Source organism: Castor canadensis, chromosome 3 (genome assembly GCF_047511655.1).
Source record: "Castor canadensis chromosome 3, mCasCan1.hap1v2, whole genome shotgun sequence".
NCBI classification, from domain to species: domain Eukaryota; kingdom Metazoa; phylum Chordata; class Mammalia; order Rodentia; family Castoridae; genus Castor; species Castor canadensis.
This window is the reverse complement of record NC_133388.1, coordinates 36,743,723-37,230,778: the sequence shown is the minus strand read 5'-3', so window position 1 is coordinate 37,230,778 and position 487,056 is coordinate 36,743,723. Positions and strand designations below refer to the sequence as shown.

At 44.4% G+C, this 487,056-nt stretch overlaps 8 protein-coding genes, 2 long non-coding RNA genes, 1 other non-coding gene and 1 pseudogene across 25 annotated transcripts; 8 read left to right on the top strand and 4 right to left on the bottom strand.

Moving 5' to 3' along the window:
- The first annotated feature begins 20,031 nt into the window (after positions 1-20,031).
- Positions 20,032-63,153, top strand: Exd2 (exonuclease 3'-5' domain containing 2). 4 transcript variants are annotated; one of them, XM_074067702.1, is made up of 11 exons: positions 20,073-20,170; positions 24,399-24,492; positions 26,842-26,947; positions 27,628-28,024; positions 37,361-37,617; positions 47,666-47,792; positions 56,716-57,047; positions 58,118-58,224; positions 58,465-58,600; positions 59,902-60,258; positions 62,668-63,153. In XM_074067702.1, exons 4-11 carry the CDS (start codon positions 27,677-27,679, stop codon positions 62,882-62,884), a joined length of 1,881 nt encoding a protein of 626 aa, XP_073923803.1. In that variant the 5' UTR covers positions 20,073-20,170; positions 24,399-24,492; positions 26,842-26,947; positions 27,628-27,676; the 3' UTR covers positions 62,885-63,153. The 4 variants fall into 4 exon arrangements, with proteins under 4 accessions (XP_073923802.1, XP_073923805.1, XP_073923803.1 ...); XM_074067703.1 differs by lacking the exon at positions 24,399-24,492 and adding an exon at positions 26,623-26,669 and having other exon boundaries at positions 20,107-20,170; XM_074067701.1 differs by lacking the exon at positions 24,399-24,492 and having other exon boundaries at positions 20,032-20,170.
- A 19,568-nt stretch (positions 63,154-82,721) lies between these two features.
- Galnt16 (polypeptide N-acetylgalactosaminyltransferase 16) lies at positions 82,722-168,463 on the top strand. 2 transcript variants are annotated; one of them, XM_074067700.1, is made up of 17 exons: positions 82,722-82,856; positions 83,233-83,533; positions 138,204-138,361; positions 141,755-141,853; positions 142,747-142,814; positions 143,472-143,537; positions 145,544-145,665; positions 148,187-148,274; positions 148,980-149,064; positions 149,393-149,496; positions 154,235-154,361; positions 155,581-155,673; positions 156,703-156,786; positions 161,711-161,852; positions 162,493-162,618; positions 166,131-166,270; positions 167,784-168,463. In XM_074067700.1, exons 2-16 carry the CDS (start codon positions 83,357-83,359, stop codon positions 166,266-166,268), a joined length of 1,677 nt encoding a protein of 558 aa, XP_073923801.1. In that variant the 5' UTR covers positions 82,722-82,856; positions 83,233-83,356; the 3' UTR covers positions 166,269-166,270; positions 167,784-168,463. The 2 variants fall into 2 exon arrangements, with proteins under 2 accessions (XP_073923801.1, XP_073923800.1); XM_074067699.1 differs by lacking the exon at positions 82,722-82,856 and adding an exon at positions 82,908-83,041.
- Positions 168,464-180,795: 12,332 nt separating this feature from the next.
- On the bottom strand, positions 180,796-184,203 carry LOC141421537 (uncharacterized). Its single transcript, XR_012446115.1, has 2 exons — positions 181,654-184,203; positions 180,796-181,014 (listed from the first exon to the last, which is right to left on the bottom strand). It is a non-coding gene; the product is annotated as an uncharacterized lncRNA (long non-coding RNA).
- Positions 184,204-193,231: 9,028 nt separating this feature from the next.
- On the bottom strand, positions 193,232-207,694 carry Erh (ERH mRNA splicing and mitosis factor). Its single transcript, XM_020163134.2, has 4 exons — positions 207,546-207,694; positions 204,733-204,820; positions 198,478-198,598; positions 193,232-193,741 (listed from the first exon to the last, which is right to left on the bottom strand). The coding sequence occupies exons 1-4, from the start codon at positions 207,546-207,548 to the stop codon at positions 193,639-193,641; spliced, it is 315 nt and encodes a 104-aa protein (XP_020018723.1). The 5' UTR covers positions 207,549-207,694; the 3' UTR covers positions 193,232-193,638.
- A 283-nt stretch (positions 207,695-207,977) lies between these two features.
- On the top strand, positions 207,978-264,580 carry Slc39a9 (solute carrier family 39 member 9). 2 transcript variants are annotated; one of them, XM_020163162.2, is made up of 7 exons: positions 207,978-208,726; positions 228,859-228,967; positions 244,521-244,715; positions 256,509-256,577; positions 257,667-257,752; positions 258,406-258,540; positions 260,652-264,580. In XM_020163162.2, exons 1-7 carry the CDS (start codon positions 208,631-208,633, stop codon positions 260,880-260,882), a joined length of 921 nt encoding a protein of 306 aa, XP_020018751.1. In that variant the 5' UTR covers positions 207,978-208,630; the 3' UTR covers positions 260,883-264,580. The 2 variants fall into 2 exon arrangements, with proteins under 2 accessions (XP_020018751.1, XP_073923799.1); XM_074067698.1 differs by lacking the exon at positions 244,521-244,715.
- LOC109686003 (H/ACA ribonucleoprotein complex subunit 3 pseudogene) lies at positions 215,490-215,703 on the bottom strand (annotated as a pseudogene).
- On the top strand, positions 219,117-219,247 carry LOC141422271 (small nucleolar RNA SNORA51). The gene has a single exon (XR_012446865.1). It is a non-coding gene; the product is annotated as a small nucleolar RNA SNORA51 (small nucleolar RNA).
- Positions 264,581-273,699: 9,119 nt separating the features above from the next.
- Plekhd1 (pleckstrin homology and coiled-coil domain containing D1) lies at positions 273,700-319,494 on the top strand. Its single transcript, XM_020163132.2, has 13 exons — positions 273,700-274,161; positions 285,795-285,888; positions 286,232-286,321; positions 286,519-286,595; positions 287,336-287,427; positions 288,349-288,401; positions 303,771-303,865; positions 305,489-305,582; positions 307,015-307,193; positions 307,667-307,799; positions 308,136-308,280; positions 308,674-308,823; positions 309,155-319,494. The coding sequence occupies exons 1-13, from the start codon at positions 274,010-274,012 to the stop codon at positions 309,322-309,324; spliced, it is 1,524 nt and encodes a 507-aa protein (XP_020018721.2). The 5' UTR covers positions 273,700-274,009; the 3' UTR covers positions 309,325-319,494.
- A 6,906-nt stretch (positions 319,495-326,400) lies between these two features.
- LOC141421536 (uncharacterized) lies at positions 326,401-344,587 on the top strand. Of its 2 annotated transcripts, XR_012446114.1 has the most exons (4): positions 326,401-326,460; positions 332,201-332,330; positions 342,913-343,043; positions 344,455-344,587. It is a non-coding gene; the product is annotated as an uncharacterized lncRNA (long non-coding RNA). The 2 variants fall into 2 exon arrangements; XR_012446113.1 differs by lacking the exon at positions 344,455-344,587 and having other exon boundaries at positions 342,913-343,345.
- A 117-nt stretch (positions 344,588-344,704) lies between these two features.
- On the bottom strand, positions 344,705-351,489 carry Ccdc177 (coiled-coil domain containing 177). The gene is made up of 2 exons (XM_074067697.1): positions 351,107-351,489; positions 344,705-350,231 (listed from the first exon to the last, which is right to left on the bottom strand). The coding sequence occupies exon 2, from the start codon at positions 350,201-350,203 to the stop codon at positions 348,098-348,100; it is 2,106 nt and encodes a 701-aa protein (XP_073923798.1). The 5' UTR covers positions 350,204-350,231; positions 351,107-351,489; the 3' UTR covers positions 344,705-348,097.
- A 36,319-nt stretch (positions 351,490-387,808) lies between these two features.
- On the top strand, positions 387,809-485,779 carry Susd6 (sushi domain containing 6). 9 transcript variants are annotated; one of them, XM_074067690.1, is made up of 8 exons: positions 388,129-388,637; positions 431,639-431,797; positions 432,067-432,265; positions 468,685-468,723; positions 470,360-470,569; positions 471,497-471,635; positions 475,329-475,756; positions 480,189-485,779. In XM_074067690.1, the coding sequence occupies exons 3-8, from the start codon at positions 432,145-432,147 to the stop codon at positions 480,212-480,214; spliced, it is 963 nt and encodes a 320-aa protein (XP_073923791.1). In that variant the 5' UTR covers positions 388,129-388,637; positions 431,639-431,797; positions 432,067-432,144; the 3' UTR covers positions 480,215-485,779. The 9 variants fall into 9 exon arrangements, with proteins under 9 accessions (XP_020018742.2, XP_073923789.1, XP_073923795.1 ...); XM_020163153.2 differs by lacking the exons at positions 388,129-388,637; positions 431,639-431,797 and adding an exon at positions 387,809-388,110 and having other exon boundaries at positions 470,360-470,557; XM_074067688.1 differs by lacking the exons at positions 388,129-388,637; positions 431,639-431,797 and adding an exon at positions 387,809-388,110.
- On the top strand, positions 416,835-423,389 carry LOC109686001 (small nuclear ribonucleoprotein G). The gene has a single exon (XM_074067696.1). It carries the CDS (start codon positions 417,259-417,261, stop codon positions 417,487-417,489), a length of 231 nt encoding a protein of 76 aa, XP_073923797.1. The 5' UTR covers positions 416,835-417,258; the 3' UTR covers positions 417,490-423,389.
- Positions 485,780-487,056: the final 1,277 nt, after the last annotated feature.

Below are 487,056 nucleotides of genomic sequence, written 5' to 3'. Positions count from 1 at the left end.
AAGTATAGGCAAGGTCTGGGGGGAGAGGAGAAAAAGAAAGAGAAACATTTCCTGTTCCCCACACAGGAAATGGGAGCAAAGACTCAAATGGTGGTCCCCATCTCTTAGTCTTATGCTCCATCCTCAGTACTTTTAAAAAAAGGAAAGAAAGAGTTGACTCCCTGTGGCATTATTGCAAATTAATAATGTTACATACAACTATATAATACAAAAATTTAATCAACTTCAATGACCATATGAACTTTTCTTTTTTCAGATAGGCATTTATAGTGAAAGGGTTATACTTTTAAAATAAATGAATTTGCGGGCAGTAGGGGGGACAATACTTGAGTTTGAACTCAAGGCCTGTATGCTTGCTAGGCAGGTGCTCTACTCCTTGAGCCACTCCACCAGCCCTGTTTTGTGTTGGGTATTTTCGAAATAGGGTCTTGAGAACTATTTGCCCAGGTTGGCCTTGAACCTCAATCTTCCTGATCTTTGCCTCCCAAGTAGCTAGGATTACAGAGATGAGCCACTGGCACCTGGCTTCACTTTCTTGATTGTATTAGAGGAAGCAATAAAGCTCTTAATTTTGCTGAGCTCCAGATTTTTTTTTTTTTTGGTGGTACTTGAGTTTGAACTCAGTGCCTCACGCTTACTAGGTAGGCTCTCTACTATGTGAGCCACTCCACCTGCCCTCTATTTTTTTTTTCTTTTGTCACTGGTGCTTTTGGTGTCCTATTTATGAAACCACTGCCTAATCCTATATTTCTTCAAAGAGTTGTATTGTTTTAACACTTACACTTAGGTCTGTGGTCCATTTTGAATTAATTTTTATATATGGTGTGAGGTAGGGGTCCAACTTCATTCTTTTACAGGTGGATCTGGTCGTCATCTCAGCACCAGTTGTTTACAAGATGACTCTTTTCTCCATTGAATTGCTAATACATAGAGATGCAATCATTTCTTATACGTTGGCCTTATGTCCTGCAAATTCACTTAACCCATTTACTAACTTGAGAGGTTTTTGTGGATTTCTTAAATTTTCTGCATAGAGTAGATCTTTGGTATCTGCAGGTATATAGTTGCAAGGAGACTGCTACTGAGGAAAAACTGAATGCTCAGGATGCAGAGTTTAAAAAGTACTGATGATAACGTGGAACTGACTGAGAGCCTCTACACATCAACTGAGCTGCATATTGCAAGCATGGGAATCTTTTTTTTTTTAACCACACTTAGTCAAATCTTTGTGTAAAAAATATGCAAATAAGGGGGCTTACTGTACAAGATCATGTTATTTTACCTCCTTTTAGTCAATTTGAATGCCTTCTATTTGTTTTTGTTTTAATATGAGCACATTAAATTTAATTTATTGGTGAATTACTTAATATGAGTGTCGTCATTCTCCATTAGCCTTGCTTATTGTTTTTCTTTTTTTTATTTGGTTTGGCTTATAATTTTTTTGTTTGGTTGGTAGGTGTTTTGTTTGTTTCTCAGTATTGGGGATTGAACTAGGTTTTGTTTTTCTGAGATAGAGTTACATGTATGCAGCCTTACAAGTAACCAGTGACCATCAAGGACAGGCCCCTCGACAGGACTGACCCCAGTACCTTTATGAACATGTCCCTCTTGCTACTGAATAAGCTATAGGAACTCACAGTGGGGGGACCAGCATCTCAACTACAGAAGCCCCTTCAGCTAGAGCTGGTGGTATAAGCTCTAAGCTTGCTAAAACGTAATCCTATTCAAATCACAAACCGATAACTTCCAGAGGAATCTTAGAAATCAGTTAGTCAAGCCCTGCTCTGTTCATGGTCGGTTTTGATCACCACTGCATCCCCAACAGACCACACACTATGGAGCTTGCTGCTTCCTGGAACACCTGATGAAGACTCCTCCTTTTCTGTCATGTCAGGTCCAGACTCCTTCACCTGCCCATCAAGTCCCTCTGTGCTCTGTCCCCGCTGGATCTCTAGTTAGATTTCCCCTTATGGGAAAGAGACAGATTAGACACTTCCAGAAGAACTGTGATCTGAAGGAAGAGTAGATAGGAATAAGGCAAATGAGTGGTTGGGTCAAAATGCTCCAGGCAAAGGTGAACCCTGGGATGGGGGACTGAGACAAGAGAAAACCATTGTGACTGAAGCACAATGGGGAATGGGGGCTTGACATCAGGTACAATTAGATAGCTGCTAAAGTCTACATTCGAAACATTTTAATCTTTACCTAACAGTCACTGAAGGGTTTTTAACTGGGTGCTTACATGATCAGATACGCAGTTTATAATATTATTTTGGCTTTTTAAAAGAAAGGATTGGATGATACTAAGACTGGATTTGGGAGGTGATTAGGAAGTAGTGAAGAGAAAGAGGTAGCTTAGATAAGGCTAGTGATAGTGGAGTTGGAGGGGAGATAGATTTAAGACTTTAGAAAGACAGAATTTGCAGCCAGCTGTGGTGGTACACGCCTGTAATCCAAGCACTAAAGGCTGAGGAGGAGGATCACAAGTTCAAGGCCAGCCCGGGGCTACTTAGTGAGACTGTCTCAAAAATATAAAGAAACAGACAAAACAAAAAATAGAATTTGGTGATGGACTAAAGAGGGCAGGGGATGAGGGACAAGACCTCGGGGAAATGCATAAGTTTCTGATTTATATGACCATTCACTGAGATAGGGCTACTGGAAAAGGCCAAGTCTTGAAGGGAAAACCCTAAGTTTGGTTTCATATTCATGGAATTTGAGGTGCTCTGAAATTCCAAAAATAATTGACAGTAGCCTGGGTTCAGATGAATGGTTGAGGCTGGAACCATTAATACTGATAAAAGAAAAAATCTGCACTGCCCTAAATTTAGAGGGGAGATATAAGAAATTAATCAGTTAACAGCTGTGGGCCAAATAACTGGAAGATTTCCACATTCCTGAGTCTATGTAGAAATCTTGCCTTATGACCCCAGGTGGTAGGCCACCAGGAGTCACTGGATCTGGCTTATGGAGCTTTCCAAACTGTTAGCCCCAACCAATCTAGAACCAAGAAGTACTTCTTATAAATAGTCCCCTGTCCCATGCTTTGCTTATGTCCCATTATCCCTTTGTCTTATCTATAGCCAATGTCAGGCTCAATGTAAAAATACTTATGCTTTCCTTCCCCAATTTTTCATTATAAAAATGAACTTTGGACTGGGACATGGCTTAAATGTGGAGCAACTTCCTAGCATCACAAGGTCCTGAGTTCAAACCTTAGAACTGAGAAAGAAAAGTACTTGACTTTTAGGTACAGCAGACATATTTCTGACTGCTCCTTAGCCTTACTACTGTAGTCATGGAATGTCCCAGCCTCATCTCGTATTGCCCACCCGACCTAGCAGAATTCCACCCCACCCTAATCCTCATTGTCTTTCAGGACAAGGTGCCTATAGGCCAGAAGTCCCTTTTCAGGCTAACTAGCAGAAATGGTTGATTCTAAGATGGCTGCCAGAGTGACCACCAAATAACCTCTAACCTCATCATAATCCATCTGCTTGGTAAATGACACCCCCTAGTTCCATGAAAGTTGACAAATGCATTATGGTGACTACAAAGAACCATAAAAAGAACAAGTGGCACCACATTCCTGCAAAATCTCTGCTCATTTCCAGAAAAAAGATGAATACTCCTCTGCTTCATCAGCCTATCCCATCCCCTCATTTCTTTTAACCTATATCCATACCTCCCAGCTCCCAACTGGTTGAGATGTTGTTTTTTGAGTTTAACTCCCACTTCAATTCTTGTCCAAGAAGAAAAGTTTCCTTTGATGCTTAGTGGGTGCTCAGTCTTGTTATTGGTTCTACAGTTATGAAAGGGAAAAAAAGACCCAGTTTGGGGGTCAAAAATTGGTAACATATCTAGTGGCAAGAACAGAGACCCAAGCTGGGTGTGATGGTGCACATCTATAATCCCAGCATTTGAGAGATTGAGGCAGGAGGATGATGAGTTTGAAGCCAGCATGGATTACATAGCAAGATCCTGTCTAAAAAAAACAAAACCAAAAATAAGACAAAATCAGTGAGGCACCAGTAATCTCAATCAGCTCCTTCTGGAATGTGCTAGGGCAGGACCCCAGAGGGTAACTGTCTAAACAGAAGATGGGAAGAAAAGAGGGAGAAAGGAAGATGGGTAGATGGAAGAGGATGTGGTATCCAGGAAAGGTTCTGGTTTGTGTAGCAGGAAAAAGAGAGAAGATATTTAAAAATGATTGAGAAGGCCTCCATTCAGAAGAAGAAGTTGAAAACATATAGCTGAAACCAGACTTCGTCATCTACAGAGAAGAGTCCCTAGAAGGCAGACCAATGGCATCCAAGGAACAAGAGTATTTGACCCCAGTTAGGAGGAGGATGACTCCCCACCAAACTGGGTGGGGAGGACAGGGTCGGGGAAGTGGGTTATATGCTTAATAGTAAGAACAGGGGACTGCAACACGATGTTTCTGCTTCTTCTGGGAAGGAGAGCAAAGCCCTGCAGAGTGTGGGACAAAGAGGGGGAAGGCTTGAATAAACAGTGGGAAATGGAAAAGTGTGATGACCTAATTGGGGTGATGCAATCTGGAACCAGTCTACCCTATGGTATGGCTTTCTAGAGTAGCACACTAATTCCTCCTAGCCAGGGCCATACAGAAGGCAGATATTTAGGTTTATTAGAGTTTGGGGGATTTCCAGGTGGATAAAGAAGAAAAAGTGTTCCCCATTGAATTTAGGGTCTGGGAAAAGTAGGGAAGTCATGAAGTCTAAGCTACCTCAATAGGGAAAATAAAAAAGGAGTTGAAAAAAGCTGATGAGACAGCTACTTTGGGAGGTAGAGATCAAAAGGATTGTGGTTTGAGGCCAACCCAGGCAAATAGTTAGTAAAACCCCATCTCAGCCAATAAGCTTGGTGTGGTGGTATGCACCTGTCATCTTAGCTATGCAGGAGGCATAGGTAGTAGGTAGGAAGATGGCAGCCTAAGGGTGACCCCTTATATATAGCAAAAAAAAATAGGGGGCTGAAGGCATGGCCCAAGTGGTGGAGGAGTTGTCTAGGAAGCTAATGAGGGTCCCAATGAGGTCGAGTTCAACAGAAGTTGTTGCAGGAATAGTCAGTGGATACATGAGGGAAGGATAAAAATCTTTTCCTCACTCATCCTGTCTTGATGGCTGAGGCCCCTTAACCAAAGACAGACTAACAAGAGAGAAGAACACATAAGGAAATGGCCCAAAGAAACAGTTAAACTTGTGTATTTTTATGATAAGTTCGATGAACAGTGGACAGTAGTAAAGAAATCAAATTGGAAACTGAGGGGAACTTAGCAAGGCCTGTTTCCTCAGATTTCTCTGTGTCTCTTCATCTTCAGCGATACAGGTGTTCCTTTCCTCTGGATAAAGGGAGGGCACCTCTCACATTAGGGTCTTATGGTCTGCTTCAGGGGACAGTCAGTGAATCCTCCCCAGGTTTGATGACCTGCCTCAGGGGAGAAGGCAGGAGGCAGGGAGAAAGTGAAAGTGACCTTGTTGCTTTTGCTATTTTCCTGAATTCCTTCAGCTTAAAATACCCAATATGTTTTGGAGTAGCGAGGTCTGAACCCCGTCACGGGCAAGTTGGAAGGAAAGGAGTTTATGGTCAAAGATGCTTGAGTTAGAGATTGTGGAAGTGACAGTTACAATGACTTCATCCAAGGGGTGTTGGAAGTTGTAGGCTGTTCAGGAGGAGGAGGAGAGAGAAGGATGTCAAGTGGCCCAGGAAAGTGAGCAGCCAGGGATCTAATGGATGGGTCATCCTTCCAATCATTGTCATTCAAGATAATGGCAGAGCTTGTGATGCACTGGAATAAGGTGCCTTTGTTCAACTGACAGGGAAGTTACAGGGAGGTCACTAGACAAGAACAACAAGATGAAAGAGTGGGGCAGGTAGGTGAGGTGAGTGGCAGGGACCACAAAGAAGTTGCCTATTCTTTTTAAGTATAGGTGAAAGAATAGTAATCTGGGGCCAGGAGAGAACCAAGACAATCCCAGCTCTGCCTCTGTGAAATGAAAAAATAATTTTTAAGAAGGGTAAAGTTAGGACTGGTGGAATGGCTCAAGCGGTTAGAGCACCTGCCTAGCAAGTGTGAGGCTCTGAGTTTGGACCCCAGTGCTGCTCAAAAAAAAAAAAGAAGAAAAAGGGTAAAATCATGAGTACCATTCATATATGAAATAAATGAGTCTTTGCTCCCATTTCCTGAGTGGAGAACAAGAAATGTTTCTCTCCACACCCCCCTTGCTTCTCCATAACTTACCCTGTTATGCTAAAATAAATCCGTGCTTAAAAGAAAAAAATGAAGTGTGCTTGGTATGGTGGCATAAAATGTTTGTTATCCCACCCAGGAGGTGGAGGCAAGAGGAAAGTGAGTGTGAGACCAGCCTGGGCTACACAGCAAGACCTGTCTCAAAAAAAAGAAATACAAGGATGGCGGAGTGGATCAAGTGGTAGAGAGCCTACCTAGCAAACATGAGGCCCTGAGTTCAAACCCCAGTAACACCAAAAAATAAATAAAAATTAAAAAGCTGTCATTTAAGGCAGGCTACATCTGTAACCCTAGCTTCTTAGGAGTCAGAGATCAGGAGGATCATGGTTCAAAGCCAGCCTGGATAAATAGTTCACAAGACCCTATCTCAAAAAAACCCAACACAAAAAAGGACTGGTAAAGTAGATCATGGTGTAGGCCCTGAGTTCAAGCCCTAGTATCAAAAAGAGAGAAAAGAAAACATTTTTAGCCAGGCATGTGGTGGCACACACCTGTGTTCCAGCACTTGGGAGATAGAGGCAGGAAGATTGTAAATTTTTCATAACCTGTCTGAAAAAACAAAACAAAACAAAATCTAAGACAAAAATAGAAACAAGCCATTTAAAATATGCATCTCATGTTATTTATATATTAAGTACATGTAATGTAGTCTTAATATATTATGAATTTTTTTGTTTTGTTTTGTAATCCTCCTGCCTCAGCCTCTAGAGTGCTAGAATTACATTCAGCACCAAAATCAGGCTACATACATTTTTTAAATCACAAAAAGTTTTAAAAGTTAAAATTAAAGAATTGAGATAATGTTGAAATAAGCACGTTATGTTAAAATATAAAATTTTATTAATCTGTAAAAAAAAAAAACCTGTGTTTATTACTACTTTTTCTTTTTTCCCCTACTTTTTCTTAAGAGCAAATTGACAATGCCTTATTTTTGACATAACGGCTTAACATAGTATTATGATTTCATAGATATTATGATTTCAAAGGAATGGTGCTACGATCTATTTATTCCATTACTTGGTTGTAATGGAAATAAACCTGACAAAAATATAAAGGATCCAAAAATAAGAATAGTTTACCTGTCTTGTTCAATAATGAAATTAATTTTTCAGTCTCATTCAACAATTCTGTCAAGGACTCATTGAAATTTACCTCATTTGGTTTTTATCTTCCATAATCAATGGAAGCTAATTTTTATTTATCAGTTGCATTTTCTGTTTTTTTTCCTGAGATAGGGTCTCACAAACTATTTGCCCAGGCTGGCTTCAAACAATGGTTCTCCGGAGTAGCTAGGATTACAGGTGTGAGCCGCTGGCACCCAGCTGCATTTTCAATTAATCAGAAGATATTACATTTTTATATTTTTAACAAATGTATTTTAAATCCCCCATGTTAGCTTTCTGTCACTATAACAAATACCCAAGGCAATTAACTTATAAAGAGAGGAGGTTTATTTTAGCTCACAGTTTCAGAGGGTTCAGTCTAGGAGCATATGGTGATGCTGTCTCTGGCCAGGAAGCAAAAGAGAGAGAGCAAGTAGAGTAGGCCCCCAGTGACTACAAGACCTCCTGTTAGGCCCCACTTCATCAAGTTTTCAAAACCTCCCAACACTGCCACTCTGGGGAACAAGCCTTTAAACACAAGGGCCTTTGGAGGACATTCAAGATCTAAACTCTAGCACACTCTCTTTTGGTAGTAGTGGTGGTGGTGGGGTTCTTAAACACAGTAGAAAAGCGTTTCTGGGAGTTTTATTTATTTGTTCGGCAGTACTGGGATTTGAACTCAGGACCTCAGTCTTGCCACTTGAACTACTCTGCCAGCCCTTTTTGTCTTGGATATTTTTGAGATCTTTTTTTTTTTTTTTTGTCTTGACTGGTCTCAAGCCACAATCCTCCTGTTCTCTGCCTCCTGAATAGTTGGGTTATTGGCATGAGCCACCTGCCAGGCTGTCAGGGGTTTTACCTGAGCAAGTAAGAGCAATATAAGCTTGGGGGGCTATTTTTTTTTCTTTTTGGTGGGACTAGGGTTTGAATTCAGGACTTTGCACTTGCAAAGCAGACACTCTACCACTTAAGTCACACTTCCAGCCCATTTTACTCTGATTATTTTTGGAGATGGGATCACTCAAACTATTTGCTGGGTTGGCCTCAAACCATTATCCTCCAATCCTCCCAAGTAACTAGGATTACAGGCATGAGTCACTGGTACCCGGCCCTGTTCTTGTTTTTGTTTTTGAGAGTTACAGTCTAGCCACATAGCCCAGGCTGGTCTTTAACCCTTGATCCTTTGCCTCAGTCTCCCAAGTGCTGGAATTACAGTCATGCTCTAAAACTTCTAGCTCCTGAGCTTTTTTGCAAGTGACATATTTACTATATTTTTGTTAAAAAACATCACATCGTAATGGAATCACTTCTAAATATCATTTTTCAAAATATTGTTTTGGAATAGCTTTCAAAAAGCAGTTGTTTTCTCACTTGTCAAAATATCAACCCTATCTTGAAGGAACAGAATTTTAAGAGTTTCTTAGTATCTGTAAAATAGCATACTACTGACAGCTACCTTATTATCTTTGAAAAAGTCAGAAAGTGCTAACGCTTGGCTTTCTGTAAAAGCAAAGTGCAGTTATTTATAGATTCCAACAACTATTTTGTTTATTTTTGCAATCCTGCAGTATGAACTCAGGGCCTCCAGTTAGGCAGGGGCTCTGCCACACCCCAGCCTTTGACAGCTATTTGAATGCTCTGTTCACCTAGCAAGCCTGTGAGTGAAGCCAAGTATCTCCATCCCCATTCACCAGCTCATCACAGACCACTGGATTATAAAGATCCTGCTTTATAAGAGTATTATTTTTGCAAAATTAACACATTGATATCATCCCTTAGGCACAGAAAGAATGTAATCTGGGAAGCACATCTTCCATCTGTGCCGTGGAGCTCCTATGTCTCTCTTGAGACATCAAAGTGACTCATCACCAGCTGGCATCCAGACATAATCAGGATGCCAGCATCTATTTATTTGTATATTACATATTACCAAAGTCAAATTACTTTCTCTCTTTTTAGGTTTTAAAAAATATAAATAGAAATCTAACATTATCTTCCAACACCCTAGCAGCTCATCATGCACACCCTGGATGTGCCCACTGTTCCAGTGTGGGATCCATGTGTTAAAGGATGGGGTGACTTGGGACCATTTCCACTTCAGTGTGCAAGGGATCGTGCATCCTACAGAAGTCAGGGAAGTGAAGTCAGAGAGGCCTGGACTAGAACTTCCAAAAACAGCTCCATCATTTGCCAGCTGTGCAGTCTTGTGCAAATTAGACAGCTGCTCTATTTCTGTGTCCATATTTTGAAGTGAAATATTATTGTAAAGTGGAGATGAAAATAGCTCATGGGACTGAGTTTTGTTAGTTTTCCTTTTTTTTTTTTTTTTGGTAGTATTGGGGTTTGAACTCAGGGCCTCAAGCTAATACTGTTTCTAAACACTCACAAATTGAGCACACTCCTGAAGCCCTTATTCTCAGCCTTGACCTCCCTATCTGCTTCACAAGAATCATAGAGGTCATCAGTTGAGATCTCAACCCCTCTTATCCAAAACTCCTCTTATCCAAACAGCATCTTACCCAAGAACCATCCCTCCTAACTCCTCCTGGACCTGGGCCATTAGTCGTCCCCTTTCTCTGGTATACTGCTCCCCTCCAATGCTATTATCCTAAGATGATAAGTATGTTCAAATGTCTCCCAACATTGAAAAAAAATTGAACTTAGATGTCAAGTTAAAATTCATACTTACCCCTTCACCTAATCCTACTTACCCTTAAGGGGACACCATGATTAACAGTTCGATTAGTATTTATAGATCTACTTGATTATTTTAAATTTCTGCATAGCATAGTGTTTTGTAGTTAACAAATATTTCTTGGGTGTCTGCACCCTCCTCTGAACTATGTCCTGAGGCCACAGTAGTAAACAAGACAGATTATATTCCCTGCCCTTGAAGATCTTGCTATCTGAGGGGGGAGGGGTTACAAAGTACTAAGGTAAACAAGAAAAATATAAAATATATTAGATGGTAATAAGTACTAAGGAGTTTAAATAGGGTGGTCAGAGAGATATCACTGGGAAAGGAGATATTTGAGTAAAGATTTAAAAGAAGTAAAGGAGAAGCCCTGTGAATGTCTCTACTTTCTAAGCAGAGGCAAAGCTGGAAAGGATCGTGAGAAGGCCAACAGAGAGTTGGGCTAGTTTCCTGTGGGCCACATCCATGGATACTGGGAGGCTCACACCTGTGTGAGTGCCTCTGCTGAGTGCACAGTGTGGCGACCCTGGGCTAGCTTGCTGCTGAGGGGTTGCAGCTGGCAGGGACCAGGGACAGTAAAGCATATCACCCTGTGTCACTGTGGCTTGCAGTCCCTGCTGATGAAGACAGGAAAATGTGAATTTTGTTAAATAGTTAAGCTGAGAGTGGTGTCACAACACCTGCAATCCCAAATTTGGGAGGCAGAGGAGGGAGGATCAAAAGTTCCAGGTTGGCCTGGGCTACAAAGTAAGACTCTATCTGAAAAACAAACAAGCAAACAAAAAACCAATAATATGTCTCATGTAGTTATCATGTCTCCTTGGTGCCTTGAAAGCTGTTCAGACTTTGTTTTTGGTGACTGTGACCCTTTCAAAGAGTGTGGGTCTAGCGTTTGGTAGATCATTCAGTTGGGATTTGATTGATATTTATCTCATGATTAGACTGGAGTTCAGGACTTTCGGAAGGAAAGCCAGAGGTAAATTGCCATTCTTATCAAATCTAGTGGAAGGTATCTTGGTCCCTGACTGCCTGAGGTAGTATTTGTCAGGTTTCCACACAGTAAAGTCATTCTTTCCCCTTCTTTCCCACACTCTGCAAAGGAGTTCCCACTCTGTCTCTTCAGTCATATTGCCTTTGGCCTCTGCTACTCCAGGACCTCAGCATCTCCATTGAAATCAGGGAACCCACCTCGCCTGTAACATCTCCCTTCATCATGTTCATCGACAGAAAACAGCCACCACCAGTTCACAAGCAAACTGGTGCCCACCCACTAATGTATTTCTCCATGCATTCATAAAGGGGTGTGTCTTGGGATCTCTGAGATAATATAGTATACAGTGAATTTCAGTTAAATGATAGGTCCACTCCAATATTTCTATCTCCTGAAGCCTTTGGATCTGTTTAAAATTATGCTTGAAAGTTCTTGTATGTCAATTGCATTAAAAGTAACCCAGTATATCTATACACAATGGAATTTTATGCAGCCATGAAGAAGAACGAAATGTTATCATTCGCTGGTAAATGGATGGAATTGGAGAACATCATTCTGAGTGAGGTTAGCCTGGCTCAAAAAACCAAAAATCGTATGTTCTCCCTCATATGTGGACATTAGATCAAGGGCAAACACAACAAGGGGATTGGACTATGAGCACATGATAAAAGCGAGAGCACACAAGGGAGGGGTGAGGATAGGTAAGACACCTAAAAAACTAGCTAGCATTTGTTGCCCTTAACGCAGAGAAACTAAAGCAGATACCTTAAAGCAACTGAGGCCAATAGGAAAAGGGGAACAGGTACTAGAGAAAAGGTTAGATCAAAAAGAATTAACCTAGAAGGTAACACCCACGCACAGGAAATCAATGTGAGTCAATGCCCTGTATAGCTATCCTTATCTCAACCAGCAAAAACCCTTGTTCCTTCCTATTATTGCTTATACTCTTACAACAAAATTAGAAATAAGGGCAAAATAGTTTCTGCTGGGTATTGGGGGGGGGAGAGGGAGGGGGTGGAGTGGGTGGTAAGGGGGGGGCAGGGGGGAGAAATGAACCAAGCCTTGTATGCACATATGAATAATAAAAGAAAAATGAAAAAAAAAAAAAGTAACCCAGTAATGGACTGGAGGCATGGCTCAAATGATAGAGTGCCTGCTTTTGCAAGCTTGAAGCCTTGAGTTCAAATCCCAGTAATACAAAAAAAAGTAATCCAGTACTGAAATAAAGTTTCAGTCAACCAACCATGTAACTATTAGAACCATTTCCAGCTGCACAAGCTAACACATTAAATCCAAATTTGAATCTCAGTTACACTAGAGGCAGAGATGGGAGGATCACAGTTCAAGACCAGACTAGGCAAAAAAGTTAGTGAGACCTCATCTCAAAAAAGAATCCAAGAGTGGTGGTTCATACTGTAATCCCAGCTTCTCAGGAGGCAGAAATGGGAGGGTCATGGTCTGAGACCAGCCCCAGGCAAAAAGTATGAGTCCCTACTTGAAAATACAACTGAGTTCCGTATTACATTCTGGCTTCAATTTCATTCTTGAAAAGGAAGGATCATTCTTTCTCTACATTCTGCAAATACAAACTAGCAAAGTCAGGTGTAGTGGTGCACACCTGTGATCCCAGCACTCAGAAGGTGGGGAAGAATCACAAGTTTTGAGGTCAGCATAGGCTACATAGTAAGACCTTCACTCAAAAACAAAAAAAATTGTGCTGGTGTCATGGCTCAGGTGGTAGAGAACCTGCCAAATAAGAATGAAGCCCTGAGTTCAAACTCCAGTACCACAAAAAAAAACAAAAAGTTATGGTAACTAAAAAATATTGCAATAAATGATTTCTTTCCAGTTGAACTGTGGAACATAACTGCAATCTAACCCTATTTATAGATCTAGAGCAGTCACTTCCAAGTGAGGATGACTTTCTCTCCCCGCCAGGGGACTTTTGGCAGTGCCTGGAAACATTTTTGGTTGTCACATCTTGGATGGGAAGGTGCTGCTGGACCTAGTGTGCACAAATAGGGAATGTTGCTACATAATCCTACAATACACAGGACATCCCTCCAACAAAGAGCTATTCATTCCAACATGCCAGCAAATCCGGAGTGAGACTTTGCAAAAATGGCATCTTTCAAATGATGCTATTATAGTGCCTGTAAGCAAGGAGAGCAGAGCTGCTTCCATTGTCGGTGGAGTTTACAGGGGGACTTTGGCATGGGAGCATCTGAACTTTCTTTGAGTCAATCCAACAGCCTCATTCCAAGTTTCAGTGTTATTCCCTTTCCAATCAATGCCTGTCTTTCACTAGAGATTTGGCAAGGCTGTGAAATCAACCCATGTTGCAATTCTGAGACCTGCACAATTAAATGTTTGATTTTCAAAAAGATTGGTCTGCAGGGATAGGAAATAAGAGAGTCTTTCAGGACTGCCATGGAAGTTTGTGTTCTCTCTGACTTGAACTGAATGTTTAATGACTTGAACTTTTAATCTCTTCTTCAGTGCGTTTGAATGAAGCCATCTCCAACCTATGGCTGAAGACACACACCTCTTGAACAGTCCAGTGTGGTGGCCCAATGCACTTGCTTTATAAGGCACTTCAACACAACTGACTGAAGGTGATGAATGAATTATGTGTGACGCTGTCTAGCCCATTTCCCACTGACAAGCTGCTTAAGTGGCATTGAGTTAAGGATGCGATCTTATTCAGCTTGAAGTGCCATATCTTGGGTTGGGGATGTAACTCGGGGTTACAGTGCTCCACTAACACGTGCAAGGCCCGATATTCCACATACAGCTCCATTCCTGGGATCACTTTCTGTGTTAGTCAGAATTCAGGGAAGAAACACAAAACCCACAGGAGTTATCTTTTTTAAGTAAAATCATTACTTTTTTATTGTGGTAAAGTACACATATAAAACTTACTATCTCAGCCATTTTTACATGTACAGTTCAGTGGTATTAAATCCACTTATAACATTGTGCAACCATGTCTATCTTTATAACTCTTTTCAGCTTATAAAACTAAAATTCTGTACCAATTAAACAATAATTCCTCATACCCCTCTTCCATAGGTTACAACCACTATTCTACTTTCTGTCTGTGTGATTTTTTTTTTTTCAGTACTGGGGAACAAACCTGGGTCCTTGGGTATTCTAGGCAAACGTTGTACCACTGACCAACATCCCCAGCCCTTGGATTTTTGAGACAGGGTTTGCTATGTAGTCCAAACTGGCTTTGATCTCATGATCCTCCCAACTCAACCTCCTGAATGCTGGGATTACAGGTGTGAGCGCACCATGTCCAGTTTGTCTCTGTCAGTTAGACTAGTCTAACTGCTTCATGTAAGTAAAACCATACAATATTTGTGTTTTTGTAAGTGGCTTATTTCATTTAGTATAATGAGCTCATGTTTCATCTATGTCATAGCATGCCAGAATTTCCTTCCTTTTTAAGGCTGAATAATATTCCACTGTATGTATTACTACACTTTGCTTTATCTGTTCATCTGTTGATAGACACTTGGGTTACTTCCACATTTTAGCCCTTGTGAATAATGCTGCTATGAATATAGGCATGCAAATAGATACCTCTTTAAGATACCACTTTTAATTCTACTGGGTATATGCCCAGAAGTGGAAATGCTGGATTCTGGGGTAATTCTACTTTTAATTTTTAGAGGAAATGCCATACTAAATAAGAAATACATCGATATATAAGAAAATAAGAAGAGTTGTTGGAGATGTCACAGGAAATGGAGATGGAACGCAGAACAAAGGTAGGAAGTACAAGAAGGTGGTGGGGGAAATAAAGGGTTAAAGTTCAGATTATTGAGACCAAGCACTACTTGAGCTCTCTTAGCCTGGTCTGTGAGGATAATCTGATACCTGGTTTACACTGCTACCTGAGTAGCCAGAGGAGGGTCCCTGCAGCGTTGTGTCTCAGACCTCTGGTGGCCAACACGTGCTAGTACCTCGGAGGGAAGGTGACGAGGCTTGCTCTGAGTGTGCAGAGACATCCAGAGCTGGAACCAACTGCTGCCGCTGGCAAGGAAGAGCTGTTGCCTGGGTGGCACCAATAAAAACAGGAAGCAAACAGGAAGGAGCAAATCCTTTCTCCCGCCTCAGCCTTGTGATCTCCCACTATTGGCAGAAGCTGACAGAAAGCCAGGCTGGCAAAGGAAAACTGTGGGAGGCAGAGATCCAGTTCTAATCTCACAGACTGAAGAAGGCTGAGTTTGAAATTCAGAAACAATTTCTTCATAAGCAGGGTAGTCAGACAATCATTGTTCAGATTACTTACAAAAGGGTGAAGGAGAGCTGGAAGTGGTGGTTCATGCCTGTAATCCCAGCACTAGGGAGGCTGAGGCTGAGGCAGGAGCATCATAAGTTTGAGGCTAGTTTGTGCTTCAAAAAAAAATTCTACAGATGGTGGTGATGTACTTAATGCTACTCAGTGAACTATAGACTTCAAATGGCTAAAATTGAAATTTTATGTTATACATGTTTCCATAATTAAATTTAAAAACAGCAGTGCTTCCCTAGCAAGTTCAAGGCCCTGAGTTCAAGCTCTAGAAGTTTTTCAACATCTCAACCTAAAACTCTCTACATGTAACACTAACTCCCATCCGCCATCCCCCAGCCCCTGGTAACCATTACTCTGCTTTCAGTAGATAAATTTGACTGTTGTAGCTATCTCAAATAGGTGGAACCATACAATGTCTGTCCTCTGTGTCTGATACAATGTCTGTCCTTCTGTGTCTGACTTATTTCACTTAGCATTATGTCTGCAAAGTTCACTCATACATGGCATGTGTCACGCCAAAGCATATTCCTTTTTAAGTCTGATTAATACTTTATTATAAGTGTAGATCACATATTGTACAATTTGTTTTTATCAAGCTCAACAAGTTAAAAGTTTGTGCCAGTATATAAAGTAATTATTTCACTAAGCACCATGTTTATTTCCTCAAAAAACATTTCTGTAGGAAGGTTTTTCTTACCCTCGTACTTTGAGTAGTGCTGCTGTAGCAGGCACTTTGAGACCCAGCTTTCAATGGGAGATTTGGAAGTCATCCTGCTGTAAAAGGAAAAAAAAAAAAAAATCCAAATCTGGACTAGGATGTAATCTTTTTGCATGATGTAATTGACAGCTTCCTTTTAGGAAGAAATTAAAGCTTTTGATAAAAATGTCTACACAAATTTCTAATAAAGTAATGGGACTAAAACTTAACTAAACAAACAAAAAAAACAGTCATCTGCTCACTCACTTTTCAGTTAAGAGTGTAGTGAAGGGGTGGGAAGTAGCTCGGTGGTACAGCGCTTGCCTAGCATTCTCGAGGCCCTGGGTTCGATCCCAGCACCAAAAAAGAAAAGACAAAAAAAAAAAAAAAGAGTGTAGTGAATAACTTACCAAATATTCTTTTATTTTTGTATCTAACAGTAATTTTTCTACCCTCTAGAATATGTCTACCAAAAGTGAATATTGAGTTGGACTTATTAAAGGAAACATTTAAAAAAAAAATGCAGATATGAAAAGGGTATGAGTCAAAGATTATAATTTAACTCACTAATTAATGAGGGAACCAAGAAACATGCTACAATCAGTTCAAAGGACTATCCAAAGATAGGACAAATATACATACCCATTGGCAATGCTGAAATCAATTTTCTTCTTCTTTGTTTTTTCTTATTTCTGAAATCAATTTTCTTAATAGATGTGAAGCTGCTTTATTCCACAGTAGGGGATAGAAGTCACTAGGAACTCACTGACCAGAACTTATTTGCATGTTTGAAGATAATAATTATTTGTATTACTATTGGTTTTCTACAAGCTAGCCTCTATTTCTTCAAAATTGTTAAAACAGTTCAAAGAGAATGAAAGGCACAAACCCCATAGAATCTGATAAGCAGGAAGGGCTTGCATTTTCTGGTAATCTTTTGATCATTTAAAAGTCATTCCCACTTGGGTGGGGGTGGGGCTCAAGTGGTAGAGCACCTGCCAAGCAAAGCTCAAGGCCCCCAGTTCAAAACCTAGTACCTCAAAAAAAAAAAAAAAAAAAAAGTCCTTCACACTTTCCCCTATAACCTACTACATACCTTTCTCACTTACTACAAAATAGTAATGAAATTTAGAAATAAGGGCCAGGTTCAAATTGGTCACAGTTCGAACAATAGCTGGAGAGACCCTAGCTCCAAAATACCCAACACACACAAAAAAGGGGTGGTGGAGTGGCTCAAGTCATAGAGCATCTGCCTAGCAAGTGTGAGGCCCTGAGTTTAAACCCCAGTACTGCCAAAACAACAAATACAAATTGAAATAAGGCTCATATAACAAGATTAACAAAATCTTGTTAAAGAAAACTGCTTTACCACTTGGCTTCTAACATCAGCCATTAATATAGGGGAGTCTCCAAAGGAAGAGATTTTCAGGATTTCTCATTTTCAGTGTGACCCTGTGGTTAACAAGACTATGTCCCCTCTACTCTACCCTCCCTGGGGAAGCAGTACAGAGTCTTCTGCAAGGGGCAGGAGTCAGCTCTGACTTAAGACTTGGAACTGCTAAACAAAATGATGGAAGGCCATCGTTTCAGACTGAGCTCCTGCTTTAGGCCCCAAGAGACCAGACCAAGTGGAGTCATTTGTGCTAAACATCACAAAACCAAACTGAAACTTAAAGGAAGCAGAAAGATTCTTGAACCAGGCCAGCTTTTCCTGGAAACAGAAGATTCCATCTTCTGTGTCTGACTGAGACAGCAAATGAGGAAGTCCCCTCAGCCCTTACAAGGAAGGTAACCACTCAGGTGTTTTATTCCTACTGCTCTGCTTCCTCCTCACCTCACACTCTCCCTCCATGTTCTGCCATTGCCCAGTGGGAGCTCTCATTCTATTTTGTGGGCTGGAGGTTGCACAGTTCATAAATCACACATGAAAGCCAAATTTACATTTGTTGTGATTTTTGTCTTTTTTTTTTTTAAATTATTACATCTTTATTTTCACTCACCACTAACCCAAACCCAACATTTCCTTCCATTTTGGATGTAGGGCACAGGTCACAGAAGTAATAGCAATACTGTGACTTTGTCAATAGAAATCATGGGTACTTTCCTGACAGATGCCTTTTGACGGTACTGGATTTGAACTCAGGACCTCATGTTTGCTAGGCAGGTACTTTACTACTTGAGCTAGTCTGCCAGCCCTGATTTTTGTCTTGACAGAACTAATTATCCTTATTTTAGTCTTGACTTTTACCTCTGCTTCTTGAGGTACCCTGTGCTGCCAACTTTTGAGTCTCTGGTTGTTTTCTGGAGTCAATTAGGCTTTGATAGATGACAAAACTGGTGACTCAATTCTAAATATCCTCCAGCTTCCCAGCTTCCAAAATGCTAGTGATTTGATCTCTTGTCCTCTGCAAGGCTGGTTATATAAACACTCAGTTACCCAGACCATGTGTGACACTAGAACTCTAACACACAAGCTCTGTAGCAACTGGCCAGCATGGGCAGGACTTGGTTATGAGCCAGCTTCCTTGGATTTTTACCCCCATTTCCAACTAAAGACCACCCAGGGGAAAGCAAACCAATCACAGAAACCTGGTTTCCTGTTAGTGCAGCTCCAGCTTCCTGGATGACCGTCTCTCATCAGAGCTGTCTGGAGCCTTCCTTTGTGATTCACTATAGCATCACATCACTATAGCATTCCCCTATGGGTCTTCAAGTCCCTACCAAACTCAAGTGCCATGGCTGACGCTCTGCTGTAACAAGTCTGGATCAATAGCTCTCCCTTGGTTGGGTGCTCTTCATCTTTTCCTTTATCTTCTTGACCTTGAAGTTTGTTGTTTTAGTTTTTGTTATTGAGATAGGGTTTGACTACATAAAATCTTCCTGTCAGTCTCCCAAATGTTGAGATTATATGTGTGTACTACCATGTCTGGCCCTTTTTTTTTTTTTTTTTGAGACAATGTCGCTCTGTGTTGTTGTGGCTTGTCTTGAACTCCTGAACTCAAGGGATCCTCCTGTCTCAGCCTCCAGTGTTGGGACTACATAGACTACCACAGCAACTCCTCCATGTCTTTTTGTGGCTAAATTGTAGTGTATCTTTTAGTGCTAAATAGTATTGCATAGTATGGATGTACCACATTTTGGTTATTCATTTGCCTAGTGAAATACATTTTCGTGGCTACCCTTAGAAATAAAGCTGCCATAGATACCCATGTGCAAATTTTTGTGCAGATTTGTTTTCAGCTCACTTAAACAAAAACCAGGAGTTTTTATTTATCATATCCAGTGACTGCTGGATATGCTGAGATGTGACAGGAGGAGAGTGCCCTCAGAATTCCAGGTTCCGTGCAAGATCACAAGTACTTGAGATCCACAAAGGTGAAAAGAATTTTTACCTTTGGCAGCTACTATTGTATCTTATATTTTGGTTATTTATGCATTTCTCATTTCTCCTTCTGATTTACACGTTCCATTACAAATTAACATCATATAGCACACATTAGCTGCCTCACCTATAACAGTTGTTAACAAAGAATGAATGAATGATTTAATATATAAGCAGAAGATATTGTGGTTATTGTTATAAAAGATGGCATAAATTATTAATGGCTATAGGATAATATGTACTGGTATTAAAGGATACATTATTTAAACACGCTGTCTCACCTTCGTTTTACTGTCACCATTTAACAGTTAATTAACGTAGTAGACAAACACTACCGAGGTAATAAAAAAAATGAAAATTCGATGTCTTACATTGCATTTGTAAAGATTCTATACGTTTCCTCCCTCAAAGTCAAAAACGAAAACCCAAAATATCATCTCGGAAACAAAAGCATCTCTTTTCTGGAAACGTTAAGTCTCTCCAGTCTTAACAGGTTCTTTGTTCAACAGTGGAGAAACCAAGGAGGAAACACCTGCCCTGGGGGCTTCCGTACAAGATGGAGCCCCTAGTTTGTACACTCCAGCTGGGGTTACGTACTTCCGGCCGGCCTCTGGGCCGGAAGTGGTTTCGGCCCTAGTGGATCCGGCTGGTGTACGCAGGCGGTCGCCGAGGTTCCAGGTTTTTCAAGTGAGGTGCCGCAGGTGTTCAGGCCACGTTGGAGGCCGAAGGTAAGTGAAGCTCGGGGGTGGGCGAAGCCTTCACTGGGGTTCCAGTGTGGATGAAGAAGGGGGGGTCATGCTGGGGATACCAGTGTGTGAATGAGTGACAGACTGTGGGGACCTGGCTGTCCCCGAGCGAGTGGGTCCGGCCCCTCTCCCCGCCCTCGGGCGCGGCCTCCTGGACCCCCACACGCCTGACGGGAAGGTCCAGCATTGGGGTGGACTCAAGCCCTCTAAAACACAAGGCCGTACCCCGTCTTTTTTGGTTGTTTTACAATGACAAAAGGAATAGCAATAGAATGGTTCCGATAATTATCCGAATTATAAAGTGCACCAGAGAAGGGGTTTAATAGGGGGAAGAAGTGATTAGATTTGCCCAAGTAGAGCTTGTTTTAAAAATGCATTTTTTAAATTTTAGTGGTAGTCCATGCATATAATGTAAAAAAAAAGGACATCTAGCCATTTTTAAAAAGACAGATCTCTTTATATATAATACGTACACACAAATATACATATATGTGTATATACGTATATATACACATATATATATTCCCCCCCACCTCTATCTTTTTTCCTTTACCATTCCCTTCCTGCAAAGACCTGTTAGCAGTTTGGGTCGTATTTTTCTGTTTCTTTTTCCTTACATTTATTGCCAAGCATTCGTACATATAAGATACATGTTTGTAAAGATTAAAAAGTGTTAAATTTTACGAATGCATATTTTTACAAATACGACATATGTTGTATATTCTGCAACTTGATATTTTATGCTTAAAAATGGGTCTTGACATTTTTTCTTTGTCAATATATAGAGGCCAACCTCTTCTTTCTACTGTTGGACACACTCTGCCAGGAACGTCTTTCCACATGCCCCTTTGTGCCCCTGTGAGCCTTTCTCAAGAATATACCTGCAGGTGGAATTGCTGGAATTTAATGCCACAGGGTATCATAGGGCCCATCCCTCCAGGTCTTTTAAATGCCTGACAGGATCGTCCTTTTTTTGTTTTGTCAATCAGATGGGTCACAATTCTTGGCCATTTGTCCTCTTTTGATTGGCATTACCTTATTGATTCATAGTGGTGTTTCAGAGGTTCTTAGTTGTAATCTTTTGTCATTTATATATGTTTTGTTAATTTATTTTTGGCAGTACTGGGGTTTGAACTCAGTGCCCAAGGCTTGCTAGACATATGCTCTACCACTGGAGCTGTGCCCCGAGGCCTTATTTATTTATTTTTGAGATAGGGTCTCACCATGTAGGCCAGGCTGGCTTCCAACCTGGAATCTTCCTGCCTCAGTCTCCTGAGTGCAGGGTGTTACAGGCATGTGGCACCATGCCTGACTATATATTTATGCATTAAATATTTTTTAAAGTCGTGACTTGTCTTTTAATCATATGCCCTCCTTGTTGAAACAGTTTCAAGTTTATGTTCACATTTATCGATCTTTTTTGTGTGTATTTGTATTTGTGGCTAGCATTCCTTACCTCAGCGCTTCTCAAATGAAAGAGAACATTTGACAATGTCTGTGACAGTTTTTGGTTGTCTAACTGAGGTGGTGTGGTCCTGGCACTTAGTAGGTAGGTGCCAGGGATGCTGCTGAACTTGTCAAAAGTTTTTTAATGGTTTTATTGTACAATTAATTATTTAATGTGTACAATTCAGTGATTTTTGGAATACTTATAGTTGTGCCACCATCATTGCAATCTAATTTTACAGCACTTTTATTACCTTAAAGGCAATCTGTACCCATTAGCAGTCCTTCCCCATACCCAACTTCCATAATACCCCAGTCCTAGACACTGCCTCATCTTTCTGTTTTTGTCGAACTGGATATTTGTATAAATGGAATAATACAGTATATGGTCTTTTGCAACTGGCTTCTTAGCATAATGTTTTTGGGGTTTGTGCCTGCTGTAGTGTATGTAGTACTTCATTCCATTTTATTGCCGAAAAAAAAATCTATCCTGGGATGTATTTGTAGGGCTACAGTAACAAAGCAACACAGACCTGGTGGCTTGAAGGAATGGAAATTTACTGTCACGGTTCTGTGGCTAGCAGCAGTCCATAATAAGGTGTCCGCAGGACTAGGCTGTCTCCTTGGCCCTGGGGGGACAACCCTTCCTTCCTTCGTCCTAGTGTCTGGTGGTGATTGGCAATCTTTGGCTCTCCTTGGTTTGCATAACCCCAGGTCTGCCTGTTTCTACATCCCTGACTCTTCTCTTGCTACAGGACACCAGTCCTACGCATTAAGTTTAAGGGACTACCCTACCCTAGTAAGACCTTAACTTTATTACACTTGGAGGCCCTATTTCCAACTCAGGTCACACTCACAGGTGCTGGCTGCTAGAACTTCAACATGTCTTCTTTTTTAATGGACACAGTTCCAACTGGTGACCTGTAGATGGATTTTATGTATCCATTCATCAGCTAATGGACATTTGGGTTGTTTCCACTTTGGGGCTATTATAAATAGTGCCACTAGGAACTTTTGTGTGGGCATATTTTGAATTCCCTTGGATACATAGCTGGGAGTAGAATTGCTGGGGCATATGTAACTATATTTGAGGAGCTGCCAGTCTGTTCCCAAAGCAGCCACAGCATTTGACAGTCCCACCTACAGCATGAGCATTTTAGTTCTCCACATTATTGCCAGCACTTACCTGTCTTGAGACCCATCCTACTGGTTGTGAAGTGGTTCCTCGTTGTAGTTTTGATTTGTAGTAGCCAAGGATGTTGAACATCACATACTTACTGGCCTTTTCCCCTCTATTATGACCTTCAAATATCTATTCATAGCCTTAATCTGCTTTTAAATTGGTTTCTTTGCCTTGTATCATTGAGCTGTAAAAGTTCTTTTTGCTTGTGTTTTTGGTGGCACTGGGATTTGAACTCAGGGTCTCACGCTGCTAGACAAGTGTTTTACCACTTGAGCCATTCTGCCAGCCCAGGTTCTTTTTATATCCTAGATACATGCTTTAAATGTGTTTGCATTGACTTTATATATTATTTTGAGTATTTCTATAAAACAGTCATTATAGTTTGGTTGCTGCATGTGCTAAAGACTTGGTCTCCAGAGTGTGCAATTAGGAGGTGGTGGAATCTTCAGGAGGTAGGGCCTCGTGGGAGTCCCTAGGCCATTTTGTGTGTGCCCTCAAAAGGGTTGTTGGACTCCAGCCCTTTCCTCTTATTTATTTATTTTGAGACAAAATCTTGGTGCCTAGCTCAAGCTGGCCTTGAACTCACTCCATAGCCCAGACTGGCTTTGAACTCACAGTCTTCCTGTCTCAGCTTCCTGAATGCTGGGATTACAGGCATGCACCACCATGCCTGGTCAATCCTGAATTTTTTGAAGTCGGATTGTGCCTTTTAACTCTTTTTATCCGAGTTTAACACAATGTCTGGCTTTATTGAAAGTGCTGAATGCGTGCTTGCTGAGTGAATCTTGGGCTGGGGGGAAAGTCTCACAAGCTCTTCACATAGAAATGAATTGGCTGAAACAAAAACCATAAGAAACTAAGTTTTGGATGTATGTATGCATGCATGTATTTTGGAGCTTGAGGAATTGAATTCAGGGCCTTGCACATGCTAGGAAAGTGCTCTATGACTTGAACCACACCCCAACCCTGTTGTATTTGGCGGGTTCTCAAGAGGGAGCAAACACTTTTGTCATTTCAGAGATTGGCTGAGTATCAGAGAGCAATTTATTCTCTCTCTCTCTCCCTCTCTCCCCCCCCCCCCCGCCTTTTTGAACAGGGTGGCACTATGTAGCTTGGACTGACCTCAGACTCCTTAAGTAGCCCAGGCTGGTCTTGAACTCATGATCCTCCTGCCTTAGCTTCTCGAGTGCGGAACTGGGGTTTGACCTTGGGGCCTCATGCTTGCTAGGCAGGTGCTTTACCAGTTGAGCTGCTCTGCCAACCCAAAATATTTTTAAATAAATATTTTTTATACTTTTTTGTTTTTTTGCTTCCTATTCATGTTTTAGCTATTATTTTCCTTTACATTTAAATTTTTCTTCCCCCCACCTTCTTTTTGTGCAGCAATGAGGTTTGAACTTAGCACCTTGAGCTTGCTAGGCAGATGCCCTATCACTTGAGCCATACCCCCAGCCATGGTCTGGATTTCTTTTCTTTTTCTTTTTTTTTTAAATTGTTGTGCTGGGTGGGGGTACATTGTGGCATTTAAAAAAGTTCTTACAATATATCAAATACATCATTTTCTTGATCTTCCTGCTTCAGCCTCCTGAGTGCTGGGATTACAGGCTTGAGATACAGACTTGCATCACCATGCCCAGCTGAATGTTTTTCCTTTGAAGTCTCTCCCAGATCTTGGGTATGCACATTTCTGTTTGATGGCTCTGTGCACTATTTTATTGGTTTTAGAGTTTTGTTTGATTTTGATTGATTTGGAGAGCTGTCTTCTAGGGACTGGTCTTCCATGGAAGTTGTGCATGTTTCCTGAGTGCTGAAAGCACTTACACTGTTTCCAGCAGAGTTCACCAGTTCTGAACCACTTTTAATTCGGTTTCATTTAGTGAGGCTGATGTGATCTTGGGCTCTGTTCCTGCCCCAAGTGCAGACTTGAGAGTCTGTTCTCTCATAAGGGACTGTGCTCATACTCTTAGCCTGGGGCAGGTGGCTTGTATGGACCATGGTGTGTGAAGTGTGTGAACACTTTCAGGTCTCTGTTAAAGGACAGGATAGCACCCTCCTGGATCTCAGTGAGTTCAGGGCCTGTGGCCTTGAATTCTGTCCCCAGGTTAGTGATAGAGCCCAGTGCTGGATCTGGTATATGTTCTAGTCCCTACCTGACTGTATCTCCCACCCACTCTGGGTTCCTTCTTCCATTTCTGGCACTTGATGATGTCTCTGTTTTCTTTTTTTTTTCCAGTTTTAAATTTTAATTAGTTAATTTTAAAAACTATTTTTGGTGGTGCTGGGTTTGAACTCAGGGCCTCATGCATACTAGGTAAGTGCTTTACCACTGAGCCACATTCCCCACCCCACATTTTAATCTTTTTAATGTGTGTATGTGTGTATATGTGTGTGTCTGTGTGTGTTTTGTGATATGAGTTTGAACTCAGGATCCCCCAACCCTAGCAGGCATCTATCACTTGAGCCGTGCCCCCCATATTAATGGGTTCCCCCATATTCCAGTATTTGTGTTGTTTAGAGTAGGAAAGGGAAGACTTTTTATATCTTCTCAGATTATTTTAACCAGGTGGCTCTCTACAAAAGTTGCTTAATCTCATTATGCCTGTTTCTTTAGTAAAAGTCCTGGAGAGAATACATATGAATTACTTAGCACAGTTTCTAGAATAAAGTAAAATCTTTTATTTGTTTATTTATTTATTTTTTGTGGTACTTGGGTTGAACTCAGGCACTCTACCACTTGAACCACTCCACCAGCCCTTTTTTGCTTTGGTTAAAAGTTTTGTTGAAACTTTAAAAAAGTGATTAAAAAAAGGGTACACATTCAGTGGGAAACCTTGAGCTGTACACAAAGTGGGGCATACAGGCAGGAGCAGTGTTTTGGGGAAGTTTAGGGTCTAGGTCAGAGCCCACAGGTAGGTGGTCCAGTACCTTGAGTGTTGTTGCTTTACTGGTGCAGTATTTTAAGAAACTAAATCTATTGCTAACATTTAAAATGGTGACTTTTCATGTGAAATTCAGATCCCTGGGTTTTCTTGTATAAGCCCAGTATCTGACCATCCTGAGCCTGTGTTCTGCACAGGATTCCTCAAGCTTATATGGGGTGCTTGCTGCCCCCTGTTGTCCTTGCCACTGGTCAAGAGCCACTTACCGTCTGTTTATTTCTTTATCTATCTATCTATCTATTTATTGTGGTATGATTTGCACTCAGGGTCTCATACTTGCTAGGTAAATGCACTTGACCCATGACCCCAGCCCTTTTGGCTTTAGTTGTTTTTTGGATAGGGTCTCTCATTTTTGCATGCGTCAGCCTTGGCCCAAGATCCTACTACCTATGTCTCCTGTGTAGTTGGGATTATAGGTATGTATCATCTTGCTTGTTGAAATGGGGTTTTGCTGATTTTTTGTCTGAACTGGCCTGGAACCCTGATCCTCCTTATTGTTCCCTCCTGAGTAGTTGGAATTATAAATGTGAGCCACCTCATCTGGCAGCTTGTTACTTATTGTCACACATTTACTATTTTGTTTTTTTTCTGGTACCGGGGCTTGAACTCCGGGCCTACACCTTGAGCCTCTCCACCAGCCCTTTTTTGTGATTTTTTTTTTTTTTTCTGAGGTAGGGTCTCTCAAACTATTTGCCAGGGTTGCCTTTGAATTGTGATTCTCCTAATTTCTGCCTCCTGAGTATGCTTGGATTACAGGAGTGAGCCACTGCCACCTGGCGAGTGTGTGTGTGTGTGTGTGTGTGTGTGTGTATGTGTGTGTGTGTTAAATAATATACAATTAATACTTAAACTTGTTTTTCTCTCAGTGGGAGAAAAAAAGATACGTGATTGTGATAAAGCCGCATGCTCTAAGGTAATGGAGAAGGGACTGTTTGTGGATTGCTTCATTTATTTATATTAACCTGCCTGGCCCTGTGGACATTGCAGTTTGAAACTTTCTGGGCATCTTGGTTATCTCTCTTAAGTACTACCCTCTTTTTCTTTTTCTCATCCCTTCGCTTTTGCATTCCCGTTTTCCCCTTCAGTAACCACATTGATTTCTATGGAGAACCACTAAGACTTCTGGAGCAATAGAAAAGTGTTCGTTCAAGCCCGTCTTCTCACCTCCCTACTGCCCACACTTTCCAGAAGGTAAACCAGTCTCCCCACTAATTTACTCATAATTAAGACGACGATGATGATGATGGTTGTGATGATGATTTATGTAGTGCTGGAGGTAACTCAGGGTCTCCTGCATGCTAGGCACAAGCTCTGTCACTGAGCTATACCCTCAGTCCTTGGTTTTTTTAAGACAGTGTCTTGATGTGAGACCCAGGTCAGTCTCAAACTTGGGATTCTCCCGCCTCCACCTCTCAAGTCTAGGATTACAGGTGTTTACCACCACTCTCAGTAGGACTTTTTTTCTTTAATTGAGAAGCAAAGCTTTCATTCAACATATAGGAGGTTAAAGGTTTAAAGTGCAAACACTCTGAAGAAGAACCATTAAGTAAAAAATTGATTTACTAATAAATCAGCAATCTAAAATGAGAATCTGACCTATCTGTTTTGACTGATATGATTTTCTATCATTAAGAGAACCTTGGGCAGCTGTCAGAGTACAGGGTGGGAAGTTTGGAGTCATGGATGAAGACAGCATGGAATAGGAAAGTACAAAAATGAAAAAATGAAAATCTTACTGGTTCATGTGAAAATTTGTAGCCATTTTAGTTTGTGGGCACAGGGATTTTTTTAGTGGATTTTTTAGGGAAAACTTACCTTGCACATAGGTTTGTATTCTGTATGTAAATATATTTTTGCCATTTCTTTTTCAGATGGTGGGATTAGTGACATGTTTTCCTAAACAGTAATAAGAATTTGAAGATGTCTAGGCAGAACTTAGTGGCACTGACAGTGACCACCCTTCTGGGTGTAGCTGTGGGAGGGTTTGTGCTGTGGAAAGGCATCCAGCGCCGGAGGAGTAAAACAAACCAAGTGGCCCAGCAGCAGCAGCAGCAGCAGCAGCAAGTGGCAGGCAGGAGCGAGCAGCCCCTTCCAGAAGAGAACCAGCTATTCTCTGGTACCCCAAGAACCCCCAGAGCCTCGTGGGAAGAGAAGATCCTCCAGGCAAAGGTCGTGACGGTGTCCCAGAAAGCAGAGTGGGATCAAATTGAGCCCTTGCTTAGGAGTGAGATAGAAGATTTTCCAGTACTTGGAATCGACTGTGAGTGGGTAAGTTAAAAAGCACAGGTTTAAAAAAAAAATCTTCCGTTTTTCTGAGTAGGGGCCATGGGTGGTCAAGTAGAGAATAAGATGAGGGGAGAATAGCGTATTCTCAACTTGCTTCTAAGCTGATTTTAGCAGACGAAGCTGGTGCCGTTTTCAGGATTAGGGTACTTAGGATCGTGCATTCTGGAGTCAGATGGACCTGTATGAGTTCCACTTCACCACTTACTCTGTGAACTTGGACAGCTGCCTAGCCTCTGAGGGTCAGTTGTTGGATAATAGGGATATAGTGGTACCTACCTCCATGACTTTTCTAAGTATTCCCCTTTAAACTCTTTGGCACAACTTTAACATAGCAAGTGCTCATTAAAAACTAGTATTTAATAGCCTTTCATAAGGAGCCATGGAGAGGACTGTGGGTGTGGCTCAACTGGTACAATGCCTGCCTAGCAAACATGAGGTCTTCAGTTCAAACCCTAGAACTGCCAATAAAAGAGAAGAGAGAAGGAAGAAAGAAGAAAAATGAGAAAGAGCAGCTGATAGTGTGGGATAAGCTCATTGTCACAAAAACCCTACACTTTAGCTCCCAAGGGTATTTCTTTATGTTTGCAATAGTTGTTGGTGTTTGTTCCAGTGACTGTGGCCCATCAAGAAAGAATTGGGTGGTATTAATCTATTCATATCATTTTAGAAATATTTACATCAACAACATTAAAAGGAAATATTAGTGGTGAGCTTTAGTAGATTAGAAAAATTCACATTTGTCAAACACTTTGACTGTTCCAGCTAAAGGAAGTATAACTTCAGCAACAACAGGGCAGTCTGAAGTGGATAGTTAACAAGGGTAATTTATTTAATTCCTTTTGCAGAGGCATAGATAGCTTAAAGTGGCAGACCATTCAAAGCTCATGCTAGATGCTACATCTTCCTTTGGATATGATTACATTTCTTTGATCTCTGTCACAGGGAAACTTTGTGGAAAAGCCATCTATCTTTGTCTCTTCCTCCATTTCTGCTTCCTTTTTCCTTCATTTGCCTGTGTGTTTATTTGGTGATTATTGCTTTTTTTTTTTTGTCAGTAGTGGGCTCAGGGCTTCACTTGCAAAGCAGGTGCTCTACCTCTTTTTTTTTTATTATTCATTTATTCATGTGTACATACATTGTTTGGGCCATTTCTCCCCCCTTGCTCTACCTCTTGAGCTACACCTCCAGTCCATTTTGCTCTGGTTATTTTGGAGATGGTGGTCTTGTGAATTATTTGCCTATGCTGACCTTGAATCCTGATTCTCCCAACCTGACCCTCCCAAATGTCTAGGATTACAGGTGGGAGCCACCAGTGCCTGATTGGTAATTATTGCTTTTGTTCTTGTTTTATTTCATTTTTATTTTTTGCAGTACTGGGGTTTGAACTCAGGGTCTACACCTTAATCTACTCCACCAGCCCTTTTTTGTGATGGGATTTTTCGAGGTAGGGTCTCTTGAACTATTTGCCCAGGCTGACTTTGAACCAGGATCCTTCTGATCTCTGCCTCCTGAGTAGCTAGGATTATAGGCGTGGGCCACCAGTGCCCAGCTTGTTGTTTTACGTAGTCAGCATTTGTTTAGATTTACCTAATGTTTACCTTTTTCTTTGTCTTTCCTTTTATCTTAGACCTTTTGGGTGGGGAGATCATTTTTCTTAAGTCATTCTTTAGAAGTTTATTTCTTTTTTCCTTTTTGATTTTGTTTTCTTGAGGCATGGTTTCACTATGTAGCCCAGGCTGGGCTTTTAATTCACAGTCCTCCTGCCTCAGCCTCTTTAGTGCTAGGACTATAGGCATGTGCCACCGCACCCAGCTAAAAGTTTATTTCTTTTGCTTTTTTCTTTCTTTTTTGTTTCTTGGCAGTACTGGGGTTTGAATTCAGCTGTGTAACTAGAAACTAGATGAAGAAGTGCAAGATTGCTCCTACCTCAGAAGAAAGCTCCCTTTGTGCCCCTTGCAATCCTTGTCCCTTTCCTCCACTGTAGTGGTTATCATTTTTCTGGTATTTCATGGTATTTACTTTCTTGTTTTCTTTATACTTTCACTATTTATGCATGCCTCCCTAAGTGCTGTGATTTAGTTTTTACCTTCTTTTTAAATTTGATATAAATAAAATCATTGAGCATGTATTCTTCTGTGTCTGGTTTCTTTTGCTGAACGTTGTATTTGTGAGCTTTATCTGTGTTGTATGTGATTGTGATTCATTGTCGAGTAGCATTCCATGTTTGTAACATGAGTTACTTATCCATTCTGTTGATAGACATTTAGGTCAGATACATTGTGGGGCTTACAAAAAGAATGATGCAAATGATCACATTCATTATAATTGGGCATGAGGATCTGAGTGAAGTTCTAAGTCATGGAGTTTGTGTGTGTGTTTTTGCACCCACTTGTGTGTATATCTTTAATTTTTTTTCTTTTTGGCAGTACTTGGGTTTGAACTCAGGGCAGGCTCTTGAGCACTTGTGCTATGTCCCTTGTCCTTTTTGCTTTAGTTATGTTTCACAAAAGGTCAGTTTTTTGCCCTGGCTGGCTAGACCATGATCCTCCTATTTACACCTCCTGCCTAGCTGGGATGATAGGCACATACCACTATACCCACCTTTTTATTGGTTAAGATGGGGGTCTCACTAACTTTTTGTTTAGGCTGGCCTTGGACCACAATCCTCCTGCTCTCTGCCTCTTGAATAGCTAAGATACAAGCGTGAGCTATCATGCTCAGCAGTTTTTTTTTTTTTTTTGAGATGTGGTATCACTGTGTAGCCCAGGCTGGGCTTAAACTCAAAATCCTTCTGCCTTAGCCTCCAGAGTGCTAAGATTACAAACATACCCAACCTGGCTTCCTTTTAATTTTTAACCTTGAATCCAGTATCTTTTTTTTACTCTTCCACTGGTCAAGTTGTTGACTTTCTTATTTTCAAATCTAGTGAACACTTAATTTGGATTCTTAAAAGTATCTACATTGCCAGGCATAGTGGTGTATGCTGAGGTAGGAGACCATCCTGGGCTACATGAGGTTACATAGTATAGTGAGAACTTATCTCAAAAAATAAAACAAAGTCCTTTGTACAGTTCCCACAGAAGGCATTCTTCTTTGCTGTCATGTCCTCACACTCTCTTCTCTCCTTTCTTTTTCCTTTTTATTTTGTAGTGCTGGAGATCATACCCAGGCCCTTGCTTATGCTAGGCAAGTGCTCCACCACTGAGCTATATCACCAGCCCCTAGTTTCCTTTCTATGTTACATCTAAATTTTGATGTGATTCAGGCCTGGTATGTACCCCAGGGACTGCAAATTCAGATGCCTACAAGGTCTAGATAGGTAAGATAAATAAGTAGTGTGGATGAATGTATTTTCAGTTACTAAATTCACACTCAGGAGGCTGAGCAGGAGGATTGTGAGTTTGAGGCCAGCCTGGGCTACATTAGTAAGAACCTATCTCAAAAAAAAAAAAAGAAAGAAATATGTTCCCTCTCATTTTTCCTTTCTTCCTTCTTTTTTCCATTTTTGTTTTCTTTTTTGTTTTTTGGCAGTACTAGGGTTTAAACTCAGGACCTGGTGTTTGCTAGGCAGGCATTCTACCTCCTGAGCCACATCTCCAGCCCTTCCTTGCTTCCTTTCCTTCCCTTTTTTTTGTGGTGCTTGGGATTGAAGCCACCAGGGCTTTCCACATACTAGGCAAGTATTCTGTTACTGAGCTATATCCCCAGCCCTCATTATGTCTTTAGACACAATGCCTCTAGGATTTCTCTTTTATTTTCCTAGTTTGATGGTGACATGGATCCTGAGAAATGTTTCATTGTATTAGAAAAACAATGGTATGCTAATATGATAAGTGGGAGATGACAGCGGTTTCAGTGTTGGGAAGACAGTGGGGTAAATTAGAGAATTAATATTTCATGTAAATGAAGAAGCTGCTATATAGTTGAACCCAGCGATGCTGAGTTGTCCAGTCCTCTCCCACCCCCAACAGGACTGGGGCTTGAACTCAGGGCCTACACCTTGAGCCACTCCAACAGCCCTTTTTTGAGAAGGGTTTTTTCAAGATAGGGTCTCATGAACTATTTGCCTGGGCTGCCTTCAAACCGCAATCCTCCTGATCTCTGCCTCCTGAGTAGCTAGGATTGCAGATGTGAGCCAACAGTGCCCAGCTAATTGTCCAGTTCTTTAAGGAAAAACTTGGAATATGGATTTATTAAAATGTGAACTCTGAGCCGGGCACTCACATCTGTAATCCTAGCTACTCTTGAAAATATCTAACACACAAAAAAAGTTGTGTGTATATTTAATAATGTATACAGAGGTGGGGAGGTGGGTGGGTGATGTAATTAAGTGATAATCTGGGTGCTTAGGGTAGTCATGTGATGCATCCTCTTGCTGCAACCTGGAGATGCAGCAAGCACAAGTTACATGAGGCTGCTGTTGCAGTAACATGTACACTGTGTTATAGCAGACTCTTTTTCCTCATGAGGCAGAGTCTCACGATGAGACCTAAACTTTCCAGTTTAGGATAGCCTGACCACTTTCTGTGTAGCCCAGAGTGACCTAAATTTAGGACCCTCCTGCCTCAGCCTTCTGAGTGCTGAGTGGGAGTGTGCTTGGCCTACTAAGCAGTCTTTTTTTTTTTTTTTTTTCATTCACCCCAGTGGTGTGGATTGAACCCAGGGGCTCATTTGTGCTAGGAAAGTGCTCTCCCAATGAGCTACACCTGAGCCCTAAACTTTTTTATAAATAGTATACTTTAAAATAATAATTAAAAAGTGTAGTGTAGCAAACACAGACTAGAAACAGCTGTGTATTACTGTCAAGTGTTCTGTACAATGCATAAATCACATACTTTTAAAATATTTTTAAATGACACATAATTTTGCATATTTATGGAATATAGCATGATACTTCAATACTTAAATGCAATGTGTAATGACCAGATTAGGGTCATTGGCAAATCAGGCATTAATCATTTGTGTTCAGTGTTTGCATTGTTGACTTAGGTGCATCATAGCATGTTTAGATGTGCTATACTTTATATGACTGGCTGTGCAGTAGGTGTATTTGCACCAGCATCCCCACACACATGTAAGGACTGCATTGTGTTATGTTATGATGGCTATGAAATCAATAGCTGATAGGAAATTTTCAGCTCCATTGTAGTGTTATGAAACCACCATTGTATATGTGGTCCATCATTGACCATTATTATATGGCACTTGACTGTACATTGTATTTATCCCAAACATTTCAATATGGCTAACTAGTTTAAAAAAAAAAAACAGGCCACAGAATTAAATAATGCTAATGAAATTGCACTGTGTTATTTTTCTAGTAAATATAATTTTGGTAAGCTAAGAGTTCCGTTGTTTCCATGAGCAGCAAATAATGCCAACATAAAAAGATGTTAAAAAAGCAAAGGCTCATGCCTGTAATCCTGGCTACTCACAAGGCAGAGATCAAGAGGATCACAGTTGGAAGCCAGTAGTGAGGCAACTAGTTCAAGAGACCCTATTGAAAAAACCCAGTACAAAACAGGACTGGCAGAGTAGCTCAAGTGGTAGAGTGTCTGCCTAGCCAGCCTAGCAAGGATGAGGTCCTGCCTGAGTTCAAGCCCTAGTACTGTCGAAAAAAGAAAGCACAAGGGGAAAAGATAATAAAAACTAGATATCTTTTTTTTAAGCCAAATTGACTCTTCCTAGAAACATTATCCTTCTAATTATATATTTAACATCAATTGGAATCGTAAACATTTGAATTCCTAGTAAGAAACTTTGATTTTATAATACATTAGATAGTTGTGGTTTCTCTTTTTTCTTTCTTTTTTTTTTTTTTTGAGATAGGGTTTTGCTAGACAGCCCAGACTAGACTTGGAACTCTTACTGTGTAGCCCAGGCTGGCCTGGGACTTGTGATTCTCCTGCCTCAGCCTCCTGAATGCTAGGATTACAGGCATGTGTCACCACCAAGCCTGGTTCCTACATTGGATTTTTTTGGGGAGGTGGGTATTACTGGGGTTTGAACTCAAGGTTTTGCACTTGCTAGGCTAGTGCTCTACCACTTGAGCTACACCCCTAACCCCTCCTACATTGGAACTTAAGCAGAACCATTATTAAAAATACAACTCAGGGGCTAGGGGCATAGTTCAGTGGTTTAGTGCTTGCCTAGAATGTTTGATTGCTAGCACTTCCCCTCCCCCCCCAAAAAGAACTCAAGTTCAATCTGTCTAGTTGTTTATTTAAGTCATTGTATATAATGGGACCTGACTGTGAAGATGTGCAGAGGTCCAGCCTCAGGAATTTACAGTGAGTTTAATGCCAGATTAGGGGTGCTACATATTAGAAGTGGAGATTTATAGCTTTTTCTTCGACAGACCTAATACAGGTTGAGCATCCCCAATCTGAAAATCCAAAAACTGAAATGCCCAAAAAAATCTGAAACTTTTTAGTGTTGGCATGGTGCCACAAGTAGAAAATTCCACACCTGATTTCATGTGATAGGTGATAGTCAAAATGAAGTGCTAAATAAACTACCTTCAAGCTGTGTATACAAGGTGTATATGAAACATTTATAAATTTTGTACTTAAACTTGGGTCCCATCTCCAAGACATCTCATTATGTATGCAAATAATCCAAAACATGAAAAAAAAGTGAAATCCAAGACTCTTCTGATGCCAAGCATTTGGATAAGGAATATTCATCCTCTACTACAGAGGATGGAAACTGCTTATTAATAAAAATGGTTATTTGGATACATCAAGATGAATTGTTAGAGAACAGGCAGTAGTCGGATGATTTTTTATAAGTCTGTTGATCTTGGCTAAGCCACGCAAAATAGATCAAAGTAGCATGCTTTTTTGTGGGAGAGGAGGCTATACTGGGGTTTGAACTCAGGGCCTTGTGTGCTTGCTAGCCAAGTGCTCTACCACTTGACTTATACACACAGTACTTTTTGGTTTAATTTATTTTTCAGATAAGGTGTCACAGATTTTGCTTACATGTTTTTGCTCAGAGCCAGCTTCACTGTCTCGCTTTTTTTTTTTTCCTTTCCATACTGGGAGTTGAACTGAGGGCCTCCTGATTGTTAGGCAGGCACTCAACACTTGAGCCATGCCTCCAGTCTTAGTTTTCCACTTCAAATGCATTCTCTACTCCCATTCTCCCCCACAAACACACTCACATTAATGTACTTGGATGAGTTATTAAATATGTATGAGGACATATATATGAGGCTGGGGATATGGTAGAGTGTTTGCCTAGCAAACATGAAGTCCTGAGTTCAAATTCTAATACTGCCCCCAAAAAGCAGAGCCAGCTTTGGATGGTGATCCTTTATTTCCTACAAAATTGGGAACAGGCATGCATCACCATTCTCAAAATTCTTTGTGCTCTGTGTGGAAGAATCCAGGCTCTCTGTTTCAGGGTGTTTTAAACTGCAGATCACCTATGGGAGGAGAAAGATGTAAGTAGTTCCTGGACGAGGGTGATGAATCACTCTGCATACGCTTCCACTAGTTCTTAGGTGGCCTAACTTCTGGTGGTTGGGTTTCCATAGTTTTTGGCCTAGCTCAGCAGCTAGCAGAGGATTGCAATTGAAAAGGAGGCTTAGAGGGGGTAAGAAAGGCTGTCTAATCTGTCTAATATGAAGTGTGTTAGGCTGTTGTATGATACCTACCTGAGTCCCAGCAGCTTCCCCTACTTCTAACCTGCCTCACTTCTGGGTTTCTTATTTGTTTGCTTGCTTTTTGTGTGTGTGTAACTCAGGCTGGCCTGGAACTTGCTATGTACTATCCTCCTACCTCAGCCTTCTGAGCTCTGGGATTACAGGCACATGCCACCATGCCCAGCCTGTGTGCTTTTGTTTTGAGTATATGGAAATAGCCATCATCAATAATGAGTAATGCTTGAGAAGAAATTCTGAGGCTTTTGTGAGTTAAATTATGGTTTTTACTTAGGATTAAAATAGAAGTTGAGGTCCAAGACCCTCCCAAAGTTTGTTTTTTAACAACTCTTTGTGATGTTGACTGTTTTCTCTTTGTGATTTTGGTCATCTTAGCTATAAAATATCCCTTCTCTGATTACTTGTGCACTGTGCTTGAATCACTTCTTTAGTAGTTACCTTGTCATTTTCTGTGTGTGCAAGTTTTTTTTTTTTTTTATGTCTTTTGTTACCCGCTGTAAGGTTGTAAGTTCCTTAAGTTGGGCCATTTCTTCCACAGCTTTGTAGGTCCACCTGCTCTGTGGGACACAGGTATTATGGTGGCGAGAACCACAGTGCTCTGAGCAGGATTTTCAAGCCTTTGAGGCAGATGCTTCTTTGTTGTGAAGGGCTATTCTGTAATTGTGGAATGTAGCATCAGCATTCTGGTACTCTACCTACTAGATAACAGCGTATTCCTTTCCCCCCAGTCATAACAAGCAAAAATTTCTCCAGACATTGCCATATTTCCCTTGGGAGCAAATTTACTCTAAGTTGACAACTATTGTTCTAGAGACTCAGAAATTTAGGTTACAGTCCTAGCTTTGTCATTATCTCACCATATTTGGTCTCACTGCTTCACCTACAGGCCTTAAGTTTCCTCTCCTGAGGATCAGAATTTATTGGGTGCTTCATCTTGGCTCTGTGGAATCTTTAATTTCTTGAAAATGTGTGTGTTTTGTATGCAAAATTGTCTAGAGGTAATACTTAGCTTTCAGCGTTTTCTCACTTACCTATGACCTCCAAAAAGATTAATCATAGAACTAAATATATATTTAATATATAGTTACTTTTATCTCTTAAGATATTAGGGACCTAAGTAGGCTCAATATCCTTTTTTTCTTTTATGAATATTATTGGTGGCTAGAAAATGCTGAGGTGGCACTTTGTGCCACCAGGACTTGCTATATTGGCAGGTACCACTTATTTACAGGTGTGCATTCCCCTCCCCCCCTTTTTAAAACTTGAGCAGTACTCTTGAAGCAGTGGTCATAAGGTTAATGAGTGTGCATTAGCATGTATGTGAGAATCTGGACAATTCTTAGCCTTTTAAAACCAGTCTGTTTTGTCTGACTGCCAGTGTGTGTCCCAGTGCTCCTCGGGGTCATCTGGCCACTATTTATGGACGCTCAGATTTCAGGCCCTAGAGTTGAGCCCCAGGGAAGCTTTGTCTAGGCCGCTACTTCACATGGCTCCTGTGTTTGTTAGTACAGGCTTTCAGACTTAACTTCAAATCTGGTCTGCTCTTGCTTTTGGAAAGCTAAAGATGTACCTGTTGGACTTTTTCCACAATTTCCTGTTGTGCTTGCTGCTGTGCACGGGTATGAACTATGGTCTGTCTTACTCTTTTACAGGTGAACTTGGAAGGCAGAGCCAGCCCTCTGTCTTTACTACAAATGGCTTCCCCAAGTGGCCTCTGTGTCTTGGTGCGTTTGCCCAAGCTGATCTGTGGAGGCAGAACACTCCCGAGAACATTATTGGACATTTTGGCAGATGGCACCATTTTAAAAGTTGGAGTGGGAAGTTCAGAAGATGCCAGCAAACTTCTGCAGGATTATGGCCTCATTGTTAGGGGGTGCCTGAACCTCCGCTACCTAGCCATGCAACATGGGTATGGTTTATACAAATGCTGAAATTCCTGTAGCTGTGGGGCAGACATTTAGCAAGATCTGTAGGTTACTGAGACATGAAACATTTAAAATTATTAGTTTTTTCTTTCTTTAAAACATTTAAAATTCTTTAGAAACCTAGAGGGTTGGGAAATGCAAATTGAATTTATTAGGAGAAATTGAAATGTCAGAGAAAATTTTAGTTATCTAGAATTTTTTTTTGTGGGGGGTGTGAAATAATAAGGTAACCAACTGGGCACCAGTGGCTCATGCCTGTAATTCTAGCTACTCAGGAGGCAGAGATCAGGAGGATTGTGGTTTGAAGCTAGTCTGGGCAAATAGTTCTTGAGACCCTATCTCAAAAAAACAAAACATAACAAAAAAGGGCTGGTGGAGTGGCTCAAAGTGTATGTCCTGAGTTCAAACGACAGCAGGGGGTGCGGGGAGGGGGGAGGATTTTGGAAAAGTAGGCCCCAAAAGTGACCACGTGGAGAGGAGTGATCTGGCCAAGAGATTCTTTATTGCTGGGTGGGAGAAGGAGAGAGCCAAGAGAGCCAAGAGAAAGAAGCAAGAAGGGCAAGGGCTTAAATACCCCTCAGTGGGACTCAGCATGATCTGATTGGTTAGGATCTTATGGTTTATGCTGATTGGAGGTTGGGGCAGAAGGAGAATTCAAGCTAGACTTGAGGCAGGACCGTGACCCTGGAAAACAGAAGCTTAAGGGTGCAGTAAGAACCGAAACCTATCAGCGCCATTATTGCCAACATTCCTCCCTTTTTTGTTTGTTAAGGAAGGAGGGTGTTGTGTTTGCTCTGGCTTCTTCGAGCTGGCAAGGGGCGGCATAGGGGAAGGAGGGTTAGTTGGCAAACAATGTTGGGGTGGTGAGCCTCATGATGGCGTACACCCAGGCTCCAAAAATGAAGATTGCCTCTTCCCTGAAGTTGATGAAGGTCCCTTGTAGCCATAGGTCGTAAAGAGTCTCGAGCCAATCCTCCGAAATCCGCATGGTGGGTATCAGCCAACTATCCTTGGGTTTGGAGAGGTTGGTGTCCCTGGAGGTACAACTGGTTAAATTTTTGATCAGCAATAGCAGACATGTAGTGTGATACAAGGGAGGAAGCTTAAGAATAGGAGAGCAAGATCATAGGCATTAGGACGGGCATTGGCCAGGAGAACCACTGTGAAATGTTCCCTAGACAAATTCAAGAGTCCTCCAACTACAGAGAGAGAAATGGGTGGCCATACATTATCTAAGACCCAAATAGGAATATTAGGAGGAGCATAAAAAGGTGTCTGTTCAGGGACTACATACCTAGGAATCTAAATTCTGCAAAATCCTATAACTGCCAGGAAAAATGTAAGCTGTCTTATGGTATGGGGGTTGGGAAACAGAAGATTAGGTTGATGTATTTATGACTTAGGGAGTGAGTCTGTCCCTTTAAGACCACACATAGGTAGGTGACCTGTGGGAGGCAGGGGCTGTCAGGATTTAAATGTAACACTTGGATAAAAGAGAGCTTTAGCTCATTATTTTATATAAATTAACACTTTTAACCTTTTAAATATTTGTACCATATTCAGATAACACTGTTACAAGGTGGTCATTTAAGACACATAAGCAAATATGTAAATGAACTCTGATTTAGTAGTACTTAAAGTTTGACAAGATCAGCAGAAAACATGAATAATTTCATTGATAAAATCTTTCTCTGTAATGGTTTTTTGTAGATGTTACTCAGAGCAGAACAATATTAAGATAATCTTGTTATTTCATAGACATAGAGGATTTGATTTTAGTTTGACATGACCCTAAAAATCTTTTAGGCAGTTCTTAGATTATATTCAACTTTAACTTTATCACACACCGAAGCTTTATTATACTCAGACTTCAGTTTATTATACTCAAACTTACTCAGACCTTGATACAACATACTAAACCCTTCGATGGTTTGTCTTTATCCTTCCTATTTGAAACAATCTTTAGGACAAATCCTTCTTTATAAAATCCCTTCTCATCCAAAAAACCATTCCTTTTTCCTTTAACTTCTCAAAAAATACATTTATTACCTATCTATGTCCTTTCTAGTTGTTTACTTTGTAACTTGTATTTTAAAATTAACTTTTATAAGAATTTTAAATTTATTGTAGGGGCTGGAGCAACTAATTAGTAGCCCTTATTGTTTTTAGGAATAGGCATAAGGCCTCAGGCTTGAGGGAATATTGTTTTAGGTGTGGAAACTGTGAGGGATTTTTGAGATTTATTTGAATAGGGAGGGCCATCCTGGCTCACCCTACATTCATCAGTCCACACTGTGGAATCTCTTTGTTCCTGAAGGAGGGGGCAGCAGAGATAACTGCCTGGGGGGAGGAGAATTTGAGCCTTTAATTGAGATAGTAAATCCTGTCCCATGAGGGACACTGGAGTTTTAGGTACTATGAGGAAAGAGTGACAAAAGAGGAGGTCTCCCCAAGAGCAGGTCAGAGGCCAGGTAAACTAGTGCTCTAGGGGCTGGCCAGATTTGCCCTGAACGATAACTTTTGTCATTGGACTGGGGACCAGGAGAAAAAGGTAAAACAGAGAAACGGGCTCCACTGTCTAGGAGGAAAATGACCTTTTGTTTTTCTGCCATTATGACTCCTCAACATTGATGCCAAGAAGTGGAGTGTGGACAGGAGGCTGGGACCCATCAATACATAAGAGGTGGCACCTCACCTTCCATCTGGTGATGGGGGCACTTAGACCTCCAGTGGTTACCCTTGCAGAGGGCAGGGTCCCGGTTGGGGGCAGGGCTGTCTCCCACGCTGTCCCCCTTTAAGCATTCTCTGCAGAAATGCCCCTCCTGCCCACCACGGTAGCAAGTTCAGGATACAGGCCCCAGTCGGGTGGGGCCTTCTCTGAGAGCAGCAATGGGGCCATGGTGTCTCTTATCTTTTTCTCTCCTGTTAGTAAGGTCCCGGACTTACAGAAATAGCCGTAAATACAGACATGGCTATAAATACAGACATGGCTAGCTGTGTCACTTGGTTCAATGACTTTTCCCTTCAGCCACAGTCTGAGTTTTTTACGAATATCTGGGACTGACTGTTAGAAATTTATCTTTGAGAAGAACCTCTCTCACCTGTGACTCTGAGTCCACCGTGGTATGCTTTCTAATAGGTTGTTGCTGTAAAGTAAAGTTGTTATTTTACATTGACAGCTGACACTCTGGAGAGCAAGTCTCTGAACTTTTCTGGGCCTCAGTTTCCTCACTTGAAGAATGAGGGATCTGGTCCAGGTTAAACTATGCTTTTCCACTATGAGATGGCTGAAGTGACATTAATGCCACTTATCTTCTTTACCATTTTTTATTTTTTTTTTTTAGTAATGCTGGGGAATTGAACCCAGGGCTTTGCACATGCTGGGCAGACATTCTCCCATTGAGCTACTTCCTCAGCCCCAAATATTATTATTATTATTATTATTTTTTACTTTGGCTGTACTGGGCTTGAACTCAGGACTTTCTGCTTGTAAAGTGGCACTCTACTGCTTGAGCCATATAATCATTTCCAACCTGAGTGGCCTGGGCCAGAACCCATTGCTTTTCTAATGAGAGAAATTTGTATAGGGAACCTTAGTTTACTTTTTTACTCTCATAGAAAAGGTCTCATTGGAGTATGGTATTGTAATTTAAGGAACCCTGTGAAAGCCACTTCTCTTGGTCACCCAAGGCATACTGAGGCCAGGCCTCAGTACAAAGCTTCCAACATCTACCAGCCAGAACACTGGAAGATGCAGGTCCCATCTAGAAAGAACAAAATCTTAGGATCCTGTCTTTTAGCTAACAGCAGGCAGCCTCTTTAATAAAGTCTACCTTTTTTTTTTTTCCTTTTTCTTTTATTATTCATATGTGCATACAAGGCTTGGTTCATTTCTCCCCCCTGCCCCCACCCCCTCCCTTACCACCCAGTCTGCCCCCTCCCTCTTCCCTCCTACCTTTTTAACAAAGAAATCATTTGTAAAGTTAGAGAAGGGCATTCAGAGGGCGTTTCAGGCCAAATAACAGTGCCATATGGGACAACTAGTGTTAATATTTGGAGGGAAAATTTATGCTGAGGCCAAAGGTATAGAAAATTCTAAATGAGAAGTTTAGAGACCACAGTAATGTCCATTTTGTTATTTCTGGAACTATAACCTTGAGCTAACAATTGGCTTACAAGGGCTGGGTCTGATGCCCTGAGGTGTGAGGTGGGGCTAGGAGCAGAACTTGTGCAAGGCCACTCCCTCCACACACACCTGGGACAAATGACCCTGACTGCCTAGGCCTCATCCTGTGACCTGTCGCCCCTCCCCCCTTCCTGTGTACTCTGCGTGCATTTATTCTAGGGGAAGTGGCAGGGGGTCACAGCCATCGCCACGTGTGGCTGGCTGCCCAGGATGTACTGGGTCCTCTATGGATTTTCTTAGCTATGGCAGGTGTTTTTGCTGTGTCCAGGAGCCAGCATCCTGTGCACAGGTGCGCCTGTTTGCTTTCCCTCCTCCCCTCGTGGGGGCGGAGTTAGAGCGTAAGTGTGGCAGCTGCAGGTTTTTGTAACTGCTTTTGTAAAGGGGCTGATTTAAAGTTACTTTAGTCTGAGAGGCCTGGCAAAATAGTTGGAATAACTTAAGTCATAAGGTACCATGCTACAAGTTTTTCATGGGAGGCAGGGTCCCAGTAAGCCCAGGGAGGGGAAGGCAGACAGAGACAGAGGACACGTGGTGAAACCATAGAGGAGGCAGAAAAGGTGAGCTGACATCTTAGGTAAGGGAGGGGAAGGCAGAGCCTGGAGGCATGACACAGCTTAAGGGATTAGCCATCACCTGTGCCTCCAGGTTGCTCCCATTGATTGGTACTCGCAGGCTTTCAGCAAAAACAAAACCTCCACTCTACTGTCTCCGGGGCTTGGTCTCAGCCCACAGGAAGGGAGCGTGAGCTCTCCAGAGCTGGAATCATGTTGAGGCCAGAATTGGCAAGGAGTGGCTTGCTTAACTCCATGACAGGGAAAGTTTTTCAGGAAGATAGGAGGAGATAGATATGGTAAGCAGTGCAAGAAGTCTGTTTACATGGGGAAGGAGGAGGTTTGGAGAGGAATTGGCTGATTTAGAAACTGGTTTACAGGCTGATAGAATCTGCGCAAGGGAACAGAAAGTTCAGAGGGAGGGTTTGAAGTCAGGGAGCCGGATTTAGACGGAGGTATGAAAAGGCTTGGACATAATGGAATCTCTCCCCATCGTCCTGATCATTCACAGTAGTTGTATGTCCCATAAAAGGTTGGGATCTAAAGACCCGAAAAGGGGCCAGTGATTTTGGTTGTCTAAAGGCTAAGTGGGCCAGATTTGAGTGCAAAAGTGGATCAAATTTTTGGTTTATATCTGGGGTCAAACCCAAGGTGTCTAAATTATTGAGGAGGCATTTCAATGGGGAGTCAGACGGCAGAGAAGATGTAGAAGCACCCATTATGAGGGACCCGGTCCCCGAATGGGAGAGGAGGATATTATGTACTATGGGGCGTTCCCGCGCAGCACAAATATCTGAGAAAATGCAAAGTGCGTGAGAATCAGTCGTCACTGAGTTCAGGTGGTTTGCAGGCCAGAGGCCTACGGTTTGGATTACCTAGGCCTAGGTTTGGTAGGGTCCTGGACCCTGTAAAATCCAAGCCCTGTGGAGAAGGGGATCCCTCTACTGTCTGAGCCACCCAGAGATAGCCCAAAGCAGGGGAAGTGTTCTAAAACCCCAGAGACACCGAAGGGAGAGACCGCAAAGGGAGCCCAAGAAGGGTAGGTGGACTCACCAAAGAATGTCCGGTGTTGGATGCGAGTGAGGGCGATCGGGAGGATGAGTCCTGGCCAGTCACATCCTCAGGGTGGTCATGGGGTGAGTTGGAATCAGGGTCCCACCAGGATTAGTGGGGAGCCCCTATCCAAGTCATGGCACCAAAATGTTGGAAAAGTAGGCCCCAAAAGTGACCACGTGGAGAGGAGTGATCTGGCCAAGAGATTCTTTATTGCCGGGTGAGAGAAGGAGAGAGCCAAGAGAGAAGCAGGAAGGGCAGGGGCTTAAATACCCCTCAGTGGGACTCAGCATGATCTGATTGGTTAGGATCTTATGGTTTATGCTGATTGGAGGTTGGGGCAGAAGGAGAATTCAAGCTAGACTTGAGGCAGGACTGTGACCCTGGACAACAGAAGCTTAAGGGTGCAGTAAGAACCGAAACCTATCAGCGCCATTATTGCCAACAGGGGAAGGTACCACTGTGTAGGTAGGTTATAAATTGATGACCCAACTGGCTAAATTAGGGCTGCGCTTGCTTTCTTTTCCATATGAAAAGTTTTGAAAATTCTGTTTTAAATGTAGAAAATGGAATGTAAGAATCTGTATTTTTGGCTTCTCTTGAAAAATTAGATGATCCCACTATATTGAGTCCAGAGTTATAGATGAACAATGGGGCCAGTTAGTATCTGTCCCTTTTACACCAGCATGTTCTACTTAACTTGCCAGAGGCCCCACCACCCCATTGTAACCTTGACTCATTCTGATAAGCATTTGCATTTGTAAGGTCAAAAATGGTGTAAGTGTGCCACCACAATCATCATCGTACTTCTTGATTATTTGAATTTTAATAGTAAGCTTCATTATGGGTTTTTATTTATGTTTGTTTTTTCCTTTGTGCTGCAATGAAGATCCTTTTTGGGTGGAGTTTTTTTCTTTTTTTTTTTGTTTGGCAGTACTGGGGTTTGAACTCAGGGCCTCATGCTTACTAGGCAGGTGCTGTTCCACTTGAGCCACTCTGCCAGCCCTGTTTCTTTGTATTTGGTGTTTTCGAGATAGAGTCTCATGACCCCATCTCTGCCTCCTGAGTAGTTAGGATTACAGGGGTGAGCCACTGGTGCCCAGCATGAAGATCCTTTATGTACCTTTGTCCCTAAGATAAACTTCATAGGAGTAGGATTGCTGGATCAGAAAAGTTTCATGTTCAAGTTTTTGATAGTTATTTATTATTAAACTCTTTTTCATAAAGATTATAAAAATGTACGGTTCACAATTTTTATATGAGACTGTCTGATTGTCATGCTCCACTGGTACAAGAGATAGTTAAAATCTTTTGCAATCTGATAGATAACTATTGTTTTCTTTTTTTTTTTTTTTTTTTAAGTTCTAGCAGGGATTTATTTAAGTATAACAGGATAGAAGTAGGGAGAAATTTAAGAGAGGAAAAAGTACCTCCTTGCTAGAAATGCTGGAGTGGAAGAAAAGTTCAAAGATGGCCACCCTTTTGTGGGTTTTATATGCTCTGAACTGGGGAAATGCATGTTACCAAGTCAAAGCCTAGAAACCCCTAATCATTAGACAGTGGGTCTGGGTGGCCAAGATGGAAGCTGTTTTTTATTTTAAAACATGGAGATACGATCTTGGCTTACCCAAACACAGGGACAATAGGTGTTTTAGGTCTTTCTTTTGCTAAACATGCCTTTCATTTTTCTGTCTCTCTGTCCTTACAGACAGGTCTGCAGCAACTTAACATCTTTAAGGGGAAAGCAGATGTAGACACAGCCCCTTTTTGTCTCCCTGTTTTGTAACTGAAACATGGATGAAGGGAGGGAACTAACTGCCCTAGTACTTCTTGGTTCCAAAGTCTGAGTCTGACCCTTTTTTTTTTTTAAATTCATATGTGGATACAAGGCTTGGGTCATTTCTCCCCCCGCCCCCACCCCCTCCCTTACCACCCACTCTACCCCCTCCCTCTCCCCCCACCCCCTCAATACCCAGCAGAAACTATTTTGCCCTTATTTCTAATTTTGTTGTAGAGAGAGTATAAGCAATAATAGGCAGGAACAAGGGTTTTTGCTGGTTGAGATAAGGATAGCTATACAGGGCATTGACTCACATTGATTTCCTGTGCATGGGTGTTACCTTCTAGGTTAATTCTTTTTGATCTCACCTTTTCTCTAGTTCCTGGTCCCCTTTTCCTATTGGCCTCAGTTGCTTTTAAGGTATCTGCTTTAGTTTCTCTGCGTTAAGGGCAACAAATGCTAGCTAGTTTTTTAGGTGTCTTACCTATCCTCACCCCTCCCTTGTGTGCTCTCGCTTTTATCATGTGCTCATAGTCCAATCCCCTTGTTGTGTTTGCCCTTGATCTAATGTCCACATATGAGGGAGAACATACGATTTTTGGTCTTTTGGGCCAGGCTAACCTTACTCAGAATGATGTTCTCCAATTCCATCCATTGATCAGCGAATGATAACATTTCGTTCTTCTTCATGGCTGCATAAAATTCCATTATGTATAGATAGCACATTTTCTTAATCCATTTGTCAGTGATGGGGCATCTTGGCTGTTTCCATAACTTGGCTATTGTGAATAGTGCCGCAATAAACATGGGTGTGCAGGTGCCTCTGGAGTAACCTGTGTCACAGTCTTTTGGGTATATCCCCAAGAGTGGTATTGCTGGATTAAATGGTAGATCAATGTCTAGCTTTTTAAGTAGCCTCCAGATTTTTTTCCAGAGTGTTTGTACTAGTTTACATTCCCACCAACAGTGTAAGAGGGTTCCTTTTTCCCCCACATCCTCACCAACACCTGTTGTTGGTGGTGTTGCTAATGATGGCTATTCTAACAGGGATGAGATGGAATCTTAGTGTGGTTTTAATTTGCATTTCCTTTATTGCTAGAGATGGTGAGCATTTTTTCATGTGTGTTTTTTGGCCATTTGAATTTCTTCTTTTGAGAAAGTTCTGTTTAGTTCACTTGCCCATTTCTTTATTGGTTCATTAATTTTGGGAGAATTTAGTTTTTTAAGTTCCCTATATATTCTGGTTATCAGTCCTTTGTCTGATGTGTAGCTGGCAAATATTTTCTCCGACTCTGTGGGTGTTCTCTTCAGTTTAGAGACCATTTCTTTTGATGAACAGAAGCTTTTTAGTTTTATGAGGTCCCATTTATCTATGCTATCTCTTAGTTGCTGTACTGCTGGGGTTTCGTTGAGAAAGTTCTTACCTATACCTACTAACTCCAGAGTATTTCCTACTCTTTCCTGTATCAACTTTAGAGTTTGTGGTCTGATATTAAGATCCTTGATCCATTTTGAGTTAATCTTGGTTTAGGGTGATATACATGGATCTAGTGTTTCAGTTTTTTGCACCTTTTAATATTTATTAAAAATAATACAATTTCCCTGTCTCATCTCTCTATCCTACCTCATTTCCACCCCCCCCCAATCGACTTTGGCCCCTTTTGATCTTAAAAGATGTGTAGAGGGTGGATGGTCTGTTTTTCATAGCTGCTGCTGAGCAGAAATTGGGTGTCTGCCCTACCTAGCAAGGATCCAAAAAGTCATTTTTATATCTTATTTAGAAGGTGACAAAGGAAATTTAGTTGGCAGGAAATTCAGTTGACAGGCTACCAAGATCAGAACCAAAAGAAGTCAAGTATTTTTTTTTACTAAAAGAGAAATTAGTGAAAACCATCCTGAACTGTTTTCTTTATGGGTAAAGTTAATAGGATTCTTAAGAAGAATCATAAAAACATAAAGGAAATGTAAAGTCTGTAGGTTTAATGTATTGAAAACATCTGTCATCCACAGAAACAACATAGCAGATTGATAGCTACTATAAGATGGCAATCTGTATCCATCCATTGTCTATTTTAGATGGTGATGGTCAGGTTACAGCTACCCTCTGTGAACAGTGTTTTAGTTCCATAGTGAGTGCCTCTTGAAGGGACAACGTTGATTTTAAATCCTTTAAAATCAGGAATAAAATTTTTCAGACCTTTATGAACTTGGAGTTTTCTCTTTTTTTGTAAGAACTTAAAAGAAATAGGTTTTAATTTTGAAATGTGAGCCAAGAAGTAACATCAAACAGTTTTGAAAAATAAGCCATATGCCACAGAGTTCTCCCCACCTTTTAATAAAAATTTTTAACGTCATGTCCTGCCTTTAGTTACATGTAGAGTCGAAGCCTTATCTTAATTTAAAATTTTTAGGGCTAGACTTTTTGCCCATTTTTGATACATAATTTTATTTATCTCTTGCAGCAACAATTTACTCTCTAATGGGCTTAGCCTGAAATCACTTGCTGAGACTGTTTTGAACTTTCCCCTTGACAAGTCCCTTCTACTTCGGTGCAGCAACTGGGATGCTGAGACTCTCTCAGAAGACCAGGTACTTCTTACTTAGTAGTTGCCTCTGAAGTGTAACTGTTTTTAAAATTCTAATATTCAATTACGATGCAAAGATTGGGTGGAGATGCCTTAAAATGGACTTATTCAGGACAATGCTTACATTATTTAAATAAAAGATTAAGAGTCTCTTTTATATTTTATTTTTGAGCATTTATTATATACCAGGCATTTAAGAAAGTGTAATTTATTCATGAATATAAATGCATAAATTAAAAAAAAACCAAAACATAGTGCCAGTCATGGTTGCTGACACCTAGTGCAATCCCAGTGCTAAGAAAGTGGAGAGGAGGAATAGAGAGTTCAAGGCCAGCCTGGGCTACATAGTTCAAAGCTACATAGTGAGACCTGTCACAGCCACCCACCCCCCAAAAAAACCCATAGTGTTATAAAGCCAATTATAAGAAATAGTAAGTAATTTTTCTGCCTTACCCTCCCCATTCCTAGTTCCTCTTTCTTCTTGTCAGAGGCAACCACTTTAATTTCTTTCTGGTGATTACCATTTTGTTTCTACATTTCATCCATGTCTTACTCTTTTATTTGTGCATATTATCATTTGACTTCTAAACTGAAAATTAGGACTTAGTACTCTTGCAATTCCCCTATGCCTAAATAAGTATTTATTTCCTATCTCATCTTCCCAATATAGGTAAACTGTCATTTTATGAGGATAATACGCAGTATTTATAGCTGAGCCACGTCATAACTACAGTTACATTTTTTATTACACAACTCTTTGTTTTCCAAGGAATTATAATTGTTATTTTTGTTCGCTTAGTGTTCTAAATACCTATTAATTGTTTAAATCCAGCCTCTTCTTTTTGGTACTGAGTTTGTTTATTTATTATTTATTTTTTTGTGGTACTGGGGTTTGAACTTAGGGCCTACACCTTGAACCACTCCACTAGCCCATTTTTATGATTTTTTTTTCTTTTTTTTTTAGATAAGGTCTCTAACTATTTCCCCATGCTGGCTTTGAATGGTCATCCTCCTAATCTCTGTTTCCTGAGTAGCTAGGATTACAAGCATGAGCCACAGGTGCCCTGCTCTAAACCCTAACTCTTTACCAGAACCACAGAACTCCTCTTGGCCAGAGCCATCCATCTGGCCCTCTGCCATCCTCTCCTCTCAGGACTGACTGTACTCCAGGTCTGCTGCCCAGCTTATCCTGGAATTCTTTCACCTCTCTTCTGTGGTAGATTTCTTTCTACTAGGAATTGAATTCGGTGCACTACCACTTGAGCCTCTCCCATTTTCATTTTCTTAGCTAAGTATTTTTTTCTCCTATTTTCCATCTCTTTTTTTCCTCTGATCTCCTGGGAAATTCTATTAAGTGTACTTTATAATTTTTCTGTTGAATTTTTAATTATTTCTATCATATTTTTAAGTAATAAGAGCTTGGGATTCTCTGAGTATACATTTTCAAAATAGCTTTCTGTTTCTGTTCAATGGGTATAATATCTTAGAGCATTAGAGATTTTTGACATTTTCCTCTGCTTCCTGCATTGACTCTTTTTCATCTGAGTTCCTTTTTATAATGCTTATTTTGGTCTTTGTCTTTCATATTAAAAGCTTTTCTCAAATATTTAGAAGCTTGCTTGTCTATTTGTGTTAAGGAGACATAGAAGGCTGGTTGAACTGGGTGTGATAATATATGCCTGTAATCCTAACCCTGGGGAGGCTGAGGTAGAAGGATCATGAGTTCAAGGCCAGCCTGGGTTACAGAGCAAGTTGAGGCCATCTTGGGCTATATACTAGTCCCTGCCTCAAAAAAAAAATGTCTAGTTGGGTCCATAAACTGATGAATAGGTAAATAAAATGTGTTATAGTACTACCATGGAATATTATCAGTGATAAAAAGGATGCATGCTATAACATGGATAATTTTTTTTCTTGGGACAGTGTCTCACTATGAAGCCCAGGCTAGCTTCAAACCACACGATCCTCCTGACTCAGCCTCCCTAGGGCTGGGATTACAGGAGTGCACCCCCATGCCTGGCTCTAATATGGATGGGTATTTTTTAACTGTAATAGAACTCTGTGCCTCAAGCACATGCACATTGTTTTGTAACTGTTACTATTTGTCTCCCAATTTTTCTTCCCAAATTGAAACTGCCCCATTGAACTGCAGTCCCCCATTCCCTTGCCCTGGCCTCTGCTTGCTCTAGATGTCAACCATCAGCTGGGGACCTTCTGTTCTATCCAGGTTGAAATCTTGAGTAGGTGAGGAGGAGCTCTTCTGGCGCTGACAGTCCCTGGCTCTTTAGTGCCCAAGACCTAGGGGCTAGAGTGGCAGAGCCACAGGCTTACAGTTGTAATTTCTGAGAGCTAGGGGTCTATTGCTCCAGGCTTTAGAAGCCAGAGACTTACGGCTCCAGGCACTCAGGTTGGAGGCTTATTGCTCTGAGCTTTTACCATAGCAGCCCAGGAGCTCAGCAGCTATTGTAATCCAAGCCACAGGCAGCACCTGCCTGCTAGTGTTAATTAAGATCCCTCAGCTGGGACACTTGGCTCCTACAGAGGCTACTGTTAAAATAGTTCTCAGGCCTACAGTGCCAGGACACCTGGCTCTTGACAGCAGCTAATGTTGGACCTCTGAGGCCTACTGTCTGAGATGCTTGACCCTTAAGGTTTGGCAACTCTCTAGAACTCTTCTACTGATCAGAGCTGCAGTTTCTTGTCTCTGATTTCTTGTCTCTCAGCCTTTTCTACCTTTCTTCAGTCAGTAATACTAAGCTCTCTACCCTCTTTTTTTGCCTTTTGTGTACTTCCATCCCACATTTTCTTTTCTTTTTTTTTTCAAAACTGGTCAAGGCCTCATGCTTGCTTAGCAGGTGCTCTGCCACTTGAGCCACACTCTCAGCCCTTTTTGTTTTAGTTATTTTTCAGATAGGACTTCACGTTTTTGCTCAGAGCTAGTCTTAAACCAACATCCTCCTGATCTCTGCCTATTGAGTAGCTGGGATTACAGGTGTGTACCACCATGCCTGGCTGCACCATCCCTCATTTTCTGCTCCCTGTTATTTCTGCCCCTGCTACTTTGGAATGCTTCAGCTGCCTCTTGTTGCTACTCCTGCTGTTGCTGTTGCCTCTGCCACTGCTACAGTTCTGCTCATGCTGTCTCCTATTTGTGTTACCATCTCAGCCTGCCCTACTAATGATAAAGATCAAAAGTAGACAAGAAAAGTGCATTCAAAAAAATCTCATTGGGTGAAATGCAACATCGGGGGGCAGCAAAGGAGGGTGTCTCCTCTAACACAGGTGAATCTTGGGAGAATTATGCTAAGTGAAAAAAAACAGTCACATGGATCATGTAGTGTGTGATTACATTTATATGAAATATCCAAAATAGGTAAATCTATAGAGACAGATAATGGGTTAGTGGTTGCTGAGGGTAACTGAGTGATGACTGCTAAAGGATACAATGTGTGTTTTTAATTTTTTCTCCTTCCTCCCTTCTTCCCTTCCTTTTTTGGTGGTAATAGGGTTTGAACTCAGGGCCTTACACTTGGTAGGCAAGTGAACCACATGAACCATGCCCCAGCCCAGTATCAAATTTCTTTTTGGAGTATTGAGTGGTAGTTGCACAGCTCTGGAAGTTTATTAAAAATCATTGAACTGAAGTGAGGGCTGGGGGAGAAGGAGGGAGCAGGGGCATAGGGGAGAGATGGCCCAAACAATGTATGAACATATGAATAAATGAATAAAATTAAAAATGAAAAAAAATCATTGAACTAGACTCTTCAAATGAGTGAATTATATCAATAAAGCTGCTGCATAAAACAGTAGTTGAAGCCAGGCACCAGTGGCTCACATTGGTAACCTTTTTTCTTTCTTTTTTTTTTTCTGTTTTTTGGTGGGGGGTAGAACTGGAGTTTGAACTCAGGGCCTCACAATTGCTAGGCAGTCACTCTACCATTTGAGCCACTTCACAGCAAGTGGCTCACAGCTATAATCCTAGCTACTTGTGAGGCTGAGAGCAGTTCAAGGCTAGCCCTGGAAAAAAGTTCCAGAGCCCTCATCTCAACCAATAGCTGGTAGCATACGTGTGTCATCCCAAGCTACATGCGAGGCTGAGATTGGGAAGATCAAGGTTCCAGGCCAGCCCAGGCGAAAAAAGTTCTTGAGACCCCCATCTCAACAGGTGGGGAGTAGGCTGGGTGTAGTACTGTGTGCCTATCACTATGGCAGGAAGCATAAAATAGAAGGATGGTGGTCTAAGCTGGCCTGGTGGGAAAAACAAACAAGTAAGACCCTATCTCTAAAATAACCAGAGCAAAAAAGGGCTGGAGGCATGGCTTAAGAAGGTAGAGTGCCTGACTAGCAAGTCCTAAACCCTGAGTTCAAACCCCAGTGCTGCCCACCCCTCATAGTTGGTTGGAGATGACTTGAACATGCTATATGTGATTCTTTTTTTTTTTTTTAACAAGACAAAACAATACCCTTTTTATTTTTATTTATTTTCTTACCAGTACCCTTTTTATTTTTAAAATGCTGGTGAAATAGGTTTCCATATGACATCCCATTAAAAAAATTAAATGTAAACCAACCCGTGGATTAGTCACACTATACAGACTTCATCAGAGTGTTTACAAGTGCCTAGAATATTTACAAATGGTATCTGTTAGGTAGTAAGGTTTTTGTTGCAATTTTTTTCCAGCACATATTCCATAGTAAAAGAAAAGAGGGTGTGTTGGTGTTCTTGTATAAAAATGTGATTCTTGATTAAATATTGAATCAGGAGTCCTCAATCCTCAAACATCTGTAAAAGACATCAGGACATTTGGAGACATTAGAATGGAACTGTATTAGCTATTCTTCATGTATTATGTCATTGTTAGAGTCCTTGAATGTTGTCATTGTGTAGTAAAGTGTCCTCCTTCTTAGGAGATACAGACTGAAATGTTTGAGGTAAAGTATCATAAAAGATACAACTTTACTTTGAGATGATTCAGCTAAAAAAGTGTGATGTGTATATTATGGAGAGACAAAGCAATTATTGACAGTTGTGAATGCATATTGTCATGTTCTTTTAACTTTGCAGTGGCTTGAAAACTTTAAAAATGAAAAGTCGGGAGCAGGCCTGGTGGTTCACCCCTGTAATCCTAGCTATTTGGGAGACTGAGATTGGGAGGATCACAGTTTGAGGCCAGTCTTGGCAAATAGTTTGCGAGACCCCCATCTCCAAAATAACCAGAGCAAAATGCACTGGATGTGTGACTCAAGCGGTAGAATGTCTGTTTTGCAAGTGTAAAGCTCTGAGTTCAAACCCCAGTTCCACCAAAAAAAAAAAAAGTCGAAAATATTATTTAAAAAATAATATTTACACTTGACATTAAAAAAAATGATTATAGCACAGCCGGTTTGGCAGGGCTTTTGGACTAGGACTCCATTGTCAGTAGCTGCAGAAGTCACTAAGTGTAAGGTTTTCTAACAACTGCTTAGTTTCTCCAGAGGCGAACTCTCGTCTTCCACCCCAGAGGAAAAAGGCTGCTGCTCATGCACTGTGTCCCCACATTCAATCTGTACACTTTTCTGCAATCTCCCCTTGTTTGGGGGTGTTGGTGGGGGTACTGGGGCTTGAACTCAGGACCTCACACTTGCTAGGTAGGCACTCTGCCACTTGAGTCACCTTACTTTTTCAGGTGACGTTTTGCCTCTTCCCTGGGTGGTACCTGCTATGATCAGGTCCAGAGCCTCTGGTTACTCATTACATGAGCTAAAATTTTACCGTTTGGAGGTATGAAGGGGTAGTTGCCTGCCTCTGTGGTATGGAATCTGGAGACTTCACCTTATCCTTCTGCTTTCACAGACAACAGTGATCCATTCCGCCCTGCTTCCCTGGTCTCTCTGGCTCACACCAATGTGATTTTTGGCGTTTTGGCCACCATATATAGGCCTAGGTTTTAGCCTTCTCTTGTTTGCCAAGTTGGTTACTACTTGTTTATTCATCTAAAAGTTAGTGTCTGAAGGTTAACACTATCCTGGGACTGAGTTCTAGCAATCAAATTACCTAGGTTTGTTTTCTTTAGCAATTTCTGTTTTGTTATGACCCTGAGTTACTTCTTTGTGCCTTGTTTTTATCAGTTTTATTGAGATCTAATTCACATATAATACAATTTACCCATTTTAAAGTATACAAACCTGTGGCTTTTAGTATTTTACAGAATTGTGCATCCATCACCATACCTAATTTTAGAATATTTTTGTCACCCCCGTAAAGAAACCTCATACCCATTAGCAATCACTTCCCATCTCACCCTTAAAACCCCAGCTCTAGGCAACCACTAGTCTGCTTTCTGTCTCTCTAGATTTGCCCATTCTGGACATTTCATATAAATGGGATCATATAATATGTGATCATTTATAATTAGCCTCTTTCGTTTACCATATTTTTGTGGTTCATCCATGTAGTATTTTTCTTCCTTTCTTTTTTTTTGGTTTTGTTTTTGGTGGTACTGGGGTTTGAACTCAAGTGCTTGTGCTTGTTAGACAGGTGCTCTACCACTTGAGCCACACCTCTATCCAGCAGCCTCCCAGCCTCCTTTTTTTTGGCAGTATTGGGGTTTGAACTCAGGGCCTACACCTTGAGTCACTCCGCCTTTTTTGTGATGTTTTTTTCAAGATAGGGTATCATGAACTATTTGCCTGGGGATGGCTTTGAACCAAGATCTTCCTGATCTCTGCCTCCTGAGTAACAGGATTACAAGTGTGAGCCAGCAGTGCCTGGCTTTTCATTATACTCCATTGTATGGATATCCCGAATTTTGTTTGTACTTTCATTACTTGGTGGGGAGTTGAGCTGCTTCTACTTTTGCGTATTATCAGTAATGGCACTGTGAATACCTGTGTACAAGTTTTTATGTGAACATGTATTTTCTTTTTTCCTGAGTAGATATATCTGGGAGTAAAATTGCTGGTTTATATGATAACTTTATGTTTAACTGAAGAACTGTCAAACTGTTTTCCAAGGTAGCTGCACCATTTCATATTCTCACCAGCAGTGTATGACAATTCCACTTTTCTAGATCTTCACAATACTTGTTATGTCAGTGTTTTTTATTAGAGCCATCCTTGTAGGTGTGAAGTGGTATTTCGCTGTGGTCTTGATTTATATTTCTGTAGTAACTAATGAGTGTCTTTTCATATGCTATGGTCTATTTTCATATTTTCTTTGAAGAAATGTCTATTCAGATCTTTTGTCCATATTTTAAATATGTCATTTATCTTTTTTATTGTTGAGTTTTAAGAGTTTTTATGTATTCTTCATACTGATCCTTTATAAAATACATGATTTATAAATATTTGCTCTCATTGTCTTTTTACTTTCTCAGGAGGGTCATTAGAAACAAAGGGTTTGTTGTTTTTGGTGGGGGTTTTTTTTTGCACAATACTACAGCTCAAACTCAGGGCCTTGTACTTGCAAGACAGGTGCTCTATCATTTGAACCATCCCTTTTTGCTTTAATAATTTTTTGCCTAGGCTGGCCTAGACCTTGATCCTCCCTTATTGATTGAATGGCAGATGTGTACCACCATATCCAGCTTATTGGTTGAGGTGGGGTCTTGCTAACTTTTTGCCCATGCTCAATCCTTCTATTCTCTGGGTAGGTGGGATTACAGGCAGGAGTCACCATGCCTAGCCAAAAGTACAGAGTTTTTAATTTTGATGATTTCCAGTCACTTACTTTTTATTTATTGCTATTGCTTTCGGTGCCACATTGAAGAAATCATCACCTAACTCAAGGTCAAGATCTTATATTTTAGCTCTAAGAGTCTTAGCATTTTAACTCTTATATTTAGGTGTGTGATCCATTTTGAGTTAATTTTTGTGTGTCATGTGAGTTAGGGATCCAAATTAATTATTTTGTATGTGGACTTCCAGATATCCCAGGACTGTTTGTTAAAATTGCCTTTGTTATCATTTGAAAACAATGTGTTAAAAAGCACTCTGAACTCTTCACATTTAAGTATACTCTTTCAATGAGAGATAGTTTGCTGATAGATAAGTAGATTACTGGATCTAGGTGGAAAATTGTACCCAAAGTTGTTTTATTCCAAAAGCATAAAACATCCTTACAAATAAGTAATTTACCTAGCTTGCTTATTAAAGGTAAATTGAATGTCAATTGAAGGAAAAACTATTGATTTTACTTTGGGCTACTTTTGTTTATGACCAGCTTGAATGTTATCAGTTACTTGGAAGAATGACTTACCATTATTAAGTAAATTCTAGGAATGAGCCTTAAGATTTTTGATAAAAGGCCCATGATTAAACCCAACTTGTTCCCTTGTTTGCAGTATCTTATTAACAGGTGTGGCAGGTAATTTTTGATTTACAGTCACACAGGCCTCTTTCTGCCTCATGGATTCAGCACTGTTAGAGGATTGCTGCTCCCAAAGTGAATTTTGTGTACTTATTGTCAGCTCTCCCTCAACTTCCTCCCCTCAAACTTGAGGAAACAAACAAACAAACAAACAAAAAACCTGTTTAGCACTGTGGTAGGAAATAAAGGGCTGGGGCATGATTCAAGTGGTAGAGTGACTGGCAAGAAAGAGCAAGGCCCTGAGTTCAAACCCCACTACCTCAAAAAAAAAAAAAAAAAAAAAGGTATCAAGTAGAAAGAAACTTCACTGATTTATGTAGATTAGGATTTTCCAGCATTGAGAATAAATAATTTTACCCATTTTAGTTAAAAACAGGGAACATAGGAGTTCAATTTACAGTTTTACTATTCAATTTACTTTTGTGTACTTTCAAATTTTTCATAATAAAAAGTTTTTAAGAAGTATAAGGTACCTTGGTTATTATATATTTTGAATTAGGATCCTAAATGTTGTTAATATCTTTGTAATTGACTTTGACTTGCATTCCAGATCCCACTGATCCCTGACTTTTCTCTTCAGGTAATTTATGCTGCCAGGGATGCCCAGATTTCCGTGGCTCTCTTTCTCCATCTTCTTGGATACCCTTTCTCTAGGAATTCCTCTATGGAAGAAAACAGTGACTCCATCATCTGGAGAAAAGTCTTGGAAAATTGCCGGAATGTGGTAGACATCCCATTCAGAAGCAAAGGCATTAGCAGATTGGGAGAAGAATTTAATGGGGAAACAACAGAATTTCAGCCGAAGCCAAGAAATAAAAAGTCTAAGATTGATGAAATGGTGCCAGGCAACCACCAAGGGAGAGACCCCAGGAAACATAAAAGAAAGCCCCTGGGTGTGGGCTATTCTGCCAGGTAACTGAGTTGTTCCCGGGACCAGCTTCGTGTGGTTCAGGGAGAATGCTAGGGTCAGAAGCTCTCCAGGAGTTAGCTTTACTCTTCCCTGCCCATCAGGGACATTTGAACTCTCTTTTACTTTGTGTATTTTCTTCTTTCCTCCCCCTCTTTTTTTTGGGGGTGGGGGATACTCTACTGGGGTTTGAACTTAGGGCCTCATCTTGAGCTGCTCTACCAGCTCTTTTTTGTGATAGAATTTTTCAAGATAGTGTTTCATGAACTATTTGCCCAGGCTGGCTTTGAACCATGATCCTCCTGATCTTTACCTCCTGAGAAATGAGATTTATAGGCATGAGCCACTGGCTATTTGACAGTTGGAGTGGAAATACAGCTTTGTCACAGACACTCATGTAACCTTAGAACTGTAACTTCTCCATTTGTAAAAGGGAGTATAATTATTATTCCTTATTTGTTTCATTTGTGAAAATGAATAACATGAAGTGCCCCATATTTTTCAGGAGAAAAACATCATCAAATTTCTTGTTCATTAGGAATGATACTTAGTTTTAAGTCAATGTTTTTCTCTAGCCAATGAGAATTTTTGGTACAACTTACACCTTACTTTGTAGTGGAAGTTGGTCCCTGCAGCAAAGTGCCTTTAGGAATTGGTTGATTAAAATAAAGGAAGTTTTGCATGTGAGCAGAAACAAATTCACTTGGCCCTCATTATTTTATCTTGAATGTTAAAATTTTTAATTTACTTTGTTTAATCCAGTGATAATGGCAGTTTTCTTGTTGCTCTGTTCTTGTGTTCACAGCAGAGCTATGTAAACACTACTCAACCCACTCCCTAGGTGTTCTAAACCTTAAGTATACAAAGTAGAGACATAAATGAACTCATTTCTAGTTCTGCTTCCTAACCCACATGTAGATGGACAATTGAACCTGGTTTCTTACTGTTTGTTTTTCCATACTTGGTGGGTCTGACTCCAGTGTTGAGAATAGTTTGAGTCACTCAGAGCATGGGAAGGCACAGGTTCCTTGACCAACAGCTTTCAGTGTGATATTTCTCTCTCCCTTCCCTGCAGAAAATCACCTCTTTATGATAACTGCTTTCTCCATGCACCTGATGGACAGCCCCTCTGCACTTGTGATCGAAGAAAAGCTCAGTGGTACCTGGACAAAGGCATTGGAGGTGTGAGATTCAGTGGTCATAGGTTCTTTGTAGTTACGTGCATATGAGTACTGACAGCAGTGGGATAAGGAAGAAGGGTGGATAGAGGAAGGCAGAGAGACCTTGAGATGTTTGGGACTGAGTCGTCACACCCTAGACATAGTGTTCCCTGCCTGCACATAGCAGAGCATAGTTAAGATGGTGCTTCTTGCTAGGGAAGGAGGGGCAGCCCAGCACTGACACATTTTCTTTTCTCTTAAGAGCTGGTGAGTGAAGAGCCTTTTGTGGTCAGGCTACGGTTTGAACCTGCAGGAAGACCTGAATCCCCAAGAGACTATTACTTGATGGTTAAGGAGAACCTGTGTGTAGTGTGTGGCAAGACAGACTCCTACATTCGGTGAGTATGGCTGCCTTGGTTGTCTGCCTTAGTTGGAAACTGCCTGTGTAACCATGTGCAGAGTCCTCAGAGGCCTTGGTTGAGTTTGCCCACTGAGGCTGAGAGGCTTGGCCCCACGGGCATCCCAGTTTGCCCAAGAGCCTTGACACTCTGCCTGGCCTTCTCTAGCAGCCCCTATCCTGCCTGTTAGTGTCTGGAATGCAACAGTATTCTCAATAACCATCAGCGGTGGAGAAAGTGGCTTCCTTTTGCTCATAAGGACTGAAGAGCATTTCCTTCAGAAGTTGTGTTCTTACAATCCTCCCTTGAGGCTGTAAAACTTTCTGAGCCTTGGTATTGGTCATGGAGTTTCCCAAAGGCTGCTTTTTTTTTTTAATGTCAGAGTCTCCATACATTGAAGGTAAGGCTTCCAGCTGGGCCTGAGTGCCCACACTTTCACCTGCCCCTGCCCTATGGGGTAATCCTTCCTTCCCCTCCTCTCCCCTTCCCTTTCTCCTTTTTTCTTCTCTCTCCCTCTCTCTCTCTCTCTCTCTCCTCCTCTCTCTCTGTCTCTCTCTCTCTCTCTCTCTCTCTCTCTCTCTCTGTCTCCCTCCCTCTCTCTTTTGAGATAGGGTCTCATCATATAGCCCAAGTTGGCCTCAACTCTAATTCTCCTGCCTCAGCCTCCCGAATTCTGGAATTACAGGCGTGTGCCACCACATACCATGCCTGGCTCCAGTAATTCACTTTCCTCTTTTCTTTTCTCCCTGCAGAATGAGACAAATAGTTGTTGCTGCCAAGAATTTTTCCTGAGCGCTTAATTCTTCCTAGGAAATAATGATGAACCTTGGTGAACCAGGGAAATAATGTCAGACTAAGGGATTCCTCAGATGAAGGAAGTTAGATCGTTCAGGTCACTAGGCATCTTTCAGAGAGTTGTTTTCCAAATGTCATAGTCCATTAGAATATCTTTTTCATTTCTCTGAGACTTTTTGTCTGGGAGCATAGCCTTTTCAAAGATTGCTGTTAACCTTGGCCTGCCCCTGGCACTCGATTGAAGCTTGATGGCAGGTGGGTGATCTATACTTGCTTCAAGGAAAGAGGAACCTAAAACACAGGTAGGAAAATAAGGCAGGTAGATAGGAGTCTAATGCACAGATAGGCTGAGAGCAAAATAGGTAGTATTACCTTCATATAATCTCTATTGGATTGTGGTGCCCAAGGCTTCTCAGTGATGTTTAGGCCCAGGTTAGATTCCCAGTAACTCATCTGCTGGCTTCATGTGTGTTCTGTGTCATTGATAATGAACACTGTACCTCCAGGAAGAATGTGATTCCACATGAGTACCGGAAGCACTTCCCAATTGAGATGAAGGACCACAACTCCCATGATGTGCTGTTGCTCTGTACCTCCTGCCATGCCATTTCCAACTACTATGACAACCATCTGAAACAGCAGCTGGCCAAGGAGTTCCAGGCTCCCATTGGCTCTGAGGAAGGCTTACGCCTGCTGGAAGATCCAGAGCGCCGGCAAGTGCGTTCTGGGGCCAGGGCCCTGCTCAATGCAGAGAGCTTGCCTGTCCATCGGAAGGAGGAGCTGCTACAAGCACTCAGAGAGTTTTATAGCACAGACTCCATCACGGATGAGCTGCTTCAAGAGGCTGCCAGCCTGGAGACCAGGTACAGCCTCCATTCTGGTTGGAGGAGGGGTTGGGGAATAACCCAGGTGTAGTAATTCTCACTACTTCATGAAAATGCTTGCCAGGGAGGAGGCGTAAACCAGTGTCTAGACTTTGCTTATTATTAGCCCAGTAAGTGTCCAGTGGTTTATGATACCATGGGGGTGGAATAGAACACGCCATTTCAGAATTTCCTTTCCATAGATTTGCCTGTTATGAGATGTCTATTGTTGACATATTAAGTGCAGTCATTTTTATGATTGAGAGTTCAAATACAGCAGAGTTATATCCTATGCATTCTGTGCAGAGGTAAATCCTGAACTCAGCACATCAGATAAAAATCATAGTCCACTGATACCCCAGAATCTCTGAAGTTGCCCATGAAGTAGTATATGTGGCTTTGTGTCCGTGGCTCTTCACATGGGTTTGTGAAAACTTCAACTAGTGCTTTTCCTGTCTCATGTATACCCCAGATCTTAGCCCATCGAGTGGCAGAATTACTGTACTATTTTTTTCTTTTTTCTTTTCTTCCTTGTTTTTTTCCTCCTTTCCTACGAGCATATCATTGAATTCGTATGACATAACTGAGCATACCTAAATAAGTTTACAGGTCCTGAAGAATGACTGAGTACATGGCTCCAATGGTAAGATCTCTGAGCCACCATGCATAGTACTGCTTCCTTAGCTGAAAGAATTAATAGAAGGATTTCAGTCCAGGAAGACCCAGGGATAAATGTGAGACCCTATTAAAAAACTAAAGCAAAAAGGGCAGTGGACTGGCTCAAATGGTAGAGTACCTGACTAGAAAGCATGAGGCTCTGAGTTCAAACCTCAGAACCCCCAAAAACCAAAACAACAAAAAAACTTTATTGAAGCAAATATGTATTTCTTTATTCAAAAACTAAAGTATTGGGCTGGTAGAGTTGCTCAATTGATAGAGTGCCTGCCTAGAAAGCCTAGCAAGCCTAGTAAGCATGAGGCTCTGCGTTCAAACCCCAATACCTTGAAAAAAAAAACCAGAAACCAAAAAAACTTAAGTGTTTATTTCACACATGCTACTGGTCAATCACAGATATTGCAAATATTTACTGAACAGATATTATACACAGTACCTCTAGTACCAAGCTAATAAACTTTATATAAATTGTCTTGATTCTTATAATGACTTGATAAGGTAGGATTTAGAGTTGTTATTGATAACTGCTAATATCTCTGGATTTAAATTTTCTTTTCAAAGTTTAAAAAAGATTTATTATTGAACTTTATCCCTGTAACTATTCTGTGCAGTTCTAGAATAAATGTTATTTTCTAAGTTTCATGTTAGATACCCTGAGGTTAAAGTTAAGTGACTTGCCAAGGTCATATCACAAATTAGTGAGACTGGCTTCTTTGACTAATTCCCAACTGACTTTCCTAAAACACCTAAACCTCCCCCTATGCCACAAATCTTTCTAAAAGGCATCTTGAATTAGATAGATGGATGCTGGATTGAGACTGAGAACAGCTGTTTAGAGACAGATCAAGTTAGTGGGAAGCTCATTAGCTAAATTATAAAATATGCGCAAATATCGGGAGAGCACCTAACATCACTCAGCTAGTGGGTGCTCAGGAGGAAGGACTGAGAGTGGAGTGTGGATGTAGGGAAAGAAGATGTGGGGGCAGGTGTTTCCTTGAGAAAGGTCATCTTTATCCACTGGAGGGAAGGGAAAGCCCTGCTTAGTGGCATCAGAACAGTTTTCAAGGCCTCCTGCCTAGTCAGGGAGGAGGCAGGGATTCATCTTTCCCTTCAACAGTGCCTTTTGCACAGCTGAGCAGCCACGGGAACATTTCACTGGGTCTGAAACACTCCTTACTCCTGTGCTCTGGCATTCTTTTAGCAAGAAAAATGGCACTGAAGAAGTGGATCGCCTTGGATTTTACATTAAGGCCTTGCAGTGTTTTAAGAAACTAGGCCACATGTGCTGATTTAAAAGTCTCACATTAATACAGGGTTTGGCTCAGAATAATGAATAGCTTAGAAGAAAGGTAGGCTGCTTCCTGAGGAACCTTGAACTAAGAACAAGACCAACATTCTTCACCATCATCAGCTAGCCAGTAGAGTTCCCCTAGTGGGGCTGAGCATTATGCAGTGGCCTTCCTGTAAGTAGAACTCAAAACCCCCAAATGCTTTCAGCAGGATGTTGAACCTTACGTCCAAACTATTGAAGGGGTGTGTGTGTGGTGGGGGGGGGGAGGTAAAAGTAAGATAGAGAGGAAGAGGGAGGGAGAGAGGAAGGATGTTTTGAAAACATTAACCAGCCCTCTCAGAGTCTAACCACCTCCCATATGCCCTTGGCCTGTAGCATTTGAAGCTGTGTCTGAGACTGTCCTGTACTTTCCCTCAGGCCTTTTGCACTTCATGTTTTGGCAGGATTTCTAATGAAAACTACATTCCTCATGGGCTGAAGGTGGTGCAGCGTCACACCCAGCGTGGGCTGCGCTCCCTTATGCAGCTGGAGAGCCGTTGGCGACAGCACTTCCTGGACTCCATGCAACCCAAGCACCTGCCCCAGCAGTGGTCAGTGGACCACAACCACCAGAAGCTACTCCGAAAATATGGGGAGGACCTTCCCATCAAGCTGTTGTGATTGTGGCTTTCCACCCAGGTCAGGACAAGTGGGAAGCTGGAGCCAAGGTCAAAAAAGTCACCTCTTCCTGTTTTAATACATCATCAGTGGTCAAAGCCTGGATGACACAACTGAGAATTCTAACCTACACTAATCCCAGGGTGCTTCTGATGGAGCAAGGCAATTTTTTTTTTTTTTCCATTCTCTTCTTTATTTTTTTTTCTTTTTTTTTCATTTTTCTTTTATTATTCATATGTGCATACAAGGCTTGGTTCATTTCTCCCCCCTGCCCCCACCCCCTCCCTTACCACCCACTCCACCCCCTCCCGCTCCCCCCCCTCAATACCCAGCAGAAACTATTTTGCCCTTATCTCTAATTTTGTTGTAGAGAGAGTATAAGCAATAATAGGAAGGAACAAGGGGTTTTGCTGGTTGAGATAAGGATAGCTATACAGGGCATTGACTCACATTGATTTCCTGTGAGTGTGTGTTACCTTCTAGGTTAATTCTTTTTGATCTAACCTTTTCTCTAGTACCTGGTCCCCTTTTCCTATTGGCCTCAGTTGCTTTTAAGGTATCTGCTTTAGTTTCTCTGCGTTAAGGGCAACAAATGCTAGCTAGTTTTTTAGGCGTCTTACCTATCCTCACCCCTCCCTTGTGTGCTCTCGCTTTTATCATGTGCTCATAGTCCAATCCCCTTGTTGTGTTTGCCCTTGATCTAATGTCCACATATGAGGGAGAACATACGATTTTTGGTCTTTTGGGCCAGGCTAACCTCACTCAGAATGATGTTCTCCAATTCCATCCATTTACCAGCGAATGATAACATTTCGTTCTTCTTCATGGCTGCATAAAATTCCATTGTGTATAGATACCACATTTTCTTAATCCATTTGTCAGTGATGGGGCATCTTGGCTGTTTCCATAACTTGGCTATTGTGAATAGTGCCGCAATAAACATGGATGTGCAGGTGCCTCTGGAGTAGCAGTCTTTTGGGTATATCCCCAAGAGTGGTATTGCTGGATCAAATGGTAGATCGATGTCCAGCTTTTTAAGTAGCCTCCAAATTTTTTTCCAGAGTGGTTGTACTAGTCTACATTCCCACCAACAGTGTAAGAGGGTTCCTTTTTCCCCTGCATCCTCGCCAACACCTGTTGTTGGTGGTGTTGCTGATGATGGCTATTCTAACAGGGGTGAGGTGGAATCTTAGTGTGGTTTTAATTTGCATTTCCTTTATTGCTAGAGATGGTGAGCATTTTTTCATGTGTTTTCTGGCCATTTGAATTTCTTCTTTTGAGAAAGTTCTGTTTAGTTCACATGCCCATTTCTTTATTGGTTCATTAGTTTTGGGAGAATTTAGTTTTTTAAGTTCCCTGTATATTCTGGTTATCAGTCCTTTGTCTGATATATAATTGGCAAATATTTTCTCCCACTCTGTGGGTGTTCTCTCCAGTTTAGAGACCATTTCTTTTGATGAACAGAAGCTTTTTAGTTTTATGAGGTCCCATTTATCTATGCTATCTCTTAGTTGCTGTGCTGCTGGGGTTTCATTGAGAAAGTTCTTACCTATACCTACTAACTCCAGAGTATTTCCTGCTCTTTCTTGTATCAACTTAAGAGTTTGGGGTCTGATATTAAGATCGCAAGGCAATTTTTTAAGGGAGCTTCTGGGTTTTTTTTTTTTTTTGGTGGTGGTACTGGGTTTTGAACTCAGAGCCTTATGCTTACTAAGCAGACACTTTGCCATTTGAGCCACCTGCCAGCCCTCTGGTTTTGAATTTTAATTGGGCAGAGTCAGTATTTTGTTTCTTTTATTTCTGTAGATAAGAAAAGTCTTGGCTATTATGTTTATTCTCTCTCTTCTGCTTTCCTGGTGAAGAGGGAAAATAAACACTTCTCCTTGAAGTGACTTATCAAGATTCTCAGATGTTTGTAATAGGTGTCTGTTAATTTATCTCACTGTATTGGTTTATGTATCACAGGGGCTGTCTACTGTGTTAGTCCAGTCAGGTTACAAGTGAGATAATATTCTTCTAGAAGTTGAAGAAGTGACTAAAGATTCATTTTCCCAGTTCAACCTCATAGTTCTAATATCTCTTACTGCCCTATAATCCATCTAGTTTGGGTCCATCCCACCTCAGTCTGTTTATTTCACATACTTGAAAAAGCTCCCCTTTACACGTCCAGGACCAAAGCAGCAACTTCCTGCCATGTGCGTCATTGGGGGAATCCTTTTTTTGGAAATAAGCCTTCTGCCCAGGTGGGGCAGACAGAAGCACACACCCTCCCCCAGGAGAGCTTTGATATGCTCGCTGCTCAGCTTTTCCTTATGCTGTTTATTGTCTGATTATTGTACTTCTCCTGTCTAGAACTTGTAAGGTTTTCAGCTTAATCCTTTTCTAAAAGGAAGATTATCTTTTCTCAGACTCACTGTCAGTTCCCTTCCATGTTCCATGTTCCATCAGATTTACTCTACTGACCTTTTCTCAGCACTTAATTTGCTCCCAGAGCCATTTGGTCAGGTTACAGTGTCAGGACTTCACCTCCTTCTGAAGGCTGGGACACAAATATTAACAATAGAGGCCCAAAGTATGGTGTTTCATTTTTCAAATGTTATATTACTACTTAAGTATGAAATAATTTATTAGTGACTGGTATTTTGTCTAAACTATTAGGAAGACTTTATTTGAACTGATCTTATCAAACTTAAAAGTAATTTTATGTCCAGAATCCAGTAAGAGCATTGTTTTGGAATTGTATCCAAATAATTATTTGACATTGATAAATAAAACTACTTCTAAGCATAACAAGGCTGATTTAAATGTGAAACTTTTCTTAGGAACTTTATAAAATCAGTAAGTATTCTTTGGGGGAAGAGCTATTTCTCTAACAGGTCCCTACCTTGTAGCAAGACCCTAGTATGTGAGCATGAATATACCATATACACAGTGCACCACAGGCTGTCAGGCTGTCTTCAGCCCACAAACCCATGTGCACAGCCTGCATTCTTTTCTGCTACCCTTTTCCCCACTTGCCCACAAACAGGCATTTCTGAGATCTAAACTCGAAGTCCTTGAGAACCAATAGTATCAGCCACTTTTGGAGAAATATACACTCAATGTAGAAGATTTTCATAGAGCTTATGTCTCCTAGCTGTGGAGCCCAGGATTGAAAGAGCCATGGAGATGGATAGGGAAGATGGCCTGGTACATGGTCATTGTATTTGCCAGTCTTACCACAAGATGGCACTCATAGACTTGTTTTTATATTTATTCCTGAGAAACAAGCAACTTTTATACATGGTTACTGAATATAAATCCTGACTGCATTTCAAATTTTGTGTGGTTAATTTGAGTCACTTTGATAGCTTGATAAGAAAACCCTTTTCCTCAGAAACAAGGGAGTTCTGTCTTTCCCTGTGGTCCTCATATGAAGATGTGAGAAATGCCTAGGAAGTCACCTGAGGTGTACTGATTGCAGTACACCTGCTGCAGCAGGAACTGAGTCCCAGTGGAGTTACTTGCAAGGCCCAGTGAAATAGAGCCAGCAGCAAATAGAGGAGAAAGCTAGACAGTCATATAAGACCTCTCATAAACTCACGGTGTACATCTGAATCTTTTTTTCTGGAACTGCCTTGAACTTTTGCAGCCTTTCCAAAAGACTGACAGTTGCCATTTAAGAAATGAGAGATTTAGGGTAGACATTTTAAAAACATAAATACTATTTTTTTCTTACATAAAAGTCATGTGTGTTCATTAGAGAAGAGCCAAAAACAGAGTAAAACCACCCATCTACCCTCCATCTAGAATAGAGATATACTTTGCTGTTGTACCAAAAGAATTTCCTTTTAGTACTAAAATACATGTGTATGTACATATATACATATATATGTGTGTATATATGTAATATTTGAAAAAATTGAGGGTCATACATATATACAGGTTGGTATCCTAATTTTTTTTTGCCTAACACAGTGTCATAAGTAGTCTGATGGGTCCTTAAATTTTTGGAAACAAATTTGTAGTAGCTCTACCTTCCTTTACTTATCCATTCCTGCTCTTGAAAATTTTGGTTGTTTAAGATCCTCTGTTATTACCAATGATACCATGATGAACTTTCTTGAGTATATCTCTTTGACTATATCATTGGTAAGTTCTTTAGGATAGAATCCTAGATATTAGATTGTGAGGAAGGGTCTGTCTTTGTTGGGGTGAGTACAAATTGGTATGAGCTTTAGGAGTATATGTTAAGGAATGCAGCTCTTTGACCCTTTAGCACCAGTATCCCAGTGCACTGGCTGAGCTTCCATATGAGTCAGTGAGAGGACAGTGTCATGGCAGGACCTCTGAATGCCCCCAGTTGTTATGTTGCTGGGTTGAGTCTCTTCTCTGCTTCTTTCTGTCTCTCATCCTTTATTGCTGTGTCTCCTCCTCACACCCCACAGTGCTTTTTAGAAACTATTTTAAAATAAAAATGTGAAAATGTTTTAATAAAAATAATTGTTTTCTTTTAATGTAAAGGTTATGGACAGATTTTTAAAATATAAGCAATCAATTAGTGATTTACATCATAAAGTACGTAAGGCACATATTTAAGGAATTGTTGCCACTTGAGAGTGCAGTAGTAAGTTACTTATTCTTATCCATATCACAGACAGAACACAAAATGCCATTTTAATTCACCATTCTTGACTCTAGAAACTCAGCAGGCAGAAAGAGCTTTGGTCAGCTTCTTCTGCCTTAGTTGGGTCCCCAACATTTGACTAAGTTAAATAATTAGTTACTCTCCCTCAGTCCCTTGTTCATCTATCTTTTTTCTTCATTGTGTCTCATCCTTGTGTGAGGTATCATTTTTTTTCTAAAGGAGATTTGCTAGTTTACTAATTATATTATGTTGTGTTACTAATTGTGATGTATTTAAAATAAATGCTTTTTCTGATCTTTTGTCTTTTCTGTTGCAAGATGGTCATTATTAATTGTGAAGTTTTTAAAAAATGTTCTTCGTATTCTATTTTTTTCCACTCTGGTAGTACTGGGGCTTGAACTCGGGGCATTGAGCTTGCCAGGCAGGCACTCCACCACTTGAGCCACAGCACCAGCCCTAAGATGATTATTTTTAGAATACTTAATCCCCTCAGGAATACAGTGAGAATCAGTTTTTTGGGGGAGAGATGAGCTAAAAAGAGGGTGTAAGAATGATTTTATTCATTTATTCATATGTGCATACCATTGTTTGGGCCATTTCTCTCCCAAAGAATGATTCTTGCTATGATTAACTTTTGATCTGAATAACATCAAGAATGATACATAATCCCCCAAGTACTTTTATTTTGGAATTCAGGTATTCTCTTCAGAGCTGAAAACAGTTTCTGTGTTGGAGCCCATAACCTCTGCCCATTCCAGTTCTGGAACAGTTTTGCATCTGGTGATGAAGCTGGACTGACAGTGACCCCTGTGTCCTGAAGTGCCTCTTCAGTCTGCCTGGTGGGAGATGCAGTAGTCACTCTTTTCTTGACACACTGTGAACCTTGCTTAAATTCTGGCATGTTATTTAGGAGGGTGGGAAGTACTTTAGAACATGTTCCGTTCTGACCATCTTTGTGGCTATTTGTGGCTGGAGGTCCCTAGACACTGTGAGTAACAGGACTGAATGGGTCATGATTCAGAATATAATCAGGAGCTGATTGTGTTGGCATAGGGGTGTTCATGGATCTGGTTGTGCCTCTTCTGGTGTGGCACCTGCTGTCCTAACATCCATTCTCTGCTTTGACCCAGTGGAGGTGGTTAATTTCACACTCTTTAGACTGAACCCAAAGCATTTGCTTTCTTTCCAGCCTCATTATTTGTTAGTAATTCTGGACTTTTTCTCTTGCTAGATGGGTAGCCTGTCGTCTTTCTGCCAGCATCACCTTCAAAAGTTGTTCAGTTTATAAGCACAGTGTGTGGTCCAGAATATTCTTGAGTTGGAGCTGTTACTTACATTCCACTTCCAAAAGATCTCCCTTCTCAGACTGCAACACTCTAGGGCAGAGTTGGGATTCTGACTGTTCAGGCCACCAAGGGTATTAAGTCCTGATGAAAATCAGAAATTTGAGCTTATTAATAAGGTAAAGGAACTAAAAGAAGTGGAAGAGTGAAACATGGATAGTTTTAAAGGAGATACCTAGTTTATCATTTGTTGTAGGTTCAAATGAGTAGGTCGCCTGGTTCCATTCACTTCCTATGTCTTTGGACTAGTCATCTAACTTTTCTGGCTCCTTTCTGTACTATAAAATTGGGAGTTTGAATTAGATGTACTGGAGGGTTCTCTGAGCCATTGCATTCTGCAGTATATACTACTACTACTTCTATTTTTGTGCTGTTGTTTTTTCATTTGTTTGTGTTAGAATCTTGCTGTGTAGCCTATGCTGGCCTTTAACTTTCCATCCTCCTGAGTGTTGATGTGCACCACCACAGATTTATGCCCACTACTTTTTTTTGGTGATACTGGGGTTGAATGCAGAGCCTACACCTTGAGCTGTCCCACCAGCCCTTTTTTATGAAGGTTGTTTTTGAGATAGGGTCTTGCAAACTATTTGCTTGGGCTGGCTTTGAACTGTAATCCTGCTGATCTCTACCTCCTGAGTAGCTAGGATTATAGGTGTGAGCCACCAGCATGTAGCAGCACCACTTCTTTATGTGGCACTTTCCCTAGAGTACTGTGTACTTTCTACTTTGTTGCACAGTCCTCCCACCCTGCAACACAGGGAATGAGGGAAGCAGATGTTACACCATGTCCTGGCTCCATTGACTAAGGAGAAGCCTCCTCCCTCCATCTGGCACTCCACCTGGGGTCAAAATGCCCTTCTCATCAGAGCTGTGCTGGGTGTGGCTTTAGGGAGCTCATGCATCCACTCAGTCCACTGTTTAACCATAGAGAGAGAAGGGAAATATTTAGCCACCTTGCCTGTGCTGTAAGGTTTATTAAGAGATGAGTGTAAAGTGGGAAATGAGGCAGTATGCCAAGTGCTTGTGATGGTAGGTTTTGTGATGGTAGGCTATTGAGAGTGGAAAAAAAAGACTTTCTCATTTTAAAGATAAGAGGAATTGAGTATATATCATAGAGAACAGAATCGAGTACTTTAAAACATTAAACCAATAAGTAAAAATATTCTCCTATGTTGTCATGATTGCTGAGAACATGGGAGGTGTCCACACTGTTAACACATTGTTACCATTCATGAGCCCAAGACGTGAGTAACTCAGAGGCCTGGGAAGAGTCTCTGGTGCCTGTGTCTTATATAACCTCGGCTTGTCTTGGATTTTGTCCTGCTTACGTTTGCCTTTGCCTTGGCATAAACTAGACAGACACGTGCAAAATGTAAACTGCATTTTCTTAGTTGTGAAAAGATACCTCTCTGTGTATATCCATTTGCTGTGACCTGACAGAAAATACATTTTCTAATCCATCCTTGTGCAGTTTTAATCCCAAAGAGAGTGTGTTGACTTTTCTTTGTGTAACATACATTTGTGTCAATGTGCTTAATGTGGAGCTCTTTTCACAGTCACCTAGGTGGAGATGTAAGCTCCCAAGTTTATACCAAATTGGGGTCATTTTGTTGTTGTCACAGAAGGTGACCAGCTAGCTAATAGAAGGCTCAAGTACATTTCTCTGCCTCTCCAAGGTGGTCTCTAACTATACCTAAACTTCTGATATTTGTTACATTCCATAAAGTCCACAAAAGCCCCAGTCAGCTGGCCTGGTTTCTTTTAAATTAAGGTAGGAGTGTTCGGCGCTGGAGGTCTGAGCTATAGCACACGTATGGCTTCCGGAGTTCTACGATACAATGGGCAGGACTAAAGTTGGCTCAGAAAAGGAACAGAAGATGATTTGAGATTAGGTTTTCTTTTTAAAATGTTATACAAGTGCAGAGCAGTTGGCTGCTGTCCCTCTCTCAAACCATCAGCAGAGCTTGACCTTGGCCAAGATTTTGCCTCATCCTCTCGGCATTTCAGCATAGAGTTGCGTTTCAGCCATGGAATGCTTAACCAAAAGCACATGCTATAGTGGTGGTTTCCAACAAGCAAGTTTTTGTAAAAAGCCCTCACAATGTTTTCTCAAAGCAACAGCTTTCTGTGAACCACCAGCCTAGCAGACCTTTATTTTATTTAATTTTTACTGTTTTATTATTCATATGTGCATACAATGCTTGGGTCATTTCTCCCCCCTGTCCCCAACCCCTCCCTTACCACCACCCCGCTCCCTCCCTCTCCTCGATACCCGGCAGAAACTATTCTGCCCTTATCTCTAATTTTGTTGTACAGAGAGTATAAGCAATAATAGGAAGGACCAAGGGTTTTTGCGAGTTGAGATAAGGATAGCTATACAGGGAGTTGACTCAACATTGATTTCCTGTGCATGTGTGTTACCTTCTAGGTTAATTCTTTTTGATCTAACCTTTTCTCTAGTTCCTGGTCCTCTTCTCCTATTGGCCTCAGTTGGTTTTAAGGTATCCCTAGCAGACCTTTAAATTGTGGTTCTTTGGCTTATTTGTACCCAGGGCTGGGGTTTTATGGTTAACAGTACCATATAGTTAAACATACAGCAAATGCACACATCTTAGGTGGATAGCTAGATGAATTTTGACAAATGTACACACCCATATAACCACCAAGGGCTGAAGTTTACACTGGGTGCAGTGGTACACAGCTGTAATCTCAGCACTCCAAAGGCTGAGGCAGGAAGATTGCAAGTTTAAGGACAGTCTGGCAATTTAGCAAGACCCTGTCTCACAAAAAAGGCAAGAGGAGAGGTAACATAGCTCAGTGGTAGAACATTTGCCAAGCATGTTCGAGGTCCTGGGTTCCAACCCCATTACTGAAGGTTTAAAAAAAAAAATAACTAAAGTTTTTATATGACATAAAACAGCTATCCTAATGATGTACTTCTGGAAGGTTGTATTATTATTCTAGCTGAGCAAATTACTCTAAAACAGTAAATCCAAATCAGATGATTTGGTCATCTGAGACCAGGCATTTTGCCCATATCTGATTGACCTGGTCACTGCAAAGCTTCATGAAGTTTGATTTTTTTGGCAGTACTGGGATTTGAACTCAGGGCCTCATACTTGCTGGGGTTGCTAGGCAGGTGTTCTACCACTTGAGCCATTTGGCCAACCTGCTTTCTACTCGGTTATTTCAAGATAGGGTCTTGTGAACTGTTTGCCTTGGGCTAGCTTCGTTTGCCTGGGACTGGCTTTGAACCTCGATCCTCCTGATAGCTGCCTCCTGAGTAGCTAGGATTACAGGTGTGAGCCACCAGCGCCTGGGCTGAAGTTTGATTTTAATGAGTTAATTTTTTAAAATAGGTAATGTGTGTGTATAGTACAGAATTCTTAAAAAAATGTATAATGAAATATTAGTCCTTTGCCCCCTAGAAGGTAACCATTGTATATTACTTGCATATTATATATCCTTCAAAGAGAATGTGTGTGTGGTTTGATTTTTAAATCATAAGTTTCTTTGGTTGTTAACCAAGAATATGTTTGTCATCCCTTCTCTTCATACTGTAGGCTGTAGTTGAGGGCATTTATGCTGAACTTTTTTGGATCCTGCGCCTCAGTAGGACCAAGCCTATTTTTCTTGCACTGTAGTTCACCTTCTCTCAGCTGGCTTAAAAGTTCATGTTTCTCATAAGATTCTCAAAGGATAATGGTTGAAACTGGGTTATTATAATGGGCTCTCTACTTCCATACGTATATATTTTTGAAATTTTCCATTAAATTTTTTAAAAATTCATACTTTAGAGTAGCTCCTGCAGCACAGTCATCTGCTTTGTTATTAAAGTAATGCTTAATTGCAACCTAAAAGCAAATTATAGGTGAATTTCTAGATAGAAACTCCCTCTCTGCCATCCAAACTAGATACTTAGAATTCAAAATTTACAAACATGAACTGGGATGATTATTCACCTTTACAAGACATCCTTCTCTTTAAACATAGGAGTGATCTCAAATTTATTTTGAAAAACCAGCTTCTGTAGCAGGCAAAATTTGATTTGTACACTAAGTTTTTCAAGCTTACAAATCTCATGCAAAGCAGAGAACTTCTATTCAGCCATATCGAGGTATTTACACAAGTCCTGGACTCAAGAGCCAGGGAAAGAAGGCCCTTGCATCCCAGCCCTCACAGCAGGAGAGGAAACAAAACTTGTAGAGTTGGCTTTTCACGGCCACTTCTCCCAGCAGCCTTATGTACTTCTTCTGTGGCAGGTGGCTAGGAGTCAGGTCTCCCTCCAGATTACAGCTTCCCAAAGATACACAGTTCAGGGAAAGGAATGGGGTCCTTGGTATTTTCCCACTCAAGGGCCATATGGTTCCCCTCGGGCCATTTTACCCTTGAGCACTTTGATGCTCTCATGTCTTGCTGAAGTCTAACCAAGGCCTCTCAGTCATCATTAAGAATATTCCCATTGGTGGGTCATCCCCTCAGAGCAGCTGCCACGTTTGAGCAGCATCTGCTTTCTGACAAGCTTGAGAACAGGATGAGGCTTTGGGACTGTTCAATGTGCTAGCAGTTTCGTGGTCTGGAGGCACATGGAAGGAGGGGTCATTCCAGATACAGCATGATCTTCCCATTCTCAGCCTGTGACCCATGCAGGGTCCTGATGCTGGACTGGTTCCCTGAGCCTTTGGCTTCAGCCTTTTCTGGGCAGGGAAACAGAATGAGGCAAAATGCCTGGTGTGTTTTAAATAGATTCTGCTTGCTGCAGCCAATAAGCCCAACGGCTTGGAAGGTGAGTGACCCTTCTCAAGAGGTTTATGTTGCACCAGTGCTCTTGCCTCCAGAGCCTTGAATGCTGGACACCCCAAAGCCTCCTGCCTCCCCTCTGACCTAACTCCACTAATGTTAACTGGCTTCTTGCTGCTCTCTGCAAGGTTTCTCTTCAGGCCTGTCTGGTATTAGTATTTGTTACACTTTTATTAGTTTTCATTCTGTTTTTGCTTTCCCTGAAGCTGTTTTTCCTCATGTTCTGTATCTTTTCATCTCTTGGAGTCTGTTTGTGTCCATTCTACCAAGTACACATCTCCATCTGCTGCTGCTTATCTGACTCTGTCATGGCTTCTCAATTGTCCTCTTCCCCCACTTTCCCATGACCTGCTGGGGGACAGCCCAGCCTGTGTGTGCATTTGGTGAGGCAGGAGAGGCTGCCATTGTAGTGTTGGACACTGGGGCTAGCAGTCTGAGGTCACAGGTGATGCTCCAGTACCACCAGAGTACCCCAGGTTGACATGGGCAGCATGCCAGGCCTTGTTCAGAAGGTTCCTGAACCGTGGCTTTTTCCCACCCTGCTACAGAGAACACTTACAAGACCTAAGAGTAATTTTCAGAATATTTTAACTTTTATTCTGTATTCCCAGCAAGAAGTAATGAGAAAGAAGGAAGCTAATATTTTAAATTTACTAGTAGGCATTGGCTGTGTTGTTTCTGGGAAGAAGCATAGTGTGGGGGATGTGAATCAAGGTGGAACAGCCTCCTTTGAGCAGCCTCAGTGTGGGCCAGCCTGGGAAATGAACCTCCATGAGGGCAGCTATTTCTTGGCAGTGAGTCAGCACAATAGGAAAACCAAGGAGGGGGAAGTCAGAGACCTCAGAGGAGGGCAAAGGGAAGTAAGGGACATGAAAGTGACAGCCAGCCCTTCCAAGGTTATAGTAAGAAAAGGAGGCAGAAGAGGAAGGTCAGGTGGAGGCTGATGTCATGAGGCATGGCTGATGGGGAACTGGCACTGGGATTGAAAGCCAAGGGAGTGGGACCTGGCAGGAGATGCTGCAGCCTGGTTCTGCCAAGTGGAGGCAAGTAGGGCCAAGAGAAGAGATCTTGGTGACCCTTCCTCCCCACTTATTTCTATCCCTTTTATCCTTTTTCTTTTATATTCCTGTCCTCATGTTACATTACCAGCAGAAAACAAACCAGAAAGGGGCCATCAGTTTTTGAAAGGGAGTGGCAAGGGCTGGAGGATTTAAGGCTGGATGTACTTCCCTCTTCGCTGGACTCTCTGGCCTCTGCCCAGCTGGTTGTTGGAGCTAGGGGAGGCAGCCCCTTATGGAGCACCGTAAGAGGAGTCCCTGTGCAGTTGACAGCCCTACAGTGACTGGAGCCTGGTAACCATCAGCTCCAAGCTGTGGGCAGCCAGGACAGCAGAGCTGTTGGCCAACCCTGCTGAAGAGCAGGGGTTTGTCTTAGGCAGGGCCTGGAATGACTTCAGCTCCACCACTGGCCACCTGTCCCCCTGGGAACTGAGCGGTACAGAGGCTTTTGGTGGAACAAAGAGAACTTTTTTTCTTGCTAAAAAAATGTTTTTTTAGGTGAAGAGGTAATAAGTGGCAATAAATACATTTAAAAGGTACAAAAGGATATCTAACGAAAGTTTCTCACTCCTGTTCTCAAGTCCCCTTCTCAGAGATATCCCTGGATGTACCAATTTCTTGTACATTCTTCCAGTTTCTCCTTTTTAGGTTTCTGTAATCTGGAAGGGCTCAGATTCTTGATCAAGTTGAGTATTTTAAATTGTTTGGATGTATATAAGTGTATGTAATGTGTTGGGGGGTCAAATGATAATAAAATTATATTCTGGTTTATTGTTAATAATTCTTGCTGGGGCAGGGAATGATTTATAATAGTAAAATAAGTAAAGAGAGTCCTAAAATGCTATCCCTAGAAAAGACCTTCTGAGTACTTTGTACCAAGTTCTATTTTAAACATAGAGGCCCAGATAAGTGACTTTTTCAGGGTCACTAGATTGGCAAGGTATGCCAGGTTTCCCATGTCCCCGTTGCCCTATCTCCCTCCACTTTTAGGTAGTAGCCTTCATAAAGGCGTGTCATTGATTCAGAGACAGAAGGAAGGACAAATCATTAGATACCAATTCAGAAACTTTTTCTAGTGGATAAGTATGTATCCACTAGCAATCAGTGATTCCAGGAGAAACCGCAAGTCAGATTCCAATTGAAAACACACACACACACTCTCATCCATAAATGCGGGCACTGGCAGAGGACAGAGACAGCAGTCAGTTGGCAGTCTATTGTCCATCTCTACTGCTGGACCCCAGTCTGAGATGAAGGGCAAAGGAGAGGTGTGAGCCTTAGCACAATGCAATCCTCCACAGGACAGAAGACCTGCAGCACTCTGAGCTACTGTCACTGCAGGAAACAGAAGCAGGTATTTTTTGTTGGGTAGGAGGGAGAACTGTTAACCTAGTCTAAGAGGACTTGTGTGTGGATACAGGGAGAGATGCCAAGGGAGAGAGGAGGATGGGGGGAGGAGGTGCTTGACTATGTCACCTCAGAGCCCTGCCACCACTGACTTCATGAGCCCTCAGACAGTCCATCTGTTCATCACCACCTACCATGAGGAAACTCCCCAAGATTTATATGCTGATAAAATGGCAGGATGCTTTTTAAAAATTCTTTTTGCCTTGGCATCAGCTCCAGACACTGAGCAATTTCAGAATCCAAGCCAGATTGATGGGCCTTTTGATGGCTTCAGAGGCTGGCTTCAGTGAGAGGGGACTTGTACAACTGTAAACACTGGCTGTAAAACCCTCTATTGCTTTGAAATGGTAAATTTCCAGGCAACATGGATCTGGTGTTACATACCTCTTGTGTTATAAGAGCTTTTTCTTCCTGTTCAATTATTTTGACTGGTAAGGGAATAGAAATTACACTTCAAAATATATAGATGGATATTCTCAGTCTGCTGAGAGCTTCAAAATATATAGCAACCTCAGGAATGGTCCCTTAATTTCCACTTCTAGTTTTACAAGGAAAACTCAGGTATCAATTACAGGCACCATTAGACTGAAGGAATGCACAATCAGAATCATGGGTCTCTTACTCAAATCCTCTGGTTTTATCACCTGACCTCTTTGATACTGAGCCCAAGTTTGTTCAAGCCCTAGATCTAGGTGATATGAGCCAGGTGGTGAGGTTCTTGATAAATAAGTATTCTAGCAGCTTAGGTCCAAGGGCTTGAATCAAAGCATCTGGCAGTTAGAAAAAAAGAAAACAAAGTCAGTTCTGTTTCTTCATCTTCATACAAGGGATCCAGAAACCCTAATTTCCGATGCACATGGCCTCAGGCACCCCCATAGGTAGTTGCCGGGTACCTGACAGCTGCCCAGCGCTGGATATGTCCCACTTGTGTTTCTGGTTTTTCATCTCTACCTGACTGGTCTTGCCACTCTTCCTGAGCTCTAGACCTACCTGCATTTAGAGCTGCCTTCCTGCAGCCACCACAGAGAGCTCAAGTTCAGTTGAACATTCCTCCCAGATCATTCCTCCCAGATTCCCCATTGCAGTTCATGGTTGCCTTATGCTTAAGCACTTCTATGCTAAGCAGGAAATGTATGTTATTCTCAAATTTTTTCTCTATAGTCTGCCTCCAACAGATCACAAAATCCTTTTGAATCTACCCTCTTTCCCTCCTGCTCCAGTTACTGCTCTAATTCAGTTCCACAGCTTTGCTTGGACAATTGCCATGGTGTTATGATCCCTGTCTCTGGTCCTCAGCCTACTCACCAAACTTTATAACTGATCATGTCACACTCTTTAAAAAATTTTGGATGGTTGTTCTGGATTTATCTGAACAAATATGAGTATCTGACAAAAGCACAGAAGACACCCATTAACTGGTCCATGCCCACTGCCCCTCCAGCCTCAGGACCATCACCATTTCTTCCCCCACTCCCATTTCCTGTGCTCCCAGACACTCATTCATCCTAGGGACTTTCCAGGTCTTGCCTCCCTGCCTATCCCCTAAGGCCCAGCTCTCAAATGACCTCTGACTTGTGAAGATGCCCCCTTTGTGCTTCTGCAGAGCCCTGTAACGTCACTTGGTGATTATATACATATCTTTCCCCACTGTCAATTCCTGGACCCCTTGGAGGCTGGGACCAGACTTCGTTCATTTTTGTATCCCCAGTACCTAGAAGTGCCTGGTAGTAGGTGTTCAAGAAAGACAAGGGATTGGACACCACACCAACAGGCCAATAGGCACTGTTCCACATCTAAGAAGTCTATTTGGCATTTTTATAGAACAGAATGGTGAGTAGCCATAGCCTGCCACCCTAGATCTCCGATCTTCCTTCCTTCCTCCCTTCCTCCCTCGGCACAGATAGCACTATGCTGGAAATTCATGATACACTACAGAAGGCTGAAGTCCCTGCTCAGGGGGAGAGGTCTGGCTTGGCATCTTGGGGGGCCATCTGGTCTGCTCTGGTGACTTTTGCCACTGAGCCCAGTGGAGAAGGGGAAGAGGCAAAGGAGAAGGTGGTGGAGATGGCAAGGTCAAGGAGCGTTGGAAAGGACTCTACCCGACTTTATTAAAAGATTTCTCTCTTTTTTTTTTTTTTAATGAATTCCTTGCTGTTAATAAAGAGCATCTGACACATTTCTAATTAGCCCAAAGCTTCTGCAGCCTGTCATTCCCAAATGCAACAGCTGGGTTCACTTCATGATTAGCAGTAACATTTGTAGTTCCTGCAATTGGGGGCATTCCTTCTCTGGCTTTTTTTTTTTCCTTGGAGGTACTGGGGTTTGAACTCAGGGCCTCACACTTGCGAGGCAGGTGCTTTACCACTTGAGCCATTCTGACAGCCTTTTTTGTGTTAGGTGTTTTCAAGATAATGTCTCTCCAATATTTGCCCAGACTGACTTTGAACCACCATCCTCCTGATCGCTGCCTCACAAGTAGCTAGGATAATAAGCATGAGCCATCTGTACCCTGACCTTCTCTGACTTCTTATGGGACCTAAAAAGATTTCCTTACAACCTCTCGTCTTGAGGCAGCAGGGTTTGGCTCCTGGCCCCATGATTGGAGGAGAGTCAGCTGTTCTGGAAGCACTACTAAGGGAACTCACTACCCTAGCCCACCCAGACCCTAAACAAATTGTCCTATTTGGGCTCTAGTCCTACACCCACCTCTCAAGTGATGAACTTATAGAAGTTTGTGCTTCACAGAGGTTTCTTTTTCTTCTTTCCTTTCTCTCTTCCCTCCCATCAATAAATATCGAATAAGCATGTACTGTGTGCCATTACTGTAAAGCACTGTCCCAAGCACTGGGGAAAGCATTAAACAAAACAAGAATCTGGATGATTGGGTAGAGCACTTGCCTATGCAGCAAAGGTCTTGATTTGGTCCCTAGCCCTGACACCCACACATCTTGCCCCCATGGAGTTTACACTCCAGTGACAGAAACTAATGAAAAGTCAATGTTCTCAAACAGGAGGAAGAGGATTGCTAGTAAGACTCTGGGAGCTCCTTTCAAGGTGACAGGTCCTCCCCTCCATCCTCAGTGCATTATACAAACTTAACTTATACCCTTCCCTTAGAGACAACTGGTACATTAAGTGTGGTAGCATATGCTCCACTGGATGGCTTTGTAGACATCAGTGTCCTCATCTGAAATGGGGCCTTCCTTATGGGAAGATTGCATTCAGCACAGTGCATGTTACCTGCTTAAAGCAGATGTGTGGGATGTGGAGCGAGGAGTCAAACCAGGTCTGCTCACCTACCTTCTGGGCCCCTGCTGCTGTGGCAGACAGGGCAAGAAGCTCCTGAGCAGGCCTGGGGTCTTAAGGGTGATGGGCATAGAGAGGCTAGGGCTCTGCTCTATGCCTTGCCTCTTCCCTGCCTCAGCCTGCTCAGCGGAGGCTCTGGAAGAGGCCACCACCCAGCTGTGGGGCAGAACAGTCTGTCCTTATTGGGCTGTAGGGGTGGCTGTAGAGGCCTGCCTGGGTCTCTTCTTGCCCTGGGCAGGCCCTTCCAGAGTTCCCTCTTACCCCTAGCAACGAGCAGCTTACCTGTGGGAGGGGACTGGGATGGACAGCGGGCACCGATCTCACATGCCTACCTTACTTCATTTCATCTTTCCCAACAATGCTGCAAGCTAAGGGCTGTCGATGCCCCCGTTGTATGGTTGAGGAAACTGAGGTTGAGAATCTGTTCAAGTCCCTCTCCTTTATGCAATCAGCATTTAAATGAAATCATCCAACTCCAGAGGCAGGGGCTTACACTGAATTGGACCCTTTCTCCCCTCTGTTATCCACTCCCCCAGCCCCTACACCAAATACACAGGAACAGAGAGCTCTTGGGGTCTCTGAGAGCCTCAGGAGCACATGTGATTTTGCCTAGTTCACCCTGAATACTGGCTTTGTCAGCTTTAAAAGAGATTAACTGTACCTGAGAGAAATGCCAAAGGGGGGAAGATGCTGAGGAACTAGAAGATGGAAATGGCTCATTTGGATGGAGGCTGTATCCCTCCTTTTACAGAGAAGAAAACAAGCCCACGACAGAAATGAGACTCCAGCACCCAGACGTGACCACCCTACAGACTTCTCTGCCCTGGCACTGGTGATGGCACAGGGTTTAAACCCAGCTCCATTGCTATCCAGCTGTGTGACTCCAGAACAGTTGAGTAGCCTCGTGGAGGCTCAGCATTCTCATGTGCAGGTGGGACGATGATCCCTAACTGAGCTGAGGGTTGTGGGGGCTCCAGGATAGTTCATGTGGAATGCTGGCATAGCGCCTGGCACTGGGAAGCCCTCAGTAACCTGTGGCCATTACAATTACTCTTGGTGTTTCCAAAGTTCAGTGAGTCTTAGGAAGAGCAAGTCTCTAGACACACTGCTAGGACTATGGAAGAAACAACACTCATTGCCATCCTGATCACTACCCCAGATCAGTTCTGGGCCCATTTGGGATTCAAATCCAGAAAGAAGACATGGGCTATAGCTGAGGTGGCAGCTCCTAGTCCCCAGCTCTACCAGAGTGCCGGTGGCTTCAGCACATCAGTCAACTTCTATGTCAGTTAAATGAGTATGGTAACTTCTTTCCCTCGAGTGTGGAAGTGCTGATCCATAAGACAGGGCTGCTTGTGCCAAGGAGGCTTCTCTCATGGTGAGTGAGGGGATTCTTCTCTTAAGGATAGGGCAGGCAATGACAAGTGGTCTCCTAAGTCCAGGGAAATAAGTGGTGAGACTTATAGAAACCCTGACAAGTTTCAGCTCCTCCCTTCCTTTCTCATGGAGCCTGCCTTCTGGGGCCACCAGAATCCCATGAGCCTGACATCAGCCTGGTCTGGTCCAGCTCCATCCCCCCTACCCAGGGGTGAGATTGGAACCTCTTACCAGGAGTTCTTAGGATGTCTTGAGACCTCATGTCCTTTCATCTGGTTCTCTCCAGATGAAAACAACTCGGCAGGGTTAGGCCCAGTGTAAGGAGGGGCAGTTTATTGAAACAGATAGTCCCCAAGTTTTTCCACCTGGCCCATTTGAAAGCCTGTGTGAAAATGGGGGCACCAGGAGCACTGGAGGTGTCTGTGGAGCCTGATACCTAACAGCAAGGTCTTCCCTGGCCTTTCACAGATCCCTGGGCACCAGATCTGCCCCTAATTCCCATGGAAACCAGGCATTGGCTTGACAGTGGTTTTCTCCATCTGTGCTAATGATCCTGGCCCCTAGGAGTTCTGATTAAATTCCCTAGGCAAGAGACACCTGGGAGAGCCAGGGTGATCTGCTGCTCAGCCCAGTGGCATGTTTGCACCCTTCCCCTATTGTTTGTGACCACCACACAACACGTTCCTCAGGCTCCCTGCTACTTTCATAGACCATTTGTGAGACCCTCTGGTGCTTTCTCTTCTTTGGAAGGTCACATTCCTAGTTGGCCATTTTTGGACTAGGCTAGGTGTCCTCGTGATGGTCTTCTGAGTCAATGTATATCATAATTGCAATAATGACCCTGGGTTTTCTAGAACAAAAAAGCCAACTGGTTTTCTTCACTTCAATAGAAATGTGCTGAGCACCTGTTATGAACCTGGTTCGGTCCCAAGTGCTGTAGAAAGAACACCAGCTTATTTTGCTTCTGTGCCTCAGTGTAATACTGATGGTGTGGTTGGGGGAGGACATGACGCTGGGACCTCACTGTTTGCCTGATTCTCCAGATGGCTTCATTTGCAGGCCCAACACTTCCCGGGTTTTCAGAAGAGCCAAGCTATTCGGCAGCATGTGCAGGAAACAAGCCCACCCATGGCATTCAAGGCCCTCCCAAGTCCACACTCACCCAGACTGACTACTCTCAAGTTCTATCAAGTCCTTCCCAGCACCCAGCTCTCTCTCTCCCTCAACACATCAAGGACTTCCTTCCTTAGGACCTTTGCTGGGTGGCTATTTGTGCCCTGACTTCCTCTGTCCCTTCCCTGCCTCTTTAGGATTTTCTCAGATTTATCCACCTTCTCTAAGAAGTCTTCCCAAAGACCACTTACAATAAGTTATTTCTTCCTCTTCCTGGCTTGGGTATTTCACCTCTATTCATTGAATGTTTGCCCCTGGCTGAATCCTGTGCTAGTCCAGCTAATCTAGCCCACCTGGCCTTCTGCCTGGAGTGAGACTTTCACACCTGATTCACGCCTTGGAGTAGAAACTCAATGATGTCTGTGTCCTCTCTCACCACCAGAGAGGCGGCACTTTGTAGGAAAGTGTCAGAAGATTGTAGACTGAGCTCTGTCCACTTTAGCCGTGTGGTCTTGGACTCCTTTGGCTTTCCTTCTTTGTGATGAAATGGTGATGATACCTCAGGGTTGTCCAGGGGACATGAGGCAGGGTAGAAGGGAAGGAAGTTTCATGAAAGCTGAGTAAAAGATGTGCAGTATTCGCTTTCTCCATTCTGCTTGCCCTGGCTGGGAGACAGCGAGCGTTGCTTCCCCTGCGCTCTCCCCGAATGTCAAGTGCACCAGCTTTCCGGGCCCTCCAGCGGCTCGGAATCCTAGGATGCGGAGAATTTCGGTGCAAACTTAGGGCTCTCCTCCTCGCCCAACCGTCTCTAACTGAGGACTCGCTGAACACACCTTGAACCCCGCGCCAGTTCAGAGCGCCGCCCGGAATGCGGCTCCGCGGCGCGAGCCAAGGCTGAGGGTCGCGCATCTCCAGCGGGTGACTCAAGGCCGCTCGGTCGGAGGGTGAGTGTGGGTAGGTGGGGCGACCAAGGCCGCGCGGGCGCAGCTGCTGGGCGATCAGTCGCCGAGCGGTGGAAGCCAAGGCTGGGTCTGGCCTGTCGCCATTCCGCCGCGGGCGTCTGTCTAGCCGTCTCCCTGGGCGCGGAGGAAGACCCGCGCTACTTCCCACCCGGCGCGCTCCTCTGCCGGTGCGCAGCGCCGGGGCGGCTGGTGGCCGCTGGGGCTCGGAGTCGGCTCGGCGCGCGAATGAATGGGCGCTGGGGGGATGCGCGCGCTCGGGGCTGAAGGGCATTAGGACCGTGAGGATCGCTCCGCGCTCCTGTCTCTCCCTATCACCCCCCCCCCGCGCCCCAACCTCTCTCTTTTTTCTGCTTTGCAGGACTGAGCAGCCAGGCGCGAGAGAAAACAAACAGCTGGGACTGCGAGCGCCCCCGCCACGGCCTCGGCCCCAAGAGCACGCCGGCCTCGGCCCCGGCCCCCACCGGAACGCCCGTACGCCCACCATGAGGAAGATCCGCGCCAATGCCATCGCCATCCTGACCGTAGCCTGGATCCTGGGCACTTTCTACTACTTATGGCAGGACAACCGAGCCCACGCAGCATCCTCCGGTGGCCGGGGCGCGCAGAGGGCCGGAGGGAGGCCAGAGCCACTCCGCGAAGACCGCACCATCCCGCTCATTGTGAGTACGCCTGGCGCGTCGGGCGGCCGGGGAGTCGCGGTGCGCGTCCTGCCCCCGCGCGGCAGCCGAGGTCGCGGGGCCCGGCCGGGGGCTGCGTGGCTCGCCGGGTTGGGCCGGGCCGGCTTTGTATACGTTGGAGCATTCCTGCCTGTTGTTATGGCAACCTTTGCCGGCCCGCAGGGGCCAGGGTACACCGATGGAGGGAGGGTGACAGCGGGTGGGGGCTGGGAGAAAGTGCTGCAAGTTTGGTGGGCCCGGCGCGCGCGCGCGCGCGGCTGGGAACGTGGCTGCTCTCCCGACACTGCGCTGAGGGCTGGGGGCTGCGGGACTGGGGGCTGCGGGGCTGGGAGCTGCCGGCCTCGCACGCCTGGATGGTGGCTGGCCCCTGCGCGCAGTGAGCCAGCGGTGGGAGCCGCGCAGCAGAGCGCGTAGGTGGCAGTGCGCACCCGGTCTTCAGTCTCCTGGGGTAAAGGACTTGGGGTAGGGGTGTAGATAGGGAAGGGTCGCTAAGCTTTGCTCCTGGCTTAGCGCCCCCTCCTCAGCCCGGATCAACTTGAATCTGTTTCATCGACATTGCCCCCCCCCACCTCCCACGGGGATTCTCTGGATGGGGGGGAAGGTCTCGTCTTGTCTGCGCGTTACCCCAGCACCAGGGCCCACCGCTGCAGGTGAGCGGACAGTGCTCACGCTAGGCTGTGCGATTCCCTCGCACGAGGACAGACACTGCGACGTCTGAGAGAGCGGGGAAACAAAGACGGTGTGGCACAGCGGGGGCCTCGGCGGAGCTGCAGGGGCCCTTGGAGCTGTAGGGACCCGGAAGGGGGCATGCGGAGCCTCAGCTGCCCTGCAGGGGGCGATCCAGCCGCCGCCTTCGCCCCGGCTCGGTGTGACAGCTCGGTGTAACCAGGCAGGGGCACCTGTTGAGGCAGGAGACTCTGGACCTGCCGAGAGTGCACTCGAACCAGCGCGTTCTTCCAACAGGGGTGGATGCTGGGCAAGGGTCTCGGACAACCCTCGGGACAGACTGCCAGACAGGAGTAGCCTGCTGTGACAAGGACCAGGAAGAAAGAGAGCAGAGAGCCTGGCAAGGATATGAGAGTGGGGGAGGGTGCAGTTCTGACAAGGAAAGATCTAGGCCCAGAGGAGGAGGGCATAATAGCCTCGCAGGGAGGGTCGGTGCTTGTACAGAATAGATCCGAGGTACTTGTACAAAGGCGACTGTGAACCCCAAGCAGATGGGAGCGTCCTTGTGGACACACTCATATCCCCACCCTGCCCCAGATCCAGCTCTCATTATCCATCTGGGAAGAAGGAACACCCCCCCAGCCCCCCATGAAGGAACCATCGTTTCTGGCCCGGCTTGAGGAGTTATTAGTGGTGGTTTTATCCTAGATCCTAGTCTGGATTCCTGACCAGGTGGATCGTCTCTTTCTAGGCTGTCCCCAGGACAATTTCCAAAGCACTTGTCAATGTTTGGGCAGAAAGACTAGAGGAAAAGCTTCCTATGCTGAGACTAGGTGCACTGGCTGCTTGGCATGAAACTTGGGGAACCAGTGGTGGCCCCAGATCCCAGGGAGCTCCCACATCACCAGTTCCAGCGGCTCCCATTCTTACTCCCAGAGAGGACTATCCCTGGTCTCAGGGAAGGTGGCCGGGGGCCAGCAGGGCAGAGGCAGGCTGGTCGGATGCCCTGTTCCTCTCTCTGGTGACCTGATGGGGGAGGAAGCTGTGAGCTAGAAGGGGAGCTCTGGGACCCCTCACAGATGAGAACCCTAGAATGGGGTTTGCATGTGTGTGTTGGGGGCACTGCTGGAGAGAGACAGCACTAGTTTTTAAGGGTGGGAATTGAAGGCGATGGGGGATGAACACCCTCTCGCCCGCCCCTCCTTCCCACAGATGATTTCCTGCAGGTAAGAAAGGAAGCTAAGTGTAAGGTGCTAAGGAGAATCTGGGAAATAGATACCTGGGATCCAGGAAGTGCAGGTGCAGGAAGACAGAAAAAGGTAGAAGTAGTGGGGAGGGGGGAAGTGGTGTGACAGTGCATTCTCTAGCTACTTAGACACACAGCCAGCTCCCTGTCTGTTCTTAAGCGTTATCCCTGGATGTCTGTTCAGCCAGCATCAGTCTGATTGCAGACAATCCTTCATACTGCCTTGCACTGCGTTATATTCCTATCTTGCAGTCAGTTCACTTCCCTGTAATTCTCAGCTGAATGTAAGGTGGAAGTTCCTGGCATTTCTACATTGATGCACACAACAAGACTTAATAAGCCTTCTTTTATAAAGAAGTGCGGTAGAAATTTTGCCCATTTCTGGGAGCAGTCAGTGGTCTGAGCTTCAAATCCCCTTGTTGTTTATTTGTAACTCCAGCCTGACAGTAAGTAAGGAGGTAAGGGAAGGCATGCTCCAGCATCTCCAGGATGCTTTAAAGGGGGCAGGTACAGCTCAGGACTTGCTTGCTTCCTGAAATCTGTGGTAACCACTCACCATTCTTGCCATTGTAAAACATTTCTCTGTCAAGTTGGGCCAGGCCGCTGAATTAGGACTTGCAGATTCTTAGAGAATGAGGTGGCCAGCCCTGCTGTTGGAGACCCGAGCAAATTCAGACAAGCGTCATCACCACTCTCCTGGGAAATCAGATTGCTGGGCTGGGAAAGGGAGGGTCTGCGTGAGAGCCTGGACTGGGAGGCAGCTTTGCCTTTATGCTGTCTGGCCTATTCCAAGCCAGCTAAGTTGTTTCTGGACCTTGGAGATGCTTGTTTGGCGTTGTGGTGTGTTGGCATGGCAACCGTATGGCCCGATTTCTCAGGGAGGACTGAGTTTTAATATTCTGTCCTGCTGTCAGCCCATGTGTCACAAATTTTGATGAGAAAATGTTGGTTACAGAATCTGTGAAACTAAAGGTTTCATCCCTATGTGGCTGCTTACAGCATGCCTCACTTTTTCACGCTGTGCTTTATGGGCAAGGGAGTGTGTTTGAGGACATCCCTTGGCATCTACCCTGCTGTACACTGGCACAGGATGGCAGTTAGTGCAGGAGGTGGGTGGTGCAGACCTGGCTGGAGTCTTTGGGCCTCCCAGTTAGGGAGAACATTTGTGGCTATTTGGTTCGGGACTCAGGTTTCCTATATGACAGTTCTTTACCAGGCAAGCATGGGAGGCCAAGGAGTTACATGGCATTTCACCCTACATTATTAAAAACTTCTATTATGGCTGTTTCCTGTAAGTCTCCTATTTAAAAACAAGAGATTTGGTGTTTGGTTTACATCTGTAATCCCAGCTACTTAGGACACTGGAAGCATTGTGGTTCTAAGCCAGCCTGGGCCAAAGGTTAGCAAGATCCAGTCGCAATAAACTGGGTGTGGTGGCATGCGTCTATGATCTCAGCTACACGGGAGGCCAGAGGTAGGAGGATTGTGGTTCAGCTGGCCCTGGGAGGAGATGGAAGATCCTACCTGAAAAATAACTAAAAGCAAAAAAGGACTGGCTGTGTGGTTTAAGTAATAGGGTGCGTGCCTCGCTAGTGTGATGTCCTAAGTTCAACTCCTAGTACTGCCTAAATAAATAAATTAGAAAGGTTTAGGCAAGAGTGTTCCTAAACTAGAGTTTCTTGTGCTGAAATTGAGATGCTGCTGAGTGACTATGGATGAAACACTTACCATCTCTGGGACTTGGTTAATTTTTGTGTTGAATTTGGGTTAAGTGATTAGCAAGGTTTGTTGATGCTTTGATAAACCAATGACGGATTCATTTCCAGAATCAAGTGAATGGTTTTAAGAAGTTCTTCTGTGGGGTGCTGTGGAGGGCCATGTCAGGAGAAGAATCCCACAGTAACCCTTCAGGCCTTTCAGGGGTCCCTGTTTACCTAGTAGAACAGGACACCAATGATGGCTTTTCTGGCACTGTTCACTGAGAGCAGAGGATTCAGTAAGATCTGGATGAGTTTATATTTTACTTATAATGTATGGATTTTGGAGCTGCGGGGCTATGATTCGCCTAAATGACAGAAAATGATTTTGTATTTAATTTGCGTAGGTGCCACATGAGAGAAAGAGGGTGGTGAGGGAGGGAGAAGCACCAAAACCCACAGTCAAAATGTTCAGGTTGAAAGGGCCCAATTTTCTGTCAATGGGATCTATTCCTGGGCCTTCTGAGACCTGCCGTGGGACATGGGGACAACTCAGAGGCACCCAAGTCTGGAGAGGGTGCTACTAATCAGAGTCTCCCTCCTGGGAGTCCAGAAGCCCAAGGGCCCAGGATGCATTTTAGGGCACTGATCACTCTTCTGACAGCCCCTTTATTTCTGTGCTGTAACAGCTGTGCCCTGCCGGCTGCTCTGAGAGCCTTGGGAGCATGGCTTCCTTCTTTTGTGGCTGTGTTTGTCAGCTCAGTGAGCAGAGGAAGCCTTACGGCAGAGAAATGCCATTTAAGGTAGAAGCAGAGGGGGCACTGGTAGGTGAGGCTGGCCGAGCTGCCCAGGGGACTGTCCTGCTGTAATGGCCTTCAGGCCAGAGGGGAGCCTCTACTGAGCAGTTCATTACAGTTACAAGACTGGAGATTGTGGGGTCTGCGTCATGAGGAGACGCGGGGCACAGACACAGGAGGCTAAGCAGATGCAACACCCAGGTCTTCTGCAAAGAAGCAGGGGAGCCAGTCTTGCAGGTAGGGGTCAAGTGCTGATTACCCCCTGGGTACCTTAATTCAGTTCACTTAATCAGATGGGGTGTGCATGCCTGATACAGTCATAGACTGCAAATGGCCTTCCCTGAAAACGGTGTCAGGTATCTGAGTATCGCCTGTGGTCTTTGGTCATCTGTACCTGTCCACCCTCTGTAATAGCTATCTACTCTTTATAGTGGCTCCATTCATTTAACACTTTGACACTGTGCAAGTGTTTTACAAGCTGTATCTCTTTGAATGCCCTCACCCTCAACAGCCTAATGAGATAGGTGCCATTACTAAGTGCATTTAACATGGGAGTAAACTGAGGCTTTCCCATGGTCTGATGTCTAGTGAGTGCATCTGTTACCAGGTGTTTCTGACTCGAAAACTCATGTTTGTGTCTCCCTTTTCCAGAGCATCTTCAGACAAGATGCGAGTCTGATGTACTGTCAGCCCTCCATCTCTGCAGGTACCACATCTGCGGATTCACCAACTGCGGCTCAGAAATACTAGGGAAAAACATTTCATCTGTTCTGAGCATGCACAGACTTGTTTCTTGTCATTATTCCCTGAGAAATCCAGAAGAACAACTACTTACATAGCATTTGCTGGTGTTAGGTGGTGTAAGTAGTGTAGACATGATGCAAACTGTACAGGAGGAGGTTCTATGCAGAGCCCCTGCCATTTTATACTAGGGACTTGAGCACTAGTGGATTTTGGCATCCTGCAGGGGGTCCTGGAACCAATCCCCATTGGATACTAAGCTATGACTGTATCAGGGTGTCTTTCCTGGAGCCCCTGGACCAGCACCTTGCTTTGTAGTCATGCCATAAGCATTGTTCAGGGGAAAAATACAAAACCTATACCAAACAAAATGTTAGCAGTAGGGAAGGAGGCTTATGGGCAATTCCTCTCCCATTCCCCCCACGTTTTCTATAATAAGCATCTATTAACATTATAATGATAAAGACAATTATTTTAAAATCTTTTATGACCGATTAAAAGCACTCCTAAGTCAGGCACCAGCGGCTCAGCCCTGTAATCCTAGCTACCGAGAAGGCAGCGATCAGCAGGATTGTTGTTCGAAGCCAGCCTGGGCAAATAAGTTTTCGAGACCCTATCTCGAAAATACCTTACTAAAGAGCTTCACTCCTCAAAGTATAAACTTCTTACCTGCATCTCACACTTCTGAATTCCCCCATCAATGCTTATGAATTTTTTTTTTTAGATGGTCTTACTCATACTTTAGGCTGGCCTTGACCTCACTCCTCCTGCTTCAGCTTCCAGACTGCTCAGATTATGGCACGAACCACCATGCTGGCACAAGAGACTTATTTGAATTCTGTGGGGTTCCAAGACCCAGAAGTGGTTCTGTTAGGTAAAAATTACAGGGAGAGAGATTTCTTTGCAGCAGAAAAAAAGCTTTTTTGCAGCATTGTCCCACCTTGGAGTGGTCCTAAGGCCCACCAAGGAGTCTCTCTACAGGCCATCAGCAGATAAGCGCCTCCCACCTTTCCACCACAGCAGGTAGGGGAGAAAAAAGACTCACAGTCAAAAAATAGGGTCCAATTACTGCACAGTAGGAGACCTGGCACCCTGGGAAGCAGGGCTGGCCCAGCGCTGGGAGGAGCTTGAGCAAAAGACTCCCCAGCTGTTCTGTTCCCTCCTGCTGTTCCTTTAGAGCAGGGAGGGAGGGAGTCAGGGAGGGGCTGGAAGTTCAGAGACTGAGCCACACAATAGGAAGCGCTGGTCTTCAGCCTTCTTCCTGCTCCCCATCCTCTTTTTTTGCCTGGCTGGGTCCCACCTTCTCATATCCCACTTCTGCTTCCCAGTCCAGCCCAGGTGTGGTTGACAGGTTGCCTGTCCTGTCTCCCAGGGCCTGGCCCTTGCTTTCCAGGGCAGCACTGGTTGGCAATGCCTCTGAGCTGTGTGTTTATGGAGGAGGCTGTAGCCCAAGCCTGTCTGTGTTCCCCTTACCCTGGACTTGCAGCCGCACTGTGAACAGTATCTGGCTAAGGATGGGATGGCCACCCAAAGTACATTTGTGAACATTCAGACCAGGTTAGGAGTGGCAGGCTGGGGTATTTTGGGTAGAGGGGGCCAATGAAGACCCTTGCTTATTAAACGATGTAGGCAACCTCTGATGAGGTAGGCAACCTCTGAGGAGACGTGGGAGCAAGTCAGCCCCAGCAATGGCCTTTCCACTTTTCAGGGCCTATTAGGAAAAGCTTTACATGTAGCTTAAAGGCACCAGCTCTTTTTTCTTACTATTTGATAAAGTGTGGTGTGGTTCCATCAAGGTCAAGAATGACAGTCTCAGAGCTCAGAGGTGGGTGACATCTCTTAACATTCTCAGAGTCGGAAGACCTGCCATCATGCAATTCTCCTAGCCCCTGGCTGGGCCAGACAGGAGGAGTGACCCAGGGTAGAAATACATGCTAGAAGTGGGTACAAGGGCATGAATGCCAAGTGACCTCTGCCAGACCCAGCACTGGCCCTGAGTCGGGGCTGTATCTCCTTAGGTAAGTTACTTCTACTCTCTGGGCCTGTGTTTCCTCATGTGTCAGATGAGGGCTAAGCCTCTGGATCTCTGAGGTGGCCCTCAGCCAGGGCTGACAGTACTTGACTTAAGGAGAATAAGAATGGAGGGTGAAGTATACACAGAGGGGCCGGAAACCTTTCTGCCCTCACGAGGAATCTCCTGGGCCTACCTGCTCTTCTCTTTCCTTGAAACACTCACCATCTGGCAGAGCTATACAGCCTCCTTCTGCCAAATTAGCAGAGAACCGTGAGCGTGTCTGGGGATGCACACAGAGGTGCATGCAGAAATGTCTTCAAACCTTCAGGAGGTCTTCAGATGTCTCAACAATCCATGACCCAATGGGAGCTACAAAGGCCCCTGCTTCAAGCATTAAGAGGCAAAGATGGGTATAGAATTGCCCTGAGGCCACAGCCTGGAAATGAACAGTTTAGAAAAACCACAGCCTATGTGCTAGCCCATGCCTATGATCCCAGCTACTCTGGAGGATCCTAATTCCAGGCCAGCCCAGGCAAAAGCAAGAGACTATCTAAAAAATAACTAAAGCAAAAAGGGCTGGGGAAGTGGCTCAAGTGGTAGCACGCTTACCTAGCAAGTACAGGCCCTGAGTTCAAACTGCAGAACTGTCCCCCTAAAAAATCTGTTTAAGTAGTTAATGAGTTTGGTTATTTTCTGACAGCCTTTAGCTTTTCCTTGGTTACAAATACAGCAGCTCAGAGGAAACAAGGTGAGGAACTGCTGGTAGCTGCTGACACACTGAGAAATGACAGCTGACAGCAAAGGACCAGTCAGAAGGGCCCTGTGAGGCAGGTGTGTCTGCCCCCAGTGATCAGAATGCTGAAGATATCATGTATTCACTCTCTTGACAATTACTTACTGAGCCTTTGTGCTGGGACTGTTGAAGGCAGGGAGATAACAATACGGGTTAAATAAAAAATCCCTGCTCTTGAGGTGCTAGATGGAGTCAGATAATAAACCGATAAAGCTAGTTATTAGGTAGTGGCAAATGCTATGAAATAAAATAAAGCAGTATGAGGAGGCAGAAAGATGGGAGAGTATGTCCAGGGAGGGCCTTTCTGGGAAGCCGACATTTGGACTGAGATCCAAATGGAAAGAGATTAAGCCGTGCAGACACCCAGGCAGAGTGTGTCCAGACAGCCAAGGCACAGGACTGACTAGGAGGGTGTGTGCTTGGTGTCCTTGGTTAGGGCAGCCTGAGCACGCAGAAGAGCAGTCAGAGGTAGAGACTGTGTCATTATGCCTCCCTGGCTGTGGTAAAGAAATGCATCCCTCGAGTCATCAGGAGCTGATAACTCCTGATCTTGGGAATCTTGCCATCTTGGGAAGTCGGGGACTATGTCATTCACTCCAGCAAACAAGATGACAAAGTTGATTCTAAATGTTGGTTTTTAACAATCTGTGGTTTGGAACACTTTGTCTTCATCACATGGGTGCGTGAGGTACCTGTGTGGTATGTGTGTGATACGTGCACGGTGTGTATCCTGTGTTTTGGGGGGGGGGTTGTTGAATGTTGCCTGCCATGTGTGCCATGAGGTTATGTTGTGTGGCATTTGTATTTGGGGGGTGTGTGATGTAGATGATGGTTTTGTGTGTTCTGTGTCATGTGACTTGTGGTGTGTTGCAAGATTGTGAGGGGCGGGGAGGGCACTGGGGCCTGAAGAGATTTAAAGACAGAAGATAGCAGGCCCTTGTGGATGCTGGGGTAGGGCAGGATGTGATAGATCTCTCTCTCTCTCTCTTGCTCTCTCTCCCTCTCTCTCTCGCCTCTCCTTTCTCTTCTCTCTGAGGGAAGAGGGAGGAGAGTCTTGTCTTGTGTGGGTAGGAGAATTCCTCAGCTATGGGACCTAATCAAGACTCCCTTTGTTTCCTTCTCTAGCTCGCCCATTCTCCCCAGGTTCTTCTGAGACTCTGCAGGAGCTTGGGGTCTTCCCAGTCTGTATAGTCAGAGCCCTGAGGACTGCAGTCTTCTGCAGACTCAGAGGTTGTACCTGTGCAGGGGCAGCCAAGGCTGGCAGGACCAGGGGACCTGTCTTCGTCAGGTGTGCTGGGCTGCTGTGTTTCCTAAGGTTCATGTGGTTTCCCCAGGGCTCAGGCTTCATGTGTCCCAGGCAAGCTGAGGCCCTGTGTCCTTATGGTTCAGGTCATACATACTCAGCGGCAAAGGGCCGTCATTTGCACCCTTTCAGATGGTGCTGTCAGAGTTCAGATTTTCATCTTTTTTTTTTTTTCTTTCTCACAGCAGCTCTGGCTTTTAACTTCACTAAACTGACTGCTAGGAAGGGCTTCAGACATTTTAAGGCCTTTCATCTCAAGTCAGGTTGGGCCTTGGGGCGCCACAGCCATGTTGCTCTCCAAAATTGTCACATCGGCAGTCAGTACCATTAGGGGAGGTTTGCTTCTGATGCCTCTCAAGTCTGGGACCTGGTTCTTTTCTTGAAAGCCTTCTTTCCCCCTCCCTGTGAGATCTTTCCCTGGGGGCAGGGGGAGATGAGGGATTGGGGTAGAGCCCAGCCTGATTGATTAGTGATGTCTTCTGTGGGTTTGGTGACTTGAAGTGGTGAGATGGTCAGGACCAAGCATAGCCCCCAAGTAGGTCACCAACCCAAGAAGCCAGATCAAGAAAGGGAACAAGGGATGGGGCAAAGATGCTGTAGGGGCCAGGGAGGTCCATGGGGGCCTTTTGGAGCAATCCTGCCAAAAGGGATTCTCCAGGTAGAAAAGCAGATGGGCCCACAGTCATGTTTTAGGAGAGTCTTGGGGCCACCTTGTAGGGCATGAAAATGTCTGAGCCTTCTTCCATAACACTCAAAGGAAATGGCTCATCCCTGGATGCACACCAAGATTGCCTGTCCCCTTTTTTATGTAGTGTCACCCAGACAAGAAGGGTCCCTGAGTCACACCTAGACCTGGGCCCTGGAATGGGGACTCAGAGCAGAGCTAGGAATGGGCCTGCTGGAGGACTCAGCGTACAGAACCTAGGAGAGCTGAAAGCCATGTTGCCACAAAGCTGAGGGTGGGCCAGGCAGAGGGACCAGAGAGCAAACCCAGATGACAGGCCCCAGCAAGAACACTCAGAGGAGCCAGCCTTTGGGTTCCCTCCAGGCCCCAGAAGAGTTGTGGAGAGCTCTGAAGGGGGCAATATCTGCTTATAGGTGGGCAGAGCCCCCTTCACCTGGTCCACCTGTGCAGACCCTAAGTAGCCACCAGGGACTTGGGCCTGTTGGGTGCTTGAAGTGTGGCTTATGCAATTGAGGAGCTGAGCCTTTAATTTTCTTGATTGAAACTTTAAAACAGACTCAATTCAGTTGTCAGAAAACTTTTATGTGTTTGGAAGAACTTCAATATGTGGAATCTATACTGTCAACTGTAAATTTTGATGAAACCTCACCACAGATCAAGTATTTCTACAAAAATTTAATATCTAAATTGAAATGTGAAGTAACACTCTGGATTTCAATGACAAAAAAAAAGAAAATAAAAAAGAAGAATTAGCCAGGCACCAGTGGCTCACACCTGTAATCCTAGCTACTCGGGGCAGAGATCAGGAGGATCACAGTTTGAAGCCAGCCCAGGAAAATAGTTCTCAAGACCCTATCTCGAAAAACTCATCACAAAAAAGGGCTGGTGGAATGGCTCAAGGTGTAGGCCCTGAGTTCAAACCCCAGTACCAAAAAAAAAAAAAAAAACCCCACTATTTTCAACATGTTGAAATGATACTATTTGGATATATAATTGTACATGATATATGAGATATATAATTGTAAACTTCATATATATACTTTTGGAGGATGCTGGGGTTGGAGCCCATGGCCTTGCATGTGATCTACCCCTGAGCTATACCTCCAGCCTCCATATATTATTGAAATTAAATCCACCTGCTCCTTTCCTTTTTGTGGTTCTGGGAATTGAACCCAAGGCCTGGCACTTGCTAGGCAAGCACACGACCACTGAGGCACACCTCCAGCCCGCCTCTTTCTTTGACTTGTTTAATGTGGCTATTAGAAGAGTTTGCATTACCTATGCGGTTTGCATTGTTTCCATTGGAAAGGGCTGGTCTCACACTGGTTCCTGACACTCTCTCCAGTGCTTGGAGATTGTCCAGGGAAGGGGGTTTAAGGGATGTCTACGCATCCTAGTTTGCCTTGGCTTCAGGATGAGTCCTTGTTGGTGCAGCTGCTGCTGGGCTATGGGCACGGGATACCGGCCCTGGGCCTCATAGCACCACTAAAGTCAAGGTCAATATTTTCTTGCATCGTCTTCTCTTTTAGAAATCCCTCCTAAGGGCTCACTGTGATGAGAATGAGTTTTGGGGGTTGGGGGAAGCAGTGCAGGCGGGAAGCCTTTTATTCCCCTGGAAAGGCGAGGTATTAGTTCCAGTCTGATGCTTTTGGTGTTTTGTCTTTGTCCTGTTAGAGCCACAATGACAAATAGGTCTCAGCGCTAACACCAGCTCAGGACCTGTGCAAGTGGCAGGCTGGAGCATGTGAGAAGGACCCAGAAGCCGCATCCAGGCTGAGTGGGGAGAAGGCTGTGATCACTGGCTATGTGTGTAAAGGGCCCTGAACGTGTGCTTTGGACATACCAGTTCTGCATTAGATGAAGCTGTCTTTTGGAGTGATTTTGCTCTGCTTTAGAGACCAGATAAACTTAAAGGCACTGGTCACTTTGAAGAAACAGGGACTAGGCTTACACTGACCCAGGACATGAGCAGGGGAGACAATGTCAGCTCCTGGGCCAGAGCCTATCTGAGGAAATGGGCACAGTTTAAGTAAGCACTTGTCAGGAAAGTGCTCAATGCCCCTTCCCTTGCAGGGTGGGAGTGAGCTTGGCTGTGGTCCAGGGCGAGAAACCCAAGAAAGGCAAGAACTGGAGAGCTGGGGGAAGAGGGGAGGGTTAGCCCTTTTTCTTCTCCTCTCTTTCCTCTCTAACTTCTTTCCTTGAAAGTGGGTGCTGTGGGTTTGAGAACCTTTCTGGTATCTTGGAGTCAAATTCCTGAGTGTGACTTTGTCTAGGATGCAGCATGGGATGGTGGCTATGAGCACAGATCCTGGGGCTGGCATTGGGGTTCACATTCTGGTTCTTCCACTTGCCAAATTATTTAAGCGTTCTGTGCGTCAGTGTTCCCACCAATGGAATGGGGTGCTAGCAGACTCAGTGTCAGGTTGCTGTGGAGGTAATTCACATAGAGTGTTCAGGGAGGTACCTGTCACAATAAGAACTGCACAAGCATTAGTATACAAGTTGTTAGTGATAACAAGTTGTTATAGTTTCTTAAATTGCATATTAACATTATGTCTAATGTTACATAACAAATCTCCCCAATTATACTTCATTACTGAAGCTTTGGGGCCCCTCCATCTGCCGGCCTCACTAGCCTCACTCTTCTCCCGGTCCTGAATCATGGCAGTGCGGCCCTGTGACGTTGTTAGGATGTCAGTGCCACTACACCTCTCAGGACAGTGTGCTCAATAGATGCTGTGAACCTGTCCACTAGAAAATGCTGGCTTTTCAGCCAAGCTCCCCTCATGGCTCTGGCTCAGGAGGGAGCTGACTGTGTGGGGAGGGCTGTGGTGCCCACAAAGGGCGTACCTGAGTAGGACCACATCTTCATGCGGAGTGATAAATTCAGCTGGATCTTTTCATCGGAGCACACGCTGGTTGGATGCAAAGAAAGGATGGTCAGGTCAGAGGTTTGGCCTGAGCAAAGGCTTGGTGTGGTAATGCCAGGTCATACTGTGAAGTCATCCTAGAAGTGAAGATGACTAGGTAGGGGGAAGGGAGGAGACTGTAATTTCACACAGAGGCCTTTGTCTGTTCTGTTTCCAGGCTACATGGACCAAGGAGAGCCCAGCTTAGAATAGTCCACTCAAACTCCAGGGGGCCACCTTCCCTCTGTCCCAGAAGTAATGGTGACGTTGATGCTTGCTATTGATTTCTTCTTACTAATTTTTTTTTTATTTGTGGTAAGAATACATAACCACCGCCATCTTAACCATTTATAAGTGTACAGTGGCGTTAAGGACAGTTGTACAGCCACCACCATGGTTGTCTCCAGAACTTTTTTCCCTAGAATCAAACTCTGTCCCCATTAAATAAACAGACTCCCTGTCTTCCCACCCCACAGCCCTTGGGAACCCCCATATCACCTTGTGTCTCTGTGAATTTGACTACTCTAAATACTTCGTATAAATACTGACTTTTGGGGGCTTGAGTTTGTTTTGCTTTGTTTTGTAGCACTAAGGATGGAACCCAGGGCCTCATATATGGTAGGCAATTGCTTTACCACTGAGCTACATCCCCTGGCCCAGTAAACGACTTTCATTTAGTATAATGGCCTCAGTGTCATCCATATTTTAGCATTTGTCAGAATTTCCTTCCTTTTTAAGGCTGAATGATATTCCATTGTATGTCTATACCACATTTTCTTTCTCCATGCATTCTTCAACAGACACCTGGGTTTCTTCTGCCTTTAGACTCTTGTGAATAATGCTACTATGAACACTGGTACAAAAATACCTGTTCAAAGCTCTGCCTTCCATTCTTTTGAGTATTTACCAGAGTTGGAATTGCTGGATCAGAAGGCAAATCTATTTTTAAGTTTTTTGAGGAACCGCCATGCTCTTATTTTTATTTTGACTATATAAGGGAGCTGAAGTGCCAGCACAGACCCTACAACAGGCTTTGGTGGGGCTCTTGGAGGTCCCTTAACTGCTGGGGGAGGTCCCTAAACCCAAAGGGCCAACCCCAGGGCCAAAGTTTCTTTGCCTCCATGCTGTACCAGCTCCCTGAGAGAGCCAGGTTCTGAGGATGCAGTCCTTCAGCGAGCCCCTCCCCTTTGCTTCTGTCAATCAGCAAGGGTTGCCAATGACAGGTGGGATCTGTGTGAGGTTAGGAAGAGAAAGGATGGAGGAGAAAAGCAGTATCTTGGACCATCTGTGGCTCATCACAGCCCAGGGTCTCTGCCACATGGCCAAGACCAGGGCAGTGACTGCTGTGTTGTCAACCCAGGTGTGCCACAGGTCCCTTTCCTTCACTGTCCCTTGTATATCTAGTGGACAGGATCAGCATTTGTACTTGACTTCATAGCTGGGTCTATGGCAAGCACTCAGGAGCTCTGCAGTGGTTGGGCCTCCAGGGCCTGCTGTGTGTTGGCCTAGGAGCTTGACGCATCTCTGGTTTGGCGCCAAGCTAGGGAGATTGCTGAGGGGTCCCCAGGAGGCGGGCCAGCTACTCCATCACTGTGTCAGGATATAAAGCAGGCAGCTGGCTCCTCACCACGCAGTTGTGGGAGAACTCAGCTCCTCCAGAACTTGTTGGGTGCATGCGGTCCCACTCAGAGTCCCCTCAGAGTCCGTGAAGTGGTAGAGATGCCAAAGACAAGAGCAAAGAGACAATTCCCAAGGCAGTGGGACCAATGCCAGCTTGTCTGCTCTCTTGCTTCCGATGCTTCTTGAGCCTGGTGGTGGGTATCCCTTTCCTTTGTTCCCAGTGGGGACCTGGAGCTGTGTCCCTTTGTCATCATGACAGCAGTGGAACCCTCCACGCCTCTGGGCATCACATGCCTATGTGTCCCTGGGAGAAGTGGCTCTCTCAACACTGTTGTCAGTCTCTCTGTGCCATGTGTCAGGATTCAAGTGTGTGACATTTCTCAGAGCTGATATTTCACAGGCCTGCACTGGGGAGCCCCACACAGTCCTCTGTGTCCAGACGCAGTCCTCCGCTTGAAGGGGGAGGGGTGCTGGGTAGCAGCTAAGCCAGATCCCAGGCAACCATGAGTGTCATTAGACACAGCATTCATTCTGGAATTGCTTCCTACTGGTAAGGACCTGTAGACACAGCACTTCAAAGACCAAGTGTTAGGATTATTCATTTTTATAAGTTACGTGGTAGGGTCTGTCTCAAACAACTTACTAGGAGCATGGCTGCCCAAGCGGAGTTTTTTCCCATAGGCATAGGAGCTCACAAGCTGCATGGGGACGTTTTGTGCCCTTCAGGGTGCTTGTAACCCAGGTCTGCCCTGGGCAATTCCTTGTGTCTTTTCTTTGCACACTTCCTGCTTGGGTGCAGTGTTGCATGGTGTTGGAACAAATAGGTTTAGAATCTACCTGGCTTGGGCCTGAGTTCCCTACTTCACTGATTTCTGTGTGCCCTCCATTTTCTCTGCTCCAGCTACAACGTTCCCTTTCTTCCCAGCAGCACATCAAGTCATCCTGCCCCAGGGTGTTTGCACAGGCTGTCCTTTCTGCCTAGAATATCCATCTTACCCCATATCTGACCATGCGTGACTGCTCTCCCCACTTACCCCTTCCAGAAATGATCTTGTTTCTGTGCTCTTCCTCCTGTCTCCCATGAGATGGATAGGCCACCTGTGGGGTTCACTTTGGTGCCACCAGGAGAGTTCCTGCCATGAGGATACCTGGAAATAGGTGTGGTTACCATGGGGCAGGTGACTGGGCCTTGCTAAGTCTCCATTTCTTTATCAGTACAGCAGGCAGAATTGTTTTCATGGAGTTGACATCAAAAGGCACCACATTCACCCAGCACATCACGGATAATGGATCCTCAGTGATGTTTGCTTGGCATTCTTGAGTGCAGGCAAGGTGTGCCTTGCTGTGCCAGGGCTGGAACAGCACCTGGCACTGGCGATTTTGTAGCGAATAGTGAACGCTGGCCGACCTGGAGGGAGACCATTAATGGTATGGTTGCTATTTCTTCACTCACACTTGGGTTTGGATTGGTGAGCAGCTTGGTCTCATATCTCAGGAAGCCTTTCTAGAGTAGGAAAGAGGAGAATAAGACCACAGACTCTGAAGCCTAACTGCCTGGGTTCAAATCTGGCTACCACTTTCTTAGCTGTGTGACTTTGGACAAGTTACTTAACTTCTTTGTGCCTTAATACCTACATTGCTAGTTAAAAATATTTATTTACTGTAAGTGGTGCTGTTAGAATAGTGACCAGCACTTAAAACAGGAAATGCAATGTTAATTTACCATTAGTAGCCTTTTGTTTTTCAGCTTCCCTGTGTCATGTAATCATTCATTTAGGATAAATTCCTTAAGCACCTACCATGCACTTAGAACTGTGCAGGGTGCCAGGGAATTGAGAAGGAAGAAGACATTGGGCCCCTGTCCTCGCAGCATTTACAGAAAGGTGGGCAGAGATGACCACCAAGGTTGTGAATGAACAAAGAGGAGTGTTGCTTAGCTAAGAAGAATGACTGTGCTCAGCCTCGGCCCTCCTGGTTTGGAAAAATGGGTTCCTGCCCTGTGGTGCTCACTCCTGCCTTGCTGTGTGATCTTTGACTCTTCCTGACACTAGAGTCCCCCCAACTTCTCAGAGCTGGCAGGGGCCACAGGACCCATGATCTCTTCTGCACTTCACCCAACATCTTTCTGCTGCTCCTCTAGGAGGGAGGTCCACTCTTCTGCCACAGGAGCTGCCCTCTGTGCCAGCCGTGGGGCCAGCCTGCTGCCACACAGACACCAGGACCATCACTGTTGGCAAGGACAGATCCACACACCTGCTCAGGAGATGCACACAGCTCCTGAACTGCCACCTTCAGTTAAACTGCCCTGCAGACCCTCAGAGGCAGGTGATGTCCCCAGCAAGGAGGCACCTGCCCATGGCCTCTTGTCAATGGCAAATATACCAGGACAGAAGACTTACGACTGTGGACAAGAGTTGCTTCACAGCATGGTCAGTTCTGACCCCCAACTTGCTGAGTTGCTGAAATGACAGAGGACCTGCTATGTGAATTGAGCTGGCCCAAGGACCAAAGGAGACTTCACAGGTATGATGCGTGCCATTGTGCAGGCCAGCGTGAGGTTGGGTGGCCCCACTACAACAGCGCCTCCGTTGTTCACGTCACACCACTGGGTTTGCACCCAGGGCTGGGGCCATTGTGGCTGTTTTGGATTCCCTCCCAGACGCCATGTGAGGATGAAGGATCTGCACTGAAACCAAAGGCACCCGGGCCCTCTTGCCGTCCCTACCTCAGGGACCCTGTCGTTTCTGTTCCCTGGGAGCACCTGTATTCTCAACCAGCTTCTTCACAGATCTGCCCCAGGGCCTTCAGCTCAGTCCTCTCTCATCAGCTCACCCTGCCTGCTGAGCCAGGCCTCAAAGGTCAAGGGTCACTCTTTCTCCAACACCTGGATGGGCTGCCTTTGGGTTTGGTGCCCACTTCAGTGAGACAGAGTTGTAGGGTGAAGAACACACGTTAGGACAACAAGAGACGTGGTGTGGGGACCAGGGCAGAATTCTTTAAAATGGGATGGATGGGGAACTTTTTGGAGTAATGTTAATTTTTTTATTTCTTGGTAGGGATTCAGACTGCACAGGTGCATGCATTTATCAAACCCAGAGGTGCTCATTCAGATATGTGCATTTTACCCACTCAGATCTTAAACACATGTTGCAATCTAGTTAATGGCATGCCTGCTGAGGTGTTTAAGTAGAGCATACTGGGGACTCCAGCTTCCTTTGATGTGCACCATAGCCCACCACCAAGAAAAGAAAAACACCACAAAAAGTCAGGTGCAGTAGTTCACACCTGTAATCCCAGCACTCAGGAGACTGAGGCAGGGGGATCCAAGTTCGAGGCTAGCCCGGGCTATATAATGAGACTCTGTCTCAGAAAAGGAAACAACTAAATGCACCACAAAATTGATACGGGTTGACTGACAGATGCACGATGGATAACGGGATAATAGACAAGGTGAAAATGGCAGAACCTCAATGGTAGGATCGAGGTGGTGGGTGCTCACCAGGCAGTTCTTTGAACTTCAGAAGCCAAGAGGAGGAATCAGGTCTCCAGGGTACGTGTGTCACCCACTGCCCTGGCCCCACATCACAGCAGGTCTAGGGAAGTGGCCGTGAGTTGTGATTGTGTCATTGTTGGACATCTTTGTGTCTCACCGTTTGCTCTGCTAGGCCCTTTTTGTGCAGCTGCACTGGCTTCTCCGGGCTATTTCCTGTGTGAGAACCCTGAGATGGAGTCCCTGTGGGCTCCCTGAGGGCAGAGGCCACAGGTCTGCGGCTGGTTTGCTGGGATGGTGGTCGCCTGGCCAGGTGCCTAGTGAGTGTGCTGGCTGGCTGTGAGGAAGAGTGAATGTGGATTCAATGCAGGAAGAGCATCGTCCTCCTGATGTAAATGGGAAGCTTTTTTTTTTTAGCAACTGGTGAAGGCTTAGCAGCTTGCAGTGCTTCTCTGGTGCAGTGAGAAAATCAGTACTGTAATGACAATGGCTCCTGTAATCTGGGCTCCCTTGGGGGAGTGGGAAGGACACCATCCCCTCCCTTTCACCACTTTGTATCCAGTGCAACAACGAGTACATGATAAATAAATGAATAGACATGATCAAGTCCAACCTCTAATTTTGCAGACAGGTTAAGTGACATGTCCAAAGGCAAACAGCAGCCTGCTGGTCAGCAGAGCACACTTATCTATACTGGTTCTCTTCCCTGCATCCATACTGGTTCCTTGAGACCACGCTGCCTCTTGGGTTTGGCTCTGCGGGGAGACCACAGCTTGGAAATGGCAGCGGTCACTAAGTGAGATCCACTAACCAAAGACCCTAACCACAGGGTCAAGTGCAGTAGGGAATTCTCTACTCGATCCCTTCTGGGGATTCAAAGAAAACCCTCCTTAGTGCCAGGAGCTCCCCCAGAGGTCCCTTGAGTCCCAGAAGATGGATGCTACGAACCCCAAGTGGGGGCTGAAGGTGTGGCTCAATGGTAGAGCGCCTGCCTAGCAAGCGCAAAGCCCCGGGTTCAATCTCCAGTACCACAAGAAAAAAAAAGGGAGGGAGGGCCTGGCAGAGGGAGGGCGACAGAATCTGACAAAACAATTGGGCGCTCACCTGGTGCCCAGTGGACAGGGGAGGAGACAAAAGTGGGGAAAGAGTGTCGTTCAAGTCACCAAGCTCCCGCCTCTGAGCACAAGCTAGCCCTTTAAAACCACAGGACGTTTGCTCTGCATTAGGGCAGAGGAGGATCGGGTTGAGCGCTAGCTGCCAAGGCGCTAGTTGCCAAGGCAACCTGTGGTGAATGAGCCTTGGTGGGGAAGGCGATGCTGCCATCCCGACCCCTACCACGGAAGCCAAGAGCCACTTGACAGAGGCCACCCCTGCCTGCTAGCAACTCTGGCCCATTGTCTGCCAAGGCACCAGGGCTGTGGTGAGGTCCTCATTCACTCTGTGTGGAGTGAGCTCCCAGCCAGGCCCCACTGCTTTCCGCCCACCGTTACTCAGCGACAGCGCCATTTGATCCCAGGGGCTCCCCAGGGACCAGAAGGTCCAGTTGGTTTGGATCAACCCAGAGCAGTATGTACTAGAAAGCACCCATCGCTATGGCTTCAGAAAAAAGCCAGTGCTTAGAGGATGGGAGGCTGTGCCTAGGGACCAGCACACAGTCTTGCTTCGACCCACGCAGTGAGGTGGCCCTTGGGGACAGCGGCAGTTCCTTTATGGAAACCTGCTGTGCTAAAAAGGGGACATGGCCATTCAGCTTCCCCCCTCCCAGTGTAGAAGCTTCCTGGGTTATCTTTGTTAATTGGCTTAATATGAGCATATGCTTTCTTGGTCAATATCAACGATCTAATGCGTAAGATTTGTTAAAAGCTAGGGACAGTGCCACTGTGGGAGCTACTGTGGCACACCTGTGGGGACCATCAGAACTGCTATCAGGGTGCCTCCAGCTTGCATCGTGACCCCACAGTCTTGCCTGACCTTAGCAGGGCTCCCGGGAGGGGGGGTCCCTTTGCCTCAGGAGGCTGGCGTCTTGGATGGCCTTGCAGGCCTCAGGAAGGTGGCCAGAGAAGGCTGGCTGGGAAGAGCTCTGCTAGGGGACTCCAGAGTCACTTCTGGGGCACGAGACGTCAGTGTGGGTTTATCCTTTTCACTTCCCTTTTGGACTGACAGAAGCAAATGAAAAGGTTGACCCAGGACGCTTGCTGGAGAGTGCTTGAAAGAGTCCCGTGAACAGTGTGGCCCTAGGAAGTGACTTCCAGCTCTCAGGCTGATTCAGACAAATTCCCTGAACACTTCACCTCCGGGCTCAGAACAGAATCTCAGCCCGAATGGTAACGGGCTCAGAAAAGTACCAGCCCTTAAAAATGAGGGTGGAGAATGCAACTGCCATTTCCGCCCTCGCTGGAAAGGATGAAAGGCACAAAGCCCTCCATCTGGGTCCTGCAAACCCTCCATCCGGGTCCTGCGACATGATGGTTAAACTGTGTGAGAGTGATCCCAGCTGCCCGGCAGGTGGAGACAGGAGGACTGCAGTTGGAGGCCAGCTCAGGGGAAAAATTAGGAAGACCCCATCTCAACAAACAAGCCACGCATACCTGTAATCCTCGCTATGAGGGAGGTGGAGATAAGAGGATCTTTGTCAGAAGCCGGCTGGCAACAGGCAGAGACCCTACCTGAAAAATAAGCTAAAGCTAAAAGAGGTAGAGCACCTTGAGTTCAAACGCAGAACCACGAAAACCGAAAAACAAGAAAACAAACTTAGAGGAAGCGGACATCACCTGGAAAGTCTCCACTGCGTCCAGGACCCACAGAGCTCCCTGCACACACGAGGTTCTCAGCACGCTGAGGCCTCCGGGGCAGGGGAGGGTTAGGACTCACGGCGGGTGGCTTCTAGACCCACCCTCGAAGTGACCCTCTTCATAACGGAAATCCTCAACTTTGCCAGTCTTGACCTTAGAGCTGAAGGATAAGGGGGGTGGTGCTTGGAAGAGCAGATCTTTCTTTTTACCAAAGACTTAAATGTTTAAAACTGTCGTGGAAGAATGTTTGAAGTTTGTTCCCAAAGCCTCCCCAGGGTACTCGGCTCTGACTTTCCCAGGTTTCTATGCTGGTGACTCCAGGAAGACCAGCTGTGCAGACAGTTGGCTCAACAAGGACACCACCCAGGAGGACCTGTTGTAGGTCAGACATACCCCGAGCCCTGACCTTGAGCCTGGTCAACCAGGCCTCCCTCCTTGTTGACCACTGGGTGCAGATACTCAGGAGGAGAGTAAGTGTGACCAGCAGGACAGCCCTGGCCTCTGCCAGGAAGGCTCAAAGTCACGTGGACCAGGAGTGTCACACCAGTTTCTCTGTCTGTAGAGTGGGTGTTATGATAATATGCACAGGCCTGTCAAAGAGCTCAATGAGATGGAGCATGTGAAACTGCCTTACGAACTGTCAAGCACCATAAACGCCCAAGGAACCATTGACTTACTATAGTAGGTGCCCCTAGTTTTGTAGTGGATGTGACAGGTCCTACTGGTTTGGGGAGGAGTTCATGTCCTGCTTCTGCACACAGGCCTGGTAGCCTCCTGAATTCCTCTTCAAGATAAGAACTGCAGATGGGAAGGAGGGCCTGTGGACAGCTTTATCTCCACCTCACCACTAGTTTAATAATAGTAGCTGCTGGCTGGGAGTGTTTGTACATACCTGTAATCCCAGCTACTTGGAAGACAGAGCTAGGAGGATCACAGTTGACCAGCCAGAGCAGAAGTGGAGACCCTATCTGAAAAACGAACTAAAGCAAAACGGGCTGGGGCTGGGACTCAAGTGGTAAGAGTTGGTGCCCATTAAGCATAAGGCCTTGAGTTCAAAATCCCAGGACCCCAATACAAACAACAACAAAAAAAAAAACCCTGCTTTATTGAGGTGTAATTTACATATCATAAAATTTACTGGTTTTAAGGAACCACTCTGACTTTTCTTCTTTTGGCTTTCTCCTTGTGGTTTTTTTTTTGGCTTTTTGAGATATGGTCTTACTGTGTAATCCTGGCTGGCCTCAAACTCTTCATCCTCCTGCCTCAGCCTCCAGAGCTCTGGGATTATAGGTGCACCATCATGCCTGGTGCAGTTTAATGACTTTTACTAAATACAGTTGTACAGCCATCACTATAATTAAGCCGAGAATATTTTCTCATCCCAAATGGATCCCTCCTTGCCTGTCTGGTCCTACACAACTATTCATCTGCTCTTTGTCTAAATTTGCCTTGGGGTGGGGCGGGGAGCTTTCGTATGAGTGGAGTCACACCACGTGCAGCCTGCTGGTTCATTGTAGTTTGTTCCTTTTCACTGGTGCATAATATTCCATTGTGTGGGTATCCCACACCTGCTTTCAGTTGACTGGCTGATAGACATCTGGGTTGTCTCCACCTTTTGACCTTTGTGAAAGTCTTTCTTAAAGTCTAATAATTTATTATGAAAAATTTCAAATGTGTAACAAACACCCAGAGACATTCACAATCATGTTCAGCATTTAGCTGAAACATTTTGCCACTGCTGCTTCATTAAAGACATCTATTTTTCTCGCCCCTGGAGAACTTTACAGCAAATCTCAGACACCATATTATCTCACTCTTTACATTCTTTAAGCATACGAAACTTAATTTCAAATAGGTAATATGTTCATAAGATTCTAAGAGCAAAGAATGTAGAAAGGCATGTGATGTGGTTCCATCCTGAAAGGTCTTAATCCCCCCCACCTACTCCGTTTTTACTCAACCACTGTTATTTCACCTATCCTTCTGAATTTCTTCATCTGTATGTAAGAAAATATTAACATACCATCATTTCCCACTTTTTACACAAAGGAAGCACATTAAAATATTGTTTTGTGGAGCCAGGTGGGTGGGTACATGCCTGTAATCTCAGCACCTCAGGAGGCAGAGACGGGAGAATCCTGAGTTCAAGGCCAGCCTGAGCTACAATAGTGAGTCCCTGTCACAAAGAAAAAAAAGTTTCGTAGTCAGTTTGTTTTTTTTTTTTCACTTAATAACATGGCTTATAAATCGTCCCGCATCAGAACACAGTTTCCTTATGCTTGTGTTTTCACAGCTGCTTATTGCTCCGTTGTATGGTCGTGCCACAATTACTCACCCGCTCACCTGTCCACGGACATTTGGGCATTTCTGGCCTCTCGCTAGGGAGGGCACCGCGCGCTTCTGCATAAGTCGTTTCTCATGGATGGCACAGATTTCCTACCGAGGACGCGCTGTGTCTGGGAGGGCGTGCGTCTGTCGTGCGTGTGACTCTCACTGCCCCCCGCAATCTGTGCCTCACAATAGAGTGCGTTTTCTGACTTTTCTGTTTTTTAAAGTCTTGCCTCGTTTTCTTTCTTTTTATCTTTTTTTGCTTTAATTTATACTATGTTTATTGTGGTGCTGGGGCCTTGTCCTTCCTAGGTAGTCACTCTGTCCACCACTTGAGCCACTCTGCCAGCCATTTTTGCATTGGTGGTTTTTTGAGCTCGAGTTTCACATTTATGCCCTGGCTGGCCGGCACCTTGACTATTCTGTTTGTGCTTCCCTTGTAGCTGGGATGACAGGCGTGCACCACCAGGACCACCTCTTTATTGGTTGAGGTGAAGATGCTTGAAATGCCCTCAAACAGTAATCCTTCCAATTTCTGCCCCCCGAGAGGCTAGGATTGTAGGTGAGAAGCACTGCACCTGGCTGTTTGTTTGAGATGGGGTCTTGCTATGCTGCCCAGATTGGTCTCAAACTCAGGGCTCAAGCCATCCACCTGCCTCAGCCTCTCGAGTACCTGGGATGACAGGCGTGCACTGTTACTGGAACAGGACTGGAGAGTGGCTCAAGTGGTAGAGCCCCTGCCTAGCAAGTATGAGGCCCTGAGTTCAAACCCCAGTACTGTCAAAACATTATTAGAGTGGATTGTTCTTGCACACCTTGATTCATATTTTAAGACTTAAAAAAAAACCAGCTTTATTATACAAGTCACCATTTAAAGTGCACCCTTCAGTGGTTTTTAGTCCTTAGCTCATTTTTAATGATCTAACCTTTAAGGCAAGTTGTTCTTCTAATGACATGTTCTGTTCAGGAAAACAAAGAACAAAGAAAAAAAAAAAACCCAACAATACAGCACTGTCCCCTACAGACATGTATGCGCTCTGCTGAGGTTCTGTCCAGCCCTCAGCTCTTCTAATTGGCACCACCATCGCTGGTGAGAACAGCAGCCATGATGACAATAAGACTCCTGCTTATTGAGAGCTTGCTGTGTGCCTGGCACAGCATCTTACGTTCTTTACGCACTCAATCTCAATTAAACCTGGAAATACTTGATGAGATCAGTACTGTGCTCTTCCCCACTTTATAACTAAGGAAACTGAGGCTCTAGCTGGGCATGGGTGTCTCACACCTGGAATCTAGGCTTACTTGGAAGGCCACTTAGGAGGCTGAGACCAGGAGGATCATGGTTTGAGGCCAGTCCTGGCAAAGAGCTTGTGAGACCCCATCTCCAGAATAACCAGAGCTGCTGGTGTAGTGGCTCAAGCGGTAGAGCACCTGCCTACCAAGTGTGAGGCCCTAAGTTCGAACCCCAATACTGCCAAACAAACAAAATAACCAGAGCAAAATGGACTGGAGGCATGGCTCAAGTTGTAGAGCACTTGCTTTGCAAGTGTGAAGCCCTGAGCTCAAACTCCACTCCCACCCTCTCCCCCCCAAAAGAGACTGAAGCTTAGAAAGGTCAAATAATTTGCATAGTGTTAAGCAGATAGCAAGTTGAAGAGCCAAGACTTGAACTCTCTTCTGTGTGACTTCACAGGCCCTTGTCACTTGACCATAGTTGAGACTGGAGATATCCAGGCCTGGTTAGAAGACACAGGCATGCTCTGAAGAGTTGTCAGGACACAGGGCTCAGGGCCCCTCAAGAGCTACTTTGATGGCCCCTGTGACTTTGGGCTCGTGAGTGTCCTCCCCCTTCACCTGCACTGCAGGACCTCTCCTGCCACATGTGGCCTTCTCTCCGTGCCCAGGGCTCTCCTCCAGGAAGAGAGGGGAAGAGAGGGCAGGGCTGGATCTCTGGAGATGTAGCCCCTATGGCACAAGTCATTTACAGTTTTCTCTGCCCCAAACTGTTGGCGGAGAACCATAGAACAATTTCACAAGCCTGATCTGGGTATTTCTTGATCACCATCCCCTCCCCTCTCCTCTCTTCCCACGTCCCTCACCTTGTTCCAGCTGCTCACATACTTGGGGTGTCTCCCCCTGCCGTTCCCCAAGGCAGATTGCCAGCAGGATGTTCGTGGCTGTTAGCTAGACCAGCAGGCTGGCTGTAGGTTGCCTGGCAACAGCTGTTGGTAGTAAGGTGGTCCTTGTGGCAGAACACAGTGTAATAAAGCAAGTCCTAGGGCCCAGGGTGAGGATCCAGCAGGGGCTCCTGGCACCTTCTGTGGTGTGGGCCTTGGCAGGGGTAACTAAGTGGGGGGAGGTGTCCACACTTTCTGGAGCCTGGGCTTTGTCCTGCAGAGATAGCCCAGTGTTGGGAGAACTGCTTCCTGTGTCCTCAGAGGCCCTGTGACTCCCTGGGGATGTCACCCAAGGCCGAGGCCTTACTCTTCTGCTTCCAGCTAAGACGTGGAACTTAGATCAGAGCCACCCTGTCGGCGAGGACAGTTGGGAAGTCTGGGCAGAGCACAGACAATGCCTGGGTGGAGTAGAGCTGAGGCGCACAGGCAGCTGTCCTATGGGGTGGGGGGGGGGACGCTGGAGGAAGGGTGCTCTGTATCTGCATCTCAGTGCAAACAGCAAAACTCCCTGGAGCAAGAGCTTCCTGTGCTGCTTCTCTCCTTATATTCCTTCTGGAATGCTCTCCAGTCAGCTTTCTGTCCTTGCCATTTCCCCAAAGTGTCTCTTGTCAAGGCCACCAGTGACTTCTACCTAGGGCTAATCCCATATAATTCTCAGTGCTCAGCCTTCTTTTCTGTCTGCTGTGTTTGACACTGTTCTCACACTCTCTTCTGTCATTCCTGGCTTCTAGAGACCTCATCACCTGACTGTTTTCTTCACCGTGCTGGAGCTTCCTCACTCCCTGACCCTTGGGTTTGGGAGAAGCCTTGGCTCAGGGCCGGTGAGGAGCTGAGACATCTCTTGTCGTGTTGGATTGCCCCCTGCCAGAACCCTGGCTTCCCCGTGCTGCAGAGAGCCTCTAAAAGCATGCAGAACTCGCCAGCCCCCAGCTCTGCCTCCCACTCTCCCCTTCTCTGGCACCACATCTGCAGGCCTCCTAGGGCTTGTCCTAGGGCCCTTCACCTTCCCTCTGGAGTGGAAGCCTGAGGCCCCATGAAGCTGGGGAGATCTTATTTCATTTAAAGATGCACAGGGAGCTGGTGCCTACGGCTCATGTCTGTAATCCTAGCTACTCAGGAGGTAGAGATCAGGAGAATCGAGGTTCAAAGTCAACCCCAGGCAGTTTGCGAGATCCTATCTCAAATAGACCCTTCACAAAAAAGGGATGGTGGGGTGGCTCCAGGTATAGGCCCTGAGTTCAAGCCCCAGTACAGCAAAAAAAAAAAAAAAAAACCAAAGACGCACAGGGGACTGGAGGTGTGGCTCAACTGGCAGAGTGCTTGCCTAGCAAGTTCAAGGCCTAAGTTCAAAACCCAATGCCACCAGATAGATAGATAGATAGATAGATGGATGAATAGATAGATAGATGCCCAAGAAGTTTGCACCTACTTCTGTTTCACAGGAAAAGCACGTCTAAACCTTTGAAGGTTGTGCATCACTTGATGGTGACCTCATATCTTTGAGGCTTCTGGGCCTCCCTTGATAAGCACAGACCAAACTCCTTTATCCAACTGATGTGGGGACAGAGACCTATACAAGGCAAGCACTTCCTTCTTCCCACCACTGTGACTGGAGTGGTTCCGCACCCTGAGTGCCCCAGCTTTCTTCCTCTTCTAACTTGTCCCCAGGATCTAGGATCCATCCCCCGGCTGGCTGTGGAAGAACCCCGAGTGACTGTCGAGGCTCTGTGGGGTTGCAGGTAGAGGAGGGAGCCTGCCCAGATTCTGTCCCTGTCTCCTAGGACACCAGGCCACAAGATGTCACAGGACTCCAAGCAGCTTCAGAGGCAAGAAAGAGGAAGGAGAGAGTCCCCAAAACTGGGCCTCTCTCCCCCCAGTCCCCTAGGGGCTGCTTTTAGCACACATGCCAGTGTTAGGGAGGGATGTCTCTCCTACAATGTCGCCTGCATCAGACATTTGAAAAAACAAACAGAAGAGAAGCAATTCCAAGATAAGCATGTGTCTAGCCAGTGCAGTGAACCGCTCTGTGCTGTCTCCAGGAGTTTTCATATCTCACAGCACATAAGCACACATGCCCCCATCCCGATGCACAGTCAGGTCTGTGTCCACACCAGAGATGTGCCCATGACCCCACGGGCAGGTCCCGAGACTCCCAAGCACGCTCCTGCTCCCATACTCACGCCAATGCACAGACCCAGAAATGGACCTGCTGGCCAAAGTTGGGACAGGGTGAAGCCCCTGTCCTTGCTATCACTGGGGCCCAGGCAGCATTCCTGGAACCCTCAAGTCACCACTCTTGCTTTTATCTGCTTAGCCCCGGGAGATGTTTGAGGCCTCATGGTGCTGGAGCCCAGCCTTTGATTTTTTTGAGATAGGGTCTCACTTTCTATCTCAGGATGGTTGATCGTTCTGTCTTAACCTCCCAAGTGCGGGGATTATAGGTGTGCCCCATCATGCCCAGCCTGTAGGAGGGGTGCTGAACTCTCGTTTGAGGAACAGCCATGTAGTCATCTGCAGAATTTTTACAATGTCAGTCCAGGAGTTCACATTTAGCATCCGGTAGCCTCTGCCAAGCTGCCGACCCCTCCTTGCAGGCCCTCCTCCCTAGGGTCCTGACAGTCTCTTTTGGCTTGTCCGTTGGCAAAGGGCTCAGGGCCCTGGTTGGCTCTTGGTACAGATGCTTGAGAGATCCTTCAAAGCCAGCCAGCTTGGAAGGAAAGCAGGATTCCTGTCTCCTCCCCAACTGCCCTGACCATTCAGCCATCCAAAGTCTAGCTCCAAGGAAGTGAGAAGTACCAATTCTGGACTTCTTTCCTGGTTCCTCCCGTGTGTGGAACCCTCCCAAACTGAATGCTTTGCAAAAGACATTCTGCGTCATATCCCCTGCCACCCCCATTCTTACTTGGCTGTAAAAGCACTTGCCGTGAGGCAATCTCCTGAGCGCCTAGTTCCAGTCTACCCCTGACTTTGTCCCTTCTTTCAAAATCCATATTTAACCCTAGGGTCACTTAGCTGGGTCAGGGCTCCAGTGAGTGTCAAAGCTCTGCGATTTCCCTGGGGATCTGAACCTGGCCTCTAAGAACCCTCTGGAGGGTGGAGGAGTAGCTCAAGTGGTAGAGCACCTGCCTAGCAAGTATGAGGCTGTGAGTTCAAACCTGAGTGCCAGAAAAAAAAAATTGTTAGATCAGAAGGCATGAATATTTTCTAGCTTTTGGATGCATTGCCAAGCTGATTTCTGTAAAGGAGGACACCCTTAGGAGCTGTGTGTGAGGGCCTGTTTGGGGAGGATTAGATATGCCTCCCCATTATTAGTGGGTGACATTGACTTGTCATTCTGTCCCAGCAGGGACCTGAGCCATGAAATGTCAAGATTGGCAAGTTTGTGAAACTAGGTCCATGTATATCACCCTATACCAATATTAACTCGAAATGGATCAAGGATCTTAATATCAGACCACAAACTCTAAAGCTGATACAGGAAAGAGTAGGAAATACTCTGGAGTTAGTAAGTATAGGTAAGAACTTTCTCAACAAAACCCCAGCAGCACAGCAACTAAGAGATAGCATAGATAAATGGGACCTCATAAAACTAAAAAGCTTCTGTTCATCAAAAGAAATGGTCTCTAAACTGAAGAGAACACCCACAGAGTGGGAGAAAATATTTGCCAGGTATGCATCAGACAAGGGACTGATAACCAGAATATATAGGGAACTTAAAAAACTAAATTCTCCCAAAACTAATGAACCAGTAAAGAAATGGGCAAGTGAACTAAACAGAACTTTCTCAAAAGAAGAAATTCAAATGGCCAAAAAACACATGAAAAAATGCTCACCATCTCTAGCAATAAAGGAAATGCAAATTAAAACCACGCTAAGATTCCACCTCACCCCTGTTAGAATAGCCATCATCAGCAACACCACCAACAACAGGTGTTGGCGAGGATGCTGGGGCGGGGGGGGGGAAGGAACCCTCTTACACTGTTGGTGGGAATGTAAACTAGTACAACCACTCTGGAAAAAAATTTGGAGGCTACTTAAAAAGCTAGACATTGATCTACCATTTGATCCAGCAATACCACTCTTGGGGATATACCCAAAAGACTGTGACACAGGTTACTCCAGAGGCACCTGCACACCCATGTTTATTGCAGCGCTATTCACAATAGCCAAGTTATGGAAACAGCCAAGATGTCCCACCCCTGACGAATGGATCAAGAAAATGTTGTATTTATAAACAATGGAATTTTATGCACCCATGAAAAAGAACAAAATGTTATCATTCACTAGTAAATGGATGGAATTGGAGAACATCATTCTGAATGAGGCTAGCCTGGCCCAAAAAACCAAAAATCATATGTTCTCCCTCAAGGGCAAACACAACAAGGGGATTGAACTTTGACCACAAGATAAAAGCGAGAGCACACAAGGGAGGGGTGAGGATAGGTAAAACACCTAAAAAAATTAGCTAGCATTTGTTGCCCTCAACGCAGAGAATCTAAAGCAGATACCTTAAAGCAACTGAAGCCAATAGGAGAAGGGGACCAGGAACTAGAGAAAAGGTTAGATCAAAAAGAATTAACCTAGAAGATAACACACATGCACAGGAAATTAATGTGAGTCAACTCCCTGTATAGCTATCCTTATCTCAACTAGCAAAAACCCTTGTTCCTTCCTATTATTGCTTATACTCTCTCTACAACAAAATTAGAAATAAGGGCAAAATAGTTTCTGCTGGGTATCGAGGAGGTGGAGGGGGAGGGAGGGGGCGGAGTGGGTGGTAAGGGAGGGGGTGGGGGCAGGGGGGAGAAATGACCCAAGCATTGTATGCACATATGAATAATAATAAAAAAAAAAGATTGACAAGTTTGATCCCTGGGGTCCAATATGGTTGAAAGGGTGGGGCCCAAAGGTGCTGGAGAACACTAAAGCAGTTAGCCTGACAGCATCAGGGTGCGTGGAGTCAGGGGTCAGGACCAGTAAGAGACAGGGTAGACCTAATAGAGATGTCTCCCAGTACTAGCCATCTGCTGAAGACACATTCCTTCCCCAAATAAAGTACCACCAGTGAGCTGTGACCTAGGCCCATGCAAGGCATGCTTTCTTTGAGACAGAGTCCCAATTTTTAGTCCAGGTTGGCCTTGAACTTGCTATGTAGCCCAGGCTGACGTCAAACTTGTGACCCTGCTGGGAAGGAATTCTTTTAGGAAGCAGCCTCACTCACCACAGAAACAAGCAGCCCAAGGACGGCAGAGGCTGCAGAGGAACAAGTCTGAAAGGGTTTTTTTTTCCCCCCACTTAAAAAATAAAAATTACATAAACATAGTAACAACAACTGAAAAGGACAGAAAATCACCCGTAATCTATCCATCCTAACAAATCACGGTTTTTATTTTTTGTTAGGTCTTTCTTGTCAAGACCCATAATTTTTACATAACTGCTGCCACAGAGCATAAGCAATTCCCAGCCTGACATTCCCCCCCACCCCCATTATTGTGCAAGCAGCTTTCCGAGCCACTATCGTTAATGCTGGTTTTTCTTCACACGGGTAACAATTATTTATTTAGATAAGTGAGAACATCAGATTTAAAAACACAGGATCACACTACACATATTAATCAGTACCTTATTTTTCTCCCACTTAACTGTTTGGTGAACATCTTTCTGTGTTAAAATTTTCATTTTATTGATGGATCTTTGTGGGGCTGGGGGCTGACCCAGGCCTCAGGCATGCTAAGCATGTGCCCTGTCACTGAGCTCTGCCCCAGCCCCTCTGTCTTATATGCTTTGCTTTCTTTTTTCTTTCGGTACTGGGATTTGAACTCAGCCTTCCCCTTGCTAGCCAGGTGCTCTACCACTTGAGCCTCGCCTCCAGCTCATGCATTATTTTTAATACTTGCAGTGCAGTCCATTTAAAGGGCATCCCATAGCTTTCTCTTCCCAGGGCCTACTATGATTTAATTTTATAACTGAAGAGATGGAAAGTCAGAAAATCTAAGGAACTTCTAGTAGGTCACATGTCAATGGGGGGACTAGGTCTTTTAATTCCATAGATGGTATTTTCTGGTTTATCTTTTTTGTGTGTTACTGAGATTTGAACTCAGGCCCTCACACTTGCCAGGCAGGTGATCTACCACTGAGCCACTTTGCCAGCTGTAGTAAGAACATTTACCGTGAGATCTACCCTCTAGACAGATTTCAAAGTGTCCAATACGTTGTTGTGTATAGGTACTGTGTCGCTATGCATCGGTACAACGTTACCAGCAGGTTTCTGGAACTTGTTCATTTTGCTTGACTGAAACTTAGTGCTTACTGATTCTTAACTCCCCACTTCTGCCTACCCCCAAGCCCTGGAAACCATGAACTGGATATTTTGATGTCTAGGAATTTGACATTTTTAGATGCCTCATATAAATGGAATCAGGTAGCTTTTCTGTGATTGGCTTATTTCACTTAGCATAGCATTTTTGCTAAGGATTCACCCATGTTTTGCAGGTGGTGAGAATTCCTTTTTTTTTTAAAGGCTGAATAGTATTCCATTGTAGGTCTATACCTCACTTTCTTTGTCCATTCATCTGCGGATGGATAGTTAGGTTGCTTACACTCTTGGCTATTGTGAATAAAGCTGTAATGAACACAGGACTACTATCTAGGTATTTAGAACCTGCTTTTGGTAAAGTGCTGGCTCCTCATTGGTCCAGTGGGTAACTAAAAGCAGGATTAGAACGTGGCACTTCTGCCTCCATTACGCACCTGTCTCCTTTGCCCTGAGCCATTCCCTCCTGCAGTCACCTTGGACTGTAGAGTTGATAGGACTGATGGATAAGTGTCTTTAGGATAAGGGTTGGAAACTACCCCTGGCAGCAGACATAACAGTGTCTCCAGAACTCCTTTAAAACCAGAACTGAGATTATGATCAAGATTATGACCAAGATCACCTGCTCTGTCAGCCTGTGTGCCTCCACGCCTCCTTTGTCTCGCTTTTCTATAAAAATCTCAGAGTTCCTGTGAGCCCCTGGAAGACAGACTTGGGATCTCCAGACCCCTTTATCTGTTCATCCTGATGCAGATATCTCGACCTAATGTCCTTTGCCTGTCACCACTAATCATCTCTTTGATTAGCACGTATGGCAGGTGGCTGAGCCGAGTCAGGGCTTTTCCTCCCTAAATTTCAGGGACAATCCTATATCTCTTTTAAACCCTGATTTCAGTTTTTCTGGATAAATATCCTTACATCTTCACAGCCTACGGCAAATATCGTAAAGGATTGCCAAATGTTCTATGGAGTTGATAACACAATTTACTTATCTTTCCCCTGCTGTTGGCATTTAGATTGTTTTTCAATTTTCCTTATTATAAATAAAGCTAGAGTGAACATGCTAACTTCTGTCTATAATTTGAAATGTGATTAAAATAGGAATCTCGAGCCAGGCATGGTGGTACATGCCTGTAATCCCAGCACTCAGGAGGCTGAAGCAGGAGGATTGAGAGCTCAAGGTCAGCCTTGGATACATAGTGAAATTGTCTCCATCACCTCTCCCCCCTCATAAAAGGAATCCCAGTTTTATGCAAGTCACTCCCTCTTTCTGAAGTTAAACAAATCTTCTGAGTACATGGGAATTTGGGGGCACCCCTCTATGACTAGGGGGAGGTAGTAGATGGAGTAAAATAGGAAAGGTTTTGTGCCAAAGGACACAGCACTAGAGGCATCCTGCCAGACTGCTTTCCAAAGGGTACCAATTTAATAACCATTCTGATGGCTTAAAAAGGATTTAGTGTCATTAATTCAAAGACATTAGATAGGAAAGAAAGCACTACCCACCACTAACCTTCCCCACAGAGGACTCATCGACCACAGTAAAATGATGAGGCACATTTCTGTCCCTCTTGGCCCCATTTGCCTCACTTGCACCCAGCAGGGACACGAGGGGCACTCACAGGCTAACCTGCTTCCTGAGGCTCCCCCATCCAGAGACGGCTGCATTCTTACCTTTCTTCCAAAGCTCAAGCCTCTCAAGGAGCAAGTATCTTTTAGGTGACACTTCATCAGAGCTGCTGGCCACCTCAGGTCTCTGGGGCACGAGGTACCTCTTTCGCCTACAAGCACGCCTAAACACTAGCTTCCTGCCACACACAGCCATAGATCTCTTCCAAAGAAGCTCCTGACTCTTCAGTGGCCTTGTCCACAGGCCCAGGCCTCACTGTTCTGGTGCCGGCTCCTTGATCCACAATAAGTGTGCGTCAAACAATGACAGGGTAAGTGGCCATTGTTCCAGGTCATTTACTCTTGGTGGGGAAAAGGACTGTGTAGTGAGGGGTTCTGGGGACTTTGAGCGATGGTTTCAGTAGGTGCACACCAAACCTTGCTGTATCATCAGCACCCTCCTGCAGCTGGGGATCGCTGCACCCAGAGGCTGATGTGCAGAATGGCTGTGGACCAGCCTGAGGACGGAGACCTGTGGCCCTTTCCCACAATCCTAGGCCGGCCCATCTCCTTCGCCTGAGTTACTAAGTTAAGCACTCAACAACAGGCACTTTAGAAGACTTTTTTTTTTTTTTTTAAAGCACTTGAGATGGACAAAATGGCAGTGATCTACCACATGCCTTACTATCAACCTGACCAGGGTGTCCTCCTTTGGCTGGGCTCTGCAGTATGTGAGGCCAGAGACCTTTCTTGACCCCTTCTCTACTCTGTTTATTATTATTATTGTTATATTATTTTTGGTGGCACTGGGGTTTAAAGTAGGTTGGTTTCCTGCTTGCTACGCAGACACTCTACCACTTGAACCACTCCCCCAGCCCTGTTTTGTGATGGGTTTTTTGAGATAGGAACTCACAAACTATTTGCCAGGGCTGGCTTCAAACTGTGATCCTCCTGATCTCTGCCTCCAGAGTAGCTGGGATTACAGGTGTGAGTCACTGGCGCCTGGTTTATTATTTTCTGACAAATTATAGTTACATGTATTTATGGGGTACAAAGTGACACTATGATTGTTTAATATAATGTAGAATAACTAGATGAAGCCAACCAACCCATCTGTCATCTCAGGCATTTGATGTCTTCCATGATGAAAACAGTGGAGATTCACCCTCCCAGTGACAATGAAGTGTGTGGTACTCAACTCTTAGATATACTTGGGTACATCTGTTAATGGCAAAAGGTATTTCTAGAAGATCTCAGTCCTTGTGCTCTGGCAGGGAAAAGTCCAAGCAGAACACATGGGTGTAATTGGGGTTTATTAAAAGTTAGGGAAGGGAAATACATGTGGAAGCTGGAAGCAAAGAGAGCATAGTACTCTTTTCCAGATGCTTTTAAAACCTATGCTAACCTATGGGAAGGGAGGAACCAGATGATTCACATCCAATAGTCTGTGAGTGGGAGCATGAGTGGTGCCCCTGGACCAGGTGAGGGCAGTCCCAGCCATCCCTGGGCCTGGTGTGGGCAGCCTACACACACATACAGTATTAACCCATATATTTTCTGTGAGTACCAAACTTTCCCTAATTCTAGCCTTCCTCATTTTCCCCCTGAGAGACAAGATCCAGAAAAAATCTTTTTGAGGTTGTTAAGGTTGCTCTTTTTCCAGATCTGCTTCAAGATGACAAGGGGCAGCAGACCCTTCCTGTAAAGAGAAATTGTCTTTCCTATTTCTTTCCCTGGGAGCTCATCTGGACACAAGGTGTCTGGATTATTTTCCAGTACACTTCAGGTTTCTCATGGAGATCGGGGTTGCTTATGGAGATCTTGTTTGTCTACGGAGATCAATAGCCTTATGATTTGGGTCCTAAAGGCATTTATTCTGGAAGAGAGAAATCTGGCTTAGAAGGCATGATCCAAACATGAACAATGAGAGGAGCATCAGAAGGGGTCCTGCCAGGTGTGGCAGGAAGGATAAAGAATCTAACTTTTCAGTTTGAAAGGTGACAGAGTCTTAGGGTTATTTTTATAGGTGTTTATACTTGTAGCTGTTTTTAACCCTTGGATGGCTCTCTATTTGGACTGTCAGTGTAGTCGGCAGTTAAGGACTATTTGGGATAATATTTACATTAGGGGCCAGGTGTACCAGGGGGCAGATACCAGTACAATTAGAGTCAACATCGATGAGTCAGTTCTATATAGAAAGAAGACTCACAGTGTCCCTAGGCAGAAGCTAGAGACCACTAAAAGTCATATTGCCTTTGCTTAAACAGAAGGCCTTGGCCAAAGACATGAGTTTGTCTCTTGCCAGAAGCCTAGAAGGTTTAAACACTAGAGCACATGCATAAGAGCCCCCTTTTTAAAATCTCTCGACTTTGGTTATTTTTAGAAGCCTGGATCTCTGGAGAAGTCCCATCATTTGTGCAGTCCTTTTGAACTGTCTCAGGAGACTGAATGCTACTTGTCCCTCTAAGAAGTTGGGGAATACCAACCACTTGGGGGGTTTGTGTCCTCTTAAACTGTTTCTCTGAACAGTCATCTCTGAAGATTCTGTCAGTGCCAATGTGACCTCTCTGGTCAAAGTGAGCAACAAAGAGATTTATTACAAAATGGCTCTTAGGCTGGGCTTAAATTAAATCTATCTGTCCCATACAGGATGTACTGACACCTTTAAATTGTTGTAAATTTTCAACAGACACACTTACAAAGTTTTATAAGGAAAATACAAAATGACCTCAATTCTTAAGAATGTCTCTCCTGGTTGACATATAAGAACTTGCAGAGTCACTTTCCATGGGCTTGTTTGTAAATGTTTGAAAAGGATCAGAACTGTAATTATAAAACTTAAAGTAATCATGGTTAATAGTTTAGCAATTAATGTAACAGTCTAATTTCTTTTGATTGTATATAGTATTACTAAACTTATCTTATTACAATTGGGAACATATGCACAAACTTGAAAAAGAAGTTAAAACACCAGTGCCTTTTTATAACTGTATTTTAGAAGGCTTATATACTTGAAGAACACAAAGACACCTAACATGTAAAGGAGCCAGTAGCAGCATCACAGTTTAAACCTGTCCGTACTGTATTGATAGTACTGACAACTAAAAAACCCTAAACTTTCCAATGGTTAGGGGAAGGCAGTGTCATTATCTAGCCACTGTCAGATAAACTAATGTTTATCTGACAAACAGGTGTCAGGCTAAATGACAAAACTTTCAGCATTTGTCAAAAACGGTAGAAATGTGAAAGACGTTATTAGCCAGAATGTACCTGAGATAAAAGAACCATAGCTGTTTATATGTATACACTTTTAGCTCTATAAATGATTTTTTAACATTTAGATACATGTACAAGGCACTAGCAGTATTAGAACCATCTAAAATAATTTTTACTTAAACTTCGTTTCTTCAGTGTTACCAGAAAAATACCTTAGGGTTTTTGCATCTGGCAAGAAACTAATTTAGGCAGGATGCAAAGAATAGTAAATAATTTCAAATGGGCTGTGTGGAGAACTTAACTCATTGAGTTTGATGAGTTTTGTTTTTTTAAAAAAAAAATCTTTTTTACCAATAAACAATAAAACATCAGAACTATCATACACTGGGCAAAGAGGCTGATAACAAAAACAACATGTAAAAGAAAAAGATAACTTAAAGGAAGACAATCTGTTGAGTGTTAAAAAAAGAAACATCTTAATATGAACTTTTGTGACCAGTACAGAATTAATTACCAAATCCAGATCGCACCAAGGTAAGCGTGGCTGATACAAACCCACAGCCTCCGTCAGCTTTCCCCAAGACCTGTGTCCTTTGCTTGCTGCAGTGAGATGTGGGCAGGAAGCTTGGGATTTGGGGCCTGCAAGGGAAGAGCCAGCAGCACGTATGCACATCAGGCCATGGGGTTGTAGTCAGCTCGTAAGCTGAGAAGAATGAGGGACCAAGTACATTAAAAAAAAAAATATTAAGCCAACAGAATTAATGTCTCAAATGATTAGGTACAGAAGCAGAAGTAAGGGGGTGAGCATAAAGCTAGGAAACCCAATGGCGAGAACCACGGCTTGGATATTGATAAGAAATCACATCGTAGACTGCTGATGCAACTAACAGCGTGGCTCGGGACACACAGCAGGGTGGTTGTTGACCTGCATGCACCCCTAGAGCCCAAGAATAACAGGCTCAGTCATTGAGAGTTAATGACACGCACAGTGTAGTATTTTAGGATTATTACTATTTTTTTTAATAGATCCCAATAAAAACTTAAGTTTTCATCATCCCTTCTGGAGAGTGAACTTTTGTTTGGTTTTGGTAAAATTTTGTATCAGCCTATAGCACCAAAACTCCTTGACAGTTATTTTGATAAAACAGAAACCCATTTTTAAATACACATTACTACTTTAAATTTTGTCATCAGAAAACTCTCTAGTTAAACTTTAAACTATAGCCAACCCAATCACACATAATAAATTTATAAGCTTTAAGATCTTAATTTGTATCTTGAAACAATCTTTGTAAAAACGTGAATTTCAACAACACTGTTTTTAATAAAACTCTTAGCAACCTTATACCTTAAAAGGCTCAGGAAGAAAAGTAAATTAAACTGTTTTTTAATAGCAATCTACAAGAACACATGGGTTTACAAACCTAATTACAAAAGAGTTAAATGCAAATTACACTCACGATAGAGTGAAACAGATTGTTGTCCATACATTTTCTTTAGACCTAAGGCTGAGGATAGACCTTTCTTTAGACCTTAGGCCTGGCTGGTAGTAGATACCTTTCCGAACAACTCTTTTACATTAACCTTACAAAAGTAGTTTAAGAATCATCCTCAAGACATCTAAACACACACACAAATGTTTTGACCTAAGCATATCAAAAAATGTCAAATATGAGGGGCAGGGAGAAGAGATGGCCCAAACAATGTGTACACATATGAATACATTTCACATTTTACGTGTGTATGAACTCAAAAAAAAGTGAAACCAAGTGGCCACAATTCTCAGGAGAGAGACTAAGACATGCATAGAAAGCACACAGTGACACAAGATAATCACATCAATTTAGAGTTCACTCTTAAATTACTTTTGTCATCACTTTTAGTAGGTTAGCCAGCTAGATTCTTAAGTAGCTTATAACAGATCTTTAACACAAATACTCTATTTTTTGCCCAGCACTCCCAGTAGTTAAGGACACAGCCCAGTGAATATGTTGGCTCTCCCTATGCTGGCTGGTGGAGAGAGAGAAGGAAAGGGAAGGGAAATTTTTCCCTTTGGGAGAAAGCAAAAGCTTCCTGGATCCATGCAGCATCCCTTCTTCAGATACCAAGGAAGTCTCCAATACAGGTCCTTTTGATCTGGTTCTGTCAGACGTCTCTGGAGTGAACAAGCAGCAAAGAGAAAAAGAGACCAATGGTTCCAGGCACCCATTCTCCTAAGGGCCCACCTCTCTACCCCCTCATGGGGCTAACCCAGCTGTTATCCTAATGAAGAGACCAAGTAGTCCTAGCAAACTAAGGTGGGATTTGAATTCTTGGCCTCACGTAGGCAGGCGTTCTACCACTTGAGCCATTCTGTGAGCCCCTAAAGAAAGGAGACTTAGAAAGTGTCTTTAGAATCTGCTAAATAATCCCACCAGTGAAGGGTGCCAGCCACTTACTGGCAGCGGGGCGGTGCCCCTGGGACAGGGGAATGTGACCTTGGGGTGAGCATTTCTGAAACCCCTGCAGGCCAGGGGGCCAATTAGAGTGGGGGGGCGGGAGTTGGGACTAGGTGCCCAGGGAAAACAGAGGCATGGCAGATAGGTAAGGGAGCAGGAGGAGACAAAGAGGAAGAAGGTTGCAGACACATGGCAGCCACAGGAAAGAGGTCGAGCCTGAGGCCTGGGGTCCTGGCCACCAGAACTGGCAACTTTAGCTTCCCTGGGCATTAGCTGTAGTGGGAGCACTCTTATCTGCATCACTCCCTGCTCATGCCACTGGGCAGAGGCGCCAGCCAGGGTGCCATGGCGCTAAGAGGGGGGCCAAAGACCCAGAGTGCCAGCATGTGGAGGCTTGTGTCTCTCCTCTGTGCTTGGCACTTCTCAACTCTGGTGGGCACGCGTGCCTGGCCTCTTCTGAGGCAGTTTAAAATCTGGGGCTGGTTGGAGGCGGGTGAAGCATGCCTCATTCACTCTTCACAACACAGCCTGGTGGCCCATAGCATGGGACAGGTTAGGAGGTGGAGGACGGGCAGAGAGGAATCCAGCTCCCATGGCTAGCACTGCCTAGGGCTCTGGGGCGGTCCTGATCATCCTCCCGGGCCATGTGGCTGCCCAGGCCAGGTGGTCAGAGACTATGGATGGACACTCGCACAGCAGCATTTTTGGGAGATCGGGCCTGTCATGCAAAAAAGGCAGGGGTAGGAGAGAAGGCGGGAAGGGGGAAGGGCATCATGGTTTAATGTGGTCTGTCCCCTGGGGCGGGTATCCCCAAGTCCCGGTGTTAATGGAACTCGGGGACCATTTTCCCAGCATGAGGGTCCCACGCTACCCAAGCCATGGGTGGTGTCTGGTTCCAAAATATCAGGTGGAGGGGCGCAGGGCCAGAGGACAGAGAGGGATGGGTTAAGAGAAAAGAGATCAATAGAAATGGCATCTTGAGGTCTCACCCTTTACTGACTGGCTGGCTTGCCGCAACTGTTAATGGCAAAAGGTATTTCCAGAAGATCTTAGTCCTTGTGCTCTGGCATGGAAGAATCTAAGCAGAACACATGGGTATAACTGGGATTTATTAAAAGTTAGGAAAGGAAATAGATCATGCTACTCTCTTCCAGGTGCTTTTAAAATCTATTCTAACCTAGGGGAAGGGAGGAACCAGGTGACTCCCATCCAATAATCAGTGAGTGGGGAGGGGCGTGGGCAGTCTACACACACATACAACATTAACCCCTATATTTTCTGTGAGTCCCGAACTTCCCCTAACTCTAGCCTGTCTCACATCTACCGTAGCGGGCAACCCGTCTCAAAGAAATCAGACTTATTTCTCCTATTGGAGGCTCTGTACCCTTTGACTACCATCTCCCCACCTCTCTACCCCTCATAAAATGTTCTCCATGCTGTTACAAATGACAGAATTTCTTCCTTTTTTAAAGGCTGCATCGTATTCCACTGTGTATACATTTTCTTCATCCACAGGTGGACAGACACTTATGCTGATTTCATAACTTGGCTAGTGGAGACAGGGCCACTCCCACCCAGTTTTTGAGCTTGAGCTTGAGAAGTCAAATTGGGTCACCAAGCTTCACCTGAATGATGAATTCACCTGCAAAAGCACCCCACCCCCACACCATGGCTTGGCTGATATACGCGCTGTCTTCCCCTTTCTCCCCCTCCCCTGCAGATGGTCAGGAGCAGCTACCCTGACTGGTACATGGTACTGGTGCAGCAGCTGGGGAGGGGCTTCGCTTTCACCAATGCATTGCTCCCAAGCCTCGTTCCCCAGGGTAATGATGTTGATGGGAAGGCTGGGGAACTCAGCTCTTTTACCTTAGGTAGAGAAGAGCTAAGGTTCATTTTTGTTTATTGTTTTAAGGGAGGAAAGATTGATTTTTGGCTCAGGGTTTCAGAGGTTTCAGTCCATCATGGCTTTCTCCATTTTACCCTTACATTCCATCTGCCCCTGGGAGGGGTGGTGCTGCCCACGTTGGGGCAGGGAGGGAGGCAGATCTTCCCCTCTCAGTTAATCCTCTCTGGAAATGCCCTCACAGACACACTCCTGGGTGTGCTTCACCAACCCAGTACTTCTCAATCTAATCAAATTGACTGGTTTTTGAGTTAGAGCCTTCCTATGTAGCCTGGACTGTCCTCAAACTCAGATCCTCCAGCCTGGGTCTCCAGAGTGCTGGGATTACAGGTCTGTACCGCCACACTTGACCTAAATTTCATTTAAAAATTATTATAAAAGGATAAATGCTTTATATATTTTTTAAAAAATTTGTCTCGTATATAGGAAAAGACAAAATTCTTCCCTTTTCCAGCTCATTCCTTTCTCATTGTGTAGCAATTTTCCATGTGTTTTCCAGCTATACCTATGCATTTACAAATGCATGATTTATGAACTATGTATTCAAAATGAATCATTCTATGTATATCTAACTTATTCCTTCTACCACTCATTTAGAATTCTAATGCAAGGATGAGACAGCATGTATTTCATCAGGCCTCCAATGATACTTATTTCCAGCATTTTCTATTACAAATAAGGCTATAGTTATTATACTTGCTGGTTTAATTGCAGAGCTAATGTCTAGAAATGTAAGATGATCAAATAACTTATCACCTAAACCAGGACAAATGCAAATTTAGAGGGGCTCCCAAGAGCACAGGTGTGAACTGGGACTGTCTTAGGAAAACCAGGTGTATTTTTACCTAAAAGTGGAACTTCTGCTAAGTCCAAGAATACTGTTTAAAATGCTAAGGCTGCCAGACAGCCTCCCATCATGATCCTGCCAATGTATAATTCACACTATAACCAGTTTATAACTCAAGTAGTTTGGAACTATTTCTTCAAACTGACAAGATTCTAAGCATTGATAATCACTCTTGAACTTTGCCAGATGAATTAGCAAGAAATTGTATCTTATTTTAATTTGCACTTATTTAATAATCAGTGAGGTTTCATTCACTACTGGCCAGTTGCCTTTCATTTTTCTGTTAACTGCTTCTTCATAGACTTTTGTGTGTGTTTGTTTTTTGCTAGGCAGGCACTCCACCACTTAAGCCACTCCACCAGCCCTCTTCATATCCTCTCTGTCTGCATTTCCTTTGAAATATTGATCCGTACTGATTTATAAGAGTTCATTGTGTAATAAGGACATTAGTCATTTGTCCTCAGATCACTTGGCTGATATGTTTTTTTGAGGTGGAGGGACTGAAGTTTGAACTCAGGGATTTGTGCTTACAAAGCAGGCGCTCTACCACTTGAGCCACAGCTCCAGTCCATTTCACTCTGTTTATTTGGGAGATGGGGTCTCACAAACTATTTGTCTGGACTGGCCTTGAACCATGATCCTCCTGATTTCAACCTCCCAAGTAGCTAGGATTACAGGCGTGAGCCATTGGCGCCCAGCTGGCTAGCATTTTTCAGAGTGTGGTTTGTGTTTGACCTCATGACTTTTTTTGCCTTATAAAAGTAGTAAGTCTTATATAGTGTCTTCTTTTATGGTATTTGGTCAAATTTATTTTTTAAAAAGTAACCATTTTTTTACTTTATTCTTTTTGGTTTCTTTTTCAAATTTAGAAGAGTCCCCTGGAATTTATTTTAGTTTAAGAAATGAGCTCAGCTTTTTTCATTTCATTTCTACATTTTCTGATCACGTTCCTCACGTAATTCACTGGTGATCTCCTCCCACTGCCATTGGAAGTCCACCTTATCTTATGCCCTTTCCACTTTCTTCAGGTGATCGGTTTGTTCTCATACCAGTAGAACTCTACTACAAAAAGTCTTTCGTCTTCTTTTTTGTGTGTGTGATTCTGGGGTTTGAACTCAAGGCCTTGCACTTGCTAGGCAGGCACTTTACCACTGGAGCCATACCCCCAGCCCTTTTTACTTATAAAGCCTCCTTTTTTTTTTTTTTTTGCCCTGAGCCAGCCTGGACTATGATCCACCTACCTACACCTCCCTCATAGCTGGAAGGCTTGTTGGTTATGATGGGGGTGGGGGGCTGGTCTCACTAACTTTTTGCCCAGGCTGGCCCTACACAATGATCCTTGTAATCTCTGTCTCCCAGGTAGCTGGGATTATAGAAGTGAACCACTGTTCCCAGCCAAGTCTGTATGAAGTCGTTTGTCTTAATATCTGGCAAGTCCGTGTTCCCATCCTTAATTTTTTTTTCAGATTTTCTCTGATTGTTCTCTCATGTTTAAACTGTTCCAGCTGAACCTCCCTTCCCAACACAAGTTGTCATTTGATCAGGATTGCTTTGAATGTGTACATTAAGTCCACAAAGATTTATATCTTTGCATCCCTGAGTCTTTTCCAAGAATAAACCATGTCTTTCCTTTCAGGTCTGTTTAACTGCAGGGTGGGTGGCCATAAAAGAACACATAGACAAACACGCATAATAAGTGCTTTCTTTTGATTGTGTTATAATACATGACCTCGTGTTGTTGATCACTAACGGCTGGTTCAGGGCACCACGCACAACTTCAGTGAATACTGTGTGTATCTGCGATCAGAAAATGCACGTCTTTAATTCTCACTGAATAAAACCACACCTTTAGCATATCCCAAAGGCGATCAAGAGAGTTCTGTCTGTAAGTACATATGTATATTTATATGATCTTTGTTTCTAGATTTTGTGGCCTCTTAGTATATTGTACCCATATAAGATGCTACAGAGGAAGGTGCCAGTCCAGGGGCATTGTCCTCTGGAGGGGACAGACCAGGCTTAGTCCATCTGTGCTGCTATGACAGAATGCCATAGACTAGGGGACTTATAAATGACAGAAATCCATTTCTCACAGTTATGAATGCTGGGAAGTGCAAGATCAAGGCTTCGGCAGGCGTGGCATCTCCTTAGGGCTGCCCTCTCTGCTCCCAAGATGGGGCCTGGCTGCTGCATCCTCCTCTTAGGACAATGCTGGATCTTCATGTGGTGGAAGGGCAAAAAGGGGTGAGCTCTCTCTGAAGCCTCTTTTATAAGGGTCTTAATCTATTCCCAAGGGTTTAATCTCTTCCCCAAAGCCCCCACTTTTAATGCTACCATAGTGGGGATTATGTTTCAGCATAAATTTGGGAGGGGACACATTCAAACATAGTAGCCCCTCTAAAGGAGTCACACCAGGAGGCAGGCTGCTTTTCCCCAAGTTCTTCTCCCCTAGGCTCCTTTTTCTTTATGATGCATCTGAGTCAAAAAGTCTGCCTTTTCAAGAAGAGTTGGGGGAATATGACAGAGGGGGTGAACTTGCTCAAAGTATGCTGTACTCACCTATGGAATCATCACAATGAAATCCCCTTGTACTATTAATTAGGCCAGTTAAAACAAAACATTCCCCCCTCCCCCGCCTCCGTGTTCTTGAATATCCATAATTTACTGTGGCTTTTGTAGTCCCGTCGCTGTGCTGTTCCCACTGAGATGTGAATCAATAAATGTTAGTTTTTGAAGGAAAAAAAAAGTCTTCCTTTGACATGCTTTGTCCTACTGGCTGACATTTTTGCCAGGAGTATAACCTAACTTTAATTATTAGTCAGGGACTGTAGGTGATGTATTTCTGGATTTGATCCACAATGCCAATAAGGTACCACCTGAACCACTAGTCTGACTTGGCTCTTTGTTCCAGAAAGTTTTATAAACTGAGATGCCTGGTTGGTGATCAGAGCCTTGCTGAGTTCTAGTGGGTTGAATTTGATCCTGACCTCAGGCTGTGGAGCGAGAGGTTGTCACCATTGTTGTGACAGTTGCACCATGTGTGTTCTGTGTTGCATGGCCCAATTATTGCTTTTGGCTTTCTAGTTAATGCCTGACAGTTCCGAGTTCAATGGCTTCTGACAGTGAAACACCTGAAGTGCACTTTGCACTTGTGACGACAGCAGCACAGGTGCTGATCTGCACCATCTGTGGGCCAGAAGGTATTTATAGGGGTCTGGGGAGCCCTAAGTTTGCTTTCACAGGTCTTTTTTTTTTTTTTTTTAAGCAGTACCAGGGCTTGAGCTCAGGGCCTACACCTTGAACCACTCCACCAGCCCAGCATTTGTGTGTATGTGTGTGTGTGTGTGTGTGTGTGTGTATTAGGTACTTTTGAGATAGGGTCTTGCGAACTATTTGCCTGGGCTGGCTTCAAACTGTGATCCTCCTGATCTCTGTCTCCTGAGTAGCTAAGATAATAGGCCTGAGCCACCGGTGCCTGGCCCTTACAACTTCTTGCTCACCTCCTCTCCCTCAGCTGCAGAGCACAGCCAGGGTGTTTGGGGGATTGGAATGACAGGCAGATAAGACCCTGAGCAATTGGTTTTGTCTCCCCCTTGATGTGGCTACAGCTGAGGGTCACCAGAAACCTAAGGATGTCCCTGGCTGAGAAGACCCAGGAGGGCCCAGGCTGATCCAGGGAAGTGTGGTCGTGTGCTGTCTGTGTAACACAGACTCTCCTATTTTTCCTTTTCTCCTATGTCCTTTCGAGCCATAAGCAGAGAAGTGCTTCCAAGCCTGTGTGCAGACCAAGAGGTGCCATCTTTGGACAAGTCCCATCTGAGCTGTGAACAGATGCTCTGACCCTGGGCCAAGGAGGGAGGCAGCCTCCAGCCTGCAATTGTCAGGGTTAGATTCGTGCTGGGCATCAGAAGCCACCCTGCCTTAGAGTGGAGGGATTCAGAATTGCAAGTGGTACCAGGCACATCTGGGCCCAGGAATGATTTGAAGACACAGAGGTACTAGGCTCCGTGGCCAGACAGTCTCCATTCTAGTCCCAGCCCATCCACTCAGCTGCTGTGTGACCTGGGCCATGATGTGGTACCTCTCTGGGCCTCCGTTCCTGCCTCTGTGAAGTATAGATAAGGAGAACACCTGTTTCACAGGAGTATTTGGAGGAGGCTGAAAGCATGTAGCAGAGCACCCTGTATGGTAGACCAGTGAACAGTCACCATGGGCCCATTACTGTAAAGAGGTGCAGCTGTCCTCATCCCCTCTGCAGCAGCTGTGGCTGGGAGGGTAAGGCAGGCCCCGTCATCTTTCCCATCCTTTGCAGACCTTTGCGGACCTGAGCTAAGTAGACCGACTGGCAGATCTCTCTACAGATCTCTGGAAAGGATAACCCTTCACATCCTTCCATCCCAAATGGCTTCTGGGCTGGGGAGAGGGTGGGAGATGGAGACCTAAGGAGCCTGTTGGACCTCAAGGGGACCTGCTGGACCTGAGCAGAGACTGTACAGAGGAGTGGCCTGATGCCTTGTCCCAGCCTTTGCAGAGCACCCCAGTTGGCTCAGATCTCTAAATTAATGAGTTGTGGGCTTCCCCCAACTTGACTTTCTTGGTGAAACCACCAGACCCACTTAAGACCAATGGAACTCTTCCCACTATGGCACTGCTGTCATAATGAGTGGTCATTATCTCCCCTGAAGGAGTGGGATGAGGATATGGTGAGACAATCTAACTGGAGGCCCTAGGTAGTGTCCCCAGGCCACCCCATCCATGCTCTTTGATATACGAATTATTCATTTATTCATTTATTTGGTTTTTGAGAGTCATGCTATGTAGCCCAACCTGGCTTGAAACTCATGATCCTCCTACCTCGGCCTCCTGAGCGCTGGGACTACAGATATGTACTACCATGCCTGACTTAATGTATAATTGAACTAGAGCCTTCCAGGCCTGAGGGATGGAAGTACTGCAAGATGGTAGGTTTCCAGGGTAACTAGACTCTGCTAGTTGGTGAAGCCCAGAGCTGATGGTAAAGCTCTGGGTTACTCACTGTGAAGCTTGCAGAGAAGGGGTTCGAGGAGACACCCCCCAGAGTCCCTCCTAGTGCCAAGATCTTGGGATTCCACTAGCCGGCACCTGGCAGGCCCTCATCATCATGCATCCATAGAAAGTTCTCAGCCTCAGAAGCACACTGGAACTGCCTGGAGGCTCCAGAACTCCTGGGGTTTGTGTCCACCTCCTGGGACTCTGATTGAATTGTTCTTCAGTAAGGCCTGACCATCAGCCTTTTAAAATTTTTCCCAGGTGCTTCTAAGATGGAGACAATGTTAAGAACCACTGGTAAAAAGGTAGGTGAGGTTAGTAATTAGTAAAATAATACTAACTAAAAATCATGGATACAATGTATGTGCCAGGCTCTGTATTACATGCATTATCTCCTTTAATCCTCATGCAATTCCCATCTTCCCGATGAGGAAGCAGCTCAGAGGGCAGTAAGAGCTGGCATTCCATCCCAGGCCTGTCAGATTTCACAGCCCTGGTTGTTGCCGCTGCCTCTAAGGCAAGTGTCTGGGACCCTTGATGCCCTCCTCAGGAGTCCCCTGTCCCCAGCCTGAGGTTTCTGGCCCTGTGCCACTTGTAGCATCTTTGTCTAGTCTGGAAGCATGGGCAGGTCAGGGAGGCCCCAGGGAAGCTGCCCTTCCATGTGGGAGCCAGAACCCCCAGACCCTGAACTCAGAGATGTTGAACAATGGACTTAGCCTCCCGGTTCTCATAATGAATGACCGTCTTTCAACCTGGGACCGAGCCGTGGGTGATATTTTGCTCCCGGGGGAGGGAAGGGTGGTTGGGAATCACATTTTGTTCACCAGATGTTTTTGGTTTATAGCAGACTCAAAAGAAAAAAACTCAGGAGCCATCCATAAAATAGAGCCAGAGCTTTTTTATTTGCAGTGTCATTGAAATTTAGTGAAAGGCAAACCCAGCAGGTACCTGTTTTACAGGCAGTGAAGGGAAATTGGGCAGCAATTATTTTAAAGGAGTTGGAGTTGTTTAAATCTAAAATAAAGCAGTATGTGTGTGTTTTAAGAGAAAGTTTACAAGATTTGGGGATTGGGGTTGAACTGTTCTTGACAAAAATGACATGGAAAATACTTTCCTTTCTTAATTTAAACCTTCCCCGTTGCCTTTGTTTCCTAATTTTAGCTGTCCAAGAAGCAATAAACAAATCTAGCTGGGGGGGGGGGGGAACCCTGAAACAAGTCAGACATGTCTCAAAATTTAATCAAAGTGATGGACTGAAAAGAAAAGGCTCCAAGACGAGAAGTCATTCTTCCCATTTTGTGGAGCACAGTCATTATTTCAACTTCAGCAATTTCCCATGTGATTGACCTTATTGGACATGAATGTGCTAGGGTTGGTCCTTCCTAAAAGGACAAAGACTGGAGAGGAAGGGATGCAGCTGCCTAAACTTCAGCCAAGAGCTCTCTGCAGGGGGCCGGGAGATGTGGGAGGCCCACCAGGCCATCACTCACAGTTTCCCAGCCCTCATTCCTCACCATGGTAACACAAGGGCTTCTTAGTGTGGTCCAGATGGAACTTCCATGAAGCCTGAACACAGCCCTGCCTGCTGGGGAACCCTGGGAATGCTCCACCCAGCCCTGGATTCCAGCCACTGGGCCAAGTGCCAGAGACCAGCCTGGTATTTAGGAATGGATGACTGACACCTACACCATCATTGCCACTGGTGGTTCATTTGCTGGACTTTGTTTTTTTATTCTCCTTTCTACTTTTGGAGAATGATTTTTCTGTTCATTGAAAGGACTGAAGGACTGATGTCTTTGTACTTTTGGTTACTAGAGCAGAACTCAAAGTAGTTTAAAAAACAAAACAGAAAGAAGAGAAACACACACAGAGAGAGAGAGAGAGAGAGAGAGAGAAAGAGAGACAGACAGACCGACTCTAAGGACCCATATAATATTGTTTTTTCTTGGTTTCAATTTTTAAGGCAAGATTTCCCTATGTGATGGGAAAGAAGAGTTTCATTTCCCAAGCTTAGCAGAGCCAATAAAAAGAGGTCATTGTACAGAAAAGTCTCAGGGAAGGCTCTAACTGGCCCCGATTGAATCAAATGTCTATTCTTGAACCAATCACCATGCTAGGGGCATAGATTGGCCTAGCCCAGGTCCTATGTTCATTCCTGTTGGAGTGCCTGGGTTGCTAAGACAGGAGACAGTGGATGATAGCCTTGCTAGGAGCATGTGAATGGGGACAGTCCTTAAGGAAGGCAAAAACTACCCTGTCACCTGTTTGGTGCACTGCAGTTCCAAGTATTGTAGAGTAGGGAGGTGGGGGAGGCTTGAGGTCATGAGCACTTGTCCCTTATTCATTCATTAGTCATTGTCTACTCTGGGCTTTGGGATCCAGCATTAAACAAAACAGACACTCCCTGCTTTGGTGAAGCTTATATTCTTGTAGCGTTTTTTTTCCTAAGAAGTGCCAAAAAGATAAGTAAGTAAAGCACATACAGAATATCAGGTGGCGAAAGTGCTGTGAGGAAAACCTAAGTGAGGAAGGTCTGCAGGGAAGATGAAGGTTGGATTGGGGACACGGTTTTCCATGGGTGGTTGAGACAGCTCATAGACAAGGTGAAGTTTGAGCAGAGCTTTGCAGAAGGTGAAGGAGACAGTCATGCAGGTGTGTAAGACAAGAGCCTTCTAGAAGGAAGGCAAAAGGAACCAGAGAGCTAAGGGGAAGCTACCTGCTATGCTCAAGGAACAGTAAGGAGGCCAGTGTGGCTGGAACAGAGAGAGTAAGTAGAAGCCATGGCCTGCAAGGAACAGGGCATCCTGTCATAGGCCACCATAAGCTCTGGGGCTTGCACTTTGTGTAGGAGAGGTCACCAAAGCACATGTGATGTGTCAAAGGGTCCCATTTGTTTACTATTGTTTCCTCCTGATTGTAGTAATTTTAGAGCAAGGACAATACTCATTTTTCATTCATTCATTCATTCATTCATTCATTCATCTATTCCTTTATTCAGTGAGCACCTGCTGAGTACCTATTTTGTGCCAGGTCTGAGAACTCACAGATGAGCAGCTCACTTTGTAGTGAGAGAACACGAGAGCACAAACGTCAGTGACACGTGTCCCAGCTTGACATAAGAATTCCACAGAAAAGGTTCCAAGCCAAGGATCGCCAGTCTCAGGCTGGTGCAGCTTAGTTCCCAACATCCTGCAGCTGAGGACCAAATGATGCACTTACCCTCTTGCTCCACCACGCTTAGTGAGCGGCAGATTGGAAAACAGGATAGCAGACTGAATTCTCAGTCAGAGATGAGGAGAAGGGAGCTGGCATTCAGTGCTCATGGATCTGTGGTCACTGCCCAGCTGGGGCTGGGGTGGGGTGAGGTTCTGCACTCAGGTCCAGCTGCCATGCTCTAAGCTTAGGGTGGGAATTCCTTCTTCATCACCCTCCATGGCCATGCCTGGCATGGGATGGGCAGGAAAGGGGCCAAATTTCTACTTTGGGGAGGAGCCAGCTTTTATTTCCATATTCCCAGCCTCTCACACCGTGTCTGCACAGGGTGAAATTCCAAGCAATATTTGTTGAGTATAATACTAGTGTTATATCCACTGGGTACCACCTAGGGATACCCAGGGCAGGAGTCTGCTTCTGGCTGCAGAGCATGGGGAAGGCATCAAGATGCCCTGAATAGTCAAGTGCCAGTGGCTCACACCTGTAATCCTAGTTACTTGAACAGCCCCGGAAAATAATTTGCAAGACCCCATCTCTAAAAATAAGCAGACGTGTGGCTCAAGTGGTAGAGTGCTTGCTTTTGGAACACCTGCTTTGCATGTGTGAAACCCTGAGTTTGAACCCCAGTCCCACCAAAATAAATAAATACGTAAAATAAGTAACCCTGAATTTGTGGCTTAGAAGATAGGGATGCACCTGCCTAATCTTGGCCATAGCAGCTGCTTGGTGCACTTTTTGTTGTTGTTCAAAAAGTGACAAATGAATTCATTAACATTTTGAAGTTTCATTAAATTCTTAGCATTAGTTCTAGTGAAGTGTCCATAATTAATAATTTAATTAAAAGTGTTAATAATATTAAAGTTTTACTAAGTATGAAAATGCTTCCCAACATGAAAATTTTGTTGTAGCCGTTCTGTTTGTTTTGTTTTGTTTTTGCTGTACTGGGCTTTGAACCTTAGTCTTTGTACTTGCTAGGTAGGCTCATTCTACTGTTTGAGCTACACCTCCAGCCCTTTTTGCTCAGGTTATTTTGGAAATAAGGTCTTGTTTTTTTGCCCAGCCTGGCCTGGACAGAGATCCTCCTATTTTATGCTTCCCACCATCACTGGGATAACGGGCGTGCCACTGTGCCCAGCTATTGGTTGAGATGGGGTCTTGCTAACTCCTTGTCCTTGGCTGACTTGAAGCCTGGATCCTCCTGATCTCAGCCTCCCAAGTAGCTCAGATGACAGGTGTGGGTCACTGGCACCGGGCCATTTTCAAGTACCTTCATGACTTTGATTGCCCCTGAGGTTCACATCTTGAGATGCTGAGTTAGGTAATGTTGCATCGCTGTGACTGCACAGGTCCTAAAGTCTCAAGGCCAAAGAAGGGCACTAAAGGCAAAAATAGGAGTTCAAGAAATGTTATCATTCGCTGGTCAATGGATGGAATTGGAGAACATCATTCTGAGTGAGGTTAGCCTGGCCCAAAAGACCAAAAATCGTATGTTCTCCCTCATATGTGGACATTAGATCAAGGGCAAACACAACAAGGGGATTGGACTATGAGCACATGATAAAAGCGAGAGCACACAAGGGAGGGGTGAGGATAGGTAAGACACCTAAAAAACTAGCTAGCATTGTTGCCCTTAACGCAGAGAAACTAAAGCAGATACCTTAAAGCAACTGAGGCCAATAGGAAAAGGGGAACAGGTACTAGAGAAAAGGTGAGATCAAAAAGAATTAACCTAGAAGGAAATCAATGTGAGTCAACTCCCTGTATAGCTATCCTTATCTCAACCAGCAAAAACCCTTGTTCCTTCCTATTATTGCTTATACTCTCTCTACAACAAAATTAGAGATAAGGGCAAAATAGTTTCTGCTGGGTATTGAGGGGGTGGGGGGGAGAGGGAGTGGGTGGTAAGGGAGGGGGTGGGGCAGGGGGGAGAAATGACCCAAGCCTTGTATGCACATATGAATAATAAAAAAAAAAGAGAGAGAAAAAAAAATAGGAGTTCAAGGGCCTGAAGGAAGTGAGTTATGGTCTGGGCAGATGATTGGTGTTTAGACCTTGGAGACTGAAGGGTGCTGGGTGGCGACCAGAAGGAGGCCATGGGGAGGCTGAGGGAGAGGGAGTGAGAGTCCTGCCAAGGTCATAACATCACATAAGCCGCATCTTACCCCTTCCTCCATCTCCCCTCTACTTGGCTGACTCAGGGCCAATGTTTCAGCTCCAAACTCAATGGACTGCTGGGCCAACATGGCCGAGACCTCTGGGAGGGACCGGGCCTGGTGTATCCACATCTCCCTTCTCCACAAGTTGTCTCTCAGGTGAGGTCTCACTGTAGTCCCATGGTCCACCTGGAGGAGGACTGGACCACTCAGAGGCTCTGGGTGTGAGTTAAGGAGCAGCAGATGTTTCTTGAGAACATCTTTGAGGCTAACTCAGTTTTGAGGCCTTGGGAGGAGCATCTCTAGAGGGCCGTAGCCTGTGTGGACATTCTTCCACAACGTTCTCTGTGGCCCTGAGGAATCTTTGAGTGAGGTGTGTGAAGGCAGCAGACTGGGGCCAGCCTCAGAAGTATTCCTCCAGCACACAGGCAGAGTGAATGAATGAATGAGCGAGTGAATGAAGGAATGGGTGGGTGAGTTCAAGTGTTCATAAATGAATGACCAATGCTTGGGTGGTCCTTGGAATTGGCAAAGGGTGCCTCAGTGCCTGGTAGGTGGGAAGCTCTCACCTACCAGGGAAGTAGGAATTGGCAGTGGGTGAGTGTAGGATGAGACTCAGAGGTTTCCTGAGCCCACAGAGTGGCCAAAAGTCCTAAATAAATAAACATGCTTATTTCCCACAGTTGACTTAGAGGATAACGAAGTGATATACTCTTCCTTTGGGAGTTTCAAACACTCATCCCTCTATAGTTGTTCTTTAATTTTAGCTCCTCAGCTGTTGGCTGCAGGCTTCTTTCCATCCCCGTGTCCCAGAGTTGGGAGGAAGGGGTGAGGGGCTGCCTTAGTGCCTTTATTGTCCCAGGTGGGAAGGACACAAAGGACCATTATCCTCTCCATTCTCACTCTCAGAGTTGCACAGCTTGGATCCTTCTAGCAAACCAGGACTCAAGCCAGAATATTCCTCTCCCTTTCTCCCCTCTTTCCCTCCTGTCTTTCCTGAAATGAATTTTGAGTTCATGGGGCCTTGCCACATCTGTTCAGTCCCTGGCATGGCACTGACTCAGAATATTACAGTGTAGTGGCCATGGCATGTCACCTCTGAGTACACACACACTGAGCATCTGTGTCTGTAGCTGTGAGCGAGGCCCAGGGGACACAAGGAGACCTTCGTCTCTGGCTCTGTCTTCAGGGAGCACTGGCAGGCCCCAAGGACAGGAACCCACCCAAGAAAGTGACAGCACTGCAGAGGGGCCACAGTTCAGGAGAGAAAAGCTCTGGGACCTTCACCATTCCTGTCCAGGGATGCTGGGGTTGTGATTCCTCAGTGTCATCCCACACAGTGGTCCCTTCTCCCACGGGTCCAGCTTTATACTGGGACCGTCCTCTAGGAAGGGACATGTGATGGTATCGTTGTTCTGGGGTTCTGTGAGTGGCCGATTCTCACCCTCCTTCCTGCTGCCTCTCCAAAGCCCGGAGCTCTGGCCCAGAGTGCAGGTGGGGTGGACAGGAGGGATTAGGAGCAGTCTGATGATATATTGTGGCACTCAGAGGAACATCAGGCCAGCACTTTGGCTCAAGTAATAAGATGTCAGGACATATGCATCCATCCATTTGTCTCCAATGTGTGAAAGACACTGGGGACTCTGGGAGCACAAGGTACGGTGTGGTGAAGAAGCAGGTGGCTGGGCCATAGCATCTGCCATCCATCATGCCCCAGCATTAGCACCTGCGGGCGCAGTGGCTATGACATAGGGCCACTGAAGCAGCAAGCAAAAGTCCCAGAGAAGCTGCATCACTGTGCATTGATTCTGAGCAGCTCTAGCATTAGCCTGTGATGGCTTGCTTGTCCTTACGGGCAGTTCTCGCTGCAGTAGCTTGTCCAAGTCCTGGGGTTTTACTGACAAGGCACTTCCTCTATGCCTAGCCTAGTGCCAGGCTCAAGTGCATCCCCAGGAGACTGTCAGTCTTCAGGGTGCCTGGCAGTGTCCACTCTAGTTTCTAGGCCCTTCAAGGCACCTCATCTGGGAGGCTGGTGCTCTCTTGGACCCACCCTTTTCATGCCCAGCAAAGAGCCTAGGTTGGGGTGTGAGCTTTAAACTCAGAGTGACAAGTTTGAATTCAGCCTTTATAATTCACGGGCTCTCACCTTGGACACTTATACTTTTTTGGTGGTACTGGGGTTTAAACTCAGGGCTTTGCACTTGCTGGGCAGGTGCTCTGTTGATTAAATCATACCTCCAGCCCCTTTTGTTCTAGTTATTTGAGGATAGGGTCTCTCTTTTTGACCTAACCTAGCTTGGACCACTATCCTCCTATTTTATGCTTCCTGCCTTCATTGGATGGTGGGTACCTGCCATCATACCCAGCTCTTTTTCAGTTGGAATGGGGTCTTGTAAACTCCCTCCCTCCTCCTCTCCCCACCTTGAAACATGATCCTCCAAACATGATCCTCCTGATGTCAACCTCCCAAGTAATTAGGATTACAGGTGTGAGACACTGGCGCTCAGGTTGGACACTTTTTAAAGTCTCATCAGACTCAGTTTCCTCATCTGTACAGTGAGCAGATGGGGCAAGATACAAATGAGGGAATGTGTTTGGCTCCTACCTGGTGTGTACTAAGCGCTCACCAGAGCGCTTCTGCCTGTGGCCGCCTCTGATGCTGAACTTTGTCTCAGGTGACAGGAACACCCTCAAGAGGCTTTGATGAGAAGGCCTACCTGTCAGCCAAGCAGCTGAAGCCTGGAGAGGACCCCTATAGGCAGCATGCATTCAACCAGCTGGAGAGCGACAAGCTGAGCCCAGACAGGCCCATCCGGGACACTCGCCATTACAGGTATGGCCGCTATGGTGTCAATGGGAAGAAAAAGGTTGAGAAAAGGCCAACATTGTTTAGCAAGTTTTCTTTCACTCACACATACTTCACAAATGAGGAAGATTTTCTTAGTCTTGGTCTGGTGATTTAGACATCCAAATGACCTCACCCTCAATTGCTGTCCTGCTGCCTTGATATTTCGTTGTCATTCTATGGGCCCCAGCCTGGGCCAGGGAGGCACCTCAGCACCTCAATCTGGCATCCCAGCAAGAATGACCTGCCAGGAGGAAAGAGGGGAAAGGGTGGGAGAGGGGGGCAGGGTGGAGAAATGACCCAAACAATGTATGCACATGTGAACAAATGAATAAAAAAAAAAATGACCTGCCAGAGGACTATGAGGAAGTCCCAGGGGACTTGTCCTGCCTGGACAAGCCAGGCAGCAGCAGAGGGGCCTCTAGCCCTGCCCAGTGCAAACAGTGAGTACAGTGACCATCCTATCCACATCCCTTTCTTTGCCTCCTGCCCCACTGCTCTGCTTCCTCAGGCACTCCCAGAAATGCTGCCCAGTCTTGTTCTTAGTTTCCTATTCACATGGGAAATGGGTGAGGACCTAGACCAGGGTCAAGGAGACCACCACACTAGCCCAGCTCTGATGCAGCTCAGTGTGGGTAACCATCCTTGGGCAAGTCCTTGTGTGTTCTACTGGGAGTTTGAGTCAACACCTCCAGTCTTTCCCCTTCCTGCCATCACTTGTGGAAACAGTCCAACTCCTTATACCAAAGCCCTCCCACCCCATCCCCAGCCTCATCTACCTTTCAGCCATCCTGATTCCTATGTCTGAACACCACCCCCTATATCTTTCAAGATTTGGCTCAGTGTCCTCTCCTCTAGGGAAGTTTTCTGCCAAGCCTGGCTAGTTCCAGGTCCTCCTCTGCACTCCATGCAGACATTTAATGGAACCTCCAGGGCACTGCTGTAGCTGATCTACCACTCTGCCCATCTACAGCTTTGAGTGACAATTGGAGCTGCGTGGGACCCAGCCAGACATAGAGCTGGGATGGGCCTCCATCTGGTCCTGGTTTGGGGGTAGGCAAGAATGACTTCTGAAGCAGCTATTCCATAACACAAAGGGCACATATGAGATATGGGTGCACCTTCCTTGTCGCTCATGGAGACATACCTGAAGTCCAGTGGGCTTAGTGGATTGTGCAAGGTAAGATGGTCACAGGGTTGGGGGAAATCCCAGACCCTGGCCTCGCTGTCTTGTTACCCCAGCACTGTCAACCTTTGAGGAACCCTGCATGCTACCAAATAAAGCCATCACCCTCTACTAGACAAGGTCCCTACCAGGCCTAACGGCCACTTCTAGATTATCAAAGTCCTTCCATTCAGCCCAGGGACAACTTTCCTTCACTTCTTGTGCTGCAGACAAGGTTAGGTACATGTACGTCTGCTTGGAGGCCTTTAGTGGTTAGCTCTAGCCAGGACCTGAAGGATCTGTGAAACAGGCCTGATCTGTGAACCGAGGGCTTGGCCTGGATCATCTCTGCCCACTCACCCAGCTCACCCCGACTCCAAACCATCTCAGATGTTCCTGGAGAAGCCTAAAGGGGAAATTGCCCTCGGGGCTATGTACATTAGAAAATGAGACTACATCCCCGGCAGTCGTGGGTTGGTGAAATGCCAGCTACTACCTCCAGAGCCTCTCAGAGAGCCAAGGTGGATTGTGTGTGTGTGTTTGTGTGTGTGTGTGTGTGTGCGCGCGTGCACATGTGTAGAGGAAACAACAAAGGAAGTGCTAGCCTTAGCAGGCAGGGCCTCTCATGGTGGAAGTGGTGTGCTGGTGTGAGCCATATCTCCTAAGCTGTGGTTTCTGCTGGACTCTGGTCCATTCCTCATCTAGGAAACATCTCCCCTCTCCCGCCCCAGCCAAGGGGTGCAAAGGGTCATAAACCACAGAAAACAGACCTACTAGGATCATGGGGAAAACCCCACCAGCCCAAACTCAAAGCATGGGAACAGGACTGACCTCTTCAGATACTCCTGGCTCCTGGGACTTGGGTACCCCCATCCTCACAGATGAGAGTCCAGAGGAAGGTGGGTTTGAGGGAAGTTCAAAACCATCCTCCAGATGGGTATAGGAAGTTTTCCCTCTTTAGGGAGAAAAGGGCATTGCTGTACAATTTCCTTCCTTAAACACCACATGACTGGGGGACAAGGACGGGGAGCCAGGGCCCTGGAGGTCATTGTTGTAAGGCTGGGTGCCACCCGTCCCTTCTAGGTCAGCCAAGTCCACTCCAGCCTCCAGCCCCAGGCTCCTGGGAGCAGGCACTTGGAAAGAATGGCTTCTCTGGGGCCGAAGGAGAATTTTCCCCCGCCCACCGCCCCTCTCCAGGAGAATTATTTCAAATCCTCTCAGGATTTCTCCCATGGGGGTCCCAAGCTAGTGGAACTCCTGCCTGTCTGACCAGGCTGCTCTGCAGGACAGGAAATGGGCCCGAGAACTCGGGCTGTGAGCACCTGTCAGTGGAGCAAATGCTGTAATGAAAAAATAGTTGCTGCTGGAATAGTCGGGGAGCAATTGTAATAAAGATTGCTTATGAAAACCAGTGGAGGTGGCTGCCTTCCAGCTGCCTAGGAGCCCGAATAAGTGCATTCGCAGAAACAGGGAGGCAGGACGGCAAGAATGGAGTGGTTTAATTCCCCTTCCTGAAAAGAGGGGGAGCCAAAGATGGGATGTCTGTAGGTGGGGGAGCCCAGGACTACTGGAGAAGAAGCAGGGTGGCAGGAAATACCTTGATGTCTTCTCAGAGACTGGTTTCCTTGGAACCCGTCCCTGCCTGGTGTCTCCAGTGAGGCTGTTTCTGCTGCAGAGAGGAGGAAGCCTCTGGCAGACAGGATGGGTGGTTCCTCCCCAGATCCTACTAAATGGCCTGAGCTGAGAGATGGGAAGTAAGAACTCCAGGGTATCAGAAGACAAAAGGAAATTGGTGTGGTATTCCTCCACTCCCCATTCTGTCCCATTGGCCTACCCCGTTGGCAGGGACTTCTGTTTGGTTCTGAGCTGTATCCTGGGGCCTGGTGCAGGACCTGTTCACCGGAAGGATCCTTCCTAAGCAGGCAGTAGATGCAGGATCTGTGGGTGCTCTTGGTCTTTGCTAAAGATCTCCCAGGCCTAGGGAGGCCCCTCAACTTGCTGCTTCCCTCCTAGGGCCCTAGGTCAGGTGCCATCCAGTTACTGGGCCACTGCAGGACTGAGTATGGACGTGGGGTGTAGGCTTGTCCTGGCTTCAGACTTGCCCTCTGTGCCTCACAGAAGTAGTCTAGGGGGCAGGAGACTAGACAGAGAAAAGCACTGAACCCACCTGAGGATGTCCCCACGATTGGCCTCTGGCCTCCCTGCTGTCTTCTCAGTTGCCCGTCCTTGTCCTACTCCTTGGATTTGCCAGCCACCAGTGTCATCATCACCTTCCACAATGAGGCACGCTCCACCCTCCTGCGTACAGTGAAGAGGTAAGCCCAGCCTCAGTGCCTCATCTCAGTGGCACAGCACACCCACTGCCACCCCCCACCTTGGGTCTGCAGAGGCTCCGACTGGGCAGGACATTGAGACCAGGGACTGTGGCCAGACAGTGGGAAAACCAGTGGGCACTGGGAGGGTGAGTCCTATCCTTCTGAGAAGCTAGGGCTGGTGAAGTCTACAGTAGTCAAATCCAAGGTCAGGTGTCCAGGACAAAGGCAGAAATGCAGGAGTCAGGAGCACAGAGGGGTCAGGGATGAACAGAAGACCCAAGGAGGGTAGGTTCCAGCCCAGTAGGTGCCTGTTGGTGAATCAGAGAGAAGCCCACCTTCTGTCCTCTAAGCTTGTTCTTGTGGTCAAGTTTAACTCCCTCTCAACCCATTTCCTCAGTGAACTTGGACTAGAGTGGGATTCAGAAAGGCGTTCCCAGTGGTATTCAATGGAGTAAAGAAGCTTGTGTATCCTTTCCCTTAGAGGGGGTTTACAGGAAGGACAGAGGAAAGGCAGAAGTGGAGGAGCCCTAACAACAGCCCTCCTGGCCTCTGGGGCCAGCAGGAGCCTCAGTGGCCCTCTGGGTGGGCAGCTCTGGTCCAACTGGGCTGTTCCACAGGCAGCTTGAGAAGCCCCAGCTCCTGCCCTGGTGACTCACTAGGGCATCCCTCTACCATCTGGGCTTGGTCCCACATGCCTGAGGGTGTAGGAGCAGCATCATCCAGGTCTTGGAAGAGCCCGAAGAGTTCTTCCCAGGGCCCAGGAATTTTCAGTCAGTTGCCTGGGGCCAATGTATTGGCCCCAGAGCTGAGTGGTAGGGGAGCCCCTGCATCAGGGATAAATGGGAGGCAACCCCTAAATCTGGGCTCCTTTTCTGTCCCTGCTGCTATCCTAGTGTCTTGAACCGAACTCCTGCCAGCTTGATCCAGGAGATTATTTTAGTGGATGACTTCAGTTCTGATCGTAAGTATTTACCTTTCTTTTTGGACCCCGTATGCCCCACCCAACCCCACTTCCCCAGAACGCTGAGGCAAGCCGTCGGAGGCTGCACTAGCCATCACATACTGCCCTCTTTGGCAAGTGGGGATCTTTGGTCTTTTCTAGGACTTCTCCCCAGCCCTGGAGCCAAAGGAAGGGAAAGTGATGTTACTTTGGGTAGAATACTGATGTCATGACGTTTTTTAAAAAATTGAAACAACATAGCCAGGCACCGTGGCACACATCTATAACATCTCAGCACTGGGGAGGCAGAGGCAGGAGGATCGTGAGTTCAAGGCCAGCCTTGAAACAACATCAACAGCATCCTTCATAATTTCAACTGCCACATGTAAAAAGACTGTCCCTTCTATGTAGCTCTGTGAGGATCTGGCTGCTTACCATTGCTGGTGCTCTCTGACGCCCCCTGGGCTGGGGCTAGAGTAATGCCATAGAAACAGGCATTCCTCAGTCCAGCCTAGGAGCGAGGCCAGGCATTCCTTCTGCCAGTAATATCGACCATGGCCCTTCCTCCTCCCCCATCCCAACCTGGGACAGCTCCTGGGCACTTTCATGGCAGTCAAATCACTTATGGTCTGATGCCCCATATCTGAATATGCTTGCCTTCTTTCCCTCCACCCTCAGCTGAAGACTGTTTGCTCCTGACCAGGATTCCCAAGGTCAAGTGCCTACGCAATGACCGGCGGGAAGGTAAGTGCTTGGACCCTGGGTCCCACTGTGGACCTGTCTTGTGGGGAACCTCTCACCTCCCCACTCCCTTTGGGTACCATGTCATACCATACCTGATGGCAGGGACCAGGGTCTGCAGAAGACCCTCCTTCCATCACAGCTCACCCTGTCATAGCACAATTGTAGCCATGTTGCTGTGCTTATGGCCGCCTCCATTGTCCACTCTGAGAAGTCTGCCTTACAAGGTTACTATAAGGGTTCAAGCCTTGAGAAAAAACACTAGGAAGGAAAAAGCAGGTGTGACCTCGCTTCCAATTGAGGGGCATTTTGGATCATCAACTACAGCTCAGTATTGTGCAGAGCCCTTTCAGGGACACAAGGGATGGACAAAGCATGGTCCTGGCCCTTGGAGGGCTTTGCTAAGGGTCAGGGTGGCCAAAGGGTCAGAGTCCACCACTGCCACAGGTGGTGTGAGTAGCTTTGGAGATGGAGGAGAGGGAGCTGGGATGAGCAAGGGAAGTTTCTGTGGGGGAGTGGACTTGCCTGGGGTGCTGGGAGCTTCAGGAGACAGGTGGAGGGCAGGTCAGACCCAGGACTCTGCAAGCAAAGGCAGCAGTGAGTGGTGAGTTTGCATTGGTACAGCAGCCCCTCTTCCTGAGCGCTCACCATATAGCAGACGTTCACTTTGCCTACGTTCTCACATTCAGTCCTCAACATGACCGCCTTCTCTGCTCTGCAAACAGAGAAACTAAGGTTTCAGGAGGTTCAGTCATTTTTCAAGGGTGACGAGTAGAGCATCTAGGATTTCAGCCTGGGGGCCCAACCCAAAGGCCAGCCTGTTAGCCTCTCTCTACTTATGCTTCCTTCCTGTGAGAATCCAGGCCCAGTCAGCAGGAGAAATAAGCAGAGTAGATTGAGATGAAGGAAGACTTTGGAAGATAGTATTTAAATTTGATAAGGCAGGTAGCAGGGAGCCACTGAAGATTTTAGAGAAAAAGAGGGGTGTGACAGATATATTTAAGAAAGACCAGTCAGGCTGAGGGGCCACAAGGATATTGGTAAGGGAGACCTTCAAATTGTCATGCATATGACCAAAGAGAAATTTCTCCCAAGTCACTGCATTGTAGGGGCCTGGGACTATGCTGTCACTGAGTTTTGTCAACAGTAGATGTAAATTTATGATTAGATGCTTTCTGGATACCTTTTGAGTAGAAGGATGGGACTAGGGACGTTTGGACAGTGGGACTGCTTAGACAGAAGCAGAGTGCTGGGCAGAGCTGTGACCAGAGAAATCTCTCCCAGAAGTGACTTGTTTTCGGAGGCCCTTCCCTCCCTACAGCTCACAGGACATAGATGACTGCTCTGCCAAGGGAGCTGGGCCTCCACTCTTCTGACCGGACAGGTCCCCCGCCTTGAGCAAGGCCAGTCAGTGAGCAGCTGACGATGCCGTTGAGGAGTGGAAATGTAAGAACAGGACCTAACACATGTAGGTCCCCTAGGTCCCAGGCTCTGTCCTTGTCTTTATATTTGATGTGACACACAGGGTTATCATCTCTCTGAATCTTATAGATAAGACAACTGAGGCTCAGAGAGGTTAATGACATGCTTAAGGTGAGCAAAGGACTGGCATACAAACTAAAGCTTGCTTCAGTCTAGAAGATTCTCTGTCACACCGATGGTGTGGCTGGAGTGGACCACACCGAGGTTCCCAGAGGGAACAGGTTTTGTTTTCTGCTTGTCTGTCAGCAGCAAACCATGTCTTACTGCATTTTTCCACTCACTGAACTTGTCTCTCCATTCATATCTGGTATATGAGGGTACCTGAGGATGACCCTGGGGTGATGATGGCTGAGACTGGGAGGGGAGGAAGAAATAGAAGGAGGAGGAGGAAACACATGGAGGTACAAAGGGGAAGCCAGTCACAATAACTCAGAGCAAACCTCAGCCCCTGATGGGGCAGGGAGTCCTGGGACTTTGGGGGACACTGGGAAGCAAGCTGGCTGAGTCCTGTCCTCTCTCACCTGTAGGGCTGATCCGGTCCCGGGTGCGTGGGGCAGATGTGGCAGCAGCTGCCATCCTCACCTTTCTGGACAGCCACTGCGAAGTGAACACCGAGTGGCTGCAGCCCATGCTGCAGCGGGTGAAGGAGGTGAGCCGGGGTTTCTGAGAGCTGGCCCTGGGGACTTGCCACCTTGTTCCTGGCCTGATGGGACAGCTGTGAAGATGCAGCCATCATGGCTCACCTTCCCCTGAGTGATTCCCCTTACTGAGCTTTCTCATCTGAAAATGGGGATGGGCATCACGTTTGTCCTGCCGGGTAGCTGTGAGACCACATCAGACTCACAGTGGATGGCCATTGTGTACTGTGCTGAGAGGAAGAGGAGATTGAATTTTCAAAGACAAGAGATGAGGGTAGGGGCTTCTACCATGGAAGGATGACAGAAAAGGATGAGGCGGCTAGAACTCAATCGTAAGACAAATAGCCCAATTATTTTTTTTTAATGGGCAAAAGATTTGAATAGACATCTCTTCAAGGAGGATATGCAAATAGCCAACCACCTTGTGGAAAAGTGCTCAGCGTTGCTAATCATTCAGGATGCAGCTCTAATCAGGAGCCAGCATGTCACACCTGCTGGGACCGCTCTGATTGCAGGGGTGGATGCTTGCAAGGGCGGACAGGGTGTGGGAAATGGGAGTCCCGTGCATTTATTCCTGGTGGAAACGTAAAATAATGCAGCCATTTTGGGGAATATTCTGGCTGGTCCTCAAAAGTTTAAATAGAATTACCCCATGACTCTGACTCAAGAGAAATGAAAATGAGCCACGTCTATCCACACAAAACTTGCACACACGTGTTCAGAGCAACACTGTTCTTAACAGCCAAAAAATAGAAATGCCTATCAACTGACAAATAGATCATCAAAATGTGGTCTATAGGGCTGGAAGAATGGCTGAAGAGGTAAAGTGCCTGCCTGGCACATGTGAGGTTCCAAGTTCAAACCCCAGTACCACCAAAAAAAAAAAAAAAGTGGTCTATCCTATCTAGCCAGACAAATCAAGTATGGATATGTTATAATATGAATGAACTTTGAAAACCTTCTGTGACGTGAAAGCCAGTTACAAAAGGCCATATATTATATGATTCAGTTGTAGGAAATGTCCAGAATAAGTAAATCCAGAGGAAGACGAGATGAGAGTTTCTTATCGGGTGGTAAAAATGTTCTAGAGCGAGGTAGTGGTGATGGTGGTGTAATGACCATGTGAACATTCTAAAAACCATTCAAATGTACTTTCAGACAGTGAATTTTTTTTTCAGCACTAGGATTTGAACTTAGGGCTTCATGCTTGCTAGGCAGGTGCTTGTGCTGCTTGAGCCATTCTGCCAGCCCTGAAATGGTGAATTTTATGGCATGTGAATTCTATCACAGTACAAAATGAAAGTCTGAGAGGTGAGCCCCTTAGCCCCAGCAGTGAAAAGCCATGGACAATCTGGCCCAGTCAGCCACCCCAGGCTTTTCTTATCCTTAGCCAATCTACAGCCTGAGGGGCAGGGCTGATTCTAAGGTACAGATAAGAGGGGGTTTTACAACTGGGCATTTTGCAGTTAGGCAGTGTGGTGGTGCACACCTGTAATCCCAGTGATGGGGAGGCATAATTGGAGGATCATGGTCTGAGGCTGGCCCCAGAAAAAAGTGAGATTTTACCTGAAAAATAAACTAAAACAAAACAAAAAAAAGCCTAGAGGTATGGCTCAAGGCCCTGAATTCAACCCTCCAGTACCCCCAAAAGTAAAAATAAGAAAGGGGGATTTTGTTGTTGTTTGTTTCTTACTCTGTAGCCCAGGCTGGCCTTGAACTCACAAGTGCCCTGCCTCAGCCTTCCCAGGTGCCCCACCACACCTGCTCAAATAATAAGGCTTTGAGGGTGAACGCAGAGTGGAGAGAGAAGAGAGAGAGGGACTTCACTTTATGCCGCCTATGGAGGGCAAAGAGAAAGGGGCTGTGACGTGTCATTAAATTTTGTATGTGGGATACTACATAATCCATGCCCCGCCCCCCACCAAAAAAAAAAAAAAAAAGAAACAACAGTAAAGTCCACATTATTCACCAGTGTTTTGGAGTTGGATTTGTGTCCTGGGAGATGACGAAGGGAGTGGAAGATCTGACCTTGAAGAGGATGTGTCAGGAGCAGAGTGACACCCCACCCAGCATAGGATCCCTGCCCCCAAGCCACTGGCGGTCCAGTTGGGAAGACTCAACCCAAACATGTAGGAAAACAAATGACAGTGAACAAAACAGCAGCTCAAGCAGCAGCAGGACAGCCACATGACCAGCCCCCAAGTCACTTCCCAGAGTTACCTAGAATGCCATTATGAGATCAACTTAAAAGAAGAAATTCTTCAGCCTGCAACAGTCAGGGAGGGCTTCTCTGAGGAATTGAGATCCCAGGAGGGTTTGGAATGATGTGAGAGGAAGAGGCCAGGTACTGTGTTCAAGGGACCCAGTCAAGATCTTCCAGGAGCCTGGGTGAAGTGATGCAGCACAGCTCCTGGGAGCCTGCCAGGGTGCTGGGGAGGCCCCAGGTGCATCCTGTGAAAACACCAACTGCCCCATGTCTCAGAGCAGGTGGCTGGGCCTCTGTCTCCTTCTATCTCATGTCTCCTCTCCTAGGACCACACCCGTGTAGTGAGTCCCATCATTGACGTCATCAGTCTGGACAATTTTGCCTACCTGGCAGCATCTGCTGACCTTCGTGGAGGTGGGTCCTGCCCCGTGGGGAGGGTCTGCTGAGGGGCATGAGAAGCAGGCAAAAGAGCATTTGAAATTACGTACATGGCTTAGGTTTGTGGCTTCCCTTGCATTTCTCTTGGTCCACTCTGGTCTAAACTGCAGCATTGTGCTGTCCAGTACAATAGACCATAGCCAGATTTGGATGTTTATATTTAAATTAGTTAAAGTTGGGTAAGATTCACAATTCAGTTTCTTAGTTGTGCTGGCCACATTTGAGGTGTTTGACAGACACATGAGGTTTTGACTACCCCACTGGACAGCAGAGATGTAGCACATATTTCCTCACCACAGACACTTCTATTGGACAATGCTGCTCTAGAAACTCTGTTGCTGGGATCAAGTGGTCATAGGGGATTTGTTGTTTGGGGCCCTTGGCTCCTGAGAAATGAACCCAGGCATTATGTAGATTTTGGGGTTGGGGAGGATTCTGAAAGGAGCCATGTGTTTCCCCTCTGGAAAATCACCTCAGGGCCTTTGCACTTGCTGCTGCTCCTGCCTGGAATTCCCATACACCTTCACCCAGGTCTCTGCTCAAGTCACCTTGTCAGAGAGCCTTGTCCAGGGCCCTCTGCAACTGGGCTGTGATCAAAGGAAACTCTGTGTGTGGGAGAGTAAGGGGGTCAGCAGCCGCAGTGGGCTCTGTCCTAAGCCCTCACCCTACTCTTTGCTTTAGGATTTGACTGGAGCCTGCATTTCAAGTGGGAGCAGATTCCGCTGGAGCAGAAGATGACCCGGACAGACCCCACCAAGCCCATCAGGTCTGGAGGGCCATGGGCTCTGGATCCCCTCCTTCCTGAGCCAGAAGCCTGGTTGGTGCTTGGGAAAAAGTGGGGATCAGTCGCCAGGACCCTGAGAGCTCACAGTTCCGGGTACTGACTCCACTCTGGGCCCTTGGACCCTGACTGCAGGAACAGAGAGAACAAGAGGCCGTGGGAACAGTTGGAAGGGGCCGAGAGGCAGCAGGCAGCCTGACCCAGTGACTGTAGGCAGGGATTTGGGGCAGATGTCCTTGGCTTCTGGGGCCACCAGACAGGGCTCCTCGCTCCTCCAGCTCACTGGTTGCTTCTTCCCTCTCTCTACCCCTAGGACACCTGTCATAGCTGGAGGAATCTTTGTGATTGACAAGTCCTGGTTTAACCACCTGGGAAAGTACGATGCCCAGATGGACATCTGGGGAGGCGAGAATTTTGGTGAGTTGGGAACAACAGTGCACACACAGCAGTACTCACGACCCTGACAGAGCATTTCTGAAGCCCTGGTCTAAGGACATGACGAGTAGCAAGTCCTTTAATCTTCACTCACAAGGACCCTCTGAGGAAAGAACCGTGCTCTCCTTTTTACCAATTAAAAGCAAAACAGAGGCACAGAGAGGTAAAGCAATTCATCCAGAGACACACAGCTAGACAATGAAAAGGTTTGGGTATTCAGGGGGAGCCCGTGGCTACATGGCTAGACACGTGTGAGGAATGGATGCTCCTGAACACAGACCACAGCTTACTTACATGGCTGCTTCCCCACCAGAAGGGCTGGGGAGGTATGCAGTGTGGCGGGGAGGGGCAGGGGAGGTGGTTAAGTGTAAGTGATAGGGTCCAGCCTGTGTATGATACCTGGCCCTAGACCTTCAAGCTGTGTGGTCCTGGCTGAGTTGAGCCTCCCTAGGCCCCAGGTTCCTGCAGAGGTTGTGAGTGATCCGTGACAAGACGGGTCAAAATGCAGGGCACAGTGCTGGTGGCTGTCAGAACCCTACAGACACAGGAGGAGAGGAGCTGCCGCCTCCCTGGAGCATGGGAAAGGGAGCAGGGTGGGACCTTGCAGAAGGGCGCTTGCTTTGCTGCTTCTAGCTTCATGTTAGGGCCACAGAGCACCACGGAGTTGTCACTAGCTGGGGTGAGAGTCCAGACCCCAACTGTAGCACATGTGAACTGGATGTCCTTGGGGAAAGGCAGCCAATCTTTTGAGCCCCGTTTTCTGCCCTTGCAAAGTAGGAAGAGAAGAAGCCTGCCTCCTGGGGCACTAGCAATATGAAGGAGAGGCAATGCGTGTATCGGGCCGGGTCCTGGCAGGGAACGGATGGTGACCCCTGCACAGGTGTTCACGAAAGGACCCATTTACAGTGTGGGCAAGATACAAGGATGGAGTCAATGCAGTCCTGGTGGCACCGTGACCTCAGGTCCAACACACAGGGGGAAGGTGCTGTGCTCTTGGGGTACAGGCAGCCTGCCCATAGCACCCAGGTGGAGGGGATCAGGGATTAACACCCAGTGTTGGCCTCTTGCCACCGAAGCTGCCAGAGGAAGGAAGGAAGCCCACATGGGCAGGCCCCCTGCCCCCCGACTCACACACAGTGGCCAGAGCCAGCAGCGAGCCGTCCCAAGGGTGTCCCAAGCAGAAGCAGTGTTCTGCAGCTATAAAATACAGAACCCTGTCCCTGCTTTTACAGCCCTCTCTCAAGGTCTCCTTTTCATCCTTTTTTCTTGAGGAACAAGTAGGGCTGGTGGTATCTCACCCATTGGACAGGTGGGGAAACTGAGGCGGATGCAGCTTTCCAGATGTTAGCCAGGAAACACCACATCTGTCAGGCGCATCCAGCAACTTTAACATAGCCAGTTCAGTGTTGTGGGTTGTCAAAGTCAGTCTGTGTCTGCGAGATGTTAGGAGAAGGGCTTTGTGCTCTTTCGCCATTGGGACAACAGATGAGCGGGCCCGCTCTGGACGCACACCAACAGCAGAAACGGGCAGGGGTGTTCCTGCTCCACCACTTACTCTTGGAATCCATTTGCAGGCAGTTATTTGGAGGAGGAAATTCTGGAACTGGGGTGCAGTGACCCTTCCATCCTGACCCCCTTCATGTGTGTTGGGCCTAAGTGACTTCCTTTGTGTCCTGAGTCTCAGCCGGAAGGCAGCATTGGCAAAGCTGGCTTCTAAGGCAGGGGAAGGGGCAGTCCCCTTGCATCCAGAGGCTTTTTTTTTTTTTTTCATTCTTTCTTTCTTTTCTTACTTTGTAGGCTGGGGACTGACTGAGAAGCAAGTGAATGATCAAATAGCTCACTTCAAACTCTGCCTGAGGCGAGGGCTCAGTGTGGGGAACTTAAAAGGATGTGTGGTGTGCTTCTGTGTGGTTCTGGTGAGGGCTTTGTTTCTTAGAAGTTCAGAGAAACATCTCCACCAGCAGCAGTCAGTGGCTGGGCCAGTTTGGAAAGGGGAGAGTCCTGTCCCTGGTGGCTTTCAGCCTTTCATTTTATGCCTCTATGAAAGGAAGGGAGACACCAGAACAGAGACCTGTCCTTGGTGTCTCCTAAGACATTATATGCAGGAGCCCAGAGAGACTGGTAGGTGTGGAAACCTTGAGAGTCACCTTAGACTGCGTCATGGTCCTCCATGGCTCAAACCCAACAGGGCATTCTGTCCCTTAGAGAACACCCAGAAATACCTGGGCTCTCAGGCCAACCCCGTCCCCATGAACTCCACCAAACTCCACCATCATCTCCCACTTCTCCAACCCTTACTCTACCCTAAGCCATGCCTTTCCCTCTGGGTATATGCCCTTGCTGGTCCCTCTGCCTGCAAAGTTCCTTTCCTGAGAGCCACATGGCTCTTTCCTTCACCTGTTTCAGTGAAAACTTCTCTAATTAGCCTAATTAAAAATGTAACCACCCCCGCGCCCCCAGGCCCGCCACAGCAGCTCACGCCCATAATTCCAAGAACTCAGAAAGCAGAGATTGGGAGGATGGTGATTTGAGGGCATCCTGTGCAAAAAGTTCACCAAACCTCATCACTCAAAGCTGGGTATAGCAGTTCATGCCTGTAGTCCCAGCTACTTGGGAGATATAGTTAGGAGAATCATGGTCCCAGGCCGGCCCAGAGCAAAAACTCAAGACCCTGTGTGAAAAATAACCAAAAGCAAAAGGCTAGGGTCATGGCTTAAGTGGTAGAGTACCAGCTTAGCAAGTGTGAGGCTTCAAGCTCAAACCCAGTACTACAAAATAATAATAATAGTAAAATAATAATGCAGCACCCCCCAAAAAAAAAATTCCACTAGTCCTCAGCTTCCACCCTGCTTAATTTTTCCCCGTTACACATCACCCTCTGATTTGCTATGTCCTCTATGCATTTTCTTCTTTACTTAACTTACTGAGTTCCCATCCCCCCCACCTCCACACACAGTAGGGTATAAGAAAATCTAGAACAGTGTATGGCATAAAATAGGTACTCAGTAAATATGAACTAAAGAATTTGACTCAAAAAGTGCAGCTGGCTGGACAAAGTATGAACTTTATGAAGCAATTCTGCAGCTGAGTAGTTGGATGACTTTGGAGAGGTCATTAAAAACCTTTGAGCTTCACAATCCTTATTTTAAAGACAGATCTGGGATCATTGGTACCCAGCTACAGTCCCAGCTGCTCAGGGGGCTGGGGCAGGAGGATCACTTGAACCCAGGAGGTCAAAATCAGCCTGGGCAATGTAATGAGAACTCATCTCAAAGGTCAAACAAAACAAAGCAAAACCACAGAGATAATAATCTATGTGGTTGCCATGAGAATTAGCTACTGAATGTAAACACCATAGGCCAGAATGAATTGCTCTGAAAATCGATGGTGGTTACTGCTGTCATCAGTACCATTTTTGATAATAATAACAATAATTAATAATAGTCTGAATGTTGTGGGCTGAGTGGGATGAGGCGACTTAACTAGCATAACAGAGTTAGTCTGGAAGAAATGGAACCAGAATACAGACCATCTGTCCCCAGGTCTGTCCCCACTTATAAGCCTTGGTTGCCGAGGTCAGCTGCAGAGCTCTGACCATGAAAAGGATGGCTGGTTGGCAGTTATGGGCAGATTGGGAGAAGCCCATTAAAGTGTGTGTTGGACCAAGAATGCCAGTGGTCAATGAGCCACTGGCCCTGTCAATGAGCCACATCTGTGCATCACCTGGCACACACAGGCTGGCCAGGAGGCGACACTTCCTCCACTTCTACTTTGCTAGACACTGGAACAGCCTAGCCCCAAGTATGCCAGGTGAGAGTCCCAGGCCTGGCCAGAGCCCATGACAATCCTTTGGGTCATCTGGGAGTGAGAAATGGGACCATGGTGGGAACTCATGAGAGAATGGTGGTTTTTTTGTTTCTTGTTTTTACTTTATGGCTTTTCAGGGACCAGAAAGAGGTGTTTTAATGACACAGGGTATCCAACTGAAGGGTTAATATAAAGGAACATAATCCATATCTGTATAGTGGCGAATAAGGAAAAAAAATATGAAGGAAAGTAAAAAGTCAGAAGAGATTCTGTGAGGCTAAGCCAGCTGTCAAGATGGCAGGTGGGTCCTTGCCATAAAAGGGGAACAGAGAGGGTATTGTGTTATGTCCCCTTCTGGCCACTTCTTGCATCTCCCAACACCAGTGGGGACCACAGTAATCTGCAAAAGCTCACTTGGCTCCTCAGCCGCCTTCAGAAGGAAGTGTACGTCAAGAGGGCCATGGAGACCACCTGGACTTAGAGACAGGCCTGGGGCCAGTCAGAGAGAAGCCAGCTGGCCTGGCTTGGTTGGCGGTTTCCCACCCTGTAGGTGCCCATAGCTGGCCTACGAGCACATGCGTCCATCCTTAGCTTGTGTCTGGCCAAGGTCTTCTGGACACAGTCTGGAAAGGATGCTGCTGTCTGGTGTAGTGTTCCTACTGTCTATCATCTTGGTGTTTCTTCACCAAGGAACAGTGTGTATATACGTGTGCATGTGTGCACAGACATGCATGGTGCGAGCCGTGCAAGGTGGGCAAGCTCCCTACTTTATCAGATCTAGAGCTCTGACCCCAGCATATACCTCCAGGGAGACACCAAAGGGAAGGGAAGCTAGCCCCTCCCCAGCAAAACCATTAGTAAGTAGGATTTACTAAGGGGCCTTTTCCCCTCCTGACCCTGCTGTCTCCTGCAGAGCTGTCCTTCAGGGTGTGGATGTGCGGTGGGAGCTTGGAGATCGTGCCCTGCAGCCGCGTGGGCCACGTCTTCAGGAAGCGGCACCCCTACAACTTTCCCGAGGGCAATGCCCTCACCTACATAAGGTGAGTCACAGCAGGAAGAGCCCTGGATGAGGAACAGGACACCGTGGTTTCAGAGCTTGCACTACCCGTTACTCCCCATGTGATGTGGGCTGCTACCCTGCTTCCCAGGCCTCAGTTTCCACATTTGCCCCTCTCAGGTCTGATTTCTGGGATTCCAGGTACTTGGAGGCGTGAAAGGATGATGCCTTGACTCTCTTTGTCTATGACAGTCTTGGGAAGCTGGCCAAATGACCCAGTGAAGTGTTCACTGAGAACCCAGCACTGTTCACGGATGCCAGCCTTTTCTCGGTCAAGTGTCTGTCCATCCATGTCCCCAGCCACAGGGCATACTTGGTCTCACAGGAGAAGACCATCCCATATCCCACTGTCCTAGTGTGGGTGGTGAGGGGGATAGAGGGCTGTCCTGAGCACCCCTCTCCTCCTAAGAACGAGTCTCTCCTCTCAGGCCAGCAGATAGGCTTGGAGCAGCAGCTTCCCATGTCTAGCTACTGAATAGCCAGCAGTTTCATTTTGCTCCCTTAACTCCAATTTTATTGCTTCTTTAATTACAAAAGTCGTACAGGTTTACTGCAAAAACTCAAGCAGGACCAATACAAATAACATATATGGAGAGAAAGAATATAATATTAATATAATATAATATTCCATTAAAAGTGGGAGTCCCTTTTACCCATTCTTTCTCGTGTGTGTCACACTGTCTGCCTCTTCAGAACTATTATTAATAGTAGCCTGTCTAGCATTTCAGGCCTTTAACTAGAACACTGCTGTTAATATCATTGCAGGCTTTAATTCCATTTCCACATATACAGTTTGGGGGTTTGGGTTTTTGTGTTAATGGGGTTCTGCTGGTCTCCTTCAGTGGCCTGCTTCTCTGCTCCCCAACACTTGTCACAGACCTCCTTCCCTATCTGCATACACTAGCCCAGCCTTCTTTTTTCAAGGCTGCTTTATTCTCCATCATGTGGAAGTAATCAATAGTTCTGTCGGAGGGCATTTGGGCTGTCACCAGAGTTTGATGAAGCCAATATCCTTGCACAGGTCCTCTCTCCCCACACGTAGCTATTTTGGCGTATAGAGTCCCCCCAGTGAAGAGTCAGAGTAGACGTACAAAGTTGACGGAAATCCATAGCTTACAAAAGATTGTGTAAAAGCTCATCTTGATTGTAACTAACCCTGTCACCTCTTTGGTGACCTTATTTTGCTCTTCTTCTCCTTGTAGGAATACCAAGCGGACTGCAGAGGTGTGGATGGACGAGTACAAGCAATACTACTATGAGGCCCGACCCTCGGCCATTGGGAAGGCCTTTGGCAGGTGGGCCCCCAACTCCCTACTTGCACCTCCACCTGTGTCAGTACACCCCAGCAGAATATAAAGTGGTGTGCACCCTGGGGAGCCACTCACAGTTTCTCTAGCAACCAGCCTGCTGGGTTGTGGGATACAGGGACAAGACCCTCATCTGGAACACACAGCTTATGGGGAGAGATGATGGGAGAAACCTGGCTATGGAAGTGTCACCTGGCCAAAGCTGGCAGCATCTGCAGAAGATGTTTCTGGTTTTGCCTCAACCCCTGTCCAGAATCAGGCTCTGTCAGCCTGTTTTCCTCGAATGGACTGTTATGACCATAGTCTAGTTAAGCATTTTCAGAATGCAGATGGGTTGTAGAATCTATTTAGTGAGTCGTGACCAGCATTAAAAAAGAGAGGAAGAGGAAAACCAACATAGATTATATTAGTACAGAACAGAATAGAAAATCAGACTTGATTGCAATTAAGGGTAAGTATTGTTTTCTTGAACTCTCAGTTGTGTGTGCACACACATGTGCCTGTGTATGTGCACGGGGCGGGGGCGGGGAGCACTGCATCACAATGGAAGGTATATTTATCTCTTACTTAAGGTTGTGGTCAGAAAAGTGTGGAAACATTGTCAATGACTGATCGGGAATGAATCATTTTCCCTGTGTTTATTTATGTCTGTCCTAAACTGGAAGCAGGAAAAGAAACTTCTAGTTCATTAAGTCTCTGCTTTCTATAATAATAAGTACCAGTTTGTGGCATGCTGAGGTATCTGGGAGTGAGAAGCCAAGGGTAAAGTGTGGCCCCATGGGCTGGGCTCATCAGAGCAGGACTTGAGAAGGGGGAAAGGGGGACCCAGGAGATGGGGGGGGTGAGCACACAGGTCAGAGGATGACATGGTGCAGCTCACATGGCTGCTGGCCCTCACTCACCTGAGGTAGGTGGGAAGAGAAGGCCTGCCTGCTAGAGCCTAGCAAGGAGCTTCTGAGGTCCTCCTGGGGCTTCCTCCCAGCCATGGTCCTGTCCCAGCTCTGTGTCCTCCTTCAGTGTGGCCACTCGAATTGAGCAGAGGAAGAAGATGGACTGCAAGTCCTTCCGCTGGTACCTGGAGAACGTCTATCCGGAGCTCACGTGAGTGCAGCCCTGGTCTCAGGTGTCAGCTTGGGTGTGAGGACCTTGGCCACCATTTGTCTAGCTCCTTCCAGCCGCTGGTGTTATCTTCCTAAGGAGGCTCTGGGGAACCTGAGGACCATTGCCAGCAGCTGTCAGTTAGGTGTGAAAGGAAGTCTTTAACAGCCTGGCTCCTGGCCCTAGAATGGATATTGTCCCCTTAGGAAAACAACCTGCATTTTGCAGCAAAGGCTGCAGACCTCCTCGCCTTTGACCTTGTTCTCTCCCTGCTGGGAGCTTTCCTGAGGAAATAAAGCAGCCAAAGGAGAACCTGTACCCAGCAGACACCACAGGCTGGACCACTGCTTGGGAAAATGAGAGACACCATGGCCATCATAACAAACACCACACAGGCATTAGGGTCGAAGCCATAGAGACAGAAGAAACGTAGGAAGCTCTGCTTTACCCAGTGAGACAAAATGCAAATTGCGCACGTACAGGGTCACAGCCATACGGAGCATGCATGCATGTACACAGGACCAACGGGGTGACCTGGGGCTCCATCTTCCCGTTTCTAAGACCTTTCCAGTGACTTGGCCATCCACACGGGTCACTTCCTCACCTTCTTCAGATCTTGACTCAACTGGCCCCTTCTCAGGGACTCTCCCTGAACACCACTTTGACCACCACACTGGTCCCTAGCATGCCTTGGTAGATTTACTCCACAGCCCGGGTCAGCATCTAGCATCTATCTGGATAGTTAACTGGGCATCATCTCCTGCACTCACCTGTAAGCTCATGAGAGCAGGGGCTTTGATCTGTTTTGTCTGTGGCTTTCTAGCACCTAGAACAATCTCTATCACAAAACTGGCACCTGGTAAACATTTCTAAGATATTTTTTGGCAGGACTGGGGTTTGAACTGATGGCCTCGAGCTTGCTAAGCAAGCAGTATAACACTTAAACCATGTCCCCAGCTCTTTCTATTTGTTTTAGTTTGTTTTACATATAGGATCTCAAGCTTTTGCCTGGCCTAGCCTCGGACTGAGATCGTACCTATACCTCCTGAGTAGCTGAGATTACAGGCATGAGCCAGTATGCCTGGCTTGTCTTTTTTTTTCTTTTTTTTTTGCGGTCCTGGGGTTTGAACTCAGGGCCTATACCTTGAGCCACTCCACCAGCCCTTTTTGTGATGGGTTTTTTTCAAGCTAGGGTATGGTGAACTATCTTGCCCAGGCTGACTTCAAACCAAGATCCTCCTGATCTCTGCCTCCTGATTAGCTACGATTGTAGGCATGAGCCACGGGTGCCTGGCATGGGGCTTGTTTTTTACCTCAAACATTTTTGAGAGAATAAATAGTCAGTATGCTTTGGTAGTGTCGGAAGTTAGCATTTTCCCTCCAGAGCTGCTACCAGCTTTCTTCTAAGCATTGCCATGGGACACTTCTAGAATATTCCATCCATCAGCGCCTGCATGTCCTCAAAGGAGGCAAATCTCCTTCTCCTTTGAGGACAGATTTAATTTCTGAAAAGTGGCCACCACTAGGTAGTAGGTGTGTTCCAGGATTAAGCTTGATGATCAACCCAAATAAAACAAAGCCAAATTCCCCAACACAATCAGGCCTGGAAAGAAATAAGACCAAAGGACCTGTGAACAATTTCCAGGAGATTCCAGACCAACTGGAGTGATGCAGCATCCTTGAAGGACAGTGGGCAGCCCGGGGCTGGGGCTAACCAGGCTGCCAACTGTCTGCAAAGGGCAGGACATTTGTACAAATGTAGTGAGCGAATACCTCTTGACGTGACTGCTTGTAAGGGACTGTGCCCATTCACACGTGTCACCTCCGAGAGGCTTCGTCAAAAAGAGCAGGGCTGGTGTACGCTCAAGTGGTAGAGTGCCTGCCTAGCAAGTTTGAAGGCCTGGGTTCAAACCCCAGCACCACCCAAAAAAAAAAAAAAAAAACCCCAGCCATTTCTCTACTCTGTTAGGGTTCTTATCACATTGGATGGTGCCCATGGACCCCAAACCCAAGGGCAGGAGAGGGGAGCCTGCAGGAGGTGCAGAGAGGACTGGAAATGAGCCTTCCTCGACAGCCCCAGCCCCTCCATAGTATCCCCGGAGGCCAGCAAGGAAGAAGTGGCTGGATTAATCCCAAGATGGGACAGTAGCTATGATAGCTGTGTTAAGTGAGGTACACAGGTCTCCTCCAGTTGGTTTTGTCACCCATTCCTAGGTAGGTGACCAGCCCCCAGCTCCAAGGGTGAGGGCCAGGCAAGGATCAGGTTGTTGGTTAGAAAGGAGACGTGTCAGCCTGAATGATGCCAATTTCCCTCCAAGAGAGGTCCTTATTGTTGGTCACCAGAGACCAACTGAGAAGGCTGAAGAAGAGGCATCCACTCTCTAGGCCTACCTGCATCCCCCCACTGCCATTGCCTAGACCAGACCTCTGCAGCTGGCCCCTCCAGCTGCTAACTCATTAATTTTATTAGAATTGCCAGAAACAGTCATGCAGGTTGTGCACTGCACAAGACACCACCTTCATGAGGCCGTTGGTCACATAGTGGATGTCGTCGTATACTTACTACAATAATTCCAAGCAGGAGGCAGGAAACATTCTTCTTCTAACCAAACCAGGATATTATGGCAGTTTTCTAACAGGTGGAGGTGAAGTGTTAAGAGGAATGGGTACCTATGGCTGTTTCTTTGAAGGTATTGGAAGGTCTAATGGCAGCTCTCAGGGAAGAGCCACAGAGAGGGAAGCAGATGCAAATGTCAGAGTGCTACCAACAGACAGGGCAGTTCGGCCAGGTCCTGCCAGGTAACTGCAGAAGGTGGCTTTGACCACCATCCTGGCTGCCCAGGACCACAACCCCAGAGACAGGTCAGGAGCAGCATCTGCTCAGTCATAGCTGCTCAGGCCAGGGTTCCTTCTGCAGACATTGCTGGGCAGCCACATGTGAATGACATCCCTCACCTCTGACGCTGATTAGATGGCATTCCTCACACCTCCCCAAGCCACAGGGAGCAGGGTGAAGCAAAGCACACGAGGGTCAGGAGCAACCCTGGACCCCTTGTGGCATGCACTCCCCTCTAAGCACAGTTCTCAGGGAGGCTCTGACAGGCATCTTGTCTCTATAGAGAGGGGAGATGGAACACATTGCCTCTAGAGTCAAGTGCTGGGATGAGGCAATAGGGAGTGGTAGGGACTGTGGTAAACTGGGATACAAAGGGCCCCACCCAGCAAGGACAGGTGCTTGTATTACAGCTGTGCTGGAGATCAGTGAGGGCTAAGCTTCCTGTTTTACAAGAGGGGCTAGACTTAGATTTTTCTGTGTTACCTGCTTTACTACTGCCAACCAATTAAAAGCAGCACCAACTGTGCGGGTCAGACAAATTTCATCCTGGAACTAGCTTTGGCTCAGGAGCCAGCAGTTTGCAACCCCTGCTTAGAGTTGCATGACCTCTTGAAGGGAATGTGGAGGCAGAGTATGCTGTCGCTAGGAGTGTAGGAGAGAAGGTGATGGGGTTGCCCTGAGGCTCCCTGAAAGCAAATCAGCTCTGGGTTCCACAGGCTTCCAAGCAGTCCAAGGAAGACCTGGTTTGACCGGGTGCTGCAGGGTGTTCACACAGAGCAATGCCAGACAAGTCATGATGCCTCTTCCCCCTAGACCCAGCTTTTCTGGGGACAGAGGTGCAGGAGGCAGGTGAGATTATCAGATTCTCCCCAACTTCCGCAGGGGTTCCATAATCCAAGAACCTTCTGAACCCAGGTGTACAGCCTGCCTCACCTGGGGATGGCAGCCTCTTTAGGTTTGTTACTATGGCTGGGGGTCGGGGTGGAGGTTATTGTGCACATGCAAGCATTTTCCCATGCATAGAAGATGCTTTAATAGCCGGGTGCCGGTGGCTCACACCTGCAATCTTAGCTACTCAGGAGGCAGAGATCAGGAGGATCCCAGTTCAAAGCCAGCCCCGGCAAGTAGTTCACGAGACCCTATCTTGATAATACCCATCACAAACAGGGCTGGTGAAATGGCTCAAGTAGTAAGAGTGCTTGCCTAGCATGCCTGAGGCCCTGAGTTCAAACCCCAGTGCCACAAAAAAAAAAAAAAAGCTTTACTAATATAATATTTTGAAACATGCTTGTTTAACTTAACACAATACTGTGAACATTTTCCCACATACCACGCATCCTCTCACACAGGCATTGTAATGGCCAGAGTGTTTTGATCCTGTGGTTGAATCAGAATTATGTAGCTCAGCCCCTGTTGTTAGATAACTAGGAGTTGCCACTGTTTTCAGAATCAAGCTCTCTGAGACGAAATGTCTTTTAACACATCTATGATTATTTCCATAGGATAATTTCCTCAAAGTGGCACTGTTAAGTCAAAAGTGTGAACACTTTTAAAGACTTTGGTACCTAATCCCACACTGCCTCCCTAAAAAGTTGAACTAATGTATGCTCTGCCTGGTAGTCTGTGAGCATATCAAATCTCACAGCTGTTGCCAATACTTGAGTGTTAAAAAAAAAAGTGTGTTTATGTGTACAAATATATGGTAAACAAATAACATCTACTCTAATATGTATTTCTTTAATTCTTAGTGAGACTTAACACCTTTTCATATTTGTGTATTTTCAGTTTGCCTCTCCAAAATGATCTCTCCCTTGTCATTTTAAGATTGGATGTTAAGCCCACTTTTAGGTCCCAGGCTGAGGAGCCCTGAGTCTCCTCCCAGGGTCCTCTGTGTTTCAGGCCTGGCCTGAGGCTCCCAAACGAACCCACTGGGGGCTGAAGCTGCTCCCTTCTTCCCCTCACCTGCTCACCTCCCATGCTGGCCAGGTGTGCAAGTCACAGAAACCTTGGAGAGTGGGTGCTGCCCTCTGGAGGAGGACGTGGGTGATAGGGAGGGCAGGGGACCATCCTGACTGCTGCCTTTTCTCTCAGTGTCCCCGTGAAAGAAGTGCTCCCTGGCATCATTAAGCAGGGGGTTAATTGCTTAGAATCCCAGGGCCAGGACACAGCTGGTGACTTCCTGCTGGGAATGGGGATCTGCAGAGGGTCTGCCAAGAACCCCCCGCCAGCTCAGGTAAGCTGCTTAGGGTCTCCCATCGAGACTGGGAAAGGAGTCAGGGCATTGAGCAGGGGTGGGCTTCCCTCTGCTTATTCTTGTCCTGTCTACATCCTCCACAAAACCTCCTTCCTAGGGGCCTGCACTCTGCTCCTGCCATATGCCCATCCCCTGTCCAGCCCTCAGTGCCACCTACTGTCTTGTTCCAGAGAGAGAGCTGCCACCCAGAGAGCACCCAGTTCTCTGCTGGGGTGCAGCTATGGCCAGTTTGTGTGACAGGCCACAGACCTCAGACTGTATATGCACACGAGCAAACACATGAATGTCGCATCAACACTAGAGCAGGTCCCAGAGACCCCAGTGTGAACCAGCTGCCTAGCTGCCCTGGTCCCATGTTCTGACATTTCCCCCATCCCCAGCATCCTTTGGTACTTCCTTGCGTCCCGCTGGCCGGCTCCAGCCAAGATTCTCTACCTTAATATTTGATTATGAAAACTTCCAAACAGAGAGAAAATAAAAGAATTATACAGTGATACCATCTACCTACGCTCAATTTCTATAGTTATTTGTAGAAAACTCTACAGAAGTACACAGTGTATTTGTTTCACCACCTCTCTACCCATCTGTCCATCCAGAGCTGTCCTTTCTTGTCTCGCAGGCATGGCTGTTTAGTGACCACCTCATCCAGCAGCAGGGGAAGTGTCTGACTGCCACCTCCACCTTAATGTCCTCCCCGGGGTCCCCGGTCATACTGCAGGTGTGCAACCCAAGAGAAGGCAAGCAGGTAAGACTCCCCTGGGACATAGGCGGCCAGCAGCCCCAGAGGACACGCAGCAAGGGGTAGCAGGCCTTGTCAGGGGAGTCCATCTTGAGACATAGACTCTCATAAGCCCTCCGGAGTTGCCCTGCAGGACCTAGAGCAACATCTAGGTCCAGCCTGTTATTTTACACAAGAGGAGATACTTCTTCAGGTCAGTATTTGTTTAACATTAGTCCTGCCGGTCTGTCTGTGGGAACAACTTGTCACATTAACGCTGGGTCCCTACCCTGGAGAACCATGCAGCTAGAATAGACATTAGCCCTTACTTCCCACCTGTGCTAGGAGTTTTACATACATCATCGTCTCATCCTCGCAAACCCCCGTGAGGTGGTTCTAGAACTAACCCCTCATTTTATAGATGAGTAAACTAAGGCTCAATGGCAGAGGCTATCAAATCACACTTCTGGGAATGGGTGAAGCTGGGATTTAAACCAAGGTCAGTGTGACTCCTCAGCCCATGCTTTAAGCAGGCACATAGTAGATACCCAATAATTATTTCTTGAGTGCTGGCTGACTGGGGAAACTGAGGCCCAGCTACAGTGATTTCCAAGCTGGCATGACCAGCCTCATCTAGGTCCAGCCTATTATTTTATGCATGAGGATAGCATTAAGGTTGGTCTATTTGTCTTCTCCTCTCACCCACACTGTGTCCATGAGTTCTGGTCAGGCCTGCCAGTGGACATAGGAACTGAAGCTCAGAGACATACAGTCACTTGCTCAGGGCACACACCAATTGGTGACAGAACTGGAAGCCAGATTTCTGGAGTCAGCCAGCTCCTTTCTCTGCTGCTCTCTTTCTGGCTAGAAGGGCTCCCTAGAACTCAGGAAGTAAGACCCAAGGTCAGAGGCTACTCCAGGTCTTCCCCTGCTCCCCCTGTGGCAGTGCCCCTGTACCTGGTGTCTGCCAGCTTGCAGATCAGTGTAAGGACGAGGAGTGGCCCAGCTCTCAGATTCGAGCCTTCTTCTGTTTGCCTGGGTCAGCTCTTTCTTTAGGGGTAACTGAAAGTTGCTATTCCACTCTGGAAAAGCAGCCAGATCCTCTCCCTCCAGCTGGGTGTGTGTGAGTCTCTGGGTTTTGGGGCCTGCTGAGTAGGGGGATGCTGCTCATCTCTTCTGTCCCAAGACTCTGCTCTTCAGTGGCGCTGGTGCACAGTCTGTCCACCTGGGAAAGCCTTGAGCCATGCCCACCTCCTCCATGTTGAGCCCAGACCTGGAAAGTATCTATCCAGGCCAGTGCCTCCGTTTTCTCCTTTGTGCTGACCCTACCTGCCGGGCTTGTAGGACTCTTCTGGCCCCATTTGTTCTGCTCCCACAAATCTTGCCAGGCTCCTGAGCACTCTGGGTGCCTGTGCCCCTCCCTGCCCGAGAGGATGGGATAAGCCTTTCCTACCACCAAAGCCTTCTAGAACCTGGGCCTCCCATGATGCTGTTTTGGCCCTGTTGCCAAAGCTAGTTGGTTTCAACTACTCATCTGAGCATTAGACCAGGTGCAGTGGAGTCAGCAGGTCCCACCTCAAGTCACTCCCTGCACCTCGCTAAATCCCAAGCTCCCTACTTAGGTCATGAGGGGCTCCTTCCCCTACCTGCCCTGCAAGGAATCTGCAAACACGGAGAGATGGGAGAGCACTATGATGTGAGATTGTCTCTGACCAAGCCCACACCTGAGTGGCCAGGAGAAGTGGAAAGGCCCTAAGCCCACCTGGTAGGTGGCCATTGGGCAATTCACTTACTGGTTACAAAACAAACCTGCACTGGGTACCTTCTGTGTGCCAGGGAATCTACAGATCATATTGGCTGAAGTGTGAAAGAAGGGCTTGCATCTGACTCCCAAGGCATCGCAGGCTGGAGGGGAGAAGAAAGTACTGCATTCCCAATGGCTGGATGCCAAGGCAACACCAAGTCAGGGCTGCGCAGCCCAGAGGAGGGCCTGGCCTCTGGACATAAGGTTCATAGGACCTCCTGGGGAAAGGATGGCGGCATCCTCAGATGGACATCGCCGGAGGCTTGGCCAATAGGAATGAAATCTGAGTGTCGAGAAGAGCACAAAGCAGGGGGCCACAGGTTCTCATCCATCCACCACTCCTCAGCCTTAGGCTCTCAGCTGGGGTCACATGGGCCCAGAGAGGCTGGTTCTCAGCCTGGCCCCTCACAGGCTCTGCAGTCCCTGCCTCCTGCCCTACTCACCCCTCGTCCCCCTGCACCCCAGCCCTGTGGCTGGGTGCAGCTCAGCTCTCTTTCCCTCCCCCTCTCCCTCAGAGCCCTCAGAGTTCCAGCCACATGGCTGCACACTTATGGTTACAAAAGCTCACTTACCTCTCTTTTTGTTGTTACTATTTTTGTTTTTCTGTTTTGAGATAGGGTCTCCTTATGTAGCTCAGGCTGGCCTTGAACTCACGATCCATCCACCTGTCTCAGTCTTCTGATTGCAGGCATGTGCCACTACACTTCTTATGAAGGGCAAGGAAGATATAGAAATAGGGGATTGATTGCATGGAAGGAAAGTAGGAGAGAAACGAAAATTAGACCTAACTTGGGATTCATTCTTCCCAAGACTTAAAACCTGGGTCTCGGCCTCTCATCCCTTCATGGTCCGGATGACATGCCATCCTGCATCCAGAGCCTTCTAAAATGTTCTTCAGGAACAACTCTTCCTTCCTTCTTGTCAAACCTGAGGAAGGAAGGTGCCAGGAGAGAAAGGCGCTGACCCAGAAGCCCTTTTGTGGCTCTGCAATAGGGGAACTCAAATCCCCCCACCATCCTGCTGTGTATGCCATGTCTGCAAAGATCGTAGCCAGCTTCATGGTTGCAGGTCAGGTCAAGAATATGGGGCTGCAGGAAAAAGAGATCTTACTCAGCAAGAGATTCACCTGGGCCAGAACTCATAAACTCAGGTGCCTGCAGGGAGTTGGTGGGGAAGCCCCTGTAGGAGAAAAGTGAGGGCCTGGAAAGAGCTGGAGAACAAGAGCCCCTCCTAAAGCAGAGAGCAGGCAAATCCTCAGCCCAGCCAATGGATGCCATGCAAGAAGTGAGCCTTGTGTCCAAGTAGAAGATGGAAGTGCACATTTGTAGCCAAAATTTTCAATAAACACTGGGCCAGCCAAACAAAATACATTTCTGGGTTGGCTTCAGCCCACGGACATCTCTGTTGCCTCCTCTAGTCTAGACAGCAACTTTCTGCCAAGCCACAGAAGCAAGTGTCTCATTAGGAGGGGACAGGGCCTAGAGCTTGTGTGTGGCTCTTTCATATAAGGGACATAATCTGTTTAAAATGAGGAAGATGTGTCCTAGGTATATACAGGGTCAGGTAGACACATGTGAAATGAAAGTACAAATTTCTTTTTTTCTTGTGGTGCCAGGGATAGAACTCACAGCCTTGTGCATACTAGGCAAGTGCTCTACCACTGAGCAATACTCCCAGCACATTCACTATTATTTTAATCATTTTCTCCTTCCTTCCTCCTCTTCCTTCCTCCCAGAAATGGAGGAGAAAAGGATCTTTCATCCAGCACTCCGTCAGTGGCCTCTGCCTGGAGACGAAGCCTGCCCAGCTGGTGGCCAGCAAGTGCCAGGCTGATGCCCAGGCCCAGCAGTGGCAGCTGCTGCCACACACATGATGGTAGCCCCTAGCCTCCTGTCCCTTTTGCATGAGACTTGGGGACTAGAAGGGGTTCGGGAGGGGGAGTGTCAAGAGGGCTGTTTCCATCTCCTCACATTTCTACCGGATCATCAACAAATGCCATGGCACATTTCTCCAAAGCTAGTTCCGGGAAGGGTGTGGGGAAGGGGCATGCCCGATGTTCTCTGTGCCACCCCAGCCTTGCTCTGGGAGAGGAGATGGTCAGGGTATGGACTGTTGCTGAGCAGAGATTGGACAGGTGCCCCTGGCCCTTGGCCTCTCCCTCGCCCTGACAGGGATGTGTGGGCTCTCCCCTCACTGTCTGGGGAGAGCAAGGACAGACGTCCACACGGGGGCCAAGTGGGGTCCTGGGGCCTGCCTCTGGAGACAGCATGAGAAGAGGAAGTGGACAGCATGTCTGGGGAGGCTGAAGGCTGGGAAGAGAGGAAAGGAATCTACTAGGGCAGGGAGAAAACAGGAAGGAGGTGAAACACTCAGGAGCCTAAGAGATGCCAAGCCCCAGGGGTTGGGTGTGGGATCAAAGGATTGGGAATTTGCAGAACATAGTTGGAGGAGCAGCAAAGTACCAAAAGAACAAGGTCTCTTCCCAGGACATGTCCCCACTCCCATCCCCCCACATTTCCAGCCCCAGCATCTAGGCCCAACGTGCACCTCCAGTCCTGATCCTGTAGGTGGCCACAGTCTTGCAGGAGGCTGCAGAGGGATCTGAGGCATGGCTTTATTAAACAGACACCATTTCCATTTGGCCATGTATCAGGCCAAGGCCTCTCTCTTGGACCTCAATGACTCACTGGTGCCCTGTCCCACCTGCCCCTGCCCACTGGAAGGATGGGCAGCTGCCACACATCCTTGAGCAGCCTTAGCCTTGTGTGTAGCTTTGGAACCCTGCTTTCTCAAAGGTCTTTACCTCTGTAAATACAGCACTGTAGTGCAGAGTGGCTGGTAAGAGTGGGACCTCCTTCCTGGAGCATGAACTATGTCACTAGGAACTAAGTCACCCAATCCAAACCTCACCCTCAGTCTCTTCCCCAATAGGAGGCACTCCCAACCAAGGGTCAGCTACTGCAGTGGGCTGGAGGCTGGCTGGTGGTTTGTGTTAAGAATTCCCAGTTCCTTCTCCCAGCCACTGAGAGCACACCTACCACAGTTCCCCATGGCCTTGCCTTGGAATTCCTCCCGCTATTCCCCCATGTTCTTCTCCCCATGGCCATTGGCTTAGGCAGTGTCATTTTGAGCAAAAGACTTTTAGTACCACAACCCCTGGAGTCACCCTCCCAAAGCAAACCATCCTGGGGCGGACACTTCTACAGGAGGAGCCCCATATCTCTCATAGATGAGGGAGCCCCACACTCATGGGAGTTCATGGATATCGGAAGGTCTAGGAATCTCCAGAAATTGTCCCTGGTATGCATGTGTGTGCATATATACACTTTTCTGGGGAGAGGGTCCCTGGATTTCCCCTGCTTCTTAAAGAAATCCCTGATCCCCAAAGGGTCTGAATCTTGCTCTGGATCGGAGCCACCATCTAGCTGACTGCGGTCCCCCAACCTCTCTCCCTGCTGTACCCACGCCGCCATCACCCTGTTTTCTCTACACGGCCCCTGGGATTGGGAGCCAAGTGTCTGTGGACTGCAGCATCCTCTCTGGAAGGTTCCAGTGACTTCCTCGCACCTCCGGCTCTCACCAGCATCCTCTCAGCATTGCTCCTGTGCCCAGGAAATGTGTGTAGCCTTGCACTCAACACAGGGACCATTGCCTCAGTGGCAGTGCTTCACCCATCCTCCTGTGATGTTTTGTCCACTGCCACCTGCAGACCTAGCTTTGGATGTCCTGTCCACCTGAGAACCCTCCTGCTGCAGCGTAGGACGGAGCTGGGGCCAGGGAGGAGGCCTTTCCCTTGAGGCCTGGGTTTGCTCCAGCATGGACCTTGGGGCTAGGAGACTGGGCTTCTCTCAATGAACGTAAGGACTGCTATTCAGAGGGACGTTGAGAGGGTCTCTCCCCACTTCCTGTCGTCAGACCAGGCTCTGCTTTTTATCAGCTGTCCTTTGTGGGGACTCAGTCCAATTCTGTTTTTGCTTTTCCTCTTCTTGACCAAAGCATGTGCCACTAGCTGTCCTTGAGGACGCTGTCTTTATGAAACACACCTGGAATAAAACCACTTCTTACACACCCACGTGCACCAGCACCTTCCTTTCTGACTCTGGAGCCCAGCCCTGGAGCACCACCTCCCCTGCCTACAGAAGTCAGGCTTCCATTCTATAAAAGTGAACTGAGCATATGTAAGGCGAATCCTTTCTTGCAGCTGGTTGCTCTGGGAAGAGCCAGCAAGTAGCCCTGCTACTAGGACAGGTGGAACCAGAGCCCAGGCTCCTTGTTGCTTCATCACTCACAGGACTATTGGTGTTTAGAAATGGAACTCCAAAGGCTTTAGCCAATCTCACTTCCTCCCTGGGAGCCAGCCCTGACCCCTCAGAGCTGCCCTTCCCCTCCTCCACACACAAGAAGACAGTGGTTAAAAAAAAAAAAATTTACATATATATATATATATATATATATATAAAATATATATATATAAAAAATATATATTATATATATAATATATAAATATATATATAAATATATATATTATATATATATATATATAAATATATATGTATATATATATATATATAGGCAGGATGTTCTTCCTGTGTGAAAACTAAAATAATTCTATTTAGAACCCTACCAGCCCAGGCTTGCTTGATCTGGTAGCAGATGCTCTGCCTGACGTTTCCGTGGAAACCAATAGGAAACCCCCACCATTTCTGTGATCAGAAGCTGAATCTACCCAGGTAAAAATAAATGCTGCTTCCAGCACATATGAACTGTAATGGGTAGGCCAGGATGTCACTAATCTCTCCTGGATGCAGCCATTTCTGACTATGCCCTCACTTATCTCAGGGCAGCTGACCTGGGATTCCCCAGAACTTCTGACCCCTGGGCCTGGCTGGCTGGCTAGCTGCCTACAGAGCACATACTTACCTATAGCACCCAGCTTGGCCTGGACTTAGAAGACAAACCGTTACAGGAATCCCCCAGCCTCCCACCCCCACATCCATCCTCTCTGGGAGCCTCACCCACTGCCTAGCACCTTCTCAGGCTCCTTCTGGCCAGGTTGGTTCAGCTTTCCACCCTTTATCCATTGTTACTCACAGCCTTGAGGGGCTCTGGTGCTGGTGTCTCCTGAGCCAGGCTTTCTTTTCTTGTCTTTCTCCAAACCAGGCCCATTTTCTCTCCCACCTCTCTTTTGCCAGAGGGCTGAGGCTGTTAGCCTTTAATCAGGCCCTGGAGGAATCACAAGAGCCCTGAGGCTGGCTATTATCTGTGGGCCTTACATAACCAGCAATCTCCCCAGGGCAGGAGGGTCGCCTGCAGGTTGCCAGCCCCACACTTGTCCAGCAGGCAGCAGTTCTTGTATCCAGGAACTTGGCTTAATTTTTGTTGTTGTCGTTGTTTGCAGGCTAGGGATGGGCCCCAGGACCTCTCGTGAGGTAGGAAGTGCTCTACCCATGAGCTACAGCCCAGTTCCTAGGCTTTAGTTTCCACCCAGGCTATTCCCCTGACTCCTCAGTAGGGCTCCCCCAATTTTCAGTTGGGAGAAATAACTTGAACAACATCACTGTCCTTCAAGGGGGTCTGGCACCCCAAGGCTGCAGAGAATGTCTTCCCCTGCATCAATGGGGTGTGGTCCTCTTCCACCAGAGAACAGGTTAGGAAACCTGGAAAGGCTGGAGGCCATAACGTCCTAGTTCACACCCACCCACACTCGACTGTGTTCTCAGTGTGTGTCCCTGTGCTAGTCTTAGTCAAGTGTCCCTAAAGGAGGAGGGAGGGGGACCCAAGTAGCAGACCTCTTGGCAAGAGGTCTCCCTGCCAGGCGCTCAGCAAAGACCTGACCCAGGGAGAGGCCATTCTTCTGGCCTGGCAGTCCACCGTCTGAGTAGCTGAGCTCGATTGAGGCTCCAGTGCTACCTGAATCCCTCTCCTGCTCAGTTCAACCTGAGACATGCAGGGAAGAGTGGAAAGGGGTGTAGACTCTAAAGACCCCATGGCTCGGGTCAGCCACGCTCTGCTGCTTACTTAGTGGTGTGCTGTGGAAGACATTAGTTTCTCTCTCAGCCTTGGTTTCTTGATCTGTAAAATGGGAGTACTCATAGCCCTTGAGAATTTTTTGATCTGTAAAATGGGAGTACTCATAGCCCTTGAGAATTTTTTTTTTTTGCAGTACCAGGGCTTGAACTCGGGGCCTACACCTTGAGCCATTCTACCAGCTCTTTTTGTGTTAGTTTTGTGTGTGTGTGTGTGTGTGTGTGTGTGTGTGTGTGTGTTAGGTATTTTTGAGATAGGGTCTTTCAAAGCCTGGGCTGGCTTCAAACTGCAATCCTCCTGATCTCGCCTCCTGAGTAGCTAGGATTACAGGTGTGAGCCACTGGTGCCTGGCTCCTTGAGGATTTTGTAACTTGTAAAGCACATCTGGCCTTCTAAATGCTTAGTAAATATGAGTTATTACAACAGTAAATATTTTCTAGCCAGGCATGGTATATGCCTATTATCCCAGCACTTGGGAGGCTGAGGCTGGAGGACTCCAAGTTTGAGGCTAGCCTGGACTATGCAGTGAGACTCTGTCCCAAAAATTCTGAATGCCTGCTGTATACCAGGCCCTTCAACAGGGGTGACAGCGTAGAGGTCAGTGGGTTGCTCAGATGCTGATGCTTCTCAGCTTGAAATGACATCCCAGGTGATGCCTGCCTTAGGCTGTGTGAATTGAGGGAAGTCAACTGGTCACCCTAGCCAGGCTGGCCGTTCAAGAGGCACCTCATTATGTGGTCTGGTCTTTCTCCCTGTGCACGCATTATGGTACTGATGCAGCCAGCCTGTTCCCATGGAGGATTCAAGAAGGAAGCTATAGAGACCAAACAGACCTGCCCTCTGCTCTTGAGCTAGTAACCATTACTCCTGGGTGACTTTCTTCCTTCAGGGAAGACCCTGTCTGGAGAGAATGGGTGCAAGTGATCAGGAAGTCCCAGTAGAGACTTACTTTCTCCTTGCTCTCAGATTGTCTCTGATCCCTCTGGAGCCATCTTAAAACCAAGCCTGGCTTATAACAGATGTCTTTCAATCATTGCCTGTCAAGGTGCTGTCCAGATAACCTCTCCAAGTCCTCTGAGAAGCTTGTAAGTGGTATGTTTCTGACTCCAACTCAGACCTGTGCTCAGAATTTCTGTATTTGACTGGTGGAGTGGCTCAAGTGGTAGAGTGCCTCCTAGCCTAGCAAACATGAGGCCCTGAGTTCAAACCCTAGCAGCACCAAAAAAAAAAAAAAAGAATTGAATAGCCCAGGAGAGGCAAATATGCACTTAGGTCCCCTAAGGATTGTGCAGGTGGTTCTCAGTGTGGTCCTGCAGCCCGGCTTACCGAGCATCACCTGGGAACTTACTAGAAATGCAAACTCAGGCCCCACTCAGATCTACTACAGCAGAAGCTGGGGGAGAGACGCAGCCCCCAAAGGGGTTACAATTCAGGTTCAAATTTGAGAGCCACTGGTTTGGTGACTGAGGTAGATTCTGGTCCCTTGACTAGGGGCCGTGGGTCAATAGCTGATGCAGAAAGCTTAGAGAGCCTCGCCTCTGCTCGACATGCTGCCTGCCACAGAGCTCAGGCAGTGACGGATGTTCCCAGGCAGGTGGTGGGTGGACCCGAGGCTGGGCCAAGGGCTGCCACTGAGCCAACTGCCACATGCCAACCTTGCTTGGCATGATTTATGAGTCTCTTCCCCAACACCAGCCACATATGGCTGACTTCATCCTACAAGAGCTTCCACCCAGAAGACCCATTAATCAAGGACTCAGTGCCGCACTACCAGCCTGTAGGACAGGCACACGTTTATCAGTTACGTGTTTCTTTTTGTTTGTAGTTGATACAGACTCTCTAGGTAGCCCAGGCTGACCTTGAACTCAAAATTCACCTGCCTCAGCCTCCTGAGGACTGGGATTTACAGACATGGGCCATCACACTCAGCTGGTGGCAATGCCTTTTCTATAGCTCCTCTATTCGATGACCTTCATAGCCAGTCTTACCACTTACTGACCAGACACTGAGTCACACATTTTAACTTCTTTAGTCCTCACCACAACTTTATCAGGTAGGTGATTTCCATATTACTTAGGCTAGAAATAGAAACTAAAGTCCAGAGAGGTTAATATACTTGCTCAAGATTACCCAGATAGTAGGAGGTGGGGCCAGGATTTAAAATCATGAGGTCTGACCCAGCCAATGCTTTTTACTGACCTTGATTGATTTTCATGTCTTAGTGCTGCATTCAGGACCTTCTGAGTTCTCACCAACTGGCAACTTTTGTGCTGTTGTGCCCACTTTGAGGACACTGTGGCCCCACACAAAACTTGCATGGTTTCACTCCAAAGCCTAACATTTGTCCCCCACACGCCACCTCCTTGTCTGACTGATTCGTAGATGTAGAAATAGGCAGAGAGGCTGGAACTCCCGGAGTCACAGAGCAGGAAACTGGGAATACAGACACAGCAGACCACAGAACATGATAAAAAGTCCCTGCCACAGGAAGAGAGGCAGTTGCAGGTGGTCTGCCTGGTGTCACTTCCTCTCTGGAGCTCAGGAGGGTGAGGTCCCTGAGTGATCTGGCCCCTGGGATCGAGGGCTGCTTGACTGCCTGGCCTGCTTCTCTTGAATTCTGGATGGGCTGTTTTCCCCAAATGGCTTCCTAGCATTAGTTTTGTGCTTATTCAGCCCTGAGTGTACTCTGCCTGTGGTGACTGGGGTGTTTCATGGAACCACAGAGGGTTCACCCATAGTTTTCACCAGGTGCCTGGAGCTCTGCATGCTTATCAAGCAGCTGGGCTTATTTGGAACTTACTGTATCAAGTGGGTCCAGCCCAGTTATTTATTGGTTGCTTTGTTGTGTGGCAGTTGGGGTGGACTGGAGAGAGATGTAGCCTTGTAGAAAGAGAACAATTGTTCCAGCTCTAGTCCAGCAGTTAGCCATTTAGTCCTCTTGGGCCTCAGTCTTCTCAGCTGAAAAACTGGTATGAAACGGGGGCCTTGTATACTGGAAAGTGTGTGCAACAGTTCAAGGACTACCATGGAGTATTTCTCCCATCCTAAGCCAGGCCAGAGCTAGACCACAAAGTGAGGACTTTCTGGCTGGTCAGGACATTCTCCAGCCAGCAGGGCAAAGCCTCGCAGTACTGACATGGTGGCCTGAGGAGGTGGAAGTCAAACTGGAAAGACAACATTGGAGTCCAGGCACCCAAATGGGTCCTGACCTGGAGATTGCTCATTTGACTAAGAAAGGTTTTTTGTGTTACAACTTTTACCTTTGTGCAGCAAGAGTAGTAAATTGAGCAGCAGACAATGTTCCAACTAGGTCTTGGAAATCCTCAGAACATTGGGCCAGGAGGAGGGTTAAGAAGCAGGAAGATTGGTTCTGTTTGGGGGTCTTCAGAGCAGAGCCACCCTCACTTATCTGCAGCCCCTGCCTGACATGATTTGGGCTTTCTGAGCCTGCCCCCCTGGAGGAGAGGAGAGGGACATTGCCATCCAGTCCTGCACCAGTGGCCTCTGACTATGGAGGCCACTCTCAGAAGGCTGGCAGGAGGATGGCAAAGCCATCCTGGTGAGAAGGACCCGCAGATATTTATCAATGACAAAGAGTAAGATGCTGTTGGGACGCTCCTTCCCAGGCCACGACTTGTGAGAGGAGAGACCATGGGCAACCTGTAGCAAGTCTCCTTAGCTTTCTGAAACTCAGTCCTCTCACTGTTGAAATAGGATGACAATACTTGTTCCTTAGGGATGAGACAGATGGCACTTTTCAGTAAGCATTTGCAAACAAATAAATGAATGAATGAATGCAAGGCAAATAAGCCTGGCCCAAGGCAGGCAGGACCCTAAAAGGAGGCATGTGTTCAAGGCATGTACACATCCAGCTTGCTAACTGCAGGTAGAGGAATCTTGGCAGGGATGAATCCAAGAGATGGGCAAACGATGCAAGTCATGCGCAAGAATGCCAGGTGCCTCCCTGAGACTCTCCACCCCATCCCCAGCCACTGGATGAGGGGCCCTCCTGGGGTTGTTTCCCAACCTCAGTGCCTGCACTTTAACCTTGAGGCAGGGTCCTATTGAAATTGCCTGTACCTTTTTATACACCCATTAGATTGCAAACTGCTTAAAGACAGACTTACTCACAGCACCTGCTACATAACATAATAGGTGCTCAGTAAATGCTTGCTGAATGAATGGACACTGTCCTCCCTGAGTTCTGAGAGCCTGCAGGGTTTGGGATGCATGTCAGTCTGTCTGCAGCTTCCTCTTCTAATCTGTCTATTGACTTGGATTTTTGTGAAGTCAGGCAAGGCTGACCCAATAAAAGCTCTCTCATCTGGTGCAAGAGACTCAGCATTTGCAAGTTAATTCCAAGTCAGCGCCTGTTTAGTGAGGATTCTACAGCCGAGAAGATGCAGCAAAGGAGATTGGGGATGCACCTCACCTCACCTGCTTGTTAGCAAACTATCTTGCAGATTAATGAGTTCCTTAAAAGGCTCAGGCAGTGGAAGTTGCGGTTTCGGATTTAGCTAAGGTTTTCCTTTAAACTGGCAGCAAAGAGGAAGTGAGGGAGGCTTCTCGGTGGTCCAAGCAGGAGTCTTCTTCAAGCTTTTGCCCAGGGCCATGTCTCGACTCAGGACTGAGGAGTCTCCTTGATTTGCATACAAATTGCAAGTGTCTGCAAAATCTCACTCAAGCAATTTTTAAGTGAACCGTTATTGCTTTCCTGAAGGCTATAATGCCTAAGTTTTTCTCTCAATATTCCTCTCACTTAGCAGTCACTCACACTGACCCAGATTTTCCATCTCAGGAGAGAGGAAGGAGCCAAAGGAACAGGGGATGGGATGGGGGGAATGACACAGTGATGGACCCTACAGGACCTGACCGGTGTTTAAAGTACTGTTTTCACTAAATTCTAAAGCCAAGATTAAGGGCTAGATACTGTGGTCACCTCCATTTGTAATGAGGAAATTAAGGTTCAGAGATGGTGAGTGTCTCAAGGTCACACAGCCAGGCAATGGCAGAGCCTGGAATCCAAGGACGTTTAGCACCAAGGATTCTTAAACTACACCCTCTCTGCTAGCCACTTAGCTCTTTAATTTATCTGACAAGTCTGTTAAAATGAATTACAGTAGGTTGAGTTAGTTAGGATGGGATAAGCTATATAATATTTGGGGTTCAGTGCAAAATGAAAATGTGGGTCACCTAACTCATAAATTATTAAGAATTTCAAAACAATGACAACAGAACATCACACCAAGTGCAGGGCCCTTCTTACTTAGCATAAAGTGTGCAGGTTGCTTGTCCATGAAGCTGGCTCTGAGTTGGGATTTTGTGTGGACTGCACATGCGTTTTGTTGTATACCTAGCATTGAGTCAGACAAATGATAGATGTTAAAAAACAAAAACAGTCAAAATAAAAAAAAACCCAAAAAACCTTGTTGACCAGTTAAATAAACAATGCAGTATTTCACAAACTACATTCCAAGCGAAGCTCTAGACACAGAACACAGCACGAAGCTCAGGATAGAGCACTTGCCTAGCACGAGCAAGGCCCTGGGTTAGAGCCTCAACACCGCAGAAAACAACAGAATGAAAACACACAAGTCCCCTGGCCCCTTGGCACTTGTATTCTAGAGAGGCAGAAAAACAAGTAAACCAGAAGACGTACACAATCACTTCAAGATACGAATAGGTGTCGTGCAGAAAATGAACCAAGGCAAGGGGTTTGAGGAGCTAGGAGGATGGTGTGTGGGGGAGGGCCGACCAGATGGAGCACGGTTGGCACTGATGTAAGACCTAAGTGAAGGAAGGGGCCAGGACATTACCTGGGAAGAGCGTTCTGGCACAGGGAATATTGAGTGCTAGGCATGGCAGAGGGATACACCTGACCTGAATGAAAGAATGGTGTGTGCGGAGTGCATGTGTCCCCACCAGGGTTCCTGTGGGGTGTCCAGCTGGAATCACATTGTGCTCCAAACAACGATGGCCCGTTTCCCTGTCCAACTGCATCTTGTGCTATTCACTGAGCTGGTCTTTTTTCAGTCCCTCAAAGGCACCAACCTTGTTCCTGGTTACAACCTTTGCATGGCAAATCCTCTGCCTGCCACACAACCACCCACTCATGCGGCTCCTTTCCATCCTTCAGGTCTCAATGTAAACATCAGTGCTTACAAGGACCTCTGCCCACCCACGCTGCAGCTCAAAATACCATTCTATCTCATTACACCCAGGTGCTTTCCTTCCTGATGGGGACCATGTTAGATTTGAGTTTGACTGTAAGCTCTGTGAGGGGATCATGGATCAGGGCCCATGTCTGTTTCATTCATTTAAACCTTGGTTAAGTTAATCTAAGTGAAAATTGATCTCCCTTCCTGCCCCACACTCCTTTATAATAGAAGCAGTATTAATAGGCAGGCAGAGGTGAGAGTAATTCCTTCACATCATAATCGATTAATTAGCTAGCTGTCTAGCTAATTTATCACCAACACTGAGAACCTATACTTTGGAAGGCACTAGGGACTCCAATATAAAGGATTTGGTTCCTGCTTCAAAGAGCAGACACGTGGGCAACCACACCACAGTTCTACAGTGTGATAGGTGCCATGACAGACGATGCCTATCAGGAGATAGTGGGGTAGAGGGATGGGTTGGGGAAGGCTTCCTGGAGGTGGTGATGCCCAAGTTGAGCCTTAATCCATGATTTAAGGGGTAGAGTATGTGGCCTTGGGGAGCCAGACAGGCCCATAAGAGGAGTAATGTGTGAAAGGTGCGAAGGGATTGTTACTCCTGGGCACAAATCCAAAGGCAAGTAAATCAGCATAGAATACAGACAGCCTGCACACCCATATTTATTGCAGCGCTATTCACAATAGCCAAACTATGGAATCAACCTCAGTGCCCATCAACCAATGAATGGATGGAGAAATGTGACATATATATAAAAATAATGGTGTACTCAGCCATAAAGAAGAATGAAATTATATGATTTGCAGAATGAATGGAACTGAAGACCATCATGTTGAGCCGACTAAGTCAAACTCAGAGACAAATATCACATGCTCTCTCATATGTGGAATCTAGACCTTTTTAAAAAAAATGTACAACAGGTATAAAACAGGGACTCCCTGGGGGTAGGGACCAATGGGAGGTGGGAGAGTGGAAGGACAGGGTGAGGAGGGGATTGAATATGACAGAAGTACTTTATACACATGTATGAAAATAGAATAATGAAACCCATTAAAATTGTTTTTAATCTCCCCCCCCCCCGCCCCCTGCCAAAAAAAGTGTGGCGGGATTGTGTGGTCCTCTCACGGGACTGCATGACGAGCAGTGAGGCAGGGAGCAAGGAAGGGAATTGGTAGGAGCTGAGTTTCCATAGAATCAACCTAAATAAAAACTGTCCGAGGGAGATTCTCCAAAAACATCAGTATTTAATTGGGAATAGCAGAACATTGCAACAGATGGTAGTAAACCATCGTGTGTATTCCAAGAGGCTGGGGCAAGGGGAAGTTTTTAAAGACAAAAATGAAGAGGATTATGTGAGATATTTTGAAACAATAACCATCGGTCACCATGATTCACAGCGAGAGTAGCATCAGATCAAGGTTGGACAGAGTTGTTGGACAGATGTCCTTGTAGCTCCTTCTATTGCTGTGTAACAAACTGCCCCACAATTTAGTGGCTGAAAACAACTAACTTTTATTATCCACAGCTTCCAGGGGTCAGGAATGCAAAGCAGCTCAGCAGGTTCTGGCCAGGGACACTCATGAGGTCGCCCTCAGGGGGCAAGCCAGGGCTGCAGTCATCCCAGCCTCAGCCGGCTGAGATTCCACCTCCAAGATTACTTACGTGGCGTTTGGCAGGCCTGCTGACTGGCTTCCACTGGCTCCCGTGGGTCCTTGCCCCAGAGCTGCTCTCAGCATGGCAGCTGGCTGTTGCCAGAGCAAACATCCAAGAGAGTGAGAGAGTGAGATAGAAGCCATAGTCTCTCTGTCACCCTGCATTGGAAGAAGACTCCATGACATCTGCTGTCTCCTATTTATTGAGGCAGAGCCATTAATAAGTTTACCCTACCAGCAGGCAGTCATCGGGGGCCATCTTTAAAGCTGCCCACCACACAGATGCTACCTTTATCTTGGGTCATATAATCCAACCCCAGCCAATCAGAACATTTCCTTATCAGCTTGACCGGAAAGAATGACTTTAAAAAAATTTTTTGGTGGGACTGGGGATTGAACTCAGGGCCTCTGGCTTGCAAAGCAAGTGCTTTACTGCTTGAGCCACATTGACTATTTTGCTCTGTTGTTTTTTGTTTTTTTTTTTTTTTTTTGATCCTCCCAATCTCAGCCTCCTAAGTAGTTAGGAATATAGGCAAGAGCCACAGGTGCCTGACTAGAAGGAATCTTTTTAGAGTGGTAATAGTTTTGTTTTGTTTTTGAGACTAGGCTGGCCTTGTACCTAGGAGATACTAGGTACTAGGAGACCTAGTACCTCAGCCTCCTGAGTACTGGGATTGCAGTTGTGCACCAGCACAGGTGGCTAACGTGGTACATTCAAAGACTCTGGGCAACCATGTACCTTACCAAGAGGAAGAAGCCAGCCTGTGGGGAAAAAGAAACTGACAGGTAAGGGGAACAGAGATGTAAATGAAATGGTCCACATCACTGATGACCTAGGACCTTCTGGTACCATTTGACCCTGAAACTTACCTGTGTTCAGGCCACTCCAACAGTTTGGTTATGTCAGTCAGTAAACTGCTCTTCCTTTCTTGTTGCTACACTAATTCAAGGTGGGGATTCTGTCATTTGTAACAAGAATGATGACTGATTAACAGATGGAGAGTCACACTAAGGCAGGAAGATCAATTAGGAAACTTGCAGCTGAGAACTGATGTAGGCCTGAGTTGAGGCACTGGGATGGTGATGACTAGGGTCCAAACAGAAGAACACATAAGAACTGAAGGCAGGGACCAGGGGTAAGGACTGTCTAAGTCACTCTGTCCCCACAGGTCCACGTTGTGCGTTGAACATAGTAAATACACAGAAAACATTTTGTAGAAATGAGCAAATTCAGGCAGGGAGACGAAGGTAAAAGACCTACTGACCTAGGACAAGGAGAATGAGAAAGTGAACATGAACCCTTAGACCCAGGCCTCAGGCTGGCATAGCTAAGTGGACGAGCCACCTTTTGAAAGACAGAGGAGTTGCTTAGACAGGTCTAGTGGGAAGGGGGATAGGTTTAGCCAGGAACTCCTGCATGACCATAGGAGAGGCGCTGATGTTAGGGAGCAGGGGAGTCAGCCTCTGAACATGGGGAACACCCCTGTCCTTAGCTCTGCCCCACTGGAAGCCCCTTGTGCACTAGAGAAAGACCTACTTTTACAAATAGCGATGATCACAACCATCCCAGGGACTGGTGGTCCTTGACTAGGAATATTCCAAAGTTACTGTGACAAAATCAGCTGTCAAGTGTCAGCTTAATGAGTCCACCTGCCTCCCAGAATGGGAGATCTCTTGGGTCCCCAGTGTGACAGGTTAATCCCCGCCCAGGTGGCAGAAGATCATGGGGACCACTTGAGAGGTTTGAGACTGGGTATTCAGAAAATACACTTGCCTTTCTCCTCTGGGAACGTCCATGCTGAGGCTGGGCATCATTGACAGCTTCACAAAAGCTGGCACTGTGAAGCTGTCAGCATGAGAAACACCCCTTTTATACGGGTGCTCTGTGTCCAGCCAGCAGCAGTCCAGAGAGGTGGTTAAGCAAGGTTTGTTAAATGTCGCCAGGATTTAGTTTGAAGCACTGACTGTTCAGATCCCTGGGCGAGGCTCATTAGTGTGCGTCAGGGATGCAGCTGCAGTGAGTGGCTCCAAGCAGCCAAAGCCACTCACAGGCCTGCAGAGCACCCGGCAGACACTGCAGAGCTGCCCGGCCTCCTGTGAGGGCCATCTGCCAGGCAGCCAGCCAAATGGTCCAGAGCAAGGCCTCACACTTGCTAAGCAGGCACTCTTATTGCTTGTGCCACTCTACCACTCCTCCGTGTGTGTGTGTGTGTGTGTGTGTGTGTGATGGGTTTTGTTTTCGAGATAGGGTCTCACAAACTATTTTCGAGGGGCTGGCTTTGAACCTTGATCCTCTTGATCTCTGCTAGGATTACAGGCTTGAGCTTCTGAGCCCAATAGACCCTGCTGTGAGAATGCAGCCTCCCTCTCCTGGCTCATGGAGGGTCCATGAACAGCAAAGTCCTCTGAGGGGCTAAGGGCTCACGTGCACTGCCAGTGGCAGAACTGACACCAGATTTAGTACTACAGCAAGACGTAACTTTGCTAAACTTATCATTACAGAACATCTCAAGCATATAAAAAAAGAAATATTAATACCCACCATCTAATTTAAGCAATTATTAATTTATGGGCATTCATGTATCATCTACACCTTCCCACAGAATTATGTGAAGCAAATCCCAGATAGCATGTCATTTTATCAGTAAGTATTCCAACATTTGCTCTGAATGATAACTTGAAAAATACCATACTGGTGCTCAAGGTGTAGCTCAGTTCTTGCCCATCACAGGTGACGTGAGGTCCTGGGTTTGATCACCTGCACTACAAACAAACAAACAAACAAACAAAGCATCATTATCAAATCTGAAACAACCACAACAATCCCTTAATCCTGATGGACTCTTATGCCAGCACTACTTTCTCCTTTGCCCAACATCCAACGGTAGCCCTGTGTCAAGTGCAAAGCAATACCAAGGGCAAAAGACCAAGGCCAGGCAATGTCACATCTACACCAGGATCATCAGTGATGTGCCTGGCAACTTTAGCAACTTCAAACATTTATTGAAAAACCGCAATAGATAAATTCAAAACAAAAACAGCTGGGCACCATGGCTCAAGCCTATAATCCTAGCTCTGGGGGTGTTGATCAGGATGATCGCAATTCGAGACCAGTCTGGGCAAACAGTTTGAGACCCCCATCTCAATCAATAAAAGCTGGTGTGGTGGCATACATCTGTCATCCCAGCTGCAGTGGGAATCGTAAATAGGATGATCACAGTCCGGGCTAGCCCAAGCATACATGCAAGACCCTATCCCCAAAATAACCAAAGCAAAAAGGACTGGGGGCATGGCTCAAGTAGTAGAACACCTGCCTAGCAAGTTCGAGGCCCTGAGTTCAAGCCCCAGTACTGCCAAAACAAAAACAGCTCTCATGTTTTTATCAAACCTTCTGGCACTTACCATGCTATAAGGACAGCCCGGTAGAAACCCAAGAAGTGTCAGAAGGTGAACAGGATTCCTTGTCTACGAAGCTTGTGGCCAGCTTGCTCAAGGATCCCAGGCCTCTGCTAAGAGGCAGAGGTAACTTTATGGTAATGTGGATTTTTTTAGATTTCCTTCTGGTAGTATTGTATTAATAATGGTAGTAGGTATTTCTGGGGAATCAGTGTTATTAAAGCAGGATAAATGCCTCAAACTCCAAGAGTTTAATTACTCTATAATACTAATTATCACTTACTGAGCTCTACATTTACCCCAGGATTAAGTTACACAGTGAAAATAGGTGGAAACAGCACAGCTGGTCAAAAAAGTGTGAAGTCACCTATGTGGATGAGAGGGATGAGCAGGGTGTCCCCATGCAGGAGTGGCCTGGAGTGGGAGTCAGCCCAAGTAGGGAGAGGAGATGCCTATGCAGAGAGAAGGTGGTTAGGGCCAGGGTGGCAGGGTCACAGCCTCATGTTTCTATCAAACCTTTCGACACAAGAGTTACATGAGGAGCTCATTAGAGAACCACCCTTTAGAGGGGGGAGGAGGATTTCTGTTTGGGGACACCAGAGTGACTCTCCTATCCCTGGGCTCTATGACAGCATGGTCATGTTTCATGGGGCTACCAATACTACCCCACTCTGGGGCCTGCTGAAGGAATCTTTCATAGCAACTGGACAATCCCAGTGTCTACACTGCTCAGGTACCAGAATAACCAGGTGATGTTACAGTCTCACACACACACTTAATTGTCTCAGTAGTGATCATTATTAGCCTTGCACACGGAGGAAGGGGGTCATTCTCAATCCGGTATTTACAAAGATCCTGAGAGCCTGGCTGGCTCAGAGAAGACACCACCTATTAGGGCCACCTTCCATTCTTAGATCCTCAGAGTCACAGCAGGATCTTATTATCATGAACATTTGTCCTCAACAGCTGTCAGTACCTCCCCTAACACTGTTGTGTCATTGCAACTGCGACCTCCCATTGGGACTGGGGTAATGATTGTGATGAGCACTCTGGTAATCATTCCAGGAACTGTGTCGTAGGTAGAAGTTGGTGCCCATGCTTCTGACAGGCACCTGGGCTCACTGAGGGTCAAGGGCAAAGTGATCTCTGAAATAACCAGGTCCAGTGTGGATAAGAGGCCCCGTGTCCCCCTGTTCACTAGGGAGCAGACACTAGAAGACTAAGCCATACTTCTTTTTTTCAGAAAGGCAATATAGATGACCCAGTCCAGGGGTCCTGCAGCAGAGCAGCCATTCCAAAACAAAAGCCTGTGGGTGGAGGTGTGAGTTAACATTACCATGGCAACGCCTCCAGCCCTGGCTTCCCAGGAAGAAACCATGATCTATTCCATGTCTCCCAAATTACAGTCCAGAGACCTTAAATTCAAACATCTGTTGACAAGGACCCAGGGCCTGTCTCAGTTAAGTGATGTAATCAGTTCTTGTTAGCCTGTTCCCTACTCTCTTGAAAAGCGTAAAGTAAATTACCTTTGGCGCTTGAAGAGGCTTTTAAGCCAACCTGTTCACAAGGTGTCTCCAATTCGGCATCCACTGGCATATAAAAAAAAAAAGAGGCGTGTGCTAGATGAGTTGGCACAGGCTCTTTAAGTCACTGAGAGGCTCGTTATTGTTTTCAAAGGGAAAACATCTTTCTTAGAGCAGGTTTACAAGTCAAACTGGGGATTGGAGCTGACAGGAAAGTGACTCACCAGGATGATGAGTAAGATCCATCACTGAAATTCCCCTCAGACCACCAGCTTGCTTCTTCAACTTTGATCTCCCAAGTGTCTGTGTAACCTTGGGCTCTTAGCTCTTCCTGCTCACTTAATGCCTAGCTAGCATGGCCAGCTTTCTAGTTTATGCTTGTTACCTGTTTCCTTGTTCCCCTAGCACTCCTCCCACCACAGCATTCCCTCCCAGAACAATTTTATATTGCTCCTGGTACTAAACTTTATTGTCTTCTCTCTTTGTCCTGCCTAAGATCATTCTTTGTAGCCACTTATGTGCCTTGCAATGTTTTTTCAGAGATGATCACTAATTACCGTGCATCTAAACACACCAGGCACTTTCCTCTACGTTATCTCATAGACAACAGTGTGGGGGCTGGGAGAGTGGCTCAAGTGGTAAAGCCCTGAGGCCCTGAGCTCAAATCCCAGTGCCGCCAAAAAAATAAATACAGTGATCACTGTAGGGTTTACAAATAGGCAACTTTACCTTTTCACATCTACCTTTAAATAATACTGTAATGCTTCGCATATTTCCACTTCCACCTACACTCATGTGCCTTGTTATAAACCCCACAGTACATTTTTACTTTAAACAGTGAGTTATTTCTTAAAGAAATTTAAAAATGAGAAAAGTCTTTTCCTTCCTGGTACTGGGAATTGAACCCAGGACCTCTAACATGTTAGGTAAGTACTCTACCACTAAGCTATATCCCCAGCCCCAGCAGTGGTGCTTGCTCATCTGTGTTCCCAGCCACTTGGGAGGCTAAGACAGGAGGACTGGTTGAGTCCAAAAGTTTAAGACCAGTTTGGGCGACACAGTGAGACATTGTCTCAAAAAAAAAAAATTGTATATATTATATATATATATATTATATGGTGTACAACATTTAAAAAAATATTCCTACCACGTTTAAGGCCCTGGGTTTAATCAGAAGGAAGGAAGGAAAGAAATGCAGACTTGTGGAATGGCTAAGTCAAACTAATTAGCATATGCATTACCTCACATACTTTTTTATGGCAAGAACACTTCAAATAAGAAAAAGAACTATCCACAAATTTCCATGTAGTCCTCGCACAGAGGACATACTAATCTTTCGTATGTTCCAATTTTAGTATCTGTGCTGGCAAAGCTAGAGCTGAAGATTTGAAGACTTGAATCTTGCTTTTATTCTTCTCAGGGGTTTTGTGTTTTGTTTTTGGTGGTACTGGGTTTGAACTCAGTGCCTGTGCTTGCAAGGCAGGTACTCTACCACTTGAGCCACGCCCCTAGCCCGGGTTTTTGTTTTTGCTTTGGTGCTGGGGATCAAACTTAGGGCCTTGCACATGTGAAGTGTGTGCTCTACCACTGAGTCACATCCTAGCTCATTACTTTTTTGTCTTGTTTTGGTGGGAATGGAGTTGGTGGGAATGGAATTTAAACTCAGGATTTCACACTCATAAACAGGTGTTCTATCACTTGAGCCACACCTCCGGTCCATTTTGCTCTGGTTGATTTGGGGGGTCTCATAAATTATTTGCCCAGGCTGACCTTGAATCTTGATCCTCCTAATTTAAGCTTCCCAAGTAGCTAGGATTACGGGCATAAGGCACTAGCTCCCAATTTCATTGTCTTTATGTTTACATATATTTCTGGTTATAGAATACTAGGTTGATAGTTTTTCCTCTAATGAAAAAATGTCATTCTGTTGTCTTTTGATTTGTATAGTTTCAGATGAAGTCTGCTGTTGTTCTTGTTTCTCTGTATGTAAATGTATTTTTTCCTCTGGTTGCTAAGATTTTTCTCTTTATCACTAGTTTTTAGCAACTTAATTATGACATGTGTTGGTGTGTATATGTATTGTTTGTTTGTTAAACTGATCATAATTGGGATTGGTTTAGCTTTATAGATCCGAGTTAAGAGTTCTCATCAACTAAAACTTTTGGGTCAAGGCTGGTGGAGTGGCTCAAGTGGTAGAGCGCATGCCTAGCAAGCATGAGGCTCTGAGTTAGAATCCAAGTACTGCAAAACAAAACAAAAACAAAAACAAATTTTTAAAGAGGACTGGAGGTGTGGCTCAAGCCAGAGAGTGACTACTTTGCAAGTGTAAAGCCCTGATCAGTTCAAAAGCCAGTCCCAACAACAATAACAACAAAATTGGGGCCAGGCCTGGTGATGCATATCTGTAATCCCAGCACTTGGGAGGCTAGGGAGGAGGATCTTGACTTCTAGACCAGCCTGAGCGACAGAGAAACCATGTCTCAAAAAGAAAAGAATTTTGGCCATAACTTTATCACCATTATTTGTTCTCTCTACCTTTTTCTTGAGATTGCAATTACTTTTTTTTTTTTTTGCTGGCACTGGGATTTGAACTCAGAGCCTCACACTTGCTGGGCAGGTGCTCTATTTGAGTTGCTCAGTTCTTTTATGTGATGGGTGTTTTGGAAATAAAAACCCATGGACTATTCTCCTGAGCTGACTTTAAACCAAGACCCTTCTGATTTTTGCCTCCCAAGTAGCTAGGATTGCAGGCGTTAGCCACCAACATCTGGTTTACTTGTTTATAGATCACTTGTTATATTCCTTTGGATCACTAAGTCTCTGGACTTTTTCAGTTCTTTCTGTGCTTTAGCTTTTAAGTTTCTATTTCTCTATTTTTCAGTTCACTGTTTTTTCCTGCAGTGTCTAATCTGCTGTAAATCCCATGAAGTGTATTACATTTTAATACAGGTTATAGTCCATACAGTGGAATTTTTTTTGTGGTGCTGCAGGTAGAACTCAGGGCTTTGTGCATGCTAGGAAATTGCTCTGCCTCTGACATAACTTTCCCAGTTCTTGGTTTTTTTTGAGACAGGGTCTCGCTGTGTTACTCAGGCTGGCCTTGAACTCACTATGTAGCCCAGGCTGACCTAAACTCTTTATCCTCCTGCCCCCACCTCCTGAGTGCTGGGATTACAGGTGTGTGCCACCATGCCTGGGTAGAAGATATTTTGAATAAAAATGGGATTTCTAGAAATGAAAAATAGGTATTTCAAGATGAAAATTTCACTGGTTTGGCTGGGTGTGGTGATACAATCTGTAATCCCAATACTTGTGCTCCTCCTGCCTCAGTCTTCCAAACTTGAGGGTAGTCTGGGCGACATAGTGAGACCCTGTTTCAGAAATAAAAAACTTCTCTTTCTCTCCTAATATCGTCATGTTTCCTTTGAAATTTATTTCTACATATTTATAATCACTGTCTTAATGTCCTTGTCTGGTAGTTCCATTGTCTGTAATTTCTAGGTTAGTTTGTACTGACTGCCTCCCATTTCTGGTTAAGAGTAATATTTTCCTGCTTCTTCCCATGGCGAGTAAGTTGAACGCTAAAAAATTGTGACTGTTGCTCTATTCATCTTCCTTTAATGACTGTTGGACTTTATTTTGGCACACAAATTATTTGCAGTTCCATTTGACTTCTTCAAACTGTATTTTTAAACTTTGCTAGGGAAGTCTAGCATTGCCTTTGCTTGGGGGGGGGGCGGTTCTGTCTCAGTAAAGTGTAACATATTTGGGGGTGTCAGTGAGTGCTCTGGATGGGACTTTCCTCTGGCTGGCAAGACCTTGGATGTCTCCTCACTGTCCTCTGACTCCCATCATTCTTTCCTCAGTCTGATACTCAACAAAGGTGTGGGGGGGTGGTCCACATGCAGACTTTGGGAGTTCTTTTTCTGTGTAGCTCCCTCCTGTCCAGAACTTTGCCCTGCAATTCCCAGCTGTCCCAGCTTCTCTAAAATTCCAGTCGGTCTCCTTGATTCTGTAAGGCAACTTGGGCCTATTTGGATTCTGGGTCCTTGTGTCTGCCTTCCAGAAGAAAGCCCTGGGCAGAAAAGAGCTCCCGCTTGTTTCCCTTCACCTGGGATTCATAGAAAAGTATCTGGAAAATAGTACTACCACACTTATTTTGTCCAAATTTCCAGTTGTTATGTCTGGTCCTTGGTATTCTATTGTGGCTAGATGTAGAATTCTGGGGAGCTTTATAAAATTTCTTATTTTCTCAGGTCCCAACCCAGACTGACTGCATCCAATTCTCTAGAGCAGGGCTTGGAAAATTACAGCCCACAGGCCAGATCCACACTTCCGCTGATTTTTGTATGGTTGGCAAGCTTTTCGTATGGTTGCGTTTTTAAAGGATCATGGGGAAAAACTACAAAGAATGTGTAACAGAGACTACCTACAACCCACAATGACTAGATTTTTACTATTTGCCCCTTATTGAGTCCAGAGGAAGGGCTAGGAACCTGGTTTAGTTTCCAAAGTGACTGTGCTGTAGACAATGCCAGTCGGTGGATCAGTATGTGGGATACATTAGAGTGGTGAGAAGACTGGGATCTTTGGAGCCGGATAGATATGGGTTTTACTTCCATAAATCTGTTTATTCAGTTGTAAAATGAGAACACCTAATGTTCAGGAAAGAGGCTGAGAGATAGGTATTCAGAGAAGGTATCTCTAGGGCAGGAGAGGCCATACAATAGATTAGTTTTTAATTTCCTAAGTATTTAAGGTAGCATGCAATGTTTAACTTCCTCCTTTCTCTCACTGGTTCAGTGCTTCTCCTGAAAGCTACACGGTGGTAGCTACTTCCTCTCAAAAATGAAACTTTCCTCACTATCCTCAAGAGCTTGATGTATCTTTTCCTCCCTTTCTCCAAGATAGTAACCTATTTTACCCATTTTTGGGATTAAGACCATTGACACAAATCTGTCAGGTAGCAGTTAGCCACCAGCAAGGGGGGATGCAAAGAAAATCTAAAACAGAGGAGTCTTTAGGGTCTCTGAGAGAAAAACATTGTAATTAAATTTTCTAGCCTCCCAAGTTCATGATGTCACCAGATGTTCTGAGTCTCCCACCTACTCTGATCTTTAACTTAACAAAACAAACTCCCTTGTAAACCATCCCGTAGGAGTCAGGTGGATCCAATAATAATTTGTTCATAGCCTGAGATCTTAACTATGATTTCAGCTTTGTGGGCCTTGGTGAGGGATTTGACTTTAATAAAAACTTGTTCCGGGGTAAAAATATTCTCCTTTCGAAACCTCCCTTTCTGAGATGACCCCTTGTCAGTCTACTGGAAGTGAATTCTTTCCCTGATAAACTTTATTCTAACTTTCACTACATTTCTGCATGAGGAAGGAGGATAGGGAAGTACAGTTCGGTCAAGAGGGAATGGAGACCAGATAAAATGTCATAAATGTTCTTCCTAGGACATGCCCCCTTCAGGAGACATCTGGTTGGGAATGTCCTTGGAACGCCCTTTTTGTGGTTAACTCAATAGCCACTACATCATGATAAGAGGATGTTCGTGCAGAAGGGAAAGTCCTGGAGCTAGTGCATGCACTGAGGGCTGGGGAACCTGTCTTCAGATGACCTTTTGAGACACCTCCCAATTTAAAGATTCATACATATGGATTACATTTCATGCATGTAATTATAACAATGCATTACGGGTATGGACATTCGAAGTAAAATATAAATTATTGAATATCCTGCTGTCAATCATAAGAGGGACACCTGCTCAGCCCCCTTTCAGCAACCCCCTCCCTACAAACCCCAGGTTCAGCCTTTCAGCCTTAAATGGCAACTCAGAGACAATCAGGGCCTTGAGCTTTTTCCCTCACATCTGCTCCCATCTGCGAGTGTATTCCACTTTCAGTAAATCTACACTTTCCCTGCTACTTCTGCACAGTTTGTCCAAATCTTTGTTCAATTTGCCAAGAACCTGGAGCACTCACAACCAAGAAGTAGTCAGACATCCCCCATTTCTCTTCTCTCTCAGATAGGTTCTTGATATGTAGCCCAGGCTGGCCTGGAACTTGGGACCCTTCTCGCTACACCACTTGAGTGTTGGGATTACAGACATGCACCACCACGCCCAGCACTTTTTTACTCTTCACCTGAAAATTTGCTGTCTTCACACCACATTACTAAAAGGACCTCCTAAATTCCAAACTGAAAGCATTTTTTAAATTTCTCACCTTACTCATCTCACTGAAAAACTCTCGCCTTGGCTTTTAAGCTATTATATTCTCTGGCTTTCCAACCCAGTCTACAGAGGAGTGTTTAGTTCCCCTAATGCAAAGCCTTGGCAGGTTATGACTGAAAAAGCTTTTCAGGCTCTGGGAAGACTATGGCATCAACTGTATGTAGGCCCCAGCTTGATGTCTGAGGCACTGCCATTGTAGCTATGCTGGCCCCGCCCCTCCTCCCTTGGCTCCAGCCATGAGACTGCCTGCTGCTCTGCAAACGCTTCCAGTGCTTTACCACCCATTACTTCTGTCCTCATCTGCTTTCAAAGTCTAGTTACATTTCCAAGCCCAACTTCAATGCCACTTTCTAGCTAGGCCATGGTGGCATGTGCCTTTAGCCCCAGCTACTTGGGAGGCTGAGGCAGGATCAGTAGAGCCCGCTGGAGTTCAAGGCCAGCTGGACCACATATTGAGATCCTGTCTCAAAGGAAACAAAATTGCTTCTTCAATGCAGCCAGCTAGATGTGCCATCTTAGATTTCTTTTGGTGGTACTGAATTTGGACCTTGTGCTCAGCAGGCAAGTACTCTACTGTGTGAGCCACGTCTTCAGGCCTTTTTGTTTTAGGGCTTCAGACCTTTTTTTCACTTTTTGCTCCAGCCTGGCCTTGGTCCTCCTACCTCTACCTTCCTACCTCCTACCTTCTCCTACCTCTACCTCTTATGCAGCTGGGATTACAGGTAGGCCTCACCATACCTGGCCTCATCTTTTACTTTTTTTTTTGGTAGTACTGGGATTTGAACTCAGGGCTTCATGCTTGCTAGGCAGGTGCTGTACTGACTGGGCCACTCTGCCAGCCATCATCTTATTCTTTTTTCTTCCTGGTTGTAAAATGCAGAACACTTTTTTTTCTGTATCATTTTTACATTTACTTACATGTGTATACAGTTTGCGCCAACCCCGCCGCCTCAACTTCCAGGCCATCTCATACTTTCACAAGTAGATAAAAAGATCAGTTCCTGCTCTGTGGACAAATACAGCAGCAGGTTTATGGTAAAAATGATCTTAATCAGTAAACTATAATTGGACTTGGAGAAACTACGAATACCTGTTGGGAAGACATGGCTGTGTGCTTGTCTGGCTACAGTGACCCTTGTCATAGTGTCCAAGGAGATACTATAATAGGTGGCTCTTGCACTTACTTGAGTCTCTTTCACCTGAGCTGTCACGTGTCTGCTGTGTGCTGAGACTAAGTCTTGGTGGCTGTATGCATGGCCTCGAGGCCTCCTCCCCCTGTGGAGAGGCTTTCTGTTGCTGCCTTGGTAATCTGTATGTTTTTGAGTAAACTGATGCCAAGTGTGACCTCTCCTGTCTTGTGAATGGATCCAAGTACTTGATTCAGGGCCTGACAGGGTCAGCGCTATTCCTTCTGTAGGGTCCCCCACCCACCTCAGGATTTTGAAATTAATACAGTTTCTTTCGCAGCAGATTCTGGTATTGCTATACAATCTGGATGAATCACTTAGAAAATCTTTCACCACTAATACAAAAACAATTACTTCCTACCTCAAAGGGATGCAGGGGTAATTAGGATAAGAAAAATGTTCCCTAAGCAGAAAAATGTAGTATCGTTATACTACCACGTGAGGATTTTTCCTTCTAAAAGTCTTCCTGAAGATATAGTAATATTTTTTAAGCAGTTCATATACTGTTCCAAATTTTAATTCCAACCTTCAAATTACTAATAAACACCATATGGGTCAAGTATGCTGGCTCATGCTTGTAATCCCAGCTAGTCAGGATGGTAAAGGTTAAGAGAATTGAAGTTTGAGGCTAGCTGGGCATAATGTTAGTGAAACCCCACCTTAACAAGCAAACTGAGAATGGTAATAAATGCTGATAAAACCTAGCTACATAGGAGGTGTAGGTAGGAGGCTCACAGTGTGAGGCCAGCTGGGGCAAAAGTGAGACCCTGTCTGAAAAACAGACCTTAAAGCAAAATGGGCTGAGGGCGTGGCTCAAGTGGTAAGAGCACCTGCCTAAGTTCAAACCCCAGTACTGCCATAAATAAATAAGTAAATAAAGGACGGCCTTCCTGACATAAGCTGATACAACAGTTAAGGGAAACAGTGGTTCCTTTCTTTCAATCCAGTCTACTTGCAGCTTATTCCTTGCTTCAAGTTAAATGGCACTGCACCACCCTCCCCCAAACAACGGAGGAAGATATGACTTGTCTGGGCTAAGTTTACTGAGGTGCTAGGGATATTTTAAGCCAGAGAACTAGATGTGAAGTGAAGCAGCCGAAATCTCTTTATATTCCTATGGCTCTTGGATCAGGTGCTGAAAGAGCAGAGACTGCCATTATATAGAAATATTTTAGAAATCCTCAGGGATATAAAACAACTAGGCTCCACCATTAGGTAGCAGTATGTCACTTAATACACAGAAAACCAAACACATATTACTTACAGTTGGGGAAAAGTCAAACAACCCATGTTCTAAATCTCACACACTGGGACAGTGGCCACAGCTGGACCAAATCAGTGAGTTTCATCACAGACTTTTATCTTGAAAGTTACGTTTGATCCTCTCTGTATTGATAATACTGGCCAGTTTTTTTTTTTTTTGCTATGTCTGGGGTTTTGAACTCAGGACTTCACACTTGTAAAGCAGGCACTCTACCACTTGAACCACAAACACCTCCGGTCCATTTTGCTCTGATCCCGGCTCAGCCTTTAACTGGGATCGTCCCAATCTCCCTAGTAGCTAGGATTACAGGTGTGAGCCACTGGTGTCCAGCATATTGGCCATAGTTAAATGTGTCTATTCTGGTCCTACATTTCCTTCTGCTTTCAATGATTCAAAGTACTGCTGCCTCCCTTTTGGTCTCATTACTCAACATCTAGGACTGAAACTTTTTTTTTTTTTTTTTACAACACTGCTTTAAAAAAATCCTATTTTCAACTGGACACTGTGGCTCACACCTATAATCCTATCCTAACTTGGGAGGTAGAGATGGGGATCGGGGATTGAGGTTTGAGGCCAGCCCAAGCAAATACTTTCTGTAACCTCATCTTCAAAATAACCAGAGCAAAAGAGATTGGAAGTGAAGGTCAAGCAGTATAGTGCCTGCTTTGCAAGCGTGAGGCCTTGCTATGATCTCTCCCTCACCCTTACAGCTTCCATGATAGTGGGTAATTAGTATTCAACTGCTGTAGGTTGTAAGAAGGGCACAGGACCTCCCAGAAAGAGAACTTGGTCAAAGCTAAGGAGCCTAACCTGGCAGCTGCTGCAGACAAGCTATTTTGGCAGTCTCTCACATACCGTTCCTGAGTTAAGATGGTGTGAAGGATATAGACAGTAGTGGAAACCATACTTGAATTCTGATCTTTACCAGGGAGAGGGACATTCGGTATCACACGCTATGATGCTGGGGGTGAGCTACAGCCGTAGGCAGCTGCACAATCAAGCACGAGGGGCGTGGCCACATGGAACAGGGTGCTGTGCTAGGCTGTGACGCCCTGCAGGTTGGGGCTTTAAGCACATTTGGACTTAACGATTTTATAACTGACTTACGAGTGGCTTATCAGGGTATAAACCCCATGGTGAGCCCAGAGTGTGCATAGTGCGTAGGTTTGCATCAATAGTGGATACAAACCTTGGAGTTACAACTGAGATTCACTGATTATTAGAACAAGGTAAAAGCTTATTAGCTTCATACTAACCACAGCAAAATGTGTTTAGCATGTGTCTAAACTTCAAATCCTTTGTATAGAAGTCTTTTGGTTTTAAAGCTGAGAATTCAAATGTTCAGAGACAAAAAAAATACTCATTGAGAAAATATAACTAAAGAACATTTATTTAGTTTGCACTAAGACTTTATCTTGAGGACATAACTAAACTGTATCACCACCCCCCACCCCATCTTAAAGGATTAGTACAGTGACTGTTACAAAGCAGATCTGAATGGTGTGAAGGCCTGACAACGTTAACTGACAAAGAACAACTTCCATCTAAATCATAAAAATGTTTAAGTAAAAAAAAAAAAAAAAGAAAGAAAAGAAAAGAAAAAAGAGGCACTGGGGGTTTCAGATCGAAAACATCCTCACATTTCATCTAATACATTCAATCTTGGCTAGAGTGTAACAAAATGGAAACAGGATTACTATAATACAAAACTTCCACTACAGCAAGCTGTACACACCTGTATTCCAAGCCCGCCCCCGGCCCCTAACTCCTCCAATTCAATTATTTCCCGGCCTGTTGAGCCTGCCGGCGAAGGAGCACGTAGATCTTCTCTTTGATCCAGTCTTTGTTATAAGGCTGGTACGTCTGGGTATCAGCTCGGTAACTGAGGAACAGAAACGCAATAAGCAAAGTTACAGTGATCAATTACTGTCATGTTTGTTTAAAGTCCCATTATAAATGCCCAATGGTGGCACCAACATGTACATTTCCACACACAAACTTCATGAGAAGTTAAATTTTAACCAGTACAAACTGCAGATCATCTAGTATAATCTTACAGTGGAGAAAGAAACCAAGGCCTACAGCTCCTAAGTTAAACATTATCTACTTGACAGTTTAACCAGAAACCATGTGTTCTTTCTCCCACTGTAGTTTCTATTTTGGTAGCTCCTTTAGCAAGCTCCAAAACATCTCTTATCAGAAGATGAGGTAAGATTATGAAGGCTAGCACCAGCAGTGAAACTTCCATGGGACTCTGAAAGTTTTTCAGAGACCAGAGTATGCTTAATAGCAATCACTCAATGTATCTTTTACAGGATTCCAACAATAGAGAAACTTCCCATCTAACCTAAAATTGCAATCTAGCAGGTTAAGGAATACATTCTTCTTGGAGCTAATAGTAAAGCTAATACTACAGCTCTAGTATAAAAAGGCAGACATAAGCTGCCATACATTGCACGAATATACAACATGTATCACGGTATTCCAAAGCTGTGTGCACTACCTGGTGGGAACACCACCCAGGATTTAGAGAGGTCAAAGACGTGGTTTGCCTTTATGGGTCCACTTAGTTTGCCTAAAGATACCTTAGAGATGCTCTAGAAAACCAAAATCTCACTCACTGATTGTTCCATTATAGTGAAAAGTTTCATTTTTCAAGTTCTCAGCAAAAACTTGTACAAATGACAATTCTTATTAAGGCGCCAGTATTAGGTATTGATCTGATTATCTGAATTAACTCACTTTATCCTTTTTACAATGCTGTGAGTAGGTACAATTATTTTTCTTTTTTTTAAATGAGGAAACCAAGGCTCACAGTGATGCAATGTCATAGCTAAGAGACAGTGGATAAGTAAAGGTAGTAGGGTCAAAGCACTCCGACACCACGGTCCTCACTGTTAGGCTAGAAATCTGGATGCCAGTTTTGGCAAGAAACATGAACTCCAAAGCAGGAATGCTTTATATAACTAATATCCTATTCTTCTTCCTCTGTATAGATCAGAAGCTCATTCTTAAAAAATGCACAAGCTTTCCATTTTATAAAATGCTTAACCAAATTCAAAATATTTGATGTTTTTTAATTGTCATTGTTATGATAAGAAATATTCTAAAAAGTGAAAATACTTTGCCTTAGCTCATACTTCCTAATTAAGTGCTAATCTAATGTATGTAATGTAGCAGAACAAACTACATTTATTTATTAACACTGAGAAAAGGGAAAAAGGAACAAAGCTTCTTGTAACTATCATATCTGGGCTGGACAGCATCATTTAGACCACTCCATATCCAAGGAGACCACTCTGGCCTGTGCGCATTTAGGGATCCATCAATTTGCATGTTATTTTACAAATTGTGAAATAATGGTACATTCTTTGCGGAAAGCTGTGTGTTGACGGATACTAACCCGCACTTGAAAATGAGACAATTAAATGTTAAATACATTAATAAAATTCCTAGTTTATAGCCTGTTGTTAGGTTCAGGTAAGAATGTAATTGAATCTGGGGATCTGAGCAGTGAAATAGCAGTGCCTTTCTGATTCGGAGTACCTCTCTTCATTATAATTACCACAGATGAAAATGCCCTTTTACCTTGAAGCAAATAAGGAGACCTTGCATCTCTATCAGTACGTGATCCATTTGCCCTGGGTTTAGTTTATTCCCTTCCCTCCAATACTGGTTTTTAATTTAATTATTTTTTCCTTGCAGTGCCAGGGATTGAACCTGGGACTTGTGTGCACCACTCAAGCCCTCTATCACTGAACTACACCCCCCAGTTCTATACTATTCAAAGAGGAAAAAAAAAAAAAAAAAAAGGTCCCAAGTCACCACTACATAAACTTAATAGAAGCAAGGAGCACACAACAATTTGTAAACCAAAAACTGGCCCAATCCCTGGTCTGAAAAGCAACAGCCTGGGCTGGTGGAGTGGCTCAAGTGGTAGAGCACCTGCCTACTAAGCATGAGACCCTGAATTCAAACCCCAATACCAGGGGAAAAAAAAAAAAAAATCAGTAATGAAAAGCAGTAGTCCAAATCATTATCTTGGATTAAGAAGGCAGGAACTGAGTGCAGTAGAGTGCAGTATTATGTACACATAAGCCAGGCTTTTTAGGAGTAGGAGGCTCAAGTGGGAGGACTGCTTGAACCCATGAGTTTGAGGCCAGTCAAGGCAACACAGTAAGTCTCTGATTTTGGAAGGAAGTGCCACAATAGTAGATGACCTTGTGGGAAATACTAAATAATTCTAAATCATAAATTTGATTCTCCAAGTTTTCTGAGGCAAAAAGTTTCCAACATTTGAAATAGAAACAGAAATTTAGATGTAATTTACAGCTTTCAATTAAAAACAACAGACTGCTTTAGTTGGAAAGAATCATCTAGAAGATGCTAGATGCTTTCTGGCTTGTTCAATAGCACAAGATTAGCGAAGCTATGCACAATCATTAATAACATACTTGTGATGGTTCTCATCTCACTCTACAGATAACCCGACAAACTTTACTGTCACTTTCACTACAAATACACAAAACCCAAAAGCCACATACTTGCATTAGGTCCCTTTTACTTTGTGTAATGTTAACATTTCAAAAAACCCCAAACACTTTTTTATTTGTTAGTAGCACAATTTATCTCACTTAAGCAAACTGAAATTCATTAAATTGTATAAATTTATAGCAAATTTTAAAGAACACATGTGAAATAAAAACAAAACCCTGCCCATCTACTCAAAAATGGAGCTCCTGCTGTATATGATACTGCTGTTAGGCAAGCACTTAATCCTCCTAAGAAGTCTTGCAAAGCAGATTTATCTGAGCACATTAAGCTAACTAGCTCAAGGAAGATAAAAAATGGTAGAGCCAGGATTTAAACCTAGTTATGTTTAATTCAGAAACTCCAGCTAGCCCTTAATTTCAGCCTCCCAGAGTGAGTAAAATACAATTCTTGGTTTTAAGTTACTTCCCATTTATTGGGAATGAGCACCACAGCTCAAACCATGGATCAGATACCAGATGTCTCAGTAAGAGACGTTTTATAAAATCATCAAGAAAACCATATTATATGAGTAATTTAATATCCAGTGGATGATTCTCCTGACACCCAGGCCTCTTAGTTTCTTGATTCCCAACTCTTCCAAAGATTTCATTTCCGGCCCCTTCTTGGCCAGATTCCTAGACCTTGTCATTACCAGCAACCTCATTACTTACTAATACTCCAACTTTAGCAATCTTTTGACGTCCCTGGAACCTACAACTCATTGAAATCACCAATACTGTGTGTATTTACTGTCTAGAGTTTAAGAATAGGAACTTTTTTTTTTGTGGTGGTACTGGGTCTTGAATTCAGGGCCTACACCTTGAGCCACTCCACCAGCCCTTTCTCACGATGGGTTTTTTTTTTGAGGTAGGGTCTTCCAAACTATTTGCCCAGGTTGGCTTCGAACTGCAATCTTCCTGATCTCTGCCTCCTGAGTAGCTAGGATTATAGGCAAGAATCAACGGCGCCTAGCAGGGAGCTTTGTTTGTTGTCACTGCTATGTCCTTGGTGTCTAGAATAGTATCTGGCATATGGTAGTAAGTGAATATTGATGGTATAAATGTAATGTTACATATGTACTATGATTTGAGGCATAGGTTTTTAAAATGATGGGTAATTCCTTCTGACTTGACAATATGATCTAGAAAAAAAGTGTAAGAACCTAATATGACATTTCATGCTGTATTTTGTAGTCTCTTACATTAGAAATCTTGAAATTATCCAATGAAATTCTACATTTATATTTGTTCTAGGTACATATCAATGTTAGGAAATTTTTCTTCTTGAATAACCTAAATCAAAAAGGGCTAGAGGTGTAGCTCAAGTGACAGAGCACCTGCCTAGCAAGTACAAGGCCCTGAGTACAAACCTATTACACCACATCCCCCTAAAAAACAACAAAAAACCGTGACTAGATGTTTCCATTGGATCTTAAGGCATAGGAATCCCAGGGGAATGCTTGTTTTCACCAGGAACCTCTGGGAAGACAGCAAGGTGCAGCTAGGCTCCAGACCGGGCTGCAGTGGTGATCAGGAAGTGACTGTGAGCAGAACCTGTATGTTTTCAACACTGCTCCCTTAAGTGCTGGCATAGCGCCTGGCATGTAATAAGTATTTAATGTCACCTCATCCACTTTCCTCCATAAAATGAACTATATCTACAGCTAGTTTCTCATTCACAAATGGAGAGAAGATTAAGTCAGTCTGTAACATTCATGTTCCTTAGTAAGTAGTGGTAATAAGCAGATTAGCACCATAAAATATTACAACATATTAAAAAATGCGAGAAGAAGGGGGATCATTCCCCCCAAAAGATTATTAGTACAGGGAACAAAGAATCAGGATACAGAATTTCTTAATTAGCAAAACGAACTGCACCAATTAGTGAATTTTCTTAAGATTTTCCCACGTCTTTGGCTTAATGTTGTCAATACAACTTATGACCTATATGTAAGTGAAATATTAATTTCATTGTATAGTACATAAAACCCAAAGGTCAAGTTAGGCCCACAGCAAACTCCCAATACATAAATTACCTCAAACAGACAAAGAGAAAAATGCGAGAGAAATGGTGGCTAATACTTACACAAGGCAGCTGAGATCTGCCAGATCGTCGATAAAATCAAACAACTGACTGATGTCGTATGTGATAGAGGGGCTGTTAGGATTCATTCTCTTCAGATGTTCTTCATACATTTTACAAACGCCTAGAGTGGGGAAACCAACAACTTACAACTCGCAAACTTCCAGGTGAGTGCTGCTATATGTTGATAATTTACTTTCCTAAAGTTAGGCTGGGAAAAGGACAATAGCTGATCACTTTTGTTTTAATTATTGCCCCTAGCAATTTTTAAAAATTTTAAAAATAAATTCAATAGAATGTTAATTACCATTCTGTGCTTTAGTAATAAAATGATTACTTTAAACCACCGGAGCTGAAAAGGCTTGTCATGGATTGCTCAAAAAATGGTAGCACTGGAACTCTTGGCAGAGCACTTGCCTAGCATGTGCAAGGTCTTGTGTCCATCCTTAGCACCCTCTGTCCCAAGACAATATTGTGGCTTTTTAATCTTTTTGGGTGTTATTGGGTTTGAACTCAGGGCTTCATGCTTGCAAAACAGGTGCTCTACTGCTTCAGCCATACTTCAAGTCTAGTCCATTTTGTTCTAGTTATTTTGTAGATGGGGCTCTCCAACAACTTAATTGCCTGGACTGGCCTCAAACCCCCATCCTTCTGATCTCAGCCTCCCAAGTGCAAGCCACTGATGCCGGACTTAATTTTTTTTTTTTAGTGTTGGGATTACATACCACAAAGATTTTAGATTTTTTTGGACAGTACTAGGGTTTGAACTCAGGGCCTCACGTTTGCTAGGTAGGTGCTCTAACACTTGAGCCATTTCACAAACCCTTATCGTGGTTCTTACTATTAGGTTTTCCAGTAAATCTTTCTAAAGCCAAAGAATATACAAAGAAAAACCCCACACTTAGGAATGATCCTGACAAATACTTTCCTATTCCATCCTCAAATTTTGGTGTAACAACAAAAAAAATAGTCACAATAAAAACTGGCAACGTGGTTAGAACCTAATATGGTCCTCAAGACCCTAACTCTGGATTCAGACAGACCTGAATTCCAGCTTTGCCTGTATTTACTGTACAATCTTGGGCAAATGATTCCATCCTGTGAGCCTTACCTGTCAAACGGAAATAACAGCATCTTTTTATAGGGTTGTGTGTATTAGGTAAAATGATACATATAAAAAGCGTTAGAACTTGTATACGTTTTTAAGTTCTCCATGGAGTATAATTAAATGAGCAAAATCACATTATTAACAATTATCTACAGGATATATTACCTGTTTAATTTTTATTCAATGAAACACTCCTTGGGACCATACTTTTTCAGTCCATCCCATTCCTATCAACTACTCTTACGACTACCTGATGAGCAGACAAGTGACATCAATGTTAGTTCATCTGGGAAAAACATGTTCTATACTCTAACACATAGGCCCACAAGGTACTTCTAAAATAACGTCTTAAATTTCCTAATAAAAGCAGTAGTCAATCATAGAACCATTAAAAAACTATCTTAATGATTTTTTTCTTTTGGCAGTATTGGGTTTGAACTCAAGGCCTCTACCACGTGAGCCATGCCCCACCATCGCCAGCCCCTTTTGCTTTTGCTATTTTTTAGATATGGTTTTACTTTTGCCTAGAGCCAGCCTCAAACCAAGATCCTCCTACCTCTGCCTTCCAAGGAACTGGGATTAGTGCCACCAAGCCCACCTTGTTCTCTGAAACAGGGTCTGGCTAACTTTTTGTTCAGGCTCATCTTGAACCCTGATCCTCTCTCTGCATCCCAAGTAGCTGGGATTACAGAAGTGAGGTATTACATCTAGCTTACTGTTTTTTATTGCTACTGGCATACTACACTCTGAGCATATAATATCGCTCATTAGTTGCTGAATGGAAAGGTCAAAATGAAAAGGAAACAAAAAACAGAAAAATAAAAATTCACTGCTCATCTTCAAAAGGCATTGACCTACAGCTACAATCACACTAAATGGTAAAATACTGGACACTTTTCTGCTAACACTAAAAGACCAGAATATACTCTGGCCTCTTTTTACACAACACTGGACTACAGGTTCTGGCCAAGGCAACAAGGCAAGAAAAACTGAACAGGTATTTATACCAGAAAGGAAGAAGTACACTATCTCTGTTCACAAACATGATCTTCTAGATAGAAAGTCTTAAATAAACATCTGAAAAACTAATAGAACAAAGAAATGAATACAAGTTTGTGGGATATGAAATCAGTATATGAAAATCAATTGTATTTCTATACTTTAAACAATAACCTGAAAACGAAATTACAAAAACTCCATTTACAACAATGTAATAAAGCTCCTAGGAAGAACTTTAACAAAGCAGCTTAAGACTGGTCACACTGAAAACTACAAAATGTCGAGGAAAGCAAAAGTCTAAATAAATGGAAAGCCATTCCATGGATTGGAAGACATTACTAAGATGTAATACTCCTCTAAGTCATCTATACATTCAATGTAATCCCTGAGCTGATTTTGCAGAAAAGTAATGGGCTGATCCTAAATTTAACATGGAAATGCAAGACACCCAGGATAAGCAAAATAATCAAAAAAGGAACAAATTTGGAAGACTCATACTTCCTGATTTCAAAAATTATTAGTGATACAGTCATAAAGCCAGCATACAGACATCAGTGGAATAGGAATATGGGTCCAGAAATAAACCTTCACATTTATGGTCAACTCAACTCCATGAAGGAAGAGGTCTTTTGAACAATGGTGCTACAATAGTTACATGCAAAAGAATGAAGGGAGCTCCATTATCATACCACATATAAACAGTCACTCAAAATAGACTGAAGACCTAAAGGTAATTACCAAAACTACAAAACTTTAAACAGAAAAGAAACTGTAAAGTCAATGTGCAAACTGGAAGAAAAATCTTTGAAAACACACATGATAAAAGACTGGTGTCCAAAATAAAGAGCTCCTAAAAATCAGCAAGCTCAATAAAAAGAGGGCAGAAGATCTGAATAGACGTCTCTCCAACGATGGCAAATAAGCAGATGAAAAAATGCTCAGCACCACATACCACTGGGGAGGAGTGCATTAAAACGACACACCAAATGCAGGCAAAGATCTGGAGCAGAAAGGAGCTCACGTTCACTACTGGTGGACATGTAAAGTGATATGACTACTTCTAAACTGTTTGGCAATTTCTTACAAAACTAAATACAATTTTACCAAGATGATCTAATAATCACACCTAGGAGTGTAGGCTCACAAGAAATGGTACACATAAATATTTGTAGTTTTATTAATAATTGCCCCCAAATGGAAGCAACCAAGATGTCCTTCAACAGGTAAATAGTTAAATGGTGGTACATTCTTGTAGTAGAGTATTATTCAGGGATAAAAAGAAATAAGCTGTAAAGAAAACATGAAAAACCTACAAAGTGTATTACTAGGTCAAAGAAGCCAATGTGAAATGCCATTATGTTGTATAATTTCAATATAATATTCTGGAAATGATAAAACTAGAGACAGTAAAAAGATCAATGGTTGCCAGGGAAGAAGTAGATATAGGTGGAACACAGGATTTTCAAACTATTCTGCATAATACAGTAATGGTAAGGACATGTCAAAATCCATACAATGTTCAAAGAGTGATGTGAATTATGGCCTGTTGTTAGTAACAATGCGTCAGCTGGAACTCTACTTACCAATCAATTTTCCTATAAGCCTAAAACTGCTCTAAAGAAAAAAGTGTATGAGTTTTAAAAAATGGGGAGGGGATGACTAGGAAGGAAAAACTACAAAGGAACATTAAGTAAGAAAACTATCATCTGGCAACCACCATGTGAGATTCTGCTTTAACTCTTTTAAGCTTTTGTAGCTGGGCCCCAGTGGCTCACGCCTGCAATCCTAGCTACTCAGAAGGCAGAGAGCAGGAGGATTGTGATTCAAAGCCAGCCCCCAAAAAATGGTTCGTGAGACTCTATCTTGAAAAAACCCTTCACAAAAAAGGGCTGGTGGAATGGCTCAAGCCCTAGTGGGGGGGGGGGGGTGAGGGAGAAGATCTGTATATGTGTGCGCTAAACCCAAGGCCTTGTGCATTCCAGGTAAGCACTACACCCCAACCCCTCATTTTAAAACCTTTTAAATGGAAAATATATCATTATTCTAATCTAAAAAGAGAAATGGGAGCTATCAGGTCATGAAAAAGACATGGAAGACCATTATATGAATATTGTTAAGTGAAAAAAGCCAGTATGAAAGTCTGTATGTGACATATATGTGAAGCTCAGCATCCATGAATTCAAATAACCATGGATTGAAAACATTTGAAAAACAAATTACACCTGTACTAAACATTTACACTTTTTTGTTATTATTCCCTAAATAATAATGGTTATATAGCAACCACACTGAATTAGGTAGTATAAGTAATCTAGAGATGACAAAGTACGTGGGAAGATATGCGTAGGTTGTATGCAAGCACTGCACTTTTTAATAAAGACTTGAGTATCTGCAAGCATGTTTTAGTACCTGCGGGGGGTGGTGGTGGTGGTAGTTGTGGAAGTTGGGTTGCCAAGGATACAAGGGAGAGCTACACCATTCTGGAAAAGGTGAAGATATGGAGACAGGAAAAAGACTGGAGGTTGCTAGGGGCTTGAGGGTTAGGACAGGGGACTTACAGGATAGTCAAACTATTTTGAATAATACTGCAATGGTGATTCCATGCCTCATGAACTTTGCAAAATCTGTAGATCTGTATAACACAAAGAATCAGCCCTAGTGTAAATTATGGACTTTAGTTAATAATGTATCAGTAGTGGTTCACCACTGGAACAAATATGCCACACTAATGCAGGATGTTAACAATAAAGGCATCTGCAACAGATGGGGAGGAGTAATATCGGGACTCTGTTCTGTCTGTTCATTTTTTTCTATAAATCAAAACCTATATATTGATGAAAGTACATTACTTTAGAAAACAATTAGAGCCATGCATGATGGTACATGCCTGTTCCAGTACTTAGGAGATGAAGAAGGAGGATCTCAAGACCCTGTCTCAAAAAAAACAAAAACAACAGGCTGGGGGCATGGCTCAAGTGATACAGTGCATGCCTAGCAAGCACAGGCCCTGAGTTCAAACTGTAGTACCACCAAAAAATAAACAAATGACAAAGTGAAGCTTTATAAAAACCAGCAAAGATTATTGAAGAATACTACAAGATCAAAGTCTAAACATGACAATATAGGTAAAGAAATATGCTAAGGTAGTGTGGACAAAGTCAACCTTAACAGAAAAGCAAATACCAACAAAGGAATGGACTAGAAAAGAGATCATGAAAAAGTTCCTTGCTACTTCTTTAAAATTAGAGTAGAATTTGATGGCAGCCTTGAAGGAATCGTGCTAGCTACCAAGAAGTCATCTCTGATGACAAGTAGCTTTTGTTTTCACAGGCGCACTCATTGGTTTTACATGGACAGATCTACAGTCTAAGCCAGTTAGTTTTGAATAACCAATAGTTTCAGGGGCATGGTCAGCAGCACGTGTTTACAGGAGGACCTGGAGAATGAACAATCTGCTAGGAAGGATGTGGGGCGCACAAAACCGGTTAACTTCATATAATGACTGAGCCTAAAAATAAATCCAATTTGTGAAGATCCAATCTGTGCTCTAATGGTTTTCCAAGTAAAGAAACATTAAGGGCTAATAGTTCCCTTCAGGGTGGTGTCAGCTTATCAAATGCTGATAAATCAAGCCAATTTGGATCCATTAGCCTTTATTCTCTGAGCTAATTTTTACTTTCTAACAATTCCTGATGGGTTATAACCAAATCTAAACAGCTTTTAGCATTTACTTGTTTAATAGGCAGACAATTAGGTTCAGAAGGCATCTTCAGAGCCTGCCTTAACAACTCTAAAGTGCTGGAGTCTAACCTGAACATGTAAAGAATAGCTGCGATGTATCTATGTAATGTAACACAACAAAACATGTAAGAAGTAATAGAATATTTGCAAAACAATGAGAAGCTCTGAAATGTAACTGGTTATATACATGAGCTTGATTTAAAACAGTAAAGTAGTATCAGTGTATTTTTAATGTAATTAATATCCAACAAATGTAAACTACCCAAAATATCTATTTTTCCTGCTGGAATTACTAATTCAAGAAATAGAGTAAAAACACAATCTAGTCCCTAAATGAGACATATTTTAAGTGTGTTAAGGAAAACATCAGAAACCTAAGATTTCTACCCGTTGATTAGTGTTAAACTCACCTTCCATGCATTCGTTCACAGATTCGTAGTCAGCATAAGTTCTGCCTTCTGGCCTCTTGGTAGGCTGAACCAGCAAAATGGTGTGAGACTGAAGGGGGAAAAGCAATTCCAATTTAAAGTTTCTAATTTGTATTTGGGAAATTCACACACGATTTAAAATCCCCATTTGTGACACAATACTGTATTAGTGATTAAAACAACTAACTAGGTTGCTCATTTCACAGTATTTATGCCTTTGTCCAAGTGTGGTACCAGCAGTTGGATTTACAACTTCCCTGGTTAGATCTCCCTGAGTCTCTGGGTAACAATGAGTTTTCTCAAACCAGGAATGCCTGCAAATACTCAGCAAACCTACTTTGTACTGCCTTGTCTTTGTTATCTTTTCTTCTCAACCTGCTAAGGTTTGCTGTCTGCACTGGTCTCTTTCTCTTTCTAGCTCTATTGAATCCCTAATAAAAGCTAAGATCTGGGTTGATGAAAGAAAGGAGAAACACTATAATTGTTGCAAGCACTCTATCAACCTATGTTCTTTTTCCAATTCAGCACAACAGTGGAGTCATATTTTATGCAAGGGTTAGACTCCAAGATCAGTGTGTAAGGTAAATTGGCAATATGAAATTAATTTGTTAGTAAACATTACCCTCAAAAATCCACTGAAATGATTCACCTAGAGGTGAGTGTGGTGGAACCTGCCTGTAACCCCAGCACTTTGGAGGCTGAAGCATGAGGAACTTAAGTTGAAGGCTATCCTGGGTTACATAGCAAGTTAGAAGCTAGCCAGATCTCATCTCAAAACTTAAAAAGCACTGGGGATATAGCCAGTATTAGAGTGGCTGCCTAGCATGCACAAGCTCTAGGCTCAATCCCCAGTGCCACAAAAGCAAAAAACCAAAAACCTATTCACCTAGTAGACAACTTGCATTAAGGGGCTATTTTGCACCTAAGTCACTTATTTTTCAATACTACCATCACAAAAAATTGATGGTCATACCACAAAATAATGTGAATGCATCTGAAGAATAGTAGAGACTGATGGCTTCTCCTTCATCTCACTGGGGAACATGTTTTTCTTGCTGGGTCAATTTCAGGGTTTTGCAACCTCCACATTATTATATCTGAGATGGGATGACTCTTTGGGGGCTGTCCTGTGCATTCTAGGATGTTTAGCAGTATCCCTGGCCTCCACTCACTTAATGCCTAAATGCCACTACTACCTCCCCCACAAAATTGTGATAACAAAAGTGGCTCCAGAAAGTGTCAAGTGTCATGACAGGGTAGGGGAATCTTGCCCAGTTGAGAATCACTGGCCTATCGAAATTAAGTCCCCATCCATTTTTACCGACATGCATGTAAGGGTAATTAAACACCAGTATGATGCAACTGTAAACCCATTCCTGAATCAAACTATTTACTATTTTCTTTTGCAATACTAGGTTTTGACTAAAAAATAAAAGTCAGGACCCCCAAAACTCTCTCAAATGATCCAAGTTTTTAAACTATTAAAAAATTGGAACAGAAATGACTGATATTAAGACTTGCTGAACAAAACATATCAGTACCTTGCCGGTACTGGGGTTTTGAACTCAGGGTTATCACTCTTACTAGGCAGGCAACTCTACCACTTGAGTCATCCTCCAGCCCATTTTGCTCTAGCTATTTGCCGGGATACACTTAAACCGCGATCCTCCTGATCTCAGCCTCCCAAGTAGCTAGGATTACAGGCATCAGACATGAGGCACTGGCGCCCAGCCTTGATTTACTTTTTGAAAGTCTCGCAAACATGAACCATAAAGGCAGTTATTTTGCTATTGCAAAAATATTATAAACTATAAATATCGTAAATTTCAAATGCTTCCCCAAAACAAAAAAAAAGGAGAAATAGAATTTGACACTTGTCCAACTAGAACAGATTATCAGTGTCTGTCTTAACACAGTACTAAATAGTGGCATTAAAGCAGAGGCAGAAACTCAGAATGACTTGGCCGAGGTCACATCACACTGCTAATTACAGCAAATGCTGAAACCGGGTCTTCAATTTGCAGTGTCCTTAAGAGATGCTGTTGGATCAGAAGCCTGTATACCACGGGAAAGTACAACTTGAAAAAGTTCCTTGCTTAACAATAACATCAAAAAAATGAAAAGTGAAACGTGGAACAACCCTGATTCCAAGTAACCGCCTCAAGTTCTCTCTAGGGTTATTAAAAAAATACAGTAAAACCAAAACCCACCCCCACTCCACCCCCACGCGAGTGAGACACCGAGCCTTACGTATCTTTTCAGATCCCAGCCCCAAGTTACAGGACTTAGGACTGATAGAAACGACAAATGAATCCCCCAAGGATCTTAGAAAAGACAAAAACGATTTTTAAAGGCAGAGCGCAAGAAAACAAAAGGCAGTGGATGCGGAAGCACACTACAAAGTCAAAGAGCCGCCCGATACCCCGGGCGGGACAGTAAGCCCACAAATTTGTCTGTGTCGGGGAGACGCTTGCTGGGCGTCCCTCAGCCATTGTTCCTCACAGGATCCATCATCTGGAGGAAAGAGCCCCATGCACGCCGTCTCCACCCAGCAGCAATCGCGAGGGCGCATCCCCAGGCCCGCCGCATGCGGGCGCGCAACGGCAGGGCAGACCCAAAGTCCGGGGCCTACGGCCAGGCCCCGCGTCTCCGCGGCGGGAAGTAAGGGTCACCCCACGAGCTGGAGGGGCGCGGAGCACCACGCTTACGCTGGATGCTCAGGGACGAGAGGGACAGGAAGGTATAAGCAGCAGGGGGAGACTGGGGGCTCCAGCAGCGGCTAAAGCCTTTCTCACCATTTCGCCAAACGCTTTGCTGCAGCCGCCGCCGACACCGCCGCCGCACACGAGCTCAGCCGCAACGCCGCTAACAGCTAATCCCCGCGAGAGGAGCCGCCGGAAATCGTCGGAAGCGCGACGAGAGAAAGCCTTTTAGACCATAGAGATACACACACTTCCGGTAGCTAGAGTGGGTTCTGACTCAGTTTCAGCCATCTTTAATAAGGGCAATGAAGGACCATTTCGAAGCTTTAGAAAGACCCTTGTAACTCAAAACGTTGCCTTCAGTACTTCAGTTATCAGACATGTGACTCAAGTGATCACGAGTATACACAGTGATACCTTTCATCTTCTATAGCCCTACTAAAAAATGGCGGCAAATATAAGTATCCTGGCCTATTGGTCGGTTGTAACCCGGAAGTGCCCTTCTAAGGAGGGGGCGGGAGACAATCCGGAAGTAGGTGTAATGAAGAGTTGCCACTTGGCGGCCATGGCCGCTGTAGTATCGGCGACTCCGGGTCAAGGCCCAGCGGAGGGGAGTACCATGGGCAGCACCGGGAATAGGGCAGAGACAGCTTTGTGTCAGTTCTGCTGCTGAATCCCTAGGACCCGTCGTTAGAGACTTGCAGGACTGTTCTCTCCATTGTAACTGGGAGGGGAGTTTGCTGGGACTGGTGGGCTGGTCCCTACCCTGGGGGGCGGATCACCGGCGTGGCCGCCCTTGGGAAACCCGCGCCCAGGGAACGCACAGGTTCGCCCTGGCTTTCCTCCTTTCCAGCTGCTACCCGGGACGCTGTGGGGTGAGAGGGCCGTTGTGCCGCCGTCATTGCGACAATTGAAGAACTCGCTCAATTTTCCTCTCTCTGAACGCACAAGAACCCAATAACTGGCATCCAAGAGCCCGCGGGGCCGGAGCCTAAGGTTGCTCCAAGTTTTCTGTGGTGCTAGTATCCGCAAAGGGGGGCTGTTTCCAGGTGCGGTCAAGAGCAACGTGCTTCGTGAACACATCTGCTTGTGGGGAGGCTGAGAGCACTGGAAGTCCACTCACCATCCTAGACCCACCTTGAGCACCTGGTGCCGGTGGGGGATCGCAGGAGAGCACCATGGATGACTTCATCTCCATTAGTCTGCTGTCTCTGGCTATGTTGGTAGGCTGTTACGTGGCTGGAATCATTCCTTTGGCTGTTAATTTCTCAGAGGTAAGGACTGCTCGGTTTTCTGTCAACTCTCAGGATGGTGATAGGAAGTCGTGATAGTTGTCAGGGGAAGACGCTTTCCTGCGCTAAACAGACTTCATATTCAGTGCTAGAAATCTTCACCTGGGCTGGGTGGCTAGTCCACTGAACATCTCGGAATACTCTCAATCCCCTGAAATTGTGTCCAGAAATTTGGGGCTCTGCATTTTCCCATACAGAGGTATAATAACATCTCTGTTGATTTCCAGAGGAATCAGGTACCAGATTGTTATAAAGAATGGAGAATATTATTTGTTCATATCAGTTGAAATCAATATTTCTCTTTTTGAGAAAAGCTCAGGGTTTTTGGACGAGTGTACTGTAATCAATGGGAGACAAACTAAATTAGGTTAATGTTAATTCAGATTTCCTTTTAAAGAAGCAGGACATTGGAATGGATAGTCTGAAGTTTTCATGTCTCTTTGCTTAGAAATTAACTTTTGATTAGTACGTTTTGACATTTTGGTTAATTTGTTAGGTTATCATTCCTTAAACAAACATCACCAGATGGGAAAGAAGGGTAGATGAAGGCATTGCTAAATGAAAATGTAACTTGTCATAAAGAGTTCACAAAGTGCACAGTGCTCAAAGACTTAGGGAGAAAAACTACTCCATTCAGAGGGAACAGGATTTCATGAGTTTGTCCTGCAGTTTAGCCGTAAAATAGACCCTAACTTTGATGCCAGTTCTGAAGGTGTTTTCAAAGGAAAAGGGAGGTATGAGTGATGAGTGAGGTATGCCTTGAAAAAAAAAAAAAAAAAACCTGAAGGAGAGGCATTACTGGTGAAGAAAATAACCTGTGGCTGGGAAAGAACCAGGGACAAATTATAAGTTTGAGGCAAAATAAAGCCCATAGCTGGGGAGGCTTGAACTGTTGCTGCTCTTTTTCCATTTCCTTTTTTATCTGTATCCCTTAGCATCTAATGGTAGCATTTTAAAGAAATTACCTTTGTTGCCTAACCTCACTTTAAAAACTCACTAAGGGAGATGGGGATGTAGCTGATGGGTAGAGGGCTTGCCTACCCAGCACTGCAAAAACAAAAAATGCAGCAGCAACATTAAGGAAAACATCAGAGGGACTGGTGGAATGGCTCAAGTGGTAGAGCACCTGCCTAGCAAGTGTGAGGCCCTGAGTTCAAACCCAAGTACTGCCCACTCCCCCCCAAAAAATTACTGAGAAACAGATGAGGTAACTGAGTGTCAGACAGATTACAGAATTTGGGTAAGCTCATGAAGTATATCAGAATCAGAGCTGTTTGCCTGGCGCCAGTGGCTCATGTCTGTAATCGCAGCTGCTCAGGAGGCATAGATCAGGATTGTTGTTGGAGGCCAGCCAAGGCAAATAGTTTGAGACACCATAGCTTGAAAAAAAAATCATCACAAAAAAGGGCTGGCTGAATGGTTCAAGCATAAGGCCCTGAGTTCAAACTCCAGTACCACACCAAAAAAAAAAAAAATCAGCTGTTTTTTAAATCCAGGTTTTTCTGAGTAAAAGCAATTCTTAGCCACTCTGTCCATGTGGCAGAGGTACAGAGTCCATGTGCAGAGTAGCCATTAACAGATCCAGCCATGGACTTCCTTCATTAGATTAGCAGAATATTTAGTTATTATTGGTTTTTGCCTCTATTTCTACAAGGCAACAGTTGGGTGGAGCTGGGTGACAGCTGATTGTCATGGTCTTCCGAGCCGGTGAAGCCCGGTTCTCTCTCTTGGGTCACTGCCCTGCCTAGTATTTTGTGACCCTGCTGATTTTCCTCTAACAAAGATACTTTCTTATAACTACTTAGGATTGCATTGCCATTATTAGGCTGCCATTTGTGAGGTTTGGGTTGGTTTATATATTTAAAGATTTAAATTCAAGAAATATTTGTGAAGAATTATAATCAATTCAGATAAGCAATCCATAACTTATTTTTTGAAATGGAGTCCTGCTGTGTTGCCTAGGCTGGTCTCTAACGATCTCTTTGCCTTGGCCTCCTGAGTAGCTAGCACTACAGACATGAACCACAGAGCCCTATTAAAACTTCTAATTTCTATAAAATGCTTATAATTTCTCCCTATTTCAGTATTTTCGAAAACTGTCTTCAATGATTATTGCAATATTTCAGATTTGTGCTATTTTTTTCAGTGAAGGGAAATATCTACATGAATGGTGTTATTAATCAGGCCTTTTAAAAATGTTTAGCATCTTTATACCTCTCATATGTGGCTTTCCAAATTGACAAATGGTCTTTTCCAGCTGTAGCTTTTTTGTTGTTGTTCTGAGGTTTTGAACTACAGGCTTTGGAGTTTTGTGCTTCCCACTATTGCTGGTATGACAGGCACGTGCCACCACACTCAGCTTTTTTACCATTGAGATGGGGGTCCCATGAACTTTTTTTTTCATGGAGCTGGCCTGGAACTACTCTTCTCCCAGTCTTAGCCTCCTATGTAGCTTGGGATGAGAGGCACATGCCATTCATCCAGGTTTTGATTGAGATGGAGCCTCCGTAACTTTTTGCCTGGACCAGCCTGAACCATGAGTCCCTTGATCCCTACCTCTTGAGTAGATGGGATTATAGGTGTGAGTCATCATTCCAGGCCTCAACTGGAGTTTTCTATCTCCTAGGACGGAAACATTTTTTTTCTAGGCAAATTATGCTATTATTGTAAACCAGTGTATCATGAAGCTAGTAAGGTGATAAATTTATAAAAATAAACATCATTCATAGGGAGCTGGGAAACACAATTTCTACCCTTAGGAAATCGCTCTCCAAGTGCCTCCACTGGCTAAACAACTTCCCTTTTTAGGAAGTCTGGCTTTTCCTTTTGGGTGAGTTATTTTAAAGTTAGAGAAGAGGACTAGGCTAATGTATTTTATTTTACAGTGCATTCTCACTTACGTGAAAAGATCTGCTTTTTTTTTCATGTTCTTAAACTTGTTACTGCTTTTGTCATCCAATACATTTTTCTTCAGAATTTCTCGGAGCAGGAGTGAAGTCAAGTGACCAATCACAGCATGAATTATGGCAGGATGAGTATTTAGAAATGAGTTAAATACAAGTATTCTGAAATTGCTGTAGCAAAGTCCACCTGCTTTATCTTGACAGTCAAGAAGTGTAAGGGAGTGGGCACCAGTGACTCACTCCTGTAATCCTAACTACTTGGGGGCCTGAGATCAGGAGGCCAGCCCAAATTAAAAGTTTGTGAGACCCCCATATCCAAACAAAATGGACTGGAGGTGTGGCTCAAGCGGAAGAGCATCTACTTTGCAAGTGCAAAGCCCTGAGTTCAAACTTCAGTCCCACCAAAAAAAAAAAATGTTGGCATTGATTTCCCTATTACTTTCTCCAGTCCTCTTCACCCCAAACTGCCTTCTTGATGCTTCCATGGCCTTATTCCTTGCCCTTTGGGCTGGCAACTGTACCTTGATGCCTAAATTTATAAAACAAAGGAAAAATATCTGATTGTCCAATGCAATTCTACATAACTATGATAATTAAGATGCTGATTTCTTCAGTGTATGGGAAGAAGAAGAGCTAAGTTTGTCATGGATGCTGCAGCATGCTTTCCATAAATGAGTCCTGTGTGTAAAGGGATTGGTCTTGCCAGTCCACACATCTTCCGTTTGTTAGATTCATTTGCTCATGAGCAGTTTGCTGTGGCTCTTAACAACAAGCACGATTGGAACCTACGCTACCCGCTGGAAACTCAGTTTAGCAGCTGCTCTGATTGATGAATGAAGTTAGGCACAAACAGATGGTCAAAGTGGATTTGCCTGAGGGTTATTTTTAGGTTTCCATTCCCAGTACATTTGTAAAAATTGAAAAGAAGTGAAAAAGACATAAAATACAAGCCCATGTGTTATTATACAATTTCTCTATAATTGTAATAATCATATTGCTATAAAAATTTATGAAGACTTTCAGTTTTTGTACTCATTGCAGAGCTGATGGATTATAATGCTGTATTTTTCATCTGTGAAAGCAGTGTAAGTCCATAAGTAGGCAAATGAAAATAGTGCTACTCTCAGATGACTTTAGAGTTCAGCATGGTCAATCACGAATTTCAAAAAGGAACTGTCTGGAACAATGTAGTTCAAATCAGTGTTGTTTCTGGGTATGGTAGGTCATACCTGTAATCCCAGCATTTGGGAGGCTAAGGCAGGAGGATGGTGAGTTTCAGGCCAGTCTAGGCTATATATCGAGCCTCTTTCTCAAAAAAAAAAAAAAGACAAAGCTCTACTCACACACAACCACACCCCCCGAAAAAACCCCCAAAACTCATTGTCACTATTCAGCTACCTTTTCAGCATCTAAACCTCTTGTGTTAAATAGTCTTGTGAGGATGAAATGAACTGGCACAAACACAGGGCTTGGCACTGTGGCTGGAACATCATAAGAATCTTAGAAATGTTGGGGATTCTCAGTACTGATTAGAAAAGATTTTAAGAGTTTCATTTTTATAACTGTTCAGCTTAATACTTTTTATTTTGTGTGGGTTTTTTGGTGGTACTGGGGTTTGAACTCAGAGTCTCAGGCTTGTTAGGCAGGTACTCTACCACTTGAGCCACTCTGCCAGCTGGACTTACACTTTTTAAACCTTTTTTTTGGGAACAGACTTCTAGTAATCAGCAGCTCCTCTCTCGAATCTTCTTCCCAGGTTCAGAAACTCCTCAGCATTGGTTTGGAATTCAAAGGTCCTGTTTTGGGATTTGCATTTGAATTACCCTCTAATGTTCCACTTGGAGACCTGGGCTTTTCCTGTAGCTTTGTAGCATTTTTCTTTGTATTTAACTTTGTTCTTTAATTATACTTATTCTCATTTTAAGCTTTGTTTTATCCTTTCGCATTTTTAAAGTTTTGTGTCTGATTATAAGTGATTCATTCATAATAGGTATCTGTGAGGTTTGACTTAACCACTAAGTCAAAGTTTTATTTGTTTGAAGAACAAATTTGTCAGTGTGCTTTTCCCTTGACATTGGTTCTTTTGAAGTGGATTTGACAAAGTTGCATTTGTGAAGACTTTCTCATTGTCTAGCATATTTCTCTTTTATTCTCTTATGGTATTGTGACAGTTTTGCCTCTCTTTTGAATTTCATTTCTGAATTCTAAGATTTTAAGTTTTGCAACCACAGTAAATTTATCCATCTCTGGAAAGCAGTCAGTAACTTGTCTTTCCTCATGTCTGAACTACAAATCATTGTTTTATAGGAATTTTTGGTTGATAAAGTAAGTTTAAATAAAATCAGATCTGGATATAATCTGATTCAGTGTTTTCTTGGAAAACTTTCTCCCAGGATACTATATGGAAAATGTAGTGAAGACTTAACCTGCGTAGTAGCAGTAGTAATAATTGTGATGACGACGATGGTGACAGTGTTTATTGAGCATTTGGTGTGCATTATCCTATTTAACCCTCAAGATAAGCTACGAGATACTGTTAAAGTTCACTCTCCACAGAAACAGGCTCAGGCTTAGAGAGGTCACCTAGTTTGATAGAGGTGCCAAAGCCCTCGACCACCAGATGATACTGCCTTTCTTACCAACACTGTGTGGTCACGAGGGAGTGCAAATGTGGTCTGTGTAAGTTAGTACTTTTAGCTCCCTCGCTCAGAGCATTTCCCCGTCACTAACACTTTACCTGCCACCTGATCTCCTGCTTGCGTATGGTCAGTGTAGCAGAACTGGGAGGTGAGCAGCTCCAAGTGCTGAGTCTGTAAAAAGAACTGAGTGTGTGCTAGTGCCCTTAACACCTGCCCAGTTGAAACTGAGTCATTCCCACTTTGAGCTGTGTTCCCCAAATCCATTTCAGGCTTAGCGTCTTCACTGTTGTGCCTACACTGTGCTCATTCCTTTTTGAGGGAAGAAGACATGAAATGGATTCAGAATGTTTCTGTATGTGACAGTCTTACCCTCTCCTCTAATTGAGATGAGACTTTTGCTGAATGATGAAATTAAAGTCCACTACAGCTCAGTTGGAAATTTCAGGTAACAAATAGTAGTTCTAAGTATGAATTTGGTACTTCTTAAAACCTGTGGTGGTGCACAGATGTAATCCCAGCTACAGGAGGTCTGAGGCCAGTCTGGGCAGAAGTGCCAAACCCTATTTGAAAAATACACACCAGAAGCAGGACTAGGGGAATGGCTCAAGTGGTAGACCAATTGCCCAGCAAATGTGGGGTGGTCAGTTTAATTCCCAGTACCACAAAAAGGAACACAAGACCTGTGGTAAAATTATAGAAACCTCAACAAGACTTGATGGTACATTACTTGTAATTCCAACACTGGGAAAGTGCAGTCAGGAGAATCAGGAATTTGAGGCCAGTCTGGCCACATAGCAAGACCTTGTCACAAAGGAAAAAGAAAATTATAAAAACCCCAATCCTCCTTGAGAAATAATGTTTGATTTCTAACTTGTTGAACTGGAAATAGAGATTAATTGGGTTGGAAATTCTTCTGTCCCTATTAAATAGGTTTGATTTTTATTTTTTTTGGAGTTCTTCAAATCATTTTGTATTTAATAACCCGACAATAATTCAAATCATAAAAAAATTCAAACTTGCTCCCTGTAAAGGGTGAAGGCAGTAATGGGGTCCTCTGTGGGGGCAGCACTCTCAGGGGCTGGGGTGATGCCCCCACTCCCGGGAGGCTAACATGAAATGGGGGGTCCTCACCCCGGGGGGGCCTGACGTGAAATCGGGGATTCCTCACCCCGGGGGAGGAGCTGATGTGAAATCTGGGGGCCCTCAAAGTACGGGGCGCGGCTGCTGGGTCATGAGCACCCAGAAACGCCTCTTGATGCGGTGCCGCGAGTACTTGTCCGGGGAGAACCGGGCGGGGTGGGCCGAGCAGGTCTGCTGTCCCGTGGGGTCGAACTTCTTCAGCGTGTAGACCCAATCTCTCTCCTCGTTGAGGTAATACTGGAGAAACATTACCGCAATTGGGAACCGCAAACTTCAGCTCTCTGCAACCGTGTCTGCCTCGGCAACCTTAAATAGGTTTTTAAGTGACAGAGTCTGCTAGTGACCAAGAGGCCCCAAGTTCAAACCCCAATACCAAACCCAGTTTAAAAAAAAAATTAAAAAGACAGGATCTTGGGTCTTGGGGTTACTACTAGATAATTATATCAAACTATCACAGGTCCTGTATTTATCTAAAGGCCAGCTTTATTTTCCTTCCCTCCCTCCTACCCTTCTATCCTCCCTCCCTCCATTTGTTGGGCCAGGCCCCTGATCCAGCTAAACATGTGCTCTCCACTTGGCTATACCCTCAGCCCTTCATTGATTCTTTATGCGTTTGACAGAGGCAAATGAGGAAAGAAGACAGATGCTAAAAGCAAAAACTACTCAATGAAATGGGTTTTGTTGAGAAGCAATTTAACACAGTGCTTAAGAGTATAATTCAGATCCAGACCTCATAGGTGCAGCCCATGGCTCTGCTGTTTACTGACTGTAAGCCTGGGCAAATTTCTTTGACTTTCTAGACCTCTGTTTCCTTGGCTGTACAGCAGAGATAACCATCCTCATAGGATGGTTGGGAGGATTAAATGAGCTGATACATGTAAAGCAGTTATAATAGAACATGCATGGCATACTAAGTACTTAGTAAATGTTAGTTATAATAATGATGAAGGAAAGCCAACATGGTGGCACCCGCCTGAAATCCCAGCACTAGGGAGGTGGAAGCAGGAGGATTGAGAATTCATTCGAGGCCTGCCACCACCATCTAGTGAGTTTGAGGCCAGCCTGAGCTACCTAGTGAGACGCTGTCTCAAACAAAAACAAATAAAAAATGATGGAGAAAAATATTTCTAGCACCTTTCTTGTGTAGAACTTGGCCATCCAAAACCTCTTTAATCTGATTAGTGAAATAGCCTGGCGAGTAAGCCTTTTATTTGCTCTCTGCTGTCCTTGGTTCTCATTTGGCTCCAGTTTTTGTTTTTATTTTTTTTTAAATGTTCTAGTTAAGCTAGTGTGCCAGTTATCAATTTGTTGCCTCTCTCTTCAAATTGACTCCTCATTGACTACTCTGCAGAAATGCATCTGGACGCTTTAAATGTCTTTTCTTTTGCCAGCTGGCAGGATAGTGGAGAGCAGCTGTGAGAGGAAGGGATTCCCCTCTGGGTTCTGGCCTGTGTGCTCACAGGCTCCTAGGCAGTGTCTCTGGCCCTGGTGGCTGTATCGAGGCAGCCTTCCCTCCCTGATGTCCAGCTCCTGCAGGGTATCCAGTTTCCTGGGCACCACTCCTGCAGCAAAGGCTTCCCCTGCCCAGCTGCTGCTCAGCAGGCAGCTCTTCAGGTTCCAGGTCTCCACTGTGCATACAGCTGCTCCAGCACTCTGAAGGGTCTCCTAAGAACAGTGGGGAACAGCTTTCTGCAGCACCCTAAAGCACAGATTTCCAGCAAATTCCTCAGAAACTCCTCTGTCATTCATTGCACACCAGCCATGTCCCCTCTTCAGCAGGGTTTGGACCACCTCAGCCTTTGTGGAGCCTTTTTTTTTGGGCATTCTGTCTTGCTCTTTGTGTAGTAACCACTCCTGGTGTTTGCCATTCTTACATATTTTAGAGTTCTCTCTCCATCGGCAATCCTTGTTACTCCAGGCCCCTGTTAAAGTTATTCTATATTTATACTAAACTTTCCTTGTTCAAATTACTTTGTAGTTTTTCTGTCCTGGTTGGATCTTGACTAATACAGCTAGATAAGTGGTCATAAAATCAAATAAACACTAAGGCTAAACAGTGAGCCAGGCCTGGAATAAGATAAAAACAGCTCTGAGTGGGTGTAGGTGGCTCATGCCTATAGTCCCAGCTGCCCTGGAGTCTTGAGGCAGGAGGATTACTGGAGCCCAGAAGTTTGGGGCTAGCCTGAGTTGCATAATGAGACCCTGTCCTTCTCTTTTTCTGTTTTTTTGGAGGGGTGTTTGAGACTGGGATTTGAACTCAGGGCTTAGGCTTTGTGCTTGCAAAGCAGGCTCTTTACTGGAGCCATACCTCCAGTCCCTTTTGTTCTGATTATTTTAGAGATGGGGTCTTGTGAACTATTTGCCTGTGCTGGCCTTGAACTTTGGTCCTCCTGAACTCACCCTCCCAAGTAGCTAGGATTACAGATATGAGCTACTGGCACCAGGCAGAGATGGCATTTCTTTAAAATAAAAAAATTAAAAGATGGGTCCTGGTATGGTGGTGCACATCTGTAATTCCAGCACACAGGAGGCAGAGGCAAGAAGATCAGTGGTGTGAGGCCAACCTGGGCTATATAGTGATACCCTGTTTTCAAAAAAAAAAAACAAAGGAGGAGGGGAGAGAGGAAAGAGAGAGGGAGGAAGGGCTGGGCCCAAGTGTCTTAATATATGGCAGTTGACTAGGATTACAGGAGTGTGCCACCTGTGCCTTGCATTGAACATCAGATTTCTAAGCTGTCTGCAAACAAGAAACAGCAAACGAGAGAGGGAGCAAGTGGAGGAAATAATCACAGTATGCCAGCAAGGAGGGAAGAGCTTGAAAACTGTTTCCAAGTGCTACAAAACCTCTAAGTGCAATTGTTTAAGAACAATAGAGAAGAAGATATCTTTAGTTCTCATTAGGGGCAATTGTGCTCTGATCCAGACACAGTGCAGTAATCAGTAATAGCTACACTGTGAACTGATGTATGTGTCGGATTGACTTTCACCTTGAAAAAGAAGACTCTATTGAGGTCAAGGCCACTATATAGCCTCTAGGTAAATTAGCAATTTTTTTTCTTTTATTCATATGTGCATACAATGTTTGGGTCATTTCTCCCCTCTCCCCCCCCACCCCCCCGCCCTCTTCCTCTCCCCCCATAAATTAGCAATTTTTTGAAAGGCCTGGCTATGTGCAATAGAGGTAGTTTCTGTAAAAATTTAGAAGATATGATAATGTATAAAAGGAAAATAAAACCATCTGTTTTCCTACTGTCCAGTTAGAATTACTAATAACATTTTCTTTGTTTTTCTGTTTGCATTTTTAACATGTCTGATTAGGTGATAGCATATAATTTCACATCATCCCTCTGACCTGGTAGTCTGTCATACACATTTTTCTTTATTGTTAAAAACTCATTCTAGACATTTTTAAACATCTTCATTACATTCAGGTAGTCTATTTATGGAAATTCTTATTATGCATTTAGTTTGTTTTCAAGGTTTTGTTATAATATTGAATGAATATTTTCATATCCAAAGCTAAGGCCATATTTCACATTATTTCCACAGGATGGAAGGATGAAGAGCATGATGTTCCTAAGAAGGTTCTCAGTGTGTCTATTACCAGTTTTTAAAAAATTTATTTTTCCAACAAATGCAAATGAAAATTCTCACAAGCATTGAGTATTGTTTTTAAAACTTTACTGATCTGGCCTTCTGGTGCTTACCCCAAGCTGTGTTCTCACAGTGACTATATAGAAAGAGGAGGCAAAGTGAACCTACCCCACATACATCTCAGCCCAGGCCCTGTGCCTGGTCTGTATTGTGAATGGGAGGCATGGTTGGGGGAAAAAAATTTACTCATCTGATACAAAAAAGTGTATTTTTATTATTTTATCTTATTAGCTTGGTTCAGTTGGGCTCACATAATACTGACAGAACATTTATTGCCAGTGTTTTCCCACGTTCTTTCCCAGTGGGTTTCTGCCCATTTTGATTTTGTAGACACATGCAAGAATTTTAGCAATTTCCATTTATGTTTGGATTTGGGGTTGGTTTTTTTTTCTGTTTTTTTTTTTTTTGTCTGCACTGGGGATTGAACCCAGGCCTCCTGCTTGCTAGGTAAGCACTCTGCCACCTGAGCCATGTCCCAGCCCTCATTTTAGTTCTTTTATGTTTAAAAGGACCCTTATGCAAAAAGAAAAACAAATCTTAATTTCCAAGATTGGAAGAAGTGGCATTAATAAAACACTTGCTTGTTTTTGCCTCGTAGGATTTGTTAAATAGTCTTTATGACTGGTGAATTAGGAAAGGGGACACCCATGGTCAAATGCCATGGTCAAAGGGCACATGTTGAAGCATTGTTAACTGGCGCTATGATCCACTTGTCTGGGTTCATATCTTATTCTTGCAGTGGAGGTGCTTAGAAGTATTTTGTGCAGGCAACTGATGATGTCAAAGCTAAGAAGTAACAGCATGTACCCTGTGCTGAGCAGGCTAACAGCCTCCAGCTACGGGATAATCATAGCTGCAGTGCCTTTTTACAGAGGTGAACCCAGAAGCATGGAGAGGATAAAGCGCTCGCAGGTTGACGCAGTTACTATTTAGAGCTCGGGAGCTTTGGGGCATCTTGTTTCAGATCTGAGTTTTCTTTATTACCCGTTACTGACATTTAATAGCAAATGATGTAGGGGTTAGACTAATACTAGGAAATATCTCCTTAAAGCAGGTCTGTTTGTAAGGACATGGAGAAAGCCAGGCACTAGTGGCTCACGCCTGTAATCCTAGCTACTCAGGAGGCAGAGATGAGGAGGATCACTGTTCAAGGCCAGCTTGGGCAATAGTTCACAAGTCCCTATCTTGAAAATACCCAAAAAGGGTAAAATAACAAAAAAGGGCTGGTGGAGTGCTTGCTTAGCAAGCATGAAGCCCTGAGTTCAAACCCCAGTACTGCCCCCCGCCCCCTCAAGAATAGGAGCTTGGAGAATACCTTTGTTGCCTAAACAGGAATTACTCCCTATCTCTCAATGCCTAGAACTTTGAAGGAATTGGAAAGCCATGTGAGATGCACCTTTGATCTTTTATCTTTTTAGCAAACTGTGGCTTGAATACTAAAATAGACATGGGTATAAGGTCTGAGATAAGCTTTTTTCAATATCAAAAACTTTAAAAATTGTTGGCATATACTTAGTTGAACCAAATAATCTGTTGATTGTTTCTATGAACAGGACAAGAAAACCCATTTAACTGCCTTGGTGTCTGCCAAGAAAATTAAACTGACTTCCAAGCTTTGTGCTGGTAGTTAATGGCACTGAGTACAAGCTGTTGTTTTAATTAATACAGCTGGTCGATCCTTTGGCTCAGTCAGCCATAGCTGTGAAGTTCTAAAATGAGGTAACATAAAACCAATGGCATTGCACGGTTCATGCCTCTCTTGAGGAATTGTTTCATTATTCTGACAGAAACTGTGGCTTGGGGAGTTCTCTTTCCATCTTGAATTACATTGGAATTCGTAGTTCTTCATTTAAATGTACACTTTTAGTGATTTACCATAAGCAAAGCAGAGAACCTGGCAGCATTTTGTTAACTTTGATAAACACACAATTTGAGATTGAGTCCCAAGTTGTGAAGTTGTGTGAAAGATTATAACCACACAAATAAGCCTAGAGATGTGGCTTGCAATAAATCAGATTGAGTCTGAAATGATTTAGATAGTTAAGTATTTTTTTCCCAAATAAAAATTGAAACTGTAGCTCATGGCAGTGATGCTGACTTTTTTGACTTTTGGTACTTCTTTTCATTAGAAGGGTTGCCTCTGTGATGTTGGTCACCATCAAAAGGCTCAAAGACATTTATCAAGTTGATAAAAGTTTATGTCACTTTGCTGAAGATTGAAATATTGATCAAGTTTTCATGCTCCTTGGGAAAAAACAGATGTCATTGAGATACCTGCATTAATGAGACAAATGACAACTTTGCTTCATACTTACTATGATAGAATCCAATTATGGTCCTTTACTAAACATTTGTGTACCCCTGAGCCAGTCATACATTCTAAGTCCCCTAATTATTCACAGTTGTGGATTTAGTTACATTTGTAAGGAATATGTTAGGACTATTTCCCAGCACAAGTATTACAAAGGGGTTCACATCATTCATCAGTTTGTTTATATCAGAACATGGCAGCTACCATGTCTTCAGTGCCTTGTGTGGTGCTGTGCATTTATTCTTTCATTAAATATTTAGGGAGAAACTCCTATGTGCCAGATACTGTTCTATAAACTGAGAATTAAGCAGTAAATTAAAAAGAAAAATCTGATGGGGCCTGGTGGTTCATACCTGTAATCCCAGATACTCGGGGTAGAGAATGGAGATTTAGAGGACAGCAGTCAAGGCCAGCCCATAGAAAAAGTGACTGCTACCTCAATTAATAAGCCACACACTGTGGTGCACAACTGTGGTTTCAGCTACACAGGAGGCCATATGTAGGAAGATCTTGGACTGAGATGCTGAGCCAAAAATGGGAGACCCTCCTTTAAAAAAAAAAACAAAAAACCTAAAAAAGCAAAAAATGTTGGAGGTATGGCTCAAGTGGTAGAGTGCCTGCCTAGTAAGCACAAAGCCCTGAGGTCACACCCAGTACCACCTAAACAAAACAAAAATCCAAAAAAACAAAAACTCTGTCCTGATAGAATTTACAGTCTTGGAGGGAAGGGACAAACAGTAAAACATAGTGTCCAGTGGATGTTAAACTTCATTTGGTAAATTAATGTGCTTTTTAAATTTCAAACTGAACTGAAAACATAACACAGTAATTTTTCCTCACACTGCCCTTCTCCAAAGAACAAGTAACAAAGCTAGATGATTCAGTTTGCCCTAATTATCTCTTCCTACGCACTCAAAATCTTTGTTTTTGAATTTTTAATGGTATTATTATCTCATGCTTGCACTTAGAGTTTTCCAATTTCTTTTTAAGTTTCACAAACCAGTAATACTTTTGAAATTTGGGAGAATTGGTGCAGGATTGCCTGCTTTTAATTTTGCCAAGTAAGGGCACTAATAATGAAAAGAAAAACTACTATCACCATTACTTTCTAGAAGAAAGGGCTGTGAACACCAAAAAATAGTACCACTTAATATCAGAATGAAGAATAGTCTTTTATGTTGAAGACATAAAACTTTCCGAAGTGCTCATTACATATCGTCCTTTTTCTTACTTCGTCATGAACCTTTAGAAGCTTTCAGAAGAGAACGGTTAGAGCTAATCATAGTTTTGGTTTTCCTCTTGATGTTGTTAAAGGGCTTTTGCTGATTCACACTGTTTTAAGAGCTTGTGTGCAGAGATGTTGTGTTCAATGGATTGTACATGTCGTGCTCTAATGGTCGTTGTCTTGGAATGATTGTATATGGCAGCAGATATGGTGCCACGTTCAATGTCCCTCTACTGTTGACTAGCCTCACCATGTGGTCTTTTTAAAAAAAATATTCATTTATTCATATGTGCATACATTGTTTGGGTCATCTTTCCCCCCCAACTCCCCCCACCTCCTCCTTCTCCCCTAACCCCCCCCCCTTACCAGGCAGAACCTGTTCTGCCCTTTTCTGCAATTTTGTTGAAGACTAGACATAAACAATAATAAGAAAGACAAAGCGTTTTTGCTAGTTAAGATAAGGATAGCTATACAGAGAGATTCCTAGCATTATTCATGCACAAGTGTATTACAACCTGAATTGATTCATCTCTACCAGACCTCTTCACTACTTCCGGGTCACCTTCTCATATTTACCTCTGCCAGTTTAAGATTACTATATTAGCTCCTCTGCAGTGGGCACATCAAACACTTTCAAGTTTTGGGTTTCCTACCTTTTCCCATTCCTCCTGTATGTGATCTCCCCTTAGTGTGTGACCCATGTCCAATAATATTACTGCATTTGTTTTGGGTCTGAAGTCCACATATGAGGGAGAACATACAATTAGCCTTCTGAGCGTGGCTAACTTCGCTTAAGATGATGTTCTCTAGTTCCCTCCATTTACTTGCAAATGACAAGATTACATTCTTCTTCATAGCTGCATAAAACTCCAATGTGTATAAATACCGCATTTTCTTAATTCATTCATCAGTAGTGGGGCATCTTGGCTGTTTCCATAACTTAGCTGTTGTGAATAGCGCTTCAGTGAACATGGGTGTGCAGGTGCCTCTGGAGTAACCTGAGTTGCATTCCTTTGGGTATATCCCTAGGAGTGGGATTGCTGGATCATATGGCAGATCTATGTTTAGTTTTTTAAGAAAACTCCATATTGTTTTCCAGAGTGGTTGCACTAGCTTGCATTCCCACCAGCAGTATATGAGGGTTCCTTTTCCCCCACATCCTTGGCAAAATTTGTTGTGTTGGTGTTTTTGATGGTAGCTATTCTTAGAGGGGTGAGGTGGAATCTTAGTGTGGTTTTGATTTGCATTTCCTTATGGCCAGGATGGTGAGTATTTTTTCATGTGTTTTTTGGCCATTTGAATTTCTTCTTTTAATTTCTTCTGTTTAGTTCAGTTGCCCATTTCTTTATTGGTTCATTGATTTTGCGGGAGTTTAGTTTTTTGAACTCCCTGTATATTCTGGTTATCAGTCCTTTGATGTATAGCTAGCAAATATTTTCTCCCACTGTCTGGGTGATCTTTTCAATTTAGAGACCATTTCTTTTGTTGCGCAGAAGCTTTTTAATTTCATGTAGTCCTATTTGTCCATCTTTTCTCTTAGTTGCTGAGCTGCTGGGGTTCTATTGAGGAAGTCCTTGCCTATACCTATTGCTTCCAGAGTATTCCCTGCTCTTTTCTTTACTAGCTTCAAAGAGTTTTGGGTCTGATGTTAAGATCCTTGATCCATGTTGAGTTGATACTAGTACAGGGTGATAAACATGGATCTTGTTTCAGTTTTCTGCAGGCAGATAACCACTTTTCCCAGCAACATTTGTGGAAGAGGCTGTCTTTTCTCCATCGTATGTCTTTGGCGCCTTTTTCAAAAATAAGGTGGGCATAGCTGTGTAGATTCATATCCAGGTCCCCTGTACTGTTCCACTGGTCTTCATATCTGTTTTTGTGCCAGTACCATGCCGTTTTTATTGCTATTGATTTGTAATATAGTTTGAAGTCAGGAATTGTGATATCTCCAGCATTGTTCTTTTTGCTGAGTATTGCCTTGGCTATTCGTGGTCTCTTGTGTTTCCAAATGAACTTTAGGGTAGATTTTTTTCAATCTCCGTGATGAATGTCATTGGGATTTTGTTGGGAATTGTGTTGAACATGTAGATTGCTTTTAGTAGTATATCCATATTTACTATGTTTATTCTACCAATCCATGAGCACAGAAGATCGTTCCACTTTCTGTAGTCTTCCTCAATCTCTTCCAGAAGTTTGTAGTTCTCCTTGTAGAGGTCATTCACATCCTTTGTTAAGTATACTCCTAGGTATTTGACTTTTTTTTGAGGCTATTGTAAATGAAATTATTTTCATATATTATTTCTCAATTTGTTCATTGTTGGTGTATAGAAAAGCTAATGATTTTTGTAAGTTGATTTTGTATCCTGCCACACTGCTGAAGCTGTTTATGGTGTCTAGGAGTTTTTGGGTAGAGTTTTTTGGGTCTTTGAGGTATAGGATCATGTCATCTGCAAGTAGAGATATTTTGACAGTTTCTTTACCTATTTGTATTCCTTTTATTCCTTCTTCTTGCCTAATTGCTCTGGCTAGGAATTCCAGTACTATGTTAAATAGGAGTGGAGAGAGTGGGCACCCTTGTCTCACCATGTGGTCTTGGGCAAATCACTTCTCATCTTTGGCCATTGAGTCTCTGTCTATATATTGAGGGAGTCACTTCTTATATTTTCTTCTAGTTCATACATTTAGGTTTTATAACTCTGATAGTGTCCTCTTTTTTTTTTTGAGATAGGGTGTTAGCCTAGGCTGGCCTCAAACTCAGGGTCTTCCTGCCTAAGTCTCCCGAGTATTGGGATTTACAACTGTGCACCACCAAACCTGGTTCTGTTTATTTTTGGTGGTGGGGGGGTGAATTGGGGTTTGAACTCAGTTCTTCACACTTGCAAAGCAGGTGCTCTACCATTTGAGCCATACCTCCAGTCCATTTTGCTCTGGTTATTTTAGAGATGGGGATCTCTGGAACTAATTGCCTGGGCTGGTCTCAAACCTCGATCTACCTGAACTCAACCTCCCAAATACTTAGGATTACAAGGGTGAGCCACTGTGCCCTGCTTTGTTTATTTTCTTAATGAATCAACCAATGATTTAAATTTTGATGCTGCATTTTTCTTGTATGGTTTGTGTTTTTTTGTATACTTGTTAAAAAATCTTTGCCAGTTCTAAAACTGGCAAGAATGTTCTACAGTTTCTTCTAGCTTTTGTGTTTTGGGTCTCCTGTTTAAGTGTATAATCCATCGGCAATTTTTGTGTATGACATGAGGTATCACCCAAATAATTTTTGAGAGCAGCCAGGTCTTACTCCTTTAGGTATATCCCTCTCTCTCACCACTCTCATCTTCCCTTATTTGCACAGCAGGGGCATCTTTCGAACTGTTTCCCAGAGTAGTGCCCAGTGAAAATGCTGACAGGACAGTTTTCTTCCCTAGTAATTTCTTCATTAGTTTGAATTGCGGAGTTAAATCAAGTTGCTGCCAAGCATGGTGGTACGTGTCTGTAATCCCAGCACTCAGGAAGTTGAGACAGGAGGATCACCAGTTCAAGGCCAACCTGGCTGCATTTTAAGACCCTGTCTCATAAAACACAAACACTTAACCCCCACCCCCCCAAAAAAAAGAAACCAAAATAAAGCAACCAAGAGACCAAGTCTCTAAAGGGAAATAGTATACTTGGTCCAGTTCAGGTTTACCCTGATTTTTGTCTTTAAGAGTGATACATTTATGCGGGGGCGGGGGGGGGATGAAATGACCCAAACATTGTATATGAAAAAAAGAAAAAAAAAAGTGATACATTTATGTATTTATTATTACTATTTTTTCCTGTACTGGAGTTTGAACTTAGGGCCTTGCACCTGCTAGGCTGGCACTCTGCTACTTGAGCCATGCCTCTAAGCCATATTTATGAATTAAAAAAAAAAGTGACTTTCATGAATTGGTTAGAGAGAATGATGAAGAAGTTAATTCATTACTGAGTCACCTTCTACACAGGAAATTGCTGCTTCTCAGCTTGTGTTCCTGCTCTCAAATGAGTATCGTTCTCAACTGAGTTTTTTCTCAAATGAGTATCATTCTCAGCGGTGCTGTTTGGTAACTTGGGAAGGACAGACTCTTGGAGAAGCTCAGTGTAAGTAGTGAAGGAGCAGCAGCAGCAGCAACTGTGTGCTTTCCACAGTGCTCTGTCTTGCCATGGCACTAGGAACTGACCAGGTCATGGATTCAGTTCTGCCTCCTCTGCCTGACCCCAGCCTGGGCCTCCATGTACTCTGAGTACTAGGTCTAAGCCAGCCCAAACACACGAAGGGCAGGGGCTGGCCTAGGTGCTGAGAAGTGGGACATCCCTTCTTGACTCACACTGAGTAGTAGTTGGTGTTGACATCACAGCTTAGAGTTACCCCTAAAATTGTAGACACAATGAGATGTAGACCCGCCCCCATACTATGCCCCAAAACAAGGAGTAACATTTCAACCAGCCTTTCAACTAAGAACTCATTTTCCCATAGAGACAGTGTTTACTTATTTTTCCACATTTTATTAGCAAATATTAATTGTATGTAGGGGGTTTCATTTTGATATTTCCATATATGCTTATAATATACTTTGGTTGTATTCACCCCCTAGAGACAGTATGTACAAAAGCTTGTTAGGCTGGGTGTTATGAGACACACCTGTAATCTCAGTACATGATGGCTGAGGCAGGAGAATTAAAAGTTCAGGGCCTGGGTTACAGCAGCAAAACCCTGTCTCAAAAAATAAATAAGCTCACAGTAGAGTAGCCAAGCTAATACAGCTCCTTTTATTCTTGGTAACCTCATCAAGCAAACAAATGGAAAGATGAAATGCATGTACCATTAAGTTACTGACACTTCTCATAAGCTACACCTATCATTACCCCCTTTATAGTATACTTTCGTTTTGGTTTGTGCTAGGGATCGAACCTATATGACAATTTTCATATTGACACTGAGGGTTGAACTGAGGGCCACTTGAGCCATACCCCTATGTTTTTTGTATTTAACTTGTTTTTCAGATGGGGCTCCTGCTGGCTTAGACTGGTCTGACTTTGAAACTCCATCCTCCTGCCTCTGCCTTTGCAGTAGCTGGGATTACAGGCATGAACCACCACACCTAGCTAGTACTGACATCTAAATATATTTTTTCATTATATGAATAATACATGTTCATTATAGATAAGTTATGAATGTTTTACAAATTAAATGTCATACCTATACTGTATAATGTGTTTATAAATTATGTAGTAAAATTTGTTATGATTAATGTACTTTTTCTACCTTTATATATAAATTTTTTCATAAATGTGGGATTATGAGTGCCCAGTGTTTGCCACTCATAGCATGGCTTTCTAGGTCTATGAATTGACATTGTGGTGGATTATATTTTTTCATGACTGAGTGAAGACAGTTGATGAAGTGCTAGTTTATTTAACTACTCTTCTTTCTTGGACATTGAGAGTATTTTAGGTTTGTACTGTGGTCATCTTTGCTTAATTCTTTCTTTCTTTGGATGAATTTCTACAAGTGAAATTTTTGGACTAAAGCGTTCACTTTTTACTTTACATGGGGAAAGGAAAGGGTGGGAGGTAGAAGAGGAGAGAGCCTGAGCAAGAATTCACATCTTTGAGGCTTTAAATCTAAATTGCCAAATTGATCCAGACAAGTTGTAGCAATTTGCATTCCTTCAGGGTTAGGCAAGTGTACTTGTTGCTGACCTTCATGGATAGTAGGTGTTTCCCTACCTTGTAGTCAAACTCGTCCTTTGTTTTCTTTTCTTTTCCTTAAGAGTAATGGCGTTGGGCCAGACACCTGTGGCTCACACCTGTAATCCTAGCTACTCAGAAGGATCATGGTTTGAAACGAGCTGCGGCAAATAGTTTGCAAGACCCCATTTCCAAAATAACCAGAGCAAACTAGACTGGAGGTGTGGTTCAAGCAGTAGAGCACCTGCTTTGTAAGTGTGAAACCCTGAGTTCAAACCCCAGGCCCACCACAAAAAGGAAAAAAAAAAAAAATGTTTTGCTCTGTTGCCTAAACGCCAGGGCCATGTGATCCTCCTGCCTCAGCCTTCACGTGGCTGCTGTGACTACTCATTGTTTTAATTGGCTTTAATTATTCGTGAAGCCTACCATTTTCATGTTTTCTGGCCATAGTGTGGACCCACAAACAGACTGAAGTTGCAGTCACTGTCCTCGTCACACATCAGTCTTCTCAGCAGGTTTTTTTGTTTTTCTTCCAGGAGCGACTGAAGCTGGTGACTGTTTTGGGTGCTGGCCTTCTCTGTGGAACTGCACTGGCGGTCATCGTGCCTGAAGGAGTACATGCACTTTATGAGGATATTCTGGAGGGTGAGAAAGAGAAGGGCCTTATTTGAGATATGTTATTGACTCAGATGACTGGCAGGAGAAGGAAACTTAGCCATATTTTTGCTGAACACAGTTCAGGCTTACCTTAGACTTCTACCCTGAGAAAAGAGTTTTCGTTTCTTTATTTTTAAGACAAGGTCTCACCATGCAGCTGAAGCTGGCCTCACACTTACTATGTAGTCCAAGCTGGTCTCAAACTCTTTATTTTCATGACTCTGCCTCCTGAGTGCTGGAATTACAGGCATGCACCACCACACCCAGCCAGAAGAGATTTTAAAGAGCTATCTTTTGATATCTTTGACATTGAACACATCCTTCACAGTTTATGAATGGAGTCCTCAATTCATGGATACTACACTCTTTGAATAATGAATAATGAATAAATTCTAGGCTTTTTAAGTATGTCAGGCTTATTTTTGTTTTGTTTTTTGAGACAAGGTCTCACTATGTAGCCCAGGCCGGCCTCATATTTACAGTCCTCCTGCCTCAGCCTCATGCATGCTGAAAGTACAGGTGTATACCACTATGCCTGGCACTTTTTTTTTTTTTGAAACAGGGTCTTGATAAGTAGCCCAGGTGTCCTCAAACTATTGATACTGCTTTTTAAATTTCCACTCAAACCACTCCTCCCAAATTCCACATGACAGTGGTTGTATTTTAGTGTTCTTTAATATATATGTATATTTATACTTTGGGTGATTTGAATAGTCATAGAGTCACTATGAACACTTACGGACAGCTTTCTGTATGTTTATCTTGCATAAATGCAGATTTCTAGGTCATATGGTAAGTATGTTTTAACTTCATAAGAAATATACAAACTCAAAAAAAAGAAAAGAAATACACAAACTCTTTTCCAAAGTGGCTGTACCAGTTTTCATTTCCATCAGTAGTGTGTAATGTGTTCTTCCCTTCCTTGCCGACAGTGTTGCCTGCTTTGTTCTAGATTTTCACTTTAGGATTAATTGCATTTCCCTTATGATCCATGATGTTGAGCGTCGTTTCATGTCCATAATTGCCATCGTTGTACCTCTTTTGGTGATACCAAAGAAAATCTTTTGTCTGTGTTTAAAAATCAAGTGTTCTTATTACTGAGTCAATTTGTTTGTTTTGGGGGTTTTGGCAACACTGGGGTTTGAATTCAGGGCCTCACCCGTACTAGGCATGTGCTGTTACCATTTGAGCCACTCCGCCAGCCCTGTTGTTGAGTTCTGATTTAACAGGAGGCTTCACAGTTGTAGGCTTCACATCTGTTTTTGCACTGATTGTGGCGTGGTTTGGAATGCAGTGTAGGGCTCCCTCTGTTGGCCGTGGTGGGCGTTGTGTAGCTCAATGCCATTTGTGGAGCATTGTCTCTGTTGAATTGTCTACACCTTTGTCAAAAGTCAGTTGATCACGTTCATGTTGATCTGTTCTGGATTCTCTGTTCTGTTCCACAGGTCTGTATGTCCAGCCTTTGCCAATACTACATTATCTTGATGACTATGGCTCCAATTAGAGCACATTTTAAAATCAGGTAGTGAGTTCTTCTAACCTTGTTCTTATTTTTCAAATTTGTTTTGGCTTCCCATAAAATCTTTTGCCATTCCATAAAAAACTTAGAGTCAGCTTATTACTATCTTAAAAAAAAAAATCAACAAAAAAAACCCCCAAAAGTTACGCTGGGATTCTTTTTTGCTTTATTTTTTAGAAACAGTGTCTCACTATTAGTCTACACTTGTTTTGAACTCAAGATCCTGCTGCCTCAGCCTCCTAAGTGCTGGGATTACAGGCATGCATCACTATACCTAGCTCATGCTGGGATTCTTATTGAGACATAGTTGAATCTTATTAATTTCGGAGAGAATCAACATCTTAAAAATACCAGTTCTTCTAGTCCCTGAGCACAAGCTATTTCTCTATTTATTTAGGTCTTCTTCCATTTCTTTCATTAGTTTTACAGTTTTTAGCACTCAAATCTGCATATACGTTATTAGATTTATACCTAAGTATTTCACACATGTTGAAGTTTTAAATGGCACTTTAAATTTTTTCAATTTTTAGTGTATAGAAAATAATTAATTTATTGAAGTTTTTTTGTAGACTCCTTGGAATTTTTCTCACAAATGAGCACATATCTACGAATTGAAATGGCTTAAAGATTCCTTTAAATCTGCCCTTTCTCCCTTTCCTTAATGCACTCAGTGAACCACCCAGATTGAGGCTGATAAGAAATGAAAGCAGACAGTCCTTGTTCTCATTCAGTCTTTCATCATTAAGCATGATGATGGGGGGGGGGTTGGTTTTTTTTTTTTTTAACTGATTCCCTTTTTCAGATTAAGGAAGTTCCATTCTAATTCCTGTTGTGCTGAGAGTGTTGATCTCGAATGGATATTAAATTTCATCAGGTGCTTGTTTCAGTCTGTTAACATGGTGAATTACAGTGATTGATTTTCACATTAAACTAGACATGGGTAGACCCCTCCCCTTAGTTGGTATATAGTCTCCTTGTACATATGACTGGACCCAGTCGGCTAGTGTCTGTGCATGGAATGTTGGTCTGTAGTTTTTCCAACAGTATCTTTGCATGGTTTTGTTATCAGGGTAATTCTGGCCTCTTCAGTAGAGGTAGAAAGTGCTCCCTGCTCGCCTGTGTTCTGGAGAGATTTGCAGAACTGTAGTATTTTTTCCTTTAGTATTTGATAAAAAGTACCATGAATGGATTTACCATCTGGGCTGGGAGTATTTAACTATAAATTCAATTTGCTTATTAGACACAGAACTGTTTGTTACCTGTTTCTTCCTGAATGTTTTGGAAGTTTACATCTTTCAAATGATTTATTTATTTATTTTATCCAGGTTGAAGAATTTATGGCATGAAGTTGTTCATAGTATTTCTTTAATGTCATTCATTCATTCATTTATTTTTATGATTACTAGGGATCAAATCCTGGTCCTTCCACTTGCTGTGAGAATACTCCTTACTTAATGTCCTTTTAATTGTAATGAGGTCTTCTCTTTCATTCCTGATTTTAATAATTTGTCTTCTCTCTTTAATTTTAATTTTTTCCTAGAACCATGTTATCTGTTATCTTTGGGATGGGCTCATTGTCCTTTCCTTTGTTAATTGGTCAGTTTTCCCTGTTTCTTGTGTGTCCTGTAATTTTGGATTGTGTCCTGCTCATTTTGAACGTGATAGTTGGAAACGTTTGAATTTCCTAGAGAATGTTTGTTTAGTTTGAGCAGGCCGCTACCCTGTTTAGATTCACACTGCACATTCTGTCTTGCGTTTTTTGGGAGATGGTTCCAGTACCAGTTCCATCTTCAAAGACTTTGCAATGCCACTTTGGGTGTATGATGCATATACGGGAATGAGGCTGGTACTTGTGCCATTATGCACAGGGTTAGAGGAGCCCTCAGCTCTTTTCTTCCCAATAGTCCTTTCACTCTCTGACTCCCAGGCCCTTTTCCTGGTCCTCTGGCCAGAAAGAAGGGGGTGTGTGTGTGTATTAGATATAGGTACGTATATCTATCTGTAGATATATGGCATATATATATATGTATATATACATATATACATATATATATATGTATATGCTAATGCTTGGATCTGGATTTGGATTTTTGCTGCCCTTACTCTTGCCAATGTTTACTTTTTGTAGTATTCATTAGGTTGTGTTTTGTTACTGTAATCAGTGGCCTGCACCAGGTGGCTCTGCCATTCTTTTTTTTTAGTCTTTTCTGGTGCTGGGGATTGAAACCAGGACCTCCCACATGCTAGGCCAGTGCTCTCCTTTTGAGCTACATCACAGCCCTCTGTCATTCTTTTTTTCTTTTTAAAGTAAAATATTAATACACCAGTGAACTTTAGCCAACTTTTTGCTATACTTCAAAGGAGTTTGTTTGCCTGTGGTTTCTTTCTTCTGTGGACTATGTAATTATGATAATTAACATATTTTTTCAGAGCTCAGTAAACCATGTTAACTAAACATTCTGAGCCTTTAATGATCATTATTAAATACTAATTAGTGTAAAAAGGAACCTTTCCCATACTCTTCTATCGTTATAGCTCTAAAATCACTGGAATTAGATGATTATCAGTTTTCATGTGAGAAAACTTTCTATGGAAAGAGACTTTAAGAACCTCAGGTTTATTGAGCATTGCAGTACTTTACTGTGGAATTTTTTTTTTTGTGGTGGGACTGAGGTTTGAACTCAGGGCTTCACACTTACAAAGCAGGCGCTTTACCACTTCAGCCACACCTCCAGTCCATTTTGCTCTGCTTATTTTGGAGATTGGGGGGTGGTCTTAGAAACTATTTGGCTGGTCTGGCCTCAGATCACAATCCTCACCTAGGATAACAGGCCTAAGCCACTGGTGCCTGGCTATAGAATTAAAAAAAAAAAATGGAGATACTTGGATTTGAACTCAGAGCTTTGTGCTTGCTCTGCCACTTGAGCCACACCTGTAGCCCCCATGGAATTAAAATTTCAAACCATCATAATTATTTGGATTGAGAAGGGGCAGCACTGATATTTGAACTTAGAGCCTCACTCTGGCTAGGCAGATGCTCTACTGCTTCAGCCATGGTCCCATCCCTTTTTTGCTTTAGTTATTTTTCAGATAAGGTCTCATGTTTTTGCCGGGCCTGGTCTTAGATTGCAGTCCTCTGCCTTCCAGAGTGGAATTATAGGTGTGGACTGCCACGCTCAGCTAGTTGGTAAAGATGGATGGGTTTCACAAACTTTTTGCCAGGGCTGACTTTTGAACTGAGATCCTCCTGATCTCCACCTCCAAAGTAGATGGGATCACAGGTGTATGCCATCATGCCAAGCCTGGGTTTTTTTTTAAATTGGTATGTTTAGGAAGACTGATTATTGGGTCAAAGACTAAAACATCAATGTATTACATCTGGATAATTGTCAGACCCTGTTACTATCAAGAATAGTTCAGTATAGATAATCGATTAATTTTTATTTTATCTCTAAGAATGCCACATATATAATTCTTTGGCAAGGTACAATGATCTGTTTCTTTCTCTGTCATTCTGCTCTACAACTAAAGGAAGGCCCTGGCCATGGCAATTGGGCAAGAAAAAAAGATGAAAGGCATCCAGGTCAGAAAGGAAGAGGTAAGGTATCTCGTCTGCAGATGAGAGGCTCTAATACTGAGAATGCTGCAAACACTTCACCACAGCACTGTTGGAACTGCCAAAGAACGTGGCAAAGTTGCAGGGCACAAGATCCTCAGGCAAAAACTGTTGTCTTTCTCTATACCGATAGTGAACTATCTGAAAAAGAAATTGCATAACCAGTCCCATTTATAGGAATATCAAAAGATAAGAATAAATTTAACTAGAGGAGATAAAAGATCTTACACCAGAAACTAGAAAACACTCGTGAAAGAAACTAAAGAAGACACAAGTAAGATGTCCTGCGTTTGATTTAGAAGAATTAATATTGCTAAAACATTGATGGTATGCAAAGTGATCTACAGAGTCAATGCAGTCCCTATCAAAATTCCTATGGCATTTTTCTTGAAAATATGAGAAACAATCCTGAAATTTATATGGAACCAGAAAAGACACTGAAACCAAAGCAGTCTTGAAGAAGAGCAGAACTGGACATATCACACTACCTGATGTCAAAAGGTACTACAAAGCTCTTGTCATCAAAATAGATAGCATGGTACTGTCTTAAAAAACAAACATGTAGATCAGTGCAACAGAATAGAGAGCCCAGAAATAATCTGCATTTTCAGTCAGTTGATTTCTGACAAAGGTACCAAGAATGTGCAATGTGGAAAAGATCATCTTTTCAATAAATGATATTGGGCTCGTGGAGTAGCTCAGGCAGTAAGAGGGCCTGCCTAGCAAGTGTGAGGCCCTGAGTTCAAACTGCAGTGCCACAAGAAAAGTAATAAATAATAGGAAGACTGGATATCCACATGCAGAAGAATAAAATTGAACCTTTATCTCACATCATATTAAAAACATCAACCTGAAAATGGATGAAACATAAGACCCATAAATATAAGACCTACAACTATAAAACTTCTAGAAGAAATCTAGGGGAAGAGATTCTTGACATTGGTCTGAGCATTGATTTTTTTTTGGGGGGGCAGGTATGGCACAAAAATCACAGGCAACGAAAGCACAAATAAATGAATAGGATTGCATCAAACAGTAAAGCTCTGTACAGCAAAGCAAACAGCAGAGTAAAGGGACAGTCATGGAGTAGGAGAACATATTTGTAAATCATGTATCTAAAAACGTTTAATGTTGAAAATATTAAAATTCAATTTCAGTAGCAAGAAAAATAATCCAATTTCTAAAATGGACAAAGGAGATTTCTCAAAAGAAGCCTTACACATGGCTTACAATGGTACATGAACATTGTTTAGTGTAGCTCATTATCAGGGAAATGGAGATCAAAACCAGTGAGATCATCTCACATAGATTGGAATGGCAGTCATCAAAAAGACAAAAGATAACAAGTGTTGGCAAGACCAGGGGAAAGGGATCCATTGTATGCTGCTGTCGGGAATATAAAACAGCCATCATGGAAAACAGTATAGAGGTTCCTCAGAAAATTAGGAATAGAACTACAATATGACCCAGCAATCCACTTGTGAGTATATAGCCAAAGGAAATGAAATCACTGTTCCAAAATGATATCTGTATTCATGTTTATTTCAGCATATTCACAGTAGTCTGTAAGTGGATGACTGATGGGGAAATTGTGGCACATATACATGCAATGGAGTGGTTTTTTTTGTTTTTTGTTTTTTTAAAAAGGAATTTCTGCCTTTGTGACAGTACGGACAAACCTGTAGGATAGTATGCTAAGTGAGATGAACCAGACAGGAAGACAAAAACTACATGATCCAACTTACATGTGGAATCTAAAATGGTCAGTCTCACAGAAACGGTACATTGGCTGGCCAAGGCTGGCAGGGAGGCGATGAGGAGACATTGGTTGGGCATGTAGAAGTTTCACTTACACAAGACAAATAGGTTCTGGAGATCTACCTTACAATAGTGTGTAGTTAACACTGTTATATTATGTACTTGAGATTTTTAAGAGAGTAGATCCTGAGTACAAAGAACAAAGAAAGCATAGAGAAAGATGGAGGTAACTGTGACATGATAGATGTGAATTAGCTTAAATGTACTGAATGTATCACAATATTCATATATCAAGTTGTAGTCCCTAAATATATACCTTTTGTTAACATACCTCAGTAAGTCTAGAAATAAAAGGAATAAAAGAGAGGCAGGTTAAATCTATAATAATTGATTAACTTGTGCCCTACCATTCATTAATAAAAATAGAGCTCTTTTGCTGGGTGCCAGTGGCTTACGCCTGTAATCCTAACTACTTGGGAGGCTGAGATGGGGAGGATAGTGGTTCAAGGCCAGCCAGGCGAATGGTCTGTGAGACCCCCATCTCCAAAATAACTATAGTAAAATGGAGTGGAGCTCAACTGATAAAAGCCCCTGCTTTGCAGGTTCGAAGCCCTGAGTTCAAACCCAACCACCAAAAACAAGCGAAAGAAAAAGTTCTTTAAGATTCCTGTTGTACTTCACTGTAAGGACTCTGAAATGAGAATGACCATAGACTGATACTGTCTCTTCTGCCTCTTATTTTCTGCAGAATTGTCTTGTCTCTGCTGTTTTCTCAGCCTCCTCCTCTCCTCTCCTCCCGACATTGTTTTGGTATGAAATATTATATCGCCAGAGAGTCAGACCAAATATTTAACATACTTTATTTAAAAATGAATCTTTCAAATTAATTCCATTTTATTTACATCTTTGTTCCTAAACTTCAGTGACTATTACCACATACCAAGCATTATGTTAAGCTCTTCACATATATTATTTAATTTAATTGTTACAACAGCCCTCTAAAGTAGATGCTGTTTTGTAGATGAAGAAAGTGAGCCACCAAGGGGATTGAATAATTTATCCAGTATTGTTAGCCAGTGTCAGGAGGAGGATTTGAACATAGGAGTCTTACTTCAGAGCCTACACTTTTTTTCTTTTCCTTAGGGCCTCACACTTGCTAGACGATGCTCTTACTGCTTGAGCCTTGCTGCCTGGCTGAGAGCCTGCATTCTTAATGTTTATCTTCACGATAAACAGCAGAAGGATTTGAAATGAACAAAGAAGTGTTTGTCTGCTAAAGAAATCTGACTTTTCTAATTTATTAATAAGAGCCTTTCCCCATAAGAAACAGGATAATATTGTGGTCACATATTTCTTAACATCCCTTTATAATGTGTCAGCTTTATATATTTGACTTATCATGTTTTCTCATTTACTTTAGAAACAGAGTACATCACCATGAAGCGAGAGATGATATACTACAGGAAATTCATATCAAGTGTAAAGAACTGCTTGTCTTTGTAGAGGCCCATAAAGGTGGTAAATTAGGAATAGAAGACAAACTAAAAGCAGTCAGCAGTGACCAAAAATGTAAAAATCAAAACTGGGGCCACCTAAAAAAGAAAGGAAGGAAGAGAAGGAAGGGGAGGGGAGGAAGAAAGACAGGGAGAGGGAGGGGAAGGGGAAGGGAAGAGAAGGAAAGGGAAGGATAAGAAAGAAAAAGCCAGATTACCTGAAGGTTTGATTTGTCCTTTGGAGAAATACAGAGAAGCACACGTTAATCTGAAGAATGGAGCCTGTAGTGATTTGCTGATGACTGTGGTAGTGGCATGAGCTGTATGTGCCTGGTATACAGTATCCATTGATAACACTGTTGCTTTGTGTACTTTGCAACAGGGAGGGTGACCTAGAACACAACACAGTTAATGAATTACCAACCACTGTCCTGAGTAAAGCAGATACAATAGCCTAAAAGTTCTTGTGTAGATGATTAACATACTCAAAACTTAATGTATTTGAAGTAAATAGCTGATTTTGTTGAGATCTGTTTTTGCTAGGCTGAATTCCATATCCTAAAGTGGAATGAAAAATGGTTGTATTAATATTGGATATTTATGTCCCATTACTAATCTGTTTAGGTTCTTTGATAATTGCCATGTGATTATCACTCATTGAAGTTTTCTTTGTATGTGAATTCTGACAAATCAAACCAAGGACGCCTATTGTTCTGTATAACCCAGTATTTCATGTTTTTATGTAAAGTTAAATTCCTCTTAGTGATAAACACTCAGATCTTTTATTGAATGCCTCAAACAATAATTTACTTATTTTAAGCCATATTTATTATATGTTGTTGTTTTTCTTGCCAGAATTTCCTATCAAAATAAGGGTTAATCACTTCAAAATTGTAACTTCAGGAAATTGCATACTTAAGCAGTGATTGCACAAAAAATGTTGGTGTAAGGAACTGCTGAACAAAGACCACACATCACATGCAGAAAAGTAAGATTTATTGAAATCACAGACTGCTGGACTGCCCCTGGTGGGTTCAGAGTGCAGTAGCTTGGCTGGAATGGGTAGGGGGCTTTATAGGAGGGGCCACACTGTGAGGGAGAGAGGGTGTACCTCCCAGAGAACAGCCAGGCTGCTGGCCTCAGTTTATCTGTTATCACCAGATGGAATGGGTCCACAGGCATAGCTAGTTGAGAAATGGGAAGGTCCTGCAGTTTTGTAAGCAGGGAAACAAGCAGGAGAGTTTTGGAAGCGGTCATAAATCAGGGGGTCTAGTTTTGGTGTTAGCCTCAGAATTCTCTGCCCGCCCCAAGGATGCCAGGGACCTAACAGTTGGAACTCTTCCTCTTTCTTCCAGAGTATGCAGTGTATTTTAATGAATATCATCAATTTCAAGCCATAAAATGGTTTTTGTTATAAAATGCAGGTGATAACTATAGAATAAGACAGTGTTCTTATGATTTGTACACTAGATTCTGAAGACATTACCAAAGTTAGAATTTGAAGATTGTTTAGATAAAGAAAGCAAAGATACGGAAGGATCTTATACCCATCAAAATTTCCAAAGCTGATATATTTATACCTCATAAAGTGAAATAATGTTAACTGTCTTCTGGAAGTTGTTATAATTAGGCTTGACATTTAGCTGGCCTCGAACCACAGTCCTTCTGATCTCTACCTCCTGAAAAGCTGGGATTCAGGTGTGTACCACCATGCTTGGCTGAAGTCACCATTATTATGTTGGGGCTCATATTGTGCTTTTATGTCCAGTAGTGTTTGTTTTGTGAAATTAAGTATGCCAACATTTGGTACGTATATATTAACAATTATTGTATCCTCGTGACTTATTGTTCCCTTTACCATTATGAAGTGACCTTCTCTGTCTCTTCCGACTGGTTTTGGTTTGAAGTCTGTTTTGTCAGATATGGGTATAGCTATTCCTGCTTGCTTTTGGCTCCACTTGTTTGGAGTATCTTTTCCACCCTTTTCAGTTTAAGCTTTTGTTTGTCTTTGCTAATGAGATGTGTTCTTGTAGACAGCAAACCATTGGATCTTGTTTTTTAATTTGAACTGGTAGCCTGGGTCTTTTGATTAGAGAATTAACATTCAGAGAGCTCTTGTTGAATGGTATGTAGTAATTGCTGTCATTCTGTTGTTTGTATAATGTTTGATTCTTTCCTAATGCTCATTTGCTTATCTAGTGAGATTTATTCTTTCCCACATTTTCACTATTGTGTTTCTCTTCCTCTTCTGTATGCAGGATTCCTTGAACTATCTCCTACAGTGCTGGCTTGGTAGTCTTGAAATCCTTTAGTTTTTGTTTATCATGGAAGGTTTTAATTTTCCTTCAGTTTTTATAAAGGATAGCTTTGCTAGGTTGGCAGTTATATTCTTTCAGGGCTTAAAATACATCATTCCATGACCTCTTTGCTTCTAGAGTTTCTGTTGAGAAATCTGTTATTTTGACAAGTTTGCCTTTATATGTATCATGGTGCTTCTCTCTTGTAACTTTCAATGTTTTCTTATTCTGTGTACTTAATGTTTTAATTAAAATATGATGTGGAGAGGTTCTCTCCTGATGTCTGTCTAATGTTCTCAAAGTCTCCTATAAACTGGATGACCATCTCTTTCACAAGATTTGGGAAATTTTCTGCTATTATTTTATTGAATATGTTTTTTATTCCTTTAGCTTGCACCTCTTCTTCTGTAAGTTTAGTCTTTTAATAGTGTCCCAGAGGTCTTCTATTTGTGCTTTTGTTTTCTTTTTTCATTATTATTGTCCATGTGTTCTAATGCATCTACCTTGATACTCTGTCTTTGTCTTGATCCAGTTTCTTGGCTAGGTTTTCAACTCAGTTTTTTTTTTTTCATTTGATATATTGAGCTTTTCATTTCTAGAATTTCAATTTGGTTTTTTCCAGAATTTCTGTATCTTTATTGAATTCTTTCATAGCTTACATTATTTTCATTCATCTGCTTGTTTTCTCTTTGAATTCATTCAGTTGTTTGTTGTGTCCTCTTTAAATTTATTGATTATTCTTATAATTATTCTTTTGAAGTCTTACTCTGAGATTTCATCCACTTCACTATCAGTTCATTATTGTGGAATTGTTGAATTTTGGAGGAGTCACGTTGCCTTGGTTTTTCATATTTCCTTTGTTTTTATTTTGGGATTTCTTTAGGCAAGTTGTTAATGGGAGGTTTTTATCACCTGTAGTCTTTCATTTGAAGCATTCTCAGTGTTCATGTGTGATTAGGGAGAGGCAAGTTCCAGGTGCAGTTTCTCATGATTGGACTGGGGGCATCGCTTAGCCGCCAAGCATTTACTCACATGTTCAGGGCACAAGGCTCCTTCCTCATCACCACTCAGAGAGGAGAAAACTACAGCTGGAGCATCCTGGGGTTTCTAGTACGCATTGGTCCTGTATGTGGGCCAAGTGTGGGGCCTGCCAAACAAAGGTTGTCTGCTTCAGGGGTACTTTCACTTCAGAAGCTCCCTTCTTTGTGTAGCATGACTGTTAGGACCAGGACTGTGGGATCAATTCCCACTTAGTCTACAGGCCTCCTAGTTTGTACCCTTAGAGGAAGCAAGTGTCCAACTCTAGGAGTGTCTAATGCTAGCTTACCATATAAGAGAAGTCACTGTCACACCAGATCCTTGGTTGGGTTAAGGTTTGCAGGAAGTGTGGGCTTATCCTTTGGCTAGGTCTGCCAGTCTGTCACCAGGGCTGCCTGGCTTAGTTTGTGGTTGTGGCTCTGGTTTCCCTGGGGAGCTGGGGTTGGAGCTACAGACTATTTACTACTTTTCACTGTCACTTTTCTATTTCTTCATGCTTTGAAACTATCCTGTCACCTCTTTGATGATCCCCTGTGCTCTTACACTCTTTCTCTCTTTGGAATATCAGATAGTAAATATTAGGCTTTGTGGGCCATATGGCTTTGGTTGCAGATACTCAACCCTGCCATTGTAGCATGAGAGCAGCCATAGATAGTTCATGAACAAATGAGCTGTCTCTGTTCCAATACAATGTGATTTACAAATACAGGCATCAGCCTGTGTACTGAAGTTTGCTAATCTCCGAATTCCAGTATGGTGAGATATAAGACCTATGAAGGAGACACATCTACAATGAGGACAGCAGGACCCAGAGAATCTCAAGGAGAGAGGGCTGGTGAGCTGAGTCTTGAGGGACAGGGTATTGTCCAGGAGAAGTAGCACAGAAGGCCCTAGGGTCCATTCACTCATAAAATGTAGATAGAGGCTGAGTTGGCCTTATCCTTATGACACCTTATGAAGGTGTCATTCAAATCCTCTCCAATGTCATCTTTCTAAATAGTATTCACATTGTAAGTCGTGAGAATTCTGGGATTTATCTCACATGAGTGGCTTCTTTTGTTTGTTTTTAGTGGTACTGGGATTTGGACTCAGGGCCTCATGCTTGCTAGGCAGGCACTCTGCCACTTGAGCTGCTCCACCAGCAACATGAGTAGCTTCTTAACATCCATAAATAAAAAGAATTAAATCAAAGTTCTGAATATTAAAATGGACACATACCCAAAATTGTCTTGTCTCTAGAAAATACTCAGCTTAGAAGCTGAACTTACAACTGGCATTTAAAAAGAAACCCAGAGAGGGACAGAGACTTAGAGGAAGAGATAAAATTAATGGTGCATAGTCAGCACTGTAAGATTAAGTATTATTTTGAGAATCTTTTGATTTTAATTTTCATTTATTTATGTATACTGAACCGTGATACAAAACTTCCTACTGAGTCATAGTCTTAAAATTTTTAAAAGCATTGTTATAAGTCTCATTTCAGAAATTTCAAGAACAACTAAACATTAAGGTTTCATTAGCTGATATTCATAGACCTTGTTTGAATTAATGAAATGGAAATTTGTTGGCCAGAGGAGGTTTTTCTTTTTATCTGTTGAAAGTGTAATCCATCTCATTTTAAGATGTCAGTATAACTTAGAGACATTACCAAAAACAAGGTCAACACAAAGGTGTCTCTTACAAATGTAGATACAACAGTCCTTTACCAAATATTACCAAATTGAGTTCAGCAATATATAAAATGAATAATATACTTGACCCAGATAGAATTTATCCCAAGAATGTGGGATTTATCCCAAAAAATGGTGGATTACTATGTGAAAGACAATTTAATTTACTAAATTAAATCAAGTAAAGAAACCATTTGATTATTCTTACCAGGTGCAAGGAAAGCATTTGACAAAATTAAACTTCCAAATATTAAAAAAAAAAAAGTCTTAGCAAACTAGGAAAGAAAAAACTTTCTAAGTCTGAGAAAAGGCGTATTTGAAATACCTGTAGATAATATTGGAACCAAAGTAAGGTTGTGTCTTCTCAACCACTTCTGTTGAGATCCTGGCCAGGTTCCAACATGCACTAAGGCCAGAAAAAGAAATAGAAGACATCACAATTGGATGCCGATGTCATGATCATGTATGTAAAATGGTTAAAATTTAAAAGCTTGACAGTGTCAACTCTTGATAATGGTAGGAGCAACTAGAACTCTCATACATTACTGTTAGGTTTGTTAAATGATACAACCACTTTGGAAAACAGGTTGACAGTTTTTTATAAAGTTAAGCATATACACACAGAGATCATGAGTTCTGTTCTGAGGTACTTACCCAAGAGAAAAGAAAGTGTGTCCACAGGAAAACTTGTGCCTGAAAGTTCATAGCAGCTTTATTTATAATAGGTCAGAATTAGAAATAACATACATGTGTATGCATGGTTCCATTTATATGAAATCCTACAACAGGGGAAACTCTCTGGGGACAAAAGCAGATCAGTGCTTCCCTGCAGCCAAGAATGATATTGACTTCAGAGGAACACAATAGAACTTTTGGAGATAATTTAAATGTTCTGTTATCTTCACTGTGGTGGTAGTAAAAGGGAGTTTTTACATTTGCAGAAATTCATTGTGTTTTATTGTATGTAAATTACACCTCAGTAAAGTTTGTTTTTTTAAAGAAAGATTTAGACGTTTAGTTTAAAAACAAGTTAGTGAAATCACTTGTTGGAAACAAAATGTGATTTAACAATTCCTTAGGGAAAATGAAAAAGTTCTAGAGATCGAAGGTGGTGGTGATTAGAGAGCAATGTGAATGTGCTTAATGCTACTGAGCTACATACTTAAGAATGGTTACTGTGATAAGTTTTGTTTTATATTTTAACCACATTAAGAAAAGTTTAAAAAAAAAAGTTATGAAAACAAAAAGTCTTTCAGGAAGTAGGAAACATACAGGCTTTTTATTATCTTCAGATGATATTTGCTTTGTGTTCCTCAGAAATGACCTTTAAATGTAAGATAGGGTCTAACATACTATAGCAGACTTGTGTAGTTTTTTTAATCTAAAGGTTATTAATCTGCTTAATTTAGTTAGAAATAGAAAATGCCTAGTATTTTAGCTTCTAATTCATGAATTATTGCAAAGGTAAGGACTTGGGCCTTGAAGCATTTGTGTTTAAGGTATCAAATATGTGAATATAAATTAGGAGTATCAGTTGGCCAGGTGTCAATTATTATAATTAAGGTTCCCAACACATTTAATATTTCAAGGACTGAATTTAGTGTAAAGGATATGCCTCTTAAACCTGCGCTGTCCTTTGCATTTCTTGCTAGTGATTACCCACTGATGTTTTTGAAACTAAAAGTTTTATATTCAATTTGTTATTTATTTGCAATTTTCGTATTAACCAAGTTGTAAAACTAGGTGAATTTGATTATAGTTATTTTCATCATTACTATTCATTTGTCTGTTTTCATCAGAATAGAATGATGTAGACTCAGGAGATTGGCATGATTTTTCTCAGACAAAAAGGGAGATTTGGGGATCGTGTCCCTTTGGGAATATGACTGCATTCTTGCATGGTGATTTCCTTCCACTTCCCAGGTTTTGAGAATGATAGGCAGTCAGAAGGTCTGCATGCCAAAAGCAGAAGACACTTGGGAATTTTTTCATCATGAATTTTAAGTTGAAGGAGTTTATGATTGGCTGGATTACAATATAGAGATTGGATGTCTGTACAGTAAAGTAAGTAGAGCTTAAAATACAAGAGAATGAAAGCTTCTGCATAAAATGTTTTTAGAGGAAAAACCTTGTGGTTTTTTTTGCTCTAGGAAAACACCACCAAGCCAGTGAAACACAGAATGTGATTGCATCAGACAAAGCAGAAATATCAGTGGTCCATGAACATGAGCACAGCCATGATCACATGCAGCTGCATGCCTACATTGGCGTGTCTCTTGTACTAGGCTTCGTTTTCATGCTGCTGGTGGATCAGATTGGCAGCTCCCATGTGCATTCTACTGAAGGTGAGTGGCTCCACCCCAAGGCCTTCTGGGCTATGCGGTAAATTTGCAGTTTGGAAATTTACAATTGAATAATTCAGTCTGTATCATTGGCTTTATTTAAAACTATTGTCTTCCTCAGGTGATGGGAAACATTCTGTTCACTTGGGGGAGCCTAGTGAGTTGTGGCACAACTCAAGGAAATGTTTGTTGGTTTATTGTTCTGCTGGTATTAAAGCTGTCACATTTGGTTGAGAGTCTTGGGCAGAGGTCCTTAACCTATTTTATATCTGGGAGTCCTTAGGCAAACTAAAGCCTGTGGACATGTTATTGGAATATTGTTTTAAAATGTGTGACGCACAAGGGAGATATGAGGATAGGTAAGACACCTAAAAAATTAGCTAGCATTTGTTGCCCTCAATGCAGAGAAACTAAAGCAGATACCTTAAAAGCAACTGAGGCCAATAGGAGAAGGGGACCAGGAACTAGAGAAAAGGTTAGATCAAGAAGAATTAACCTAGAAGGTAACACACATGTACAGGAAATTAATGTGAGTCAACTCCCTGTATGGCTATCCTTATCTCAACTAGCAAAAACCCTTGTGCCTTCCTATTATGGCTTATACTCTCTCTTCAACAAAATTAGAGATAAGGGCAAAATAGTTTCTGCCTGGTATCAAGGGGTTGGGGTGGGGGGAGGGGGAGGGATGGGTGGTAAGGGAGGGGGTGGGGGCAGGGGGGAGAAATGACCCAAGCATTGTATGCACATATGAATAATAAAAAATAAAAAATAAAAATAAAATAAATAAAAATAAAATGTGTGAAGCATAGTACATAGGATTACAGAGGAAACCAGTTATGTTGAAATGTAGTTATCACACTAGAATAAATACAGCAATACATGTCTTCTTTATCAGTGCATTAAGTAATGAGATAGTATATTTAAATCTTAAGCAAGTTAGAGTTATATTTTGCTGGTGGAGTGGCTCAAGGGGTAGAATACCTGCCTAGCAAGCGTGAAACCCTGAGTTCTAACCCCAGTACTGCCAAAAAAAAAAAGAGTTGTGTTTTCTTTATTGCTATTTTATTTATTTACTTTTGGTGGCACTGGAATTTAAACTCAGGGTCTCATGCTTGCTAGACAGGCACTTTACCACTTGAGCCATACCCCAAGCCCTTTTTGCTTTGGTTAGTTTTCAGGTAAGATCTGATATTTTTGTCCAGGTCAGGTCTCAGACCACTATCCTCCTATCTACAGTTTTCCAATTGCCTGGGATCACAGACTCAGGCCACCACACCCTGCTTATTGACTGAGCTAGAACCTCACTAACTTTTCACTACAGGCTTCCCTTGAACCTCAGTCCTCCCAATCTCTGCCTCCCAAGTAGCTGGATTACAGGTGTGAGCACCTGTGCCTGGCTGTCAAATTTTATTTTTTAGGACGTCAGTATGATAGCTATTATTGCTTAGCTTAAGAGCATTAAATTGTGAGGTAGTCTTTAACCTCAATTTGAATATCAATGTCAATTTGAATATCCAGTTGATTTGGGGTCTTTGTTTTGGTGGGTACTAGTATAGAAAATCCTGGTTCACAAGGCATTTTCTTACAAATGTACTTAAACCCATTCTTTCCTAGGAAAGATAAGCTTCTTTCAAGGACAACTAGAATTCGTCAAGACTTAAAACACAAGGAATACCCATTAAAATTGCACTGAGATACCATTTCCCAATTGTCAGATAGGCAACAACTTAAAAGTTGGACAGTGTACTCACTCAGAAAAGCTACGGTAAAACAGGCACTCCCTTGTATTGCAGTTGGGACTGTAAAATAATACCGTGGGGAGGAACTTGACCCCAAAATCACTTCTAGTAATTTACCTTTTTATTTTTTTATTTTTTTATTATTCATATGTGCATATAATGCTTGGGTCATTTCTCCCCCCTGGCCCCACCCCCTCCCTTACCACCAACCCCACTCCCTCCCTCTCCCCCCCCCCGAATTAATTTACCTTGATAATAACAGCTCCAGTATGAAAATTCACACAAGCAAGATTATTCAGTGCTACATTATTTATCATTGTAAAATATCAGAAACTATTTAATGTCCAGTCATGGAGATTAGTTAACATCATGGGGTACTATGTAGCTATAAAAGAATAAGGAAAAAAATCAGGTATCTGTGAACTATTAGGGAGATATTGTAAATGGCAACAAACAGCAAAAATGTAAGTGAGCATCTAGTATTTACTGGTTTGTGTAAGAACAAAGGAAAATGCAGAAAAGATCCATATGCCTGCTACCTTTACAGAGAAGAAATAGAAGGACCAGTTGAACAACAAACAAACACAGTGGTCACTGGTACAGGGTGGGTTGAGAGTGCTGAAGGCTTTTAGGAGGACATGACATGTCTTTAAGCATGCCTTTTTTTTTTTCCTTTTTCTTTTATTATTCATATGTGCATACAAGGCTTGGTTCATTTCAACCCCCTGCCCCCACCCCCTCCCTTACCACCCACTCCGCCCCCTCCCTCCCCCCCCCCCCAATACCCAGCAGAAACTATTTTGCCCTTATTTCTAATTTTGTTGTAGAGAGAGTATAAGCAATAATAGGAAGGAACAAGGGGTTTTGCTGGTTGAGATAAGGATAGCTATACAGGGCATTGACTCACATTGATTTCCTGTGCGTGGGTGTTACCTTCTAGGTTAATTCTTCTTGAACTAACCTTTTCTCTAGTACCTGTTCCCCTTTTCCTGTTGGCCTCAGTTGCTTTTAAGGTATTTGCTTTAGTTTCTCTGCGTTGAGGGCAACAAATGCTAGCTAATTTTTTTGGTGTCTTACCTATCCTCACCCCTCCCTTGTGTGCTCTCGCTTTTATCATGTGCTCATAGTCCAATCCCCTTGTTGTGTTTACCCTTGATCTAATGTCCACATATGAGGGAGAACATATGATTTTTGGTCTTTTGGGCCAGGCTAACCGCACTCAGAATGATGTTCTCCAATTCCATCCATTTACAAGCGAATGATAACATTTCATTCTTCTTCATGGCTGCATAGAATTCCATTGTGTATAGATACCACATTTTCTTAATCCATTCATCAGTGGTGGGGCATCTTGGCTGTTTCCATAACTTGGCTATTGTGAATAGTGCCGCAATAAACATGGATGTGCAGGTGCCTCTGGAGTAACAGTCTTTTGGGTATATCCCCAAGAGTGGTATTACTGGATCAAATGGTAGATCAATGTCTAGCTTTTTAAGTAGCCTCCAAATTTATTTCCAGAGTGGTTGTACTAGTCTACATTCCCACCAACAGTGTAAGAGGGTTCCTTTTTCCCCGCATCCTCACCAACACCTGTTGTTGGTGGTGTTGCTGATGATGGCTATTCTAACAGGGGTGAGGTGGAATCTTAGCGTGGTTTTAATTTGCATTTCCTTTATTGCTAGAGATGGTGAGCATTTTTTCATGTGTTTTTTAGCCATTTGAATTTCTTCTTTTGAGAAAGTTCTGTTTAGTTCACTTGCCCATTTCTTTATTGGTTCATTAGTTTTGGGAGAATTTAGTTTTTTAAGTTCCCTATATATTCTGGTTATCAGTCCTTTGTCTGATGTGTAGCTGGCAAATATTTTCTCCGACTCTGTGGGTGTTCTCTTCATTTTAGAGACCATTTCTTTTGATGAACAGAAGCTTTTTAGCTTTATGAGGTCCCATTTATCTATGCTATCTCTTAGTTGCTGTGCTGCTGGGGTTTCATTGAGAAAGTTCTTACCTATACCTACTAACTCCAGAGTATTTCCTACTCTTTCCTGTATCAACTTAAGAGTTTGGGGTCTGATATTAAGATCCTTGATCCATTTTGAGTTAATCTTGGTATAGGGTGATATACATGGATCTAGTTTCAGTTTTTTGCAGACTGCTAACCAGTTTTCCCAGCAGTTTTTGTTGAAGAGGCTGCTATTTCTCCATCGTATATTTTTAGCTCCTTTGTCAAAGATAAGTTGGTTGTAGTTGTGTGGCTTCATATCTGGGTCCTCTATTCTGTTCCACAGGTCTTCATGTCTGTTTTTGTGCCAGTACCATGCTGTTTTTATTGTTATTGCTTTGTAATGTAGTTTGAAGTCAGGTATTGTTCTTTTGACTGAGTATTGCCTTGGCTATTCGTGGTCTCTTGTGTTTCCATATAAATTTAACAGTAGATTTTTCAATCTCTTTAATGAATGTTATTGGAATTTTGATGGGAATTGCATTAAACATGTAGATTACTTTTGGGAGTATCGACATTTTTACTATGTTGATTCTACCAATCCATGAGCATGAGAGATCTCTCCACTTTCTATAGTCTTCCTCAATCTCTTTCTTCAGAAGTGTATAGTTTTCCTTGTAGAGGTCTTTCACATCTTTTGTTAGGTTTACACCTAGGTATTTGATTTTGTTTGAGGCTATTGTAAATGGAATTGTTTTCATACATTCTTTTTCCGTTTGCTCATTGTTAGTGTATAGAAATGCTAATGATTTTTCTATGTTGATTTTATATCCTGCTACCTTGCTATAGCTATTGATGATGTCTAGAAGCTTCTGAGTAGAGTTTTTTTGGTCTTTAAGGTATAGGATCATGTCATCTGCAAATAGGGATATTTTGACAGTTTCTTTACCTATTTGTATTCCTTTTATTCCTTCTTCTTGCCTAATTGCTCTGGCTAGGAATTCCAGTACTATGTTGAATAGGAGTGGAGATGGTGGGCATCCTTGTCTGGTTCCTGATTTTAGAGGGAATGGTTTTAGTTTTTCTCCATTAAGTATAATGCTGGCTGTAGGTTTGTCATATATAGCTTTTATAATGTTGAGGAACTTTCCTTCTATTCCTAGTTTTCTTAGAGCTTTTATCATGAAATGATGTTGGATCTTATCAAAGGCTTTTTCTGCATCTATTGAGATGATCAAGTGGTTTTTGTCTTTGCTTCTGTTAATGTGGTTTATTACGTGTATTGATTTTCGTATGTTGAACCACCCCTGCATCCCTGGGATGAAGCCTACTTGGTCATGGTGAATAATCTTTTTGATGTGTTGCTGAATTCGGTTTGCCATTATTTTGTTGAGGATTTTTGCATCAATGTTCATTAAGGAGATTGGCCTATAGTTCTCCTTTTTGGAGGTGTCTTTGCCTGGTTTTGGGATAAGTGTAATACTGGCTTCATAAAATGTGTTTGGCAGTTTTCCTTCCCTTTCTATTTCGTGGAACAGTTTAAGGAGGGTTGGTATCAGTTCTTTAAAGGTCTGATAGAATTCAGCAGAGAATCCATCAGGTCCTGGACTTTTCTTTTTGGGGAGACTCTTGATTGCTGCTTCAATTTCATTTTGTGTTATAGGTCTATTCACGTGATTAATTTCCTCTTGGTTCAGTTTTGGATGATCATATGTATCTAGAAATCTGTCCATTTCTTTTAGACTTTCAAATTTATTTGAATATAGGTTCTCAAAGTAGTCTCTGATGATTTCCTGGACTTCCATGGTGTTTGTTGTTATCTCCCCTTTTGCATTCCTAATTCTACTAATTTGGGTTTTTTCTCTCCTCATTTTAGTCAGGTTTGCCAGGGGTCTATCGATCTGATCTTGTTTATTGTTTCAAAGAACCAACTTTTTGTTTCATTAATTCTTTGTATGGTTTTTTTGGTTTCTATTTCGTTGATTTCAGCTCTTATTTTTATTATTTCTCTCCTATTTGTTTTGGGATTTTCTTGTTCTTGTTTTTCTAGGAGTTTGAAATGTATCATTAGGTCATTGATTTGGAATCTTTCAATCTTTTTAATATATGCACTCATGGCTATAAACTTTCCTCTCAAGACTGCCTTAGCTGTGTCCCATAGGTTCCGGTAGGTTGTGTTTTCATTTTCATTGACTTCCAGGAACTTTTTAATTTCCTCTTTTATTGCATCGATGATCCATTCTTCATTAAGTAATGAGTTATTTAGTTTCCAGCTGTTTGCATGTTTTTTGTCTTTACTTTTGTTGTTGAGTTCTACTTTTACTGCATTGTGGTCAGATAGTATGCACGGTATTATTTCTATTTTCTTATATTTGCTGAGGCTTGCTTTGTGCCCTGGGATATGATCTATTTTGGAGAAGGTTCCATGGGCTGCTGAGAAGAATGTATATTGTGTAGAGGTTGGATGAAATGTTCTGTAGACATCTACTAGGTCCATTTGATCTATTGCATATTTTAGATCTTGGATTTCTTTATTGATTTTTTGTTTGGGTGACCTATCTATTGATGATAATGGGGTGTTAAAGTCTCCCACAACCACTGTGTTGGCGTTTATATATGCTTTTAGGTCTTTCAGGGTATGTTTGATGAAATTGGGTGCGTTGACATTGGGTGCATACAGGTTGATGATTATTATTTCCTTTTGGTCTATTTCCCCTTTTATTAGTATGGAATGTCCTTCTTTATCTCGTTTGATCAATGTAAGTTTGAAGTCTACTTTGTCAGAGATAAGTATTGCTACTCCTGCCTGTTTTCGGGGGCCATTGGCTTGGTAAATCTTCTTCCAGCCTTTCATCCTAAGCATATGCTTATTTCTGTCGGTGAGATGAGTCTCCTGTAAGCAACAAATTGTTGGTTCTTCTTTTTTAATCCATTTTGTCAAACGGTGTCTTTTGATGGGTGAATTAAGTCCATTAACATTAAGCGTTAGTACTGATAGGTATGTGGTGATTCCTGCCATTTAGTTGTCTTAGTTGTTTGAAGGTTTGATTGTGTGTACCTAACTTGATGTTACTCTCTACTGTCTTGCTTTTTCTTTTCCTGTGGTTTGGTGCTGCCTGCCTTTTCATGGTTAAGTTGGGTGTCACTTTCTGTGTGCAGGATCCCTTGCAGAATCTTTTGTAATGGTGGCTTTGTGGTCACATATTGTTTTAGTTTCTGCTTATCATGGAAGACTTTTATTGCTCCATCTATTTTGAATGATAGCTTTGCTGGGTAGAGTATCCTGGGGTTGAAGTTATTTTCATTCAGTGCCCGGAAGATCTCACCCCACGCTCTTCTTGCTTTTAATGTTTCTGTTGAGAAGTCTGCTGTGATTTTGATGGGTTAACCTTTGTATGTTACTTGTTTTTTCTCTCTTACAGCCTTCAATATTCTTTCCTTAGTTTCTGAACTTGTTGTTTTAATGATGATATGTCGTGGAGTAGTTTTATTTTGATCTGGTCTGTTTGGTGTCCTGGAGGCCTCTTGCATCTGTATGGGAATATCTTTCTCTAGGTTTGGGAAATTTTCCGTTATTATTTTATTGAATATATTACGCATTCCCTTCGCTTGCACCTCTTCTCCTTTTTCGATGCCCATGATTCTCAAGTTTGGTCTTTTGATGGAGTCAGTGAGTTGTTGCATTTTCTTTTCACAGGTCTTGAGTTGTTTAATTAATAGTTCTTTGGTTTTTCCTTTAATTACCATTTCATCTTCAAGTTCTGAGATTCTGTCTTCTGTTTGTTCTATTCTGCTGGATTGGCCTTCCGTTTTGTTTTGCAGTTCTGTTTCGTTCTTTTTTCTGAGGTTTTCCATATCCTGGCAGTTTTCCTCTTTAATGTTGTCTATTTTTGTCCTGAGTTCATTTATCCGTTTATTCATTGTGTTCTCTCTTTCACTTTGGTGTTTATACATAGTTTATACATAGTTAACATCATGGGATACTATGTAGCTATAAAAGAATAAGGAAAAAAATCAGGTATCTGTGAACTATTAGGGAGATATTGTAAATGGCAACAAACAGCAAAAATGTAAGCAAGCATCTAGTATATACTGGTTTGTGTAAGAACAAAGGAAAATGCAGAAAAGATCCATATGCCTGCTACCTTTACAGAGAAGAAGCAGAAGAAGGACCAGTTGAACAACAAACACAGTGGTCACTGGTACAGGGTGGGTTGAGAGTGCTGAAGGCTTTTAGGAGGACATGACATGTCTTTAAGCATGCCTTTTAAATGTATTTTTGATTTTGAGAAGCATGTTAATAATGAGTGCTTTTTAAAATACAATCAACATTGATAATGAAGTTAGCTGAAACAGATGAGCTGTATTTCAAATAAATAATGCAACCACATAGAAAGGGTTTTTTTTAAAAATAACTAATTCCAGTAACTTATGAATGCCTCATCTGATAGCCTTGGGTAGAATTAGAGAAGAATCATAAACAAATATTGAACTCTTTCCAGTAGGTTTTTCTTTTGTTTGTGTGTTTGCTTTTGGCAGTACTGGGGTTGGAACTCAAGGCCTTGCCACTTGCTAGACAAGTGCTCTTAACCTTGATAAGCCACCAGCTGTTTTTCCTTTAGTTATTTTTCAGGTAGAGTCTCACATTTCTGCCTTGCCTAGCCTCACACTGTAATCCTCTTACCTATGCCTCCCATGTAGCTGGGGTTACAGGTACAAACCACTACATCTGGCTTGTGGGGTTTTTTTGGTTTTTTGGTTTTTTCTTTTTTTGGTGGCACTGGGGTTTGAAGTCAGGGCCTGACGCTTGCTAAGCAGGTGCTCTTACCGCTTCAGCCACTCCACCAGCCCTTAGCTTGTTCTTTAAGATAGACTCTCACTAATTTTTTCTTTCTTTTTTTTTTTTTTTGCCTGGGCTGGCCTAAGATCATTAGCCTTTTATCTCTGCCTCCAAAGTAACTGGGATTACAGGTGTGAGCCACTATGTTGAGCTCTAGTAGGTTTTGCTTTTTGTAATGGTATGGGCAAAGCAATTCTGAAACTATTACAGATATATTATAGGAGCAAATGAGTGAATATATTGATGGGGCCAAGGTACTTATTGTGGAAGAAGTAACACTCAAATGCAGAATGGAGGAAAAGCAAGAAAGGGTCCCTGTAAAAATAGATTAGAAATGGACATGTTGGAGTCATGATCTCTAAAATGTATATATATGTATGTTTGTACATATGTGTGTGTTTACATACACATGCATATGTCTACAGATAGGGCCTAGAAGTAAAGATACCCAGTAGCTGAGTGCGCCAGTGCACGTCAGAGAAATGACGGAATATAGAATGGGGAGGGTAAGTATAAGTGAATTTGCAATGTCTAGTGCTCATTACCAAAAGAGGGGGTGGTGAAGTGGTTAGAAGACAGGAACATATCACAGGATATAGGCAGGAGCTTAAAGGAGCTCATACTGGCCAAATCTGGGATGGTTTGAGCACTAAAATACAGAATTCTGATAAAAGAAGACGAGAGGAAACTTGCTTACTGCTGAATGCCAGTCAATGTGGAAAGAATCAGAGACTTGGAAAAAAAATCATCATTTTTGCAATGTATTTCTAATAGTAATAGTAAAAGTTCACTCAAGCAAAAATAATCAGTGAGGCCTGGGTGTGGTGATGCACATCTGAAATCCTGGCTACTCAGAAGGCGGAGATCAGGAGGATACAGTTTGAGGCCAGCCTAAGGAAAAAGGTAGTGAGACCTCCCCCCCATCTCAACAAACAAGCTCAGCCACAGTCGGGCACATCTGTAATCCAAGCTACAGAGGAGGCATAAGGTAGGAAAGTAGTGGTCTGAGGCTGGCCCAGGCAAAAATACAAAACCCTGTCTGAAAAATAACCAAAAGAAAAAGGACTGGGGGGCATGGCTCAAGTGGTAAAGGACTTGCCTAGCAAGCATGGGGCCCTGAATTCAAACCCCAGTACCACCAAAAAATAAATTTAAATAAATGTAATCATTAATGAATGTTAAATCTACCGGTAAATTTTGTTTGGTTTTTTTTTTTTTTTTGGTGTAAGGGGAAAAGAAGTAACTAAATGAAGAAATGGAACAATACTGACCAGATATTCAAAATTAATGTCATGTTAATTGCTCAGATCTCTGGGTGACCCTTGAACCATGTTTACATGGGCAGACCCCAGAAAACTCAGCTGAAGATAAAAGAATTAAACTGAGATTTGAGTAGCTGTCCAAGAGATACAGGGTTTACAGTTTAAGGCAAAACAGGTTACTTAAAGTGCAACAAAAGTTCTCTAGAGGAATATACCAGAATCTAGAGTATTCATTAACAGTATTGACAGTGTGTCTGGTATCTAACCCTACATTATCAGCACCTGTAAGCAGCAGTTGTACATCCTGTGTCTTTGGATGTAGATGTAATACCCTGAGAGTCATCGCCCATGTTTCGTTCCACCCAAGAACACATACTCAAAGGACACATCAGACGTGCCTGAAAGGAAGGATTGTTTTACTAAAAAGCAAGGAAGATGCAAGGAGGAGAATGTGTTCTCCAGAACTGTCAATGTAATGTACAATGTGTAAATCATAAACTTGTTCTTTCCTGGAAAGGAAAAAGGCTCTGAAAGACATTAGGTAATTGACAAAATTAGAATATGCAACAGAAAAGAAAAAAAATAAGTTAAATTTACTGAAGTTGGTAACTATCATGATTATGTAAGATAATCATGATAAGCTTTCTCTTACAAAATACCTATTGAAGTACCTGGAGATGAGTGGTGTGTGCAATTTCTAAATGGTAAAGAAAGCTTTAAATATAAGCGATGAAATAAATGGGGCAAGACGGTCAGGCAGAGGAAAGAGTTGGTGAGTATTTTCATTTGTTGATTTGGTTTGGTTTTATTTTTGGAGGTACTGAGGTTTTAATTCAGGGCTTTGCATTTTCTAGACAGATACTCTTACCACTTGAGCCCCTCTGCCAGTCCTTTTTTGGATTGTTTTTTTCAAGATAGGGTCTCTTCAACTGTTTTCCCAGGCTGGCATCAAACCGTGATCCTCCTGATGTCTGCCTCCTGAGTGGCTAGGATTACAGGAGTAAACCACCAGCATCCCGCTTGAAAAAAAGTTTTTAAATAAACCGTATAAGCTGGACAGTGCCCTCAGTTCTTATATGGGGAATTAAATGTAGCATGTTTCTTTATCCTTTCTCTTGCTTTATCTGAGGCCACTGTTTTTGCTGGCTTTTGTGTCTTATGACATAGTTTTACATATTCTTTGCAGGGTTTTATGAATTATTAACTATCAGCAAAAGTTCATTTATTAAATTTATGCTGAAGTACAGTCCTGTCATGGATTTACAGAAACCATGGTTTAATTTTAATGCCTCCGATTTTTATTTAAGATGCATTGGGAGGCTCAGCAAGAGGAGTTCTTCAGTATATGACTTCAAGGCCAGCGTGGGCAATATAGCAAGACTATGTCTCAAAAACAAAACAAAATAACCATAGAGTTTTTTAAGATGATACTTATAACTAGACCGTAAGACTATGTTCTCTCTAAAGAAAGGCCAAAGCAAGTTCATTTTATTCACACACAGTTATATGACTGTTCTTCTCATTTTGGGTGATATTGAAAGATTTATTATCTCAGAGTGACTGATGACTTTAGCTTCCCTTCCTTGTAGTGTTTTTAAAGGATAACAAAGTTTATCCTTAGAAAGTAACATGTTACTTTACTAATATACTTCTTACATTGTAAACCCTTTCTTCTGTCTGCTAGGCTTCTCAAGATCAAACCCCCTGAAATGTGACATTTGATCCATGCATGACTTCACCTGGCATTTCCATGACTTCATCTTTTAACATTACATCATTTGGAAAATGTTTACTTACTTGTATGTTTCCTGTAATAACAGTAACACCTTCATGTTGTAAAAATGATTAATATTCTTTTTCACTCTCCAGCAAGAACTTACTAAGCAACTATTGAGTTCAAGGTCAACCTGGACTACATATCAAGCCCCCCCACCAAAAAAAAAAATCATCCATCTCTAGACCAATGTTTGAACAGTTTCTGTCTCACCCAGTGCTTCTTTCTCATTTTCAATGCAGATCCAGAAACAACAAGACCCATCAGTTCCAAAATCACTACCACGCTGGGCCTGGTCGTCCATGCTGCAGGTAGGATTGGATTGTAGTGGGACCTCTCCTTCCTGTGACACAAAGAAAGACAGTATTACTGAGACAATCACACTGAATGCTCTTAGGCTGGACTTTGGGGAGGGTTGCTTAATGAAGTCCTCCAGCACAACCACAAGCTCTGGCATATTCTATTAGGCTTACAAACTAAGAATGGTTTCTATAATTTTTAATTGTTAAAAATAAAGAATAAGCCAGGTATGGTGATGCATGCCTGTAGTCTTAGCACTTGGGAGCCTGAAGCAGAAGAATTGCAGATTCCAGATCACCTGGGATATAGCTCAGTGGCAGACATGAGAGGGTTGAGTAGTTATGAGAGACCAAAATGACCTGCAAAGCTAAAATATTTACTATCTTTTTGTGGGCTGGAGGTATGGCTCAGGCAGTAGAGCATCTGCTTTGCAAGGGTTGAGACCCTGAATTCAAACCCCAATCCCACAAAAAAAAGAAAAAAAAAAGGAAGAAGGAGTTTGCTGACCTCTGCTCTAGAATCTCATGTATTGAATAGCCTTGCTGCCCAGTGTAGGCGAGGGTAGTAGGTGGAACACTGAAGTCTCAGCACTGCTGATGGGGCTCAGTTCAGAGTCATAACCCAAAACTAGGCCTAGTAGTAGGACTCTGTCAGTAGCAAACAAAGGCATGTGAAAGGGGCGCACTATTTTTTGGTGTCCCTGGTATAACATGCTTTTCTGACAAAATTTACCCATTCAGCCAATGCACTCATCATGCTTAAATCATGTGAGATCAAGTGTCTTTATCCGGAAGATGAAGGGATGCTTTCTTTGAGATTCTTCTTTGGCATTTGCTTAGTCATTATGGATTTTTGAGTTTCACACTTTTTCCATTAACAGCAAAACAGACACATCGAATACTCTGGGCTGGGTGCTAAGCTTTCCATATGTTCTCTCCTTTAATCCTCATGAAAGCTTTAGGAAAGGCAAGAAGGATAAAGTTGAGAAAGGATAGGTAACTTCCCAGAGTCAGTCCAGCTGTACTTCACTCTAAGGCCCCCACACTCATCTGTTACTTTACTGTTTATTGCATGTTATGTTTCATTGTTTCCAAACTTAGCTGATGGTGTAGCTTTGGGAGCAGCAGCTTCTACTTCACAGACCAGTGTCCAGTTAATCGTTTTTGTGGCAATAATGCTACATAAGGTAAGTCAGGATGTGGAATTGACTGTCTTTATTTGTAATTAAAAGTTCTCTTTGGGGTTGGGGATTTAGCTCAGTGGAAGAGTGCTTGCCTGGCAAGTGCAAGGCCCTGAGTTCGGTCCCCAGCACCGGAAAAAAAAAAGGAAAAAATAGAAAAATTTCTCTTGGTCCTTAATGTGTTTCTGGAATGGAAAAAGTCTCTGAGTTTCTTAATTGCTAGTCATTTTGAGGAATTGAGTAAGTCTGTTCAAAGCTATTTTTTGCTACCATGTTCTTAACTCCTACTTAAGAGTCTTTATTATTTTTTAAATGCTCATATACGCAAACTGTTGAATTCTCTTACAGATTTCTGTATTTCATGGAATTTTGTTCATAAGTATTTTTCTTTTCTTTACTGTTTTCCTACTATCCAAGAAACACACACATACATACATGCATGTGCACGCACACACACACACACCAGACACACACACACACACACACACAGGATCTTTTCTTGACTTAGAACATTAATTCTAAAAGGTTAAGTAACCTAAGTGTTGGTGCTATGCCTGGGATTTTGGTAAGAGAGTTCATAGTCAAACGACATGTACTTACTGATGTAGAAGCAAGCCATACTTACAGAGTGATACTAAGGGATACTTTGTTCTTTCTAGGCACCAGCAGCATTTGGGCTGGTTTCCTTCCTAATGCATGCTGGCCTGGAGCGGAATCGAATCAGAAAGCACTTGCTGGTTTTTGCTCTCGCAGCACCAGTTATGTCCATGGTGACGTACTTAGGACTGAGTAAGGTAAGTCTGAGCATCCCTCCTTATCTAGACATGTGTCTGTGATGTGCTAGAACTTCGGATCTCTTACGTTGAATTTTTCAACTAAATTACTTTCTCAAACTAAAGATAAAAATAAGGAATAAAAACCTATTTAAGGTAAATGTCTTAATTCCAACTCAGTCTTCTTTACAGATTTAATATTTCTTTATTCATTTCATTTGAAACCTTTCCTATTAGTTCCAAGAATATCTATACAAATATATAATAGAGCTCTAATATTTAGAATATTGTAGTAATGCCTATTTTACTTGGTAGTAAGTCACAACCCTTGCATTTAATGTTGAGACAGGCACATGAAGCATGTGGCAACCTTTGGAAGAATAGAGGGTGAGCAAAGATGGCTTTATTTAGCTAAGGCTCAGATTCTTCTTCTCCCAGCTGTCAATATCACCAAAGATTAAATTGGAGTTCTTTTTCATTGAACATACCTTCAGGCCTAAAATGATGAATCATTTGTCAACCCAGAGCTGAGCACTCTTCCTTTTCTAGGCCTACCTGGGCTCTCCAAAGGTCATTAATTCATCATTTTACAATGTAGTAAAACCTGTATTAAAAGGAATATACAACAAATGAGATAGTTAAAGAATAATTAAGTTCATGTTATAAGGATTTGTTAGGGTTTGAAATCAAGGATTCGAACTTCCTAGGCAGGCATTCTACCCCTTGCCAACGCCTCCAGCCCCATTTGTTGGTCTCGTTTGCTAACAAATGAGTTGTTATTAAATCCCCTTTCCATTCACCTAAAGAATCTTGTGAGCAATATATAGTTCCCTTGAAATTATGACTTCTTCACTTCACTGATGAATATGTTTTAAATTTTTTTTACAGGAAGGTACTAATAATTCTAGAGGTATGGAGTTACATGCTACATGTGTGGCAAATTCTTTTCTTAAAATTTTAACTAATCATCTTAATCTATAGGTCCCCCTTTTTAATAGAAAAGACTGAAATTTAGTTATATAAAGTGTAGCAAATGAGATCGTTCTAAGCTTTATGAGGGTAGCTATTGCATCTTGGTTAGCATTGTATCTCAGGTACCTGACCTAGAGCCTGGCACATAAGGGATACTTGTTAAATATTAAAATAAGCGAATTAATGTTTGAAACTTAATATGTGCTTTAAAGCCCTGAGTTCAAGCCCCTGCTCCCCCTCAAGCACCCCCTCCAAAAAAAAAAAAAAAAAAGAATACAAGCAGAACTTGTTCAGCCAGCCCTTGAAGTTTGTTTTGAAAAGCATTTGCAGGCCTGCTCAGCTCAAGCCCATCATCCTAGCTACTTGGGAGATGGAGATCAGGAAGATTGTAGTTTGAGGCCAGCCCAGGCAAAAAGTTAGCTACACCCCATCTCAACCTATGGCTAGGCACGGTGGCATGTTCCTTTCATCCCCAGCTGCAGGGGAAGCACCAGTAGGAGGATTGCATCCAGGAGCATAAATCAGGCAAGACCCTATCTCAAAAATAACCAACTCAAAAAGGGCTGGTGGAGTGGCTCAAGTGGTAGAACCCCTGTCTAGCAAGTGCAAGGCCCTGAGTTCAAACCCGTCCCTGCCCTCTAAAAAAAAAGAAAGAAAAAAAAGAAGCAAGTGCAATGAATTTGGTTAATAGTATATCAGGGGCTGGTGGAGTGGCTCAAGTGGTAGACTGCCTGCCTAGCAAGCGTGAGGCCCTGAGTTCAAACCTGTACTGCCAAGAAAAAAATTGATGAGTAACTTTCAAATGTTCTTACCACAAAAATATAAGTATTTGAAGTAATGGATAGTAGTTCAAATCTTGATTAGATTGATTTAATTATTCCACATTATATCATAAATCATAACATCACTTTGTACCCCATAAATGTATATAATTATAAGTTGACGATTTAAAATAAAAATTTTAAAAACAATTGTATACATTGCTAGTATTCTTAAACCCTTATTGGAAGCCTCATAAATGACATAGAACTACTCTGATCTCAAGATGTCCCCCATTTCCCAGACAGCACAAGCTGTGAATATTAAGTTTTATTAGGACTTCTTACTAAACCTGAATTTTACATGACTTAATTTTTTCCTTTTTCTCTTTTAATTTGCAGAGCAGTAAAGAAGCTCTTTCAGAGGTCAATGCCACTGGAGTGGCCATGCTTTTCTCTGCTGGGACATTTCTTTATGTTGCCACAGTACATGTCCTCCCTGAGGTGGGCGGAATGGGGCACAGCCACAAACCTGACAGCACTGGAGGGAGAGGCCTCAGCCGCCTGGAGGTGGCAGCTCTAGTTCTGGGTTGCCTCATCCCACTCATCCTGTCAGTAGGTCACCAGCATTAAATGTTCAAGTTCCGCCTCAGTCCATGGCCGTTTGCCATCCAGTGAGAACAGCAGACTCATGACAGCTACTCACTTCCTCAGTGTCTTGTCTCACCTTGCCCATCTCCACCTGTGTTCCCAGAGTCTGGAGGAGGTGAGATTCAATCCTGGAGTAACGGAAAAGCTTGTAGAGTAGGAACAACACATTGTGATCATTAGGTATAGACTGGTGTTGTCTTTTTAAAGGGCCTTTGGCATACTGAGTTTTGATGTTTCTCTTAACCCTATTCTCAGGGAAGATGGAATTTAGTTTTAAGGAAAAGTGGAGAACTTCATATTCAAAATGAAATCGTAATTATGAAAATACAGTGTTGTGTAATTAAACTAAATGCCTTTTTTCTTAGGTTAGAGGCTGTACCACTTTACCCATTGTTTTTTAACATAGTTCTCACCATGGAAGACTGGTGCTTTAGCATCTTAGCATATGCCTTGATAAGAAGGTCATAACACCCACTCTCTTAGATGCTAAAGATGATCAAGGTTGAGTTGAGATTATAGAAGGAAAATAAGGGCAAGACACATTAAAAGCTAACCTTAAGCTCAAAAGAGATATCCATTGAAAGGGGATGTCTAGAGAGTCTTAAACACCTCCTTTGCACGTGCCTCTCTAAATGCAGCCTGCCATTTCATCCAGTGGAGCAGCAGAGGTGGACCAGCTTCTGAAGAGGGAACTGGTATTTTCTAGCATTTCTTTCAAGTTTCCTTTGCAGAAGAGCCGCCTCCAACCCATTACAGAGGAGCTAAGTTCTAGTAGGTTTGGGCCTACACTTTCCTTCAAGAACAGTCCCATCACAAAGTATCTTTGGAAATGAAGGGATGCTACATTTTAAATGAATTTGGGTAGTTATTGATATCTATTTCAGTGATCCTTTTAAAAGGTCAGAATCACAATCTATATTGTCCTTTTTTCCTTCCTTTTTATGTATTTCTTTGGTGGATTAGCAGTCCCTCTAGCTGAGCACCTGTAGCATGAAGAAAGTCTCGTTGTATCATAAGTGGGAAGTGTCTGCCTGTTGGTTTAAAACTTGCAGAAATCATGTCTCTTTTGTTTTCATCTTTCCCATGCTTTTCTCCCAACGTTTCCCTCTTGCTCCTCTACTTCACAATTCGCTGCTTACTGTGGTGGCGATGTCAGTAGTTGTGTGAAATGAATTCACATCAGGACACCACTTCTTGAACTGTAATGATGAAGATACTGTCTCTATTCTTTAGTCCCTTCAAATAAGTTACCTTTGTGTCAAGTACAGCTTTGGTAAGCCCTCAGAACATCACCTCCTCATGTGTAAGTAAACACAATCACTAAAATATTCTCATAATTTAAACAGTTGAGAAGTGAAAGTATTTAACAAACTAAGGTAATTTTTCCATGTTTGCCAAAATCCACATAAATCCTGTTTTGTTAAATAAGTGTGTAATACTGTGTTAATAATTTATTTTGATTTTTTGAACCATTTCAAAACACATTACATTAAGAGAGAACCAAGACAAGTTTCTTCAGGGTAGTGCGTTTAGTTATTTATAAACACATTTTGTATGACTCATAAGCCAGAATGCCTATGATTTCCTAGATTTGTCACTGGTTTGGCAGCTGTGGAGTTAAACTTGTGAGCCCTCTGCTGGCTGCAGTAAAGAAAGTAGGATATGATTTTTTTATAGTGGCTAGAGACTGTTGCATCCAGTGTTAAAACAGAAGGTGCAATATTGAAAGTCTGAGTGATTCTTCTGATTAGATGGTGACAGTTGACTCATAAGAGCTTGGTTTCATCTGGTCCTTCCAAATTATGGTTGCCTTGATTCTTTCTAGAAACCTACTATGTCAAGTAAAGAGAAGATTTTTATGTCTGGTTTGGTTTGGATAGAAATAATTTCTATCATGTAGTTGTGTGCAGTGGTCAGAAATTTTTTCTGCTGGCCAAAGCCTCTATCAGCAGTGCCTTGCCATCACACTTAAAAATTTGGCTAGAATACCTTGCTGGATAGGGCCTTAAAACTCTCACAAGGATTGAACCATCGAACTTCTAAATTCACCTTCCCCTTTGGACCTCAATATTAAGGAGCTCTCAGAAGCTGTGGGCTTTCCCAGATCCTAAAGCTGCTGCCTCAGGAACTGCTCATTCCTCCTCTGGCCAGCAGGCAGAAATAGCCATACAAATCTTAATAGGGCTCAAATGCATCTTCAGATAGCAGGGAACCATGCAGCATGGCAGAGGCCTCCTTCACTAGAGGAAGAGCTTGCTCACAGGGTGAGCAGTGTCCCCAAAGAGGCCATCTCCATATTCACTTTTTAGCACATTTCAGTACCATTTTCCTCCTGTTTGAAACTGCCTCCTTAGATGTGGATGCCTTACTGCTCTGACACATTTGGAAACATTGGTGATACTTCCACTGCTGCCATGATTACAAATGGAATTATTGGCTACCAAAGAGATACAGTTGATGATGAAAAGCACGATCCATCCTTCATCATAACCAAAGCCAATCTTATTTGCAATTTGAGTCCCTTTCCTTATAGGGATAGATTTTCTTCAGATTCCAAGTGTTCTCTTAAATTGCAGGTTAAGTTGAAAAACACTACCGATCCATCTCCCTCACTTCTTCTCCAGCTAGTTGTTTACCAGCTCCCACATCACCAAAGCAGCCATGTGCCAGATTTGATTTGGTTTTCCTGTGCATGCTGTTGCCAGATTTCTTTCTTTCTTTTTTGGCAGAGGTCTGCACTGGAATGTAGAGAATTGGAAACAGTGCTACCTACAGAGGCTCTGTGTCCTTCCCTGTTCCCTTAACCATTTTTGCTCCCAATTCAAAACAGCCAAGTCAGCCTGTTTGGTGTTTTGGAGAAAAGGAAGAGAGTGGCTGTTTTAAGGTGTCATTTCTTATAGAAAAGAGAAAATGTAATTGTGTTTTTTGCCAGCCTACTTTTAGGTGTCATATCCTGGTTTTTCTCTTTTTCAAGGATTAGAACTAGGAGGACACACCAGCATTGGCTATATTAAGTCCCTAACACAGTTGGTAGCAAGGTACTGAGCATGGAAACTCTATGTCAACAGCACAAGCCCCCAAAGAATGCTCCTGCCTCTTGGGCCCTGAGGCCCTGGGGAGACTGAGAATAATGACCACATTTATCCCCAACTGCTGCAGTGCAAGGAGAGAACCCTCAGTAGTTGTTCTACAGGGAACCCTTCCTTGCATCAGAAAACATCTGCTTGGTACAGAATGATCCATATTGCCCAAAGAGCGCTATTGGAGATGCTATGAAATTAAAACCAATGATGTAACCTTTTTGTACCTGAAACATCTCAATTCACCTCAGGAGACCTGAAGGAAGTGCGTGACTTGTGGAAAAAGACGAGCCAGATGTTTAGGAGTCCTCTCGATGTTCTCATTCTAATATAGTTGGTTGACACAAAGAGAGATTTTGCTCTTTGTCTGGTGGCATCTTCTGGCAAGCTGGGAGTTTTGTGGGATAACACTGCAGTTCCCCTGGCTCGGTGGCCTGGACAGTGATTTTAAAAGTCTTTTTCTGGATCCTTTGTACACATGAAATCATTCCATGGATGGCTGCCTTATAATTTTGTCTTTTTCCACTTTAATTGTGAATGGTTTAAAAAAACTGCTGTTTTCTGATTTGTTTTATGATATTAAATTTTTATTAGTGCATACCTATGTGAGTGGCTCTTTATTTCTCTGTTGGCAGTGTTTCTGTTTGATGACCAGACTTGAGCCACATTTGAAAAGAAAAAGCTAGTGATAGGTTATAAAAGACGGAGGAAAGATGTTCTTACTGTATACATAAAGGCAAGGGAGGAGCAAGGAGGAAGGAAAACTGGGGACTCGGTATGCCATCTGCTCCAGAAACACAAATCCATTGATACTTTATTTTGGTGGTACTGGGGCTTGAACTCAGGGCCTTGCACTTGCTAGGAAGATGCTCTACCACTTGAGCCACTCTACCAGAGACTTTTTTTTTTTGTCTTATTGGCAAATAAAATTTATGAAGGTGGTAGGCAGCAGATGCCAATTCATTTCAAAGGGCAGAGTTGTTACATGAGCATATAGACATCATCAACAGCTGACTCTGGGAGTAGAGATTTAAATAGAAGTGCAACTTATGAATTTGGTATTTTAATGCTGACAATCATTTAAAAAATATTAGCAAATATTAATTTTACAAAAATGGGTTTTAATTATGACTCTTTCATGCATGTCTATAATATACTTTATCATATATACCCCCCATACCCTCTCTTTCCCTTCTCTCTTTCTGGTCCCCTTCTACCTCCCTAATAGTTCCCCTTCTACTTTAACGTCTTTTTAAAATCTAGATTCCACATATGAGAGAAAACATGCCATACTTGTCTGAGTCTGGCTTATTCCACTTTACATCATGATCTCCAATTCTATCCATTTTCCTGCAAATGACATAGTTTCATTCTTCTTTAAGGCTGAATAATACTCAATAACACTCCTGTGTGTGTGTGTGTGTGTGTGTGTGTGTGTGTGTGTATGTGTGTGTGTGTGACATTTTCTTTTAGTCATTGGTTGATGGGCACCTAGGATGATTTCATAACTTGGCTATTGTGACTAGTGCCTCAGTAAACATGGGTGTGCTGGTATGTCTTGTATGTGACTGAGATTCCTTTGGGTGTGCACCCAGGAATGGCATAATTAGATAATACGGGATTTTATTTTTAATTTTTCGGTACTGAGGCTTGAACTCAGGCCACTCCACCAGCCCAATATTTTATGAAGGGTTTTTTAGATAGGGTCTCAGAACTACTTGCCCAGCTGGCTTCAAACTGCGATCTTCCTGATCTCTGCCTCCTGAATAGCTAGGATTACAGGAGTGAGCCACCGGTCCCTGGTTACTTTTAGTGTTTTGAGGAACCTCCATTACTGATTTCCATAGTGGCTGTACTAGTTTACATTTCCACCAACAATGTATAAGGATTGCTCTCCCCATCACACGCACACGTACATACGTGTACATCTTTGCCAGTGTTTTGTATTCTATTAATGATAGCCATTCTGACTGAGGTGAGATGGACTCTTGTTTTTGATTTGCGTTTCCCTGATGGCTAAAAGTGTGAATTTTTTTCCATGTTTTTATTTATTGGCCATTTGTACACTTTTGAGCGCTGTCTGTTCCTTTGCCCCTTTACTGATTGGATTATTTGTTCATTTGGTGTTCATTTTTATTTATTTATTTATTTTGAGATACTGGGCATTGAACTCAGGGCCTACACCTTGAGCCACTCCACTGGCACTTTTTTGTGATGGGTTTTTTCAAGATAGGGCCTCGTGAATTATTTGCCCAGGCTGGCTTTGACCGCAATCCTCCTAGCTAGGATTACAGGTGTGAGCCACTGGCACCTAGCTAGGTGTTTAATTTTTTGAGTTCTTTATATATTCTGGATATTAATCCCTGTCAGATAAACAGCTAGGAAAGATTTTTATCCCATTTTGATTGTAGGCCGTTCTCTTCACTCTGTTAATTGTTTTCTTTGCTGTGCAAGAGCTTAATTTAATGCAGTCCCATTTGTCAGTTCTTGCTATTATTTCCTGAGCTATTGAAGTCTGTTTGGGGAAGTCATTACCTAGGCCTAGATCCTGAAATGGAGCTCAGTTTTTACTTGAATACAAATATGTGCTATATATAGCAATTTACTGAAATATATTATTTGTGTGTCATTAGATTTCCTTAGTTATCACTGGTGTACTTTGTTCTAGTTTTCCATATGTACCACATGTGCCGCACTAGTGACAGTGCCCAGAGTGTTCTATGTTTCTTGCAAAGCTCTCTTCATAAAGATGAAGAGATGATGGGCATGATCCCTGTCATCTCTACAGGAGTCTCCAAGTTCAGTGCTGTGTCCCCTCCCCTGCCTTGAGAAGTGGAGGCATGGCTCAAGTGGTAGAGTGCTTGTGTGTATGTGTGTACCTAACCAAAATAACCAACAATCTTTCTTGTACGATAGAGCTGCATCCTACAGGGTAGTTTTTATGATGTAAGAAATAAGTAAACTGTGTCTGTGTTGGCCCTATGTGTGAATGCTTTTCCTGGCCTCCTCACCTTCTTTAGGTCTTGATCCACTGTTTCCTTCACTTAGGTCTACTAGGACCACCCTAACTAAAAGGAACCTGTTCCCCATGTTCCTTACCCTGTTCTTTTTCTGTAGCTTCGGTCACCTTTTAATGTGCTTTATAACTTGTCTTCACTTTGCCAACTAGAATATAAGCTGCAGGCAGGTAGGTTCTCAATAAATACTTGTTAAATGAATTGGTCTGCCCTGTTGGGGGTACTTTCCTGTTCATCTACACACTCCCTCCATTCCCAGCTGCAGGTTGATTCCTGGCAGAACCAGCTGTGACCTTATGTGTAACTCCTTCTTTGCCTCCCACTTGGGGAGGGCTACTTGGGAGTTGGCAGTGAAGATGGGAGCCAGTGAGAGCACAGGTCTGAGTATACAGATGGGAAAGTAACTAGGTTCGGATTATAATCCAGTACTAACTACCCTTAGTAAGGTGCTGTATGACTGACTTCAGGATCAGGAAACACCCCATTTCTGGTTTAGCTCTTGATTTCTGTTACAGTGTTAGCTATTGTCCAGTTTCATAGTTTTTGGTTCAGATTATGAGCGAAAAGCATGTGCCCACTCTGGTTACCGTATTTATGGAGGGGTCCTGACAAATCCAGGAGCCTTTAGAGGAGGGAGCCCAGTGGAGATGAGGATGAGAGGGAGCCTCAGGGCATCTGGGAAAGCTGCCATGGATTATTTGCCTACTTCTGGAGTGCTCTTGTGGGCCGAACCCAATGACCACCTTCAGGTCTTCGCAAGCTGCAGGTATAGGGAGGCAATGATCTGTGTCCTCCAGGTGGCAATGCCCCCAACCCATTCCTCTCCTAATTCAGCAGAATTCTTTGAGACCTTCTTATGGACCAGGCTAGGTGCTGTTGTACAAGAGGGAGCAAGAGTCAGCTCCAACCCTTGTGGTTCAGTGAGGGCTTCAGACAGGAACAATGACCAGTAGTGAGTAGGCATTTTGAGACAAGCTAGTGCAATGGCTGCAAGAACAGGTCACGAAACCAAAGTTGCGGGTTCAGGGAAGTATGGAGAGGCCCATGAGACCTAAGCAGAATGAGCTAGGGAAGCAGCTGGGAAAGGTTCTCTGGGTAAGGATGGATGTGGGCAAAGGCCTGGTAACAACACAAGAACATGAGCTCCTCATTCTGGCTGAATGGGGAGGCAAGAGGTGACTGTGGAGATGTTGATTTCTTAGTTGACCTAAGATGACCTTAGATTTAAAATTCTGCAGATAATTGGGCCTAGCCATGGTCTTTGTGATCCCTGTCTCAGCTCCACCCAGTGTCCCCAGGTGCAGTCCTGAATAATTTGAGTTCCTGTCACCACAGATGTGCTGGTCAGCAAGTTCTAGGTCTCTGCATGCTAGTGGGTCTTCTGAGCCCTCAAGGTGGAGCTGGGTGACTTCTTGCCTCCGCATCCTTGCTTGTCTCCTCCACTTTCTGACTGGGACCCAAGGATTCCATTTTATTCCAATGCTGGACCTCTGTGTCACACTTCTGTGAGAGAACCTGGCTCTGCCTTCTGTCCACTGGTCCCTCCCCAACATTCCTGTGCCCTCAGCTCCCTGGATTATTGGAGGGGACATGTCCTGGATCAGGAAGTGTTCCTGCTCACCACCTTCCTCTGAGCACAGGCCTCTACCACTGCCTCATCAAAGGCACCCCACCCCCCACTACCACTTCATGTTTCTTCCTGACCCTCCAACACCTGGATGAACTGGGTCTTGCCCTGGACTGGGCCAGAGGGGAGGGGTAGGAGCAGAATTCATGTTACTCTCTTCTGTCCCTGCCTTTGCCCTGCTCAGCACTTTGAGAAGCCAGAAATGAACCTGCTGTTGGACCTGGAAAAAAAAATATCCCAAGCTAATATGGTTCAGAGAATTGGAAGGACCTCTTTTTAATATCAGAATCCCAAAGTATTTCAAAACAACTTGTCTGTGGCCTTTTCTTTGAGTAAAGGTGGAGCTGTGGCACCTGTTCACTGAACTGCTAATTCAATTCTAGGTGAGGGACCAACACCCCAACTCCCATGAGTTGTTCTGGGAGTGTGTGTGTGAGACTGTAGCAGTACATGTATTAAGGGTTTATTGGCCAGACTCAATGCATTCCACACACACATAAAATATAACTTGCTCTAGAAGCCAAATTAATATCACCACACATCACCCTTGAAAGGGAGCATTTTAAGTGTTGAGCAGTGCTTACCCCAGCACTGTCCTGAGGTACCAAGATTCCCTGTTAGTGCTGTAATGTGGCTGGCAAGCTGGCAGGGCAGCAAGGTGCTCCAGCCACCCCCCAGAAACTTACCACATGGTCAACCTGGGTGTGAGTAATTGTGGAGCAGTGAGAGGGCAGAGGCCTAGCAAGAGGCTGACCCTGCTAATGAGAACAGATCTATAGGAAGAGAAGACACAAATGGGGCACAGGCAAGCAAGCCTTCCTTCGGGGGTCCTGCTCGCCAGACAGGGCAGCCAGTCTTCTGTGCCCACACATACTCTCCTTTGCCTCCCCTAACTCCTCAGTCCTTTGGCCTATTGATTTTGCACCTGCATGTGGTGCCCTATATCCCACCTCATCTCCCTCCCACATTGCCCTGGGAGGTAGTTAAGCCCTGTATAGGTAAAGAAAACTAAGGCCCATCCTGACCTTAGGAAATCCAGTCACAGAAGGGACAGATTTCAACAAAAAGTTAAGTGTTTTATCCTCACCAGGCAAGGGGTGACATCAGAAAAGACATCACAAATGAAGATTTATTTGAGCTGAGTCATGAAGCAGGGTTTGAAAAAGAAAAGCAAAGGACAAAGGAGCATGGTGGCCTCACAATATCAGAAACAGTGTGGCTGAGAGTATTGGCGAGAGCAATGGAGTGAGCCCAGACAAGTGAGGGGGTCAGGCTGTGGAAAGGGATCAGGAGAGGGAGCTGGGTCAAAGCCACAGTGATCTAGCACAAGGTATGAAACAGACTCACATGGTCAGCTTTGGGTCTTGAAAAGATCAAATAAAGGATAGGGGTATGCCTTGAGCCTTTGGGGAACCTGCTAGGTGGAGAGAGTCATCAGGAAAGGGTATTGCAGAGTCAAAGTGAAAGAGATGAACTTGAATCAAGTTGGGAGTGCAAGGAGAGAGGATCTGAGAATGACAAGAGAAGCCCAGTAGTTATCTTTCATTCACACATAATGGCACAGTCTGGACTTAACACTCAAAGCAGGTGACAAGTGTTCCACTGAAAGATGGCTTTCACATTCATTGTCAGATATCGTTTTATAGCAGAGAGCCCGACATGTCTCCATTTTGTTGCTGAACTAAAACCATTTGCCCAGCACCTATTACATGCTCTGCCTATCCTCAAGGAGCTCATGTCTGGAAAAGAAGCAAACACAGAGAAAAACCTCCAAACCAAGCCCACATGTGCTAGAATGGAGGAATGAGCAAAGGTTTGCTGGAACCAAAAGGAGTGTCATTTTAGCTGAAATGGTGCCATACCCTAATGGGATCCAGAGTGGCAGCTGAGCAATGGAATTTAGGGTTGGAGGATCAAAAGAGGTTCCATGAAGACAGTTGATTGCACTAGAGTCTGCTGGAGCCCAGATCCTTCTGCCACTTCTGCTTCCTGGTCCTATAGGGATGCTTGGACTGGACGCAACTGTCACACTGATGTGATACTGGCACTGTCTGGCACCAGTCTGGCAGAGATGCCAGACTAGCTCACTCCTGGGTCCTTTGCTTGGTGCCAGCTGTAAACAATTGGAAAAGACATGTCTGCCCGCCTACCTGAGTGTGAAGGCAGGGACAGAGGGGGCAAGGAGCTGAGGAAGTGCCACTACGTCCAGGTTGCTGGGAGTTTTTTTACCTAGTCAGGATGTGACTCCAAGAAGACCCCTGTAATCATTTTCTGCCATTTGCTGCCCCTTCCTGGCTCAAGTAGGTGAGTGAGCCTTGTGTCTGACTCACTGTAGCTTAAGTATAAGAGCAGCTAGGTTCACAGTTCCTCCCCAGGGAAAGCAGCCATGCTAATACCTGTTTCATGGAACAATGGTGACTATCACAAGAACCTGAAGACTATGGATAATAAACACCTTATGAAAATGTACCTTCACTAGGAGGAGCCATCCCTGAGCACACCTGAGAGGCAGGAATTTTATAGGATAAGTACAGTGGTCTCTGGTCCACAGGAACTCAGCCTTAGGTGAGTTGGCAGTGGAGAAATTACTGATAGAGGAAAGACTGACAGTATTCTAGCATTTGCCCAGCCTGTGCTATACTTCACAGTGCCAGGTGCTGGAGATGGAAAGGTCTGGGCTTAGATTCAGATCCCGGGGCTTGTCCTGTCACTCCCCCTCATTCCACATGTATTTGTGGGCCTATCATGTTGCAGGAAATGTCTGCTTAGGGAGGGAATATCTTTAAACTTGGTTTCTCTCATCTGGGAAAGTAAACATGCTATGCACCTCCTGGCCCATTGTCAAAATTAGATGAAACAGTAAGTTGTAAACAGCACATTGGTAACATCAGCTCCACACCTAAGCACGAGGGGACACTTTTAGGGATCCTGAGTTTCTCCCCCAACTGGTCTCACTTGGCTGTTGATAATGCTGGGCAACCCTGACCCACTTGGCCTGGGGCCCTGGATTGGTCCCCAGCTTGTTTTGTCTCCCCGAGAAGTTTCAGATGGGCATTCAGCACTCCCACCAACTGGGCAGAGAACACAATGGAAGCAGAAAAGTCCCCACAGCTGACCTGGTGTGATTTGGGTTGTTAGTTATGGGGAACAGAAGCCACTGGAGTATCTAGTGTTTGGTCAGACTCCAGAGAGGTTGCCCTCCCTCTTTTCCACACAGCCTTCGTCACTGTTGGCAGAGGTCTGTCTGGATGTCTGGTATACAGACGGAATGACCAAAGATTGTTTCTCTCTGCCATTGAAGAAAACTGCGCTCCATTTCTTCCATTGGGATTTTCTGGGCTCACTCAGCCCTTGCCCTGAAATGACTCCAGGTACCCTGCTCTCCTCCTGCCCCGGTTCACAAGCTCACCACTAGTCTTCACCACAAGCGGGCAAAGCTGTTACTGGTTGGCCTGATTTAGCAGAAAAGGAATGGATTTAACTAAAAGAATATTGGGAAGGTCTGAGGTTAAACTTCCAGAATGATATCCAAAACTGCTACAGAAGTGGTCTGAGGGGGAAGGTATGGCCTGGTAGCCATAGCAGTCACCCAAAGCAAGTCAGGTGCCTTCGCTACCACCCCTGCATGCTGCTTCCTCATGCTTGTCACCTGCAACTCAGTCCCATCCCTGTGCCTCTGACAGGCAAGGTCACACCAGAGACTCCTCCCTAATGAAAGTTTTTTAGTATCCATCTTAGAAAAGCAGGACTCCTACAGCAAGAAAATGGCCAGGCATTAGAGTGGCACAAACCCAAATGCCTGCAGGGAGGAGGAGCCAGGCAGGTCTAGATGATAGGGGATGGTGGGATCTGTGAAGAACACCACTTTAAAGACACTCAAATATAAAAAAAATTAAGATACTGTGAAAATGGTGATTAAGAGTGATAGAAGTGAGAGGTTAAGAAGGTACATTTTTAAAAAGACTTGTGTATTTTAGGGTATATTAAGTATGCCTCCGTGGTTTTTACTTGGAGCCAGATAATAACGTGTACCTGTAAACTGATTTGACTGTCAGTCTACCAATTGCAAGTTTCAGTTCCAACCTGCCTTCTTTATTTCTTCTGAGGAATCAGAGACCCTGAGTGGGGAAAGTGGTTTCCCAAGGACACAGGTGAATCATGGCTGCCCCATGAGAGAGGGGCAGCGGCTCCTGTTCCTCAACCTGGGAAAGGGAGAGTGCGCTGTGGTCTGGTGGGTAGCCTCCTATGACACAAGTTCAGTTCCTCGCTTTTGGAGTGGGGCAGCCGCCGAGCTCACCTAGCCGGTACACCTGTTGAGAAGAAGGCCGTCCCCAGGACCTGGGCAGATTTCTGTCTGCCCAGAAAGTGAGACGGTCACTAAATACCTTCCCCGAGGGGAGCGGAAGTGGATTTAGCACGCAGCCCTAGGGAGCACCGGCGAGGCGCGCAGATAAATCACGAACACACTGCACAGAGATTGGCGCTGAGTGCCAAACGCAGGCACCGACAGCCAAGTTCCAGGAAAAGAAATTCGATCTCGGCGAGGCTGCGGCGGCGCAAAGTGAAACCTGAGAGGGCGGGGAGGGGTCAGATGGCACAGCCTGTCGAGGTAGGGGGTGGGGGGCACCTACCAAAGTCTTACCTAGCCACCGGCTTGTCCCTAGAGGTTTGGGGCAACTCCCCTTTATAAGAGAGAAAACCAAGGCTCCTGCCGCTTAAGGAGCTACGTAAAGATAGCTGGAATCTCCAGCCCAGTTCTGACACCACGCCCTTGCTCCTTCCTCTCCCTTACCTAGGGACAAGTGGGGATCTGCGGGGTGACACCCGCTCATCACAAAGCAGACGCGTCCTAAGTTTCCTGGTAGGCGCTACGGGAGAGAGGGGACCCGGGGAGTACTGGGTGTCCAGGGTGGGGGTGGGGAGGTGCTGTGGCCAAATCCCGGGTGGAGGGACCGGCCGGGACCTTCCGGAAGCACGGAGCCCGGCCCTCCAGCCCGCGCCCGCCCTGATTGGCGCTCCCTGCCGGCCTCCAGCCTGCTCACCTGCCCCTCCCAGCCAATCGGGGCCACCAGAATTGGGGCTGTCATGGAGGAGGGGGAAGATGCTGTGGGCAGGTGGCCGAGTTGCCCTCCCCGCGGAGTTCCCTCCCGGCCTGCGGCAATCCCAAGCTTAGTCCCCGCCGCCGGCTGCGCGCCCCGCACCCCTCTGCGGAGCGCCTGGTGCCCCGCACGCTTTAATGCAGCGGCTTCGGGCCGGGCCCGCTCGGCGTCTCCGCTCGATCGGACGCACTCCGACGGTGTCCCGAGCCGCCTGCGATCGCAGTCTCACTGCTTCCCGCCGCCCTCTTGTCCCTGCTGGCCCGGCCGCGGGCAGCCCCACTGAGGCATGATGTTCACGTCCAAGTCCAACTCGGTGTCGCCATCGCCGTCCCTGGAGCAGACGGACTCGGACGCGCTGGACATCAGCACCAAAGTGCAGCTCTACGGGGTGCTGTGGAAACGGCCCTTTGGGAGGCCATCGGCCAAGTGGTCCCGGCGGTGAGTGCGTCCCCGCTGCTCCCACATGACTTCTGGGGAGGGAGCCCGGGGCTTGGGGACGCATCCCATCCCCTCCAGTCACCCTCCTGCCTCTGTGTCTTCCTCTGTGACCTTGGCCTCCTCCCGTTTCACTCTGCTCAGGCTCCTCCTGGGAGATGTGGATCTTAACCAGGCCCTTGATTGCTAAGGTGGGACCATCAGTCTGGGGTGGCCTGTGAATTATCTGTGGAATGAACTAAGTGCCCAGTAGGGAAGCTGGGTGTGGGCTGAGGAGATCGCGCTGTAGTGGGTCAAGTTGGGGCAGACTGCCCCAGAAGAAGCCCTATCTCCAGCCAGAAATATCCTCCTGGGACCTCCACGGTCAATTCCATCCCTTCACCCAGGCCTAGAGGAGCAGGTTCAGAGGTGGAGCATCATCCTCTCCCGTCCACTCACCGTCAACCTCTACACACAATTTGAGCACTGGCCCTTTGGAAAGGCTCAGGCCAGGAGAAGGAGGAGGGCCCTGGACGGTCTGTGGGAAGTGGTGCTGGCAACCCCTCCAACTGTCCCCTGAAATGCATATATGTAGCATGGAAGAGAGTCCAACGCTGCAGGTAGAGGCACTGGAACAGAGGGATGAAGTCAGAGTAGGTGAGAGGGTAGACTGGTCCTGTCCAAACCCCTGACAGTTTGGAAGGATGGTGGGGAGAACCAGAGCAGCCCTAACCTCATCTTTCAACTACCCAATTCAGAGATGATTCCCCAGATTCAATAGCCACGTTGCACTTACAAAGGGGACAGAGAGTTATCCGGAGAAGGGGATGCTCATGGCCCTGGCTTTGCAGGAAGCTCCCAGTGCTGTCTGCAGGTGCTAGGAACATGTGAATAGTTTTCTTCTCCGCCAAGCCAACTTCAGTTCACAGATTTGCTGCTGGCGTGGCCTGGAGAACTCAGTCCCTGTCCCGGGCCCTCCCTGGGGGACGAGCCTTCTGGGAAAATAGAGGTGCATCCACACACCCTTTCTCCATCCCACACCCTAAGTCTGCCCTGAGCAGAGGGACCTCAAATGTTCCCAGTATGGGTCATGTGCTGATGATAGTGGCTGATTCAATTCTGATCAATAATTTAATATTTTTAAAAGACCACAGAACAAATGGGAGCGATGGGCAGCGTTTCACATTTTACACAGCTGGTTTTGTGTTCTTTCATTGCTTCCTGCAGATTTCTCTCTGGGATTTAATGGGGCACAGGTCCCTTGAGTTCCTCCAAAGATAAGTTTATCTCTCTCTGGTGGTTTAACTGGAGGCTTGGTCAGCGTTAAGATCACTGTTAGGGGTTTTCAGGGCTCCACTGCCTGAGCTGCAGCCCCTGAAGGCTAGGAGCAGCCAGGGCACTCAAGTGGGGGGTGGGAAGGCTGCTTGGAGACTCAGGCACCATTAGCAGGACAACCCCGCCCCTCTTCAGCCTCAGCTGCTACGGGCAGCCAATGCTTCTCTTGCTCTTCTCCATTTCTCCCCTCTCCATCATCTCCATCGGGGCTGGCTACTGTCTCAAGTGTTCCTCCGGGTCTTGTTTTCTAAGACTTTTCTTGCCAGGAATTTTCACCTGATTGCATCCAGTAACTGCTAGGTACCTGAGACCTTCAGGGTAGGTCTCATAGCCCCTTTACCACTGGAGGTACAGTGGAGATGAGATTCTTGCACCCAGTTGATTTGGGGGCAAGAAGTGTCAGGGAGAAAAAAACACAGTGGTGGAGCTGGGGGCAGCTTGCAGAGCCTTAGCAGTGGACTTGGGGTGCCCAAAGAATCTCTATCAGTGGTCCCCACGGCCACCCCAAAACCAACCTAAGTCAGAATGTGCTCTGCAAATATAGCTCCAAGTCAAGAGTTCTAGCCATTTTTGAAGATTGTCACCTCAGCTTCTTCCTTCCTCTGGAATGCCACTGTGCACAGATTCCCCCTCCCATGGGGCTCAGGAAAGAGCGAACTCTCATCTGCCCACTCTCGGCCTCTGTCCATGCTCTCAGCTCTAGAAACACAACACACACACACCAGAGGATGGGGGTGGGGAGGCGTGATGCTCAGCTCAGCCCACTCTTGCTTCCCAACAGGGCCCCCATGGGCTCTAGCTTCCCTAGACCTCAGCTAATTAGCAACCACAGGAAGGCTTGGGGACAAGGCAGCCCAGGCCCGCCACTGCAGAGGCTTTCCATTAGGGCAATCGATACCCTGGTGGGCAGCTAGAGGAGTGGGCCAGGAAAGGCTCTGTGCTGCATAAATAACCAGTGGGCAGGATGAAACCAGCTGTAGCTGGCTGGGATCTATAAAACCTCTTCCCCTCAAGGTCTGTCTTAGGATGCTGGCCTTGACCCACCTCTGCCCATGCAGTCCTGCTTGCCTGGGGTGAGAGAATACTCTTGGGCTGAATTGTCACCTTATTTTCCCATGGGCCACAAAAGGGGAAGGGAATGACAGCATTAATTAGTAGAAAGAAGACCTGGGAGAGGTTTCTAGAGAACATTTGGGATGACTGTCCTCCCCTTGGTCTGGGTGCAGCAGAGACACAGCTCAAGACAATGGGGAAAGTGGGGGAGAGGGTCCTCTCAGCCTCAGCCGGTGTCAACACCATACTTTTTTCCTAAGCTTCTCCAGCACCCTCTCCCCTCTCCCAAATCCCTGCTGAAAGCCTCCTAAGGCCAGAGGCCCTGATGAGAACTCAGCCAATTCCTTCCTGCAACAGACATCTACACTCCTTCTTGTCCTTCCGTCCCTAGGTACAAGGTGGCTAGTGGGGCCTGATTAGGGCCCAGCCTAGCAGCAGTTACCCCTTGCAGAACTGGACTTCTGTCTCAGGAAGCTAAGAGTCACGGTGTCTTTAGATGGCACGGGTTCCACAGAGACGGTATCCACATGTTGTAAATCTCAGGCGGTAGCCTGCACAGATGTGGAAAGATCATTTGTATAGCCGATGGTCATCACACCAAGAAGATTTGGGGAGCCTTTCTTTCCATAAGGATTTGGGGCTCAGAGTTTTATTTTGTCTGCTTCACAGAGGTCACACTGTAACACCAGCCTTGCCAAAGAGCCTAGCATATCAGCTCCACGGCACCAGGCCGAGCCTCACCCTTGTGACATTGAGGTTTGGTCTCACTTTCTGGCTTGCTTGGCATTCCCCACAGCTGGCTGTGTGAGGTGTCCCATGAGAACAGCTGTAGCGTTCCTGCTATGGAGGATGTCTGCAGCCCCCACCCCCTTGCACCCCCATAATCTACCAGTGTTCTCACCTCTCACTTCTGAGTGGAAGCATAGGGAGAGGGTCATGGGCAGGCGCCAGCTGAGGGGCAACAATTCTCCTGAGAATGTGCGTGGGAAAGTTGGGAGGAGGGTCAGCAGGGAAGCTCTTTCGGCATTGAAGAAGGGAAATGATTCTTTTGGGGAGGAAGCAGTGACTGTTTACTTTATTCTGAAGATTTCCATATAGTGTTTTTCACCCTCTGGCTCTGCCCTCTCCTTGTCCCAGAGCTGCCATTCCTTCCCCAATCCTGTGGATAGGAAATATGGGGCACAGAGGCAGGGGGAAGGTGCCTTGTCTGTCTCCCCGGATCCCTGTCCCCATCACCCCTTTCCCCTGTGAGGTGGTGGTATCCAGGTAGCAATGAGTCCTTGGGAGATGAGCACAGTCTCTTGATTGCACAGCCAGAAATCGAAGCAACACTCCTTAATTCGCGCTTCATTGGGGTCACAGGATGATTCACCCAGACCAGGCCTGCCAAAGTCAAGTGAGTTAATTGTGCAAACAAGCCTGTTTCTGTCCCACTCCCCTCTCTTAGTGACTGCTGATGTCCTGTTTGAAAACGAGCCTCACCTGTGTGGGGCCAGGCTTCATGATTGCAGGCAGTTCATTTCCATTCTGTCCAGGACATAAACACAAGAAAAGAGTTTCTTCAGAGAACAGCCATGGGAGAGTAGAAAGTAAACCTGGACTGAAAGGCAGAAGCTCTGAGTTCCAGTCCTGGCTCTGTGGACCAGCTGTGTGGCCCAGCCTGTGGCATATCCTCTCAGGGATGACTGGGTCTCATCAGCAAAAAGGGGGTGGGGTGGATCAAACAGGTTTTTAAACTGTGTTCCATAGATGATTCTAGAGGTACTTTGTGTCTACCACAAGGAAGGGAGGAACAGGTGATGGGGCTCCAACCCCCTCCCCACCTCACCCAGTACCTTTGCGCTGGCATGTTTTGCAAATTAAGTGTGTGTTTATTAGAGTATTTGGAGAATTCTGCTGTAGCTGAGTGCTGTGGCTCACGCCTATAATCCTTCTATGACAGATACTGAGATGGGGAGGAGTGGGGTTTCAGGCCAACCTGGGTAAAAAGTTTGTGAGACCCCATCTCAATATCGAAGAAACTTGGGTATGGTGGCATGAACCTGTCATCCCAGCTACAGTGGCAAGCCTAAATAGAAGGATCAAAGTCCATGTTGGGCAGAGCGGGACTGGAGACCTGGCTCAAGTGGTAGATCGCCTACCAAACAAGTGCAAAGCCATAAACAAACAAACAAGAAAAACCAAAAACTGTGCTAAAAAAATTTTAAGCATCTCTCCAGGAACCCATTCGTGTCACAGGTAGTACTCCTGCTGCCCCAACATCTCAGACCTGATGCCAAACTAGTAGCTTCAGCCAAATGAACATCTAAGCATGCAGGCCACCCAGAGGGACAAAAAGGGACACACACTGGGGTCTGTGGCATTTCCACCTTCCTTCTGCAACTTCTGGAAGGGACGTGTCTGATAAGCCATCCTTTGCCAGCTCCAGCCCCTCCCCGACTCTCAGCCCGAGGAGGAAGGGAGGGCTAGTCTGGAAATCCGTGCCTGGGGGGAAGAGGGGCCAGCTGGATAGTCCTTTCTGCGAATCACAACCCATGCCTACTGTGCACATCCACGCACTCTTGCTGCTCTCTTGACAATGAGGTGTCAGATCCTGTAAAAGTCTGGGTCCTGTACCACACTCCTGCCGATCCCCCAGGAGGCTCTAACCTGAGATGTCATCGTTCATGGATTGCTTTGCTATCCCATGTAGATAGTCCCTGCTGCACAACCAGAAGTACCACTCAGCTCACTCCTCAGTCCTCAGTCTCCTCCCACTCTTCCCTACTGCCACACATATCCTCCAACTTCTTGCACAGGGTGTTATGCTGAGGGGAAGGTGTGGCAACCAGGAGGGTGGAGAAACCACAGAAGTTCAAGCAACTTCAAACTGAGTCTTAGCCTTCTGATTTCGCAGGCCTGCTCTGTTCACACCACTTTCTCTTGACCCAGTAGGATCCAGATTCTTGCGTGTTCCAGAATCTTTACTCTATGACCCCATCACACATCCTCTCTGTTACCCTCCAGGATTTTCCCAACTTCTAATTTCTCTCACCTTGTTCTGCAAAGTCCCTCCTGGCTCCTAGTCCCAAATTTGGCATTTGCATCTCCAGATACTAAGGAATTCAAACGAGTGAGTTGGCTGGGTCTTTCTTTAACAGGACCTGCCCACCATACAAGGTATTTGTGGTCTAAGAAGCATTTTAGACCACAGCTGGATCTCTTAGGAGGCTTAGCAAGCTCTGGTTGGGCCCTTATTGCACTCAGATCACAAGGATGGGAGAAGGGAAGCCACACTTAAGGAAAAACTCCTCCTGGTTTTCCCTGATTCATATTAGATGGCCCTTATGTCCATCCAGTCACTCAAGCTAGAATCCTGGCCACAATGCCCTCTGGACTCAGCTCACCCTGCCCTTGTCTTGTTATTCAATGAGCCCTGCTGATTTTACCTCCTAATTTGTCCCTTTGCCTGATGACCCCTCAAAACCCCTTCCCATGTCTAAAACTATAACTTGACCTACAAGTGCCTGTTTAAAACCCACTGGGAGCCCTCTGTCTGCAGGAAGAAGCCCACCCTGCTCTCAGCCCTGATTCCTTACTCCCCCTCCACGCTGACCACCCCTTCTGCACTTTTCTGCATGTAACACCAGACATATTTTGATAACCTTGAACACACTGTTCTCAGCATATGCTTTTCTCTCTCTGTCTGGTGTATGTGTCTCCCCCTTCTACTTCCTCCCAAATTCCTAAGATACTCCAGTTGAATCTTTAAAACCCTGCTGAGTTGTGACCTCCTGTCAGAAAACTCCCTTGGCTGGATTCCTAAACCATTCCTTCCCTCCTGGTCTGCACTCTTCCTGTTCCCGTGTTGCCATGTGTTCTTGTGTCTTACCATGTAGCATGCCCACCTGTACCCTGCTGCTTTACCTGTTGCCCTGTATCTTAGTACTTCACAGTCTTCTCGTTTCTGTAATATTCTGGGGAATATTACTTAACTCCTTTGTACTTCACTCTCCTCACCTATCTGAGGAAAGGAGTGAGTTAATACATGTAATAGTGTGACTAGAACAGTGCCTGGCACAAAAAACGAGCTTCATAAACATGAGCCATTTTTAAAAATTCTTGGTTTATGCATTCTCTCTCCTGCACTCAACTTGAAGTTCCTCGAAGTTCCTTCATCAGGCCCCATGGCTCAGCATGGTACCTGTCTGTGCCAGCTGACTCAACACTGTCTGGCCTGAACTGGCTGGGCACTTGCAGTCACTTCACAAAGATCAGCTCTCAGGAGACAAACAACTCCCTACATGACAAGAAGTCCCAGCTTACAGACCACAAGCCATTGAGAACATGAGCTTTGTCAGAAGCTATAGAGGAGTCCCAAGATTGTCACTTAGGAGTTGTTCAGTCTCTCTGTGCCTCAGTTTCTTCCTCAGTGAAAAAAACAAAAACAAAAACAAAAACTAATCCCCTCTTCTTTTAGAGTTGCTTAAATAAGATAATGTTAACAAAACACTCAGCAAAGTGAGTGTCTTGCTTCCTTTTAAAACATGTTCCTTCATTTAGAGGTGGAAATACTGTTTTTTAAGAGAGAAGAGGCAGCCAGTGTTGACATGAAACTCTTCCCTGCTCTGGGCTTCCTCACAACCCACAGTGGCAGACGAGGAGGATCCTAAGAGCCAGGAATGGCAGTGAAGCTTCTCCCAGAACAGGTGCCAGCCTGGACAAAAGGGTGGGCTTCAGACAGGCTGCAGAGCCTTGTCATGTGAATGGAGGGCTGGATGTCTCCAGCTGGGCCGCAGCCAGCCGCTCCCTCTGGTGGAACTGTGGGAAAAGGAGGTCAGGGGAGGCTGCAGCGATACTGAGCCTGAGGATAGTGAACAGTGGTCATAATAAAAGTATTTGCCACGATGCTCTAAGTCTTCATGTGATCACCCTCACTTCCCCAACACCCCTGAGAGACACAGGCATTGATGATTGTAACCTTCAAGCTGCACATGGGGGACCTGAGGCCTTAGCAGATTAGCTGGTAAGTGGCAGCTAATCTAAGCTAGCTGCCCTGACCTTGCTCCCCACCTCCCCAGGCCCACCCATGGGTGTGCTGGCCAGGAGCTTAGGCAGTGTGGGGAGTAGAAATAGGATCTAGTGGCCTTGGGCTCTGATCCCAGCTCACCACTCAGCTCTGCACAAGGCATGTGTCTTTGGACATGTTATTTCACTTCTAAACCTCAGTTTCCTCACCTTTAAAATGGAAAGGAAAGGCCTGCCACCAGGATTGCTACATGGATCAAGAACCCTGACACATGTAGAACTCCCAACGGGGAAGCCCAGACATGAGAATGGCTCAGTAAACAGTGACTCTCTCCAGCTCTTGCATACCCAGCCCAACTCTGCAGGGCCCAGCTCTGAAGGAGCGGCCCCTGGGCTTGCAGTCCAAAGAAGAAGTGTCCTTCTGTGACCCCGACTGCTGAACAGAAGCTGAGAATCACCAGTTGGAGCAGTAGTCACCACTGAGGCAGGCTGATGAGCCAAGAGGCCCTTTGATTCTCAAAAGTGTGTTTGCTAAATGAGCCCATGGTGTGGGGTACTCATCACTGCCAGCTAGGTGGCTGTCCTCTCCCTCTAGATCTGTGCTAGTGCTGCTGACCACCCCCTCCACCCCACCAAGATGAGAGCAGCTACAGCTGGCCAAGTGTGACACCTGTAGCACATGGGCCTTTTGCAATCCCTGTAACCCACGGCAGCCCCTGGGCCTACTGATGTCTGGCCAGGAGGGAGCAAAGGCTGCCCTGGACATCCACCTCCTTCTGCCTGCCTCTGTGCTGTGCTTCAGATGGAGGGGAGTGACATCTGGGAACACATCCTGTTGTTGGGCTCTACCTATCTCCATGCACCAGATCTCTTGCCCCCAGTGATGTGTGATATCAGCTCTAACGGATCCCCTGCCATTCCCCCAACAATCAGCTCTCAGCATGGTGTCCAGGACAAGGCCTTTGCAATGTAAGTCAGCTCATGTCCCTCCTGCTCAAAGCCCTCTCAGGGCTGTCTCTTTTACTCAAAGAAAAACCCAGCAGTGTGATTGTCAGCATGTCATGCCACCGCTCCCCTCGTTTCTGCCTACATAAAATGCAGACAGCACTGGCCTCCTAGGATAATAGTGAGTGCTAAACGCATTAACAGAGGTAGCTGCGTGCAGTAAGCGTGATTTTGGTAAGAGCTAAATGAGTGTAAACTCTGTCGTTGTTGCTATTACAGTAGCCATAGGCCCTGAACAACCTGGACCTGCTCCTTTCAGCCTTGATCCGTCTGCTGCAGCCTCGCATTTCCTTCCAGAGTCAGGCATGGTCCTACCTCAGGACCTTTGCACCTGTGGGTCCTCCACGTGGAATATATTCCCTCTCTTCAAAGATCACCTTTCTTTTCTTTCTTTCTTTATTCTCCTCCTCCCTCTCCTTCTTTTTCTACTTCAGGGTCTCGATACATAGACCAGGCTGGCCTCAAGCTCACTCCTCCTGCTTCAGCTTCCTGAGTACTGGAATCACAGGCTTGCACCATCATGCCCAGCTAAGATCTTGTTCTCCTCCTGCTGCTCCTGTGGCAGTGCTGTAGGGGACTGAACTCTGGGCCTTGTGCTTAGTAGGCAGGTGCTGTGTCACTTGAGTTATACCTCCAGTCCTTAAGATCGCCTTCTTAATTAGCTTCCCTCTTCCCACCCTGGTTAATATCACCACTGTCACCCAGGATAGTTGTGTTCTGGCGAGGGTCCTGATTTACACACTGGCCACATTCTCAGGCTAATTTCTTGATCTGTTCTCATATGGCAGTAGGGAGGGGTTTAAAAAGGACAGAGTGAAGGAAAAAGGAGAGAGATCTTCCTCTTTATAAAGCCACAGTCATTGGATCAGGGCCCTGCCCTTATCATCTCATTAACCTGAGATACCTCCTAAAAACCTCTCTCCAAATACAGTAGGGTCAGGGCTTCAACACAAGACAAGGTATTATTTCAAATACTGCGGAGGGGGACAGAAACAGCTCTGTGTTCCTTGTCTACCTTTCCTGTAGCCATTATCATCCCAGCCCATCCTGAGCCCTCAGCCAGCTGGCCCCAGGCTGAGCAAAATCTCATTTGCTCCTTACAATCACCATGTAAGGTAGGTGTTATCACCCACTCTACAGGCAAAGAAGTTAAGGCTCAGAGAGCCACGTATTCTTGCCCAAGGCCCCTCACCTACCCAGCTAGAAAATGGCAGGTCTGCCTGCTGTCAAAGCCTATGCTCTTACATACTCTGTGACGGTCCCTTGGAATAAACAGGGACATCTACCTGACCCATGGGTTGAAGTGGCATGGCCACCCTCCCAGAGTCCAGTGGCCTCCTCTGTGCAGGAAAAGCACACAGGGTGTGGTAGTGGTGCTAAGTGTCAAGTTCACAGCCCTGTCAACAAGTGCAGGAATGCAGACGTCAGTGTGGGCTGGGCTGGTCACCAGGTGTGTGGAGACTCAGCCAGATGAAGAGTGGAGGGGAAGCCATTCCAGGTGGAGCTGTACAGTCCCATCTGAGCTCCACGTGCGCCTGGAGCACAGAGACACCGAAAGGCAGACGTTGGAAAGCAGAGGGCAGAGGAGTAGGTGGGGCCAGAATGTCACCATGTCATCACAGTTCTACAGTGGATGGTATTCATGTGTGTTTTCCACTGGGGGCAGAAAAGCTTGGGGAAAGAGTTTGCATTAGCAGAGTATCACCCCTGAGCAGCGTCCACAGGGATGTATCTGTTATGTGACTGGGCCGGGAGGGTTAGGGTCAATAAAGAAAATGAAGAAGCCAGATATAGTGCTGTGTGTCTGTAGTCCCAGCTACTCAGGAGGCTGAGAAGAAGGATCATAAGTTTGAAGCCAGTCTGGACTACACAGTAAGACCCTACCTTAAAAAAAACCAAAACAGAGCTGGCAGGTGGCTCAAGCAGTTACAGCACCTGCCTAGCAAGTGCGAGCTCTGAGTTCAAACCCTAGTGCCACCAAAAACAGCAACGGCAGCAACAAAACTAGGCAATTTGTTGGCACAAGGCTCACAGCAAAGCACAAAGAGATTTTATTCTGCTTAGAAAAGCTGTCTGCAGACCCAGGCCTGCCCTTCCACCCTACTCCCACAACAGCTGTGACTTTAGGAAAGAGTGCGCGTTTGGTAGTTTGGTAGGACCTGCAGAGATTCTCGGACTTCTTGATGCCCACCAGTAACTTCTCAAGCCCCTCACCAGAAGGCGCTTCCAACTAATGGTGCTGGGAACCATTCAACAACAGGCTCTTAGGCAGAGCGGGTTGGGCAGTTCTACAGTATTTGATTTGCACGGTGTGAATACTCCCACCATGGCCAGTGTCAAGTTCCAATGCCATGTCACTGAATGCAGGGCAGGCGAGAGAGTCACACTGTTGGCTATTGTGAGCCCATCCTAGCACTCTCCAACGTACTGCTGCTTTGAACTCTCCCCCCTGCATGGACGTGCGCACACGCACACTCAACAACTCAGAATCCCCATCACCTCCTGCTCACATCACATCACTACAACAGTGGCCCTGGAGGAAGGAGCCAGCCATTCTGGGTGTCTCTGAGCCTCAGGGAATTTGAGGCCCAATTGGATGTTCCCTTAGGGGGCACCTGGTGTCTTAGAGCGTCAACCACGACATCATTAAGAGTCCCCCAGGGTGGGCCAAGTGTTCCACATGTTGGCATCGAGACCTCCCTAACAGCCAGAAAGCATGGTGATCCTGTTAGACTTGAGTCCCAGAAAGAGGCTATGAGCAGTCTGAGACAAAGGCAAGGCGTGTCTCCTTGGGATGTTAGTTGGTCTCACCAGCCTGGTACCCAATTCCATTTGGTTACTACCGCTTAAGATTACACCAAAAGACACATCTTAGAGTTGTGCATCTTCTTCCCCTCCTTCTACCATGCCCAGGGAGCCCCTGAGTGAGTGGGAGTGCTAGCTCAAGGCATGAAGGAGCATGAGGGGAAGGACCACACGTGCCCTGCTGTGCTGAGGATGTTGCTCAGGAAACAGAGGCAGGCAACCCTGGAAGCAGCCATAGGCCTCCCTCCTCGCTGCCCTGGTGGGGGGAGGGGCTGTGCTGTCTGCAGGGAAGGCCAGCTGGTGGGCTGAGGCCTTTGTGCAATGTGGAGTGTGATGTGGTATCCCCACAGGCTCCCATATGAGACCAGGGCCCCCAAGGGCACTCTTGCTGTCCTGAGAGACCTTACCCCCTTCTCTCCTGGTTATCCCTCCCTCCCCATCACTCACTGCAGGTTTTTCATCATCAAAGAGAGCTTTCTGCTTTACTACTCTGAGAGTGAAAGAAAAAGCTTCGAATCCAATAAATACTTCAATATACATCCCAAGGTGAGGCAGCCCTGCCCCAAGGCTACAGTGGGGGAGGGCCCAGTGGGGATGTCAGGAGATGGTAGGGGAATATCTGTTGTCTTGCTGTTGTCTAGCCAGAAGGCTGGATAGCAAATTCTCTTGAGGCACAGCCCTCCTGGGCTGGACCCTTACCCTCCTATCCCCTAAAGCCTGCCCAGCCCTTCCTCTTCCCTTTGAGGGTCAGTTCTGGCCTCTGTCCTGTGGCCATAGGTCTGTGGAATCCAGGCTGTTGGTGGCACCTGGATTTATCCAAGGGCCACAGGATCCCCCTAGTGACATGAGCTGGGTTGGGTGGGGGCTGTCCATTCTGGTTCTCCTTCAGGGTGTCATCCCTCTGGGAGGCTGCCTGGTAGAGGCCAAGGAAGAGCCCAGCATGCCTTACGCCATGAAGATCTCACACCAGGACTTCCATGTGAGTGAAGGTCTCCTGCAGCTTGGGTTCAGCAGAGGTGGACCAGTTTCTTCTTGGTTCCCTTGGAACAACCCTGCGTGACCTGGCCTGGGAGGGCTGTCAGTGCCCCAGATTGTGAGGTGGGGGAGAGTGAAGTGAGCCTCCCTCACCCTCGGAGTGGCCACCTCTTAGGCACACCAGCTTCTTCTTCCTGGCAGGGGAACATCTTGCTGGCTGCTGAGTCGGAGTTTGAGCAGACGCAGTGGCTGGAGATGCTGCAGGAGTCTGGGAAGGTGTAAGTGTCTGCCAGATGAACTGTTGATGAGCCAGAAGTAGAGGAGATGGGCTGGGTGGGCTCAGAACTCCCTTGCTGTTTACTGGGATCCTGTGGAAGCTTAATAGTGGGTGGAGGCAGACAGACAACTCAGCTGTAAAGGTTCCCTAAGTCAGTGAGCTTGGAAAGTGTCTACAGTCACAGGTGACAGACATAGGAGACCATGTGCCCCTAGCTCTTGGGAGCGAATCCAGCATCACTGGCTGTAGTTGACATCTCGATTAATCCTAGCAAGGACCAGAGCTAGCGTTTTGTCAGTCAGGGTCCAGGTCACAAAAACCCCAGCCAAAGTAGTCCATCTACACATAAACCCCTGTCCAGGCTTCTGCCCATTCCAGCTGGTCACTATTTGGGCCAACAAATGACACTGACTCACACACCCTGTGCCCAGCTTTATGCTAGGTGGTGGGCATATGTGGTGTAGAAAGCCACCAGGAAGTAGTCTCTTCCCTGCTCTGAAAGAGGTTTTGGCCCAGCCCCTGTGGCCCACCTTGCAGCCAGGCCAGACTCCAGTTACTGTAAATGATCAGTGCTGGTGGCCCAAAGCCTGGGGGGCCAGAGTGGGCGCCAGCTGAGGTTCTGGAGGGGAGAGGATGGGCGAGCACAAAGTATGTGTGCTCTCCTTCTCCTCAGCCCTCTGCTTTAACAATTTTGTGTTTCTTCCTCTTCTCTCTTCTGTCCCATCTGTCCTCCCTCCCCAGGACCTGGAAGAATGCCCAGCTGGGAGAAGCCATGATCAAAAGCCTGGAGGCCCAAGGACTTCAGTTGGCCAAGGAAAAGCAGGAGTATTTAGGTTGACTGGAAGGGGTGGGCTGGAATGTGAGGTTCCCGTTGGCAGCACTTGGGGGGCATCGGCTACAGCCAGGGGCTTGGAGGATGGCATGGGCAGGGGTGGAGATGTCTCCTGTGGGGCTTAGCGGGCAGCTTGGTGCCTGGAGGGCTTTGTGGTGTATTAAATGTTCTTTTGACCAGCATGGGGATGGGGACGCAGAAGGGTGGTGGCAGCAGCAGGAAGGCCTGGTGGCCAGGAACTGGGGCTCTAGACTAGACCTGTCACGTATCTCTCAGCTGTGTGTGTGTCTTGAAACAGCACAACCTCTCTAAGCTTTAATTTCTTTCTCCTTAAAGTGGAGAGCAAAATAGTTCCCAGCTTTTAAAGGTGGGGTGGAGATTGGGCTAACAGGAAAATACCTGTAAGTGCTGTGTCTGGAGATGATGTTTTTATCCTACCCTGGGCCCCAGGTGCTGCACTTTAAAACTGGCCACAGGCTCCAGGCCCCTGTGCTCTGACTGGCTGATAAGTAAGCTTTGTTTGGGGGAAAAGTCGGTGAGATGAGGTCTGGTTCCTTGCCTGGGATCCTCCCCCTTCTGCCTGCTTAGGCACTTGTGCTCTAGGCACCACTCTCCTCACCCCTAGGACTCTGCTGTCCCACTAGCCAGACACTACCGCAGGTGGGAGACACTGAGGACTAGCTGGGGGTGAGGGGGAAGCTACAGAGATCCACCTGAGCCTCCAAGGTCAAGGCCCCGTGAAGGGAACAAAGCAGGAATAATGACCAGAAAGGAGGGAAGTAGCTCAGATGAGGTAGCTTAGTGGGGATGCTGACTTCTTCTCTGGGAGATGGTGGGGGTGACAAAGACCACTTGGGGCACCTGCCCCCTGAGGACCTCTAACCTGGGTGAGCTTCTTGTGAGTGTGTGTTTGCTTTGGCAGACAAACTGATGGAAGAGACGGAAGAACTCTGCCTTCAGAGGGAGCAGAGAGAGGTAGGAGCCATGGTGGATGCTCAGAACGGCCACCCCTCCTACCACTTCCCCATTCATGGCCACTGCACATTGGCTTTGTTTCAGGCGTGAAGGAACCATGTAGGTGACTGGGTACCCAGTCTTGGACTTGCTGGAAAGTCAGGGAGGCCAAGTGAGGTGACAATGCACCCAATTTGCTGTAGCTTCTGGGCAGGAAGCGCATCTCTCAGGAGGAAAGTAAATCGGGTGGCTGACCACCTTCTGGAGAAAAAGTCATCCAAAAACTTTACTTGTCACTGATATCCACAGGGGCTGTGACACCTCTGTTATCCATAAGGGGCTTCTGGTGATGGAATTTGGTGATCTTAGTACCCCTTCATTTTCTCAATGTCCACAGATGAGTCCTGGGCAGATTCATTACTGGTTTAAAGCAGCCTGTCCACCAAAATCCACTTCCTTTCCAATCTCTATGTAGCACAGGGCCTTGCCTGTCCTGAGCAGTCATTCCCACACCTGAAGGACAGGGTAGGGTAATAGTTAGCAGTGCAGACTGTGGAGCCAGACTGCCTGTGATTGTACTTTGACAAGTCACTTAGCCTCTCTGAGTATCATTATTCTCATCTGAAAAATGAGGGCAAAAATAAAAACCTATCTTTTTAGGGATAAGGATTAAACAAAATGTTACATGTAAAATGCTTGGCATATAGTACCTGCCTAATGAATATCTGTGTTTGTTAGTATGATACTTGTGTTATTTTTATTCATTTATTTTTGTGGTACTGGGGTGTTGAACCCAGGGCCTTTCATGTGCTAGCCAAATTGTAGCCCCAGTCCTTTTTAAATTTTATTTTAAAACAGGACCTCACTCAGTTCTCAGGCTGCCCTTGAACTCACCACCCTCCTGCCTTAGCATCCTAAGTAGCTGGGATTACAGGTTTACACTACCATGCCCATCTCATGTTATTAATTTTGGACCCATCCTGCATGATAACTGTCTGAGGTCCAGAGCTGTGGATGGCTTGTCCACAGTAGCCTATGTTGATAGAAAAGGCCTGACTGAGTCCACTTTTCTTTGCTTAAGTCATTTTCCCCTGTCTTCCCCTGGCCAAGCCATAGGGCTGAGGTCATCAGCCTTGGCTCAGTGCCCAACTTTCTGATTCAGCTCTCAGAAATGCTGCACCTTCCCAAACACTTCTCATGGGACTCTCAAACACACCCCAAAGTCAAGGATCACTGGGTCTTTTTTACACCCCAAACCTTCCAAGGCCTGGCACAGCACCTGACCCAAGAGGAATGCTTAGTAACTGTTTGAGCAAATAACCAACAAATGAACAGATTTGGCTCTTGCAACTTTACCTTACATCTTAGATTTAATCCAGTAGGACAATCTGTCTTCATTTTTCTTCTTCCAAAATTCCATCAGTGGTCTGGGGGCATGGCTCAAGTAAGAGAGCTTGCCTTTGCCATCTTCTCCATACAATCCCAGGCATGGTGAATGAGACTTTGGTGCACCGTCAGTAACTTAACAACAGGTGATCCAGGAAAGCCCGGCATGGGGCGAGAGTGGCAGAAACAGCCCCAGGGGGGCTGTGGGGGAGAGGAGAGGTATCCATCAGAGAGGCTGAATCTGGGACAGTCATCAGCTGGAGGAAAATTTAGACACTCTATCTAGGTCTTCAGGTGGGAAATTAGGACAGTGGAGACCCACTGCATGCAGGCCTCACTTAACGCCACAGTGTGTTCAAGGAGGGAGGCTGCTGTCCGCCATGAATTCTCCTTCTCTGCTACAAAATATGTGTGAGGCTCAGGCCCAGCTGGGCCTTCATTGGAGGCTGGTCTGGGTTGGAGGAGGGAGAAAACTGTGCCAGGTTCGTATTCCTTGTCAGTGGTCTATTCTAGATCAGACTTAACTCAGATTCCATTCCTGGTGGACCACTGAGCCATTCTGCCCTAACTTGCTTATCTATCAAATGGAGCCACCTGTACCCTGCACCTGTCCCATCTAACTCCAGGTCAGAGATTGCCAGGTGTGGTTGGGTTGTGTAGAAAGAGTACATGATAAGATGATTTCTTCTGATGATTTGTGAGGTATCTGGGGGACAGGAGACTAAAGGAAGACACAGGGTCCAAGCCAGGAGAGCTGGCTTAAAGTTTCAACTTTATCACTGACTGGCTGACATTGGCCATGTCAGCTGACTTCTATGAACTTCAGATTGTCCATCTGTGATGCCCACTAAAAGTAATGCTGCTCCTGCCTGCCTCCCAGTTTGCTGCAAGGCTCAAAGGGATAGAAGTCAGGGAAGTGCTCTGTAGACTGCGAAGTTCTCATGCAGAGGCATACCATGTGACAGTGCAGCCCTGACACCTTCCATGTGGCAGAAAGGGCCTGGAACTCTGAGGCATGTGCAGAGACTAAAGGGAGAGCCAACCTGGGGGCCAGAAGACCATGCCCTTCCTCCGGTGTACATCCTCCAGAGATCCTTGGCTCCATGTGGCCTAGTCTCCTACCTGCTGGAGGAGGACAGTCTGCCTACCTTCCCTTTCTGGCTGAACTTTTAGAGCTTATATGCAGGCAGGTACAGGGAAACCAGACTTACCCAGGGCTGCCATGGCAGGGTTCCTGCCGTCCCTGTCAGAACACAGACTGAGTTAGAAGTTCCCACTTTAAGTGTGAAGGTCTTTGCTGAGCTTGCTCCTGATTCCATCATGGGCAGCTACTCAAGATCCAAGGTTATTTGAAAACTCTTCCTTTCATGAAGTTGAAGTTTGCTTTCTAGTGACTTCTTTCTACTCTTACATTCCTGCAATTCAGGTCAGATCCAAGAAGTAGGAGAATAAACTTAACCTGGTGGAGAAAGGCTTTGGCTGCATTAGGTCTTAAATGACAACTCAGTCCACAACAAAGTTGATTCATACCATTTTAGTCCACAGGAACAGAAAGTTCTGGCTGCTTCAGGCTTATAAATTGTAACTTCCACTCCAATCAGCATTCTTAGGCTGCACCTGGCTTAATAATCATCTAGTCAGGCATAGTGGTACAGCCTTAGGAGCTGGAGCCAGGAGGATCACAAGTTTGAGGCCAGCCTGGGCTACATAGCAAGTGGAAAGAACTGGGCACAGTGGTTCATGCCTGTAGTCTTTGCTACTCAGGAGGCAGAAATCAAGGGGACAGCAGTTTGAAGCTAGTCTTAGCAAAAAGTTAAGGAGACCCCATCTCACCCAATAAAAACTGGGCATGGTGGTGTGCACCTGACATCCCAGCTCTGCTGGAGACATAAATAAGATCACAGTCCAGGTCAAGTTTAAGCCCCCAGTAACACACCCCTTCTTCCTCCAAATAAGAAAAAAAAGTGGAAAAGTGAACAAGGAGGAGGGAGAGTAACCCCCCCACTCTCATTAAATTTCATTTAGTAGAGCAGTTGTAGGTTCACAGCAAAATTGAGTGGAAAGACAGAGAATACCCCCTGCCATCCCCGTTTCCCCCACTACCCACATCCCACACCATGGTGGTGCGTTTATCACAACCAAGGAACCTACACCCACACATCATTGTCATCCAAAGTTCAGTTTGTCTGAGGGTTCACACTTGCTGATGTACATCCTGTGGATTTTCACAAATGTATGATTCCATTCACCCACCACTGCATTATCACTCAGTAATTTTACTTCTTAAACATCCTCTGTGCTCCATGAATTCATCTCTCTCTCAGTTAACCCCTGATCTTTTTATTGTCTCCAAAGTTTTGCCTTTTCCAGAATGTTGTATAGTCGGGATAATATGCTGTGTTGCCTTTTCAGACAAGCTGCTTTTATTTAGGGAGCAATATACCCTTCAGCTTCCTTCAAGTCTTCATGGCTTGATAGCTCATTTGTTTTTGGAGCGGAGGAGATTCTGTTGTCTGGTGTACCACAGTTTCTTTATCCATTCCCCACTGAAGGACATCTTTGTTGCTTCCAAGTTTTAGCAATTATGAATAAAACTGCTATAAACATCCAAATCCAGGGTTTTCTGTGGACATACATTTTCAGTTCATTTGAATAAGTAACAAGAAGTGTGATTTTTGGATCATATGGAAAAAGTACGTACTTTTGTAAGAAGCTGCCAAACTGCCTTCCAAAGAGGCTACACCATTTTGCATTCCCACTAGCAATGAGTGAGAGTTCCTGTTGCTCCACATTTTTGCCAGCATTTGGTGTCGTCAGTATTCAGAATTAGAGCTATTTTAATGGATATGTAGTGGCAACTCATTGTTTTAATTTGTGGTGAACTCATGACATATGTTGAATTTTCTTTTTTCTTTATTTTGTTCTTGGTGCTGGCGATTGCACCCAGGCTCCTGTGCATGCCTGGCAAGTGCTCTACCATTGAGCTACTTCCCTTGCCCACGGAGATCTTCTGTGTGCTTATTTGTCATTTGTAGGTCTTCTTTGGTAAGGTCTGTTAAGCCTCTTGCACTTGTTTTAAAATGGATTGTTCATTTGCATATCGAGTTTTAAGAGTTCTTCGTGTATTTTAGTTCTTCCTTTATTAGATGTGCCCACAAATATTTTCTCCAACTCTATGGCTTACCTTCTCAAAATTATACAGCCACTTTGGAAGACATTTTAGCAACTTCTTACAAAACTAACAGACTTTTTTTCCCATATGATTCATCAATCACACTCCTTGACATTGTCTTTCACAGAGTAGACATTTTTAATTTTAATGAAATCCAGCTTATCAGTTACTCATGGATCACGCCTTAGGTGTTATATCTAACAGTCACCACCATACCCAAGGTCATCATCTAGAAGTTTTATAGTTTTGTGTTTTACATTTAGGTTTATGACTCATTTTGTGTTAGTTTTTGTGAAAGATGTAAATGGTAATGTGTTTTGTTTTGTTTTGGCAATCTTTCAAAACTCACAAAGGAACTAAAAAATGCAAACCAACCTATGTCTATTAAATAAACTGAATCAATAATTAATAACCTTCCAAAACAGAAGCACCAGGGCCAAATGGGTTCCCTGGTGAATTCCACCAAACGTTTAAGGGAGAAATTATACCAATTCTTCACACTGTCTTCTAGAAGATGGAAGCAGAGGAAATACTTCCTAGCTCATTTTATGAGGCTAGCATTACTCCAGTACCCAAACCCCACAAACACATTACATTACAGGAAAAGGAAGACCATAAACCCGTATCACTCAGGAACAGATGCAACAATTCTCAACAAAAAATTTGCAAATCAAATCAACAATTGTGTATAAAAAGAATTTATACACCATGACCAAGGGGATTTACCCCTGTATGCAAGGCTAGTTCAATACTCAAAAACCAATTAATGCAATCCATCACATCAACAGACTAATGAAGAAAAACGAAACCAGGTACTAGGTAGTTCATGCCTGTAATCTTAGCCACTTGGGAGGCTGAGCTTGGGAGGATCACTGTTTGAGGCCAGCCTGGGCAAATAATTGGTGAGACTTTGTCTCCAAAAATAATCAGAGCAAAAATGGACTGGAGGTATGACTCAAGCAGTAAAGCTCCTGCTTTGCAAGTGCGAAGCCCTGAGTTCAAATCCGAATCCCACAAAAAGAAAGAGAAAAACCACATGATCATATCAACATATGCAGAAAAAGCATTTGACAAAATCCAATGCCTGTTGATGATTTTAAAAAAGTATAAAAAAAGACTTCTTCAACTTGATGAGGAGCATCTACAAAAGACCTACACCTGACACCATACTTAGTGGTGAGAAACTTGAAGCATTTTTCCAAAGACAAGAAACAAAGCAAGAATGTTCCTCTCACCACTGCTTTTCAGCATTGTGCTAGAAGTCCTAGGTAATGCAATAAGTCAAGAAAAGAAAATAGATGGCATCCAGATTGGGAAGAGAAAAATAATACTGTCTTTATTCACAGATAACACGATCATCTATGTAGGAAAACTCAGAGTATCGAGACACACAAATTCCTAGAACTCATAAGGAATGGTAGTAAGGTTATGAGATTAATGTACAAAAGTCTATTGCTTTCCTATATACCATCAATGAACAAGTGGAATTTGGAATTAAAAACACATTACCAGAGCTGGGGGTGTGGCTCAGGTGGTAGAATGTTTGTAAGATTGTGTCTTCAAGGAAATGGGCCATTTCATTTAGGTTATCAAATCTGTGGTGAAGAGTTGCTCATAATATTCTTTTATTATCCTTTTAATGTCTGTGATATCTGGAGTTACGTCTTTTCTTCCTCTCACTTCTAATATTAGTAATACAACTTCTCTTTTTTTCTTAGTTAGGTGGGCTATAGGTTTATTGAGTTTAATGATCTTTGCAAAGAACCAACTTTTGATTTTGTTGACTTTCTTTAGTAATTCTCTATTTTCAGTTTCATTGGTTTCTGCTCCAATTTTTCTTTATTTTCTTCTGCTTACCTTGGATTTCATTTCTTATTCTAGTTTCCTAAGATGGCATCTCAGATGATGGATTTAAAATTTTTCTCTTTTTTAAAATATACACATTCAATACTATAAAATGCCCTCTAAGCACTGTTTTTGCCCTACCTGACAAATTTTGGTGAATTTTATTTTCATTTAGTTCAAAATATTTTAAAATTTCTCTTGACATTTCTTCTTTTATTCATGCATTATTCAGAAGTAAGTTCTTTCATCTCCAGATATTTTGTGGGTTGTTTTCTAGCTATCATCCTTATTGATTTCTTGTGTAATTCCAGTATGGCTGGGCAGCAGACACTTTGTGATTCCCATGCTTCTAAATTTGCTAAGGTGTATCTAGTAGCCCAGAATGTGGTCCATCTTGGTGAGTGTCCTGTGTGAGCTTGACAAGAATGTGCAATATGCTGTTGTTTGATGACAGTCTGTAGGTGTCTTGGTCAGTTTGATCTGCCATAACAAAATAGGATGAGTGGCTTAAATGACAGAAATTTATTTCTCATAGTTCTGGGCACTAGAGAGTTCAAGATCAAGGTGTCAGAAAGACTGAGCATAGAATATCTTTCTCTATCCCTTTACTTTTAATCTATATGTGTATTTATATTTAAAGTGGGTTTCTTGTAGACATACTTTTCAGGTGGAGTCTCAAGTGTTTGCTTGGGGCTGGCCTCAGATCACAATCCTCTCTACAGCCTCCTGTGTGGCTGGAACCACATGTGTGCCCAACTCATTGACTGAGATGGAGTCTTGGTAACTTTTTGCCAGTCTGGCCTCACACTGGGATCCTTCAATCTCTACCTCCTGTGCCCCACTTACGTGGTTTTTTTTTTTTAATTATCTCTGTCTTTTAATTGGCATATTTAAGCCATTGACATTTAAAGTGACTATTGATATAGTTGGATTGATGTTACCATATTTGTTGTACTCTTTACTTGTTTCTGTGTTTCGTTTTCCATCTATTTTCTCATTTTTATGGGTTTAATTGTGTGATTTTATGGTTCCGTTTTCTCCTTTCTTAGCATATCAGGTACACTTTTTAAAACTTGTTTTTCAGTGGTTGCATTTCCAAGTAATCTGTCTCCTTTCAAACAACACTCTTCCCGACTCCTCCCTTCCATCCCTTACCACTTTTTGTCCTTCGTTTGCCTTTTCCTCGAGTGCACTGGGCATGTAGTAACATAGCATATAGAGAATGGAGTATGTCCTTGCTGTTATTATTGTGGATTCACTGTTTTAGATCAACTATAAATAAGTTATCCAGTCTCTACTGCCCTCCCTTTCTTCATGTACATCTGAGTTTTTGACCTATCTTATTTTCTTTCTCTCTGGAGAACTTTTGGGGTTCTTTCAGATGGGATTTTGCTATGCTGCCCAGGGTAGCCCCAAACTCCTGGTCTCAAGTGATCCTCCTGCTAGGGTGTATGCTACCCTGCACGGTTTCAAGAACTCCTTTTTAGTATTTCTTGCAAGGCACGTGTACTGGAGAAATCTTTATTTCTCCTTCATTTTGAAAGGATAATTTTTCATGACACAGAATTCTAGGCTGACTTTTTTTTCTTTCAATGCTTTAAACATCTCACTCCATACTCTTCTTGTTTGCATAGCTTCTGAGGAGAAGTTGGATGCAATTCTTATTTTTTACTGTTTTACAGGTAAGATTTTTTTCCTGTTTCTTTTAAGATGTTTTCTCCTGTCCTTAATTTTTCTGAAACCTGTATATGATATGGCCAAGAGTAATTGTTTGTCTTTTTGTTTATTTTGTCTTTATCCTTTGATGTTCTGAGTTTCCTGGGTCTGTGCTTTGGTTTCTGACATTATTTTGTATAATTTTCAGTATTTATTGCTTCAAATATTGCTCTGTTCCTTTTCTTTCTTCTCCTTCCAGTATTTTCAGTTACAAATGTCACACCTTTTGCAGTGACCCCATAGCTCTTAGATATTCTGTTCTGTGGGGTTTTTTTCTTTTCTTTTTTAGGTTTTGTTCTTTTTTTTTCTTCATTTTGATTTTGCTGTTTTGGAAGTGTCTGTTGTCAAGAAAAGTGCTCTTCAAGTGTTTTTGATCTCTTGCATTCATTCCTTCCTCTCTTTCCTTCCTTTTCCTTTCTTCCTTTCTTTTCCTTCCTTCCTTCCTTCCTTCTTTCCTCCTTCCTTTTCTTTCAGTTCTGGGGATCCAATTCAGGCCCTGAATCTTGTGTATGCTAAAGCAGGTGCTTCACCCCTAAGTAGACCTCAGCCCTTTTGTATTTTTTTATTTTTTCATAAAATTTCCACTTTTCTATTTATATTACCCATCTTTTGTTTTTATGGGACTGGGGTTTGAACTCAAGGTTTTGCATTTGCAAAGCAGGCACTCTACCACTTGAGCCACACCGCCAGTCCATTTTGCTCTGGTTTTATGTTGGAGATGGGGGTCTCTTGAACTATATGCCCAGGCTGGCCTCAAGCCTCAATCCTCCTGATCTCAGCCTCCCAAGTAACTAGGATTACAGGCATGAGCCACCGGTGCATGTCTACTTTTTCCATTAAAGCCTTTAGCATATAAGCATAGTTGTTTTTGTTTCGTTTTGTTACTTCCTGGTCTGATAATTCCAACACTCTTGCCATGTCCAACTCTGGTTCTGGTTCTGATACTTAATCAGTCTTCTTAAACTGTGTTTTGCCTTTTAGTATGCCTTGTAATTATTTAATGAATGCCAGACATGATGTACTGGGAAGAGGAACGAGGCCTTGGGAATGCAGTGGCAAGGTATTGGGAGAGGGGAAGCACTCTATAGTTCTACAATTAGGTCTCAGTCTTTTGATGAGGCTGGGCGCCTAGACTGTGGACTTCACCATTGTTTCTCATTCTCCCACCCCCACCTCTTCCTCTTAGGCGGGTTGGAGTGGGCTAGAATTGGGTACTTTCCTTCCACTGGGTAGGAGAGGCTCTCATGAAATAATTTCTCTGAGGGTAGTTCTGGTTAAGAAGAGTGTTCTGTTGTACTTCAAAATGACTACTTTTCCCAGGCATGGTGGTACACATCTATAATCCCAGCACTTGGGAGGCTGAGGCAAAAAAATCAGAAATTCAAGACCAATATGGGCTTCATAGCAAGACTTTGTCTCAAAAAAAGAAGCAAAACAAAAAGAAACCAAAAAGACTACCTTTCCCCTCCTCATTCTGGAAGCACATGGAATTTTTCTCTGATATTCACTGTGAGAACCTGTAGAGTCCTTGGAGGTAAAGCTGAAAAATATGTGAAGGAGCCCTAAGACTCCCAGTAGCTTTTACCTCTCAGACTTGTCCACATGGAGTCCTCAGCAATTCAACTGCAGTTCAGGTTTTCCTGTTTCTGCCCTGGTTCCCACTGAGGCTTTGGCTGGTGAGCTTCTGCAATGTTAGCATGATTTTCTGTATCCAACTCTTCTCCAGTTTTGGGGTAGCAGTTTGCCCTGTGATGTCACTTCTCTGACGTATCGAAAAGGAATTGTTGATATTCCAGTTCGTTTAGCTTTTTACTTGTAGGATGGTGTGTCAACTTTTGAGCTCCTCACATTCTAGACTGCAAACTGAAAGTACTCAGTTCTCTTTGATTCCTCTTTAACACGTATAGTTTAACTGTTTTCCAAATTGAAATGATACTCTTTGTAGAGACCCAGGAAACATGAATTTATCCTTTATTCTGCAATTGACGGCCAACTACTGTCAGTGTTTCAGTTTCTCATTTGTCTTTTCACCCTGTTTGTGGTTTGTTTTCTGTCTCTCCCTATAGATGTATATATTATGTATCTAATTTATGTCCTGCTCTTTCATTATGCCCATTATACCTTCATGAGCGGTTTTATCTTTGTAATGCCAGGTGACATTTCTTAAAAACATCAGCTTTAATAGCCATGTTTATTCATCATATGCAATGTTTCGTTGAACTAATCTTGTATTTTTGAACATCTAGATTTTCTTCACTGTTGTAAGTGATGCCATCTTGAACATCCTGTACACAGACCTTGGTCTGCTTCTCTAATTATTTCCATAAGATGGATTTCTTAGGATAGACTTGACCTTGACTCTTAGGCAATTGCCAAATTGCTTTCCATAAAACTGTATCAACTTACACTCTCACCAGCAGTGCATGGACATTTCCATCTTGCTGTATCTTTTCTGTTTGTGTGATTTTAAACAAGTAGCTTAATTTATACCTGTGCTTTCCCCATCTGCAAAGTGGGATAATATCCTACTCTAAAGTTGTTATGAAGATGAAAAGTATGTAAAATACTTAGCAAAGTAAGTTCACAGTAACTTCTAGGCACGATTATGTTTATTATCACCGAGCACTAACATCTGTGTTTGAATTTTCTTTTGAGTTGCTGTCCATTCTTGAAAAGATATTACTCAGTTTGATTTATAATGCAAGGTAACATTTACTAAGCACTTAGTATTTCACAGGCTGTATTTGTTAGCTCGTGTATTCCTCCCAATAACCCTACAAGGTGAAACTGATTCATTTCAGAGAGTACTCCTAGGCTTCCTATCTGCACTAGATCTTAAGACAGTTTAGACCACTTAAGTTAACTTAATTTGCCATGCATATATAACTGATCCCAAGTTCATTATCTTCCCCAACAGAGCTAGTGGTCTTCTGACCACTTCTCCCAGGGAGCTACCCATGGTTTGTGTTCAGAAACTTGGGAGTCATGCTTCACCCTGACCTCCCGCCCCTCACCCTTTTTACCCCTCACCCTTTTTACATCCAAGTCCTGCTAGTGTTGACCTCCCCGTGTTAGATATTTTTGTGTCACTGTGACCAAAATACCTGAGAGAATAATTTAAAAGGAGAAATTTTGGCTCATGGTTTCTTGGTCCATGTAATTGTGCTAAATGCCATGGTGACAGGAGTGTGTAGGGCAGCAGCTTCTTCAACTAATGGCAGACAGGAAGTAGACAGAAGCAACAGGAGGGGCCAGGAATAGCCCCCAAAGACACGTTCCCCAGTGACCTACGTCCTCCTACCAGGCTGAAAATTCCACCACTTGCCAATAATCTATTCAAATTTTGATCCCATCAGTGGATTAAACCATTCATCAGCTCTCATGATCTAATGCTCTCTAGAAAACCCCTCACAGACACATCCAGAGGTATGCTTTACTAATCTCCTTTCTTAATCAAATCAAGTTGACAATGAAAATTAACTGGTACATCCCCCAGGTCCAGGCCATTTCTCATCTCTGCTCTCGTGTGCACTGCTATTTTGTCTTTCTGGGACTAATGCAATGACTTCCACCTGAAACTCTTCCTGGCCCCTCTTCATCTTTTGCTCCACATTGCAGCCAAAATCACTGTTTAAAATAGAAATTAGATCATGTTACCAATTGTCTTCCCCTACTTTTTGCCCCAAATTATCATTACTTCTTCTTGCTCAGAAAGAAAGGCCAAAATTCTCAGCATAGCTCAAAGTCCTCATGCTCTGTCCTCTGTCAGTGCCTCCAGCCTCATTTGCTCACGCCCACATGAGCCTATCTAGGTTCTTTCAAAGCAACAAGTTTCCACAAGTCCCTTGCCCATACTGTTCTTTCTTCTTGGGAAGCTCCTTCCTCTTCTTCCTATTTATTCACCTTTGTCTGTCAGCTCAGGAATCAATGGATCTCCCTTCTGCTGTCTCCATGCATGCCTCTATTCCCATTCAGGACAGCTTTACCTAGAACTGGGTTCCTGTCCTACACATCATATATCTTGCTTTGTAATGATGCTCTGATGTGTTTGATTATTTTAGTAATACTTGATTCCTGCATTTGATCTCAGTTCTTGACTTTATCAATAGCTGCATTAGACTATACGCTCCATGAGGACATCTTTGGATCCTGAGTGCACAGCCTGGCAGGTATTTGGAGCATATTAAGGACTTGATAAATGTGAATAGCATACGTGAATAGAATTATAAGAAAAAAATTCACTGGGGTTTTTTCTGGAACTGCTTGAAGCCTGTAATTACTTGTGAAGAATCTTTACTGAATTGAATCCCTCTAATCAGGAGACTATCACTGCTTTCTTTTCAAGGGTATAATTAGTTTTATTGAGGACTAGAATTCATATCAGGTGAAGTGTAGCAAACCAGAGTTGTTTGGCTTAGAAGACAGGAAACTTGGGAATGAAATAGCTCTTTTAAATTCTTGAAGATAAAAAAAAATTAGTCTTGTACTATGGTCCCGAGGGGGAGAAGTTGAACCCAGTGAAGGAAGTTGGGAGGGAGGCAGATTTTGGCTCAACCTTCTGGTGAAATGGACTATGTTCTTCCCTAGGTGTGCTGAAACAACCTGGAGTGGGCCAGGTGTTGGCTGATTCCTTGGTTTTGCCAGTCATGAATGGCAGAGGGCTGTCCACTAGCTCTTATTTTGTAGACTGCAGTGGCTGCTAGTAAACACTGCCTAGGTACAGCTAGTTGTTAACTCAAGTAGAAAAAGCATCTGATTGCATATCCTGGTACCTCCAAGGGAGAGAGGGGAGAAGAAAAGCCAGATAATTGTTTTGCCATACTATGTTCAGGGGAGGATTCATTTCCCTTTCTGGTTCTTGGAGGCTTAGCTATTTTTTTTTTAACAACAACAACAACAACAAAATCCCAGTGTAGTAATTAAATAAAGGGAAACATCTGCAAGTCAGAGTGTTAAAGAAAGGGGGCTTTGCAGGGAGGGAAAAGCTGAGGTTGAGGGATGCATTCCTCAAGCTGGTTCCTGAGTGATCATTTCTGAAGCAGCAAAAGCCTCAGTATCTGCCAGGTGTGGTTGCACATGCCTATGATCCCAGCTACTTAGGAGGCAAAGGTAGGAGGATCATGGTCCAAGGCCAGTCTGAGCACAAGTGTGAGACCTTATCTGAAACAAAATAAAGGGCTGGAGGTGTGGCTCAAGTGGTAGAGCACTTGCCTAACAAGCACAAGGCCCCAAGTTCAAACCCTAGATGCTTGCAGCTTGTAATTTTCCCAGTCCCCTAAACAGCTCTTCCACAGCAGGCAGAGGCCATCAGAGGGGAATCAGTGAGGTTTGTTGAATTCCAGCCCAGAGAGGCTGTGTCATTAGCAACATTGTGTCAACTACTGAGGAGGATATATTAAAACAAGGGTATTTCAAACGTTTTTGAAGCTCTGAACTGTTCTTTCATTTAAAAGGGGTGGGGGTCACTTTTAATTTTATTTATGTTATGTTTACGTATGACATGTGATATATAGATACAGGCTAGGCTATGGCTACTGCAATAACCCATAGCCCCCAAATATCTGACTTTTTAACAGCATGTGTATTGGCTGGGACTCTGTTCTGTGTGTCCTCAGTCTCTGGATCCAGGCTAAGGGAGTCCCCACCCTTTGTAGTGATGTGGTTGTCATGGCATGGGGAAGGGAGCAGAGCCCATCTCATGCCATCCTTTCAAAGGCATCTGCCTGGAAGTTACACTTCTCACATTCCCCTGGCCTTAGCCAGTGCTATGGGAATGCCCCCTGTGGCAGGTGCACTCTGGCCACGCATGTGCCTGGAAGGAGCACCAGAACACCAGTGAGCAGCCTTGGCAATGACTGCATTTGGAAAACTGAGGTCACTTTGTAACCAGTGATGCACATCCAACATGCCAATAGTGATTAGATGGGAAAGAAGTAACAATTATCTGGGTAGAAATTGAGGAACGAGGTGATGGGGTTTGAAATCAGACTCTTCCCTCTCCATATTTTATTCCTTTTTTGCATTTCCTCAAAGCCAAGGGCATCTTCCCCTATAGACAGCCACACTCCCTGACAGGGTTTCCATTATTTGTGAGAACAAAGTCCCCAGGTGAAAACGAGAGTACTGTGTACTCCTGCTACGGCATGTGGTTTAAGTTCTTATGGTAAAACACAAACAAAGCACTCTCCTTTTCTTATTCAAAAGTAATACACACTTGTTGTAAAAAAAAAAAAAAGAAGAAGAAAATACCTGTGGTGGCACATGCCTGTAATTCTAGCACTCAGGATGTATATGTGGGTGTCAGGAGGATCACCAGGTCACTAGGGCTAGTCTGGGCTAGCAAGTTCAGGCCAGCAAGGGATACCAAGACACTGGAGAGAGAGAGAGAGAGAGAGAGAGAGAGAGAGAGAGAGAGAGAGAGAGAGAGAGAGAGAGAAAGAGAAAGAGAGAAAGGAAAGAAGGGAGGGAGGGAGGGAGGAAGGAGAAAGAATAAGCCAAATCCTCTGAGCCAAATCACAAGTCCAAAATAATTTGGACTTGGAAGGTGAGAAAGTGGATGTAGAGATAATATCCTCCCAAATGAGGAGGAACAAAGAATTTGTCACAAAAATGCTTCACTCCAAACTTCACATAAAGTGTACCCCCAATAAACTTGCCATTGAACCCCAGGATAATAGGACCCCTGAAGGCTCATACATGCTGGGGAGCCACTGAGACTTTCCTGAAGGGACTGGCCTGGCCCCCAAGTGCCTGTCTTGAGCTTTCTGGCTCTCCTGCATACTTGGGGCTGAGTAAAGGGAAGTGGTACCCACCTGACTTGGTACCTTCTTTGCTGACTTTTGGTTTGCAAATGGCTTTTCATTGCTACTTCTGGGGATCTGTAATGGAAATGCACACTTCTCCCTTTTGATCCAGTCTTGAAAGTTAACCGCTTCACTTTAGGGTGTTTGTCACTGGAGTTTCCCAGCAGAGCAGACATCAGAGTTATAATCACATTTGTCACAGGCCCCATGTCCTGATCATTTCTAAGTCCTGCTTTCAGCTTGCTGACTGTTTTAATAGGCCAAGTTCATTGCAGATTGTGGGTTGGTTGAGACTGTGTGTCTCTGAGTGGGGCCAGTCTTCCTTGGGACTTAATTCCAAATCTGGCCCAGCCTATGCACCAGACTGAGCCAAATCCCAGAGTGTTCCCTGGACTAGTGGGGGACTCCTGGCCTCAGTGGTCCCTCCCTCCTCCCCACACCCACCTTTTTTTCTCTGGTTCTCTTTAGGAGCTTGAGCGCCTGAACCAGGTGCTGGAGGCTGAGAAGCAGCAGTTTGAGGAGGTGGTGCAGGAACTGAGAGTGGAGCAAGAACAGATCAAGAGGTGGTGGAGGGCCCCAGGAGGGGTGCAGAAGGGGTGCCCCAACTTAAGGCATATAGTAGAGGCTTCCCCCCAGGAGATACCACTTTTCCCAATGGTTCAGGCCTTGGGTGTGCCCAGAAGAAGCTGTGGATACCTCTCCCCAAAAATGGGACATTTCTGCCATAGATAATGATGTCTTGAAATGGTGTGAAGTTCAGCATGAGGTGGGGGTGAGTGCAAAATGGCATCCTCCCAAGCAACAGGCCCCTCCTGTCTCCATGACAGCCCCCAACCCAGGCTCAGTCAGGAACAAAGGCCTGGCCTAGAGGTGCTGTTAGCCAATACCCCAACCTCCTCTGTCTCTCCTGCACAGTCCTTTCACATTTTGGCTACTGAAGTCACATGGGATCTTTAGTCCTAAGTATTGTTTGCACACTTTATAGTTATATATTACACATTATAGCGTTATGAAGGCAGGGCCTCCAAATCTATATTTTTAAAGAAAGTACCCAAAGTGACTTAGACGCAGTCTATCCAGGAATTTGGAGACTACTGCTTGGGGTGGTGTCAATGGTATAGATGTCATCATTCTTGTCATCATCACTGAACATCAGTGATAGCCCAGAAAAAAAAGTTTCTTACAACTTTATAAAAGGAAATCAATTAGATATGTATTTGGGGGAGGGAGGAACTCAAAGAATTTTATCAAAAAGGAAATCAACTCAGTTTCCAAAATTGTGCTGGACACTTCAATAGAAAATAAGTCCCCTCTCTTGAGATCTAACCATCTAGTTGGGATGAGTCTGGGAAAAACCAGATTCATACCCAGAAACATTAACACAATAATCTATAGTCAGGCCCAGAGGCATTGTGCAGACTTCCCGTGTCATAGGAATTAAGATATGTGTACAATCGTTTGACTCAAACAGAGACTAGATGGAGCTGGGTCTGAAAGTTGGTGTTGGAAATTTGAGCAGGAGAAGGGAAAGACATTCCAAACAGGAGGAGGGAAAAATGGTGTAAAAGCCTGTGGTGGCCAAGACTTGTTAAGGTGGAAGGAGAGCTGGGCAAGGTGGCTCATTCTGTAATCCCAGCATTACTGTAATTCTGTAACTGTAATTCCCAGGCAGAGACAGGAAAGTCACAAGTTTGAGGCTAGCCTGGGCTACAGAGTGAGACTGTCTCAAAAAAACTTTTAAAAATAAGCAAATAGAAAAGAAAAAAGGAAAGAGAGAAAAGAAAAAGGAAGGAAGGAAGGAAGAAAGGAAGGAAAAAAGGCAAAAGGAGTCTGTCACCCCAGAGAGGGGCCTTAGCCATGTCCCATGTCACAGTGAGTGTGAGTTCTAGCAGATGCTGACCAGGGAAGACAGGGGTGGGTTGGGTCCCTCAGTTTCTCCAGATTTCTCTCTGCCTGTGGGGTGGCCCTACCTGACAGATGCGTGAGCACCTGAAGCAAGTGACTTCAACCACACTTGGCAAGGCTCTCCTTTCAGTCCAGACACTGCAGCTGCTTTAGGGGCCTGGGGTTGCAGAGGACTGCCGTCAAGAACCTTCTGTGCCATATCAGGAAATGCAGTGGAAGTGTGTCTACGTGCAGAGGTTGGGAGGGAGGGCACTGTCATATCCAGCCCTCTGTCCCCACAGGGAGCTAGAGCTTACCGCCAGATGCCTAAAAGGTGTTGAACAAGAGAAAAAGGAACTGAGGCACCTCACCGAGTCCTTGCAGCAGACACTGGAGGTGAGGAGCCACTGGTGGGCTGATTGCCTGGAAGGCAGGCTTGTTGATTGGGCCCCGTGATTCTGGTTTTAACTAGTGTTTCCCAGGGGAGTTTCTGTAAAGGGGAGTGTGCAGGAAGAGATACTAATCTAAAGGATCTCCTCTGTGGATAGCTAGGAACTCCAGCTGATACATGAGGCCCAGAGCGGGAACTGGTCGTTCCCAGACCCAGAGGGTAAATTCTACCTTGTCCTTGTGATGACCAGTGGCCCCAGGAAACCCACTTTCTCTGGTGCTTGTATTTTTATAGTAGATGGAGGGTTGATTAGGGTGGGCAGTGGAGCCACACACCACATCCTTCTTGTGGTCACTCACTTGACTGCTCCTGGGTAAAACTGAGCATGAAGAGGGATCAACTGCCAGGTCACCTTCATCTGATGCCACAGAAACTGAGGAGGAGGAGGAAGTGGTGTGTGAAAGGTCAAAGTGCACAGTCCTTAGCATGGTATGCAAGTGCAAACTCTGGCTTAAGCCTTTCCTCCCCTGCTGCCCCTTGAGGACACCTCAACCCCTGCTTCAACCACCGAACTCATGTCACCTGGAGAGAAGCTCTGTCATCCCCATACCTTTGCCCATACTGTACCTTCTGCAAAGTATATCCTTTCCATATCTTCTCAGCCTGGAGAACTCCTATCTATCCTTCTAAGATTCAGCTCAAATATCTCCTTAGTTAAGTTTCTCTGATCCTTCTAGACAGGTACTTGCTCTGAGCTCTGGGCTCGCACAGCATTTTGCACATCTGTTATGGGACGAACACTCTAGGTTGTGTTTTCCAAACCGTGGACTTCACTGAACCCTGTCTTGATGGTCTCTCCAAGCCCAGCACCTGAAGTGAGCTCAGCGTGTGTGTGTGTGTGACCCATGTGTGTTTGCTGAATCCATGAATTGCCTTGAAGGCTGCAAGGGTTTCTAGTCTCCCTTGGCTGCTGCAGCTTTGTTTGTGGTCCTTATTTATCTTTCCCCGCTTCATGTCATGGGAGGTGGTTCCCATGACGTTTTAACTCTGGAATTTCTGTGTAGTGTAAGATCTCAGCTGAAAAATGCAGAGGACACTTAAATCTGCTCTATGATTGGTTCTGTTTGGTGTTTTTCATATTAGTCCAATATATCTACCCATTGTCCCCTGAAGGAATAAGGACACCCAGAGGACATGCAACCCTTGGGCCTTGGGACCTGGTTCTAATAGATGTCATATCCACTGGAAGCCACACTGGGATCCACCTTGGCTCCCTTGACTGAGGAGTAACCTTGCCATGTTGTGAGAAAAATCTTGGAATAAGACATCTCAAGAGTTCCTCAAAGAGGAACTTCCTGGAATTGAAAGGTTGGTGAGTCAGCCATGTTGGAGAAGGTAAACTAGGCTCTTTCTCTTCTTTTCCTATCTTTGTGCCAGGAACTCTCCATAGAGAAGAAGAAAACCCTAGAAATGCTGGAAGAGGGTAAGAACCAGCCGCAGTCTATAGTCAGTCAGTGTGAGCAGCCACCTGCTGATGGGGGTCTCCATAGCAACCTAAGGCAGATTGAGGAGCGGATGCAACAGCTCTTGGCAGAGAAGCTCCTGGCCGAGAAGCGGTAAGACCTTCGAGATCTAGGGGCTGGTAACTTTCTTCAGGCTGGATCACTGGGCTCAAGTTCTAGCTGGCACTGGCAAGATGGGTCAGGACTCAGTTTCCCCAGAAGGCAAATGAGAAGAGAATCTTTGTTCTGCAAAGCTGAGCTGACAATTATCTTTTGCGATAATGAACCATACAGAACATCATTGGGTCCATAGAACAGTGCTTTATAAGCAGCCGGGCAGGTTCCCTTGCCTCTTCCTACCTATGAGGAAACTGAGCCTCGGAGCTGTCACAGAACTTCTCTGAGGTCACAGAACTGGCAAACCTTGGACCCAGGACTCCAGGATTCTACCTCTAAGCCTAGGGCTCCCATCACTGTCCACACCATCCTTCTCGTCACCTGGGTGACTGGACCCAGAAAGTTCTGGGAGCTCAGGCAGCCCCCCCTTTGGCACTTGAGCATCGAGTAAGGGCCTCTCCTGCTGGCAGGATGAAGGAGAACGAGGAGCGCTCGCGGGCCCTGGAGGAGGAGCGGGAGTTCTACTCCAGTCAGTCCCAGGCGCTTCAGAACTCGCTGCAGGAGCTGACAGCAGAGAAGCAGCAGGCCGAGCAGGAGCTCAAGGTGCGCTGGCCTGCCAGAGGCACTCTTGCCCAGAGTCCTTCCCCACTCCTGGGACTCCTGCCCATCCCTGCACTTAGCAGGCTAACTGCCCAAATCCTCCCTGCCAATCTGACTAGTTGTCCAGGTACAGGGCATGAAGCCACCATGAGAGGAAGCAGTGTGCCCATCATTGATAAGATGACTGCTGAGAGCAGGGGCGAGATAGAAAGGCAGAATGTAGAAGCTTCCATTTAAGCCCATTGAGCCAGGGTGATCAGGGAAGGCTTCTGGGGAGATGGCAACTGCTCCCTGAGCCCCTGGGGATCTGACTTCCCTCTGGCTTACCTCCCTCCTCAGGCTGAGGTGAAGGTCCGCATGGACCTGGAGAGGCGTCTGCGGGAGGCAGAGGGGGCCTTGCGGAGCCTGGAACAAGGGCTCAACTCCAAGGTGCGGAACAAGGAGAAGGAGGAAAGGATGCGGGCGGATGTGAGCCATCTGAAAAGTGAGCTTCCTTCCTGGGTCCTTCCCTGAACCCTCCAGCCCTGAAGCCCAGCCAAGCTGGAGCATGGGGCAGGGCCTTGTGTGTGTGAGATGGTCATTGCTGGGGTTTCTGCTCCTGACCCCTGCTTGCAGGGGTACCCTTGGTGCTGCTGCTTCCATACAGCAGTTGGATCTGGGGTGAGGGTTTGAGACTTCTTCCCCCTTGTAAAAGCTCAGAGCTCAGCAGATTGCTCCTGGGATGGCAGCAGATTGTGGTTTGAGGTGCAAAGATTCTCTGGTCTCTAAGGGATGGGACCAGCCTATTTCTACTCCACCCGCCAGAATCCTTGGGAGGGGAGGGACAGGGCCCAGGGAAGGATGTAGTCCTCCTGCCCTTCTGACTGTGCCATCGCAGGGTTTTTTGAGGAGTGCATCCGGAATGCAGAGCTGGAGGCCAAGATGCCGGTCATCATGAAGAACTCGGTCTACATCCACAAGGCAGCCACCCGCCGCATTAAGAGCTGCCGCTTCCACCGGCGCCGGTCCAGCATCTCCTGGAACGACAGTGAGTGTGGCCGGCTGCTGCCCTCGTGGGGGTCCCACGGGCACAGGCTGTAGGTGACAAGGCAAAAATTGGCGGAGTGGGGAGCAAGCAGGGCTGGGCCAGCTCTGAGGCTGGACAGTGTGGCCTTGAACCTGGCACTACCACCAGCTCTCGTGGATTCTCAGGCCTTGGGTTTCTCAGAAGATCGTGGAAGTCCACGGGTAGGAAGTGCTGGGAGAAGGTTGGTAGCATATAGCAATGGGAACAAGGGAGAAGGCTGGGCTCAGGGTCAAGGCCAAGGCCTGGTGAAGAGGGGAGGTCATTCATGAGGTGGTGGGCTCTGTCTTCCCAGTGAAGCCATCCCAGTCCTTTATGACCTCCCAACTGGAAGCCAACAACATAGAGGAGCTGAAAGAGGTAGCCAAGCGTCTGAGCCGAGACCAGCGTTTCCGGGAGTCCATCTACCACATCATGGCCAACCAACCTGGAGCCTCCTCTGCACTTCCCCGGGGTGGAAAGTGATGGATGCTCCTCCCCTGCCTCCTGTCTTTCCCCAGTGGGGTGGCAGAGAGAGGGCTGACTCCCCTGGTTCCTCTCTACCAGAGTGCCACCAAGCGCCAGCCTCACCCTCAAAAGACACAGGGGTGCCATCTCCCTTAGCCATATCCCTGCTCTTGTGTCTGTACCAGGTCCAGATGGGCCCGGTGCTGGGCACTGCCTGCTTGTTGTGGTGATGGGAGGTCTGGTGGTATGTGACCTTTGTTGGTCACACAATGGGGTAAGGAGGGCTATCTACAGTCTAAAACCCACAGCCTCTCTGGTGCCCACCATGCCTCTGTGACTCTCCTGCTCTGCCCCTGATCAATAGCCTCACCTCCCCAAGGTGGGGCTCTCCTCCCCAGCTGACACTCCCCCTCCCAGGCTTTCCTGACCCTCTCTTTGCTTCTGGCACTTGCAAACTTCCTTAGCCAAGGCCCCTTATTTATTCCACATCCTGGGGAAGGGAAGAGAGAATCCTAGAACTGCATCCCACACCATCAAATGCCCTGGCTGCGGGACCACCGGTGGGCTCCCATCCTCCTTAGGTGAGCCCACCTACATGTAGCCCAGCACCCTGTGAGAGGTGTGGAACCCTATCATGTCCCTCCAGGGCCTTGACTGAAAGCTGGGTCCAGCAACAACACTGCAGCACTCCCAGGGGACACACAGCAAGCTCAGGAGTGGAAGATGGTGGCCCAGACTCCTGTGCTGTCTACAGTCAGAGAGAGAGGCAGCTGCCTCTGGCTTCAGTGGCCCTGCTGGTTGTGAGGACACAGAAATCTCCCTCCCAGCTTTGTTGCCTGGCTTCCTTCCCTTCCTGCAGAGGCTTCAACCACTGAAGCAATACAACCATGAACCTGGCTATAGGGAACCAGTAGCCATTGGCTAGCCCGATGTCATTAGGGGTGAATCTGTTACACCAATCTGCAGCTTTTGTGGAAGACCACCACCCTTTAAGAGGCCAAGAACTGTGGAGTGAGTCCCTCACCTGTGACAGCCTTAGGAACCCACACTTCGAAGCTGCCTGAGCTTATCAGTCTCTCAAGAAAAGGGATCTACCTAGAATCGGGGTGCTCTGAGACACTGGTGGCATTAAAGGTGCCCATTCTTTGCTATTTAGAAAACCATGATGCTCTGAGGGATGGACAGATAGCTGCAGGACAAGTCCCAACAGACAGAGCAGGGCCCAGGGAACATTTGCACGTCTGCTTGGCTAGCCAAGGCCAGCTGGGCTGCCCTGCTCTTCATGTTCCCTCCTCAGTGGGGGCTTGAGATGGATTTTGATAGCTGTAGTCAGTCTGTAGAGTCTAGTTGGCTCAACACGTTTGAGCATAAATGTAAAAGCTTTAAATATGTATAAGCCTGCTAAACTTGGAACTTGTGTATCTAATAATATCTAATAATGAACTTTGACATGAGAAGGAAGATTCATAAGACCAAGAATACTGGTTTTATTTATCTTTAAAGAATTAAATGAATAATGTCTTGCTCTTGGAGAAAGAGCTTGAGGACATTTTCAAATGCATTTAGTTTTCCTGGGTAAGCTACTAACCAGAAAACAAAGTGCTTGTCTTAATCCATTTTGTGTTGAAATAACACGGGAAACTGGGTAGTATAGAAAGAGCAGAAAAATCACAGTTTTGGAGACTGGGAAGTCCAATATCACCCTGCCGACATCCAGCAAGGGCCTTCTTGCTTTGTCATCCTGGGGCAAAGAGAGGGCAGGAAAGAGCAAGAGGAGGGGCAACTCATCCTTTTATAAGGAATCCCCTGAATCCCCTGCCATGGTAACAGAGTCCTGTAATGATCACATCAATCTCCTCATGAAGCCAGCCAGGCTTTAAATCTCTTAAAGGTCTCATCTCTCTCTCTCTCTTTTTTTTTTTTTTTTGGTAGTACTGGGGTTTGAACTGAGGGCCTCATGCTTGCTAGGCTGGCACTCTACCACTTGAGCCACTCTGTCAGCCCTTTTTCTGTTGGGTATTTTCGAGATAGGGTCTCACAAACTATTTTCCCAGTCTGGCCTTGAACTGCTATCATCCTGCGCTCTGCCTCCTGAGTAGCTAGGATTACAGGTGTGAGCCACCCATATCTGACTCAGGTCCCCCCTCTTAATACAATTAAATTTTAACGTGAGTTTGGAAAGGGACAGACACTCAAACCATAGCAGTGCTTTTTCATGCACACTCATCAATCCCTAGTTCATTTCCTTCCCTTCTCAGTCTGCATTTTTCATGCCTCAGGCAAATCTGGGTTATCTTTAACTAACTGATCAATCCATAAGTGTGTAGTTATTAAAAGCTTACTATGTACCTAGCATGGTACTTTAAAAAAGAGAAGCATCCCTATAAGAAAACATGTAGCGGTGGAAATTGCTTACTGGAGATATATTGATTTGATTTAAAAAAAAATTAAAACTCTTATTCCTTGGTCCATTAAATGCGTTTCCTGCAGTATCACCTAAGTATGCAGTGTAGTCATTGCCAGAGAGATGCTGCCCTCTACAGGCCAAATTTTGAACTGTAGTCTCTCTAGTGCCTGCTCCCACACTTGTTTGTCTACACAGGAAGAACTCACCACTGCTTTACCTCCTGTGAGTGACTTTTTAATAATTAACCGAAAAATCTGTGTTCCTACCCTGAGGTTCTGCGTATCCCTGTATAACAAAGATTATCAGCATGAGTTTCTTCTGACTATACCAGTGGAACAGCCTGAAATAGGCAAAGGTTTCCTAGTTTTATGGCCTGCTCGTTTCAGTGTCTCCACCAGAAATGGACAGTTTTATCTGCTTTGATGAGTTGGTGCCTTTGTTTAGTAATAATAAACAGGAGAGCCAGGAATTAGTGAGAAATGGCAATGCCTGGATTCCCCTGTGGTTTGATTTGTGTCCTTGTCGAGCAAGGATGATTAGCACCATGCTCTGGACTGTCCTGTGTGTGCTGTTTCCCCAGCACAATTGATTGCTCCTCCTTTCGTGGTCATAAGTGACCTGGGGGGTATCATTCAGTGGTCAGCCTGGTTCTAATGACATGTTAAGGGATGAGGCAAGAGTTCTAAGAGGTCCTGGGGTTCTGAGTTGTCCCCCAGCTCCCTACCCCTGGGAAGGACCCACTGCCCCTCTCCATCTCTGGAGGGATGTAATTCTTGCCCCCAACCCATCCATCCCACCCAGCTCAGTATGATCTAGGGAGCCCATGTTTGAAGCCCACAGTGCATGATGGTGGGGGGGCCAGACACTTGCTCCAGTCTCACGGTGTCCTATGTGATCTCACCAGAAAGCAGTTATTGCAGCCATTAGAGACTTCAGGTAAAATCCAGCAGCCCATGGAACCTGACCAGGATGAAGCAACAAAGACACCCCAAAGTCAGGAACCTCGGGGCTTTTGGGGAAAAGCAACTGACTTTCTCTTTTCTCACTTACCCATGGTGAGCAGGGGTGGAGGAGTCCTTTGCAGGGTTTTAGGGGAGGTTGGTTTTGCATCTTGGTAAGAAGGAGCCTCTCCCAGACACCTAGAGCAACACTGGCAGGGGTAATAAGTGCTGCGCTAACATCCTCATTCTGATTTCCTGACCATGCTCACTCTTCTCACCTCCTCTTCCCTTCCCTGGACTTGGGCTTCCACTCATGGCTAACAACTCCTCTGACCCAGAAAAACCAGCTCCACCACTCCAGCTGAGTCAAAGGTACTCAGGTGAAAAGTAGGAAACACTCCACACCTAGGAATCCTGGGGGATAGGGATCGCTCTCTCTCTCTCTCTCTCTCTCTTTCATGGTACTAGGGTTTGAACTGCTTTGTGCTTGCCAGGCAGGCACTCCAGCACTTGAGCCACACCCCCAGTCCTTTTTACTTTAATTATTTTTCAGATAGGGTCTCACATTTTTGTCCAGGCCGGCCTCTGTCTTTGATCCTGGGATCACAGGCACGCTCTACCATGCCTAGCTTGTTTGTTGAGATGGGATCTCACTAACTTTTTTTGCCCAAGTTGGCCATGAACTGTGATCCTCCTAAACTCCACCTCACAGGTGTGAGCCACTGTGCTCTGCTGAGTGTGGGGTTCTTAATAAATGAAATCCCCTTCTGGTGAATCCGACCTGCGCCTGTCACCAGATGTCTAAATACCATCAATCCTTGTCTCTGGCTTTGCCTCTGGGTGACACTTGGTTGTCAGGCAGAAAAGTTGGGGTGGTCCAGGGGAGCTCAAAGGCAAAAGACTCAACATTAGGGCTCAGGAGACATGTAGTCAGGCATGAAGCTAACTGAAGATAAGGGCTTTGTGAGTCTGGACAACCTGACACCTGTTCCAGCCTTCGAGTCTGCTGTGCACAGACTCACCCTGCCCCTGTTAACCTGGCACAGTTATGGCTGGTTCACAAGAACCTTCCGCCTTGCTGGGCACTGCCTCCATATGAAAGACACCATGGGGAGGAACTTGCCACTGCCGAAGGGGTTGGGAGGAAGACCCTGACAAGAAAGGACAGGGCTCTGCTTGCTGCTTGCTGGTTCTGTGGCTTTTGAAGTCACTATTTTAAATGTTTTCTGAGTTTGTAATTTTTTATTAGGTAGAAGAAAAGTCTTTTTAATCTCACAAGTCTGCTCAGAGCCCTTGTGGCTCTGGAGTTTTATAATCTGAGGACTTGTAGCCCCTTTGTCACCCATGATCAAGGACAGACAGGTCTCAGGCAGGACACTCTGGCTCAGTTGTACACAACGCCATGCCTTCCTCAAAACTGTCTGTGAAAATAGAAAGTTCTGGCCTGAAGATGAGAACAGGAAATGTAACTGATTGGTCACCTCAAAGCAAAGGTCACTGTAACTAATCATGGTCACTTGAAAGACTTTTCTGGTAAAGGGAAGATGTCCATTGTCAAGTCACCCTGGTTTCTGAGACTGTATTTGTGGTAATTCTGTTGTGTGTGCGTGTCCCTATCCTTTCCTGGGTTTTTATTGTGGTAAAATGCACATGATATAAAATTCATCATTTTAACCATTTCTAAGAGTATGAATTCAATAATGTCAAGTATATTCACATCGCTGTGCAGCCATCTCCAGAACTTTCTCATTTGGACAAAACTCAAACTCTGTATCCGTTAAATGATAACTCTCCACCCCCAGCAACCACCATTCTACTTTCTGTATGAGTGTAACAACTTTAGTTACTTCATATAAGTGGAACCATACCATATTAGTCTTTTCTGCCTGGCTTATTTCACTTAGCTTAATGTACTCAAGGTTCATCTGTGCAGACGTGTGTACTAGAATTTCTTTCTTAAAGCTGAATAATAACCCATCATTTTTAAAAAGAAAAGCCAATTGAATCCGGTTCTGACAAATTGTTGGTCAATGGGGATAGCCATGTCTGTGTTCAAGGATGAGAGGGCCACAGCTGAGAGGAAGTTGGGTCCCTATCCTTCCTTCTTCTCTACTATCTCCCTCCCTACACACACACACAATTCCCCCATTCCCCCATGTTAAGGGGAGATTTAGTGTTCACTTCCTCCTTCTTCCCAGCAGATGGCAGCAGGCTCCCAGCCTGCCAGCACATTCCTTTGGGAAAGTGGAGGCTGCTGGAGAACAGGGAGGGCTTTGTGACACTGAAATTCTGTGATTGGTGGTGAACCTCCCAGTTGTTCTCGCCTTTAAGATAGGAAACAAAAGACTCCCCTTCAACCATTGTATTAATAGCCCATTATATACCAGGTGCTTTCACACTGATTTTTCTTTTGTGTTCTCGCAGTACCCCTTTCCTTGATTTATAGAAAGAAAACAAATTCACTGAAGATGAAGGACTTACTAAGGTCAAGTAGCTTGGAAGTGGGAGTTCAGGCTTGTGAGCTCAAGCTGAGTCCTTTCTAGCACTCTTTAAAAAAAAGGTAAGAATTTAAGTGCAATTCCTCCATTCATTCATTCAATTAATATACTGATCCCCCTGAAATTTCAAGACCTAAGAATCTCCATTGAGTTTTTTTTTTTTTTTTTTAAACTGTACTGGGTTCAGGGCTTTGAACTTGCCAGGCAGGAGCTCTACTGCTTGAGCCACACCTCCAGCCCTCATTCAGATCTCTTTTATCAAGAATTCTTAAGGTGTTGACTCAGCTGCTTGGCAGCGGACAGTCTCCTGAGAATCCTGGCTTGTCCAAGCAAGCAGGTTCTTTCTTTCTTCTTGATTTTTGGTGGTTGGTGGTACTAGGATTTGAACTCAGAGCCTTATACTTGCTAGGCAGGCACTTTACCACTTGAGCCACACGGAGGAGGTTCTAAGGTTGGAGTTTCTCTTCCTAATGACTTTGTAAAAGTAACCAGGCCTTTTCTTCCTGCCCCCAAAATTGCCAGGCCAGTGTGCTCTTGACCTGCTCCCTTCATTGCCCTTCCTCCCATCCCCAAATCCAATGTCCCAGGGAACAAAAGTAACCTTGCAGGGAGGAGGCAGCCAATGGGCTGGGAGCCTAGAGGCGTGGATGGTGCTGAAGAATCAATGATTGCATCAAGATATGCAGCCTCCTCTTCACAAAATGAGGGTGTGAGACTAGCTGTGCACCACACCATGATGGGCTGTTGCTGCTGCAGGTGACCGCATCTTTCTGCAAGCATCACAGAGGTACTTACGCAAACTGAGACGGCCACGACGTCACTAGGCAATATCATCTTATTGGGTCACTGCCGTTGATTGAAACATCACGTGTGACTATCTATGGATACTCTCAAGACCCTCTTCTAATTCTGGTATACACATTAGGCCTTTTCTCCCTGGAAGAATGTCCTCTTCCCAGGAATGAATGGCAGCACTTTTTCATTGACTTTGCTTTCAGCTGTCAATAGCACTTACACCTTGATGCATTACTAACTGCCTCTCCCAGACTGCTCCAGCAGTCTCCAAAAAGGGGAGGCAACCATGACCTACTTGGAGAACATGGAAGAAAATGGTAGAACTTTTTCTTAAATGGCTTTCTTCTGTAAAAGACAAAAAGAAAAAGAAGACAGTGAAGTCTTCCTTAGTTTTTTTGGGGGGTGGTACTAGGGTTTGAACTCAGGCTTTTGTGTTTGCTAGGCAGGTGCTGTATCACTTGAGCCACACCACTGGCCCATTTTCTTTTTCTTTTTCATTTTGCTTTAGTTATTTTTCAAATCAGGGTCTTGGTTTGTGTCCAGGGCAACCCTGGGCCGTGATCCTCCTATTTATGCTTCCTGCATAGTTGGGATGACAGCGCACACTAGCCGGCCCAGCCATTGATTGGGATGGAGTCTCAGGAACTTTTTGCCTGGGCTGGTCTAAACCATAATCTTTACAGTCCTGCTTCCCTAGTAGCTAGGATTATAGGTGTGAGCTACCACATCAGCTTCTTCCTTAGTTTTAATACACAGATTGACACTAGCACCTCACTAGGGATGCCAGGGCTGTCATGTCATGGTCACATAAGAAACTCTGAGTTTCACATTCAGGTTATTGTAATGTTTTGCAGTTTATGTCTTGTGGAATGGGCACATACAGATTACACTACTTAGTTTTAACCAAATTAACTCTCACAGAATGCATACATTGTCTTAAACATTTTCTGCAGAGATACTGCAGATTAAACATCATAGATTATTTTTGAGGCAAGGTCTCACCAGTTTGCACAGACTGGCCTCAGATTTGAGATTCTCCTGCCCTTGCCTCCTGAGTGTGGAACTGAAGGTGTACACCACCATGCCCAACTAAAAATCACATTGTTTATTCAAGCACAGGCATGCGACCAAGAAGGGTGCGCATTTCTTTCAGTTTTGCTATGTTTCACTAGGTAAGACCAAAGATGAGCTAATCATTCTTGGCAAGAAGTTAGCCCCCTACATTTGAAATGATCAAGAATACTTGGATACTGGGTGCTGGTGGCTCACACCTATAATCCTAGCTACTCAGGAGGCAGAGATCAAGAGGATCGTGGTTTGAAGCCAGCCCGGGGAAATAGTTTGTGAGACCCTATCTCAGAAAAGAAAAAAAAAAAAAATTCATCAAAAAAAAAAAGAAAAGAAAGGCTGGTGGAGTGGCTTAAGGTAAAGGCCCTGAATTCAAGCCCTGGTACTGCAAAAAAAAAAAGCTCAGATGGAATTTGGCTCCAAGTAACAGAAAGCCCAAGTCACACAGAGGCTCATTTTTTTCTCACCTAACTTGTCACTTACAGAAGTTAGGGCCAGCTTCTCTGCCATTCTCATGGCCTTTCTCTCACGGCCAAAAGATGTCCAGCTATTACGTCTGCACTCAAGGCAGGGAGAGGGTGGGAAGGAGATAAAAGGCAATGTTAGCACTCTGAGCCATTTTTGGGGAAAACCTTCCCCAACTCCCAGAAGATTTTTGTTTACATTGCTTTCTAGTCTGTGGTGTTGGTAGCAAGAGAAAGAAGTTGGGAATATTGCTAAATCAGCCTACCCATAGGTCTACCACAAAACTGCTTTATATATTGTAGGTGCTAGTTTCCCTGACAATATGACACATAGATATAGCAGGTGACACTGGAAACAACTTTACTGTACAATCAAATTTGTAACCCCCACCTTGCCACTTGCATCCATTCCCTTCTTCCTTAGGAGTAGAATCTTAGTTTACTTCCAGACATCCACCCCTGTAGGGCAGTCAAACTCTATTCTAAGGCCATGAATAAATCCTGATTGATCTAATCCAATTGTAGCATGTAAACTTCTCTACCAAAGATTGCTTTAGGAGAGGCAAGTGACCCAGGCTGCCAGTGGGATGAGAAGAGGGCAGGTTTTCTCACTTAAAAAGAGCTATAAGCAGGATGGGCAGATTGGGAGAATTGCAGTTCGAGGCCAGCCTGGGCAAAAAGTTCACAAAAGCCCATCTTAAACAATGGCTGGGTGTGGTGTGTATCTGTCATTCCAGCTATGTGGAGAAGCACAAATAGGAGGACTGGCAGAGTGGCTCAAGTGATAATGTGGTAGCATGCTTGCCCAGCAAATGGAAGGCCCTGAGTTCAACCCTAGTATCAGAAAAAAAAAAGAGTCATAGGCAAGATCCAATTCCTGTGTCTCCACTGGATTTCCATTTTCCATGTCTGGATATGACACTAGAACTAATGTGGTCACCTTGGGACCATGAGGACAACTGGCCTAAAAGCCAAGCTAACATGCCTAGGATGGCAGAGCAGAGAGATAGCAAGGAGCCTTGGTCTTTCCTCAATTGCCGAGTCACTGAACTTGCCAACACTGGATCTACCCTGTATCAGGACTTCTCATTAGGTGAATTTACCATTCCTTATTTCTTTCAGCTTTTTTGATTTGCATCAAGAGCCGTCTAATCATCAGTACAGAGTTGTGTGACCTGCTCAAATGGAAGGACTTTTCCTTAAAAAGATCAAAGCATTTTCAATCAGAGACTGGGAATTAGAATTCATCTATTCATTCCTTTAATGAATATTTATTGAGAATCTTCAACCATATTTTTAAAAATTCTAATTTTCCTCTTGCAACTCAAAATCCCTGAAATTGGGATGTATCACAAATGAATGGCACCTTGCAATTGCTCTTGGTAATTTGGCAGTCTCAATGAGTTTGTCATTGCCTATGAGAACACCAAAAGTTCCAACATCAAAATTTGCAGAATATGAGGCTGGTAGAGATGCTCAAGTGGTAAGAGCACCTGCCTAGCAAGTGTGAGGCCCTAAGTTCAAACCCCGTGCTGCTCCCCCAAATTACAGAATATGTATCAATAACTTGGAAAAAAATCCCCAAATAACTATGGAACATGCTTTTGACCTATAGGAATCCAAGGTTGTGGGGGAGGTGGTGAATCAGACAGGCTTGGCAGTATTCATGCTATAGGAGTCCAAAATAAGCTAACACACCACAAACTTGTAGCGCTGACTACAAGCCCAGCACACGGGACACTCAGTTCTCGTGTGGACTCTTTGAGAAGTGCTTCATCTCTAACACTCTGAATGCCACTGAGGGTGACAGTGTGTGAAAGAAAAGTGGTCATTGTCAATGCTGAATGAAAGAGCGGAATCAGATTTCAAATGAGAAGTCTGAAATACCTTAGCCTACTTTTTCCACTTATATTTCCCGTCTTATTATGCACAGTTGATTTATGAAAAAAATCTATGACTAACCAAATCTACAAAAGTTCTTTTCAATAAGTATGAAATAAATGTTCTAGTTCATAGCTTAATTGGCAGCATTTTTGTCTCTTCACTAAGAGACATAAAATAATGGTGTGCCACATCTTCAGTGGCGTCTCAAGTTGGATGATATAGACTATATGCCAAGCACTGTTGGTCATGGTGCTGGGATTACAGTGGTGACCAGGTGAGGCAGGACCCTGCTTGTTTGTGCAGGTTGATTGTACAGAATCCTTTACATGTCATCAGGAAGATATGTGACAGCCACTTTTCTATGATCAACCTGAGGCTTCCAAGATTGCACTGGGGTTACAGTCTTCAGTTGGCCATAATGATTTCCTCTCTTCATTATGCCTGGAAGTGGGATTTTGGGAAATGTAGTTCAATGAGCATCCAAGAACAAAAGGTATGTTGGTGGATATGAAAGAGATCTGTGGTACACACTGTAAGCAACACTGAGGAGTGGAGAAGAGTCCCAGTAGCCTAGAATCTGCCCTGAGAGAAGAAAACAAAATTCCTCCAACCTGTTTACCTGCCACAGTGGGTTTTTGTTGTTGTTTTGCAGTGCTGTCCTGAATATCAGACACAGCACTGAATGGGAAGCTGCTCATGACTCAATCCTGTGGAGATCCTGGGGCCTTTGGTGTTTATCCTAAACCATGACTCTCCACTTGAGATACCTGTGGGCAGAAAAACTCTTTCAGGAGTGTCTGGAAAACCCCACCACTCAGCACAGGTGCCCCTGCCCACACTGCCAGCTCTGAGAGGCTTCAGGGACAGGGTTGCTTGCTCAGTGCAATGTATGCTAGTGACTGTGACTCCCAGACTCCACCCCCAGCACTGAGAGCTGAGCTATGGTGCAAAGGAAGCTGAAGCCCTGTGAGTGGGTTTGGTTTCAGCAGTTAGGAGCAGTGTGACTCGGGCAAATGACTTATCATTGCTGAGCACTGGAGTCCTCATTTATAAGTGTATACTCATCGAATGTAAATGTGCCCCACAAGTTGGTGAGAGGACTGGAGCACTGACTAGGGGTGACCTTGGCGAGCCCTCAGTCTTCATTGTGCTGGGGATGAGAGCACCAGAGAGAAGGCATGATGGGTGTTGGTGGCCTGGTTCAGCCTCACTACATCAGAGTCGACATGTTTAAGTCACTCGTTTGAAAGCCTTCCACTTCCTTCTGAGCCTCTTTGGGTATCCACACACATGTGCACATGCAAATACATGCACCCAGTGGAGCTTGATCCTTTCAGCATTCAGGGTAAAGCCTGGGTCAGAGCTGAGGAACAGAGGGTTAAGGTCAGCAGACGATTCTCAGGAAGTGAGGAGGGCTGGGGCTGGGGCTGTCCTCTCCACAGTGGCAGCAGCCCGGCAGTGCTGGAGGAGCCATTTGGTAGGCGACGTGGGGAGCTCAGGCCACAGTGGCCAGTCCTCAGGCCAGCTTTGTGGGGACTTCCCTCTGTCCCCTCAACCCTCCTTAACAAAACATTCCCATCATGCCTGAATCTAATGACCTGTCCTGACATTAAGCTTTTCACTGTGGCTTCTTGCTCCCCTAACAGTCCCTGGAGTGAAAAGAGTTGGAGCAAAGCCCCATTCCCTCCCTTACATCAATGAAGGCACACAGAGGGAAAGTGATTCCTTTAGACAGGTCAAACAGGTGGATGGGAGCTAAGTGGGAAGAATGCACTTGGGAGCGGACACTGTACGCTATGAGCACAGAGCATCCTAGCTCCCAAAGCTGGGGAGAAATCAGAATCCAAGTGTTAGCTACAGAACCCAGAGGCTTGGGGCCTCTGAGGCAGTGGGGACCCTCTGCCGCAGAAGCGCTGGCTCTCTCTGCTTGCCTTTGCTTTCTCCTACTGCAAACATCCAGGAGAGGACATAGCCTCGGGAAGCCCTGGTGTGGCACCAGAGTGGGGAGGAGGCTTTTTTCTTGAGGTCTCAGATATTCATCCCTGGGAATGATCTGGCCCTGTAGCTCAGGTCCTATGCCTACCACTTGGTTGAATCATTGTTGTGGGTGTGGAGATAAGCTTCTAGAATTGTCCAGGCAATCCATCACTCTGGGGGGCGGGGGATGGGGGCGTGTGGCAATCTGCAACCTGCCAGGATGGACTGTTGCATCATAGGCTGCAGTAGCAGGACCGCATGCAGCTTTTCTGGGCTCCAGCTGCTGCTTTCTGAAGGCCGGGTCAGCAGCGGTAGTCATGGCAACAGCCTGTCTCAAGGAAAAGACTGAGGTTGGAGTGTTTTGAAGGCTATCCGCCTGCAAACGAGCCCTTCTCTTGCTAAGAGCCAAAGAAAGACAAAGCACAGCTATTTGATCCACTTGAGCCTGAGTACTGAGTAGAAGGGTTGGCAGAAGTGCTTGTGGTGTGGAGTTTTGGTTTTCTTCCCTGAGGTTGCAGGCAAGGCCCACTCTCACTGCCTGTGCACAGGTCTTAGGGATACAGAGCTGGTGGAACAGCCTCCCCCAAGAGGCCTCCGTGCCTCCAGCAGCTCCTCATCAGTGGCTGCCCAAGTGATCTTTCTAACAAGTAAATTTCATCCGCTTGTTCCCCTGCTTAAGTCCTTCAGGGGCTCCAGATTCCTGACTTAAATAAGTGAGTTCGGCCATTTTAGCATCATGATCCCGCCTTCTGTAGACTCTCTGCTTGCTGTCTGACCACTGCTCCACTCTCACATCACACAACAAGTCTGTAGGCCTTGTTAGTTTCTGCTTCTGGGCCTTTACATGTGCCACGGGCCTGGACTGTTTTTCTCCTTGCACTGGAGTGGCTTGGCTCCTTCTTTAAGCACAATGTGGGACTCCTCCCATCAGAGTGACTCTCAGGTGAGAGGAGTATCACCCAGGTAGCTTGACTTGAGCCTCCTGGGTCACACTTTGCCTGCAGCCATGGCCATGCCTGCTCCGCCCACTGTTCACCCTCTGCCAGCTGGGACAAGCAGCTCTGAGATCAATAAAACTCCTATCCATGTTCCCTTTGCACCTGGGAGGATGATTCATCACTGATTTGGCAAAGGTTCAGTGAATGTCCATTATGTACTAGGCAATGTTCTAGACACTTAGATACATCAGTGAACAAAACAGACAAAATCTCTGCCTACACCTCTAACCCCAGGACTTGGGAGGCTCAGGTAGGAGGATCTCGAGTTCAAGGCCAGCGTGGGCTACATAGCGAGACCCTGTCAAAAACAATCTGGGAGATGTGTCTTATGCCTGCAATCCCAGCTACTCAAAAGGCAGAGATTAGGAGGATTGTGGTTCCAGGCAGCCTAGGCAAAAAGATAGTGAGACCTCATGTCAATATATAAACTGAGCATAGTAGTCTGTAACCCTAGATACTGAAGAGTCAACAGTAGGAGGAGCTCTCCATCTTTATTTACTTATTTATTATGCTAGGGGCAAAAAAGAGAGACCCTGAAAAATAACTAAAGTAAAAAGGGCTAGTTGTGTGGCTCAAGTGGTGGAGTGCCTGCCTAGCAAATTTGAGGCCTTGAGTTCAAATTCAAGTACTGATCCCCCCCAAAAAACCCCAAAACAACAAAAATCCAACCAGAAAAAAAAAACCTTAAAAAAAATCCAAAAAGCAAAACAAAACCCCCATAGAGCTTATGTTTTATCAGAGAAGCAGAAAATAATATACAAAAGAAAAAAGTAATTATGCAATGTATTAAAAGGCCCAGTGGGCTATGGTAAATAAGAAAGTAGAGCAGGTAAGGGAGTCTAGGTACCCCAGGAGGGGTGGACTGGGCAGAGAGCAATAGTTATAGGCTGGGAGTCAGCTTTGTGTCTTCCAGAGCTGCCATAAAATACCCCAGGCTGGACACTGTGAAGAAGAGGAACTTGTTTCCCACAGTTCTGGGGGCTGAAGTCCAACATCAAGGTGCTGGCAAGCTGCTTTCCTTCCGGGCCTCTTCTCTTGGCTCCTAGGTGGCTGCCGTCTCTGTGTGCCCATGGAACTCCCAAGTGCTTACACACTGAGAGATAGCTTTGGCCCCTCTTCTCTGCTTATAAGGATGCCAGCCTTGTGTATTAGGACCCACTGTATGACCTCACTTTGCTTTCATCACCTCCTTGAAGGCCCCATCTCCTAGTATCATCACACAGGACTTTGGGCTTCAACACATGAATGGGGTGAGGGACAATTCAGCCCATCACAAGCCTTATTGAGAAAATGAGTTTTGAGCAAAGAATTGAAGGAGCGAGCATTCCAGGCTACAGAAGGGCCACAGCCAAGACCCTAAGGCAGGGATGCGCCAGCATAATGGAGGGATGACTGGAGTGGGCTGAGCCGGGGGACAGCTGCAGGAGGCCAGGTGACAAGCTCAAGCAGGGCCTTGTGGACACGTATGGGCAGGAGGACATGACTGACCTTACATGTTAAATGACCACCTAGTCTTGCATGCCATTCACCCCTGGGAAGCTAATCTCCTTGCTGGCAGGTTCCTGACTCCCCCAGCCCACTTCTCCCCTGAGCTCTGTGGCAAATGGCTTCGCTCCTTCCCACCAACTGGCCTGTGATGCCAGCCCTTGTTTTCTCATTCGCAGTTAGACAAAGCCCTGGGAGCTTCACGGGATAATTAATAATGAGAACCCTTCAGGGACCGTCTGGAAAGGGACAAGATTAGTTACAAGATTTTGGGCTGCCGCTGCTTGTGAGCAGTAGAAGGCAATGGCCGTCCTGTGATGGGGTAAGGCATGCTTTGAATAGACAGAGGCAGAGGCAGGGGTCCTGGAGACATTCTGCCTCCCCTATGGTCCCCTGCTGCACCATGTGCTTCTGCCAGGGGGCGCCCAGCATACTTGCCCAGTGTTCTTTAGGCTGTGCTCCAAGTTCACCCCTCCTAGAGCTGAATAGATCTTCCTATGTTCAGAGGGTGCTGCACCTCACCCCAGATCACCCTTGGAAAAAAAATTTACCCTTTAGCTTTTGGATTGCATAGTAATTATTTCTTCAGGAATTCTGCTCCTCCACATCCCCCTCCACCCACAAACAAGCTGGTGGTATTAGCACAGAGCCTGGGGCTCCTTGTGCTGGTGGAACTGATCCACCGAAGCACAAGTGAGAAAGTCTGTTTAGAGAGGTCACCCCAAAACAGTGATTCACCAGAAGGTAGGAGTGGAAGGGAACATTCTCCAGGGAGGGGGTGGGATATCAGTATGTGGACCCTGTATCTAATAGAAATATGCAGGCAAAGGTGCCTCCACCTTGGGCCCAGCTGGATCTCCATTCTGATCTCCATGGTGCCCCCTGGTTAATGATAAAACCACCCCTCTGCTCCTGGAAAACACATCTCAAATAGAACAACCGTCAGTTCTCAGAAAATATGCACCAGAGACCCTTTGCTCAATTGAGAAATTTCTGCCCCAACGACCTCAGTAAATTTTTCACATCACTCACTTCCTCGTTCTCTCATATAAAGCATACATAAAAACCTCCCTGCCTCAGAGTCAGCTGCTGCACCACTCTCATGGGCAGCCTGGCAGCTTTAGCCTGTCATTAAACTTTGCTTGCTGGACATGAGACTCTCTGGTGAGCTTTCTTTTTCCAGCTGTGTTTCCCTAACCGTATCAAAACTACCTTCAATAGTCTAATATAATTTTAAATAACGTAATAATTATTATTTATATTAGTGTTTTTTTGTCATTCAAGTCACAGGCACTAAAGCTTAATAGATCTTGTGTGGGTAGGATGTGAGCTAAGAAATGTTGAGGACTGGCATGTAGCTCAGTGGTAGGGTGCTTGCCTAGCATGAATGAGGCCTTGGGTTTGATTCCCCAGGATCACCAAAACAAACAAACAAAGAAACAAACATACTCTTGCCATGCAATTCGGTAATTGTGCTCTTTGGTATTTACCCAAGTGTGGAGGATGCCAAGTGCCTGACTGGCAGAGGCTGTGGGACTCTTTTAAAACCATCACATGACTGCATACTGCAGCTGCAGTGGAGAGCCGGCAGGAGATTGTCCACCGCCTATATTGGTCCCTCAGGCTGAGTGTGTTTTGTTTCCCACAACATTTAAGCAGCCTGCAGGCAGGGACTGTGTTCCACACAGTGTGTGCCTCCCCCCAGGGGGGCTCAGTGCATCCAGGGCCTCTTTCCTGAGGCTTCTTGTTGTTGACAGTAAACTTTCACTTCCATGTCTCTACTACCCCAGTCAACACTTTAGGTAGTACGGTTATTGCTTTTTACAGTTCTTATTTAAAAGATGAGGGAATAGGGCAGTGAGTACTGGCTCCAAGAGAACCTAGAAGCCTACTCAATCTTATCCCTGCCCACCTTCCTCTCCCACCCCCAAGGAACAGAGTGACCCCAGGAGTGAGTTGTCCAAGTGACTGTAAAGGAGGTAACAAGCTAGGCTGCATGAGGCGGGGAGCGGTGTCTCCTTGTCCTGGGCCTTCCCTCTCAGAGAGAGTGTGAGGTGGTTGCCTTGGACCTGCTCTGCCTGGATCTTGGGCAGAAATTCTTGCTCACTTTTCCTTGGTGGCATGCTTTTCTTTGGACTCACCTTTCCTCACAATGAAAATGTTAAGTAGTTTAGAATTCAGCAGAAAAGAAAAACAGGCTACTTAGGAGAGCCCCCAGACTACATCAAGGTGTCCCCTTCTTGAGGCAGCCTGATTCACCAGGACAAAAAAAAGCTTCAGTAATAAACTGCCTTTGCCTGCCCTGTGATGGGACAGAGTGGGACAAATATAGGGTCTCTGGTCAGATCCCCTAATCCTGTCCTCGCCCCATTCATACCACAGTCCTACTGCCAGAAAAGGCAGGAATTAGAGCTGGAATATTCCACTCAAGTCCCATCTCTCTCCTTCAGCCTCTTCTAATCTTGAAACAATGCTGAGCCCAAATGGGAGGAGGGTTCTGTGGCCTGGGGCATTCTGGGAGGAGCTTTGCACAGTGGAGATAGGTTCCTTAGTGGAAGGGCTTGTTACATTTCTGCAGCTGCCTGGGAGGCAGGGTGGCCTGACCCACAGCTCTTTCCCCATGAGCCCGTTTTGCAGGTGAGATAAAGTCCTTGGGGGTTGCTAAGATGAATTGAAGGAGGAAATTTATTTTATATCTTTCCTCTCCCCTCCCTCCTTCTTTGCTTTCCTCCCCCCCTTCTCTTCTTTTCCTCCCTACTTCTACCCATCCATCCTTTCCAATCTGCAGCCTTGCAGCGGCCTGCTATCTATTATTTCTCTAGGTTAAGAAGCATCAGAAAGCAAATACTTCCCCTGAGTCAGGAGCTGTGCTGAATTATTCATAGGCCAAATCTGTTGCAAATTTCAAAGTGGTTTTTTTCAAGGTTATGGCTGCGAGGCTGTGGATGGAAGGGGTAATGAACATGCCTAACACTCACGGAGGTAAGAAATGATGTCAGCAATCAGACAGTTCAGGGTCTCGGTCCTTATAGCCCTGGGACAAGTGCAGCAAAGAGAAATGCTCCATATAGGGATTCACACTGCCTTAGCCTTGGGTGGAAGAAATCCTGGCCTCCCTGAATTCCTGAGTCTATGAATTAGTGAATTCAGCACATAAGCAGACAGACAGCTGGGCCTCATCCAACCTCTACACCTGTGTGGCTCCATCTACCACCCCACGCTGGACCATTCAGAAAGACTTCAGGGTCCAGGTGTGGTGGCATATGCCTGTAAGTAATCCCAGAACTGGGAAGGCTGAGGCAGAAGAATTATGAGTTTGAGACCAGCCTGGGCCATAGTGATACCCTGTCTCAAAAACAAACAAACAGAAAACCCAACAACAACAAAACCCAAAAGGAGTCCAGTGTGCACAGCCAATACACTGGCTGGAAAGTGTATTGGCTGAGATCCCCAGCATTGATGGAGTTTGAACTGGTGATGACCAACCCTTTAGAGAAGCTATGGGAGGACTTGTGCTCAAGACCAGATAGCTGGGATGATCATTCAAAGCCAGCCTGTTGATCACATCCAGGGTCAAGGTCTTCCTCACATCCAAGCATCTTGAAAGATTCCTCCCAATTCTGAGATTCAACTACTAGGAAGGGATTGGTCTCAAAGCAGATTTTTTTTTTCTTTCTTTTTTTTTTTGTTGTTTTATTATTCCTATGTGCATACAAGGCTTGGGTCATTTCTCCCCCCTGCCCCCACCCCCTCCCTTACCACCCACTCCGCCCCCTCCCTCTCCCCCCACCCCCTCAATACCCAGCAGAAACTATTTTGCCCTTATCTCTAATTTTGTTGAAGAGAGAGTATAAGCAATAATAGGAAGGAACAAGGGTTTTTGCTGGTTGAGATAAGGATAGCTATACAGGGAGTTGACTCACATTAATTTCCTGTGCGTGTGTGTTACCTTCTAGGTTAATTCTTTTTATTATTATTATTATTATTCATATGTGCATACAAGGCTTGGGCCATTTCTCTCCCCTGCCCCCACCCCCTCCTTTACCACCCACTCCACCCCCTCTTTCTCCCCCAACCCCTCAATACCCAGCAGAAACTATTTTGCCCTTATCTCTAATTTTGTTGTAGAGAGAGTATAAGCAATAATAGGAAGGAACAAGGGTTTTTGCTGGTTGAGATAAGGATAGCTATACAGGGCATTGACTCACATTGATTTCCTGTGCATGTGTGTTACCTGCTAGGTTAATTCTTTTTGATCTAACCTTTTCTCTAGTTCCTGGTCCCCTTTTCCTATTGGCCTCAGTTGCTTTTAAGGTATCTGCTTTAGTTTCTTGTGTGCTCTTGCTTTTAGCATGTGCTCAAAGTCCAATCCCCTTGTTGTGTTTACCCTTGATCTAATGTCCACATATGAGGGAGAACATACGATTTTTGGTCTTTTGGGCCAGGCTAACCTCACTCAGAATAATGTTCTCCAATTCCATCCATTTACCAGCGAATGATAACACTTCGTTCTTCTTCATGGCTGCATAAAATTCCATTGTGTATAGATACTACATTTTCTTAATCCATTTGTCAGTGGTGGGGCATCTTGGCTGTTTCCATAACTTGGCTATTGTGAATAGTGCCACAATAAACATGGGTGTGCAGGTACCTCTGGAGTAACCTGTGTCACAATCTTTTAGGTATATCCCCAAGAGTGGTATTGCTGGATCAAATGGTAGATCAATGTTTAGCTCAAAGCAGAATCTTAACTTTGATTCTCTGAGACAAAAATGGTGGACTTAGGGCTGGAGGTGTGGCTCAATTGGTAGAGTGTCTGCCTAGCAAACATGAGGCCCTGAGGTCAAACCTCAGTACTACAAAAAAAGAAAATGTATGAAAAATGGTGGATTTTACCAAATGTTGTGAGGCAGGATAACAGGCAGAGAAAATAATTTACTAGGGGTTCTCTTAATCAAACAAAGCTAACAGGGGTCCTACCCCAGGTCGGTGCTGAACCATCTCTAGAGCCATAAATCCCCTCTAAATTATCAAGATAGCATCCAGCAAGTGCCTTTGTGTCTGCCTTACTTGTAAAAAAGACCTGTCCTCTTACTTAGGACCTCATGCATATTGGTCTCATCTCATGCATATGATTAAAGGCCTAAAATTAATATAAGCTCAATACCCCTTGTTACTGATCAGGCTGTGTTAGTAACCTGCCAGACACCCTAGCCCCTCCCTAAGGGCTGCCGAGATTTTTCCACCTTACAACTTATAAACTGGGCTTATAATGCTTTCTGGCATTGGCCCACCACTTCCCTTGTGGTGCTTCTTTCTTTCCTTTTTTTCAATTAAGTTTTGGTAATCAAAGCCTCCTTGCCATCAGGCAGGAGCCCCCTGCTTTTCCGCCAGTGCTTTGCTTTTCTTTTTCCTTGCTATTTCTTTCCTTTTCTTCCAATGAAGTTTTGTTACTGTTTTGCAATTTGTGTCTCTGTCCAGTTCTCTATTCAGGTGACACAAGGACTCAGAGTCTTCTGGCCTAGTATCTTCTTAGACTACTTGGCCTGGTAATAGTTGCTCCTAAGATTCACCTGCTGATTTTGCCAAGCCCCTCCCTGCCTCCCAGTCTTCATTCACCCACTCCCTGCAGTGCACCATTGTCTCATAGCTTCTCCTACCTTCTAGGTAGCTTTATAGAGAGGAAGCGTAGCCTCATGGAACTGTGTAGTCTGGTGGACTTAGGTTAGTATCTTGGCTTCATTATTATAGCTGTGTGACCTTGGCCAGATCTAACCTTTATAACTTTTACTGTCTTCTTCTCAAAAATAAACATTGTAACACCTTGTCATTTATAGTATTTCTAGGTTTGAATGAATAATATCAGTAAAGTACTTAGTACAGTACTCAGCACATCCCTCCCCAAATCTATTCTTCTGTCTCGCATCTATTGTCCTTGACTATACTCCTCCACAGACCATTCTTCCCCTCCTGCAACATCCGCCTCCCCTTCTTCTCTTAGATCTAGCTTGCTACATGACTGCTTGGCTACACTGTCTTTTCCAGCCTCCCCAGAAGTCAGGAGTTGCCATATAACCACGTTCTGACCAGTGGATATAAGCGAAGGCATCTTTTTTCCTGGAAAGAGGAGTGGTGCTGGTGAGTTGGCTTTGAGCATGCCAACGAGGAACACCCTAGAAGATGGCAAAGTGATGAGGATGTAGCTCAGTGGTGGAGTGCTTACCTAGCAAGCACAAGGCCCTGAGTTTGAACCCTAGCACCACACACACACACAAAAACAACCCCCCAAAAAAACCAGATTAAACAGGAATATGGCAAAGTAAGACAAACGGAAACTGGGCCCTGGACAACCACATTAACCAATCATCCTGGACTACCTGCCTATTGTGACCTGTACAGAAGAGAAAATAAGCCTCACCCTTCAGGCGTTGGCCTAGATGTCTCTTCCCTGGGGAAGCTGTCTATGGCCCTCCTTGACCAGCGCTTCCTGCCAGTGCTCACCCATGTTCCCAGTAGAGCACACCTCACAGAGTCCTGTAAAGATTTGATTGCTTGTCTGTGCACCCACAAGGCTGGGAACACCATGAGGCAGGGACTGTAATCCCCCCTGCCCCAAGTTTCTCAGGGTCTGTAATACAGCAGGGACTTAACAAATGCTGGATAAGTGAGCAGTGGTACCACACACTTACAAACCGCTTAGTTCTTTCCTCAAGGGACCTTCAGCACTTCCACACGCTCATCTCAAGTGAAAAACTAAAGAACAATTTCCATTCTTTTCTTCTTTCCTCCCACCATACCCAAGACTTTCTTCCATGTGCAGTCAGTCAGGATAGACCTGGACAAGGTCATGAAGTGTAGCAAGAATTTTCCTTACCAGATGAGTGTTGCCTTGAAAACCTAGGCAAAAGAGGGGGAAATTCAAATTTAATTGGAAAGATGTACAAACTTTTTTATAATTTATTTTCAGTTCGTACACAGCCATGGAGGTCTTTTTACAAACCTGGGATGGTGTTCCTGGTAGATTTCTCTGGTCACTGGGTAGAGGGAGTTGTGCACCCTCCAGCACTGAGGCCTTGGCAGCCACATCTGAAAGCCAGGGGCCTGGCCCCCAGCCAGGCTTTCCTTGAAGACACTTCTCAAGGCATTGGCCTTGGCAAGGGTTAGAGGCTGCCGCTTTTCATTAGTGCTTTCTACTCTTTGCCAGACCCTTCTCTGGAGTTCTTTCTGCACACAGCAGCTCTTGTTATGCCCTGCAGGGTCAGGAGAAAAGTCTGCCCGTCTCACCATCCAGCAGCCTCTGCTTTGGGAACTGAATACACAGCATCATCCACACTCCTAAAGTGACTTCCAAACACACATAGCTATCACCTCACTGACTAGGAGCGTTAGAAACCAGGGAGGGTCTCCCGAGGTCTTGGTGGGCCAGTCACCCTCAGTTGGGACTATAGGCAGGACTTTTGGGGTGACTTTGCTCCCAAGCCGGCTGGGTCTGTGTGCTTTTGCTTAAGAAGAGTGAGATTGTACTTTTGAGAAGAAGGGAAGTATGAACTCTGGGAGAAGGGATTCAGACCCCACATTTGTCTCTGGTTTGTTCACAGCTGTAGCCAGACGAGTGTGGGAGTTTAACTGCCCTGAGTGTTAAAACCAGAATCCCCTAGCAAGTGCAAGATCCTGACTTCCACCCTAAGTACCACAAAACCAAACCAAAACCAGAGTCCACACACCAATCACCTTTCATATTGACCCTGTTCTCTGTCATCCTTCCTTGATGGGTCATATCTGGTCTCCTCCCTGGTGAGCCCAGGGTGAGTTGAGGTTAGGAGGGAAGGCCACTCTCACAGTGGTCTGTCTTAGTTAATTTTCTATTGCTAGAACAGAACATCTGAGACTGAGTAACTTAGGAAGGGAAGAAGTTTCCTTAGCTCATGTTCCTGGAGGCTCGGAAGTCCAGGAACACGGCACCAGTGAGGGCCCCATGCTGCTTCAACCCATGGTGGAAAGCAGAAGGGTGAGTGGCACGTGCAGAAAGTGTGGACTTCCTCTATAACCCAGCCACTCTTGAGGTAACTAGTCTGGTCCTGAGGGAGTAAGAACTCACTGCCAAGAGCTAGGCTTTAATCCCTGTTTATGACTCAAACGCCTCTGAGGTGACCGGTCACCTCTCAATACTGCCACACCGGGGACTCACTTTTTGAGTGTGGCAGTGTTATAGTTTGGATATAGAATGTCTCTCCAAGACCCATATGCTAAAGACCTGATCACAGTCTGTGGCTGTACTGGGAGATGGTGGAATCCTTAGGGGATGGGGTCTAGTGAAAGGAAGTGAGGTCACTGGGGTTATACCCTTGAAGGGGATTTTCCCTCTCTTTGCTTCCAGACTTCCATAAGGCAAGTAGCTTTGCTCACCAAGTGCTCCCTGCTGTGATATTCTGCCTGGCCACAGGTCCAAGAAAACAGAGCCAACAGACCACGGACTGAAATCTCTGCAACCGTGAGCCTTACTCTGTGTAAGTTGATTTTCTCATGTATTTTGCCACAGTCAGGGAAAGCTGACTAACACATAGTCAAACCATAGCAAAATCCATCAAATGGGGTAGTTCCTTAGGCCACTGATGGCCTCTGCTAAATTCTCATGAGCTAAAATTAGCTAATATTTTAAAATAATATTGTAAAATTAGCTAATATATGCAAGGCCACAATACCCAAGTTCATGTTCATCTTATTTATATTTGTTTAGATGTTGAAGCTCTGGAGATCATGAATTTTGTAATATTAGACTTTAAAATACTCATTATTTTTTATAGATATCCAGAGGCATGCACTAAAGTCTTAAGAAGAAACATCATGCCAGGCTTAGTGGTGCACACCAGTAACATAGCACTTGGGAGGCTCAGGAAGGAGGACCATGAGTTTGAGTCCAGCATGGGCTACATAGTGAGACCCTGTCTCAAAAAACAAACAAACAGGACACTCAAGTGGTGGAGTGCCTGCCTAACAAGCATGAGGCCCTGAGTTCAAACCTGCATATTGAAAAACAAAAAAAAGGTCAAATTTAAAACAAAACAAAAATAAAACCAAATAAACAGGGCTGGAGGTATGGCCTAAGTTGTAGAGCGCCCACCCAGTTGTGAGACCCTGAGCTCAAACCCCAATATTACCATAAACAAACACATCATTAAAAAAAAATCTAAAAGTAAGACAGTTTATATTTCTACTTTATGTTGTCTGTGAATTAGGAAGAAAATTGCCTTATGGGGCGGGGTGCAATTCAATAGCTTAGCTGAGGTCCAATGATCTTCCTCTAGTGGTCTGTGAGGGTCTGTGATCTGGTTGAACATGGACACCCCAGCCAGCCTCTCTGTACCCCTTTCAGCTCTTTCTCTGTGAAGGTAAAGCTGAGAGAAATAGTTCAGGTCACAGTTGCTCTGTTTCAGTGGAACTCAACTTTTAGAGCTATGTAGTTTAAGATGGGCACAGTGGCATGTTCCCAAACCCAGCTACTTGGGATGCTAAGGCATCACTTGAGCTCAGGCATTTAAAGCCAGCCTGCGCAGCATAGCAACACAGCAAGACTCTATCTCAAAAAAAACCAAAACAAAAACCCAAACAAAATCAACCAAAAAACCCCACCACCTATCTACTAAAAAAAAAAAAAAGTAATGATGGGATTGAGAATAAAAGCGATTTACTAAGCACATATTACATGCCAAGCACTGTGCTGTTCTCTTGCACACATTTTCTCACTTAGTCCTCAAACACCCTGTGCAGTTGGTACCATTATCGTCCCCCTTTTATGCCCAAGGTGATCTAAAGGCCAAGACTGTCTGACTCCATAGTTTTAACTGCTGCACAGTTTTGTAAGAGAGTTGATTCCCTGAGAAAATAGGCAGAAACTTTGAGAAAATCTGGGTCATCACTCACATCTAATGGTCCCAGAAAAACACACCTTAGCCCTGTGTGCATGTGTAGGGAAGAATCTGAACAGGAATTAGACAAAGAAAAACATAAGATAGGGTGTCTGAATTTCTTCCTTTCATCCAATATGAATCATTTTTGCAACTGTAAAATCACTCTCAGAGTTAAAAACCACAGAAATTGTATCTCTTAGTAATTTGGCTACAACCTCCTACACCAGGTGTAATTACATGGTAGGGCTGGCTTCATGGAAGTCACCCATAGCCTTAATGAGTATGTCATTCTGGGGAGGGAGGAGTGGCTCAGATTTAGATGTGGAATGGTCAGTTCTCATCCTACCTGGCAATGATTGGTTTCGTTTGGAGAGATAGACATTTACAACAATATTGCCACTTGTTGGGGGAAACCTCCAGAAAGGAACACTTAGAAGGTGAGCATTAAGGGCTGGGGGCATGGCTGAAGTGGTAGAGAGCCTGTTTACCACATGTGAGGCCTGAATTCAAACCTCAGTACTGCTACAAAAAAAGAGAGACCACCTTTGGATTCATGCTCTGCTGCCACCATCTTGAAATTCTTACTGATTTTTAAACAAGTGGCCATACATTCTATTTTGCCCTAGCACTACCAGGTATGTGACCAATCTGCAACTAAGGACATAAAAATAAGTAGCTGCAGCTATGGACTACTCCAGAGGCACAACTGGCATGCTCATTGTCCTGTTCTTGTCCATTCTCTTTGTGTGAGAGTAATGGACCTGGAAGTTGTTCACTTGCCTGCCCTGCTTGGAAAGCTAGTGCAGGCATCAGAGTAGGAGTTCAGTGATGAACCAATCCCTCAGAACAGTTGCGGGAACAGAGATAGCGGGAACCCTGGTCCTATGTGAAAATCCCAGAATAGGAATAGGTGGCTCAAGGTTCCTTGGGTTTGGGTTTGCTTGATACCCTCACTGGTGGCACATGGTTCAGTTTCAATGCCTCTGACACAAGTATGTCCTGATCCCAGGTTGGAGCTCAGAGCCCTCAGTGCCCCCTGTCCCTGAAACCAAACCATTGAACCACCAGACTATTGAAGAGGGCTCTGCTTAAACAAGTGGGGGTGAAGACTGAAGAGGGGTACAGTATGAATAAGGCAGGGGAAGCCAGAGAGAAAGTGAGTGAGCAAGAGAGAGAGACAGACAGACAGGCTGGCTCCTCAGTTAAGGCATATCCAAAAATCTGGATGACCTGTCTTTGCTTAATGACATAGCTGAGAAGAAGCCAGAGTAAAGGGTGGCACTGGGAAGGAGAATTGGTGTCATCTAGTTTGGCTTCTGTCTTCACCTCTTTCTTGAACTCGCAGATATGCCCTGACCTGGCTCCTTTGGCTTTCTCACCTTGTTACAGTTTTTCTGGATGACCCTCCAGCCCCAACAATGAGCTGTCTCCAAGACACTTCTTTGTAGATAGTACTACATCTCAAATAGCATCTCTGCTGTGCCAGATATCCTGCCCCAAGGATTAATGTCATCATTAAATATAAGACAGGGAAGGAGAGGAGGAGTTCCAGTTCTTATGAGGACTCTGGCCACTGTGAGGTCAGCTGGGACTGGGGGTGTTGAGTGTTGGGAGGGGGTGACATCTGAGACCCACCATCTGGACAGCACTTTAGATTCATGAAGAATTTATATAAGCCAGGTGTGGCTCACATCTATAATCACAGCACTTGGGAAGCAGAGGCAGGAAGACTGTGAGCTCAAGGCCAGCCTGGGCTGCACAGTGAGGTCAAGTTCCTTCCCACACCCCTTAAAAACAAAAGGACTGTATCCAATCATAAAGTGCTGGCAGCCTGTTTAGAAACCTGTCCTCCGTGCTGATTTCTCATGATTTCTCTCTGCAAAAGAACTTTCGAAAAGTCAGTCCCAGCATCCCTTCACTATTTGGCTTCTGTGCTAAAATAAAGATTTGTGAGTTATCCTTGTTGGACATCATAGCTTCATACTCACTGTTTCTCTGTTCTGCTCAGTCTCAAACCACTTCCCTGGATTTGGGATGTATTATTCCCCAGACAGCCTTACTGTTAGGGCAAAATTTTGGCATTCCCAGCTGACCTATGCCTCGGCATGCTGTCTTGCCCCCAGGGCCTCTCTTGGCTGGCTCTGAGCTGGCATCCTGTTCACTGCTCCACGTTGTCATGGAGAAGGTTTTAGAAACACTGTTGGATTGAGGGTGCATTTCTGCCACCTGGAAACAAGTGGGTTTATGGAAAAGCCATGAGAAAGGGCTCTGGGAGGACAGAGCTGATGCCAGGGAAGCAGGCTGCAGCACAGGGAGGAGGAGCCTGCGTTGTTTGGGTGCTGTTTGGTATTCCAGGCAGGCAGCGAAGTGCTGATCACTGTGGTTCCTGCAGGACTCCTGGGAGGTTGTGTCAGACAGAAGGCCACAGCTTCTGCAGCTAAGTTTGCAGATTCTAAGGAAATGAGCTGCCATGCAGCCCTGTCTGCGGGAGGAGATCAAGTAGGCTCTTGGCTGTCAAGATGCTCTGGTAGAAATTCATGCTTCATGCAGGCAGAAAAGCTGTCCTTTGCCCAAGCACGCCAGCAGGCTGCCCTTGACCTGTCTGTGCCAGCTCCTCATGGGATCTAAATGTCCCAGCCATCTGGGTACCCCCTGTACTATCCCACCCCCACTTCTCACAAGGACTTCACATAACCCATTTAGGGCAGCTGCCACCCCACTGTCTGCTTCTTTGTAGATTAGAGCCAACTGAATATTGACAATTTCATATTGTTCAACATAATTGAAAGCTTCAGGGCAATTTGGCACCTTTCATCAGGATTAGATGATAAGAGCATTAAAGAAAATAAGCAATAAGGCCAGGCACAGTGGCTCATACCTATGATCCCCGCTCCTTGGGAGGCAGAGATGGGGGTAATCAGGGTTTGAGGCCAGCCTGGGCAAAAACATTAGCAAGACTCCATCTAAACCAATATAACTGGACATGGTGGTGCATGCCTGTCATCACAGCTATGTGGGAGGATTAAATGGGAGAATCTGGGTCCAGGAAAGCCTGAGAAAAACACAAGAAGGTTTATTCCAAAACCTTATTCCAAAAATACCTAAAGTAAAAAGGATTGGGGGCATGGCTCAAGCAGTAGAGCACCTGCCTAGCAAGCAGGAGCTCTGAGTTCAAACCCTAGAACTGCAAAAAAAAAAAAAAAAAAAAGAAAAAGCAAAAAACAATAGATTTTTCTCTTGCTCCATAAATATAATCTGTAGCCTTCTGGAGCATTCTAAAATCTGGTAATCTGTAATATATGTCAATTTGTCACCTTCCAAATGATGTACGTGCTATCAATTATGTCCTCAAAATTACAGAGCCTATTACCTTCCCCTGGAGAAGGTGTGTATACTTCCTCTGCTACTAGAAGTAGTAACTAGATCCATTCTGATGCCCACATAGAGAAGAGGCATGTCAAAAGTGTCTGCCAATAGATCCCAAGATATTTGTCAACTGGTTTGATCAAAAGTATAAAAAAACTATAAATTTTCTATTGCTCATATATTCTTTTTAGTAGAAGTTTTGGTAACTTTTGAAAAGCCATTGCCTACCTTTACTTATGTAGATCTGTTATCTATAGACTATGAACACATTTTGAATCAGGACTTTTGGTGCTAAGAGAGCTTTCCTGCTCTTTCCTTTCTCTTCCTTCCTTGGATCTTGTTTGAGCTGCCTTAAGGTGGTTCTGGTGACAACCTTTTATTTTCTATTGAGGCTTTGACTTCTGTAACTATCCTTGGACTCACAAGATATACTTCCACCTGAGTTTTTTTGTCTGTGGCTTCTTCCTAGCATTCCCTAGCCCCTTTCCGTTTTTAGTTTCTTCCTTAATTCCTATATTTTTTTCCTTTCTTGAACTTAAAGATGCTTTTACCAGAACTGGAGGCATAGGTCAAGTGGTACGGCATCTAGCTAGCAAGTGTGAAGCCTTGAGTTCAAATCCTAGTAAGATACACACAAAAGCTTTTACTTATTTTAATAAACTTTCATAAATCAGCCTTTTCTCTTCTATAGAAGTTTTGCTAATTTCTTTCTTTCTCTCCCTTTTCTTTTGTTTCCTTTTTGGTGAATATAGGAAGTGGAAACCCAGGCAGAATTCTCAGCTCACCTATAGCAACCTGGGCCAACTCTGAAACACATGATCAGAGTTTTTGGCTGGATCCACATCAAACTGTTGAACTGTTTTATTCCTAATCTCCTTTTGTTGTGAATCTCAAGCAAGAAGCAGGGAGGACCTGCTTGGCAAATGTCACATGAGTGTCAAGTGAGAGGAAGTCCAGTGCAGAGTGCCCCTCTTTGCAGGAAGGAATCCAGTGAACCCCCAGACTTTCTCACCCAAACCCCTGGCTTTACACAATAAAAACAAGCACTTACTTTTGTCTGAGGAAGGAGTGCCCAATTATGACTGGAGATACTGAGTATGGATAGCACCCAGAAAACAGCTTAAACATGGAGACACCACAGGGCAGACTTCTATCAAACTGCTCTAATGGTTAGCTTTTATTTTTAATCTCTTGTCAGCAAGATGAAGTCTTCCAGAACACCACATACCTAGGGATGGTTGGAAGTCAAGTCCTGGACCCCTGACTTCCAGCCACCCCAATATGATCAGAATGCATCAAGTGTCTGGAGCGGGACTCCCCTCGGTACAATGTCTGGCTGAGGAGAGACTCGTTCATATTGTTCAAATGATGGATGGATGGTGCCTACCTTCCCTTTGAGTTCTAAAATACCATGATCTGGTAACTTTGGAAGTTGAAATCTAGCCCCAGATGACAAATTTGCCAGCAAGGAAAAAGTTGTCAAGGAAGATGGAGGTAGATGAGCCAGGGAGACTCTACCAATGGGAGTTCATCACATAGGCAAACTGAACTGGAGTTGGGCTTGCCTCTTGCAGCAGTGTTTCTCAAACTTAAATGTGCCACATGAGTCATCTGAGGACCCTGCAAAAAAAGCAGACTGATTCAGAAGATCTGGGGTGCTGGGATGGGGTCTGAGTTCTTCATTTCCAACAAATTCTCAGGTCATACCAGTGCTGCTGGTCTGTGGACCCTACTCTGGAGTAGAAGATTCTAGAGCAGTGATACCCAATAGAACTTCTTTTTGAGGGTACTGAGGGGTTGTGCTTGCTAGGCAGGTGCTCTACCACTTGAACCATGCCTCCAGCCCTTTTTGCTGCAGGTTATTTTTCAGATAGGGTCTCACTCTTTTGACTGAAGCCAGCCTTGGACACTGATTCTCCCACCTATGATGTCCCCCAGAGCTGGGACAACAGGCAGTTCAGATGGGGGGGGTCTCACTAATTTTTTGCCTGGGCTGGCCTTAAACCATAATCCTCCTGAGTTCTACCCCACCCACAAAATAGCAGGGATTGCAAGCATGAGTCATCATACCTGACCCCAAGAGAACTTTCTTTGATGATGAAAATGTTCTATTTGTGCCATCCAATATAGTGACCACCCCCATAAGTGGCAGCTGCTGAATACTTGCTACGTGTAGAGCTGAATTTTTAGTTTTATTTAAATTTAAATAGGCACACATAACTCATGACTATTGAATTGGAAAAGCACAGTCCTGGAGCAGTAGTTCTTGAACTGAAGTGCATGTCAGAGTCACATGGAGAACTGGCTAAAAGCAAGGTTGAGGGTCCCATCCCCAGAAAATCCATGCTGGTTCTGCTGGTCCAGGGACCACTCTTTGAGCACCTCTACTATAGGATGTGCACTGTCATGGATGTGGGGACAGCACAAGGGTCCCTTGTCTTGTCTTTGGGCAGTGAATTTCAGTCCACCCTCAGTGCCAGCAGGACCCAGTGAGTCTAAATTGTGTGAGCTTCCTCCCTGTAAGTCTTGCTCATGTGCACAGTGGGAAGTGATTCAAATGGCTGGTTTTGGGATACTCCAGTAGGGCTTTTTATAAAATACCATTTCCACTGATTCCCAGGAAGTAAGAGAACATGTTGGTTAAAAGCATGTGCTATCCAGCTAGGCAAACTGGGTTCAAGTCAGCTCTGCCTAATACTTGCTGTGTGACCTTGGGCAAGGTGCTTAAACCTGTTACCTCAATTGTATCAACTATAAAATGGGAATAATGTATATATCTCACAGAGGTCTTGTGAGGATTAAGTGTTTAAAAATGACACCTGCACACAGTGTAACGACTTAGCTCTCAGCTGTCAGCACCCCTGCAATCCTAGCCTTAGCAAATTGATCCCTTCTGATATGTTTTTGCTCACCCTGAGAGTTCTTTTCCAAAAAGCAGCTGTTCCTGGAGGCACATTCTGCTTACTCTACTATCTTTCTCAGGGCTCCAGAGGTCTCTGAGGTCCCCTGGGGCTTCTCTGTAAGGCATCCAAGGGCAGACGGAAGGCGACAAAGTAGGAGCACACTGAAAGCTTGCCACATTCTTTGTCCTCACTTCCCCATGGACAGTAAGAGCCAGTGCAGACCAGCCTCTCTGTTTATCACTTCTGTGCACCCATGTCCATCCAGAATGAGGACTAGGCTTCTAGAAACTGAGTCTTGAAGTTAAGTGTTCATGCAACCTTTCCTAAGGGCCAAGAAAGGAGATTGGAGACATTAGCTGGGGATTCTCAGAGGGAGTCATTTGCTGAGGATGAAGTGAGATGCTTGGCCACATCCACTTCTCTCTTCCTGCTCCAACATTTCCCCTTCCAGTGGCCCATTAGCACGTTCCCAGGTCAGACTGGTACAGACCCACTTTCTCATTCCATGTGGCCATAGCAGAGGTGGCTGCATATCCCAGAATTCTTGCTAGATGCCAGCACATCAGCAGTGCCACACGTCTCCTGCTTGGTTCTCCCAAAAATGCTATCATAAGATTCAGGAATCATCAACACAGAAGCACACACCCTCCTTTGCCTCCAAAAGAAACAGAAATTTTAAAGCATCCTGTTACTTTTAGTCATCACTGGGGAAATAATAAAACAAAATTTTAAAATTATCATCAGATATCAATTTTATTGTCAAACAAGGTAGTTTGGTGAACAAGATACACCCCCCCGCCCCCGACCTAAGACTACTTCAAATCGCCAGGGGAACCATTATTCCAAGGCACCTTCCTTTGGGATGTTTGGAGATTTGCCACACGGTGAAGGATGCCATCCAAAGTTGGTACCTACCAGTGCCACCTGGCTTAAGCTCAGTCTACCCCATTCTTTCCTTTACCGCCCTCCCAAGTTGAGACCATAGTGTCCATTGAGTGCTGTTTGTTTTCTAAGCACTGACTGGTTTAACAACTCCCTACCAAGTAGAATATTTTGTCTTCATTTTACAGGTGACAAAGGGGCATATGGAAAGAGTACAGAATAGTTTGAATAAGTGAAGACATCTGCTTCTTTGGCAAACTCTTTGCCTTGTGGGTGTGGTGATCATATGGACTGGATTTTTGGAACTTTGAGGACGTCAGTTATTCTGTTACAGAAATGGTCCTGAAAGTCAACATGTAGGCACCTAAATTCCATTGCCCAGTCAATCTCTCCCACTAAATGAGAGAACACGCTGAGAAGGTAGACTGTAGTAACCACATGAAAATCCTTTGTCACCCAAGAGACTGAGTGATGAATGTGGGAAATGTAGATACTTAATAAGCCAGAGCCTGAAGCAGCCTTCAACCTGCTAGAGGCAGGGGGAAGCAATGGGTCCCCACCAAAGGGGCAGCTCAATTTTCCAAGAACTTCCTGTTCCCTGGAAGAATAAGACAACTACAGGTTCCCTTCCTCTGCAGAACATTGATGCTGGGACCTGTGTGGTATTAGGAGTGTCATGAATGCTCAGCACAGCAGATATGGACCATCTTTCTGACAGTCCTGTGAATTGTACAAGTGTCTGACACAAAAACATGCTATTGATAAGGTGCTATGGAAAGGAAGAAAAGCATGGGCACTTCAAAATGACAGCTAATTTAAAAATCACGCCAGGTGCCAGAGGCTCATGCCTGCAATCTTAACTACTCAGGAGGCAGAGATCAGGAGGATCATGGTTCAAAGCCATCTGGGCAAATAGTTCGAGAGACCGGATCTCAAAAATACCCAGCACAAAAAAGAGCTGGCGGAGTGGGCACAGAGGCTAGAGCACCTACCTACCAAGTGTGAGGTTCTGAGTTCAAACCCAAGTACCACATACACAAAATCATTTTGGGGCTGGCAGGGTGGCTCAAGTATTAGAGTGCCTGCCTTGCAAGTGTGAGGACCTGAGTTCAACCCCCACCCCCAGTACCTCTAAAAAAAATCACTTTGGAGTTGGGTTTTGTGCTCATGAAGGACATGATCATATGTGATGAATGGGGAATGATAAGCCTGCAAACAATGATGTTTGCCACAGAAACATCATTGTTTCAGAAAGAAACCATTCCACATTCCATTTCCTAACACCTGCTACTAACTCTAGCCTCAGTCCCATTTGGTCTCCTATTGGAAACCAAAGCAGCATCAGGGATAGTAGTAAAGAGCTGGGGGCTTGTTGAGGGGGGTGCAGGGAGGTGGTGAATGTAGAGAGAACACCCGAGAGTTCCATGTAACAGAGCACACATCTGAGTCAACAAGGTGTCCTTCTATAAAGACATACATAGCCAAAGCATGTGACCAGGTATACTACTCAGGCACCACACCAGACACCCAAAGACAAATGTGCTACATAGAAAGCTTAAAAAACATTTCTAGAACTGAGAGGTGTATGCTGCTGGGTCCCTTGAAGGCCCCTTTCCAAAAACCCCCTTTTCGTGTTAAAAAATGCCAAGTTTCACTGGGTGTAGTAGCACACACCTGTAATCCTAGTACTCAGGAGGCTAAGGCAAGATCCTGTTGTGAGAAAAAAGGAAGGAAGTTATGAAGGAAGGAAGAGGGAGAAAGGGAGGGAAAAGAAAAGAAAGGAAAAAAAAGAAACACTAAGTTTCCTTATGCCCCTCTGCCAACTATTCCTCTAGAAAATACAGTCACGATCTACATAGCAACCTGTGGGTAACTTCAATTACCCAGAAGGCTTAAGAACTGGGATACTCTGGCTCACTAAACTTTCTAAACAATTCAGCATTAATCAGAAACCTATTCTTGTTAGAATTTTTTTGGGAGGGGAATTTTAAGTTTGCAATGTTTCTGAAATGTTGGTTTTCTTGTTTCAGGAGAACAGCTGAACGATGAAGCCAGTACCCTCTCGGAGGAATTGGGACTGTGCATGGCCTGAGACTCTGTTCTCTAGGTCCATGTATTCATGTTGCCTCCCTAAAAGGCATGACAGATAATGCCCTTGAAGGTAATGAATCATGATGAATCTCTCTCTAATTTAAAGCTGACTGTGACATTATAAATTCGATTAATCAAGGGTTCTCTGAAGAAAAAAGAGCAACGATAACTAGCTGAAGGCTGATTGGCAGATGTCTTATTCCCAGGATACTAAAAAGGCTTGCATTTAGTGACTTGAGGGACCATCCTGTCTGCCTAAGGATAGATACCCAGGTGGGAAGGCCAGTGAGCCCAATGTGGAAACAGACATCTGCTCATGAGTGCAGCACAAGTGGTTTCCAGGGTCAATGATCAGAGAGATTCCATTTCACCAGCATCAAGAGAAGTGCCTGGCATATAGCAGGTGCTCAACGAAACTGTGGTGAATGAATGGAGGCCTCCTTACCCAAGGTATTCTATAGAGTTCTGTGGTCACCACTCATTTGTCCATCATCCAGTCAGCCAGCCATCTCGTTTGCTCTCTATCCAGTATTTACATGTGTACCAGATGCAAAGTGTGAAACCAAGGGCTACAGGGGATGCAGTGTAGAGTACGTAGAGTCACCCCTCTGTATCAGTGGACTGTTGAGAGTGGTGGCCTTTACAGAAAGGCATGAACACAAACTGTATTCCCATTGGTATAACTTGCATATAGTTGTCTCTCAAAGGTTCATGTGCTGGAAGCTTGGTCCGCAGAGTGATGGTGTTGAACTGGTAGAGGCTTGAAGAGATGGGGCCTAGCTGGGAGCATGGCTAGAGTGGTAGAGCACCTGTGTATTAAGTGCAAGGCCCTGAGTTCAAACCCCAGTATTAGCCCAGTGCCAACGGCTCATGCCTGTAATCCTTGTTGCTCAGGAGGCAGAGATCAGGAGGATCACGGCTTGAAGCCAGCCTGGGCTAACAGTTTGTGAGACCCTATCTCAAAAATACCCAACACACACACAAAAAGGACAGGCAGAGTGGCTCAATTGGTAAAGCGCTTGCCTAGCAAATGTGAAGCCCTGAGTTCAAACCCTAGTACTACCAATCTCCCTCTCCCCAAAACAATCAAACCCCAGTTCTGCCAAAAAAAGAGGCAGAGCCTCATGGAAGGTAATTAGGTCATGGGGGCTTCACCCTTATGGATGGTCTTGCAGAAAGTGTTGGGTCTTGTAGGAGTAGATTAGTTTCTGTAAGAGTGGCTCCTCCCCAGTGTCCTGCTTCCTGTCTTGCAATGTGACCCCCCACAGCCTCCCATGAAATGTCACTCCCATGAGGTCCTCACTGAAGCCAAGCCGATGCTGGTGCCATGCTCTTGAGCCTCCAGAACAATGAGATAAATAAACCTCTTTTATTTACAAATTACTCAGCCTTGAGTATTTTGTTAGAGCAACACAAAACAAACTGAGACATTCCTCTGTTTTCACAAACTAAGACATTGCTTTATCTTCACTGCCCCACAGATTCTTTGCCATTGGCAAATCCTGGCTACCACCGCATTGAAAACCCACAGTCTGTGTGCTTCCAAAAGGAAACTTCCATTTTCCTGTCCTGGTGGGTGTAGGCATTGGCCACTGCCTGAGCAGGATATTGGACTAGCTTCACCAATGATTTCACCTAAAATGTATTCATCCTGCTTGTTTCCTTGGTAACCAACCAAATTAAAGCTTCTTTCAGCCCTTCCTGTTCCTCCTCAGCCTACCTCACATTCTCTTTTCTGAACAAGGGGATATTCCAAAAGCGTAAATGTAGCCACCTCAAGGCTGCAATCCCTGGTAAGAAAACTTCTAGCAGTGTGTTCTAAGGTCAACTCTGGGCATTTGTTAGAATGTTGTTCAGGGATAATTCTGCCCAGCAGAATATATACCAGGAGCAATTCTCCACATCTCCCTGTCTCCCTCCAATGTTCTCTAGATGTGCTTCAGAATAAGAAACTGCATCTTCTCTCTGGCATCATTTCAAGCAAACAATATAGCCAGATGTGGTGGTTCACACCTGCAATCCCAGCATTTATGAGGCTGAGGTAGGACAGTGAATTCGAGGTCAGCCTGGGCTACATAGAGAGACCCTGCTTATACACAGACACACACACACACAGACACACACACACACACACACACACACACACACACACACGGCCCAGCAAAGAATAGAATAGCAGGTGTGTCTGTATTCTAGTGGGTGGTCTGGAATTTGGAGGACCCATTCTTCTGGTTTCCCATTAACTATACTTGGCCATATCGATTTTTTGTTTTTCAGTAGGGGGTTTGAACTGGGGTTTCAAGCTTCCTAGACAGGAACTCTGCCACTTGAGTTACATCACCAGCCCTTTTTTTGCTTTAGGTTATTTTTTAGATAGGGTCTGGAGTTTTTGCTGTGACCTGCCTGGCCCATGATCCTCTTATCTCCAGCCTCCCAGCTTAGCTGGAATGACAGGCATGCACTACCACACCCAGCTTTATTGGTTGAGAGGAGGTCTCATTAACTCTTTGCCTGGGCTGGCCTCAAATCATGATCCTCCTGATTCCCATCCTCCCTCCCCCATGGCCCCAAGTAGCTGGGATTATGGGTATGAGTTACCATGCTCAGCTTGCCTATATAGATTTTTTTTTAAGAACCCAAGCTTTTGCCTTTACACAGTGACTCTGAGTGCAAACTTCTAATTTGGTGACATTCGGGCCAGGGGCCTTTGCATCACAGGTGACACTATGCTCTGCACTGTGCTTTTTAAGACTATTCTAGACGAGCTCATGATGCTACATTACACATACACACAGTATGGTCACATGACCCTTCCTGATTATAGTGAGTACACCTGTGATTCCAGAGTGATAGAACCGGGGGTGTCTCTTAGATTCTGATTCACAGTGTTAATGTGCAAGGGAGGTCAGGAATCATGATCCCCATTCCACATGTGGGGTAACTAAGGCATAGAAAGGTGATCTACCAATGTCAAACAAACCTGGCAAAAGGTCAGGTAAGATCACCTATGTACCTCCCAATGCCTTATCCAAAACAGCAGATTGTCTCCTAGAACGAATGCACTTACTTGGAAGTAAGAGGTTGTGAGGGTTTTTGAAGGTTTCAAAAGCAACTCAGGAACCACAAGGTAAAAGAACGAACTCACTTTTCAGTTAAATGCTCCTGACTCACAGACAATACCAATTATTACAGCCTACTGACATCCAGAAGAAAATTTAAGGGACCAATTCATTCATTCGAGGAATAAGCCTGGCTATACAGCTCCTTTCCTGTTTCACATTATCTCAACTGTATACTTAACCACTGCTTCCTTCCACACATTACTCCTCTTATATTTGCTAGTATGTGATGGAGTGGGAGTTGATGAGGTGTGTTTGTGTGTATGTGTGTACTTGAGTGTACATATATAATAACCCGCCATTTTAGGGACAAATCTGCCCAGCAGAACATACATTAAATATATTAATGTAGTAGTTCTCTACCCTGTTTCCTTTTTCTTTCTTTTTTTTTTTTTTGGTAACTTAATTTCTTGACCTTGATTTAATGTAAAAAGTGATGTTTTGCTTCTCACCTTCCCCGATGAAAGCAGAGTCAATGGGTGAATATAGCTGGGGTCAATTTCAGTTTCAGGAAGGGAAGCACTCGAAGGGTTAAAATTGCCTGATGACAGCTGAACCTTTTAGGCCAGGGAGTGGCCTGGTATTGCGAGTACTTTCCCCCAGAGGCTAAGCGACCATCTGTCTGATGCACTGCCCTGTCCAATGGCAGAAATCCTATTCCCAGAAATAAACTAACAGCAGTCCTCCTGCCTTCCAACTCCAGGTCAAGAAAGGCACAAAGAAGACCAACAAATAATACTGAAGTGGTGCTTTGGATCCAGGAGAGTTGAGGTACCAGAAAAGGAGTTCTGATGGCCCCATCTGGCAGATGGGAAAGGTGAGGCACCAAGAGACTGATCAAATACTTTGTTATAGATGAGAGGGTACCAGGAATTTAAGAAAATCCTCTTTTTCCGGGGGCAGGGGGAGAGGAGGGGAGATACTTTACCAACAATAGCAAGCACAACTCTCAAGAAAGGCAATTCCAGCCCTTCATGACCAAAGGCAAGCAGCCAAGGACCCCTTGTTTCCAAACCATCAAGCTGATTCCTTCACAGAGGAAATTCTATTCTATACTCCAAACTCTCTGGGGCCAACCCTTGACACTGCATTCAGGGCTGGAGCTTTAGGCAAGAACAGCCTGGCAGGCACACAGGTAGCTCTGCTTCTTAAGGCATGGCCACTGTCTGCAGAAGTGAGTCCACACTTGGAGGTGGACATCAGACACTCCAAAATAAATCACTCTGCCAGGAAGCATCATGGGATAGAACTGCTGCCTAAAGAAACCACCAACTCTGGGGGCTGAGGCTTCCATTAAAGCTAAACAGCATCACCAAACCAACCCATTTCCTGTGTCACTTGGGGTAATGAGACAGGAAAAAAAAGAAAAAGTGATCATTATTCGTTGATGATTGTCTACCTAGAAAACCTAGGGGACTGAACTAGAGAACTATGTGGCTAATAGAATTTGCTCAGGTGCCCGATTAATAGTCAAGCATACAAAAACAATAGCTTTTTGGGTCACTTGTGGATGGCCTGACATCTTCAAGAGCTGTGCTTTTCTGGGAGGCCTCAAGTTTTGTGCAACTTGTATTTTGAAAGACGGAGGTGAGCTAGGAAGTTGCTCCCTCAGCTGCAGGCAACTCAAAGTCTCAGACAACAAAATCAGAGAGATACCTGGGGCGACTGCTGCAGAAGGGGAGGCGATGTTCACTTTCTGTGTTCTCGCCTTAGCGGGCCCCTTTCTTCCCAACTACTCTCCTATCCGAAAGACACGTAGGGGGGTTTGGCAAAAGTGGATGTAGGCAGTTTGTGCCATGTCATCTCCAAACGGAAGTACATTTTTAAAAACAAAGGAGGCAGATTGAAAAGTCCCTCAAGTCTGTCCTCTCACTGCCTCATTGGTCAGAAGTCTGGAGAGTGAATGGTGCTGCGCCTGGACTGGAGACTCCCACGGTTTGGTCAAAGTAGCCCAAGGATGCCCCACCGAGCTGTGCGTGCCAGTCCAGTGGGCGCAGCGCGGCAATCATTTGCGGTCTAGGTTGGCGTGGAGCTGGGCCTCCCGCACCATGCGATCGAAGGAGCGCGTGTTGGTCTCCTCTCGTACCTTCTCCCGCACGTGGAAGGACGCCCGGGCAGTGGAGCGAGCGCTCTCCAGTGCGCTGCGCCGTTCCCGCGACAGCTGCTCGCTGCGCTCCAGTTTGCGCCCAATGGCCTGGAGCAGCTCCCGCCGACGGCAGTCTTCATCCCTCTCCACCTTTTCCTTGTTGGCGCGCTGGGCCCGCTCCTTCTCCAGCCGGGTCTGGACCACGCGCCGGGCCTTCTGCTGCACTGCCTCTTCGGCCACCTGCGCCGCGTGCTGCAGCCGTCGCTCCCCGGCCCGGGCCAGCGCCTCCAGGTGCGCCTGATGTTCCCGCTCTTTACGCTCGGCCGCCTCCTTGGCTCGCCGACCCTGCAGCTCCTCCCGCCGGGCCCGCTCCCGCAGCTCCCGAGTGCGCTGCTCCACCAACTGCTCGTAGTTCTCCTGCGCGCGGCCCAAGCTGGCCTCCAGGGAGCTTCGCAGGCCCTCCCGCTCCTCGTGCTGCTGCCGGGCCCGGCCCCGCAGGAGCGCCTCGTGGCGCGTCCGCTCGGCCCGGCTCAGCTCGCGTTTCTCCCTCTGCAGCAGGCCCTCCTGTTGCTGCTTGGCGCGGGCCGCGCGCTGCGCGCGCTCCCTGCGGACCTGCTCGGCTCGCTCACGTCCTTCCTGCAGGCCCTCTTCCCGCTGCTTCAGGTTCTGCTCCTGCTGCAGCTTGCGCAGCCGGTCCTCCCGGGCCGTGCGCTCCGCCCGCTCCCGCCGCAGCAGGCCCTGACGCTCCGCCAGCTCCCGCCGCCGCTCCTCGCTGCGTTCGCACTGCTGCTGCCGCCGCCGTGCAGCCTCGCGCTCCTCGAGGCCCCGGCGGCCGCGCCGCTCCTCCACCTGTGCGGCCCAGGCCCGGCGGCCCTGCTCCAGGGCGCGATGCTTCTCGCGCTCCTCGCGCTCCCGCCGCTGCTCGGCGCGCACGCGCTGCTGCTCCCACTGGCCGTGGGCCGCGGCGCGCTGCTCCAGCAACAGGCGCTCCTCCTGGTGCCGCGCCAGCATGAGCGCAGCGATCTTCCGGTCGCGCTCCGGCACCTCGCGTAGGCCACGCTCGGCGCGGACTTGGCGCACGATGCGCTCCACATGCTGAGCGGTCTGTGGCGAGTGGCTCAGGTCGCCGAGGCTGAAGCTGCGGCCTGTGAGTGGAACCAGGGCAAGGGCGGAAGGGCGGCCCAGAGGGTTGGGTGCAGAGGACGCGGACCCTGCTGGGCAGCTGTTTCTGGCCGAGGCCCGCGGAGGCCAGCGAAGCTCCCGCAGGCTCTCCCCGCTGTAGGACGACGACGATGCGCCAGACTCGGAGCTGAGGGCCCCGTCGCGCCGGCGGGACAGCGAGTCCAGCGAGTGGCTCTTCCTACCTGTCCGAGAACCCGCGGGCGGAGGTTGGGTCCGGGCGGAGGGACTGGGAGAAGTCTTTCGGGTGGCACGCGGTGCAGGCGAGGCCGGGAGGCTAGCGCTGCTGCAGCTACTGCTGCTGCCAGCGCTCGGGGCTGAGGCGGAGGTTGAGGCTGTGGAGGCCGCGGGGCCCAACGGCGTGAAGAGGCGCCGCTTCTCCTCGCGAACGATCCGCTCGCGCTCGGCCCGGCACTGCTGCAGTTTGGCGCGCCGCTCGGCCTCGTACGCCTCGTACAGGCCAGTGGCCACCCGCATGGAGCGGCCTGGGGCCTCACGCACCAGGTCGGCCAGGGCCCGCGGCAGCAGCTCCACTGGTTTGACCGCACAGCGGGCACAGGCCTCTAGCGAGCGGGGGCTGGTGAGCACGTAGCGACTGCCCTCTGCCTCTGGACAGTCGAAGTTGAAGAGGTCGAGGTGCAGCAGCGGAGACTGTTCCCTCCGCCCGCCGTCTGCTGCGCACGGGACTTCTGCCTTGCCCGGCACCGCCGCAGAGGTCGAGGCTGAGGAGGCGGCGGGCTGCTGGGCGCCCTGGGTATCAGGAGGCACAGAAGCTGTGTCCCCATCCCCTTCTGAGCCACCGGGTTCGGTTCCCTCTTTCTCTTCTTCGGGCACTGGGTCAACCATAGCTGAGCCTTGTCCTTTGTTGGAGTCTCTGCGGATGACAAGGAGGGACATAGAGGAATACATCTGAGAGCGGTTCCCCCCTCTACATCCATATTCACCCTTCCCAACTTAATCCGCTTTCGGATTAGGCTCAGAGGCCTGGTGGAACGTAAATCAGAAAACCGACGCCCTGAAACCCAGGCTGGTCAACGGGTGAGGGGTGGAAGGGAAGCTGGGGCACAGAGAGCAGCTTCAATCTCCCTTAGCCCTGTAATGCGGAGCCTGTGGTAAGGCTCCCCTGGCGTGTGGCCGCTAGATGCATCCCCTTCCCGCTGCAAGCTACAATGAAAAAGGTCGAGATGCAGGCAGCAGCCAGCGAGGGAGGCGCTGAAGGATTCCCGGGAGGATTAGCGTATTTGTTTGTAGCTTAGGCGGGCTGCTGGGGATGCAGCTTTGCAGGAACAAAAAAAAAAGGAAGAGGCCTGTTCATCCCAAAGTGCATTGCTGCGAGGATCCCATTTGCTTAGGAAGAAGTTTATGGTTGATTTCCCACTGCCAAAAGGAACCGGGATGGAGGGCCCCCGGGTGATGGAAGGGCTGAGAGAAGTCCCCAAAGGCCCTTCCAAGAGAGGTGATAGATTCTTGCTTCTGCCTCTCCAGCAGGGCTTGCTAGGAGCTCTGCCCGCCTCCTCAACCCCCACCACTCACCGGGTGTTTGCGGGGGATGCAGAAGGCACCCAGATCTTCCTAGATGCACCCGATCTCCTCCAAGTCTAAATGTGCTAATGGTACCTTCACCTAGCTGGGCTCGGATACCCGCCCCCAGGTGCCCCATCGCATCTCGGCGGGGTGGGCTCCCAGAGTGCAGCGACCCGAACCGCCCCAGTACTCGCAGCTGCTGGGTCCCTGGGCGGATTCACTTACCCCAGGTCCGGAGCTCCGGCCCGGTGCCGAGGGCTTTTGTTCGCCGCTGGCCGCTCTCCCCGGCGCTTCTTCAGTCCCTGCACCGGCGGGGTCGGGTTACTGCTGGCTGCAGCCGCGAAAGGAGCCCCAGCTGCTGCCGCCAGCGTCTCTCCATGGGGTCCGCAAGCACGGCACACACAACCCAGACACTACCTACACGAGGGAGGGGGAGTGCGACAAAGTCTCCCTAAAATAACGCGGCTCTGTTCCGTTCGCTCACACTGATTCTTAAAAAAGGAAGCCTGGTTCCATCGCCGCTCCATCCATCTCCACCTCCATCGTGAAGGTACCGCAGGTCTTTCGCCGTCCCTGGCGCCTCCTGGTGGATGCTTAAGGATGTTGGTTTGTTCCTTAGAGGATGAGGAAGAAATTAAAAATAACAGTATTATAATATCTATGTATATATAATACTGATGTCTATGTAATATATATATATATATATATATATATATGTATATAGATGGATCACCAAGGAACCTTAGGGGACCCTGAGGGAAAAAAACCGCACTTGATAGCAAATAATTGGATAGAAATATGGCACCTGATCCAAATTGTGTTTTTTTTTTTTTTTTTTAAAGAAAAACTAAAAATGCTCAGGCAGGTTTGGAGCAGGCGGAATATAGGTGACTAGTTAATGGAACATTTTATGACTTACTAGTTCCAGATAATAAAACTAAAATCAGTTAGTGCCAGGGAAGGAGTGTTGTTTTGAGATGCCTCCTCCCCACCTGTCTTCCATTTCCAGTGGTAGTGGCCATAGGAGATGGGTCAGAGGAATCCTAAAAGGAGGGGAACTTCGGGGTGGATGGGTCATTGTACTCAAGAGCATGCCAACTATGTTGTTAAAGAGCTTTTTTTTTTTTTTCTGTCAGCTAGGCTGTGAGGAGAAAATGAAGAGTTTAAGCAAGGGAATGATTTGATTTATATTTTAGAAACAAAACTCTAGCAACATAAGAGTGGGGGCCAGGAGGAGGCAGGAAGCAGGGTTAGCTAGATACTGCAGTTACCCAAGGCAAGGGTGTTGGGACCAGAGAGGGAGCAATAGTAGGAGGAGAGGAAGAAGCAGCACTTAAACAAAAAATAAAACCATCAATTGGATCAGGTGCCATATTTCTACCGAATATTTGCTGTCCATATTTTGGCTCTGGCAGGTGAGAAGAAAGGTTAATGATGACTCTGGAACGATGAGACAGATGGCTATGTGTACCACAAACAGAATAGATGCAAGAGGGAGGATTAGCGGGTGTGGGATGCCAGGGTTCCTTTTTGCACCACTTGAGTGTCAGGTGGGACTGTTCAACAGGTAGTTAGATAAGTGTGTCAGAGTTCTGGACTTGGAGCTACTATTTAGGGCATCATTACCATATATAAGGTTCCTAAAACCAACAGTGTGAGTGAGATCTCCCAGGGAGGAAAGCCAAGTGATCAGAGACTGCAGGACATTGATGTGGCTGCTAACAGGAAAGGAGCCCTTGGAGGAGTTCATTAAATAAGGAGAGGGAGGAAATCGTGATCATGTGTAAGCAGGATGCTTCAGGAGAATGTGCTCCTAGTGCTAAGGGCTGCAGAGGTCCAGAAGGATGTTCCTGGAGTCAAATACCCATTGAATCTAACAGTATTTGTTCTTTGGTATCACTGGCAAAACAGCTTAGTATTGTAGTGAGAGCAGATGGCAAAGTGCAGGATGCTGAGGTTAATGGCAGGTGAGAAAGTGAGAGTTACTGATCCTTTTGGCAGTTGGGTGATAGTGTTAAGAACCACAAAGGATTTGGAATTTTACCCTACTTACATGCTAATGAATTAGTCTGCAAGTTTCACAGATGCTGTTAGAAGACATGAGACTCTTGGGTCAGAAACAAAGAATTTTGTTACTCATGGCACAGCAGGCAACAGGAAGTCTATGTTCTTTTTTTTTTTTTTTTTTCCTTTTGGCAGTATTGGGGTTTGAACTCAAGACCTCACACTTGGCTAGGCAGGTGCTCTATCACTTGAGCCACTATGCCAGAACGTCTTGGTTTTGCATATTTTCAAGATAGGGTCTTGAAAACTATTTGCCCAAGCTAGCTTTGAAACGTGATCCTCTTGATCTCTGCCTCTTGAGTAGCTAGGATTACAGGTGTGAGCCTCCAGCATCTGGCTGAGGTTTATGTTCTTGCTTGCTCTCTTTGCTCAGAAATCTCATGGGCTGTGGAGAGGTGGACCCAGGTAGATAACTGCACTTACAGTTGGTTTGTGTCACAGCTGAGTAACCTTGAGCTCAGTAAAACCTAATGTTTTAAAGGTGGATGATGGTAAGACTGCTCAATTTTTGCCTCAGGGGTGGCACCATCTTAATTATCCTGCACAGCAGACAAACCCTCCTTCTGACTTGGAGGGAGCTACCATCTCTGTTATCCAAAGATGTTTGCTGTACAAACAAACTAGGTTAGAACAAAAGGCTTTACAGGACATGTAGGATGACATGTAAACTGCTCTCCAGAGAGAAAAGGAGCAATTGGTCACACAGCTAGTAAGAGGCAGGGCTGGGATTTGGACCTGATTCTGTCTGATCCTGAAGTGATTATCCTGTGTTGTCTTTCCACACCAAGATGAGCATCTGGAGAGATGTGGATTTAGGTGGAGATGAGTGGGGTGGGCAAGTCAATCCCTCCAAGTCTAGGTTTTCCCCTCTTTATGGAGAATCTTGTTAATTTGCCTCCCTCAACAGTTAATCATGTCTGTGAAAGAGCTAACAAAAAATGTTATCTGTGTCCTTCAGGTTTCACATTTGTTAAGTAGGGACAATCACACCTGCCTTGCAGGGTCATTGTCAGAACTAGAAAGACCTAAAAAAAAGAACGGGAAAGACCTAAACTAACATTGTCTAATAAGCAGTGAAAATAGTTACCTTTTTTTGTGGTGTTGGTGATCAAACCCCGGGTCTTGCACTTGCTAAGCAAATGCTTTATCACTGAGCTATACCCCAGTCCTTACCATTTATTTTGATGAACCTTATCTTATAGATGTGGTCAGAACCAATGGGGAAGCATCTATAGTGTTTGTAAGTTCTTAAGGGGAGCCTAACGAAAGTTCTACCCTTGATTAAGGAATGAGTCTACATCAAGGAAAGTTGTGGAAGGCCCTGAAATAGAACCGGACATAGCCACTTCAACAGAACTGACTTGGCACTCCCTTGGGGGGCCAGGCATGGAACAGCTAGGAATCTCTCACCTCTTGCCTTTGAGTGCCCTGAACATTTCAGAAGATGGATTTCATACTGGTAAAATGCTGATTTCCTTCAGGTTGGGAGTCTTAGCCTGCCAAAAATCAAGGGCGTTCAAACTAATTTCATTGTGATATCCAATATCCAATAAAGAAAGCAGGCCAGTTTGGGAACCCCCCACCTGCCTCTCCTGACTGCAGAATGGATTGGATGGTCAGGTATGTGGACTAAGAGTCGGACAGAATAAGAATTCATTTGTGGTTCTACCAGGCTGTGATTTGAGGCAAGTTCTTTTTAACTTCTCAGTCTCAACTTCCAGTCTTTAAGAAGAAGGAACAATACAGACTGTTATTTTGCCTTCCACTCAATTCTTAGCAACAATAATAATTTATTGAATACATGTTTAGACTCTTAAATACAGTAGCACATTAATTTAAACCAAAAAGCTACCATACAGTGGAAACTTAGCATCTTTATTTAAATTCCTTTTGCTCAGCCCTACCACCTGCCTCAGTTCTGTGCAGCTGGGCTCAGTTCCCTTCCTCAGAACATAATCCTACTTGCAGAGCAGTTCACCACCCCCCACCCCGACTCTGAAGTTCTATATTAGTAAACTATGGTAAAGTATGATTTATGGGCCAAATCCACTGTCGGTTTTGGCAAATGAAGTTTTACTGGAACATAGTCGTGTTTATTTGTTTACATAGTCTATACTGCTTTTGCTTAACAATGGCTGGCTTGAATAGTTTTCACAGAGACTGTATATGACTCACAAAGCTTGAACTACTTAGTATCCTGCTCTTTATAGAAAGTTTCCCAAGCCCTGATCTAATGATCAATAATAGTTTGTGCCAACAATCAACTTATTGCTTCACAGCTCTAAATCCACCCTATAGTACCTGTTCTGGGCAGGTAAACCAAGTTATTTCCCACTTGACAGTGAGCCCCATATGAAGGCTTGCCAGTAGAGGGAGCTGGAGGGATGTTTCAGGCAGAAGGGGGCTTCTTTTGCTAGTTTTTCCTGCCATGCTCTTGGCCTTTTCTTGTTGCTGCTGAATAGTTAGTGGTACAGATGTGTGGGAACTGCCCGTGCCACTGTGCTCTAGCTGAAAACCTAGGGCAGTCCATCGGTGACCTTGTAGTCCTGGCCCAGGTCTGATGACCCCTTTCACTTGCCTTCCTGAGGTAGACACGACATGCACTAGGTCTTGTGCCTGTAGTGGTGCTCTGGCTCCTTCTCGCCAGCCTCAGTTCACCTGCAGCTTTGAAGATGGTTTCCTGCTTGCTCAACAACTGTGGAGCAACTCTTCCCTGGACAGACTTCTCTGCCACCCCATGGGCTGCAGCCTTATCTTCTCCAAAGAGGCCTGAACCCTGATCTTCAGAAAGGAGATCCCTTTCCAGTTGTCCTTCCTTGAGCACTCTCCTTCAGCCTTCCTGAGTCTTTAGAACTCTCTTTGTGTATATTTACTCTTCTTTCATAGCTTAATTCCTCTTTAAATTAATCTTCTCTGTTTAAATTACTGTGTGGTTTCTGATGTCTAGTTGGATCCAGACCAATGTACTTAAAGTATCACCATTCCCAATTCTATTTTTTTAAATTTTTTTTGGAGACAGAGTCATGCTATTATAGCCCAGGCTGATCTGGAACTTGCAATCCTCTTGCTTCAGTTTCCCAAGTGCTCAGATTATAGGTTGGCACTGTCAAGCCCAGCACTGTTTCCAATTCTTGATATTAAAGCTTAAAGAAGAAATTTAGGATGCAAGCCAGTAGGTAAAGGTATTACTTGTCAAAAAGTAAGTGTTTCATTTTATGCTTTAAGTGACATATGTTCATGAAGGTAGGAAATTAGAAAATACAGAACAAAAGGAAGGGAAAAAAATAACCTGTAGAAAAATAATCACCCAAAGACCACCACTGTTACATCTTGGTGTATTAGTACAGGTGGATTGGTCCTTGTCTGCTTCTGCTCATGACTGTTTAGGGACCAGAACAAGTAGCCTTCCTGCTGAATGCATCAGTGAGAGGGGATGAGTCTAGGTAGTGCTACTTTGCTTATCGTATGTACCATGAAACTGGCCTTATCAGAATCTTCTGAGCCATTAATCTCCAGCAGTAGTATCTTCAGTGGGTTATGCTCTCATCCTGTGAGGCAGGAGAAGCCAACGTGTGCTACACAGTGGAAGTGTGTCAGCAAGGATACTTGGAACCTCTCAATTAATCCAATGGGATTTTTCTCATTTCTAGAAGAGTTGCACCATATTCCACCCATCACCATTTTGCACGATTCTGCAGAAGGGTCCTGAGCATGACCAGGCCTTCACTGGGTGCTGTCCCATGCTATTTTATCTGTAAAATGTGGGTCTGCTCAGGAGTGGGCATTGCTTAGGAACTAAGGCTCCAGTTTCTCTGCCTCTGTTGCTGGGTCATCTGCCTCTGGCTTCCAAGCCTGCTTGGTGCTGTAGGTCCCTTCCCTTTTCAAAGGGGCTACTCAGAAGTTACAGCCACTGTTCTCCACAGGCCTCTTCCCTAACCCCGACTTGCCAGCACGCCACGCACACACACACATACATACACACATTCCTTTTCTTTTTTTAAATGGACAGTCCTAACTACAAACATTATGCACCATTGTCTTGCATAATGTCTTAGACCACACATCCCAATGTTTATATTTGAAGGTTCAGAGATGAGTCACATTCTGCTTCTGGAGATGGGCAACTTCTTTGCATGTTTCTTTTGGGAATCAGACATTTGCCATCAGTCTTCTTTTCACCCATCCAAACATGTCAACCAGTCACACAACAACAACAACAACATAAAATGCATTGAAAGTCTATTAAAAACCACACAGTGCTGGATGTGGTGGTTCACACCTGTAATCCTAGCTATTTGGGAAGCTGAGATTGGGAAGGTAAAGATTCCAGGCCAGCCCAGACAAATAGTTTTTGAGATCCCCATCTTCAAAATTATCAGAGAAAAATGATTGGAGGTGTGGCTCAAGCAGGACAGCGCCTGCTTTACAAGTGTAAAGCCCTGAGTTCAAACCCCAGTCCCACCAAAAGAGACAAAGGAAAACAAACAAAAACCCTCACCCTGCTTGGCTAGGAAGTCTGAGAATGCTGTGAAGCCTAATATAGGGCTTTTGCTTGTTACCCTTGCTGTTAGCGTAACAAGCCCCAACATTCAAGAAGCTGCAAGGTAGAGGAGTTAAATCAGTTACAAGAGCTGGTAAGCAACATAAAAGAAGGATCGCAAGGAAGAACACGATTCATGCATTCCTAATGTGCTGTACATGGTAAGTCCCTCCTCCTCTCTGAGGCAAGTTTCCTTTCTTGAGTGTATTCATTTGCGAGGACTGTGAGGACAGCATGCTACAGACTGGGTGCTGACAACAGAAACTCATTTTCGCAGTTGTGGAGGCTGGAAGTCTGAGAGGATGACGTCAGCACTTTTGGTGCCACTCTTCTTGGATTGCAGATGGCCACCTTCTTGCTGTGTCCTCACAAGGTTGTTCCTGTGTCTGTGACATCTGTGTCCTAACTCCTCTTCTTATAAGGACACTAGTCATGTTGGAGTAAAGGCCACCCTAGTGGCCTCATTTTAACTTACTACCTTCTTTAAGGGCCCTACCTTCGGCCATATTCTGAAGTACTGGGGTTTAGAGCTTCAGCATAAGAGTTTTTTTCTTTTTCTTTTTTTTTTTTTAGCTCATATTAATTATACAACATGAGGGTTTCATTTTGATATTTCCATACATGCATATAGGTAAGCCCCCTTTTTATCTTTCTTGCAGTTTTAAAACATGGGTTTCCTTATGACCTTTTCCTACATGCATGTAACGTATTTCAGCCACATTCTCCCCACCTCTCTTCCCCCTCCCACCTCCTGCTGTTTTCCCCTCATAAGTCCCCCTTTTTTTGTTCATGTCATTTTTTAAAAAAACTAAATTCCGCATAGGAGACAAACATTGTATTTGTCTTTCTAGGCTTTGCTTGTCTTGCTTGACATGATGACCACCATCCCATCCGTTTTCCCACAAATGGCATTTCATTCTCCTTATGCTGAATAACACTCCACTGCGCATATGTATCGCATCTTCTCTGTCCATTCATCTGTTGATTGGCACTTAGTGGGCTGATTCCGTAACTGGGCTTGTGAATAGTGCTGTGATAAACATGGGTGTGCAAGTGTCTCTATCGTGTGCTGACTTGCATTCCTTTGGGTGGATCTAGGACTGGTGTCGCAGGCTCGCCTGGTAGTTCTATTTTTATCAGCATAAGAATTTTGAGGAGACGCAGTTCAGCCAGAACACGGATAAAATGGAAATGATGAGTCCTGGCTGTCTTCAGTCATCTAGATTCTAATTGAGTGCTTCCTGTGTGCCAACCACTGGGATTATAGAGGTGGAGTCTATGGTCAGAGAGTCTATGATGGGGGAGTCACTTATGAATCCGTCACACAAGTGCTGGGAAAGACAAGGACTGCTGGGGGCAGGGCATCTAATCAGTTAAGCCCTGGCCATGGCCTGAACTGAGGCAGTGGCAGTGAGGGGCATAGTAAAACCTGAGAGCTTAGACAAACATAAAATACATATGAGAGAGAAGCAACACAACTGGTGAGGGATTAGATGTGAGGTCAAAACTCCTAGGTTTCTGGCTTGGGCAACTGGACGAGGGTGGAGGGATAGGTAAAGATGATGAGTTCTATTTTCAACCTGTTGAATGGCCATACCTACCAGGTATTGAACGTAATTGGTTAAGAACATGAGCTTCAGAGTCAATAAGCCAGAGTTTAAGTTTTGTCCATGGCTGTGTGATCCTGGGAGAGTTACTCAGCTACTCTGCACTGCCATTGTTCACTATAAAATTGTTCATCTGTCTTATAAGGCTGTTGCTGAGAATTAAATGAGATGAAATTTGTTCAGCACATAGTGTAGTTTACCTATGTACCTACTGCAATAACTGAAGGTAATTATTATTGTTAACTAAATTTGGATGAAGTGGAGAGCAAAACCACCCTTTCTTTTGGTTTGTTTCTTTTGTGCTTATAGATCATATCTCTAGCTGGGATTTCAGGTCCTCTGCTCCATTCAGACACATTGCTTTCTATTTTCCATTTGCCCCTGGGAGTCAGAGAGTTCCCCTAATGCTCAGGTCTTTGATGGAGCTGAATAGGAGCTAGGATTATTTTCTTCACAGAGAGCAAATTTTTTGAAGGGAACTCAATGTTCATTCTAAACTCCCACCTCCAGGTGGCACTCCTCCTCTACTCACCTGCTTGTATTTCTTCCTGTCTCTCAAGCCTGGAACAACAAACCAAATCCTTGAATCCCAGAGCAATGTGGAGTGCACCCAAAGGTCAGTTTCATGAGGGGGCTGGAAGAAAGTGCCTTCCTCCTTCTAGCCATAAAAAGTAACTTGCACTCAGAATTCTGTGAGAAGGTGTGCTGTTTTATGCTTTTGTGTCTCTGCAGGTAACATTTGCAGGCAGTACAGTCCCATGCTGTTTGGCCTCACTGGCTCTTCCTCTGTCAGAACCCAGCCTAGATGTCACCTCCTTAGTGAGGCCTTCTTTGGGTAGCTTTTCAATTTGGACTAGGCACCTCTCCACTGTGGGTGGCCTGGGTGGAGCTACAGTATATAGGTTTTAATGTTTTATTATAGAGCACTTCAAGCATAAAATAGAATAAGTGATCTAATAACCCCCACAACTTCAGTCTTGCTGAACTGTAATTTTCTGTTTTCTTAGCTGATTCACTCACGAGGTAGTGGCCTCCGTGAAGGGCAGAACTCTGTTTTATGATGTTTTGTCCCCAGTCACGGGCCTGATATACCTAATAAAGGTTTGAAGAATAAATGGAGGTATACCTTGTCCCATTTTCTATTCCTACTCTTCTCCTTCTTCCCTCCTTTTTTGGGAGGTTCTCCCCATCTTGCCACGGTCTTTGAAAAGCATGACGGCAGCCGTGAGCTCCTAAGAGGATACCCTCCTTCACCAAGGTTTGTGGTGTTAGAGACAGTATGGGTTAGAATCCCATGTCCTTCTCTCTCCCTCCTGCCCTCCTTTTCTTCCTTTCCTTTTTTCCCCTTCTTACGAATGTGGCAGGTTACTTAATGTCTCTGAGTCTCACTTATGTTGTCTGTAAAAATAGGAATTATATGTGCTTTGCAGAGTGCTTGTAAAAATCAAATAAAATGCTCAACTGCTTGGTATATAGTAGGTGTGTAACATGTGCTAGTTTCCTTTCCTGTGGGTTTTATGTTGATTTTAGAGAAATTACTTCATCCTTGGGGAGGAATGGCGGTTACCCATTACACAGCTGGAACAATGCCAACATGGATCTTTGGGAATCACAGCTTTTCCTGCCGAGGCACAGGAACTGGAATGTTGCCCTTCAGTGTATCCAGGCCTCCGTGTCCAACAAGAGCAGCTAAACTGCCAGGTGAAGTGAGAAGGAGGTTGCGGGCCCTACCCTGTGCCCTCCCTGTCTGCCTGTCCATTCTTCCAGTCACTTGTCCATTCATCCCTTACTCCATGTGTTTGAGTGCAGCATGGGGCTAGGTGCTGGGACTCAGAGGTGAACAGACAGATTTGGCTACTGCCTTCACAGAGCTGGTGGTGGTGTTTGTGGATGGGTGTGGAGCGAGACAGGTTAGCTAAGCCAAGTATGTGGGAAGAAGAGACCCTTGCATCCTTCTAGTGTCTACTCGCCCTCTTTTCCCATCAACTTGTAGGGTACCCCCTGGGTGCCAAACAGAGAGCTTCCTGCGTGAAGTCTACCTGGGCCTCATGTTCCAGAACTTCTAACCAAGCTTCTCTGGCTTTCTTCTCAAATGGTGACAGGACTGAGTCTCCTTCCCACCAAGGAAGTGCCTAATGTGACAGCAGAGAAATATGTCCCCTTCAAGGAGCTCTTGTCTTCTACTTAAAGAATGTGTACAGACATACTATTTTTACCCTGAGTGGTCAGGGTAAAATAATCTCTGACATTTGTGGATAAAGGGAGCCTCAGTGTGACAGATCTAGGGAAGGTCCTACACAAGAGTGGGAAGGTCCTACACAAGAGTGGGATTGTCATCTTTGAGAAGCAGGATTGATTTTAATGGGTTCTAAGTGAACCCATACTGAGTTTTAAGAAATTGATTGAAAACAATGTTAAATCATGCTTGAGCTCAGAGTAGCAACAGCCTAAGAACAGAATACTAGATTTGCCTAAATTAGGCATGTGAAGAGAAGATGGAGTTTCAGTTGATCTGGTAACATTACCATGATCTTCACTTTGCTCTGACAAGGTAGCGTCTGGGGTGGAGAGGGGATGGCCCCTCTGCTCTCCATGCTGGCTTGCCCCTTCCTGGAGATTTGTGCATGCCCTGGGCACTGCACAGCAGACAAGTTAGACCTTTGTGCCTAGAGGACTGCCAGCAAGTGGTGAGCAGGAAGTCAGAGGAACCATTAATCCCAGGTAGAGATGTGGGGAGCACAAGAGCTGCTTGCAGAACAAGGGCTTCTTTCTTTTTCATTGTTCCATTTAGATAAATATGTAAAGACAATTTGTAAAGTAGAAAAAAGTATTAAAAAAAATTTTAAAAATGGCTTTTAACTCCATTATCTAGAGATGATCATTGATAACATTAGGCATAATTTTTTTCCAATTCTTTTTCTAGGCTTTAAAAAAAGACAAAGTGACAGGAGGCTTCAAGGCCAGCTTGGGCTACATAATGAGATCCTGTCCCAAAATAAAATAAATGAATGAATGAATGCATGTAGTGATGTCATCCTGCGTGCACACACAATCTTATTGGTGTACATGTGTATATTTACTGTCTACAGAAGCAGTGGGGGGAAGCCGTCAGAAGTGGGTTCTGAGGTGCGTGGCCTGGGCTTCAGTCCTGGCTCTGAATTTCATTACTGCCTGATCCTGAGGAAGAACCTGCCTCTCATCCTCAGTCTCATGGATCATGTTAGTGTCTACCACTGAGACTTGTTGGAGGGGTGATTGGACTGTATTTGTAAACATTAAAAACAGTGCCTGCAGCCATGAAGGAAGATTGTGGTTTGAAGCAAGTCCCGGGCAAATATTTTGACAGACACTATCTTAAAAATACCCAACACAAAAAAAATCAGGGCTGGTGGAGTGGCTCAAGTGGTAGAGTCCCTGCCTAGCAAGCATGAGGCCTTGAGTTCAAGCCCCTGTGCCACAGGGGGAAAAAACCCCAACAAACAAAAAACAGTTCCTGCACAAACCTAACTTATATGTATAAGTTTTTTTTAGGTGCTGGGTTCAAACGCAGGACCTTGCAAATGCTGTATTTTTTTGGGTGGGGGAAGGATTTGAGACAAAATCTTGCCAGCCCAGGCTGGCCTCAAACTCATGACCCTCCTCTCTCTATCTCCTGAGTTCTGGGATTACGGGTATACACCCCCATATCCATGCACCCTTCTTTTAACAGTATATTATAAGCATTTCATAGTGATATTGATAATTTTATGTAAGCATCCATCTGAATAATCCTATCTAATTTTACCATAGTTTATGTAGATACCCCTCTAATGTAAGATACTGTTCATTTCTAATGCTTCACTATTTATAGCTGGTGATCATCTTGTGCCAGTCATTTGGTCTATGTTTCCAACTGATTCATTTATATAGAGTCACAGAAGTGGAATTACTGAGTTAAAGTAATTTAAAGGACTGTGTTCTTTGGATTTTTATTTTTTGTATTTTTATTTTTAGATAGGAAAACCACACAAATGGCAAAACATTGAAACAGTGAAAAGGACAATACAGTATGCTGGGTGAGGCAGGAGGATGGCACATTTAAGGCTAGCCTTGGCCACATTGGAGACTTTGTCTCAAAAATCCAAGGGTGTGAGGGAACCAAGGGCATACAGTGAGCAGGAAGTCTTTTTTCCAGTTCCTGTCTCCCAGTTTCCTACTCAGGGACACCAAAATCAGTTTTTTGAGTATTCCTCTGGAGCTCTTCATTACTGTACCAATAGTACGTACATGTATGTATAATCCCCATTTTAAAAAAATGAAAAAATTGATATAAGCATGTCTTAGCCTTTTGACCTAATCAAACATTAAAAATATTCTCTATTGTTCTGTAGAGTTTTCTTGTTCCTTCTTAACAGCCTCATAGTATTTCTTGTCAAGGACAAACAATAATTTAACTAGGAATTTTAATGATATTTGATACATGATACATACTAACAATTCATTTAGCAGAATCATACTCTGCTTTGCACCTACTCCTCTATTACCCAGCTAAACCAACATTGAAATCTAGACCAGCTCAAAGCCATGCTGTCTTTGCAGAGATGTACAAAGACTGATACAACAGTGGTTGTCCCTGGAGAGCAGGCCAGTTGCTAGAGAATACTCTTTCAGGTCTCCTGGAGAGGATCTTACTGAACAGGAGCTGGGGTGGTGTAGGGCCCTCGGTTTTTAAATTGTTTGGACACACCTCCAGTCCAAGAGTAGGCTCTTTTGTCCATATAAAAATAGATTAGTAAGCTGGATGCTGGTGGTTCACAGCTGTAATTCTAGCTCCTTGGGAGGCTGAGATTGGAAGGATCATGATTCAAGGCTAGCCTGGGCAAATAGTTCATGAGACCCCATTTCCAAAATAACCAGAGCAAAATGGATTGGAGGGGTGGCTCAAGTGGTAGACTCTTGAAGATATTAAGGACATTCCCAATAGGAAGGAGTGAGCTGGCAATCCCTCAGCTTCCATCCTTGCCATGGAAAAGAAAGCACTCAGAAGTCTCACTGGTGCCTGTTTTTTTTCATCCAATGATGCCAGTTCCAGGGAGAGAAAGATGAGTTCACTAGGATGTGGGTATTACAGCCCAGGAGGCCCCCCCCCCAACCCCCAGCTTCCTGTAGGGTTTGTGAAAACCAGTCAGAGGTGGGGAACTTTCACCTAGTCCTGCTCCTGAACCCAGGGAAAGAGCCAGTCCTACAAGGGCTGGGATGGGGTATGGCAGGGTGGGGTCGCTCAGAGTCTTGGTCCTGTGGCACTTTGGAGATAACTGGATATCCAGAAGGTTAGGAGCGGAGGGCTGAGCCTGATGGTGGCTCTAGGAGTGTGGTGGGGGAAGGCTGAGCGATCCTAGAGAGTTTGACAGTGAACGCTCAGTGTTTCTAGAAGGGCCACAGAGGCCCATTGGAAATGAATATGAGGATTCTTAGGAGCTGGGACTGGGGAGAAGGGTCTGGAGTCCTGTTGCCTGAGTGACCTGAGGAAAGTTGGGTTCTTGAATTTGATAAATTGTTTTATGGGGTCCAGGGTTCATTGGCTTGTTTATATGGTTTTCTCCACCAGAAGTGCTGTGACCTTTGTCAAATTACTTCTTGTGTTTTTGTTTTGTTTTGTTTTTCCATGCTGGGGATTGATCCTAGGGTCCTGAACATAGTAGGCAAGTGCTCTGCCACTGAGCTGCAGTCCCAGCCAAGCTGCTTATTGATTCTGAGCATCCATTCTATTGCTTGTCACAAAAGCCTTGTCATTTTCTAAGATGTATTATAGAGCAGTAATTTAGAATAATCTGTATGAGCCCAGGTTGCAGTACCGTAGAAATAGTGTCTTTATTAATACAATCACAAAATATTTAAATGCCCCATAAAGAAGATGAAAAGGTGCATTCATAGACAGTCCCTAACTCCAAAAGACAGAAAGGTACATTCATAGATACTCCCTAACTCCAAAAGACAGAAAGTTGCGTTTTTTTAGACACCCTCCTTAACTCCAAATTCCACAGTATACTGCTATTACTGGCAACTATTTCTGCCTGAGGGCTAGTATTGAAGTTGAATGTGAAGTGTGTAAATCACATCTGTCAACTCCTCAGGCTACACAGAGCCTTCAGGTGCTGGGTAGAAGGTTTGAGCTGGAACAAGTGTGTGCAGGCCTTCCTTTCTTCTCCTCTTCATTCCTCTTTCCTCCATTCTCAGCTCTCCCCAGCAACATGCAGATCAAAGCTGCTCCCTAGGCCATTCAAAACCACTGCTGGAAAAGGCACATAAATGCTGCAGCTCTTGGCTGACTGGGGCTGGGAGTGGTGCCAGGTCAGAGATTTTGGAAGAGAAACTTTCCAAATGCTGCCTTAAGCCTCTGGAGCAGATGTTGCTGTGGATTGACAGCATTCAGAGAGCTGGGTGGGCAGCTGGCGTGGACTGGGGTTTGGAAGGCTCCAGAAGCCACTGAACAAGAACCTGTTGACACTGCACCTATGGAGAGACTGAGGAGGGGTCACTGTCAAGGGTCTCCAGGGAAGTCACTCAGATCCTCAGGAGCCTGGAATACCAGTGAGTGCTTTCAAATATGAAAGAAAGGGCCCAGAACAAGTGATCATGTGAACATCTCCCAGTGCCTTACCCACACAGTGCTCAATACACAGTCCTCCCTCTTCCAGCTTTGCACTCAGCCAGCCCATTTTTAGAATGGGAACAACTTAATGCCTAAAATTTGCAAAGGAGTCAGGATTTGAGTAATTACAGAAGTAAATGTAGGCACCATACCCATAAACCATGTCTATATACCAAGTGCAGCTGCTCAGGCAGAGCTGATCTTCCTGTCTTTTTAGAATAGGTGATTTTCAGGACCAGAGAGAAGACTTCTACGCCCACTGGAATGTCTGAAATTCTTACACTGACGGTATGCAGCACTGGGTAGCTGAGTCAGGATGAAGAAGAAGCAAGTGAAAAGGAAAGGCCAGGGGTTGGGGCTCAGTGGTAGAGCTCTTGTCTAGGATGTGTGAGGCCTTGGGTTCTATCCCCAGCATTGCAATAGATAGGTAGATAGATAGATAGATAGATAGACAGATAGATAGATAGATAGATAGATGGGGAGGCCAGGAGAATAGAAAGAATAAAATCAGGGATCCTACTGGCTGACTGTACCGACCTGCTTTAGGGCTGCTGTAGGGAAAAACACATTATCACACAGGGTAGAGAAAAAGAGCATTGAATTTGCCACCAGGCAGATCTGGGTTTGAATCCTGACTCTGTGACACTTACTAGCTGGTTACTTTGAGCAAGTTACATGACTTTTCTGAGCCCCCCATCCTATTGCTTGAGTAGGGCTCATGATTTCTGTCTCAGGATTGCTACAGATGTGAACATGCTCTTTTAACTGGGACCTTATGCACATGTGTAATTTATTAGACATTGTGGTCCCCACAGTTATCACTGACAATGTGTGTCTGGGACAGGGATGTTCCATTAGCTGAGCAAATTCTCTTTGCTGTTATTGTTTCTTTCAGCTTAACAGCCAGGCTTGTTCTTGGGCGGTGACTTCAGAAGCTTCAGTGACATTCTCCGAGGGCTGGTGAGAGGCTGGAGGCTTGGGTCTCACCGAAGGCTTCAAACAGTATCAGTATTTTGAGGCCAGCTTTCCTCTGTTATATATTTATTCTTGGCCTTGGGGAGAGAGGTTTTCATCTTTCTAGTTCCTCTGAAATTAATTTTTCTCAAAAAGTATTTCTTACCACCAAGGAAGGTCTGGCCCCACCCCCAGATGGTCTGCATGGGGTGGAGCAGTGCTCCCTCCTTGGGGAAGTGTTGAAAGAGCAAGGCAGGGAAAAAGTTGGAGTGAAGATAGGAAAAGAATCTGTGCATAGCAGCAAGTAGAGAGAGTCAGGGCACCACAGAGTCACCTCCTAGGTAACCGTGGGAACCACCAATCCTTGTGGATGGGCTTTTGTTTACAACAGGGTGCAGAGCAGCCGTGGATCTGTGCAGGGGATGCTTCCATTTAAGTCTGAAAATTGACACCAATTTGCTCCTCAAGTCTTAGCTTCCCTTTATTCTTCTTGCCACCCTTCAGAGACCAGCCAATTCTTGTGTTAATGGCTCTCACTAAGCCCCACATTATTCAGTGCTGGGCCAACTGCCTAGACATGTGACTTACACAGTTGTAGACGATCTTGTACTCAGAAGAACCATGCTTTGGTTTAATGTTTTTCATCCTGAAATTTATTAATTTATTTTTGGCTTTTGAGACAGGATCTTGCTGTGTAGCCTAGTCTTGAACTCTAATCCTCCTGCCTCAGCTTCCTGAGTGCTGGGATTACAGGTGGGTACCACCATTCTTGGCTCAATTTTTAACAATTTTGTCTCTGAATTTGTGTTTGGTAAGTGAAACCCAATAGGTCAATGCTGTATGAGTGTGAGTGGTGGAGATAAGACACCTGGTGATAGTACACATCAGGAACATGGTGGCTCTGCCTGCACATATATGCCTAAGACAGTCTGGAGCACCACTGGGTCCAGACTGGTGGTATCTATAGTGACAGCAGCAGCACACACAGGAGAGAGAGAAGGAGCTAACAACGGGGTTGTACTGAGACCCCCAAATGGAAAGCTTGCGTCTTTGTCCTTGACTGTATAAATAATAGCTCAGGTCTAAGTTCAAGGACAGGAGAAATCAAAGTTAAAGGTCACTGTATTCAATAGAAAAGAGTATTTCTCATAGGAAGCTTCTGTTAAACCAGCTATTAGTGAGCAAGACAATTTCAAAATTAATTTTCTCATTATTGAAGAGGTGACAAAAGAATGCATAAGTAGGGGTTTTAAATTATATACAAAAAAAATGAAGCCACTTTTAGTTTCTTGTACAACCTCTACAAGTTATAGGAAATGATAGAAGAAACATTAAAGGCTGTTGTGTAAACTTACATTTAAAGTAGAGTTCTCACTCAGACAGTGAGAAACTGTCTCTTCTGTTTTTTTTGTTGTTGTTGTTGTTGTTTTATATTGTTTTGATAGTTCTGGGGTTTGAACTCAGGAGGGCCTTCTACTCTCCAGGCAGATGCTCTACCACATGAGCCATGACCCTAACCCTCTCTCTCTTAAGAACTCTCTCTTTAAAAACAAAAACAATAGCAAAAGGACTGAGGATGTAGCTTAGTGGTAGAGTGCTTGCCTAGTATGCACAAGGCCCTGGGTTCCATCCCCAGCACTGGAACTAAATCAGACCAGCCTAAAACTGATTTGTATGAAGAATTAAATTTGTTTAGAAGAATTGTGTCATGAGAATCATCAACTGTAAATGCACCTAAGTTTATATTTGGAAATGACTTATCAGATTTTTTGGGAATAACTTGTAAGTATTCCAAGGTTGTTCTAGTCCATAAAACATTCTTCAGCTTTAGTAACAGATCTATCAACAGAAAATGATTTCTCAAAATTAAAAATTATTTGTTGTCTTGAATTTATTAAGAGCAATTGACATTGCTTTAAATTATATTAATTGAAAATAAGTTTGCTAAAATGATAAATTCTGATAATCTAATAAATGAATTTGCAGAAAAGCCAACCAAAAAATCTTTTCATTTATCAAGATATGACATCAATAGTGTTACTGTTGATTGTATTATACAAAATCTGACACCAAAAGTATGTTTATGCAGTTTGTGTGTTTATGTTGTTACTCATGTATTGCTGTTATCCCTGTTACATTCTAAAAGGAATAAAATATTTTTAAAGGCAAAACTTTAAAAATTCTAGTGCCTTTAATGGCACCCGTTTCCTGTTCTTTGAACACAGAACCACATTTTTATTTTTCACCAGGCCCTGCAAATTATGGTTAGCTCTGCCCTACTGCCTGAGGTCTCTAGATTCCAGGGAAGCCTGTAGACATTTATATTTTAAGAATTTCTCATTCCAGCATTTGGGAGGCAGAGGAAAGAGGATTACAAGTTTGAGGCCTATTTAGGCTACATAGTGCCTCAAAAAAAAAAAAAAAAAAATCCTCTGAGTAGAGGATTTTGCCCCTCCAGCAGGGACAAGGGGCAAGGTTTGCAGGCATTCCTGGTTACAACAAGGGAGCTGCTATTGGCATCTATTGGTAGCAGCTAAGGATGCTGCTGAACATCCCATAATGTACAAGCCTGCTCCCACAACAGGACTCATCTGGTCCAAGATGCCAACAATGCTATAGTGAGAATCCCTGCTCTGGGGTACTGTTCCTGAGTGTGGCCCTTGGACAAGCAGTGCAGCATCCCTGGTGGGTTGTTTGAAATACAGACCTGTAGGCTCCACCCCAGACCTACTGAATTAGAATCTGCATTTTAGCAAGATCCCCAGGTGACTTGTGCACACATGAAAGTTTGAGAAGCAGGAAGCTAGGAGGGTGCAAATCCCTAATGATAGATTTCAGACAGGTGGAGGCAGCTCATTTCTGCTCCTTTAGATATGCCATAGTCAGTCAGCCCTCAGGGACCCTAAGGATCATTCTGTTTCTACTACTTTCCTCAAGTTTCTTGCTCATCTCCTAAGGCTTTCCTTGGTATGTGATAGGCAGGCCCAAATGCAAGGAAACTGTGAGTGGTCCATGCACCTTCTCAGCCCTGGTACTCACACTGTTTTTGAACTTGTACTGCTGTCAAGCAAGCATGCAGAGGAGAGCAAGCTAGGGTCAAAGCGGGGAACTTAAGGCCTGGTCAGTCTCCTAGCTGCTCCCAGGCCTTCTGGATTGGTCCTTGGGCCTGCCTCTGCCTTCACAGAATGGGCCTTTGAACACACATGGGCCCTTTCCCACTCGATCTGCCAGCCCCTTCTGGAAACTTTCTATTTTCCTCAGTGTCCAGTAGTTGCCAGCAGACAGGCCTGTGACGTGGCTCTAAGTTCCAGGGTCTGCAAAGACCTGGTAGGAAAAGTAGATGAAGGTCAGATGGGGGCTGTGGCAAATGTGGACTTCCTGACCATCCGATTCAAACTTTGGATTTTTCAAGAGGAGCAGAAAAATCTAGACTTTTTAAAACGTGAAATCTGAGTTTTTCATACTAATGACTAAATAAAAAATGAAAACAACCACAAAGCAGATAAAACCCTTCTGTGGGAGACTGGGTCCTGAGATACACAATCCACTGCCTCCATGCTATGTAGACACTGCTCCATTGTGTTGTCATTGTCTATAGATGACTTTGTCTCCCCACTCAGCAACTGGACAGCAGGCCAGGCACAAGCAGTCTTCAGCCGTTCTTGTGAATGAATGAACAAAAGAATGCATGAGGGGTGCTATTCTTTGCTGCCAGCTTTTGCTATCCAGTGGGCTAAAAGCCACTGTGTTGCCCTACAGGCTGTTTGGAAATGTTGATGAGAGCACCTTAGGCATTTAGTGGGTGGAGTCCAGGGCAATACAAATAATATCAAGCACTTACTTTATGCTTACTGTGTGCCAGGCACTGGAGCGATTTAATGAAATAAACCCATTTAATCTCTATAACAGCCTTACCTGGTAGGTACTGCCATCAACTGTGTTTCACAGAAGATGGGGACTGGCCCAGCATAGCAAAGAACCAGCCTGTGTTGCACAGACTCCTACATGCCCCCACTGGAATTGTTTTTTTTTTTTGAAACATGGTCTCACTATATAGCCCAGGCTGATCTGGAATTCAAGGTCCTCTTGTCTCTACTTCCCAAATGCTGGAATTACAGTCATGAACCACCATGCCCAGTCCTTGGATGTTTATGTAGGAAAAAAAATCAGGTTCTGATCAGAAATACAACTACCACCTGTAAAAGGACAAAATTATAACCATTTAAAGGGCACCCCATGCATTTTAGTTTAAAAGACATGTAGTAGCAGTGTTGACCTTTTCTTTCTTAGATCTAGTAGGAAAAAAAGACAACCCACTTCTTTGAAGGAAGAAAGTGATAATTTTTTTCCTTACACTTTCTTAAAGGTCAGAGGATTTATCTATGAAAAAATAGTAAATAGTTGTTTGTAACCTGTGTAAAACAGCAGCTAGCCTTAAAGCAGTCCATTCTCATTAAGGGGAGAACAATGAATACCAGTATACTTGTCTGGGCTGTGGCTAGTTTATCTGAATCAAAATTTCAAGATGATAGTATTCAAGAACTTGTTACATGTTACTTGTATTGACAATCATTTAAAAGTAAAGACTATCATGTAGGAAAAAACATAGTAATTTAGTTTTAAGATCTTAATTGGCTTTATTTTCAATTCTAGAATTAGGCAACATTTCATTCCATAAAATAGAATGAGTGTTCTAATGAGCCCAGTAGAGGTTGGTTTGAAGACAGGAAAGGGTTAAAGAAAGCAGAAACAAAACAGAAGCCAAGTGGTTATTTCAACTTTGTAAGGCAGGACAGGGAGGCAGAAAAACAGAAAGTATAACTGATTGGTTAACATCAGGTTACATCAGGGTCCCTTGTATTGTGCATAAGGACTAAAACAGAGGAGACTTCATTATCTACCATTGAAACTGACCTGCTTAGGAAATTTGGCTGTTGACTAATCTTAATTTCTTGGAAAGTCAGATGAGCAGCTTAGTTTCAGTTTGGTAACATGGAACTTTTGTGTAATTGACTCCATTTTGATTTTTAGCCTGGTCTTTTGGGGCCAGTGCAGGACCTTAATCCAAAACAATGGTCTCCAGTAATTTTTTTTTTTTCTTTGGCAGCACTCGGGTTTGGACTCAGGGCCTCATGCTCTTACCACGTGAGCCATTCCACCAGCCCTTTTTTTGTGATGGTCTTTTTTTTTTTTCCCCCAAGATAGTGTCTTGGGAACTATTTGCCCAGGGCTGGCTTTGAACCTTTTATTTCACACATGTAAACTGATGAAAGCGTTATATATTTTTAGCAGTTTGCCACGAGCTCACCATTTCAGGAAATGTGAAACCTGAAGCAACACTGCCCAAAGCATTTGTATCACTAAAACTGCACAGCTCCAGCCATGTGTGTTTGTAATTGCTGTGGCCATGACTCAAGCAGCCTTTATTTTATTTTATTTTTTTTTTTTTTGAGTATTTCTATTGATTTTGTTTCTTTAATTTTTATTTTATTCATATGTGCATACAATGTTTGGGTCATTTCTCCCCCCTTCCCCCCGGCCCCCTCCCTTATCCCCCATCCCTCCTTTACCCCTCCTTACCCCTCGCTACCTGGCAGAAACTATTTTGCCCTTATCTCTAATTTTGTTGAAGAGAGAGTATCAGCAATAATAGGAAGGACCAAGGGTTTTTGCTAGTTGAGATAAGGATAGCTATACAGGGAATTGACTTGCATTGATTTCCTGTGCATGTGTGTTACCTTCTAAGTTAATTCTTCTTGAACTAACCTTTTCTCTAGTTCCTGGTCTCCTTCTCCTATTGGCCTCAGTTGCTTTAAGGTATCTGCTTTAGTTTCTCTGTGTTGAGGGCAACAAATGCTATCTAGTTTTTTAGGTGTTTTACCTATCCTCACACCTCCCTTGTGTGCTCCTGCGTTTATCATGTGCTCCCCTTGTTGTGTTTGCCCTTGATCTAATGTCCGCATATGAGGGAGAACATACAATTTTTGGTCTTTTGGGCCAGGCTAACCTCACTCAGAATGATGTTCTCCAATTCCATCCATTTACCTGCAAATGATAACATTTCGTTCTTCTTCATGGCTGCATAAAATTCCATTGTGTATAAATACCACATTTTCTTAATCCATTCGTCGGTGGTGGGGCATCTTGGCTGTTTCCATAACTTGGCTATTGTGAATAGTGCTGCAATAAACATGGGTGTGCAGGTGCCTCTGGAGTAACCTGTGTCACAGTCTTTTGGGTATATCCCCAAGAGTGGTATTGCTGGATCAAATGGTAGATCAATGTTTAGCTTTTTAAGTAGCCTCCAAATTTTTTTCCAGAGTGGTTGTACTAGTTTACATTCCCACCAACAGTGTAAGAGGGTTCCTTTTTCCCCACATCCTTGCCAACACCTGTTGTTAGTGGAAACAGCCTTTTTTTAACCATCATATTACATTTAGAGTGTTGTATTGATTGATTTTTTTTGGTTAATTTTTTATTGAGTAACTACATACCTCAAAAAAAGTACACAGATCCTAAATGCACACATCTGTGAACTTTTTCAAAATGAACATGCTTGCCTAATTATCAGTTTCAGAAGCAAAACAGCATTGGGGGTGTAGCTCTGTGGTAGAGCACATGCTTAGCACATGCAAGGCTTGGATCTGTTGAAGAAGGAGAAGGAGGAAGGGGATGAAGGAGGAAGGAGGAGGAAAGAAGGAAGCAGAACATTTTTAGTACCACAAAAGTTCATTACCAGTCACAACTCCTCCTAAAGGAAGCTACTATTCTGACTTCTCTAACACCTTATATTAATTTTATCTACCTTTGAACTTGGTATAAATGGTGACAAGATAAAAATCAAAATGGCTACACAACAGTCAAAAAGAGAGCAAGGATTCCTTTCCAAGTCTCTGAGTTTTTTTCTCACAGGGGTAAATTGCCACACAGACATCATGTCAAGAACCGAATCTGCCAGAGGGAACAATTTTCTGGAATCAACAGTATTTTGCAAGGCTTGAGAAATACTAGATTATCCAGTTTGCTTCTTGACTTGGACATTCCAATGGCTTAACAAAATTTACAACCACTCTGGTTTCCAACACTGAACTTACCTCAGCCCTATTTATCTTCCCCAAAGAATGTCCTTTGGGGAAGAATAAGCCTCAGCCCTGCTTATTCTTCAGGGAACACCTCCCTGATTTGTAAACTAAGCAAATATTTCTGATTTGCAAATCTATTCTGCATCAAAATAAAACAATCTTTGCTTTTTATTTTAGCTTCCATGCTTTCTTGGTTTGCAATGGAAGCCTACAATACACACTTTTTTTTTGTGCCTGGCTTCTTTCAGTCAGAATTCTGTTTATGCCAGGTGGGGTAGAACATGCCAGTTCTACTGGAGGCTGAGGCAGGAGGATTACAAATTTGAGGCTAATTTGGGCTACATAGAGAGACCAACTCTCAAAACAGAACAAAATTGTACTTATGAGGGTCATCCATGTTGTGTGAATTGGAAAGTTGTTACTTTTTTCCCACTGCATAGTATTTCAACGTATGGATATACCACAAACCTATACACCTATATATATCCATCCTACTGTTGGTGGACATTTGGTTATCTTCAGTTTTTGGCTATCATGAATAATGGTGCTATGGACATTGATGTACATGTCTTTTGGTGAACATATGCATGCATTTGTTTATTTTTTCAATTTTGTAGACAGGCAGATTCTGTTATCTAAGATCATGGTAGGAAGGAGACATCATCAAATGCTAGCTCTTCAAAGGGGGCGTAGGTTTTGAAGCAATGGTTAAAACCCTCCAGTTTGAAGGAAGTACATCTGTCCATGGTTCATTTATCTACCTCACAAGAATTGTTCCTGCTTTCCTGTGTTCTGTGCTAGGATCCTTGTGTCTGTGAGGGCTTGAGGACCTTGACCTAAGGCTGGAGAGCAGAGGCCTGCATTCTCTCTCTAACCACTAGAGGTCAGACATTCACAAGGGACTGAGGACCTGCTGCCCCTTCCTCCAGGAAGGCTTCCTCCAGGAAGGCTTCCTCCCAAGCTTCTGCCCCTTCATCTCCCTTGGTAATTCGAGGTCAGACTTATTTGGAGGAAATAAAGAAAAGAAGATGGGGGCTGGGGGCTTTATAGTACATCTCAGTGGAGGCAGATGGAATGGACATTAAACATTTTGGGCATCATTTCCCACCTGCCACATTGCCCTCCATTTCCTGTTAAATGGAGAGTCTCTGGGGTCTGGCTGCCTCCTAGAGGTAACCTACCTCCTCCCATGCTTGCTCACCCTACTAGCTTTGCTGGGAACTTGGCTCACCCTGGACTACCCTGCTAGGTTCACTTCCACTATTCCCAAGCATTAGCTTTTGCAGACACATGAGCTGGAAGCTTTTGGTTCTCCAATTGTGACTGCTTCCTGTTTCAGTTGTAAATGTTCAACACTTGTTCTGGGGTACAGGCTGATTTATAGCATTTAATCATTTAATCATAAGTACCTCCACCCTGTCTGATCTCAAACTATCAATGTGATTTCACTAAATGTGGTATTGGAAAGAGATACCAAGGAGCATGATAATACTATCTGCTGGGCCTGGTGCAGTGGCTTATACCTGTAATCTCCCATACTCCAAAGGCAGAGATAGGGAGGATTATAGTTCAAGGCCAGCCCAGGTAAAAAGTTAGAAAGACCCCACCAGAAAAATAAGTGAGAAAAGGGCTGGGGCATGGCTCAAATGGTAGAATGTCTGCTTAGCAAGCATGAGGCCCTGAGTTCAAACCCTAGTATCACCAAAAAAGCACTATTATATATAGTTTAGTATCCCTATCATATTGATATTAGAAATAAACTTGAAAGCATAGGTAAGACACAGTGTAATAAAATAATTAGGAAGTGATACATTTTGAATATTTATTAACACTGTAAGGTAATTTTACATACATATAAAATTTAATTTTTTTTGTGAGTCTTCCTATGTAACACAGACTGGCCATGTGACCTTGAACTCTTGATTTTCCTGCCTCAGCCTCCAGAGTGCTGGGATTACAGGTGTGCCCCAAACTTAAATTTTAGTAAAGACTGTTTAAGAGCCAGATGACAAAAAAATTGGAAGTTTTACAGCTGGTTCTTTCTTCTTTTTGTGATGTTGGTGTAGGAATCCAGGGCCTTGGACATGCTAGGCAAACACTCTAGCTATAACCCCCGCCAAACAATTGGTTCTTAACAGACAGGTGGAGGCTCCAGAGTACCACTGCAGGTAATCTGCTGCTGTGGTCTCCTTTTATATATATATATAATTCAGGTAAGGTCTCATGCTTTTGCCCATTGTCAGCCTCAGACAGGGATCTTCCTAACTACCACCTCCACATAGCTGGGATCACAGATGTGTGCCACTACATCAGGCTTGTTGGTTGAGACAGGGTCTTGCTAACTTTTTGCCCAGGCTGGCTTTGAACTGTAATCCTCCTGATCTCTGCCTCCCAAGTAGCAGGGACCCAACACACAGCCTAAAAATCATATTTGCTTTTTGTAGTGCGAATATAGTTCTACTCCCTAAGAGGAAGGCAGTACTGGTCCAGCTACTTAGTAACTGTAGCCTCTGCCGTATCTTTAACCTTTCTATACCTCAGTTTCCTGAGGAAATAGCGTTACTGCCTTTTTCATAAATTATTACAAGGTTTACATGAGAGCATGTATGTAAAGCATGTGCCTGGCAGGTAATATATCCTTAAATCTATGGAGCTTCTCTGTGCGGGTGTTAGCATAGCTGGTGGTAAAGCGATATACCTTGGGTTCTATCCTCTGCCCTCTCAAAATACCCTCAGTTATGGCCAGGCTGTTTGACCTCTGACCAGCCAAAAAGGGACCTTCCTCTTCTGGGCTGGACCAGAGGACCTGAAGCCAAGAGCTCCTCTTAGGCATGGTGTCTGCCAGAGCCTAACACCCTTAACCTGTCTCTCTAGACAGTCTGAAGGAGGAGACCACCCCCATTCTTCCATTCACCCTGTAGCTCAGAGCTAGCAGGGCAATCATACAGCCCTCCCTTCTCACCATTAAATCACAGGAAAATGAGCCATCAGGGCAGCCCCAAGGAAGACAGTCACTAAGGGAATGTGGTATTACATAACTGGGAGTAGCATGGGTGGGATTTGTGGGCTGGTTTGGTTTAGAAAGGCCTCAGGTCATCAGGCGCCCTCAGTTCCTTACTCCCTCCCAGCTGGCTGTCTCCCAGAGTCCCTGTCCATGCCTTTGGCAAAGGTAATCAGGCTGGCATGTCTGAGAGAGGTTCTACCATTCTTCTTCCACTGGGTTACCACCTGGGAACATAGTAGATAGATGTTCCCTTCCTTTCTTGTTTTTGTTTTTCTTCTTTTCTCCTCCTCCTCCTTTTTCCACCTTCTTTCTCTACTTTCTTTTTCCTCCTCTTCCCCCTCCCCCTCCCCCTCTTCCTCCTTCTTCGGCACTGGGACTGAACTCAGGGCCTCCCACTTGCAAGGCAGGAGCTCTTACCACTTGAACCACTCTGCCAACCCTCCTCCTCCTCCCCCTCCTCCCCCTCCTCCCCCTCCCCCTCCTCCCCTCCTCCCCCCTCCCCCTCCCCCCTCCCCCTCCTCCTCCTCCTCCTTTTTTTTTCCCCTGAGACAAGGTCTTGCTTTGTAGCCCAGAATGGTGAATGCTCTCCTTCTATCTTTGCTTTTCTTTGTGTGAAAGTTGAGGGGCCAAGGGCTGAGGGGTGTTGCTCAAGTTGTAGAATACCTGCCTAGCATGTGTGAGGCCCTGAGTTCAATCCCCACTACTGTCAAAAAAAAAAAAAAAAAAAAGAAAAGAAAATGTTGGGGGCAACAGTGGCCTGTTAGGGATAAAAATATTAGTAATTCAGTAAAGCACATAAGAAAAATGATCCTTTCTATCAAAGTATATGTCACTCTCTTAGATTACTTAAAATTCCTCAGGTCACCATCTTAGGTGACTTGTATTGTTTAAAGAGTTCATATTTCTTCCAGATTCTGTATAGCCCCATTGCCTGCAAAAATTGCCTGCCAAATTATGTGCCCTAACCTACCCCTCAAGCCTTTTAGCCAATCAAGAAGGATTGTGAACCTTTGACCTAGACAAATCCCAGGTAAGGGGCAGGTACAACTGTGCCAGGGATATAAGGAGAAGCCAATGTTGACCATTTTGTTCTCACATGTCCACTCAGTTGGAGTGAATATGTGCTTTCACCCTTTTGATCAAAAGAAATTGCCTTGTTAAGATTTTGCCTCTCTCATGTGTCTGTTTTTGGCACCAGAGGATCTTTAATTCCAACAATTTGGGGACTTGTCTTGGATTTTACATTCCATCCAGGAAGGGGGGTTCCCTGGCCCTTCCCCGGGGAGACCTGTCCTGCTACCTGTTGTGGTGGCCCTGAGGTTTGGCTGATGGGGACAACTTTCCAGATCTGCAAATGAACTCAGACTTCAGAATTTCTTGACAAGGTGGGTAAAATTGCTCTGATGACAGGGACCACAGCAACCATGTAAGTTTTGTGCACAAACCAAGACAAGAAATGTCACAGGGGTATCCAAGTAATGTCTTGGTGGTTGGGATATTGGAGGCTGTGTGATGTGCGAATGAAACATGTTAGGTGACACGAAGGAAAAGTGGGGTCCTGATCCACAGTTCTGAGGTGACCTCATACTGTTTAAGGCAGAATTAGATTCTTGAATCTAATCCAGGTCAGGAGCTTACACTGACCACTGGCTACCAAGAGGTGCCTCAAGCTCCCATGAGGGATGTGGGCAGAGATGGACAAAGTGAAAGACAATCAGAGAATTAAGGCAAAAGGAGTCTGAGCTCCTGACAGACAGAGCACAGTCAACCAGAAGGGGGAAATGGGAAATAAAGGCAGCAAAGAGGAAGAGCAACAAATAAAGGTCCAGGATAATATACCTTCTGAGAGCCCCCTAGGAAAAATGTTAAGATATTGGGATGATAGCCTCTGTACTAAAGGGGAAAAGAAACAGAGAATAGTCAAATACTGTTCTTTTATCTGGACCCAAGAACTGATCTTAAAGCCTCTGGTTTTTGACCAAAATTTGGGTCTGACAAGGACTGGATCTGCCAACTGTTAATTCAACATGTAAATGACAACAGCCCAGTCACTCAAGAGGAGATGGAATATGCCCTCTGTTGGAGACAGAGTCCCATAGTTCTGTTTCCACTTGAAGAAAAACAAACAAAAAACAACCAAAAAAGAAACTCCTTCTAACTGGGATTTACTCTCCTCCCTTCCCTTTCTTATAACTCCACTGCTCCTCTGGCTCAGGCACCAGAGCCAGCCCCTGTGCACCCCCCACCCAGGCTCCTGCTTCTCCCCCTTCCAGTTAGAAAAATTCAAGTTAGACCCCCACATGTGCTTCCTCCAATATGTGGATGATTTACTTCTGTCAGGGGATAACCAAGGGGAGGTGATTAACACAACCATTAGTTTTATGGGAAACTGGGGACTTCGTATTTCAAAGAATAAGTTACAATTTGCTGAGAATGAAGTAAAATATCTGGGACATTTGATCAGTAAGGGCCAACAAAGGACTGGTCCAGAAAGAATAGAAGAAATTACTGGTCTCCTACTCCCAGGAACAAAACAAGAATTAAGGAAGTTCCTTGGCTTAGTGGGATACTGCTGGTTGTGGATAGACTCATATGCCCTTAAAACTAAATCTTCATATCTCAAATTGACCCAAGAGGGACCAGACCCCCTTCTTTGGAAACCCCCTCCCAGGAGATAAAACAATAGATGAACTAAAACAGCCTTTATCACAGCCCTGGTGATAGCCTTGCTAGCCTTGCCCTCTCCTGAACAGCCTTTTCACCACTTTGTAAATGTAAACAAGGGAGTTGCCCTTGGGGTGCTAACCCCAAAACATGGGGTCAACGTCAACCTGTAGCCCTCTTATCTAAATTCCTAGATCCTGTCACCCAAGATTGGCCTGGGTGCATTCAGGCAATAGTGGCTACAGCCCTTCTAACTGAAGAAAGTAGAAAAATCACCTTTGGGGGGAGTCTAGTTATTAGCATTCCCTATCAAGTTAAAACGATCTTAAACCAAAAGGTGGGTAGATGGCTGATAGATTCTGGGATCCTAAAGTATGAGGCTATATTGCTAGAGAAGGATGATCGACTTTAACTACTGATGAGGCCCTGAATCCAGCCACTTTTTTGGCAGGGAAGCAGGTGGGAGGAGCCCCCAAACATAAATGTTTAGATATTATTGAATACTAAATGAAAGTAAGGCTAGACCTTGGGGAAACTCCTTTCCAGACCAGGTTCCATTTCTTTGTGGATGGATCCTCTTGGGCAATTGAGGGAAAAAGACATAATAGATATTCTGTCATAGATGAGGAGGCCATGATTATAAAAGAATCAGGCCAATTCCCTACCAACTGGTGGGCATAGACTTGTGAATTGTTTGCTCTAAATCAGGCCTTAAAATTCTTAAAGGACAAAGAAGAGACCATATACACTGATTCAAAATTTGTATTCGGTGTGGTCCACACCTTTGGAAAAATCTGGATGGAACCAGGTTTAGTCAAGAGCAGGGCCAAGACTTGGTACATGGAGAATTAATTTAACAAATACTAGAAAGCCTAAAACTACCTGAAGAAATAGCCATAGTCCATGTGCCAGATCACCAAAATGGGGTAAACTTTGAAGCTTGGGGAAAATCTTTTGCAGATAAGATAGTGAAATAGGCTGCTCTTACCCCTGAGGTCCCAATCTTCTGTCATATTGTGCACCTTCCTGCTCCTCTCATTACCCCTATTTTTACCCCTCCTGAGGAAGAAGAAGAAGAACAACAAGAACTGAACAGGGAAAATGGGTTTTCCCCAATGGGAGGGAAATGATCTCAAAGTCTCTAATGAGAGAACTCCTTACGTATCTCCATCAGGGGAGCCATTGGGGACCCCAGGCCATGTGTGATGCAGTTTTGCGAGCCTATAGGTGTACAGGGACCTGTATACTAGCCAAACTAGTGTTAGAAGGGTGTCTCAATTGTCAAAAAATGAAAAAGCAAGCCCTGAGATAGAAACCAGCTGGAGGTAGAAACCTCAGGTTGTGACTTTCCAAAGCATTCAGGTAGATTACACTGAGATGCCCAAAAGAGGTTATCTTAAATACCTCCTGGTTATTGTAAACCAGCTCACTGACTGGGTCGAGGCCATCCCTCTCCCTCTCCCTGCTACGAATGTAATTACAGCATTACTAGGTTTGGGGTTATATAAAATATAGACTCAGACAATGGAAATCACTTCACTGCCAACGTCCTTAAGGACTTATGAAGGCTCTAGAGGTCAAATGGGAAAACCATGCTCCCTGGTATCCACCTTCCTCGGGGAGGGTTGAAAGAATGAATCAGACTCTTAAAAATCAGTTCACTAAATTAGTCTTACAAACCAGATTACCTTGGATTAAATGTCTTCCCATAGCACTACTGAGGATTAGGACGGCCCCTCAGAAGGACATTGGCCTCTCTCCCTATGAAATGCTTTATGGGCTTCCTTACCTTAGCTCTGTTACTGATGTGCCTACCTTTGAAACCAGACTGTTTCCTCAAAAATTATATACTTGGATTGTCCTCTACTTTACTTTCTCTTAGGAAAAAGGGGTTGTTAGCATAGGCTCCTCCACTTGACTTTCCCTGTTCACCTGTACCAGCCTGGCGATTATGTGCTGATGAAGACCTGGAAAGAAAATAAGCTTCAGCCAGCTTGGGACAGACCCTTCCTGGTCCTGCTGACCATGGAAACAACCATCTGGACTGTGGAGAAGGGGTGGTCTCATCACACATGGATAAAGAAGGTGCCCCCACCTGACCAGAAGGAACAACAGACCATGCTTTCACGTCCAGGCGACACCAGAGTAACCTTAGAAAGACTATAGTGAAATTATTCTTTCTCTTTCATCTGGGAAATGGTATGCTTATTATTAATGTAACTCAGAGTACCTTTCCCTTAACTGTTGAATTTGATGCATGCCAGATCCTTCATTGTGGAGAACTTATATCCCAACTCCAGCTCCAAGGATACACTTCTCCCTTTTATGACAATCATAAGGGCTGAACCAGACCCCAAGGCACTGGTAAGACTCCAATTTCTACCATCCAGAACAATCAACAGTCTTTTAACAGACTACAGTCGAAATTACAGTGCTTCGGACACACCCCTCTCCTTGCAAAGATAAACAGTGTAACTCACTTAGATTGGTCATAGAAAGCTCTTGGAGTATGACAAAAGAACCATCCACATTTTGAAAATATGGGTTGGGGGCGAATGTCTCAGGAAAAGACCCTTTAGGTGCCTTGAGCTCTGTGTAGCTCCCAAACCCTCTCAGGGGACACCCAGTTCTACTTCCACTTCAACGTTACCTCCGCATTTGTACAATTGAACTCAGGTAACCATAGTAGAAGTCAAGGACCTAAGACAAACTGTGGCTATTGAAATTGGGTACGGGAATATAAATGCTTGGAAGGAATCGATAAAATATTCTGTCTGCACATTAAATAAGAGCGATTGTTACTACTGGGAGGCCAGAGTCTCAGATGGTCCCGTTTCCTTTAGGATGGTCCTCAGATCCAGATGGAACGTACTGGATGTTGGCTCTGTTTCAGGATGCCACGGCTTGGGGCAATGAATCCTGCCAGACGTTATCACTACTGTTCCCAGAGGTCAGAGGTCTTGCAGGTCAGCCCCTGAGGACTGTTAAACCACCTGCCCCAGATGTTAACTATACCTCATGTCTTAAGGGGTGGGGAGGGGAGGGACGATTGACAAATGTGGAAAACCTGATGGGATACAGTGAAAGCCAGTCTTTCAACAGTCTCACGAACCCATCCACACTCTTAGTGGACAGAGCCGATGTCTGGTGGTACTGTGGAAGATCTTTATTTGAGATTCTCCCAAGTAACTGGGCAGGCACCAGTGCTTTGGTGCAGTTGGCAATCCCTTTCACCACACCACCTAGGAAAAAAAGAGACATAGGCATAGATGTTGTAGCCAGCCACAGAGGCTCCTTGGATCCCTATGTTTACATTGATGCCATTGGGGTTCCTAGAGGGGTGCCAAATGAATTTAAAGCCAGAAATCAAATTGCAACAGGATTTGAGTCACTACTCTTTTGGTGGTCCACTATAAATAAAAATGTTGATTAGATTAATTATATTTATTATAATCAACAAAGGTTTGTTGACTATACCAGGGATGCTATCAAAGGAATAGCAGAGTAATTGGGACCAACTAACCAGATGGCTTGGGAGAACAGCTAGCATTAGACATGATGTTGGCTGAAAAGGGAGGAGTTTGCATAAGGATTGGAGTTTTGTGTTGCACATATATACCAAATAATACAGCCCCAGTGGAACTATTACTAAGGCCCATTGGATAGCTACTCTATCCAATGAGCTAGCTGAAAATTCAGGTATAAATCATGCCTTCACTGACTTAACGGAGAAATGGTTTGGGAGGTAGAAGGACTGGATGGCCTCAATCTTAACCTCCTTGGTCATAGTGGCCAGAATTTTAATTTTAGTAGGATGTTACATAGTTCCTTGTGTCCAAGGACTAATACAGTGGTTAACTGAGACAACCCTCACCAAGCAATCACACCCTGCCCTACCCAAATAATTTGTTTCTATTAGAAACACAGAAACATGAGAGCCAATGGCTCCTAAATGAGTTTGAAGAAAAGAATTTAAATTAAAAGAAGGGGAAATTGTAAGAAAAAATGAGCTTTTTATCAAAGTTTATGTCACTCTCTTAGATTACTTAAAATTCCTCAGGTCACTAATTTAGGTGACTTGCATTGTTTAAAGGGCTCCTGTTTCTTCTTTCAGATTCTTGTACAGCCCCATTGCCCACAAAAATTGCCCGCCAAATTACGTGCCTAACCCATCCCCAAGCCTTTTAGCCAATCAAGAAGGATTGTGAACCTTTGACCTGGACAAATCCCAGGTGAGGGGCAGGTACAGCTGCGTCAGGGATATAAGGAGAAGCCACTGTTGACCATTTTGTGCTCACGCGCCTGCTCAGCTGGAGTGAAAACACGCTTGCACCCTTTTGATCAAAAGAAATTGCCTTATCAAGATTTTCTCTGTCTCTCCTGTGTCTGTTTTGGCACCAGAGGGTCTTTAATTCCAACAATTGGAAGGGAAGTGTTGTCCACATCTGCTAACTGGGCAGCTGCCAAAGCACATTTTCTAGGGCTAGCAGAGTCAAGGTTAGGGTAAGCAGGGAATCAGTTGCTGCTCTGGACACTGGTGATCTGAACTCTGACCTCTACAAAGCACCCTCTGACCAGTGGCCTATAAAGATTAGGCTAACAAGCTTGACACTCACTGAAAAGCTAAGTACCTGGATGATGTTCAAGTGGTGCCTGCTCACATACTTAGATAACCATCTGAGTTCAGGAGCCTTCCTTCTCTGGAATGGGAGCCGCCTCTCAGCCCAGGCTGGAGGAGCCTGTCAGGCCCACCCATGTGGACTCTGACTTCTATGGTGAGGGTGGCAGAAAACATCTACCTCACCTGGGGTCAAACAGGTTTACTTTCTTGGACTTTGAAGGTTGTCCAAGAAATCTTGAAACACAAAACCCGAGCTAATTCTTGTGTGAGGTCAGACAAGCCAGTTGTCTGTGTGGTGCTTTAACTTCCTTATAGGTAAAATTGAGGGGCAATACCGCCTTTTTATTTTATGGAAATGTTGTAAGGGTAAAATAGCTAGTGTTTAAAGAAGCACCTTGAGAGAGATGAAGAGATATATCAGGACAATTTTTGCTATTCTTGTTGAGGGTAGGAGGGGCTACATGTTTTGTTTGGGAAAGTGTGACCTTTGGAACAGACAAGAATGAATTCTGGTTTTGCAACATACCTGTTATGTGGTTTTCAATAAGTTGCAAACATCTCTTTGAGCCTCCTGTGTAGAATGGTACTTGACTTGGAAGATTGTTGCCAGAATTAGAGGTTACAAGGATAAAATTCCTACATATCAAGTGCCTGGCATATAGTAGGTTGCTTTATAAACGATGGCTGTCATTGTTGCTGTTAAATGTAATAACTACAACCACAGAGATGCCATGCACTTATTCTGAGCCTTCTCTCTCTCTCTCTCTCTCTCTCTCTCTCTCTTAGTCTCTCTCAGGAAGGCAAGCTTTTCTGTCCTGACTGCTGGTAAAGGCATGCTTGCTCTGAATATTCTACCTCCTAACTCTTCCCACAAGAGGGACTAATTCATCCTGATTTGCCCAAGACTGCCCTAGTTTTGGCACTAGAAGTCCCATATGCCAGGAACCCCTGTAGTCCCAGGCAAACTGGAATGGTTGGCTCCTCTACTTGCCATTAACATTGGCATTTTCCACCGCTTAGATTTGAAGTATTAAGATATGTATTGAGGGGGCTGGAGGCATGGCCTGCCTAGCAAGTATGAAACCCAGGTTTTAAACCTTGCACACACACAAAAAAATTGTAATGGGAGCTGGAGGTGTAGCCCACATACTTCTAGGCCATAGGTTTTATCTCCAGCACAGCCAAAAAATAAGATTTGTATTTGAAATATGGAAGGACCCAGTAATATCAGTTGGAAGAGCCATCATCCTTTTAGAATAAGGCAGGGTCTAAATAAAAAGTTAGTTCTGCCTAAAGGTTAAAGTTGATTATGTTGGATATAAGAAACAATAATTATCAAGACTACATATTATATAATCCCATCTTTATGACTTGTTCAGAATAGGCAAATGTATAGAGACAGAAAGTAGATTATTGGATGCCTAGGGCAGAAGGTGGAGATGGGGAGGGAGGAAATTGGTATTTTTAGTTTCTTTTTGAGGGGGTCATGAAAATATTCTAAAATTTATCATGGTAATGGTTGTACAACAATATAAGTATTCCAAAAGCCATTGAATTGCACACATTAAATGTATACTTGTACATTTAAACTGTGACTAGTTAGTGAGTCATATCTCAATAAAGCCATTAAATTTTAAAAAATATTTCCTGGTGCAGTGGTTCGTGCTTATAATCCCAACTGTTCAGGAGGCAGAGATCAGAAGGATTGAGGTTTGAGGCCAGCCCTTGCAAAAAGTTAGTGAGACCTCATCTCAACGAAAGTGCACAGAAGAACAGAAGAAGCTCTGGAAGGGTTTTGAAATTTTAAGTTCAGAAGGACATTCTAGGTAGAGGGAAGAGCTGGACATGGTTTCTGAGATGTGACGACTGAGGATTGTAAGAGGAGACCAGCAAGTGGGGTGGGAGGTTGGAGTGTATAGAAGGATGGGAAGATTTGGGCCAGATTGTGGAAAGCCCTGGACAGTCCGTGCTGCGGACTTTGACTTCCTTCTGAGGACTCTAGGTAGTGATTAGCTGGGTAGGGTCTCAGATGTCATTTTAACAATGTGAGAAGTGGCAAGACGTGCATAAGATCACCTGTTAGTGACCAAACTGATGGTGTATAACCAGAGGTTCAGCTGCCTTCACAGATGATTCAACCTGTATGCTGGTGCCTTGCTTCTCTTTTCTCCTCACCATTTGTCTTCTCCCAGTCTTCTTCCACCTTTCCCCTTGCTTCCTTCCTTCTTATCCCCTTCCTGAAACTTGTATCTGCCTGGGGTGTTCTTGCCAGAACAAGTTTCACCAAGCTCTGCTCAGTTTCAGGCAGTTCTGATGTTTGCTTTTCAATCCCCTAATGCTCTGGGCAGTGCAGCCCCACTAGATGGGGTGAATGAGCAGGAAGGGAGGTGTCCGTCTTCCTCAGGGAAGGCCAGGAAGAAAAAAGAGAGAGCAAGGACAGGCTTGTGGAAAAGGTAGCAACTTGCCACAGGTTGCTGTGGGCCCAGAAGGGTAGGGCTGTCTTGAGTAAGGGTGTGTGTGGGTAGGGAAGGGGGTACTCTACTTGCCTTTGAGCTACTTTCAGGACATGACCTGTTAGTTCACAGCACTTCTCCTGAGAGGTTTCTAGAAGGAAGCCTAGTGAGAGGTGCTAAGGGGATGTATCCCTGTCCAAAGAGTATCTTGCAAGCAAAAAAAGATTATGGGGGTATAGCTCAGTGGTAGAGCTTTTGCCTAGAATGTGTGGGGCCCTGGGTTCAATCCCCAGCACACACACACACACACACACAAAGCCTCTGGGAAAATAGGCTGCATCGAAGGGCAATGATTTTCAAGTAGGAGCCTCAACATTTACTGAGCACTCCTGAGACAAGCAAAGTACAAGGGCCTGCACACAAAGATTATAAAGCCACAGCCCCTGCCATCAAAGGGCCACAAGCCTTCTAAACACATAAACCGAGGATACATAAGCAGTGAGAGGTCACCAATAACTGATGTAACCATATAGTGCACAACGTGCTCACACGGGATATGCCAGGAGGCAAGGCTCAGGAACAGAACAAAGGTAGGAGCCTGGTGGGGTTCTTGCCTAGGCTCTGCCAGTACTTGAACTGAACTTCAGTTATTTCAACTTTGAGATCCATCGTATGAGCTTAGTGAGCTGAAATATCGCTTCAGAATGCTACTTAAAACAGAGATGACTCCAGCTTTATTGAACTAGAATGGCTGGAGGTGGGGACCCAGATCTGCATTTCCACATTCACCCAACCCTTCCGGGCAATTTTGAGGTAGGTAGGCTGTGCACTACAGTCTAAGGAGTACTGCTTAATAGGGATGTAATAACCTATTACCTGTCAGACACAGGTCAGGAGAGCGATTAAAGAGCTAATAAGGCAACATGCATGCATGCGAAAACATGCTCTCTTGTAAACCGAAAGCAGTACACTTCTTTGCAAATGATAGTAATCCAATAATCCAAACAATATCTAAACAATAATTACAGAATAATAATAAAAGAACCGAGGAACGCATTGTAATCGCGGCGAATCTGAACGGTCGCGGGTCCACACCAGCGCAGTCAGCGCGACTGTCCCCTTAAGGCCCCCCCCATCGCCCCCTCTCTCTCCCCTCCCCCCGCCCGCCGCTTCCCGCGGGGCATTAGTCCCCGCCGGCGGCGTGTGCGCGTGCGCGTGCGCGTGGGGCCTGCCGACCGGGCGATCGCGACCGCGGCGCGACGCCGGCGCTTGTTGCGTGCGCGCCTGGTCCCGCCCTTGCCCCGCCCCTTTCCTTCTCCCTCCGCGGGGTCACCCCCGCCCGCGCGGTACAGCTGGGCCAGTGACGCTGGCGCCGCCGCCGCCACCGTGTTCCATTCTCTAAAGCCGGCGATTACCTTGGCCGCCTCCCTCCCTCCCTTCCTCCCGCTCGCCTCCTCCTCCCGCAGCGCCGGCCAGCGCGAACCAGACAAGGGCACGCGGGGCCTCGCCTGGAACCGAGAGGGCTGCGGGCACGCGCAGAAACAGAGCGGACCTGGCGGCACGGAAGCTGCGAGCGCCCCCCTCCCGAAGGTCTCCGCACCGCTACCGGGTGAGTTGTCACCAAGGCTGGGGCCGGCGGGCCGGCATTGTGTCACTAGCGCATCCAGCCGGCTGTCAGGGCGCGGGGTCGGTGCACCCCGCTGGAGGGACGCCGGCCTGAGGCACCCGCCGTCTGCAGCGCCCCCGGGAGCCCCGTGCTGGAGTAGCTCGGTCCGGCGGGACTGCGAGGTGGCGGGGTGGCGGTGCCGGCGGTAACTGGGGAGAACCGGACGGCTGGCTGGCGGCGGGGGACTTGGGGACCTGCTCGCTGTGCCGAGCCAGGAGGCCAGCACCCTGCCGGGGCCGTGCGGAGGAGGGGCAGGCAGAGGCGCTTTGTCACTGTCGTTTCCCTCCAGCCGAGTGAAGCTGCGGGTCCTGCACTGGGCAGGGCTGGCTGAGCGGAGGTGGATTTCCTGAGCAAATCCTGCAGCGTCCGTGCGGGTGCCAGAGCCTACGGGAGCTCCCGCGCCCGGTCTGCTCTTGCGTCTCAAAACTTTTCTTATTATCTGAGCTGAAACTCATCGAAGCCACTTCCTGGTTTGTGTTTTTTTTTTTTTTTAAATGTGTGCATGTACATATTTTCTATTTTACGCCTGGCTATATATATATATTTTTTAACACAGACTTCCAGTATTAGTGCGAGTCTGACTCTTCCCGCAGGGTTGTGTCTGTGCTTTTGCTTAAGTGGAAAAAATTACCTGTAACGGGACTGGGAGGGACAGGCAGGTGGTTATGGGGACAGCAAGACCCAGGAAAAAGAGGCGTCAAATGAAGCCTTTGGCTGGGTAGAGGGAACTTCACGTCTCAGCAAAGAGGTCTACTGCTGTTGCCATAGAATTTTCTTCCGGTGATAGGCAGTGTGCTGGGCTTTGTTGGTTTTGCCAGCTGGGGTTTTGTGTGTTTGCTTTTCAGAGGTGCAGGAAGATTACCCAGTTCAGTTCAACCGTAGATATTTACTATCTAGAGTGTATTTCCACCCTTGACAGTAATTAATTCACTTCTTACTGTTTGGATGTCTTTGACTTACAAAATATATATATGAATGATACACACACACACAGACACACACACTTTTTCTGCTCTGGGAGTTCCACACCCAAATTGTCACCATCTAGTGGAGGCTAGTGGAGACATGCCCTTGGCACTGAGTTCACAGTTTTCTGAGCTTTGCATTTTTAGTTAGATTCATATTCAAGCAGAACTGAAAATTTTCTCAGAGTTGGAGGGCTGTGGCTACAACTCAGTAATGAAGTAATTTAGTAAAGAAACAATAACAGCAACAATATGGTAAGTTCTGGAGGATTTTACTGTGTACCAAGCTTGTGCTAATAGTTCCTTTTTTTAAAATTTCACTTAAACTTTTGAGGAAGATATTGTTGTCATCCCCATTTTCCAGTTGAGACCAAAGCTATAAAAGTTGAGTAACTTGCCCACTATCACAAAGGTAGGTTCTGGAATCTTTCTAGAACCGTCTGAAAGCATTACTTTAGGTGGTTTCTCACATTATGAGCAACACTACGCTTTCTTCAAAATACATATTGTTTATTTGCACAACATTTAATTATTTTTTTTCATTCAGTTTTACAAGTATTTATGTGATACAGAATGTATGCCAACTGTTGTGGCAATGAATAAGACAAAACCAAGCCCTGTCTTCATGGAGCTCACAATCTTTAAGTCAGTTTATTTTGTTTTATGTTGTTAGCTTTTATTGGTGGTCATTTGCTGCTTAAGGAGCTTCTGCCCAGTAAGCTAAACAGAGGACAACATAGGTATGAAACCTATAGATGGAATTCCTGGCTACAGAGTGACTTTTTGGATGCTGTAATAGAAATGATATATGAAACAAATCCTCACCTACTGCTAGATGAAGACAGGCCTCTAGGTGTTTAAAACCCTGAGAACAGACCCACTGTCATATGGCAGTTGGACTTACTTGCTGAGGCTAGCCCTCTCAACACCCAGAATTTGAGTCCATTAAAAGAAGAGGAAGACGGGGAGAATGAGGTACAACATATGCAGGCTGGCAGGTGACAAGTACTCAGCACTTGTGGTTTCCTGGTTGGTCTCCATGGTGTGGTGATTGAACTTGTGCTCTTACGTAAATGGTGCATCTCCTGGCAGGGGATTTCCTCCTTGGCTGTTGCTGGGGCAGCACTTTCTCCTCCTTCTTCCTATACACATGCACCTTCGAGCGCACACACACACACACACACACACACACACACCTCTAAAGGTGGTAATTCCACTTGGCTTCTAAAACTTCATTGCTACTAAGCATTGTTTCCTCCATGCTTGTCTATGTCACAGACGAAGACTTGCCTTTGAGTGGGCATCATCAGTGATGTATGTCTGTTTTCCCACCATTTGGAAGGCTGAGACAGGAGGATTATAAGTTTGTGGCCAGCCTGGGATGCATACTGAGACACTGTCTCATAACAAACAACCAGCTCCCCCAAAGCCCACAGAAAAGCCGTTTGCCTTTTGTTTCAAAACTTTCTGTTTGCCATTTTCTTAGCTCTCCTGACAACCAGGTTACTGCTGGTTGTGAGGAACATAATTTTCATTTTGGCACCCAATCAGGTGACCTGGGTGAATGGAGCAGAACTGCTTGTCAGCAGTGTGGGAAGCCCAGAGAACACAGGTGCTTGTCTTTCCCCTCTTATTCCCCGTTTACCAAGGGACAATTCACCAGAGGCAGAGCGGGGCTATATAGCCCACTTGCAGATCCACTGGACTGGGTCATATAGCTATCATACATGAGCTCTGAGTTGACATGTGATCACCTAGCTGAAGCTGACAAGCAGGATTCATTTTCCTCTTCTGTCAGGATTCTAGATAATTCTTGTTTAGGGAGCATTTCCTCAAGCATTAGGAAAATGATGAGAAGGAGCAAATAGAGGAAGGAATCCTGTGGCTTTTTGTTTTTTTTTAACTTTGAGAGCAAACGTTGCTCTGTTGCCTACTTGAGTGTTGAAGATTAGGACATTTGGGTTAAGGGTGAGTTTATTTGACACGAGACTCCTGGTTTCTTTTCAAGATTGCTTCTATGTAGGGGGTCACCCTCTATCTTAGTCCATTTTCTGTAACTATAGCAAAATAACTGAGATCTAGGAATTTATAAAGAGTAGAAGTCCATTTGGCTCATAGTTCTGGAGACGGGCAAATACAAGAGCTTGGCACCAGCATCCTGCATAACAATATGGCATCACACGGTAAAAGGAGCAAACTTGGTAGCTTGGGTTTTTCTTCTTGTAAAGCCACTAATGCCATCATGGGGGCCCCACCCTCATGACCTCATCTAATCCTAATAACCTGCCAGTAACTCCACCTTCAGTCTCTACCTCCAAATAGCATTAGCATATGAATTTGAGGGTTAAGTTTCTAACACATGAACTTTTAAGGGACACATTTAAACCATAGCACTCTTGGGAAGCAGAGGCAGGAGGATTCTGAGTTCAGAGAAAAAAAAAAAAGAAAAAATGAACACATAGCACCCACGTATCCATTATAATGAAGCTCCATTTAGAAAATTCTTAAGTTATGTTGCCACATTGCAGGATACTTTGAAAGTAGAGCAGTGAGAAATGTCGCCTGTAATGTGGGAGGACTAGTTCCCTGTTGATAGGAGGGAGGATACAGCTTGGGGATGGGGCTCAGAACTTTGTGATTTGAAGATGTTCAACTATGGATCAGGAAGCAGTAGGGAAGACTTGGGGAGCCCGACCTTGTGCATCAAGATCTGTTCACTGGACCCTGGCTCAGATATCTGCAAGGCAATAGCCATGTTCCCTTGGATGATTGCAGGTTCATAAGTGAGACTGTGTAAAATCTTTTATATGAAAGTAGAGGTTCTGGCAGGCACCTGTGCCTTCTTCCTGTGCTTATGTCTGTCTGTGACCATGTCCTTTTTTCTTTCTCTTTCAGTTTTTTGGCCTAGAAACCAGCAGGGTTCCTCTTATTTTGCTCTCTAATCCTCTGGTTCTCACCTGGGTGTGGAAGTCTCCACTCTGCTGTTAGTTCTCATAGTGGTGTTGAGCTGGGTCACTGCAGCCATGAAAGGCCAACTGTGCTACTGGTAAGGCCAAAGGACAGTTGAGTCTCTGTGAAGGTTGTTGCTACAGGGACAGCAGGAAGTATAGCAGCTATTGTGAGAACTGAGCTGGCTTTCAGACTGGCGTTGTCCCTGATGTTCGCTCCCTTCCTGGCTCTTACATCTCAAAAAAGGGAAAATAGCCACCCTGGAAACATCTGAAGGCCACATGCCAAGAGTTCATGCAGTACTCCCGAAACAGGATATTACCAAAGCATTTTCTGAAGCAGAAACAGATGTAGTTCCTTGTTACTGTGGCCGGTGTTAGTAGATCCATTAAATTACCTGATAGTGGTGTGCCCTAATGTACTTAGTCTTACACACAGGCACAGTGTTTTGTTTTTGATTTTTTTCAGAATCCCATTGCTCGATCTGGGGAAGTTAGCCTGGGATTCCTAAAGACAGTAATAGATTTTCAGTGGGTTTCCAGACTGCAGAGGTGGTGACTGACAATTCTTTATTACTCAGAAAAGGATCTTCTATTGTGAAAAATTAAATGATTTCAGGATGCTGTTCTCCTGCAGTTGGAGATTGGAAACAAAACTTCAGAGAAACATGAATAGGAACTCTTTCCCAGTGTCCCCTTTTATATCACCCTTCCCTCAAGGAGAAGCAGTATCCATCTTAATCTGCTCAAATCCAACCTACTGCCAGCAGTGACTTGCCTGCACTCACAGCAGTTTAAGATCAGTCCGTGGAATTGCCCTTTTTGTAGATTGTCCTTGTTGAGGTTTTTCTTTTGACTGGGTTAGGCTTGGCTTCTGACAAGGCTGGTAAAATGAAACTGGCTTCTGGGAATGGGGTAGGAGCCTGTTTATCCAATTCTTCCTTCTTTGGGGTTGTTCTCAGTTGATCTCGATAAACTAGTGGGTGGAAGTATGAGAAGGGAATAAGGTGGTTTTACTTATTTTTCATTTTAAATTGTAGTTTGCAAACAGTTTGAGCAGGATTTTTTTTTTCCTTAGCTGCTAATACAGTGGGACAAAATTACAGAGAGCTTGGACTATAGAGAGGAAAAAAGTTTTTATGACTCTACTACCCTAACACAAATAGCCTTTTAGGTATTATGTTTCCTTCATCTTTTGTGGTCATCCCTGAACATTCAATTTTGTATTCTGTCTTTTTTTTTTTTTTAACTTAGCACTATTTTACTGAATATTTTTCTAAATTATATCCTTTATAACTATTTTAAATGGTTTTATACTATTCCATCAAATTGCACGATGATGATTTAAATATCTTCCTTTATATGTCTTGATCGTTTCTAAGTTTGCTCAAGGAGATTTCTGAGGTGGTTGGTATTTTATTTTGTTATATGTGCCTTTTTTTGAATGAAATAGTCTTGTTGACAATTTGCATATCATAAAATCCACCCATTTAAAGTGTACAGTACAACCATGTTAAAATCATATTTGCAGAGTTGTATAACATCACCATAATCTAATTTTAGAATAATTCCATCAACCCCAAATGAAGCTCACTATTCCTCTGTAATCTCCCCAGTCCTTGGTCACTTCTGTACCTGTGCTTGCCTATTTAGACATTTCCTGTCAATGGAAATGATGATATGTAGTCTTTAGTAATTGGCTTCTTTCACTTAGTATATATTTGAGGTTTATTCATATTGTAGCATGTATCTGTACTTCATTTTATTGCTGAATAATATTCCTTTGTATGAATATACCACATTTTGTTTATTCATCAGTAAACATTTGGGTTGTTTGCATTTTTTGGTTATGAATAACATTGCCAAGAATATCCTTGTATACGTTTTTCGGTAACATATATTTTCAGTTCCTTGGGAGATATTTTAAAAGCTGTGTCCATATTTCTACTTTGAAGTTAATATTCTATGTGGTTATGCAGTTTTTGAAGAACAGTGTTAGAGCAAAATCTCTTGGTTCTGTTGTGTTGAGATTCCCTAAAGTTTTTGGGGCAGAACCTTACCTACTGGTGAGAGATGACAGATTCAGTGCTTAAGTTCAGTGCACACAAACTGCTGCTTTTAGAAAAAAATAAAGGGAATTTTCAGTGAAACCTCAGTTTTAAATTATGCCATTGTGTTTTATAGAGAGAACTTTATCATGTACCCCACAGAGCTGCCCTTGTCAAATGTAATTTGTACTTCTCAGCTGTTTTTCCTTTCCTTGTGAAAAATTCTGTACCAGGGTTTCGTGTACCTGCTTCTACTAGGCTGGGGAGCCAACCAGCAAGGTAAGAAGAACCTGGTGGGGCTGTGAATGCAGTATGTACGTAGTGACAGCCCCTCCAGGTAGAGAAAGAATGCTCTTTAGAACAGCTTGTTAGAGCAGTGTGCTTTCACAGGGCTCTTACAGGTGGACCTTGGTTACAGCTGAGGTTAGAAATACAGATCAGGCTAGACACCAGGAGGAGCAGATGGTGCTGCTGAGAATGTCATTTCCTCTACAGGATCTACCCCTGGGTGGTTTACATCATGCCAGTCATCTTACTGGAATAATGTAACAGCATGTCTCCTTTTGCCCTTGTCCTAATTGGAGCTAGCATTCATGATTGATAGCTGGTCTTGCTTTCCATGCTTCCAAATACCTATAGTCAAGAACTCAAATCTTCAGATGAGAGTCTTTCACTAGCCTTTTGAAACTCTTTGGACTTGGGAGCAGAATTTGTATTAACACGTAGGGCCTGCTGCAAATCCCCAAACTTGGGGCAGTGGCTTGCTCAAAACATTTCTGGAAATGAATGAATGGTATGTTGACTGGTGTACACCTTTATCAATCCTTGATTTCCCATCTACCTCTGGGTAGAAACTCTGCTGTATGAAGGCCATCTACCTCCTTGTGTCAGTCCTGGGGGTTTTGCTTGGTACACAGCATTATAGCAAGAAAAACAGGCTCTGGGTTTCATAAGAATTCACTGGCTCATTCTTTTTTCCCTATTTACATGTACCCTAAAGTCATCATAATTTGTGATCTGATAATCTGTTTGGGCTATGACACTGGGTTGGTGGGAGGCAGGAAGGTAGTTGTTGGAGAAACCAAAAGGAAGTAAATCAAGTCATTTGTTTGGCGAATATATATATATATATATATATATATACACACACACACACCTGGATGCTAGGTGTATAATTGTGACAAAGCACAAAATGGGCACAGTTCTTGCCAGCATGAAGTTAGCAGTCTAGGGGATTACCTAGGAGTTAATTTGAGGTAGCATTAGGGGATTCTGTTGTATGCAGTCAGCCTGACTGTTCTGGCATTGTCAGTGACTTGTGTGCTCTAAACTAGCAGTTACCCTGGAAGGAAAGAGGAGGCCTGAAGAAATATGTCCTTGAAGAGCTCACTAGTCTCCCTAGCAAGCAAGCAAGCAACTTGCTTTTCTCTGAAGAGTGAGCTAGGTTTGGTGTGAAGATTCCTGCTGTCTGTCTTTACTTAACTAATCAGATTTTTTTTTTTTTTGCAGTACTGGGGTTTGGACTCAGGGCCTACACCTTGAGCCACTCCACCAGCCCTTTTTTGTGAAGGTTTTTTCCAAGATAGGGTCTCGATAGGTCTCTGCCTCCTGAGTAGCTAGGATTACAGGTGTTGAGCCACTGGTGCCCAGCTAACTAATCAGATCTTAATCTGAGGGTGTTTTTGGACCCTGAATATCTTTTTTTTTTTAAGATAGGACCTCACCATGTAGCCCAGGCTAGCATCAAACTTGATATTTTTTTGCCTCCGCCTCCTGAGTAGCTGATATAGGTATGCCCATTATGTTTGGCTAGAAATGTGGCTTTATAATCCCCTAGAACAGCTGAGGATGCAGACATAGGTCCCCATGGGTAGCCATTTCTGTGCAGGTCCAGATTCTGAACTGACATTGGAAGTTCCCTGAAGTCAGTGACTCTCTTGTCTGTTTTTTTGTACACACTCCTGGATTAGTTGGTTGATTAATAAGTGATTGTCCAGGTGTAAAGGATTAAAATATTAAAAAGTATGGATCAGTTGTGATGGTACTTGCCTATAATCCCAGCACTTGGGAGGCAAAGGCAGGAGGATAGACAGATCAAGGTCAAAAGTGGTTACATAACAAGGCCCTGTCTCAAAAAAAAAAGTATGAAGAGGACAAAGTGACACTGAGGCTTTGAGCCTCAACAAGGAATGAAATCATTACTGATGAAATTCTAAAAATGAAGGTATTTGGAGAGAGACCTAGTTTGAGTGGAAAACAAATGTAAACAAGGTGGCAAAAAACTGTCAGCATTCACCAAGTTCACCCTGACTGGTGGCAAGAAAAGAAGACAGTTCAGGAACTGTGGCAGTGATGGCAGTGAGAGGTGAAGGAAAGAGGGAGAGGGTATTGGAAGTTGTCCAAAATGTTTTAGCAAGGCCAGTCAGGAATAAATGACAGAGCCCTTTAAGTGTCATCCAGAGAGATTGAAGTCCAGAGAGGTATCTGCTTATTTTCGGGTGCAGGTCTTCTGGAATCCTAAAAGCCATCTTACACATTTGCCTCTGCAGTTTGGAGAAATACATATATTTAGCATCCAGTGTGAATCCAGTTGCAGGCAAGGAAATAGTTAACACGGGATGATTTGTTTCTCCTTTTGTGCTCCAGAATTGAGCTTTTTTGTGGCACTTCCATTGCTTCTGGAATTATAAAATATAATTCCGTAATGTGGGTCATCTGGTTTGTCCCATGTATGATTTTTTTAAAAGCACATTTTTTAAAAAAAGGACTGCTCTGTACAAAATGCTAGCATGCTTTTTGTAGGACTATAGGTGAGTAACAGTATCAAGAACAGATTTGAGAGCTGTTTGTGTTGGTGTTACTGTCTAGTGAAGGTGACAGGGTGAGAACTTTTTAAAGTCATGCCTCTGAATTCATCTGTTAATTGGACATATGTTTATTGAATGCCTTCTCCCACATAGTTATCTCCCCAAAGGGATTCTTTGCAGCACACAGTTTAACACTAAATGATGCATTTTTTGAAGTGTTCTTCAGTGTTTTAGTTAGTCTTTTCTCCTCATAGATTTCATACCTTTTGAGAATTGTTTAAGTTTCTTTTGTGTTTACTGTGCAGACTGGGCATTCATCTTTATAACAACAAAAAATTTTTTCATTTTACAAAGTGCTTTCACATAAGACATCTCACACAAAACAGTTGGCTTTCCATACTCTTGGGGTCTAAACCTGCAGATTCAACCAACCTTGGATTGAAACATTTTGGGAAAAAAATTGTATCTGCCCTGAATAACAAGTATAGACTTTTTTTCCTTGTTATTCCCTTAAACAATTTAGCATAACAACTATTTGCATAGCATTGGTATTGTATTATGTTTTATAAGTAATCTAGAGATGATTTAGGATATATAGGAATACACGTATATTACAAATTCTACATCATTTTATATAAGAGACTTAAGCATCCTTGGCTTTTGTTATCCACAGGGGTCCTAGAACCAGTCCTCTGTGGATAGCACAGGAGGATTGTGCTATAAGGATTTTAATCCTATTTTACAAATGGGAAAAATAAGACCTTTGGCAACTAGGAGGCATTCAGCAGCTACTTTACTTGTATGATAGGGTTGCTGAGTCAGCTGGGGCTCAAACTCTAAATCCCACATAGGTAGCTTGTGCTGGGAAATGGGGAGCCTCCAGGGACTGCAGACTTGATAAACTTAATTGCTGAGGAACAGGAGTATAATAGCAGTAACTCCTTTCCTGTTCTCCTACCCTTACCTTCAACATAGGTACCCAAGGCCAATATATTTCTTTGTTTTCATTTACTAATGGGACAAAAATGTGAATGTGTATAACATAATTTGAAAGGGCAGCCTTCATATCCCAACTAAGGGAAATGTTCCCATGTACTATAGGGGTTTTTCTTTTTCTTTTTCTTTGGGGGGAGAGGATAAGGCCACAGGGCAAAACCTTGTTATCTAAGAATTCATGCAGTAACAGGTCATTAGGTGGTCCCGAAGGGAGTGAAACAGCAGAAATTCTAGTACCTTGGGGTCTGAGCACTGTGCCGTGGGGTTTTTGAACAGTCCAACAAGCTCATCCTGAATCAGGCACTACTGGAATCTTTGTCCATTTCTCCCTCTACCCTGATACTGAGAATGGAACCCAGGGCTTTGTGCATGTAAGGCAATTACTCTGTCACTGAGCTACACCTCCAGCTTGGAAGCTTCCTTCTAACTGTCCTTCTGCAGGCTTATTCTGACTCTAGGCAGAAATGGTAGCCCTGAGATGTCCCCATGCTGCACCTCAGAACCTCAAAACTTAAGAGAGCTCCTGAAGTCAGTTCCTTCCTTTTGCTGCTGCCAGAAGGAGCCCAGCATCTCCTATAGGCCAGACTCCTCTTCGTCATTGTCCTGCCCTTCTTTTCAGAGACCAGAGATGAGCCTATGTGGATAGTGAGGAAGTTAGAAGCAGAGGTCCCATCTTATAATAGAGCTTAGAGTGGAAGGAATATGAAGCAGCGCTAATGTTCTCGGACCAGAGATCTGCTTGTACAGCCTGTCTTTTTTTCCCATTGAGTTGGGAGAGTGGAGGAGCAAGACTGGCCATGGACCAGGCACAGTTTCCCCTTTGCTGTGTCCAATGAAAATGGACAGTTGTTTTCAAAAGTGGATACTTCATGGGAGGAAGTGGAGGGCAGTGGCTTTGGGATTAGAATGGCCCTGGTTTCAGCCTCAGCTCTGCCACTTACCAGATGTAAGATCTTGAGCAAATTTAACATTTTTGATTCTCAGTTTTATCATTTGTAAAATGGAAATGATGTTAACATTCCTATCTCTAGAGAAGTTGCTCTCAAAATATTAATGATTACCTGGGTTGGAAATTCTGGATCACAAAGGGAAAGGCAACTATAACTTCTAAAACTTCCCTTTTTTGTGTCATTTTAATTGTGTAACTTGAATAATTTATTAAAATTACATTTAATAGTACTCCTTAATAGAATTGCTATGAAAATCAAATGAAATTGTATATTTAAAACAGGATACACAGTCCTGACAACTAGAAGATATTCAAATAACTGTTTGGGGAAGCAGCAGACCCTTGCTTTCGTATTGCTGGTGTTTCCATCTGGGTGCATGGCTGTGGATAAGTCTCTTTTCTAAGTCTCAGCTTCTTCAATTGGAAATGGGAGATAAGAGTAGTATGTACTATATGCAGTGAGTTCTGAAGATTAAATGAGACAAAATGTGTAAAGTGCCTAACCTGGTATTTGTCACATAGTAAATGCTCAGTAAATATTAGTGTTGTCAGCAGTTACCCTCACAACTATGCTTGAAGTGAGGTGGGAGTTATTTAAACTTATTGAAAGTGAGGAACAGAGTGAGTAGGTGATTTTTTTTTCTTTTTCTTTCTTTTGTTTGAGACAGGTTCTCACTATGTAGCCGAAGCTGGCTTGGAACTCGTTACATAGCTCAGGTTGTCCTCAAACTTGCAATTCTCCTGCCTCTGCCTCCTGAGAGCTGGGGTAAAGATGTGTACCACCACATGAGGCTTCACGCTTTGGTGAGTTTTATTAAGACCAGATGTTGGGTTACAGCAGAAGTGGTGCTGACACCTGTGTGGTCTGTCAGGGCTTGCCCTGATAAAATGGGCAGTGGCAAACTCGAGTCTCACGGGTGTGCACACGGGGAGCACTAATCAGGGGCTGTGGACTTATGACACAGCAGAGCACCACCGGTCTGGTCAGAGGAGCTAACAAGGGTCAGCTTGTTTGGTAGGAGCTGAGACCAGCTTTGGACCACATCCTTTCTCCACTTTCCATGTTATATGGACCACATCCTGAGTGACAAAAGGGAGGAGCTTACTTCCTTTCTCTCCTTTTTCTTCTATCTCCATCTGGTTGTACATGGCAGACTCCCTACCACTGCCCTTGTGGTTCAGTTCTCTGAACTGCCAGGTATGGCCTTTTCTGTGAAGCTATCTCTGCTGCTGGAGGCCACCCTGACAAATACTGCTTGAGCCTGCACATTTCTTCCCTCCTTCACTCAGCAGGCCTACACAGGACAGGGGCAGTTTCTCCAGGGAAGACCTCCCTTGCATCTACTTTGGTGGCCTCATGGCTACCTGCTTATTTGGGAGACTCAATGGTGGAGCTAAAATCATTCTTGATAGGAAATAGGTTCTGAGCTTCACTATGGTCTTCTGTTCTTTATATTCACATTTTGAGAGGAAAAACCCCTGAGCAATTTTCCAGAGAGCATGAGAGTCTCATCCCCAAACTCAGTCCCGGGACCAAAGCTGATTAAACCCCCAGATTCCCACTTTAGGTTTTCACAATACACTTTTCATCCTTTCTGTTACCATTCTCCTTATCAGACAGTTCCACATCTGCCCACTCCCTTCCTTCTTTACAGGGGTCATGATACACTTAGCAGTTAGGGACAGATGTGTAGGCAGTTCAGTGTCAAAGGTTTTAACCAAACTAAATTTGCGTAGTGAACTTGAAGGAGTGTACATATATGTGCAGAGTCACATACTTGATAGTTTTTGTATTGATTACATGTGTTTCAAATAGTTCCTTTCCCAAATTTGCATTTGGTGGTGGTTGGCAATCCCTATAGTCCATTTTTCTTTGGAGAGTGTCTCCTTGCTGTGGGAATTGGGTTTACAGTTAATTATTCCCCAGCAGGATTTGAAAAGTACGAGGAGCTACTCTAGAGGCGTACACTTTTTCATACTTAATACCATCCAAGTGCCCACATCTCTTTAGAACAGTCTGTTTTCACTTCTTTTGTCTTGAATTCTTGGAGGATCTTAAAGACTTCATGAAAGGGAGCCTCTTCTTATTCTTAGCTGATTGCAAAATAAGAGTCATTAGTGGGGAAGCCAACCTCTTACCTCTTTGGTGAAAGTTCCTCTAAAATACAATTTGTTCAGGACCTTTGTGGTGTTTCTTTTGAATTTGAAGATAGTCTTGCTTAAACTAATTCTGGTTTTAAAATGATGACTGAAAGTTTTGGAGGGGGTACCTGTTGAAAGAACCAAGTTCTCAATTTATTTCAAGGCGAATCATGAATTTGCAGGAGCAGTTTCGGGACACCAGGAAGAGAGAGGCATGGCACACTGCCTTGGAACTGTCATTGAAGATGCCACCTTTTGGGAACCATATTGTAGGCAGTCCCTGGCCTTTGTAAAGTCATGCCTGGGTCTTATCAAAAATGAACCAGATGGTATTTCTAGTAAAACTGGCAGCTGTTCTTGCTGTCAAAGTTAATTAAAAAAATTTTACATGTAAATGGAGTTTTGGCCACATTTGGAGGGGCTGCCCTTACCTTACAGAAGTGACTCTCAACTCGTTTCCCCATTCCTTCTGTTTCCTTCTTCCCAAATTAGCCACTTGTGGAGGGCAGGTACAAAGTGACAAGTCTTCTCTTTAGTGTTAGTTGAAGGTTGCTGATGGGACCACATGCTCTACAGAGATAACATTGGTGATTAAAGTAGTCATCATTTGAGTCACGCCTCTAAGACTTTGGGATTTAACAGGTATGATAACCTGGAAAGAATGACTATCTGAGTAGCCCAGAAAAGGAAGGAAAAAAAAATCCCCTAGAGAGTTGAACAAGGCAGGACGTATTTAATGAGTAGCACTGTATGAGGTGCTTTACTCAGTGGGCTAGTCTTCACTTTATAGATTAGGACTCCAAGCTCTGCAACATGAAGTACTATAATTTGGAGCTAGAACCAAAGTTGGAGTGATTCCAAATATGTTTCTTTCATGGCAGATGGTCTGACGATTAGAAAGTGGGAATGGGGTTGATGTAAGGGAGACAGAGAACAAATGCCTGGAGAAAGGAGGGTAGGGTCACGGGGCCTTACAGTTCATGGATGTTTGGGAGTGTCCTGTCTAGGTAAAGGGTGTGGAAAGGAAAAGTCAGCAAAACAAGCTAAAGTAGAAAAATAGAGGTTAAGGTGTCTTCTGGTGGGGGTTGCAGTGGTGGAAGGTGGCAGCTCTTCCTGAGGTATGCTCCCTGGGGTTTGCCTGGGACCTGGAGGACCACATAGCCTCTGTATTTAGGCAGGTGCAGTTGAGCCCCACAGGAAGCTTTTTAATCCCTGGTATTTATAGACTAGCCTTGTTCTGTTGAAAGGCAACTCCTACTGCAGTTACGAAGGCATTTGGAATGCTGCATTTATGGATCCCCATTTGGCCCAGTGGGAGAGCCTGGGTAATGCCCCATTATGTTATCCTGATTGCCTACTGCCGCAGAGGTCATGTGAACAGGGACAGTTACATTTCCCTATAAGTGACCTCTGGCTGCTCCCTTTCCTCTCAGGGATGAGTTGGAGCTGGGCCTGTTCAAGTTGGCCAGGAGTTCTCAGGAGTGATAATTCTGGTTAGTTCCCCAGCCTCTAGCCATGAGGCTAAACTTGCTTTGTTTATAGCTTGACCAACTGTGTAGTCAGTCCCATTTAAACGTGGGTATATTGAGCATCTTCTAGTACAGTGTGTCGGTGATGGTATACAGAGATGATAGAGACAGGTCTCAGACCTAATTATGGTATATAATCAGCTCCTATGTTATATAATCAGGTTTTTTTCCTTACAACAGGAAATGCCCATGAGCTTCCAGTCTAGTCTATTATTGTGAGGCTTGAGGGTAGTTAAAATGGATTGAGACTGCTTCGAAGCGTATAAAGCTCTAGATTCATATAAAACTTCATATTACAAGGTATACATCAAATGCTTTTTTTATTATTCTTTTGTTTTGAGACAGGATCTCAAAATGTAGCCTCAAACTCATAATACTTTTGCCTCAGCCTCCTGAGTGTTGGGCTTACAAGCGTGTATCACCACTCCTGGGGTACTGAGTGTTTTCTGTGAGCCAGGCACTGTTCTTAGTATGTATTAGTTTATTTAACTTCATAACAACTTTGAAGTAGCTTGTTTATTTGTACCCATCTTTCAGTTAAAAGAGGATTTAGATATCTTGCCTACACTGGCATGGCTGGTAACAGCAGCTGTGCTGTCTGAACTCTTGGCCACACATTGTGGCCCCTGTTCTGACCTTGTAGAAGTCAGGAAATTGAGGTGATCCCGTCCCTAGGGGCAGAAGCAGACAGGACTTACTGGGACCAGAAAGGAGCAGAGAAAGGTCAGCTTGGTACCCAAGAAAACATAAGCATTTCTGTACAACTTAATTAAATTACCGAAACTGTTTCTGAGTTTGGAGCCATCTTTCTTGGAGAGTAATACAATTGACATAGATAATTTAAACCAAGGAGGAAGGACACAATTGGTGAGCTCACATATGTGGGTGGACACTTGCCTAAAGAGTAAGTGCCTCTTTACCCAAGTACAAGCAAGTGCAGAGACCCCAGCCAAGTGCTTTATGTTTTGACTTTTAATATATAAAAGCAAAACAAAACAGCTCCTCTTCTGTCAGCATTTTCTGTTTTTATTAAGAATGTTTGAATTTGATGTCAGTATGCAAATGTGCCCATTTTCCAAAAACAGGCTCATTTTTTGAGGCAGTTTCTAGCCAGGTATTTCAGGTGTGAAAGATTGGCAAACATTTGTGTAGACCATGGAAACATACATTCAGGTACATGTCTGTAAAGAGAGCTCTCAGACTTAATATCTGAATTTGTTTCACTACACTTGATTTTGTCAATGGCTTTCTTAACACATGGCACCTATAACTGAAAGTGACTGTTCATCTCATTCGTAGTTTGCTGGAATTACCCACCATCTAGTGACCTATATTCTCAAATCTTTCAGTAGCTTCAGAAGTCTTTCAGAATGCTCGAAGTCTTTCAGAATGCTCCAAAGCAGAGTCTCTTAAGTGTGCTTTAAAGTTGTCTGGTATAAGTCAGGCATGGTGATGTACACCTGTAATCCCAGCATTTGGGAGGCCCAGGTCAGCCTAGGCTATATAGTGAGACCCTGTCTCAAAACACAAAAACAAAAAAACCCCAAAACCTAAAAAACCAAATTGAAAAACAAAACAAAAGCATCGGCTCACACAAGACCTTCAAAATCAATCCCCTCATGGGTGGGGCCCTGACATCCATGTATTCAACAAGATTTCCTATGCTTGAGTTCTGAAGTAGAGCTGGGAGACCAAGTGTGGTATCCCTGCCCCACCCTAGGAGGGTGTATAGCTGCAATGAGCAGTGTGAACAATCTGCAGAACTTCCTGTTTTCTTCCTATGAGGGTGCCTCCTAGTCTACAACCCAGCCAGGTTAATGTTAGCATTGAAAATGAGTTTTATTATATGACTTGGAATAAATTTGCACCACTACCAAGATCCCATGCTCTGGGTCAGGCTGTTTAGTCTGAAATCTTGGTCTCATCACTTCTGTTTGTGTGACCTTGCACAGGTTGTTTAACTTTTGTGTCTTGGTTTCCTTGACTAAAAGTGGAGATAATAGTAGTATCTATCTTTTAATGTTGTTTTGAGTATTAAACCAGATAATAGATGTAAAATTCTTAGATTCATGCCCAGTGAATAAGCACTCGAATGCCAGTTAATAGTGATAACCTTATTCTAAGGTTTCATGTAACTGGGGTGGGATGACAAAACTTCCCTCTCCCCATTCATATACCCAGGCCACAGTCCTTCCCAAGACTGTTTGCCATGCCTCAGTAGGAGGCCTAACAATGAGAAATGCTTGCAATAACAGCTATTCTCAGGTCACCTCTTAGTTTTATTTTTCTGAGGTCCCTGTGTGGCACAATCCAGCGTGATTAATCGGGGGTAGCCAGAATCTGTCACAGGTGGGAGGGAAGGACTTATTTAGAAAATAAGAATTTTCTGTTGCAGAACCTACCCAAGTTGTTACAACCAACAACAATTTTTCTTCTTTCAATCTGGTCGATTTTCCCTTTATTCTTATTTAATGGTTAGAAAAGAGGGCCAAATTGCACTTTTCCTTTGTTTAAAATGTACATTTCAGATTCGGTTCCCACAGGAGTTGGCTTGTTTTAAAACATTTTTTAGAAATCACAGGCTAGGCTTGATTGATTGATTGAGATAGGGTCTCCCATTGGCCTTGAACTCTTGATCTTCCTGTCCTAGCCTCCTTGGTGCTAGGATCACAGTCGCACACTGCTACACTCAGTTTAACTGTGTTTCTTTTCCTTTTTCTTTCCTCTTTTTCTTTTTCTTTTTTAAAGTGGACCTGAAGTCAAAGCCTCACACTTGCTAGGCAGACACTCTGTCACTTTAGCTATTCCCCCAGTCCAATTTAGGCTTGTTCCTTGAAAAATGATTAGGACATGAAGGTTAATTGTAACCATTCCAGAGATGGCCCGCTTCACCCTGTTTTTGTGCTGTTTTAGGAGGATCAGGGATGGCATTTTGACCGGTAGGGTGTCAGGCTTCACAGGGAGTAGTCACATTTTTGGGAACCAGGCTTGTGCCCAGCCCTGGTTTGGGACAAATAGTTGGCATTGTCTGTACCCTCATGTATCCTGTCCCCTTTAGAGGAGTCACTGTGGAAGGCTGTGTCCCTGTTTGTAGTGATGCTGTGCACTTGGAAGCATTTTTGGCCTGGTATATGTTGACACTTCGTTCCTGGTTTTGTGTTCATTTTTCACACAACCAGGCAGTGAGAGATCTTGCCTGCAAGAGACCAGTCCCTGTGCTCGGGGAGGATACTTGTGGGTATCCACTAAATGCAGCTGGGGAAGCTCTGCCTAGGAGAAGAAACTCATTGCGTAAGAAGGATATTTCCCTTACAGCTTTCAAAATGCAATGTTTCCTTCTCCTTTTCTCTTCTTCCCAGAATAAGAGCTGTCAGTAAAACTGTAGTGCAGGACTCTTGAGATGTGTTTATCACAGTGTGATGGACAGAGGAATTGTCAGCGCCTCCTGGCTTATCTTCCCATCGATCCTCTTGCAAATGGGAATTACAGGAAATCACAGCTAGCATGTAAAACCACAGGCAGATGGGAAGGATGGAATGTGTAACTCCCATTCCCAGAAACAGGCAGAATGCCGAGTTGACTGACCTTAGCATTTTATGAGCCAAAGCATAGCCTGAAGATAATGGCACCAACTGGGAATGGAAACCTGAGTCTTCTTGCTCTGTCCACCACCCCTCAGAGACCAGCCCCTGCCACCTCTGCAGTCTCCTGTCTCCATCATGCTGACTGGACCCCATTGTCCTGTCTGGCCTCCCAGACTGTTTTAGTCTCTCTTGACTGTTCATTTCCTTTTCACGCAGTGGTTATCTCAGGGGACTGGGTAAGAGAATAAGCCCTGTGTGTCAGGGTGTTAGCACTGTTGTCCCGTCCCATGGTGGGGTGCTCCTTGAAGGCCTTTAGTAGATGGTGTGGAGTTGGAGTAAGTCAGTTTCCTGCTCAAGAACATTACTGGCCTCCACTGCCTGTTGACCCAAGGCTGAATTTCTCTTTCATGACTACAAGTTGCCCTTACCTTAACGATTCAGTTGAATACTTAATACTTTGTGGAATAACCAAGAATTTGCTAGCTATCAGAAATAGGGAGACAGTAAGAGCTGTCCCTTGCCCTAAAGGATTTTAAATGGAATTTCTTGTGTTCTTTCCTCATCCTTGGCCTTCTCCCATTTAGCGTGCTTATTTTAGCATTCCTGCCCCAGAAGGAATGTTTCCTCTTATAGCTCCTTTCCTTCCAGACATTTTCAGCCCTCGAGCCTTTTCAGGTACAATCTCCCCTCTTTACTTTTTAAGGCCCTTTTTGATCATCTTGGTTCAGGTCAGTTTCTCTGTTGTCTGTTTTTCATTATTTTGTCCCTAATTCACAAGTAGCTGCTGTTTATTTTTCCTTATTTTCTCATCATTCATATCTCACAATTCAGCATTTATTGCACTCACATAGAATATCGACATAGACACTCCTGCCTTATTGGGTGTCTTGGTTGTTTGCTATCTGGGCACGCAGCCTCTTTAGCCGCATTAAAAGTTCTAGTGAACTGAAGACTGTCTTCTGTGCATTTTGTAAGCTGTGTATAGAAGACTTTCAGGAAATGATGAAACATGGGCAACCAAAGGTGAACCATGGGAGGTGAGAGGTAATGTGGTTCCTAGCAGGATTTTAGGTGGCCTGGAGCAGAGTAAGGGGCTGGAGACTGGGTGCCATACAGGAGTCTTAGGACTTCAGGAATCAAGACCTGAGAGAAACTGTAAAGGACAGGCAGTGTCAGACTTGTGCCCCAAGAGTTCATCCCCTGTTGAGATTCTCCTAGAAGTTGGAAAATGTTTTTATCTTAGAAGTGACTAGAAGGCTTCTTCGGGAATGGTGGTGAGGGCAGATACCTCAGTTTGATCCAACTTCTTTGGTGAATGATCCCCAAAAGGAAGTATGAAACATGCCTGTCCATAGGTTATCTTAGGGAATGGTTAGTTTGGAGCAACAGTGAGCAGACCTGTTAGTGAGGATTTGATTTGTTTGTATCCTGGCATTTGTATCGATTTTTCTGCTGGAGTTTGGGGACTTGAATGTGCTTTTCAAATAAAAACAAATTTGTTTTCTTTGTCACTGATGGGATTTAGAGGCTTAAGTTGCAGTGTCCTCAATTTCTGACCTGGGGCATTGTTTTAAATATACTGACTTTATCCCATCCTCATTTTATTTCTTAGATCCATCTAGGACTGTGGAACATATTGGTAATATCTATGGGCAGATATTTAGTTTCATCCAACTAAATTCTTTGGGCACATCTAAATTTTTTGGCATTCTAGATAGAAAGTGTGGTTTCAAAGACTAAATCAATTTGATTGTAATATGTATGAAAATAAAACCATTGTTAATTTTTTTTTCTCACATAGTCTTAAGGCCTTCTCTAAGACTGTTGTGTACCTCTGTAGATCTTTTATTTCTGCAAATGGGTTTTGGGGTGGCAGCCCCACTGTTGTGATAGAGAGACAGAATAAACTAGTGAGTGATTTCCCAGAATCCTGAGCCTTTGAAAAAATGCTCTTGCTTTTGCAAAGTATTAAGTGTAGAAGCCAAGGTCACCTGTCTCAGATTTTTACCCTCTTCCCATTCTGTTCTCAACTAGTAAAAAGATAAATGACTTAAATTTGCCTAAGTGGCTGCAGCATTTGGTAATGAAGTTCAGTCCTTTGGTAATTATGGTGACAAACAGTAGCAGGTCCCTGAGTTGTAAGTTTGTCCTTCCTCCCTCCCCTCCCCTCCCCTCCTCTCTTTCCTTCCCCTCCCTTCCTCTCTTTCCTTCCCCTCCCCTCCCCTCCCCTCCCCTCCTCCTCCTCCTCCTCCTCCTCCTCCTCCTCTTCATTGTTCTTCTCTCTCTCTCTCACTCACTCACTCACTCACTCTCCCTTTATCCCCCACCCCCTTTTGAGATAGGGTATTGCTGTGTAAGCAAGACTGGCCCTGAATTCACTGTGTAGCCTATGCTGGCTTCAAACTCATTCTGCCTCAGCCTCCTGAGTGCTGGGATTACTTGGCATGTACCACTATGCCCAGCTGTGATCTAGTTCTTTCCAAGGTTTTCTCCCTTTCTAAGGGAGAAAATTGCTAGCTTACTTTATAGTTGAGTGTCTTAATGTCAAGTGGAGGAGAAAGCAGCTGAGGAGTGTAGAGACCTCAACTGCCCAGATGTTGCACTTTAGAGAAGTGCTCTGAATGAAGCTGTGTGTTTTCTGTTTGGAATGGGCTGTGTTGCTTCTTTTGAGAAGGCCTTTTACAACAGTTCAGTGATTCTTCTGGAACTCATAGCAGGCATCTTTTTTCACCCTCTTCTGTATTTACAGCTGCTTTTCCCCTAGGGGAGTATTCATCTGTTTTATAAAGTAGAGAGAAAGAGAGAAAACAAGAAGTTCTCTGGAAATTGAAATTGCATTTGTCTGCCTTTCAGGAAGGCAGAGTTCTGAAGTGTTGTTGGCAGAGAAGGAAGTCTGGCTATGGAATCATCACACACATGTGAACATCCTCACCTCTACCCAGAGGCTTCTGGTAGATGTGAAGGAGTTTAGGACACAAGATACCTCTTATGACCTCTTTGTATTAGACCACACATGGCTTTTCAGCACCTGAGTCAGTTTTGCTGACAGCCCCTTTTTTTCTTACAACACCTCTGCTGTTGTTGGCCCTGAAGGCCAGGGCCAGCCTTTGTGAAATACCATTTTTCCCTCTTTCAGTTCTGGGGATGGAACCCAGGGCCTTGTGCATGCTAGGCAAGTTCTTTACCACTCAGCAGCACTGTCAGTCCCCACACTTTGTGTGCATCAAAGTCATTCTGAGGACATTTTGGGCAGTAAATATTTCTTGCTTCAAGGTCTTGGAGCTGAGACAACCAGGCAAGAAATGGGCTAGTAAATGGATTTAACCTTTACATCCATTAGCCTCTTTCTCCATGGCTTCTGCCAGCTAGCTAGGTGTTGGCATGCTGCTTGGCTTTGTTACAAGCACAGGAGGAATTCTGCCTTGGCAGTTAGATAATTGTGATTTCTATTTAGATTCTGTAGTGGGTTCTACTCAAACCTAATGATTGCTCTCTTCTGCTCTGCATACTCTGATCCAGAGTGGGTGGAAGGCTGGGGGCTGGGGCCTGCCATAGAGGATTGAGGTGATGATCTAGGGGCTTGGTCTGGAGGCTGATAGCACATCCCTGAAGACTAGGCCCAGAGGGAGGCAGGCAGCTTCCTTGAAGTGACTGCTTCTTATATACCTAGGTTATTGTGACCAGTCAGAGGAGGAGGTGGGCTCATGGGAACAGGGTGGAGGAGTCTTAATTAAACCTGCTTTGTTTGGCACACCTCAGACTCATTTCCTGTTCTGTATTGGCAGATAATTTTCCTCACCTCTAGAACACCCTTTTTCATTTCCAAGGGAAACCAATTTCTGATAATTATGTACACACACATATATATCCTATCTTGGGTACTGTTGTGTGCATTTTCTGCCTCCTTTCCAGAAGAGGCTGGTAGCCACTCCGGTGGAATTCCTGTAGGCCTGTGCTATTGACTTTCTAATCTGGCAGAGGCCCCCAGTAAGAGCCACTCCTGGGGTGCTCAGAATAGATTTAGCCCAGTGAGAGCAGTGCTGGGGCTGCCACTGTGTCCCAGAGGGCTCAGTCAGCTGTGGTCAGAGTCTGATTGGGAGATAACTGAGTGAGAGGTTGGGGAACTGGGTTTTGACTCATCCATTCATAAGTCCTGTGCCCCTGGGTAAGTCATGATCGCTCTCTTGAACAGTTTCTTAAATTAGTTAGGATCCCATGACAAACCAGGATTTTGCCCTGGTGAAGGTGACTAGAAGCATCAAGGACTGGGGCAGTTCCCAGTTCTCTTTTTGTTGTTTCTTCTTGGAATGCTCCACCCCCCCACCCCACCCCCGCCTCCCCCTTTCTTCTTTCCTGACTAACCTTCCTAAAGCAGCCAGCATCAGTTTGGATTGGTATGGGTGCCCCTCCTCTGTGCTGCCATATTGCCCTGTGCTCAGCACTTCCCCATTGTATGACCATCTGTTTCCTTGTTTGCCCTGACCTTACTGGGAGCTTCCTGAGGGCAGATTGTCTGCTGTCACCACTGTTTTCCTAGTAGCTAGTGCAGTGCCTGGAATGTGATGTATACACAGTAAATGTTGAAGGAATGACTGTTGAATGAATGAATGACATCCCACCCCCTGTACCAGCACACCCCAGTGCACTCTGGGAGCTGTGCTGGATCCTTCCCCAGACCCCAGCCTCTTCACCCCACCCAGGCTCTCTTCCTGAACTGTGTGGGTGTTAGTGAACCTTGGATAATGCTGCATTGTTTTGAGCTGTGCCTCACTGGGGCAAGGCATTGGGTAAAGTTGTTGCCCCCAGCGCCAGAGCACTCTTGTAAAAAGAGGTGGGCCTTGACTCTGTCCTCCTGTCAGTCACCAGCCCTGGGGGTGGGGCCCCAGGCATGTGCAGATTGCTATGCTCTGCCAGCTGCCTGGGGCTGGGCCATCTGCTGCTTGTGGTGAGGGACCTGAGCCGGGGAGGGACTGTGGGGTGAGCAGCAACCTAATCTTCTTCAGGGCATTGGCTGCATGGCAGGGTCGGGCCCCACTCCCCAGTCTGTCTCCTGTTCCAGTGCTCTGTTACACTTCACTTCTTCCAGGGCTTGGTTTTATTCCAGCTGCTGCCCTTACTGCTCTGTTGGGAGAGCCCTTGCTGCAATTTTTTGTTTACTCTGTGTGTGTTTTGCTTTTTTGTCCAGGCCTTCAAGAGTCTTGTTGCTCCAAGACAGCAGCAACAACAACAACAAAAAAAACCAAAACATAACCTCAAAAATGGACTTTAGAAACTTTGGGCTCCTGTTGATTCCTGTTCAGATGCTAGTGATGAATCTCCTCCCACTAGAGTTTGTCTTTGGGTTCGCCACTCTGTTTTCTATTCCAGCTTCTGGGGAATCTTTGATCAGTAGGTATGGGCTGAATCACTGACTGTAATTTAGCTTGTGCTTCCAGTGTTGTCTGTTTCTGGCCTTGTGTGGGCAAAAATAAAAGGAGGAAGTAACCTGCCCTCATCACTCTTGGTGATTCTGAGTTTGAAGGTTCTGAGCTGGTATGTGTTTGTATGAATATAGGTAAACTGTGCAAGGTGAGATTAGGGGAGAATTTGGATAGACTCTTTTATGGTACTGGGGTTTTGAACTCAAAGCCTTGTGCTCATTAGGAAAGTGCTGTACCACTTGAGCCATGCCCCTAGCCCTTTTTGGCTTTAGTTTGTATTTCAGGTAGAGTCTTGAGCTATTTCCCTGTCTGGCTTTGGCTACAAGTCTTCTACCTCTGACTACCCAAGTAGGTGGGATTACAGTATGTACCACCTCACCCGATTATTCTTTGAGGTAAGGTCTCCCTAACTTTTTGCTCGAGTTGGCCTCAACTACAATCCTCCTGTCTTCACTTCCAGAATAGCTAGTTACAGGGGTGAGCCACTATGCCTTGCTAGATAGAATCTTAAAAGCCATTTTTACTAAGTGAAGAGTTCACAAACAGGGACTAGAAAGTGAGCATTAAGAAATCAGCAAACCCTAAAGCAGGACCTCCCAAACCTTAACTGGCATAAGAATCACCTGTGGAATGTCGATTCTGATTCTGTAAATCTGTGGTGAAGACTGAAGCTCCTGTGTTTAGCAAGCTCCAGTAATGCCAACGTTGCTCTTCCATGCACCATAGTTGGAATAGCAAGGTCCAGTCCTCCTGCCACCTCTTTATGATTTACCTGAGGAAGACAGGAGGGAGGTTGGGACTGACCTCCACATTTTAGACCTGAGGACCAGTGTCTGCAGATCCTTTTCCTGGGATCCTCTTAGATTAGCTTCTGGCTTCTGTGTGTTCCCTTAATTTCCACAGTGTAAGAACCTCTCCTTCAGAGGGTGGGGGTGTATACTCACAGAACTGGATACATGTCCTTTCTCTGTGGTTCATTGTAAGTAGGTAAGACCAAACCTAGCATTTCCTAATTAATTATTTTGCAGTACTGGGCTTTGAACTCAGAGCGTCGTGTTTGGCCTTGGACTGTGATTCTCCTACCTATGTTCTGTAATTCTTGGGATTATAGAATGTACCACCATGCCTGACTTGTTTGTTGAACTATGGGGTCTTGATAACTTTTTGTTCTGGCTGGCCTTGAACTACAAGTATTTGGGATTATACGTGTGTACCACTATGCCAGGCCAAATCTAACATTTAAAATAGAATTTTAGAGGTAGAAGAACTCTTAAATCATTTTTTTCCAATTCCTTGATTTTGCTTAGTAGGAAATGGGTCCTGAAAAGTTTCATGACATGTCCAGAGTCATGGCCAGCAACAGAACTGGTGTAAAAAGCCAGATGTCTTTCGCTCACAGGTGCCTCTCTCAGTAGATTCAAGTTGGGGGCAGTGAGATGATCAGAATGTTGATTTGGGGACTGGTGGTAGGATGGAAGCTTTCCTGTGGTCTGAGGGAAATTCACACTGTTTGTACCACCAAGGTAGACCTCCTGACATCTCTGCAGCTCAGCAGTTCCTTGGTTAGGCCAGGGGTCTCAATGGCAGCACTTTTGGCATTTTGGGTCAAGTAATTCTTTATTTTGGGTGGCTGGACATTACATGGAAGAATGTTTAGCAGCACCCTGGCCTTAACTATTAGATACCCCTTCCCAAGTATCACAATCACAAAAATTACCTCCATACATTGCCATGTGGGGAAGCAAACTAACATTCACAGAACAGTGAGTTGCCGGCTTCATGCTTCCTCTGGGGTGTAGAACCCAGGCTGGACTCTGAAGGATGGGGCACCAGCCCAGGCTATTTTATGAGAAGGAGATTTTGCTGCCCTGGGCTTGGTTGCATAGCTAAGGATTGAGTAATTCTCTTTCCATCTTAAGTTGTTCTTATCTGCTTCTGCACAAGGAACATTCTTCCATTTTTGAGAAAAAAAGATTTTATCTGAATTTGTAGTGACACATTAACCAACAACTGTCTATACTTGAAGGGAAGGAGGCTTTCTCACAACTGAGTCTGGTAGGCTACCTCATTCTTTTTTTTTTTTCTGACTTGATTTTATTCTGTGATGAGATGAATCTTCTGATAGACCTTTCCTGACTCTTTTCTGGTGTGTGAAGCATTATTGTAAGATAGAGCAGTGCTGTAGTCTGTAATGTTCTGAGGCCATAGGTAAAACCCTTTTGTGTGAGTCTAAGAAAGGATCTTTACGTCTTTTCACTTCTCAGAATGCTTGCAATGTTTCTTCAGGCCATCGGGTCCCCACCTTGTGCTCAGCACTCGGTATCCCTAAAAAATACTTGACTATACAAGAAGTATTAGTGATGGAGTGAGTGGAACCTCCATTGCCTCCTGGCTTATATTATTTCTGACAATAAGTTTGCTCTAATTCTCTGTTCCTTGATATGCAGCGTGTCTGTTCCCACTCCCCAAATCCCAGCTGCTTTTAAGGTTTTGTTTTTATCATTGGTTATTATGTGCCTCTGTTTTTCTTTTGTGTTTCTGGGGGTTGAACTCAGGGCCTCATGCTTGCTAGGCAGGCGCTCTACTATTTGACCTACTCCCGCAGCCCTTTTTGCTTTGGTTATTTATGAGATAGGGTCTCGCTTTATGCTGGAGCCAGCCTGTACCAAAACCCTCTTATTTATGCTTCCTGCTAAGCTGGGATAAGAGGTGTGTGCCACCCACCGTACCCAGCTTTTATTGGTTGAAGTGGGGTCTCTTGGACTTTTCTGCCCAGGCTGGCCTCAAACCGTGATCCTCCTGATCTCTGCCTCCTAAGTAGCTAGGATTATAGGTGTGAGCCACCATGCCCAGCTGTGCCTTATGTTTTCTTTTTGTGTTTCTTCTGCTTGGGGTTTGATCAATTGTCTTAGAGATGTAGCTTTATCATTTTCATCAAATTTCAAAAATATTTGGCCATTCTTGTCCTGAAAATATTTCTGTGCCTCACTAACTCTCCCTACTTACTCCCTACTCCAGTTATGTCAGTCTGGTTAACATTGTCCTACAGTTGATTCTGCCCAGTTTTGTTCTTTTGGTTGGTCTTGTTTTTCTTTTTGATCTCTGTGCATATCATTTTGGATAGTTTCTTTTGCTATGTTTTTGTGTTCATTGTTTCTTCTACATCGTCTATCTGTCCTATCTATATTCTTTTCAATTCAGATATTTCTATTTTTCCCTCTAGATTTGAATTTTCTTAATATCTCCAAATTATCTTCCCATCATACTCATGCCTTCCTCTTCTCTCTTGGACAGATGGAGTATATTTATAATAGAATTTTTTTGAGACAGAGTCTCACATGGTGAGGCCCTTCCTCAGCCTTCTGACTGCTGGGATTATACGCATTGTGCCACCATGTTCAGCTCTAAAATAGAGATTTTTAGTATCTTTGTCTACTAGTTCTATGATCTGTGTAATTTCTTTTTCTGTTTCTATTTCTTGATTGTTTTCCTAATTCTAGATCAAATTTTTGTTTCTGTGTATGCTTGTTAATTTATTTTTTTTGTGGTGGTACTTGGGTTTGAACTCAGGGCCTCGTGCTTACTAGGCAGGTGCTCTACCAATTGAACTACTCCGCCAGCCCGGTGCTTGTTAATTTTTGGTTGGAAGCCAGAATGTTTTACCTTGCTGTGTGCTGAAACTTTTTGTTTTCCCTAAGTATGTACTTTTGGGCTTTGTTCTCAGAGTTACTTGGAATTGGTTTGATCCTCTCAAGGCTTGCTTTTCTGATTTGTTGGGGCTAATCCATGACAGCTTTTGGTCTAGGGCTAAAATGGTCCCACTGCAAGGGGACCTTCTAAAGATTCCACCCAAGATTTTTCTGCTTTTGCTGGTGGGAGCATGAACTAGCTTTGGCTCTGAGTGAGCTCTGGAGTTGTGCTGCTCACTTCCTTCCAGTGGTTATTTCCCCAGCCTTACTAGTTTCCTCACAGGCAAGCACAGATCAGTACTCAGCTAAAAACCCAAAAGGATGCAGGGATCTTTGAAGATCTCTAGAGACTTTTCTCTTTGCAGTTCCTTACTCTCAGTTACTTTGCCTTGCAAATTCTGGCCACCTTGGCCTCTCCAGGCTCCCAGCTTGACACAGATTGCTGCAACACTCAACAATGTCTTTCCTACCCTGTGGTCTAGAACTCTAGGAAGTTAGCTGGGACACTATGAGGAATTCACTGTGTTTCTTTCCCTTTTCTTAAGGATCAGTGCCCTGTACTAACTGTTGTCCAATGCCCATTATTTTTTCTGGCGTTCTAGTTAACTTAAAAAAGCAGAATAAATCTAGTTTGCTATTCCATCATGAATAAAGTGAAAGTTCCTCTAACAAGTGTGTAACCTTAGATGTCATTTCCTTCTTTGTTCACTTGTTGAAACTTGAATCTAAGATTTCATTGAGAATTCACAACCAAGTTCAGATCATGTCAGTTTTCCAGTTTTTGAACACCTACTGGATCCAGAAAAATAGCATGCCCTAGGCTCATGCTGCACATGGTATAATCTGCAGCTTTACTCATTTTGTAATGCTGTGCTTTCTTAGCAGACTTGAGTGTATGTTTCCAGTTGTTACCCTAGTATGAATGTGGCATATGGACACTTGGAGCCTTCTTCCTGTACTTCTGACCAAGGACTTATTAAAACCAAGGAACCAATTGAGCTAACTAGTCACAATGAGCAAACAGCAAGTGCTTAGCTGTCTGCTTATCCATGAGACAGGACCAGACAGCCCTTTGTGGGACAGAGGGGAGAGTGTTAAGTCTGTGTGTGGTTGGCCCCTCCATCTTACTTGACCTTCTCTCTGCCAGATATATATACTATATATATTTTTTAAAATGTGTGCATTAGTGACTCTGCAATTCTGTGAAGTATATGTGACCAAACAGAGGCTCACAGCAATAATGCAGCATGCCTAGGCTCTTCAAGAAGCAAAAGGCAGAGTCCGGATTTTGAACTCCCCCTTTGTGTAACTCTGAAACCCACACACAATTCATTAGACCACACTGATTGACCCTATAATAATCTGTTTCACTTCCCTCTTCTGGACTCCAGTCTACCTTCCTGTTTTGTCTTTGACACATTGACTATTTACTGTATATCTCCTATGTCTTTTCACTTGCTTCTTCATATTTTAGTTCATTCTTTTTTTTTCTTTATTTCTTTTTTTTTTTTTTTTGGTGGTACTGAGGTGTTTGAACTCAGGGCTTCGAGCTTACAAAGTAGGTGCTCTACTGCTTGAGCTGCACCTCCAGCCCATTTTGCTCTGGTTATTTTGGAAATGGAGGCCTCTCAAATGATTTGCCTCGGCTGGCCTTGAACTACGATCATCCCAATTTCAGTCCCCCAGGTAGCTAGGATTACAGATGTGAGCCACTGGCACTTGGCTCAGTTATATCTTTATGCGTCTTTTACACATACACAATACACAGAAATGGGTTAACTCTTAAAGCGTTTGTGCTTTTATACTTTGTATCTCTCTAATGGACTCTAGTACTTATAGGTAGGTGCTCAATGTATGTGTGTGTTAAATAAAGTCAGTGAGTTCCTTAAAGTGGATTAGAAATGAGTTCAGAAACTGTCTGGAGGGAAATACCAAATTCATTCACTAATTTATGATGTTTTTTCTTCATTGGCTATGTGTGTATTATAATCCCTCTTCCCGCTGAGTAGACACCATGAGTAAAGCACACCCTCCCGAGCTAAAAAAATTTATGGACAAGAAATTGTCATTGAAATTAAATGGTGGCAGACATGTCCAAGGAATATTGCAGGGATTTGATCCCTTTATGAATCTTGTGATAGATGGATGTGTGGAGATGGCAACTAGTGGGCAACAGAACAATATTGGAATGGTGGTAATACGAGGAAATAGTATCTTCATGTTAGAAGCTTTGGAACGAGTTTAAATGATGACAGTTCAGCAGAGAAATCCACGTGCCCTCTCCAAAGGGCCTGTTTTACTATGAAGTAAAAATTGTGTTGTGTACATTTTCATATTAACTTTTTTGTTAAATAAAGTTTTGTAATAGTCAAAAAAAATAATCCCTCTTAATATTTTTCAGGGTATTATTCAGACTTTATGAAGTATTTTTCCTCCTCCTCATTCCTCCCTGCCCCCACTTTTTTTTTTTTTTTTTTTAATTTATAGGCAGTGTCTTGCTATATAGCCCAGGCTGGCCTTGAACTCATGGTCCTCCTGCCTCTGCCTCCCCTGTGCTAGAATGAAGTTCTTTGTTGGGTGCCTCTGACTGAACTTTGACATATTTGAGATTACTTTTGGAGTCTCTATTTCAAGATTTAAGATGAATTAGCCTAATGAGATTCCTCTCCATTCTTGAGTTAAGGCCCTAGGTGGAGGGAACTGATGTGTGATTGGGACTAGGACAAGAACATGTGGGTCATGGTGGAGGACTTTGTGCTATTAGGGGTCATGCAAGGGCATAGCTGGGGGGCAGGACTATGGGATTCTTTGATTACAGGGAAGGAACAGTTGGCAAGTTCCTATTTCTTGTTTTTGTTTGGGCCTCATTGTCCACCCTTGACAGCGTACAGGAAGTTTAGGTAATTTGTGAAGAAGAGGACAGGAAGAATCATGGTTTGGTTGTAAGTTAGGAGGCTTACTGGAACTTAAACAAGATGGAGAGTATGTGGGGCTAGAAAACTGATTTCTTGTTTGGCTTGAGCATGCACCTCATTGGGGCTGTTAAGCTTCAGTAGATGGAGGTGAAGACCTGAAGTTCGGGGAAAAATACTCTGGTGACATTTATGTAGAAAGGAAATGGCAGAAACTGGAACCATATTTGTGGAGGGCCCGAGGTCTGAAAGGCATTAGGGAGGTCACTTCTTTGGCTCTGCTATTAGGTTGACTGTTTTCCCCACTAATGAATCCTGAAGAAGTGGTAGCAATTCAAGGGAGGGAATGATGAGCTGGAGACGCTTTTTTGTTTTTGAACACTAAAGAAGTGGGCTCCTGTCTAATCTACACTCCCAGCCTTTTGCTAGCTTTTGCCAACTATTGTGTGTGGAAATGTTAGTTCAGAGATGTTCTCCCTGGGGTTGTCACAGTCTGTTGAAAGTATAGTCTTTTCTAATAAGCTTTACTTTTACTTTTACTATTTAAAAAAAAGAGAGAGAGACACTCTCCCTGGGGGCTCTCTGAACTCTCTGGCCAGTTCAGGAGGCTTTAACTAAAATAGCTTAGCTTAGATACAAATCCCTTCTATTTCCCTGTCTGTCTTCTCTCTTTCCATCCCCTCTTCCAAAATAGTTTTGCAATTATTTTGTCCACTTTTTCACTTTGAATTCATGTTAAAGTTGATGTGATCGTTCTTCACTCTAATGAAACTTCTCCCCATGGGGTTCCCAGTAATCTACTAGAGGTTTGATCTAATGAACCTTTTAAAGTTTTCGTCTTACTGGACCTTTTCTGCATTTGCTATTCCTTACATCTTCATTGAATCTGTCTCTCTCTGCCCCTTTCCATTTTTTTAAATTGTACTGGGGTTACATTGTGACATTTACCAAAGTTCTTACAACATAGTTGAATTCACCTCCATCATTTTCTTTTATTCCCCCTCCCTCTATTCCTGAAATAGTTTCAGTAGGCCTCATTTTTCCATTTTCGTACATAAATACATAATATTTCTAGTACATTCACTCTCCTATACCCTTTCCTTATATCCTCCTCCCCTCCCACTGGTGTCAATCCCCAGATGACCTGTTTTACCTTCCTGTTCTCAGTTTTTGAAAAAAGACATTTTTGTTTGTTTAGGATAGATATATAGGGAGTCTCATTGTGGTATTTCCTTGTATATATTATAATCCGAATTGGTTCATCCCCTCTATTTTTCTTCTCTTACCTTAGTTCCCTTATTGTGATTTCAATAGGTTTAAAAATTCTGTATTCATTTTTGTATAGAAAGCACATCAGCCATATTCACCATATTCTTAACTTTCTTCTTTTGCCCTCTCTCTTTTCATAATATTGCTTCTATTTGTATTAGGCCTATGTTTTACATATGAGAGAAAATTTGTGGCCTTTAGCTTTCTGAACCTGGCTTACTTAACTTAAGATGATGCTCTCCAGTTCCACCCACATACCTGCAAATGACAAAATTTCATTCTTTATGGCTGAATAAAATTCCATTGTATATAAATAACAACTTTTCTTAATTCATTCATCAGTTGTGGGGCATCTTGGCTATTTCCATAGAGTAGCTATTGTGAATAATGCTTCTTTGCCCTTTCCTTGACATCTGTGATGGTCAGGATCTTGGTTTCCCTGTACTTTTTGGAGTTTCTTTGATGGGCTCTCCTTCCTTTGTATGCCCTTTACAAACTACTGTTCTTTCCAGGTTTTGGTTCTTTACTCTCTTATGTTTGCACCCAACTCTCTTTCCTAGGTGAGCTCATCTTTTTCTTTTTTTTTTTTTGGTGGGACTGAGGTGTGAACTCCGGGCTTCACATTTGAAAAGCAGGCACGATACCACTTGATACACACCTGCAGTCCATTTTGCTCTAGTTATTTTGGAGATGAAGTTTCACAAACTGTTTGCCCAGGCTGTCCCCCAACCATGATCCTCCCTATCTCAGCCTCCCAAGTAGCGAGGGTTATTGGTGCGAGCCATAGTGCTCATCTGAGCTCATCTATTTTTCATGGTTACAACCAGGGCAGTGTCTCAAGCCTGGTAGGCCTTTCAACTGGATGTATTTCAGGTACCTCCAATTCAACATGCCCAAGAATAATCTGAAATTCATTATATTCTATGTCCAGAGCTGCATGTTCTCCTGTGTTCTTTTTCTTCTGTGGTAGCTTCTGCCATCTTATTCAGTCACTTAGGACAGAAACCTAGGCATCTGTTAAGGTTTGGGTGGAGGTGAGCCTTTAGGTGGTAATCAGGATTAGATGAAGTCCTGAGGATGACAACGTATGATTGCATTAGTGACTTTAGAAGAAGAGGAGGAGAAGATCTGAACTAGTATGTCATGGGTTGCTATGTGATGCTCTGCTGCCTTGGGACTCTACAGATAGTCCCTACCTTCAAGAAGGACTCATTATATGTGGCCGCCTGATCTTGAACTTCCCAGCTTTCAGAACCATGAAAGACTACAGTCAGTTATAGCAAGAGAAAACAGGTTAAGACAGCATCTTCTTTATTCTCATTCCATTCTATTTGTTTTTGATATCCTCTATAACATTTGTCACATCAAGGACACTGAATGAATGAATGAATGAATGAAAACATTTATTATTTCATCTGAATTTAATTGTATTCAGTACCTTGCCCTTGGTAAAGGTGATCAGTCCTGGTTACACTCACTTTTGGAAAGGGCTTTAGGTCTTTGGCCACATTAAAGTTGTATCAAGAGGGCTGGTGGAGTGACTCAGGTGGTAGAGTGCCTGCCTAGCAAATGAGAGGCCCTGAGTTCAAACTCCATACTGCCAAAAAAAAAAAAAAGAATATAAATAAAGTTGTATCAAGGAGATGACTCTTTTAAAAAGAAATACCTGGCCGTGCAGCAGTGGCTTACACCTGTAATCCTAGCTACTCCAAAGGCAGAGATCAGGAGGATCACTGTTTGAAGCCAGTCTGGGTAAATAGTTTGTGAGACCCTATCTCAAAAGTACCTAACACAAAAAGGGCTGGTGGAGTGGCTTAAGGTGAAGGCCATGAGTTCAAGCCCCAGTACTGCCAAAAAAGGAAAAAATATGTGCTGGGAGGATTAGTTATTGTTAGAAATGGGTGGATTGGCCACCACCCTTGTCTTTTAGGGCTGCCCTAAGCAGCTGCTGGGGAAATCCTTCAAATAGTTAAAGGTGAGGTGGGTGAAATCAGATTGTGCTGGTCCAAGAGGCGCTGTCCTTGGTACTCATGGGAGTACAAGCAGTGCATTGTGGGTGCGCTTGCTGCAATGCTGTGGGTTTAATGTAAGAAATGGGTAAGACTTCCCATTGGGGAGAGTGATAGATTCCATAATCATATCCTACTGTTCCTGATGTCAGACCGAGGGTATATGTTTAACTGTTATGCTTTGCCTAGTTTCTCCCTTTTCTTGTCCAGCACCTTTAGAAAGTGACTTAAAAAAATCGTAGGCTTTGGAGCCAAAGAAGCTCTTGACGTAGAGATCATGTGTTCCAGCCCTATGTTTTCAATGATAATGGATGTGATGACTGTAACAGTAATTACCATTTGTAGTACTTGACTCATAATGTGCCAGGCATTATGCTAAGTGTTCATGTACATTTCCCTATATGGTACTTACAAAGTCCTGTGAAATAGACATTATTGGTGCCATTTCACAGATAAGGAAATTGAGATCCAGACAGGTTGGGTAACACGGGTATTAAGATTATGCTGAAGCGGCTATTGTGCAAAGATGAAGCATCTTGCTTACTCAAAATCAAATTTTCTAGTTACAAGCAAGACATAAGTAGAATCCCGGTCTCTTGACTTTGAACTCACTTCAGCACATATTTTTTTGTTTTGACCTGAGGATTCATTCTCTGTGGTCTTATTGTCTCATTTCTTGTTATCTGCCCCTTTTAATTTCAGTGAAATTGAATGAAATAGAGGGAAAGGTGGTTTGGGATTGGGATTTTTAGTGAGCTTTTAAAGTTTATTTTTAAATAGGCAATCTTCCCAGACTGAGAGTGTAGCAGAAGGCCTGAGAACTAGGAAGTGACACAGACCTGTTTATACCATCCCATTATAGGGCCTTTGGAAAGCCATCCACAGAGATGGTAAAAAGTAAACACAACTGCAGCAGCCCTTTCCCTTGGGTTTGCTATTTTTGACCTGGAGGAGGTGTTTCCTGAACAGTTCTAAGCACTTAAAAACCAAAATCTAGTTCCTAAACATCCTCTCTCATGAAGGTATATAGATATAGTCATCTGTTGTTACCAGACAGCAACATTCAGTGGTTCTAGGTAGACCAAATGATCATACACACCCCCAATCTTTTTTTGGTTAATTGTTCTTGTATTTATCTTTTTGTGAGTTATCTTCATGCAAAACACTGTCCTGGCAGCTCGCTAATGTGTGTATGAATTCAGGTCCAGCTCAAAGCTTTCTCTCATCTGAAGTCTTTGTTCCTGACTCCTTTTGCTTTCTCACAGCATTTAAAATAACCCTTTAGAGCCCTAGTACCAATTTGAGTGTTATTTCTCTCCAGTATACTGTGAATTCCTTGAGAGTAAGAATTGCCCCACTTCATCTCTCTGATTACCCAAACCTTGCACAGAAGACAGCCAGTAAATATTTGCTGAATTGCAGTACAGTAACTGGAAACACAGGGCCCTTAGAAGTCAGATTGACCAAATCAGCTTCCCAGACTTTATTTGCAAAGTGGGTATTGAAGCTTGTTCCACTCAGCTCTGCTGGGAACCAAACAGAGGGTGTGCTGACACAAAAGATGTATCTCTGGGGCCTAGCATCCAACTACAGCCACTTCTGCCAAGCATGTTTTGCTACCTGGTCAAAACGTGAGGATTTATGCCCTTTCCCTCCAGTTTTATATTTGCTGTTGCTTTGCCATCTTGTGTTTTCTGCATAAACTATGTCTTGTGGGTTCCTCTGCCCGCCCCCTTCATTCAACAAGTATTTTTTGAGCACTCTGGGGCACAAGGAAAGGCAGAGTCGGTGGTCTTTGCAGGCATTGATTACCTGTGGTAAATGCAGTATATGAAGTCTCAGTAGCTGTAAGCAAGCTTCAGGGAGAGGGGTGCTTGGTCATTGCAAGATGGAACTGAGCTTGAGTTTTTATTTGGAGAACAAAAGAGCCCTTTTTTAGTAGAGAAAGCAGGATGAGGGGCTTGGGGGTGGGTGGGTTGAGGTTGAGACAGGATGGGGAGGGACATCTAGATTCCTTAGATTCCATTTATCTGTAAAATGGGACACCACCTATTTAATGAGGTAATGAGTGTGCATATGTATAGACACATTCCCTAGGTCCCCTGATACTAATATTATTTTAGTATTGTTACAAATACATATGTAATTATTGGTGGAAGACTGGGTAGTGCTAATGAAGTATCTTAAAAACCATTTTTGGAATTTGTTTGGAAAAAACCTAGGAAGTTCACTTGTTTAACCTGTTGGCTGTTCTTTTGTCTGAGCTGATCTTGTGTTTTGAATCTAGTCTCAGGGGATATGTTTCCCAGCCAGCTGCAGGGATGCTCTTTGGGAGTCTATTGGGGGTCAGTCACAGCCTGCTAGAACAGATACCTTCACAGTACTAACTAGAGTGTCAACAGTTCCAGACACCCGTCTTCATCTCATGCTTATCTCCTTCCATCTCACAATGATCCAGTGAAATGGGTGTACTTTGTCAGATGGGAACTAAAAATAATCTGCGCTTGACCACCCAATTAATAATGTCTAAATAGACCAGAGATTCTGGTCTGGTCTGCCATGATCCCAGCCTCTCTGAGACATAGTTAGTTGAACTGTTTTCTTTTATTGACTAGGAAACAGAGGCATGGAATGAAATGTTTTTTTGTAGTCCAGCCCATCAAGTCTGTGGTGAATTGAAGCTGGGCCTAGAAAAGTGGTTTCCTGTCTTCAGGCTGGAAATTTATGGCAGGCCAAGTTGCTGCTCCCAGGTGCTCTCCCTCTCCTTGTTCTTCTCCTCAGTCTGTCTTGTGTTGCTCTCTCCTCTTTGCCCTTCTTGCATCTTTTTGTTCTTTCTCCCTGGGTTCCTGCAGTGCTGCAGTGATCCTTGTGTGTGTGGAGGCTGGGTTTTTGTTAGACATTTGTTATTTTTGGAAAGCACTTTAGGAACACTGTGTATGGATGGCCAGTACAAATGTGCTGGTGGATTGATTAAGCTCTAAATGGGAAAGTGTACTCTCCTGGGTTGGTGTAGTACGGAGGAAGATCCTAGATTGATATTGGAAAATGAGGAAGGGAAGGACTGCTTATGCAGAACAATGAGAATACATCTAACATGTCTTCCTTCCAGTCAGAACTTTTGTTGACTTACATTTTCAGAAGAAATGTTTTTAGGCCCTTCCTATTCCCTAAAATACTTTGTGTTCCTTAGAACTGAAAGGGCCTTTGTGGGGACCATCTAGGTCCATCCTTGAGCACCGGGAAGACTGGCTAACTTACCTGAGGCCAAACCACTGCTTAATGGTGGAATTGGGCCTAATGCTGTCTCCTGTGTTTAGGTCCCTGCTGCAGTCGTGTTTAGGTTCTAGGAGAGAGACCGGTGACTGTGAAAGTGAGGGCTTAAGGAGGACAAGGTAGTATGTCTTCTGGTATTTCTGCTTGCTTGACGCTTGGGGAATAATAACATGGGGAGCAAGCCAAGGGATCAAGGAACATCAAAGCAACTCAGGAAAACCTCAGCACCCTACAGTGGCTTTTAGGTAGCTTAAGAGGAAAGCTGAGAGTAGTTTTTATGATTTGGAGGGGGTGAAATTTCAACGTAAGTTTGTAGCAAGTGTGGTGTACATGTCTGTAATCCCAACACTTGGGAGGCTGAAGCAGGAGGATTGCAAGCTCAAGGCCAGCCTGGGCTACACAGTGAGACCCTGTCTGAAAGAAGAAAAAAAGACTAAGGCATGACTGAACTGGAAGAGCCCTTGCCTATCAAGTATAAGGCCCTGAGTTCAAACCGCAGTACCACCAAAAGAAAAAAGAAAGAAAAGAAAAAGGTTGGTGTTTTTCCCTTTGGTGTAGGAGCTAGAGTCAAAGGATTGTAGCATTGTGCTAAAAAGAATCTCAAATTCCAATAGCAGAATTTGTGTCTATTGAAATACTCAAGACTTAATGGCACAGTAGAAATAGAAGTTAGCAGGATTGGAACGATCCATTGATGCCCAGAAGAAAGAAATATAAGGCATCCACAAGATTTTGTCCTTTTTGAGTGACTGTGATGGGAAGTATTTATATGTCTTTTTCTTCAGGGGTGGTGGTACTAGAGTTTGAACTCAGGGCCTTGTGCAGCAGGTGCTCTACCACTTGAGCCACACTTCTTTTGATGTATAGTCTGATGGTTTCAGGGTGAGTGGGAGTAAAAGGGGAGACATTCTTCAATTACTTGGAGGGGAGAAAAAGGCCTGGGTAGCTTTGACTGGCTAGTCACTCTTCTTTGTTTTTTTAAATTAGGATATATTTGTTGTACAAGGGGATTCATTGTGACAATTCCAAATAGGCTTATATTGGTTAGATCACCCCCACCATCTTTCCCCTCAACTCCCTTCCCGCCCCATTTAAAGCAGTTGCAAGAGGTTGTGTATGAAGTTTATCAACCATTTACCCTCACCTTAATCTCCTTCATTCCCCCTCCCCCTCCCACTAGTATCCCCTTCACACATACACTGTACCTATTTTACAGTCATGTCTTTCATTATTAATATTTAAGTTGATGTTCAAAAGGGTTTCTCAGTATACTCCTGCTGTGAGGTCACTTTTCTTATCATTCCCCTCTGGGGAACTTTGGATTTCTGAAACATGATTAGGTAGTTAAATTCTGTTCACACTTTGGAAACTGCTTTTTGTCTTCTCCCATTACATGACTGCAAGGCGGTTGGTGCAGATGGTTGATCACAGGAATGAACTCTTTTGTTCTAGACTCTTACCCCCATACCACCTTCTCGTTCTGTTTTAACCTGAGGCAAGAAAAGGATTCAAGTTTTTTTCTCTTCCCAGTTCTCACTCCTAAACTACTGGACAGATAAGCCATGGTTTAGTAAATAAATTGTTCTAACAATTACATGTGAACTGAGGTTTTTACTTTACTCACTCAGTAGCTGGGAGCCACACCCAACTGAGTTGGACCCCTCTCAGTTCTCTGGTAGAGAGCTCAGTGGGACATGAACCCATGTCTCCAGCAGGACTGTGGCATTCTCTACAGGGCAGATCCGATGGCAGCTGGGCACATGAACTGAGGAGATCTAGGCCCAGTCTGCCTAGGGAACAGGGTTCCCTGGCTGTTTTATGGCTGGCCCCACCCTGCTCTGCCTCTTTAGGCTGGGAGCCAGTTTTGAAGGTGACTCCAGGGCACCTTTAATCTTAACAGGCTGTTGGGTTAACCTGGAAGCATCTATGGCAATAGCAAACTATGTGAACTTTGGGCTGGAGTTGTGGGTTTTCTCTAACAGCAGAAGCCTGTCATGCTTGGCATGGTTTCTAATGTAACTTTCTGCTGTCTTTGCTTTTGGCTAAGACCGTAAATAGAAGCCCCAGGTCTTGCTAATTTACGGAGCATTCCCTCATCTTTGTTCCTTTTGAGCCTTACCAAAAAAGCTTACTGAGATAGTTAAGCGAGCAACAGCCCCACTTGACAAAGGAAGAAACAGAAGCAGAGATAAATGGCTTCTCCAAAGTCAGAGCTATGGCTCAAGTGCAGTGTGGACTGGAAATGAGTGTCACATTCAGCAGGATGCGGTCTCCTAGCTCTTGCTGTTGCTGGTTCACAGGTTTCCCACCTCTGCTCTTGTGGGACCGACACTCTAGTTCAAACCAGAGAGATGAACGAATGCAGGTTTTCATGTCTCTTCCTCACCTGTGTTTTGGAGGGGAGAGGACTGCTCTAAGAAGACCTGAATTACATAAAGAGAAATGTGGAAGTAGTGGAGAATTCTGTGGCCTTTTTCAGCAATGGAAACAGAAACCAGAGAGCCTTTATGATCAGCCAGCTGGCTCATAGCAGTGGAGGGCCTAAGCCAGTCCCCTCCTCCTCTGCTCACCTGTAAGTTCAGATATTAAATTCCTATGAGGATTGCTCAGTGCTAGCTTTGAAAATGAGGTTTGTTTCAGTTCTCTTTAATGATAACTTTTAAAAAATAGAGGATGTGGGCACTAACATACCAAAAGAATACTGAAGTAAAATGGATCCTAGTCCCCCCTTTTTAAGTGTTTCTCATCATTGTCTAACTTTTTGAAAATTTTTTTATTAGCACGCTATTGTTGTACTGGGGATACTTTGTAACATTTACAAAAGTAAGCAGTTTTGTAACAGGTCTCATTGTTCCATTTTCATATTTCTACCATATTTGTCCTCTTTCACCCTTTCCTTATGTCCTCCTTCTCCCCCCTGACTGGCACCAACCCCCAGACAGGATCTCCCCACCCACTTTTGAACAAAGTTTTAGCCTCACAATTTCTCTAGGGGTAATGAATACCCAGTTTTAATTTGTTCTGAAACATTTTTCTTTTCCCTTGATATGCTCAAGCCACGTGTGTGTGTGTGTGTGTGTGTGTGTGTGTGTGTTTGTGTGTGTTTTAATTCTATGTTCAAAGCACTTTTTTCTTTTTTGATTTTTTTGCTAGTACTGGAGTTTGAACTCAGGGCCTTGCGTTTGCAAAGCTGGCATTCTGCCTCTTGAGTCACACCTCAACCCAAAGCAGATCATTTCTTAAACTGATTAGATTTACAGTGTAGCCCTCTCCCACAGTAACTGGATTCTCCTGTAGTGAGTGACACTGTGGGGCCTGGATGGTTGGCTTTCCTCTATTATTTTTGAAACAGTAATCCAAATGCTTCATCAACTACTCTCAATTTACCTTTCTCTTTCTTTGCACAGTCCTTACTTCCATCACTGTCTGTTCTGTACTTGACCAGATCTTAGACTTCATGGTGAAATTGGTCCCTTGGCTCAGGTGGCTGCTTAAGCAGTAAGAGAAGTGCCAGCTGTTTGTGTAACAAAACAAATCAGCTCATGCATGTGTATCTTCTTCCCAGTTCTGGCTCCTCCCCACAGTATTTATGACCTTGGTAAATATTTATGACCTGTTTGTCAGGTGCCAGGCCTTGTGCTAGCTGTTAAAGATTCCAAATTAAGTAGTTCGCAGTCTCTGCCTTCAAAGAACTCTCCGTCCAATGAGGTGAGGCAGATAAATAAATGGGCGTTGTGACCTATTAAAGGTGCAGTCTTAGCAGGGTACACAGAGGCTGGTTCTTCTGGGGATTGGCCACAGCAGAAAGTGTCAGAAGAGGACTCCTTCCAGAGATGACTCTAGTGCTGAGCGCTTGGAGTGACTGTATTCTTGGCAGAAGGATCAGTCGGGTTCTTGAAGTTTATTTAATGTCAATCAGTTTCTTGGAGGAGGAGATAGGGTCTCTGTGGGAAGGCCTTGTTACATTAACTTGATTTGTATTTTGTCTGTTTGAATAGCTAATGTGGGTACACAATACTGCACTCAAGGAGATTTAAGATGGACCATAGGTAATGAAAACTGTTTTTCTCCTTCATTGTCTGTTAACCCTCCCAAAATGCAATGGTTAGTTACAGTTTCTTATGTATCATTCCCAAGGAATTTCAGTGTATACAGGTGTGTGAACAACACGTGTTCTTTAAAAATACAAGCATGAATTGGTGTGGTGGTACATACCTCTAATCCCAGTAATTGGGAAGCTGAGGCAGGAGGATCTCAAGTTCAAGGTTAACCTGGGCACCCTTGCAAGTTCAAGGCCAGCTTGGGCAACATAGTGAGACCCTGTCTCAAAAAATTCAAGCATGCATTCAAATGGTTTTCTTCACGTACTAATTTTAGACCTTGCTTCATATTACCATAGGTTGAACTGCTCTGTCCTTTTAAAACCACCACATGATATCCTGTTATATTGAGTGTACTACAACTTATTTAATCAGCCTTCCTTTGAATTTTAAGGTTGTTCCAGGCTTTTGCCTTTACAAATAATACAGTGAACATCCTGCATATATGTCGTTGCATGAAGTGACTTCTGAGGACAGATCTAGAAGTAGAATTGATAGATCAGAGAATGTGTGCTTTTTTGACAGGTATTATCAAGTTGCCTTCCAAAGGCATTGCATGTAAAATACGAAATTTAAGATTCTTTATTATTTGGCCACCACAACTCTTCTCTGCTCCCACCAGTTCTCTAAAATCCCTTTCAGAGTGATCTTAAATGAATTTGGTCATGTAACTTCCCTACTTACCATCCTTGTGTCACCTGGTTGGTTTTCTTTTTTTTTTTGGTGGGACTAGAGTTTGAATTCAGGGTTTCACGCTTACAAAGCAGATGCTCTACCTTTTGAGCCACACCTCCAGTTCATTTTGTTATGGTTTTTTTTGGAGGGGGAGCCTCACGAACTATTTGCCTGGGCTGGTCTTGAACCTCAATCCTCCCAATCTCAGCCTCCCAGGTAGCTAGAATTATAGGTGTAAGCCATTGGCACCCGGCACCACCTGGTTTTTAGGGTAGCATTTAAACTCCTTAGCCTAGCCCTTCCCTGAGCCTCTGCCAGGACTGCTGGCTCCCACAGTACTTTGATCCACTTATATTTGGTACCTCCTTTTCCTTTTTTTTCCCCTCTACCTGTAGATCATGTAGACACATCCTACACATCATTTAGAACTCAGTCTAGCCTTAGCTCCTGTGGATAGTCTTTCTTGATTACCTGCATTCATTCACAGGACACCTAAGCACAATCTTATGTAGCTTCATCTACTCACCACTTAAATATGTACAGTGCATGTGCTGTGATGTGGCACATACAAATGGAATTCTTGATGGTTCCAGGTTGTTGCCTTGAGGGGATGACAAATGCCTCATAGGGTTACCTGGTGTGGCTGTATCCGAACTAGCAGCACTATTTGGACCTTGGTTTTGGCCTCTGCCAATGAGAAGCAGCGCTCAGGTGTTAATGGTGATCGTCACAGAAATAGCAGCCAGGGGTTACTGAAGACTTATCGAACCTATTCCTTACATCAACCCTCCAAAGAAAGTATGGTTAACTATCCTCATTTCACAGATTGGGAAACTGAGGCTGAGAGGCTCTGTGACTTAGCCACAACATTCACAATAGAGAAAATAGATTTGAAGGACATTCTGACTCTCCTATTCTCCTCCACATAAATGTACACACATTCCACACACAATTTTGTGTACTGTTTGGGTCACTCACAGGCTCCTCCCCTGGACCTCTCCATGAATCACCCTGTCTACAGCTTTAAAGACTCAAGCTGGAGCCTGGGTAAAAGCTGGGGACAGAAGATGCTAATGTCACAATTATTGAAGGGAAAAGGGTGAAGACCAGTGGCTAGCTCTGTTCTTGATCCCTGGCTAATGCTTACTGAAGACTTTCATAACTACTTCTCCTTTGGACTGAGAACTCACATTGCTGTTTGTAGTTGTCCTTCCTAAGAGGATGTGGGCCTTAGTCAAGGCCTGAGACGTGGATTAAAGTCAGGTGTGGTTAATATCTCTGGCGGTCTCAGGGCCATCCTTTTTATTAAGGTTGTGGATGGCAGGCTGCCTTATCTGTGCACGTAGTCTTATTAATGGAGAAGGGAATGTGTGGAACTTTAAAAAAAGGAAGTATGAGCCAGGTGCCAGTGGCTCATGCCTACAGTCCTAGCTACTTGGGAGGCTGAGATCAGGAAGATTGCAGTTCAAGGCCAACCTGGGAAAATAGTTTGTGAGACCTGCCCATCTCCAAAATAACTAGAGCTCCTGCTTCACAAACAAGAGGCCCTGAGTTCAAACCTCAGCACCACCAAAATAATCAGAGCAAAAATGGACTAGAGGTGCTTTTGCAAGCTAAAAAACATTCCCACCAAAAAAAAAAAAAAAAAAGGAAGCATGGTCTTATTATTTGGAATACCTTCTGTAAGCTAGAAAATCATAACTGATAAATGAAATGAAATAAGTAAAATATAATAGGCCCATATTATAATGTATCATCAACCCAGCTTCCTCCCTACAGATGTATAGAAAATAATCCTTAAAGTCTTGACCACTGATTGGTTTTATTTTTTAAAGATACTGGTTTCTACTCTTCTGACGTCAATCTGAACCAGAGCTAATGGTGGGGCTAATTAACCACTACAGCCCATCCTCCATCCCCTATCGTTGTCAGGGACAGCCAACAGAAATGTGGCCTCTTTGGTCACAGGTGTGTCGGGTGAGCCTTGATTAATTGGTCCATTTTTGAGATTCATGGCTGTCGAGTCAGATCCTCAGGGGCTCCTCTGGCCAGTCAGCAGGCAGCTGTGGCCTTGGCTCCTGGTGTTGCATTCCTTCTCTAGGCGGTGTATTTCTCCCTTTAAGACATGTGCTCTTTCTCTCTTTTTTTCCCCTTAGGTTAGTTGAACTTGTTCTGAGTCCAAGTAGCAAAGGCAGAGCCTGACTCTGGTATAGCAGCTCTGTGTCTCTCTGTTGGAGCCTGTAAGGCCAGTGATAGGACAGAGCAGATAGTCTGAAAGCTCTGCTGTGCCTGATGGACGTCCAGGTGATACCCAGGTGAGCCAGAGATGACTCCTGGCCCTATCACAAGTATTTGGTTCCTGGATGGGACGCTGATGGTTGCTGGCTGAAGGCTTTGGCATCTCCCCAGAAGGAGCTGAAAAACTACTTCTGTGCTTTTCTCCTGGCAGTAGGGATTCAGTTGCTAGAATTCTTTCAACTTTGTATGTGATTATGGCTTCCTTACTAAAGTGCTTGCTTCTAACTAACTTATGGCTGAAATTTTTACTTTTCTTAAGTCCTTGATTTTTGTTTATTTGTTACAGGTGAGTCTAACCCTGCCTGGCTGGAATTCTTCTGGACTTTAAATTTTTTCTTTTTTAAAAAACTTGGACGGATAAAAGATGTGCCATGGCAGGATAGCACCAAAGAGCAGCTCAGCATTTGCCGTGGTCTCTGTGGGACATGGAGTGTTCCTTCCACTGGTGATCCTTAGCACCCTGCTTGGAGACGGACTTGCCTCTGGTAAGTCTGGACTGGCCCTTTGTATGTGGGAGGGAGAAGACTTCATACCAGTGTTTCTCCAGGAGCCTGGGGTATGGGAGCCTGCTGGCAGACAGTTGCTGGGAGGGCAGAGGGTGGGAGGCTTTTGTGCTATGGTATATAGCAGAAGTCAGTCTTTCTGGGTCTAATCAGCCAGTGGTAAAGGGAGGTTGGGGGATCTGCTGGTGATAACATTTTCTCCCCTCTCCCCAATCTGTTGTCATCACCAGGCAGGATAGAGTTCTAGAATCCAGGGCATGATATACAGAAAGGGGGCAACCTTTGGAATCGGACTGCCTGTGTTCAGGGCTCATTCCTGCTGCTTTCTCTGTGACCCTGAGCAAATCACTTTTGCTGCTGTAAGCCTCTAGACTCCCTAGCTACAGACTGGGATAACAGTATTCTTTCCACAAGGTGGGGGTTGTGGAGGTACCGAGTGCTGGGATTACAGGTGTGCATCACCACGTGCAGCTTGGCATATGCTTTTGTATGGCTTGCTTGCTAACTATTTGTATTTTTAACTGTTTATAAAAGGTCGGAAGAATAATATTTCATGACATACAGAGATTATAGGAAATTCAAATTTCAATGTCCATAAATTAAGTTTGAGGGAAATAAAGTATGCTCATTCACAAATATATTGTGCTATAATGGCAGAGTTGAATAGATATGACAAAGACTGTGTGGTTTTCAAAACCTAAGCTATTTAGACTTGAAAATATTTGGCTCTTTATAGAAGTCCCTTTAGCCCCCAGCTAGCCTGGAATAAATGGTGCTCAGTAGGCAGGTACACAAATGGAAGGTCTGTCAGAGTAGGAGAGAAGGAAGGAAGAACTTCTTGGTGCCAGGTGGAACTTCCAGGGCCTTGCAACTAACCTGGCCTAGTGTATGGCGCACTGCTGTGGCCTGCCTCTTTCAGGACTCTTCTTGGAAGCTGCCCCAGCATGTTGGTAGCAGAATATGGGAAGTCTATCTTCATTAAGCCATCCCACCTACCCCCATCTTCTTTTTGTTAGCTCCACATTTCCCTTCTTCTAATCCCCACCCCATTTTCCATCTACCCACATCTTCCTTACTTTCTACCCAAGGTCTGAAGTCAATTATCAGGTTCGAGACTGGCTGGATAAAGGGATTATTATTCTCCAGTGTGGAAAAATGTATCTGTTTGTAGTGTGGGTTCGAACTAGGATGGGAAAGTTGGCTCTGTTGTTTTCTTTCCCCTTTCCCATTGCAGAGACTCTTCCTTTTCCTGTCACCCAACCCCCAGGTCTTTTCTACTCCCATAAAAGATGTACTGTCAGGGAGCAGAGTGCAGGTGGGTTGAGGAAGTTCATTACTTAGATCCAGTGCTATGAATGTTTTTCCCTCTCTCTGGAGTGGCTTCCAGGAGAGGGAGGAACCTACCTGTTGCCCTGAAACCCAGAGCACACCTGTATAGCTGTGACTGCCATCAGCAGGATGCCAAGCAAGCTTGCCAGGAAATCAAGACTCAGATTCTGTGAAGCCAAGGAAAGGCAATTTCTTTCAGGAAAAGCCCCTTCCCCTTCTTGCATTTCTTACCTGTTCCTGCAGCTATTTCAGAGAACACCTATTTCAGAGACATTTTTAAATGGGTGCTTACAAAATACACAGCCTTGTTACCAGTGGGTAGACTAGACATGTTTACATGTCATGCAAATTCATGATGATGAGAATCCCACTGGACCACAGGTAAATGGACTTCCCCAGGGGAAATTTGCTGATGTAGTCATAAATACCACAGTCATGTTCCAGTTTTGGTCATAATCTTAGATTGAATAGAAAAGAATCATGTGGTGTGGGGAGAGAATTATGAGACGCCTGTGAGAACTTATCATAAGCACTGTTGTGCTCAATGATCTACAGGCTGAGTTTGGCATGGCCCCAGCCGCAAAAGAGAGCAAGAAAGCAAAATGCAACACAGCTCCTTTTCCTAAGTTGTTTTATGTTCATAGAAGTAGGAACACAGGTTTCTCTTGTTACAATGTCACGCCCCTCCCCAAGAACTGTTGCTCCACCTCTTTGTTTACCACTGAATATAAAAGACTTGCTGAAGGTTTTTTTTTTTTTTCTTTTTTGATAGGGGATTGATGGAAGGTTTTTTGATGGGGCATTGATTGGGGGATTTTTGATTGGGGTTGATTGATTAGTGAACTGTTGGGTTATGCTAGATATTAGAGAAAACATGGGACAGTGAGAGTCTAAGGAAAGAGACTTTAAAGAACAGAAAAGAAGACTTTAGAAGTAAGGTTTTATGCTGCTGCTGCTTCTGAGTTATGCTAGAGATTAGAGGAAACATGGGACAGTGCAGGTCTGAGCACTGAGGCTTTAAGAAAGCTAAAGAGAGAACATGGGACATTGAGAGTCTAAGGAAAGAGACTAAAGAATAGAAAAGAAGCAAGATTTTAAAGAATTGTAAAGGAGTAAGGACTTAAAGAATAGAAAAGAAGGAGTGAGGCTTCATTCCATCCGAGCACCTAGCACATCTGGCCCCCAGCTATATGCATGTCTGTCTTCTATCATTTGTCCTTTCTGCATCTCCATTTGCCCCCAGTTAGGTCAGGGAGAACCAGGAGCGCAAGAAAGCACTCTACAATGTGGGAAGAGGTACTTGAGAGTTCTGGGATAAAATTATACAATGTTTGGGTTTCAATTTCCATTCTGGTGTGTCTGTCAGTCTCGCTCTTCCCCTCCCTTCTCCTCCCTCCCTCCCTCCATCCCTTCCTCTCTTTCTCCCTCTTATTTTGAGACAGGGTCCCATTGTGTTACCCAGGATGGCCTCAAGATCCTACTGCCTTAACCTCCTGAGTGCTGGGATTACAGGTGTGTGCTGCTATGCCCAAATCTTATTTATAGCTCTGGATTTGGAGTTACAACTGAAAAGTATTAGAGAAGTGTGACCAAGAGTCTAGCTTTCCCTTGGTCTTTTCTTTAAATGGGAGAATTGTTGAAAATATTCTTTTTTTCAAAGAATGGAAAAGGAAGCATAGCTTGTTCTTCACACACAGTTACACCATGCAGTGGAAAGACCAGAATTAAAAATAAAATGTATGCACATGCTCCCCAACTTGTTTTTCTTGGACTAGAGAGATTAGGACCCAGCTGTGTGGCAGCCTTTCCCACTTGTAGCTCTTTCCATCTGCCTGTGATCTTAAGAAACCTGCTATATGACCATAAGTAAATCGCTTGACCTCTTCATGTCTGCTGTTAAACCAAAAAAAAAAAAAATCCTTAAGAATGTTAGGTTGATGTTGTATAGACTAAAAAATGATTGTCAGGTGCTTGGAATATAAAACATGCCATGTGATTCCCAAATAACAACAGAGTTGCTATGTGACCTACTGTTGAGTCACGCTGCATGGGAGACTTCATGTAGATGACAACCTTTGTTGTCATAAAAACACAAAACTTAAGGTGCAAAGTTACTGTTTGAGTTAGGGTTAAGGAATTTGAGAACAGGTGTCCAATTGGACCAGTGAGGAAGGGTTGATTATTTCAGGAATCTCCTTTGCCTTCCAGAAATCTCATGTTTGTATAGTTTGATGATTCCAATCCTGGCCTGCTTTGCATTCTCTCTCTTTCCTGAACATGTTTACTGAACAAAGTCAGTATTTTCCTTGTGGCTAATTTCCCCCCTAAAGTATTGCCATGATACATTAGACCATGTTAAAGGTGATAGTCACCTAAAGCAATTTCAAAATAGCAGGGAAAGCAGCCATCTGCATTTCTGTACAACTGAGTGAGAAAGCTAAGTGATTAGTTTTTGTTGAAGGTGGAAAATATTGAACCGGGTTTTTGGGAGATGATGTGGCTTTGGCCCTTAGAATTGCTATGGCAGAGAAATGTTGGCAGGTGGCCCTGGCTCACCTTAACCTCATCATCTCTGAAGGGACCTAGAGCTGGGGAGAGAGGACAGATAGGAATATGATGTGTTTGGAGTATCATTTCTGTGTCAGGCTGTATGTTATCATTCAGAAGCTCTCAGAACATGTAGGTAAGGTGAAAGAAAAACTGAGACAGATGTTAGATAGCTTACTTGGAGCCATGATTATAAGTGGTGGAACTGGCTGAGCTTTGTGCCCATTCTGACTCTGCTCTGCTACCCATGGTCTTTACTGGAATCATCGTACCTGTGCCAGTGGGCAGGTAATTCTGAGACCCATTTCTTGGGTCAGGTCAGAATATTATTTTGACAAAGGAAGAAAGACAGTGTCTTGTATTTATTTTCTGCCCGTAGTTAAAAAGGACACAGGAGGCCAGGTGTGGTGGCTCACTCCTGTAATCCTAGCTACTCAGGAGGCAGAGATCAGGAAGATTGCAGTTTGAAACCAACCCAGGTAAATAGTTTTCGAGACCCTATCTCAAAAAAAAAAAAAAAAAAACCCTTCACAAAAAAGGGCTGGTGGAGTGGCTCAAGGTGTAGGCCCAGAGTTCAAACCCCAGCACTACAAAAAAAAAAAAAAAAAAGGACTCAAGAGTCATCTCTGGGTTACCATGTTTTCCTCTGTTAGTGTTTCTGTTCTCATCCCAGTAGCTCTTGGTTGTTTGGTTCCAGTTGAGGCATAAGGTTGCCAGGCTCGTTCTATTCTTGGAAAGGAACAATAGGGACCATAGCAAAGTGTTTGCTAAATGAGGATGTAGTTCCCAAAACATCCGCAAAGCATCTTCCTGTCAGCTGCAAACCCTACTGACAAAGTGATGTAATCGCTCCATAGAGTAATTACCTGAGACTATAAAAAGACTTGGGGATTGTGGTAGGAGGCTGGGTGGGTCATTATTTGGCATCAGGAAAAGACATGGGAAAATTACCCTCGCAGACTAATTGTGCCATGCTTAGAACATTATGAGCACATGACACTACCCTTGCACTGCAATTTTCTAACAGGAGACCTGGGACTGCCAAACTGAACACCCTGATATCTCTCTCTCCCTCTTTGGCGGTAATGGAGTTTGAACTCACGGCCTCATGTCATTCAACCAGGCCAACCTACCTGGATCTCAATTGGATTAAAACCCTCATTGAACACAAACTTGACCTGCTCAGCAGTGGTATTTCATTACCCTAGCCTAACCTGCCACCTTGGAGATTATTCTTACCTGCCCAACTCTTTCAGCAAAAGGAGATCACTCAGGGTGGTTATAGGCAAGTTTCTGGATGAATTCTTTATTTTAACCTCCTACCCACTGGAAGGTTCCATTCGTCTGTGTCACTCAGGAGCGTGAGCCTTCAGAGGGTGTGAGCAACCTTTCATTCCAGGTGGCTATGCTGGTGTGACTGGCTGCTAGGATGGTTGCCAAATCAAGAGTGACCTTGGCCTCATGTTCAGCTTTGGGGCCCGAGGGACAGCAATGACCCTCTGCTGCTGACCTCACTCTCCCAGCCCTGTTGGTCAACCTCACTTAAGCCAGTTTAACAAGAAAATCTGAATTTCTGGAAGATGAGGATGAGAGTATAATTTTTTAAAGGATTGTCCCTAAAATTTCTTTGTAGCTCTCTCTTGCCCAGTGGAATAGGATTCAATTCATATGCATCTTAAAATAGCAAATATCACATACAGCTCTCATAGAGCCACTGAGATCACTTGTATAGCTCTGTATTATATCTAGCTGTCATTTGGCTTCACCTTGCACCTTGTTTTTGTTTTTCTTTTTTGGTGGGACTGGAATTTGGACCCAGGGCTTCACGCTTGCAAAGCAGGCGCTCTACCACTTGAGCCACACCTCCAGCCCTGCACCTTGTTTTTTAAGAGAGGAAGCATAGTCTGACTCAAAGCATGGACTCCAGAGCCAGGCTATCTGGATTTGATTGGGTATTGCCTCCATTTCTTGCTACCTGTGTTACCCAAGGTAATTTTCTTGACCTCACTCTGAATTTCCCCAGAATGGTGATATAATAGAGCCTTCTTCATAAGGCTGTTGCAAGGGTTAAATCAACTAACATATGTAAGGCACTTGGAGCCTTACCTGGCACCCAGAGAAGTAAATCCGTATTGGAAGTTCAGACTGTAGTACCAGTTGGTACCATTCTACATCTCTGGCTTTTATAATGCCATAGCTAATTGGTTCAGGCACATGTGGGGATTGGAAGATGCTCTATGTTCCTACTGCATCTTGAATTTTGTTCAGTTCAGTTAAGTATAGTACTGAGTAGAGAAGAACCCTTATGTTCATGTGGTTTCCTTAAATCTCTAAATTCTCATGTAGGCATTCTCTGGATGAGCACAAATAGGAAAGATGTTCCTTTGAGATGTCGGTGCTTGAGACCAAATAGGTAAGCTTACAGTAAGCCATTCTCTTCAGTGAGGCTGTCTTGGTGTTTTCAGAGCTGTGGTTAGGAACTTTAGGAATCATTTTTGGAATCTTTATATTAAATTTGAGAATGCCAAGGATCCATTTTGCTAAAGACAAATTTATCTCTCCAGCATAGTGATGTGAAGGATTACATTTTATTTTATAATATCTTACTTACAATTATTATTATTAGGTAGTATCGTGGGTTGAACTCAGGGCCTTGAGATTGCTAGGCAGGTGCTCTACCACTTGAGCCATTCTATCAGCCCTTTCTGTGTTTGTGATTTACCACTTACATACTTACTTCCTTACTAAGTAGGAGCTATATCATTTGGTCCACTCCACCAGCCCTGTATTGGTTACTTTTGAAACAGGGTCTCACTTTATATCCGGGGCATCCTGGAGCATGATCCTTTTATTTGTACTTCCCCACATAGCTGAGGTGACAAGTGTGCACCACTGTACCCAACCATTTACTGAGATACAGTCTCACAAACAGTTTTTGCCCAGACAGGCCTCAACCTTGATCTTCTCAATCTCTGCCACCCAAGTAGCTAGGATTACAGGTTTTGGCCACCATGCCTGATGATGGAAGGATTACATTTTAAATGATTCCATATCATTCTGGGAGAATATAACATTGGAATTAAAAAGAAATCTCTTTTGTTTTCTTTCATCTGTTTGTCCTTTTGCCTCCTTTTTTCTGAGACAGAGTCTTGCTAGATAACCTAGACTGTCTCTGAACTAAAGGTCCTCCTTCAGGCCTCTGAATACTGGGATTACAGGAGCATCACCACACCAAGCTCCTCCTACTTTTTTAAAGCTGTGTTTATTAGCATTTTTTCTAAGAGCCTTTTTCTACCTAGATTCATTGGCATCTCCAGAGATGGAGATTTTCCCCTCATTTAACTTGTTTGACTTGTTAGCTTTGCCAGTAGCCATATCTTTAAAGTACAATTATTTAATCATTCAAAATTCTGGGAAGCAGCACTGGGGAAGATAAATAGATTCTCTTCAAGAGTTCTTTGCAAAACGCTTTTTTCTTTTTAAATTCATGAAAGTATTTTTGGCATCACAACCCCCACGAGGATATGTGCAAGGGGGATGGATTTCAGGAAGTTATGACTGCGTACAAGCAGGGTTATAAAATGATTCCACTATAGCCTTTGTTATTCTGAGCAGCAAGCAACACTTTATGAAATACAAAGGACGAGAGCAGTTCTTCACGTGTGTTAGACACATGTCTCCTTGGGAGAGGGCGGGACCTGCAAGTTTGTTGTCACTGGCTTGAGTTCTGAGAGTTTGGTCTTGCCTTGTTGACTCTGAAATTGTGGGAGGCACAAGAGAATGTTGCTGGGATTTTTACAGATTCAACAAGGACCAAATGGGCATGAGAGCAGCCTGCCATTGTTTCCCAGCACAGGGCTAGACACAGAGAAGTTTGGGGGCATATGAGAGAAAAGTCTCTTTTTTTCCCTGTTGATCTCACTACTTGGAGCATGGATTACAAAGGATGCAGTGGTGTCTTGAGCCAGTATATCCATTAAGGCTCTTTGATAAGCATGCATAGTCTCTCATACTTGCTGATCCCTGGTCTGTGAAGTTAGCTGAACACTCCTGTAGGCTGTGTGGCTCTCTGCTTTGTATCTCACACAGGATACCTTGTTGATTTCTGAGGACTCTCAACAGTTCTTGTTGTTTTTTTCTCTTGGTTCTGTATGTTTTTGCCCATAAGATCATTGAAATCAGGAACAGAGTTGCTCCTTCACTGTAACCAAGCCAGTAATTGTCCCATGTGTACCCAATAAGCATGCCTTGGGGAAAAGTGCACCATGGTGGTGTTCCCCATGGAAAGAGGACAAGCAGGACCCAGTCCAGGGCTCTAAGAACAGTAGCAATGTGGAGACCTTTCTGTTGATTTATGGTTCCTCATGGGATTCTGTTCACAGTCTTTTGTTTAGGGAATGTGAAAGTATCTTCATGCTGCAGGGATGCAGGTGGTGGGGACTCTTCTGTGAGGAAAGATGAGGGCCCCAAAGATGCTGCTAGAATCCATTGTAGAACACTCTGACTTACAGCCTGGGTGAGGATTTTGGGCTCCCTTAGGCAATGAGAAGAAAAGACCCTTTATTGCCCCTGGAATGTGGTGTGAAGATCAGATAGAAGAGTGTAGCTAAAAACCATGCCAGCTTGGAAAAACATGGCCTGGGGAAGTACAGTGTGAATGGAATTGGTTTTACTTCACTATCCCCTGCCTTTGCAGCCACAACCCCTCTTCCTCTGTCCTCTTAGCCTCTGTCCCTAAAGGTCAGAACTAAGGGACTTCTTTATTCCCCTTTCCTTGAACATTAGTGCTTCCAAGCCTTTTCTCATTCTGTTCTTCCTGTAACCAGGAGCTCACCTCCTCTCTCTCCCATATTTCTCCTTATCCTTCCTCAGACTAACCACTGTAGGGTCTGAGGAAGGAGAGTAGGCTTTGCATATACTTCTGTACTTCCTGAATAGAATTAGCAGGAGCTCCCAGTCTTGATCCTTTCTCTTGGGAAAGAGACATTTGCCTAGGAACAGGATTCTAGAATTTTAACTGTCTTTGAAGATACTGCCCAGTTAGGTAAGACTTCTAGGAATTGTAGCTTTGAGAAACCCAAACCCTTTGTTCTGCAGATCATAGTACATAACTCCTACAGTCTTGCTCCAAACCTCGATGACCCAGAGTTGCCAGGGTTTGTGTGGGACACATAGAGTTTAGTCTTTTCCTTATCAGCATTAAGGTCTTTGGAAAGTATGTGTTAACATAAGGTAGGCAGGAAGGCAGCAAGAGTAATGTAATGACATGGGGGGCTTTCTGGGACCAGGGACTGGACTGATCTGTGACAGAAGCTATTGTATGTATTTAGTTCTCCCAGTCAGCCTGAGAGTGCAGGGCAGTGGCAGTCAGGAGCAGTGCTCTGCCCTAGGAGGAAGGCAGAGCTATGGCTTAGCACTCTGTCCCACTTGATGAGCTCCTGCTGTGTGCCAAGACTGTGCCACTACTGTGAAGCAGTAACAGTTCCACGTGATACCTCCTCTGGTCACAGGAGTCATAGCCTTGCACTGGAATGCACACAGGAGTGGCACCTGGCACAGAGTGGGATGGACCTGGAAGGTTTTTCTGAGGGAGAGAAGACTACACTGAGACCTGCAAGCAAGAAGGCAAGATGGCATAGGAAGGTTAAGAATGCAGCCTCTTGAGCTAGTCTGGCTGGTCTGAATCCTACTTCTGCCATGAACATGTGTAATTTTGAGCAAGTTTCACAAATTCTGTCCTCAGTCTTGGTCTCTGTAACATTGAAATGGTACCATCACACCATATAGGATGGTGGAGGAGTTAAATGTGTTGTTTATCATCACTGTCGTTGTATGGCATCTTGCTATGGCAGGCACAAAGGCATGGTAGAGGCCTTATAGAAGAGAGAGGAGACTTATGCAGTATCTGTTCTGCTTACCTTCCCTTGGAATTTGCTCTGCCACTTCAATTGAAACTTTGGGAGTCCAGTATATTGTATCCCTTAAACTGGTTTGCCCTTTTCCCTGGTGGGTAAATGTGCAGTCATCTTCACTTTGGTGGAGTATATTCATAAGCTGACTTTCCAGAAAGAAAAATGAAGTCTGACTTTCGCCTGAGAATTCGTAGAGTTAGACTGAATGTCACCAAAAGCCCTGTTTGGGGAAGTACCCAGAGGTTAGATGCTATTGGCAGAGGCAGGTGCCCTTCCTTAGCTGAGTGTCAGAGTTGAGCAAGCTCTGCTGGAGTGTCTGAAGTATTAAAAGGTGTAAGAAAAACAACTTCTAGCTAATGGATCCAGGGGATGGATAAGTCTAAACAGGGAAGTAAAGAGGGTTGGAGAAGGACAATTATAAACACAAGTCAAAGGAAAAGATTGGGGATGAGAAGAATAGCAGTTGGGCTCCTCTTTGTCCATGGGATAGGAAATAACAGGGCTGAAGGATGCTGTCTTTCCAGCCTGCCTGAGGGGCAGAGTCCATGCCTGCAGAATCCATGCCTCCACCTTTACCTGTCTCAGCCCTGCCAGCCCCGGGGAAACATGTTTAACAAGGCTTCTTACTTCCCTGACACACTGCGTCATGGACTCCATGGGGAGGCTGGAGGGCGTTGGGGAGGGAGAAGAGTGGAAAAGCAGCTGTTGTCAGGGCCATATGGATGTTTTCCAAGATGTATCTTCTTGGATCAGCTGGAGTAATTGGAGAAGTTGGGATGAGGACTGTCCGATTTCATGTGTTCTGGGGTGAAGAGAACTGTTGTGACTTCCAGCAGAGATGGGTCTCCAATTTCTTTAGAGCAGCTTTAGCAAAGGAGCCCATTCTTAGTTCTGTTGTTTCAGTACCTTGTTAGGCAGTTCAGTGACTTTATGGTTCAACTGTCCCCTCCCCCTGTATTCAGAAAATCAGTTGCCAGTAGTAGCAGACCCTGGCTTTGCAGGTATAGTTAGGATTATGAATAATGGGAATGAGTGAGCTGTGTGTGTGTGTGTGTGTGTGCGCGCGCGCGCGCGCGCGCACGCACATGTACTGGTTAAAGTATATTTCAGTGGAAAAAATTATTATACGCTATATTTTTTCAGTCAGTGTCTCTTTTTTTGCAGTACTCAAAGTACTGAGTTAACACTGACTGGTCTCATCCATGCCCAAGAGTTTACAGCTCAAATCTATGGAGTCTATACCTAGAGTTTGGAGTTCTTTTTTTTTGTTGTTGTTGTTGTTTTTAAATTCTGCTGTACTAGGGTTTGAACTCAGGGCCTCAAACATCGCTAGGTAAAAGTAAGCACTCTATCACTTGAACCACACCCCAGCAAGAAGTTCTTCTTCTTTTTTTTTTTTTTTGGTGGTACTGGTGTTTGAACTCAGGGTTTTGCAATTGCCAGACAAGTGCTCTGTCATTTGAGTTACACCTCCAACCCTAGCTTAGACTTCCAAATGTGATGACTTCTCATTTCTGGAGAAAAGAAAGTAAGAGGACAGAGGGAGGGGTCATTTAAAATAATTAGAGGGGGGGCAATACTGGAGTTTGAACTCAAGGCCTCATGTTTGGTAGGTGGGCTTTCTTCCAATTGATTCATACCTCCAGCCCATTTTTGGGATAGGATCTAATGTTTTTACTGGAGCTGGCCCTAGACTCAATCCTCCTACCTATGCCTCTCACATGGCTGGGACCACAGGCTAACATCACCATGCCTGGCTGTTGGCTGAGAACGGGGTCTTGCTAACTTTTTGCCCAGATTGGCCTCCAGTTGCAATCCTCTTGATCACTGCCTCCCAAGTATCTGGTATTATAGGCATGTACCACTGTACCTAGCCCTGAAAGAAAATTTTTTTGTGGACAACTGGTCATGTCAGACAAGGATGTTGTTAGGGTTTTGAGTGACCTAGAAATCCATTTTCCTCTGAGAAACCACAGAGTTCCTGTTGAGAATGAGACCTGTCATGGGCTGGAGAAGCATATGTCAAAGAATGCAGAGAAGGCCCTGGCAGGTTTCTTAGCTCTGTTCTCTTAGGCTGTGTTGGCAGTACCTGAGATGCTAGATTCTGCACCCCAAGGCCAACTTCCTGGCACACAACACTGGAAACCCACTCTCCCCTCTGATGGGCACCCGTATGTGTCAGGGGACCCACAGCTATTCCCATGCTAAAACCCTGTGGGGATGGGTATAGGAACCCTGTCCAATGAAGGGCCTAGGGTAGTTTTGCTGCAGAACAAATACTTAAATCAGTTTGAGGGCCTCATGTCAACCGTCCAGTGTACCTGTGACCCTTCTGGAGGCTGGATCCACCAGCCTGGAGCTAGTGTGGCTTCTCTGTACCATAGCTAGGGGAGGCCCTCCAGGGTCAATAGACTATGCCCCAAGTCCATGCTTTCTAGCCTCTGGTGAAGGCTTAAAAAACAGTTCCATCAAACCTGAATACCCTGTTGCACAAGGTCTTGATTCCTGGAAGCAGGGAAAGGATATACTGAGTTGGGAAGCTGCTGTTTCCTCTAGTGGCAGCTATGTGGGCTTCCAGGCTTGAAATTCTAGAGGTCATTCAGGTGTGCCAGTTGAGAGGTGACAAGTAGTACCTGACTAGGGATGTAGCTCAGTGCTAAAGTGCTTGCTTAGCAAGTGCAGAGCCTTAGGTTTGATCCCAAGTACTATAACCCCCCCTCAAAAAAAATACAGAAAAGAAAGAAAGAAAAGAGGCACAAATCTGTCAAGGAACCAACAGACTGACTCTATAGGTTATTTATTTTCATCAGTGGATCTCAGATTTGAGTGTGCATCAGAATCCCTCACAGAGCTTGTTAAATACAGGTTGCTGGGCCCTACAAAACTTCTGAGTCAGTAGATCTGGATTGAGGCTTGAAAATTTGTATTTGTCCTGAGTTCTGCTGGTCTGGGGACCAACTTTGAGAACCACCAACTTATACTAGATAGAACAAATCTACCTGACCCCTTTCAGAGCAAATTTTGGTAAGATGGGGACAAAGGGGTGGAAAGATCTTGAATCCTGGTAAGGGAGGTACTTCAGAAATAGGATGCTATAGGTGGATCAACCTAATTTTAAGACTGGGAAAAGCTAGATGATTAAGAGAAGATCTGTCAGGTCTTTCTATCTCTTCCTTGTTTGTCTGGGCCTTGGAGACTACTCCTCCTCTACAGGGAGGAGCCAGAATTGGTGAGCCCCTGGGCTCTGTTACCTTGGGTATCTCCTCCCTCCACTTATCTTCCCTCTCTGGCAGAGTAAGCTCTAAAAGCCTGTATTTTAGGGAATCTTTCTTAAGCTTGGGCTCTGTGGTATGAGAAACAGGAACCTGAGCTGGGGTCTTGGCCATCAGCCCCAGCACCATCCCAAATGGACACCTCACTTGCTCAAGGGGATGATCCCCCAGAGGCAGGAGCTTCTGTTTGCTTGTTACTTGCTTTAAATTTTCCTGTATGTGAGAACTTTTGTTGATAAGCAGTATGGAATCAGAATCCCATCCAAAGATTGGCCTGCCAAAATGAAAACTAATTCTACTGATCCCTAACACTTGCCTCTAGAGAGGGAATGGCTTAGTATCCTTGTCACATCCCTGCATCCCTGTACCTTTACCCAAGATCATCATACTCCACTGCAAGGCTTCACAGACTGTCTGATCCATTCTAATTTCCAGAATACCCAGGATATGTTATCTGGCATTCTCTGCTCCCTGAAACATTGCTTGATTCATAATTGATCTGTGTAACGTTGAGTTGATAGAATAGGGAATTGTATCCAAGTCCCTCTTTTTCTTTTTTTTGTCTTTTTTTTTTTTGGCAGTACTGGGGATTGAACTCAGGGCCTCAAGCTTGCTAGGTAGGCATTCTCTATCACCTGAGCCACACCCCCAGTACTTTTGCTCTTTAGTTTGTTTTTCACCTAAGTTCCCACACTTTTGCCTGGACCATCCTCAGACCACAGTCCTCCTACCTCTGCTTCCTGAGTAGCTGAGACACAGGTGTGCTCCACCATGCCCAGCATCCCTCTTTTTCTTTCCGACAGTTTCTCCCTTCTTAAGACTTAGAGCCAGGCACTGGTGGCTCACACCTGTAATCCTAACTACTCAGGAGGCAGAGATAAGGAGGATCATGGTTCAAAGCCAGCCCTGGGCAAATAAGGTCACAAGATCCTATCTCGAAAACACCCATCACAAAAAAGGGCTGGAGTGGTGGTTAAAAGTGTTGGCCATGAGTTCAAACCCCAGCACTGCAAAAAAAAAAAAAAAAGACTTAGTACAGTTATCTTTCTCTGTCCTTGTTCTCTTCCATCTTCCCCTCACTTTCCACCTCTACTCACCTTAACTCCTCAGAACTCTGGCAGAACTGGCCATATGTGTTGAGTGTGTTAGGGTTGGAGCATACACAAGATGATCACCAAAGACCCTGCAAAAGCTACCTATGTGAGAGGTCCCTCTGGGGCTCTCAGTCTTCCTCCCCTTTTCTCTTCTGCACACTTTATCCAGGGTAGCTGAGAGTTACAGAATGTTTTGTCCTAGGAGAGTTTGCTGTTCTGCAAGTTGAGTTTGATCCTGTTTTCTGCCTTATTTCCTGCTGGAGCCTGACTGTTTATTTTGGCAAGCTAAAGGACTCCTGGTTTGGAGGGAATGAGTATGCTCTGCCTCAGAGCCATTGTCTGGCCCTGTCTTTCTAGCCTGTGTCTGAAGGGGCAAAAGGAAGATTTCCCAGTCTTGGTTAATTGTCACTCAGCCTCTCTGATCCAGCGTGGGCAGCTTTCAGACAGCTCAAGCACTGACTAGCCCGAGATCTCTGTTGAAACAGGGAAAGACCGAGGTTGATTTAATTCATTTTAAGTAAAATCACCGGCCTTTTGATGATGCCATTAATTTCCTTCCCTCTGAACACCCTCCTGTTAGCATTAATTGGAAATCCTGACTGTTTCTCATTTCTCCCACCACGCTGCTTTAATCTGAGGCAGCTGGATACTGCACTCTGCTTTTTCATTTACTGGAAGAGTGGTTTGAAGATGTTAATGACTAGCTTTGGCAGTGTTTCCAAAAGCTGAGACTGTTGCTGTGCTTAACTTCACATCTACCTGAGCCCTCAGTCTTGCTCACCTTGCTCTTGTGAGATTAAGACTATTTATACTTAGTTTTTGGTGGGCAGGTGGGGAATGGTCCTTTGAGAATGCTGTCTTGTTTCAGGTAGTGTATCTGCAAGATTTCATCACTCATTTTTATTAGTCAACATTTATAGACATCTCAGAGTATGCTTGGCACTGTTCTAATACTGTGTATGGCACCATATTTCCTCTTGACCTGTGTGGAAATATAGAGGGGTAAGCTGGTGAGATTCCAACAGGGTGATAGCTGTAGGGACCTTGGAGCCTGTAGTCTTAGGGCTGTCATTCTTTGTGTGTTTTCATGGTTTCAGTTTCTGTTTCTTGTGTTTTTCCTTTCTTGGCTTGAAAGCTCATAAATAATACAAACTACTTTCTTCTTACTTTTTTTTTGGCTGTACTGGGGTTTGAACTTGGCCTTGTGCTTGTTAGGCAGGTGCTGTACCACTTGAGGCATGCCCCCAGCCCTTGAATCACCTTTTGAGACCAGAGAAGTAACAGGTAGTAATAGCTAAAACAGCTAATCACTGTTGAGAAGAAATAGAGCAATTTCTTACATATCTCCTCATATTATTATCCTCATAATCAACAGCTCATAAAGGATAAAACTGGAATTTGAATCCAGATCCTCCCATTGTAAATCAGATACTTTTTGTATTACCATTGTTTTGTCTGTTTGTTTTAACACTGACTTTCCATGCCATTGTCTAGTATTGCTTCAACCACTTCAGTAATAAGAATCTCTTATGTCTGTATTGGGTCCTCTGCCAGGAAGGGGTTACAGTCTAATTGGGGAAAAGTAAGTATAAGACAGAGTACATCTTAGTGCCCCAGATACAGAATGACTTCTATCTAAGAAGCCTTCCAGAATAACTGAAACTTAAATTTGTCCTGGTGGGAGCGCAGGATTTAAACCAAGGGAGAGCTGGGAAGGGGTTTGGTTAGTAGTTAACTGCCGGAGACTCTGGGGTACAGAAAAAGTGTTGAGGTTTGGTTCCTTCATCAGACTTAAAAAACCAATGTCCCCTGGGTTGATGCCTTTCCAATGTGCTAGGCTTTTAGATTCCCATCCCCATTCCCATGAAGAACCATTCAATAGATCTGTGATACAGCCCAACAAACCTTCATTCTTTGAAAGTTTTTAATAATGTAAAACAGTCTCCCAGCCCTTCCCTTCTCCTCACTGAAGAGAAGAAACCAGGGGTACAGATTTCATTTGTTCCTTTCTGAGGTAGAAACTGTTCATTCACCCAGCTGCCCCCATTGTTGTATGGCAGGTGGTGAGGGTGACTTGAACCAAGACACACTAATACAAGGGCATTCTGATGCCCTCCATGTTGCAGAAAGCACTAGGGATCAAAGATCTGGATTTTGACATCATAGAGAGGCCTAGTTGGGTTTAGGATGAAATGGGGGAGGAATGGCAGGAGTGGGTAATAAAGGACAATAGCTTGGTCAGTCTGGCTGCTGACTTGACACAAAGGCAGGTGGACCATTGAGGTTGAATGTCTTTAAACAAAGTTTTGGTCTTCTTACAGTTACTCTGACTGTTAAGAAAAGTGCCTTTACAGATTCTGTTTTTGTGGCTTTGCTTTCAGATGAATGTGTTTTGTAGAGGGGACAGGATCAGTCAGTGGATGGGTGGAAATAAGTCTGCCATAGGATTCAGCTGTCTTTTTTTTTTTTTTTTTTTTGCGACATTGGGGTTTGAACTCAGGGCCTCACACTTGCTAGGCAGGTGCTCTTCCACTTGAGCTGCTCCACTAGCCCTTTTTTATAATGGGTTTTTTCAAGATAGGGTGTCGTGAACTATTTGCCCAGGGCTGGCTTCGAACTGTGATCCTCCTGATCTCTGCCTCCTGAGTAGCTAGGATTACAGGTGTGAGCCACTGGCACCTGGCTGGATTTGGCTGTCTTGATGGGTTCTTAGGATTTCTGTCTGTACTTGAAGTCCAAGTGGAACATAGAGTGATTGTGAAGATTAGGAAACAGTTGGCAAGTTACCAAATACCTTAAGAAACAATATGCCTTGGTTTGGGAGCATTGTAGAATACTATATATGAAAAGAACACTTAAATTTGTAATATTTCTCCATACAGTAGCTACTTTAAATGTGTTACCTCATTTTCAGTTTGTCTTGTTTTTTTGAGTTTTTGGTGTGTGTGTAACCCAGGCTGCCACAGCCTCTCGAGTGCTAGTATTACAGGCATGAGCCACCACGCTTAGCTCATTTTCAGCTTTTCAATGAGAAATTGGAAACATTAAAAAATCACAGATGTATGCCTGTAGTCTAAGCACTTAGGAAGATGAGGGGAGAGGATCACTTAAGCCCAGGAATGAGAGTCCGTGTTTCAGAAGAGACAGAGAGAGACCGGCTAATATAATCTCACTTGGGTACTTGCCACTTTCACTTTGTATTTTGCTATATTTGCTTCAGATCTTTTCCTTCATAACAAAAAGAAGAAAAACAACAAAGAAAAAAACCAAAGTTTTCCCCCATAGATAACCAGTATCATAACTTGATATGCATCCTTCCAACCATGTTTTCTAGGTTTTTACATACTTACACATATATTCCTAAGCAATGTAGAATGTTGTTAGGTGTTTTAAAATATAGTAGCCTTTCATATGCAAAATTCATATGTAAAATATGAATTTTGCATATAATATGGCATTCTGTTGTATCAATATATATAATTGTAATGTGATAGTTGTACTTATAATTTATAGCTATAAATTATTTATTTATTCATTCACTTATTTATTTTGTGGCTACTGGGGATTGAACCCAGGACCTTGCACTTGCTGTGCAAACACTCTACTACTTGTGATAAGCTTTCAGCTCTATAAATTACAATTTATAATTATAATTAATTACAATTATAATGCATGTTATAGCTGTATTAATAACAAAATATAACTATTCTTGTTCACTCCAGTTTTTTACTGTTAGAAACAATGTTGGAAGGAGCATACGTGTCTTAAACATGTACACAGGATTTCTCTGGCATATAACCTTTAGCAGTGGGGTTGCTGAATTGTTGGAAATCTATAACTCCTATCTTAGACATACTGTTAAATAGCTCTCCAAAGTAGTTGTACCAGTTTACATGACTGTTAAAGTATTTCGCAAACACTTTGTAACAGCTGGTATTGTTAGATACTGATTTTTGCCCTTCTAATGGAAATGGAATGAAATCGCCATGGGACTTTAATTTCCTTGGTTGTCATCTCCTAAATTTTAGATTACTGTAAATTTCTCATAGCAGTGGTTCTCAACAGCCCCTAAGATTCTTTCTGGGGATTGACAAAGCAGACATTATTTTCATATTGACACTAAGAGGCTATTTACCTTTTTTTGTACTCATTTTGTATGTAATTTAATTTACATGGTGTAATGTCATGATCTGTCCATTGTTAACATTAGTTTATTGTGTTAAAAGAATTTATAAATATTTTAAAGATTTTAGCTTTACTTTCAAATACAGCTGAAAATTGATATCAAATTGACAGATGTAACATACAGACAAATTTCCTTATGATCCATTATTTTTTTTTTAAGACACAGGGTCTCACTATGTTGCCTTGAACACCTGGGATTGAGTGATCCTCCCCCCTCAGCATACGCACACACACCCCTACTTTTTTTTTTTGCAGTGTTGGGATTTAAATAATTCTTAATACTGTAAAGGGACCAGAGAACAAAGAGTTTGAGAACCACTGCTGCTTTTACAATATTAATTTTGTTAATATTTCTTCCTTTCTGAAATGTGTATTCTTTGTCCTGTTTAAAACATTCTTTTCTATCCAAATTTCATAAAGGCAGGCTCTTACATTTTCTTTTAGAAGTTTTGGAATGTATTTTTATGGTTTGTGACAGCCATTTCCCATGCACTTCAACCATTAAGATTAGTTTTAATTTTATGCCTTCTCAGAAAACTTATACAGCCTGAATAGTACATTTTCCATATCTATCCTTACAATAGAATTTTTTTTTTTAATGTAGGGACTAGAAGTAGGTAGGCAGAGATTCAGTCATCTTTTTCAGACCTTCTTTGTTCTCCTGGTGTTTTACAGAGAACAGTAGTCTCTCCCCGAGATGGTGCTTGGGATCCTTGGTGATTTTGGATCCTTGGGGTCATTGTTTTTGCAGCTTTTTGTCCACTAGTATAGGAATTCCATAAGCATTCCCTCTCCAAAGGCACCAGCATTCTTATTCCTGGTAGTGTCTTTGCTGGGGCGGGTCATGGGCAGACAGCCAGCAGGTTAACTGCAGTGAAGGCTTTCCCTGAAATCTGCCCAGGCATCACATTGTTCCCCTCATACACCATGCCATGTGCCCCCTTGCTAATGCTATCCCCTCCCCAGTGATCTGCTAGAGCTCCCCCAAACTTTGGTCTTTTTTTTTTTTTTTTGTCTCTCAGACCCTGAAGTATGAATTCTGAGAGATGATTACCCTAGTCTCCTCACTGACTCAACCTTTCCTATTAAAATGAAGTCTCTTAAGTTAATTTCTATGTCTTTGGTTCACTTGTGGCTTTGTTAGAGGAAGAGAATTGATATGTCTCCATTCCTTCCCCATAAATTCTGTTTAGAGGGTTGGCCCCTGTTATTTTGCAGCCCAGTTCTTTAGTAGCTGTAAGGAAAGGGAATTTCTTTTTTTGTGGTTAAAGAGCAATGTAGACATACTAATAAATTGTCTTCTAGCCTATCTTGCCTGCAGGAGGAGAATGCACTGACAGGTGCAGGGAAACACTTAATCCTCCCTTTCCCTACCTTCATTTCTCTTATTGTGCATTTTGAAAAATAATAAATTGGCACCTGGCGTATTTAAAAACTAGTACATGAGTTGCGTAGGTTCTGCTCCCTGCAGGAAGGCTCTAATCAGGGAAAGAATTCTCAGTGATACTGTTTCTCCTTTAGCTACACTCAGCCTCCCATCTCCTCTTTAGCAGTCTAAAAAGTAAAATTTCATAAACCCTGGAAATCAGGTAGACATGTAAATTAGGCAGATGAACTTACTTTCTGAAAGAACTTTGTAACCAGAATCCACAGGGATACTGAGAAAGAAGGGTTGTACTTGGATGGTCACAGACACAAGAGGCTGCAGTAAGAAGGGTGAGCAAGCTGGAGAAGGGGAGAGCTTTCCAGGGGGAGTTGTGGAAGATTATAACTCACATCATTGTTGCATCCAAAAGAGTTGACTTTCTTTGGCAGCTTGTTTATGGCCCTTTCATTAGTTCTTGAGAATGGTCATTGTAAAGGTGGGGAAAGTAAGACAACAAAGAGGGTGGGACTATGTTACTATGATGAAGGAAAAGCTAAGATTTGATATGTTGTGCACTCACTGCCTTCTAATCCCTGCAAACAGGCTAAGTGGAATATGAATTCTCAGGTTCAGAAGGACTTACGCAAAAACCAAAACAACAGCAAAAAAAAGTGGGATTAGAACCCTCATAAATGCTTCATGTCTTCATATGAAACTTCATGAACCCGAGAGAAATTTCTTCTGTGGGTGATGCTTTTCTTTCTTCTTCTTTGAAGTGTACTGCCAATGTTGTGGTAATATATGATTAGTAGTACTCTTAAAAGTGAAATATGAGGATATTTGCCTGGCATATCAAGCAGAATGATAGGAATTTCCTCCTCCTACTCTAGTTTACACCTGGCCCCTCTCATAAAACCCAGGCAATCTCTGGTATATATGTGAGGAAACAAACTTTATAATCAAACTAAATGTATGAAACACAAAGTTTACCACCCCCAACTTATGGAGAGTATGATTATTGCAAAGGATTTTAGCATCCTCCAAAGGAGTTAGTGTGCAATTGTTTTTAAATATGATTGCATCTACACCCAATTTTTTGAGTCAAGTTTGTTGTGCAAGGCATGTAAAAGAAACAGAGGAAGCAGGGGGCTGGACTCCTCGGGGCACCTTGAAAAGTATCACATGCAGTGTTTAGTAGGGTCTGGGACTCTGGAAACTACACTGAGTTCCACATTTGGTCATAAGGCGCTGCTTCCCTTTCTCCTGTGGCTCCCATCTCTCTTGTTACTGTATAGCAGCCTTTGCCAAGGATGAGGGGCCTAGATGTTAATTCTTTCTCTCTGCTCTGGCAGGGGAACTATACTACTTGTTTTCCAAGAGCCATTTTTGCACTTGGGGAATTTTTTCTTTCCTCTTATGGGAAGTTGCTTCATCCTTTCCCAAAAATACACAGCACCTCTTGTTTAAACAGGGTGCCCTTCAAGAGCTCTGGAGCCTGCAGCGGGGGTGGAGTATTGTGAAATCCTTTGTTTCATGCTTTGATGCAAGCTGGAATGTGGGCTGTCTGTAGGCAGAAGTATCACAGTTAGCCAAGACTGTGTCAGGAGTGGGATGTTGGGAGGACAGACTCCCTGGGAAGCAAGAGCTGGGGTCTTTTTGAGCATTTGGTTTGTCCATGTTATGAGAGATATCAGCCACTGGACATTGGCTTCAAGTGTTTGTCCAGTGGCTTTAATGTGTCCATGATAGTGAAGGTGGATCCTTTGCCCTTTTGAGGAGCTCATGGTACCCTGGAGAGGAAGGACCCTCTGAGTTTAGAAGTGGTGAATGTAATGGTGCTAGATTGTGTTGACATGGATGCTTTAGTTCAGAGAAGAAAGAAATTCCTGTAGAAGAAGGCATTGAGATCCGGCCCTTCATTTGGTTTGGGTGTGAGTTGATGGAGGAAAAAGTGGAGGATATTGAGGTTTGAGGGACAAGAGGAGTTGTTGAGAAGAGTTAAGAAGACTGAGCTGAGGCCATTATCATCAGTGGGTGAGGCCAGTGGGTAGTCTCGTAGGACTTGATGTGTTGGAAAAATGGAACAAACCAAAGTGTGGAGAGACTTGCATATCCAACAAAATTACTGAGACTTGCAAAAAGAAATTGGCAGTCTTTGGAAGATTCTAAAAAGAAGACTTCATGAGAATGTGTCTGTGTGGGGGCAGGGTGTGGGGGCAGAAATATGCCTCAAGGTTAGATAGCAAGAGGAAGTCCCAGACTGTCTATAGCTTGGAAGGGTGTCATCCAGTTAGGCACTGAGAAGGAGGAATGGCCTAGTGGAAGACTGCTGCTTTTGTGTTTTGTTTTGGATGACTGTGGTCCCATGGTAGTGGTACCAGCTCCCGTGGCAGGACCAAGCAAATGGCTAAGTAGAATCAGCTGTTGGAGGCCACCATGAGTAAAGGTTTGACCAGGCCCTGCTCTAAGCAGAGATGATGTCCCCTGGTGGGTCCAGTGGAGTCCAGAATAGTGTTATCATTTTAGAATGAGATTGGCCAAGATTTACTGCCCTGGGGACACCACTTACCTCATGCTGACTCAACAATCAAAGAATGCAGTTTCCCCAAACTCTTGCCAATGTTGAGTGTTACTACCTTCTTCTGTCCCTGTAGCTAAATTAAAATTTTTAAATAAGATCTTTAGTAACTTTGCAATATAAGTAAAATAAGACAGAACCAAACAAAAAGTGTTCTTAACGGAGAATCTATCTAGCAGTTGCTCTTGGTGAGAAATGGAAATTGAGAGAATAAATTTCTATTGAGAGAGAATCTGTCAGTGAGAACGAACAAGCATAAACATGCTTATCCCAAGATCTTTTAATTTCCCATAGAAGTATAGAAAGTAAATGATGGCTGACGGAAGGTACTGCCCACAGTCAGATAATGAATGATAGTTTCGATTCCAGCTGTGGGCCAGGGTGGAGTTGCCACTCCCAGTGGACCTGCCCCAAGTGCCTGGCACAGAGCCATGGCATGGACTGTAGCCCTGGAAAGTAAGCAGTTCTTCTTTGCAGATCAGCCCAGCCTGTTGCCAGGCCAGGGTGCAGACTAGACTAAAGTGCTCTGCTGCCAACCTTAGCAGAGGGGTTTAGGGGTCTTAAGGCAGAAGAGGTGTTAAGGAGGAGCCTCGAGTCTTCAACTTTCATTTACTGCCTATAAAGATCAAAGCTTTTTTCCTCTTTTCTTCAAAGCTGCTTTTTTGGATTGCTGGTTGATAGAACATTCTGAGGTATCTCTTTGTTTTGGTTGAGTAACAATGTGCCCCTAAAATAGGCTTGACCTTCCATGGCTCTGCCTGTATTGGCAGAAGTCCAGTAGACTTTTGAGTGAGTTAGTTTTTCTGTTCTTCTGAAGTGGGAAGATCAAGGGGACTTAGGAAGGGTTGAAGGAGAAAGCAGCAGGCCCAGAGTTCAGAACCAGTTGCCCTATAGATTCCTTGCCCATTTGAGTTGCGTTGATCTGTTTGGTTTTACAGGGGAAGGACTCTGCAGGTACAAATGGACTGGACATTATCCACTTGCATGGAGAACATGAGGCACAGAGATTCTCTTTACCACAGACCAAGTTGCTCCCAATTGGGGAAGGAACTATGGCTTTACTAATGTTGTTCTAATACAAGGTCTGGTTGGAGGCATCTGTGAAGTCTTTAGGGTCCTGATTATTTGACAACTCTTTTCTATCAACAAGCAAGCCTCAGAGGCTGGGGGAAACCCAGCTTCTGCAGGTGCTTACTAGCTTGACTTTTCTGGTGCAGCACAAACCTTTGACTTGGGGTACAGACCTGGCCTCTGCAAAACACAGGTGTGTGTGCTGAGTGCCAGAGATCCTCATGAACATGTTCCTCACTTGCGTGTGGGCCTACCTAAACTCTTGCCAATGTTGAGTGTTACTACCTTCTTCTGTCCCTGTAGCTAAATTAAAATTTTTAAATAAGATCTTTAGTAACTTTGCAATATAAGTAAAATAAGACAGAATCAAACAAAAAGTGTTCTTCTACTTGTAAACATTTGTCTTAGGAACAGCCTGCGCTCTTTTATGTTGTGAATTAGACACCCTGTTGTCTTTGTGTAATGAATTTGGACTTTTGTGCAGCAATCGAGAAAGAACCTCTCGAGCAGTCATGAGGTATGGCTGCCAGCCAGTTGCACATTTGAGCATTGCTGCCTGCTCTGTGTACTCATGTATGCTGCAGCTGGAACTTGAACGATTGGACCTTTATTTCATAAGGTTGAGTTGAAAATGGAAAAATGAAATTGTTATTTGTAGTTAATAAAAAGAGTAGGTCTTCTGAGTTCACATAATTGAGAGATTTTGGGATTCAGTGAGCGTGCCAGAGGTAGAGAGTCTGTGTATGTGAAATACTAAGTCAATAGCATTGCCCTGCTATAAAGAAGAAAACACACAGCTAAAGAATAATGTCTGAAATGCTCAGATTGCTTTGTTCAAGATTGTGCTAAAGAAGTGGGGTATGATTAAGCATTTTATGATCTTTTTTTGAGTTTGTGAGAACACAGCCTTCTTATAATATATAAACCTATTGTTTGACTTTGAAGGGCCCTTTCACGAAATAGGGGGGCTACCTGGAACAGGTTCTGCTCTAACTTAGAGTCATGCAGAAACAGAAACCTCTTAGTAAGTGTAAAAGGTCCTTCTTGAACTGTTCCCTGTAATAAATTATGTTTTGACCTAGTCTTTCTATATATATTAATGCCTCTCACTGTACTCATTTATGTGTTATATATTTAACCCAAGATTTTAAGCTGGAGGTGAGCTTTTATTTGAAAGGCTGGCCTGCTCAAACATTGCTAGCCTTCTCAAACTGGTAAAGCCCCAAGTTTGGGGAGTTAAGAGAAAAACAACCATGAAAAAAGTAAAACAGTTCCTAGACTATGAACTTTTTTGTATTCTCTCATCCCCATATCTAACTTTGTGGGTATGAATTGTTATGTACATGCTTTAAACAATAAATTTTTTTAGGAAAAACTAACCAACAGCCCACATTGAGGCACCATTATAATAGAAAAGAGAAAAATCTGTTTAATCATAGCAGTATTGCGGGCCTATTCCATGCCTAGCTGGCCACCACATGGAGTTGATAAGCATACAGTGTCTTTCATACTTGCCATTACAACATGTTAATTAAGAGAATTCAGCTATGGTGCCAGCTGGGGATGTCTGGCTTTACGGAAGATTGCAATTAGATGCTTTATTTTCTGTTTTCTTTTTCCCCTTTCAACTTTGGTGGAATGCCTTTGAGAAGGGGCTTTTAGTCTCAACAGTATAAATACTTTAATGTGCCTAATTATGTAATCATACAGCTATACTCTTCTGTGTACATACACATCATTTTAGAGATTTTTTTTATCCCCTCTTCTGATACATGAAGTGTCTAGCGTGCTCTTTGGTTGGAGCCAGACTTCTCTCTTCATTGGGCAGGAAGAAGAGGAGGGCCAGAGGCATTTGGTACCTTTCCTCTGATTATGATCTGCCCTTCTTTTGTTCTCTCCCCCCATTATGGCATGTCCTTTATCTCCCAAATAATTATCATCTCAGTATTTTCCTAGCAAAGTCAGGGTAATTTATAAAAGATGGTTTTATAAGACTCTATCTTTCCATTAATTTGCAAGTAGAGTCTTTCAAAACTTGTGTCATCTTATTTTTCCCAGTCATCTGTTCCAGGCAGGCAGAGGATATGAGACTGGATGGGAGAGCCCTACATGCAGGTATAATGAGACCCATTGATTTCTGGCATTCAGCTTGTGCATAGAGGACCTGTGACCCCAGCTGTTAGAACCAGGACCTGGGAGCAGCTGCTTCTGGGGTCTATTCCTCTAGAGATGTACCATCTGCTGCCATATGAGAGAACCCTGGGAAAGAAATTGATCACAAGATGTCTTTGTATTCCTTGTCTCTTCGCCAGCCCCTTCAGTTCTTTCCTGTTTACCCCCATCTAGGCAAACTTGAGAAGCAAGATGAATCTGTACTGGAAAACTCATGCTCTTTCCCGCTCTTCCCATTTTCCCACTTGATCCCACGAGCATTTCCAACTCTATTAGAAAATACTAGTTTTCCAGGTAGGCATGCAGATTTATATGGCTAACTTCTTCAGCAGGATTAGTACTGTAGAGCAGACTTTCATTTTATTCTGACTAATATAACTTTGCATTTTAGGACTAGAAGGATCCAAAAAATACCATCTTTTGGAAAAGGAACCCAAGATTTTACATTCTTTAGCTTTATATTCAGTCCTTCACTGATTTTCTAAGTCTCTATCTCCTGCTAAACTGAACTTACCTTACACAAACCACCTCTTCCTTTCTCTGTGTTTGTGTCCTTATCTCCCCCTAGTGTGTTCTTCCTACTCTCCTTTATCCCTGTCACAATCCTTTATTCTGTGGTCATAATCCTACTTATCCTCAAGTTGGAGCTCTAATACCATTTTTCCATCTCCTCTGGCCTCTTCCCCCATTGGATTAATACTCTTTCAGAGCCTCTTATAGCCCATATTGATGTTATGGTCACTTACTCAACAGAGGGCTCCCAGAGAGTAGGGCCAGTGTCTTTTTCTTCATTCCACCTGCTTTTCTCCATTGCCTCCCCACAGTGCTTTGGTACTTATTAAGATCATGTCAAAAGAATGAATGGATAAATGTAATCCTTACATGAACTTTGGAGATAAACAGAGAGTAGATATAACCTAGTTGAATCTCCTTATCTATACCCTCTAAGAGAATGGAGTCTCCTCAAGCACCCGCCCTATATTATTTGCTCTTGAATTTCTAGTTCCAACCTGGGATATAGTAGGTGCTCAGTTAATGAAGGAATTTGTTAAGACAGTGAAACCAAGCAACAATAAGATTAACTCTTGTAAATTTTTTTACTGTCTTCTGGGTGAAAATTATCCATTCTTCTGTGGATAAGAGATTAAAGGGTGTTTTTGTTTACTGATGATGACATTTGTACATAGTTATCTACAGACACACAGTAAGAGAGGCTGCACCAGACATTATCTCCTTAACAGGATTCTTGGACTGGTCAGTCAAGAGGCTTGCCAAAAGCTGGGCACAGTAGCACATACCATAACCCCAGAGGCAGAGGCAGAAGGACAACAGACGTTGTCCTCAGCCTGGTAAATGAAAGCATAAATGAAACTTTGTGCAGGTCCAAGGACTTACAAATTGGTTTAGATTTGTTTGTTTATTTTGGTGGTATTAGGTTTAGAACTCAAGGTTTTGTGCTTGCTAGGTAGGTGCTCTACCACTTTAGCTGTACCCCCAGCCCTTTTTTATTCGGTTATTTTTGAGATAGAGTCTCACATTTTTGTCTGGACTGTCCTGGATGGTGCTCTTCCTACTTATGCTTCCTATATAGGTGGGATGACAGGTGTTTAATACCATGCTCAGCTTTTTTGTTGAGATAGGAGTCTGGCTAACACTTTGCTGTGGCTGGCTTTGTACTTCGATCCTTCCAATCTCCACCTCCTGAGTAGCTGGGATTAAAGTCATGAGCTACCATACCCAGCCTATTTTTTTTAAAGACAGGGTCTCACTGTGTAGCCCAGGCTGGCTTTAAACTCAGCAATCAGCGATCTTCCTGCCTGGGCCTCCCAAGTTCTGGGATTATAAGTGTGTGCTGCCATGGCTGGCTCACAGGTTGAGGTTACTTTATGTAATGATCAAGGAGCTAAGACATTATGCCAACCAATACCATAGGCAAATTCTAGTCCTTGAAGGCTAGACACTTTGCTTTAGACTTTGTGGCAGGTTACAATGGACTGCTGCTGGTTTAAAAGGTTCTTAAAGAGACCTAATATAGCTTCCTCAGAAAAGCACACGAAAAGATTCACAGAACGGAACATGGGAGGTGCAAAAGGATCAGCTGGGAGCACTGTGTGGAGCAGCCCTGTGGCTGCCTTCCTGGTCTCATTTAGTTTAACAGAGGGAGGAACAAAAAAACACCCAGGGGACCTGATTCCTCACTGTCTACAGTCAGCTAGTGACAGTTACCCTTTTGAGAGGTGCAAAGGAAACCATGACAAACTGCTTTTCTGGGGTGGCTTTGTGAGGGAAGGTGGTTTAAAATTGTGTTGTTTAAGATTGTTTAAATCAGAGAAACCCATCCTGCACAGGATGGAGAGGGAAGACTATCTAGATCAGTGGACTTTGTGACTTTCGACTCCAGTACCCATGCCCTTTGATCCCAGTGTTCCTAAGATTTGTCAGTTCAGAAGTGATAAAGACAAGACCTGTAGTCCTAGCAGCTTCAACCCTGCCCTCCCATACATCTTTTATTGTCCCTTTAGTGTTTCATTGTCGTGTTTCACTAAGTCCAGGCCAGACACAAACCCCCTGTAGATTGTACAGAACTCACCTCATGGCATGTCCTAGATTCAGTCTCAATTCTTTCTTTAGATAAGACCACTCAGACCTCTACCTCTCAACTACTGTGAGTGCTTTTCAAAGACCTGTGGTGTTTAGAATACCACCTCAGCAGTTCTCTGCAACTACTTTTAACTAGTATTTACCAAGCATTTCATTCTCTGCAGTTGTCTAGGCCTCCATGAGTAGCAATGACTCTTGAGCTCCTAGAAGCACACACTGCCTGGCTCACTGGTAATACATGGCAGAACCTGTTTATTTGGAGCTTTGGCAGAAATGCCCCTGTGGCCCTATGTGTTCTGGGCAGAAAGATAGCCCTGTAATTACAGGTCACATCCCCATTTTGCATTTAAAGGCACCCTTACTTTTGGTAGCCCTTTTGGAACACTCATGTTCTCAGTTGAAATGCCTCCATATCTTCTCCCAGTAACAGCTTTGGTATCTGTGATTCTTAAATAGCTCCATTCTTAGTAGGCACAGAGAATAGTGAAAGAAACTGGCCTTTTCCCTACACTTCTCTGGGAAAATGTGGCCTACTGAGATATGAACCAAGTCCTCTGTGCACAAGTAAACTCTTAAGTCCATGTTCTTCAGGGGCTGCAGCAGCTGTGTCCATGACCCCACCTCCATGTTTGCAGGTATGTGGGGTGTTTTTTGGGTGGTATCTGTAACCAGAGAGCTTCCCTGTAACAGAGAGAAGGGCAAACAAGAGTTCGCCACACTCCAATATTTAATAGCTATGTGACCTTAGGCCATTACTAAATTTTTCAGAGCCTTAGTTTCTTCATCTGAGCAATTCGAGCATCACACCACCTTCCTTGTACAGTGGAAGAATTGAATAGGACGACAACTTTGAGGCACCAATGTAGTTATTATTTGGTGATAAATGTTAATTCTCTTCGTCACTTCCACCTGTTGGACAACAAAGAACATAATATTTGTGTTAAATTTCAAGGTGTGCTTCTTGAAGGCCTGCTGCACATGCTTGGCACTAGACTTCGCACTGGAAGGTACTATTAGATGGTAAAGGAAATGAAATCACCTTTGCACCTAAGAACTCATCCGTGTTTTAAACTCTAAGCCCTCAGTTAATTATTAGCTCATAGTTACCCCCTGAGGTTGAGCAGTACCTGAGCAGCTGACAGGGGCCCTCTTGAGGAGAACCAACCTGCCTCATCCTGCAGGTGGGGAATTTTGAGGGGCCAAAGTGTACGCAGTTGGACAGCTTAGGTAGTTGATAGGGTGAAGAAGATGATGAAGGAAAAAATTAGACTTCCTCTGCTTTCTCTTAACCCTTCTCTACCACTCTCAAGGGAATCATGATAACATTTGTTAACATTCCCAGAGTAGCCTGGCTACATAGTTCTGCAGTCACCCTGCCATTCTGGGGATGGAGGTGGGGGACAGCTGTGGGCTTTGCTTTGTATTTCACTGTACTGGGAAGTGGGTGGCTTTAGCACTGAGTGACCCAGGCCTGAACTCGGAGCAGTAGGATGTACAATATCTTCTGCCTACCTCTTTTAGCAGTCATAACCGAGTGAGGGGAGGGGCCCATTCCAGCCTGTTTCCCCAGTCCCTGGGTTGTGGGAATAAGGAAAGGTGAAAGAGTAACAGGCCATTTGTCATCCAAGAGCAGCCTGGACTGAAAAGAGAAGTGGGTTAAAGGGGCTGGCTTATTGCTGAGCTGGAGCAAGGAGAGAGAAAAGATCTATCCCCCCAAAGTGGTCATCCTACCCTGTTTTCTGCCTGCCCCTCTCCAAGTATTCAGAAATTTCTCAAGTAGCCCTTTATCTTTGCTTTGCATAAAGCCTTTGGCCTACTTCATTCCAAAAATTAGAAATAAGTGTTTAGTTTGCTGTGTGAAAATAAATGTAAAAATGAATCAAGTGCCTGTTAAGGGCCCAGCATGATACAGGACACTGTCCTGTGTGTACTTTTATCAGTCTGCTTAAATGTTCCATGGAGCATGGACATGGCTGTTAAGTAAGGCTCAGTAGCAACAGGCCAGTTGACAGGCTGCAGTACAGACTCTTGGACCAAACCCAGGTTCATCTGTCCGACACTTAAGACCATGCTCTGACCCAATGTAGCCAGATCCTATTAGGTAAGGAGTATATTTTCATGGTTACGTAACAGTTTAGAGAATAAGAGATATATCCTGGAGAAGGATTCTTCTTGCTGTTATTGACACAACTCAATTCAGAAAACATGGTGGCTCGTTGTAATTAAAAAACAACAGAATCTACACATGCCCGAAATATTGCAAGCACCACAGCAGTTTCCTACTAAGCATCTACTGTCTGTCAGGTTCTATGCCAAGCACTGCCCTACAGTGTAGGTGGATGGTGGTTAGTAAGAAAATGGAAGGGCGACCTTTGAGAAAGTAATTGCAGAGAGACAATATGGTAGTAGTTTGTAGAAAGGAATGAAGGTGTTATGGGAACACAGAAGAAGAAGAATAAAGCTACTGCTTATTGAGCACTTAGTGTGAGACAGACCAGGTACTTGCTCTGCATAATTGTGATTAATGCAGAACCATGTGAGGTAGATACCTTTTGAATATTCTTGTTACAAATGAAGAAACAGGAGTAGAAGATCTGCCCAAGACTGTGCAGTGGGAAGTATGAAGCCAGCATGCAAGCCGGATATCTAATTCTGGACCTGTGCTGACAAACTGTCCTATGCAAATTGTCTCTGGCAATGCCTGAGGAGGTATCCTGGAGCAAGCGGCCTTGGAGTTCCAGCTAACTCTGTGTGCTTTTAGGTCAGGGATCCAGGCCAAGGAGAGGAACAGTACTTTTTTTCATAATATCTAAGGACTTTTGTGGCTCTCTCCAGGTGATAAGAGCTTCCATGTTTGGGGCTATAGCGGAAACACTCCTCTTTCTTGTTGTCCTGGAGGCTGTGAGGTGGAGGTAGTGAGTGGTCCAGTCCTAAAACAGGATGGACAGGCTCTGGGCTAGATCCATTTGTCAATTGCTAATGTCCCAGAGCTGGACTTGGACTGGGCCTCTCTTAGGAAAGTGGGGAGTAGAAGAGGGATGTTGAGAGGAACAGCCTAGGACTGGGTGGTTTCTCTTGTGTTCTTCCACCCCAGCACCAGTGTCACACCCTGAGAAAGGCTTGAACTACTGCAGGCTGGCCCTCCCTTCATCTCCATCATGTGGGAAGTTCTCATGAGAAAAGGGATCCTGGCTGGACAATGGGCTTCCTGTCTGACTGCTGGGAAGGTTGCAAATGACATGAAAAATCGTCTTGATTCCCTCTCACTACAGCTTGTTACAGACTTTTGACTCTTCAAGTGGGGGTCAGGAAGTCAGGAGGCCAGAAGAGCCATGCAGAAGCAGCGTGGCTCTCTCCTAAGTAGTGGGACTTCTGCCTGCTTTCCTGCAACTACTGCAAGCCTGTGACAAGAATCCACCCCAGTGAAGGGGTTCCTGCATGGATAGGAGCTTTCTCAGCCTTGCATGCCCTGCAAGACTTTTGATGAGTGAACCTCAGAGAGGTGGTGAGGCCATCCAGCCAGCCAATTTTGGACAGATTTGCAATGTCAGAAAACACCTCAGTGCCTCCATGTACTGAAACTAAGGTCCAAGGAGACCAGTGTCTATAGGCAGTTCCCAGATTGTCCTTGTCACTAGAATCTGTTTGCTGAGGCTCTCTTGACAGGTTTAGGGTATGGAAAGAAAAGTCAGGCTCCAAGTCTCTCCTCTATGTTCAGTGCTATGGAATGGAAAGCCAGCCTTCCTGAGTTCAAATCTTGACTGTACCACTTACTTGCTGGTAACCTTATGCATTTGTTTTAATTTCTTGCTTAATTAATTTGCTCATTCATATTATGTTATAAGAGCATGTTTCTTACAGGATTTTTGTGAAGATTAAAAGAGCTAAGAGCTAGAATAGTGCCTGGCATATGGTCAATAGCATGAACTGTTATTACTGATCTTTCAAGGAGGCCTCAGAAGAAACCTTTTGACCATAATTACATGGTCATTTTTTTCATTCTGTTTGCATTTTCTCTAATTCCAGCTTGACTGGGAAGCTTTTTTTCATCTTGACTGAAGAACATCACCTTCCTTTGAACAAGGCATTTAAACATAGGTCTTGGGAAAAATCACTCAGTTCTCTTGAGCCTTATTGTCCTCATCTGTAAAATGGAGGGGGATGGAGTACCTGCTTTGTGTAGAGAGAATTTGGGAAAGTGTTTAGGACAACTAGAATGCTCCCTGTTTGCAGTAACTACTGTTTTTCTTGCTTTATGTCCAAAGCAACAAACATATTCACACACCTTTGCTCTCTGTATTCCTCTTGCCTTTTTTTCTGGCTCGAACTCTTCAACAAACCACTGAGGGCTAGAAGTAGAAATTGGACCTTCATATTATCAAGAAAGGGTTTTGAGAACAAGCACATGAATAGTCCTTTCTTAAACAACCTTAAGGAACTCTCAGTGACAAGTGCTATCTTCTTTCCACATCTACTCATTTTGGGGGTTTTTTTGGACCTGATCTCAGTGCATAGTCCAGTCTGTCTTTGAATCTACAATCCTCCTGTCTTAGCTTCCTAAGTACTGATAGGAGGGTACCACTATGCCCAAACCCACATCTGCTCTTTAACCCCATTTGCATGGCAGAATTTCATTTATGGCTATGTAGTACTCCATTGTGTTTACATACCACATGTTCTTTATTCATCAGTTGATGAACATTTTGGTTGTTTCCATTTCTTTGCTATTATGAATAATGTTGCAGTGAATATGGGAGTTCAGGTATCTTTTCAAAGACTGTTTTCATTTCATTTACATGTATATCCAGGAATGGTATTACTGGATCATATGGTAGTTCTAATTTTAATGGAACCTCCATACTATTTTCCATTGATTTGCTGACATTTTCAGTTTATGAAGGTTTTATCAAAATATAACCCTCTGTTGGGTTAAATAAAATACTTTTTTTTCTTTCTTTTTTTTTTTTTTTTTTTGTGGTACTGGGGCTTTAAGCAGGGCCTTCACCTTGAGCCACTCCACCAGCCCAATTTTTTTGTGAAGGGTTTTTCAAGATAGGGTCTCACGAACTATTTGCCTGGGCCAGCTTCGAACCATGATCCTCCTGATCTCTTCCTTCTGAGTAGCTAGGATTATAGGCATGAGCCACTGGCACCCAGGTAAAATATATTATTAAAGTTAGCTTCACCTGTTTCCTTCTACCTTTTTAATATGCCTACTAGAAAATTTAAAATTACCTCTGTGGCTGCATTATATTTCTGTGGATAGCCCTGTGCTAGTATGTGATTTCCCTCCATTTTGTCCCCCTTTCTCCCCTTAGTTTTTGCTCCTGTTTCTCTTTGTTCTAGGCTCTTACCCTCCTTGTTGCCAGATGAGTAAGATCCTCTCTGCCCAGAAGGACAACCTGGGGTAATAAAAAACCTCACATTTGAACACCTTGTGTCATATCATTGATTTACCTTAGAGCTGGCAGTGGATGTGTCTGTGTCCTCTGCAGATTATATGATCCTTGCAGGTACAGTTCTGTCACGTTTACCTTCGTAGCCATCCTTGAGAGTCTTGTGTAGAGAGGGCCCCCTCTAATTTTTCTCTGGAAAAACTAGACAACCAGGAGGACATTTACAGCTGTGGAGCTGGGGCTTGGGTCTTTCTGAGAGTGAGATTCCCAGGAAAGCTTCTCCATGGCCATCATTTTTTTCAACACCTTGATCAAATACCTGCTTCTCTGTGCCTCGTTGTGTCCCAAATGCTAACACACCTATATTTTAGTGTAAACCTATATTATATATCTACCTTCCCTAATCATCTCAAATCCCTTAGAGGCTTGGGCATGCATAACCCCCTTACTCCCCACACCTGGTTTTGAAAGGGGTTCAAGTATTTGTTCCTTTGTTAAACTGACCACTTGGACCTGAGGCCTTCCCTAGAGTTTGTTTTATTTTCCTGGTTATGGAATGTTATGAAAGTTTGTTCAGTTTTAATTTGCCTTTTCCTTCTGAAAGGCCGGACCCCCAGAACAACAGAAGCATAGCATAGTTAGGGTCGATGAGGGTTGTTGCTAGGGGTGTTAGGCTGAGGTGATGCTGATGTAGAAGACTCAACCAAGTCATTTTGCTTCTCTCCCATTTGCATCCTCACCACTGACTGGCTGGACTGTCACTGAATACCTACTTTGTGCGGGGCGGTGGGGGGGGTGCCCCCCCCCCCAAGGATTACCTCCCCTCCCTGGAGGGTTTAGTTTGCTGTGTGAAAACTCATCAGAGTCTGTTATATGCCAACACTTTCACTTATGCATTTTTATTGGTCGGCTCAAAAGCCTCATGCAGCTGGGTATTGCTGGTGAGTAAGGTGCAGTGGAGTCAGGGCAGTTGACACTGGAGGCCTGAGTGCCTATAGGAAGACAGTGGAATGCAGATTTTTTTTTTTCCCTGTAGTGTTTGGCTTTCTTTCTTTTCTTTCTTTTTTCCTCCTTCTTTTAAAAATTGTGTAGCATTGCCACATCAGATGAGTTCACTGTCTTTGTGGGATTAAAAACAAAGCTTGAAATTCCTTCTTCAGACATGGAACCTGATACGCAGATTGTCAACCCCCTCCCAGGACAGTGGCTCCGATAGCTACCGGGTGACTTATTCTTCCTTGATATTCTTCTCTTTTCCTGTTAACCCCAGGCATCACTGAGGGGATCCACTGCAGCACCTGCCTTTGGCTAGACTCTCCCACTCTGCTCTTTTAAGCTCTTGGTGTCTTAAAATGACCTTTCCTGTTTTGTTTGCTTGTCCTTCTTCTAAGGACTCTATTTTCTTCCTTGATCGTGGCAGCATCTCATAATGCTGAACCTGTGATACTCCAGTTTATTTCCTCTGTGTGACCTTCATTGTAAATATAAAAAGAATTTTTGCACCGAGTTTATTTTACCATAATCTATGGTAAAATCTAATTTATTTTAACATAATCTAAGGAGGCTCATCTACCTCCAGGCCACCTAAAATCAAATTTGTTTCCTCTTATAATCCTACCCTTCTTAAGAACATCCCTATTTCCTTTGGATGTAATATAAACAGTCAAGGTCCTCTGCAAGAGGTTTTCATCACTCTTCACATTATTAACGTTTTTGAAACAAATTTTCTTTATTAAAAAACTGGGCTACTTGGTGTTTTCTGGACTTAACCTACATTTTCCCACTTCTGTGCATTTGATTCAAACTACTACCTTCCTTCCTGATGAAAGGAAGCCCTGTCTGAGGTGCCACTTCCTCCCAGAGCAGTTCTGAGTCCTCCACACATGATAGTCTCTCCTGCTCTGAACAGCAGGAGTCACATTCTTTGACACATATTAGACTAAACCTGCATAGAGAATTTCTTTGGAAGGATGTAGAAGAAACCCGGGCAGTGCCTTTGGAGAGAGGAACTGAGTAGCCAGGGCACAGGAAAGGACTTAGCTTTTCACAGTACACTTTTCTTTTTGAATTTTATACCGTATGTATTTCCCATAAATTGTTTCTAGTACCAATGTTATTTAAATAACAAAATAACAAAAACCCAATCTATAAAAAGTTAGAAAATATTGGAAAGTATGTTTATAACTTCCACGTAGTGGAAGTGTTCTTAAACCAAACTGAAAACCCAGATACCATAAGGAAAACTATTTTTAAAATGTATGTGTTCATTTATTTGTCATACCCCTGTTTGGCTACAAGTGCCTGAAGTGCTTATCTTTTTGTCCTTCGGAGCAATGATTTTTACATGGTAATCAATAAATTTTAGTTGACTTGAAATTAAATTGAATTGCAAGTCATTTCTTTGTAGACCTTACTTTCTTCACTTATGAGTGCTAGGTGCCTTTCAGGGTCCTATTTGAAATTCTGTGGATTTGTGGGATTTGCAGGCAGAAATGTGCAGGAGACCTAGAATGTGCAGCCCTTCCCCTGAGAGCCTCTTTCCCAGTACACGGGCCCCAGTGCCATGTGGATCCTGCATGCTTGGGGGAGCTGCCTGGAGAGCTCAGCATTATTTATGCCCAGGAAATGAACCAATTAAACACAGAAAAGAGCTAGGAGTAAATGGGGAGGTCTGTGGCAGACTTACTGCCCTGAACAAAAGGGGGAAAGTGAAGGGGTAAAGCAGTTTGCTTTCCAGCTGTCTGAACAATTTGGCCACAGTTTTAAGAGCATCAGGAGCATTGTATCAGGATTCTGGGCCAGGTGGACAGTGGGGAGGCCAGAGGTGTCTTCCAGGGAACTGGGTGGACTTATTTGGGCCTATCTCCGAATTTCACAGAAGCTGCCAGACTTCTGGATTCCTCGGCACCTATCCCAGGTTTGTTCAGTAGTTTTTTTGTTTGTTTGTTTGTTTGTTTGTTTTAATGGTAGGGCTGGAGGTGTAGCTCAGTGGTAGCGTGTGTGCCTAGCTTATGTGAGGCCCTGGTGCCTAGCTTATGTGAGGCCCTGGGTTTGATCTCCAGCACCACCAAAGAAAAGTAAATAAGTAAATAAAGTGAAATAAAATGGTGTTTTCCCTCCCCATTTCCAATGATATGCAGCACAAGGACAGGGAGCCATCATCTCTTTCCACTTGTTGTCCACCCCACCCCCTGCTGACAGTGAGCTTGTATAATAGCATTCTAGGTTGCAGGGAGGTGAAACTGGGCAGAGGTTGCAAGGGCACATCTGCATGGAGTGTGGTCAGTGGGGCTTGTGGGTGGGAGCAAACCAGAACCTTATCTTGGACAGCCAGACACTGCCATATGATTCCCAGTCACTCTAGGCTTGTTATAGATGTCTGTGTGATATTCAGGATGAGGGTAAGGCATGATCAGATAAATTGATTTTCCTTTGGTCTATCTTGCATTTGTAAAGTGTTTGGAAAGTTGAAGGTCATGGGTGCCTGGCCATCCTGCCTTCCTCCCGGTGCAGCCTTCCAAACAATGATTTCTTAGTGCCCCAGTGGGCTCCTCCTATTTTGACTGGGCACACCCTGCACTGCACTTCTTGAGCTTCACTTCTGTAGTCCATCTGGGGTAGAATGAGAGGCAATCCTACTCTTCCAGCTTCTGTGATAGCTTATCTGGACCAAGGTCCCATTGCACCAAGGCCCTGCTTGTCATCTCCCCAGTTGATGAGTTTGAAAGGGTGAAGGGGAGGTGATCTTGACATATACACCCCTTACAATCCCTTCAGCTCATGGGACAGTTATGAGACGTCAGGGTAGAAGCAGCCCATGGTTAGAATCAGAAGACCTGACTTTGGTCCCAAGTTGGCCCATCACCTTCCCTTAATATTGGCTAACAGTCACTCATCTTCGAAGGGGAAAAATTATAACTACTTCACAGAATTGTAAGGACAAATAAATCAGACAGGAGGTGAATGTGCATTTAAAACTAGACCATCCTATCTAGATGAAGAATGTGGAATTTACTGTGGGATAGAGACAAGTGATGCCCATCAGAGGATGGAAGGTGCATGGGGCTTGGGAAGCCGCCAGGAAAGCCATCAGAAATCCTCTCTGAGGCCTAATGCACATTTTTATTATACCATGGAGTCCTTTCTGGCCTTGATGTCAGAAACAAGCTACTACTTCCCTCTATGGGTTATCAGTATTTTATCTTCTCGCACCCTGCCTCCTTGTGTCAATGGGTTTTATTAGAACCAGGTCCCAATGGCAATAGGTGCAGGACTTTGTCAGAGTCCACTGTTTAGTTCTGGATACAGTTTCCTTAAGGCATGGTGGGGAAGAAGAAGGGAAGTGTTGCAAGTGGCCAGTCTTACCTGCTGTTAGCAGACTTCTGTGTTACTGGCAACCTGAATTCCTGGGTTTGGTCAACAGCCTTTCCAGGGAATGGCTCTTTGCCCTTCATATGTTTCTTGTTGAGGTCTTCAGAGCTGTGTCACTGAGAAGGGACCTCGATTGAAAGCCTCACTGTGGTACCACCTCTCTGTCCTTCCTGTCTTCGCAGTGTGTCCCCTGCCTCCGGAGCCAGAGAATGGTGGCTACATCTGCCACCCCCGGCCCTGCAGAGACCCCCTGACAGCGGGCAGTGTCATCGAGTACCTGTGTGCAGAAGGCTACATGTTGAAGGGTGACTACAAATACCTGACCTGTAAGAATGGCGAGTGGAAGCCAGCTATGGAGATTAGCTGCCGTCTCAACGAGGGTCAGTCTGCAAGTGAGAAGGGGATGTTGCCTAGGTTCTCCTTTCTTCCAACTCCCAGGGAATGGTCATGCTTCCTCCAGAGTGCTCTTGGCTGTGCTGCAGTTCTGTGGCCTCACATCCTTTGGGATTGCATGTCTTTGTGCAGTTTCTCCTTTGTGATATTGGGGTTGCTGGTATGTGTCACATTTCATTCCACTGAGCAGCTCCATATCTTTACTGAGGCATCTGCCCTGCTATATAAAGTACCTTTGATGTTCAGGATCTCTTGTTTGCCTAGCCAAGTACTGGTGACCTTTGACTGTGTTCTGCTAGTACAATGCTAGCACCTTCTCTAGTGTCTCTTTCATTTCATTTTTCCTTGAATGGAAAGGGACTGTTTTGTTACGGAGCTACAGTCCAGCTGGACAGCAGCCCCCTCTTTCCTCCTGCCTCTTCTTGTCTTGCATGACAGGAAAATCCAGCTGCCTGAAGGGAAGTATGTGTCGTATAGTCAACTTTGTGCTTCACACTTGGACTTCAAAACCAGAGCATATTTAACCCATGACTCCATGGAGGATGGTGGGAACTAACCTGAGATTTACAACAAAGGTTGAGGCTTTCAGATAAGGGCATGGTTGATGTTCACCAATGTGCTACTGAGGGTGGAATTAGAGTGGTTTATAAAGGTAAGAATTCAGGGCTAAGTGAGTGTAGGTGTCAGAAGAACCTCAAAGGATGGAAGTGAAGAGGATTTTTATTATTGTTATTCAGCAAACAGTAGAGGGAGCTGTATCCAGGAGTACCATGTGTACATAGGCTGCTTTATGCAATTTCCCTGAAAAGACCCAACTGTAGGGGTGTCTGTATGGCACTGTGTAGGGGGCATTTGATCACATAGCTCTGGGGCCCATGTATTGTGTGTTGGTACAAAATGCTTCTGGCACTGGCTTGTTTCCATAGACAAAGAAACCCACACATCACTCGGGGTCCCTGCACTATCCATAGTGGCTTCCACTGCCAGCTCCGTGGCGCTCATTCTCCTCCTCGTGGTGCTGTTTGTGCTGCTGCAGCCAAAGCTGAAGTCTTTCCACCACAGCAGGTGAGCCCAGTGCTGCTTTGAGGCAGGCAGCAAGCATCCTTGTGGGGCCAACTTTGGACTGACTGGGAGGCTGATGGGATACCAGTCTGTGTTGGTCTGTGTCCTGGGGAAGCAGAATAGAGGGCCCTGACATGTGTTAAACTCCTGCATGTACTTGCATTGTGCTTGTTGCTTCAAATACATTACCTTAATCCTCAGAGAAACACTGCAGACAAGGACACTGAGGCTCAGGGAGGTTGTGTCATTCATACAAGGGCATATCCTAAACCGGTTCAACTCCAAAGCCATTTCACCTTCATCAGTGGTTCACAATGTGGTTCCAGCAGCAGCAGCATCACAGAACTTATTAGGAATGCATATTTCCAGGCCCTTCTCCATACCCTCTGGGGCTACGGCCAAGGTTGGAGTTTATAGCCCTGCAGGTGATTCTGATAAATGCCCATGTTTGTGAGCCATTGTCCTGTGCTTCTGCTTTCTAACATAGGTGTGACTGGACCTCCCTCCCCCAACATTGATATATTTGATTTGGCATGCAACTCTGGCATCACTGTTTTATAGAGAGATTTTCAGGTAGTTTTAAGGTACAGTGAGGATCCAGAATCACTGCACTGTATTATAGAAGAAATGGAGGGAGTGGCTTTTCTTCCTCTTGTACTCTCCTTTTTCCAGTATAGTACATTATCTTTGAATAGCCCCAGGTAGGAGTAAATGAGGTGGTAGAGGTGTGGGGGGGTGGCAAATGGCAGGGCCCTGATGGGAGTGGCTCTGAGTACATCCCTGATGGTGGACTTCTCTCCTGCACTATCTTGCCCTCTCTGTTGGTCCTTCATGCCTTAGAGGAGTACATCTTTTATATTCATTCACATCCCTACATCAGTCACTGTCACACCACATTCTGTAAAATACTCCCAGTTTGGACCTCACAGACAAGGACCATTCTAAGTTTAATCTGTGTGCAGTGTGTGATTTTTATTTTGTTTTATTTGGAGAGAGAGGATAGCAGTTAATCTTAAAGGTTGTTAATAGAGTAAAAAAGAATTTGAAGGAAAGTGTTTACTTGAAAGTATCAGCTGTTTCCCATGAAGTCAGACCTATCTAATCTGCATTTCATCTAGCTTTCAGAGTTTTAGTTCCCCTGTAGTTAACCAGTAGGTCTGTTAAAAGTAACCAGTTGATTCTTTTTTGTCTGTGGAAGATTTGCTTTTTGTTACGGACGCCATTTAAATATTATACCATGTGCATGTATTATTTTTTTTTAACCACAACAATCTATTTTGAATAATAAAAGGTAGACACATACCAGGTATACACACTGCTTCCTATGCCACATTGCCATCAGAATTTCTCTCCTTCCAAAACCTCTGAGCACTTTTCAGGATGCTTCAGTTTGTTCATTATTTGAATTGGGCAGCCAGGTTGTATCTGCAAGTATAGGTAAGGAACTTGAGAGCTGCAAACCATAGTTAAGCAATGACAGTTTGGACTTGATGTGAGGAGCTGAAAGGACATAGCCTCACTTGTTTAGTGTTCTTGGTGAAAGCTAACTTACATCCAGTTCTGAGGAAACAGTTAGATACACTAATAGTGGAACATACTACAAGATAGCTGGCCTGGACTCTTTGAAAAATATCAGTGTCATAAAAGAAAAGCTATAGTGGGATGTGCTAGAGATGAATGGAGATAAAAGAGACAGGAAACTAAATGTGGTGTATGATCCTTAATGTGATCCTGAATGAAAACAAGAGACCACAGCTGAAATGGATATATTTGTGGGTAGTTCAGGAAATATATTTTATAGTATTATAACAATGTTAAATTTCTGGTATGTGTTGATGCTACAGTTTAATGGGAGATAAAGTTCTGGGGAAGCACACACACTAAATAATATCTGAACCATACTTCCAAATAGCTCAGGGCAAAGATATGTGTATGTGTGTAACAAAAGTGATTCCCCAGCCAGGCATGAAGGTACATGCCTGTAATCACAGCACTTAGGAGGTTGAGGCAGGAGGATTGCAAATTCAAGGCCAGCCTGGGTTATGTAGTAAGACCCTGCTCAAAATAAACAAAAAAGTGATCCCCAGAAAAGGTGTCTGCATAAATAAATCTCATATAATATTGAATAAAAAAAGCCAGAGACACGCATATCTATACACACAAATTTGCCATGTATCCCATTCGTATAAAGATAAACAATGTATTGATCTAAACTGTAGTGTTGAAGGATTCATGTTTTAAGTAGAACAACTGTTAAGATAAAAAGCAAAAGCAAAAGGAATGGTCTGGCACTGTGAATCATGCATGTAATCCCAGCTACTTGAGAGGTGGAGATAGGAGGATCAGAGTTTGAGGCCAGCCTAGGCAAAAAGCTAGTGAGGTCTAACTCAAAGAACAGCTGGGTGTGGTGGCACTTGCCAGCTACAAGGAAGTGTAGGTAGGAGGATCAAGGTCTGAGGCCAACCCAGGGCCTCAGACCTTGATCCTTAAAATTAGCTAAAGCAAAAAGGACTGGGAATGTGGCTCAAGTGGTTGAGTGCCTTCCTAGTAAGTGCAAAGCCCTAAGTTCAAACCCTAGTACCATCCTATTCCACTGCACCCCTCAAAAAAGGAAAGGGGTGATGATTTCCATAAACTCAGAGTGGTGATGGTAAGGGAATAGGAGTGACTGAGACAGACACAAAGGGTGTCTGGGCTATGACAGTGTGATTCTTGACCTTGGTAAGAGTTATGCACCAGTTTGCCTTTGGAACAAACAAGTGAACTGTATGTGTTCTTCTATTTGTTCTTTCCTATATTTGTGTTATAATTCATATATAACAAAATTCTTCTGCTTTTCCAGTCCCATTTCAAGACTACAGGGCCTCCCTCTCCCTCCTTCCCTCTCCTCTCCCGTTCATCTCTAACAGCTCTATGGAAATAAAATTTCTTTATTTAAATGATTTTATTTTTGATTTATCATACATTAATAATATGAGAGAATTTCACTGTAATAATTCTGTATACTCATATAGTGTACCGTGAACAAGTTCATCCCCTCCATTATATTCCCATTCCCCCCTCTCTCTTCCTTCTTCTTTCAGTGTTTGGTGCACTTCATCATGCTGTCTTCTTGTGTATATATGCTGCTTACTTCCATCCTCTTCACCCCTCAGTGTTCGTTCCTTCTCCTTCCCACTGATCTCCCCCAGACTGAACATGCCATTTCTAGACCTTACAAAGTGCCCACTTAGCAAGCACAGTGAAATGGTTTTTAGAATATTCACAGTGTGCGCCTCCATCACTCTCACTCTACCTGTGCTGAATGGATGGAGTACCTCTGCTTCTAGGTCTCTAGGTTCTTAGTTTTAGCATAAGAAGTTAGCATAGGATAGAAGTTTGGGTGCCTGTGGTACCCACAGGTTAAGAACACAGTCTCTGGAAATGGGTGGAACTGGGTTCAGTTCCCAAGTCCATCCTTTATCACCTTTGTGACTGTTGCCAAGTTTCTTAACTTCTCTGAGTCTCAGCTGCATTCTTGGAGAATCTCTTCCTGAAATGGCTCAGGTGAGGATCCAGTGTGGTAAATATTTAAATCACTTAGCGCTATGCCTGGCACATAGTAAGTATACAAAATTGATGCCTTTTGTTGGTATTACTTATCTGTTTGTGTGTTTATTATAATTCTTCCTTTCTTTTTTTCCTCTTCTGATCTAGGCGTGACCAGGGGGTATCTGGGGACCAGGTCTCCATCATGGTGGATGGCGTCCAGGTTGCACTACCTTCATACGAGGAGGCTGTGTATGGCAGTTCCGGTCACTGCATGCCGCCTGCTGACCCTAGAGTGCAGATTGTGCTGTCAGAAGGGTCTGGTTCCAGTGGGAGGAGCCTGCCGAGGGAGCAGCAGCCACAGGGCCAGGGAGCCTGCTCTTCTACCAGTGGAGAGGATGAGGCCCCTGGCCAGTCAGGACTGTGTGAAGCCTGGGGCTCCCGGGGCTCAGAAACTGTGATGGTGCATCAAGCAACCACCTCTTCCTGGGTGGCCGGCTCAGGGAACAGCCGACTGGTACATAAAGACACCACAGACTCAGAGAACAGTGACATACAAAGTCTTTTATCCCTCACATCGGAGGAGTACACAGATGGTAGGTGGTCTGTGCTAAACATAAATTATTAGGTGTTTAGAGTCCTTGCTGAGAGTGAGGAAGGACTATGGGCCTTTCTAATAATTGGTGTGTCTTTGGCAAAGAAAGGTAATGCCCAGGGTATTAACCTATAGAATAGAATTTCACCCTCAGAGTGCCAGGTAGGGCTTCAGGCTCTCTGTAGGGAGACTTTTCACTGTTGTATATGAATTTAGACAGTTTGGAGTCTCTGAGACTATTCATGACTACAGGGATGTGCAAAATCAAAAAGACAGCTAGGTAAGAGTAGGAAAGGGGCTGTCCTGTTGTTACAGTTTTTATGTTCCTGAAAGGTCAGGAATGACAAGAAGACCTAGGGGCCTATTAGAGAGAAAACTGGAGCCTGTCTCTTCCAGAGAAGACAGCTTCTTTCTTCAAAACAAGAGTATGCCAGGTACAGTGCTCCTTAGTTTGCTTATACGATCTCAGTTAAACCTCACAGTGATTTTTGAGTAGTAGGTATTTATTACTGTCCCCACTTCACAAATGGGGAAACTGAGGCCCAAGAAATTTAAGTCACTCACCCACTGGTAAATGACAGAGCTAGGATTTGAAACCAGGTGACTCTGGCTCCATTTTTAACCCTGCAGTACAATGCTGCCTCCCAGGTAACTCAGTTCCTTTGTGGCAAACCAGCCACAGAATGAAATTACTTCTTCCTGATAGTCTGCCTTTGCTGAGGTCATGAGAGTTTACTCTTGGGCTTGAGTCTGTCACTTTAAAAAAAATATCTTCATGCATAAACACTTTCAGCAGGAGCAGGTTATAAAATCAACATACAAAAAATCAATAGTTATTTTTTAATTTTCTTTGTACTAGAGTTTGAACTCAGACTCACGCTTGCTAGGCAGGGACTCTACTGCTAGCACCACACCTCCGGCCCATCAGTAGCTTTTCTATACACCAACAGTGAATAGACTGAGAAGGAAATCAGGAAAACAATCTCACTCACAATAGCCTCAAGAAATAAAAAAAAAAAACCTAAGAATAAGTTAAACAAAGGAAATGAAAGACCTCTACAATAAAAACTATAAATCACTGAAGAAAGAAGTCAAAGTAGATGGAAAGATCTCCAATGCTCATGGATCAGCAGAATCAATATTGTGAAAGTGGCTATACCACCAAAAGCAATATGTGTTCAGTACAATCCCCATCAAAATTCCAATGACATTCCTCACAGAGATAGGAAAACCAATCCTAAAGCTCACATGGAAGCACAAAAGATCTTGAATAACTAGACAATCCTGAGTAAAAAGAATAGCGCCGGAAGTATCACAATACCTGACTTCACACTTGCTACAGAGCAATAGCAATGAAAACAGTATAGAACTGGCTCAAGAACAGATGTGAAGACCAGTGGAACAGAATAGAAGACCCAGAGATAAATCCTTGGAACTACAGCCATTTAATTATTGACAAAGGAGTTCAAAACATATGTTGGGAAAAGGACAGCCTCTTCAACAAATAGTGGTGGGAAAACTGGATATCTACATATACAAGACTGAAACTAGATGCCTGTCTCTCACCCTGTACTAATATCAATTCGAAGTGTATCAAGGATCTTAATGTAAGAACTGAAGCTGTTAAACTACTACAAGAAGGAATAGGAAAAACACCAGAATAAAAACACTAGGCATAGGCAAGAACTTCCTTAATATAATAATGATAATTCAACAAAAAAGAGAAAGGATTGATAAATGGGACTGCATCAAACCAAAAAGCTCCCATACAGCAAAGGAGACAGTGACTAGACTCAATAGCCTACAGAGTGGGAGAAAATCTTTGCCAGCTATACATCTGACAAGGGATTAATAACCAGAATATATAGGGAGCTCAAAAGGCTAAACTACCAAAGAGTCAATAACCCAATGAATAATTGGGCAAATGAGCTGAACAATTTTCAAAGAGAAGTACAGATAGCTAATAAATACGTGAGTAAATGCTCAATGTCCTTGGCCATAAAGGAAATGCAAATCAAAATGACATTGAGATTTCACCTTACTCCAGTCAGAATGGCTATCATCAAGAACACAACAACAAATGATGGCGAGGATGCAGGGAGAAAAGGAACTTTCATATACTGTTGATGGGAATGTAAATTAGTACAACCACTGTGGAAAGCAGTATGGAGGGTCCTCAGAAAACTAAAAATAGAACTACCATATGGTCCAGCAATACTGCTTCTGGGCATATATCTGAGGAATGTAAGTCAGGATACAATAGAGACTTTTGTACATCCATGTTCATTGCAGCAGTATTCACAATAGCCAAGCTATGGAAACAGCCCAGATGCTCAACAACTGATGAATGGACTAAGAAAATGTAGTATATATACACAATGGAATATTATTCAACCATAATGAAATTGTCATTTGCTGCTTAAAGGATGGAACTAGAGATCATCATGTTAAATGAAGTAAGCCAGGTTCAGAAAGACAAAGGTTGAATGTTTTCCCTCATGTTTGGAAGATAGACCCAAAAAGATAAGAGTATACACAAATACAGACATGATTTTATATATACACACACACATATATATAACATGTCTGTACTATTGGGACTGGTTGAAGGGACTAGGGAGTTAAGGGAGAAGAAAAGAGAATGATACATTGCATCTGTGTAGGAAGATGGCATGACAAAATGCAATGAAAACTGAATAATAGTAAGGGGGAAAAGAGTAAGGGAGAGTAATAGAGGGGACTAATTGGAATAAAGTACAATATAGTCATGAGTGAAAGGGTGGGCATTAGTGGTGGGGGGAGAGTAAAGGAGGGTGAATATAGTCGATGTACCTTATATACTTTTATGGAAATAGAACAATGAAACCTGTAAAGAAATAAGTAAAATCCTGTCATACCATGTTTTAAAAAGAAAAGTATCTTCATGGAGATGGAGGTGCGGTTCTAATGGGTAGTATACCTGCCTAGCAAGCATGAAACCCTGAGTTCAAACCCTAGCACCTCCAAAAAAGTTAAATTTAAAAAATCTTCAAGTGAAATCCCAGTGTAATTTATAATGCAGCACAAAACCTAGAAGCTTCCTTTAGACAGTGACACTTTCTGTGCTTATGAGGTCTTCCTGTAAGAAGTGCAGAGGAAACTAGGTATCTGCAGGGCAGAGTACCTGTCTACAGATTGGAAATTCTTGAATGCAGATCGTGTTTTTTGTTTCTTATCAGCAGCTTGCCTTCTTTTTTCTTGGTTGACCAAAGACATAAACAAGGGAACATTGAATAGTTGACCCAGGTTTGGATGGTGAAACCAGTGATCCTCCTGGACAGTCAACCACGTATATTATGGGTCTGACTGCACATGGCAGCTCTTATCCTCCCAAAAGTCCTGCTTATACTTTTCCTCACTGTCTTGCTTTGTTCATGTCTTGAACAAGCATTTTTTTTTTTTTGAAACAGGGTCTCACTATGTATCCCAGCCTGGACTCGAACTAATGATCCTCCTGCTGAGTCTCTTGTCTCTTGAGTGCTGGGATTACATGTATGTGTCACCATGTTCAGTTTGAACATGCATTTTTGAGAACTTGTCTTGGGCTTGGTGCTGGATGAAGCTTCAGGAGTGACACAAAGAAACAGGAAAAGTTTCTCTGCTGTATGGAGTATCATATCAGTTAGTTGGAAAGATGGTGGGGCCTATAATAGTAAAATAATGGAACCAAGAATGATAGGGCTAGCCAGGTGTGGTGAGTGCACACCTTATAGTCCCAGCACTTAGGAAGCTGAGGTGGGAGGATCATAAGTTCATTGAGGCCAGTCTGGGGTACATAATGAGGTCCTGACTCAGTAATAGATAGATAAAAAGATAGATAAAAATAATTGAAGTGTTCACATCATAATGAGGGAGCTCAGAAAACAAGACATGTAGGTTAGTGAGCCATGCCTGAGCTGTCTGGGACTGAAGTCATAGGAAGCCAGGAGCTTGAAGCTCAGGTCTAGTGTACACCCCCCCCCCCGCCCACACACACACCCTCCACTGACACATGAGAAGTCTGAAACTCAGAGAGGAGAAGTGATTTGCGCAGGGTCACACAGCTAGCAGCTAGCTTTAAGGAGGAGGTAGGACTTAAGCAGGGCTTTGTAGCCTTGTGGGGTGGATTGGGGAGAAATGCAAGTGACTAGATCAGTAGAGAGGAAGGTTCGTGTTCATGGGACCAGAAAGAGTTTGGATACCAAACTGAATATTCAGATTTTATCACACAGGCAGTAGGAGAGATGAACTAGAAAGGCCTGAAAAAGAGACAGAATTTTTGGCTGGAAGTATATGAATAGGACATTTGATTTGTTTAAACTATAGGCTGTGTGGGCCCCTGCGGTAGGATCCAAGAGTGCTGCAGAGGACCCCTTTGGGTAACCAGTATGCTTTCCCTCCTTGTCTTCCTGCAGATATCCCACTATTGAAAGAAGCATGAGGGCTACTGCCAGCCTCTCTCCTCTCTGCGAGGATCCTGTCTGCCCTTCCTCCCTCCCTTTGGGTTGGAGCACCCTGTCCTCTTCAGCCATCCCACCTGGATACCTGAGCTGCCACTTGTGTATCTGTGTGTCTCTGAAGGCCTGCAGGCCGCCTTGCTGGAAACTCAAGGAAGATTCTCGCCATCTGCCTGCTAGACAGCTGGAGGAGCTGGCTCTTTGCCTGGCCCAGCCTTCCCATCTGTCAGAGACATATTTGAATGTGCTGGATTGAGCCCTTTCTTTCCCTGAGCCTCTGGGTCCCTTCCAGCCAGCTCTCTAGCAGCAGCCCTCATAGCTGTATGGGCCTGAGTGCTGCTGTGTTTACTTGTGCCTTCCCCTACCCTGTCCAGTTTCCCTGTCATGCAGGTGTATTGCTGTCCAAAAGCCTTAGTGGCTGCTACCACCTGCATACAGGCTGGGCTAGGGGCTGGCATTGCTGCCCCTTGCAGGAGCAAATACAAGAGTGAGCTCTTGAGGCAAGAGTGGCTCTCACTGGAGCAAGAGTGTGGGTCCTTGGGCTTGCCCTGTGTTGATATGGTGGCATGATTCCTTGACTAAGAATGGAGGATTTGGAAAATCATGCCAAAGCCATCCCAGCATCCAACTTTAAAGCTCAGGTGCAGGCTCCTGGCCCTGTTGAGAATTTCCAAGAAGCATCCAGAAGATCCCAAGGGAGGGAAGGAAGGTGGCTGATAATGATTGTCTTCCTAATACGCAAGTTCTCACTTCCTGCTTCCAGCATTGGCCACCTTGGCCTCAGTTTTTCTGTTCCCTGGATAAAGGGGAGTTGCATGCTGCCTCATAGGCTTTGTCCTAGGCAGCTCTGGCTTCCTTGCTGCCCTCAGGGCCCTGAGATTTGCTGAGATGTCGCTTAATGCTCATCTGTACTCTGGCAGTCTGAGCAGGTTGCCCCTTTTGGGTTTGTGGTGATGGAGGAGAGGCCAAGAGGCACAGACCAAGTCCCTGGGTGGCTGCAGGCAGCTCTAGCCCGATCCTGAGGATCCTCCTCACCACGGTTATGTGCCTTAGTAACTGTGCCCAGGAAGTAGCCTGCTGCATCGCTGCTTTTCATACTTCTCCCCTTCCTCCCTTCCTGTGCCCCTCCGCATGTCATTGCTGACAAACCACTCCTTGTCTTCCTTGCACCTTGGAGATCTGGCTGAGAACCGGACTCCCGTGCTCCTGGCCTTACTGCCTGAGGTGGGCTGATGGGTGCCTAGCAGCCTGGCTCCCAAGGCCCCTTTAGACTGAAGCCTGGAGTACAGGCCCTGTGAGGGAAAGCCCTGGTGATGGGGGGCAGGGGTGGGGAGCTGCTATGGCCTTGCATAGAATGGAAGCCAGGCTGGGCAGCTGAGCTTTTACCCAACAACTCCCATCTTCAGAAGACAGTTGTGGCATTAAGGAATGTTCGCTTTTGCATTTTTTTCCCCTGAAGCACTGGGGCTGACCCTGTGCTACACCTGTGCTCCTCTTCTAAGCCTCTCTGGGGTGGTAAAAAGAATAAAAAGCCCAGTGTTTTTTCAGTACCTGACCTAACAGGGTTAGCTCTAGGCATGAGTGGCCTCAAAGACGGGACTGGCTTTCTCCCAGCCCACCATCCTCTGCCTCCACTCTCACAACGCACTTTACTTCCTGCCGCCCTTGTCTTCTTTCCTCTCAGGGTAAGGGCAGTGCCTGATGGCCACTCCCACATGTCCCCCATCCAGACATCATGTTTGCTGTGCCCAAAGTCCAGGCAAGCATGGTTGGTTGGCTAGGGAACAGGTTGCAGAAGGAGCTGGAACTATTAGGCTGAAACCTGAGGGAGATGAGACACCTCCCAGTGTTGCTGGCAAAGCTCATGAGGGTGAGGGAGGGTCTCAAGAACCCCAGCCACTTCACCACACCTGGCTCTCATTCACCCTCACTAGTGCCCTTTCTTCAGGAAAAGAGCAGAGAGAAGTGGGGAAATGGGGCTGGAGCTTCATACAGCTGAACCTTCCACTTTTACTCTACTCTTCCAAAACCTGCACTCTGTTCTAGCAGTTTTGAAATGGAAGACCCGACCATTTTCTGTCTCCTTACTCTGGGTTTTGTCTCAGAGTTTGCACTTTCTGTTTCAGGGGTTTTCAGCGACATAGGTGGCTGACTTGGCCCTGGGTAAAATAAACAGCCTTCCTTTGCCTGGTGCCTCCTTCCATCTTGCCATGCATTAACCTGCTCTAGGGTTCAAAAGCCCAGGTTCAGCTACCTGCTAAAGAAGTAAGAAGGTGGAACAAGCCAGCCCCACTCCCCACTCCTCCTCCTGTCACTGGCTTTGAGGAGACTGTTCCCTGGGTGCTTACGGGCCTGTGCAGGCATAGCTGCACTGCTGCTAGCATCTGTGACAGCTTCTTCCCTTTGTTTCTTTTTCCCTCAGAGCCATTTCTTAACCACCACCCACCTAATGCTGTTTCTGGGGCTTTTAGGGAGGGATTGGGGCTCTACAACTGCCTTGAGGTGGGGCCTGGCTAGAGCCAGTGCCAATGGCAGGTAGCAGGCTGCTGGGAAAGAGCAGGAGGCAAGAAACTAGCCACAGCCCCGTTTTCCTGGGCTCATCTCCAAGAGCATCCTGCAGAAAACTTGTCCAGGAGAGGTGGCTAGCGCCAAAGGACTTTTATAAAGGTGTGTTTGGGGGGGAGGGTGTTGTTTGGTCTTGTTTTGTTCTTTCCTTGTATATCTGAGCTGATTCAATGCAGGTTTTATATCCTTGTGACTTGCAGTCACATTCTATCAACTTTCAAGGGCCAGAATATGGTGGAAAACACTTAAAGTTTCCTTCCCTCCCATGCCTTAGTTTAGCAGATAGGCTCTATATTTTGTCATTTCTGTATTTCACGTGCTGTGCTCCTGTTTCACTGGGTGTGAACTGTGAAATGGGTTGAGTCCTGGCCACTTTGTGAGTGTGTTTGGTTTTATGAGGCATTTCAATGTACATTCTACAAGCACTCCATTTGCAAAGAGAATTTAAGCTAATACTGTCTTCTGCATTTATCTTGCCCTCCTCCTCCCACCCCCAGCTTTAAAGTTCTGTGGAGACGTTGGGTGGCAAAACAGACAAAGGTATACTTTTCCTGCTTCACAAGTGGTGGCACAGGGATAGGTGGTGCTTGGCCTTTTCCCTCCCAACCTCATTGGCACTCTCAAACCACTGGCACCATACATAACAGTGTTGCCTCCATTTCTGGGGAACATCCATACATACAGAGTGGAATTTACTGTAGACATTTCTAGATCCTTGATTTTATTTCTTCTTCTCCTTTCTCAAAGATCCAAAAGGAACTAGAAAGGAAGTGGGATACAGGCTTCACAGCTTAATTCCAGCTGTGCTTGCCAAGGGCAGTGAGACTGGGGGCTTCTCTCATGGTGCCTGCTGGGTTTCCTGCAGGCCTTGGGGAATGTTTTGCTTGGCAGATATTTAGGCTGAGTGGTATGATAGCTGGTTCCCTAGAGAGAGAGGTGGCAGGCTCAGCTTTACTGGGAAGCGGCTCTTAGTTTCCAGTTGAAAAATCTAATAGAATTTTTAACAAACCTCCAGTGTTGATCCCTACCAAGCAGCAGAGCTATCCAGAGGGGCTGCCAGGGCCAAGCTCTCAGATTGCCAAGCAGGAATGGGAGATGGTTATGGTTTGTGAGGTAGCACCCACACCTGCCCTGGTTTCTTAAGGTTATCACACCACTATGGGATCCTTTGCAGAATGGTACTTGTACGATGGTTTAAAACAACACATGCATAATTAACTGCAGGATGTCACTCAATCAGTTTGGATTTGCTTTATTTTATTTTATATATATATATTTTTTGGTATCCTGTACATTGCAGTGGGTGTGAAGATAGTATTTTAATATTTGTACAAAGTTTAATTTAATTTTAATTGTTCTATGTATATAACTGCATTTCTAAATAATAATAATAAAAATTCTTATGAAGGCAGTTGTGGAAGATGTGATCCTTCCATGAAACTTTTGCAGAAACTCTAGATTAAAAAGAGTGAATGTGGGCCAGAACTCAGGAAGGGGCAAAGCGTTAACTCTGGGGGAGGCTGCCTGGCAGGAGATGGAGGAGACAGGACCACCAATGTCAGTGGGAATCCACTGCCTCTTGTTCCAGTGCTGTGAGGGTGCCAACCACTGAGCACTGAGTGTTCAAGCCGGCCCTCACCAGTGAAATGAACATTGTGTTTTGGGCCTACAGGCAATGTCAGACAGTCCAGGCGGACAGGCAGCTCCAAAATGTGCCGTGATTGATAGATCAGGGATATACAAGGCAGGGCAGGCAGTCAGAGAATGCCTCTGGATGAAATGACATCGAAGCTGAGATGTGAAGGGCTAGTGCAGAGACGCTAAGCAGCAGGACACTACCTTTGTGTAGGTGCACATGGAGCAAAGTCCACATGTGGTGAAAGAAACCAGGAGCCTAGCATATGAGCAGCTAAGGGAAAGTGAGAAAGCCGAGGGAGGAGGTAGGAACTGGAGTGGGGCTTTGTGGCATTTAAGCCATGTAGAACATGTTAAGAAATGAGTTCACAGAATAGCAGGTTTTGTTCATAAGAAAAATGAGAAGGAAAACCCTATTTCAATGACAAGCAAGTCTCTGTCACTGGACACAGGTGCAGGTTAGGAATGCTGGCCCCATACAGGCAAGAAAGGAAAGTCCGTGCAAGAGAGACTGTTGATGAAGGGTCATCCATGGGGTTGTCCTCTTGTGATGACAGGTGAAAAGGAGCAAAGGAAACCATAGAACCTGCAGAGCCGCCAGGGCAGAGGGCTGTCTGAAGTATTTGGCTCAGGTATGGATGGATGGTGTGGGTGGAGAGAAAAGGACTCTTCTGCCCCTTGCAGAACCCCCACCTCCCACTTTGTAAAATAGAGACCTACAGATAGCAACAAAAGTAGTAACCATCTCTCATTAGGTCCTTCTCAGACTACTTAAAAATATTTTTACAGACACAGAAGTAATACATACCCATTTCAGATAATCTAGAATGGGAATTAAAATAACCCATAATGCCACTGCCTACTTTTAATGTATATATTTTCTCTTCTATGCCTGTGTATATTTTCCTTTTATAAATGATCACTTTCTCCTTTTTGCACAGTATTTTGAAATCTCAGAAAGCATGGTTTGGTGATGTTTCTCAAAAGAGGAAATGAATTTAATGTGATTGAAAAACAAAGGTATAAAATATCACTTTAAAAAATCATTTTAATAGTATTTTATGTGGTTTTTAAAAGAATCACCTGTATCATTTAAATGGCTGTATGTAATATTGATAATTGGGACTTTTAGATTATCAAAATTCTTTTCTTTCCTTAGGATAAGGTACTGGAAATGAAACTGCTGACAAGTTGTCTGATTTAATGACTTGATATATCTCAAATTGCCCACCAAGAAGTTACTCCAAATTATGTATTCATTAGCAGAATGGTCATTCTCTTTCCCACAATCTCACTAGCACTGGGAATTGTGATTTAAAAAAAAAAAATACACCAGTTGAAAGACTCACTTTTTTCTCCATTATTCTTGATTTTTTTTTTTTCCGGTACTGGGGCTTGAACTCAGGGCCTACACCTTGAGCCACTCCACTAGCCCTTTTTTGTGTTGGGTATTTTTAAGATAGGGTCTCGTGAACCATTTGCCCAGGCTGGCTTCAAACCATGATCCTCCTGTTCTTTGATGCCTGAGTAGTTAGGATTATAGGCATGAGCCACTAGTGCCTGGCTGAAGTTGAATTCTTAAAATGTTTGCTCACTCTTGTAACAAAGACATCTTGAAAATCACAAAGTCCAAGTTTGAGATGAGAAGACAAAACAGTGATTCCTCTTTCTCCTCTCTATTCAATTCACACACACAAATTGTGTGTGTTTGTGTGTAAAACCTGCAAGCTGCTGAGAATAAGGAAGCTGTTAACCCTGGGACTTGAAACAGAATTACTATTACTAACATAGGTTTCCCAGTAGGTTTTCATTTCTACTTGATGAAGGGAAAGCATGTTTTGACCTTGGACATTAAGCTCAGTACTGTCTTGAAATTTCCTTGGGAAAATTAGCTAAGGTTGGTTTGGATTTAGAAAATAAGGAGCTATAGACACCAAATCTTTAGAGCATGTATATGGGTGTGGTAAGGGTGCTTGGGCTGGGAAAGGAAGGACAACGAAGGGAGAAGCCACGAAGGCTTCCATGTGTTGAACTGAGCTCACGTAAGCATTACTTTGGATGATCTTCCTGGAAAGGGAAGACATCTGGAGCAAGGGGAATGAGATAAAGAGCTATGATGATGCAGGGTATGGGCCTGTAATCCCAGCACTGGGAAGGCAGAGGGGAGAGAGCCTCAAGTTCAAAGCCAGCCTGGGCTACAGAGTGAGAGCCTGTCTCAAAAAACCATGGGCTGGAGATAGTAGCTCAGTGGGAGTAGTAGAGTGTCTAGCATGCCCAAGGCCTTGAGTTCAATCTCTAGCACCACAAAGTTCAAAAACAAAAAACAGTGAAACAAAAACCACTAAGGGTTTCAGGAAGAAGATACTGAGGGCTGAGCTAAAATCAAGGAAGCATTCCTGCTGCCCAGGAGAAGCTATGGCCATGATAGGCATTGCAGGCCACTCAGTGGGCAGCAGAGATAAGGAGGGCAAAAATGTAGGGAGAAGTGGAGGGATGCATTTGGGGAAGCCAAAAGCCAAACATTGCGTGCAACATAGCATTTGGTGGTGCTTTCTGTGTGTGGCACACTTCTATTGCTCTAGCCTGCAGTCCTGTCCTGGCTACTGAGGAAGGCATGATTAACCCT

Bases quoted from the DNA above. Each gene is read 5' to 3' on its own strand.
- Exd2 (XM_074067701.1), top strand. From the start codon at position 27,677: ATGTCTAGGCAGAACTTAGTGGCACTGACAGTGACCACCCTTCTGGGT. The intron at 28,025-37,360 runs GTAAGTTAAAAA...ACTCTTTTACAG, and splicing joins TTGGAATCGACTGTGAGTGG to GTGAACTTGGAAGGCAGAGC. The intron at 58,225-58,464 runs GTGTGAGATTCA...TTTTCTCTTAAG, and splicing joins CCTGGACAAAGGCATTGGAG to AGCTGGTGAGTGAAGAGCCT.
- Galnt16 (XM_074067700.1), top strand. From the start codon at position 83,357: ATGAGGAAGATCCGCGCCAATGCCATCGCCATCCTGACCGTAGCCTGG. The intron at 138,362-141,754 runs GTATGGCCGCTA...CTGTCTTCTCAG, and splicing joins CGGGACACTCGCCATTACAG to TTGCCCGTCCTTGTCCTACT. The intron at 143,538-145,543 runs GTAAGTGCTTGG...TCTCACCTGTAG, and splicing joins ACGCAATGACCGGCGGGAAG to GGCTGATCCGGTCCCGGGTG.
- Erh (XM_020163134.2), bottom strand. The intron at 198,599-204,732 runs GTGAGTTTAACA...TCCCCACTCTAG, and splicing joins TGTGAACGAATGCATGGAAG to GCGTTTGTAAAATGTATGAA. The intron at 193,742-198,477 runs GTAAGTATTAGC...TCTGTTCCTCAG, and splicing joins GCAGATCTCAGCTGCCTTGT to TTACCGAGCTGATACCCAGA.
- Slc39a9 (XM_020163162.2), top strand. From the start codon at position 208,631: ATGGATGACTTCATCTCCATTAGTCTGCTGTCTCTGGCTATGTTGGTA. The intron at 208,727-228,858 runs GTAAGGACTGCT...TTTTTCTTCCAG, and splicing joins TGGCTGTTAATTTCTCAGAG to GAGCGACTGAAGCTGGTGAC. The intron at 258,541-260,651 runs GTAAGTCTGAGC...TTTAATTTGCAG, and splicing joins CGTACTTAGGACTGAGTAAG to AGCAGTAAAGAAGCTCTTTC.
- Plekhd1 (XM_020163132.2), top strand. From the start codon at position 274,010: ATGATGTTCACGTCCAAGTCCAACTCGGTGTCGCCATCGCCGTCCCTG. The intron at 285,889-286,231 runs GTGAGGCAGCCC...GTTCTCCTTCAG, and splicing joins ACTTCAATATACATCCCAAG to GGTGTCATCCCTCTGGGAGG. The intron at 286,596-287,335 runs GTAAGTGTCTGC...CTCCCTCCCCAG, and splicing joins CTGCAGGAGTCTGGGAAGGT to GACCTGGAAGAATGCCCAGC.
- Ccdc177 (XM_074067697.1), bottom strand. From the start codon at position 350,203: ATGGTTGACCCAGTGCCCGAAGAAGAGAAAGAGGGAACCGAACCCGGT.
- LOC109686001 (XM_074067696.1), top strand. From the start codon at position 417,259: ATGAGTAAAGCACACCCTCCCGAGCTAAAAAAATTTATGGACAAGAAA.
- Susd6 (XM_074067688.1), top strand. From the start codon at position 432,145: ATGTGCCATGGCAGGATAGCACCAAAGAGCAGCTCAGCATTTGCCGTG. The intron at 468,724-470,359 runs GTTTGTTCAGTA...CTGTCTTCGCAG, and splicing joins TTCCTCGGCACCTATCCCAG to TGTGTCCCCTGCCTCCGGAG. The intron at 471,636-475,328 runs GTGAGCCCAGTG...CTTCTGATCTAG, and splicing joins AAGTCTTTCCACCACAGCAG to GCGTGACCAGGGGGTATCTG.